General features: G+C 40.4%; 14 protein-coding genes across 45 annotated transcripts; 5 read left to right on the top strand and 9 right to left on the bottom strand.

Moving 5' to 3' along the window:
• Window positions 1-9415: 9415 nt before the first annotated feature.
• On the top strand, window positions 9416-16834 carry MILR1 (mast cell immunoglobulin like receptor 1). 6 transcript variants are annotated; one of them, XM_082326846.1, is made up of 10 exons: window positions 9416-9486; window positions 9577-9621; window positions 10471-10758; window positions 11083-11367; window positions 11902-12015; window positions 12398-12487; window positions 12573-12632; window positions 13564-13626; window positions 13976-14032; window positions 15846-16834. In XM_082326846.1, the coding sequence occupies exons 1-9, from the start codon at window positions 9453-9455 to the stop codon at window positions 14023-14025; spliced, it is 1029 nt and encodes a 342-aa protein (XP_082182972.1). In that variant the 5' UTR covers window positions 9416-9452; the 3' UTR covers window positions 14026-14032; window positions 15846-16834. The 6 variants fall into 6 exon arrangements, with proteins under 6 accessions (XP_082182972.1, XP_082182971.1, XP_082182974.1 ...); XM_082326845.1 differs by having other exon boundaries at window positions 13973-14032; XM_082326848.1 differs by lacking the exon at window positions 12573-12632.
• POLG2 (DNA polymerase gamma 2, accessory subunit) lies at window positions 15696-21645 on the bottom strand (the record flags this gene model as incomplete). Its single annotated transcript, XM_082326844.1, has 8 exons — window positions 15696-15915; window positions 16841-16941; window positions 17524-17604; window positions 18502-18642; window positions 19710-19883; window positions 20274-20379; window positions 20529-20655; window positions 21099-21645. 8 exons carry the CDS (start codon window positions 21643-21645, stop codon window positions 15750-15752), a joined length of 1443 nt encoding a protein of 480 aa, XP_082182970.1. The 3' UTR covers window positions 15696-15749.
• Window positions 21646-24400: 2755 nt separating this feature from the next.
• DDX5 (DEAD-box helicase 5) lies at window positions 24401-31573 on the bottom strand. 2 transcript variants are annotated; one of them, XM_082327124.1, is made up of 13 exons: window positions 31436-31573; window positions 29768-29933; window positions 29524-29620; window positions 29308-29441; window positions 29120-29185; window positions 28551-28692; window positions 28312-28472; window positions 27967-28139; window positions 27651-27761; window positions 27361-27422; window positions 27223-27282; window positions 25749-25973; window positions 24401-25163 (listed from the first exon to the last, which is right to left on the bottom strand). In XM_082327124.1, the coding sequence occupies exons 1-13, from the start codon at window positions 31465-31467 to the stop codon at window positions 24781-24783; spliced, it is 1812 nt and encodes a 603-aa protein (XP_082183250.1). In that variant the 5' UTR covers window positions 31468-31573; the 3' UTR covers window positions 24401-24780. The 2 variants fall into 2 exon arrangements, with proteins under 2 accessions (XP_082183250.1, XP_082183251.1); XM_082327125.1 differs by having other exon boundaries at window positions 31460-31572.
• Window positions 31574-35344: 3771 nt separating this feature from the next.
• Window positions 35345-53153, top strand: CEP95 (centrosomal protein 95; the record flags this gene model as incomplete). Its single annotated transcript, XM_082326547.1, has 22 exons — window positions 35345-35366; window positions 36890-37018; window positions 37994-38101; window positions 39017-39130; window positions 40419-40527; window positions 41011-41120; window positions 41883-42017; window positions 42890-43104; window positions 43540-43582; window positions 44219-44319; window positions 45451-45569; window positions 45878-46010; window positions 46187-46301; window positions 47110-47288; window positions 47566-47658; window positions 48563-48713; window positions 49919-50079; window positions 50584-50658; window positions 51177-51329; window positions 52464-52610; window positions 52698-52769; window positions 52839-53153. The coding sequence occupies 22 exons, from the start codon at window positions 35345-35347 to the stop codon at window positions 53013-53015; spliced, it is 2661 nt and encodes an 886-aa protein (XP_082182673.1). The 3' UTR covers window positions 53016-53153.
• Window positions 53154-54603: 1450 nt separating this feature from the next.
• Window positions 54604-121981, bottom strand: SMURF2 (SMAD specific E3 ubiquitin protein ligase 2). Of its 9 annotated transcripts, none has more exons than XR_014229791.1 (20): window positions 121689-121981; window positions 93297-93335; window positions 91516-91624; window positions 83054-83187; window positions 82285-82350; window positions 78292-78376; window positions 76896-76979; window positions 75294-75496; window positions 75030-75114; window positions 72100-72258; window positions 67652-67862; window positions 66027-66130; window positions 64404-64518; window positions 63787-63965; window positions 63160-63297; window positions 62817-62937; window positions 61172-61373; window positions 59248-59323; window positions 56748-58964; window positions 54604-56619 (listed from the first exon to the last, which is right to left on the bottom strand). XR_014229791.1 is itself a non-coding variant. In XM_082327036.1 (19 exons), exons 1-19 carry the CDS (start codon window positions 121738-121740, stop codon window positions 58865-58867), a joined length of 2262 nt encoding a protein of 753 aa, XP_082183162.1. In that variant the 5' UTR covers window positions 121741-121981; the 3' UTR covers window positions 54604-58864. The 9 variants fall into 9 exon arrangements, 3 of the variants coding, with proteins under 3 accessions (XP_082183162.1, XP_082183163.1, XP_082183164.1); XR_014229792.1 differs by having other exon boundaries at window positions 54604-56933; window positions 57019-58964; XR_014229793.1 differs by having other exon boundaries at window positions 54604-57131; window positions 57337-58964.
• Window positions 121982-137035: 15054 nt separating this feature from the next.
• KPNA2 (karyopherin subunit alpha 2) lies at window positions 137036-143357 on the bottom strand. 3 transcript variants are annotated; one of them, XM_082326437.1, is made up of 11 exons: window positions 143324-143357; window positions 142248-142364; window positions 142013-142150; window positions 141501-141589; window positions 140402-140670; window positions 139141-139235; window positions 138779-139042; window positions 137933-138166; window positions 137664-137846; window positions 137406-137555; window positions 137036-137294 (listed from the first exon to the last, which is right to left on the bottom strand). In XM_082326437.1, the coding sequence occupies exons 2-11, from the start codon at window positions 142320-142322 to the stop codon at window positions 137202-137204; spliced, it is 1590 nt and encodes a 529-aa protein (XP_082182563.1). In that variant the 5' UTR covers window positions 142323-142364; window positions 143324-143357; the 3' UTR covers window positions 137036-137201. The 3 variants fall into 3 exon arrangements, with proteins under 3 accessions (XP_082182563.1, XP_082182562.1, XP_082182564.1); XM_082326436.1 differs by having other exon boundaries at window positions 143229-143344; XM_082326438.1 differs by having other exon boundaries at window positions 142248-142326; window positions 143229-143344.
• Window positions 143358-147541: 4184 nt separating this feature from the next.
• LOC309597315 (UPF0450 protein C17orf58) lies at window positions 147542-152965 on the top strand (the record flags this gene model as incomplete). The annotated part of the gene is given in 6 exon segments (XM_082326572.1): window positions 147542-147557; window positions 147560-147670; window positions 149575-150201; window positions 150324-150404; window positions 152001-152192; window positions 152778-152965. Coding segments are annotated over 6 exon segments (1215 nt in total).
• Window positions 152966-156031: 3066 nt separating this feature from the next.
• On the bottom strand, window positions 156032-215011 carry BPTF (bromodomain PHD finger transcription factor). 11 transcript variants are annotated; one of them, XM_082326599.1, is made up of 32 exons: window positions 214153-215011; window positions 200940-201762; window positions 193477-193700; window positions 192549-192749; window positions 191822-192010; window positions 188998-189171; window positions 188700-188875; window positions 187127-187482; window positions 186700-186831; window positions 186027-186156; window positions 185120-185255; window positions 183645-183866; window positions 180917-183344; window positions 180560-180684; window positions 180194-180322; window positions 179754-179904; window positions 178845-178968; window positions 177137-177389; window positions 176547-176708; window positions 175411-175559; window positions 174860-174983; window positions 174107-174330; window positions 172617-172839; window positions 171495-172381; window positions 170656-170738; window positions 168546-168771; window positions 167759-168105; window positions 164220-164393; window positions 163139-163331; window positions 162051-162135; window positions 159986-160172; window positions 156032-157953 (listed from the first exon to the last, which is right to left on the bottom strand). In XM_082326599.1, exons 1-32 carry the CDS (start codon window positions 214790-214792, stop codon window positions 157917-157919), a joined length of 9714 nt encoding a protein of 3237 aa, XP_082182725.1. In that variant the 5' UTR covers window positions 214793-215011; the 3' UTR covers window positions 156032-157916. The 11 variants fall into 11 exon arrangements, with proteins under 11 accessions (XP_082182725.1, XP_082182728.1, XP_082182731.1 ...); XM_082326602.1 differs by having other exon boundaries at window positions 174875-174983; XM_082326605.1 differs by having other exon boundaries at window positions 178926-178968.
• Window positions 215012-217880: 2869 nt separating this feature from the next.
• On the bottom strand, window positions 217881-232921 carry NOL11 (nucleolar protein 11). Its single transcript, XM_082326687.1, has 18 exons — window positions 232742-232921; window positions 231236-231349; window positions 230309-230365; window positions 229555-229700; window positions 229230-229287; window positions 228526-228664; window positions 227950-228147; window positions 227151-227227; window positions 226279-226402; window positions 225496-225599; window positions 225213-225290; window positions 224222-224406; window positions 223843-223968; window positions 222666-222887; window positions 222146-222224; window positions 220934-221026; window positions 220518-220625; window positions 217881-220204 (listed from the first exon to the last, which is right to left on the bottom strand). The coding sequence occupies exons 1-18, from the start codon at window positions 232889-232891 to the stop codon at window positions 220091-220093; spliced, it is 2172 nt and encodes a 723-aa protein (XP_082182813.1). The 5' UTR covers window positions 232892-232921; the 3' UTR covers window positions 217881-220090.
• A 1455-nt stretch (window positions 232922-234376) lies between these two features.
• PITPNC1 (phosphatidylinositol transfer protein cytoplasmic 1) lies at window positions 234377-323519 on the bottom strand. Its single transcript, XM_082326685.1, has 9 exons — window positions 323243-323519; window positions 283055-283203; window positions 278978-279066; window positions 278524-278531; window positions 266702-266773; window positions 255659-255754; window positions 246310-246465; window positions 245493-245556; window positions 234377-238824 (listed from the first exon to the last, which is right to left on the bottom strand). The coding sequence occupies exons 1-9, from the start codon at window positions 323288-323290 to the stop codon at window positions 238565-238567; spliced, it is 942 nt and encodes a 313-aa protein (XP_082182811.1). The 5' UTR covers window positions 323291-323519; the 3' UTR covers window positions 234377-238564.
• Window positions 323520-327773: 4254 nt separating this feature from the next.
• Window positions 327774-337200, top strand: PSMD12 (proteasome 26S subunit, non-ATPase 12). 3 transcript variants are annotated; one of them, XR_014229720.1, is made up of 11 exons: window positions 327774-327940; window positions 329720-329779; window positions 330024-330152; window positions 331524-331631; window positions 332592-332696; window positions 333136-333285; window positions 333457-333591; window positions 334144-334256; window positions 334645-334819; window positions 335278-335410; window positions 336747-336816. XR_014229720.1 is itself a non-coding variant. In XM_082326688.1 (11 exons), exons 1-11 carry the CDS (start codon window positions 327833-327835, stop codon window positions 336954-336956), a joined length of 1371 nt encoding a protein of 456 aa, XP_082182814.1. In that variant the 5' UTR covers window positions 327774-327832; the 3' UTR covers window positions 336957-337200. The 3 variants fall into 3 exon arrangements, 2 of the variants coding, with proteins under 2 accessions (XP_082182814.1, XP_082182815.1); XM_082326688.1 differs by having other exon boundaries at window positions 335333-335410; window positions 336747-337200; XM_082326689.1 differs by lacking the exon at window positions 336747-336816 and having other exon boundaries at window positions 335278-336738.
• Window positions 337201-344319: 7119 nt separating this feature from the next.
• On the top strand, window positions 344320-442540 carry HELZ (helicase with zinc finger). Of its 4 annotated transcripts, none has more exons than XM_082326852.1 (31): window positions 344320-344468; window positions 361516-361743; window positions 363557-363593; window positions 366761-366885; window positions 369425-369481; window positions 370340-370388; window positions 370819-370894; window positions 373909-374107; window positions 375189-375296; window positions 375610-375907; window positions 379056-379323; window positions 384138-384471; window positions 389874-390004; window positions 392898-393077; window positions 393610-393714; window positions 400456-400634; window positions 402184-402302; window positions 410778-410923; window positions 413455-413602; window positions 416510-416693; window positions 417654-417882; window positions 422005-422209; window positions 426318-426369; window positions 427188-427381; window positions 429808-430018; window positions 430510-430586; window positions 430743-431310; window positions 431678-431918; window positions 433069-433582; window positions 436461-436713; window positions 439905-442540. In XM_082326852.1, exons 2-31 carry the CDS (start codon window positions 361534-361536, stop codon window positions 440234-440236), a joined length of 5829 nt encoding a protein of 1942 aa, XP_082182978.1. In that variant the 5' UTR covers window positions 344320-344468; window positions 361516-361533; the 3' UTR covers window positions 440237-442540. The 4 variants fall into 4 exon arrangements, with proteins under 4 accessions (XP_082182978.1, XP_082182979.1, XP_082182981.1 ...); XM_082326853.1 differs by having other exon boundaries at window positions 344321-344468; window positions 393613-393714; XM_082326855.1 differs by lacking the exon at window positions 361516-361743 and having other exon boundaries at window positions 344321-344468.
• Window positions 442541-449287: 6747 nt separating this feature from the next.
• CACNG1 (calcium voltage-gated channel auxiliary subunit gamma 1) lies at window positions 449288-459780 on the bottom strand. The gene is made up of 4 exons (XM_082326658.1): window positions 459477-459780; window positions 453293-453367; window positions 451023-451160; window positions 449288-450270 (listed from the first exon to the last, which is right to left on the bottom strand). Exons 1-4 carry the CDS (start codon window positions 459715-459717, stop codon window positions 450044-450046), a joined length of 681 nt encoding a protein of 226 aa, XP_082182784.1. The 5' UTR covers window positions 459718-459780; the 3' UTR covers window positions 449288-450043.
• An 8383-nt stretch (window positions 459781-468163) lies between these two features.
• Window positions 468164-508129, bottom strand: CACNG4 (calcium voltage-gated channel auxiliary subunit gamma 4; the record flags this gene model as incomplete). The annotated part of the gene is made up of 4 exons (XM_082326451.1): window positions 468164-468702; window positions 469537-469677; window positions 474805-474888; window positions 507907-508129. The coding sequence occupies 4 exons, from the start codon at window positions 508127-508129 to the stop codon at window positions 468164-468166; spliced, it is 987 nt and encodes a 328-aa protein (XP_082182577.1).
• Between the last annotated feature and the right edge of the window lie 2339 nt (window positions 508130-510468).

Genomic DNA, 510468 nt, shown 5'->3' with positions numbered 1-510468 from the left:
CCTGACACAGAGAACTCTTTCAGAGAATACATGTACATAATTATTCATTTTTCCCCTTTACCTCCATTTTTAGATCTCTCATCTTTGCTGTGGCAAAGAACAGCTTTACTGTAGGGTGCACAATAAATCCAAATTATCTCAGAAACCACAGCTACTGTTGTGTTAGACTAGAATATTGACAGGCAGACCTCTCATATTATCATCATGTATCAGAAACAGGAAACTGCACAAGGTCTTATTTTATGTAGTTAAGACAGTGCAAAACACACAATCATGAAACTTAAAGCCCACAAGAAAAGGACTGGTTGGAGTTTCATTCCTCAGCAGAAATTTGAAGCAGCACTGGCACAATCTGAAATAGAGAATACTCAGGAGCAAGAGTTAAATCTGCTAGTAGCTTGACACTGTTTGAATTCAAGCATCCCTCAGAGATCTTCTGACCTTTTCTGTGTTGTTTAATTTTTTTCAATGGTATAAGTAGCCTGACAATACGACAGCCAACCTGAAATCAGGGATGATTAACTCTGCATCCAAAACAATGAAAGCAGAAATTGAGCAAATGTGGTCAGAGGAGAAGTTGCAAAACATTCTTCTTCAGAATTTTTCCCTGTTTCCACTGGTGTAAATGTCTGCCTGAGATACAGTAAGGAACTGATGTAAAATTCAGAACACTTTAATTACTCAACTTCCTTTAACAAAATTGAGGGTTTTTTTCTGATTACGGACAAAAGCCTGAAGACAGTAGAAAGCCTAAAGAAAGCCTAAACACAAGTAAACCAGTAGCCATCAGCTTTGATTTAGGTGGAATTGTTCTGAAGACGACTAGTTGTGAAAAAAAGTAAAATGTAATCATTATTCAAAATCTCATTACCATGACCAGTTTTTTGATATTCGGGGGCAGGGGGGAGAAATGGGCAGAACAAGAAAAGCAAAAGGATTACAGAGATACTGTCCTGTCCCTATCTCTCCTCTTCTACTTTTCTTACTTTGGTACTATTTTTTTTTTTTGTACAAATGTGCTTTTAATCCTAAATAATCTGACAATGCAGAAGGGGCAGATTTAAGCACCGATTTCATTTTTCCAGAAAAAATTTACTCTGTAACTTTTAGGAATTCAATGTTCAGTACCTTTCAGTTGTTCAGGATATTCCTTTCTCAGTTTATCAGTCCACTTTTAAGTCAGACTTAAGTCATTCCACTTGAGCCCTAACACTGACTCTGTCTTTACGCTTGATAAAGTGAGTTGAAATTGTGCCCTTCAAAAGTGTTTCTCAAGTTGTGTGTCCCAGAACTCCCTAAGTAGTGATTTAGTTATTCTTGAAAATCGAGTGCTCAACTCTTAATCTCTTAGTTTCTTTCCTTTGTAGACAGAGTCAATGCTTTCCTTTACGTCCAGCAACATTTTCCAGGCTTGTTAAAGCACTGCTTAAAACAATACTAAATACATTCACAGAAGTCTATAAATGAGACATACAGTTCTCATAAGCTTCACTGTTTATATGAACCCCCTTTTTTTTTCTCCTGGGGTCAATGAAAACTGTATTTTTTTCCCCAAAACAATAGTTTAAAGCTATAAGTGTACTTTAATGCTTGTATTACACACATAAGCGTGGTATTTTGCAAAAGGAAACAGGAGGGAAACGCTCGTCTGTTTAACAATGTATCAGCAATATGAACAAGCATCTATCTAGCTGTTTTGCAGGGAAGGAGTACAGAATGGCACAATAGTCATAGCAATTTATGACTAAGAAGTAAGCTGGTTAACTGGCAATAGTATTTGTTCTGCTTAGTCCAGTCTGTTTGAAATACACCACCAACAAAAGACTGGTGGTTTGGCTGTTTGCCAACAATGGTCTCCAGAGCCAGGTAAAGGAAAAGAGGAGGAGGACACATGGCAGGTGGAGAACAAAGGTAGATCAGCTTTTACTATTGATAACAAAAACTAGGAAGGAAGGAGATTTCCCCCTTCCCTCTTTCCCCATAAAAGAATTCAGCAGGACATACAAAGCTCAGTAAAACCACACCAGTCTTTCCCACAGGGGACAAAGGCTCTCCTCTTAGCCACAACGAGGGAAGGAGAAAGTGAGTGTAGGCCAATATCCTTCAGAATGAGCCAATACGGTCGAGTTCAGAACCAGGCTAGTTTCAGACTGAGGTAAAAAGGCCGGCTTTTAGGATGAACTAGGTCAGGAGTAGGGTTTAATGGTGCCAAAACCCGAGGCTGTTGTGAGATGTCACTCCCAAGTGAAGGACGTTCCATAAGATCTCACAGGCCGATTAGATGGTCATAGTCTTGATAGGCTCTCAACATTGCCCTGGAGAGGAAAATCTAGCTGGTATTGACCAAAATCCAAGAAGTAAATTCAACTGCAGGAATTTAAGCCAAAATATCATGAAACTTGGGAGAAAAGTATTTCAAATGTAAAAGAATGGCTTGAGACCACTTTCCATTGTTAAACTGGAAATCAGATTGACTTAAAGAATTCAAACTTAAACGTACCTGTGCCAGTAATACAGCTGCATATTTTCCTAACAGTCATCTCATTGTACTCTCCCAATACATGTTTTTCTGCAAGACATAAGATCAGACAAAGTTATTCTAACATACATCATATAAAGAGCTCTATTCAGTCCCTATTATATTTCTGGGAAAATTAGGATTGACCTCAAAAATGCAACACACCTTCTGAAGCAGACAGAATAGTCATTATAATCTGACACAATGCCCTTTGAAACCTATGGGAACCATTACATTTAATCTACTGCCCAATGAATCGGACCCTCAAACATTAAAGCTGTGCTCATCTGGGAATTCACGATCCCTGTTTCTGCTGGCTGGGTCCCCTGCTACTTGCTTACACATGACACTTCCCAAAAAACATTAGCTCTGTCATCTGAACAGAGCTTTGCCTAAAATCAGAGGCAAAGCTTATTTTCCTAACTAAGGGCAAAATGCTGAATAAGATTTTCAAATTTTTCCCTCTGCAAATGCAATGTTTTCAGCCAGTTCTTTATGACAGGAAAGGAAGCTAGGAGTTCACACCACGTTTCAGCTGTTTGTTTTCATTTGCTCTCCAGCTGGCTAGCGTGACAGCAAAGAGCACACCACAGTGCCGGTGTTTAGGACTGACATTTTACTTCCTCACAGAGCACATGCTGATTCCAGCGAATCTTTTGGGGCCCCTAAACTTTGTCTTCTGGTCTCAAATGCCCATTCCTGATGGGAGTTTCACTTTCTTCAGAAAAGATGAAGTCTCTACATGTGTTGCCTTCAAGTTCTATGTCATTAACTTACTGACAAAACATTTCTCTTAACACAACATTCTGGAGTCATCAAATCTTGTCGCTGATAATGGAGGCTCCACATAATTTCTTGCATAAGTTCAATGATTTTAAAAAGAGTTAATTGCTATAGAGGTGTATCTACAAATGTTTGGGATTTTCTAAATTTTATTTAAAAATTTATAAAAATTCAGAGATCTGTGTCCATCTATACTGAAGTCAACACAAGCTTTCCAGTAACTAAATCAAGAATAGAAAAGCAGCTCTGATGTCTAATCCCCCAATCCTTGACGTGTATAATCGTTTAATCATTTTGGTTCCTTACAGCTGTGAACTATTTTGCTTAATTATCACTTCCTGTTTCAGTATACTCATAGATAATAGAATTATAACAAACGTTGTTGTTTTCACAAGTCTAGAGAAATCCCTGGTGAACTAGGAATGAACTGAGTTTTTTCTACATATGTTTTCAGGGTATATTGTCTTCTCTTGAATGTGGGACATTTGATCATTTGCCTTTATTTTAAAAGCATCTCTTTATACCTCCCTAGAGCAGACTAAAAAATTAATTTTATCCCTGGATTTGAAAATTTACAAAGAACATTAAAGAAATGAACATTGTTTTTTCAGAAGTCTAGGAGCTGTACAATGTACAGAAACTCTAGAGTGCCGAAAGTTTGTGCTTCTCAGAATAAATTGCATTGCACAATGGCACCATCTACTGGGAGATGGCCACTACAGCGAAGCACACTGCGGTTCCCTCACTTCTCTCGCAATTAAACCTATGATTACTGGTATCCAACACCTCCTCCAAATGGCAACATAAATTAGATCTCGAAAAGTAACTGAAAGAACGAGGAAGCTGATAATGAGAGAATAACACTGATGCTTTCGCACTGAAATTTTTCTTTTGAATACAACAGAAGCTAATTGTTACTATTTGGTTTTACGCTTCCTTACTGATATGGTGTCACATTGAAAAGAAAACTAGGAATCTGAAGTCTTGACTTGTATTTCATGTAGCACGCACTTCCATGTACCTTAGAAATTCATTCAGACAAAGGGAGAGAAATTCCTTCTTTCAGAGGTGTGAAATCTATTTGTTGGTTTACATGATGATCGTGGTCTCTGATAGCACCTCTCGAACTTTCTCTGTTCCATCAGTGTGCGTAAGTGACTGATTCTACACCTTGAGGACATTTTTAACTGCCGGCTTCTACTGGCTTAAGGAGTTCCTCAGTTTAGAAACAGACATCACAGCCTGTGTCACTATCACACAGCGTGCTTATCTGGCAACATACCAGAATTTGCACTTGTTTTACTTAACATCTAGCATTTCTGAATGCAGCAGAAAACCAGCCTCGAGCTCTGCAATAATATTCATCGCAGAGCATGGACAGTGCCAGAGAAAAGGTCAGAACCTTCTGGCTGGAGAGGGAATTAATTCTGGACGTATTTTTCCTTCTCTGTACATCCCCATTGGGTTTTTATTGCCTGATGATTCTCCAAGCATTATTCCACATCAGTTCCATAAGTAAAATTCATTTGGTAGTCACTCAACAAGCTGATCCAAGTTGACAGAAAATCTTTCAGCAGACTTTACACAAACCAAGAGGAACAATTTATCTGCTTCCTGACCTGCAGCAGGTGCCCACACACAGCCATTGCTGCTACTCATATAACTTCTGGATAGGATGCACAAAGGGGCAGATACTCCTCAGAGTACACAAACAGAAGTTTGAAAAGGGCTGAAAAACAGACATAGTCCTGACAGGTGTATTCTTTTTAACACTTTTTTTTCATTCAGTATGTTAAGTATTCAAATTAAAAAAAAAAAAAGTTATTTTTTATCAGAGGTTAGGAAGCAGAAAAAAGTTCAAATTACATCTATGAGTTAGTGAAGAAAGATGATTAAGAGAGTACTCTATGTTTTTCAACCTATCGTATTCTTATAACAATTCCTGAACACATCTGCCTGGAACACTTTTCAGACAGTGATGCCAGAATTTAACTCAAAAGAAATGCATGAGTAACCCCAGTTTGTGGTGCCTCATTACAATTTTTTCTTACTTTTTCCTTTTTTGAGGGGGAGGGGAAGAGGAGTTGGAGGGAAGACATACCATTTTAAAATATTTCATCTTTGGAGGATTTGGGAGCTGCCAGGTTAATCAAATTGGGTACCCAAAAGTGCTTTTCACCTGCTGACAGGTTCCTTGCTATTTGCAGTTCATTGAAAACCATTCACTACATTAAAATTCTTACTCAGAACCTTGCAAGAACCTCATTGCAAGAAATTTAAAGATACTTTACATATGCATAGAGAAGAGATCCTTTCCTCTTCTACTCTTACTTGTCCTCTAGAAAAACAATCTTCTCACAATCAAATACCAAGTAGTTAAAATAAACAGCAGACTTGCCACCACAGCCATTTTGAGTAGGAGTGTAAAAATACGGTATTCCATGATGACCTAGCTTATCAGTAAAAACTTTTTGCAGACAAAACAGAAGCACTTAATTTAATTCATCACCAGACTTAACTGTCAGTATATGGTGATTTCTAGCAAACCTTCTGCAGACATCTACTGTAGCAGATGCTCTTCCAGAATGGAGGACCTCTCAGGATGAGAAACTGGGACTGGGAACAACTTCTGCAATTCTGCTGAAACACGCAACTTTCCCTGGAAGCCTACAATAGGACAGATACAGTGTGAAGCCTTCACAGCCTTACCACAGAATGCTGTCTCACACTGTTTTCATTCCCAAGTCAAAGAATTGACCTTGTGAATGAAAGCTCAGTTTGGCTTTTATTCTCTTCCACCTGCTTGCTTGAGGCAGAATATTGTCACAGCACCAAGTGATACACATCTCCCTTTCAGCCTTTTTAACTTACTTGTTTTGGCTGGATGGCTTCTGTTCATTATTCTTTGTTAAATTTATTCAGTTCTTCTTACATGTACAACCACATTAATTCCAGGCAGGAAATCTGTAATAATAAAAAGGGAACTCCAAGCTTGCACAGTATCTTACTGATGCTATAAAATTCTACATATACATGCTGAACAAATCAACATCATATTATTCCAAAGCCAACCGCCAGCTCTCCCAGAAAAACAATCAACATGGAAGTAAACTTCTTTTACTACTACCCAGAACACTCTTCAAGACACTAATGAGCTAGTTAGTATTCCAAGTTAAAGTCAGTATTCAAAACCTCCCAGAAAGGTAATGCCAAGGGCTAGTTTTGCCTTTTTTCCTTGTCTCACATTGACAATATAGCCAACTGAATGCCATATGGCCAATACGGATTCTGTTCTCCTTGCTGAAGGGCAAAACAAGACAGTAACATTTTGTCTCAGAGTAATGCTACAGGATTTAATGAAGCTCATTCTCTTAATTTTGGGACACTTCCAGCACATATTGTAGAAAAATACTGCCTTAAAGCCTTTTACAAAGCTGCCATAAAGATGCTATCCACCTTCAGAGCTGCTGCGTACTCGTCACAGTTACATCCATATAAACCAGTAGAAATTAAAAGTGTTATTCCAAGAGTAGTGCTGGAGAATAATAATGCACCATTGGCATGCACAACTCCCATGAATACACACAGTCCGTTGGATTATGCTTTAACAAAATACTAGTATATCCAGCCCCTCCTTGCCCCTATAGGACTGAGTAGTCAAGTAAATTTTTCTGGAAGCTTCTTTACATCAACCTAACTTAATCATTGACGTTATAACTTCATCTGAAGTCTCATTTTCTAACCAGTACGTGTTATTACTCCCCTAGTAGTGATCTAGCAATTGCAGTCTGGCTTTTACACAAACTTCATCAGTAAGCCTCAGCTACCAAATCCTATCACAATGGGTCAAAAACCTTTTTACATAGGAAGTGTCTCTATCAATGCTCTGCAAAGCAATTATAAAAGTTGAAAAGTAAACAGGTATCTGGGCAGGTGAAACAGCTAGGCCCAAGTATTGGACAGTTAAATGAAACACAGTTCTTTTTGCCATAATCCTACACGTATAATTGAGATGAATGGGATGTGTCAAAGAGAACATATTCGCTCCTATTTCAGACCCTAAAGTCAAATTTCAAGGAAAACAAAACAAAGCAAACGAAACAAAAAACAAAACAAACATTGAGGCACTGAACACAGGACCTCCACCCAAGGGAACAGAGCGAGCAGGGTCGCCTGGCAGAGTCCAAACCAGCCAAGAAAGGCACAAACAGTTCTGGAAGAGCTCTCCCCGCTTCCCAAATAGAAACCTGTGCTTTGAGCCAGCACTTGCCTTCCCTGGATAACCAGGCTGCGCATCCTGAGGGAACCAAGCCAGCTCTTTGCACGCACGCTATTTAAAGCTGCTGTACGTGAGAGATCCTGGTGACAACTAAACTTTTCTTTTGTAAAAGGTCACAGCTCACCCTAACTATTCGCCATTACCCACACACAAAATGAATCGGCTTCTTAGAAAAAGTAAAGCGCTTGGTTCCTGGTGAGCAACGTCAGCCAGCCCCTCAGGGGCTTCACAGAGGAGGAGGAGTGAGACCGCCGGCGGCTTAAGGGCTCCATGTCCTCTCCTCGGACGGCCGTCAGCTGTGTGTGAGGCAGCCGGCTGTCCACAGCCCCTCCCGCCTTCGTACACCGGGCCGGGCCGCCCTGCCCGCGCCTCAGCGGGAGGGAGGGCGGCGCAGGCCCCCTCACCGCCCGCAGCCGCAGGCGGAACGCCGCGAAGACACCGAAACCTCCGGCGGGACCGAGGGAGGCGGCGGGCGGCTGCGGTCTGGCTTCGCGCCACAGCCCGTAAGAGCCTCCCGGCGGCGGCCCCGGGCCGGCCGCCGCCTGCTCCTGACAGGAGCGTGAGACACCGGGCTCCTTCGCAGCTTTCGGGACACCTCTCCTTCTCTGTCACCTGGCTTCGAGGATCTTGAGGACTTTTTTGTGGTTTTCTGGCAAATAACGGGCTTCCACAACAGGAAAACGGACACGCTCTCCCAGTTCTTCTCCTGACAGCTGCATTTTTACGCAAGCTTCCTGCCAGCTGCAAAAAAAAAATATTCCAGTCTTGTGGTTAGGTGTCAGCATTTCCACATAAGAAACATTTGCGAGGAGAGGGTGGAGGTTGTCTTAGAAGAAATTAAACAAACAAACAAAAACAAACAAGGAGGAAGGAAGTTGCACACAAAATTCTGTGAAGAAACCTTGCCATGCTGTGACAGACCAGGCTTTGGGAGGGATTTTGTATTGCACTGGCAAAGAGGACAGACTCTGTAGGGCCTTGTCTTGTTACCTTCAGAAACCAGAGACAAAGAAATAAGACAAGGATCACAAAAGCACTTTTAAGGCATTCTTCTTCACGTACAACAGGTCCTAGAGTTCTTCAGAAGGCATTGCCCACATATATCTAAAGATTACATTTACTTTGCCCAGAGGATGACAAATAAAGAACGTCTACTTGCTGTAATTACGTAGCTTTGTATTACTGATTAGATGATCAAATTAGTCATCAAATCTGTTTCTACAGTGGTGTTGAACTCAAGTTCCTGTTGAGATTTGTGCCTTCTAGTACAGCTTAATATTTGAAGTTTGACCAAAATATTTCCTTAACAAGCTGGCTAACTATAAATATTTATTAGCATCTTAAAACTTCTATAGATTGTATATTCTCTTTTTTCGGACAGTTTTGGTTTTTTTTTAAATTACATTGCAGCTAAAAAAACCTACCACATACTGCCTTAGTCTCAGCCATACGACCACTTGCATTTTCTCTAGCAAATGTAGGACTGTTTGATATGAATCAGTGATCTCATTCCCTTATAAGAACAGTGCTAGAAAAATTATGTAGTCTTGTACACTGCACGGCAGCACGGTTCTACCATACAGCTCTCACATGGAAAACTGCTGATTATGTCAGCTACATTTTAGGACAACTGTATGTAACATTTAGTCATATCCCAAACTGCTGTTCCTCACTCCACAGATTTTTCTTCTGCCCACTGCTCTCTCCGCCATAGGTCAAATGTAAGAAAGAGGAACATGACAAAAGTCTTTACACAAACACCAGTAAAGATCAGCACTGTTTCCATATTTAGGACTTCCTCAACCCCTAGAGCCACTCCTCAAAGATCTCATTAGTGTAACTTCACCAGCTGTCTTGCTCAGTATCAAGAAAATGTTCTTTCTCACAATTCTGCTGTTTTCCTACCGTAAGCCAAGGACATACTTCTTACATATTACAAATCTTTCTAAACAAGAACCATTGTTTCTTGCCTGAAAGCTTTCTTTTCTTCTCTTAGTTCAAATGTCTCAGCAGATTCAGAAAACTACTGCATATGGCAAAGGTAGGTTCTTTTTTTGTTGTTTTGGGATATGTGCTGAAATCGACTGTTAACAAAAAAATGGGGGAGGGATTTAAAAATGTCCAAAACCTTCATGTAAAATTAAATCTTTTGCCCCTGTCTGTGCAGTGCGGCAGTTTACAAGTTTCTATACAAAGTTAACTGTCTCTTTGCTGACTTGTATGTACAGTAAAAATTGCTTTAACTTCTTAAAACATATTTTTCCTCTCTAGAAGTGTCGTAATTTATTTTAGTCATGATGAGTTTAATACCATTTTCTATTAAAAGGCATTACAAGCTTTTATTGCAAATTTATTTGTATGATTTCATAAAAGCAAACTAATTCGATAGACCGACAAAGCTCCTGCTGCTACTATTCAGTAGTTCAGTCTACTTACACAAGGTTAATTCTGCCTGTTCACATATGGCCACAAATAAAATACTGCATTTACTTTCAGGTTCCCATGCTACCTCTCAACTAGCATATAAAGTTACTTTCTCCTACAATTAACACCCCATAATATTTATATTTATCGTTTATACTTCTAATATTTTCATTGCTGCTGTAGTTCAAGAGTATTTTTGTTGATTCTTGTGGATACATCTGTTGGCTTTGTGTGTATATGCTCTCTTTTGTATGGAGACATGCATTTTTCATCAAGTGTTTGAAGCTGCGTACTGATTTTGAAAAATACAAAGGTGTGTTGCCCGCTACTGGAGGTGGAAAAAAAAATATAGCCCCTATTTCAACAGAAATAAGTATATCCTGATCCTCAACATATTTTGGGAAAAATCTGAGAGTTTCTTGGATGGTAGGTGCTGTGAACTCACTCAGAAGTTTCTTCTTTCCAGAGATGCTGTCCAATCCCAGGCTCATACCTCTTCACAGGACTTTGAATGTAGTGATGAACCAGAACGTGACCCTCTCCTGCCACTCAGACTCTGGATCTCCGCCTGTCAGATACACATTGTTTAAATGCAATCAGAAGGTATCCACTTTAAAGAGGCCAGACTTGACTCCCGGTTTATTTAACTTGACTATCAACTCTGCCAGTGACGTGGGTGAATACAAATGCAAAGCTGAGAATAACATCTCCAGTGGTGGAAAATACAGCAACAGTCTCAACTTCACCCTTCTAGGTATGTCTTGCTGTATACCTTCTCAGCACATTTTATTTTAGGGGCACGTAGCCGTGTCTGATGCAATGCATCTGCAGCAGCAGGAGGCAGGGGGTTGTTTGCGGCAGGTACTGTTTTGGACCGCAGTGTGCACCTGCCTTGATTGCAGAGCTGAACTTTACTGCAAATGGCTATTATTTCCTTCGGAGTCGGCAGTGCTATTCTGATCTGGCTCACTGAGCCCTCCATCCTTGATGCCCATCTCATTTGCCAATGTTGCCACTTAACTCCAAGTCTTGCTTTGGAACTTGTCCTCTACTCAGTGATGCAGTTTTCTTTTTACAGAGCCAATTTCCAAACCAGTGCTGAGCTCACCCACCTCTCAAGCAAAGAAAGGCCAGAACGTGACCCTGTCTTGTCTCTCAGAGAACGGCTCTCTTCCTATCACATACGTATTCTTCAAAGGAAAACAAAGCATCTCTCACCCAGTAAAGATGTACAAGAGCAAAGCAGCTGTGATTTTTCTATTTATCAATTCCTCTAGTGACTTTGGAACCTATAAATGCAAAGCTGAAAACAGCTTTCGCAATAATACAAAATACAGCAACAGTTTCAACTTTACATTAGCAGGTATGCATGCGTGAAACGGTTTACCACTGTTGATAAACGGGGACTACAGAAAATTCAGAAAGTTATAATAATGCAAGTTTTTTAGCCAGCAATTTTGTTCCTGCAATGTAATGTTCAATATAAATATATTTTTTACAAGAAAAAATAATTTGAGTTTTTAAAATTAATGCAAAAAGATAGAATTCCATGCAGCCTAGATAGTAGTAGAAGTTGAACTGACCATGAAGGATGACTGTAGAAGATTCACTTTTGGTGAATCTTGGGCCCTGGTCCACCTTGCTCCACCTTGGGGAGAGTCTAGTTTCTTTTTTCTCTCTGGTCCTACGAAAGAGAGAGTCTACTGGCACCAGCAAGCTCCCTTCCTTCTGCAGTGGCAGTGTGCATTTGGGACTCTCCTGAGTACTTACATTAACTACAGTTAATCCAAAAGCTGAAAGAAATGCAAAGGCTTGATTTTAATTTACAGAAAATACTTGAAATATGAAACAACATTTCATTGCATAAACACCTTTTTTTTTTTTTTCTTTTTGGCAGAAGAGAGAAGCCATTCTCAACCCTTGATCATTTCTCTTGGGCTGATCCTGTTTCTATTCGTTATAGGATTTGCTCTGGCAATTCCTCTTTTCATAATTCCTTCATATAAAGCAAGTGAGTTATTTGAATGTCTGTTTCACTTTCCAGAGGTGCTCATTTATGTTGTCAATACATTTTAGTGTGTAAACATCATGTTATAAGTGGAGTTATGCTCTTGGTATTTTAGGATGTTGTCAAGTCTCTTAACCAGCATAGGCAACTTAACGAGACATTGACAAGGCAAAACCTCCGAGCTATGTTTTAGATGGCAGGTCTGCGATGGGGGAAGCAAAGCAACATCTAATTTAATACACATAAATGTTGGAAGGAATTGGACCTCATTGTTCTTAGTAAAGAGAGGAAATTCTAAAAAAAAAAAAAAAAAAAAAAAAAGAGCTGTTTATTTCCCTCTAAGAAAAAGTGATATATGCGTTTGTTTTTCTTTTACAATTTGTAGAAAAAATTAAGTCTGCTAGGTCCTCAACTGGCCTTACTTCAACAATGAATGCAGAAGAGTCTGCGAACTACGTCACATACACAGAGATTGGTAAGGTCATGTTACTCCCCATGCAGTCGTGAAACTCACTTGTGGGAGTTTGGTTGAAGAGTGCTATTCTCCTATTTGCACCTAGTATGGGCGAATTTCTTCAGGTATTGCCAAAGCAGCAGAAGGGGACACCTACTACCACTCAGTAAGTGAGCTAATACTCCTACTGACAGTGCCTGGCAGAGGCATTATTTGAAGTCCCTCAGGATCCCCATTTGGCACTACCGGTAAATAACATGCAGCCAAAACTGCAACTGGTTAGATGAACTCAAGTTCTATACAAAAATCTACTGTAAACAGAAGTAAAATGAAGAATTGCATTTGGAAACTCATGGTGAGGACTGAAATAGCCATTTCAGAAGAAAAGAAAATTAAAAGATAGTAAGTAGATCAGCAGTGCAATGCCCATTTACTGAGACAAAATTGGGCTATATGCAAGTTGTAGGAAAATAAAACGTATGTAGCTCCTGCGTTCTGTTCAAAACTGTTCAGTACACAGTAGCTCTTCATTTCATGTTTAACTTTGACAAGACTCAAAGTCAGTTCAAACTGAAATTATGAATGCTAGACAACGAAGCAACTGACCTACGTTAAGACATTGCACTACTTCAATTGCAGAAAATACGCAATAACAAAGACGTTACATGAAAGCCATGATGCTATTATCTTGTAGTTTTCTGCATTTGCCTTAAATGTGAATACCAATATTTTCAAGGCAAAAAGAAACCCCCAAACCAACAGCAAAGGTATTCTGTTTCCTGTTTCTAAATAGCAAAAAGGGAATCGTTCTCTCTGAACAAATCTGCCTTCCTGTTCATAGACAGAATTCTAGCTGCTCTGCTGTGTTAGCTCAGTGCTCTGTGCAGCTGCTCATGCCAGATATCCATCAGCATTCTACCCATAAAGCCTGCAAGGGCAGCGACAAGAGCTCTGATAAGGCCCATGAACCCTACAGAAAGCATGGCAGAATTATATTCAATATGCTTGCTGCTTTGTTTCAAGATTATTAAAAAAAAAAAAAAATCAGGTCAGTCTCTTGTAATTGAGTTAACTGCTGTTCATCATCTTTAATCCAGAGCCTGTTAAACCAGAGGAAGAATACGTCAACTGTTCTATTATTAGAAGAGAAGATGAAAAAGGTGAAAAACTCAAGCATTAACATTGGAACATCTGATGCACACAAATATGTTCTATTGGGATTTTGCTGGGGAGAGGCAGGGTTTAAATAGTAGCAGTTACATACTGAAATTGCTTACTTACTACAGAGAAATCAGAATAACTTTAAGATTCTTTTAAGGGGGGGGAAAGCAAACAACCCCAAATAAAAAGCCTATCACCATCCTATGACTCAAAAATTCAACAGCCTCATTATGAAACCATGCAGGAGACGCTATTAGTGACCAAGTTGCTGATGAAACATTAATTTTTCTGTTGTGTATCTGTACCAAAAAAAGCAATTACGAATTATGTTATTTTGGCTTTTAGCAGAGCAGAGAGCGTGTGCTACAGTCTATTCAAAGGTCCTCATCAGAGACTGAGTACAAGGTAAGATCTTTTTTGTGATTAACTTAATCATGTATTTTTAAAGAATCTTTCAGTCCTCAGATGTGGCAAGTACCACCAAGCCTGCACAGAAAGAGATGATGTTTAGATACTAGTGTCCTGGCCTAATTATTTTGTAGACAGACAATACTACTTGTTCTCTACTAGCAAGCAAATTCCCCAAGTCATAATCTCTAGGGACTTCAACTTAAAAGAAAAAGCAGAACGGATAAAAATTGGAATTAACGAAGACCCAAACAGCAATCCATTAGACAAACACCAGCTTATTGCCCAAACAGCACCATAAAAACCAAAATGAACCAAACCAATGCCATCACTGTCAGGTAAGATCCTGCTGGACACAATATATAGTCTGGCATTATATGCATCTGATGAATAAATAGAAAGGAATAAATGATGTAAAGCTTTCACCCAGACCCAAGCTCCTGTACATTTAACACTTCTCCTGAAATAGAAACTGGATTGTATGCAAACATAAGATAATCAAAAGCCTTCAGTCAAGTATTAAAAACAAAATATCCCAACTGTGTTGTCCTCTTAGGCACACGCTACAGGATCTGTATTTGGCCTTTGTACCTGCTGCTACCTAGCAGCAAGGATGGCCATTTCTCAGTTCAACATTACTTCAGCTCTCAGAGTAGGGGTAGGATGCTAAAATCACCTTTTGGGACAGTTAACTCCAGAACAAATTCTGCATCCTGCTATCGGCTGTTTCTTAGATGTTTCTGGGTTGTTTTAACGTCATTCCATAGCCAGCTTACGTAGAATTCCATGAGTTCAGTAAGTCACACAGCCACACTATGCTAACCTTGCATTATATCTAGCATAATTACACTATGCAGCAATTAATATTATTTACAAATAATTTGTTTATAGTTAAATAAGCACCACGTTAATAGAAGAAATTTTTAAGGCAAGTTCTTGTGTTTCATGACATTGGTGACTATCAGCGGCTGCATGCCTTGTGGCATACAACTTAAAGCACTTTAATACAGTGGCTTAACCAGCTGTACACACACAGTAGATCTACAGAAGATCAGAATCACTCAATTCCGTATCTATGCAAACTCTTGTATCCGATTTTGACTACAACACTTAGGTATAGGGTAAATATGATCACACATTAGTCTTTTTCCACCATTTTCTATGTAGATACATTTTTTGTCCACAAAAATGCTTGTCAAAAACCGTTTACAATTTATTTCTTCTATTTCCTGTTACTCTCAATAATGTATTTCTGATTATGTTTATCAAGTGCAAGATGAAGTAGCTTAAATGTTGAAGAACTGAGGCCATGTGATTAAAATACATTCCTACGAACTTACTGATGTTATTAAAACATTTAAGATTTGGAAGTCTTTTATATAAAATACCATTTTCCACCAGAGACCATAATTGTGTCAGCAATATATAGATGAAAGACGAAATTTTTAGGTTAGGATGGAGTATTTTCAATGAGACAGTAAAACTGAAGACATGAAAGAGAATATGGTTAGCCTTGCTAACAAGGGACGAGTTAATCTCTTCCCTCTTTTCAAGGTAACCTGGAAGACCTAGATGGTCTAGATTTGACAGAAAACAGATGCACCACCAAGTTTTAGCAGAACTATTTGCAGAGAAACCACTGAGTCCATGACACTGTAGAAGCCCATTCAGGCACAGATGTTTAAGAAATTCCTTTTATTCAACGAATTTAAGTTTACACATTTTTGGCTGATGTTACATACTTAGTTAAAAAGTCCTTCAGCCTAGAAATGTGCATCATTTCCTTCATGGTGGTGTCTCTGCTTCTCAGCTGGACCACTCCATTCTCTAGAGTGGCATCAGTTATCAAGACCATGAAGAGGACACTCATCTCATCGTACCTGCAAAGAAAAGAGCACACCTGTTACTGCTTTTGCTGTATGAAAAATTCAGATAAGTTATGTACAAATGACCATAAGCTGTAAATATTTATTTTTGCTATACTGTGCTAAGTCCAGTGTGAAGACACCAGTTTTCTTGTTGCCATTCCTTGCTTTGCTGATTACATTTCTTTGAATTATTTAGTTACTTCTGTACGTAAAAAGAACGTTATTTGGTGACCTATTACAACAGTATTTTTGTAGAAGCAGACTATATCTTTCTTCTGCTATTTAATAGCCAGACTTACTTAGAAGACTACTGCACAGAACAAATAGTCGTATTTATTTTCTCGCGGGGAAAAATATTCATCAATGTGCTCAAGATCCATTGACATGAGCAGTGATATGCTCAAAATTCACTCCTGATCAACAAATCATATATGAAGGTCTCAACTGCAATAGTAGTTACCTGCACAAATAATTCTGTCACATACACTAACGGCAACGCTTCCAGACTTGGAAGAACTTTTAAGTTCAAGACTAGACACAGTGAACTGTTTGAAGTAGTACTTAAGAACGAAACACAGAACCAGTCCCGATGCAAAAATGGGGGTGAGGGTGGGAAACAGATTCTGTGAGCTTATGACCCGTCTTAACAAATTTATTTTCAATAGAAGAGTCCCTAAAAAGGCATTTCACAGTTCCAGAGAAACAACAATAACATGTGTTATTGAAGTTATACTTCACTTAACTTTAAAAATGAACTGACATTGCTCTTTGTAATAAAACTAATTGAATCCAAGTTCATAGTTTGGGATACATGCCTTCAGTCATGTGGTTACTGCACTCGATGACTTCTTACTGAAAACAGGCATACTTTCGCTAGTCCACAGAAAGTCATCTTTCACCTTCATAGTTTAATTTACAAAAGACTGTTTCTCCTTACTTTGTATAAAGCTGTTCCAGAGATACCTGCACGGTTTCAAGATAACCCGGCCATACAGAAATTCTGTTTTCTGACAGTTCATTGAACAATCCTTGACAAACCTGTGTTTATTTAAAAACGGAAGTTAAAAGACAGACTTTGAGGGTTTGAAATCCTATACAAAGAGACCATTAAAACTCTAGTGTGTGTGGTATTAGCATTCCTAGCCAGTGTTCATTTTCTGGCTGAAACAATCTCAAAGTAGAAAGCAGCCTGGCAATCAAATCTCCATTTCTATTTAAAAACATGCCAGTGTAAGTTTTCTCCCTTCTGTGGGGACTGGGTTAATGACCGACTTAAATAAAAACTTCTACAAATCCTTCTGAAGATGTGACCCATGCATTAAGATAATTCTGAAAGATTAAGAACCTGAGAGGGATTTGTGTTATTTATTTTCCTTCATTTTGCATGGAACAAGTACCAACTCTGTTAACAGTACTAAAAGCAGGGTGTTAACGCAAAGAAGGCACGTACTACCCACTGTCTGCAGTGTGCACCTTTGGCCGCGACTCACAAACTGCATAGCAAAAGCACTGTGAAATCTGTACAGCATGATTTTCACCACCACAAACAGTGTCTCAGTTGTAACAGGAGGCTACATGGAAAGTCAATGCTCAAAATTTAAGTTCTTTCGTACAACGTACCTGTCTCAGCTCTGTTGTTGGACCTTTTCCTACATCCAAGGCCACTTTAAGAGGCGCTAAACAAGGATGAAGCTTAAGTACCTAATAATTTTACAAAAAGCAACAGATTACTAAATGTATTTACTGTGAAATTAGTCTAAACATACTGTCCTGGTTTTGGCTGGGACAGAGTTAGTTTTCTTCCTAGTAGCTGGAATAGGAAATATTAAAATTTTTTCACGGAAATTTCTAAACATGCAAAATTTTCTCATAACACAAAATCCTGAATTAGAAGCAAGCTGTATTTCATATAACTAGCACACATGCCGGCTAGGTTAGCATGGCAGAAATTATTCCCTTGCGGCTGAGCCCCAGAAAAGAGATGAATTTTTGTTAGCAGAGCTCCATCATCTTTAATGGAAACAGAGTGATCAGAGACAGCCCAGCAGTCAGCTACCACCCAGTCTACTGCCTCTTTGATTAACAAGTGCTGTCTGAAAGCTAGCACTCTTACTCCAGAAAACCAGGGAAAAAGTGGAAATAATGATGGTCCTTGGGGAAATGCCCCGCTACCACCTGCGACCCACTTTTTCTACTCTTCTCAGCAACCTTCAAATGCTGCCAGAAGAGACAAACTCCTCTTTCCCCGCACCGCAGCTACAGTCCGGTTCCTCTTAACTCCTTATCACTTGCACGGCAAGAGCTACATTCTCATCAGAGAGAAGGTAAAACAGGACGGGTGACCTCAGAATGAGAGAAAAATTGCTAATTGCTTCTGTGGGTGCGAAGGACCGCAGAGGCAGTCCCGTGGGGGCAGCCTCTTGCTACCAGTGAAAAGCATTCTGTCTGCACCTGTTGGGGAAGGGAAGAGAGCATGGAGATGTGGCAAACGCAGATATTTCCATGCCTGAATTTACCACACTGTCTGTGGGTTCTGTACTTAGACCTGCCCCTGCCTTCCACCGTCCATTCTTCCTTACATTTTCTACAAAAAGTTACCTTTCTCTGTGAGTTTTTCTTTTTTGTTAATGGATTCTCAGCTAGCTGTAGAGAATCAAAGAGATATGCTAATGCTCCTCGGTCCAGATTTCCACTCACAGACAGAACATGAGGAATAACATTCTTCCTTCCATCTCGGCCCTGATGAGAGAAAAAAAAAACAAAACCAAAAAAGGATACCTCAAATAATGTCTCTGCCTTTTGTTTACTTTAAATGTATAATGAGGCATTGAGCTCAAGCACCCTTATTACATTTAAAATACAATCAGGCATATATTTGAAAAAAGTTACCAGCAATCTTAAAAGCGTAACAGTAACTAGATAAGATTGTAACACTGGGGAAAGCCATCATCAAAGCAGGATGGGATTATTTTCTTGTCCTGCCCCTCTGATCATAAATTTAAATGTACGGCCAATACACTTGAAACTCTGCATTTTCTTTTGGAGGTTTGTAGATTACTTCCAAGTGACCACAAGGATCTGTCCCCACATTCTGAGAAATCACTACGTAACCCACAGTTTTGTAGGTTACGTTACAGTCTTCTGCCTTCTGTATAGAAATGAGCTGCAAAACCAGGAAAGACAGACAGGACTGTCACGAGAAGGAGAAGGTTGCGATTTACTGGTAAAATACCAAGTTACTCTCATTTTAACTGTTCAGCCTGACTTTTTGAACGTTGCCATTCGCTAGCAGTTTGTCCCTCTCCAGTATATTCAGCGGAAAGGTCTTCCTCTGGTCCATTCCCCCTTCTGAGTGTGGTAACTTCTATAAAGCCATTTGCAGTGTTTATAATCCATTAACCCACATATACTTCTACATATACGGAACTGGACAAGCTACAGAAAGAAAAATCAATTTATAGGGGTTTTTTTTTTGATGCGAACTTAACACTGCAAAACACAGACTGAGTTTGTCTTGACATCTGCTCACAGATAAAGGTAAAGGCTATGCAACTGACAACAGCTGTCTTGTCAATAAAGCTAATTTCTAATTTCAAAGAATTAACTCCTTGCACAGAAACCCACCTAAACAGTATTTTATCTGCTTTTGGAAATGAAGGTCTGACTGCAGACTATCAATTGCCCTGCTTTCACAATAAACAAATATGAAGATAGTCACATGCTAAGCAACCGGACCAGCAAAGAAACCATTTCTCTCACACATTATCATCTTTATAAAAAAAGGTTTTTAATATAATAAAGCTTACAAGTAATTTTGCACTATCCCCTGGATACATCTGTAACAGTTCAGTATCACCAAGGTTCTTCAATGTTTCTATTGTTTCTGTCCCCCAAGGAAAGCTGTAATGCAAATTAAATCCTCTTCTTCCTTCTTCATCCTGAAAGTCACTGCTGCTGAAGTTAGATGGGCCTACCGCAAACTGAAAATTAAAGATATAAGAGGTAATCACTACTGTGCATGCTGTATTAACTACAAAAAACAAGTCTGCAATGCAAGCTGAAGGCTGTGATTTTCAGCAAGAGATTTTTATGAATTACAGCCCAAATCTCCTTATTGTTTTACAGCATTTTGATCTCAAATCAATTACAAACGCAAAACATTTGCCTTTCTGCAAGTCACATTGTAAGCTACTTAACTACTTGTCATAAACTTAAGTATTTTTCTCGTTTCTCACAAGAAATTCATGTATTTCAGTGACAAGAAGAGACAAGCAATATAGCACCATAAAACCGATCAGGGTGTCTATTCCCCCCTCTCTCCGAGATACAAAGGAGCAGGCCAAGTTTTCCCAGGGGTACGCTGCCGTTACCTTTCTCCACCATTGGAGCCTCTGGCGTAACCAGTAATCGAGCCACTGTCCTGCAGTTCTGGGAGAGCTAAACCATGCAAGCAAAGACGTGGTCCTTTCGCCTATTCTTTAAACAATAGCAAGGTCAGCAAGTTAACTCCTTCAAAAATAACAGGGAAAAAGCAAGAGACAGTATTCAAAAATAATCCAAAAGTAAAACAAGTGCAAACAGCTGCTTTAAGTATAAAAAGGGATTAATTCCCTCTATTACTCTACCTTCTAAGGTTTGTGTTGTGTTGTTCGCTTTCTGGAATAGAGTGAAAGCACACTCCAGTTTGAGCAAGGCCACAAGGCAATCTTTTGTTCACCAGTTCTAAGCAGCTAACATATTGCGCCAAAGCACCTGTCAAAAGACAAATCGCTAATTTTAGTAGCCACAGGAAAAAGTTTAAATTTTTAGTTCTACGGAGAGTGAATGTAGTGCATATGATACACGTGCTGTTCATATGTGCAGTCCCACTAGCGTTAATGTTTTGCGGAGCAGCTCAGCAGTCCGCAGCCTGATTGCTCCGAGTACTTCGGCAACGGTGACTTTAACCTGCCTTTCCCCCAATTACAAGGGAAAGCAGCCGGTGTGCGCTTCGGCAGTCATGCTGCTCAGGTCCTTGAAAAGGACACAAGCTCACAGCATGCGGATGAGACTTTCCCAGCGCTCGAACACAACTGGAAAATTCCCTTAAACGCAGCTGCTTGGCTCCCCGCAAGACAAACGCGAGCCGGCGGCCGGGCTGCCCAGCGCTCTCCAGAGACCCGCCTCGCCCCTGCGGTGGCGGCCGAGGGACCCACCGGGCAGCAGGCTCTCACGAAGCGTCCCCGCCGTCCCGAGCACTTCTTCCAGAGACGGAGCGCCCGGCTCCCGGCCGCAGCCCCTCTCCCGGAGCGCTTCGCGCAGCGTCTCCGAGTGCAGCAGCCGGAGGCCCTGCCCGGCCCGCCGGTCGCCGCCGGCGGCGGGCGGGGCGTGGAGCGGGGCATCCACCGCGAACACCTGCTCCCGGAAAGCCAGCACCGAGTCCCACCACTGGGCCGCCAGGTTGCCCCGCAGCGCCACGCCCAGCGGCCCGAAGCCCGGGTGGCAGCCGCTGAGGTAGGCGCGCCAGGGCAGGGCCGGCCGCGGCTCCGCGCCGCCCCGCAGGAAGTGCCGCCGGCGGCACACCTCGAGCAGCTCCTCCGCGCTCGCCGCCTCGTCAACGCCGGCCACCGCGTAGGGCCGCGCCGGGGACCCGGCCTCCAGCCCCTCCGCGGGCCGCCCGGCGGGCGGCCGCCGCCTCAGCGCGGGCCGCCGCAGGGGAGCGCGGCCGCCCCAGCGGCCCCCGGGGCGGCAGCACAGCGCCATCTTCCCGCCCGCCTCACGGCGCGGGGACGGGACGGTGCGTGCGCCGCGCATGCGCCGCGTCCCGCGCGCGCAGGAAGCGGGGCTGGCGCGCGGCCTGTGAGGAGCGGGCGGGCACGCGGCGCTTCCCCCGCCGCCCCCGCTTCCTCTGCGGCGGCGGCCGCTCCCCGCGGCCCGGCCGCCGGGAGCCCCCGCCCTTCAGCCCACCCGCGGCCACGGCAGCCGGGGCCCCGGCCTTCCCGCGGCTGGGGCTGCGCGTGTCGGGAGGCAGCGTCCGGCCTTCCCCTCTCGAGGCGGGGGGCTGGGGCGGGGGGCTGGGGCGGGGGGAGGCGCCACCCTTCGCTGCCGTGGCGCACATCGCAGCCGCACGGGAGGATTTCCAGGGGCGAAGCCCCTGCAGGTCTCATCAGAGCAGCTCTGCCGGCGGCTGCGCGGTCCGGAGCAACATAAAGGCTTTGCAAGCAGAAGGGGCTCAAGCGAAGGGCTCGGCGCGCTGCCCTCCGCCGGCGGCGCCCCCCCGCTCGCCGGCCCTGCCCAGCCGCAGAGCAGTGGAAATTTCCATACGCGCTCGATGGCGGCTTCGCCCCAGGGCCGGGAGGTGCGGCTTAGGAGAGGCGGCACCGTGCTGCGGGCTGGCCGGCGTGAAAGATGCGTGTATGTATGCGTGGTACGGAACCGTCTCAGCATGGGTTCCTCGCCTCACTCCCCCATCCCAGCGGCCGGAGGGACAGGCTGGGAACTGAACGTACCACCCGTCACAGGCCACCGGGGCAGCAGGAGCTGCTACTCCTAGGTGCAAACCCACTGCTAGTTACAATTTTATTTCTAAAGCAGATATGGTATGAGCTCAATTCTACCACAGCATATCTCTGATAGTATCTTCAAAGCTATGTACTAGGGCTCGGTTTTCATCATTTTATGTGCAAATATTAAAGAGGAGTGCCCACCTTACACTGAGCGACACCCTTCCCCCTCAGGGAACACTTCCCCTGGATGGTCATTTGGAAACACTATAGGGCAAAAAAAATTCCAGACACAGTCCTGTTTTTCAGAGTTGGGCCTTACTGGTTAAACAAAAATAAAAAACAAAAAAACAAAACAAAACCACACCTTAGAAATAGCACTCCAGTAACCCACATCACGTGTCTAGAAGCAAGACAGAATTTTTAAGTCCAAGTTTAAGATTACTTCAGCTTCTAAGGGTAGCTGATTTGGCCACATAACTGCACGTAAGTCCACCGATAATCTACAACCTTGAAGAACCTGTACTGGAGGCACAAGGTGCATCTCTTCGCACCATTTCCCCATTGTTTCCAAAGCCCCTTTTCAACCAGTCTGACTTGCCCACCCCTCTCTGGGCCTCACTTCAACAAATCTGGTTGGTGCCATCTCCCATCTAACGGGAGGAAGGGGCCAGCTGTTCTTTGCAGCACTGTTAAAGACACCGGTCTGTCAATTTTAATTCACAAACTAGACATTTTCTACACATACCTCTTTTAGTATAAGGTTTTTAAAACAAAAACAAGCTTCCCATGCATTTTGTTTCAGGCAGCTGACCTGGATGGAAACTTTGCAATTAACATGTCATTTTTCAAAGATAAATAACCATCTACTCCCTTGTCTTCAACACTGATGGCTCTGGGCAAGGGGAATGTTGATTAAAAAGACTCTTTCCACACTGCCGACGGCAGTTTCAGACTCGAGCGTGGCAGTATTTCAGGACTCCAGCGTAAGTTCTCATAGCAACAGTGAATGGTCACAAAAGTACTCTCAACTCATAGAACTTCACAGAAAAGGCAGAAATATATAATCAAGAGGCAGATTAGGCTGCAGTTAAGAACAACACAAGCTGAGCCTCAGAGGAAATCACCAAGAGCTAAGCGCAGACTAGCAAAAAGATCTAAAGCGTTAAAGAAAGTCCGACAGGTTCAAAATAACCTAGGTAGAATCTTGCCGATTCTTGCAGACAGATTCAACCTTGAATACATTAAGCTGTAGTTAAGCATTGTTAAACTTGAAACTAATCATTGTTACTGATAAACAAGCAAGAGGAAAGAACTGAAAGTTAGTATTAACTGGAATTTTAATATACTGTACTTGGAAGCATTAAGTACTTTAACCCCAGGACCAAGTATTATTCCAGCTATGCTCCTCATCAAGGAAGCGCTGTTGCTTCGCTCAGCAGGGGCAGTGCTTTGAGATTACAGAGTCATTTGCATGTACTACAAGTCTTGCAAAAAAAAAAAAATCCATGATGTTCATGGATCAACAGCCCGCTTCCCTCCCCCCCACTTCCATAAAGAAATCACTGCTCAATACCAGTTTAAGTATAATTTGAAGTTTTAATACTAAGATCTTCCCGTTTCTCTGAAGCTCATAGTAAGCCTGCATGCTAACTCGCAAGGCCTGACAGCTGTAGGTACATTACACTCAAGCCTAGTCTGCACATATGCTCGTGTGAAGGCGACGGTTTTGGTGCTGCAAAAGCTCCCTACGCTCGTAGCAGCTCATCAGCAACGCCACTGCAGAGTTTCGGTTAGCAAGCCTTTTAGCTATACCATTACTCCAGTGGATCGTTTCCAAAAACTGGCCCTGCACTGGTGAGACAAGGAAGAGCACTGTTTCCAACAGTTACTTAGAAGCCAGCTTTAGTTTTCTTCCCCATCAAAGCAAAGCCTGCCATGCTAAGCAATCTAGCCCAATCAAGGCAAGGCTGTTTTTTGTATAAGCTTAAATGTTTAATCAGACACAGTTGAGAAACCTTTCTAGAATTTAATATAAAAACATTTGACATTCCATTAATGTAAAGTTGTGCACGTGTTGAGAAAATTGCCATCTGAAAGAAAACTCGGTCTTCAAATATCTTTATTGGAAGGCCATGCACTGCCTTCTGTTACTGTATTTCAAATCACTGTACATTTACTTTGAAAACACTGTCTGCATTTTCTAGTACAAAAAACTAAAAATTGTTTCAGGAATGTAGAGAAATATTCAACTTAAATAGCGAAAAAGTGCACCATAATTACTGCTGCACTGCAGTCATTTCTGCATTTCTCATTTCTTAAATAACTATCCTGTTTTGATAACACACAATATAAAGAGCAATTATGAAAAACTGAGACATTTAAATACACTAAGTTATTGAGAATAACTTGTCGGCATTGGGTAACCTATCATAGGAGCAGCACCAGTGGCAGGATACGCATACTGCTGTTGGTTCATGCCATTGTGCATATTTGCAATATTACTCCCATACTGCTGTTCATAGCCGTTCTGGTAAGCTCCTGCGGGGTTACCAGCCCTGAAGCCGGCTTGCATGCCTGCAGCTGCAAAGCCGTTTCCAAAAGGAGTTCCATTACTGAAACTTTGGGCGCTGTAGGCCCCATTTTGAGTTTTTGCTCCAAAGTCTCTCTTTCCTAGTGCACCATAGTTTCTCTCAAAGTTCTCCCTCTCTCTAAAACTACTAAATCCACCCCTTTTGCCCGCAGAATATCTGTCACGTCGATCACCTCGGGAACGACCTATCAAAGAAGACAAGACATAGTTATATACACATCATAAAGGCTGCATTTTACATACCCCCAAATTCGTTCACCTCATACAGTAGGTTTGCCTTGCTGGGCAGTCTTCATCTAACCGGAGTCTCTCGTTTAGGTATTTAGTATCTAGATGCAGACTATTTTGATAGAGAAAGCAGTCTAACCCCTGAGGAGAGCCATACGCTCTCCCCTGTAATGCGAGTGGTGGCATCAAGGCAACAAGTCACTTTGATCGTGCCAGCGGGACACTCGCATCCATCCTTCCCAGCCACCTGAGAGAAGGCCACAAAACTGAGCCCCGAAGCGTTTTATTTCGGAGGAAATACTCCAAAGCGCATCTTTGGCCAGCATTAGCCATAGGTGCAGCACAACGTGAGAGTGTGGAGCGTTCAGGGGGAAAGGGTGTTGGGTTTTGTTATTGGTGTTAATAAATACCTTCTCAGGTCACCATAACTGGTAGCTAAACCACCTTCCACATCCATTCTGGAGAGAGGTTGGAGGTGGAATTTGAGTTTCCATTTTGTTCCGAGAGGAAAGCTACGCACTGTGGTCGAGAACAGTACTTACCTGAACCTCTGTCTTCAATCAACTGAAGCAATTTGGGGTTGATGGCTTGATTAGCCTCCCGAAGCACAGAGATGAGGTCATTTACTTGCTTAATATTGTTAGGAGTAAAGAATGTGTATGCTGTGCCTGTTTTGGTACTGCGGGCAGTTCGTCCAATTCGGTGGATATAGTCCTCTGAGGAGTTAGGGTAGTCATAATTGATGACAAATTTCACATCTTCCACATCTGTAAAGTGTTGCAGTGTGGCAAAAAGCAAGGTACAAAGTTTTGCACACCACAACAGCCAAATCGAAGATAAACATTAGACAATTGTACTTTAAAGGAAATAATGGCTGCAAAGAACAGTGTTAGAATTATCCATTTCTGCATGAGTATTGTGGAAGAGAAATTTATGCACACTCCGTCTGTTCCCGTCTCATCACCCACCCTGTGATCCAAAACCTTACCATAAAGGAGTATGCATTTGCTTGTCATTCCCAACTCAAGAGTCCCCTTTACAAATCATCAAGTGACATCTGAATGCTTCTTGCAGTAGGGCCACTAAAGCTCACAGCAGCCTCTTCATGTGCTCATTTGAGGACCTTAGAGTAAAAACATACAAGGTCCTTCACATACACACTCATTAGAAGCTCAAAAAAAAGGGGCCACACTGCTCGTCTTGCCAAGACCTTTGAACCGCAGCTGCAAGAAAAACATACCTGTCCCCCCAAAGTCACCAAGTTGTTTTTATGCACTGTGTCTCGTCTAGGCAAGCGCTTCCAAGAAGCCAGGGTTCACTTGAGAATGTGTCTCTCTCTGGCAGGTCTCGACATGACGACTATGTATAGGTGGAGGAACTTCGACTTTCAAAGGCATTTGAAAAGCCATTGCTTTCCTGCCCCACTTGCTAAAGTGAGAGGTGGACTTTTTCTCAGATTTCATGTGCCAGTACTCACCAATTTGTACAAGGCTTAGTACATTTTAAAGCTGCTCTCTCCATTTCATGGTTGAAAAAAATTTCATTGAACATTGAAGTTTGTAATTATTTTCTTCAACATTTCAGCAAACTCACTGAAATTCAAAGACCCACAGATCACAGCAGACAGTATGCACAAAACTAACAGTACTGCACCATGGCAAATCATGCAAAGCATGGAGAGAAGAGAAATACCAGGGCAAAGTGAACTGTGAATGAAACTGCTTATTTCATGAGAGAACAGTTTATGGGGTAGTAGTTTAAAGGATGATCTTTGCCTTTTGAAGATTACTGGCACACAATGCTCTCAGCTTTCACCTCTCTATTTGACTGGAAGCAGCCAGCCGATCATTTCCACTAGTCCTCCATCCCCCTCGAGTCCTCCGATTGTCATGCCTAGGCCTTGCCACAAAGACTGCACCTTTATGTGAAGAAAACTTAGAAAAATGCAGAGGTTAAAGAAAGCAATAGACTTTCTTTAAATAGCTTTGGGCAACTGGCATTACGAGTTGTACTAACCTAGACCTCTGGATGCAACATCTGTAGCAATCAGGATTGGTGCTTTTCCATGTTTGAATTCTGTAACACAAACAACTCATCAGTTTCTTCATTAAGTAACACAGATCATGCGCTTGTAGAAATTGCCAGAATACTCACCATTTAGAACCCAGTCCCGCTCCTGCTGGCTTTTATCACCATGAATACCCATTGCTGGCCACCTGAAAAAGCAGAACTTGATTGACCTCAGACCACTCCCTGAGTAGTTTCATTAGTCAAAGACAGGGCTACTGGCAAATTCCAAACAGCTTCTAGAGCTAGTTTTAGCATTTTAACTGACACCCGCTGTCACTGTATGTGACACCATAGTTAAGTGGTCACTCGGGAAGAATCAAGAGCATAGTCAGACTATCGGGGTGGCTCACTGAAGTTCGAGCTATTAGACTCACCCATCTCTCCTCATTTTTCTGGTAAGATCATCACACCGTCTTTTGGTTTCCACAAAAACAATTGTTTTATTTTCCTTCTCACTCATTATTTCTTCCATCAAACGAATAAGCCTATTACAAAGAGAGGACGGTTAGAGCTGGTACTGATTTGTACCACACAAGTTCAGTTTTACCAGCCTGAGCTTTTACTTTTTTAGTGGTCTCAGACTGGTGTCAAAAAAAAAAAATCCATCAAGACAAATTCATTTTGCACTTCATAAATTAAAACTAACGATTACAAAACAAAATGAATGCTTTGCCCCCACTGATTACTTACTTGTCATCTTTCTCTACATCATGACACACATCCACAATCTGAAGAATGTTGTGGTTTGCACTTAGTTCTAATGCACCAATGTTGATGTGTACGTATTCTTTCAAAAAGTCTTCAGCCAGCTGCCTGACTTCCTTCGGCCATGTGGCACTCCACATCAGAGTCTGCCTGTCAGGCTGGAGAAGGAGACTAGGTCAGTACAAAAAAAATCAACATATAGTCAAATGTCCAACCAAAAAAAAGTCTACCCAGACAAGCCTGGAAGTTAATGGTACTGCCCTTGCTTCAATGAGCACGGCGGCATTTGTTTCTGTAACAGTGATAAATGCATGAACCATTTATACTCACTCTTATCTGATCCACAATTTTTCTGATCTGAGGTTCAAATCCCATGTCAAGCATCCTGTCAGCCTCATCAAGGACGAGGTAAGTACACCTCCTGAGATTGGTCTTTCCAGCTTCTAAGAAGTCTATAAGTCTTCCAGGCGTTGCAATGCAGATTTCCACACCTAAAACCAAAGCAGTAAAGTCAGCTGAAGTAGTTTTCACATCGCCTCATACAGAGATGCATCAAGGCTTATCCATACCTCTTTCTAAGTCACGAATTTGTGGTCCCTTTGGAGCACCTCCATAAATACACGTAGACTTCAAACGGCATGCTCTGCTATATTCAGCAGCTACCTGCTGCACTTGCTGAGCCAGTTCACGAGTTGGTGCCAGCACAAGACACTAGAAATAAGATGCCCAGCTTTTAGTTCAATACCTATTTGAAGCTTGACACTAGTTTTAAATGGAAAGGTTGTCATATGCTACTTCAGTGCCAGAATGACTGAAGTGGATTTAAGTAGCCCAAACCAGCAAACTAAATTACCACCAAACACTGACCTATGCTGTGCGGCAAAATATATGAAAGTCAGTAGCTTCCAGGGGATAGCAATTTCCAAAATATGACATCTAGCCCTGTTCTGTACAATTTTAAGGACAATCCAATCACAGCTTATGGAATGTTCTTGGGAAACTACCAAAACATGGAACCACTTTAGTCAACACAGAGAAACACAATACAGCTATGCACTCTTATGAGCATGGACAATTGGGATTGTAAACAAGTCACATTCTCTAGAAATTAAGACCCCTTTCATTTAGGAATACTCACAATAGGTCCATCTCCTCGCTCCAGGAATGGCTGATGATTTATATGCACAATAGCAGGCAACAAGTACTGTTCAGAAGAAAGAGAAGTCTCATTACAATCTCTTCCCAGAAGCGTTCAGCCTGCACTAGGCCAGGCCATACTTCCACTGCTGAAATCCAGCAGTATTCCAAGCTACAATCAAAACTTACAGACAGTGTTTTCCCTGATCCAGTCTGTGCGACTCCAACCATATCCAAGCCACTCAATGCAACAGGCCAACCTTGTGCTTGAATAGCAGTTGGTTCAGTGAAGTTCTGCCTCTGAATTACTTCCATAACATTTGCTGGAAGAGAAAATTGAATGTTAACTTATACTTTGCCTCAATCAAGCCAGGAAGAACAACCAGTATGGTAGTCTTCACTTACCAGGAAAGTTAGCTTCATAGAAGTTTATAATCGGTTTTGGACAGTTATGGCCCCTAACTGTGACTTCTTTGCTTGATCTGTACTGCTCAACTTCTTGCTGCAAGGCAAAAATCCCATTATTGGAAAGAAGTTTGATACCAAAGTTATCTTTTAAGTTACCCCATCCGTGCCTGTTGGGGCCCATGACCCTCAGCATGTTTGCACTTATTTGTTTACTTTTGCATGAGTTGGATAGAGTACATACCACAGTACGTCTAACTACATCAGGATGTTCTTGATAGAAGTTCTTCTCAAATTTGGGCAGCTCATCTAAATTCCATTTCTTTTTTGTAAGTTTTTCCCCAGGGTTTCCAAATTTCTTCCCAGAGAGAGGTCCACCTCTACTTCCTCCAAAACGGGGGGCTCCAAACCTGGAGAAGAAGATCATAACATAGAATCCAAGAGAAACATTTTGGTCCTCTTCTTATACAACTTAGCCACTATCTTTGCAGTCCATTCTGTAACTTCACAATTGAGATTTATAAACCCCACTTACAGGATACCAAAACTTCAAAAAACATACTTAAGTTGCAGATGCCATCATCTGCCCAGCTACAGCTCACATTCAGAAGCTAAATCAACACATATCTCCGCAGTTTCCATAAAATGAAATTGCAAGGTCTATTAGCAACTTACAACACAGGCTAAGTAAGCGCATTAAAACCTTTGTATTACCCCATGAACAAAATGGTTTCCCACCCAAGTGACACTCCCACTGTGTCAGCCCGCGGAAAGCGGGCAGGGGCAGCTAGGAAACCTTTGGGGTAACTTTCCCGTGAACCGTTTTCGTGTATCCCCAAAGACCGACTTCTCTCAATAACGACGTTCCACGGGGCCATGCGTTTTAGGCTCGGTCCCTCCGCTCGCAGAAGGCTCCTCTCGCCCCGGCAGCCCCGAGGCGCGGCTCGAAGCAAGGCTCAGCCGTGCCCTCAGGACCGCCAACGCGGACCCGAGCCCGCGGCTGCCTCCCCTGCCCCGATCGCTCCCCGATCTCGGCCGGGCAGGCGCCGGGAGCGATCCCCCCGGCACAACACAGCGCTCCCAGAGGGGACCTGCCCGAGCGGCCGCTGCTTCCTGCCAGCGCTGTTTCCTTTGTCTCTCATTTCTGTCTACGCCACATTTTCCAGCCGCTGCCATTTTAGAGTCTGAGCTGGGCGGGGGGAGGAGGAGGAGGAACAAAGGCAGCAGCAGCAGCCGGCATTTTGATTTCCCCTCAGTCACCGCATGGCGGGGCCGGCCATTAACATCCGCTTACACAACACAAAGCGGGAGCCGGCCGGCTTCTGCCAGCAGCAGCCAGAGCCGCCGTCCCTTGCGAGAAGGGAGGGAGGAAAAGGGAACCGCCCTACCGAGAGCTCCCCGAGGCTTCGCCATCGACGAGGCGCCCGGCCAACCCACTGACCCACAAACCTCCAGCCAGCCCGCCGCTCCCCAGCCCACCCCCGCTGAGGGGGGGAGGAACGGCGCTCTGCGCGGACCATCCACGCTCGGGGGTACGTCCACGGAGGGGTGGGGGGCGAGTCCCTTCCCCCCAAAAAAACCCACCCGCGCCCCTCATAAGCGGCCGCACCGAAGCGGGGGCTGCGCTGGGGCGGATGGACCTAGCCCCGTCCCAGGCTGCGCAGCCACCCACGCCCGGTGGCCGCCCTCGCCGGCGCTCGGAGCTCCTGAAGCCCGTTCCCCTCCCCCAGCGTCCCCTCGCGAAGCTACGGACACCTCGGGACGGCAGGAGCTGAGGAGAAGGGCTCCAGGGCCCAACCCCCGCCACTCGCCGCCATTTTAAACGGCTAAAACACAACCACCAGAACCCCACAGTCGGTCTAAGAGTCCGGACGCTGGCGGCGGCTAGCGCCGGCCGGGCCCCCGGACTCACCCTCTATCCCTGTCGCTGGAATACCCGGGCATGGCGATGGTGGCGGTGGGCGAGACGATCCCGGTCACTTAAAGTGGGTGGCGGAAGGTGGGACAGGATCCGACGCCGTTGGTGGGGGCCACTGAATGTGGAGCGCCTCGCCGCCCGGATGCCGGTTATATAGGGGGCCGCGGGGGCTGATGGGAACCGGCGGGTGACGCCCGCGCAGGGCCCGCCCCCTCTGTTATGTAAGCGGCCCGAGCCGGCCGGAATCCCCGCCCCCTCCCCTGGGGGCGTGGCCGCGGCACGGCCGACGGACGGGCCGCTGCGCCGGCGGGCGGAAGTTCCCCGCCCCCTTGGGGCGTGGCCTCCGCTGCCGTCACCGCCCGCAGCGCCCCGCCCGCGGGGGCCCCTGCTCCCCCCCCCCCCCCCCCGCCCACGCAGGGAAGGGCGCGATCGGCCGCGCATGCGCAGAGCCCCTGGCAGGCCGCGGCCCTGGGCTGAGGCCTCCGCGCCCCCGCGGGCCGGCCCGGGCCTGGCGGGACGGGGCCTTCCCCCCCGCCGGCCTTTGGTGAGCGCTGCCTGATGCCTGTCAGCCTCCCGCTTCGCCCGGAGAGCCACTCGGCTCCTGGCTGGCGCAGGGGAGCGGCGCTGAGGCAGCGTGCTTCAGCGCGGTCCTCGCTGGGGCCGGACGGCAGCGGGCGGAGCAGGCGCCGAGCTCCCCGCGCTCCCCCCTCACAGGCGCTTACCGTCCCGTCAGCGCTTCGAAAAGCCCCCCGCCCGTGCCCCGGCAGATAAAACCCAGGCCCAGGCGGCGCTGCCACGTTGTAACTGATAACCGGTAACCCGCGGGACCGGCAGCCTGGGCCACGCACCTACCCCGGACCTCGGAGACTGAAGGAGGTGGGCGTGCGGATCGCACGATGTTACCAGGTTGGACACAATCACCGCAGCAGACAGATTATTAAATGCTACTTTGAGCAGTGCTTTTAGACTGTTACCCATTGCCTGGGCACTTTTATAAGTGTTAAATACATGTGATTAGAAACAGTTACTATTTTTATCTTTCCAAATTCCACAGCAGGGCTAGTAAAGCAATTCAAAGGTCACAAGAAGTGCGCCAGTGCACTGAAGGACAGGGCTGTTGAGAAAGCACATGTATAATAAACACAAAATACCTGAAGTGGGTACCGCGTGGCTTATCTGCCCTTTGCTAGCTTAAACAATAACTTGAACGTCTTGCTACCCGAGGCTTCAAGCACACAGAAGAAAAGGTGAAGCTTGAAGCATAAACATAAGCAGCCATATTGCCAGACCACCTGTTTCAAGCGGTGGCCAATGCAAATGAAAACAACATACGGAAGGAGAAGCGTGGTAACGACACTCTCCATTTACATCCTCCCACCTTCCAGCAATCCGTGCCGTAAGGCTTTTCTGAGACAAAAATAACGTAACTGTATTTGATGGCCATTTCTTCCCATTTTTGTTCTATTTATGCTCTTAGCTTCTAAGATACCATGACAATGTGTTTCACAGTTCAGTTGTTCACTACCTGAAAAACATTTCCTTTCATTTTCAACACATTGCCTGGTAAGAACAAGGGGCACGAAACAAAATGAGTAATTGGAAATGGTGAGTAACAATTTTCTATTTATTTATACCCTTTGTGGACATTAGTATCTTCTAAGTCACCTCCTTTGTAAACCAAAGCTGCGGTCAATCCAATTCTCCTTTAAAAGCAATTCCACGCTTCTGATGACCCTTGCTTTTTTCTCTTTATTGACAAGAAATGCACACAGTATTCAAGATCTGGGGCCCATACAGATTTACCTAATGAAGGCATAAAGATGTTTTTGATCTGTTGTGTATTATTTCCTAATCATTTTTTTCCTGTTCTTTGATTGTTGCTAAGAATGGAGCAAGATTTTCAAAGAATAGTACTAGATGTTTCCGTGATCTCTTCCTCAAAAGTAACACCTAAGTTAGGCTTATCTTTGTTTACAAATAACCACAGCTGTTGCCCCCTCAGCAATTTGGAATATCACCTTGATCAATCACTTTTTATTATCAAATTCTTCTTTAGTAGCACTTCAATTTGACTAGGCTCACTAATAATATCCCCTACAAATTTCTAACACGGGATCCTCCCCAGTTTTTTCCAGTACAGGGTTTCTGATTTAATATAGCTTGTTAAGGATTCTTCTCCCAAAATACCCCTTTTAATGCTCTACCCCTACTGGCCCCATAGACTTCCTGCTTCTGATGAGTCTGAAAAAGGTTTTTGCAAAGGCTGTGAAAATTAATAGCAAGTTGTCCAATCTTTTCTTGTTCTTCCATTACATTTAGCTTAACACAGATTATTTGGGGTTTTTTGTGTTTGTATACAACTTAGTGGTTCCTGTTACTGTGCTGTTTAACCTTCCTAAGGTTTTAAAGAATTGAAAAGACTGAACAAACACAAACCCTTGTCTCTGTCTCACCTGCACGCATTTAGTCTGCAAGTAACTCCTTTCGATTTCCTCTTTGAAAAAAAACTTCCTCATTTTTGTGTTCCACCCCTTTAAGTTAAACATCATCGATTCTCCTGTGTTCTCTTCTTACTTTGAGCCAACACATGCGAAGCAAATCAACACAGCTTTGCAGAGCTGTGTATATATCAAATTGAAATCTATGTTCTAGTATGAATTTTGATAGTACTGATACGCATTTGCTTATATGCACAAAAGCTCTTTTGGTTTTATTAAAGCAAGGTATGCATTTGGATTATATATGTACCAGTTATGTCCGTAGACTGTTAGAGCTAACGTTGTCACTGATGATTACTTGCTGCCAGTCATCGTCCTTACAGTCATAACTGGGATCTCAGCTGCTTCTGCCATGCTCCGGGAGTTTAGGGATAAGGGGCACCACTATTTCCAGTTTTGCATGACTTGATGCAACATGGAAATTCCTGAATTCCTAAGGAGCATGAAATACTGTTGCTCAGTAAGGAAGATAATACACTTTCACCATCCAGTGTCTCAAAAAACCTCTACGCTAGCAGCTAGTAAGTTTCCCTAGACAAAACCTTCTAAATCTTGCTTTTAATTAAGGTTCTAACGCTCCTGTCACGCACAAAAGCCATCATACCCCGCGTTCCCCAAGCAAACCTCCATCTCCTCAACCGCGCCCTGAACGCAAACACCGTCTCCCGTCAGCAGACACCCCCAGGCCCGGGCCTGCAAGGTCAAGTGCTGGAACCTTCCCCGCCCGCGGCCAGCCCTCTCCCCACCTCATTTTGCTTGTGAAAACGCGAACAACCGCCTCCCTCTCGGGGTGACGAAGGCGGAACCACCCCGGGCAAGGCCCCGCCGCCGCCTGACAGCCCGGGGTTGAGCACGCCGCCATTTTACGCCGCCAGCCGCCCTCAGCAGCCGAAACGCTCCCTGGCCAGCCCCCATCCCTGCCCGGGGGAGCCCGGGCCGCGGGCGGAGGGGAGGGGAGGCCGGCGGAGGCGCCGCGGCGCGGCTGAGGAGAGCCCGGGGGGGGCGGGGGGGGGGGGGGGGAAGCGGCTGCGGCGCCCGCGCCCAGGGGCGCCCGTCACGTGACAGGCGCGCGGAGCCTGCACCAGGAAGCGGGGGAGGGGAAGGCCGCGGCCACGTGACCCGCGCTGCGGCGTGGCTTTGCGACACAGGTTCTCTTCTTCCCCCCGCCCCGTTTCCATGACTACCGGCTCCCGCCAGCCCACAACAGTCACTCCGGTGGATGATTGGACAAAACAGCACCGGGGGCGGGGCCGGGGCCGGGCCCTCCCGCGGCACAGGCAGGTGGGTGTCCCCGCCCCTTCCGGCGCAGCCTGCCCAATCAGCGCGGAGGACGCCGAGAGGGTCCATTTAAATTCCCCGGGGCGGGGCCGTCCGTGCCGGCCGTTGGTGCGCGAGGCGCCGCGCCATGGGCAGCGCCGAGGAGAGAGGTAGGGGCGGCCGGGGCCCCTCAGGAGATCGCCCCTCGCCGGGGCCCCTCAGGAGATCGCCTCTCGCAGGAGATCGCCCCTCGCAGGCCGCGGGCGCCTCTCCCTCCTGAATTCGCTGATGCAGCTGGGGCTGGATCGTGGCGTGTCGCCGCCGTCCTGCGGGGCCTGGCGGTGGGGCGGGTGCGAGTCCCGGAGCCGCAGCAGCCTTCGTGCCCTGCGGGGTGGGGGAGGCGAGGTGGAGCGCTGCCTTTTCTCTCCCCTCTACCTTGTCATTCTCCTGCTAACACCATCGCTGGCACCGTCCATTTTATTCAGGCGTCCTTTTCCTTAAAGCTCTTTCTTGGGTTGTGGCTTTTTAAGCTCCTTATGAGCCCCCCCGCCCCGTCCCCAGTGACACTTTTAAACTGGTAAAGCTGGAGATGAACCGTAACTGAAGTTTTCCAAGTCATATAAGTCTGAAATGTGGGAGATGCTACTTTAACCTTTCATGTACCTGAAATTATTAAAATGTTAAGGTAAAGTGATTTCTGGAACTGAGTGAAGAGTAGAGCGGTGGAAAAGTAATACTCCCTGTGTACAGAAGAGTAAAAATTGTACAATTTAGTTTCTGTTGTAGCAATTGTATACTTTTTCCTCTCAAAGATGACTTATCCCTTCTCTAGTAATTTAAAGTCCTTGATAATACCTGTTAAAATACTGTTTTGTTTGCAAAAGCAACATGTAGGGCGAAAAATCTTAAGAGATCACAGACTAACAGAGATGAAGACTCGTTTTTCCAAGTTGATCTTTGAACTGGGTGACAAGGAAGACGAGAGGATACATACACTTCAAAGCACTTTGAATTCAAGACTCAAAGTTTTGGGAAAATCAGGCTGCTTATGCACACATCTCATTGTGCTCAACATGGCATGAAGTTGGTGGGACCAGCTCCATATTGTTGTCACCCCTAAACAGCAAACTAATAAAAGTAGTCCTTGAATTGAGCTTTCATGAGGAATACTTCTATTAGCAGTGTTGTCACTGCCTATGAGTGTTGGAGAACCTGGGTTTGTAAATGAAGCTCACGTTTTTCAAAAAAGTATATATAATTTCTGATTCTTAGTAAAAGATGTATCAAAGCTTATTTTGTGAAGTCCTTCAAGGTTCAGAATTCCTGGCTGTGCAGCCAGACCAAAATTTGCTTTCCGTTATGTGAAAGAAAAAAAGTAATATGCCCAGCCTGCGGTACTTCAGTACCCCTCAGCTCTCCAGTCCAGTTGTGCTATGACCGGGTACTTGAACAAGAGCCTGGCGTGTATCATTCCTCCCTCTCCGTCCGTGTTTCCGTCTGCAGTACACAGGGCGTGGAGCAGAAAGCACATAACATGTTCAATATTTTGGATGATTGGGGTAGCGTGACTGGGATTGACCACGCATGGTGGAGTCAAAGACACTTCAACGGGTTCCGCCTTCTGCTGTAACTAACCACGTCTTTATTTTTGTGTCTTTCAGTTCTGACATTAATATGTTTTACTTCTTAATAGATTGGGTTGATGTTGCCAATGATCTTTTAAGGAGCTGTCACATAAACCAGCACATAAAGCATCTCTCAGAATGTGGTGCTGATGTGTTTGTTCGTCTTTATGAGTCAATCTTAGGAGAAAAAGTACCAGGTGGGAATGATAATTTCTAAACCTGCTTTTTTTGTTTTGTCTCTGTATATTTTGTAATGAACAAATTCAAGTTTGCAAAACTTATTAGAGATGTAGGGTTTTTAAAGTATTTGTATCCTTCCAAAGACAAACACATAAAATCGTAATTCTTTAAGAAGATTTAAGTAATATTGGCCAATTTTTTTTTTTTTTTACTGTTACGAATGTCAGCTATGAGGAGAGTTCACTACTGTAACTACAGCAAAACTTTTTCTATTGTAAATGAGGCCTTGAAAGCCATACATAGGCACAATACCTTGGAAGGGTGTGAATTGGCTCACTTCTCTTGAAGAAGTGTCAATACTGAAGCCTGTTTTCATAAAATGCTTAATATTTACAGTCTGCTAAGAGCTAAGCTAGGATTTAACTCTGGTTTAACCCAACTCCACTTGACTTCAGTGACAACAATTAAGCAAGGGCTATACAATTATGTGTTTGTTTGCTTTATGGTAAACTGTTGTGTTTGGGAAGTGTCAAGACTCCTACTTGCAGATTTTAATAGCACTATTGGAGGTAGAAGTCCTGTTAAATATAAGCCCAGAACTAAAAATAATGTTGCTCCCAATTAAGTCGAATACATTGCAGTCCAGCTAGTCTCTGACAGGGGAGACCTTAACACAAACTGCAATTCCAATGTAACGATCTGAACTAGATGTGTGTGCTGGGAGCGAAGGAGGAAGAATACTTTAGTAGTCTCTATTCTTGAATTTAATACTTTAGCTGATAAAATCCCCACATCTTCCAGGGATGTTCTAAGTTTGTACTCAGTATTTATAGAGGATTTCATACGACCATATGATATTTGGGCTTTTCACCAAGTACACAAGGCATTGAAAAAATACTAACTTGTAAGTGAAAGTTAAAGTAGTTTAGTCAAAACATCTGCAATAAACTATGCATTTAGATAGCCTAAAATCTATTATTTCTTTTAAATAGATTTCATAGCTGCTCCTAGAAGCCAAGAGGATGATGCACATAATGTACAAGCAGTAATAGATTCCCTGGCATTGGACTATTTGCAGGTCAGCTTGTCGCACATCACTGGTAAGTACTCATTTTAATGTAGACAAAGACCAGCTGAATACCTGTGTGGTTGAATTTGAACGTTTTGTGAGAACCATACGTTACAAAGCATACTTTCATACTTGCATGAAAGGCCTTTTTCCTGCAGTGAATGTCATCAAAACACTGAACCCTTGTCTTGGACATCAGGTTATAAATTTAAACAGCAAGCAGAGAATAAATAAGAGCCGCCTTGTATGACACAGGCCTGTAAGAAATGTTGAAGTTAACAATCTATCGTACTTCACTTGTTTGCTAAAGCGTTCCTTGAAGTCTGTTACTGGCTCAATATTTTTCTGTATACAGTTAAAGCTTGGAGACTGGCTTTTAAAACATGAGCCTTGAATTTCAAACTTGTTACTGAATTTTTAAAAGTTGCCGAGTAAAGACTTGAACCATGTTGTGTCTGTCCTTTGTACACAGATAATAGCTTTCATTGAGTATTTGTATGTATAGTCTCACATAACATAGCCTGCAAAGAATGAAAACTGCTTGCTTGATATAAGTATGTCTTTCTAATTTGGTACCTATACAGTATGGCTGGTATTTCTAATCCTGCCTGCTAGTCCGTAGCCTTGGTTCGTGCTGTAGCTAGTACGTATAAGAAAATATTAAAAACCAACTATCCCTGAAAATATCCCTGATTTTTTTTTTTTTGGTGGAAGCAGGTATAGCATCAATAAACTTTCACTTATTAGAACTGAAAATATGCAACTTTAGGAAACTTTTAAGATACCTTAAGCTTACGTATGTAGCCATAAATGAGTGACCAGTTGTCTCCTGAGCTGACACCTTCACAAGAATTTCCAAGCACTCTTCTCCAGAAAACTCCTGCTTTTGAGAATTTTTCTTCTGTGAAGTACTAATTATTAATATGTGGCAGTACCTTCTCTTAAGGTGAAAACATTGTGAAAGGAGAAGGGGAATCTATCAGAAACCTCCTCGAAATATTTGATGGTTTGTTAGAGTATCTCACAGAAGAAGTCAGTGAATCTTCTTCTCAGAATGGAGGTGAGTAGACAGATGTCCTAGTTTAAGGTATTATGTTCTGCTACTACTATATTGTGGACAGCTTACTTTTTCTGTTTGTCTGCTATGAAGTTAGCTTGCTGAGGGCTTAGGTTCTCATGACCATAGTTCTTGGTGCTCATGGATGGAATACAGCTCCCATAATAGGTAAAAACTGTTTCTTTGCTGTTCTCTTCTCTAGCAGCTGTAGGGAATGATATCCATTGGAAGCTGTAAGCTTTGAGCAACCTTTTTTTTTGGGATACCCAAGGTGTTTCCAATGGAGCAAAGATTTATTTTGTTTTTGCCTTATTTATAACCTTGACAATGCAGAAGAGGAGAAAGACTGAAACTGACCATGGGGGGAGGAAATTTCAGTGGCCAAACTGAGTATTTACATTCCTTATTTTCATAAACAATAATGATAAAATAGATGATTATGTATTTTCCCCAAAACTTGTTAAAAGGCAAGAATTGGAGAACATAATTTTTCTGCTTCATTCTTGTGGCAGAAGCCTACTCTAGACAATTCATCCCCTGTTAGTCTGTTGCTTTTCAACTTGTAAGTCAAATGATTTATGGTTAGGATTCAGGGAGGGAAGTGTTGAGTTTAACTGGAACAGTGAGCAACATCCCTTTTATGTACTAGGAGACAAACAGGCAGATGACTTAAGCTTTCCTGCGAAGTGGGTCTTGGAAGCAGATCCATAGCAGGGGCTATTTTGAGAAAAAACGCTAAACAGGGCAAGAGAACCTACTCAGCCCTTCAGGGGCATCATCGTTACTACAGACTGAGTACTGGTCTTCCTATCTTAAAGCTGATAAGAACTGTCACCGCTGGCTGTTGCAGCCTGCGAGCGAAGGGGAGAGCACTTGGTGGCTGAGGCAGCTGCCTCCTGTTCTGTTTCACTGGGAATGGCAGAAAGAGAGCGGGAGCAGGTTTCAGTGCCTGCACTTCTGCTGTTCCCTTCTCTCAGACTGCCGGTGCTGCTACCCAATAGGTTTTAGTGGCTCCAGTTTTCTAGTTAGAAGCACAGGATTTAATTCTTTTGAGGAAGAAGAAAGGTGTTATTTATAATTGAAACAACAGGGTATATGATAGCTGTATCGCTTTTCAAAACTTATTGTAACAGTTGCCTTCCCCTCAAAGGGGGTGTATTACATGTCATCACTTTAGATATCATCATTATAATGCTTTATTACACTTAAACTGTTTTGATGGTATTGGCAATAATACCTCTAAGTTAATAGGTAGTTTTCCTGAAAATAATTGCCTCTTCATTATTAACAGATGAGGCAAATGCACTATCCAATAATGAAATTCAAACTGCATCTCAAGAGCAGCTGGAAAGCAATGCTGGTCAACGTACGCAACCTTCAATATTCTCGTCAGTTGAAGGGTAAGAACAATTCTGAATATTTGCATTGACATAGTGATTGACTATCTTTTTGTGTATCTGTAGAGAAACTAGGAGGTTTTTAATAGTATGCAAGTAGGAAACATACTGATTACCTATGTCAAATGGAATGTGAGGTAACTTTCTCCTTCAGTTGGGCAGCAAGAGGGCTAAAATTAGATCCAGAACTTTTTTGCTCTTGAAGAGTGCTGATGGCATTTTGTTTCCCTTAGGTTTACTTTACATGTGGAATGAAACAAGTTGAAAATTTTGTCTCAGTTTTAAATGACTGTATTTTAGTTAAACTGCATCCAGTTTATCTTCGTGACCTCTGCATTGATTTGTTTTGTAGAAGCTGGTCTCATATCTTACACTATAATAGCCAGCTACCTGAAGTAGAGTTGCCACTCTTCTGCAGCTCCATCTTGTGGACTGAAGGGGCAAAGACTTTAGACTAAATATTCTATGGCTTTATATTCCTCTTAGGTCCCAGTCCGAATTTTTTGTTCCATCTGGTGATGGAGATGGATCAGAATCTACTAGTGAATTAATTAGACTTGGAGATACTGCTCATTCATTTTCCAAGAGAGAGGGAGGTGAGTTTGGGTGAAAAAAAATTTAAGACTACTCTGTAGTAACATTTCTAGGCTTTTTTTTGTTGTTTCTTTTTTTAAAGTTCTTTCAGACAAATACTTTGTTTTAAACTCTTATTTAATGAACCCCCCCCAACCCAAAAAACCCAACCCACAATAAGCAAACGTACCTGTAGCTGATCTTGCTGAAGTTAAAATGTAGATTTCCTAAAGTAAGTATTCCGGATGCTGTTTTTCATGGCTCCTGGGCGACATTATTTGGATAAAGGCTTGTTGTTTGACTTCTAATTCGGTTCTCCCTACAAAGGCATTTTATTTTGTTCAATAGAATAAGAGATTTCTGAAGCCTTTACTTTATTTCATTTATTGCAGTGTAAAATGTATTATTTAAGACTGTAAAAAGACTAGTAAGTTCATTTTTAAGAACACTTGTTAGGAGTATGTGCCACTTAAAAACGTTACGGGTGGCGCTGGAACAAATAATGTGCGGACTGCTTAAACGGAGTCCATTCCTCTTTCCTGTGTTCCTATAAGAATATTCCTGTGATTAATCTCTCCAAGTAGAGGCATAAAGAAATATTATGAATTATGACATTTTTATTTAGTAGAATTACAAGTAAGAATTTAACAGAATTATTTTGATCATAGTACGGATTGCTAACACCAAGTTATTAACATACCAAACATGAAAATTGTCCATCTAAACAGTTTGTAGCAAGATGCTTTACAGTTCTTAATTTAATCTTTTCCAAATACCACTTCTAGAATTCCAGTTGCCTGAACTGTTACCAGCAGAAAAGGACAAGGGGGTGGAAGAATCTAAAAACTTGGAGGCTATTGCACCATTACCTAGACAGTTCTCTGAAACGGAAAGGGCCGTTGTAAAGGAAAAGAAAGATGGTGAGCATTCATTCTTCTGATAGCTAATCTACCTGACTTTTGACTAAGGGGTGTAGGGTACTAAGGTACTGTAGAAGAGAACCTTAGTCATGGATGGAAACGCTTTAGCTGTATTTTGAAATAAATAAATCCTTTTCAGAAAATTTATATTTTAGTGTCCCAGAGAATGCAAACTCCATTATCTGGGGTATTTCTGCTTAGCTAGGATTCAGCTGCAGCTAGGTTTGTTTTTTTTTTTTTTCCTTTTGTGGTTCAATAAGCAAAATACAAAAAGTAAAAACTCCTTGTGGAAGAGAATCCTAGCATCCAAAACCGTGTTCTCAAGGGGGCTTTCATGCTGCTCTTAAGGACGGGTATGGATAGATTGTGTATTGGGTGAATCATTCTGGCAGGTGGCAGCCATCTTCTCCAAGGGTCCCTGGCTGCTGCTGACTGTGGCTCTGTCATTGCTTGGAACTCCTGCATGTGAGCAGGCATGCCCCAGCACGTGTCTGAAATGACTGGGGGGAAAGTAACGGCAAATCGAAAGCTATTTAGTGTGTATGCACATAGCTACACCCATGCAGTATGGGAGCAGTATATTCATATACATATATATATATATACACATACACAGTCATGAAAAACTTGGTGCTCTTAGAAAAGTAGTGAGACAGGGAGGGGCTGCAGTATGTATCTCTGTAAACAGAAGAAAAGTAACATCGTAAGGCATAAAAATGTTACAATACTGTTCTGTGCAATCCAACAAAGATGGTAGTGAACATGAGATATTTCGATACTTCCATCTAATATGTATGGAGAATATACAAAACTAACATTCTGCTTTCACAGATAACACTTAAACTTCAAGTTCTTCCTATTTGTCTCTTAAGGATCAATGGAGTCTGTTCATGCTACAGAACCTCAAAAAGAGAGTTTGAGTGCCAGTGCTACAAAACTTGGGGAGCCTATACAGCAAGCTATTCCTTTGCTACCACCATTTCAGCCTTCGGAACCCAGACCTCATTATCCTGGATGGAGAGGTTATCAGAGCGCAGGCAGGCAGGCAGCAACTTTGGCTAACAGCGAAAGAGTGGAAATTCCCACTGTAAGTAAAAACCTATCCTTCGTTTTTGTTTTTTTGGTTTGGTTTGGTTTGGTTTTTTTTTAAGTAATGAGTACTGCTTTCATTTTAAAACCTTCTAGTATACTTGCAGAATGGGAGTAGTTGGTCTCTGAAGAACGCTTCTGAATGTGTCAGATTTTCAGTTTAAAGAACTTGGGATTGTGGATTCATTCTTCACTGAGTGTCCAGAGAGGAAATTAATTTGAGGGATGTGTTTGTTTTATACACATATACATACACATCTCCATAATCAATGTAACTGCACAGTTTACAGTATAGTAAACAAAATAATTATAGTGTATTTTTATTTATCTATTAAAGCAGCGTTGATTTCCATATGCAGACAAACCTAATGTATGACCTTCCTGTCAACACTCTCCTGTGAATTTGTAGAAAACATGTTGCTTTTTATTTCAGCTTGAAAAGTCACTTACACAAAAATCTGAAGATGTTTCTGGGAGTCTTCCTCTATCAAGGAAAATCCCTGGTGAGAGAGAATTTTGCTTCCTATAGGGTAACTCTTAAGTGTCAAACGTTGCATTTATTTTTATTGGCACTACAAGAAACATGGTTTTGAAACTACTAGTGCATTTTTTTAAATTTGGCCACAAGTTCATATTTCTATCTGTGTTTTATAGAGAAGCAAAAGTAGGTTACTTTTGAGCTGTTCACTGTGCTGGAGAAAAAGAATCTGTGTCCCCAGTTCAACTCCTTTCTTAGTTAATCCAGTTAGGATGCACCTATACTACAGAAATCTCTTCTAGCAGATAACTCCCATGGCTGAGCTTATTCTGAGCAGAGAAACATGGACCAAACAAGCCAGTTTCGACTCTAGGAAAAAGCCATTAACTGCTATTGTAGAAAAGGTCTAGAAGCTAGTTTTCAGTACTTACTTTCTCTGTTGCCTGGGAATGCTGCTTACCTTTCTAGTTTCCATAGCATTCCCATGACACTGAACATTCAAAACTTGTGAAATTACAAAAATGAATGTCACAACTGTGTTAGCACAGTTGCTTTGTCATTCTGTTCTCTTTGAATAATTTGATTCCAAAGGCCATGGATCACATCTTGTTTTACTTCTTCCCCACCTCAGTAGGCACAGTGCAGTCTATCCCCTCAACTAACACTTATCTGTCATCTGCTGCTGCAGTGGGAGACAAGGTGGTATCAAATGATGCTGAGGACAATGTGGCAAAGGTAGATGTTGCATCTTTACATTATTTGTGGAAGTTCAGTCAATATTTTTGGATTTCTGCTTACCTGACACCTTGTGGCACTTCTGGGCTTTTTTCAAACCTGCTTTTGACTTGCTTTCTTCAATATGCAATCAGTGATGCAATGTTGTTAGACTATGACTATGTGCAGTTTATAAGTCACGTCAGTTCTTTCTGGAGGTGTTTGCTCCAAGTATAAGTGCCAGTACCTACAGAGTTCTAATTTATCACAACCAACCAGTTACTAGTTATCTTGGTTTTAATCCAAGATGTATAAAACACAAGAGTGCAGTCATGTCCTTTCTCTGAAGTGTATCAGTATTCTAAATTAGTAAGAATTTTGGTTTTCTGGGGTTGTTCAGACTCCGATAAAATTCAGATTTTGCTCCCTTCTTAAAGATCACTGAACTGCCTGACTATATTCTTTCATTTTATTTCCTTGGATTGTCCTTTGCTTTTCAAAAACTGAATAATGCAAAACCCACAAATTGATCAGCAGATGCCATTCTGTGCTTGTAGAAACATGTCCGTATAGGAAGTTCCTTGCTCTGGAAAACACTTTTTTTGCCTTCTGCAACCACAAGAGGTACTCACAGACTTCATTTGTTCCAGTAGTTTCAACAGCCTTTACTTCTACGTTGTCTGTTTAAAACATTGTCCCTGTTTAAAACTCATTTTCAGTTGGTGTATTTGCAAGTATGTGCATGCCAACCCCGAATTACTGCAGCTTAGTCTGTACTCGGTGAGGTTCAGCTTACTCGCATTACTTGGCATTAGTCCCAGGCTAATGCGGTAGTATGCAGGGATACTCATGTAACTTAACCTAGACCTTGTTCTGATTCAGTAGTTTAGCTGTAGATGATTCTTGAACTGATCATCTATATTTTTGCTAGTCTATTTTTTTAAACATCTAATTCTCTAAAGCACACTATCTGCAGTCAGGGACCTGGACACATAACTACTTTTTTTCATATATATACATAAAAAACCCATAGGGTTTGAGGTGGTTCTCCTATAAAAGCTGTTGTAGGATCTCTCTGCTTGCATGATCTAAGGTATTTCTGAGCTTTACTGTGAAGATCTTAATAAAATCTTAATTTACTCATTTTCCTAGGTTCCCTGGGTACATGGGACTTCGTCTGCTTCCTCTTTACATCAAAAACTCTCACTATGTGCTGAACAAATAACACAAACTCCAAGACCTGAATCTAGATATCTGCCTAGAAAGACCAGGCAAGTTCAGTTTTTTGGTACTGAGCCAAGCTAGCGCTTTCATACACATGGCCACCCAGGGCCCACCCTACCCCCTTTAAAATAAGATCTCTTCCTCGGCTGCATGACAGTGAAAGATTAATTTTAACAGATTTCCTGTTTCTCCTGACATATATGCTTTTTCTTAAATATAGTTATAGGCATTTACACATTCAGCTTCTACTTAATCCTATAAAAATGTGCGCACGCAAAAAGCGAACTGGAATTGCATGAGGTAATGCTTATCTTCAAGTTTTTAGAATAGAAATGAAATCTGTTTTCTGTTTTAGCAGATATGAAAATTCTACCACAGATTCACTTGAAGAGTGCCTTTCCCACAGAACAACAAAGGAAAAGCTATCTGAGCAAGAGCTTCGTGAAGTGTCAGAAAAATTCTCTCGCAGGTTAAATGAACTAGATTTAGTAAGTGACATCTATTCTTTGTTGTATCTGAGCGAGCTAGCCTTAGTAATGATAGTGGAGAGAACCAGAATAGGAATTTAATACACGAGAAGGAAATCTGCAACTAACACCTGCCTTTAGACAGTTCTAAATTTTGAATTAAGTATTGAGCCTGACCCCCCCAATCTATCCAACAGATGTTAAAGAGAGCTTTGGGTGGGCACGCCAGAGAAGAAGAGTTGACAGATGAAGACACCCTGTCTCAGCACAGTGACAGTGTCATGGATTATCGCCGAAGGAAAGCTGAACGAGGTAACAATTCTTATGCCACTTACGTATTAGGATGGAAAGGAATATAAAAAAAAAATCCTTCTCATGTAGAGCTGATACACTGAACTACTCATAGTTAGTTACTAAGTTTTCTATTGCTCGTTCACTTATATTTTGTCTTAGATCCAAACCTGAGCAACAGTAACAATTACAATTAAATTCCCATTTAATACTTAAATAGCTATGGTAAAACCCCACTAAAAATACAAGGCAAACACAGCTGCAGTAAAAAATGTACAGAAAGCGGAGGAAAGGAGAGAAAGCATGCTCATTGATAGGACTGCGATTCTAAAATGAGGGCCTATTCACCGTACACTTCCCGGCAGGTTCTTCTGTGCTGAACGCAGCATCCAGGTGTCTTACAAACGTTGTGCAGTGTGTGTCTTGGTAGCAATATGATGAAGTAACGATCCTGCATGTACACCAGGCTATAAAACTATCGTATAGCTTGATCTAATCCACATGCACAACGTTGTATTGCAAGATGGAGCTGTTTGTGACCCTGGCCTAGAGACAGTCTCTCACCTTGAGCTACCTTCAGTTGTCTCTGCTGCTTTTTCCTTTCCCATCTTGAATATCTCCTGGCACCTTTGCTATTATATAAGCCCCAAAATTTGTGATTTGGGGCAGGGATAATTCTAAAGGCAAAGGCTTTAGCTTTTTATGACTAAACTTTTTGACTCTTATGCTGTACAGTTTTGATTTGTTTTGCTTTTTCCTTATGTTTGGCTGGAGGGTTTTATTTTTTTTGTTTCAAGTTAGATACTCGATGAATTACCTTTTGTTACAGACACACCACATCTAAGGTACCCAAGCAGGCCACGATCCCTTTCTCCATCCTCACCCTCATCTCCGCATCAACTCTTTTCTGAGCTGGAAGATAAACTTTGCAGCAGTGGAACAGGCCAAATAACGAAACTACGCAGCCAGTTGCAAAAAGAAAGGGATGAAAGAACAAAAAGAGCAAAGGTAACTTCTAGGTTAGACCTATTGGTCATTCTAACCAAGTTATACTAAAAGCATTAAAACCGAGCGCTCTTACTTCCCGGGGGCATCTGGCCTACTTTAGTAATTTTGTACTGTTGTAGCTGTAGACTGCTGAGGAAAAGACTTAAACCCCAAATTTTGCAAAAAAGAGAGTTGAAAGTGGAAGAAGCTACTTTGACCCATACACCAAACAAGTTAATGAGGTGGTCATATGGACTGCTTATTTTCTCTGAAAAGTTCTCTTATTTTTATTTTCTAGATGGTCACTAAAGCTTATGAAGATGAACTAAGAATTTATGAAGCTAGGGAGAGGCTTAGACTTTCCAAGCTCAGAGAAGTTATCAAGGAAATGGTATGTGATGCACTATGGTGATTGTTGGTTGTACTTTTTGTTTTGTTTTAAATACGTCTAGATGATCTGTCCAGACACTGGATATGTCTTTTGGGTACTAAAACTCCCTGACTTCCAGTGTCGTAATTACAGCACTGTGTACTACTGAAGTAGTAAACAGAAGGACAGCTTTTCCTGAGAGAGGTAGAACTGAGAGACAAGTAGTTTTAGAAGTTTCAGGACTTGTATGTATTTAAAATAATACCTGTTCTTATGGGTAACTTAACTGCCACGCTTGTCACATGAAGTGGTAACTTAGACACTTGGATTTAAAGAATTAAAGCTAAGTGAGCAAGCAGATAGCTTCCATAGACTGGCCTAAACTTCTCCACAGATGGGCACTTCACACACACACACACATCCCCAACAGCTAGGTTAATGAGGGTGGAGCCCCCATACACTGTAGGCAATATACTTAATATTGTCATAGTCTTTTTTTAACTACTCTAGAAGTCGGGTTTGTGCAAGGATGATTCTCTAATGTTATGAATATGGCAAAGGGGTTTTTGCTACTTTCTTATGTACCACCAGAACAGCAAAGAACCTAAGCTGAAAAGCTCTGTCATACCAAGGTGGGCTGCTGCACTGGCCCTTTCCGCCACCTTTGCGGAAGCGGTCCATAGGCTGCTGCAGTAGTGTTAAGTGCTGCAAAAGAGCTGAGGTTATGCAATAGTGAGATTTAACCTTTATTTGAACCCTGACCTGCATTTGGTAAATTCTGGCCTTCTGGAGAATCCAATTCAATATGTCCAAATTTTCATTCTAAAGTTTCAAAGACATTTAAGTTCTGATATCCAAACTATGTGATCTATCAGTCTTTCCCTTCTCATACCTGTTCTCCATCTGTTTTACATCTGCTCCTAAGGAACAAGAATACAAAGAAAACATCTTTAAAGAACCTCCAAAAATGCCTCAGCCAGTGAAAGTTTATTCTAGAAAAACCACACCTCGGAATCCCAAATACAGCCAGTGGATTCCAAAACGAGGGACTGTGAAGCCAAAGAAAGCAGCTTCAAGTAAGAACTGCAAAACTATACTTGGTGGAAAACTGGCATCTTTTGAAAGCCTGTGTTGAACTCCAAGAATAAAGGCATCAGGCCAACATATACCAGTCAGCTCTAGCATTTTCCCCCTCTTATGACCTCTATATGTCTGGATTTTTGTTAGGGAAGATAATGCTTTAAGTAAATGTAAACCACCAATGCACAATCAAAACTGTGACCCACTTGCTACCTCCTTAAAATCCCTTGGATTATTTTCAAGGCTTGTTTCCATTACTGCTACTCCCATGCTTGCTCCACTATAGTCTGAGCTCAAGTCTTTTTTTTTTCCTGAGCATGTGTCAGATTTAAAATTGGGCCTTTAGCTTGAGTGGGCTGGTGCCGAGCCACGTACAGGTAGCAGAGCAGGATCTGTCAATTGCTATCATCTTCCTTTGAAGACCCTGCCGTGGCGGCGTTGATATTCCCACTGGTTTTGCTGAGCAAGTGATGCTCCAAGAACAGCCAACATGCAAATAAATCACAGGCTCGGTTCTGGTAAACGGCATTGCGCATGCTTGTGTAGAAGATCATGGTATAATCCCCTACATATCTGAGTGTTGCTCAGGTATGCTAACTCCCCCCTCCCCGCCCAGTCTTTAAAGGGCAATACTTGGTTAATACCCATTTGTTTCATCTCCCCATCATCTTTTCCTGCCAGAAAGATCAGAGATGTAATGGGAACGAGCTGGTTGCAAACCAGTTTATTTTTCACCTGTTCACTTGACCTGGATCTGTCACTAGTGCTGCTATATTAGCATTATTTTATTATTAGCCAGTGAGAGAGACAGATAAAGAAATCACTGGTTATTGATGGTCAGAGCCATTTGAAGAAAGAAGGGGACACCTGTCTTCATTGGATGTGATGGTGGGAGGGAAATAACGCCTAAGCTATAAAAGCAATTCTTCAGCAGGGGGAAAAAAAAACCCAACCAACAAAAACAAAAAACCAAACAAAACCCACAAAAAAAAAGCCAACAAAAACTTAGGATTACTTTCTCCGCTGCTGTACTGACAGAGTGATGTTATGGGTTTAGCTCGACATCATAACAGCAGCATGGTAGTCGTATATAGTGTTCAATCTAAAACATTTCATAAGCTAGGCTGACGCTGTCTGGAAGAATTTACCACTAAATGTATTCTCCAGGAATTTATTGCTTACATCTGTCTTTACCTTGTAGTGAAAGTAAGAGATGATGACCTCCTATTTCAGCTACTGGAAGAGTTTCCCCACCTGCATATTTCCCACCATACTATGAATAAAATGTGGCAGCAGCAGCTTGCACATACTGAACAACTTAAGGCGGCTTCTGGCAGAACTAGACCCAAACTCCAAAACGAAGTGAGCATTCTTATTCTTACCTTCTAAGCATCAGCAGGCATAGTACCTCTGACAGAACATAGCAGTCATCAGTTTGTATTGCATAATAAAATCATAATAAAATCATCCTGACTCTTTGTATGCAGCAGAGAGAGGGTACCTGCACATCCAAAGCACAGTATGAGAGGATGGGTATCTGAGCTTGGGATGTACACATCTAGACACGTGGGGTCAACTTTTTATCAGCCACTTGAATATAATGTTCGTTTTTTATACTAGTTTATCTAATACTGCCTAGGATTGCTATTGCTTTTTTAAAAGCATTGTGTAGTTTCAAGTGCTAGTTCTGAACAGTTTTTTAGTTTAAAAGTTAGTTACGAGATACCAAAGTTGATTAACTTATGCATGGTAACTCTCAACATTAAAAAACCAAAACATAGCAGAGGGGCAGTGTTTAAAACTCCTACGCACAACGGTCTGTCCTGCAGAATGATGGAAGTAATTAGCTTTTTTTTAAACCTCCAGGTTCAACAAGCCTTGAAGAAGCATGAGCTTCTTTTTGCAATTATTAAAAAAGATCAAGACCATAAGAAGAGACTGGTATGTTCTTTGAAGGATATTTGTTATGTAATACAAAATGTCACGTTGAGCTAGCTAGAACGCATATTCCCTGGTCCATGAAAGTGGCTTTTTGCCTTGCAACAATTTTATTCCTCTTGAGTAGCTGTGGTCTCAGATGCCATGTAACCTCTTTGCTGTCTGGCTACTGAGGTGTGGGAATGGAATATTATTATTATTACGCTGCACCGTTACTTTAAAAGTGCAAACAAATTCTAAGAACGTGCCAGGAGGGGACACTTCAGGCTCCTGGTGTTGCTGGTAACAACACCAGCTACCATGGCAATGCTGACTCCTTAATTATATAGTGCTCTTGCTTGGCACCACTTTGCTAAATCAGTGGTGACTAAAGCTTTAAACCATAAATGCAGTGTATAATTAGGGTAGGGAGAAAGTCCTTAGTAAAGGACCCTGTTTATTTAGCAATGATTAACAAAGCTTTGACTGCAGCAATATCTATTGGAAGCCCGGTGGTCTTACAGCTACTGTTCTCCATTTAGCAAGAATTTAAGCAACGTATCTGCCGACAGAAATGGGCTCAGAATAAAGTGAGAGAGAAACGCCAGCAAATTGCTCGAGCCAAGAAATATTATGAAGATTACCGGGTTCAGTTGCGTGCCAAGATGATGCGGGCTAGGACACGGGAAGAAAGGGTGAGTACAAGATGTCTTGCTCTGCAAGCGTGGAATTCTTTTTTTGTTTGGACCTCAGGGCTGAGGACCCATAGTCCGGCCGTTCAAGTAACGGTACAAGTAGACAGAGAGCGAGTGAAGTGAACAGAGCATAGGAGCCAGGATTAAATGGCCGGTCAGTCAGGGCCACAGACGAAAAGGTTCCCTCTTTGGAAACACTGATACAGGTCAGGGCAAACCGCTGTAAAACAAGAAAGGATGCTTCATGGGGTTAAGAGAAGGAGAGGAAGGGTGAAGTACCAGTATGGAAAAACAGGGCTGGTAACATGAGGAACTGGGGAAATGAGTTTTCAGAAACAGTAGGATTAAGAAGTTGTTCCTATAGTTACTATCCAAAGAAAACAATCTAAATCTTCAGTTAAGGAAACTGATCAAAAAGACAGCTTTGTTATTCAGTTCTGTTTGTTAAACAAAGTGGACTTTTTGACAGATATGATCTCTAATTAGGGCTGGACATCAGAGCTAAGGAAAGCTACAAGTGGAGTTATTACACTTTGAGAACTGTGTATCCACTCTTGTACCTTCTAAAATATAAGCCTGGAAGTTGAGTGCATAATCCACTATTAGTGATTTGAGAACTGCTTACCTCAAGCTGTGCAGCGCTGTAGCTGGTACACTACGTATTATATACTATACAATGTTGAGTTCTTTTGTGTACCTGGAACGCCTCAGTACAGGCTGGATTTCCTGCTAGTGCAAGTCTGGATGAAGGACCTGAAGCTAGGTGACAGAAGGCAGGGTGGGCTGTAAGTCGCAGCGCGTGTTCAAAGACCCCGGCTTGCATTGTTGGTTTGTCTGAAGTAATTTTAAAAACGTAATGTACGTTTGCTGTTCTAGCCCCTTTCTTAGTCGTAGGACTAAACTGACATGAAAAATTGTATTTTATCTATCAGAATTTCAGCTAAACGAGTAGTACAGCTACACTTCAGCTCTATCAGTACCACCATAGATACATAACTGTGTACTTTTTCATGGGCAATGACCTATCTTCATATGATCACCCTTCCGTCGGGAGATAAAGCAGCTGAAAAATGTAAATGTACACTTAAAATTTTCCCAGAAACTTTTAGGTTTGCTTCTTTTAATTACTGACAGATATTTAAAAACTTATTTGAAGAAGGCTTAGAAATTCAGAAGCAAAGACTGAAGGACCTGAGAGCGTATGCTCAGGAGAAGCGTGCTGAGCAAAGGAGAGAGCACCAAAATGAGTTGGAGTCTATGGAGAACTATTACAAAGATCAGGTAAAGCTTAATCTGCATCAAAGACAATACTTTTTACAGTAAAAGTCTGTCTTTAATTGGTTCAACTCAAACATGTGTTATGCTTAGTTTTCCATGCTAGCAGAAGCTTTATCTCAAGAACACCAAGAAATCCAAACCAGAGAGAAAGCACAAGCACAAGTAAGTGTTTTTAATTTTGTGTAAGTATCTTTTCTTTAGTGCTGTGGCTGATGTCTGCATTTCCTTTAGATGCTACAGAAAACAAAGAGAGAATTGAGATCGAGGATGGAAAAGGAAATCCAGCAACTGCAAGCAGCAATAATGCGAAGTGATGATGACACCTTTTTTCAAGAACTAGAAGCAGACAGACTGAAATCTAGGCTTCAGATGGCTTCCTTTCAGTACAGCAAAAGCCATTTCTTGTGAGACTTACAGTAAATATCGCCGCAGTTCTCAAGCTAAGATGGTGAGAATCTTTGAGGGCTGCTGCAACAGGAAGATGGTGTGTGGCTGTTTTTCTCTAGAATATCTGGTCTGTCACTTTGACATGTCGGAGGTGTAGCTGCTGGTATCTGGGATCTCTACAGCACTTTTATGATCACCAATAAAGTTTTTAAACTACTTTCTACCTTTGTAGCAAGGCTGAGATAATGCTGAGCTCCACACAAAGGAAGCGGGAAGAAGTCAGTGTGCTCTAGTGAAGTTATCTTAGTGGAACAGTTGGATGCTAAGCCTCCTCTACACCTCTGCTGGTTCTTATTGCTGGAGTTGCAAAGCTACACTAACACCATTAGCCAGAAATTACTGGAGCGAAAGCTCGCAAAGAACAAGTAGATCTTTAAAAGGACATAAGTGGTTCAAGTTTCCTTTGGAAGGACAAGTTAGAGAGTACCTGCAAGAAACCTGATACAAAAATCTGTAATTTTAATATATTAAGCAAGGGAGGGCTACTTATTCTACACAGTACTATGTTTGCCGTTTGGGTGGTGCTGGCTTGTTAATGGCAAAGCATATAAAGTACCACTTCCTAGGCTACAACTGTGTTGGAAACAGTAGTTTGAAATAGAAAACAATGACAGTTTTACAGCAGTAAAATAGAAGCTTCTGCAAGAACATGGGAAGGACCCGTGGGCAGCATTCCTAATTATTTTCAACAGGGGTGTAATAATCGGTGTATATTCTGTCAGTGTTGGGTTTCACACATGGTTTTCAAAACTACATAAGCCCACATGTAAAGAGCAAAGTTTTGTTTCAATTGATGTGTTTCAAAAGGGAGTCACAGTAAGGCTATACACAAGTAGACAAGCAATAACAAGTTTGGTAGTTTACCATGTTTGGTCTTAGAAGCAGGTTATTTGGACAAAAGTTTTGTAAGGGTACTTGTATTTAGTACCTGTTTAGTTTTTTTAGGGAGTAGTAGATTAGTCCTAGTTCTGTCAGTGTGAAGCTAGAGTAAATAGTGATTAAAAAGTCCAACATTCTGCTTTTACATCAGGTTGCAAGGTCTGCCTCAAGGCATGTAGGAGCTGACAACAGGCACTACACCTATTGCTGCAGAATCATCACATGCTATAAACAATACATCGCTTAGTAGAAAATTCAAGTTTCAGCAGCCATGTGTTATGGGCCCTATGAGATGCAAACACAGAGGCATGAATACTTAAACTGAGAACAAATCCCATAAAACCAAGCTGATAATTAGCGAAGCCCGTTACTGATATATTCTCCTCTGCTTGACAAAATTGCAGTTTTTAAATAGTTTATCTTGGTAATGAGGATGAACTAAAGTGTAATTTTAAACAGGCTCTTGTAGAAGAGTTCTTGTTTAAAATTGCATGTGTGAAAAGTGATATAAAAACACTGGAATTAATTGCATTGCATATACAACACACTCATGCATGGGGGGGGGGGGGGGGGGGGGGGGAGGACTAAGAAGAAAAAGCCCCCAGCAGCTGGAGATGCTTCCTTTACAGATTAAAACAGAACAGCTGGCAGTTAGAGCATGATCTACCTCACTTAACAGAACAAAACCCCCAAAACCTCCACAAAACCAGAAACCCACACCCTGACTTTCTTAACAACCCTTTCCAGGGAGCTGCTATAAGCCAGGCTCATTTGAAGTCTTTATCTAAGGGACAATATTTACCAGCTAAGTTGACCAACTTTAACAAGTATTTACCAAATTTATTTACCTTTTTTCTTCCCTTAAGGAAGATGGTTTAGCTTTGCCGAATTTTGAGAGGAGACATCCGTTCACCAATGCTGAGGTGAAGTCCTTGCCCAGACACACGTACGCCACTACGTGAAAGCCAAGTGAGACCCTTTCTGTTTGACTAGAACATTTAGCGCAATCCTTATTGTAGGTAACAGCATGTAAAAAGACACCAAGTTTTAAGTATTTTCTCCTGAAACAAAGCTGAGTTACTTAAAAATGACAGTTACATTTTAAAGTAAATATCTAATTAAGAAAAACTTAAAACTTTTAAAACCATTGATGCTGTGACAGTGCAAACAGCATACAATTTATTGCTCAACTTCTGCATGGGTACATACATTAAGTACTTAAAAACCATTTTATACAGATTTTTTTTTTGTTAAAGCTCATGTAACAGCTGGGTGAAAATACAATGATATCAATGCTAAAACACTCTGTAATAAATACAATGGAAACGATAAACTAAGAACTGTCAGTTTGTGGAGGAGTAATTACACTTGTATAAACTAATTACAACTACAGACAAAGCTCTGAGGATGTGGTAGAGCCAGAAACCTACTACATAGTGTAAAGTACAACAAATGGCACCTGTTAACTCTATGGTGCTGTTTAAAACCTGAAGCGACTGGAGCATGCTACATGAAGCTGTATGACGCATACTTATGATATAGAAGCAAAGCTTTTACTTCCATCAATGCAGCCAGTTTAAACGCACCAGAAGTTCAATACAGATGTAGTGTTGTAGAACAAGAATTTAAAAACGGCTTGTGTGCTCTGGACTTTAGTACAACACAAAAATTTGGTACAAATAAATCAGTTTAGGGAAACTGAAACTATGTGCAAAAAAAAAAAATTAGAATACATACTGTACAAAGCACCATTACAAAACTCTTTACACCGAGAAATTAAATCCTCTGAAACTCAACTGTGTACTGTATATTTGAAATCTACAAAAGTCACTGTTCATAATTAAACATTCATAATGAAAAGCAACAGCATAAAACCATGATGTGACATCTCTCTAAAACAACTAAAGACTGGATAAAGTAAAACCCAGTAAGAGGGACACATTGAAATAAATATTCACATTAATCATGGGGTGAAAGTCCAAGGTTAAAATGCAATACTAGGCTTAGCACCTTTCTGAGGGGAAAGTAGCTGACATGATCTTGAAACAAAATTTTGCAAAGGAATCAACCCTTTAGCATTTTCAGATAAACATCTGACTAGGTGATGAGGTGCTTTAGTTAAAGCTCTCAGTCATGAAGGTAGAAAGGCACTCAAAATACTTGGTATACAAAATCCTCATCTGTCAGCTATGGAAAGTCAAATGTAGATTTGTCTAGTTTTGCCTATAATATATTAAATTTACAATATTTATCTGCGGCAGTTAAAAAAATTCTCTATGCCATACCAAAATGTTTGGTAGAACAAACAGATGTACTAAGGCTGCTGTGAAAATGAATGGTATTTATCAGCTGAGCTAGAGTCTGTATTCTGCAGAGCTCATCTCCTCCCTCCTCAAAAATGCTTTTATGACATAAAGGTGGCCATAACTACGTGTTCAGTAAATCTACCAGCCTGAGCAGGCTGACAGGGAGAAGGTTCCTGGGAAGCGGGTACAGGTGATGTGGTCAGGAGACACTACAGAGACAGCCTTTAAATAGCGCGGAGGTGAGCTGTCTGGTGCAAAGGGAACAGCGGCATACCTCCCCCCTTGAATCGCCTAACAGAGGCCTGACTTTTCCCCAAACCTGGATCAAACTGGATGTTACATTTTTCATGTTTCGTGACCAGGGAGGCTGCAGCCATAGCCTGAGCAAGAGCAGGGAGAAAAAGAAAAAAAAAAATCACGTACAGGACACTGGAGTATCTATCCTGTGAGCAGTGGTCAAAGGAACCTGTCTCTGTAAAGTCTCCGTGAACAGTAATTCACATCATACCTCAGAACTTGCAGGGGTGAGGTCTTTGGGAGCGCCTAAAGCAGTGGTCCCAGCCACAGGCAGCAGTACTGAGTAACACACACACGGGGCAACAGCCTACTTTGCTCTCCCAGGCACCCGGGACAGATGCAGTGGTAGCTTCTCTGGCAAGGGTATCACCTGAAAGCCGTCAATTAGGGATCCCAACTGGAGAGGCAAAGGTACCAGCCGTTTTACATGAGTGCGATAGTCCCTTGAAACGAAGCAAAAAAGGGTCTGATATATTTCAAACCTGGCTGTCAAAGCAAGTTTCTCGGCTTTATGTTTACATCCCTAAGTAGCCTCCTCTCTGCAGCCAGCCCAGAATGGGAAGCAAGTCTCTCAGAACAAACCTTCCAGCAACAGCTGTACAAAACAAAAAATAATCAAATGAACATGTGGATTTGGCTCACCAGATTCTTACCGCAATGCTACAAAAGTAGTCCGTTGCCCACTATTCTAAGACACAACACCACTAGTAGTTTACTCACTGTGGCAGTCAGATTTGGCAGAAAAAAGTTCAAGCTCCACAGAACAGACAGAAAATTAGCTAGTTCACGGTGTGACTTACACTGCGAAAATGGAACAGCTGTTTCTATCCCATTCTTTTAGCATTTTCAATACCCTTGACTTTCTTCTCATCGGCAGTGTAAAAATAGTGCAGATTTGATGATTAATTGTAACCTAAGTTAAAAAAACACAACACTGATTGGAAAAAAAACGCTACTTACTCCAAATATTCTCACCGCTGAGAGGAGAATGCCACCATCTCTTAAGCAGACCGATTTATCTACACACCACGAGCAGATCATACGGATCTTAACTGAGAATTCCCAAACTAACTTCAAAGTTCAGTTCCCTCTACTGGTAGTGCATTTTATTCCTCTTTGAAGAGATCAACCCATGTTATAATTCATATATATACTTACTTCCATCCTACAATCAATAAATTATGTGCTTTTAAAACCTCATTTTCAAAGCACATTAAACATATTTCAGTTAATACACCATTTTTCCTTAGTTGTAACTTAAACCCACATGTCATGAGCAGCTAGACAAAGATTACAACATGTTTTACCTGATAAATCTTTAGCATCAACAAATATATAATGTGATTTGGCTGCATTCAAACAAACTTTGGTTGACTGGACAGGATGGGTTCTGAAACGAACTGCTGACAGGCTTCTGCTGGCAAATATCACCTCATCAGCACGCTTAAAAAGTTGAAAAATGCAGTGTTTAAATTTGAAGTCAAAAGCAACAAAAAATACTCTTGACAGACTTGTTAGAAAAATGCTGTTTTAAAAAAATCAAAACGTCTCCTGTTCGTTAAAAAAGGTCTATTCCACATGTTAACACAAGTACTGCACCAAATACAGCATGTGTCACTCACACTAGAAATTTTGCTTAAGGAATCTGACAAGTGATATAAATAGGACCCCAAAACATCGTATTTGCAATTCATGCTTGAAAAATATAAAAAAGCCCCCTGTGGTAACCTTTAAGTTGAATTTACATTGCAGAATATAATGTTTTACTATAAGAAAATGCAGTTAACATGTAAGTGGCTTTAATTAAAAAGATTAATGATTCTTTCAGCCAATTTTATGCAAAGTTAGAATAATCCAAAATATTTTTTTCCAAAAATAGCAGGTATAGATGCTGTTCAGTATCATACATTTAAAACAGGCTGAAACGTGACTTGTACCGACTGCTGAAGTTGTGCCTTGGTATCTGAGAATAGAAATCAGGTAGGCAAATATAATAGATTACCTTTTACAAAAATAGTAGTAGTCTTTAAGTATAGAATACTGCTTAACTGTTGAAATGTAGGAAAAGTCAGCATTCTGTATGTTCAAGATATTAGTTTTTAATAGCAGCTGAATGATCCTATGGCAGGAACCACAGAACCTATTTTCTTGAAATAAAAAAAAAAAAAAAAAAATAAAAAAAATCCAAAGTTGTCCTTTCCCTCCCAGTGTCCTAGTGTAGAAAAGGGAAAGTTTCCTGTATTTCAAGCATTTCTTGAGTCTTGGCTGAGGGAAGGGCTTTCTGGCTGACAGGAGTATAAATAGAGTCTCAGGTGAGCCTGTGAAGGGTCATTCCACAGCAAACCCACATGTTTCTTCAATGGCAGTTAGCAGCTTCTCGTATAGCTTGTCATAGCTTTCGTAAGGAGGAATGTCTATTCGGTTAAAGCTGCGGACAGAAGGCAGAAAAGTTTCAGCTATCTGGAACTTGAAGCATCACCTAGCAAAGTTCTGTCACGCTTCATTTAACGTACTTGAGACGACGACAATGCAATACTTGACAAGGCCAACAGAACTTCATATAAATAAAAGCGATCTCTAGTTTTCACACCGTTACTACTCTGTAATGGAGAGCATTTATTTGGGGGGGGGGGGGAAAGAGTGCTCAAAATATAGAGACAGCAAATTGGTCTTAATCTCTATATCACAACAGAGACCTGACAAACTCTTACCAGGTATGAGCTTTCGGCAAATTATTAGTGCTGGCATCAATCTGGTGTATTGTAAATAGTCGTGGGCCTGCAGCACCTGAAAATCCAGAAAAAGATCTCTACTACTACTGTATTGCATAATATGAAATTTCTTCGTTGCACTGCAACAACAACGAAAAGTAACTAAAACCACAAAAAGAGAGAAGCTCTGCACAAAGCTGAAATCGTAAACAAGCAGGGGGAAAAAAAAAAATCAGAACAAACCCACAGTGCCTATCAGACCGATTCCTCCCCTCCACCCACACGTGATAACCATGCAGTTATTTAAACCACTGAAAGATAAACAAGAACAAAACACTGATAAGGAAGCATAAAATACCTATTTTACACAGTGCACTACAGTCATTCTAACAGTTTTTAGTGTAACTTCTCTCACCCTTCCTGGAGAACAAAACTCACGCAGCTGTGTCTGCCCCCATTTTGTAACACGTCTTGAGTGGTGGCCAACTCCATTCAAATCCGATAGAAGAGTCACAATACCAACTTCTTGTAATTTTGTTAAATTAATCTGACTATACGGAGATCCCCCTTAATCTCTCTGCTGAAGAAAAGACTGCAGCACAGCAGTCTTTTAGACTTAGTATACGTTGAAGATTTCCCAGAGGACAGAAGAAGTTACAAATGCCCTAACCTTAGCAAAACCGGAATTCTTGCCTGAGTAGACAGACATTAAAGAATATAATCCACAGGGTCAGCCTTCCTCATGGGGACTCTTTCCTGTTAAATAAGAACGTGAGCTTCTTGTGCTGCGTTCGTACAACTCAGTCTAAAACCTGACACCCTTCACGTTCAAATCTGTAGGAAAGCAGGCTTCATGTGCTCACAGAAATACTTGTTTTACTAGTACTAAAACCTGCAGCGCAGATGATGTTAACCCGGTGTTACTTCCATTACCGTTCTCCGAACAGCTCACTTCGCTGCAGTAACAGTAGGCACATCGATACCAGGGTTAGTAGTACTTGTACTACTAGTAGTAGTACAACTCTACTAATAGTACTACTCTGAGGTGGTTAAGAGTTACACAGTTTGCCCAAACAAGCCCCTCCACCCTTTGCAACGTTATTTAAACACTTATCACTTAAAGTACCATACTTCGCTTAAAGTAACTAGGGTCTTAAAAAAAAAAATATCAATATTCCTGAGCTTCTAATGCGCCCGAATATTTTAGAGCTCAAGAACAGAGGAAAAAACCGAGGGCTTTTGTATGTGGCAGCTGTTACCATCGAATTTGTGTTCTGTTGGACTCTTCTGCCTGTTAAAATGGTTTACGGTCAATGTTTCCCCTGGGCGGTTTTCTCTCATCTTCTGAGAGGGTAAAATAGAAAACGGCTGGGTGCACAGAGCACCGCGGGCTGCAGCCAGAGCTGCCAGGGCAGAGACCCAGAGCAGCTCCGAGGACAGGTCGGTCATTAAGGCGATCCCTTCTGATGCCTGGGCTGCCTGCGATTGGGTCCCTCTTGCAATAAAAGCGGTCAGCATTACAAAGTGCCTCTGCTGTCGGATCTGCAAGAACACCGCATCTTGGGGTTTTCTGGTCCCAGAGCTGGGCAGGTGATGAGGGCTTGTAAAAGACAGCAACTAAAAAACAGGCTTCCAGAAAAAACGTAAGGAAAACCCCACTAAGATCTCCGCTGATCAGAACTTCTTGCCAGAGAAGGAAGTGCATAATTGAAGCAAAAGAGCCATTTACAGCTGAATAACAAGTTAATACACAAACACACAAAAAAAAGACTATTTGTGATTGTTATTCATCAGACCATTAAAAATCACTCCCAAAAAGTCACATTGCAGCCAACCGGCCTCATTTTCAGCTAATGTTTCTGTGACATCTCCTGTTGCTTCCGCCAAGTACAGGCATTTCCAGTCACTTCTGGAGAAACCTTACCTTGTAATGCCTTGAAGCCCTGCAGAGGCACTCTGGATGAGCCAGTCACAAACTGGAGAAGTCTCGCTCTCCTCTCTTCATCAAAAAACTCCACAGCTTTCCAGAACCATTTCACGATGTTGCTGTCTGGGGTACAGTGTTTTAACCTAGTATTTGCCTTCCAGTCATTAACATCAATTTTTCCCAGTCCACAAATGATGAGCTGTAAATTTAACATATAATTTAAATATTTCATCATTCATCAATATAAAAATGGTTTTGGAGCTAGCCAAATGATGAGTAACTGATTTTGAAAAATCAACAGATTTTATACCAAAGGTAAATTATAGTCTCTCACTAATCTTAGGCAATGCAGAAATATGACTTTTTTTTTTTTTTTTTTAATCTTACCTTTGCACACAATCCATTTTTTAAATGGCCTCAATTCAAATAAAAAAAAAAAAGGCAACCATTTCATAAGCTTAGATGAAAGTGTCTTGACCTGTCAATTAAATAACAGAAGCACAGATTCTACCCATGTGTGAAAGCGCATGCATAATTCACATCTGAACTCAGTATTTCTTTCTGGAGCGTAGCTGAGGGTGTAGTTTGGCTGGTCCAACTCTGGACCCCCAAAAGCAATCTTGTTTTTGTCCTACCACACACGTAATACAAATCAGACTTCTCTCCTGATAAAGAGCTTTCAGCGCTTCTAAAATGCAGATCCACAATCCATCAGTTTAAGCTCAACAGGAATATGATTATGAAGACATTTTCTTCTGACTAAGAACACTGGACCTTCCCCTTTCTTATTCTGCATCTGCAAAATGATTCTGGGTTAACAGTGTGGCTGGCTCACTGTTGTTGAATGAGAGTATTCAGGATAAAAGGAGAGCAACCACTGACATTCTAGTACAGTGAACAGAAAAAAGCATGAATAATTTACCTTGTGGCCATTTTATGTGGCAAAAACCTCAGCTCCACAGCTAACAGACCACGTATTAGATTTCAGTTTTAAAACAAGCTTAGGATCTATGGGATTTGCCTTGAGAGGATATTGTCTGGATGCTGATCTTGATATTTTGTAGCACATTTGTTGGTGACAGCACCTTTCTTTATGCTGTATTTACAGGGCCGGTTTAGTCTGGCATAACTCAGCTCTGCAAAACCACATAGCTGCCTGACACCGCAGTCAGTGCAGCGCGCTGGAAGGGCTGCGAGCAAGTGGTGGGAGGCGGAAGGGAGCGACAGACTATTTTCCTGGCAGCACCGAATTTAATCTCGTGGCACTGCACCGTGAGAAATTCGCACCAGCACCTCTGCTGGAGTAGCGCACTCTGAAACCATCTGAGGTCACTGCAGTTACTTCTCAGTAGGCTCAGCTGTGTTTTCAGCTATGGGAGAGGGTCTCCTCTTCTACCACCTCTGCAGTTGCTAGGAAATGTCGCCTTGAGAAACACTCTCACAGCCCTCGGTGGAAGGCACACGCAGTCTCAGTGACTGCGTGACCCGCTAACCTCTTATGCTAACTGTGTTTCTTCTAACACCGCACCTGCAAACCCCTAAAGCGCTGGGGACACAGCTTCGCATGTTACTCCGTCTCAGAAGAATGCCTCAGGCTTTCATTGTTACACTTGACGACATAACATAACATTAGTGGACTGACCTCTAACTCTTTCTCATCAAATGTCTTCAGCAGATGTTGTGGGATTACTTCATTAAATCCCTTCTGTAGAGCCAAAAACTGAGCTTCAATTCCTCGTAAAAATCGCCAGTTTACATAAAGTCTGCAAGCAAGTGCAAATTGGTTTTGTGAAAGATGTATTCAAATACAATAAACCTGCAATTTATCCAGCCAAAAAAAAAACAACCATGGCCTTACTGACAGGAATACACACAACACTTGCACTACCACTTAGAAAAAAACCCACTGTCAATTACTGCAAATAAGTAAGAGTTCCTCCCCACCACAGGAAGCATAAAAAACGTTGGAAAAGATATTGATGTACCTGACATATTCCTTTTTGTTTTCCTCTGTCACGGGGATGCTTTTGCCATTGGGTTTCAGTTCATGTTGAATGATTTCCCCGTACGCATTGTGTTCCACACAAAACGTATGGTCCAAGACTCCCGTGATATCATTCTCACTGGTGGGAAAAAAAGAATAAGCAAGTGACTCAGTGAAAACATTTTCTGCAAATATATTCCAGCCATAATATATCTGACAGACATCACACTTTAGTTTTTCAATAGCATTTCAAATTACTGCTTGGAAGCAAAAGGTGAACATGCATTTTTACTATGTTATGTTTTAAAACCATTATCAAAGTTTCAATGTTATATTTTAATAACATGTTACTGTTAATAATAGGCAAAATTAATAAATTAAAATTTACAAACTGAGCACTCCACAGCTCAGTAATCATTTATCTCCCTCCCCCCGCCCCCCAAATTTGAATACCTTGAACGTGTTAAGCTTTTAAAAAGGTGAACTGTACAAGAAAGATGTTTCTTAAATCTGCCTGAGCGGGAGATCAAAAATACACTTCATTTCTTTTCAACTGGATTTAGGAACATTATCACGTCTTAACTGAGACAGAATTCTAACACTGTAAGATATAATACACAGTACGTACAGTATCCAGACTAAGCTGTTATGAAGATCAGGGTCAACCAATTCCATATCATCCAAAGTAATTGGCTTCCCTAGCAACTGCTTATAGAAAGGCAACGTGAAGCCCCCATCAATATAGTGTCCGTGAAACACAGCCATCCCCATTATCCGTCCCACAAAATGGAAATATGATAAGTGTTCCTAGAATTGAAAGAAGAGATTAAGTCATTCAGCTAAATAAAACCTCCAGGTTACATCTGCTGAATACAAAATAAAATTTCAATACAAAAGAAAAGAAAAAAACCCCAACATACACAGAGCTTTTTGTTTTGTTTTGTTTGTTTTTATACACAGCACGTTGAGTATATTGCTTCCAGTCCAGAAGTCTTACTACTAAGAATCAAAATAAACTTAATTTCTCCCAAAGGAAATATAAATAGACATCTTACAGAAAATTAAGAACACATTTGAGACGTTTCTTTGATCAGTACTAAAAAGAAATTATCATATTATTGCACAAATTCAGTCTCAGGCAATACTAATGTGAGAATTCGGTTCCTAAGTCTAGAACACTCTCCAGATGTATTTAATTTCTAGTCGTAAAACAATCATTTACAGAACGCATGTTACCAGTCGTACCGGGTTGACTGCAGAGTCTGGGTTGATTTGCAGTGTATAGATATCATCTCGGGAATATTGGAAGAGACCGTAATATGGATTCAACATTTCGTGTGACAACAGGTAGAGCCACTCCCTGAAGAAAATAAAATTTGTTGTGTACTTTAGACACATGCATTCCTACACTGATAATCTTTTCAGAATTGTATGATTTTTTTTAACCTTACTGTTAAACATAAATGTGAAGAAAGTTATCTCTGAACATGCTTAGATAAGGCTGAGATCAGAATTATTTTTACTGGCTCAGTAACTGCACAGCCCCTGACAGCTGATGTATTTCCCAGCTTTCCAAGATTTTTCTCCAGGTTACTTATTTCCAAGAGAGTTTCTGACTGTAATTCTCCTTCATCCATTATACATTGAGACAAGACACTATGTATTCTATTGACTAGACTACAGAGACGTTCGAGTCAAAGCTTTTAATATAAACTGTCTTCAGGTAACAGACATATTTAATTCAAGTTTTAATTACATGTTCATAAATCAGCAAATAATGGTCTAAGAATTGGGAAAACCATAACATTTTCTAGCTTGGTCTTCCTGTATTCCTGTATGGAAGATGGCAAAGGCTCCACGGCATACAGCCTAGAAACAAAACCCATGCCAAAAAATACTAGCAGCTGCTTTGGAAAACAGCACACAATAACATCTGTACCTTCTTTAGTTTGAACACTATTATCATCATCATCATCAAACAATTAGTATTAACTGATTCAACGAGGCTGTTTTACTAGTTATGGCTAATTAGCATGTTAAAATATTTAGGAATGGATGAAGTGAAAACTCCACTGGCCACCTGCAAACTCATGACGATACATGCAGCGTAACAGCCTGGGTCCCAGGGGTTACTTGCCACACACCAACTACGGATGCAGCAGGTGGGCTGTTTGGGAGCATCGTCTGTACTTCGCAATGAATACTAATGGTAAAAAAATGCAATGAATGCTCCTAACTGAGTCAACACTCATTTAGAGAGCAGACCCAGAGGTGGGGAATATTTCTGGTGAAGTAAACCAGCATCTGTGCCATTGGCCAATACAATTCCTAACACTGTTTTAACATGTCAAGAATATCTTCATACAATCAGTAAATGTCACTTTTTATAAGCAAGTGAAAAATAACCTCATAGACTCCTGACAGACTTTTGTTGCCTACTAACTGCTAGTTTTTAACGTTTTGCTTCAAACAGTAGTGACAATTTGCAATAAAGCACATTTTGTGACCAAAGTTGTGCCACAAAGCCAAGTATTTAGTGGTATAAATTCTCAGATACCCAAGCTTTACTAACCAAGAAAAATACAGTAGTTTCAATAGATACCAAAAGCCTGTCTTGCATATATGATAGACGTCTGATGCGATCTATGATGTGTTTTGATTTATTTACAATATATTAGTTATTTTTGCAGTTTTTCCTTTAAAATACTATCTGAAACTATATTCTTCTGACATACAATCTGTTACAGAAATAAATATAAATAATGGAAAAAGAAACAGGGCTGATACGAGGCTGGTTTAGGATTCAAAGCACAGGCGTAGCTGGTGGGGTTGGGGTGCAGGGGAAGAGACAGAGGACGGACTGTTTACCTGGCAACACCTCCATAATCAAGGCCTTCCTCCCCACGAAATTTTATCATTAATCGTTTCCACAGGTCTTTTGGCCTCATCTTCATGACTTGCCTGTAGGATTCCTGTAAACACGTAACACTCTTATTAACTGCTATTTACAGACAAGAAGCTACTACTGTTTATTAGAAATGAAGGGAGTCTCAGACTTCGGGCCTGAAGGGGATACTATTTTCCTAGATACTAACCAGTTTCTCAAATCACAGACTGTTACTTAGTTTTCTACAAATGTGATAACACTTGTCAGATAAAACAGACATGTGAGAAGAACCACCCTCTGTTAAATTTCCAGAGGTGTACAGTGATCAGAACATTCTCTCTCTCATGCTCACATAACTTACAAAAAATTAAAATCTGTGTCAGTAAACTCCTTTTATTTTGCATAAAGGCTCACAATTTTTGCAGTCTGAAAAGCCAACAGTGGAGCTTCTACTCTGGGTATAACACATGCAAACCTTCAAGAAGCATCTTAAGAACAGAAGCATCAATGCCATCCCCGTAAATCTACGGAATTAGTCCTCTATCAGTAAGAGTTCACCAAGAAAACACAAGAAGAAAGCTGAAAGAGGCAGAACAAATGCTAGTTTTTAAAAAGGAATTAAACCAAAAAAGTCTAGTTTTTACTTATGTCCGGTATGGGTGCCCCAATCTTTGGCTCTGCAGAACAGAAGAGGGAGGTGTGTCTGGGACCCAACATACCCAAATTTTCAGAACAAGAGCATAATAATTTTCACTGCTGTACAGGAGCCTTTCCTCCTTTTTTTTTTTTTTTTTCCAGTTGATTATGAACTGATTTGACTGTCTCCAAAGGGAAGACAAATCTTACTTGGCTGGAAAAACTGTGACAACATAGCGGGGCTATCAAGTTTGTGGGTGGGGTAAAAATGCAACAGGGATGGGTGATAAAGTTGTCAAGACAACAGACTGTTCTCCAGAAAAAGCCAATGAATTATAACTGTGTTTAATCAATTCAGCAGAATAATTCTGCTGAATAATGTCACAAAATAAAATGCAGATATCCCACTGTGGGCACCTCTGGTCATTCAGAAGCCTAGACAATTCATAAAATTGGTCTGATTCTCGGGGGGGACTGAGGGGGGAATCAATGAGAATTGAGATGCTAAGTAATCCAAACTCCAAAGATGAATGCTATTCAATAGTAATTTTACTTAAGTTACAATAGATCAAAGATCATTAATGAATTGTCTGGTTTTCAATTTGTAACATTCCCTCTGTAACAGACATTAGCGTTCTTATATCCAAGGAAGAAGTGAGACAGTATCTTCAAATACATGAAGTGCTTGGACTCCTTCCTCAGTCCCTGACACAGGCTGTACATCTCCAGCCACAGGGAAAGCTCTCTTCGTCCTTCTTCTTCTCTACAGGGTAAATACATCTACTTTAACTACACAACTGTTCTTACCATCCCCTTGAAATGCTTCCTCTTCCCATTCGCCACCCGTAAAATTCCAGCTTTAACTCCAGACTTCAGGATTTCATCTAACTGAATGACTTCTTTAGACAGTTATGAACAACCCTCCTCCCCTTCCCTCAATGTTAAGAAATGGGTCAAATTCTCAAATTACCTCAAAAATCTCTTCCCTGGAGACCTCAATACGACAATGGCCAGCTTGAGGTTGCTGCTGTGACAGCTCTTGCCTCAGGATCTTGAGTTTCTGCACTAGGTCTCGCTTGTACCTTGGCACAGTCAGACACTCTGCCTCATCTGGAAGCTGACAGAGGGACACTACCTGCTGCTGCTGCTGGTGTTGCTGATCTTTAAGTTGGTTCTGGCGGCTAGAAACAAACACAGCTGTTTGCAGATGTTCAAGTCATACGCCCCCTATTTTCTTGAGAAGTTTCTTAAAGCTTAAGTCTTTGTAACTAAGCTACTTTCAATTCACTATGATTATTACTGTGATTACACTAAAAATGTCCAGGTCCTGACTAAAGACATATGCTTCTGTCTTTCTTGGCAACTATCAGTTGTTTTTAGGGTTTGTTATTTCTATTAGTACTACTCTACAAAGTCTGTAAAAGGTTATAGCACTATATAATAAGTTATTATCCATACAATTTTACTACTAAGCTGCTGACACTGAATTTCTCAGGTACCATTTCCATATTTCCTTTGCGTGTGTTTTGCCTTCCTCCATTTTAAAATTCAGGGATCTGCCAAACACTATGCCTCTAATCTACAGTCAATACCATAGTCTGTTTTAAATGGCTTGTCTGAAAAAGAGTAAGCTTACAAAAAGATGTTTGTACTGGCAGCTTGGCAAGGACCTTGTCCCTTGTACCTGGCCTAGTCTGGACCACAGGAATGTGGGAGTTCACATGTAACCAATTGGCACAGATAAACAAGTATTTTTACTAGCAATTCTAAGAGATTTTGTAAATCTAACTTCTTACTAGGAAAACTAAATTAATCCTGTTGCAGAGATGTCCTCTCTTGTGTCGTTTCTCGTACACAGTAAGAGGGTATTTTTATAGCTTTTTAGTATGGCATTTCCAAACAACACAGGATAAAAGTTATAATTTTACCTAAACCATGAGAAGAATACCTCTGTGTGGAACACATGAGAATACCCGAAATTTACTGGATAAATAAGAAAGGTCACAATTCAGAATGTTTTCCAGTGGAATGTTAATAAATTGGGTTTTTTCAACATCAAAGACCAACAAATACTAGATGGAACCAAACACAGTTTTAATATATTTAAAAATTTCAGCCCATTGTCTGTTTTGAAACAAGGTCTCTACTAGAAGGCTGTCCTGGCCAACCAAAATTCACCTCCAGCAGGCTTTTACCACAGGAACATTCAGAATTGGCAATTAAAAAAGGGGTGGGGGTGTTCCCAGTTTGCCTTGTGGTTCTGACAGCTATTCTGTTATTTGCAACCCTTCTATTTAAAGCAATTTTGCACAAATCACCCTCAAGGGAAACTAACACCAGGTGACCAGGAAATCTTTATCAGTACCCTTACAAGCCTAACATTTAGAAACCCCGGCAATGGCACACATTGTAGATCACTTCAGCAATAACTCAAAGCTTAATATTCATAATAATACCTCTTTACTCCTGGGCTCTAAGGAGGGAATAATGCAAGAAATCCTACTTTGTTACTATGCCCCAGGATGCAGAACTTCAGAAGTTAGCTTAATCGATTTTATTAGTTTCACAGTGTTTTGTTGCTTGCTTCTGTTGTTTTTTTAAATAAGGCTACCTTAACTTTATTCACAAGCTGATCACATTGGTCTTACAATAAACTACAGTTATTTTAAGTCATTCCTGAGAAACCAAGTCATTACAATAATTTAGACACGCACTCGATGTGGTTCCAGAATATGGCTCTGTGTCATTTGTGCTATATGCACGGTACTTTCTTTTCACTTGTGGTTAGTTTTAAATATGAATCGCACTTAAACTGTATTTACTTGATATACAAATTAAAGCAAAATCATTGTTCTATCTTCTGAACTTTCTAATTCCATAAGGACGAGCACGTGAAAACATTCCTTGTACGCGCCTATCAGGAAAGGTCGTAATTATATACTAAAGTGAGCATATGTTCACACTACCTTTAAGAGTGAAAAAGACACAGTCCCCTAAACACAAAGCTAGTCAATGTCAGTCTTAAAGAACATGTAATCTCTGAAATGCGCAGGAACTTAAGATCTATGCATCAAATTAAACCAATCTAAAATAGGGCAGTACTAGGAGGAGAAAAATAAAATGCCATCCTCCATATTAGACTAAAAATAATCAGTGCAGTATTAGCTAAAAAATCTGCAGTGCTTAAAGTAATTAAATCTGATTTCTTAGTTTGTTTTCACAGCTGAATGACTATGCTTGATTCTGTACAGTGCTTTAAGGATATAGCTAAGTACTTTTCAGGTGCCATAACTATCAAAACCTGTCATGAACTCTTGGCCAATATTTTAAAACAGAACCGGGTAACAAGTTTGATTATTTTCCTAACTTATAATGCCATCACTAGAAGAACGAACTGCTTTACTCAGCTCAATAGAAAAGTCAGTATCACTGAGAGTAAACTTTTTATTATGCCTTTGAACCTAAAACACTATCACACCCATCCCACCCAAATACTAAACTTATTTCTCATTTTACAAAATGACAGGCCTAAGGCAAACTACTTTTTTTTTTTATTTATTTTTTTTATTTTATTTTAAATAAGGAGGTGGGTTTAAGGGGGGGAAGCTTTCACAGATCCTGTTTGGTACAATAAAAGTATAAACACCAGAAAAGATTTATCAGGCAGCAGACTTTGCTGATGACACTGTTGGTTGAATTTCTGAAATCCTTCCCTAATGAAAGACAGATGTACAAATGAAAAACTTAAGCACACTGTAGTAGTACTTAAGTTTAAAGAAATGCAAAATGGTTCTGTGATGCTGGAACTTGAAAGTCAAATTGGATTTTTCTAGATAAGAAGATACCTATGTATCTGTCCTCCACAATACGTGTAGAACTAGCCACTGTGACCCTACTGCCATTTAAAAATAAACCTACCTGTGAAGGACAGTTTTTCAAATATAGTCCAGTTAACTGAATTTTCCACAATTTAAGAATTGCACTGTTGTAGCTAAGAGGGTCTGAAGTTTTTCTTTGGGTAAAATGTCTAAATCTGAATTAATTTAATGAACTTTTCTGTGTACCAAACACGAACATGCTCCTCCACTGGTAAGTTTTTTTCTAAGATCATGTTCATTTGAAACTACCAATCTAAATTCAGCTAAAATTAGTAGTGAGTTCGGTTTTTTAAATTAAAAAAAAAGAACCAAAAGTGTCTGGATAGTGAGAGCTTACTAAAGTTCTGTACTATACATGTATATGACCAATGATTTCTCTAAACAAAATACATATCTGTCAATATTTAGACTCTTCTCCCTCTTCAGGTGTTAAGTTCAAACGTACACTGGGCAGACAAAGGCTCGCCAGCTTTTATGTGTTACACAAAAGATATGTTGACCTCCTGGATATTACTTTCCATTCCTCGTTTTTGTCTTTTCAGTGCTTGTTCCCATTATTCCTCCCAATGATTCACTTCCTTAAAAGGACTATTCCTCCTACTTATTCCTTGCCCAGGGCTGCATGGCTTTCTATCTAACCAACTCTTCATTGTTTCTTCCACTTAACACCTACTCAATACTTTACAGGTGTTTCCCAAGAGTATTAAAAGGTGTTAGTAGGAGAAACGATAGAGTCAAACTCCCCAATAGCTTGGATTAAAGTGATAGCCTTGTCTAAGCAAAAAAAGAAGTGTTTGTTTGCTTTTTGGTTTCCATTTTTAGTAGAAAATCCCCCAGTGTGAAATGAGTGCTCAGGGAATACAGACAAGAGCCAGAATCCTTCTGAGCTTCCCCTTCTCTTTTTAGAAGGGCAATATTGAAATGTGATATCAGAACACTAACGCAGAAAAAATACAGTTCCTATTTTATTTTATTTTATTCTTTCGGTAAAAAATCCGAGTTAAATTATTGGGGTCTTATTTTGAGAACATCTGAACTAGTCTTACTCTAAAACTGAAGATAGAAGCTGAATTATTTCTCCTTTATTCCAGGAGAATAGCTGGGCACTTGCGCACCCTTCCTTAACGCATCACTATTTCATACCACTGGCTACTGAATGCAACCTCATATTTTAAAACAAGTAGTCCGTAACTGAAAGTAGCATGACGTATAAAGAAAAGGAAAGAAAGTGTCTCTTTTGCCATTAGAAAAAAAATTTATGGGCCAATCTTTTACCCGGACAGCACTTGCTCCCCCCCCTGCTGCCCCCAGCTCCTGGCATCACAATAGCCACATTCCTGCCTAAATGCTGCTAGAGATTTTTATTTTTTTCAAGAACAATCAAACCTGTCTTTGCTATGTAACAGAGTAAGTTGGTAGTGCGTTAAAGAACACCTACTACCGAATGGCAGAATACATCTTGATATAAAACCGAGCACCCCTCAAGAGTCACTTTCTTTCCTCTATTACACTCACCATGTGCCGGAGACTTTAGACTTACTTTAAGACTAAATGCAAGTTAGCAGATAGCCGTGGATCTGTAAACTGCGTTGTTCTGTTGTTATGGTCAACAAAATAAACTCTGCCTGTTGCTGTATTTCGGATCTCCCATCCAGGAGGCAGGGGACCAAGCTCTTCACAATTGATGTTGCTAAGATCCCTGTGAAAACAAATATAAAATGAAAAATACCTCAGCATTTGGCCTCCGAGCCAAACAAGCGTGAATGTAACAGAACAATTCCATGAAGTCTGAGAAAATGTATTGTTTCAGAAACTTGATCTGTTCAGCTGGAATCTCTACTCCCAAGGTGCAAGCCCACCAAAGAAAAAACACACATCCCAGAACACATGCCGCGGGGAAAAAAGTTCTTATCAAATAACCTTCATTTTTACAAACTAACTTCAGATGTTAAATTAATACAGGCTTAAAACAAAAATAAAGACCGTTGCCATATTTGCCAAAATGGAACTGCAGTTCTACACCAATTCTGACAGAAAACATTTTTAAAACATTAGTCATGTAAGGAACTCTGAATCACACTTTAAAAACTCCTACAAAACAAAACTATATTTCTGAAGAGTTATACTTTCCATGAAGAATTACGCATGGGATACATGTGTATGCCACAGGCGGTTTTGCCCCAAACCCCCAAGTGCTAGTGGGAAGCAAACAGCCCTCTAACAAAATATTTCGAATAAAATATTACACGAACAATGACTCAGCTCTGCAATGAGCAACGCAGAGGGTCTCAAGAAAATTCTGCTGAAATTAGGAAGATGTAGATTCATTCAGAGGTTCACTGAAAACAAGTAGCAGCCTTCAAAAACGTACACTTACTGATTGTTCACGTATATCATTCGCACCTCAGATACCTCACACTGCCAAGTGCAGCTCTTTTTAAAGGTATAAGTCTTCAGATCTCCCAGTATGACGCGAGTTGAGGGGAGGAAAGAGCCGACGGGCAGAATGGCTAAAAAGATGCTGTCTGCAAGGACTCAAAAGGCTGAGAAGCTGCTAACGGAGATACAAGGCTCTGGGATTGAACTTCTGCTGATATTACCCATACGCACACTGCTGCTGAACTGTAGGGCTTATTTTATTAAGTAAATGACTGCGGCATATTAGTGTAAAAATACAATATTCCTTTGAAATGACATAAACTCTATCCTCATGCAAACAGCCAAATTTTGTTCTCATACTCGTACAGTTTCTGTTGCCACACCTAAGAGAAGTGCTAACTTAGATTTTGTACAAAACTATTACCCTGCAAGCCTAAGGATTAGATCTTAATATAATTTCTTTTGAGAGAAGTCTAGTTTCTAGTTTTGTGTAATACACAAGTCATGGGAGCAAAGGCTTCTAAATGCACAACTGCCAGCTGTATCCCCACTCTGAAGTATACAGATAATGCATCAAAGCAAAGTATATATTCTTGTAACACAAGAGTAGTAATAATAATAAAAAAAAAAAAAAAAAAAAGAATCAGAACTTAGGCCATGAGGCACTTCATTCTTCCCGGGATATCCAAAATCCATTTCCATGGGAATGAACACCAGCAGCAACCGACAAAGTTGCTACAGTTCTCATAAATGCCAATACTGGCTGCCAATTCCAAACTACACACACTATTTTACAACACCATCCACAGACTCTAGGAGGCAATCATTTTCAACAGGATTTCTTGCTTTTTTTTTAAAGAACGATCAGAAGCTAACAATAATTTCCCTGTTATCCTTCTTGCCTCTCAAATACATCAGAAATAATCACGTGTACAATCATGTACAATATGTACACGTGTGTATTGTGTAAATAAAGACACTAAACTGAAAGGACACTTCACATTTATTTTCTCCTAAGTGTTGAGATAGCCGCAACAGAAATGGCAGTTTGAGTATTTTAATCACGGGTCAGTCTCTCTCAGCTTCTCTACCTGTCTGCCCCTCTCCCCCAAATTCTTCCCCATTTATATGCTGCTAAGGAGATGCTTGAAAGCATATATGGTTGCTCTAGGAATATCCGTGTTAGAGCATTATAAAGAAAATAAATGTTCATTTCTGCTCTGTAACAGGAGACCAGCTGTAAAAAACCTTGTGCATTTTTAGATGTTTGCTACTATACTCAAATGGAAAAAACTCTCTCCCCCCCCAATTTTTTTAAAAGGCCCAACATGCTGGCACTTCAAACACAGCTCGCCATTTCAGCTTCCAGGCTTTTTATGACCCAGTGTCTCCAATTAGTTTCTTCAAAATGTACCAAGTTTCCCATTCCTTGAGTAAATTACGTTTGGTAGTCTGAACACTGGACAATAATTCTCACACACAAGTAAATTTAAGCTAATTCAATGATGAGACTGTAGTTCACTACAAATAGCGTGTCTAAACATACAAGAGGCATCCGGTGGATTTTCCAGGTTTTCCCCTTTGTCTGCTCTTCTATCAAAAATTATCACATTTGTCTAGCCTATGTCTCATAAAGTTTGTTCTTCATAAATGTATGCTGCCAATTTCTCAGGCCTCCCTTGTTAACTTCCAGAGCCTGAATTAAAAAACAAAACTAACCCAGTTTTCACTGAAGTATCTCGATACATCTAGATTTTTTGAAATGCTCAGAACCCTCTTTTTGTTTCATTATTTTGCAGAGTATTAAAACCTGGACTTGGCTATAATTCATATGCAAGATCTAGAATCAGTTAACTATACCTGTTTTCAAAACACCACTGTAATTTATTTCTTGATTCTCCATCTTTGCATTAAAATAACAATTTGAAGAACTGAGGAAGAGATACTAATTTATTTTGATGACTGACTTGTTGAAATGGTGTATTAGGGACCAAGAGTCAGAAATATGATATCAGACAGAGAATTCTGAGGACAGTACTGATTAAACTATTTTGATTTGACACCTTAAGGATACCTTCATCGTTTTCTTACCTAGGTACTCTTGGATCGTGCCACGTGCTAACACCAGTCTGAGTATGCAGAAAATAGACCTGACCTTGCTGAGTCGTCCTTTGCTCTGTGAAATCAACATTAATTAATAACTATAAGAATAAAAAAAAAAAAGGCAATAAAAAACTCAAAGACTGATTTCCCCAAACTAAGGAATCAAAAGAATCTTACATACGAGGAGAAGACACAACCCATTTTCCCAGTTTCTTGGGAGACCTACAATTAAGAAAATTTTAATTTGCATACCATATCCTTCAGGTAAATCGGGGGGAGTGTGCAAGTGTGTCCTGCTCATGTAATTTCTGTGCCTCTGTGACCTGACTCTCCTCTCCGCCAGCCGGGGATCTGACGACTGCCCGCAGGTCGCACCGTTCGTTCCTGTAATTGGAGTGTTCTCGTCCACAAAACAGCTCAGGGGTCTGCCTGGACTGGAGTATTCAGATGCTGGCCTGCGGGGAAAAACATGAAAATTGCATTGCTGACTGGACACAGGGCTACACAACGCACTTTATGGAAGCTTCATTTAGGGGCTCTCAGGAAATCTTTGTGGACAGCAGAACTGAGCAGCTGACTTTTTGAACAGGATACCTCAGTCATGGGCAGAAAGCTCCCGTTCTGCCCTCACTGGGTTCACCCCAGAGTAATTAGTAAATCTCCTCACCTATCTTAGGGTCTGACCTGACACTTAGTATATGATACTGCAGGATCAAGATCGTATCAGATGCTCACGTGAGCAGTTCCCACCTTAAACAGAGTGCTGAGAGCAAACTTTTTTTTTTTTTTTTTTTTTTTTAAAAAATAAGCAGCATGCAGCCCAAACTTTCTCACCCTGTCTTCATATGGCTAAGGAAGGGATCAGGTCTTGTTATTCCTTTTAATTTTTAAGGAAGGTTATTAGGTGAAGATGGTGAAAAAGGGCTAAGATAAGAAACAGTTGCTCTTGAGAGCTTGACTGCAAGAGGAAACACTGAATTATGTGGTTTCATATCTCAATGCTGCTTTCAAAAGGATTTAAAATACGTTAAAGGGGGATTGATAAGGATGCAGGAAATCCCCGAAACAAATTATATATTTTGCATTTGTTTTTCTACTGTAAATGTGTCTAGAGCTTAGAATAAGTATTTTAACATACCAGGAAAAATACAGATGGATCAATTAAAAAGCTGTTCGGTACCTCCACTCACTTAAAAACCGCAATATATATCAGAGCTGGCAGCGTTACCAGTACAGATTATTTTAAGTCAAATATATCCATACAGAGACTGGAATAATATTTATTGAGAGTGGAAGAGACAGTCTGCAGGCACAGACAGTCTGCAGAAGAGTCTGAAAAATATGCGCTGACACTGTCTACAATTCAGGTAACAGCAAAACTGGTTTGAGGAACAGCTTTGCAACGCACATCTATGGTTATTAGAAAATGCGATCATAATGATTTCAAAACATGCTCTGTAACAATCAGCTTTAAAAGTTCTGGGTTACGTGGTCATAGCATGTACACAGACAATGTCTGTCAGCTATTCATGATCTTTTCTCTTCATCCCTTACGACATCTGCACATTCTAATGTCTGCATTTATAGAGTTCTACCATAGCAGCTCTACAAGAAAACAAAGATGCTAGTATTAGGGGAGGGGAAAAAAACCTAGTCAGAATGATTCTTCTGAATTAAATATTAGGCAGATTGAAGGAGCAGGATGTTAGCGAAGAAAAGCATACAGCGTTTGTTGAGTGACTCGGAGGAACGCTGAATATCCCCCGTTAGAGCCACTTACAATTGCTTGTGCTCAGCACCCCTGGTCAGCAAGCAAACTTCATCACATGCACAGTCTCCAAAATAATTTCTTACCGTGTTGGTCGCTCCCACTGAGTTGTTCGTGTAATATGATTTAAATACTGGATCCTTCCAGAAGCAGTCCTCCGCTCCTCCCACCTAGATTTCAGACATTGAGAGATAAGGCAATGAGTGGTATTTCCAGGAAACCAGGGCACAAAATGTTTCCAACATAAATGCCAACTCAGGAAGACTTACACTATTATGAATCATGTTAGCTGAACAAGTAACAGGAAACAACTAAATGTTCAACTCAAAATTGATTTTACATATTCTTCCCTTGGAACCAGGCATATCATTAACAATATCACACCTTCATGTTCAATAACTATTTGAATTCTAATTAAATCCAAATAGCCATATAAAGAAACTTCTTGAAAACATCATGTTTAATAATGCATTTAACCTTTTTTGACCACTGATCCTAGTAAGTGCTTTCATAGTATCTTCACGCACTACTTGCTTTCATTGACAAGTCACCTTCAAATAACACGACTTTTTAATTATTATTACTTTTGCGCTCCAAAATACATGAGGCTATACAGATAGCTTTGCAGTTACACAATTAAGTAAGCAATATTTACACAAAGAACATCTTGAAGTGAAAATTTAAAAGCATTTTCAAAAATGTTTTTGACTTCTCCAGACTCCAAATTAACAAAAGAATGCTGTTTAGGACTTAGATGATAATTTATGTTTTAAAATTCATCATCTGAAAAATCAGTTTCTCCTGTCTTTACCTGCCAAGAATCACATTGAGAAGGTCTGTGTTTGCTCTGAAAAAGTTGATGACAGCACCAGAACCTAAAACAGAGCATTTTTCTGTATTCGCAAAACTGTTTTAGGTGTTAATGATGTCATTAACTCTCACAGGGACAAATCAAAATCCTAAACCCAGCTTTTGCCAGATAAATACAGCAAGAACTCAGGCTTCATTACCCTTTCCAATCACGTTTTCTTCACTATGATTTACATGGAAGAAAAAGTAATCCATTTTTATAATAGCGTATACTTCTGCACAGCGCTGCAGAAGACAGCCAGGCCTGCGTGTTCATTACCTTGCTACAGATCTACTATATGGGTGAAGTCAATTTGCTGGCTGTGATTTAATATTATATTAGTTTATCAGTTCTATAATTTGAAAGACGTATGTTTTCTTAGACAAGTGTATTTTTTAATGCATTTACTCATATATGCCACCTCCCATTTTTCAAGAGGGGACAAGACAAGGGTCAAACTATTAACTATTCTGTGTAGCCTGGCTGGCTTATCTCCTGCTCCTAAATTCAAAACTGTAAAACCTCTTTGAGTGCGAGAATAAATTAACCTATTTGTACAGTGACTTCTCATTACTGCAGAAGTCTGTTGTATGAGCTGTAATTGTATTTACACCACAGTGATGTCAGCTTACCCATCTGGTAAATCATTGTCAAATAACCGACTGCAATCCACAACTTGTCCTCCTGTGCCTATTCGGTCTCTGGACTGAAGACTTACTATTAAGATAATAAAAGAATTATTAAAGATATGACATCTGAATGCAAATTACAGTAATATTTGAAAGAGAAATGGTACAACTTGGAGGACTAAGCTGCATGTTCTGGACATTTTTTCCCCTTCCCACAAGTCAAAGAAAGTTATAGAGAAACAGCGTATGTTTTCATACATACAATTCTCTACATATTACTTCAAAAAAGCTAGCTTGGAGAATGTGAAAGCAAGTTAGGGCAGGAAAAGAAGTTAACTCTGAAGCTGTCATTAACTTTTCTCGGTACGAGACGGACGGCGACGCAGCGGAGCTGCGTGGCTCGCCTGGCGGCGGCAGGGCAGCGAGCCCCACACGCGGCTGGGAGAGCAAGTGGGACACTGCTAGCACCAGGCTTGCTCTGCTAACGGGAGAAATGCTGATAGAAAGGCCTAAAATAAGAGATTCCTCTATGTTTTTGACTCCTCTTTATGTATTTTGTGCGTGCTTGGATTCAACACACGCACATACGCGCGCACACACAAAACCAGGCACAACTTAGCTGCTAGAAGCACTACACGTTTGGTTTATTGACTACTTTCAAACACCAGTGGTAAGAAGTTAAATGCAACTCTCACACAAAGCGGCACTCAGCACCCTGAAAAGCCCTTACAGCCCTCAGCAAAACTGTATTACTTTTGTTTCATTTGTTTCATTTAATTTTTATCTTTTACATGTTTCATTGTAATGGATATTTATGCCTGAAGCTTTTGTACTACAATTATGAAAACAAAGATGTTTTTGGGCAGCTTTTGTTCCCAGTATCATAATTTGCAAGTGTCTAATCTGATAATTTATGACACTTGTGTTCCTGTGGGGTTGGGGTTTTTTTCTGATGTTTTGTTTTGCCTTTAACAATAAAACGACTACTTAAAAAGCTAGATACGTGCCGTGGCACACATTTCTTGAGGTGGCACTACCGTACTTCTGGACAATTGTCTTCAAGTCCTATGAAGCGAAATAAACTTACAGACCTTTATCTAGATGCAACCAAACTTTTGTCAACATCACAAAGTTACAAAACCATGTAATAGTACTGGCAATTTTTGCTAGAGAGTCCAAGTTTTCAGCAACAACAACATGTTTTGAAACTCAGGATTTTGGGCCTTCAACAGCCCAACCCAGGGAGCCCTGCAGTACCTGCCTGCTTTATTCCTAATCAATATTAGCTCCTCGTCTTCCACGAACACTAACATTAAAAAGCAACTTCTTACAGCGAAAGACACCTTAAATTTAATTTCAGCCAAAACAAAATTGTAGAAGATCTCTTTATTCTGCAACAAACCCACACATTTCGAGTTCACATTGCTGCGTGTAGGCAAGGTTTGGCAAGCAATACACACGGACAAAAATGAAACTAAACAAAGGCAATTACCTCCTTTTTGCCTATGTGAGGACCAAAATTTGTGCATGGCTTCATTTTGTAATGCGTAAGGACTCATTTTTTCTGCACCGCCACATCAGAAATAAAATGGTGGCACAGAAGAGAGCTGCAAGATTAAGACACAGTTCAGGTGCCCTTTGCATCCACTACTCCCAAGTGTCCCCTTTTCTTCCCCCCTCTGAAGATAACCCCAGGTATTTAAGATAAAGATCCCCTTGCTCCCTGTCCCAAATTATAAAGGCATACCCACTGTGCACTTGATTTGTAAGGTTATCATCTGCCAAAGGTCTCAATTACATTTTAATATTCTTTTCCAGTCTTGAATAGCCTCTTAATTTAAGCCAGTTTATCATCAGAAGGACTGAGAGTATATTTGTAACTTATTCTATCTTCTTACTTATTTTTAATCAAGATTCCTTCACCATGTAACTACTGCAGCAGAATTATTTAGTTTTACTCAGGCTCCTTCACCCATTGAACAAAATGGCATTAGTGAAAAAAGATTAAAATATAAGGAGATTAATAACGACAATTTCAATTAAAAAAAAAAAAAAAAAAAAGACAGGAGTCTCTGGAATCTTACCAAGGATGCATTAAATTAAAATGCAGCCATGACTGAGGAAACCTGACCTTTCTGATGATAACTGTGCAAAGCAGAACATACAGATTTGTTCTCGGTCTCCGCTGTAACATGACAAGCTGTGTTTTTTCTAGGTTCAATGCATGATCCATCCTGCTAATTCGGGACAGTCCCAGCAGCATGCCAAAAGAGTTAATGCTGCTTTGGCTATACCACTTTTCATGATCATATCAGGTTAAGCCAACTGGTCAGTCTAGTTCATGCCCACACTGCTGACCAGTTATCTCTGACAACTAGTTACCTCTGAAGCGTATTTGCCATGCCCACGCTGCATGGTATTTGCCCCAGGCTTCCCATCTGGCATCCCAATAGCCTTGAGACCTTTCTGCGCTGGGGTGGGGTTTTGGGGTTTTTTTTGCTTGTTTAATTAATGCTAGGATTCTCAAGTCATGATGACAAGCAGCATACTCTGGAGGGCAGCATGAGAGCACGTCGTGGCGTGAGGGTACAGTCCCTGCTAGCGTCACCTCTGACGGACTGCTGCGGGCAGAGTGGATCTCTGCTGCCCGGAGCAGACCCCCAGGCAGCTCTCCTGTCAGCTGAGCTCCCTTTCCTCTTAAAACGAACCCCACAAACAAAATCGCATGCATACAGCATGAACCATCAGAGGAAGAGTATACTGGAGCAAAACCAAAAAGCAAACCAAACTGACAACATAACACACCCTAGAAAAATGACTGTTTTATCCTTTACTCTTCTGTGCGAGCTCACATGGAAAATTTAATATTCAAGAATGGTCTGAAGTGTTGGCAATGCGCTTACGTCTCCGCATTTCTACCATCGTTTGACTCTGCTGTGCCACCTCAGTCTTATCTTAATACTATGCAAACACTCACAGATCAGAGGCTAGACGGATGGTTAAAGCAGCGTAAAGAGGTAAAGTCAGAGGTATTCTACAACAGAGCACTTTGAGGAAAGCAAAAAAAAGGGGCATGGAAGCCCTTATTTGCTGACTGATATTTCAATAGTTTTCCCTGGCTGACAAAACAAGAATGCTGCTTGGATATTATTTGAACTAGGAACTGAACATAAAACTGAACATGCAAATTCACTTTTCTTTCCCCCACGTCCAAATATTCTCATTAACATTTGCCATAAAAATAAAGACCTCCTTGCCCTGACCAACTTTTTTTTTTTTTTTACTTAAGTGACCTACTAGAAATGCTGCCTTCCAAAACAACTTACAATGCACCAAAAAGAGAGTGTTTATGAAGTTGTTTGTGGATACTTGTTTTTCCATTTGCCAGCTTCTTTTTAATTCTGAAGTTATTTAAGGTTTATGAGTTAGCAGAATGACAAAGCACAGTTACCGAGACTGGTGACAGACTTGTTAATAACCCATGAAAACATAAAATGAATCAACCAAGTCATCCCAGGCAGCAACTCTCCTGTTAGAGCAAGATGTTTTACCCTTTCGCAAAAGCTACAGGAAGCACAGCTTTGCTGGAACTCTCAATGGCCAAGAAATTTGTAGTCAGTTTTTCACAGGGAGTTCAGGCTCAAACTGACACCATTCTTTACAGCAAAATTAAAAACTTTCTAAGTAAGTTTCATATGATCTATGGTCTTATCTGTCCCAACACTTATAATAACATTGGGGGGGGGGGGGGTGTTTTGGGGGCTTTTGGCTTGGTTTGGGTGTTTTGCTGTTTGTTTTCGTTTTGTTTGTTTGTTTGTTAATTCTCTACATACACACTTCTAGCTTGAGGTCCAAATGGCACTGGCACTAGACACTGAATTTAAAAAAAAAAAAAAAAAAAAAAAAATTCAATACAGAAAACTCACATCTAGGAAGGGTATTTCTATAGCTGCTATTAAGATCCAAGAGAACTAAAAGATAAAAACCCTTACTTACCTACTATCTGTCCTCTAACAGTATCATTGTCATTTGGCCCAAGCTTGCACAGATCCAATCTCTGATCTACAAAACAAGGACACAAAGCGTAAGTCATACAGTATCTTGCTGCCTTTGAAAGGCACACTGAAGTACCATCAGAACAAAATCCAGCCTAGTGGAAAACAGTTAAGACTTCAAGAGATGGGGGAAAGGAAGCAAAACTAAAAATGTCCAGCCAAGCCTTCATTTTTTTATTTTAATTCAGAAAACAAGACTAGAGCACTTTTGCTTTAACAGTTTTCCTACTTCACAAAGCTCTTTTGATGAATAGGAAACGACATTATCCTAGACTGGATGTCTCAAGTGATTTTAAGAAGTATTTTGAACTCTCTTCCCTTGTGAAGACCTTGTGAAGAAGATTTACCCTTTCAGACTTGCATTTTTGAAGGTAATAAAAACATAATTTGAAGGTAATTAGAATCTGTCTTCCTTTAGAATTCCAACACAGTAAGTTCAGTCTTGACCACCCACAACCAGACTGCGGCACTGAAGTTACCACTGGCTACGGTAACGGGGCAAAGGAGTTGAAAAGCCAAAGGTAAGTTACATTCTCTAACCTACTCGTGCTATCCTCAGCCACAAAACACTGTTACAAACTACCAAACCAATTTGAATGTACAAGCTTTATAAAAACCAACAAAAACCCAATTGAACTGTCACTCTTCAAAAGTTTGTGCATAAAAGTTTGGTCTGAAAGAGAAGAAACTCTAGTCTTTAGCTTACTTACAACCAGTGTCTTTAAGGCGGTTGATTGCATTTGAAAGAAGTCTCACACAACCCAGAAAACCAGCTCCCTGCTTTTTATGAATTTTCTTGTGATTCCACACACTGATTGTTATTGAATCCGACTTCCCAATATATCTGAAAAACGTGGAAAAACAGTACTGTGAATAGCACTTACTGAATACTTCGAAGATGCTCCAGAAATCACCTTGGGGAAAAAAAAGACTATCAACCATTACATTAAATATTTAACACACACTGTATCAGCAAGAGAGAGCAAGTCATCTTCAGAGAAGATGTACACATTATACTTTAATGAAAGCATGTCTTATGAAGGAGTTTACTTGAATACAAACTAATCTAAAATCCTGATTCTGGAAGAAGGCATTCATGTGAATCCAAAGTCTACTGAAATCTGTTTAAAACAGTGCCATGAACAGGCTGCGGGCTGGCCCGGTGACCACATCTCTTCAAGCAGATACAAACATGCTTAGATTCATGCCTCTGCTCAGCCTAACCAAAGAGAATGGCAATGCTTGTGGCAGCATGTGTTCGTGAGCAGCGCTAGCAAGCAGAGCGGTTCAAATGCCAGCAGAAACTATCAGTTTAGCATCCTTTTGCAGCGCTTCGTCTGCCGCTGCTTTTCAGGCTACTCTTCCAACCACCGGCGATGCAAGTCACCCTCACTTAGAGCTCTTCTGAGCGCTCAGGGAAAAGATAACGCAAACCTAGTTACACATCTGCAGTTAACAAATCTCTGGGAAGCTAATTTACTATTAGGAAAGCTTCAGAAAGGCCCCGTTTATAACATACATTACATATTATGAATGTGACCCATTACAAAAAGTTCATACAGTATCTTAGTCGAGATGTGCCACATTCCCCTCTCGCCCCCTCGCAGCATTACCACGGAAATGCTTCGCAAAACCTACATCTGCACCTCACCCACTTGGGGAAACCTGGACACTGCAGGCTACTTCATTTTTGCTTTTTTGTTTGAAGCTTTGTTCTTCAGAAGCAATTACTTTGTGAGCTAGTTTTTGTTTCCAAAACTTTCAGAGGACAATTTCAAAACACCCAAGATAAATCAGCTATTGCCAATACTGAATTATTATAGTTGCTTCAAGTTGAGGAAAATTAATTTGTAACTATGGCTTAGATCCCAAGAACTGCTTGTAGTTCTCCCTTCCCAGACCACAAATTCTGTCCTTCTGCAGTTTAGTTCCAATTGCTTTTTTGTTTGTTTTTTGAAGGAAAACTGATTAAACAAACTCAACCAATGTCTAAATACATCTCCCCCATTGACTGAGACTTTATCGGCTTTAAAACATCTTAGTATTTTCATAAAGATAGAATGATACTGTCAAGGTTGGCAAACCAAACAATTGAGCTAACTGTCATGGCTTAAAATTGCAGCTGTGATCAGGTAAGTTCTCAATTAACACTTCTCCCATTTTTCCATTTCCAAAAAGCAGAACTTTGACAACTTCTTTTTCCCACCTGCAGACAGGGACTGACCCAAGAAGAAGACGACAGAAAAGCTTAACTGTAGGCACATACCCATGAGCATGGTTTAAAATAACCAGTGCCATTAAAACAAACAAACAAACAAACAAACCAACCAACCAAACAAAACACAAACTCCACACCAAAAAAAAAAAAAAAACCAAACCCCAAAGTTTTTTTGAATAGTAAACTGATTGCATAATATAGGTCAGATTTTTGGCCTTACAACCTTGACAATGCCAATTTTGCATAAAGAAACAAGAGATGAAGATGGGTATTCACGTGCACAGTTGCAGTCTACAATGTTTCATGTACTTAAAATAAATTCTTATGAGAACAAGTTAGGTGCACTTAAAAATAAAGACTTAGCATGACCTGTCTTGAATTTTCCAGTTTTCCTTGTTGCTTTAAAAAAGTCAAAGGTATATGGTTAAACACAATTTCATAACAGAACAGTTTGAATAATATGTAGAACAGCTGAATATACAACACAGTTTCCAAGAATTACTGTAACATTTCAGGGTGAGGTTCTCATGGTTGAGATGCAGACAGTAAGCCATCCATACCAAACAGGTGAGGACTTCTGTATTACTACTATAACCTACTCTGATTTCTGCACCAGAAAACCTGGCTGATTCACACATTTAAAGGAAATAAGCAAGACAAGCTGCATTTTCCAAATAAAAACGTCATCTTTTTTTTTTTTTTCCAAAGGAAGAAAAGAAATAGTTCAGTAACTGCTAGTTGGCTTTACAGCAAAATGTTTCATCTATATTTCTGCATAATTTCAGGCATGAAAATACATGGTTGTATTTAGAGAGTGACGGTAGGACAAGTTGACATTTCCAATTCATTTGGTGGATAAGTTACATTTGTTTTACATCATCTGGCAATAAAGTTCCAACATAAAAGCCTGAGCTAGGAATTTTATTTGTTATTAAAAAAGAATGTTCCAAAAAATAAAGTGAATAAGTTTTAAAAACAAAAACAAACAGAAACAAAAAACACAAACCCCCCATTTTGTTGGATGCCTCTCTCTTCCTCCTCATAAAGTTCTTGGAGCTTTTTTTTTTTTTTTAACCCTATCAGCAATATGTATTTTATTCTATACCAACCCTATCAAGCAATATGTATTTCACAGCATCAGTACTTCAACAAAGATAACAAGATTAGTATTAATGAAGTGGAAACCTGGAAATTCAATTTCGATATACATTTTGTTAACTCCCTTACTTCCTGAATCTGTAAAATTAGGGCTCTGGATAAGAACTGCATGCTTGGAAATTTTAAGAAAAATGCCTACTCTTAGCACTTCCACTTCTAAACAAAAATCAAGTACATGCCATACTGGAAACCTCTAAAATATTTTAATCAAATTTTAAAACACAGGGACAATTGTTACTTTGTCTAAATGAAATTACCTTTGCCAAGGTGGTATTTCCTTCTGAACCAATATACCACTCAGGAAGGTTTGGTATCAAGTGACTTTTCATCCCCATGGCATTATATACACTGAGGAGTTCAGGTTGGTAAAGAAAAGCGGAATGAAGAAAGGGGGGGGGAAAAAAAAAAAATATTCCTGAAGAAACACACCTCTTCCCGATCAGAAGCCAGATGTACTCCCTCCAGAAAGAGAGAAAAATGCAACATCAAGAGGTATGAACTCAGGCTTGAAAGCCAGGAATTCCCTATTTCTAATCCACGCTGTCACACAGACTCTTTTTATGACCTGGACAAATGACTTAGTTTGTTTCTCCATTTTCCCATTTCTGAAATTTTTCTAATATAATGGTAGTGTTATGCTTTGAGATATCAGCTGTTTTCAGATTGGGGGAGAAGAGGGTGCAAAGAGACATAATGAAAAATATCATCCCAATTTTTTCTCTTCTCTCTTCCTTCACTCTGACATTGCTCTCATCTCTGGTAGCAACCGAAGGGTGTTTGAGCCTCTGGGATGGTGAGAAGAGAACCAGCCAGAGGCTGTGGCTTAGACAGGAACACGGCACAGACACGTGGCACTGCCTGGCTGCTCCCTTCTCCTCCCCAGTGCTACCAGCCCAACGTTGAGCTGAGCCTACAAGACACTGTAAAAGCAGCCGCACCAAGCAAACAGCAAGCAAAGTGGGCTTCTACTCCAGATGCTCCTAACAGACCCGCCTAAGAAGTTCAGCAAAGACTTGTACGCCTGATGTGCTTGACCTGGAATGGCCAGATCTGCCGATACGGGCCAAACACGACCCACAAATGCTTTCACCCTAAATGCAAAGGGCATCAGCTTCACCAAACTGGTCTAAACAACCATGTCAAGAAGGCAAAGCTGTTGCAAGGAGCTGTTTGATGGCTCTTCAGGAGTCTAATCTAGTGTGGGAGTGTCTAAACCAGCACTAAGCAGAACCGTTGCCTTCCCTCCCAGAGACAAAACCAGGATCATTAGCAACTAACTAGGCAAAGTAGAGTTGGAGGGTTGGGGGAGAAGGGCAATCCTGCCAGGGCAGCGCAGGGGCTTGAGAACGTGAAGGCACCAAACAGCACTAGAACCTGCAGCGCGGAGGTTTCGGGAAGAGGAGGAGTTGCAGAAGTTGGGTGAGGTTACATTTGAGAGGTCAAACAAAGGAGAGCAGCGAGTCTGTGCTAGAGCCTGGGGGTGCAGATTTGAAGGGCACAGAGTAAAGATGGGACCAGGACTAGGTTTTGGTGGAGATGATGGTGCAAACATCTTTTAGAGATAAACAGACCATATGACTTGCTATGCCTTAAGGGCAGAGGCTGCTGGGGAGGGCTGCAGCAGGCCAGAGGGCTCAGGTGAGCGTGGGAAGGCTGTAGGAGCTCTAGGCTATCGCAGAACCCAAGAAAGGGGAAGGAAGAGAAAAAAGGGGATTTGTTAAGTTTCAGAACCGCCGGTTTAGGTAGCATTTAAATGCTTTGAATGCGAGAAGGTCTGTAAATGTGTTAAGTCTGATTATTCAAAGCTTTGAGGAAAGGCCTGAACAATAGGGAAAACACAAACAAGACTGAAAATAAGGAAGGGGAATACATCCAGGGCAAGCGTGGTATTTTACTGACATTAAACTGCATCCAGACAGCAACTATTTGGCAATTTCTTTCTGGAAAGCCTCCCAGATTCCCCCCCACCCCCTACACACACCCATCTAGGCTGAAGAATCTAAGCAACTAATTCAACTGCTTCCTTTTATGCTAAGATCTGAATTAAGGCAAAAGCAAAATCTTTTTTGTTCTTTACAACACTGCAGAAGTCTTTTCAAAAAAATCTTATACCACCGAACATCTATTATACTGAATCAGGTTAGCACGCCACAAAATTCTCTTGGAATTAGCAACTTAATTCAGACATTATTGCATAAATATATCACAACAGATCCATCTTACTGTGCCATTTGCATATGCCATCACATGATACCTGAGACTGTTAATTAGCAGCAGTGTTAACCTGTTATACAAATTCCAGACTGGGGACACTTCGATCAACCCAACACAGCCAAGAGACAGTTTTACTGCACACAAGCCTATTACAGTCATTCAAAAACCAACAGAAATCTTCATGGCAGGAAAAAAAAAAGCAGGATTTTTCTTTTAAAAAATCCTCCGCAACTGTACCTTCCTCTGGTTGACTGCCTAGGCTGCGTGGTGGCAGGAGCAGGCAAGCTGCCACCGAGGCTCCATCTGTTATGCTTGGTGTGCAAAGCATTTCCTGCAGCAGTGGAAGCGTCATAAGGCAGAGGCTAGCGTTCCCATGCAATGGTGTGTTGTTAGGGTAAACATTAGGAAGTTCAAAAAACCAATTATTTTCAAAGGATGAGAAGAAAGATTAAGTCCTGTAATCTATGAGGTTTGCCATCAGGTGCTTAGATGGTTACTATTCCTATTACTTTTTTTTTTTTTTTTTCCAAAAGTACAAGTTAATTATCTTAATATCTGGTACAGATGAAAAGCTGAGACCTGACACCAGGTATATTACAATTAAAAGTTACCTTAAGATAAAAGCCAGGCAGTGAGGAGTTGTATCAGAGAGATCTAATCTTTACTGCTGTTTTAAATAGGAACCGAAGACTAGGTGACTGATGTTTATAAATGGAAATAAATTTCCATAGAGTAAGGAATAACAGGCAAGACAATAAAAGAGGTTAAATGATTACGAAGAAAATTTTCAGAGGGAGAGGATTATTTTCAAATTACAAGGCCTGACAGAACGCTAAATTTTACTTTGGATTAGAAATGCTGTGTATACTTCTGTCCTCAGGGAATTCAACTGCCAGAATCAAGCAAAGTAGTATTCCCTAGACAACAAGTAGTTTATATTGAAAATAATATCCTAACTAAACAAAACCTAGGGTTTTTTAGGTAACTTGCTCAAAAAAAACCCAAACCACAGAAAAATGTTTCATGCGGGTGTAAATTCCTTAGGACAATGCAATAAGAGATGCCCCAAATCTGCTTGAGCAAAACATTCTGCCAGAAACCCCATTTCTATCTCTGCTTTTTATAATATGATGCGGACTGCAATCACAGTCTTGCTTCAAAGCTAACTACAGTATCCAGATACAAGCATGACTTGTTCTATAAAACAACATAAAACCACTTTCTCTTCATCCTTCCTTGAAAATTATAACCAGAAAGGATTTTTTTTTCTAAAGATTTTACTTTTTTTTTTTTGCATTACTCTCACTGCATATTAACATCCTCTCTCATTTCCAATGTCCTCTGCTCCTTCGCTTCTCCAGAAGGGAACGAAGTCTCCAAGTCATTAGCCCATGGAGCACTTAGCATCCCTTATAACCCATTCCTGTCAACTGCGTACTCAAACACAGACCGACGGGCAGCTACTGGGGAAGACTCAGGCAACTGTTGACATTTTCAACACAGAATTCAGTAGCAGATAACTGCCAAACGATGGCCCACCATTCCTCTTTCAAAAGTATCCCTTCGCTAGCGGTACAAAGGTTACAGGAAGGCTTTACACTCAAGTCATGTTGGCAGCACTTGCCACCCTACTCTCCTTTTATCCCTGTAAAGCTATGCATTAATGCTCATTAACAGACCCACCTAGCTAAAACCCCATACAAGTCCGTGCTTGCATTTCAGGGATTTTTCTAAGCTCTAGTCTGATCCTGTCAACTTCAGTTGCTGTCAGCAGCAGAAGAGCATCGGTGGTGCTCAGGGGATGCACCTTGTGGTGCAGCTCCATCCAACGCAGTCGGGTTCATGGACTCCGAGACCACTCCACGCAGAAGCCAGAACACAGCCCGCGGGGACGGTCGAGGGACTCGCTACAAAAACTCACTAACACGCTAATACAGGCACACCGTTACGACCCAATGCAACTCATTTAATCAGCAGAGAATTACACTCATTTTTTTCCCCTATCCAATTAAGTGAATTGAATCCATTTACCCAGAAGCCAGACGGAGCCAGTGCAAGGGAAGCAGCATGAACACATGCAGTAGATTGGGAAAGGGGTCGAAACAGGAGAGAAAGGGGGCCTTCCATTTTTGGTGGCTGCAAGCTGCAAGATCAGTGCGATCTACTCTTGAATTTCACCATTAGGACATGGCATGGAGTGTTAATTGCTGTTGGAAAAAAATGTTTAGGCTAGATCTTCACAAATGGATGGCCAGTCTTGGAGAGGGCGTGGAAGGGCAGAGGTCTGAAATCTGCATTCTATATGAATCAACATTTTGATAGGTTTAATAACATTAAAAAAAAATCAAATTAATTTAGAATTCTTTAGATATGAAAAAGAGCCATTCCTTCCACATGAACTTAAACTTGGTATATATCTGTTTTTCTAATGAATATGAATTACAGTATCACATGCAGAATCTAAGCTTGGAGTGAGTTTGAATAATAAAACTATAATACTGTATGTTTCCTCAGCAAAAGTGCTATTATTTCGCTAAACTACCAATGATATCTTATTAAGCAGTAATGAAAAGGTTTTGTATACTGCACTAAAACATTATGAACGACGACTTCACATATTTAGTCTTGGATATTCAAATAAAGAGTAGGTCAAGACATCACTTTAAACCAGGCCTTCCACATTCTGCTGAAAGACCTATCAAGCTGCTTTTCTTCACTGGGAAAAAGGGGGACAAGAAATTCTCTGTATACAAATACTTGATTTGCTCTAGGTTTGGTGATGTCCAAAGCTAACGTAAATATGCTCAAACAATTTCTAATAATATAGATAGGGGATGGAACCATGGGAAAAAAAGTCAGAGATCAGAACAATGCCTTAGAAAGAAAGGAGAACACAATGAGGCAAAACTGTTCACGTCTCTTCCTCATCTTCCATCCCAAGGAAAAAGACAAAGAATAAAAGACAGGGAAAATAAAGCATGCACAAACACAAAGAAACCTATATAAAAAAGAAGAGCTTTAATAACTTACATTATACAGAATATGCTGTGCTTTAAAAGGACAGAGGAAAAACACGACATATACGTGCCATACCGATTATATTGCTCAAAGGCACTGAAAGATGCTCAAGTGATGATAACAACCTAATAATTTCTAGGGAGAACAACATTTGGGACAGAAAACGACATAAAGGAGAGAAAACTGAACAAGAGGCACACAGAAGAAAAGACACTGTAGCACTGCAACAGACCAAAATAGCATGAAGAAAACAGCAGTTTGAGGGAAATGTTGTCAAGTATTTGCTTCATTTTTCACAAGTGTTAACATGGAAATATTACAATAAAATAATGCTATAGTACACATAAAACATGCTGCAGACATCATCAGTAGAAAAACAAGTGTAGTGTTTAGATTGAGGGAAACGAGAAAGTGGTATTTTGACACATGTATTTTTTACTCAAACTAATAAACTCTGGGGTATTTTCCAAGCTGTAAATAGGACAGTATTATGAACATCTGACGATTTCTGTGTACTTTAGAGGATTTCACTTCAAACCTTTGGTTATCACTGTTACCACCTACAGGTCATAATGCTGATTCCATTTTGGATCAAGTGTATTCTTCACAGTATCTGTAGAATGGCATTGGCCAGATCCGTCCACCACAACCTTAGCAAATGGATCAGGAAGTCCTAAGAGGAGGAAAAGAAAAAAAACTAGCAAATGGATCAGGATGCTTTAAAGTCCCGAATCATTGCACTTTTTTTTTTTTTTTATAGACTTTATTTGAAGTTGCCATTTATTCATAAATGAGAGCCATTCATTTAATGAATGGGGAAAACATGACATATTAAGCACAGGAAATTGCTAAATTAGCAATTTGTTTCACTGATACAGATCAAGAAAAAGTTGTGTAAGTCAAACACATTGGGGAAAGAAATCTGAACACCTTGATCTTCCTAATTCAGGCCTGAGCAAATTCTCAGTATACAAAGAATTCAGCAAAAGGCAAAGAAAACAGATTTACATTCTTCCTATTTTTTACAATTAATTACAATCACGATTTTGGTTGTTATTGGTATTACAGGAAATCACCTATGAAAGATTATTCTCGCTTTTGAGGTCCACTTTGTTTTCTGCTAGCCTTCTACTTCATTTTCTGCCAGCTTAGTACCCTGGAAACACTGAACACAGGTTCAGCTGATAACAAAAATCAGTGCAAAGACGGTGCCTTTGGCACACAGCTGAGGACGGGAAAGCAGCAGGACCAGGACCGGAGCAGCCTACAATTAGCTCTACTGCGACTGCTATTCTAACCAACCTATTCCCTGACGCCAAAAGGGATGGGCCCACCACTAATGCCCCTAAGTCATGCGGTCCTATCCCCCTTTCCCCCTCATACTAATTCCTTCCCTCATCTGAGTGCCCAGTGAGTCAGCTGAGGGAACCAAGGTGGTGAAACATTATCCACATTTTCTGTAGCGCAAGTTTTGTACCAGTTCTGCTTCCTCAGGTGACTCACGACAGAGCCACTCAAGCAGCAGAGTGGTTCACGACAAGTGTCAGACAAAGCACGCGGGGATGAAGGCAAAGCACGTGGGGAAGGGGAGGAACGGGACCTTGGGAGATTTGTGCTTCCGTACAGAAGCGCGTCATAGATTTCAAATCTTGAGGGGGTTTTTTAGGCATTATTAAACTGTTAAACACCTGAAAACTTGCAATCAATACAAAAATCCAGATATAAAGCCAGCTTTAGAAGCATCACGAATTACAATATAATTCTGTATCATCCCTTCTTCAAGTTCTTTTCAAAGGTCAGGTCTGGTCTGTTGAATTCTTCCTACTCCCAACCGGGAGGCGGCAGGCAGGTGATCTGTGCGTGCATGCCTACGCAGCCAATAACATTCCTTTCTGCCTCCTTCATCCACCTCTTAGCGCTTTTTTCAAAACATTATTAAAATTAATTAAAATATAATTTCAGAGTAGGTAAGTATTATGACATGATTATTAATAATTAAGATGTACATCTGTCTGCTGGACAAAAAGTTCTTATGTGAAAAACATTTTAATAAATATGTGGCACTAATTGAAAAACATGTAATTTGCCTGAGAGTAAATTTGTTCCCCACTCCCATCAAAAACAGAGAGAGTGTGTCAGTGTTTTAATTATTATTATGAATCTGTGATGAGCGTCACCTAAGAAAGAATTAGAAGCCCTGAAATAAAACGGTGTGAAAACATTAAAGCCCCCAGCCCCCTGAATGCAAATATCTTAATACAACGATCATGTGCAAACACTGATGTACAGGACCTGCATAATATTTATCCCATCTATGAACATATAAAACTTTAACAGCTACTTACGGAAAAAATCCTTTTTCACCAAGTTTTTTGCACACAGTACTGCAAGAAAAACAGAAATACAAAATTAAGTTACTGATTCCCAACTTAAAAAAAAGTTACTTTACCTGTCCAGCATTCCAGAAAATCCTGCTCAAAATAAAATGAATGAACATAAACGAATTGTGCTCCTACATCATTTATATTGTCATGTAAAATAATTCCTGAAAGCTGAGCCAGGAGTGTCACCTTTTGGCAATTTACCTTTAGGTGGATTATAGTGGAAGTGATGCGGTAGGGGTTTCCTCAGGCCATAGTTTCACATGCATTTTTCCGCCCTCCCCAAATGGTTTTGCCAACTCTGTGTTTACCCAGTGAGGGAACGGGACCATTTCTAACTAGCTCACCATATGGTGGCACAAACAGCTGTGCCAGTAAAATTAGTGGTACTTCACAAGCAGGGTCTTACGTTCAGTTCTACAGACCAGCAAAAGCTTCCATGACCATTAAAAATAGTGCATTAGGCAATCTAGGCTCTTCTGTTATCCTATGTGGAAACCAAATAAAAGTTTTTACCTGAAAAATATTTGGGTGGAGTAGACTAACTTCTAATGCCAGAGTTTTGATGGCTCCGAAGATATGTTTTATTTCTAGAAGCCGATAATTGTTTCGGACTTTTTTGTTTAAATTAAAAGGGAGGAACAGTTGCATTTGTCAACTAAAAATACCGAGGGGAAAACAATCTCATATGAGAACAGAGTAAATAAATAAATAAATAAAGGTCAAAGGGGACGATTTTCATAAAAGATGCCAAGGTACACACAGAAGACTTCTCCTCACAAAATGCACCGCTGTTCAACTACATATGCTTATCTATTATCACAGGTTTAGTAAGCAGGAAATATTAGATTCCCCTGTGAAACATTACAATATTTACTGATAACACAAATGGATTCTTGGGTACTGAGTGAAAGCATGAATTCCCACAGCTACTACAAAGAAGAAAAAAAGGGGAGGGGGCAAGACGTATTTGGTTGGAACCAATGCTGCAGAAGACTCCTCAGTACATGATTCCCTTGGATACTTTTTCTATGAGATCGCCCATATTTATTACTACCAGGAAATGCAAAGACAGAAAAGTGCATCCGTTAATCGCATCCCACAGACATCACCTAAACCCAAAGAAAATTAGTCACGCTTTCCCCCATAGAATATCCTCAAACTGATCCTGCAGGGCTACCGATTCCCCAATTTCTTTTACAGTATCTGCCCCAATAAAAGCAAGCTGAGGGAGTCCGTGAGCACTCTCATGGAGACCTCCACCGTCAGGGCAGAGAAGCACCACCCCAAGTAGCTCTGCATGCTAGCACAAAGTTCCATATTACTCTAAATCAATGGAATTAACGTTTTCCCGATTTTTATGTTCATAAAGATGTTGATTTTAGCGAAACTGCTTTCCACGGGAATTCAGTACTGTAAAACTAGCTAAAACTCTACTCAGGTCTAACGAGTTTTGGTCCTCCATAAAACATAAGGGGACACCTATTAATGACTGCAGGTAGTCATAAAACAATCCCCTGCACATTGACATATACCACAGGGAAGGCGTATATAAGCTTCCAGGAAAGTTTCAGCATATTAGTTTGATGCAAGGGGGTTCTAATAACAATACTGTTAACCTGGGGGGGGGGGAAGCCTGATTCCAGGTTGTTATTACTTGTTCTTTTTAAAAGATGATAAAGGTAAAAGAATTACTTCTCTCCATTCAAAGACATAATGGTAATCCTAAAGCAGTGCTCTATTTAAGGGATTTTTACCCAATAATCCCTCTGTAAACAGTCAACAGTAGTAAAATACTATGAGAGAGCCAAACATTTTAGGTATTTCTGATACCTGGAGTTCAAGCATGTATAGGAAACAGCCTGTCACACCACCGCCTGCTCCACAAAACATTCAAATAAAGTCCTTAGGATGGCATAATAAAAATCCACAGTTACTAAAGACTTCCGTGTGCCCAGCAATTTTAAGTCTACTCTATCCACACAACTGATCTGTTGATAACAACTTAAAAGACATTTAAAGAAACAGACAATAAGACAAACTTAGAAAAATGCTCCTGCAGTTCCTTAAGATTTTGTTACACCAAGAATGTCCTCAGCCGGAGCTGTCAAGAGACACCACTTGTCCAAGAACTGGCAGAGGTTACTGCTCACCAGCCATCTTTCATCCAGTGCTGAAAAACTTCAAGTAAAATAGATGCTTATATAGATGGCCACTTTTTTAAATATCTCAAAAAGATATTATTATTTGCACAGTTTCACCCAGGACAAGAAACAGGAGGTGTCAAGCGAAGCTGAAGGCTTTAAATTCAATAGTTTAGCCAAAATTCATCTACAGCACAGTGAGCCATACAGTATGTTCCCAAAATTGTATAATGTCCAAAATAAAAGATGTTTGACTAATCTTTTGAGAGAGAAGTTGCAAGCTTAGCTAATTATAAGCACTTCTTTTCAAAATATTAAGCAGGCCTGCCAGTGCAATTTAACCTAAGTCTCATTTTTATAATATTGGGCACATGCACAACAGACAGACTAATAACCGTTTCCCCAACAATTAGCCATGAGCGAACAAGCTAATATTTTTGGCTCAAGATTTCCCTCTCTAGTAACCACATTTAAGGCAAGTCAGATGTCAACCCATTCTGGCTTTGTCAGGTTAACAAAACAGGAGAGACGCTGAGAAATCTTCCATTAACACCACCCTCGCTGCCAGGTATTGCCAGGTGAAAAAGCCCAGGTCCCAGGAGCATCAGCTCAATTCTAAGCGAAACTATCTTCTTCCACACACAGAGCCCTCATCTATCTCAGGACTTTTTTTGGACAAAACCTTTCCCACTGGTGGGAAAAGTACCAGAGTTTATGCTCCACTTTTCTAACAGTTTCAACACTGTATTAAAACCTATTCTGCATATTCTGATAACCAACTGATTAATAGTTCCTTGAGAATAAAAACTAAGGAAGTTTGGTTTCCTATGGATTTATGGTTTATGGTTGACTGAAAGCCATAGCCGAGGCTTTTCCCACCGGCAGGGCATTTAGACAGACGCTCTCCCACGCAGACTCTCCAGTGGTCTCACAACGCGGGATCTCTCGCTGCAGCTTTTCCCTCGCATTTCAGGTCACTGCTAGGGTCTCCTCTTTATGAAGGCAACGATTCTCATAAAACTCATGGGACTTAATTATCTTTGAGACCTCTATCCTATGTCAAATTTGAGCCAAAGATGCAAAAAACAGAACGAACCATAGTGAGATTTATTTTTCATGACAAAGCCAAGCTGAAATGCTGACGGTTCTGGACCCAAACCCGCATCGTTACCAGATTTACGCAGTTGCGCCATTAATAGATCCTCTAGAGTTGGCATAAGGCCACTGAAGAAGGTTATTTGTTATTTGTACGCGCTTGTTTTAAATCATTTTTTATAAAAATTCTTTTTAAACAAAAAAAAAGTTAAGCTATTTAAACTTGCACTGAAGGTTTTCAGAAACTAGAACACAAACCAATGCCTGTATATGCTGACACTGGGTTGGAAAAAAAAAGGGGGGGGAAGCATTGCACCGTAAGTGCATCATCAAAATACATTAATGGCTTCTAGTACACATATGTAGATAAAGTATTTATTGCAAAGAATCAGTGAGTCAGTGGATAGCTATGTTTTGTATTTATTGCAGACTTCCTGGGTAGTCTACGGAAAAGAGAACATTAATATTCCAATATGAAGGAACAATATATACGTGCCAAGACACACATGCACATCAGTTTTACATACTATACATTCATTAAATATCTTTTGATCATGTCTTATGATCTCATTCTAACATATGCTACTCAGGTCAGTTCACAGAAACATGGAGAGAGCGTAGTATTATAAGCTACCTCGTCTCCTTCCACGACTGCTTTGCTACGTATAGTTCTCAAACACTCAAAAATAGGAATTAAGTGAATGGCGTTTGCCAATTTCCTTTTTCTGATTTATTACTCCAGTGACTGACAAAGAATGGTTTACTGAAAAATAATTTAACTATTGCAAGTAAATGCAAAATAGTTAATATCCCCAAACTCCTGTAATCTAATTTATGTGCTAGCTATTAAAATTTACATCCAATTGCCGATGAGGATGAAATAATTGGTGGAACCCACAAAAAAATGAAAGGGGCTACGATTATTGAAAATGTGAGTTTTATAGAAAGATAAATATTTTTCTCATTTTCTGAGCTCTTCTTACTCTTTTTGCTAGCTACTGAAGAACTCTTGTTAAAACTGCTTTTTACTTTGGACTCATTTTTACAGAAAAATCAAACTTTTTATGACATCAAACTGTTGTTATAGGAGGTATCCTATGTTATATACTACCACGATTTTATATAAGTAATAAAAAGTATGTTTATTTCAGAATAATAAGTATATATATAACACAAGGTCTCCACACTTACAGGGAAGAAGAACTTGAAGAGGGAAGTGCCACTGTAGGAAGCTTGCAATGAAAACAAGTAAAAAGTGATGAAGATCTACGAGACTTGACAGAATCACCACATCTTACATATGATCTAAGAGTCTTCAATGATCCTGTTACCTTCAACTGTTGGATTACAGACCTAGAACGAATGTTGAGGAAGGCAACATGAAGAAAGAAAATGTTATCTGAATTTAAGGAACGTGGACATTTAAGGGCAGTGATCTTGTATTCAACCCTCACAGGTATTTCTAACCTATATCAAACTGTTTATAGCCAATTTGTTCATCACGTTCTTTCACACCTGCAAAATGGGAACACTACTACTGTACCTCACAGGTACCTTGCAGTGTTATGCTACCTGTATGTTTGTACACTCTCATCCATCTATTATAATGTGTGTCTTGATTTCTGACAAATGACAAGGTTTAAATGTGTTTGCACCCAGCAAGGTGAAGTACTAGTACCTCAGGGCTACAGTTGTAGATGATCACAACAGAAGTATATTGGGTTTAAAATTTCTGTATTAAAAATTAATCTTTCTTAAGCTATCTTATTAAGTAAATAATTTTTAAATGTGTATATTGGAAAGACAACAATGCTATCAGTGAAAGATACAGGAAGACAGGTAAGAAAAAGTAATCACAAATCCATGGCAGCGAGCATACCAGCTGAAGGAGCAGAAGGAAACACATAATCAACACATTTAAACTCAGTAGGTGACTTAGTAAGAAAACAACGCCCCACCTTATGGTCAGACATCCCTGAGCACCCAATACTGTGTCAACAGACAGCCCCGAGTTTAGAGGGGGGAAAAAAAGGACTGGGTCCAAAGCTAAGATTATGTTTGCTAATCTTCTGGCTTTTCACGTGTCATCACCATAGAAAAACTAGTTCAGCCTTCTGAATCCAACCAACTGTTTTAACATTATAATTCCTGTTGGATTTTTTCTTTCCCCAAGGGTTTTTCTCCCAGAAAAAGTCCTTGTTCCAGAACATAAGTAACACGTGGGATTGCGAGGAGAAGGACAGGCTGCCTATCAGTTTTTACCACAATAGCTCATTTTGAAGACAAGTCTTTCTTCCCCCTACAGAAACACCATCTTTTAATGAAAGCCATTAGCATTGCTTTTTGTGATCAGATCCCAGTTGTTTGCATGTAATACGCCGTGCAATACAATCACTAAAATAAGTCCCAGCTGTAGAAACACAATGTTATGCTGTTGCTAATGTGTGTTGTACTGATAATGAATGGTCGTCTATGCTTTAATCTGAATAAAGCTCCCAACTGCTCTGCCTCTCCTTGCCAAAAATTCCCCTTCCTCCTCCAGACTGTGGTTGCATTCCAATTACACTGCTGATTGGAATGAGCCTGCTTGGGGGAGGGAGAGGGAGGGAGACAAATGAACGTGCGCACACACACCCCTCCGCGCCCTTGGACGGCCACCCCTGGGACCCAGAAATTGTTTGGGGTGTTCGAACCGATGGCTGACATGACGTACTTTTCTCCACGTTGTATAAAACTCTTTGTAAATTTATTTATTTTAGAAAAACGGCAGGCAAACAGCACGCCATGCACAGGTTCCAGCAGGATAGCTCAATACTTTGAACGTTTCTAACGCATTCCTACTGTTTTCTTCCATTGTTGGCACGCTACCGAGAAACTTATATTTTTCTGCTTGCATTCCCTCCTTGGACCTGCCTAAATTCCCACATGGGAAGATATAAAACAGGAGGTCTTCAACTATTCATGAAACAAAGAGCCGTAAATAATGCCATACAGATTTGCAAATACAGCTGTTGAGGTAGTAACTTTCTCAATTAAGATTTTGAAATAAAATAGTTTATCCCAACTACTCACGTTAAATTTTATTTTACAATTAATCTGCCTGAGGATTTTTTTTTTAGCTTTCATTTCCTTTCAATTTTCATTTCCTTTGAAAGGTGTTTTTTCTGCAGATGAACAAACTAATTGACAGAACATGATCATAAACTAAGGATTTGCTCGCAGTTGATGAAATTCATGCATTTTAGAAGATTGCAATCGATTATTGTCAAGAAGGGACACACAAAGATAGGTAAACCTAACAAATACGTGTTTTACAGGTGCTCAGGGGTTTTGAGTAAAGAAGGTATTGAAACATGAAATGGGTAAGAACGCAGCAGCTGACCACTATTCTCACCACGATCCCTGATCAACAGGAGCTGGAAGGTTTCATATTGCACCTAACAATGAAGAGGGCTGCAGCTGTTCCTCTCTCAAATCAGGTCTAGCAATCACAGGGATGCAAGGTAGATCAGGAAGCTGAACTGGCTTAACAGAAAATTAACCTTCTGGGGAGATGGATTAGTTTGCCGTTGGCTCCCAGCGCTGCGTCGACTTACCCCGCAGTCACGCCAGCCGTCGGTCGAACGCAAAGGACGCGGCGGCAGCACGTGGCTGCGGAGGAGGGCGGACCGGGCAGGCTTCCTTCCTGCGGGCACCGGGCAGCTGCGCTGCCAAAGCGCACTCTATACCACTGAGGGTTTCAGCTCTAAAACCAAAATACGCCCCCCAATATTTTCATTTTAATGCAGACTGCTAGTTTTTTCTCCTGTTTTGCTGTTCTAGACATCTATTTGGAAAAAAAAGAAAAAATTTTAAAATAATATTTAAAAAAGCAGATTTTTGCCATCACGATACCAAAATAACAACCTAATACCCTTCAGGTTTTCAGAGAGACAATCTTAACCTTAAACATTTGGATGGAGTGTTATTTTCTATTTCCCAAAGCACACTCAGCAGCACAGAATCAAAACACTGAAAAACATTTCTCTTGCAAGTATATACGCAACTGCTTTCAGGCTGCTCTGTGTTGCTTATTGACAGCTGCTCTTTCCAAGTCTCACAAAGCACTAGAAATTTAGAATAACCTAACAAGCTCTGAACTAGAGTTAGTACAAAACATGTACAAACACAGAGGCTGGCGTGCCCTTCTTAAAAAGGTTTAACTATTTTCCCCGCTACTTCATCTGAAATTAGTGCTACCCAAATTAAAACTCCACACACCATCCTCTTCTGGGACCAGTACAGAGGCGGCACACGCCGAGACGAAGGTGCCATATGCCAGGCAGAGGGAAGCCCAGTTCACCCAAGGACACCGGACAAACGGATGCTGATTTCAGACACACTCTGCTCCATTAGATTAAATGTAAACACTCTCCACCATCCCCTGGATCCATGGGTCTGCAGCAGGAAAGAGCTGCAGGGTAAGCACTGCCTTCTGGAGCAGGCAGGTAAGCCTCGAGCCACCGTCACTAGCTGTTTCATCCAGGTATCTTTTTCTGATGTGAATTAGGAAATGCAGAACAAGATCCCTGCTGCCCCCAGGACAACTTGGAAGGGATGGTAACTTCTTCAACAGGCACGGCTATCTTACCACATACACCTACAGTTCATACTGGTAGGAAACTAATTTCCAGTTCTTCAGAATTATAAATCTAGTTGAAATCCACTGCAAATTTAGAATCATGTACTCAATCAATTCTAACTGTCTTACTAGGGATATGCGTTAGAACGATTCAGAAGTACTAATGAATTTTTAAAGTGCTATTAAATACTAACCTAAAATTCTAAATTGTCCCATAAACACATTTCTGCAAGTTCAACCTCAACACAAGCCAGATGCAAAATCTTTAATATACTGCATGTAAAATGAAACCCATTTCAAAGGATCACATGCACCTGCTTACAAGCATTGTCAGCTAGAAATCTGTGCCTCAGCAAATCAGAATTATTCCTCTGGGACTGAACAAACAAAACCACAATAACCCGCATTCAAACACCAAGCAGCAATATGGATTATCCAGAAGTGGAAAATGTTCTAATAATGCAATATACTTTAAATCACCGCAAAATATGCCAGAAACTAACATAGTGACAGTACATTTTTCTTTCCAACAGATTCACTGTAGTAAATCTGCCTGTAAAAGAGCAGGTTGTGCCTTGACTGGATTTAGAATTCCAGACCCATATTACCTGCATGTAATATAACTCATGGAGATTAAAATTCAAAATGAAAACATCACGCATTTATCACGCAATACTAATTCTGGGACAGAGTCTCCAAGCCTATTTTAAGTCCCCGTAAGGGGAGGACGACACGACAGCGACTCAAGGCTCCAGCCGTCGGTGCCGGGGATGTCGGAATGACTTGTGGACACGGCCAGATGGAGTCTGCCTAGATTTGCCATGTTTAGACTCCTGTTTTAACATCATGATGTCTACTTCACAGTATTGTTTTACTGTAAACAAAAGGCTTCCTTTTCCACTTCTCCTCCCATATTCCACTCGAAGCCAAAAGTAAAACAAAACACAACCCCTCCACACACACCATTGAATTTCTCCTTCAAGCAACTCATGCATTCACATTTCCTAGATTCATTCAGTGATGGGCTTACTGCCACACACGTCACCAACTCTATTCATGTGTCCAGTTTATTTGATACGCCTGTCAAGAGGTAAAGGCAAGAAATTATGCTGCCACTTTTGCAATGAAGGTAGCAACCCTCCCCAAGCATTTCAAATCTTACCATGAAGACTTACAAGTCTCCTTTATGGAGATTCATGTTTGAACCACAGAAACTGAATATGCAGATGCAGAACCTTAAGTTGTTTTTGTTTTGCCTCTTTTTAGCTATATACCAAACATGCAAATTAAATTTGCATGATACGGGATTAAACCATCCCCATCAGGGCTCTGCGTAAGCTAGGGCTTCAGTCACAGCCTCAAACAGTGAGAACGAAGCAGAAGTAACACGTGGGAAACTTTAAGAAAACAAAGGCTATTGCGAATATTTGCATTTCCTGGTTTAGTGGGGATGGAGCCTCTCAGACCAGCCAGGATGTTTCTAATGCATAACTTTCATACACTAGAAATTCCACTTCACTTCTCCACCCTCCTCCAAAATGGCCTAACCCTCACATCTTGTCCATTTTGCAACATCTGAAAAACCACTACTGTAGCACGAAGTCATCATAAATACACCGCTTACAAAGACTGAACACCGTGCTGGTCAGTTGGGGCCGGAGGAGAGGGGCGAAACAACATAGCTTTAAATTAACAGCTATTAGAATACCTAAAAAAAAAAGTCAGCAGTCAAAGATCAATTTTCAGACCAATTTCAAAGTTCTCTCTTCTGTTTCTCACATTTGTAGTAAGTATAAAATTATATTCCAGTAAACCAAATCAGGGTGGGAAACAAATCCATTACGGATAAATGAACCCACCAGCTTTGCTGTTATATTTGCTGTATGATCCTCTCTTTTTTTTTTTTTTTTAAATCTTCCTGCAGTATTAAAAACATAATTTCCATTAAAAAAACCTTTTACTTTAAAGTAATATTACCCAGATTAACTAATCTCAAACCTGTAGAGGTGGTTATCATATGCAAGTCTGAGTGAAGTAAACTCTATTATGAGCATTAACTCAATTATCTTAGAAATACAGAAATGAAACAGGAGCTCAGGCAAAGAAAAGGGTGTACTCTTATCTCAAACTCTTAAGAATCATTGTGCTAAAATCTTACCTCAGTCCTCAAAGACTTGTTTGAAATCCCAGCAGCTATTTTTTAACCAAGACCCAATTTAGACATAAGTGATTAGTCCAAAATTATCAACTTGCAAATACGCAGAGAGCACAGGATTCTTCCTCTGAGAATAGGTAAATAAGAAAGGTAACATGGAAACCTACCCATATATTTCTCAGCTTGTTTTGATAGGAAGAGGGGTGGGGGAAAAAGCTAACACGAAAAACAAATTATAGCTCTGTTCTGTCTGATGTATTTCACGCACCTCTGAAAACGTGCTGGGGGAAAAACATGCTAACAAGAAGCAGAGCCCTCGGATTTGTTTCACTGCAGTAGAACTCTCCACCCCCTGAATGCTCTATAGTAGAAGCAACAACAAAAGACATTCATGATCTAATTACCAACCAGACAAAAATGCCCTGAATTTTAAAAAGGGCTTCAGACAAGAGGCACCTGCAACTAACCCAGACTCCTGGGTATCGGGAACTGTAGATACCAGCAGCTTTCCAGACTGCAGGACCGCTGCCATCTCTGTCGGGACAGTCACACATTTGATTTAAACAGGAAGCCTCAAAATTCTGTCTCCGCTAGGGCTGTGATGCTAAGGCGACACTGCTACTGCCGGGGCTTTTCTGGGAAGAGGCGAACGGAAAAGCACCACCAAGGAGAAAAAGGAAGGCACCAAAAGCACGCACATCGTTTACCCTCCATGAGTAATTCTCATGCCACTCTTCAGCAAAATGCTGTAAATATTCATTTTATCAACACTCACAGAAGAATTGTCAGCTGCTTTATGAGAAACAATTCCTAAAACATGACAACAGCTAAGGTGATAACTTTTGTGGGGGGGGGGGGGGGGGGGAAGTAAATTCTAGCATTTCAAATACACAACTTGAAATAGTTGAGTGATTTTTTTAAAAATCATTCCCTAATAAACAAAACTTAGAGTTCATGAGGATCATGATTTCGATACTATCACTAGCAAAAATCACTAATTAATCAACCGCCCTTAATCTAAATTCCTAGTTCAGCACAACTGTGGTTTACTACTACCCCTGATGTACTGAAATCCTATTATACGGGGGAATACAGATGAGTGATGCACTCGTTACATCCTCCTGCATTATCATCAATATCTGCAACTTCAGACGTGGATTCTGAACGTCTCCCTGATAAGATGTGGGTCCTGCCTCTTCCTCCGTTAATGCAGTTGAAATATTTAAGCACAGTGTCCCTATAGTTACTTTTTTTGGGGAAACTGGTTTTAGTAGAGTGCTTTCAACTCTAAAAACCATCTCTCTCTGGAACTTGACAGATTGGCTTCTGCCAAAAAAAAATAGGGTCAGCAGAAAGGTGTGTGGACTACATATACACCTTTACCTGGTTACTAAGCTTATGCCTCTCGTTACACAATTCTGTCTCTACCTGTGGACGTATAATACCATGTAAGTGGGGAAAATGCCAGCTGCTTAAAGAAAGTACGTAGTGAAAACCAAGATGTCACCATTCACACATTATTGAAATTCTCATGTACCTCAGTCCAGTCTTTTTCCCCCCATCAGATAACCACGAAGCCTCATCTCCAGGAGGTAATTGTATCAACAGACTATACAATTTATAAACTGATTTAGTTAACTTATTGCAGTCCTTTAATACGAACAGATTCAGTTTATTTTCTCTGTGTAAATAGATGTGTTCTACAGATCAAATCCAAACAGTTTAAAAAGCTGCTACTGTTCAACAGAGATGAGCAATCCTATTTATTTCAACAGAAATAAAGCAACTTATATTAACAGCCCCATTTTTCTTGTTTTGCTTTGTTTTTACACAAGTTGCTTAAATTATTTAGTCAAATCAGTACAATTTACATACTACTGTAAGAAATAAAATAAAAGGGATTTTAAAGAAACAGAATCTTTAAAAAGATTCAGATGAAGTAGCTCGCCAATATGTGAAAATAAAGAATCTTGCCCCAAAAAAGCTTACCACACAATTTAAAATACAACTTCAGAAACCTTTTGGGAAGATGCAACGTTCAAGCGGTGAAAAGAATTTTTTTGAGAAAGAGGAGCACATGGTAGAAGATAATAAGCAGCAGAGAGCGAAGACTAAGAAAGATAATGGGGAGCAGGTGAGGCTGAAAGGAGACGTATAAAGCTGATTACGTTAATGTAAGAAGTGTAACACTGTGAATCAACACTCCTAGCAGTACAGCAAATGAATAAAAATCCAGGAAGGTATTTCCAATAAGTTAGAGGATATTTTATTACTAGGCATCTACAAAGGCAGAACAGCTTTCAAGCGTAATGAGCATGCAAGTATTTCCATGGATCTCAAACACCAGTTATGAGCTTCAGAAAGTCTGAGCGGACACGAAAGGGATTTTGAGGGGACACAGAAATGGAAACCCCTCATTTACTCTGGTGCCTTTCACTCTAGAAACCCTCAGCCTCTTGCAGTTCCACTCACAAAGCTTTATACTAAATATCACTTCTCCCGATTTCTACCATTTCTTGTACGGTTGCACACGCAAGGCAAGAGCAAGGATGCCAGACCCAGTTTTCCATGGGAACCTTTACAGTTATTTCCTCGGCACACTGCTCCTTAGATATCTCAACTGCTAATTGCATGCTATCCCACCCCCCACCCCCAATATAATTATTTGCTAAACAATATATTAATTACCAAGTAAAATAATTTTTCCTCTCACAGCTATCTTCTTACATCTCAACTATTTAATACTAAACACCTTCCGGTGACCTAATTCTTTTTGTTTCTCTACCATCTACGTATCTTAGCGCCAATACGAGAATTTATATTAAATAAAACAAGACCAGAGACGTGCTAAAACTCTGATCAGCTATATGACCAATGAAGGAAGAGGGCACAAGCCTTTTCCCCCTTTACATTCCTTCAACTAGCTTTGTAAGCTGTACCTCCTTTCTGCATTAACTAAATTTAAGAATTCACAAATATATCTCCTGTTTATCTTTCTGCACTGTAGACTACAAATGGCATTGTCAATGTTAAATAGACACAAGGTTTTAAAATATTAAAAATCAAAATGCAGTGACTGCCTTGGAACTGGCACTCTACATTAAACTACACCTCCAGCTAATCATGTATTTTCACTAAATATAAGCAAATAATCTATACTGAGTCAGTTCACCAAGTTCTGCCAGCATCACTCATGTTATGCTTGCATTCCAGACACGTAACAGTCCTCACTAAAAGGTGATATTGCCAAAGGGTCACAAGATGGGGGGGCTTTTGGGATGCATGCAAACAGCTTGGGATTTAGCTGAAAGTCAAAAAAGTACCTAAACATGTTCAAACTTACAAAAGAGGAATTAGAACAAGCAAGCAAGCCTCGTACATTTTGATGCTAAATACAGACTGCTGTTCAGGAGACAACAAAAAAAACAGGATTGGAGAAGATAAAGTGTTAATCGCATATTTGGTGGTTCATGAGCCAAAGCAGTCTGAGGTTTAAACTGCTTCTGCTCAGTGCTCATCCCATTCAGAGACGATGAATCATTTCCCATTTGGCAACACTTCTGCCTACAAGGCTGTCTTCTGTGAGATTTCTCCTGTATCCTTGTAATAGGTTTGCTAATTTAGTACACCTGACTTGGAGCAAAAGCTATTGTTGCCAGCTGTCAGACTAGACCTCGTCCTGTTTATCAGACACATCTACACCATCCTGTTCTGCCCCAGTCATAGAAACAGAACACTCTTTACTAATCCCACTGCAGTAAATTACTTTCTAATATCCTTGTTTTTCTTACTCTGCCAAAATACCAACACATCATAGATTTAAAGCAACAGCAAAATCAATTTATCCACAGCAGCTGGGCTTATACCAGTTTATCCAATAACTGCATTTTTGAAAGTCATATTTGCTGTTCTAGTCATTCTGTCCATGAATTCCTGAGTTTCAGCAGTAGAGGTTTGACTATTTTAAACAAAGGTAATATAAGCTCACAGGGAGTGTATTCTAGTTTTTTAGGCAGGCCTCCACAACTCTTTGAAAGATAAATCAGAGCAAAACAAAGTATTAAACGCCTCACACACACTAAAACATTTCCTCATTTTCCCCAGGGCTTTGCGCATGCAAAAGAAACTGCATTACTTTCTGTTTATAAATATTTGTCTGGACAGCAGCTTAAAAGGGAAGGGGCAACAGAGAAAATATGCAGGGTTTTTTGGTTTTGGTTTTTTTTTTTTTTTTTTTTTAAACCTACCTACAGAGAATCTGGGAAGCATATGAAAAAGCAATTCGTGTATGACATTTTTACTCCTAAACAAAATCTACCAGAACTTAAAAGTCTTCCCGTTCTAGATTACATAAATCAGTTATACGGATGCAAAAAAGTAGACTCACTCTTTTCAGGTTTTATACACTGCCCAGAACTCCTACTGCACTTTAAAAAGCTCACTGTGTTCACAGAAACACATACCCACACATTAGATGCTCTTTTGATACTTTTACTCTTCTAAATGTTTTAAAACTCAATATAATCAACAAAAAGATGAGAACGCATCCACTCTGCTAACAAAAAATATGGAGTATTTACATTCCTCTCGTCCATTTTCAGGGAGCTGTGGAGCTCCTTACTCATCTCTAGCATTCGAATCTGGCTTTGTTGATCCATGCCGAGCAGCCGAGGAAGCGCACCTGGGCTCTTCCACCCGGGACTGGCTGGGAAGGTCAGTCACAAACTGTGATTCAACATGCAAAGGCCATTTACTGTGGGCAGGTTCCCCACCACCCTATGGCTATCTTCTGCTATATTTGTTGCCAAAATGAAATTTAACTGTATTTGCCTATTTGTAGGCTAGCAGAGGATCCCTGCTAATGTCTGTCTTCATGACAATATCCGTACAACACTCAAAGCAGGCTGATGCCTTGACTGGTTTCAGAGGGGAAAAAATTAAAATAATTTTAAAATAAACAAGAGAAAGCAAGAGCACAAACTCCACACAGGAAAGAGTCGGAGATCGTTGATGCTATAGGTAGCATAGATTGCTTCTAGAATATAGATACAGGGAGGACTGCGTGAAAAGGCCCAAACAGCATTGCTAACACATGGTATGAACGAGGAAAGTTGTAGCGAGTTCCTAAAACCAGGGAGAGCAAAACACAAGACATTTATGGGTGCAAGGAAAAAACAATTCAGAGCAGTTGATAGTGACGTAGCAAACCTATGTGAGAAGGTTACTGTGATGCAGTTAGGTGCAGGGCGCACCTAGCTACAGGCGATCGGCACAACTCTTTGGGGATTTGCAAACATCCTCTCCCGAGCCCAGTAACTGCTCACCTACTGCGGCCACCCTGCCCTTGCAAAGCGGGCACGGATCTGGAACCGCCTGCTGCAGCCTCGGCTGTGGAGCCAGTACCTGTTCATCCAGGCGGGGCAAAAGAAAGGAACCTGGGAAACAGAACAAAATCCTGGGATTTTAGGAAACGGAGATGCAGTCAGAACAAAGAACAGAACTGAGAAACAGGATTATTTCATTGCCCTACAACAGCTACACAGCCAGTCTAGTCCCCTGTAAAGGCGTTGTTCTCACAAATAAAAGGAAAAAAGACCTAAATATGTATTTTCACAAGGTTTTTCATTGTAACATTTGAACTGATGAATCAGATACTGTATTTCAAGTATTATTCATCTGCACAACTTAAGCTAGCCCTGAGTAATCATTAAAGAAAAATATTTGCCAGGAAAAAATAACCCAGAATATATGATTCATTCACTTCTGAAACAATAAAATGGTTCACTATAACAAAAATAACTGTATTGTAAATACTTCAATTAAAAAGTTAAAAACACAGCCAAATACAATGAAGAAAGCATGCCCTTAAAAAAAAACCAAAACATGCATATATGTGCAAATAACAAAAAATCTTGTTAGAAAAAGGTAATTCCATAAAACACTGTTAACACCGTATCTGATGGAAACTGTACTCTATTCTTTAGCTATTTAATAGTCTTAAAACAACACAGATACAGCTCACCTCTCAAACTCTGACAACTCACTATTAAGCTGATAAACAGATATTTATTTCAGCACAAAGGTGATGCACATAGTGTATCTGAAAAAGAAACAGACCTCTAGCTCTGGCAAGGTCAAGACAGTCACATCACAGGGACTCCTACACAACTCCTTGGGAAGTAGTCAGGGCTTTCACAGACCTTAAATCATGAAAAAGGGGATCAGCTGAAAAAAATCAAGTATTTAATAGCTCTCTAATTGCCCAAAGCTCAAGAAGGTGTGAAAATCAGCAACTTTTTGAGAAAGATGTCTTCATAGGAGCAGATGTTGTTTCGACCTTGTATCAATTAAACATTGGGGGGAAAAAAGAGGAGCACGGTTAAGCATCAACAAGCAACGCTGTACAAATATGAAAACAGTTAAAAAAAGCTCACTTTTCTTCATGGTCAGACAATATTACGTGTAAGTTTACTTAAAATGAAACCTTGCAGTTTCACACTGTATCAGTTAATTTATTTTTAGTTGACTAAAAAAAAAAAATCATATATCTGATAGCACTCTCATAACTTCTCCACACTTTGTCTATATATAGCCATTTTCTGACTAGGCCTCTAAAAGAAACTTCAAATAGAACATGATGCCTTTCTCTTGCTGGAGATACACCTGCCCGCTACGTTTCATTTCTGATTTTTTTTCTTCACTGTTTAAATTCTTTTGCAGACTCATATGTGTGTGTAAGAAACAGAGTGAAGATCAAAGTTTTTCACAGCACAGGCAACTCAGTATAAACAAAGCGCAGCATATTATAGCAAATCAATCCACTAACACAACAAGCTGTTCCGGTACACATCCAGTGGTGACAAACTGCGTGAAACTAGAGGACCCTCCTCTTCTACAGAGGAATCTTTACATACAATGCAAGGTCCATCAGCGTACACAAACGATAACTGCCATAGCTTTCTCTGTCCATTTGATATTTAACATATTTGTATTGACTTTGAGTAAAAAAGGTCAAATCTTTCACGCAACTAACTCATCAACTTATCTGAAAAAAATATTAATTGTAACTCCAAAACCTTTTGAATAGATGGCACGTAAATTAGCCAAGGAAACATTAAAAACTACATAATTCAATTATTATCACATATTACTTAACAGAAAGTCTTCTGACCCTCTTAAAGCAAGAAAATACTAGCATTAATCAAGTGACCAAGACATCAAATAATTTCTTAGAATCAAGGATTTAAAAAAAAAAAAAAAATTCTCAAGTTTGCTAAAAGCTGAAGAATTCCTTTTGTTCTACATGTAAGGAGTAATCCTGATCTTATCTACAAGCTTTTGTTAGAATTGTGTTATGAATCACGGCCACTTAGAAGCCAGCCCTTAATTCCCTATTTCTTCTGTATAGGACCAAGGTGATGAATATGTGGAGCAAAGGAACAGACGGGAGAAATTTCGGGGTGGGTGATTTTCCTGTTTGTTTTTAAGCTTCTGGCCTCTATCCAACTGTAACCACTTACATTCTTTGCATTTGTTATACATCTTAAGTTCTTATAAAGCACCTCTGCTGTAGATGACAACTTCTTCCAAGTAACATACTCAAACCGCTAACAATAGCGTAGCACGTGCAGCAACAGCATTCCCCGGTTACAAAGCCGAGCGTTAAAAAGTTTGGAAACGCGAGGATTCGTTCAGGCTGCCCCTGCGACCCTGTGTCACGTTCATTGCCACGACAGTAGAGTCCGGGCACCGAGAGAGTCCCAGCGCCTTGTCCTGCCAAAATCGGCCTCCGCCACCCGCCCCTTTCTCCCGGACAGTTCCTTGTTCCAGGTCACTCCCTTCTTCTCCACCCTCATCCAACTTTTGAACCCTCTCTATTCCAGTTAATGCCTCTCTTCGCACCGGGAGTGCAGCGCCTAGTTTAGCATTAACAGGATGAGATCAACTCCTGTCCCCAGCCATTTGTTAAACCGTGCACTAATTCTTACTTGGCTGATAGAGACATCTGCCTATTACCCGTTCCCGTTTGGTAGCGTTCCTGCCCAAGAATAAAGGATCCACAGGAACAAAGGGTTTTTAAAAGATGTGCAATGTCATTTTAATCTCCTTCTTGAAATTGGTTGAATTTGAACAGAATCTTCCCGAATTAAATTCAGCCCGATTTAGCTACTCAGCATGAAAAATTTCAGTGTTAGCAGGCTGCTTAACAGCAACTGAAAGGACAGCCTTCTAATGGGAAGCGCTAGCTATGGTTGGCATTACGAGCTCCAACTTGGTGTTACAAGTTCAACTATAGTTATAAATTCCACTGACAGGGAATAAAAAGCAAAGATGTTCAGACAGACAAAGCAATTCAAAATTGTGTTCAAATTACATGAGGTAGAAGCAACGGCAGGAACCAGTGCTCCTACTCACCACGCGGCTGAAGTGCGAATGTAACGTTCAAAAGGGTCAGGCTGACCAGGGACAATTTTTCTTTTAATTTACTGCTACTCCATCACCGTGACGCAGGGTGGGTGCAGAACAAGTGCATCTCCAATCTCAGACGGCACTAGGAAGAACTGTTTAAATGTAGACAATGAAGTTTCTAAATGTCAATAAACTTACAAAAAAATATGAAGCTTTTGAACGGGTCCAAAGTACTACCCGGTATAGATTAAGTTACATTATGCTGATACACAGGAAATAGCTGACTTATTCTACAGGATGAACAATTCACCAGAGGAAAGGAACCTTCAGGAAAAATGATAAATATTGTAATGAGGAAATCCGAGGCACATATTCACAATGCCACATTCAGATTTCACAAATGAACAGAAATTTCTTCATGATCTCTTGGCCACAGAAGCAACGAGACATAGATAAACACAAATATATAGTACCTCCCCAGGCAGAATAACTGCTTGCTGTTAGGCAGGGGAACCAAACACTTTATTGTCTGTCCTTGTAGATGGGACCACAGAAATTTTAACCTCCTTTTACCACCCCCTTGTAAGACAGGTATTGAGAGAACATTATGAACTGTGGGAACTGCTTAAGGAAGGGAGTGAAGACTGCACAAATATTTTATGACAAGCCAGGCACGACGCACGTACTACTGAAAATTACTGTAAGTCACTTTTTCCTTAAAGGCCCAGTCTTTTCCTGTTGCAGAAGAAAGCAGAAACCAACATCTTAAACCATCCTTCAACCCAGTTCTCCAGTAGAAGTCCCAATATGAAAGACTGGGACACGATGTTACATGACATCACAACATCACAATAGATCTTGGCCACTCCTGCATTAGTACAATCACAAAGATTTAAACCCTTTCACTTTTTGACAAAAAGCACATATCCAGCTACTTAAGGCAAACTGGAATTATCGCATGGCATCTTGAATTTCCAGATAGCATTTGCTTCCCTAAGAACACAGGGGCATTTCCCCTGTGCAGCAGCATTAATTACCTTGAACAGAGGTCAACAGCAATTTTTTCCCTATTTCACACATCCATACTTGATCAACAGTTTATTATAATAAAGTGTGATATATGCATGTGCAGATTCTGTTCACCAATACCTTGTGCTTTACCAAACATCCAGAATTGCTAGTTAGACATTTAGAAATGCCACGTATACAACCCACTTGAAATTATGAAAGACGGCACATAAATTTTTTACAGTTGTTCACAGGCTTCAATTATCAAGAAGCTTCCGCAGTAGCTGTATAAAACATTTTTGAACTTTCTAGTAGAATCCCCTAAATAAAAGTCCTATAACTTTAGTCCACTTTAACATGCATTATACCCATCTCTAAAGTTTGGTCAATTAATGTGTCATACACTGTGACCCCAAGCTTAAAGAAGCCAGTCATTTTTAATTTCATATTGAGTAATGCTGAGCAAGTGCTCTCCAGCATACGGGAGCACCAGGTCCTTCACGTCCATTTAAATGGACTACTTAGCAAAACATATATTTTGTGTCTCTTAAAATACATGTATTAATATTAGCGTGAGGAAGAAAAACTCCCAGTATCTTCAGATTTTCACACTGAAAATGCAATCGTTACTACTTGGCTAAGAGCAGTATTGTAATCAGCACCAAGAAATGCAGGAGAGAGATTTCTGTATGTTTTAGCCCAAGTACAGGAACTCGCGTTTGTTTTCTGCTTCCACTATAAAGCGACACAAAACCTGCTATCCTTACAGTCCCTTCACGTCCCTGTCTCGGCTCCGCTCCTCCGGCCAGATCTTGAACACTGTTGCCCCACTCTGTCCTGTTTCACCTTTACAAATGACCCCTTTTGCCTCTGAATGACAACTCCTGCCTACACCAGCTCCATCTGACAAAGTTTCTTATATCACATCTGGTATCACCTTTTATAAATCAATACAGAAGTACTTATTTTGCTGCTAAACAAAAAAGAGGATACCTTAATATTACTACACCTAAGCACAATGCTACTACTCATTTAGTCCTGCATACAGTCTTCTATACAGAGCTATAAACCATTACTTTAATAAATCTATCAGGGAAAACAGTGAGTGAGAGCTTTTTCTCTGAAAATAAATATTTATACACATCATAAATTAATCATTTCAGAACAATATAAGGTGAAATTTTACTGTTAAGAGTTGAATTGAAGAATTATTTGTCATAACGATACCTAAATGCTTGGCACAATTAGTGCTATGAATTTCTAATCCCATGCAGTTAAGCATGAATGTAATTCTACGCATTTTATCCAGACATGTTTAGTTCCTTTGCACGTTTAAGCATTTTTTTTTTAACCAGCCATGTTTTAAGTACTCTAACCCAGATACATCTTTCTTCCCCCACCAAGAATAAAAGAGGATTCATTTTAGTACATGTGTATGTTTTCCATGAAAAATGCCTATATGTAGTAGGCTACCTTTTACTAAAATGAAACAATAAACTTTTATTGAGTGCACTCCATCTACTTCCCTCATGTCCTATGATACGCACAAAGCAGCAGTTTTACCATACGCGGTTTTAGAATTGCACAGCCTGGTCTTTACTTTGTATTATTAAGAAATCACCAAGCTGGCTCAAGTTTTCCAAAAATGCCTCTAGTATTACCAACGCAGATTCCCATCTTCAATTAAATACAAGCACAACTGCATCTATAATTGAATTTATATATGTATCTACATATAGACTCCAAATCAAATAGTCAGGTATGTTAAAATGAAGTATCATTATAGATATAATTAGTTATGACTCCATTTAACTCCATCGGTAATATTAAAATCTAGGTCAAGGCAGAATGAAAATGAGTGTATGTCACTTGTTCAAAACTCTTTCATGTGATCAACCAAGACAGGCCCCCAAACCCACAAGCAGCCTGCTGTCCTGCAAACACCTGGCTGACCTAAGCCACCACACACACAGCCAACCCACGACAGTCCTCCTCTACACCCAGTTAAAAAGAAAAAGGGGGGTGAGAGGAAGAGGTTGATTTTAACTTGGATATATTCCTCAGTCCATCCCATCTGACAGCACGGGATGGAGCAGAGGGATGCGTGCATCCCAAAAAACGGTGCTGCGGGTTGGAAAGCTTTACTATGGCATCGCCACTCTAATGTTTGCGGCAAGATGGCATCACACATGCTAATTTAAGCACAAATGGTAGAATCTGGGTACATATTTTTACTGTGATCTGTAAATTACATAGTCTGTACATGCTCTGCACATTTGAAACAACTTAAATGAATTCATTATAGAAAGGATGCATTGAACCGGCTTACACTGACAATACCAAAGCCACGGTTGGAGTGACTCTCCCTTTCTGCAAGAAAACAATCCTTGTAAGTTGTGTTAAATACGTACTGGCCAAGAGTCATTCCAGAAAATTAACAACAGGGTACAGCCACAAACTCACACGCCGCTACTTTTTCTTTCACTTTCAGAATTTTGAAAATCTGAATAATGCTTCTTCTAAGCAATACTTTTTACTCACTTTGGGGGATATCAGTCCTCCTAGTCTAATTTGCCTGAGCAACAGCAAAAAAAGTATTTTGAAGAGGGGAAAAAAAAAAGTAATTGCCAAGAATCTGCAGGATGCTAAAACACAGCTGATATATGCCATATTTGTGTTACACTAAGAGAGAACTGAACTCGAATCACCCCAAATGCATAGTCTCAGAAGGCCCAAAACAGAACCATGTTTTCTGTGGATTTAAAGTCAAGAGAAAATGTTCATGGGCAGAAAGTCAAAAGATAGTGGCTCTAAATCCCAGCTTTACCTGGTTTAACCTTTTTATGATCTTGAGCATGTCTATTCTCCATTCTGTATCGGTCTCCCCACTTAAACTCAGGTGATAATGCTTAGCCAATTTTGTCCTGAGCTTTGTTATCTAGAGATGAAGATTTCTTTAAAGTTACAAGCATTCTTATCTATGCTTTCATTGAAAGTATTTAAAGTTTAAGTAGCAAGAAAAAGTCAACAGTTTGCTTCCTTGAACATGCTATTGCCAAATGTCCCTCAAGATTTTGATCCTCTTTCCCAAATAGGAAACGTGCTCTGCTAATAGCAGACACGCACAGTAGCTACTTTTATACGCATTATCTAATATTATTGAGATTAATCTTTACCAGCCTCTCAGAAGTCACCAGAATGATCTCAGACATTACACGTGTCATAGGCATTTACATTTTACATATTAAAGCTTGCATGTAATAGCCTGTGTAGTAATGTACTCGTGCCATTAAGCCAAGTCAGAAGTCAGGCCATCTCATTATTGTGATGAGAGGAGGGAAGACACCCAAAGAAATCATCCACCTTCCCAAACACCCGCAAGAAAGGTCTGGCCCAATGGCGAGATGTCATTTTAACTAAGATGGCAAAGCAACGACACACTTCAAAGGCCGTGAGATAAAACAGAACAAAACATTAAAAGCCGTCTTCTTTTAGGGATCAACCCATTCACCTTAAGGACACAAAGACAAAATGTCTTCATCTGGGGCCTGATGAGATTTTCAGTGTGATTCACAAAGAAAAAAGAAAATAATTTGTCAACACTAGTTGCGTTACTCAGCTAAGTTCAGCTACGCAGACAGACATTACGGGACAGCTTAAATTCTTTAAATGTAACGGAAAAGTACAATTCTAAAAATTACTCGCTATTTTTCCACCCCCAGGATTTCTATTTTATTTTTTCCCTCAACAGCTTTATTTTTTTAAACATTAACATTAGGACTGTCTGTAGATTTCCCATACGACTCCTACGTATGTCCCATGTTACTTACACACATATATGCTCTACTACCTTCTACTTAATGCTTACCTGATTCTACAACCAAAGATGAATATTGGGCCTTTTTACTCTCGCCATCAGAGCTCCTGTAGAACTGTTTTCCTACTATGATTTCCTCCCCCAAATCCTTTTTGATCTTTGTCTTCCTTGCCACGATACCCCATTACATACCCTTGAACACAGATACCTAATTTTATACCCAGATGAATAAAACTTTGTCATATAAGCTGATCCCATCGAAACAAGCAGTTGAGACTGCTCCATACAGCTGCTCAGTTGTTTATTACAATTCCTTGCCATCTGTGTGATCCACAACTGATTTACATGTATATAAATATCTATAACTATATACTGTATATATAAAAAGCATATATATACACTCACTTCATACTTTGATGAAAATATTGAGGGCCAAGCATCCATCAATCCCTATACAATCTGATTAGACGCATGCCTATTGGCTTTGTTATGACTGAACCAGTTTAATCCACCTCCTATGTAATTTATTGATTCTGACTTCTTAAGTACTAGTTTTTAGTAAGTCATGTGTCATTAAGTCAAGTACACCTTACATGAAGGAAACCCATTGTTTTATTGTTGACCAAAGCCTATCTAACTACAGGCTGCTGGTAGAAGAGGCAGTCCTGCCCTCTTTTCAGCTTCCTGTGTGCATCCCTCTCCTGCACGGCAAAAAACTATTTTTTTCTTGGTAGGATTAGCTTTCAGCTCATCACATAGCTACACAGTTGCTGGAGTCAACACAAGGGAGGGCCCAGAAAAGTGAAGCCAGGGACTACAAAGAGGAAAAAAAAAAAACACAAAACACACAGCACTCGGATTTTAAACTGACCTAAAATCACACTACCATTCAAGTCAACTATGAAATCATAGCCTTGCTACTTAAAAATATAGGTAGCTACTTTATCAATCAATCAGTCCTGCTGTTCCTGCAATGAGGCTCTGCTATCCATAAACTTCAGTCCTGCTTCCAACAACACTACTGAGAATTTAGGATTTAGGTTAACCACTGTTTTCAATCGTATTAATTTAACCGTTATATTTACCCGCTGCAAAAAACAGGCTTGGAGATTCCACATTATTTTGCAAAACTCAAGAACATTCTGGCTTTTTCTAAATAACACATATCTTTCTCAAGAAATACTATCAGCATCACAACAACAGTTTCTATAAACTGGTTAAAAAAAAAGTAGCACTTTCTTCCTTCAACACTATAACCTTATAGTACAGTACCACCTTTGTACTGCAAGGACTGAATAGGCAGTAAGATCAACAAGAGAGAGAGCAGGACAGAAGATGAGAAGCTGTCCATTTTCTACAACACAAGATCCAGCGCTTTTATTTCCCTAATTAGCAAACTCTGCCAGGAAACCTGAAAGCTTACAGTAAGGAGGAGGAAAACCAGATCTAACAACTCTTCAGGCCCACCTCTGATTCTTTACCAACAAAACTCTTCCAGCTCATTCCAGTTTTATCCATGGGATATTTATTACCACTTTTTACAACACAGTGTAACGATGCTTTGTGGCTATCAAAGTATCTTTACTTATTAACTACTCTGACACAGACGCTAGCTGTAACACATGAACTAAATAAATTCATGCACTAACCTTTATTCAACTCAATATATTCTAGTGCCCAGGTAGTTTTTCAGACTTCAAACTGATTTTAAAATATATCTTTCTACTTGATAAAAACAGCCCTATGGATTTCATTCAGATGGCTGTCATTGATATCCTAAGTGAAAGCAGTCAAACGTAACTATTTTAACATTAGACAATTCACAGATCAGGACACAAAATAGTTACTGAGCAACTGAAAGCAACAGTCATTTCTCAATTTTTTGAAGAATATAAGATCAATGCAATTCAACATGAGGGGTGGAAGAAAGAGTAGTACATTCTGCCTGAGAGTATAGTGTATTTACAGATCCACAAATTCAACACAACACTGAGAAAAATCACCGTAAGGACGGAAAGGGATGACTGCATTTGCAGCTTTTGTAGAACTCGGATGTACTCAGGATAGGACTAGATAAAATGGCAGTAAAAATGTCAGAGTTGAAGGAACTTTCCTTGTATTACAGCTTCCTTGGATAATGTTATTACAAGCTGCTAAGATAAATTTTAGAGAAGACTAGTGCAATTCTAGACTTTAGCTAACTTAAATTACATTGCTTATATTTTAATCAGAAACGAGCATTTACACCTCATACTGGAGCTGAAGTATCATCAGAAGGCATAATCTTTGGATTTTAACAATTATCCAGCGATCTTCTAGCTCAAGGTTGTGCAGAATGCATCGACATACATATCACTAGAGATTCAAGTGATATTTACAACAGACAACTAAACCTAGGAGCAAAAGAATAACCTTTTATAAGAAATGTATAACACAGATGCACTGTAAACCAAATAAAAACTTACTAGAAGTATGCCACCGCTGTGGTTTTTCTCTGTTATGGAACCCAGACCTAAATAAACTGTTAAACACTTAGTGTAAAGGTATGCCAAACATTTCTCAGAACTTTCTTAAGGTCTCAACAAAGAATCAACCTTTTTTGCAAAATGAGGCCTAGGTTAAATATTTTATTTGGCTCCTCAAGATGGACTGAGAAGTTGGGCACTAGCTCCAGATCAGTTCTTGGACTCACATCAAACATTACCCTGTCATTTATCCAGTCAGTCAAAACAATGTTTTCCATCTAAACCTTTAATGTTTATGTCCTGAAAAACTGCTAATTGAATCCAGTTCTTGAAATTCATTTTTTAATCTATACCATCTAATTTAGAGATAATGAACAGAAAAGATAAGTATTATACAATGATTGCAGAATTAATCCTATAAACATCCAAGCCAAAACAGAAGACTGCTAGTTTCATACAGCCAAAGAAAATTAATATTAAATAGCATTTGTCAGTTTGAGAATAAACTTTTAAAAACACTGGATATACAGATTCTTTTAATTCCAAACAGTTTTAGAATTCAAGAGCCCTCAAACTGCTTTTCCAATCAAAAAGGGTAATCAAAACCACGCAGAACACTTAAAACTATTCCTAGGCAAGAACTGACACCATGTCAGCTGAATTAATACAATTCAATGTTTTTCTTAAACACGTAAAGCTTTCTTACAACAAATGACCTTATGTGAAACAACACACAATTAGCTAAAGCATAAAATACCTCAAGCCTTTTTAATTCGAGAAATAGGCCGATGTTTCATATAAACTTCCAAGCAGCAGAACTGGTACTCGGCAACTGCAAGAGCTGCTAACCCTGGAATAGTCCCTAGTAAGACAATTTTGCCAGCGTCCCATGCTCTGCATACTCCCTTCCTAAAATATAAGACGACAAAAAACTCAGAAACGTTCCCTAAGATTGTAGCTGCTTCTTTTGGGGACTGACCGCACAACTAAAACTCAGTATGTAAAACTACTGCCTATTCCTTGCTCACAATCACACTCCCCATAACGTACTTAGATTGTCACAGACAAGATTTTATTATAGGCTTCAACCTTAATAAAAATAAAAAAAAAAATGAAACAAAATAGAACACAAAATCCAAAGGTCAAAGAGACAACTCCCTAAACAGTACTTTCCATGCTTTTACATAAGGCTACAGACCATTTTTAATGTTTCAAAGATAAGCAAGCCTGAACACTCACTGCTCAGGGAAAAAAGTATTAAAGCACTGCATCAATAAAGCAATAACCTGGAGAGAAAGCTACAAAACACTCTGTAAAAACAAGGCAGTACTGTTCCATGCATCAGTCCCAGCTACGCTTATTTTTAGAGTTTTATTTCTAAATGTAATATCTAGACACTCACAAATCTCCACGAAAACTAGATTACAAATTTAGTCCAAGTATTTCCAAAGTAAAACATGAGCAGATACCTTTTCCTTTCCCTATAAAAATAACATACTTTGAAAAAATAAGTATGAAAGCACCTCTCTCTATTAGGCATTAAACTGGAAATATTTCACATGCACCTAAAGTAAATATATCAATTCTTTTAGTATTTTCTAAACACACTTGTTTTGCAAGCTGGTTAAATACACCATATGCAGAGAGAAGTATTTACAGTGTTATCTATTATTTTCTAATCGCTTACCTTCACGCACTGACATTTTAGAACACAAAATATCGTTTATCTGCTGGGGGACTTAGAATACTTTGAACTAGCTCTTTTCTTTAAAGTCTCCTGTATTTTTTTAAGAAGGCTCTAGCAGAACTTCCAAGGTTTTTTCTCTAAAGCTATTTACCTGGGTTCTTATACAGAAAAGAACATACTTTTAAGTTATTTAAGAACAACTTATTTTCATTCCCAGCACGCAGGTGAACAGTTTTTATGGTATTTTAAAATATCAGAGGTCAAGTGGTCTTCTGAAAGAGGGCAGCATAAGGCACTTTACCAAACGAACTGTGTACAATCCTAACTGAGGAAGCTGGCTTTAAAAAAAAAAAAAAGCCAACAACAAAGAGATCAAAACAAAGAGTGTGACAGTTTCTTTGGAGTTTACACCGAGAAGACGAAGGGGAAAAAAAGAAGCGGGGGGTGCTGAGGAAGAGGAGAAGGTGCCCAGTGCCTGCAGCTGCGCCGCCGGCTCCCCCGCGCCCGGGGACCCCCGGCGGGCTGCGGGGGCCCGGCCCGGCCCGGGCGGGCGGCACCAGCGCCCCGGAGCCCGCAAAGACATCGTGTTCCGGAGGCGCGGAGCCCGCGGCGGGGCAGGGAGGCGAGGGGAGGGAAGAGCTCACCGTCTGCTTCCCTCCTCGCCGCCGCTCTCCTCCCGAGGCCCGAGGGACTCCTCCGGCCCCAGGTTCAACCTCAAAGACACATGGAGGGAGCCCGCTCCCGCCCCTCCAGCTGGGCTCCGCTCGCCCCGCTCCCCCGGGAGGCCGGGCTCCGCGCCCCCCGAGCCCCCGCTGCTCTTCGCTTCCTCCGTCCCGTCCCGTCCCTTCCCTCCCCCCTGCCCGGCCGGCGCCCCAGCAGCCCCGCCGGCGGCGGGCGGGCTGGCGGGCGGGCGGGCGGCGGCAGGCCCCGGCGCAGCCTGCCCGCTCAGCCTCACCTGTCAGTCGCAGCTTGACGGGCCCGTTCCGCCGGGCCCCTTGGTTGGACATGTCCCCGGCCGCTCCGCGGGCTCGGCGCTGCCTTGCCCGGGGCTCCCCCTGCCTCTGGGTCCGGGAAGGGAGACGGGGGGAGGGGAGGCGCTAATGGAGTCGGGCTGGGCGCTCAGGGCAGCGGCGGCCGCCGGAGGAGGAGGAGAAGCCCGGATGTGCCCAGCGTCGCCATGAGCGGGGCCGGGGCCGAGGAGGAGGCGGAGGAGGAGACGCGGCCGCCTTCCCCGCTTCCCTTCCCTCCGCTTCCCCGCCCCCTCGCCCGGAGCCCGGGCGGCGAGCACAACAAAGCCGGGACGGAGCCGCACGGCGGGCGGACGGACGGCCGGCCGCCTCGCCTTCCCCTCCCCTTCCCCGGCCCGGCCTGCCCTGCCCTGCCCCCGGGGGAGGCCGCCCGCCCCCCGCCGGGCAGCGGGAGCCCAGCCCGCCCCGGGGTCTGCCCGGGGATGCCGGGGGGGGGCGGCATCGGGTGGCGTCGAGGCTTGGGGTCCTGCTCGGGAGAGCGGGGGGGTCGGGAACCACGGGGGTGAATGGCCGCGGCCGAGAGGAGGGGAGCGGCAGACGGGGAGGGAGATGACGGGGGAGTCGGCGGGGGATCGGGGCGGGAGGATCGGAGGTACCGGTGGGAAGCGGCCGCACGGGTGAGAACTCAAAGGCGGGCCGGGGTGGGTGCAGTCGCGCTGGGGAGCGCTTCTGGCCAGGGGCAGCATTTCCATGGATAGGGTGTGACAGACTGGCCCTGGAAACTGTTAAACTTTGGACCGATTCACTTCTTATCTGCGCTTTGTAGGAATCAGCAGCCCAGTTCTGTGAACTGCCATTCTCAAAATAATAATAAATAAAAAAAAAATTAAAATGCCGTGTATGCACGCCATGTGGCCCAATTTAACTCCCATCCCGGAGGAAAGGTGACGCTTTCCAGAGTGTTCCCAGCACCGTGGCACCCTTCCCGCCAGGGGGGCTGCAGCGGGGGCCAGGGGCAGCTTTCTGCGGGGCCACCGGGGCCTCGGGGGGGTGGAAGAGCTCCCAGAGAAGCTCTGGAGGTTGCCACAGGAAAGTCTGCCTTAGAAGATGGAGGTAATAAGCCACACGCCTAGTCTTACTAATATTCTGTACTCATTCAGTCGTGTCATTGCACTGGCTTCTTCCTGTTGAGGCAACCTGTAAAGTATTATCCCATGGGCAGTCCTAGATTAGGATCCAGCCTATGGATCAGGATCCAAACATGGGGTGAAAAGATGACCTGTGCTTCACAGAGCTTATAACGTAGCTTCCACACAGCCCAGGAGGCTTCCTTTGTGAAGCTGCGTACTCAGAACTGACCTATAAGCATGTTGAGAGCGGTCCCAGCTTGACAGAGCTCAGGGCTTGGGCCTCACTAAATCAAATCTGGGATGAAGAATTGATTTTTTCCCACTGAAGGCCTTGGAAGTGGGGTGTGGTTCTCAAAGCTTTCCCCCCTTAAAATGAGACCCCCTCCCCACACTGGGTGTGTGCAGACTCACACCTCCTTCCTCCCAAAGCATGTCTTAAGCACCAGGGTCTTCCAGGTGGAAATTTCCAATGCTTCCTGCTGCGGTGGCACTGCTGTTCCAAAGTCACCTCACCCGGGAGCAGAGGACGCCTGGGATCAGGACCTGGGATTCCTTCCTCGCTCAGGACTGTCCGCTGCCTGCGCAGCTGCCTGTTCAACACAAAGCTAGCAAGTGTTAGAAGCGACTTTTCCTTGCAGCGTAGCCAGAGTGCAAGAGGAAATGCTGATTCATTGCTTAGCCACTATTTCAAGCAAAGAGAATTTGAAACAAGTAAAGTCTGAACTTCATTTACAACAAAACACAGACACGATATATCTGCTGATTTTATGGCTTATATGCTGCACTGAAACAGTTAAAAAGTTACTTTATAACAGTTACGTAAATTCACACACACCTCAAAGACATTCCAGGTGTCCTGATTCCTGCATTAAAAAAAAAAGAAGAAAAATTAGCCTTAATAATTGAAGGTCATACTATTAAAATTTCAATCTGTTGCAAATTCACATAGCCAGGTCATTATCCCTTTCTAAAACCAACTATATAAAGCAAATGGCTGAGGGTTTGCAAATATTGCAACATTACCTGGCCGCTGCTGAACTGAATAGAAAAAAAAATACAAAGCCACTTTTCACATACTTAACATATTTCTAGGTTACTCCAGATTTTTCCTAACATGCGATGATTATTTGTTTCTGGGGTCTTGCAGTGCACTCTGGACCCAGCATTCAGTAATTCCGATATAATTTGACAAAAGTATTTAAGGTTATGTTAAACATAGTACTCCTGCTACATGAGCTTTTTATAGTGGATAACTAGTGTGTCAGGCATTAATTGCAATGCCAATATTTAAAAAAACTATTGGGATTAAATATAGTATTTCATTGCTCAGTAGGTATATGAACATATTAATGCTTTCATTAAAAGTGGTTTTTAAAGGTCATGAAGTATAATTAGTTTCATACTGCTTTTCAGAAAGCAGCTTGCTGAACTATAAAGTTTTCTAAGATTTTTGGACAGACTGCTCACCTTTCAGTGAAAATACTGTGATATATTGCAAGTGTTAGAGCATTAATTGATGGTTCGTGCATTTGAGTCACTATATAAAATGCACTGGCTGCAAGATTCCTGCTGCTGCCGCCATGCATTTTTTTTAAATGTGTGCAATATTGATTGTATTTATTTTTAAATAACCGACATGACTTGAGGTTTTTTTACTAATACATCCAAAATGTATCGGTGACACATAAGAAAGTCCTATACAGCATGTATGTATTTCATAGGGTGAGAGAAGAGGGGCTTTAGCTTTCGTTAGCACCTGCAGGCATGGTACGCGTCCCATTTAGGTCAGGACTACGTCCTCCCTTGACCAACATAGGCAGAAACGACCTAGATCAGGTTGCACTTGGATAGACAAATGCACCAGATGCAAACTGCTCACTTCTTCCCTTCTGGCTTTGCATGAGCATTACAACGACTGCACCTTGGATGTCCTACAGATATTTCTGAAGCATCGTTATCTCCCAATTCTGTAGGAAAATCAGGGGGTTTATTCATTGCTCCCCTTCGCTGAGTAGAATTGCCAAGCAGAATTTAAGAGGAGCAGCTGTGTGAAGGATCTGTGCAAGATCTGCAGTGAGCAGAGGTCAGGAAGCCTTGCAAAGCGCCAAGAACTGCAGCAAATGTAGGAGACCGAGGATACTGACAGTACCCGATGATTGAAAGCGCTACTTTTCCAACAAAAGAATTCCACACGAATGTTATGATCCAGAGTTTCTGGTGCCAGTGCTATCCAAGTTCTCAAAATATTCTCAGATTAATGGAACAGATACCTCGCTGATCCTGCTTTAGGTCTTAGAAGCCAACAGTTTACAGTAAATTTTGTGTTTATGCAGTTCCATTTCAAGGGTGAGAAGAGGTTTCATGCTTTACAGTGCTGATCTCGTGAGGTAAGCAAGCAAATATCATCATTAACTGCTGACAAGTGATCTGTGTTTCACTCTAGGCTGATATCATTGAGCAACAAATCCTTTCAAGATGAGGTAGCTAGCTCGGATCCGGAGGGAAGGGAGTGCCTTGCATCACGCCGCGGCTCACTTCTTGGATGACGGCCTCGCTGCTGGACTCCGGAGGGAGTCCCATCCAGCCTTCTTCAGCCAGAAGTCAGCAACTGAGGCACAGTCTCAAGGGCTGGAGGAAGCGTACAGAAAAGGGGTAAGCTCCGGCATCTTTAGGACACTGACAGGGTTGTAGAAGAGTCCATAAGGACAAAATAATTTAATAGTTGGTATCGTATTAGTGAACTTTTGAAGAAGTATTTAGAAATACAAAAACTTCATTTGTTCTATGGCTGCACAAAAAAGGGCTTTGACTTCTTGAATTTCCCAATAGGAAGAAAAAGAAGGCTTTGCATTCACAGATATTTCTCAAAGGATTTAGTGGTTTTGGACACTGGGAAATGTGAACAAACGTCTTTAACCAAATAGTGTTCATTCTCAGAAGAGGAGAGTTGTAGTTAATTTTTTGGAGGTGAGGTCCTCTCCATCTTTAGAAACGGAAGAGTAGACTGGAAACTCATTCCTCAGCATGTGGTATGTGTTCAAAGCAAACCAACATGTAAGAATTACATTCCATTTCTTTCTGTATAGAGGTTTAATCACACCACATTCCTTCAGCAGTAATGAGAGCTGGCTGGTGTTATATCACATTCTTCCCCACTTCTGTGATGATATCAAGAAAGGAAGTGAGTCCTGCTCCTATTGTTAAACTTTTGTGAGTAAATTAAAAGGTTAAAACTATTTTCCTGAGACAATTTAAAAAAAAAAAAAGATATTTAAAATTATCTGGATTGTATTTCTTTCTATTGGTCTTCCTTTACTCAATTTCCCACAGCCTGTTGTGGTTGTGTTATAGACACCACCCCTAGAGATCGTGGACTTAAAGACAGGGTTGATCAGGAGAGAATTACACCTCCATTTCTTTTTTTCCTATGATGTATTTCCATCGTAAGTGCAACTGTTGATGCTAAATGCCTGGTTTTGCCACCTAACGATGTAGTTCTGAGAGAAGTATTACAGCAGTATACACCTAGGCAACCCCATTAAGATTTAAATTTATCAGGTCCAATTTCATCTGAAGAGAAATAAATTTGAAGTATTTTCGCAAGCTTGTTCCCTTTCTTATCACATCAATATTTTTCTTTTTTAGTAAAGCTTTGTTAATGTTGGCAAAAAAAGATACATAAAAAAAAAAAGAAATTGTGAAGAACGATGAACATTTATACCGGAACTGTTCCCTGCCTCTTTCTTAATTTCCCTGATTAACTCATTCCCTTTCAAAGCATTCCTGTTGATTGCTTTGCAAAACATCATGTTAAAGAAGCCTCAGCTTGTTTGCCTGCCGTTGTTCTGTACTCTTCACTAGCTTGTTCTGTCTGTCCCAAGCCAATCTCCAACATTTGCTGTTGCAAAGGTCTTCAAAGCAAGGACTTTCTCTTATCGTGTTAATACGGTGCCTAATAACAAGTAGGCCTTATCTAAATTGAGGTCCCAACACACTACTCAGTAAAACCTAGTCATTAGATTAGATTAGCAGCCTTGACCTGCTCCATCAACATCTTTGCTTGCAACAGGCATCATTCTCCTAGTCTGCCCCTTTGGCACAGGTTTTTCTTTTAACTCTTCTCTAATCCATTCCTACCTTCTTAGTACAACAAAAGTACTTCCTAAATTTATTGCCGATCCAACACACTTTTCTCCCATTTCTGAATGGAATTCTGTTCTCCGTGAGGCTTTCTGTCACCTTCCCTGCTGCTGTTCTGTACCAAAGGATCAAACCCTACTGAAGTCACGTATAAAGTGCTTCTGCATTTAAGGAAGAAAAACTAGGAATAGATAGTTTCATTTTGTACGAGACTCCTTATTTCCCTTTGCAGATTATGAAAATTATCAGACTGGAGCATTGTTTGCATTGCTGGTGAACTGAACAAACTACATTAAAGTATTCAGGTACACATGCTTAAATATCTGTTTTAACTCTGGCATTGTTACTACTCAGAGACAGCGTTAACCCAGCAATGGAAGACATACCTACCAGAGTTATATGATGAAGAAACATGTCTAGACAGGGGCTCTTGTTCTCACTAAGACTCCCTTTGGCATGCAGAGACAATGTTTATGCAAGAGGTCAAGATTCAATCCATTTCTCAAGCTGGAGCTTGAGATGAAGCTTTTCAGGAGAAGAAACTAGGAAGGAAATCTCCACCCATAGGCTGGCTACTGAAAAAGGGGACAGAAGCTTGGAGCAGCAGACACCATAGCCCTCTGAGACAGGATGTGTCTTGGGGAAATGATGTGTCTCTGAAGGGAAATGACTGCAGCTGTGGCTACAAAAAAATGCATGAGCTCCCATATCACAGGATTTTCCAGTGGTTAGTCACTAAGATAACTTCTAAGTCCATCCATCCAGAACAGATTAGTAACTGATGCACAGATATTCCATGCAGTTCCTTAGCCATGTTATTTCCTCACCATGTCCTGCAGGAGAGCACTATCCTAATGTGACTTTATAAGAAGAAGAAAAAAGGCAGATTTTAAAGAGACAGACATTGAACACAGCATAAAAAGAGGCATTGCATTATATTTTATTACCAGCCAGGGGCTAAAATTCACTTTCTGAAAGAGGAAAATCTATTGTGAGAAAGCACGTCCCGGCGCTTGGGCAAATGACTGGGTTACACCTGTGTTCCAGCCCCGTTGTCTAGCTCAAGTCAACTCTGTTCTCTGCTGTTGGATGTACGGTGTCTCACAACCCATGACCCAATGGCAGGCTTTGCACAGCATTTTTAACAGCCCGGCACAACGGGCAGAGCCTAGCTTCAGTCTTTAAGCATAGTGAAGTACCTTAGGCCTAACAGATTTTTCCCTGATGAGTCTTACGTTCAAAATCAGTGGGAATGCTGACTCAAAGTACAAACTAGGTGTTCAAAAGTCCTGGGCCAAAAAGAAGGTCTATTTCTGAAAAATGTTTCCTTTATTCTTCCATGATTTCCACTTATTTACCCATAAAATACTGTTGATAATACAATTTCTTTACCAGACTCTTGGATGACTGGCTTTGGCAAGTGCTTTGAGAGCTACATGCCAAGTATTCCAACTGAAATTACTAAGGTTTCCCGAAGAACCACATGTTCCCTCATGCGACTGCTCTGCGGGACTGTCTCATGTTGCTTTGTGAATGAAGCAACTGTAGCATCTCATCCTTAGATTTATTCGACTGATACAAATAGGTTCATAAAAGACCTTACAGAATAAGACAGTTAGAAACAGTCTTCTCTGAGTGACATGTATCAAGAATTTACTTTACTACTGTACTACAACATCTGTCTCTGGATATTGTCTGATTCAACTTGATGCTGTGTATTTGTGCCAGTGGTATGCAGCTTAGACAAATGAAGTGTTATTAGGAAGACTGTCAGCCCAAACAAGTATTTAAGAGAGCTGACATAAAGCACTGTTTTCAACCAAGCAGTATTATTTAGCCACTAAAGGAATACCAAACCTTCTCTAATCTTTCCTATCCCCCATGGCCCGGCATCAGTTTGAAATAACAATTCTGTTGTCTGCAAAGGATGAGCTGTAAAATCTCCTGTATTGTAAGTCTCTGAGTCTTAATTACGCTGATGCCAAGAGGAGGGTGCCACTGACAGCGATGCCAAAAGCTGACTCACTCCTGCTGCTATAAATTCACCCCTTAGACACTGTTGATCAACAGGGATACATTGGAAGGTAGCTGCCATGTTAAATCAATCTCTTGGTCTGCCTAGTTAACACCCGCTTGGGCCACAGCCACTATTTAATGCTTTGGAAGAAGTAAGAAATGTTCCGTGATGCACCTTCCATCCCTGCAGCCAAGGAAAGCAGAGATGCTTTCCTGACTCCCCAAAAACGCTAGAACATTATCTGATAAGCCTTAATAGCTTGGCATAATTAGCTTGTTCTCCTTGGCCATTGTTACTTATCTAGATATTCAGGGATTAAAGCCTCATGTTTCTAGCTTTACAGAATCCCATAGAAGTCAGAGGTTAAGACGAGGTTTTCAAGAGGGCCAGCGTATCCCATTCCCATCTACTGTAGGGACTGTGGCTATTAGAGACACGGATATGGATAGGCAATGAGGCTGGCAACAGACTGCGCTGCCTATCTAAGGTCGGCAGAGAAAGCAAGCGTCTTGGGGCGCTGTAAACCACTTAAACAAAACAGCCCTCACCTGGTAGTTCTGATTTTCTATGTTTCTTCAAGCAAGCGGAAGTTTTTCCGTGTCTCATACACATTACTTTCAAAGATTTCCATTCAAGAGACGAGACTAATTCCAGGAGATTTATCAAATTATAACAATACTTTGTACTTTTACGGGTAGTTGAATCTGCAAGGTTCAAAGGCAAAAAAAGCTAACAAAGCCTTAGCCCCACAAGATTATTATTTTCCGCCATGGGGAAGCAACCACTAAGATTCAGAATGAGCTGTCTTAAAATGTGCATACCGCATATACTCACACGGTCTTGTGAATTGCTGAGAAGAACCCAGGCTAACCGGCTTTGGAAGCGCTCTGCTTTGTCTTACATTAACAAGTCTGTAGACATTTATAAACGCGTTACATGAAAACTAAATCTGAATAAGATCAATCATAACACAAAAGCATTTGTAGGTTCAATAAACATAACAATCCCTCTTTTTTTTATCCAATTCCTGACACTTTCTGAACTGCAGAAATACCTAACCCGCCCCACAATCTGTATGAGCTTCTTTTGTCCTTTCAACAGAATCACCCACAAGTCCACTGTGAAATCGTTTTGAGAGGATTTAAGATAAAGTTCTTCCTAAAATTATTTCATCCTAAAAATTATAAAGCAAGGTTGCATGCCAGCTAAGAACAGCACAGATACTTAAGTAGGTTAGTGGGTCTAGTGAAGTGCTAAAAGTAACCTAAAGCAAAATCTGTCACCATGTGTCTTGAATCATTCTTTTATTCCACTCTTGAAACCCTTTAAAATAGAACTGGAGGAAAGGTGGGTTTTTTCTTTTCTTTTTTAGCAGTAGAATTCAGGGGCAATATGTCTAATTAGGCAGTATGTCCGATAAAAGATGTGAGGTCTTGGTTCTGCAATCAGATGTAATCATCCCACAGGCAGATGCATCCAGCCCCCATGTGCACATGTATTCGTTCACTGACTGCAGAATTCAGGGGGTTTTGAGCACATGTCATATCTCATTTGCTCTGAAAAGTGCCTTGCACAGTTTGGTTGCTACAAATTTAACAAACATTTGGATTATATTGGTAGAAAGACATTATGTTCCAATCTGAGTCTAATCCACAGTTGGTTGGCTATGAGGAAGTGAGCTTCCCTGTTAGTTAGAATGGTGGTGGTGGTTTGGTTTTTTTTGTAATGTTTATTCCTGTTTTTTTATTTTTTTTTTGTTTGTAACTATGGCACACTGAATTCTGTTGACAGCTGCAAATCTGCTGTGCAATATAGCAGATCAAATTTTGCATTTTGCAGCAGCGTAAGATATCTCCATATGCTATTGGTTATACTGAACAGAAAAGTTTTTAAAGGTAGTCTGGACAAAAGCTGGTTGCAGGAGGGGGCTAATCTAATTTTTCTTAAGTTATTTCTAGGATTATTTGCTATTAACATTTGTTTTATTAGGAATTATTAGATCCCCATTGTCAGTCTTCCTCAATCACCTCTGTTTTTCCTTTCTGACTCAGTTTAAATCCCGCGCAGTTGTTACCATTCCTCCTCTACTTACGTTTGCCTTTCCTAATCCATGTCTGGCCACAGACTGCAGGTGTTGATATACACTTAAGTACAGACGGGAAAACAACTTCAGTTTTAGGAACTACATAAAACAATCTTTCTACACAGAAGAAAGATTCCTGCTTAATTCAAGTCAAATTTTGCAAAGCAGTTCTTCAGAAGTGGAATGTGGATGTCCTGTCTGTCCCATCCCCCCGCCTCTATTTTCCTATAGTGGTAATGTTCTCTCTATTGTAAGTTATATGGACTGCAGCAATGGTTTTTTTTAGCCATTAGGGGAAAGGAAATGACATATGGAGAGAATTCAAGTCCCTCCTCATTCCTAGAGAGTCCATCCAGAAAGTTAGCGTGCTGAGCTCCGTCCAAGTGTCGTTTCCTGCTCAGAATTGGGAAGGGGAGCTGGGGATGGGAGGAGAGATGGATACGTAACATTAAATTGCTGCTTCTGATTAACAGCAACATTCTGCAAATGATTTCACAGCATTGCTTTGAACAGAATTGAACCTCTGCAGCCCAAATATGTGTAGCAATCCACTGATGAAAGAGCTATTTTTACATCTGTTTCATATAGTGGGTAAAAATGAAGTGATTTGGATGATGGAAGTGTGCCTTGGAGATTATTCAAGATTTTCTGATAACTTTGTACATGCAATCTTCCACATGCCCACGGAGCATTATTACATACTCCTGGTATTACAGCTATTTTACCACTGTGAACCTGTACACAAAGCAATCTGTTACAGATAAATTAGGCGGCTTTCCACCTTATATATATATATATATATATATATAAAAATCAGACCTTCAGAAGATGACCTTGTGATTTTCATTTCACATGGCAATGCAAATTGAGAAAGATACAAAATAAAGTAGAACGCTTCCTCATTATGCTGCCTCTTTTATGGAGCTCGTAGGTGTAATCCAGCCTCTTCCGCAGTGAAATCAGTGCCATTGATTTCGCTTTTAGTATGACAGTCAATTGAAACTCCCTTCCTGATGTACGATTTATACATCACTTCTGGATTTGGCCCATTGTTTTATTTAAATGATTAGCACAACATTTTAATGTGGTCAAGCAAGTTTTGCTTAATAAGAATTAACAGGAGTTTTCTCCACCCTGCTTTAATTTTTCTCTCCTGTCCTCATCCCTTTAAATCCCAACTTCACTTCCCTCCCACTAATGACACTCCCTAGGGCAGTGGGTGAACTGCAACCTGGAAACAGGCCACGGCTCTTCCACGAAATCTTCTGGCTTCTGCGGAAGAGCGTCCGTTTCCTGGAGCCAGGCTGAGACAGACAGTGCTCTGCAGTCAGGAACGGGACTGGAAGCCAGTGACCCTTATTCCATATGATGTGCTGTGGCGCTCACAGCAAATCACTTCTTTCTTCGCTGTCTGCATGCTGAGCTTCTGCCCGACTCCGATCAGTGCCGTGCCGTGGATCAATAAGAAGGAAGTGTTTTCCAAACACGGTGAACAGCTTTGCACGCTTGTAGCTTGAATGTTCACATGCATACTTTTTTTTTTTTTTGAAATTTGCCGTTGGGTTGGGTCCACCCCTCCCATCCGTAGGAGGGGTCACCTGATTCCCTCTTAGACTCCTCTCTTAACATGCGCCCCTGAAGGTGAGTCAAGCTTAAGTTTTTTACTCAGACCAAAGGGTTAATGTGTTTCCTATTAGGTTTTAAGTGAAAGTCCCAACGTTTTCCTCTATAGGCCAAATGTCACCAGTCACAATTAACCTTCATTAATTACTCCTGTTTTGAATAACAGTACTTTTTTCCCCAATTGCACACACGCCCAAAGTTTAGACCTGTGCTTAAACATCATGTCGTACCTTATCACGAAAGAGATTCAATACTCCTGGGATAATCCTATATTCAGCAAAAGGATAATCGTGACCAGAGGTGCCACGGGTTAACTAGGGGAATGGACATCGGGATTGCCAGGCTCCAGGTTAATTCTACCAGCGACCTTCTGGATGTCTGTGGATAACTTTCTTGTATCTCAGTTTGCTCAGCTGTAAAATAGATTTAGAAACAGAAGAGATCTGTGAAATATTGTTAGCTAATGAATTCCTTTTCCTGCAAAGTTACAGCTGTTCCTTTTTGCTGATATACCACTGTAGTTCTGTGTCATTTAAATCATTCCGTATAGAGCAGTAGGAAGCAGCTTCACTTAAGAGAGTATTTCACAGTTTAAATCACAGGGAAATAAAGAATAGATTTCTCCTAATTTAACCATTTATAGCTTTTCCACAGTTTAAACTGTTCATCCTGTAGCAGAAAGTGAACAGACAGGCTATTGCAGAACAGGACTGCAAAGCCTCTGCTCTTCTTTCAGAGCCTAGCATCTTTGGAAACAGCAAGTGGAAGCGATCACAGAGGCAGCATCTGCTAGCATCAGAATTTCAGAGGTGGTTACGTTTGCCGAGATCTTAGACTGAAATCTTGCCATCGCTCCACAGATAAAACAGCGTTAGCAGCAGCTGCATTCCAAGCCAGTGGATGTCAGCAGGGGTCTGTTGTTGTTGCTCTCCGCACAGAGGAGCTGGCAGGCTGACACATAGGCCACCAGACATTTATTCCACCCCTTGTCCTGAATTAGGCATTTGCCAAATAAAGAAGGCTAGCTCTTAAATCTGGCTGGGCAACAACAAAAAAACAACCCAAAACCAACCAACAAACCAAGAACTGGGAGCAATAACAATTCTCCTCTCCCTTTTTGCTCCTACCACTTTTTTTTAAGCTAGAGACACAGCCTAACGGGTGACCATGATTGATCCTAACCTCAGAAATCGGTTGCGTTTCTGTTAGAACAAGGAGTGACTCACCCCAGTCACTTACTCACAGTCACTGTAGGCTGTTGCTTGTGGAAATACCTGCTGCCAAGAACAGGGTTCATTGCTGGGTAGGCTGAACGCATTCTTCTTGGATAACAACAAAGTCTCAGTCCCCAGAAAGTTAATTATTAAGCCACTGAGCTGTCAGGCATCTAGAGAAGAATTTGCAGTGTTCTATTATTAACTGAGTATATTAGATAATTCTGAAAGAAGCACTTCAGGAAAAAAGTAGAGATAACACTATTCAACAAATATTCTGCATTCTCATCTCCTCTTCTACACGCAGAGATAGAAAAGTCAAATTAACTGCATATGTGCTAAAAAGCAGTTACAGCAAGGATTTGTGTTTTAATGTAACCCTGAGATACCAGTTTTAAAAGATTATACCTCATACTCAACATTTAATCTGGTTAAATACTCGAGAATTAGCACATAGATGTTTTCTGTAACTAGAAGAGGTGCCCGATAGCTTTTATCTCGCTATTTTCTTAACAGGAAAATAAAGCACATCATACCTGAGTGGTGCAGGCTGGATGGAGCTCCACGCCACCCTCCTGGAAGCGAACGGGACCGTGCGGTTGCCTGTGGCACCCTCTACTGGAAGATGCGATAGCGTTAGACACCTAAAATTGCTCAAGAATGCTGAACTATGTTTCACAAGTCGTTGTGTCATTGCTCTGATAAACCCACAAAGATAAAGTATATGGAAGCAATGATTTCATTTATGAAAGCTGACTTTGCATAATTGCTTTTATACAGGTTAATTCTTTCCGTTCTCTACAGTGAGTTACGCAGAAAATCATGATTTTAACTGATGCTTTTAGGTCAAAGTTGGAGGTTTGACAACAAAGCAAAGGACACACGAGGCTTCACCGCAGATACATAAAAGCCCTATTTAGTTGTTTTTCTCCCCCAGAAGGTTAAAGGCTTCAGTGGTTCTTTCCACGTTGCACGGGTACTGCTAAGATAACACCAGAATCCGCTCCCAAGGGTGTTGCAGTACCCGTGGTGTCAGACCTGCGTTCTGCTCCTCAGCCTGGCACCGTCCATGGCTGCTTCTGCCGGGGCTGGGTGCCACCTGCGGTCTCGCCCATCGGTGCAGCAGGCTGGCAGGGGTGGGGACCTGCCCCGGCCGCACCTCGGTCGCACCCTTCTTTTGGCAGTGCAGGCACAGAGACAGAAGGGCAGTAACGCTGACATCAGCTTCTCCGGCAGAAGATGCAGTAGGGTTACAATAGCCATTAGTCCCACTGTCTCTAAAGACTCCTAAAGTAAAGCTTATTACTTGCTGTGGCTTTGTTTTGGGGTAGAGAAAAAGCAGTTCACGTGGCACGGTCAAAAGTAGGAAGTCACCCTCAGTCAGCTCGGGATATTGTGATTTTTGCAAGACAATCTCATTTGTGGCCTGTAAAAACTGCAGCCCCGTTGGTAAACCAGTGACAGCCACGTTCTGAGCTGGATGAACTCCTGCAGCTTAACCGGCCCAGCAGAAGCACGCGCACGCAGGTGAGTTGAGGAGCGCGCGCTCTGCAGGAAGCGTTATCGCTGCTACCCTTCAGAGCAGCTACGAAGGCATGTGCAAAGTACCTGCTACCTGTCGTAACATCGCCGCCATCCAGCAGCACCTCAGGGCTGGCACAGCGGTGGCAGATGGGTGCATGTGTAACCATCGGCCTCCCGTCAGGGAGGGCACCAGTTCTGCAAGCAGCTGTGAAACAGGCACTAGAGCCTTGCACGGCAAGAAGGGAAGCGAGTGGCATCTTGGACAGTAGCCGTAAGTGGTAACCTGGGTTCAGAAAGAGCGTCCTTTCAAGATCAGGTATTCTTAACGAAGAAGTTAAAGTGTGTTACACCCAAATCCACTTATACATGCATGCGCACTTTGAAAGAGACTCAAAAGCACACAACGAGCAGCCCATAAGACCAGACCGATTCTTTCATCAGGTTCACTTAGCAGAATACAAGGGGTGTGGTTTGTATTTTTTTTTCCATTCCTTTCCCCCCATAAAGGCAGAAGCAAAGCCTACAGAAACTCTGGGAGAATTGTCTACACATTAGATTCCCCCCCCCCCCTTTATTAACAATTGAAGAGCTATCTAACATACAATACTGAAGTGACACGCTACGTTTCAAACAAGTCATGCTTATGAAAAACTGACCTCTCCTGCACCACCATAAGAGCACGAGGAGCTCAGAGAGCTGAGTCAATACAGTTGTGCAGACACATTGACTCGGGGGAGGTTCCAGTTAATGAAATAGCTCAATCCAAGTTTTTCCAAAAAGCTGGAAAACAGGACTACAGTTCCTCCTCTCCCCCCACAAACCCCACCCTGCACAGCCACCTTCAGAGACAGAGGTTACTGCAATAATGATTTTAGCAGTAAAGGGACAATAGACGCCAAGACAAGGCCTTCATTTTTGCTCTCTTCAGGCAGGCAACTGCCTCAAAGCATTTTCTGTGCTCTGTGCTAAGGCTGCCTGAACGCACTTACACCTGGTTAACTGCTGTACTTACCCCTCCTCCACACCATTACCTGCAGTTAAGTAGTACTACTACACTCTAAATATATATTTCTCCAGGAGGCAGAAGACAGTTTGGCTCAGTGAGGGGCAGGGTACTACCAATCAGATTTCTGTGAGGGATACCGAGAGAGAAGCAGCCGTTCGTTTGTTCTGCAGTGACCAAGGGCTGCGAGACACGGAAGTCAGAGCTTGGGCTGACCAAGCCCTTTTGAAACCACCATCTTCAGAACCGAATCTCTCATGGTTTAGACCCACATTCTTGCATTATACATTTCTGATTAAGTATACTTACCCTATCAGTCACCTTTTAAGAGAGCAATTGACACAGTTCAATGTACTGATACCACTTTATTGAACTTCAAACATAAATCCTCTTTAAAAGCCTACTCAGCGTATTGATTACAGCAGTAGGTTATGTAGAAGGTAATAGGTTACGAAGAGGTTCGCAGAGTAGTGGCTCATGCTTTGCGAGAAGCCTGTATTGCCCACTTGTGTTCTCATGCCTGACAGGGACAGCAAGAGCCAGAAAGAGAACAAGTATTTACAAGTATATCTTTGAAAGAATGAAGTTTACAGTTAGAAATTCACATAATATGTACAGTTTTGAACTGTTCAAGTATGTTTCAGTTGGACAAAGTGCTACAGGTCACATAAAAAACACAGTAAAAACAAGAGGAACTATTAAGACAAAAAGGTGGCAGTCATTTGTGTGCCAGATGACTTGCAGGGGATTGCAGTATACGCAAGATCTAGAAGTTGAAAGTATCTGGAGTATTGCCCTGAATTTGGAAAGTGTAGCTGGCAGCAGTAGATTCTGGTACAACATTTTGGTCTTCTTCCTCCTAGAAGAAAGAGAAAAGAGTTTTGAAAGAGCAATAGCATTTTAACCTCGTAGTCAGGGCTAGAATAGAAAATAAAAGTGGGGAAAAAAAAATCATCCTGCAGCCACTTACTTCTGCTGAGAAGTATTTCTCAATCAGCGTGGATGAGGCTTTGTACACTTGTTCGTTTTCATGCGACTGGAGAGCTTCAATTTTGTCTAGACCCCCACACTCCTCAATCATGAGGCAAAGTTTTTCAGTCTCATTGATCTTCTCAGCAGCCTGCGACAAACGAGCATGCAATAACCTCAGGAAAGGTGTATGGCACCAACTACCGGAGAACCATTAACAACAGCCTGGATAACGATTGAGTATACTGCATCCACATACCAAGAAGATATTAGAAATGGCATCCAGGATCACTAGCACAGTTTTGCTGTCTTTAGCTGAGAGGAGATTCAGCAGGGGTTCAACAACACCAGCCTGAACAAGATACACAATCTGGTCAATTGTTCCACCGCTGGTGTAGTTAGTCACAGCCCACACAGCTTCCTTTTGAGATTTGAAATCCCCCTGTGAAGGTAAAAGCAGGGTATTTGAACACAGATAGTAGCAGTAATAGCAAAAGCCTCAACATAGTAAACATAGGTTTTGTTTACCTTCCTCAGAATACCAATGAGGTAAGGTACGAGACCGTGGTCTACAACTCGCTGAATCTGGTCCTGCCGTCCAGCAGTGATATTGGACATCGTCCATGCTGCTTCTTTCTGAATGTTGCTTTTATGATGAGAAAGAAGACTTGGAAAGACAGATAGCGCTCCCGAGTCAATGACAATCTGCGTCTGCTCATCGGTACCAGTGACAATATTTCCTATGGCTCTTAGTGAAGGAGTCTGAAACAAATACAAAAATAGTACTTAGGAAAATTGCTGTTATCTAATCTGTGCTTGAACAAAACCAGCCATACCTGATGTCCCTTTGCTGTCACCTTCCCAGTTAACAACTTTAAGCTCCTCGTCAGCATTACATATACACACATTAAGCATGCTAAGACTGCACACCTTCCAAGGCCAATCCGCAAACAACTACCCGTAACAGAGCTTAGGAACACCGTCTCCTAAGTACTAATGCAGCTTTATTATAGTATAATTACAGTGTGCTCAGAGCCCACTTCTAAACACTGTCTCTAGAATGTGGGCTTGCAACAGTAGTTTAGAGATAAAAGCAAGCTTTAAAGGACTCTTTAAACCACTGTTGTGCTGGCCTGCGTGTTAAATCCAATGATTTTATAAAGAAGCTTGATAGTCAGCAGCAGCCATAGTCTATGCCTCATGTGAGACAGTCTCCACACAAGATGGAAGCTCAAGTCTTAGCTACATAAAACCTAGAAGAAGCATCAGGTTTAGGTATGCAAAGAACCATTTGGTTACATGGACACTATTCTCACTGCAGTTTTATTCATGACTCCAATCAAGCAACAGCAATCTGCATGTCTGATGGCTTACCATTATTGGCAGTTCACTGCATCCCAGGAGTTTCACAAGTTGTGGCACCAATCCGGTTTTCACTACAACTTCTATCCTGTCATTGGAACCATCTGTTAGATAGGAAAGTGCCCAGCATGTGTCTGCCAACACCTCATGATCGTCATGGTGCAAGAGCCGAACAAGAGTTGGAAGAATCTGCTCAATAGCTTCTATGGGTGGCGCAGGGTTCTTATTACGACATAGGTTTGAGAGAGTCCAGGTAACGTTGCGTAAATAGCCAGACTGCAAGAGTTGAAATAAGTGGTTAGCAACTGTTTAGTTACTTGAGCTCTTTTGCTCACTTACTAGTAATTGTAACTGGAATCATACTGCACACTTACAGCCAGAGAAGAGAGATCAGGAACAGCTAGTAGACTCAGCAGCGGCTCAATTGCACCAAATTTAATAACCAGATCTCTGTAGGTAGAGCCATCCCCTGAGAAAACAAGAAAAATAGCCAGGTGAAGACCAGAACAGAGGCATGTGTGCATACAGAATCATTATGTGTTAGATGAATTCTTCTACTGACTGCTTAAGGAGGGTTAGACAAAAAAAGAAATAAGAGGACAACAGGACTACTACCATGGTTAAGTCATATGACAAGCATGTGTTTTTCTAATCAAGTCAGAGATTAATTTTTCTTTCTGTTGGAAAAAAGTAGTAATTTAGTGTATGTTTTCTATACAGCTTTTCTTAAGAGTTCATAACTAAGCAGGGACTTGCATGTTTCTTTGAAAACATCCCTAAGCCCTACCACTGGAACAGAGCTCTTCCCACAACATGGGACTTCAAATGCATTATAATCATTGGTTGCACGATTGGGTTCTATAGTATAATGCTGAAGGAATGTCATAGTTTTTGACTGAATTATTCTATTTCAAGGTACAAAAAGTACCTTGTAATTGAGTTTAAAAAACCACAAAGGACAAGCTTCAAGAAAACTCCAACCAAACAAGGCTTCTATTGAGCTCATTTTCTGTGTGAAGATTCACTATTCTCTGTAAGGCACAGCTGTTGGAAACAGTACTACAGCAAATACAATGTTATAACTGTATTATTAATTTTGACTAGTTTTTTTTTTTTTTCAGAATTGGATCCAAGACTGGCAGATCAAGTAATCCTGAAAGGTGCACGAGAACTTCAGTATATAGTACTTTCACATCAGTAAGTAGCTGTTTCAAAGCAAGGAATATTGGCCATCACATACACAATTATGTGAGCCATCTGCTTCCTCCCTTCCCCTTTCTAGTCAACACAGAGAGCAGAGCTCACTGGTAAGTCACAAAAACATCAAGTGAGATATGTGAAAAAAGCCCTATGTTGTAGCATCGTTATACAACTCTATCAAAACTGAACTGAAATACGGAAGCAATCCACGTAATGCAACCCACATGCTGCCAGGTGTTGCATGAGACATCTTACACCAGGTCTGAAGATAAAGAAGTGTCCATAGCATACTCTATGTTGCAGAGCATGTCTTTACTTGAAAAGCATTAAGGCAGAGCTCCCAAGAAGCTCAGCGTGCTACATGACATGTCAGTAGTAATGTCCTCCTATTTTAAATAAGGAAGCAGGTCAGAGTTGTGTAGCATATTGACATACCTGCGATATTTCCTAACGCCCACACAGCCTGTTCACTGATGTGAGTATGGGGGGAGGCCAGCAGTGAAATAAAGGCTGGAATGGCCCCTCCATCCACCACGGCCTTTGTTTGTTCTGATGTGCCAGAGGCGATGTTGGTAAGGGCCCAGGCAGATTCAAACTGAATAGGACTACAGTCTGCTCTACCCAAGAAGGAAACAAACTTTGGAATCAAACCAGCCCGAATTATGTTGTCTATGGGGGGCTGCTTCTCTCTCGAGAGGAGTTTCCTAAGGAGGAAGACAAACAGAAAGCATTATTTTTGCCTGCAGATATCTGAACAACAGATTAAACAGTCTAACATCATCCATATTTAAAAAAGAAGAGGCTCAGCATTGCCTTAACATTCAGAGAAGGCAAGGCGACAAGATGTGAAGGAGAAACACAGACAAGCCGAACCCTAGCTTCCCAAACCTCTGCTAACATTGGTTTTGGCATGTCTTCACTATATGAGAGGTTCTGTTCAGACTCTGAAATAAAGCAGACCTGCAAGAGCCATAATACATCTGAATCGCTAGAGGTTTCTCAGCAGACAGGTTAATGACTGCCAGAAGCAGCACTGCAGCAATATACAAGCTTGCCAAAGGAGGTTTTGGATTTGGAAGGAGAAAGGAAATTGGGCATACTTCAAACCCCAGTCATCTTACTGTTCGCATTATTCTAAGGTAGATCACTGCACTCAAATATTGTAGTCAAGTGTTAACACAGTTTAAAGATATCTTATTTTGCTATAACAAAAGCTTTATTATTATTACTCCTACAACAAGATAGACTACTGTTTATTTTGCCACCTCAAAAACAACTAGAAAGAATTACTACTTCCTAGTAAAACGTGTAGGCACTTCAAACATTCAAAAGCCACGTGGTTTCAATACAATTATGACTAAGTTAAGCATAGCTAGATGTTATACATAAGGCTGACTCAGGTGTTTGTTGAAATACTGTCCGATAAGAGCCATAGCTGCTGCCATAAGCAAACGCTTAGGCTCATAAGCCAGTTCTTTTACCTTGCCTAGTTACTGGCTTGCACAGCTGAAGTGGTTACCTCCAAACTCCTTACCTGGCAGCTTGAGTAGCCTGTAGCTGAAGCTCCATATTATTACTGTTAACTCCTTTGACTATTTCTTCAACTGACCAGTGTGCTGAAACCTGTACAATAAAGAGTTACATGAATGCTTTGTCGGGAGAGGCGTGTGTCTTCATGACCACAGAGGCCTTCTGTACAATACTATCAATAGACCTCAGTTTACAACCACTTCCTTTATTAAGAAATTATACCACTGTGTGATACTCCAAAACCTCATCAGCTACAACTTTATCTAGTTACCCAAACTACTGAAAGCTTTTTTTAATCAAGTGCTTCACACCACTGTTACACTGACACAGTAGGCTTAAACACAACTGGCTAAACTACATTTTAAGAGTGTTGTCCATTAGAGTTGGTAGCATAGACTTAAGTTGGTAACATATATGTAGTAGCGTTGTGTCCCGCATGAGAAGTTCATACTAGCATGGCTGCATGAGCTTATGTTGCAAGACCTCCAAGAGTGCCCGTTCTCAGGACCTACTTACCTGATTGCTCCTGTTTTCCTGAAGGGGAGAAGTAGCATCATCTGGTAAAGTGCTAACATTTCTTCTTTTAAGCATCTGGTCATCTTTCTTAGCTTTCCTCAGCTCTACATTGACTTCAATACGCCGCCTTCTCATTTCCTGGAGGATATACATTCGTAGTAAGTTCTTGGCTTTTACAACTCATGTTTAAAGAGATGATGGCTAGCTAAAATACTAATTGCATCAGAATACTCACTGTAGTGTCCTTTCCTTTGTTCTTGAATCTGTTCAAGCGAGCTGCTGCTACATTGGCATTCTCATTAGTAGACATCTTGCTTATTAGATTTTGAGAGGAAACAGGTAAAAAACAAGCCTGAAAACAGGGCAAATAATAAACAGCGAGTTTACTCCACAAAAGTTAAAATCTGAGATCAATATTTGAGAATGAGAGACACTTGTCCACATTAGATACAGTAACAGCCTCTGACTTGATGGAAGATACTAGTAACATAACAGCTGTCTCTTTAAACACCCTAGTTGTTACAGCAAGCTCTAGCACTAGCACAAAAGCAGCAGACACACATACATCGTTTTATGACACTTCCAGCCACAAACATTATCAGAGTCATTGTTTGTAGGAGCAAGATTGGTCTTCCTTCCCATAGACTGCACACATGTATTTTTAAATACTCTTTTCACTGTGTCATATACCTATACTGCACAGACACCCCACCCAGTCCCACCCCGACCCCCTTTGACGGGAACAGCGAGATCTCGTACTGGGAAGGCCCTCCCGGGGGGGCTTGCTGTGCCGGTGAGCCAGCAGCACAGGGTAGCCGCCACACTGGTAACGGGGCGGGCCCCTGCACCTTGGCCAGCTCCAAGGTGACCCAGTGCATAAGGACTGGCTTCATTTCAGCCACAACTCAGCCGGAACACACAGCCGGCTCTGGGAAGCGCCAGCCCTGTCGGCCCCACTCCAGGCAGCGGCCTGTGACCGCGGAGACCCGAAGGGCTCCGGAGGGAGCCCCGCGTAGGGCCTGCCGGTCTGCCCTACCACCGACGGAACCCGGTCGCTTCTGACAGACCGGCGCACGGCCTGCACCCCCGCTGCCCCGCACCCGGCTTCTCGCTGCCACAGGCTCCCGCTCCCTCTCCCTGCCCGCCCCCGCGGCCGGGCACCTCCGCCGCGGAGCTCCGCACACAAGCCGTCCTGCCGCGCCGCGCCGCTCCCCACCTACGAGCACGCTGCCACTACCCCCGGCCGCTCCAGGCGGGATTTAAATTTCCCGCGCCCTCGCCCTGCCATTGGCCAGTTCGAGCCATAGCAACCTTCTGATTGGCCAGTTTGAAATGCAGCTCCTCTCGCGATGAAGCAGAACGGCTCCCCGCCGCGCTCCCGTCACGTACCACGCACCCGGCCCCGCCTCGACACTACAACTCCCGGCATCCCACGCAACGGCGCGGCGCCGGGCCGACCGCGGCCCTCCCGCCTCAGCCGCTCGCCGGGCGACGGCGCAGGGCATGCTGGGATTTGTAGTTTCACACGGGGGGGGCGGTGGCTCTGTTGGGGCCACGGGGAACGCGAGTGGGGTGGCCGGGGGACGTTGCACCCCTGGAAGCGGGGAGAACAGGGAGATCTCCCCGCTCGGGGCGGCTCGGGGCGGTACCGTGGCACCTCCTCACACGCAGCCTGATTTCGACCTCGGTAACCGCCCCGGCACTGCAGGCTTTTCCCGAGGCTCCCTGCGGCGTCTCCCAGAAACGGGGCGGCGCAGGAATTTAAAGAAAACGGGATGTGAGGTAGCAGCTGAAAGCAACTCAGCAGCAAACAGGACAGATCAAAGCTAAATCATACAGACTAACAAGAAAAGTATGCCTGCCCCCGCGGCACGCCCAGAAAATCGACAGATTGGGGATGGCTTCAGATGGGTTCGGCCTGTTCACAAGGGATGGGACACAAAAGACCACCACCCTGTTTCACAGGAGATGTAATCAAACCATAAAACCCGGGGGAAAAACATGACTGCACCAGCAACCCAAGCACTTCGCCATCTATAACGTACACTTCATGGCAGGGAAGTGTCAGAGAGGCACATTGATACATCCGTGCCTTAAACCGTTACGTTAAACCATTTACACTGATCTGTAGATGCACACAGTAGTTGACACAGATGTATGCAGAGGAGGAGGACTTGCCAGTGACATTTTACATAGCTTGTTTTGGACCTTACACTTCTGATCGTTGTAAAATAAAAACATCACAAAAACATCTAAGCAATAGTAGGGAAGTCAAGAGACGAGAAAGCACATCAGTCACAAACGGAGATACTGAAAAAGGACTAGTTTGACAGAAAAAAGGCAGCTTAAAAGTAGAAATCGAGGTAAGACACCTGGTGTGCAGAAGGATCGGAGGGCCCGCGTGAAGAAAGTCCGCCGGGTCATAAATTGCTGGAGGGTGCGCGGTCTGGAACAGCGTAACCTGGACGAAGGAGACAGGGGGAGTGCGGGGATGGGTGTTGCAGGGCAGGGAGGGGGCTGTCAGCGATTTGGGAACTCGAGGTGGCTGCGTACGAGGTGCTGCAGGCCGATACGGGGTGAACATGTCATGGGGTGGGAGAGAGGCGTCACCGCTTGAAGGATGTTACCAACACAGGAAAGCGGCGGAGGGAGGCTGGGCAGCGCGGGGCGAACGGCCCCACAGTGGCTCACTGGGGCAGCGGGGCCTGCGGGGGGTGCGCAGGAGGGAAAAAGGGCCGCGAGGGGAGGAAGACCCCTGAGGGGCCAGAGCCGAGCGCGGAGCCGAGGGGACGGGGCGGAGCGAATGGCAGCGCAGCGCAGGAGCCAGCGGCGGGGGCGGGACGGCGGCGCGAAGGCGGGGGTCGGGGGGGCCGTGAGGGGGCAGTGTAAAGGCGGGGTCCCGGGGAGCGGGCGCCTGCGGCCCGAAGCGGATCGCCTCAGGCGGGCGCGCGCGTGAGGGACGCAGGATGACGGCCTCGCGCCGCGCGGAGGGAGCCAACGGCCTCCGCGCGTGGCAGGCTCCGGAGCGCGTGAAGCGGGAGAGCCTGAGGGCGCGAGCCCGCCCCCTGAAGGCAGCGGCAGCTCGGGCTCGCGTGACGTCGAAGGGCGGGGCTTCGGGGCCCGCCGGGGAGGAAGGGCCCCGTCCAATGGAGTGCAAGGAGGGCGGGGACGGGGGCGGGGACATGGGGCGGGGCCTCCCGGTCACGAGCGGGGAGAACGTGAAGGCTCGCTTAGGGGCGGGGCCAGCGCCGGGCGGGCGGGGCTCTTACCGCGCAGCGCTCGCAGCTTTTGCTGGGTGACCCAGTGGCCTAATGGATAAGGCATCAGCCTCCGGAGCTGGGGATTGTGGGTTCGAGTCCCATCTGGGTCGTACCGCAGGCATTTTTGTGGCCGTGCGGTAGATCCAGCGCGGAGGCTGCCCGGCCCCTCCCGCCGCCCACAGCAGCGCGTTACTGGCGGCCCCCGACACTTTTAGCCGCGCCGGCCGCTGCTGCCGGGGCCGGTGAGGGAAGATCCGACGCCGAGGCAGCAGCCCGCTCGGCCGCGGGCACGGCCTCAAATTCCCTCAGCCGCAACCGCCGCCCTGTCGGCGGGGCGCCGGGCCGTGTGCCCTGCCCGCCGGCACCGCGGCCCTTCCCCGGCGCCGCCGAGCCTGCTGCCGCCGCCGCCGTCTCCCTCCTTCCCGCGGGGATCCCGCGGCGGCGGAGCGCCTCCGCCCGGGGCCCGCCTCTGGCAGGAGGACGAGGCGTGAGGCGGCCGGAGCGGGCGTCGCCTCGGCCGCCGCGGGTGAGTGGCCCCGGGAGCCGGGGGCGGTTCGCGGGGCGGGCGATCGCCTCCGGGCCCCGAGGGCGGGTGGCCGGGGCGCGGGGGCCGTCGCCCTGCCCCGGCCACGGTCGCAGCGTGGGCCCTCCCGGGCCGTTGCGGTGAAGAGGCGAGGGAAGCCGCGCCTGCGGAACGCCAGCTGCCGCCGGCGCAGCGCTCGGACGTGGCCGTTGCGCTGTCGGTCCCTGTTTTCCTCAGTCCTGCTCCCAAAGCTTTTCCCCTCTCCGCTGCTGCTGGCATAGGCGTAGCTTCTTCAGTGACAGAAATACTCCAAACGCTCCTACTGGCCTTTTAATCAAGATCCTGTCCAGGTAAAGAGTCTGGAGAAACTCCTTAATGCAGGCATAGTCATGCATCAATAGAGGTTGAGTTACACTCCCAGCTAATTTAAGCCGACGGCTCCCTGGAGCACAGCAGGTCTGCAGGACGCTCACGCCTGCATCCCCACGCACGCATCCATCCATCCGTCCGTCCGTCCGTCCGCAGCACGCGCGGGTCGCGCTGGCGACTTGCGGCAGGTACGCGCGCCGGTTGAGCGGGAGACGAGGTGGATAAAGAACGTACGAGCTCACCTCTGCCTCATCCTTAGTTTAAATTCCTGTTTCCATAATAGCTATCTTGGGATACTTGTGGAATGAAAATGTCTAAAATAACAAAGGAAAATAAGGATTAATAAATGCTGCAGTAGAAACTTAACACACTAACAGATGTGTTAAAATTGCATTTATTTTGCACACCGTTCTGGCTAATTTTCTATATCTTCACCCATAGCTGCTTGAGATAAAGCCCTGTACTTTTAAGGATTTTATTAAACTGCTTAATTAAGGCAGTACAAAACAAACAGTGTTTAAAGTAGGCAATAGCTGGACCACATGACACAGGCATTACTGATGGGCAGATTTTCTGTTGTGGGGTGAGTTTCAGGAGCTGGGATATAGCTTTTATAGTATTTTTAAGTTGTTAGTTGCACCTTAAAGGCATGAACCAATTCACTAACTTTCACAACATCCAGTAGCAGCTAGTGAAAGAAACTGTCACAATGGAAGTCTTGTCTAGCAAGACGGTCACCCATTTCAGTTGGGAACATAGGAATAAGCCTACTTAATTCCGTAATCCAAATCAGAGTTGGCTTGGTATGTGAAAATTTGCAGAGTCCATGTTAGCAAATACAGCTTTATTTTTAAATCTGTATCTGGGGTGGGCAGAGCTGTCCCTTGGACTGGACAGGAACTACTACATTTTTCAGTCTGAAAAGAATCAGTGGAAAGGGTTCCTTAAACTAAAAGATTACCAGCTGCGTAAGTGGAGGTGGCCAGAAATACCTAAATATGTTTCATTGTAGTGCACATCCTTTACAGACGCTGAATCGCAGAGGTGATGTGTGTTCCAGCATCTGTCAATTGTACTTCTCCATGTCCAGTAAACCCATATTTGTTCTGTATGATTTTTCTCTAAAAAACACCATAGGAAGCAAGACCCTCTTCTAAAATAAAAATCTGTTGCTAAAAACACCTCTATGTTATTCACGGAAGCCCAGGTGACTGCAGGCAGCATAGACTTGCGTCTGTATGGGAAGGGGGGTGTCCGTGCGCGTTCCTCCTAGGCAGGGGCAGTGGGCGGCTGGCGGGGACGGCAGCAGCTTGGTCTTGCTCCAGTGGGTTGTCCAGGGAGTGATTCCTGTTTCCCCTAAGGCTGCCTCTCATTAGCATGAATCGGGGGAAGGGCATAAAAGACTCCAGTTCATTTTGAGTCTGGAAAAACTTTACTTCAAAATGACAACCAAAGTGTTCTGGCTCCTCTGCTTTGTCATTAGATCATCTTCCAGCTCAGTGGCCGGTAAGTCTGTTAACGTTCAAAGCGGGGCTGGGGCATATTTGCCTTTGGTATCAGGGGAGGCTGAACACATTACTATGAATTCTTGCCTGAGCAGCCCTCTTCAGCTGTAGTCTTTTCAGCAAGCGGTAGCAGTAATCACGTAAGGGCTCAAGAAAGAAACATTTCAACATGTTTATGGGATGGGAATGTAAATTGCAGTATTTGATTTGTCAGCATTTGAAAGAATTAAGAGCACCTGCCAAAAGCAGGCAGTTAGCCGGTGCCATGAATCCTGCTAGCCATCATTCAGCAATTGAAGTTTGACTTGCTTCCGCATATGGGATTTTTTATTTGCGTGTGACCTTTCCCTTTTAGCCTCCTTCCCCTCACCTGTAAACTCCAGATTTCTAATTTATTTCAACACACTCTGTGCTGTCATGTGTGCCTGCAGCAAGCTGTCCTAAATGGATTTCTTTTTTTTTAGTACTTCATTGATGGAACAGAAATAAGATACACATCTGTTCCATTGGGAAGGAGCTGATTATGTTGCAGTTGTATTTCTTAGGTTGCAAGAGCTAGACAGAAATATGCTGGTATAGGAGAACGAACCTCAAGGTCCTGAACAGATCCAGTAGAGAAAAATGAACTATTTCTTGTTACAATCCATGACTAAGGCGGCATGATAAACTGGTAGAAGAGCATACTTCTAAAACCAAGGCCAAAACACCTGTTCAGAGTTCCCAGCTTCATACCGAAACATCTCCAACACACCCTTGCCTATTGCTTTCTTTAGCTTGGACTTCTTCCACCCCGTTCTTCATGGACATTCTTTTGACTTTACGTGTGGCCAGCCCAAATATCAGGGAATCTTTCCCATGACAGCAGCTGGCGAGAGCAAAGGGGGAGAAGTGGCAAGGTCAGCAGTTGAGTCAGTTATAGACGATAAACCAGGACGTTGTTCATCTGTGTATGTCAAATATCTCTTTTCACATAAGGAGTTAGGATCAGCCTCCTACACGATGCTAACCACAGACAGCGAACACCCAGGCAGCGGCTGTGTGGGGGTGAACTGTTTTAAAACTGTGCTGGCTAACTAAAGGCATGCAGTGAAGGATTAAAGTAAAAGGAAAATGAACTGCAAGAGGAAATTTCTCTCTTCTCAGGCTAAACGGAAGGTCATTTTGCTTCATGAGGTCCAAGTGATCAAGATGAAGGTATAAACGAAGGCCTCGGTGACTGTCCAGCTTGTGTGAACAATGTCATTAAGCCTTCCCATTTTTCACTAGATTCCCAGACACTTCCTCTCTTTCTCAACCTTTGCCCTCTCAACTTAAGAAAAGCCTTGAAATAATTGTTACTCAGCAGCAATAGCCTAGCTACCAGACTATGGTACTACTACTATACAACTCTGTAGTGCAAAAGTCAGAGACGCAAAACTGTAGATAAAGATCTTTTCAGTAGCTTTCAAAGCCCAAAGCCGCTGAAGAGTCCGGATGACATTGTCAATAAGGCATCCCATGGATGGGAAAACCAAATAGTTCTGTTGTCATGGTCTTTTAAACAAGCATCCCAAATGGCAATGTGAACCTTGTTTCCTCAGATGTTCCCTGGAGATTCAGGCTTTTGAGAAAAGGGTTTGTTTATAAGTCATGTTTTTAATTTGCAACAATAATAAAGTAAAAATGCAAATCTCCTGTGTTTTGCTCACACAGCTGCGTTCTCTGTGCTGGGCCTTCCCTGTTTGAGTACAGAAGAATGAGGAACTCTGCTATATTTCATCTGTTGAACTATTTATCAGTTATATTGTCATATTGTTGAAGGCCTCACTTACAGCCTAGAGCCTCAAATCTGCTCCCATTCAGAAGCACACAGGATAAAAAAATTAACATGCTAATTCGCGCTCGCTCTCCTTTTTTTGTATGCAGGGTCCCTGCCCTACGCCGAGAAACCCAGTCAGACTCTCAGCAAAGATGCTTATAGTTCAGCGGACGCTGCCCCTGGCCAGGTCAAACCGCCAGCCTGGGGCACCAGCAGCGCCAGAGAGAATCACACGGAACGCTGGCTTCTGCCTCCCGCCGACCTGCAGCGGCCAAAACCTCCTGAAGTCACCTCCCTCTCATCGGACAAAAAGAAACGCACTAAGCCTTCCCTAGAAAACAGCACGGGGCTGAGGAAGCACCTCTTGCAGTACGGAGGGGCCCTGCCTCTGGAGAGCCCGACCGAGGGGCCTTCTGCTGCCTCCTTTGACTTCAATCACGCGAACAGAAAGCATGCGGACAGACGGCTGGCTGAGGCTGCCAACAGCATGTCGGCTCACTTCCGTCACGCAGCATCTTCCTATCGAAAGAGGACATCCTTAGTGGAGGCTCATCCTTTTCCAGACTCTGGAGCAGTGGAGGCAGATGATCCTAACACGCTGGATCACTTCAACCGACCAGGCAAGATGATCCCCTATAAACATACTGATCCCTTGAAAAAGGTCACCAAACCCTCCTGGGTCACCAACCGGCAGTCGTCCAGCTTGCCGTACGACTTCAGCGCGCTGAAGAAAGGTAAGGGGCTAGACTGCTCTGGCAAGGGATATCCGGAGCTTTCCAAAGGCTGGGTGGCATAATTCGGATGAAATATCCCCCAAACGCCCGTTGCTGTCCCTCAGTCTGTGCGCTTGTTCTAGATGGTGACAAGGAGAAGGCGTGTCTGACCGAGTGCAGGAAAGAGAGAGACGAAGTGGAGGCCTACTGCGCGAGTGAATTCGGTGAGTTGTGTCCTCCATGAACCACGTAGACAAAGCAGGCGCCTTCTTTGTTCGTCTGTTGCTGACATTTCACTTCTGCTTTTAAGATACCGTTTCACCGCGTATGTTAAATGATTACCAAGTACGCTAAAAGGACGCATCACAGCTCTTTATAAACCTACTATGACAAACGGTACCAAGTCTGACATTACCCGTTCCCTACCTTGGGCTAGTACTGCTCTTTTTTCGGTTTCCTCTACTTTTCAATCCTGGGACGAAGACAATATTTTTGCTGCTGGTCAACGGAACGGAAAAGACCCATTGGTTTAGATGATAGTCTAAGATTAAACATTGTAGCTGTGTTACTTACCTCTTACTCTTCAGAGTGAATTTGTGATTTTGGGGGCCAAAGTTTCAAATGAAAATAAAATGGAGAACCAAACAAAAATAAAACTGTGATCCTCTGCATAGAGGATTCTCCCTGAAGTTCCTTAGGACTCAGTGTCTTTAGTCCTTGTATCCAAGCTGATGTAGCTAAAGATGGTAGAAACCAGCCTGGCATTTGGGTACTGACTGTTTAAGAGCAAGCATTTTCTGACTGAAATCTTGCCTTGTGCTTACGAAGTTGTGAAATAGATACCAGCTTTTTCTCACAGTATTTTAAGAGATAAGGAAAATACATGCCTAGTGGTAACAGATGTTTCCATTTGTAGAATATAAACACGTTATGAGACATCTGTTTTCTCTAAATGGAGAAGTCAGGAAGTGCTTTCCACAAATGCTATATTCTTTATTTTTTACCACTCTCATGCATTCCTGTCAAACCCAGGCCTTATAGCGACCCGACCTTTGTGTATTTCAGCCTTTAACATTAATTTCTTAAACTGAAAAAGACGGGTAGGAAAAAGACAGCCTGAGCAACACATCAGGCAAGGTTCCATTGCAGTCATCGGAGAGCGCTTTTCATTTCTTTGCATTGACAGTGCCGGTTAAAGAATAAATGACTGAATCAAAGGTGTAAGGCAGCGAGGCAGGTGTAACGCCAGTTACAGAAGTCCTGTGTGCCTTACCTGCCTAACACGTTCGTTGTTTTCCGATTCCTGTAGTCAGCTCAGCACTTGTCAAAACCAGGAGCTGGGTGGACAGCATGAAGTGACTGAGCGTACCACGCTGCCTACTTGGTGCCCGTGCCTCCTGGTATGACGAGGGCCTTTCCTTTCCAAAGCTGAAGCATTTTATTAGCAGGTTGGCTTTCGACTTCATTGTCAAGTTTTAAATTTGAAAATTTTACTTTGGTAAGTAAATATGTCCACGTTTTATATATCAGGATGGAAAACAGTACTAAAACATTGCTTTCTTTGGAAACATTATAAACTTCACTAAGAAACATCTCAGCCCTGTGAAGCGTAAGGTTAGTAACTCAGCAAAAACTAAGGTGATGACTTCATCAAATGAGATTATTTGAAGCAACTCCTACTTTAAAGACTGCCCACTACTGAGCCAAAGAATTTCTGCTGATGCTTCCTTTACAGCATTTTAAATGAGAGCCTTCACATATACCCTGAGTTGCCACCAAGATGTGTAATCTGATGGTTTTTTTCCCCTCCCTCCAAACAGCAGTGAACGGAATTGTTTATAACATGGAAAGACTGGGGAATGGAGTCCACTTGATTACGCTTTTGGTAAACAGCGATGGATTATACAAGATGAGTCGCCTGTATATTACTCCTGATGGCTTCTTCTTTCGAGTTCACATCCTAGTTGTGGATACTTTAAACTGCAGTAAACCGTGTCCGGACTTTAAACTTGGTAAATAATTCCAGCTAAATCCATTCCACTATTCCTCCTGCGTGCAGTGCAATTTTTGTCTGCCCTAGTTTAATAGGCTTATCCTGGGTTGTTGCGATATTTTGGGGGAAAAAAAAAAAAGTATTTACTGTTAATCTAGAGGGCTTTTTCCCCTCCCAGTTTCTCTAAATTTTCAGAAGAGAACCAACTGTGTGAAGAAGTCGGGTAGCAGCGTAGTCCTTTCTTAACTTTATCCAGTTCCAAAATGATTGCAAGAGTTTTCAGGATTGCCAAAAAAATTTAAACAGGAGCTTCAGTTATGTCTTTGTAAGTAGTCCAGTTTTCCTTCTAAATGCAAGTTTATCAAATAGCAGTATTTCCCCCCAAAAGCTTCTAATTACAAGACAGTCAATCATTATTTCCATGCAAGCACAACCCACAAAGTCCCACTGAAGCCCAGGGTGCCGCTGCACTAAAGCACCCATTCAGGATGTATTTCTGCAGGGTGCAACTTCCCACCTGTTCCTAAACCTGTTGCCCTTTGAGCAAGCGCAGCGAAGGAATCCATGCTTTCTTCATGGCCCAGAAGTCTTGTTTGTTTTGCAGGCAGCAGATACATTGTGATGGGTCGGATCTACCACAAGAGACGACAGATCCCTGCAAACCTGCTGGAGTTCCTGCGAGGGCGCCTGAGGCCAGGGGACGGCTTGCTTCGAAGCAGCAGCAGCTACGTGAAGAGATTCAACAGGAAGAGGAACGGCAAGGTGCAAGCAGCTCACACTAAATGCAGCTAAGGCTCCGGTAACCTCCACGCAGGACACGGGCAGCAGCAGAATTCACTTACCAGAATAAACCTGGCCACGGTGAACACCAGCGGGAGGGAGTTCACCTCACCTCTGAAACTGGTTGTGACAGGACACTTGCTTTTGTGCTGCAGCAAACACTAAGGGAATGTTTTGACCAGCCGCCTGTGCATTGTGAAGCTTAGCACAAAAGTCAGTCTAGGGAGCACTAACCGGCCAGGAATTTGCTCCAGCTGTTTTCAGAGCCCGAGGTTATCATCGCCTCCCCTGCTGTAATGCACCTGTAACGGTCTGTAGTAATTGTACAGTAAAGCTCCGGAGGCATCGTTCTAGGTACGCAAGAAATAACCGCACTTTCAAACACTTAACCCTGAACGAATGTTAGGTGGTGCCATAGCTTTAGCTATAGATGATGTCCACTGTGTTTTCACACAATTCTGCGTAGATTATTACAGACATTTGATTCAAAAGAAACCAACAAAACGAAGAATCATTTGTATTGTTTTGGTATCCTCAAACACATCCGTACTACTTTTAAAAATTACATCGTTCTTCAGAGCTGGAGTTTCACACGAAGCACACAGAAGAGCTATGCAATTATTTGAGCATATGAATACGCTAACTGAAAGCAAATCAAGTAACTGCACAACACAAATGCCCAATTAGGCTTACAAACAGCGGCACAAGTTATGCCAAGGAATGCAAACTAAGCATGCACTTGCACGCGCATTTGGGATGCCTGGTTACACCGTTGGTTCCTTAAAAGTTCAGTCCTGAAACTGTACTGAACATCATTTTCCCATGAGAAATATTACCAAGTTTGTACTTGCACATCAGTAAAGTTATTTTTTCAAGCAAAGATACAATCTTTTAGTACCCGCAGCGTGGTGGGATGCAAGAACCTCTGAAACCTCCGCAAAGGGGATCGTAATGTTGGCTGTTCCACGAGTCAGTATTCACCGATCTTAAGTCTTTAAAAGAAGCTACTAAAACGTTCATTGGGTACCGGGTTCACTGTTTCCTGGGTTCTGAAAGATCCAAAAAGATCACGTAACGATATTAAACTATGGCATCTCCTCGTTTGACGAGCCGGCTGGGGATTTTAAGATATCTATTTCTATTAAAAAAAAGGAAAATGCAGTCTAGGTAAAAAAATACACAGTGATACATACGATGTGACCTGGAACAGGACGCAGTGGCCTCTATAAGCATTTTCTGTTCTGAAGCGAAGGCAGTTGTAACACCGCTCTACCCGGCATACGTGTCTGCAGCTCGGGTTCGCGTCACTACAGCTACGGAGCAGCGGGCGGGCGCCAAGTCACACCGTATGAAGCATCCATTGATACGGAATAGGAGCCGAATCCCGAGAGCAAACACCGTACGTTTTGGGACCCAGAAGCTGTTACTATAGGACAGAAATTTACTCGCAGCCTGTGTCTATCTAAAAAATATCCGGTCTCACTTTTGTTACATGAAAGATTTCGCGTGGAGCGCAGCACGTATAGATGGAATTTTCCTGAGAGACTTTGAGGGAGCTTTTGATTTGGCAGAACGACTGTTCCTGGCAACGAATCAAAGCACTGGAGCGGACTGGGGGGCCAGGGGAAGGCAGGAGGAAGGGTTACGTGCGCTTCTCGAGTTGCTTTGTTTCTATTTTCAACCGAAGTCCAGGGACTGACCAGCAAGTCCTACAGTCATCCCTTTGCCCAGAGCAGCAATTCAGCACCCTTCCCTGCCCCCAAGACATTATCGTAACCTAAAACAGGCAAAGCGTGGGTACAAAAATAATATCCATGGCCGTATCTCATTTTGATTCTCTCTCGGAAGAGAGAAACAATAGCACACAGCGCTAATGACATCCCAAGCCCCAGTGAAACGCGAGTAACCGACACAAAACGTCTGCGCCGATACAGCTACTGCTCTAGAAGCAAGCCTGAAGAGCAATTTATTCCATGTTCTCTTTTGGCGTTACAACGTCCCCTCACCTTTCCTTTCTTGCCTGGACGGTCGCTCCTTAAACTGTTATCACAGCAGCGGAGCAACAAGCCGCTATTTCACAGCCCAACTGGAATGCAGCTGGAGCAGGAGCCTACCTACTCTTCTTACTTCTTACCAGGCTTCTCACATGCTAACTAACGTACCGAAGGAAAAAATAATTCCTAGATCAAGTGGATTTCCACAATCTTGCACTCGCTATTACAAAAACCTCACAGCATTAACCACACTGAAAAGAAGAGGGCACTTACATGCAATAGCTGCCACGGTAATTTTTTTTTAACCTTGCAGTTAATCCTTTTTTCCCCAGCAGGATAAGCACAAAAATTCTGCAGCCAATACACCGAAATCCAGGAGTACAGGAATATTGTTGCCTTCCCGTCTTTGCAGGGCTTTACTCAAGGCTTCTGGGTAAAGCCCAGCTTTTTATTGCACTTTAAATCCCCATTAACTTTTACACCAACTCCATCTAGACCAAGGATAATCGCTTCAAATTTCTTTGAGGAGACAAAATCAAGCTGGTATAGTGCACATTATCAAAATCCGTGTTACAATATATGACCGTTTTGAAACAAATATTGCAATAATTGATAAAAATACAAAGAAGAGGACGACTGAACAGAGATCACAAATCTTATGAACTTACCCTGCTTTTAAGGAAGGTGGGTATTAGTTACGAGCGATGTATTTTCAGCAACACCATGTAACTATAAGAGATCACCACAAATCAATCGAGAAAAGTTCCTCAACCTACTCAACGGCGATTGGAAACACTAAAAAGGGCTCTCGGCAAGATTAAATTGCATGTATGGATTATGTCCCTAATCAACCTGATTCACTGGCAATTACATACAACCTGGCAAAGCCAAGACCTGTATGTGATAACGTTATCAAATGTTTCATTAGAAACACCACCAAATCAATGTCAAACACGTTACTTTATTTGTCTAGGATGATGTGTCCTATAAGGTACAAAAAAGTACTCTTCAGTTTCCCACAATTTGTTAAAAACATAGCAATCTATTGCCTACAGGTAGGAAAGTTTTAAATGATGTCATATATATATTTATATATGAATAAATAGTACAGAAATACTGTGAAGTTTCGATGAGATGCAGGGTATGGTCAAATGCTGTTAAAAGTTGAGATTTTTCCTTTTTGCATTAAAACCACAATGCATACAATATGCAGCATTTTTTTTTAAACGTCAAAGGACAACATAACCGAAATGCAGCTGCTACTCTTTAAGAAGCATTAATGGATTATTGTTTTCACATTGAACAATTATTTTTAATTTTCACATATAGGTTAAATGACAACATTTGTATGTACAAAAAACCACGGGTTTTTATTAGATAAAATTATCCCAGAAGAACCTGTACACCTGAGCCTGTAAGTGTAAGAAAGTGTGGTCAGTAGCAACGTCATTTTAAGAAAAATAACAGAAGAGGTTCTTGCATAGCAAGGTGTGAGGTTAAACCCAAAAGGAGCTTATCCATAAATCAGGTAAATCCCAGCTCACTGCAGAACAGAAGTTAACCGTGAATTAGTGCAAAAGCTAGTCAGTGGTCGAAGAGCCGCATACAAACCATGGCTGATTAACTACAGGCAGGTAATAGGAGCAAGTCATTGATACACGCAGCGTGAAAGCGATAGATCGGAGAGAAACAGCAACGTCATCGGCAACCGGCATCCTCCCGCGACTTCAGTTTATCCCTCAGAGGAGCACTCCTCGCGCAGGAAACAGCGAAGCAGTCCGGGACGCCTTCAAAGCTATCGTTACGCGTGGTACTTGACATTCCTAGAGTACCTGGCAAAGTATCACTTAATTCGGCGGTGGGCAGTGACATTTCACAAAATACTTCCTACCATGTTATCTGTTACAGTAATTTTGGCACCACTGTAGAAAAGTTATGAAGGGATAACAGCTGCTTAAGAATGAAACGCAGTAAACGCTCCCTTTGGAGCAAAATGCAGTCAGATCTCCCTGGCCACTTCCCCCCCATTACTTGAAATATCTGAACAGATCCCCAAAGCGTTACAAACATATTAGCGCACACTCAAAGACACCTACATCTGTGGGGAGAACAATGATCTCCATTTATTTTGTTTCATATACATCCATATTTTGAATTTTAATACAAAAGAAAAAAATTAGAATCTGACAAATGTTTACAAACAAGATACCTTCAAATAGATTTTACTCATTTCAGTCTGGTGCAGAGTAAATGACAAATTGTACTGTTATATTCAAGGCAACAGAGTCTGTAGTCCATGACCACTTAGCCCAAATTTTATGCAAGCTTAATTGTTTTTATCTACCATGAATGATAAACTCATTGTTGATTCCCAGTTCTGTGTGTGTGCACATGTGTACATAGCAGCTCCTTTCATAGAAAGAAAAGACATCTAGAGGTCTTCTTGTACTTTTACCTACAGGAATCATGTTAAGATACAGAATGGATTACATGTAACCGGGGCTGGATTTTATAAGAAAAAATAATTAGCTGACAAATGAGGGCAGCAATAAAAAAGCGTCTTTTTTGCAACAATAAATAAATACAGTCAAAGTTTTCTGTGTGGACTTTAAACCAGCTTCTTCACTGAAGAACAGACGTGGCATTTCCATGGAGTTAAACGTGACCCCATTTACTGTATCTTTTTTTCTTGCTCTCTTTCTCTCTCTCCTTCAACAAAACAAAGTTTTCCTGCTTCTGCCACAATAGTACAACAATTTGATCTTGACAAGAAAGTGGTGCTGCTGATTTTTATTTCTTTGTCCTTTGGACAAAATAAGCCAAGAATATAATTTGACTGTTGTGACCAATAAAAACGCAGTTTACATCAAGTCTTGTCAGGATAACCTGACTAAAAACATCTGGCTTCTTAATTAAAAATTTTCAGACAACCAGATTCTTGCTCGTGTGTTAGGATAACACGCTGAACTCTAAGAAGCTGTAGACTGCAGTTTGTTGTTATGGGACCTGCAGAATACAGAAGAAAGTGAAGAATTAAGCACCCTTCATTTTGGAGAACACAGTTGCTGCAAGGTGTTGCCAAGGGTAAATCACAATGAGGGAATTACCACCATGTTGCTTCCATTTATTTTTTTCCCCCTTCAGAAAAAAGAACACCGAAAATAATTCTCTCTGAATTTTAAGCACGTTTCCTCCGGCAGTATACAAATATTGCAGTACTTGTAAAATGCAGTGTGCCACTGGAATATTCCAAAATGCCTGCAATCAGTTTTACTCTCATATTTACATAATAGTAGTCCATCGAAGGAAAGCAAAAAGACATTTTTAATTGTGAATCTTTATAATAAGGTATACTTTGCTTAAATTTATTCAAGAAGTCTTTGGATTAACTTAATAGAAAAAACTGAACAGGCATGTTAAAATAGCATTTTTGCTAATCAGAGTTCAGCAAAACTCCTCTTTGACATTCACAGTTTTATTAGTGACTGAAAATAAAACAATAAAATACATGGTTTCCAAGATGAATTCTTCATTTTTCTCAGTACAGTATTCGAGGAATGGGACAATTTTTTTTGTTAATACAGTTACGTGTACCAGCATGACTGCCGGTGACAAAACCCAAAAGCCCAACAACATTTACTTTTTAGACAAATGATCTGGATTTTTAGGGCAGTTTAATGTCATCGAATTGTACAATAAAAGAAAGGGACCCCAACATCCAGTTCTGATTCCAGTTAAAAAGTTCAGACTAAAGATATCACAATCTGCAAGAAAAGAAAGAACACGGATGGTATAAATGAAAAACAATAACAAATACGATGCAGTAATGAAATCAGTGTGCAAGCAGCGAATGCTGGGTAACCAGCTAGAGATGACGGAAACATGAGCTGAAAACTACCCGATAAAAATCATTAATCCAGTAGTAAACTGGAAAGAAAAATGCTGGACTAATTCATTTGATCTCATCCCTTCTTACCAATCTTACTCTCGTTGCACACAGAAAATCAGACAGCCTCCATGAACATGGATATGAAGTGAAGCTTTCTATTTAATTCCAAACGGATATAATCCTGCATTCATAACTTAAGACTAGCAGCCTGTTCCAGTTTTGACTGTTACAGTCAGATGGACAAAGCTAACTACTACACATACACCATTTCTGAGTAATGCCGAAAGGCATCCAACGTTTGTAACGCAGTTACAGTTGGCTTATGTTGGAATACAGCAGCGATACAACGGAAAGCCGTATTCTCCATTAGTGTTTTGAGTAAGCTGGGTTTAGGAACAGCTGTAGGAAACACCGCATGATACTTTGCCTAGTGCCATACAACTCCCGTGTACGTGCTACTAGACGGAATCAGCACGCAACAGAAAAATTTGTAGTAGAGCTGCATGTTCTTTTTCAGGGATGTCTATGTTAGGAAAATACATCGATCCTTCTACAGAAAAACGTTAAAAAAGGAAGTTTAATTTTAAATAGTAAATTTTGAATTGTGTTTAGTTTTCCATGTCCTACTTTAAACCTTACTTTTTCCCTCTGTTTCAAATATGTTAAGTTATAAAAAGATGGGAGAAGGTAGTAAAAACTAAAGTATTTTAATTTCTTTCACTGGATTCTAAGCTTGATGGAAGGATTGTCCCTTTCTAGCATCTGGAAAGTATTTATGGTGCAGTAGCACATTAGCAGAAGTCAGAACAACACAGTATCTGTCCTGATCAGAAATGATTCTCAAGAACTTTTCTGCAGCAATGACTTCAAGCGTCATTCAAATTTTCTACATTTATGATACTGCCCAAATTGGCATCTAACAACTTATTTTGAACAAACATTACAAAATCATAGTTAAGCCTTAATTTTGACAGCAAATGGTAGCTGGCTATTATACAACAGGTTTTCTCCCCTTTTAAGGAAAGCAGTTGTCCAGGAAAGTGCATGGAGAGGCAAATCCCTGTATAGAATGCAAGGTAAGCTTATAAAAGCATTAAGGAGATTTTAGGGGACAACAGAACATCTATGATGAGGAACACTTTAGCTTACCTGCTTGCCTTAAATCCTTTTAGTTTCTGTACAAAGAATGATTCAAGAACTTCTGCACATTGGTAAAAAGGGGAGTCACTTGGATTGTAGTAACGACAGTTATCAAAAATTTTGGTCATATCTGCCACAAACTCCGTGACCTTTTTGTAGTAACGTTTCAGTATTCTTTCTTCCATGGTGGCAAGGTCTTTAAAGAAACCAAAGATTATTAAAATGAGACATTTTCATCCTCAGCAGAAGTTCACATTGTCAGATGTGGGAAACAAAGCCTATCTAGGGTAGTTGCTTTTCCAGGAACGCTGGTTGTGAGGTGGTGACACCAGTAGGTCTCCTTCAGAATAAACACGTATGCCTAAGTATGTTGTGCGCAGCTAAATTAAAATGCAAGTATCAAAATGACCCTGGAAAACTTGTGTCTTTGCAGGAACTTATTTGCTTTTTTCTGAAGAAATTAAGGAAAAAAAGTGTCAGACAATCTGGATTCAGTTACTTGTACTTTATTTTCTTTACAGCCCTCCCTGAGACCAGGAGTCATATGTGTACATGGAACAGCTACCTAAACCTTCTGATTATTTTTTATTTGAATTCATGACTTGCTTTGAATGAATTATCAATTTTCACGGGCATATGCACATTGCCACATGGCACAGATGAAAGAAATTCAAGTGCAGGATCATGCAAAATGCTAGTGCTCTCATTCTTACTGACTAGACACGTCAATGAGACCGGAATGGTGAAGTAGAGCAGTAGTTGTCCTATTTTAATGCAAATATAAATTAAAAAGAGGGAGAGGAATGAGAACTGCCAATTATAAATATCGCTAAATGATTAGTGGCACTTTCAGCTGGAAAAATGATGACCTGCCCTTGCAAAATGCCCTTAAAGTGCTTATCTTGAAATGCCAGTAGCGCCAGGATGTGTGAAAACAAACGTAGATGGGGCTGGATCACCTAGTGTATTTTACACCTATTGTGTACTTACACGTATATTTTCCTGCTAGTTAAGTCAGAAAGGGCTAAATGCACTTTTGTTTACTTCATTCAATCTTCATATGCTTAATTATATTATTATTTGAGCTTTCCTTATAAACTTTAACCTAACCCATCAATTATGGAATAGGAGTTGTTTAGCATTTTCATAACGGCACAATACAAAACTTTGGAACAGAAAAGGACACAATTGCTAAGCAAAATATTATTTTCAGTCAACATACTACAATTTTGCCAAGATACTAAATTTAACTTTCCTGTTTCCAGGATCAGTAAGGAGTAGGTGGGAAAGCTCAAATAATACACCAGCTCTCATTTAGACATAGGAAAAGGTATTGGTCAATAACTGGAAGGAAAGGAATAACATTTAGCAACACCGTTTCTGGCAGGAGGTAGATTTTCCCAAGAGGTTTCACATTCAAGTGTTTATCTAGCTTATTCCTACCTAACTGGTAAGGTCGAGTAAGATCAGAGTAAAACACTGTAAAGTTGCAGCATCTCCTCTTCCACCTTCTCCCACATACACAACATTTGAAACAAGTCTTGTTCCCACAGCTTTAAAAACAAATTACATATAATACAAAATCTGGTATACTAGCAAGTCAGATGAAGAGAACTTTAAACTCCATCTTAATTGCATGTCACATTTAACTGTATTAGCACCACTTCCTCCTCAAACTCTCGAGTACATACTCCACGCTTTGTAGGAGGAACTGATGCACAAAGACAGAAAAAACCCGAGCAATGCAAAACATAGCAGAATTGTCCTCTTGAAATAAAGTAATTTAAACCCAAGAACTCTATCCTACTGCTGCACCGAATTTCACATTTTATACGTTAGACTGACAGTATTTACGGCTAAGGAGTCAGCTTAGAAGCAGATATATATATAACCTCCATGAACTTCCAAATATATCAATGAGAAATCACGTTGTTTTGTCTGCCTAACTGCAAAAACTGTGTATGCTGCAAAACATATCTTTAAGATCCCCGGATGGAAATGGTCAGCAGGTAGTTAATTTGATATTCAGAAAACCCAAATCTACTCGCTCACGCTATTGCTCAGAAACACTTACCCATTGGTTCTTTAATAACACCATAATAATCTGGTGCATCATTGGGATCTACTGGTTCTAGGAATGGCCATGCCATCTTGTGAGCCTGTCAGGAAAGCAAGATATAATTACAAAAACAATTAAGTTAAATTAGCACGACTTACTAGCTAAATATTTTCATTATACTTTTATCTGTTGGGGTCTAGAGTTGAATTTAAGGAAGAAGTGCAGCATTATATGAAAAGGTAACTAGTTCTCATCTGATGACTGGCTAAAGTTTTAAAGCTCAATGTCAGTGACCCAGTAGGTGGTCTTCAAAACAGGAAACAATGTGAAATTCAGACCTAACAGGATACGGTGCTAAACGGGCTGCACAGAAAAGTATGTAATGAATTTACTGAGCGTGCTTGGCATTTCACATCTAGAAATCGGCCACTGTTTTCACTTTCAAGTACTCTAAAATTAATTTGTTTTCATAAATGTCTGCAAAATGTAGGACAATGCAAAATATTACTCTTTGAGGATTTGTTACCACACAATTATTTTACCAAAATTCTTAAAAACTCTTCATAGTTGTAGCAGAAGTGGCATATTTGGGAGTGACAGATAAACCAGAAATATACTGTACCAGACAGTGAGGTAATTCTTATTATCAGGATGCCATAATTTACATGCCGATAACAGCTTTCTGTGAGAACACTATTGAAATCTAATAACTCCGAGACTGAAGTACAGAAGTGTAGATCAGAAATCATAGAAAACTAATCTGAGAACAGAACACTGCACCGTCTGCATCCTCTGCAGTTAGGCTACCACTCGGCCTTTTGGTATTCTAAGTAAACCTGCTTCCTTTAAAAGCCTTCCGCTGAAGAGATTGTTTAGTTTCAGTAACTCAGAAGCAGTGATATACAAATTATTGTAAATATTCCTTAGTACAATAATGCCAATCAAGTTTGCAGCTGACGCAGTGGCACTGCTCACAAAAAAAAGCTTTGCTATCTCCTTTTTGCAAAGTCTCAAAACTACTAGAAGAGAAATCAAAACCTACTCCAAGACTCACTAGATATGCCCTATAAAGCGCTCCACTTTGCTGCAATCCTTATTCTCACCTGTAAGGAACGTAGTACTCTTCTTAAGCCTTCATAATCTTTATCAGTTAGTGGACTGAGTACAGTCATGGCATCTTCTGTGGACTGACATTGTGGACACACATATTCATCAATGAGATCTGCCTCACTTTGTAAAATGCCAACACAGCGCCCATGATACCAGTTCTGACATCGATCGCAGCCAATGTAAAATCTGCAAGATCCAAAAAAATGTTAGTGACTTGATCTATTTAATTTGAAAGTTACTTTTAAATACATAAACCTGCAATCCCCTGCACATAAGCAGATACTTGGCATGATTAAATACAACAGTGTAACGTGATATTTCAGACTGAAAAATTCTAATTACGCTATTCAAACTGCTTTTGTATTTACAAACAGGCTAAATTACGAACCATTTCAAAATTAGTTCCTAAATTTTATACTAGGCACCCTCAAGCAATCAAGATTTCAAAAATCATTCCTCTGCTTTAGAGTTGAAAGGAACAGTGTAATGCCAGAAGTCTCACCCAACCAGTATTCCAAAACAATTCAAGATACTTTTTGCACAAACTGGACTACAACTAGGGCTCTTGTTTCACTCCGTACAAACATTTTTCATATGGAAGCTTCAGTCTTGTAGTTGTATACAGAAGGGGTATGCTATGACACAAAGCCTTACGGTAAAAGAAACCAACCGTATACCCCCATACTAAAATTATGCTTTCTATCCAGATCAAATTAAAGCACAAAAAAATCCACTAAATACTACATTTGTCTTTTAACCTTTCTAACCATCCCTTATTAAAAAAAAGAAAAAAAGAAAAACAACAAACCAATCCCAATTTAAAGTACTTTTTTAAAAAAAAAAAACAAAACCAAAACCCAACACATTTTGATCACCCTGAAAACTTTACTTTTCCTAAACATTTACCGTATAGAAACATTTTTGAGAGGAAGATAATTACTGAAAAGCAATTTGTATTACAAATGAATACAACATATGCAGAATAACTTCTTTTTGCTTTGTAAGGAACAGGTAACCACAGTCAGAGCAGTTTGCTACCTAAACATTAAATAAGAGGTTCTTATCAGAACTCACTGTGACTCATCATAAGGTGTTCTGCAGATACAGTACAATTCCTCACTGCTGCCCTCTTGTGCCCGTTTACAATCATTACAGATGTACACATCCATTTTCTTAGCCTCCTTTTCTGTGATGCCAACACATTCTCCATGATACCAGTTAGTACAAAGATCACAGCCAATATAGAACCTAAAAGTATTCACAATGAAAATGACAATGTAATTGTCATTTCAAATGGCATGGCACTTTTCCCTGCATTTCTCTCTGATGCACTTTCTTGCTGCCTTACTTTCTTCGATTTTCTGTCTCGGTTTCCCTGCTTCCTAGCATGCTATCCTTACGCACTAACATCTCATGCTGCAGCTATACTGTCAGTAAGGTCACTTGGGTCAATTTTAAATTGACAGTTCATTAAAATGCACATCAATATGTAACCAGACTTCGACAAAACTGGGCTAAAAATCTACGTCTCCAATGTGTGTGTGAAAAACTGTAAAAGGCACAAAAAGACAAGGCCAAAGAAAAAGATTTACATTTTCAAAACCGTAGCTCAAAAGCCACTGAAACATTTCCTTAAGATTTGAAAATGTAGGTCTCAGTTAATTTAAAAAACAAAAGCAAAGCGCAAACACCAACTAGGAGTTACAAGTATACTACGAAGAACATGCATACCAGCCATGTGTAGAATACATATTGGTATAACATGATACGAAAGAAAATGGGGTCAGGACATGGTTGTCATAATTTTAATTCTTTGGGGGGGGGCGCACTGAAAAACAGATATTAAACTACTCAAAATTACAACGAATTGGAATGTGGACCATTCTTCAGACTCTATAATGTCTACTCTCAGACACGGCTATGTGACGGAACCAGATATGGTATGACACAAAGTGAAGGGAACCAGGTACAGAATCATGTGAATGGGACCTTGCACAGAATGATGTGACAAAACTGTAAAATATTATGCAAGGATGTTTGACATTTTGTGTATGGATACCTCAAAACACACCTATGACTAGTGACAATCAACCAGATGGGCAAAGTTACACATCCATTCTCTCTGCCTAAGCAAAAGCAAGCTGACTCAGAACCTCCATCTTCCTAGATTTTGGAGACCCCCTGCCAGGTGCTGCTGTAGGAATTCCTGCCACCCTGGTCTGTCAGGCTGCAAGCACCACCACTGGACACCACACACTAGCAACAGGACAGTAGCTAGCACATGCTCCACAAAACAAGCATCTCTAATTTCTTGGGCCTCTGCATACGTCCCAGATACTCAGATTCTGCCTTTCTGCTTAATTTTCAGTCAGACAAATGCTAAAAAAAACCCCAAAAACCCAAACCAAAACAAACCACACAGCCCAACCTTCCATAAAGAATGGATAGATGGATAGCTCCTCCTGACAACTATCAACAACGCTTTGGCCTGTGTCCTCTCCCCAAGCGGGACTGTGTCTGTCTGCTCCTGGTAATCTGGAAGCCCATTTATGCCTAGGTGTAGATGCTAAACCTTGCCACTAGAATACAGAACAGGCGTCACATTATGCTTTAACAAATAAGTTGCAATCTAAGTAGGAATCTTAGAAGGATACCCTTACTGACCATCCTCGAAAACAATATAAGCAAATCCCTACAACCCTGGAATATCACAAATGAGAACTAAACATAAGAGATTTGCAATAAAATAAACAACACAGAATGACTTTTGAGGATTTACTACATGCTAAAAAATGCATAGGGTATTCATAATATACCACAAATTAGCTTTTCAAGCAGCACGTCTATCTTTTCTGAAGTAGAAAAGAGACACCAGCACAGAGGAGTATCTGATGCGTATATATGAAAATAAAGAAAATGTTTACCAGAAAACTGTTTTAAAACTTGACTAATCCCTTTCCAAATAGTGAAAGGATAACGTAGTTAAACAGTACAGTCATTTGTAAGAACATAAAATTTAGAATTCACAAAAACCACAGCAGCAGAACTGCACCATATTGCTAAGGATACTACTAAGTTATTAACATTTCATTTTCTTGAAGTTTTACTCTGTGCATTTAAGCACAGTTCTCGACTCAGGCTACCAAAACTCACTCTATGACCACATTTTTGATCGGCTTACTCAGATGCCCACTGGAGTCAACAGAAAGAGTTAGTCTGACAAGCAAATCCTTCTGCTCACAGAACTTGTTCATCTCATCTTATTTTTGCGACAGTTTTAAACTGTCTTACTAACAACAGAAGCAGTAATACACAGGCCTTTGCTTGGTCTCACAACAAAACAAGAACAGGGTATCCTCCTAAGTTTACTGGATGACAAAGCCTAACACAATGTTCTTTAAGTGAGATAGGCGACATCTCTGAGAAGTAACAGTGAATTAACAACCAGGGCATCAGAAGTCTGCTATTTCTACAGCGATGGCAGCACAGAGAACAGTCCAATTTCCCACACTGATACAATGGTGTAATGGTCACAACTACTGGACAGCCAAGGTGAAAAAGCCCCAAAGACCTCAACTTCACTTAAAAAAAAAAAAAAAAAAAAAAAAAAGCTATAAGGAACCTCAGGAGATCCTCTAGTCCTGTCCTGAAATTTGGAATGAAGAACCATTACTGGAGTGAAAGCACTATTCCAGTTCTATGGTTTCTTTCTGTTACCAGCATTTAAACCATCACCAAATGGTACCAATTAATACTGTTTGGTATTGTCACTTGTTGAGCAGATACATACTCACTTGGAATTGGTCTGAAGTCAAATTTATTTTGCATACATCTCTACACAGCTCTCAGATGTTAACCATTACTAACTACTGATGTTAGTCACTTCTAGCTTAAGCAGGAACAGTAACACTATCCCCCTGCAATCCACTCAATCTTCCACTCCACCACTTACTAAGTTTCTTCACAAACTTTGTACATAGCGTAAATATTTTACCTCATTCACAGTCAGAATCAAACTACAGAGAACTGCAGTTTTCACTTTGTCAAATGCTTACATATTCATTTTTTAGCAACCCTGGGATGTAAAGTGTAACACATGGAAACCATTTCTACCTGAAACATTGTCCAAAGTGAACTGCAGTCCAGAAACCTGGAACCCCCTTTACTGGCTATTGACTCACAAAAAAAAGTCATTTATTGGAAGACGGTACCAAAGCTATTTCTAAAGAACATCAGCTACTTGTTCACAAGAAATTGCTCAAACGAAGTTGTCACTTGCTTCCGAGGCAGAGGCAAAACGGCAAAAGAAAGAACAACAGAGCGGAGGAAAAAAAGAAAAAAAGAGTATGTGCATGTGAGACAGAAAGGTCATACAATGGAAACATGCAAACAAGTAAAAATATATACCACGTATATTAATAGTATAAATCAAGTATGTTAATAGTTTTGTAACTGCTAGTGGAAAACAGAGACTTTATTCTTTATACCTCAGTGATCACTGGAGTAACACCTGATAGTCTACCTCCAATTCTAGAACTACCTTGCACTAACAGCTAAATACTACACCTAAAGCTAAGAATACACAGTAAAAGGCTATGGCATTCACTACTCACTTAGACTCATCATAAGGCGTTTTACAGATGCAGTAAAGCTTTGTGTCCTTCTTTGTTTCCTTTGAGGTAGTAGAAATCATTTTCTTTTTCTTGGACTTGGAAGCTGACGAATCTTTCTCCTCATCTCGCTTTCTCTTCTGGGAGGATACTGGCATTGGGACTGTGGTGGAGGAGGAGGAGGTGACGCTGGCTGCATGTTGCTGTGGTGGTGGTGATGGCAGTGGCGGTGGTGGTGGCGGTGGTGCAGCGGCTGCGGCTGCGGCCGCAGCAGCTGCAGCTGCTGCAGCAGCTGCCTGGGCTTTTTCTTTTTCTCTCTTAATTTTAGTCAAGTCTTTCTTTAGCTCCTCCTGAAGTATATTAAATGAATAAATAGAGAGGGAGGCACTTCATATGATTATTCCAGGACAGGATTAAAATCTAGACATAAATCCCCATGCTTAACCAAAAGAAAATGATTAAATCCATTTAAATATGCAAATTTTAAAACGTGCTTAATGTACAGTTCATATGACCTTAAGGGATAACACTCTTGGCCTACTATGACCCATTGGCTGTAATTTATCAGAAGCTGTTTCAGGAAACAAGGGAATTTCACTTCAGATGAAAAACAAGCAGCATAAAAAGGACATATACTAGCTTCGCAGAGACCCATGCATCCACAGCCAGAACTTCTTCCTGTATGTTTCCTTACAATCTCACTGAGCAAAGAGATAAATTAAAGATTAACATGGAAATGTTCTCTCCCCAGCTTAAAACCAAATTAGTCTTTGAGAATAACTGTCCTTACCTGCACTTCAATTTGTAGATCTTTGTCCAGAAGTGCTCTTTTTTTCAATATTTCAGCTTTCAGCTGTTCTTTATGCTTGAAAAGCAGAGCTGAGAGCTTAGTAGCATTCTGTTTACTACGCTTCTGTTCCACACTCTCTTCGCGTTTTCGTTTCTTAGCTGCCTGTTTTTCTTCTTTGTCTATCTTATCCAGAATATATTTCATCACTTGGTTGCACACAATCATTCTGGGGAAGAAATAAAGAAAAAGTACATTGTGCTGAGCTGCCTATTTATCCCCAGGTGAGACTGCAGAATCATTTAATTCTCCAGTCTCTGCAAGTTGCAAGCTAGATTATTACACTTCACAAGAGGTACAAAGTAAATTTAGTAACACACGTTGCTCCCACTCATACTTATTTACTACACCACCACGGGGAGAGATCAAGTCCCTAGTTAGGCTCAAGAGGGCCAGTCCCAATTTCATTTAACTGATCTGAGTACTAACCATTCTTCCCCTTCCCCTATAAAACTCCTAACAAAGCTTAGGCTTTAGTACGATGAGAGATATTTTCACTCAATTCAGTTTCCATAAACACGTTTGAAAGAGGTGGATTTTGTTTATTCTGATGTAGGATGAAAGCAAGTTGGGAGCCTGCAACTTCTTCTAAAACATATATTTCCACCCTCCAGTGACCACCAAATATTACTAAGCTTTTGTGTTTTGGCATATGGACTGACAAATATTTTTCAGTGCATAGAATTCACTATAAAACAGTTCCCAGTTTCTTCACTAATGACAACTCAGGATTAATTTTTCATCTGCTCGTTGTACACTCAACTATAAATCTCTTTTCCTGCTCACTTGTTCTGCAATTTTCATTTATTTTGCTTTGTATTTCAGCTAGAAAATGAATGTATTTTGGTTCTTCTGAATTTACTTTTCCCGTTCCCATTCTATTTCAAACCCACTAGAAAACGAAATGCTTCTTGTTGCCAAAGTGACCATGAAAAATAACTCCCATTGACATAGGAGCTGAAAGCAAACAACAAAATAGCAATGGCTGGGACAAGTAGCTGCTGCTAACTGTGTAGTCTTAGGCTCAGACATACTGTCTTTTGATACACATCTGCATTTTGATGACATATGTAATATGCTAGCTGATTTCCAGGGTCATACATTTTGTTTACTTTGCTCTTCTTACCTGCACTATATCTACTTTTTTTAGCCTGCTTTTTCACCACGTAAGATACCTAAACTATGTTTTTGGAGAAGAAAAAAAAAATCGTTGAGAAGGGAAGAGACAGCTGTACCAAGAACCAAGCTAGTTAGAACTCTTTTTTTTTTTTTTTTTTTTTTTAATTGAGCTTCTGTCAGTCTAAATACCAATTTGGCCATCTGACTCCATTAAATGAAGAGTGTATGACAATACATCTTATTCTTTATGCAACTGTGAACGTTAAGTGAGTAGCACCTAGTGATACTGTTGTAATCAACTAAGCTTGTACTCTGATTTGATGATCAAAATTTATGAATAACACTGTTCTTTTTCTTACTACCTGACAACACACACTTCTGATTATCCAACTGAAGCAACTGCACGAGTGAAAAGGAGTCAAAATAACCCCAAAACAAATGACAAACGCTCAGAATTTGTGTTTAGCAGCTTCAAGCATAAAATTGAGTTCGTCCAATAGCACTATTTTCCAACTCTTCAATTCCATCTGTAAAGTGGGATGTACAGTGGACAAGAGTGGAAATAAACTGCCATGATAAAGCACAAACCCCAGGCTTTTCTGCAACAAAAGCATTAATTCTCCATTCTGTGCTCCTTTAAGGATGGTTTTTACATTGAACTTAAAAAACATAGCCAGCTCCAAACACATGCAATACAACATTTCACTTTAAAAACATATAACAACAAAAAAAAATTGATAATCTACAGGATTTAATTACTTAAAGTTAAGAACATCATTATGAAAGTTACTTTTGAGTGTTACTTTAGCCAATTTTAAAACAGAAAAATTTCTTTATGCAGGTTTTTACAAACCAGTGTTTTATTATACCACCATTAAAAGATGTTACAATGTAAAACTTTCACATCTAAAGATGCACTATGATGCATATTCACCTCTGATTTTCTTCCCTCTCAGCTGGAGTCAGTGTCTTCTTCTGTTTCAAGTGTTCTATGACAGCATTTTGTTTCATAACCACCTGCAGGGTGATACAGAATCCAAAATAAAATATGAAAACTTTAGCCAGCATTTCATAATATTACTGGGAGAACCAGGACATTTCCTAAGTTAAAGAAAAAGTTAAAGCGTTATTTATTTCAGTAAGTGACAAAATAAAACTGATTTTCAGGGGGGCAATGCTTGTTTAAAGCAATTATTTGAAAATTGAAAATTATATTGAAAATGAACACCACCTCCACCACTCACACAGAGTAGGATATTTTGCTTAAATCTAGGGACTAAATGTAAATTGACAGTATTTCTTCAGTGACTGGTTGTTTTATTTTAAGAAAAAGATAAGAGTCTATTTTTTATATATATATATATATATGTATTTTTTTTAAGCCCTGCAGCCATCCAACAGCATTACATTTCAGATACCTCTTTGAAACCTCAGTTTCCTACAGCAGGCAATGAAAGTACTATACATGTGTTCTGAACATCAGCTCTCCTAGCTATAACCTATCTTTCCTGAACTGAGAATAAAGATATATTGTCCCAGCAGCTAGTGGTAAGTTGAATCAAGGTGCCAGAAGACTGCAAACATGGTACAATTGACTTGATGTGCTGAATTAACTTAGAATATTTAATTAAATTGCCAAAAGCAATCGTGCACTAACTTTGAAAGAATCAAATTAACTGCCTATCAAATGTATTAACATGGTTAACAAGAACAGGCATTTAAAATGAGATTTGTTTCATTAATTAAGTTTTAATTTCCTTCTTTTAACTTTACCTGTTTCTGGATAATGTCACTTTGATTAGAAGCCTGAAGGGTGTGCTCACGTTTAATTTCTATCTGTTGCTGCTTTTTCTTCTGTTGCTGCTCCCTGAGCTGCTGAACTCTCTGCAGCTGCTCCTGAACACTAGCTGCTTGAACTGTTACCACATTCTGAATCTGGTGAGCCTGTACTGGGCTAGTTTGTTGAATCTGAATAGGTAACTGAAGCTTGATCTGCTGGGGCACACTGCCTTGTTGGGCTTGTATCTGAGCCACAACATGTGACTGAAGCTGAGAGAGAACTTGGACTTGTTGCTGAAGCTGAGGCACTGTAATAACTTTTGTTGGAGGCTGCTGAAGTTGCAGCTGAGGACGAGTTGGGGATTGCACAGGAACCTGATTTAAACTTTGAGTAGTTGGAAGGGTTGAGACCGAAGTCTGAACCTGAGGTTGTGATTGCTGCAGCTGAGCTTGAATTTGTATGGGAGCATGGGGCTGCATCTGAATCTGTTGTTGGGTTGTAGTCTGCACCTGAGCTGGTTGCTGAGGCTGGACTTGGGACTGGCCTTGTGGAAGGACTGCAGTCTGCGGCTGACTCTGGACTTGCACTGGAGATTGCCCTTGAGCCTGGGTCTGCGCTGGAGACTGAACTGGAGATTTAGACGATTGTGGTTCAGGTGTGACTGGAGAGTCCGCAGATGCTGGAGTCTGAGATTCAGGCTGGGTCTGAGTTTCAGGCTGAAGCGCTGGCTGAGGTGCCTGCGGCTGGGCCAGCGGCACAGGCTGGGTACTCTGATTCTGCACTTGAGGCTGGGCTTGCTGCTGACTCTGAGGCTGTGGCTGAACTGGTGGCAGCACTGATGTTGGCTGTGCCTGTAGAGCTTGCTTCTGTTCCCCTGTAGCTGTGAAGGATAAAAACAAGTATTCCATTCATTTCAAATGGCACACCTATGAGCCTTACTAATTTGAACCTTTTAGAACTATCATAAAGCTCTATGCAGAAATTCAAAGAGATTTCTAAGCTTATAATACACTACCAACAAATTTACTGTAATGACAGACCATCTCCAACTGCATAAGAACCTCCCATGCAACTGAAATGGAGGCTTTTTTTCTGCTGAACGGAACAACGCTTACCCGAGGTTGAAGTAGAAACTGTTGTTGTAGTTGTGCTAGCTGTAGTAGCAGCTGCTGGGAGCGGGGTGAAAAGAAATCTCTGAATTGTACCATTTGGCATAGCTGCTTGCATAAGCTGTTGTCCTGGACCAGGTATTACAGTCACACCCTGAGGGATTAATTGTAATTGACCAGTAGTTTGACCTTGTCCCTGAATTACCACAGTTAATCCTTGACTGCCACCCTAAAAAGAAGAAAAAAAGTTAATATTGATGTATTAGTGATATATTTCTTAGACAGACTTTGCTGAAAATCAGAAAAATTAAGGGTTTGGATTTCAGAATTCTTTTACCACATACCATATTCCTAAAACTCAAACCTAGCATCTGAGATCATGAAATACTAAAATACTCTTTCAACAACTCTGTCATCAACAGATTACTGGGTTGGAGTTAGTTCCACATATTTTCATCCAAATATTGACAAGAACTCTAGCCAGAAAGCAGCTACAATGGAACATCTTTGTTCCTAGAATTTACAAGCAATACAGAGCATGGATAACTTCAGACATACTACTAATTACTTTCTCAAGAATCCCAACAGTTTGTGTAAAAGTCCTCTGAACTGAAAACGTCTCCTAACCACATATCAGATCCTACCCAACTGTGAGCTTTCACGACTTGACTGTTGAGTCTGTAACGTATTGTGAATTCCTGTTGCTCAAGCTAACACTGAGGCAGCTCATGACATCACTCTCAACTCAGTGATGGAGAAGGTAGGCTATTTTCCCGACACTTAGATGCAGAACTCCACATTTTGTGAACCCATAGAACAGAATAAGGTCCCTGCAAAGATCCTTCTGAGTCTTTTGGTGTGGAAATGAACTCTCTGAGTCTTGTTCCACATATAAAAATCTTATCTGGCAACAAGCAGCCTGTACATTACAATCATTTACATATATTATTTACAGTCTGAAGAACAGGTATTGTGGTAACTCACAGAAGTCTATTTTTATGCTATGCTTGACTCTAAATTTACTTTTTGCCCACAGACCTTCATGATCTGAGCAGAAGCTGTAAGAACTTTTTCCTCCTCCAGTTCCAGATACTGTAATTTTTCCTCTGAGACTCTGGATAACATGAATGAAAACTAAATCTTCACACGAAATCAAAAGACAAGGAATGAACATTACGTTCTGAAGGTCTACAAAACAGGCCATACAAAATAATTATGCTCCTTACTGCTATTAAGGCAAAGACTTTTTTCCATACTGCTAAACTGTCCTGATGCTAGTTATATTACTGGGGAATACAATAGAAACAGGTATTTAAAACTTTACATATACTATTTAAGCTTCTTTCACTCTGTAATTATGCTATCGGTCATCCTAAATGAAGGCTGAAACATAAGTTTATGAGCAGATACACCACACTGCTGAAATCCAAAGGCTTGATAAGATGTATCATAAGTACTAGCACATTTTCATGCCTAGAGACTGTAAAGTATTTTACCTGTCCTTGTGTTAGTTGTGTGAGTTGGGCCATAGTAAGCTTCACTTGTCCCTGCTGAGGGCGAGGGGGCTGCGACGTGGTTTGTGGCTGTATTTGCTGAGGTGGTGTTCCAGGACTTGTGACGGTCTTCTGTCCAGCACTGGAAGAAGCTGTGCTGGTACTAGAAACTGCTGTTGAGACAGGCTGACCCCTGATTATTTGAGTCACCACTTGCTGTGTCTGACCTGTAAGAGAATAATTTGTGATAAGAAACACATTTCCAACATTTTAACTATTAGCACAGCAAGCCTCCGAGTCACAACAACTTGCAATAGTGTATAATCAGACAAGTGAAGCAAACATTGCAGTTTGCACATAAATTTTCTTTACAAACCAGTTGTCTATGTGGTTGACTGAAAAATGCCTGAAAAATGTTTTCTATTTTAATTCATTTCACATGCTTATGGAGTACTTCAAACACTTAGCTTGTCTTTAAAAAAAAAAAAAAAAAGCTTTCTCAATGCACAATTATTCTGAACTTTTTTGTTTTCAAAAGAGTGGACCTAAAAATAAGTAATAGATTTCCCAGTGTCAATGACGAACACCACTGACAAAGCCTGCAACTGACACATTCAAAAGCCAGAAGAGGCACTTGTTAGAAGTCAAGCAGCAAAATGAGGTATTTTTGCATTGGGACATATGATACAGGAAGTATTTATGAAGAAACAAACCATGGATTTCACACTGGAAATTTAAATATTAAAATGAACCTACTGGCTGGAAGAATACCTTGTTGCACCACTAGAGGTGTTCGAATGATGGTCTTTCCAAGCGTTGACTGCTGAAGTGGTGTCCGTATTACTGTCATACCAGGGCGGAGTGGTGTCCCTTGCACTACCTACACACACCAAAATGGAGAGCATATGAAACTTGTGAAAAAAGCCACTGGGATATGCCCTGAAGTTTGGTGGGTTTTGTTTTTTGTGGTTGTTTTTGGTTTTGTTTTGGGTTTTTTTGTGGGTTTTTTGTTTGTTTGTTTTTTCTTTTGTTTGTTTTTTAATATATAAGAAATTACAAGATGCAAGCAGATCCAATATTTTTTAATCTATGCCCACACTGGTAAGGCTCACCAAGCTCTAAACTATTAATTTTTCCAATTGGAGAGAATTGTTGTACCTCCTTGGAATAAAGGATCCATAAACACTACTGCTGAGATGAACCAAAAACATTGAAAAGTGACTAGACAGAACTTTTAATATCTGCCAATAACTTAAAATACATGCAATCACATTTTTTTGCATTAAATAATCAGAAAAACATCTTACTTGTGAAGTGCTTGTTGTTCCTAACGTCCCTGTGGTATTTGGCCTAATGGTTACAGTCGCTGTCCTTGGCTGGAATGAAGTAAATGTTTGACTTGCACCTGTAGTTGATGGAATGATACCCAATACCTTTTGCTGAACTTGAACAACACCTAATTAAAGAAAAATTGAGAATTCATTAATGACATAATTGCCAGCAAAAGAAGTAAATGCAACTCCAGGGTGGCATTTAGAAATCAGTCTCCAGGTTTCTAGAACACCTTTGAGCCTTTCAACATTTCTTGGGAGAACTTTTGTCATATTGTAAAAAGAAGCAGCATTATACGTTGTCGATAGTCCAACTACATTTTAAGTTAAGAAATAGATATTTTAGAAAAGATTAAGGAAAGAGTGAATCTTCACAAAGATCAGTTTGATGGTAGCCGCAAATAAGTCCTTGCTTTGACACGGTGCCACAAATTAGTATTATACAACCATTAAAAGATATCATCTGATTAATTTAAAATGTAGGAGACCAGTTTAAACACCTTTCACCTACAAGATCGTGGTGCTGAAGAAAATGGGTAATGCTTTTCCTGTTACCTAAGAAATTTCAATACAAAACTAGTAGCCTTCATGATTTCCTCAGATGCTAAGTATAATGGAGACAAAGAATTGAGCTTTTCTGTTCAATATACATTCACAAATCTCAAAGTATTAAAAGTCCTCTTCTTAAAGCAAGAAGAAAAACCGCTAATCTTAGTTTGGAGCCAAACTCTTGTTCACCAGTGAAGAGCAGATGCAGGCATTAATAACTAAGAACAGCAGCTTTTTTTTTTTTTTTTTTGTGAAGAAAGTTGTTTTGTTGATGTATAATTTAGATAATGAAAAATAAAAAGCATGCTTCATTCCACATTGTTAAAAATAAAGCTTCTAATTTTGCACTATGAAATGTAGACTAAATTATAGGCCAAAAACTTGCATTTTTCCCCTACAGACACAAATATGCAATACAGGGGGAACAAGCTCTACAAACTTGTATATATATAAAAATATTTTTCCCCCTTCAAGTCACAGTTTACTTCACTGGGAAAATAGTGTCAATGGAGAATTAATCAGCAAGCTGGAATACATTTTTAATTCAGTTCCCTTTCCCCTACCTCCTTGAGTTGATGGCACATTGACGGCAACAATCTTGCTGTTTGCAGGGAGTGGCAGCTTAGTTATCACTTTCCCTGCCATCGTTACTGGACTGCCTGAGATCTGGAAGGTCTGCCCTGTGCTGGCAATGGTTGTGGCTGAAGTGGCAGCTGTGCTAGTGGCTATTGAGGTACACAGAACAGTCAGTTTTAGAGCAGAATAATTAGTCAATGAAATGACTATATTCAAGTATGAAACAGCAAATACAGGATTATTTTTACAATCTTTTTGAATGCGTCATACTTTCTCTGGTAAAGATTCTTTTTTGGAAACAGTATGTTACAGCACAGAATGCTTTCATTATCAATGATTATCAGTACAACAACTGTCAGTAATTAATGAGGCAGGTCAGAAATAAGGCTACCTAGCAAGTCTGAGCAAGAAAAAATTAGACAGGTATTATCTCAGAAGTGTCCCACTGACTTAGCAAAAGAGTTAAGAGCAAAGATAACAAGAAATGTAATAATGCTATGTATTCTGGAGAAGATGTAGGTGCTGTGCTGGAGTTCATCCTATTTACATGTTCTTTCCACGATAAGTGGCTACTTACCTGTTGAAGATTGGCCTTGTTTAACCCAAGTAGCAAAAGTCTGATGGAAATTCTTGTTCTGTTGGAATGTTACTGTAGCTGGAGAACCCACTTTTGTAGTAAGTACTACTTTGGTTCCAGTGGGGACTGGGCCTGCTAAAGGGCCTACCACAACTTTCTGTGCCGTTGAGACTGTAGTTGCAGTGCTGCTGGCTGTAGTGACCGCGGGGGCCACACCTGCTGCAGGTATCTGCTTCTGCTGTTCCAGCCGTTTCTACAGAATTTAGGAAAAAAATTAAACAAAGGGATAATTAGCATATTCAGATTTTGTAAAATAAATGCTGTCTCTTCCCCGTCTTGAAAAATAAAGGACTCTGGTAGGATTTTAGTTCAAGTTGTAAAGGATTGAAGAATAGGCTGCTTGCGTACCTTACAGCACAAGACCTGCAGAACTACAGCTCCGCTGATAGTACACAGCCAGAAATTTTCCTTTATAGCATCTTTAAAATCCTCAGCTTATGTTAATTTCACTGCACATATTACTTTAAAGAAAACTTACTAGTCTCAGATTTATCTGAAAGGTTAAAAAACTTCGAAAAATATCCATCTATATTTGGCTTTGACCATGTGCGTACAGCCTGCATCTATGTCAGTAAGCGGTACACCATCATTACCACAGTTTATTACTATCATTCCTAAGTTTAGAGCTGCCTGCACTGAAATCCTGCCAGTTACAGAAAAAAAAAAAATTAAAGAGACTGTATCATTCTACTTCATCATTAAGAATGTAAATTGAAAAGTTATTCTTTTAACCGTAAATCCAGTTTGCAGCTTGCTTAAAAAAATTAGGTTCACAATCCCTTACCTTACCCAGCAACCTTCTGTGCTGTAACTGTCAGGAAGGTACATTTAATTTAGAGAGCCACTTTGTGAAGGAATAGTATCAGTAAGCTCTTTTAAAATTCCAACTAATTTAACATTCTTCCCCATGTGACTAGAATTACCTCTGTATTTATCAATTTAAATTTCAGTATTTGGTTAGCATTATATTGCAGTAATGCCCATGAATCAGAAACACTCATTCACTAGTAATATATTTTCTTCAGGGAAGACGAAATGAAAAAGGAGCAAGTTGGAAAAAAGCAGAATTCTTAATAACATATGTGAAATACCAACATGGCATTGAGTTTCCCAATTTTAATTGTATATATTTATATATACATACACACTTACAGTTATACATACATACATATCTATATATATATTAAAAAAAAAAAACAACTGTGGGCTTCACTCAGCCAATTTAAGATAGGATAAAATCAAAAGATTCAATTTGACTGAAGCATGAAGAACAAATGCAGTTGTACTCCCAAGTCAGCTATATACCAAGGCAGCTTTCCATTACGCCACAGAACACTGTTGACCTTACCTGGAAATTGGTGCTTCTCAGCCTTCTTTTAAAAAGGAAACAAACTAAACCTTTTTTAAACTTTTACATATTAGGTGAAAAAAAAGGGAATCCAAAACAAATCTTTGCCTTAACCCCATTTCAAAATAATGAATGTACACAGCGGGAGCAGCATTGTTTGATGGCTCAGTTTGCACAGAAGGTGGAAACTATTTGAAAAATGGTGTAAGACAGGGATAAAACTTTGTTTCCCATATTCTAATGCATGTGGACCACCAGTGCACAGTTGCTGACAGGTGGGACTACCAATAGCTCCCCCACCTGCTGGGCAGCCAATCGTTGGTGTTTTAGTTGAGCCTCCAATTGGGCCTTGAATTCCTCTGCCTTCTTCTGTTCACTAACCTTAGCCTGTTGTTCAACTGCCTGTGCCTTTTCCTTCTCCACCCTGCCAAAGACACAACCGAAAGTAAGTTATACCACCACATAAAATCCAACCATCAAACTGGATTTCATTTTACCCAGCTTAATTGCTCTTAAAAGAACAAATGTCAAGACTGAGATCATTGAAAAACTCATCATGGCTTTAAAAGTATTTTGAAACAAACTATTGCATGTAGCATCCCTGAAATATTCTGATGCTAAACTACTGCAACACCTTACAGGAAACTATTAATCAAAACTGGAATTTATAATCACATCTGAGACTGCAAACAATCTATGTAATACCATTAATTTAAAACAATTATTTCCAAGCGACTCAAAAATGTTGTTCCAACTCCAAGCATGCAATACTGAAAATATTTGTCTTATGAATTGAACATTCTCAGGCTGAATTTACCTTTACTTTACTTGTACACATTCGTTTTCTTTGTATTATAGAAGTATGTAAACATATACTGTTTAAAGTCCTGCCAAAAGTAGCCTGAAGCCTTTCCATGCATTATAGTAATAGTCTTTTGGCATATAACAGTGATTAGTTCATAACCATGGAAAAATTAATATAATATTAGTTCTAACAAATCTGAAAGATCTGCATAAATTAGTTTTGGTACCAGCAAATAGTTTAACTTTACAAGTTTAAGCTTGACAATCATTATCAAAAGACAGTAGAAATGCAACACAGATCTGCTTTTACTGATTGTAGCTACCAAGTTTTTAGAAGTGGGAACTTTTAACATACCCACATAAATTAAAACTGCTTTCTTTAGAAGGTCATTTGAGTTTGTTTACCTTTCAGCAAATGCCCTGATCTCCCATAGTTCCAATTCCTCCTCTGCTACCCAACTTTCAATTATAACAGGGCCCGTCTGCTTGGGTGTTTCTGGCCTTTTTGGCCTTAGTGCACTTGATCGCAGTCCTTTCCTCTGGGGCGTTGGAGTTTCTTTAGAGAACAGTCAAACACACACAATAAGCTCAATCAGAAAACAAAACTGAAGTGCAAACCAAGATTTAGTGTCTCTTTCAGTCTCACTTTATAAACACGAAGGTCTTTCAGCTTCAGATAAATCATGTCAGTTTGTTAAATGCATCATTTGTTTCAAATAGGCGAATTAATAGTTCATGTCAAGCTATATTTGCTCCTTGATGGTCTGAATTAATGTAAAGATCCAGTTACCTTAATTTCTGCAGGAGCTTATTGGAAGGGGAAAAAATTGTATATACAAACATACCTTTTGGAGCCTCTGGTACACCAATGGGACAAATGATTTTTCTTATGCAGTACTCTGACCGGATTCCATACGGACCAACATCTCTTCGCTTGATTATTTCTGTCGTCGTAATTTCAGTTTCAGATGTTTCTACAACAAATTAGTCCCAATATGTTAATAACAGAAAACAAATAAAAGCTAAATCTCCAATCAACCCAATATATTCAAGGTAAAGAAACGGCAACTAGTACAAACTGTTGACTAAAAAAATTCAAATGCCATAGCTAACATCGAGCCTTTCTAGAAATGCTTGGAACGAGTGTAATACTCAAAATAAACAGCAAGAGCTTTCGCATTAAGGAACCTAGAAATTTAAAGAAATAATACCTGTACGTGTAGTTCCTCCCCCAGGTGGAGCTTTTGCTGCCATATCATCCCATTTGAGGCATGCCCACAATAACCGCAACATAAGGCTCACTCCAGCCAATGATTTTACTGTTTGAAGTCGGTACCTAACAACAGAGCATTAATTACATTTTAAAATCAAAATGTATTTAAAATACCTAACCAAACCAATGGGACAAAGGTTTTCCGTTCTACCTTTATTGAACAATATAGAAAAGTATTGAATAATAAAGAGCAAAATTTGCATGGCTGGGCACAAACATGTATATCGCTTGTATTTTAAAATTCTATTAATTTAATCACATCCTAAACATTTCCTCAAAAATGTGAAGTATGTACCTCCAGGTGATCCCAAAAGTTGGCCTTGGGGATGGATATGGCCAGATATCCAAGGCAGGCTTTGCATTGTAATTGAAATAGGGAACTTCTCTGATCCCTCCTTTTCTGGCCAGCTTTTTTAAGTCATCATTGGGTAAAACAAATATGCTTTTTTTACTGCTTTTGGTAACAAACTTTCTGTAAGATGGTAAGGCAGTTCCAGAACGAGTTTTTTTGGGTCTTGCAAATTTCATTAACTTCACTTTGTCTTTCGTAGAATATTCTTTGCTGACAGTCATGGAAGTCACCAATGTGCCTTCTGGGGTGGTCAGCGAATCAGTTACTGTTGTTGTAACCACTGTTTTACTATGCTCTTGTACAGAAATGACGTCAACGTTACTGTCTGTAGCTGGAGTGGTAAGCTTAGTTACAGTAGTGGTGGTAGTTACAGTGGATATGGCACAATTTTCTGTAGATGATACTACTGTTGTTTTCTCATCATTAGAAGCTACAGTCTCTGCAACTTTGAACACAGTTTTGGACTCTGTAGACACAGTTGATGTTGTGGTAGTCACTTCAGTAATAACAGTTTTTATTTTACTTTCTCCATTAATATTTTCCATTTTATAAGTCTGTACACCATTCTGATCAGCAAAGTCACTACTCAAGCTAGATTCCTCACATGAGGTTACAGGCGATGGAGCAACTTTCTTATCCTCAATTACTTCAGTTTCCATAGATTCTGTTTCACTATTCAGGTTATTTTCTTTACAGACAGCATGTGTTGGCGTGGAAGCAGAGCCAACAAAGGCAGATCTCTCAGGAGAAAGCTGTTTTTCTTCAGTTTTCTGCACATACTTGGAAACTTCATCTGGTGGCTGAAGACTCTCCCCAGATTCAAACTCAGGCGAACTCTGCAGACGCGACTTAGGGTCCACATTATTTTTGTCCTTTGTGTCCTCTATCATGATGTCACCATTCATGAATGGTTTGACTGATGATTCCTTAAAAGCCAATGGTTTTATTTCATGTTCTGGAATGGATTTATTAATATTATTAACTTTCGGTTCAGTATCACCCCCTGCCTTAGTTTCACAGGTATCTTTAACTAAGCAGTCATCATTTGATAATACTTTAATGTCATTGTCTTTTCCGTTCATTTGAAATGCTGATTTTTCTTTGTCTAAGTCTGTCTCAGTTTTTTCATCTTTGTTATTCTTTTTGTCAGTAACACTATTTAGATTTGTCTGATCAAGATATTTGTTTATGGTACTTGTCTCCACTTTCAGTTCCTGACCTTTCTTTTGACCATTAGCCTCAGTTAGTTTAGAGCTCAGTAAATCCTCATCAACTTCTACCTCATCCATGTGTTCCAGACTTTGACTTTCAAGATTTCTTTCAGAAATTAGCTCTGTTTTAAATGGTTTTAGGTCTTTACTAACTGATTTTTGGTGAAATATGATCTTGTTTTCAGATTTATTTTCAGTCTTTCCTGGAGCAATTTCTTCCTCCATTTCACTTTCTCGAGAGGACGTTGGCTCAATATGGCTTTTTATCATACAATTGTTTTCTGGATCTTTGCTCTGCTGTTCAGAATTCCCTTCTGAAACTGTTTTTTCAAGAGTGGCCGGACCATCTTTTCTACAGCTGCTTTCAGTTACCACTGGCTCTAAGTTTTCACATTCACGCTGAGATACTCTGGTAATAGGTAGTTTTTGTTTCAAAGGTTTTTCGCTTGTTTCCGAAGCATCCCATTGGATTCTGCCTTCTGCATTTGTTTGTTTCAAGCCATCCACAAAGGAACTCTCAGACTCTCCAAGAACCTCTTGTCCTTGACACTTAGCAGCAGCCATAGGTTCAGGGTTGTTTTCTTTACTATCATTCTGAATGGAGCTTTCGCCTTCAGAGGATTGAGGCGAGTCTTCATCCAGTAGCTGGCCTTCTCTTTTTGATAGTCTGTTTGTCAAAGGCAAAGAGGGTTCATCTAGCTCACCGGTTTTGGTACAAGAGATGCTGCTGATCGGCAAGCAGTCCTGTTCTGCATCTTCAGTTTGGGTCTTATCTGAAATATAGGTTTGATCTTGGGAAGACATGTCAAACTGGCTTCCTTCTTTTACTTTTCTCATTTGTAGCTCATTTATGTTTTTCTGGGGGCTTACAGATCGAATGCCTCCTGTTTTAGCACTAGCCTCCAGTTTCATCCTTTCTAGACGTTGTTTTTCTTCCAGTGTAAACTGTTTTATTCGCCTCTCAAGTAGTCCATCTAATTTTGATGATTTTACTTTCCTTTTGTAGCAAGTCCTTAAATGAAATCCCTCGCTGACATTGATTATATCCAGCTTACAATGACTATCCTCATCTTTTATGGGGGATTCAATTTTCACATCATCTACATCCATAGGTTCTTCCTTGATGACTTTATCATTTTCACCATCGATTTCTTTTTCCACTGTGAAGAAGAAATAACTGAATCAGTAAGCTTCCCTAACAATGAATACCAAACCATGTTTTTACATTAAGTACCAAGAAACCAACAGACCTTTTAGCATATTAATAGACTTCAAGAAAAAGGGAACAAAAACTTCAGACACTACTACAAGGGATAATCAGCAATCGTTTAACTGAGCATTTTAAATGTCTTGACAAAACCTCTTACACAGTTTTTCAACAGTTATTTCTGATGTCCTATGCTTTTACATGTGCAATGTTGTAACGAATAGCTAGTTTTACAATAACTTAAGTATATCACCTTTGTCTTTTGCATGATCTAAGTTTTCAGAAATTGTATCAACTTCCACTTTTTCTTCACGTGACTTTTCTTCTTTCACTTGCACATTCTCCAAGGTTTCTGAAACATCTGCTTTGTCTTTTGCTTGCAGATCATGGGAATCCTTTGTTCTGTCTTTCTCTATTTTTACCTTAATTGGACCTTTTCGTTTATCCAAGTTGCATTTTTCATCTTCGCTCTTTGCTATTAACAAATTAATTAAACAGTTTCAATTATTCAGAATATTTTTTATACTCTGCTACATTTTAGTGTATGTTAGTTTAACTCTCAAATCCTTCACACATCATTACTGAAATTCAGAAATAGAATTAAGTATACAATGGTACCATCATAGATTACGCTTAGTGCATTATTGAATAATAGTAATAAAAAAAAAGTCTAAAAGCCCACCAGAGATAAAAACGTTTCATTTACATTATTTTTTCAGAGTCCATGTTCAGCTTTTCTTAAAAACAAAATACCAGAAAAACCTCCCCCAAAGCCCCCCCAACACACACCCCACCCCCCTGCCCCCCCCCCATTTTTCAGGAACTAACTACCACTTTCTGAAAACCCAGCCTATTAAGAGCACATTAATTCAGGCTCTGAAAATTCACAGATAATTTTAAATAATTTTGATTTCTACAGTTAAACCAGAATGCACATTAGTATTCAAATGACTTTGTGCTTAACACTGCAGCGGCTATTAATTGCCATACAGAAAACAAAATAAATCTGATTTAACAATCATACAGACAACACTAAAAGCAGCAGCATCCATTTTGTGTTTGATCCAGTTAAAAGCAACAGGGAAAATATTACATCAATATGTGAGGAAAGAAATAATTTTGATATGTAATACAGGGTGGGCTGTCATCTTCTAAATTTTAAAAGGAAACTCCAGATTACTTTTATTATAAATAAGACTCATACAGTTCAGGATGCATCTAGAAGTCAACTGTGCAAATTTTTTTCTTTTTTAAGATACATCCTTGAAACAAATAAGCGAGACGGTGTGTTTTGAACTTTCTAGAGAAATAAATTTCTTTCCCCTTATAAAACTATTGTTTCCAGATAAAATTGCTTAATAGTATTCTGTCAACATGGAGGGGGGGAGGGGAAAGTGTATATATACACCAATATTTTAGATCTTAATTTTTGCTTGTGATTATCTACATAATTTTTATCTAACTTTAATTTAAATAAGGCTATACAAAGCTGTACAAATATTACACACAACTTCATAACTGAAACAATCTAATGTAGCCAAAAAACGTCTATGACAACTGAACTGGTTATATCAACAAAGACTAGCAGAAATCCACAAAAGCTTCCCTGGAATACTACTTGTAACAAAGTCTATATAAGACATATCAAGTGCAAATAATTAACTGAATAAGCAATAAAAAGCAGTATGTCAATAATAAAAAAAAAATGTAAGCAATGCAGACACTTACTTGGTAGCAACTTTCTATAATTTGCGTTAGTATTTCCAGGCAGTTTGGGCATAAACCTGTGGACGTGTGTTTTACTAATCCAACTCCAGCCACCATATCCCGTTACTCTATATTCCTCTCCTTTTTGCTTCCACACCTGTTAAATATTTTTAAAATAGTAGTTTTAATGGTGCTATTTGCTGCACTATTAATGTATACATCCATTTAAGAACCTAAGATGATTTTTTAAAATACAAAAGTCCCATTTACAGACTGTTTCATGCAAGATGAAGTATATTTGTGAAAGAAGGTACTAAAATTAAAGATACATCTATTGATAATTAAATTGATTCTATCATAGTAACATCTAAAAACTATTTTAATGTCATGTAACAGTGAGAATCTATTGACCTAAAAGCTGAAAAATCATACAAGTTTTTGAATCAACCTGTGTGTTTGTTACAACAAATAAATTTAGAGCAGAGAACCACTCCAACAAAAGTATTTAATATCTACTGTAGGAGAATATAAAGAGGTTTCTATAGTAGTTCCTATCATACAATATAACCTTCCAAAGTAAAGGTAGCTAGGCTAGGTTTTTTGCAGGGAGTGGTGATGCGAGGGGAGCACTGGACAGGGACAGACATACAGACAAGATTCCAATAACCATCTAGAACCCTTCCGTTAGGAAAGGCTGCATTTTGCAGACAAACGTGTCAATTCAGGCAGTGTTACTAACAGCATAATACATGTCAAATTTAGTGCAGACCAAGATTACGTGCTTGAATAGGTGGGCATGGTTCCTACACCAATGGCAGGGAGTAACACAATGACATTAAAATTTCAAGTTTAAAATGAAAACAGAAGAAGAGTAAGAAATCAACAATTTCTGTATTTTTTTTGTTCTTCACACAAAAGAAAACCTTACCTGATGTTTGACAGGAAATGTATATTTCACCCATGTAGCTTGCTGCATTGTTTCCTCCTCCTCTTGTTTTCTCTCTTTTTTTTTCACTTTCTCCTTTTCTTCTCTTTCTATTGCTGTCATTCTGCGTAATCTAATACATATAGATTTAAGTACATTTAAGTACAGGATCTTGTAAGCAAATATAAGTAGTCAAACAACAGCATATAGTACCCCTTTGAGTAATTTTAAATATCCAAAGTTAAGAGGAAAGCCCGGTATCAGGTTATACATATTACTTGCAACAGGAACACTGCTTTTTTTGGCTATTCCAGTAAGGCAAACACAGCTGCCTGCAACTGTGTCTAACATCAGACACATTTCGTTTCTGCTTCTATGACGCAATGAGAGACAAAAGACAGACTCCGCTGAACTGAGTGTGTTGAAATTTGCTCCTCTAGTCTCCCAAAGTTTTATCACTTTTGAGACTGTGGCTCAGATAAAGAAAACAAACTTGCTTTGCAGGAGCAATGACACTACAAAGATCTTGTCATGTATTTTCAGCGTTTCTGGTTGAGCAAGTGCTGAATGACTGACTAAATTTAAGCATAATTCTTACAGGCTTAGAGGAACTAGTAATTGTAAAACAAAGCAAAGTTCTCATATTCAAAAAGGTTTTTATGTTTATTTATTTTACCTAGTGTGCCCCAATGATTCCCGCCAGATTGGCAGCATGACAACTGGTTTAATTGCACATTCCAATATAGCCAGCGCTAGTGCAAATTCTCTAGGTTTGCTGCACATCTGAACAGCCTTAATCCAGTTAGACCTAAATTGGAAAAAAGATAAAAACCTGAAACATACACACATGCACTAATATAGCATGCTATGTTAATAAGATTTAATGGCAGGATAAAACCTCCTATATTTTAATACTTTACTCAAATGAGCAATCCTTTTAGCCATCCTTCACAAAACACGAACATGTTATCTTACATTTTAATATACCAAAGCACAATGCTTGGAAATAACTGACTTGAAAAAATAAAGACCCTTGCTTATTAATACTGTTAGCAAAAATACAAGTAAAACAAGAGAATATATATTTTCATTTATTAATTTACCTGTGGGAAGCCCAGTTAGGGTGAAGGAACGATGCCGGGATATTGTTTTCTAGCTGAATAATAGTTAGCCTCAAAGTGGATATGGTAAGAACTTTGGACCCATGTACAGACCCGTTCCATTTGAACTCTCCAGCAGGAGTCAGACAGAATTTATGCGAGAGATGTCGTCTCTTGTCATGGTCCTCCCTGTGCTGGTGCTTGTTCAATGCAAATGAATTAGTGGCATACTGGTTATGATAAACACGATACTTCCCCTCTTGCCCTAATTTGAAATAATTGTTGATATTTCCTTTCATCACAACTTCCTTCTTTGTGTTCAGTCGGGAGACTTCACCTTGAGAGTTGACCACCAGAACCTTGTGAAAGAAAGAATGATTTTAAAGATTCACTTAAGTATTTCTATTCACTTATTTATGATTTAGGCTTCAACTGTCTATATATAAAATAATAAAAATACCTTGCATCAGTTTGTAGAAGCAAATAACTGTTTATCTGATATACTAGATATATGTACTTCATCACTGATTGTATATAGATGATTGTATATAGAGTTAGAATATTCCCAAAGATCAACTTTAACATTAAAAAACCCGCCATCCAGGCTCCTGAGGAAATCAAATAGGAACCTGTTTACTGCTCTGAATTATGCCTGTTGAGGGAGACAGCTTTGGGAAAACAGCTTCACTAAACTTAAGTAAGCTTTCTGTGAAACCCCTCCTTGGTAAATCACAGAATTCATACATGTCACTAAGCAAACAAATATCTTTGAAAACATGGCATGGATAACATCACTGGCCTAACTACTCATAACTGAGTTCCAAATTTGAGAGGTTTGTGAATAAATATGCTAAATGTTAACTTCCAAGGAAAACCAGTGAACAAAAATAATATGCCAAACAATATGCAGACAACTAACTGCAACAAACTCTTAACATTCAAACACTTCTTTCCTGAAGAAACTGGCCTACTTAAAAAAAACCAAACCAAAACAAACCACCAAAAAACCAACAACCAACCTAGAGCCATACAAAATATTTATACTAACTGGCAGACATTTGAGAGAGATTTCACTTTTGTGTGCATCAAGCAGTACTACAATTTTGCAATGATTGCCTTTAAATGACCATACTCTGCCAGTACAGATTTGTTATGAACTGGAAATGTGGCTATTACCTAGCTATTCAAACAATAATCAAACACAAACCACTGTTAAGTTGTAGTTTTGGCACACCAGTTCCGCGAGATTTGAAGACAGAAGTAGGAGAAAACGCGTATAACTTATTACTGGCTATACAGTAAACAATTCTCTAACTTTTATGACCAGCACGTTAAAGGAAGGAGGTGCACTGGGTCACTGTCATGCTGCTCTGTAGACAGCAACTAAGATAGCAAAAGCAAAAGAGAGGGAGGAAAGAAGCTTCCTGTTATATTACAATTTCACCATTTGCTAATTTATTATTACTACTTTAAGTGCCTCCATAGTCTGCCAAAATAACTTTTTATTTTTAAAAATATTATCACTTTTCTAAAACAGTTTTCGTACTACTTTGAATTTTCCAAGATGTGCACAAACCTCTCTGCCTTCTTTATATAACTTATTTGCTTCGTGTGCTGCAGCAGCAACCTGCTGGCTTTTCATCTGGCTCAACTTGCTATCTGGATTTCGTAATCTTGTGAGCATTCGCGTCGAACCTGGCGTGCCTTTTCCTGCGCCTGGAGAATCACTTCTTTCACCATTAGATTTCTCTCCTGCCCAGGAAAAAAAGGCTTTTAAAACAAACTTAAAAATTGGAAGTTTTTTATTGATGTATAGGAGTTATGATGTAAAAAGAAAAGATGCGTAAAATGAAAGTTAGAGACACTATTACTACCTATGTCCTCTGAAGTCTGGGATCCCCTCTCTGCATTTTCAGCATCATCAGGCGTCTTGATGGAGTCATTCTGCCCAGAGCCCAACTCACTACCGTTGCTGTTTTCAACATCTGAGTGTAGAGATGCAGCAGATGCACTGCTACTGTTGCTAGGGATCATCTGACCAGTTTCTTCTACAAAACAACAATTTCATTTTTAGTTTTTCTTTTAAATTGGATCAATGCAATTTTTTCTATTTTAAATTTGCTATAAAAAAAAGTCAGATGAACATCTTTTGCTGGACTTGAGAGAAATACCCATAAAATATTAATTTCCTCCAGAGCATTGTATCCATGAAAGTATTTTTTGTTCTGTTTCAAGCAGTTTCAACTTTCACAGTTCTGAAGAACTGAAATTCATACTTGGATGAAATATATTTTAAATATAAGACAATTTTTTTCCTATAGATGCACACACAGAGAACCCTCTACTGAGACTTTGTTTTGCTTTTAGAATGCAGATTTCAAGAAATTTGGTCTTCCTGCAGCTTCTATGATTTTCTCTCTTTTGATTTTCTTGTGCTTCAGCTGTTCCACAAACCATACACGTTTCAGTTCCCCTCCAGTTTTCCACCAAGTCTTTGTCTCTTCTTCAGCACATTAATTCTGAGGAATCCCACAGATTTCAGTTCAGTTGGCACCACTCTGTATCGAAACTCCTCCTCTGCAAACTTAAAGTATCAGCCTCTTTCTTACAATCTGATGGGTCAAGATGTTGCTTCAAGCTCAGTAAGACAAATGGGTATTTGGCCCTCCGTTGTCCTTGTTACTGTCTGTCCTGACAGCCACCTCACTTGTGGCTAAGGGGTACTTGCACGAATATGAGCTTTCGACCACAGCATCAGTGAATTGCAGCTACCTAGAAATAAATCACTCCAGCTTCCCAGTAAGAACAAGCCACCATCCCTCAAAACAACATCATCTTGATTTTGTGCAAAACAGAGACAGCTTAGCTGTTTAAAAAATATAAGATTTTTCTGTTTCTAGAATTCTTCCAAAACATCCCTGATGGGGACATTTAGTCTGATCCCAGACCTCCTTTTTGTGAAATACTGACTCGCAGCAGAAAGACAATTAGGCAAATATTCTGGGATTCTTAGAAGATCCTTAATCTAAATGCATCTTGATTTCTGGCTTTGCCAAGTGGGTGACCACCACTGTTCAATCCATTTCCCTTTTTACTAAGAGGAAAAATGGAACCATTTGTGATGCCTGCTGTGGTGGAAGCACCCAAACTAGACTCTTTTATTAAATACTCGGATCCAAATTGCATTTAACAAGGATGGTGACAGACACATTCTCATCTAGCTTTGCATTTTACTCTTATTTTCCCGCTCTTTGGGGGTAGCTGCCTCACTGATACTGGTTCAGTATCTCTCTCTCCCTATGAAATGAGTGTCTCAAACTGAAATAGGAACACAAGTATCACTATGAATACAGTAAATTAGACTTGAGGAAGAACCCTCTCCACACACACACTTTCCTACAAAAAAAAAAGCCCACTAATTTAAAAATATGATAGAAGCTTTGGAAGGAGAAAAGTACCCATGAAAGTATAATAAAGTAGTAATGATAAATATAGAAGTGAATATGTAAAATAAAATATGAACCCATAAATGTGGCTGGAACAAAGTTATGCAATATGTATCTTTTCCATTAAACCTCTATACAGTTACTTTAACTTTAAAATGGAATAAAAAAAATATGAGAACAGGCAAAAATATTTGGTCAAATATCTGAAATGTATCGGTTTTTTTCCCACGCACTAGGACATTTTCTGTATTAAAAGAGTGTATTATGAAGCTTCCAGATTATGGACTAATCTTAACTTTCATTTTCTCCTCCTATTAACAAAGTTTATTACAAGGTTTGGATGCATTCACATTTGCAAGTTCAAGAACTGCAATCTGTATTTGAATGAAGAACTATTTCTGTAGGAGAGAAAAACGTTTACTACTACTTTTCAAAACATAACACACTGAGTATGGCTACATCACAGATTATTTTTAAATTTTTAAGAACTGAAAATAAAACTCTTATAATAATTTTAACAGTAATCAAATGTTTAGAGCAACATTTGGTTATGTAGTAAAGCTTGTAATAGAATATCATTCTAAATGTAATAGAATATCATTCTAAAATAGTACACTGATAATTTATGTTACACCCAATCAAGTCCCATTTATTCCTAAATCTAAAGCTTTTCTTTTTTAATTAAATAATGTATATTACTACTTTTGAATCACTGACATGGCAGAACAAAACATGTTAAAATACAACAAGATCCCCTGTGCTTATAATTTTGAAATCTGTTTAAAATTCCTAGCATGACAACTTTAATCTTGACATTTCAGTGCAACGTTTACTCACGTGAATGAAAATACTTTGTTTGTTAGTAATTTATACAGTCAATGAGAGGTTAAAATAATAAACAAGCCAGCAGCAAATCAGAATTTGAAATAAACTTTGATAGGATGCTAACAATCATTATGGATCATTATGGAAAAATAAAATATACAGAAAATAGAACATAAAAAGCTTAGCCACAGTCATCTTTGGAAGGCATGGAAACAAATGCTAATGCCACGGAGGGCCACAAATTTCAAGCACTAGTTGCAAGAAAATTAACTTTGAAATGTTAATGACAACGTAGCAGTAAAGGATGGCACTGCAAGCAAACAGCATGAGTGATATACTCTGTGAATGGTTTTAGTGGACAAACCAGATAGAAAAACTTAACAGATTCCCCAAATTACAGAGGCATTTGTAACAGTGCCTTCTGTACCTGAGAGTTCCTGAGGGAGCTCTGATGCCACCTTCTTCTCTGCCACGTTGTTGCTATCAAGGGTTTCTGACTGACACCCCATTGCGTTCTTCCCTTCAGAGCAACTAGTCTCTCCTGCAGAAGGATTTGTGTTGTTGTCATCAGTGCTTGATGTCACAGAGTTACTTTTATCCCCAACGACTGTTGCCTCTATAGTGAAACGCACAACAAAACTTTAGGGATATTCTTCAGCATGTCTTAGGATGTCATTTGGCATCATCCATAGAAAGCAACTTGAGCAGCTTTGTTTGTCTGATAGTGCTGAAAAACACTGAGCTTTTTCCTCTCCTTTTTTTCCCCTAGTATTGCCTCAGAATCAAAGAACAAACTATTTAATTCTGATGAGGAAAACAGTGTTAAAAATGATGTAATGCTGCTTACTACAAACATGTTGATCACAACCTCTAAGTGCCACCTGTACCTAAAGCCAAGATATCTACAAGCTAGCTGTATTTAACTTGAAAAGTAGGAAAATTGGTGAAATTACTTAACAAGAAAAACAATAAAAAATCCAATTATAATATACAACCCCAAAGGAACTGACAAATATCACCTACTACTTAAAAAATAACTTACAGAATCATACAAAAAAAAAAATCACTTCACCACTTAAAGAAATGTGAGGATCTTTAGTTAAGATTCAATTTACTTAAATGAAGTTGTCGAAGCACAGTCACAGTTTCTTTACCTTCTGTTTTCACTTTTTCCGCATCTTGCTCAGTGGGTGTTTCCTCAGTTTTATCTTGGTCTCCAGATTCTTCCTTGCCTCTCTCAGCATCCGTCTGGTCATTATCAACGTCGCTTTTGGCCTTTTCTGCTTCATCATCTGCTGTGTTTTTATCTTCCACTATTTCTCCTTTTCGTGCTCTGATAATGTCCAAAATTTCATCTACAGAGAAAGTATGTTGTCATCAATAAACAAACCACCACCTACAGAGCCACTGAGCAGAAATAACATGACACAAATACTACTTCTTTTCAATGAGACGAAAGGTAACATCCAACTTCTTACCACTTTTCCCAACTTAGAAGAAACAATTCCAAAGATTTAGTTACTGATTTCTCAGAATTATGCATTTATATAGCGATGACTTAAATCCATTTTTAAACCTGAATATCTAATCTTCACATCTTCCCTAGAACCAAAGTTCAAACCTTCACAGATTTATATTGCTATTTATTGCTCCAAAGTAGATAAATTAAGTTGGTGGGGAACTGCAGAGGAGATCTGCATTATTCCACACTTTCCATAATATTGGAGCAGATATTGGAGCTCTAATATTCTTGCCACTCCAACTCCCATGGGATTGTTAAATGTTTATGAGGAGTTTATATATAAAAGACAGTACATCAAGAAACATTAGACAGTTAACAGAGCTCCACTCCAACACCCGGAATGATCACAATCGGGCACACCCTAAGCATATCAAGAATCTGAATCATGCAGGACATCCTGGAATATACGATAAATAGTTCTACAAGAAGTCTGCACTACATACCCGTGCTAGTACCTGCATGATGCTTCTCCATCAACTTTATAAATTTCTTATAATAAATATAAACTAGTATTTGACTCAAAGTGCAACATCTATTCCCATTAAACAAAATATCCTTACCATTTGCTGCAGAAAGGAAAGACTTGTTGTTGCCCCTTGCTTTATTAGTAAGGTCTTCTGTCACATCCATGTGCCGATGAATTTCTTCACGCATTTCTTCCAGAGTTTTGCATAGGTCAGCTTCCCAGTAATCTTTGTCTAGGCATTCAATTAACTCTGCCAGCTGTATCTTTGTGCTATAGTACCAGATTTTCTTATCTTTCTCACTTTCTGAATCTTCCTCTCTGTAAGAGTATTAAAAAAAAAATACTAATTTTAAAATATCTGGATAAATGACAAAAATGAACATCAGCCTACTTTTTGCAGAGAACTATTAAATGCCAATACCTGAATGTGAATAAACAAATCCCATGAGGACACTCATATGCATGCAGTTTAGTACCCAAATACTCCTTTCTCACTTCTCTCTCTTTTTTCATCCCCTCAGAAGTTCTCATGACAACTTCCTCAGAAAAGCTTTTTAAGAGTCTCCTTAAAACTGTTTGTACAATCTGGCAACAAGGTTTATTCTCATTATATTTACTATTACTGTAACCAGTAATGTACTACTAAGTCTCAATTTGCAATGAAGAGGGCATGGCTCCAGAACCCATAAAGGGTAGTGCTTCTGACTGCATATTCAGGAAATAGCAAAGTTAGGAAATTCGAAGCACAGAATGTGACATTCATAAAGTATTTTGTATTAGCATCTCTACAGCATTCACCTGTGAGAGCACCAGTAAGGGACAAAAGACTCACAATTCGATCCTTTGAAAAGATCAAAGGATTTCCACTTTTTTATCCAGGGTACTCCACGACACCACGAGCCTAGACAGAACTACTGGAGGACCACAGTGTCAAAAGCATCTCAACAGAGCCACCAGACCCAAGCGAGCTCCGTAAATATCTCGGGTAATGGGCTCTCCCAGAGCGCTGGAGAGCACAAGGAGGACGCTCCAAGAGGTTCTGCCGAAGGCTGCTTGATTTCAGCTTGGCTCGTTAGGTCCTGTTCAGCAGCAGCAGCCAGACCCAGGCTGGCTGGGGCAGGACCTCATCTCCTCAACACACCCCAGCACTCCCAATACTGTGAACACCGTGTGGGGTGACAAAATGATTTATCAGCCTGGCCTGCACGCGTGCAAGAGGAGCTAAACTATTGCTACACTTGCACTACCTGTGAAAGCATTACAGACCTATGGCTCACTAATAATCCCAAACCAAGCTGTTGACAGGAATGGAAAGCTGATTGTAGTTTGAAGTTATCTACCCTTGTAAGGTTTGTTGTGTGTTCTCTACTGGCTGCCTCCACATGGCTTAAACATTAAAGATGGTAAAAATTGGCCTCAGGTATTCAGAAAGCCGAACAACTGTAAGGCAACTCGATCATCATCTATCTACTATTTTCTACATTGTATTTTATGAAACAACTGTGATATTCGCAACTCAGAGTATTACTGAAATAAGGTAGTTATTAAGTTAATAATGGCAATATTACTCAAAATTCAACTACTAATTTGTCACAACCATTACTACAAAACAGACTTTTGGTTTTGATGATAAAACTTGGTGCATTGCAAAGAAATACTACAGTTTTTCTCATAAAGGCCTTTGCTCATGAAAAGCAACTAATTCTACTTTACCCATCTACTCCTCTAGGCTACCAGTAACTTTCCATTAGTTTCAACAGGTTAGCATGGTTAAGTTCGACAAGTTTTCTCAGAAAACAGCTCATTTCAGGAAGACTGCCCACATACTACACAGCAGAAAGTAACAGCTGAACACTGACAAGCATTTGACTCTATGGAATATTCTATGCCTGTAGACTTCCATGCTGAAGAAAAATTATTATTTAAACCGTATTTCCTCTAAACCAAGAAAGTGAAGATAAAGGCAAACACCCAAAAACTAAGATGGAAGGGGAGATGAGAATGCAAGAATACAGCTTTATACAGCAAGAGGGAAGAAAAAGATGACACAAAATGCTTAACTAAAAAGGACAGGGAAAGCATGGCTTCTGAATCTTCCCTGGCAAATGTCCAGTGGAAGTGGTGAGAGCAAGACACTGGCAGAGCAGCAACTGTACGGCTGCTCTGCTCCTTACAAACATGCCTGCAGAATATAACGCTGTTGCTAAGTTAGCGCTTCAATTATTTCTTAGCTCACCAAAAAGGGAACTTTAACCTTTCATTTTGAACCCCTAGCTCATTACACAATTATTTGCTATATAGATATGCCATTTATACATCTTCTTATATGACCTAGATATACAACAATATGAACGCTTTATACAGTCTCATCATTCCACGAAGTAAGGCTGTGCTAGTACCCGTTTGCCAGACAAGCAGCTCAGACATAGAGGCTTGTACACCTTGCTTAAATTTAGATGGAGATCATCCAAGTGTTTTCTTCTTTTTCCACTTTCTCCCCCCATTTAGCAAATCTGAAACTGCTACAGCTATGCTAATGCATCCAGGATGTGTATGTATGTCACCTGAAAATCCCAAGCAGCATCTGTCTCTTCCTTTCCCATCAGTTCTTCCTACTCTAATGTTACAAGGTTCCATCGGACTGAAAAGCAATTAGCTGTTACCTTCAGTTTCCCTATATAACTCAAGAAAAACCCTTCAGTGCCAGTAAAGGTACGCTATAAAACCCAGAGGCACCCTGTGAAGAATCAAGACGCTAGACCACAAAGAGAGAGCATTCTGCAGAAGGTACCTACAGCTAATTAATCTTTCCATGTGTGATTTGAGTCCTACCCATTAAAGAACTGCTCAGATAATATTCTAGAAATGGACAATGAGGTTATCCAAGAGTATTCTATTTCCTTCGACTTCATTTATATAGGGTTTTGAGCACAGAATTTCTCTTCAATTGAAGGCTATCACAACCTTAGTAACAGAAATTCAGGAGTTAGCATTTTCTCTTGACAAAAGCACAGGCAGAAAATGAAATGGCAGAAGCTTGCTGTTATGTACACTTACATGAAACTCATCTTTGGCCAGACTTCTTTTCAAGATGCAGGTGTATGCCAGTGGAAGCCTTGGAGTGCTCATTACCAACTCACTAACAGTCAAAGAAGTACTGCAGAAAGCATTCTATGCGATCCATTTTGTCAAAGTTAGTTAAGATTTAAATTAACAATTAAAAGATTTAAGCTAACTTTCCCTGAACACCTTCTTGCATTGGCTAAAGGGACACTACTTTTACCCTTTGAAGAAGTCAGAGAGGCTATCGTACAAAGAAGACGGAAAGATCCAAGTCTACACAAGGACAGATTCCCAGTGTTTTTCTCCGACAAGCCGCACAGATTTGCCAGCTTGGTGCTGGACAGGTCTACTTTGACTCCGGGGAATCAGTTGAGTCACATACATTAAGTGAGGCCAAGCAAGGGAGAAAAGAATCACACGAATATTTCCTACCTCTTTCAGCCTTCTTCGCTACCAGGAACTATTCACTGGCAGGCTTTAGAGGCAAGTTTTAAGAAGGATAAAAATAACAGCACAGAAGATGCTAGAAACTTTCAAGTAAAGTAATAACAAAGTAGATACACCCTTTCCTGAATTCCATGCTGATACAATTAGAAACTGAAGAATTCAGCAAATTTTTTAAAGCAATCTTATTCAAATGAAGATCCAAAATCTTTTTAATTGGAGAAAATAGAGGAGGAGCCACTAAGAACATAAACAGCATAACAAATCTTGCAGAAAAAAAGCTGAAACTGTTTTTGACAGTGGAGGAAGATACATACAACTCAGGAATAACAATTTGTGTCTTATTTCTGCTATCAAAATGAAAGCCAAACAAAGTTTCATTATCTTCTTTCATACACATTTGACAAAACCAATGCATCTCAATATTTCTAGAAAGATAACCTGTTAAAACACTGCTGCAGTTTACTAGGAGAATGCAAGTCAAAGTCCTAAATTTCCTGACTTGTTAACTTGCAGAAATAACCTTCACAAGCAAAACAAATGCAACTGGACCAGAGACATCATCCCAAACTTGTTAACAGCTTGAAACAAAAACTCCGGAATTAATTTTCTCTTGCCTTTAAAAAAAAAAAAAAATCTTGTTGATATTTGCTCATGGGGATGTGTGAGAGGACACCTCCTCACTGTCCACTTTTCCATCTTTGTAAAACAGAAGAGGTGGAAAAAACCGAAACCCACAATGATGGGCTTAAACAAGGCTTATTACACTCAGCAAGTGATAAGCGTGGAAATAAAAGAATCAGTGAACACCAACAACTCTACAAAACCCTTTAAAAGATGGGAAAACCAGTGGTATGATGGATTTACAACATTTATAAAAGGAGAGGGGAGAAGAAGCAAAAAGCCCTAAAAACCCCTTTGAAAAACAAACAAACAAAAAAAGCAAGAATTTAGGATTTCGGTTCTCTCATCCCTCTGGGCAAGTTTTCAAATCAGTGGTTGTGCAGATTGTGTTTAGATCTATTAGTTTCCTCTGATCTATTTGATCACATGGCATCGGTGAACACACTCTATACATTTTAATGAAGTTGATATGATAATATCATTTCATGCATCTCAGGTTTTAGCATTTGGCAGTTATTCTTTAAGTTACCCAACATTATCAGGTGTGGTTTGATCTTGTTCAGTATATATATGCTAAATGGTTGGTTTTGCAATACAGCATGCTTACTGAATCTAAAGGACATTACAAACTGAAAATACAGAATTTAATACCTATGTGAATTATTAAAGTTGTATTTCCCTGTAATGTAGCTATGTAGTAAACACTTTTGTCCCCTTAGGAAATGGCTTTAGCATGAAGTTTTAAGGCACATCGTGCACAAATTTAATTATGTCAAAGTTCTATGAAAAGCCTAGTGGAATTCGTTGATTCTGTAGATGCCACGCTGCCCTGTTAAAGAGCACTACTGCTGCAGATCTACCAGAACAACTGTCTGTCTGGTTTTTCTTCTGATTCCATCAGGAGAGTTTGAAAAATTTTTAATCCAAGCCACATACTTCAGAAAGAACTCATTTCGGAAGCATGCACAGGTACATTTACACTAGCAGAAGGCATTGATATCTAATGGTAATAGCAAGGATAGGAACTAGCAAAGAAAGAACCTTTTGACCTAGATGATCCGCGTCAGAATGCGAAAGAAACTCAGGAAACAATTACGGGAAGAACTGCATTTCTTCTTGTCTTTGTAAGCATAAAAATACTTTTCTGTTTATGTTTTGAAATATTTTAATCACTAACAAAAAAATCACTAAAATGGAAAATCCAATAAAAATTTTCCTTTTGCTGTATTGTTTACAGTTTTCATCTATTTCGATTTGAAAGGGAATACTGAGGCATTTTCTCTTTAAATAAATCCCATTAGGATACAAAATTTACATTCATAAAACTTCACTTATGATTTCTGAAACAAATAATTTGCCCACTGAACTCCTAACAGGAATGCAAAATCATTTAAAAAAAATTAAATATATTTAACCTTTGAAGATGTCTTTTCTAGTGCAGTAAAAATTACTACCAACGTACGACAGAAAAAGAACTTTCACATGTGTAGATTTCAAAGGATCAAGAAGCACCTGCATGATTTATTTTAGTTTAAAATATGTTGAAGTACTGCCTGTATCAAAACCTTCTGAACATCAAATACTCCACTTCATTAGGAAAAAAACATTGTTTCATAGATCAAGTTTAGTAAAAAATAATAACCAAACTGCCTACATACTGGGGGAAAAAAAAGCCTGTCTATTTACCTTACAATCACCTCCTGACTGAGTGACACTCCGGATTTTTTTAATGTTCATTCCCAGACCTCTAATGGTAAGCAGAATATAATCGTTCTGCCAGTACAGTAGAGCAGTGAGACAAACCCATCTTTAAAACAACCTTTTCCTCAAGAGTTTGAAAGGAAAGATACAAAAACCACACACAGCGGAGAGTATCTGTAAGTTATTAAAGCACAGGCAACTAGAGCAAAAAGAATATTGGCTACACGTCCTTCACAACGAGGCTTTTTGTGAAAATCAAACTTCCAACTCATTTTGTGGAAACAGAAGGTAGAAAATTACGAAGCAATCAAAGAATTAGGATATCAACAACTTCAGGCTGACCATCACATCCTGCTTAACCATCTGAACAGTACATCACATATTGTAGAGCATGATGGAGTATAAACATAGAGTATTTAAAAAAAAAAAAAAAAAAAAAAAGAGAGAGAGAGTATAAAAGACTCCCTGCATCTTTTAAAAGATTACTTGGCACTACTGTGGCATTTATAACCCGGAGAAAGTAAAAATAATCAAACACGGACTCTTTTTTTTCAAGTGTGAAAGAAGAACACAGGAAACAAAGAACAGCCATAATTAATACGTAAAGCATCAGCTAACAATACATTAGAGAAAGGGCACTATATTTTAAAAGACTAAACTGAGTCCTTAGAATTGTTTTGTTTGCAAGCTGTAACACCATCAACAGTCCTCACAATCCCTTTTAAAGGCACTGGCTAATATCTTAACATTTACTGTAATCGGTTTTGTATGAAATTCTGTTAAGGTATCCAGCTGTGGCTTATTTTCTCCATAATACTGAATGGAAAATTGTATTTCAAGAAATCTAGTAAAATCTCTTTATTTTTTCCTAAATTAACTATACCTTTGTTTTCACTTAAATGCTATTTCTCCTCCATTATGAGAACAATTACATAACAGCAGTCTTTCATAAGAAAAAACAGTCTTTAGCTATTTTCCTGTGAAAAATGTAGAAGTATTTTTATAATTTCAGATCGAACTTTTCAGGTAAAAAAAACAGTGCACAACGCCCTCACTAACAAGGGTTTGATTATTATTAATGCTTTGAGATACATTACTATCTCAAGACCAACCAGTAACAGGAAATTCTGCTAAACGTACAAAGCAGATCGCTTGAAGACAGGCATTTCTTGCTATTTTGACTTTGTTTATGCCTATAGAAGTGTTCATATACAACATTTTCTGCACTTCTAGTTAATAAATATGGTGAATACCTTCGAGCGCCTCTGAAAGTCTTAGCTTCAAAGGCAGACCATCAAACCACTACCAGTATCTAACTGCCAAATACTATCTAAGCAGGTGACAGTATACCAAATCCAGTGTCCTATACACCCTGTGATCACAAATACAGTTAAACTACATTTCAGTAACTTTTACAGGAAACCGGAGAGTTCTCATTAAAATTCCCTTTCTTTTCCTCACATTCATGTGTTTTAGGCACATTAAAATTAAGCCAGAGGTCCTGTTTCTTTCCCCGTTTTTATACATAGATTATGAGAATATTTATTTTGGAGAAAATTGATGGATTAATTACATGGTCATTAGAAATCTAGTTACAAAACAGCAAGCAATGGTGTTATTTAAAGAAAGAACAATTTTAAGATGGCAATAGCAACTTACAGAATATATTGAAAATACATTCAATACAATATTGTTCAGAAAATACTAAATTATTAATTTACTTACATAATGATTCTCCTGTTCAGGAACCAATATTTTCGTCTATGCCTGTCATATCCAATAGGTTCATGTCGAATGTATGGTTTATTTTTTTGGATTTCAGCAACACAGTCAGTAACTCCAGGCACCTTATGTGCTACGCAGACCTCACACTGCCATTCATCTTCTGGTACCTCTTCAAGAGGCGGTTTCACGCACTCCAAATGGTACACAGCTGAACAAGTTTCACAGCAAAGCAAATCCCCAAGTTTGTGACAAACCCTACAATGATCATCATACTGAATAACACCTTCTGACATTAACTCTTCACGTGCAATGTTTGTTGTAAGAAACTGATCCACTAAGAACTGCAGAACTTTGATTTTATTCTCTACTGGTCCATAAGGATAGTCCTCTGTCTCTTGGTAAGGAAGAACATGATGGTATTCCTTGTCACTCTCACAATATACCCGCAGAACCTCTGGCCACGTCATTCCATCTATGAAATACAAAGTGGAATTAACGCTATCTTTGAGGTCAGCAGGTCCAAAGGTAGTATTTGAAGTGTCTTCTTCACGTAAAACTGCTTTTAAAAGCACTATATGCATCTCTGCCATAAGTGTGCACTGCTCTTGACTTACCAGAGCAGCACAGAAGTCCTCAAAACGAAAAGGAGAGAGGCGTAAAACAGTGCCAAAGTTCCTTAGTACCTCATAGATGGCAATAACATTCATTATATGCTCACTAGGCACCATTAAGTCCTCTGAGGATTTAGGAAACTCCAAGGGTGGGATATCTTTTTCTTCCAATATTGGAGAACGAGGACGATGCACTCTTTGTCTTCTCCTACCTGGAATAAGAAACGACAGTAAGAATTTTGCCATTCACAGGTCAACGTGTTTAAACATCCATCCTCAATGACTGTGTCAAACTTTCTAGACTACTGCAAATTAAGGATTCACAGTTACATAAATGTGATAGTTCAGCTAATAATCTTATACTTTAATTAACAGTATAAAACAAAATACACGAGATATCTGAAGTTTGCTTTAGACACTTAGAGCAGTTGCATTTCCCATATAATATACACCTATTGAATCTTTAAAATGAAATCTAGAATTTTTATTGTTTAAATCAGTTAAAAAGAAAAACATTTCCCTCAGCCAAAATATTAATTTAGAATTTTTTCTCATTTTTATTCAGCATGACTAGTTTATCGTGTCTTCTTGGAATTTTAACTTTAAACTTGAAGAATCAAGCTTCAAAGAACAGATATTTTGTATTAAAATATTGCAAGCTATTCTCCTATCCAGCAATAGTATACAGGAAAGATCAGTTCAAGCAAATGTCTTAGGACATCAATTTCAACCAAATTAAATACAAAAGAGAACGTAAATCACTTTGTCCACTGCTTTCTAACTAGAATATTTCTCCTGGATACCTACAAGCCAGAAACAAAAGCTAAACGTGATGTTTTATGAAAACACTTCAGGAACTCCCAATTTAAAAAAAAATAAAGCAACACCAAAAAAACCCCCAAAACACTGCACAAAACCAAAACCAAACCAAACCACCTCCATGCTCCGATAAAACAGGAGAGAGAACAACAGAATGAGAAGGAGGTAGACTTATGGAAGGACAAAGCCTAACACAAAAAGCTAATCTGAAGAGCTGTTTAACTACCTAAAAGAAATGACACTGAGCATAATTAATTCAGTTTCAGATGCTAATTCAGATGAAATGCTACACTTTCTTCCCTTTAATTCCACTATCCTTGATGCCAAGCGGAAGGAAAAACAAAGAGGAAGCTTTCTGTACATGGCACTACTAGACAGATGAAATATTTCAATCTTCTGTCAAAGTAATGAAGAAATATCCAGCTACATGCAACTATTTTGCAGCTATCAGTTAAAGTAGTACGATGCATTCATTAAACCTACTTCCTTTTCTAAATAAACTTAATCAAGTTAGACAATCTCATAAACTAATCATAAACCCATCACCTTGGTTTAAAAGCAAGAACTGAGATGAAAACTGGTTTTAGGTCCTCTGGTAAGCATACTAAGATTCTGGTAAACAACTAAATTTCATAATTATCAATTCTACCCAGAGAAGCGGTCAGCAGGATGCATTTTATTCAGAGAGAAAATCCAAAGGAAAAATGAAGTTGTCCACAACACCGATTTCATATGCACAGTTTAATAAGAAGTGACATATATTACACATTGTGTGATCCGAGACTGAAGAGTGGCATGAATAGCATTCTGGAATTTTAAACTTCACGTTAATAATTTCTTGATCAAATTCTGTGAATAACAGACACCACAAAAAACTGGTTCAAAAGAAGAGAGAAAGTAAGTTCCAGTCATCTTGGATGTTACTATTAAGAGGAAATGGTTCTCTGTGGCATTTGTTCAACTCTACTCCCTCCAGTACAGGAAAGAAGTCTCATGAGGAGTGGGTAAAAAAAAAAAAAAAAAAAGCTGCTAAGGCAGGCAGATACCCAAAGACAGATCCTGCTGAATCTGAAAACACCATCACTAAAACTTCAATGCATTGAAAAGGGAAAAAAAAGTTACCAAAAAGACAAGCTACCTTTAAGAAACATCTTGATGCCTAGGAGACAGTTTGCCAAATGATTCCAGAAGAAAAATAAATCAATCACTGAGCTAGTACGGCAAGATGACACCAGATACATTTCTCCCTCTCAAACTTTAAAGAATGAAATCTTATGCGACAAATTAGACACTCTGAAACAATATAGAAGATGAACTGCCAGATGTTTCCATTACAGAAGTAATGGGTCAACATCATCTGCATATAAAAATAAATTGCCAAGTTTAGTTACGTTTGAGTTCTGACTGCGGAAAATGAAAGAATGCTCGTATGACTGTCTTCCAATACGCTTCTGCACAAATCAGTGGAAAATGTTTAATCATGGCAAACACACAAAAACACAGGAGTTTCGCAGCCAGGCACAAAGCAAGTGTTCTTACAGCACGAAATATCTAGATTAAACCCAACTTTTCTATCATCATGATCCAAAATCATATATGCATAAGCCAGAGTTGGTTTAATTAAAAGACCCCAAAGAACAACACGCACACACCTGCACGCTCACAGATTAAATTGCTTTAGGGTCCTGAAGCTTCCTTCAATATTGCAGGACAGTGTAGGACCAGTCCTAGTAGGTGGTCATACCAGACAACAACAATGCAGAACAGATACTCTGAAATCACTAATGGTCTTCTCACAGCCCAAATATCACAAAAAGCTGGCAGAGCTATAAACTAGAATTCTTTTCAGTGTTTGCAATTGTAGCAGAAAAACGTGTCTGTCACACAGTAAAGCCATAAAAAAACAGCCCTTCAAGAAAGCAAGCAGCAAGAACGATAACCCTGGTTTACCTAAATTAATCAGAAGTGACAAACCCCCCAGTAATTCCAGGCAAAGATAAACTCGAATGAAGGAACACTGCTGAAAGAAGCAAAGACTCCTTACTTCCTCTCATTTGTTGAGATTTTCTACTCCGAGAACAAAATTATAATTGTCCTATGCATTATTTTTATCCTTCACTGAAAAAACCCAGACTCCCCATATACCATCTTTGTTGATGTCTCTTTCACAAGAGAAAAACACTGGTGTATTTGTTAGGTCAAACTAACAGGAGAAGTGAAAAAAAGAACCTTAAAACAAGGCATTCCTAATAATTTCTGAAAAAGTTAACACTTCCTCTTAAAAAGGAAGCATATTGGTACAATTAGAGGTCTAAAATAAATGTGGTATCAGGACACAAATTATGTCACAATACCGTAATAAAGAATTCTGCTTTGGTGCAAGTACAATGTAACCATGCAGCTGCATTATTGACACCACTCTTCATCTTCTATTGATTTACATATTTTCATGTTTGCTTTGGTATAAAGCACAGAAATTTCAAAAGTAATTGTAAAACTAACAGTTTAGACAATAAGGGAAAACATATTGCATTATAAAACGCCTGCTTCATTTGCCCACTACTTTGTGTTATGCCTCACGATATGCAGCACAGTTACTATATCGTACCACTCAACTCCCGAGCCATACTGTAAATCACACACCACAGCCCAAGAGCTCAAATCATTTCTCTTTTCAGACACTGAACTGCTTTGAGCAATTCTGCAGTGCATATAATCTGGTTTCCAGAGTTAAAAAGGGGAAGTATTCAAAGATGCTGAATATTTTAGAAAGAAATGGTACCGAGACATATTGTTCTTGAATGGCTTGGTGGAATAGTATGTCCAATCTTTCTACATTGTATTTTTTTTTCTTTCCAATTTCATTTTCCATTTCATTTTCAATTCGTTATTGTCTAGAACTTCGAAGAATCACAAAGTGTGATTTGGAAATTCAGAAATTCCAGACAATTTGTGTTTAAAGATATTACTGTTTGATGCATAAACTGTAATCTCAAGAAACACTCCAGATGATACCTTTAGAAAACAAAACAAAAAAAGCCAAAACCAAACCAACTAAACCAAGTCTAATCTCCAGCAAAAAAGATGGACATTCTCTGCCAAGGTGCTCATAAATCTTGAAGCATTCTAAGTGGCTGTTGAACTCAAATTAAAAGTGTAGGCCAATGGAATACGCTATGATGATGTCAAAGTGCTAGAGTCTCTGTTTTGAGCTGAGATTTTTTGCGTTCTGCTGGTTGGGTGGATAACCCCCGCCCTTGCCACTAACTCAGACAGCTGAAGAAAGGCAGTTTTGAACTCCAAATAAGGACTCTAGGCTTCTTTGGAATTCTGATAATAACAATTTCTTCATTGCTAATTATCTGTGGTGTTCTGACATCCCATACAGCTCACGCTACTTAGAAACAGTTTCAACTTCCATGAAGGTTTTTGATGATCATGATTCATGTTTACCCAACTGTTCTTAATATACACCAAAAAAATCCCTCCAATTTTAAAAAAAGTTTTCCTACAGTAAACATATCTAACTTTTCAAACTCTTCACTTCAAAGGAAAATCTTCTCTTTTCCACAAGGCAAACTGTCCAATGCTTGAATTTGACATTCACTGGCAGACAAAAAAAAAAGACTACTTTGGTCTCTTCAAACATTTGTACGTTCAAATTATTTTATTTTTAATTATTTTAGAGATTCTAGGATTTGACAACACTTTTGTTTTTTTACTTGTTGTCATTTGTCATGGATTTTGCCCTCCACAGGGAATTCTGACTATCTGTGAGAAAAAGTGTTAATTGAAATTTAATTAAATCGATTAAAAAATAATCAATTTAGTGACCTCAATTTAAATATTTAAGAGAAAAGTGCAAGCTTGTGTAGACTATACAGTTGATGATTACATAATAACAAACATTTATTTTGATTTGGGATACTACATATGTGCATTACATTAATATGTATTTAAAACAATATATGGAAGTGAAATAGCATAACAAATTCAGTGCAATGACCGCATTGAGCAGTCAACAGAATTACACCGTTGCTCTCTTTTCTTAACTTTGTATTACTACATCACCTACTGCCATTAATATTTTTCAGTTCACCTTGGTATAGTTTAAATAACTTTGGATAAATAACTTTTATGATTTGCCCTGAATAATTTCCCATTTGTGGAAATCTCTTGTCATAGCAAGAGGGTTCTTTTTGTTTTAAATAGAAAAATGCAATATGTACTACCTTGTCTAAAACTAAAAACATCAAGAGGACTCCTGAGCAGGTGTACATGCAGAAGTTATTTTTCCTTTAAGCACCAGCACCACCTGACTGACTAGACTTTAAAGTGAATCTAGATGTATCTATTCTCAATTAAAGAAAGTCAATTTACTCACACTGAAGTTTCCCAAAATTGACTCAAGTTTTATTACATGTAAATTGCATGCTTCTAAGATCGTTTCTGCATATTAACCAAATCCCTGAATCAAATTCCACCTTCAAGTTTGAGCCAGTACAAAGAGAGAAAATGTCCACTTCTACACCATTCAAACTCCATAGCTTTATTTGGAAGGATAAACTGATCTGCCCATAGCCTCCTGCTGCCACATTTGGACTATTTACAGGATCCAGATCATCTTGAGTGTCTCAGCATTATACTTCTATCTAGCATACGCTTCTTTTAAATCGCATTCCTTCACTAGTTGTCTCCAAAAGTGATGAAGTAGTCTGCAGTGGTTGCCTCTCCCTATTTTGAATTCTCTAGTTGAAGAGCTGCCTGTAATTAAGATTAAAGAGTAAACAATTTTATTCACATGGCACATTTAATTATAGATATTGATAATTATAGTGTACACTTACCATAATCTATTAAAATAATTCCTATTACAAATATTTAAGCAAAACACACTAATGACATTTGAAATAAAATGAAGCTACTGAACTGAAGTAACAGGCTGAGCACCCAAAACCAGAATTTACTGAAGCACTTAAAAAACCCAAACCCTTGCTTCTTTTTTTTTTTTTTTTTTTTTTTTTTTTTAAAACTTCCATCTATTCAACCTATTTGGTTCAAATTCTGACCCTTTCAAAACTTAGAAATGAAGCAGGGTTTAAAAGGACCAAAAGCTTGTCTCCATTTTCATTCACAGACTGAAAGAAGAACAGGGAAAGGCACATCTATTCTTTAACTCTTCACCACGAGAGGATATGGAACTTAAAAACACTTTAACCATCTTTAACATATCTTCTTGTTTATGTAGACCGTTTTAAAACAGAGTATTTGAATTAGCTATTTACATCAGTGTCCAGAATACAGAGAGGCTGTACCATGACTAAATATGACTTTCATGCTTTGTGCTTTAGTTGTATTCCAACTACCATACACAGGTAGCCTAACAAAAATCACAAAAATCCAGTTTTGCCTTTGTCTCCCTTACGTTACATATCCCTTCACTCCAGATGTACAGTACTAGTAAACATAGCCTATCAGCCCAACATATTTAAAGTAATGGCCTGGTGGATGGAGGTCCTACATAACAAATATCCTGCCAGAACCCCTGTCTTGTTTAAACAGGGAGAGTGGTAGCTGCACTAGTATGACCTAAAAAATAAACACTGGTTCCAGTATTTCTTGATTAGAAAGCTCACAACTGGTCTAATTCTAACTTTTTTCTCTTCTCCAAAAACTTTCCCTTCCTCATAATTCCGCATTCCTCAGCACTTGGGTACCAAGACTCCAGCTTAGTGCTCCTGTTCACAGCTGCAGTGGAGAGGATAAACTTGACCGAGAATAGGGGAGAGAAAAGACAGACCGATGAGTTTCGGGTACTTCAGTAATCTGTCACAGGAGGAGGGGCAGTGAAATATAGAAGAATCTCCCCCACAGGCATACTCCACAAAATTGCCCTCAGCAAGTGAAAAGACTTTCAATTTGCCCCCAATAGGAGATTAATTTTTGGCTTCAAGTTCCACAAGTCAAGTCAAGCTACACTACTCTTAGATAAAAGTCCATCTTTAGTAAAATAGAACTGGGTTGGTTTTGTTTTCCAGACCATGAGTCACTACAGAAACTTCCCAACATAAAGACCAATTGGCAGTTATACGATGTCCTGGAAGCACGAGTACTCCTTAGAGAAGATGCCCTCTCCTATGTCCTCCTTCCTCCTGGAAATTTTGGCTTTTGACTACCCTCCTAAACTCACTCAGACTATCCTATTTTTGTTTGGTTTTAATAAACATACAAGAATCAGACATCTGCTGTCCGATATTACTACTATGCACCAGGCAAGTTTCACATAAGAATGTACAGCAATACACAAGTTCTTGTTAGAGATCACTGAGAAAACTGAACAGTTGATAAAAATGTCTTTTTTTTTTTTCCACAGCAGAATGCATAAACTGGATATAGCTACATGTTTGTCACAGCAATATCCAAACTGGTTCCTTAATTAAAAGTCAACCTCTTGAGAGAGCATTTGCTCAGCTTACACTAAAGAAGAAAAAGCAGTACAATGAATCAGTTTAACATAAAATAAGAATATATTATGAAAAGCAGTACCAAAATAGAAAAGTCTGAATCTTTTTCTTGGGATGGGCCAAAAATTAAAGGCTTTGACTTATACAAAACACTTGTTTCCCTTTTAAAAATGCCAACATGACAATCAACATGTTTCTAATATTCACAAGTCAAATAATCTCTTCCAGAAAAATTTTCTGAAATAATAAGATGCATTTGTAATGGCTTATAAGTGCACCTCCAGTTTGAATATTGCTCTGCAACACGGGTACCTAACCCAAATTTATTTATTTTGCCTGGAAAAAGAAAAAAAAAAAAAACCACAACCACAAACTAGATTAAACTTAAAATCTAAATGGACATTAAAAATGAGACATTCCAAGCACCACAAAAGCTTTGGAAGTTGAAGCGCAAATGAAAAAATAACCGGTTACTGCACAGATCCTGAGAGCATCTTCCTGAGAGCACTCATATAGCAGAAATTCTCAACACGTGCTCCTCAGTTAAACTTAACTACTGCCTTGCGTTATACAAAACTAGGTCTTTATGTTCTTTAAAAACTGTTTTAAAACTTTTGGCTGTTTATCTTTTCAGTTTTTACGTCTGTCAGTAGTACACTTCTAAACCAAACTAGGGGTCTCTACTGATTTTACATTAAGAATTTAATTTCTCAACATTATGGCCATCAGTACACTCTCCATAGGAGACAGGAGTACAACCCCCCTATATTCTAAGGCATCATTTTAACATCTGGATAACTAATGCAAGACAAGTAGCAGATGAGATCCCACACTGCCATTCTGAGAAGTACTCAGAGTCACAGCCCTTTTGTGCCTAGAACCCAGGGGGAAAAAAAAAAAAAAAAAAAAACAACCACCCCACCCCCCCCCAACAAAACAAAACACCCCCTCCCACCCACCCCACCCCCCAAAAAAACCCCAAAAAACCCAAACCAACAAAAGTAGCACCAAGATAATGATTTTCAGGAACATTCTGACAGACAATTTCTTAGTTGGGACACACTCAGGACAAGTTGTAACTGATTTCAGAAGTTAGTGAGCCCTGAGAGCCAACCCCAGTCTACTAAAATCTACATTTTTTCACCTTACACCAGTTCTGTGCAATACAATGGTCAGCTATGAAATCTTAATGCGGACCTACAAAAGAAGTTTGCACAACAAACACAGCTGCAGCACATCGAATTATTCTACCTTTTACAACATACATACTTTGATAATGGTACGGTATTTGCTGCACAGAGCTTGATGACTGAAGTGACAAATGCTCTCTTCAGATAAACTGCAAATTTGCATGTCAATACAACAGAATCAGCCACAGATTTACCCGTTTGGCCTTCTACACAATTTCTTTGCTAGGACTCCTCTTCTACATTTTTCATGACTGGCATGATGAACTAGTGATAGTTCCTCTAGAGTACAAATCAAAGTTCAGATTACTAAATGGTAAAGTAAGAGCATGCCAGATTTAATGTAGAGAACAGGGTACCCTAGGTAAGATGTTTGGGAGGCTGGTAAATCTTCGCACATGGCAGACAAAAGAGGCTGCATATCTTACTGTCTATCTCAATGTCTCCACTTAAACAACTCTTCAAGAGCAGGAAAAGGTGTTAAGATATAAAATTACTGCAGACACACACAATGCAGCACCTCGTTTCCAGTTCAATTCGTTCACTCTGAAGATAAAAGCAAACCGGTGAAGAGACTGGTTAACGGAAGTGATGGTCAATCACTGTAAACGCTCAGACTAGCAAACTCCATTTAAAAATCTTATTTAACGTATTTTAGGATAAGTGTTTTGGCTCATAACTCCACTGTTGTGCATTTGCTTGTTAGATAGACTGATGATCACCTCAGCCAAAATCTAGATATATAGCTCTTCCTAAAGCTAGTTTTCCACGGTTTTGATGAAGAAAATCAAGAAACAGAAAAAATGAAGGACTTCTAGGCATCTTAATGAAATCCTTCTTTTAAAATTCTGCAACATATGGAAAATACTTGATATCTATAATGCAATTGTGACAAACCTAAAGTAGAACTTGCAGTGGACAGGTAATGGCAAAAATTTTTAGTGATACAAGATCTATAGGATACCTACCCTAAAAGCACATTTACCTTCTGGGGATACAAAGGGATGAGAGAAGGGACATTACACACCCACAAAATCCCTCTACCAAAAGCCCATCCAGCAGAAGAAAAAGCAATGATAAATGTCATATGCATTCACACAATAAGCTTTCACTGTACCACTATTAAGCATTATATTAAAGGCATTTTACCATTCCTAAGATTTTGCTTCTTTAAATACTTTAATAATAATAATATAGAAAAAAAGTACTCCTACATCCAAGTTTAAGATACATCGTAAACTCCCCAGCAAAGCACAAAAATTGAGCATTTCTTGGCTAGAGACATTGCACTGTGATCTTTCAATTCATTGTTCAATGTAAGTTTGAGAAAACTGTAAAAAGTCTGTCACCCATTTAACTGGGATATGATTTATGTGTAAAATGTTGGTTGGTAAGAGAGTTTGATTGGGATTGCAATTTTTCAATACCCTGCTCTCAAAAAATAAACTCTTCAGCCCCTAAGAGTACATCCTGAAAGTGGTAGTAATTCAGGCTGCACGTGACTGAGGGAAGATAAGCAGAGAACAATCGTTCACCATCTCTTCTAGTAGAAAAAAACTAGTGGGCATAGCAGGATTCTGTCAGGGGCCAGTTTAAAACAATGGAGGAGACACTCCTTCAAGCCCTCCAGTTAACCACAGGAACCGTGTCACTGTATATTACAATTTCTCTGGTTTGAAGACAAATATATGAAAGGAAAAAAAAGGTATCTAAACATAGCTAAAGACCAATTCTGGCTCAGCATCCACCTGAGTCAAAGAGCACTGGAGCCCATGAAGGAACTCTGGAGACATATGACTGTATGCTCGCCCTATTCTTAACTCTTCTCTGCACTGGCTGCTGTCAGATAAAGAGATACTGAGGTTAGGTGAATCTTTTCCTTGCCTATTAATGCTGTTCTAATGTCAAGTATCTCTTCCTGGATTATGATAAGACTAAGATTTCAATTAGTGCCACCACTGTGTAGCAGTGCTCACAACGTGGGTATTTGTTCAGCAGAAACAAGACACAGACTGAGTTGATCGAATGAAAAGTTCGTACTTTCTTTGCAGAAGGGCAAGAGCACGTCTGGGAGAGAGGGAAGCAGGGAGGGAGACCTTTAGGCAAATACTGAACTAATGAGAACTGCCAGCAAATTGCCAAAATAACAACATAGATGTTTTAACTATCAAACACTCAGTATAAAAAAAAAAAAGGCACATAAGGATGAAAATCCTTACACTTAAACTTATCTTTAAAAAGTTAACTGAAGTTTCCCTGACCAAGTGAGAAATAAACATATAAATTATCAAAATGGTTTCTGATACACCTAAATACCACATAAAACCTGCCCACGCTTGCACAACAATGCACGCAGAGATATCTTGTTATTTGCCAAAATACTTAAGTACCTTTCAAAAATTGAATACACCCATACTCTGTAGAACTCATTTTAAACCTGGATGCTCATGTAAAAAATATTTTCCTGACCTAGGCAATTAAAATAATAAAAATAGTCTTTCCCTGACAAAAGCACCCCCCAAAAACGTAAGAAAAATTAAAAGTTACCACAACTAAGCAGAAAATGAAGAGTTAAAATTCAAGAGAGTACTTTAGTTTTTTTCTTCTGTGAAACCAGACCTCAATCTTTAAAGGAATAAATATTCAAAAATTCCAATTTGATTGCAGGACATCCCTGCAACAGGTAAACTAACACCTTAAAAAATTATCTCTAAATTAAATTCATTTAGTAATGTATGTACTTATTTTGATTCATTTAGGTTCCTGACCATATGGATATAGATTAAAAAAAAAAATGTATATATAGACAGACATACAGAGTTTTTTTAGAGGACTATTACGAAGTCACATAATGAGCTGATACCAGTAACTCACCAAAATAAAAACAAATGACACATTTAGTAGCCAGTACTTCCCCCTTTTAAAAAGTTGTCAGCTAACTACTCAACACTACACTCTTTTTTTAACTAAGATGCAATGCATTTACACCAACAACCTGTTCCTCCCCCCCTCCAAATTGGCCAAGTACTTTTACAACAGCAGTGTTTGTTATCCTGTAGCCCAATTCAGAAACACTCCTAGGTTATCCCTAAGTTTAACTACTCTCCTGGTTCAGAGACTTAAAAAAAAAATCCTAAACTTGAACTCCATTCTGGAATGAATTAAAATAAATCTGAAGTGCTTAAGTTCAGATGAAATAATTTTTGAAGCTTGAAACCCACATGGTTAATGAACTAATTAAGGACAAACAGCAGTACAGGCCTTAAAAATTTGAGCCCAAATTTGCCACTAGAGGTTAAAAAAATAATCACAATGATGTTTAACCAGTTTTAACCCCAATATGAGTTTTAAAGGTTGCCATATCTTAAGATAAACGCAGTATTTAAAACCAAGACTTTTGACTCAACGTCCACCTTTTAATCTTTGTGTTTAACTAAAACTAGGTTTACACCCTTGCAGTGAGGCCCTGTGCACTTTTCCCCAAACTATAACAATGCAATCTCCATTTTGAACAATGCACCTCATTTCCCTCCTTGGAAAGCTAGTTTTATCTTAAAGCCAGTAAATGCTGGATCCAGTTATACCTCTGATTTCAAAAGCCTGAAAATTTTCAGTGTTTACGGTTGGGGTTTTTTTTTAGGCCACTTCAAGTTACATGTGCTTCCTTTCCTTTTAACATCAAGTGATATTTGCAAGCACAAGCCATCCTTTCCTGTATATGTTTGAAAGGACCTCTTTGCAAGGCATACATCTCGTTTCCCTTGTTTTTAAATATTAACCGAATGCTCCATACACTTTTGACATTGTTTGCAACATGTTCTGGTGTACCATGCATTTCTGCAGTCACCAGAATCTCCATGCATATTTGCAAAGCATCCCCTTGTTACAGCATGTACTGCCCTCCCTCCCTCCCTCCTCTCGGTGCATGTGTTGGTAAGCATCTCCTAATGTTCCCTGCATCCGTGGGGTTGCCAGTCGTTAATTTGCATACCCCTCTCTCCCTGTGAGTGCTTGCAGGCATCCCTTACATACACGCATGGGAGGAAGAATGCATGCGGACTGTATTTGCAAACCTAGAGGGAGCATGTGGGGTGCCCTCGACTTGTTTTAGTTCATCCCACTGACTCTCTACCTGGGGTGCTGCTGTAGGTGCTGTGGCTCCTGAAGCTGCTCTCAGTGCAATAACTGGCATCGTCTTCATCCTCCATCTCTTCAGGGTAGTCAGAGTCGTCGTCGTCCTCCTCCTCCATTATCTCCTCCTCCTCTTCCTCCTCGGAGTCCTGGTTATCCTCGGGGTCTCCCTCCTCTTCCTCCTCGGACACCATGCTCTCCTCCTCCTCTTCACTCTCATGATCATCGTACACCACTTTGCTGATGCTCCTCCTGGACGAGGCAGCCCTGCCTTGGCTGTTGCAGCTGCCTCCTCCGCCTCCTCCCCCTGCTCCTCCAGCCCCAGCCCTGCCCCTACCCTTACCGCTGCTGCCTCCCCCACCAGGGGTGCTGCTGCTGCCGCTGCCTCCCTTCCTCTTGCTGCCCCCCCTGGGGGAGGCGGTGGCGGGGGAAGAGGCCTGGGCAGCCCCGGCTCCCTTCTGCTTGGGCCCCGCCGTCTCCGCCTGGGCCGAGGTCGCCCACCTGCCGCGGCTGCTGCCCCGCTGCCGGGACCTCAGCCCCCCGATGGGGCCCGCCGGGGCGGGCGGAGCCGGGGAGCTCGCCTGAGCGGTGGCCGCCGCCGGCTGCTGCTGCTTGGGCGGCCTGCCTCGCCGGCCCCGCATCTCTGGGCGCTGGCCGAGGGGGGAAGGGAAGGGGAAGGAAGGCTCGGGAGGGCGCTCGGAGTCCGGACAGGCGGCTACGGGGAAGCTCCCCCCCCTGCGAGGGATCCGGGCCGGGGAGGGGGGCCGCCGAGCTGTGAGGGCCGAGGGCTCAATCCGAATTGCCGGCGTCCCGCTCCGGATCGCCACCGGCCGCCATCTTGTTTCTTCGTCTCTGCCTCGGCTCGCTCCGCTCTGACTGGGGGAAGCGGCGGCGGCAGCAGGCCCCGAGCGCCTCACGTGACCGGCCGCGCCCGCCAGCCGCCGCCAGGGGGCGCCGCCGCCGCCGGCCGCGAGAGCCATGTTGGAGCCGGCGCGCTGGGGCGGCTCCGCGCCCCCCGGCCGCCCCCGCCCGGCCCCGGCCCGCCCCGCCGCCGCGTCCTCCGCGCCCCCTTTGCCGCCTTCCCCGCCGCCGGCACACGGCGCGCCCCCCCCCCCAGCTCACCGCCACCTGTCGCGGGGCGCTGCCCCGCCACCGCCGCCCACCACGAGGCTCCCCTCAGCCCCGGCGCCGGGCTCCCCCGCCGACGGCTGAAGCTGCCCCGCGGCCCCCGCGCCCCCCTCGGACTCACCGTCTCCCCACACCTGAATAGCGGCGCCCGTTACCGGTCCTCTCTCCCAGAGCTCGACCCGCGCCCTAAGGGGAGCCCCCCGGGCTGCCACCCCTCAGCCTCCAGTCCCGCGGCTTCAGCCGGCCGCGCACCCCTGCGGGGCACAGCTGCGAGCGCAGGTAGGCGACGGGCTCTGCCCTCCCCTCCGCCCCGGGCAGGGGCTCAGCACGGGGCTCCCCCCCCGCCGCAGCGCCCGCCAAAAGCGGAGCCACCCGCTCTGCCCTCAGGAGAGGCTTCCCTCCCCCAGCGCGCGGAGGCGCCAAGGCGGCCTCCCTGGCCACGGCCATAGCCATCTCTTGCCTTGTTCTAAATCTTCACCCATTATGCAGGAATTAAAGCCCTCCTACAGCTCGCCGTTACCTAGCCAGGGTCGGTATAAAGCAAAATAGACTGAGGAGATCACACAGGCCCCTACCATTTGCATTTTTGTCTATCTACTTTCTCTGAACTGCTGTGTCTGCAGTACACTGGAGCACACAAAAAAGAGATGGGCTTCATCTACTTTGTGTTCCCTCTTGTTTTCCCATTTGCCAAGAGCCCCCAACGGGCTAAAAATCTACATAAACCAATTGCACCGTTGGGTTTCTAACGCCACCACTTGAATCGAGGGTATCAGTTTCCTGAGCAAAAGCAGTACAAATTGAAAGCCAGCCCAAGGCACACAAACGTCTTGCATTTCTTACAACCAGCCTTCTTTTCATTGCTGAATCTACACAGCTTTAGGATTCCAGAGAGTCTGAAGTCTTATTGTTAGCAAATAAGCGTGTTCGCATTTTCATTTTCTCCCAGTTCCTTGGTTATGCTTCTGTGCGATGTAAAACCCAATACTGGTCATGCCATAAGCATGCCAGCTACATGTCCAATGTGTAATTTAATTTGCATTTTTGTATAGTCATTTTTGAAGTGCCTTTTGTTCATTAACTTGTTGCTCAGGCCGAGAACCTCATTAAACCCACAAACCTGCCGCAGTGTCAAGCACGCAACAATATCACAATGGCACCAGGCAGCAGGGTTTAGCCCAATTTGCACTCTTATATCCAGCTTTTTATCTGCATCTCTTTTATATTCAGTTGCACTCTTTTATATTCAGTGGTGCAGCTGCACAGGCTCAGAGCCATGTTCTAGACACAGTACGATACAGACACAGCAACAGCAGTAGACAACATTGCCTAACCCCATTTACACCTTTATACTCAATTTGTATTCGGAATCTTTCAAAGTTACCTTTAGATTGCTTCTGTCAGGCTAATTTTTGCAACCTCTTACAAGGTTGCAAAGGAGTGTGGTGACTCTTTAAATACAGGAATAGGTGGGTTATTTCACTGTCTCCCTTTGTGATGTTGGAAGAAACACCTGTGAATTCTGCCATCTATACATTGAGAATCTAGCAAAGATATCTAGTGTATCTACTGCACTAATATTCACACAGCCTGTAACATGATGAGAGCGTTAACATCTCTAAAAAACTGAGGATTTCATGTACCTCTAGTGGATCAAAGGTGCTAAGAATCATTTGCTTTTGAATACTGTGAACTAGAATACCTTGTCTCTTAATCCCATCGCTTATTTATCAGTTGCTGATGTGGAAGTGCTTACTGAATAGGACACAAAGTATTTTAATTTTATACGTAGAGAAATGGATGCCTAGAGAGGTATGTTAACTTTCAGAGTCAGGACTATAAATTAGTCCTTTCCAACACACAGCTCAGTACAGAGAAATCAACCATAACCCCTTAGCCTACTCACCATGTCCACTCCCAAGAACAAAACGTATTTCCATTAGGAACTCGGAAGTTCCTATTTTGAGTCTGCTGGTATAGTTAAATGAGCATATTTATAAGTGAACTGAATACAGCAAGAAGAGGAATTTTAGGTAGGAGGCCCTACGCTGCCTCCATACTCAAGACAGATGGAGAGAAAGGCTCCTTTCAAAAGGCACTTGGGAGAAGATGAATAGCCTAGTTGTTCCAAGCTGTTGTCTGGATGGGTTCCTTTCTCCAAGGGTAAGGGAAAGAACTCAAGAACCTGCAGCTGGATGGCATTATTAACAAATGAGCATATGCTCTTGCTTAAATTATTGAGCTGCTTTTGTCCAGTCCTTCCATCCCAATTATTTCATAACATGTATTGGGCATTGAATTTAAGTATTTAGCTCTAGAATCAGTTACATGTGCATTTATAAGACACCAAGGTGTTGCTGAGTAGCATTAGGCTAGAGCTCAGCTGTAGACTAAATAAAGTCAGCCTTAGGAAGCAAGGGCTTACATGACTTTTGCTGGTGTAATTCAATATATTACCAATTACCATTTTATTTAGTATGATGAAAACCAGAAGTATATCAATACTGATATGTTGAATTATATTAATATTCAATCACATCATTAGTAAAAAGTTTTTAACATCTTATTTGCTATTCTGAACATGTATTGATGTAAGTCTATCTTCTCTGAAGGCTTCTGTCTCCAACCATCCATTTTATACTAGACTTCACGAAATCCAGCATTATGCTTATTTGTCCCATTTTCCCCTATCCCAGATGAGCCTTCATTTAGATGAATATTCAGTCCCACAAGTAGCTTATAACAAGTCAGTTTTAAGTGAACACCTAATTAGAAGTACAATTCAATAGATGCTTATACCTGTAATACCTTCAATAAATGTTTTCATGAAACTTTAGTTCATCACTTTTTTTTTTTTAAAGAGACAGTCAAAACAAATCTAAAGCTAAGATACACTTTGAAATGCTAGAATTCAAGCTGTACAGAACAAGCAGTATAGATGAGGTTAAGTTGAGGTATTCACTCTTTGAAAAAGTACTTGGAGAAAACAGACACTGATGTAGGTAAGAATGTTCTTATTTTAAATTGGAGATGAGTTTTCCTGTTCAGAAAATTAAAAGCAACTACAACCAGTGCCAAGAAGTGCCCCTCTATATGATTCTTCATCTGCCCATTGTAGTGGGTTTTTTTAATTTTTACTTCTACATACATTTGGTACTGACCTCCGATAACAGCATATACAACTAGAACATGTCAACTTCCAAAGAGTCTTAAGGCTTTTAACTGTGTGCAGCTGTTTCAACGTTACACAGCCAAAGTCCAGTAAGTTATGCACCTAGCACTTCAGCCATAATAATCCTGTGTTCTAGCTCTAGCCAGAGAAAGGAAGAAAATGCTGTTGTTCATTCTCAGGCAAGTTTAACCTGACAAAGGTGAAGAAGCCTTTTATTCAAACAATGATTTCCAACATTCTGTGCCAAATCAAACTGGATGTCTCCTCTGTGTCCAGTGACATATGCTTAAATCGGCACTATCAGAGAAAAATCACTATCCAAAAAGAGAAGTTATTTTCAGCTAGGTTAGTTCTTTTCTCCAATCTAACAGGCAAGATACCATTCTTGCTCTGAGCTGTGCTGGCAGTTATCAGTTGCATGGTCAGCTTAAAGACGTGTCAAACGCACTCCAAAGTCCACAGCATTAAATTTTATCTGAATGTTATTTTTATGCTCCTCTCTCCTTCTCCCAAAGTTTCAAATGTATATAGGCAACATTTCAAGAGATGAGTATTTAAAAAGCAGAAGCTATCTTGGATGCAATCTTTCAACATCAGAAAGCTTCAGAAATTTCTAAAGCAGAAGTCTTGAAGTACAGCTAATTATGCTGAAATCCAGTAACTCCATTCTGCAAGTCTGCGCGGGAGAGCGTGCTCTAGAGGAGCAGTCTCTGCTTAAGAAAACAGGTGTCTTCAGCTGATGGCAACCTCCGAGATGAAGACTGCAACAAGACATCCTATTAAATAACTGCACGTTGCTTCTTCATTTGAGGAAGGAGTCTAGTTCCTGCTGCATACCTCTTCCTTCTCCCTAGCTGTATGCAGTTTCTGGATGCAGGTGGTCTTATCAGGTATGAGATGCATCAAACCAGCTTTAGATTACTGTCATTCAAGATTTTAACTACTAACTGCCACACAACCCCCTCCCTTCTATTTTTTTTTAAAAGCAGAATAAAAGGACCTGGTTGGACTGGAAAGGAAAGCACGAAAGGGTACGCTAACAAGTTGCGATACCATGACACGTAGGAGAGAGAAAGCAGTGTGAATTAGGTAACAACCCAATACCTACACTTAAGCTCCCTTCCCTGTTTAAGCTAAGTCTGTAAAAGGCATCTTTGGACAAAGTAAAACCAACTTAAAAATAGGAAACAAAGCAGCAAACTCAAATGAGTTAATCTATAGTTCATAACCTGAGTGGAGAGAACTCCAAAGAATCTAATTAGAGACTTCAACTATTAAGTAAAAAAGAAGCAAATAGAATAAAAAAATGTCAATTCACTTGATAAAACATCTGTTGAAGCCTTACTGCAAATATCCTACTATACCTTTGCCAAGAATCATGTGGCATTTTAGAATGTTCTTATGATTGCATATCAGAATTATACATGAAAATATAAGCAAGCATCCAGCTTCTCATCCAGTCAAAAAGAGAGCTTTTTAATACACAAGTTTCAAACTTACAACTCCCACGTAGCTACAGAGTAACTGTGCTCCTCCTATGTAGAAAACAACTTTTCACATCCCCAATATGGAGTGCTAATACATCCTCGTCGTAAAAGGAATCAATAAAAAATAAATTTGTTAATAATTCATTTCAAATTCAAATAAGTTCCAGCACTTCAATAGAATATGTCTGAGAGTCTTTCTGGTGGTTAAGTCTTTGTAATTCTCGCAAACTTCCTTCAATCTTGTTGAGTTCGGAGTAGAATCGTACCTAAAAACAAGAAAACACAGATATTTACAGTAAAGTAAATTTATATTCTTTTCATACATCATTGTACTCTGGAACTAGCTGTGGTTCTGCACAGTTTTAGATATTTAAACCAAACAAATACAGCAGCTTTTGAAAACAAAATGAGAGGCAACTGCCATGTCATGCTCAGGAAGGAGCATACAGAGGAGAAGAGACATGATTTGATTTACTACATAATATTTTGTTGTCTGCTTCCCCCCAGCCCCCCTTTCTTAACACCCATATTCTAAATCCATACTAAAATGAAATAATTATCCCAGAATATGCAACTTACTTGGGCTCTCACAAACTTATGCAGGTTTGAAAGCAACTCTTTTGCTTCTGGTAGCATCACCATAACTGTGAAGTGAGCATCAAGTAATAGGCACATCCAATCCATAATCTGAAGACAAACAAGAGAAGTACACTTACAGTTTATGATATGCAAATGACAGATTTTGCTTTAAAAGCTGAACTCTGAAACATTAACTTCTAATGCAAAATGTGTGGTTTCATATTTTCAGGCGGTATATTTATTTTCCGATAGTAAAAAGTTGTGTGTTACATCTGACATCATACAGGTTATATTAGTAAGAAAATACTTTATAGAATGAATGTAGATCTCAGTTGATTTTAGATCTTCACAACTACTCACTACGTTACACACCACAGAAACCAAAGGAAGTACAACTCTCAGAACTACCTTCTCACCTGATTTATAGTCGGACAGCGTATTCCAGGAAGAGCGGTATTGATTTTTTCACTGCATTTCACATACAGGTAGTATAAATACCTGAGAAACAGCTAAAAGTAGAAAAGTCAGAATATTTTAAAAGGAGAAACTTAATAGACCAAGGAGTTTTGTCTTGCACACAGTAATACTTACAAGGAATTTTTTTAAAATTTATTTTTTAAAGCAACATAGATGCCTGTATATTACACATTAAAAATAAGTTTTATGGTTCTCCTACACCATTTATAGCTAGATGTTTCAAAATTCTCACTCAGCAATACTCAGTGTAAAGTTATATTCAGGGGTAATCATTGTTCCAGTGATTGTGTCCGGTGCAATTTAATTCAGACACAGACTTTTCTAGGAACTCTGCTAAAAACTTTATCGACATTACAAATTTTAGTCCCAGTTTCACTTTCAGTAGCCAACAATAAATTGCTAATGGTCACAATCAGGTCAACATCATCTTGTGCTGAGCACAAGTCAAAGTCTCTCTCCAAAAAAAGAAATCAAGGAGATGGGTCAATGCTAAGATCAGCTTTGTTCTGATGCGTGGGTTTTTTTGAATCACTGTGAAGTCACATATATGCTCAGGTACTATGGTACGTGCAGTTCTTGAAATTATATTTCAGGTTTTGAGGGACAGAGAGGTTTTGAGTTTTTTTGGGGGTTTTTTGTTTGTTTGTTTTTGTTTGTTTGTTTTTGTTTTTAACCCAGAGGATAAGATTCATTCCTCAAGTTTGATTTGCATTACATTGGCATTCTATGCAGTATACAGTTTGTTTCTCATATTTTCTAAACTTCTGTTTCGATGGAACTGACTAAATTAGCATGTCTCATTCCTTTCTTAAAAAGCATCCAAATCAAGAAAAGGTACTATACTTGCTAACAAAACACGAACAACATTTTTCCAAGTAGACTGGGTCATAAAGAGGGTTTCTTACTTACATTTTCTAAAATAAGCAAGGACTACAAAAATTAATAAAAGTTCCATATGTATGTGGAAAAACGTGACATTCATTAACATTAAATCCTATTAGGCATCTTAATTGCATTTTCATGCGTTAGCTTGTGATTCGGAATCCAGTAAAATGTGGCAAGTTTCTGATATAAAATTGAAAAATTCTCTTCCCTTTCCCTCCCCCCAAAATAATAAGGGGTTTTAACCTGTTTAATTTTAACATACTTACAACAGCTTGCTGAGCTGGAAGGTTTTTCAGATGAGGCAAAAGAAACATTTCACTGTAAGCCGAATGGAGAACAGCATTTCTGTGCAGTACTATTAAGGAAATAAAATTGCAGGAAAAACCACCAGTTTCTACAAACTGAAATGAATTCTAATTAAAATATTTCCCTAGGTTCTTTGAGAGCAGTCCTATTTCAGTTTTTTGAATCTCCCTTATTTCTATCATGAAATATATACAGCAACTGAAATATCACAAAACAGTTCTGTTTCCTGCAAGAATGTAATTGGCTAATGTGTTTCAACAGGCAAACATCAAAAGCCTTATTGCTATTTTCTCTTGGATAGACAAAGTTTTATTACGCTTTTGCAATAATACAAGTTTAAATTGGTGTAGATGCTTTCTCAAAGTTCTCTTATCAGAACTTCTCAGAAATTGTCAGCAATAACAGAAGATACGTCTTTTAGTCAACATTCACATCGCATATAATGGCTGACTTTCCTTCATTAAAACATACGGAGGATACAATAATGCTGCCTTCTGTGGTCCAACAGGGCAGAATTCACCATCAGCCGTCAGGTGGGTTTCCTTTGCGATTTTAGTATCCCAGATGTCTTGTTCCAGCTCTGCATTGAAACCATTTTCTACAATTTCAGTCTTAACTTCTTTATTGTTTAATTCCATATCAATGTAACAGATTACAGATTCTAGATTCACATCTATTCTTTGAAGATAGGCTTCACTAATGCTGTAGAAGAAAATTCCAGACATTTAATACTTTTAATTATTAGCTTTAAAATCAGCAATGCCATCAACCCAACAGTAGTACACGCTATGAACTCTTTTATAGTAAGCTTCAAAGTAAAAACATATACTAAAATAGAGAGTCTTGCAGAATGAATAAAGGCCATGAGAGAACAGTTAATATTTTGTAATTATTAACCTTGAACAATACACGTACTGCTCTTTTATTCCAACAATGTAAGTTACTGTATTATTAGACGTTCTGGCATGGGCTGGATTTAAAGGTTATACCCCATTCAAGACTGCTGTTGTATTCTGACATTAGTGGGACAGCTTCAACCTGTAAGACAATTACGATTTTCCTAATATTTAGTAATAAAGTATTTGACAATTCAAAGGTATGAAATGAACAAGCTCTGAAGTTTCTAATAAAAAAAGAATCCTTTGTTCTCCAGGAGCCTAGAGGAACGGTTACAACAGTCTTTTCTTTTAGTTACAGTGCCTGCCTAAAACTACATCCTTTTGGGGATATGAAAACCATTTTTGTCGTGAACTTAGAAGAGTTGATCTTTTTTTGTGGGCTTCTTACCCCAGGTAAGTTCCCAATTAGTCTGTTGCACAGTGAACAGATAGCTGTAACTATATATATATAAAAGGATGCGAGTGCCATTCAAGCCTGCAGTGTTACCACAAGGCACGTTCATTTAATTACCATTTACATAGTTTTTAGAATTAACATATGCAACAGACATCTTGTAAAAAGTTTGTCAGTCTGCAAGACTGCAAAATACACTGTACTTGGAATTAACAATTTCATGCACGGTATTAATTGCTCATCTATAAAATTAAAGCCATTCTTGGCAACACACAGCTTTTTATTAAGGGGCTTGGTTTGGTGAAGAAGGGAAGAGGGGGAAAAGAAAAAAAAAAAAACCCACCAAAGAGTGATTCAAACTTACCTTAAAAATACTTTCAAACAGGCATAGGTAATTTCTTCAGGAATATCTGGAAACCGTTGTAAGCAGGTTTGTAAGAGATGCACATCTTTTTTCTCCAAAGCAACAGCCATTAAATCTGGACATAAACTGTAAGAATATGAAAAGAATAGGCTGCACAGTTCACACCCACGGAAAACTACACTGACATCTAATGCAGAAGTATTAATCTTGTTTCACACAAAAATCCATCTGGGAAGCGTCAGCTTCATCAGAAAATAAGCATAAGCACCTTCGATAGTAAATTCTGATAATTCGACAGTGCTTTATGTAAAACTATTTCTACTTTTTTTTGTATTTTTAAAGACTATTCCTTACAATTAAAAAAATGCAGAATCATCACCTGTAAGACAAGTCTCGGGTTTGGACTATCTGCAGCAGGAAATTCCGAGGGTAGTACTTTGGATTTGTTTTACATCTGTTTACAAGGGCAGTTATTACACATCCAATGGTGGCTTGGAAATCTGGCATCTGTGCTTTTGACATCAATTGTCTCAATTCATCTTCAAATACAGTTGTAGAAGCGTCCTGAGAACGACAAATACTGGGCAAGTCGGAAGTAGAAGGCATAGGTTTGAGGACTGTACTAATTAGACCAAGTAGAAACAGACTTATTTTGGAATTCAAGCTAAAAAACTTTACAAAAAACCTCTCACCACTCGGTGTTTTGGTAGTCTCTCTCAATCATGAAAGAGCCAAATGAGGGTAATTACTCCCTCTGAACTCAGGTAAGCAGCATCTTTCAATAATTGCTTGGGGACTGTTCGCCTGTGACTTCAGCGACATCACCAAGACATCCAGCCACAGCTGAACGATAGGTACGTTCACACAGGAAGGGGTGCAACTTAACGTATCGCAACACTTGCAAGAAGTTTTAGAAAGGAACTGAACAGCTTATTGCTATATTTGCAGTGAAATTCCTAGCATTCTGACTTTCTAGATCCAAAACGTCTTCAACAAAATTAAAGCCATAAATAAGAATCTAAAAAAGCTTAAAAAAGCAGAGTTCAGGTGAAATATCCTCCCACTTATTTACTGTAAGAGATTTTCATTAAAAACAAACAAATTTGTGCAAGCTTTCAGAACTCGGATAGCTATTATAAGCTCAGTATTGTACAGTTCTAGAACACACTCCTATGACAAAACTTTAGTCATGTCCAAATACTACTCTTGCACAATAATAATAATAATAATATCCTCCAACTCACCTGTTTAAGGCAGCTTCATCAACTTGACATGTGCAAGAGGACATGGAAAAAGATAATAGCTTAAGAGACAACTAGAATATTCTGAGAGCGTCTAGAACACTACTGTAGGATATTTGGTTTACTTACTTTTAGATTTAGTAAGAGCTGCCCAACTGATAAGGTATCTGGCTGTACTTTGGCAACAGTGTTCCTTTTTGATCTTAACTATTATAAAGAAAAACAAAAAGTTATTATTCGGCTCCAAAAAGATGGTATATATTTAACGATTTCAATCAAGATAACTAGGAACTTCATGTGTCAGCTTGCTGCACAGATTACAATTAATAACTGGGTAGTCCAATTCCAGAAACAGTGTTAGAAACAGCGAGTGACAAACGCAAAGTGAAATTTCCTCCTAATGCTAACTTACAGTCATTTTGGACTCAGGTTTTAGAGCTACAGACTGCTGTGACTGAAAGGAAACCACCAGCTCTTCATCTCCCAGGGTATTCCAGTTTACAAATGAAGACACATCTGTGAACACAAAAATGACACTATATGAAGGTAACACTTAAAGTACATTTATTAAAGTATGAATATTACATCAACTTCTTATACTAATAGGTATTTTCTAAACTATAATCCAGGTCATTTTCTGCCAAGAAAGTTTCCAGTTTTATCTCAGCAGCAGGTAATTTTATGACCCTTTTTGCATACTATTTTTCCAGTTAGCCTCTAGGAGGAAGAGAAATAAGTTATTACACAATTTATTGTGAGCATTACTTGCAACAACATTTTACCAGTGCAATGCTAAATTAAAGACACTATGACAATATAATTTTAAACTAAAGTTTACAAACTAAGGTTTGACATTGCCCCATCTAATCACAAACTCTTTCAGAACAATTTATAGGAGACAGCACTTCATTTTGTTTTCAGTATTCATAGCTAGCATTCCAGTATTTTCCGTAATTCCTGTATTTGAACGACAACCCCGTTTAAGTGAAGCCACAATGAATTCAGACATTTCCGTGCTTTGGTGTTCTCAGCAACAGTAAATTTAAACAGCTAGGAACAGAATACAGTGCTAGGCTACTTCAAGCTATTTAGATTCAATTGATTTTATAGGACTGTATTAAAATAATTCTTACACAATTTCAGAAGAAGTTTTCCTTTTACGAGATCTTTTCACTGTAATTATAAAAATTCTTACCAGGGGTTTGACTGTCCTTGAGCTTTCCCACAGCAGCTGCCAAGGAGGACGTTTCACACTTGTACATAATTACTGTTAGCACCTTCCCGTGAGTAAAAAAAAATTTTTCCTCATAACACCACAACTACAAAATATTAAGACATATTGTTAATGAGGAGATGAGCAGAGAAGCGTGTTCCTGCACAAGCTGATGTTTAACTGTTTACTACAAAATTCAACTAAAAGTCAGCGATCAGATTATTTCACATTATTTTTGGTAGGTTTCACACTTGTTAACAGACCTTCATTAACTGTTGATTTTAAAAACAGAAATAAGAAGCATTCTGATGAATGTTTTCCAGGGATGTCTTAAAGGACAGCGGCTGCTCCAAGGCATTAAGTCCACTTGATAATTTTATTTTTTAAATGCCCTCTTGTGCAGTTTTATGACAAAACCAGTCAGTTGTTCTATTTCACTAGTGCATTTGTTACTTAGGTGTCAGTTACTTATCATTAATTTAACACCTGAACATCTTGAAACACTACTTAAGGAGATGCAGGGATCATTTAGGCAGTCTATTGCAAATTGTCTGAACAGAATAGATACCGGCTGGGTTTTCCGTTTAATTAGCTATTTAATTCTCACCAAATAATCAAGACCATCAGAAGTGAGAAGGTACTAAATTATCAAAGAAATTGCCATAAGCCACCATTCTTCTGCTAAATACTCTGACAAAAATTGCTCGTCAACTGGTCAATATTAATTTTGTTTCAGAAGCTGGCATTCACTGCTCTTCCAGACAGCAGCAGAACCCTGAAGCCCACCAGTCTCTTCACTGCTATCACGCCAAATGCACAAAGCTTATGGACCACAAATTAAAGATTGAGCTTACTTGTCCACTGGTTCCCAGGGGCAGTTCCTTTGAAGTTTGCAATGTCTGAAATTTTGTATTCCATATTGTTAGGCACTCTAGGGAAAATAAACAAAGGATGTTACAAACCCAAAAAGCAACGTAAACGCTACATTTGCCTTTGCTACTTTCAGTTAAAAACACTTGATGAAATAGAAATAACTGTTTCAAAATAGCTCAGTTATTGTGGTGGTGCATTCAACATTAGGAATTAAGTCATTCCGGTTAGATCTCGAGAAAAATACCTAAAGATGAGTTAGTTTTCCAGTGAAGAGCTTTAAGCAAGAAGCTGTGGCAAGAGGGACAGCAGCCAGTGTGGCTTCCAGTCAGGAAGAACATTTTATCATAAAATGCTATGTTCAGTGACTTAAATTTCAGTGATCGCACACTTCAGAAGTTTAGGCATGAGACTGAAGTGTTTGTTTCACTTATTTTAGACACTGATTTCTTAGAGGACATTAGGTCTGTTTCCCTGCATAGGTCCTTTTACAAGTCCTCCTTTTAATTCCTCTCCATCCATGAGCTGTCTTGCTGCCGCTTCTCAACTGTTTCACAAACAGCATGAAAGCAAATACTGAAACCTAACAGCAAGTAGAGTCCTGCAACCCACCAAGCAGTTTACTGGTAAAGGTTATCTTTAGCTAATGCTCTGAACGGCACAGCTCAACTACGTACTAGTTTCAAGAGCCAACTAACATTTTACTTGCACTATTTCCTGCTTCGTGCTTTGTCTAAGGAAATTATAGACCTTACGACATCTTAATCTGATTTTTCAAGTTACCTTTGGGTTCTTCACCAGATACAGCTAGACTTCCTAATACTGCGACATGGTCTTTATCAAGAACAACGAAAGAAGTTCCTTTTAGAACACTTCCGGATACCGAAAGGTTTAGTAGGAGTGACTTGAACAAAATTTGCTCTTCCTCTTCAGTATTTTGCTGCAGAGGTATCAGAACCTTGTACACAGAGTCATTGGAATCTGTAAAGAAAAGTGATGATGCTTTTATCATCTCTTATTGTGGAAAAACTATTTGATATGATATGGCAAGCGGACATCCAAAGAGAACAAAATCTGGTGAGTGTTGAAAGAAGAAACAATACAGGATATTTAAACGACACGTTATGATGCAAAGAAGCGTAGCTAGCATGAGATCTGCCACGTACAAGTCACGACATTTAGGAACAGTCAGCCTTTGCAGGATATCAGGAAGATTTAATTACTGCTTCTACCACTGGCTGTTTTAAAAAGTTTAAAGAGCTAAAAATATTAAACAGTAATTCATAAATATCAACATTTTATGTCCTTCCATACAATTCTTTGCTTTATTATCACATCCCGTTAGAAAATACAACTTACACAAACACAGAAGTGTGATTATTTGATTTTTCATATATGCTGTGAAACTCAGTGGTTTAGATAATTCCTGTTGTTCAAGCTTATATTTGTGTAGACTATTCATCTTAAGTTTCTGTACATAGACAAAGAAGTCCCCATCCTAAAACAAAAAAAGAAAAAGTTTTCCTTTAATTTACACAAAGAAGAGATAACAGAAATTCAGATATTAGTACTGCTTATCTTTGAATGTTAAGCAAAAATAGGAGTTTGTGTTTTCTATAGGACATACAGCCTAATTCAGGAAAGTCTGCAGACTCAAGCACGTAAAGAAAATTCTAATTTGATGAAACAAATGGATTCACAGGAAGAAGCATTTGAATAAAGACAGATTCATATACCATTCTTTTTTTAAAGACATAAATCCTATTTAATAAGTTCTTCATAATAAGCAAGTATTTGAGGGCAATGAAGACTCACACAATCGTCTACTGTATTTAATCTTAATTGTTCTCTGAAGATCTAAGAGCCAGGCTCCTCAGCCCTGAAAGCAACACAACTTCAATTTAACTCTTGTATCAGAAACAATACACATACAGGATACTGGTTAAATCAGGATAATGATTTTACTAAAAGCTCTTAAAATCCGATGACACAGGCGATGGATTTTAGAAAAAGCACTTAGATTTGCTGCTATGAAAGTTTTTTAAAAAAAGTATTCAACTCACTTTCTCAGTAGCGAAAATTAAGACAGGTTGTTGACCTTCCATAAAGGCTTCACTCCACCTAAAACCAGAAAGCTGTATGAACGTCTTCTACATTCCAGGACCATACCTAAAGTCATATCACTATTCCTTAGGCAGCCTCTTATTTTTAGGATATCTGTATAAATAATTTTAAGATCTTAAAAACAATGTGTCGGAAAAAAACACCCAACCCCAAAATTTCGGTCTTCAGATTTCTCCCCTACCCCCTCAAAAGAGGGAACAACTTTCACCACCATCATCAATCCTTCTGAGCAAGAAGCAAGCTTCATAAAATTGTATCACTTACTTGATGACTTCATCTGAGATAACGTTTTCAATTTCTTGTTGTGGGGCTTCCAAAAGGACATCTAAAGTTCGAACACCACCTCCTTTGAACAGCACCACTGGCCCTCCGTTGGGGAGTGAATGTATTCTGTATACGTCAGCTGAAAGCTACATAAAAAAAAAAAATTCTATGTTCTTCAGTACATTACCTTGAAAGCCAAGTGTTTTATCTGTTATTTTTTTTTAAAAGTTCTTTCAATAAATGAGTAACAGAAGAATGATGAACCTGTAAGATTCCTAATAATGTAGGCCTAGTAGTTGCCAATTTTCTGAAATGCTATGAATATCGCAAGTCACTACCCAACAAAAAGCCAGGAAAGCGTCCCAATGAGCATCACATTTTTGAATCATATCAGAAAAAAATATAATTGAGGGTATGGAGTTGAAACAACTGGTAAACAGCATAACACAAAGCACTGGTTAACACATCCACCAGCAGAACAGAAAAATCTATATTTGAACATAATTCACCGTCTTTCAAGAAAGTCCTCCGAAACTTCGGACTTGGGATACGAATCATTTTAAGAGTAATACTTTGATGACCACGTCGCTCAGCCCAAGTGGCTTCCTTGCAATATTGCAGAACATCATGAAGCGCAAGTTCAGACAATGGTCAGCTAAAATGTAATATTACTGGTACTGTGAAAATTAGCATCTCTTCCCTCCCCCGGGATTCAAAACGTTAACATAAAAGTGAACACATGTAAGAGACTTACCGTTGCTTTAAATACTTTGTCCAAGTTAATATCTTTGTTCTTCCATATTCTTAAAACCTTTAAGAGAAGCATCATTTTTAAGCACAGTAAAAGGGTCATACACAGACTTCTCGGCACACAAAATACTAGCGATCTCATGTCACTGAAACACAGGAGTAAATAAACCGAGAGCATTCACAGTAACCTCAGTGGAAACGGACCCAGGGGAAGTTTGCATGGGAAGAAGCTGAAGCAGAGACAACAGGAATACAAACCAAGAAAACTGAGAAATCTTGAATTGGAAAGAAAGGATAGGGAAGAGTACGGTTAAGGGAAAAAGATACAGCAGAATTCTAAACGAAAGTAGATCAAAGTGATGGAGACAGATTAAGATACAGATGACCTGATCTGGAAGAGAATGTTTGGAAAATGACAGGAAAGATATTTCATCAACAACAATAAAAAACCCCCAAGGGTTCAGCATGTGCTGAGCAAAAACTACAAGTACGCAAACAGAAAATGTTGAACTGTAAAATATCAGCAGAAAAACAAGGATGGAGGTATGAACTATTTTAACCATTTCAGTACAATAATCACACCCTTCTGAATGTCAGCCAGTCTGCAACAAGAGAAATAACTTATCCTTAGAGAAGGCACGCATGAGGCCTTCTTCACTGAGAATGCTTCTGTTTTTACAAGGCCGCTGCATAACCGGTGCCCAGCACAGTCGCTCTTCCTGTGGCTCACAGGAGAACACACCGCGCAGCTGCACAACTGCCCGTCCCTGCCCTCTCAAGGAGCAGGGGCGACCTGAACGGCAAGAGGCTGGCGAGAGCTCCACGCATTTACCTGCAGCCGAAAATCTAGCTCCGCCAACTTCCTCCTTATCTACACTCGGAAGGCTCGCTACATCCTTTTTTTCCTTTAAGAAAAGATAAAGGAACTCACCTTGTCATCATGAACAGCTATATACTCATGAGTTTCAAAGTTGCATACCACTGGACATGTGATAATCTGCCCGTGTTTAACCGACCAACAACCTAGGGGCTTCTGATCTGAAACCTAGAAGTCAGAAGAAAGACATTGTAATTAAAATATACCGTGGTAAACTTTGGGGATTTTTCTCATGACAGAAAGGAAGTGCAAGGTAGCCACATCTGATTTGAATTATTAAATGAATTATTGAAATATTTGAATTATTGAAATATTAAAATACAGAAACTGCTATACCCAGAACTTCTGCTTGAGCATGCCTGTTTCTGACTTTAATACTAAAAATTTCAGAATAACATGAAAGAACTCTACATTAATTAGAAATTATTTCACATAAGAAATTATTTCACATAAGAAATTATTTCACATAAGAAATTATTTCACATAAGAAATTATTTCACATAAGAAATAACTGTGACCTATAACAGTCAGACGGGCTTATGCCGTGAAGCACAGGTATGATGCATGGCTTTTCCAAAGCGAAGCTATTACTTTCAATCACTAGCGTACACTACTTTTACTCACTAATACAATCACGCACCGAACCACGCTTCTTCCTCTCCCCATTTCAATGTCAGTTATTGAGACCCAGAGCAATGACCTTTACTGTCTAAACTCAGGTTCCGTACGATCTGCGTCCGGCTGCTGTGAGGGCGCTCAGCCCCCTCTCCGCACGCTAGGCCTACACTGGGCACGTCTACCAACACAGCGATGTTCTCGCCTCCGGTCTTGGCAGTGGGACTGAACAACCCAAAGGAGGTTGTATCATGAATCCACTAAAATACAATCCCTAATCCCATGAATACGAAAGCCAATTAAAGATATAAACCCAAATATTGTCCTAAAGCTTCTTATGGTCTACTGAAATATATGCACCAGAAGCCACCAGAACATACTTTTGGCTTCAAGTGTTGCAAACTGAATCTTTCATCCTCCAGCCAACAGGAGGGCAGCTGACAGAACACCGACAGCCGGACAGAACGCACGCCACCCCGGCTGCTGCGCGGGAGCGCTACGGGCCCCGCGGCCTCGGAACGAGGGAGGAGAGCGGCCACAGGAGCAACACGCAAGCAACGGCCCAAGCCGACAGCCGCGGCCCGGCAGGCAGGCGGCGGGACAGCGGAGGAGCGCAGGTGAGAAGGGCCGGGCCGGGGCCGCGCTGCCCGGAGCCAGGGCCGTCCCGACGCCGCCCCGGCGGCGGCAGCGCGCCAGGTCCCCGCTGCCCCGCCTCCGGCCGGGGGATGGCGGCCGGCGGGGAGCGGGCGCACACGCGGGCGGGACGGGGCGAGGCGGGGGGAGCCCGGTGACAGCCGGGCCCGGCCGCGCTCCGGCCGGGGCAGGGGGCGGAGCGGCCCCGAGGCGCCGCCGCCGAGGCGCTGCGCGGGGAAGCCTCCCGCAGGCCGGGGCTGCCCGGCGGCAGCGGCGAGGCCTCCCGAGGCCGAGGCTGGGCCGGGCCGTTACCTTAAAGAGCGTGGCCGTCCGGCCGCGGTCGGTGAGCAGGACGTGGTCGGGGTCGGGGCCCGGCTCCAGCGCCAGGAGGCCGCCGCCGAGGCCGACGCCGCCGCTGGGACCCAACCCGCAGAGCGTGAAGCTCTCGCACAGCGCCGCCATCTTGGCGAGCCCCCACCTCTCGCGAGATTGGCCCGGCCTGCGGGCCGAGGCCCGCGCCGCCGGCGGGGGGGGCGCTCGGCGGGGCGGCACAGCGCGCATGCGCCGCTGCCCCGGCGGCCGCGGGGGGCGGAAACGGCCGAGGCCGCTCGGGAGTTTCCGGGCGCGGCGGGCGGTGGGAGCGGGCGCGGAGGGGAGGGAGCATCGCGACATGCTGCGCGCTGTCGTGGGGCCGTGCCCGGCTGCGGCGGGCGGCGGGGGGCTCTGCCGGCTGGCGTTCGCAAAGGACATGCAGATACGACGCGTTCTGAATACGTTAAATATCGTAAAAGCCAAGACGAGCCGTTAGTTCTTCAGAACTCGGTTCTGGAGCAGGGGAATCGGCGGCATTCAGAATTGCCTTCATTCGGTTGTTCCCAGCGTATTGCACCCGTGGCGTGAATCGGGCCCTGCCACGGCCGTTCACACGGGTGGGCCTGCGGGCGCTCCGTCGCGCAGAAGAGGGGTCCTTCGGCCGCAGATCAGCACGAGGACACGGAATGGACGGCTTTCGTGTGCAAATGTTAATGAAGCCCTACCCACACCAGCCCAAGCAGCGAAAAACGTCCCGTCAAACCAACCCAACGCCAGACCGCGTCAGGCCCGGTCACGGGGCGCGTCACCGCGCTGGCCGTTGACCGCTGCCGGCGGACGCGCGCCGCCATAGCCGGTGGCCGGAGAGCCGGCCGCGCTTTCGCCTCGCAGGGGCGAGCCACGGCCTCCTCGGTGGCGAAGCTTCGGCCAGAGCCCCGGCTGTCCCCAGGGCAGGGCCCCGCACCCCCATCCCGCAGGGTCTCCCTGCACTGAAGCCACCCAGAAGTCGTCACCGCAGACCCGAGCCGCGCAGCGCTGCCTGCTTTCTGCCTCCTTTGTACCTCGTGATTTCTGCCTTCAATAGTTTCTAGGCCCGCGTTTGCTCCTCGTCCCCCGCCCTACGCTGCCGTGAAGCGTTGCTATACCGAATAAGCGACTACCACTTTTCTGGTGCAGAGGAAGCTTCACTTCTGTGGAGTAAGCCTCTACCTAGCAGCTCAGAGAGTGACTGCACGCGCGAAATTTCTGTTGAGCAAAATGGAACGGCTGGTGAACTAGGGATGGAGGATTCTTACCTCCAGAGAGCTTTCAGTGGTCTCTTTTCTGGCATTTACTGCAGCCCTGGGCTGCCAAACCCTGCAGAGAGAACTGGATTCCCTACTGGCCAACGCCTTCCCAACCAAATGGTCATTTACAAACGAATGGCTAACACCAGACTGGCGGGCACCTGCCCCGATAAAATCTTTAAAACCCAGTAGATGTTGCAAGTGGTTTGCATTTTCCTGACAAAGCCCATTCTTTATTTTGAGGAAGCGGCTTGCAGAGCTGGGGGTAGGAATGTTCATGGATTTGTTCCTTGCTAGAGGAGACCTAGAAAAGAAAACAGGCACAACTGTAAAGAATAATTGTTGGTAGTTTATTTACAACAAAATGCAAGGAAAAATACGATATTAAAAATAATAAATAACTCGGAAAAATCAGAAACTAAGTGATATGAATGAGAAATACGACAAACAAATTCTCCTGCTGAGCCTTGCATTATTTAACATGCAGAGCATTTCAAAACTTGGTCCTCCTTTGATGGTAACCATGTGTAGCCATCATTGCTCTAAATAAAAAGTGCACTACTGGACGTTCAGAGTCAGGTGGAATTAGCACAGAAATGAAATAACCCAATGAAACCTGTTTTAGTGACACCACAGAACTACAGGAGATTGTAATTCAATGACCATGCTGTTCACTTAAAGCAAAACATTGTTAGACTTATTTAGCAATTTTAACTTACACATATAAAACCAAGTCTGAACAATGGAAACAGAAAAGCTCCTATTGACAAGATCATGAATTCTCTCTTACTGCACTCACTAATTCATACAAAGCATATACGTTTGGCTTATTTCAAATGACAGCACGTTGTTTCGAAGTTACAGTGCAGCAAGCTTCAAAGCAGTTTTAACAAAATGTAGCGGTCTTGTTACAAACTAAGGTTCAAGGAACAAATATTTCCATTTCAAAATCTCTACAGCAGCAATTAATGCAAATTGGCTACTAGATGTCACAAAATCACCTTCCAGAATAATCAAAAAAGCCGAAGAATAATGTCAAATAGTTTCTTTCCATAGGATTTATCCAGTCATTTACAAAATTAACCATTACATTCATAGGAAATCCCATTAAGTACGTATTTCAGGAATGTGCTGCTCCTCGTAGTCTTTATGGATACCTCCCTTGTTTAATTTATTAGGAGATCTGCCCTTCTGAAGACTGCACTGAATTGCCAGTTATTTTGTAGTGATTGTTCTCTGTGAAATACATAACAGGACGAGCAAAGCTGGGAGGAGGCTTTACTAGAAACCCAAACAAACCGATCACGTTACTTGCTCTGAACCGTGTTCTCCTTGACGACAAACGCCTTGTCCAGTCCCAGCAGAGCCGGATCGCGTCTTTCTGCAGTCACCGGGGCCGAGAACAGGACCGCGGCTGTTGTGCCGATGCGGCTTCGCTGCGCGGCACCATGCTCTAAAAACGTACTCACTAAATAATCACGCCATTTATTTTTGCAAAAGAAGTGCTGAACGCCTGCAAAATGCTCTCTATTTTTCTCCTAACAAACATGTTTGAAAATACAGCAGAAAGCGCTGTCAAAAAATCAGTAATGAAAACAACCCCTTTGCCTCAAGATGTTATACTGAAGTATTCAGACCTTCCTTTTCATTTCATTTTCTGTGGGTTTTTTGTGTCTGCCGGGAATATTCTAGAAACAGCTATCCCGCCTTAAAAACCAACCAACCAAAACCCAACCAAACAGAAGAAGATATTTAAAGATGACATTGAGCAAACGGGTAATGCCCGGGGGGGGAAGCAAAGCGGAACGCAGCAGAGGGTACTTAGCCAGGCGCTGAAAAGCCCGGGGTATTTCTTATCCAAAGCAATGAAACATTACAGATCTGCTTATTTGCCTTCGTTAGGAAGCAACATGGAGGGAATGAGGCTGCTCATGATCCTTCTTGCGGCCAGCGGTGGATTCAGGCTGTTGGGTCAATAAATCTGGTAGTCCTCGGGAGCAGCACCGCTCGGTGGAAGGGCTGCGGCAGCAGCGCGCGCCGGCGGAGACGCAGCATTAAGCAGTCTGTCACTTTTTCCATGATGATCAGTGCCTTTCTCCTACATCTCTGCCATGCAGCTATTAAGATGCGTCCTCTTCAGGGATGTTCATCATTTTCATACATGCCTTATCCCCAAACCTGCTTAATGTGATAATCAGTGTATCCACGTGGGATTGGAAATCAGTCAGTTAAATAGGAGTAAAGGTGTGACTGCTTTGGTCTAACGATCTGTGTCAAACCCAGATGCCAAAATGTATATAGAAAGAGGGATACGTAAGCACAAGGACATTGTGACTAGAGCTGAGCAAATCCTTCTTTGACCAAGAGAAAATTCATTGACAAATAGATTTTCAGGTGGAGCAGACCTAAACCATTTCTATATCGGTCAAATTCAGGAAATGAAAAAACAACCAAACAATGCTTTTATGTTTTCAAAGGTTTCCCTGCTCTGCCAATGTTCCAATCTTGCTACTAAATAAATAATAAAAAGATTAGACCAGTTATAGTCATGAATACTTAATCTGCACACTTTTTAAGCTGAAATCATAAACTAATGTAGGAAAGTTTTGTTTGCACCATTACAGCCGCTTCTTTTTAAACAAAAAAATCATCACCCATTCGTTTACTCATCACAGAATTACTAGCTCTGAGAAGCAAAGCAAAGCAAAACATGGACAGCAAGTGGGCGAATACATGAAGTTAGACCGCAGCTAACCTACAAAGAGCTCCCAGATTTTGCTAGCTACAGAATTTTAACTATCCAACAAATATACACTTGTTTTCGGTGCAGGATGGCAGTGGAATCACCTCTCCTGCCACTAGAACTACCCTACAAATGCCACACATTCAACATAACTGCTACTGGATCTACAGCCACGGAGAAGCTCAGTGCATTGAAGCCAGTCAAATCACAGCATTGTGCTGAGAAGATGGCACCAACGTCCCGTCGGGTAAAAGCCACCCCCAGAGCGATTGTTCCATAGGCACTGATAGTTCAGCTCTGGAGGACTCTCTTTTTTTTATCCATGTACCACGTCACCGGTGGTACACCACCTTACCCACTTTGATCACGATTCGGGCAATAGCTGTCATTCCCTGGGAACTGAACAGCGCCTTATTTAACATCCACTACAGCTACCGGGAGCGACAGATACCGACAGCATTCATTACATCGCAGTTTGTGTGAAACAGAACAAAGGACCCCAAACGGGGGGCAGCGGGGCAAGTTCCTCACTGAGCTTACCTTTTGAAAAGGAAGGAAGGACGAGACCACTTCTGCCATTTATTTTCCTCCTCCTTCCACAAGCTACACTTCCCTACGGGGAAACGTCCTTTTCTACATTTTAATTCCCGAGACTGAGGAGTGATTTCAGGCGCAGGCCAGGAAGAGCACTTCTGTTTCCTTAACGTCACCCTACACGGGACTGAGCAGCCCCACAATTCATTTGCTTCTTAAAGGGACTGATTTTGTTCACCCCTTCCCTAGACGATGGTAAAGCCTGGAACCAGCTTTCTGTTAGCAGAGATGTGTGCTGTTTAGGAAAGAAAACGGAGTCTCGTATTTTCTTTCCTTTACATTCAAGGTCTTACAGCATAACCACCACTCTTCTTCCAGTGAGGAAAAGCCAGAATTCATTGGTTTTGCTTCTGAACTGGCTCAATTTAGCTGCGTTTTTTCAGTCTTACACATGGAACGCCATTGATGAACACCAATACAGACTTAGGAGATCACAAAAGGACAGGGGAGAGCTATTAAAATACACTATCTACAAGAAATAGGTGGTTTCTTTTACAAATTCTGTGCAAGATAGAAATAGTTCAATGGCCTCAAAGTCAGTATAATTAATTACAACTGGGGCTTCAATACAGTGATATTTTAGGTTTGAAAAGTTTTGTTTGTTAGCTAGGCCCCAAATCCTGAGTCATATTAAGCAAAATGTGAATCTGAGTGAGTGCTGTTGGTGTTCAAGTACATTGAGTTACAGGTCAAAGGTTTATGAATACACAGGAGAAGCCTGAGAGTAGGAAGGATTTTGAAATCGGCTATAAAAGAAGAAAAGAGGAGGGTTTTTTTTCCTGTTAACCCTGCATTCTAGTTGGCACTAATTTGCCTCAGAAGTCCTTGGCAGCTTTACTAAATACCTACGCCTAATTCCAAACGCTATGACCTAGATGAGGATTTGTAGGTAGAATACTGCTACAGAAAGATGTTTTTTCTTTTATAGGGTTCCCCTCAGACTATTTCATTGTATGTCAGTAAGACGCACCATATGGCTTGAAACACTACTTTAGGAATATATAAACTACATTCTCTTGCATGCACTTCTTTGAAGGTTTTAAGGATCAAGTCTGAGGAAAGAAGTAATCTTTCCACACCAGTAAGATTATTTTAAGCAAAAAAACGACCAACAAACCACCATGACCTTTGTAGAAATTGAGTTACATCACTCTTGCTGTGGTAGACATGGCTTATCAGGAGGAAACATGCTGGGTTAATTTAAAGGGTTTTTTTCGCTGGATCTGGAAGAGTGAGAGTTTCTGGAGCAGACTTTTTCCGAGGCCGGTCTTTGGGAACTGTTAGGAATTCAGGAGCATCTGTGGAGAGAGGAGTGGATGGAGCACTAGATGGAGCACTGCGGGTTGAAGAAGGCATGGAAATGTTAGAGATAGATATTGCAGGTGGGAAAATCCCAATCTTCTTGTTGGTAGCTTCCTGAGTTGCTCGTTCAAACTCTCGGACTTCATCCATTGTCATGTCTTCAACAAGAAGGAAAGAGAGATAAAGGCACGTCAGAATAATTTCAAATGATCGTTTCATTAACTCAGTTAAACTGCTTCCATCCAAATTCTAAATCAGGGAATGATTGCTTATCATGCATATCATTCAGGGATTCTCCACATGAATGCCTTCCGATTGTAATGCATTGACTGGAGTACAAAAAGCGGCCAATGTAAAGAAAATGAAGTTAAGTACATTAATCACATACTAATGGTTCTTCTGCCTGGGTCTGAACTGAATAAAGAGTGCTACCTCTGCAACTGCCGGAAAAATCAAGCTATTTCACAGGCAATTAAAGAATACATTTAGATACACCGTTAGCAAGTAGAATTTTTCAGAACTCCAAACAAAATAAAACTAATTGGTTGTTGTGGGCTTTTTTTTTCCATCTAAATTATGAGCATAAACGAGTAAAGGGTTGCCATCGCTTTGGTAGTCTACTGTAATTATCAAGGGATGAAAAATTCTCGCTCCCCCCATGCCCAGCTTCTGCTGACTTCTCGTTGCAGCTGCATGCACGTAACTGAGGCCGTTTTGCTTTTCTGCTAATAAAGCCTAAAGAATTCCCTCCCACTTGAAAAAGCCACAACGCGCTTTCCAACTTTTCCATCCAGAATCTGTACTTAAACATTTACGGCCAACCGACAAATCCACTGCTTAATTCCCTGCAAAATAGAGGCAAAATTGAGAAGTTAAAGCCACTTTGCAATGGAAAATCGGGTGCACAGAAAGCTTTAAAAGCAGTGGAAGTGTCCTCACGCAGGTGACAAACGTGTCCCAGGGCTGAGGAATCCCACAAGAGGGCAGAGCGAGCCCAGCAGAGATGTGCTGCGGGCTGAGCCCTGCCGAGCTCCTTCGATAAAAGCCCAAACGAAAGGCAGCTGCTACAGACGGGTAAGCTGAGCAAAAAAACCAGCAACTCTTCTGAAACCTGCTGCCTCCTGTCTGCATTGCCTGCACGTTAATAAAATTTGTGGTTTTCGCTGAACATCATGTTAAATTTGTAAATCGGAAGTATTTCATGAAACCCTTTTACAGATTCTTTCAGCTCTGAAAGCTCAAAAAACCCCAAAGAAAAACACTAGCATTTTAATAAATTTAACATTCTCACACAGTTGGGTGTCTGAGACATGGGACTGCCAATGGCGCTTACCATACATACCACAAAATCCTACACTTTCAGTACATCGATACTTTTTAATATTACCCAGCTGCATGCATCTGTAGCCTTGGCTGCAAACGTTATGTAGGAGCAGCTTTATGTTGTAGTACAACATCGCATTAAATAAACAAAAGCACGCGTGTTGCCAGCTGCCTCCTCTCTTCCCTGCAGACGCCATGCCAGGGACCTTTTCAGCCTACGCTGCTGTGCCAGTTATTAGGAGTGGGGACGAAGCTATTTTCACATCTGAGATAAGTGGCAGAAGTAAACAGATGGTCTCAGAGGAACTGTACCTACTTGTGTTGGAGATGGATTGGAACCTGCTTTGCTGATTTACATTTTGTTTCACGCCTTCTAACAGCGTGTGTAGTGTTTCTCAACCCAGACGGTTTAAAAGCGCCCCGACATCAAAGGGAGCCCATGCATGCATTTCAGCTATTTTCGATTGAGAACTTCTGTACAACATGAAACAAAAGTTGTCTTGGATAAATGAAAGTGAAAGAGGACAGGCAGATTTCTCAATGTGCTGGCCAGTTAACTGAAGACTGATTAAAGTCTTACCAAGTGGTACCCTCCAAGACCATCCATTTTAAATTCAGACACAAAATACTTATTGTCCCTTCAGTTGACTTTGGCTTTTTAGCTTACACTCGCTTTAAATTCACTTCTGTTCTGATACACCCTCGAGTAAAACCAGTCCTTATCCTGAGCTAGGAAGGCTCAGACTCTCTTTTGTTTCCATTATTCTATTCTGAATTCTGTTCAGATCTACACAGATTCTAGTCTGACCTCAATGGCAATTTTCCACATGGGAACTATGGATGGCAGACTTCATTCAAAGCCAAATCCTGAAGTGTAGAGCCAAAGTCAGAAGTGATTCTCAGTTTACTGCTGGGCTAAGGAGTAACCTGGATGTCAACGGAGCTGCGGCAGGACAAACACAAGAATCACCCTCCTGGTTATTGCTCAGACAACCCCTTCTCGGGCTGGTGACAGCCTTCACTGAGTCAGAACCAGGAGAGGCTTCCCGCCCTTCAGGCCTTGTGCCACACCCCTTACCCAGGTAAAACCCTCACTCAGCTCTACAGCGCAGTTAGTGGAAAAGAAGGAATAACAACATTTCAAAAGCAAATACCACTGCATCTTTTCTATTTGCAGATAGTAATAATTTCTAATTTTAGGCCTCTACGTGAGGTGCTCAAATTAGGGACTTAAATGCTTTACGAAGTTTCCAGAATCTGAATCGAAGAACCTACACAGAAACCTGCCCTCCTCTGGGAACTGCTGTTATATACTTCTGAAAATAGTCTCAGCTCGTTGGTAGCTAATCAATGACAACATTCAATTAGTTTGAAAAGAGTGAATAACTCATTAGCTTTTTTTTTTCCTGGTGAAGCCAACAGTTTTATCAGTCCCATAGAAATTTTCCACTCCCCATGTTCCTGGCTTTTTGACTGAAGCACTCTGAACCCTTGCCTTTTTAAACTATTCAAATAATAGAAGAAAAAACTGGTATTTAACTTCCTCTTTATGCATCCAACCGAAATTTGAGAATTGTGTCTTCCTGGAGGGCAGGGAGTTGTGCGTGAGCCCAGCCCCACCCTTTCTTACATCAGTGGCAGTTCACAGTGCAAACGAAAGGCAGGATTGCACTTCGTGGAGAAAGATTCTGTTCCTGCTGAAGCCAAACCTCCCCAAAATTCCACTGACTGGTCAGCAAGATCAGTTCATTGCTCTTCTCTGATCTGTGCAGGTGGATTAGCTGAGGATGGGCAATATGTTTTAAAAATTGACATACTCTTGCTTTGGCATGGCTCTCTATTTCATCCACAGTAGATGAATGTTGGTTGCAAACTTTAATGTTGGTTTTTTCATGCATATTTTTCTCGTATTCTCGAACATCATCCATAGTCATATCTGTAAAAAGTTCAAAATTGTTGGCATTTTCCATTGATTCAGTGCAAACTTTTTTTTTTTTAACGGAGCAGGTTCTAGAAACACACAGTCTTTCAGCAGAAGCCAAAAAAGGATTTAAAAAAAAGCACGGAGCAACTAGCTTTATGAAAATTGATTCATAAAGGTAGTGATATCAGCCAAGGAAGGTGTAAGAAGGTTAAGTCAAAGGGAGTCAGAGAACAGGAAGGAGTGGAAATTGTTCAGGAGTCTCTGTGTAACATAAGGTAGGCAAAAAGTATTGAAGTGCAGGCCTTGGCAAAGGCCAAGATCTTCTAAAAAGATTTTAGAAGATCCCTTGGAATAAAGGAGAGATACAGAAATACTGTAAATATTTACTTACCTTTCCAGGAACTTTCAAAAAGATTTTATGTTATTTTTGCATAGTAACCATAACCAGCAAACATTCTTACTGTTAGAGCACGCATCAGCTTAGATTCCAGAAACTAACCCTTAATTATACTGGTAAGTGAATTAATAGTGAATACGTTAACAGTTTTGTAGCCTCAAGCAATTTAATGAATTGTAAGAATTAGAAATACTCCACAAATCAGGCCGATTCCACCAGCAGGATCATTTATCATTGCCTAGGCATGCCTGATGTTGTCAAACTAGTGCATAATCTGCTAGGAGGTTGCTACGTAACTCAGAGCAGTTATTACAGATTTTAAAAAGATGTGTCATAAACCACAGTTCCCGTAAAAACATAAAGAATCCAATTAATTGATTTGTGACCTTACTCTTCTGAGTATTCCCATGCTTTCAATAAATCTGCGTGCGAGTAAGGTGGAAGTGAATACGAAGGCTGTCAGAATTTTGGTCTGTTCTTTACAACGGTTCGGTAACTTCAGAGCTTCATGAGAATAGCCATCAACTTTTTACTCATAAAACTCAAATAGCCTTTTAACAGCACAGTGTACTTGGAGACGTGTACCACTTCTGGTAACGTACACTGTGGTTTTGCTCTTGAGGCTATCATTTTTCTCAGGTTTACTGTGTGCCACTTGGATTTGCAAATTCTTATATCGCACCACTCCTTGTTATGCGATATGAGGCTCTTGCTGCACTTTACAGACAGCTTTTAAGGAAAGATACAACTTTAGCTGCTAGATCAGTAGCACAATGTAATACTTTCAGTGAAAATGACATGCAGTCTAAAATTTTGATCAAAAGGAAACATGGAGTACCACTATCTCATACTCTTTTAGCCTTTTCCTTTTCCTGTTATCTGGAATGAAGAACAAGCTCATCAGCCATGTCAGTAACATGCTAAGGATGCATTTTGCCAAGCAGAGAACATGCTCTTTATTAGTAAGTAACACTGTGAAAACAGATTTTCTTAATAATAAAGCTAAATACAATTTAGTAAATTTAATGACAAGCCACATTCATACTTACAGTATCAGTAACAGTAATCAATCAGTAATACCCGTAGCATAACATGTTATTTAATAATTGATTTGATTACACTGATTATTTGATTCAGTTTAGCTGACTTACATCATCTCCACGTCTTTCTCAAGCTTTTATTTTAAAAGATGCTAACTGACACACCGAAGGCACACAGACGCTTTAAAAATTATACTTCTGAAAACTCGCCCTGCCTGCACGCATAAACACGTCACGAGCGGTACCGCAACAGCTTTACAGAGGTATTAGGTAGGTATTAAATGGGACTGGATGTATACAAATTGGATCCCACTCCTTCGGGATAACGAAACACTCGCTTTCTAGTCACAGCTCTCCCCAGCTGTTAGGCTTCAGAACAACGCACAGGGCTGCAGACAGCTCAGAGAGGTACCTAACCGAACTTTCTGCACGTTCTTTTTTTTTTTTTTTAATAAATCTTCCTATATACTTAGCATTTATTCATATCTATTTTAGTAAGTCCAGATTTTTTAGCTTTTGTACTTAGCCTGACAATGCAGTTCTAAAAGTACATTGTATTATTTAGTAAAAAGACATACTGTGACAGGAAAAATCCACAGGATAATTGTGTATCACCGTATTTCATTTGTGGAAAGACTATTTTTGACAGGGTGCATTCAGAGTTAAGATGGGAAAATCTGTGGTTAAATGTTTTTGGGCTAAACCTATTCTGTACGTTTTACTCCATGATTAGCCACTTGTTATCATTATCAATAACTCTGCTAAAGCGCGGATGACTCTTTGCTTCCAGGTAACATTTCTTAATGTCTCGCTTTAATAGATATTTGGGGAAAATTTCTGGGCTCAACTTTTACATGAAGTCAGGCTTCTTTTAAAGTTATCAGTTTCCCTGACTTCGTACAGGGAAAATAACGGATCACTGTATTTCAGGTAAAAAATGAAAAAAAAAAAATAGAAAATCAAAAAAAGAATATCTCTTAAGAACTCTTTCTCACTGGATATAAAACTCTCTTACTAGTTTACGGCTATCCCCCCAAAAAAGGATATTTTTAGTAGATTTCAGTATTTTTATGATTACAGCACAAGATTTTCATGCACTACAAAATTTATAAGAACATTGTGACTTCAAAAGCAAATTTTTCTATAGTTTCAAAAAACCAGCACAACGAGTTTGTTGTTAGATTCCAGTGTGAAGTTGTGCAGGTTTATGAAGTCACTGCAGATGTCTGTGTTCGCACCAGCTGAGCTAACTGACTATTTTTAAGCAATGCAGAATGTTTTTGAGTTTGGATGAAAGACAGGTGTCATTCTAATCCGTGAAATGCCCAAAACGGTGTTTCCTGAAGCTTAAGGAGGGTCTAAATATATTCCCAAATTGCTATTATATGTTACAGAAACGTCTTAGAAACTGTTCTACAAGTATCTATGATTACGGATACATCTTACTGAAAATATATGTGAAAAGCACAACCCGCGTGAGCTTATTTTATAAAATAGAATTGGCTAGTTTGATATTCAGGATTATTCTGTACTATTGAAAGTGCCCATGCCTACAGCTGGTTCATGGATTCAGAACAGTTTCTGCATGCAGCTGCTGTTGAATCAGACCCAGGAGGTTTTACATTTATATCCATTTTTCAGAAAGGACGTTAGAGCTCCATCTTTTCCTTACTGCAGTCCCTATTAACAGTTTGAAACTTTCCTAAAGGCTGAAATTGTGTCGGATCAGAGGCCCTAGGAGTTTGCAGTATGGAAATGACCACATGTTAATGCAGTCTTAATAAGAAGCTTTATTCAAACCTGCGTGCGGCTCTCCGTATCGATGACTCCTGGCAGGGGCAGCTCCTCTCTGCCTCCAGCGCAGGGCGACTGGACGGATGCATATGCTCTGGGCTGTATGGGATGTACAGGCGCCCCTGTATGCGGCCTACTGGCTGCCTAAAATACAGCCCGCTCTTGTTACAAAGAGCCTGCTGTAAACGAGCTCCGTGTGTCCCAGAGGAACTGAACCTAGTTCCATCTCTTTCATGAACAACTTATACTGGGACCTGATGGTCTATGAAAGCAAATGGAAGTCTGTTGTTAATTGTCACAAGCTTTGCATCAGCCCTTTTAAATGGGCTAAATTTGGCGAATACTTACCATACCACTCATCAACCCAGGCAAAAGCCTGCCGGTGACCGATCAATAGTATATCTCTGACCACCTGCGAAACAAGGAAAAGGTCAAATACCTCTGCAGCAACAAAGCATTTTAGAAAAGTAACACTGTAGTCTTTCAACATGATTTAAAGTGAAAAATAGTCTGACAGTTTTGTCTCTAAAAAGACATGCCCTAGGCAGTCAGACATACTGGCTCTGAAGGTCTGGTGGTCCAGCCTCCCACTTGAAGGGGATCTGTTGCCAACACTGGATCACATTAGTATGGCTTCGACTAGCATGGGAAGCCATTTGGGACGTGCACAGAATCCATTAACCTTTGGGAAATTAGACGTTCTGGAACTCTTCTTTTTCCTTGTTAGTTTTTTAAACATGTGGTAGGTCAACACCCTGAAAAATATTATCATTTGGCTGTTATGCTATTCATTAAGTAATTTTTTAGTAGACTGGTTGGAAAACTTTCCCACTACCTGTTTGTAAGAAATTCTGCCCATCATTGCTACATGTATGGTACTCCTGTATACTCATAAAGACTTTAGCTCATATATTTATCACAGTATTGAAAATGGTATCGATAGTTTTTCTCAGCCTTAGATCTGAACAGCTCCAGGCTTTGTCAAGTTTATACCCAGAGATGAACTCTTTGGCTCTGCTCCAGACCTTTCAGACCTTGAGAGAGGTCTGAAAGCGGATTCGGCTGAGCTCCCTGGCTTCCCCACAGCCACAGTCACATTCCTGTGCAGGGTACTACTCAAGTTCTGCTTATGTGAAGGATAAGAAACAGCTCCTGTTTCACTGACCTTGTGTACAAATTGCTCTACTCTGGTTTGAAGTCCCCAGACTTCAAATTTCACAGTCACAAGTTTGTAGGAACACATAATGGGCTGGTGGGTCTCTCTCCAGCCTTCTTTTAATTGGCCTCTCCCAGTCTTCTGTGACTTGAAATATTTAGGATCCTGCAAAACAAAGAAAACATATTGGGAAATGCAGGAGAGGAAGTCCTGTTTGTCAGTTTGCTAAAGTAAATGTTTTGATAAGACATAAAATATGAAAACATGCTAATAAACATTATGAAAAAGTAATATGAGATTGACTTAAATAAGCACTAGGATATACGAAAATCCAATCCTGTCTTTTATCCAACAGCCAGTGAATTGATGGCAGCATATTCTTGGAGATGCTTTGACAATCATATCATCTAGGACATTTTCTGCTACAGGAAAATATGTTATTGCAAGTCATTACAATACAATGCTCTCCAAGTGTTATTTATGGCCTTGGGAAAACAATGTTGCTTCTTCAGAGCTTGCTTTTCCACTGCTCCCTCAGTGTGACTTACTAGTAAGTAAGTAAGTACCTTCTACCCATGCCCGTCTTCCTGAAATCACCTCCAATTTGAGCTTTGACACGTCAACACTGCTGTGACCCTGACAACGCCACTTTCCATTTTAAGTGAACTTGTATATCCAGGTGGGCAGCGAAGTAGGAAACTCCTCCAGTTTAGCCATCTCTGGTTACAACTGAGTTATGGGCAAAACACTGACTAATTGCAACTCTGTCTCTCTTTTATGAACTGGAAAATCAAATAAATTGGTGTGGAAATTACAACAGCAAGACCAAAAAACCAGTAAGGACATTAGTTCATCTTTAAAGTTTACTTTTATCTGTACAAGATACGGTTTTATCTATCAAAGTGTTATTTTCCATATTCATATAATTCCATTTCACTTTATGTCAAATCCTGCTAATTACATCTTGTAAATAGAAATAATTTACAGTTAAGCATTGATTTTCAAAACTTGAAAATAATGTAGTTTCCGTAAATTCATAATGGAGCTTCTAAAATCTGTCTTCAAGAACAACCACGAGTGCTCATCTGTGTTGCCTCCCCCAAAGCTGAGATCCGGGAAGATCTTTGAAATCCATCCTTCGTTATAAAAGCAGTTAAACATGTATTTAAGCATGTGCTTAAATTATGTTCTAAATGGAAGACAATCAGGAGAAAAACTAACAAAAAATTATAAGACTACTCTGATCTTAATTTTCTTTCATTGAGTGTGAGCTTATATATCATTCAGCACTGCTTGTTTCTAATGTTTGGTTATCTCCTGAATTGCCTTCTGATTTAATCCATAGACTGAAGCTCTGTCATTAACGTTTCTTTACAAAGCTCTAATGAGGTGATAGTCTTTCTTCTCTGTGAAAGTCATCGCTTTTATTGCTGACATATTATTTTCTAAATAGAAGCTTTAAGCTCGCAGGATAATAAGGTTTCAATGTTAAATCACCATAAAAACCAATTCAGCGTCATCATATATCAGAGCAACATACCACTGTATATCACAACTCATAGTCACATGCTGTTGCCAATCTTCTCACTCAATAAAGCTTGACCTCAGGTTGCTCTAGATATTTTCTGGTTGAAAGAGTTGTTTTATAACGGATTATTGCCTGAAGCAATCAAGATAGTAATAAAAAGAAAAAGAAAAAATAAAAAGGGAAGAACTAAGACATAATATTCAGAAAGGAAAAAAAGGAAAATCAAAGGAAAATGGTTTAATGTACGGAAGGGTCTGCTGTTCCTTACATACACATAGGGTGCTCGTGTGATGGAGCCATTGCCTCGATTAAGCATTTCGGATACGCACTTTAATAGCACTGAGTGTTATGCAGCGATACATTATATCCTCTCGGCGATAACCAGACCTATAATGGAATAACTTCAGTGCAGGCCAAAGGGATTTAATGTAATGAATTTGAGTCAGTATCAAGTATTCAGAGTTTATAAATAAAAATGAAATAATGAACAGCTCCCCTGCATGACTGCTCAGTCACGCATAAAACTCGTGTCTCGCTCAAACTGCAAGAACCCTCTGGATGCTGTGAAAGCAGTGTTCTGCTTTGGCTTGGTTTGGTTTTGTGGAGTTAACCCAGCAGACAAGGGGATTCATAGTGGAAATCATTCTTAAATTGGTGGCCCACAAATAATCCATCCACTGCAATGCAATTCATCCGTGACATCACTCCTAGTTGCAAACTCCTTTAACAGCGCCCAGAGATGGCACCTTTGCTGCCTTTAATCATGTCCGTTTTTCTTGAAGGACATGATGTTTAGTCACAAATTGGCGGCACCGTTTCAAGCAAAGAGCCAGGCAATGATGGGCAAGACGGGCAACTTCTAGCTAATAGCTTTTATGGAAATTCCTGCCTTTTGGAAAACATTGACATATCGGTACTATAAAACTGTAGTCTGATGAATGGAAGCCAGGAAACAGAAAGAATTCAGAGGCACAGATTTCCAGACTGCTGTACGAAAGATCAAGATACTAAAGAATTTACCGAGTGCTTGCTCAGGTGAGCTAAAACTGAATTCACTGGGAGCTGCGTGTAAAGACTGTGTATAAGCCGAGTAGTGGGATGTAAGATACACAGCAACTTTAAGTAAAGTGAACTTGAGAGTTTAATCTCTGGGCCATCAATTCAAAGGGCACGAGTGTTTTACAGAGGAGAGTCGTTACCGTAAGTAAAACTAACAGCGCTGGGCTTTTTACCCGGATGCTAAAAAATTAGGTGTTTAAAAAAGTCTTGGGCTATTTTAGAAAGACACAAATTCTGGCTCAGCAATTGCTCGTGCTATGGTTCATGCGAGGAAGTATTTAGGGGAAGAATCTCTGTATTTATCTCTATATTTTGCATAGATTTACACCCTTCCTAGGCCTCTGCTATTGGCCAGCCCCAGGCAGCATACCCCGCCAGAAGGACCTTCGGTGGGCCCAGTACTGCTCTTCTTTTGCTCTTCAGTGTCTGATCCAAAGCCCACTCAAATCAATGAGAACTTTGACACGAAAGCCACAACCCAGAATGATTTTACGTGCCTAACTCATGGCTTCAAATTGCTGGGTTAAGATTCACAGCCTGGAATCCTTTCTGCAATTAGACACATAAGGTCCTTCTAAACAAAAAAAAAAAAGAATCAGGGATGACAATTTTCTATTAAATGCAAGCAGAAATAATATTGGTACACAGCACTGCTTCTCCTCCTGACTTTCACGCTGTAGCTCACTGGTTAGGTTGGCCAGAAGAAATCGGGCTCTGTGCCACGCTCCCATCTCTCCGGGTCCCAGGAGGAAGCGCTGAGCCCCTGCCTCTCTTCTGCGGAAGGTACGGCAACTTGGGGAACACGGCCAGAGGCACGGGGCAGGGCGAGGCAGCGTACCCTCCCGGCAGGAACCGTGGCACTCAGGAGTCTGAAACACTTCTGTCAGTGACTGGGAACTGGGCAAGCTGGTCTTTGGCCTGACCCCATTTTTATGTTATTATTTAGATCATTAATTTTGTGTGCGCCTTATTTTTGCTTTCAGCCACCCATGCCTGCCTTCCTAGAGAAGCCATCATCCAAAGTATACTGCGTCTATTCACTATTTTCCCCTTAATTTATCTACTGGCAAAATCCTCAATCTGTTTTAAATGTAATGGCATAGCTAAAATCTTTTTGTTTAAATAACCTTCTCGTCCTTTTATCAGACACAATTTATTAGGAAAGCCCATCTGGCAAATCCTTTTGCTACAGAGGAGCAAAACCTACCCTGTATTTGCAATACATTATTGCCAGGTGCAGAGTGATTTAAAAATAGCACTTCTGCTAACGTAGCAGAAACATCATTACCCATGAGCTGGGCTTATTTGAGAATAAAATGTAAAATTACAATAAAATAAAATAAAAGCCACAGCGTGATGGATGTGGTTTCAAACATAGCACTCTCCCAGTGCTTCTTACTTAGGCCAGGTCTGGTGGGTCCCGGCTCAACAGGCTTGTTGTTGGAGATTCCATTATTTAGCATTTATTTACTTAACCCTCCTCATGGACTGCAGACGTCATGGGCATCACGTGTGGAATTGTAACCCCCTTTTTCCAGGAGGCAAACACCAACATGTTCACAATAGGGCACTGGGTTGTTGCAATGCCTTTTCAGATTTAATTCTGAAATGTTATTTTTTACCTAAAGTTAAATAATAAAACACATTCATGGTTTATAGAAAACTTCCAAATCTGAATGGGCACGCTTTCCCTGAGCTCTGCCACGGCATCCGGCATGATTTGAAGATCCCATACTATTCTGCCGCTGACACCGCCTCCTCTGTCTGTACGCTGGAAGCCTGCATGGAGCATCTTGTCAGCCTGCTCACCGATCTGTCTCGAAAACTACTTGCTGCTTGTATGGCCGTTTTAGCATGGGAAGAGATCCCCCAGCTGAACACGCTCTCCAGCGGTGAAGGTGCGCTGTGTAATGCCATACATCCTGTTCTTGTACTGGATGCTACTCAGGTGTCCCAGAAACAAAGATTCTTCCTTCCTTTTAATGCGGGGATTTGTTTTTTTCAGACTCCTAGTGCAATATATTCCACCACTGTGCTTTTGAAGTGCAGTCAATTATTTTTTCCCTTTAAGCTGAAGACCATTTTGTTTGATCTTGAATTTCAGAACCAACCCTCCATGGTTTTCATACATGTGATCTGGCATTTCACCATCAGCTGTAGTTGCTAGGTTTTGGATTTCAGCTTATAAAGCTAGGGCTCTGGAAATATTTGTTCGTGTAAAGATGCCACTATATAGAGATTTATGTGGAGTCATTTTTTAAAGACTCTTTTTTCTCTTTTTGAATTTCCATTACGACATATTTTCTGGAAGAGCCAGCTAAATACTTCTGAATTGTAAATATTGGGACAGTTCTGAGGTGTTAAAATATCCAGCCAGCCTTTATGTAAGCTCACGACTGAAGTTAGTAAGGAAAAGGAAACGTTCGTCTGTTTTTGCTATGCCCTGTACTGACCTACTGCACTGAGATGTTGCACAGGTTCCCGGGGGGGCTGAGGCAGCCCCGTTATTTCCACTACCGTAATTTTCTGGCTCTGTAATGTGACAAAGGTTTTGTTATTCTGAAAGCACCCGGACAGCGGTAAGCTGGACCTATTGCAGTGCAGCTGTGTTAAAGTCAAAAAAGCCAGCAATTGAAGAAGAACACTGCAGCAGCTGCAAGAAATCTGTTTAAACAGAAAGATTAAAAAAATTTAAGAAAGATTTAAACTAACTTAAAAAGTTTATTCCGTTTGTCCAACTCTCAACTGCTTTGCTATAAACAGGAAATAAAACATTTGTTCATTTTGAGAACTTGAATATAGTGGCAAAGAACATTTTGCTCAGTAGCTCCCATCTACAGTAAAAGTTTCATTTCTGTGAATGATTCACTTGAGGCCCTCACTCTGCAGCGTAGCTCAGTTTTATTCTTCTCTATAATTCAGATAAATATATATGTCTATATGGGGAATACATGATGGCTGGTGATACATATTCATTGATGGTAAAGTCACAAGGAAATGACTTTACAAAATGTACAACTACTCTCACCTGCAGGCTTGTACATTCTTTATACAGAAACACAAAATTCTGTATTCAGTGTAATATGTACATTCAGATTTGGAAACATATGTGACTCCTTACTGGAAAACAGGCAAACCTGTTAGCTTGGATCTAGATTCAAGCTTTCTAAATTTGGAACCTCACATTTAAACTTCTTAAAAGTTTAAGGATTTTTAGGTCCATGCTTGTAAAAAAAAGCATCTTTATTTAAGATGTGGCAGCACGGCTAAGAATTCTGGTGGCTACTTCACAATGAAGTTCATAGATGGTCATTAAGTTAAAATTAAGTCGTCTGCTTTGGCATCCCCAGAACTGCTGCAGTTCTACCTCCTCCAGTCCTCTACAAGGGCAACTCTTTTGACAGGAGAAATGAGTATACCTCCACGGAAGACAGAATTGGACTCTGTGTATGTGTTCATCATAGCTAACAAAACTGTCTTCTGATTCACTATTTACTTGGTGATTTAAGTCCTTTTGTGCATACACTGACAGATGAGCCCTCCATTCTTCAGGGAATTCAAATCACTTGGACGATTCTGGTCAAGAGATCGCTCAGTATTATTGGCAGAGGTTCCTTTAAAGTCTTCCTCAATGAAACAACAGCTCTCCTTAAGCCTCCAGCTAACTATATTTTTCACTTTTCAATTCTAGTTAATATTTAGAAGGAGAGAAAAAGCAGATATGCACAAAGTTGAATTCAATCATTTTCCCTTCAACTGCCATGACATTTTCATGGAACACTTGTCCTTTCTCATCAGTACCAGCACAAGTCAAAATGAGCTATGCAATTCAAATGGAATGGTATGCATATGAAGATGTTTTATACATTTCATCTTTTTATGCGTGAATCATTATTATGTAAGTTACAATGGAAGGAAGAATATAGATCTGTTTATAAGATTTATTCAGGGCAACTGAAAAACAATTTTTTAGATCATAGCTGCTAGGAAGCAGAGAACGGTCGCTCCACCTGTTTGTACTGAGCCTGATGCTGGGGGTCCCCTGGGGATCTCCTGAACCCTCCTGTGGTACCTGCAATATCATGACCTCTACGGCTGATACCGGTGTAACACATACATATGCAACCACGTCTTCTGCTTATATAAATGAGAAAAACAACACTAAAGCTGCTATGGTTCGTTCTGTTATAATCGCTGAGTTATTTGATGCACTAACTCAAAGAAAGGTCACAGTCAAACTGCAGAAAGGGGCTTTTCATACAGAGGACTCTGAAAAATATATGCTATTGACCCCAACAGCTTATGAACGATAACTGAGCATTTTAAAGCTAAAAATAACTGAAATCACAAATACTAGCTTAATAGCAGCTATGTAATTAGTGCTGTCCGATCACATCAGAAGCTCATAAGCACTAACAAAAAGCAAGCAGTTTAAGTAGCGTGTGAAAGGTTTAAATTATTTAAGCAACTTAACATACAGTAACACAACTAAATAGTTTAACATACAGTAACACAACTAAATAGTGAAAATTGCAGTTAAAAACCGAAGTATGTTTTCAATTGAAGAGGGACGCACTTTTGTCAGGATATAAAAGAAATGTAAAGCTCCTCTCTAGAAGGCACTAAATATGCTGACCCTGGCACAGAACTTGCTTAATTTAAAGCATGTGAAAGAGCCATTGAAATGATTACTAACATGCCTGAAGTTAAAATCATTCTCATCGGTCTTTCTGGATGGGAGTCAGAACACTTATCCTGTGGGATCTAATTCTTAAATCCTGAGGATTGTACTTTACTTTTAATCTTTAAACTTAGTATCAATTCAGATTAAATGCTCTAAAAGCAGCCAAATTGTTGTTATTAGTGTAACTAAAATACCTTTCAAAAGCTTACAGTAAATGGTTTTTAATTATCTCTGAAACTGTTATTTGGAAAACACAGACCGTTTCTCATTTACATAGAGTTACTTTTTTATGCTGTTCTGATTGAAAACAAACGGAAATTACATTTACAAACATTAAAAACCTTTTTATAGTCCCTAAATTATCTAAGAGGCCTCATTAGAAATGCGAATTTGGCTTCATATTCATCATACGGTAGCAGAAAAAAAACCCACAGTTTATAAACTTTGGAAGATACTGAATTCAACTATTATTAATTCAATATCAATTACAGTATGTGCACAGTTAAATGCTAAGGTGCTCTTACTATTCTGTATTAACTCTGAAACAGAATTTGGTAGCCAACATACAAATCATCCATCAGTACAGAAAAAACAACAGATGCTGGGCTATTTTTCTTGTTTAAAACCACATAAAATTTTGCTTGGAATCAGGTCTCTAGATTTGTCTTTGAAATAACAACACAAAGACTCTGAAATTCTTTTCTTACTTAACATGAGGCTGTTTTTCTAAATCATAAGATTAATCATATGGGAATTATGCTTAATAGTTGGCTATTAAAAATGGGAAGGAAAGCTGAAAAGCTAGATGTTACCTTCATGTTTACAATTTCTGGAAGTGCACGCACTGAGATGAAAAAAATCTTACACGACTTCTTTAAAACACGGTCAAATGCTGTCCCATTCAATAACAGCGGTCATTGCTAAACGGAACCATAGGACTGTGCAGTTCGGACACGATGATGGGACCGATAAGCTGTTTCATGAGGTGTTATATAATTTTTGGTACATAACAGATGGGTTTCATTATCTAAGGAAACTAATAAAATTACTTTTCATTCTACTGTAGACCCAATTTTGTTTTAGGACCCATACATAAAATTTGAAATAGGATCTATAAATGGAAGATAACAAGTACCTGACTTTTTTTAGTCTGAAACTCATGTCTCCTATGGTATAGAAATATATTCATTGGCAAGTCTTCATTTTCTATCCTAAAAATGATTATATAGTCTCGTTTTGTATAGTCAAACAGCTGCCATACTCATTGCCAGCTACAAATATATACTTGGCTCCAGAGGCAAATCACATCTCCAAAATTAAATGCAAGCATAAATCTGATCATTCCTCTCTAGCTGCTTCTTTTTTCATTTTTTCAAGTCAGAGGTTAAAACACTGAGACCTCATCTTCATTTGCATGGTGGTTGCTGATTTCAAAACAGTGAATTGCATTGACCTAAAAGAAACATGCTCTTCAGAGATGTGCACTATCAAATATACATGGGAGCAATTTTCAAGGGAATTTTAAGGGAATGAATGTGTCTGCTGCCATCGATGCTCTGAGGCAGATTTACCGCAGTATGTAGTATGCTTCAGTCCCTCTTCGTCTTCTGTCGTGGTCGCCGCTGAGCAATTGTGCATCAACCCTGTTCTCGCTGCAGCATATCTGTCCTTTGCCTGGGCTTAGACACTTCGCATGACTTATTAGTCAGGGCGGGATGCAAATAAGGACAACAGTAATGTTTAAAACTGCTCTGACCTGCAAACACTTAACTGAGCTTCATGATTCAAAGAAAAGTCCTTTTCTACTTTGAATAAATTCAGCTGAACATCAAAGGTCTGGTGCAGGATCTGTTCTGATAAGGGTATGAAAGCATTTCAAAAGGTTGGAGGAATCGTCTGCAAAAGAAAGTGCCAGGCAATCTAGATAGAGAGGTTGCTATCAGCTTCCACTCTAGTCAAAAGCTTTTTAAATAATCCTGGCCAGCAAGTTTTCATACAAAAATAAAATTGTTTTGATTCCTATCAAGGCTTTCCTGCAGCCTCTTACATTCCCTTTTTCACCATTTCACAATCAAGTTGTCTCTTACCTCTGATTCTTTGTAATAGCGCTCAGGAATTTCATCGCTGGCAATATCAATAAAGCAAACTTCTCGCTCCAGATCTTTAGCTTCTTTGTCAAAAATCTGCAAGAGTTAAAGAAATACAACACTGTAACAGAATGCCACCCTTACAAAATCCACCTGGAATAATGGTTACAAGCCATTTTCAGTGACTTGAATAACGTATTTTAGGCTTATGCCTGAACAGCTTCTGATGTAAGATACTGCAGGTTTTGCAGGGACAGAGTCTCATTCTCTAGCCTACCCCAGACATCAAAGGGAAGAAAATGGGCGCTCTCAAGATCATATCTAGGCAAGGTGTTCCTAAGCAGGATTAACAATGGTTTGAATGAATGATGCCACAGACGTTTTGGGGAACAATCCACTACGTCCGATCAAGAGACAGCGGGCTGTTCAATGTAACGCATCGTCTTCAGCACTTACCGCTCACACCGCTGTTCTTCCTTGTGCTTTTTGGAACGGAGACTTTGGTCACAAGTAGTAAAGTTAACAACTAGGATTGGTTTTATTGTGTTCTCTAATCTTTGAACTGGATTCCATCGCTGTGTAAAAAACCTGGCTTTCTGGACTCTGGATGTTTCTGACCTTTTCACTCTAGGGACAATAACGAAACGCAGGTGTGTCGTGTGAACTAGCCAGGCCAAGCTGCTCTTAGAACCGAGAATCAAAATTTTGGCTGAACTGCCCTCAGTGTAAGCTGAGGGCTTCATTTTCATTTTAATCCTTTAGGACCTGGTTTTGAACACCCAGTCTCTTGTTCTATGCAAGGCAAATGATGGGTATATTTTGAGATAGGGGTCATTTGCATCTGCAGCATAGTATACTTCTGTGCCTGTGTCCATAATTTAATTATTTAGGCATCTTAGTGACCCATGTGACTTATGCTATGTCTGCAATAAATTCCTACTTATGATTCTGGGACGAAATAGCGACTAGGTAAAAGGCTATCATGAATTAATGCCATAAAATTCAGGGAAGTTGTGCATACGCTGTCAAGATCAGTAACAAGCTAACGATGTGTTTTTTCCTTTGGGGCACAATGTTCTATAGCTAACGTTTCCAGGAAGCATAAATATTTTTGTTTTCTTTTTTTAAAATAAATGCAGGGAACGCTCTGTTAATTTAATTTCATTTCATCCTAGAGGAACAGTTAAAAATACAAAATGCCAGCAACTATTCAGTAACAAGAATGCTACTTTATTATTTCTGAAATAATGTGGCTGCCCATGTAAAGCATTCAAAGCCAGCAATGGACTACAATGAACGAGTACACCAGCTGGTAAGAAGAACACTGCTCAGGAAATCATCATTCAAATAAAGGAAAAGCTGAAGTTTGACTCTACAATTTCAACTTGGCTCGGTAGTTAACAGTACTGGAATAAAAGAGGTAACGCTGAATGCCTACTGAACTGGTAACTATAAAATGTTAACGTGTCTGAAACTGCAGAGCAGAACAAAGGGAAGCTCCAGTCTGTTCTTATCTGCGTGCTTATTCTCCTCCTCCAAGCCACGTTTTGCAAAAAATTATGTTGATTATTTGAACAAATTTGAGAGGTCCTTCCCCTGTAGTGCTCTTTCTTAGAATTGGGGTACATTTTTAAAAATAACTGTTATGTTTTAGACATATAATATAGGTTGCTTTTTATAAGCTTCCTCGCTTGCTTTTTTCCTAAACCAATGCAGATATGCAGAGCAGTCCCTTGATGAAATCAGTTGAACTATTTTTGGAACAAGATGCATTTCAGCATAATCTCTGAGCTTTAAACAAAATAATGGAGATTTCTCTTAAATGGACATTACCAGGTCAGCTGAGGCTCTGAATCAGAATATGGTTTAAGTACAAGCCTAATAAATCTAAGCACCTGCATACCTCTGCATGTTTGCAAGGACCTAAATTGGGACTATTACCCAATATCTTATCTGCAGAAATGTGCCCTGCTCTATCACAGGCTTGATCCACATACTGCACCTCTAAGTAAGAGAGTTGTACATTCTTTTTCTCTCTTGAGGATGCTTTGATAGCAGTGGGGATGACAGATGCCTTTGCCAATCTGTCAAAACCAGGAGGAATTTTTCAACCATTTCAACTACACCTTATTTGCTGCTTAGGCTATCCCTGACCATTTCCTCCATTCCAAAAGTTTGTTGAATGACATTCGCACTTCCCTTTGCTGGCAGAAGCTGTTGTCTAATCATTTATGCTTCTCCCCTTCTTAGACTGTCTTCAAAAGATTTGCAGATAGAGATTTAATCTTCTCATTCTATCAGCAGTAGAAAATAAGAAGTCATTAGAGAACAAGACTGATTTCTTTCTTAGCTCTGATTCTCTTATTGCCTCTCCTAGCCACATAATCTGGGATTGTCTGGGAACGTGTAGGGAGGATGGGTTTATCACGTTTGTGATCAGAGACTAGAGAAATAAAGGAATAGATTAAAGTCCACGAAGAGCAGCATAAGGCTCCCAATCTGTGCAACTGTATTTGCAAATGTGCAGAAAATGAATGGTGAGAACAATCTGTATCCTTAAGAAGATGATGTAGAAAGGCAGAATATAAAATATTATATTGGAAAGAACTGGACAGGCCAAGTAATTTTGCAAGCCAAGTAATTAATTGAGATTGAAATACACAATCAAATGGAAAACAAAGAGTAACATTCAGGCTGAAGTGTCCTTTCTGCTGTGGGTTTTGTTTTTTTTTGCGGGGGGAGGGTCACAGCTTTTTTACAACAGACAAACATTTATACACTTCCACTTTCTGAGAGGAATGAAAACTCATCATTATTTAGACAAAAAGTGGAAGAAAGGTTTTAATTGTGTCATCTTTACAATTGTCAATAGTTTCTTTTGGGGAAAATTTTCAAAAAAACCCTGGCAGATGATTCTAGTACCTCAGGAAACAAAGATCGTACAGGATACTGCAGGAATATAAGTGCTGGTGTATTTTAATTTCTTTCCTTCGTTTTCCTCCTGGCCTACAACGACATGTCCTAGCACACACTTTGCTGGTGACTTCTCTTTTCCTTATAGCCAAAGCCAGAACAGAAAGTCAGCTTATGAGATAACGGTAAGTCAACAACAAATTTAATAGCTTTTTTTCTACAAGCTCCTTTCCCATTTTTCTTCTTTTTGTTGTATCTTCAGGCTAAGTTGCTGGCTTCAACCTCACTCAGATGTAGCTAATCCAAAATTTAACTTTTATGGCCAATCACCAGAGCTAACCTGGTTTGGCTATAAATAGTATAAAGCCAGACTCAGCCGAATCCACTGATGACATTCACACGGGCTAACTCCTCACTCATCTACGCTCCGGGGACTCCGAGGGTCAAATCGGTGCTTGTTTGGCTTGGCTGTGTTCCATAATATATGATTCTGTCCCGTGATGTGGTTTTTTGATCATCAAGAGCAAAGAAGGTATTCAAGGGATTACCAGCTGGAAAGTTGTTCGTCTGTCTTTAATGCAACATGGTTTTTTTACCAGCCTGGAGACAGGAGTTTGTGGTCAGGAGGCTGTAATAAGGCAGCTAATTCAGATTTTAAACACTAATACATGCAGGACATAAAATTTCTTGTGGAAACAGTTAAATAACAGGTCAACTTAGAAATAAAGACAAGTTGTTAGAGATGAAAGTGATAAGGCAACTTATACAGAAAATTCAATACTATAAACAAATAAGTTTGAAAATGGGTGTGGTTTTTTCTGGAAGCTATTTTTTCCATCTCTTGTGAGCCGTTAGGTGAGAGAAGATCTCTATGTTTTTCTTACTTGTTATGCTAGATCCAGATAGTCAGCCATTGCTGAGAAATGCAGCTAATGCAGAGAAATGAAATGGCTAAGAGCTAGATTTTTTTCCAAAAAAGCAGAGCGCTCCTAAATTAATTACAGGCAGGTGACATGGTAGCAAACATGATTATCATCCCATGTGCTAAGTAATCAGACACCTGTGCCTATCTACAAACTTAAGCCAAAATGACTAGTGTTCAATATACAATGCGTAAATGTAATTTATTGAGATGAGAATTTCTACTATAAATCAAATTTCGTCCTCTATTAAATCCTTCTTTGAGTTAATATCTATGCCTGAAAGCGTTGTTCTTCCCTCTCTGCCTCCCCATTTTCCCTGCCCTGCCAACAAAGCCAACAGGCATCCCAACAGACTTAAATCTGGACTTTGCAGTAGCTGGACATCACAAGATGACATCTTAGTGGGATAGGCAGGCTATGACATAAATGGCATGACAAAACTATCTTTAAACACTAGAATTTGAAATTAAATTAAATTTATCTCTGCCTTTCTCGTGATTATAGTGATTCATTCATTGTCATTGAGCTTCAAGAAAATGGAAAAAATACAGTATGCAGCTAGAGGAGTCCCCAAGCTTAGATGCATATATGCAACATATACGCTCCTTTTTTAATTCAAACATTGATATTTCACTGAAGCTTTTGGGTTTCCTCTGTATCTTCTCTCATCCCTGAAATGTAGGCTAGCTATGCAACTTGCAGGTATTGAGCAATCTGTATGATGACGAGCGCTTTCTGTGAGTAGAATACATATGTATCCATCATTTGTAGGATGGCTTAAATGTAGATTTCATAGGATGTGAAAGTTAGAGGTATAACTGCAGTAAGGACTGCAAGAACAAACTTTTTCTTTTTTATTTTTCCTATTAAAAAAGGGAAAATCTGGCACAAAACCTTCTCTCCAACTTGAAATTCTAATCTCCTTAGATTGCCATCGTCAGAACTACTGGCTAGTCTCCAATTTATTATTACAGCATCCTTTGGCGGGTTGTATCATCTGGTCCACTTTAACTCTCATTTTTCTGAAGGAAAATTTACTCTAAAATAAAACCCCCACCTACTCAGAACTTCATCTATGGAGTTTTATTCAGTGTGTAACTTTTCTCTAAGTCATGTTCCAACCTCAGTTACCCCCAGAGTCCGTTAATTTGCTTTTGAGATTGACTTGGGCAAAGATGACAGGAACTGACCAATTTCAACCTGTTCACTGGCTAAAACTATTTATGTGGACACACATAATTGGGAGCAATTCTTCTGTGGAAAAAGATTGAATCTCTCCCTGAGAGCAGTAAATTTGGCGCCCTGAGCGGCACAGGAATATCGCTGCCTGCCGCAGAGTGGAGCTCACAAAGGCAGTTACGTATTTATCAGCGGCCTTGCTCCCTCCTTTTTATCTCCATGTCATGACTCCTCTATTATTTCAACTCTTACAAAATATCTCATTTAGCTTTGTACCTTCGGAACAGAGAAGTGTATTTTTATGAATTATGTCAAAGTAGCTATGCTTCCAAGACCACAATACAGTATCAATAATATTTACTGGGATTAGTTTTTTTAAAGGCACATCTATTGTGCTGGATTTACTAATTAACTTCAGTAGTTCATTTAGAAAAATCAAGAAGTAGAGGCACAACCACATGACTCATTCACACTCTCTGTCAGTATTGGCCTTGTCTTATGTTCTGCGATAGCCATATGTGCCTGGGACATACTATTTGTAGTTATGTTCAACAACAAGAGAGCTCTTCACACAGAAGGAATTTTAGGTTAACCTCTCCACTCGTTTGCCTGTATTTTTTTGTGACTTATTAGAGGGGGAAAGCTTGACAAAAATCAAGATTTTCCATTGCAAATTATACAGGAGACAAACAGATACTCAACACCATCATACAGAAAAAGTCCAGGTACAAATAAAATCACCCCTAAAAGCGACCCTGGCTGTGATGTCGACACATTTTGCAGTGATGCCTAGCAATCCTTTAGACAACTTACAGACTGATATCCTGTAGTGCAGTGAGGCTAAGCCAGGGCACAGCTGAATCCATTTCAGCTGAAATCAGTGTTCCACAGCAGTTTCCTTAAATAGTGAATTTACATTTAATTTACATGTGCTATATTGAAGTTTGTTACAACCTAGTTTCATGTTACTAAGATAGGAGACAAAAATAGGGGGAAAAACCATCCTAAAAAGAGCAAAACTAGACATGGTTTTTCTTCTTAGCTGGCCATACCTAGAATTTATTTTACTTCAGTCAAATGTTTCACAACCAACACTTCGGAAATACACACGAAGGAGGAAGCGCGATGAATGACCCAGTACTGCATACTCGGTCACTTGTAGGGCTGCAGAATTAGAGCTCACGGTCAGGAAGGGATTTTCTAACCTTAAACGGTGCCATTGCAATTTACATAGGTTGCCTATCAAACACGATCTGCTATTAGCTGGCTGGTTTTAGCGTGCTCAAGCTATTAACGTGTCAAATGATGCTGGTGTTAATTTACAACTATATGAAGGACCAGAACTACCTCTTGTCTTCATTTGGCAAATGGTCATTCTGAGACATGCATTTTCAACAATATATTATCCTTGAAAGGCAAGAAACACATTGATAATATATTTTTCTCTTGATTGACAAAGAATTAGGGCTGTAGCTCTGATGTCTTTATGAGCATTACTGTGCCATACACTTAGAAAAACGTGCCCAGGGACACCCATACTTTGTCATCTTGAAATGTAACTCTACCTCAAAATCTTTACTCCACACCTTCATTACTCTTAAGAAGAATGCTATTCTTGCTAATAAATATCATGGCCCTTTAACAAAAAGAAAGACTATGCTATTTTAACATCTTGCATGTTATTCTTTAATAATCAAGAGCCAGCCATTGAGTTTTGCAGAGCAAAATGTTATGCTACAAAGAGCAAGGCACTGTTAAGTTTTACATCCAGTGAATTTCCATTATTGGCAACTATGGGATTATTTTTACAAGCTGTGCTTTTTTACTTTCCCCAGACACTATCAGATGGTAAAAATTCACTGCCCAAATATCAGTGGAAATTAATTCCAAAACAAAACAACCCAACAAAATCCAGTCAAACATAATGATCCTTCTGGAACAAACAGGACAACTGAAATGTCTCTGTGATTCAGTGATTTGCTTGAACAGTGTCTGCCTTCGCTTTACCTTTGCTCCACCTTCGGCTACAGATGGCTTTTTAGAAATTTTCAGCAGGACTGGACTGTGGCGTGCAAGAACAGACACGGAGCTGCAATGCGTGAGATCATCGTGCACTGATTACAGTACCTACTAGAGCCATGTGGTGGATCCTTTCTAATCAACAGAAAGCCTAAGTTGGTGCATTCCCCACTAAAATTAAAAATAAACAAAATGTGTGTCTGTATAGTACACTGAAATAGTAAGAATACAGATGGGAGAAAAGCGAGAGCTTTAGAATACCGTTTAGAATAAAATCAGCCTTATGGGACATAAATACTGACCAATCAATAGGCTGTTAAAAGAAAACAATATCTGCCCAAATAAAAAAAGAGGTTAACAAAGTCTGTTCATGAAAACCACAGACTAATAATTTCTTCATAAACAAGCAGTAACTTATACCACTCCTGCCTGTGATTTCTGACCATTTCATTAATTAGATAACCTTAAGAATTCCCTTGTCTTTAACTTATGGTTTTAATATTCAAAATATAGACTTTGTGTATTTATATTAAAATTCCCTAATCGCTAATTTTTCTTACGGGAAAAAAAGTGTGCACTGAGTGATTAACATGCACTTTTATAGCTCACCTGTGTTCGCTGAAGCTCTCTGTTGTAGGCACCTGCCTACTTCCCTCGTCCCAGCAGTTCCCACTGCAACCTTGACTTACGTAAGCAGTGAAGATGCAACAGGGAAGCAATATTTCCATGTACTCTACAGACACCACCTACAGTGTCATTTACATTTTGTAATTTAAAATAAAGGTAAAATAAAAATAAAATTTCTCTTTAAACTAAGTAATTTACTTTTTAAAAGACCCATAAGAGGGAACACTGAATGGCCTGACTCATTGGTCTAGTTTCTAACACTACTAATGAAGCTATAAAGCTTCAAGTTAGCAGTGACAATATTTGATGTACTAACGTGTTCATCCAACACTGATTCTGTTTTTCTAAGGAGAGACTTGCCATGCGAACATCCAGCTGCGATCCGGCAAAACCAGCTGCGCTGTAGCACTAGAAATCACAACTGGATGGATTTATGGTACTGCACTACTGTCATCTACACCAGCTTCATTAGTGTTTTAGCGAAATAAGGTGTTTTATTGTCCATTGTTCTTTCTGGCAATGTTTGTAATTGTGCAAATCAAGTGCAAACTTTAACAGATCGTAACAATAGTGCTTTAAGCACATTTAAAATAGGTTAAAATGATGACAAAGTCTAAGACATAGCAAAATCAAGTTCCAAAGCAGATATCATTATCTTTCACTACTTTCTTCTATCATGACAATTGGGAAGAAAAATCAGGAGGACTTTTGCATCAAGATGTATTGCAGTAATTAGGTAGAATTTTACCAGGCAATGTTAAATAAAATAATTCTAGTAATACAGTAGCCTGCTAAATGACAACAGGAACCCAAGAGCATTTATATTGCTTTCTTCCACTAATCAATGGAATTAGCTTTAGTATCCTTATAGCTAATTATTGCTTTTTACAATCAATGTCTACTTTATTAGATAGCATGGAAATGCAGAATAGATCAGAGTTCAAGATTTCAAAAAACCTGTATGGTCTCAAAAAATGTATCTAGAAATAGTTGCGTTAAAATCAGACATGCATTATTACCCTCATGTCTGTAATATTAATATTCATTCAGTATATTTTGCATTACAACTGCAAAATTTACAGAAGTATTTTTTGGATTAATTATTTCTCCATCAGCCAAGGTTGATAGTTCCAATGAAGAAAAATACAGTGTATCTATGGAAATCTATAGAAATGGATGCTATGTTTCCCGTTGTTTTCTGCCCGGGCAAAGGTAGTGAAATTTAATCTAAACTTGTCTGATATGAAGGAGAAATACGCTTCACATTTTCTTAAGTGATGTCGAAGCCTACTCACTGAGTAATAGAGAGAAGTACGCCTCTTAGTCCTAGTTCTGAGGCGTCTGGTTTAACAGAAGCCTCTCCACAGGCTCAATGAGGTCTCTCTCCGTCTTTACTAACCTTCCAGCATCTCAGTGCTGTCCCAGACACATCTGGGTCACCAGATCAATGTCACCAGATCAACAGCAAAAGAATGTAGATCTTTCGTTGGTTAATTGTGTTCACACTAGTGAATAGCATAGCTCTCAGAATTACAAAGTCATGGAAATTAGGGCTGGAATGCAGCCCTCTAATTCAGCTTCTCTTTCTCCTCCTCAGTTCAAGTAAAGGTCAATTAAATCTGTTAATCTTGGTAAATACTTGCCTAGTCTGTGACTCAGGTACCTCAGTAGAAAGGGAATACAGTATTACCCCACTGGCACTCTGGTGAAAATCACATTTGAAGAGCTGGATTCAAGCAGAGTAGGGATTCTTTGATTTACATCATTTGAGTATCCTACCTCTGTTCTTACTTTCATCTTAAATTCACTGGTTGGGTACTATTCAGGGCTTGATTCGTAGTATTTCAGCCACAAAGCTGACGTGCAGAAAAAACTGAAAAATCACTGATTAAGTAGCTTCAGTTCTTCCTCTATTAGGCATCAGTACAGAACGTGTCTTCTCACTGCTGACATTATAATGTACCAGGAAACTACTCTGCACCCTCCCGAAACCAAAGGTGTGGGCTTGCTCTGAATTAAAGCACTGCCAAAAAGCAGAAGTGAACATTAAAAAGTGCATAAATTACATAATGCTCATATAGTTGGTAATGCAATACACTTTTTTTTTCCTGCTCTCACTGATCTGGATCTGACTTAGACTAGCAGTGACTGAAAGTTGTTGGTATCTGGTGGCTAATACATGATCTCTGTCATGTTCCCATTGGGAAAATGCCTGTATGCCAAAAACATTATTCAAAATTATACCTTGTTCTTTTACGTGTAATTATTCTGCCATAAGCAGTGCAACAGCTGTCAGCCTTATTAACACGCAGGCCCAAGGCGGTTAGGGAAAAGTACCTCCCATCTGGAGAACTGAGCACTTTAACCTTAACAAGGCAGCAGCCTTATTAAGAGGGACACCCCTGGAAACGGAAAGGCTCTGTGTCTCAGACCCCTTAAAATCTGCTTTACTGCCACCTTCTTTCTCAAGAATGAGGTTAAACACTCCTTCATTAGGTCTCTGTATTACAGATCAATTTTCCAGACATTTTAACCTGTATTTCACACCTATAAGAAACTTCTTCCCCTAAGTCTGCAACAAATTGCTGTTTAAAGCATACCAAAATGAAACATAAAGAAACATGTTTGTATATTCATCCACGGGTTGAATCTTTACATGCTTGGCTTTATGGAACATTATTCTTTTCTTCCAAGTTGTACGACTCTGCTTTGCTACCTGTCAGGGCAACAAAGCCTGACTGACCTCCTGCCTTCTGCTCCTGAGCATCTCTCCATCAGCAGCTGCTGGCTACTCACTCCCACCCTTCCGCTAGAGAGGATGTTGCATAGCTCATTATCCTTTTCATCTCTACGCTCGAACTCTGAGAGCTCTGTAACTTTTGGTGAGTGACTGCCAAAAGCATCACCTCAGTACCCCACCCATTGTCCCCTTGCAGTTGTTTACCGAGATCTCTGTCTCTGACCATTGTGCAGTTTCCTGTTTGCTCTTCCCAACGCCTCCTTTGAATTCAGCCCCCTTTACTCAGAGAGAATAATGTGGAACAGATAAAGTGGAATACAATTCCACCAAAAAAAGAGAGTAATCTTTTCTTTACTCTCCATACATGTTCATCAGGACTGAATTCACATATGTAAATTATGTTGTGTTTAGAGAAGCAACAAGTAGGAAGTGAGATGCAGAAGGGAAGTTTGTGGACACGAATCTTTCATCTCGTGGTGCTTCAGAGGGAACTGCTCTGCAGGCTGACAAGGACAGGACAATGCACAGGACACCCGAGCCCGATTAGGCCTTTTTTCCAGATTGAAAGACCTACAACTCCCAGATACAGAACATGATTAACCGAAAGGATTAAATTAATTTTGCAAAAGCCATCATACTTACACTGTCATTGCTTCCTTTGTTGTCCTCGTATTTTGTCTCTATGTGAATGGAGAATTTAGGCAAAAATGAACACTGCAACAGAAGAAAAATATGTTTGACATAAAAAATATGGCTTGCTTCATCAGCTGACGTACTCAGTACATCCTGTTTGGTATCAGCTTTCTTATTTTTTTCCAGATTATTTCAAGAAAAAGAGTAAATGGACATAGAACATAAGAGCGAAGGTTTTTATGATTCTGGAGAGGTGTAGAGATTCCATCTAAAAGCTGAATACTATAATGAAGGTATAAATAAATTAGTAGAAGTACTCTGGAATAACTAGATACAATAGTTTTCATGCTCACTACGCGTAAGAGTACAAATGTCCTGAATGTCTTGTTATAAATTCAGTTCATTTAGATCTCAAGAGCAACTAGATATTCATCATCACAGATTAGTCTATCCCCCATATAAAATAACCCAAGGACACCTCACTAGCTGCAGGGGCTAACCAAATAGACAACAATGCTTTGATGTGCGCGGGCTTTTTTTAATTTTCAGTGAGAAATGAATTTTAGCATAATATCCTATTAATGAAATTTAGATGGATTATGAGCTGCTGTAGAAATTCCCTATACTAAACCCAAATCAATCGTTCGATAATAATGCAAGAAAATTAAGAATGCACAAATGTTTTTCTATTAAAGATAATATTTCTGTATTTTACATGGGAATAAATGTATTTTTCTGTGGATTGCTTAATTCAGTTGGCTTATCAAGATTAGAATTTATAATACTAGGCAACATGATTTCAGTGGAAAAAATATTTCAAATATCTTTTCTTTCGCATTTCATAGTTCTTTCAAATCAACTTTTCAGATAGGCAGATAGAGTAGCCATCTAAAAAACTCTGAAGGATACTAGTTCAGCACCTTTGCTATTAGTCATCAAGTCTCTTCTTGCATTAACTGCCCGTGAAACTGAAGTGCCGGTTCCTTGTATGATGCATCACTAATACCCCACGGCAAAGTGTCTTTGTAAAGACTACGACTATGTCAGGTGCTGTACATACAGATTATACAATGAGGCCATTATGATGCCTCAGTGTTCACATTGCTGTTGGACCAAGTTTGGACTTGATAAAATCTGGAGAGTTCTTCTAAGGGAGAGGCTGATGACTAAGAAAAGAGGTGATTTAGAAGGCCAGCTGTAGTGCAACAAAATTGAAATGAGAAGCCAGCTCCTTTGAGACTACAGAAAATATATTCTTGATTCCATGGATATCACCCAACAAGCAACTGCTCAATCTTCTTCTGATCACAGGATATCTAGTATGCAATGAGCACATCTAGAATCAATCCTTGTTGAAAAAAGAGTGAGGGAGTTTTGCCAGAATAAGGCTCTGGTGCCGCGGAAGGCTTCTGGTCAAACTGCCTTCCCATTAACATAATGAAATTCTGCCACGTAATGTGTTGGTGCTGCAGATGCCCAGACCGCCCAGGCTTCTCTTCAGATCCTATAAATGTTTTGCCTTTTATTAAAGATTTCTGTGGAGTAGCACATTTATGAGTTTCAATCCAATCTGAACTGTGACTAGCTCTCAGCTATGCAACTTGTTCATTGAGTGAATATGTGGGAGGGAAAAAAAATCAGCAGTATGTGGAGTGCAGGATGGGGCAAGTTCAATGACAGATCTGCTAGCTCCTATTACCCATATTTTGTGGGCAATTAAACATTTCCTATGTATATATCTCAGGAAGTGCCAGCTGAAAATATACAATATTTATAAGCAGTCTGTCAGAACTGGGGATCTCGCAACACAAATTAACACAAAAAAATCCAGATATTCTTCCAGTTGAGGTTTCACCATGTATCTCAGTATGTTGCTTCTATTCTGGCAGACATCCAAAGGCATCTGCAAACAAAAGCCTTAGCAAACAGTAGGCAGTACAGGGAAAGAACATGGCGGGGGGGGGGAAAAGCCAAGGTTTGTCGTAAGGTTCTAATTTGTAACTCCAAAATTAACCAAAAGGTGGAATGAACATCCTTGAACTATATTAATGTTAGCTGCAAGAAGAGATGAATAAAAGGGGTTGATTAAAAGAATTCTATAATCAAATGTTCCTAGAGTAAGAGAAGTTATAAATGTGATGTTACAAAAAATAGGGAATGACCCAGGAGACACAGGGATGCCAGCATGTCCTAAAACAATGTTTGATGTCACTCAGGATTCGTATTCAAACAGCATAAATGAACATTTTAGTTGTTTTCTGTGTTTGCAGGAGAACATGGAGGGTTGAAAATTAAATTACTACTGGAGGTGGATTATGAAAAGCAGATTTAAAAAAAATGTGAAACCTAATGACAGACATCATCTACTGCGTAGTTTTTAGAGCATTTGGAAAATAACTACATTGGTGCCAGGGTGGTAAAAACATGGGTTACTGATCTCAGAAATGTAGTATATGGCACCTTGTATTTTACAAAGATGTGTAACTACAGGGGTCACAGCCCAGGTGCACAGAGCTCTTGCTGACAACAACCTAGAGCTCTGCCTATGGGCATCCTGTGGGAAAGCATCCTTGAGGAAATGCGAGGAGACTGCCAAGGAATACTTTGTTTTACCAGCAGTTACTAGTACTGCTTACCGAATGCAGCAACTGCTACTGCACTACTGAGGACTCAATGCTTAGGTCTGAATGATAGCTTTTAGAAACATTTTCACTGAAAATGGCAGAGATGTATGCCGTACTATCTACAATATCCTAATTGTTTAGAACAGTGATTAGGAAAGCACAGTTTACTAGCATCGTGTCTGCATATTTCAAGGTTACCGCTCTAGGCCATGTTTTACTTACATGTTAGTGTCTGTTAAGTATCTGCCTGCTTGATTTGAGGACCAAAGTTTCATTTTCTTTGCTACGCAATTAAACAAAATCAACACCCCCTAAATAAAATCTAGTAACTGATGAAAACAGAATGACGTCAATGATCTGTCACTAGTGGAAGGGTCATCAAGACTACAATGCTTCAGTAGATCGAGTATCTAGGTCAGAGCTTTGTGAACTTGCAAACTTTTAAGTTATACTTAGTCTGAGCCTAGTGGTTTGTCGGAAACCTCAGTGGCTACGGAAATTGCTGTGACTATGCTGACCTTAATGGCTCTGCGCAGCGCAGTTCTCTCAGCTCTTTTAAGAAGTAGCAGGATCCACCACAGGACGTGGTGCTGCTTTCATGGTCTCACTGTCAGAAAACTCCATTGACAGCAGGAACTTCAATACAGCATCTTTCACATTTACAGCTAATACAAAGCTAACACCCTTCCCCAAACAGTTCCTCACCCCTGGTTCTGATTAAAGCATCTTTGCTTATGATCTAACTATAGAAATTCAGGAGTTGTTGAATCGAGTGCATTTTTCCATACTCAAACACATTTTTCTTTGCTGCTTTTAGGTCACAGTTTCAGGTACAGTGGAGGATAAAAATGAAAAATATGAAAAACCTTTGTGCTGTTCATCTGAAGCATGGCTACAGTTTCAGACAAAACTTCGAGTAAAGCCGAATTCCAGATTTCTGTTTTACCTTGCTATCAAAAAATATCTACTATTTTCAGCCACAGTCTAGAGTTTACCAGCAATGAGTCAGATCGTGCCACTTTGAAATGCAGCCATCTCATATATTGAACTCAAGGCTGCATTAGGCTGCCTGTAGCAGCTCAGCAAGCCATTGCTTGAATCCAGTTGTTGTTTCTTGTGACCCAGAATCTAAACTCTACTTAAAAAAAGAGATCATCTAGTCTGGTATTTCAGAAAAGAAACATTAAGAAGAGAGTAAGGATCTTCAGAGTGTTATAGAAGAAGAATTATAAGTGCCATTTACCTCAAGCCACCTCGTTAGAGAGCAGAAAGACATTTTCTGCACAAAGCTATCAAAATCCAACCTCCCTGTGTATTTAGTATAAAGGCAAGGGCTATACCAATCTAATTTGAGATTATAAATGGTAACATGAATTTACCCCAAATGAAAACTAAAATTCACCAAAAAGTACTCCATTGCAAAAATACCAGAACTCAACTGGCTGGCAACCACTGTTTTAGCAGCTGTGGGGGGTCTCGCTGGCTCTCAGGAACACTTAGCAGGGTCCACATTTTTGAACGTTTCACAGAATGTGTCTCATGATTCATCAGCTGCACTCTGACTAATTGGCAGAGGGCTCTGGCAGAACCAGAAAACTGTTTATGCATCATTCCAAAGACCATTATTCATCATGCAAAAAAGTTGTTGGTTTTTTTCCCCCTCCTTAAGTGGCTGCATATTTACTTAGCCAGGGATTAAGTGTTATGCAACAGTCAGAATCAAACTTGGGAGCGAAGGTAGGTAATAACCTTTCAGCAGATTTTTTTTTCCCAAAGCACCACTCCCTTTCTGCTCTGCCTCCCCCCGGGCCTGTGTTCTTCCAGCACAAACCTGGCAGCCGATCGATACGCTGAGCACACGCAGGCATGCACAGGGCACTCTTTCCAATTTTCCATTTGACTATCTCGACAGCTTGCAAGGTTCCTCTTTGAAGAAAATAGTGGCAAATTGAATCTTTAACTTGAAATTAGACTTAAATTCTACAGAATAGGACAAAGTCTTCAGAGTCCTAGTGTCTTCAATGCTAAGGTTTCTTTGTGTAAAGCTCTCAAAGGAGGCGTCTTTCATATTTTACCTCCAGATTTTTTTAGATGTGTTATAAAGTCCTTAAAAATTTGTTACAATCCGGTACACCTGTGACATTCAAAAACAAATAAGGAGAATATTCTAGGTTTTTTGTTTGCTTGTTTGTTTAAACTTTCTATATTTGGCACCCCTTTTGGAAGAACCAGGAGAGGTTTAAAGCTCAAGAGAGTAAGCAGTGAAATAACCGGAGTCTGTAATAGTAATTACCACACATAAGCATGGGTATTTCCAGATTAAAATAAAGTAAAATGAAAGCAGCATGTGGAAAACACAGACCGCAGTTGCATTTTCAATTCACTACAGATAACCTCTTGAAAAATGAAAGGCCTATTTTTAGCACGATGATTGATTAGTGTTGCCATAGCAATAAGCAACACTTACAAGAACAGGGTAGAACCTAAGTATGCCAAAACACTATGCCAAAGTCTTAAAGAGGCAGTCAAACACATATGGTGTTTTACAGTCGTTTTATGGAGTCGACTGTAAAAATAACCTTCGCATAGTGACTACACCCGAGGTGGCTGCAGGAATTACTGCAGTTGCCAGTAAATACGCTGGACAGAGGGTAACTGAGAGAGGTTTCTTTACTCTCTGTAACCTGCTTTGTATGAGTGAGTGCTATTTCATCACTACCGCTTTAGCTAGTTTCATTTTCCATTTGGTTTCTTTCTGCAGCGTGTTGAAAGAACTGCTAGAGACCTCATCATTGCACTTCACTTCTCCTGCTCCTTGTGAATATTAATCCACAATCCTTGGGAGTTATTTTTGTACAGTAAAAATTAATCCCACTTTTTTTTTTAAGCAGCAGAAGCACATCCCCCTAAATCTTAACATAAAAGCCTGGAGAGGCGGACATTTCATGTAAATGTTCTCTCTGATCACCCACCACTTTTCAGACTGATGAATTTTTTTTTTTTATATGGTCACATACACATTATTTTGGCAACACAGGTGGAACTGGATCATTTACAGAGCAATCTCCATGGAGCCTAGAGCTAAAGAACACAGTAACTGCTACAATGAGGTGGTGCTGGCCAAGCAAAATTAGATTTTTTTTAATAGGGTAACTTCTAGATAGCCCATCCTTTGAATTCGAAATTTTTGGGCACTGTTTTGGTAGTCAGTCTGTAACAACAGCATTTCTTTATTGAAGATCAAAAACTTGGAAAAGACAAATGGAGTCCCTACTTCTCATTAATAGGCAAAGGGCGAGCGGGGACTGTGGGGCAGTGGAAGGTCCCCAGACTCACTGCGGCAGGAGGGAACGCCCGGCCCAGCAAGGGGCAAGGAGGGAAAACAGGCAGACACGCACACAACAGCCCCGGAGCAACAGGGGGGTTTATAAACAAGGAGGGATGGAAAGGGAGGAGGGATGTAACATGGGGATTTGCCAATGCCTCTGGACAATGGCGAGGACAGAACAGAGACACCTGGATGCAGGAGAAAATCAAAATCACACACGGGTATGGATAAACAAGATGTCGTCTCTACAGTATATATGCAAGAAGATATATGAAGATAATATAGTGATGTCTCTACAGCATATTTCAAATTACAATATTTCCTTCAGCTATTTACAGAAAGAATAAAGATAGTGTCTTTAATTGAATATTTGAAGTTTTTTGGAAAGCGGCCACCATGTTACTGACTACCTTCAGAATACCCTGAACAGCACTGCATGGGAGCACAGAGAGCTGCTGTGTGATAGAGGTTACTTGCTACACAAACCAGCACCAATCAGGATGACAAAGTCAGAAGAGAATAGACGGAAAGGGCTGGGCAGGGTGATGGCAGAACTTGGAAGATGTGACTCAATGAGAGGGAGGAGAATTTGGAAAGCAAGATAAGCACAGGAAGGTGGCAAAGAGCAGAAAAAGCGCTGTTGAGCGGAAAGAGTAGGAACAATGCAAAAACAGGGCTTGAAAATAGGCAAGGCAGTTAAACTCTCATAGACAAGCTCAGGAAGAAAACCACTATTTGTTTGTATTACATACAATAACTTGAAGATGAAACAGCCAACTAACAAGTTGCCTCCAACCGCTATGAAACTCAGCACTTATCTCTGGTTTTGCCTTCCCTTAGGATCGCCTTCTCTGATACGTGGGAACAGTAACCTGGGTATCGAGGAAGAACGGCAGTGAGGAGCAGCATGCACGAGTGAAAACGACAGTCCCGTGAATCAGAGGGGGGCTTCAATTGCTTTATAACAAGCCAGTGGTGGAAAAAGGGAATTCTCCCAAGCAGTTTGATTTACTCTGTTTCAATGGGATTAAGCCATTAAATGAGAAAACAGGTTTGCAGCTTTCTAAAAATATATTATTTGTTTCTTATAAATACTACAGAGGTCTTTCCTTTTGCTAGAATCTCTAAAGGAATCAAATCTGTGTTTTGCTAGAGTAATGTCACCAGTTAGCCTGTCTGCTAAGTTGGGGGGTGAGAGGGGAGGAATTTTGGTAGTAACTTCGTGTTAGGCGCCAATCCTGCAATACAGATTCCGTTGCATTTTTGATGCAGACTCTTCATATACTCAAGCTGGAGTAAAGTTTATGCACTGAAGACTGATGGGTTACATCCGAATTTCAAGCACTGGTAATCAGATAAAGAGAACACAGGAAAAAAACTCTACAGATTCCTTGCAATGTTTATCTGAAATAACTTTTTTTCCTTCTCAAGTCATCTGATTATAAAAATAACAATTACAAAAACATTCCTTCCAGATAATTTACTTCACAGACAAACTGGCAGCTAAGTGAAGCACGTAACATGCCTGTTCTCAAAAGTAATCAGAAACCAGCAGGTCGATAATGGAACATTTAGCAACTATCACTCTGGGGCCTTGACACATACCAGATGAAATAATTTTATTTGCCTCAATCATTTGCTGTAGAAGAATTAGTGTCATTGTGATATATCATCAAAGGAATCATTGTCTCCTGCTTTCTGTTCCATAACCGTTTTTCATAAATATTCTGAATTTACATCCTATTCCTAAGTTAATTTGAGACATCGGCAGGTTGAAAGAATGCTCTTCCTCCTTGTGGAGAGTAAAACATGCCATTTGTAATCTTTATTTTGCTTTATATACTTATAATTGTGAAACTTACAATTGGCCATAGATTACGCATAAAAAATTATCCAGCTGTTTTTAAATTTCAGCCCCAGAACTGAAATATTGCTAACAACACTGGAGCTGTTCAGATCAGAGAGCAAAACTATTTGAAATTATCCCTGGTAAACACCTGAACTGCACCTTCAAGGTCAGAAGAGTTTGCTTAAATTCTGTTTGTATTTTTCCTAACCTCTTTGTACTCCAACTTGATAGCTAAACTTTGTTAGGCTCATTTTCAGCATACTTTGATCATATAAATTTTTTGTACCATGGTTGAGTCACCATACGTTCGTGATCTGATTATTTGTTTGCTTGAGGCTCCTCTCTTTTTGTCCAGAATCTCAACTGTCCCTTGAACAGGTCAAATGGATATTTGCTCTGTGCTGCTTATTGTCTACCAATATCCCGATGCAGGTTAATAAACTTAGTTCTATGGAATCCTTTTTCGCTTGGTTTGCAATAGAGACAGGTTTGCTTTCTAGTTAATTATTTCTAATCTAGCTGGATAACCACAGAAAGAAAAATAGTAAAGCCTCCTGAGAGTTCAGTCATTCTTGTCCACCTATCTAAGACTAGCATAAATATTTTACACTGAAGATACGTATTTGCAAGTGCTGTGATAAGCTGGTACATAAGGGTTTGTTGAGAGCTGTAAGGCATCCTTCCTCCATCCTCCAAGTGAAAAAGGTCCAGCCTCTGACTAGCAAAGGAATTCTTTCCAAAAGCCAGCAGCTAGCAACACCCATTCCTCAACAGCATGTTTAGCTTGACAGGAGGCACTCACCAGTACCCCAGCCCTGTAACTGCCCATAGAGCAGAGTCCCTGAGAGTTACTTCTACAGGGCTCCCGTTCAGCTGTATACCAAATACAGTATCCCAGATACATGAGCTTAACATCAACCTAATGCAATATTCAATGAACTTATAAATAAAACTTAAACATTTATTTTAGCTAGATATCTTGCCAGGTTTCTATTACAAGATCAAAACCAAAGCAACTCCTTTTCTAAGTTTAAGAGACTTTCTCACATATGGTTCTTAAGTAATGCCCCAGCCACTAAAACAGGGGTTTGAACTTCATAGGAGTATCTTATTCTCTAAATAGTACCCCCAAATCTGGATGACTTCCTTTGGCTTCAGCTTCGGAAGTATTTTTTCTACTTCCTCCTCCCTCTCAATGTCAGCAGGAAGCTTGCAAGGATTAGCTCAGGCTTTGATAGAGCATTTCTTGGGACATTACCCATGGCTCATCTTCCTGATAGGAAGTCTTTTGTATTGCGGTCTTAATGAGGCCCTCCTCCACAAACAGCAGAGTTTACATTTTAAAATGCTCTCCTGACATTACAATATTTCGCATACACACACCACAAAAGCATCACTTGTGAAACAGTTCTCTTAAGCTCATTATCTTAAGTGTGTCATTTGCTTTACATATTATTAATACAGTTGTCGAGACTTGGTAGTAGACCAAGCAGTCATCTCCTGCTGCTTGCTGTCAAATTTAGGGGTTTGCTGTGTAACAAATACCATTCCTGCAAGCAGATGCCATCATAACTGGACCCATATTACAGAGTACTAACATCATGACACACTAATTTCCATTCCTGTTTTCATGCATCCAATCACTCTTGGCTTTTTATACTACCATTGCAGAGAACAATATTCTGGAAATTATTTTCAATGCCTGCTGAGCTTTTTTTCTTAGAAGATGTCCTAATTTCAGGTCCTTAAGGTCATATTTATGAAATCCGTAATATTTCACAGGAAAACCAGATTGATGACATTATTCTGCATTGAATCTCTGAATGCTAGTGTTATGTGCTTGAATGCAATTTCTCAACAGCCTTCATATTTTACAACTGAAAAACCTTAAGACTATCAATCAGCAAGACTCAGTCTGTTGTTCACACCCTCTTCCAAATCACTAACATACACTGAAATAACATGATGGAGCCTTTAAGGTCCTTGCTCTTTATTTAGAGTGGAACTTACGAGGTTAAGTAAGGTGTGAACATAATACAGAACAGTATGTACTTCATAAGATTATGCTTTATTTATCCAATTATTGGCCTGCCTTTACAATCACTTTTCTTGAAATGAGGCTCAATTTAATTCTCAGGATGTCCCACAGACCCTTTGGAGAGAATTTAATATCTTTAAGAAAAGGGTTTCCAAGCTATCTTACATATTTTGGGGAATGTCTGTGAGTGTATTCTTTCCTTCAGAATTCTCTAATGAATACAGAAGATCAAAATGTAGAGAAGTATTCCAGACAAAGATAGGAATTATTCCCAGTGGTATATTTTTGTTCTAGATTCAACAGTTTGAGGCAAAGGCACTTTCTGTATTTCCCTTGAAGACAATTTCATAGTCTATCAGCTCCATTAAAATATATTTTAGATTTTTGTCTGAAGTACAGTTTCCTTAATCTCATCCCAATATTTCTAGTTCTGTTTCCTTGCACCACAGTAAGTAATTAGTCCCCAGCTCCCATCGGCAGTTATACTGTCACTTAGTGACTGTTTTGCCTACCTTCTACATTTGTAGACTGATTTAGTTTTTCTTTACAAGTCTCTTCAACCCTGCAATCATTTTTGCTGATGCTCTTGAACATCTCTTTAGCTGTATACCTTCTACAGACCTTCACCGAAATGCGTTCCAGGTGTTGCCTCATCAGATTAGATAAAGATCACCTCCTGATTCAGATTCTATGAGTACCGCATTGCTGTTTGGTTTTGATAATGTATTGCATTTCAAATTCAGACATATATTTCTGTCTGCTACCACCTCTTTAATCATTCCTACTTGTCTCTTTCAGTTAAAGAAAAAAAATCACATTAAAAAATTCCAATTTACTTTCAGTTAAAAAAAAATATACAACAGAGTGTAAGTAACAGACATCAGTGCAACATAGCACATATCATCTTCCCAGCCTAAGACTAAACATGCTATCAAGGGGTAAACCCTTAATTAATGTAAACTGTGCCAGGCCCTACTGAAGGTATCTTCTGGCAAAAATAGCTGAGTATCGGTCCCCTCATTACTACTACTATCTATTATTGGACATTTGGGTTTCCTCTGACAATCAAATGCATTTTAAACATGAAACAAAGCAGAATATGTAATAAGTATCTACCGTACATATTGAAAAGCACGGTTTGGTACTTTGGATTTTCAAACCTGGTCATCAAAGTTTCAGTTCTAAGTCTCCAGCTTTCAGATCTAAGCCTTTAAATCCCTTTATTTTTCCTCTTTCACATTTATCACATTAAAATCTTTTTCCTCTCCATATCCTTTACTGGTTTTAAAAAAAACTGCATAAACATTTTGAGCACTGCAGAGTTAAGAAAAAACAAGTGGATTATGTTTTATGTACAGTCAGAGGTTCAAACTAAGTCAAGGCAGGAGTTCCTGAAAGGTCCCTTCACCTGGATCTTCCTCACCATCTCCTCCTCATCTTCCAAAGGCTGCTGAAAACTTACTGTATATTATTGAGGCCAGCACATTTAAAACAATTTTTCTCATGATTTATGTGCTATATTTTGCCTTAGCTCTGCTAGAGGGAATAGTTGATTTTTCTGGGCACGGTGCCCAGATTATGTTTAATTTTGTCTACAGATTGTACAGTTTCCCAGATACTATACCAGAGATGAGCATTTTATAAGTTAATAAAACAATAAATAAAATAAAATCTGTTCTCATGTCTCCACGTAATAACTGGAACCTTAAAAGCCTTGCCCTGTTTTATAGAAGCTTCCCTTTGTTACAGTCAGTGACTAAAAATATATCAAATTATTTTGAAGTGATAAAAAATAAGGTAAATAGTTTATAGAATCCCCACAGAAACACTTCAAATTTAACCTTAAATTTCTTAAACAAATAGCTAACATAAAGTTCCATTACTGAATGCATTATGTATTAGTTATATTAAGAAGGAATCAGTTTGGATTCCAATACAATACTTCACATAATTATTTTATTTTTAGAATAAAAAGAGGAAGGAAAAACTTACTGTGTATTCTGATTTCCAATTGTCCATTTGTAAAAAAAAGAATGATGAGGGAAAAGAAAAAAAAAAGAAATGTGAAATAAAACAATGATGCAAGATCCTTACAGTAAACATACATTAATAATAAAAAAAGTTGTGTCACATAATCTGCTGATCTATATTTGACTAAAGTCTATGGGACAATAAAGGGTACAAGTCAGCACAGAATCTAAGCACCTGACGTTTTCTTTGCAAGGAACTAATTGCACAGATACAACACTCCAGTTTTTACCAATCCATAGTCTATCATCTTTAATTCCTGATATCAGTCAATATAAGATGGAAAAATATATACAGTTCAACACGAGCTGTTAAAGTAACTTGGTATCTGTGGCTCAATATGTAACTTGGAGCTTCTGAAGCTATGCTAAACTATCCACAAGTACAAGTCAGTAATCATTTCTGCTTTATTCCTTACCTGTGATTGTGTAAGGATAATAATTCCAAGCCTTCTCTGTAACATAAAATATTTTGGGAACAACTGCTCTAGCCCAGCTAGGCAGTTTGCTGAAAATAAAAAGAAAATATAAAATTAGAATATGAGTATTGTAGAAAAGAAGATACTTCCAAACGTGCTCATAATTTGACAGGTGTTTCATAGGATACAGCAATACCTGGACTTCACAACAGTATTTTCATCTCATGACTATGCATTCTGTCTCAGCTTTCTCCACAAGCATATATGAAACCAAGTCTGGTTGTTCCCGTCTCAAAGTGAGCAAGATGGTGCCAGTGCAATAGCCCCTGATCAGACTTAAATTGAGGTTGCAGATTTCAAGAATTTATGGCCTCAAACCTTTGGTCATGGATGAGCTCAGCGGGTTAGACCATGCAAGGTGTATCTCTGCCACAGTATTCTTAACCACAGGGAGGCACTCTCTAACAAGAGGTAACGTGTGATTTCAGTCCACTTTGATCCCAATTCCATGATTTCTTCTTAGAGACTATTTCTTCTTCCTCCATATTCTCTGCTGGCACACAAACTCTTACATCAACTCACCCAGCGCACAATTCTTCCCACACTACCAACACCAACTCTTGAGTAGGAAGCTTTTATATTAAAATTAACAAATCACTCAAAACACCTTTGTGAGACTGGTAGGTAGTACTAGTCCCATTTTGCTGATGGGAAAAGTAAATCACAAAAGTTGAAGAGAATTAATGGAACTGATGACAGACCAAGCTCTGAGCTATGACAAGAGAACTTACCAGTGTGGTGGTACAACTGCAGTAGAATAAGAAATGAAAGATGTGGATACAGCACATGGAAAGATCATTAAAGGGTAAGTAAATAATACTATGGAAGTGTGGGAGCATTTTCTTTACCACGGATCCTGGGTCTTTCATTTCCAGAAATCTGGTCACTCAGGGTACCAAAGAAGCGATGAACAAACATACATTTTAAAAAGGCAAGTTCATGAGAATTCATCTTTCAACCCTTTCTTAATGACATCAATTCTAATCACTGAAGCTGCCAGGAACAAAGGTGCTGCACTAGTCACTCAAAAGAAGGCAGACCTTTGGAGACCACAAGTATCACTGTACCTCAGGGACTCAGTTACAATCATGTTGGTCTGGTGATGTGTCGAGCAGATCACCCAGCCAAAGACTGAATCTTTACTGAACTGAAGTAGATGCTTTCAGACTTCAGATTTCCAAGTGCAAATGTTTGTAACAGTTATGTTTAGATAATTGTGTGCAGGAAGTAAATTAACTTTCCATATTAACAAATTTCTGAGGAAAATACAGAGTTTGGATCATTAAGGCTTATTTAACCATGATCTGCTACACATAAATATTGTATTTGTCCAGAGGCAAAATGCAGACATTAGTACATTATCTAAAGATTCAAAGTCAAGTGCATTGACTTTTGCTCCTTGATGACATTGCTCAAAACCAGATTCTTTTCTTTACACAAACCTTTCTTGTGTACAGTCTTATAAGCAGCATTTTACATACTGCACAATAGACTTAACTGTATCAGATCTTTTGTCTGTTTTGTCAGCCTCTGTCAGTGTCTTTTTATGACTCTCTCTCTGCTCCCTCCCTTACCCCTGCTAAACTTTACTCTGATGCCTAAATAATAAATACCAGAGGATGCAGACTTTCAGCCTTTGAAAACAATGCTTCAGCAGGAGAGAAAAGGCAGTAAACAATTCTGAATATAACTAAGGCTTACACTGACACCAGAAAATTTTACTAGTAATGTCTTTATTAACATACAGCTGCTCATTTGTTTTTTTTTTTTGTTGTTATTGTTGTTTTTCGCATATTTTCCTGTCTACCTATCTTCGCCGGTGCAGCACATTTCCAAACCAAATAATTTTATGAGCAACACACACATTATACTCAGAGTTGCCAGCAAGGCACAGCCACAGACACACATGAATTGTTCCAAGGGCCCATTCACAGAAAGAAAACATAATATTTCTATTTTAGCAGCACAGGTATCTGTGGATCACATTATTTTTGGGTTTTCTTTGTCTGTTTGTTTTTGTTTGTTTTTGTTTTGGTTTGGTTTTTAATTTCTTCCTTCCCTGGATGAAGTTCAGTCTTTCAGCAAGTAGGGAGGAAGTATTTCTTAAAGGGATTCCAGCTGAAGCCATTGGTAAGCAAGACGACCCTCTGCAAGAACTAAAGTATTAGCAGGCAAGAAAAGATAAATCAAAATAATGCACAAATCTTTCCAAGAAACCATCACTGAAATATGTAAGTTCAAATTTCTTCAGGAGAGATCAGTCCAGAGCAAAATAAAGTGAAGCAAAGCTAGCAAGTTTATTAGGGCGGTGGACCCTGGAAGAAGAAAAGATGAGGGAGAGAACTGTGCTGGTGTAAGGAGTCCTGTTCCTCAAGGAAGGCAGGCAGAGGAGTTTTCAGCACATCTTGTACAGCAGCACGTCTCCTTGAGTGAAGTCTTCCAGAGAGATCCTGGCCTCCCAGCAAAACCTATCGTCGCCTGCAAACTTGCTGATCCTTTCCACAAAGCTTTAATAGTACTGCAGTATCTGGTGGTATTGTGCCACAAGAACCAGATTCAAATAGCAAATCTGGTGATGATTATCAAGGAGTATTCAAAATTATCATTAAACTCAGTGAGCCTGACTTCAAACGTCCACCATAGCTTTAGGTAAACGTCCCAAGTTGTTGTAGGCACACAGATACTCTTTGTCAACGTTCCTACCTGTCTTTCAGTAAGAGATCCTTTGTTCCATTGCCTGCACTACCAGAAACAATATGCTTTCCAAGTATGTCTTCTACATGCTTTCTAGGACATAGTCCTTCTGGTTATTCTGAATTACCCTAAAGTGGCAATTATGAATATGCTCTTCAGTGCTTAAAGCCTTTACTCTTCTTAACATGAAGGAAAGAAATATCCAGAAACATAAAAACCCCAGACTTCTGGGAGCTCTACAACAGGAACACATTTATTGATTTTCTCCCAAGTCCTGTATCTAGCCTGTACGAGAACAGAGTTATAATCACAATAACATTAAATGTTGGCAAGATATATATATATATATATTATTGGACTGTGTGTGTGTGCGTGCAGCATTACTGGTGATTCAATTTAGCCTGAGTTAAGGTTAGATATGTCAGGATTGCAGTGGAGGAGTAACTTGCAATGTAGAAGCAATAGCTGTAGTGTTTCTATGCCCACTACGAAATGCTGCAGAGCATAAGTTTAATAAAATGACACAGGCTCAGAGGAATAGAAGAACATCAGAAAAGCAGCGATATTCAATTAGATCAGCAGTAGTAAAAATGGGAACAGATTGAGCAATATATTTCATAGGACACAAATATATATATATTTTAAAACATGTCCAGCCTTTGAGTGTGGAGGCATTGACCCTCACCAGTATAGTTTCACCATAGGAAGAGACACATATTTCACTTTAAGAAATGACGGAACATTTGGTAAACAAAAGCAATTTTATCCATCATGCCTTTAAGCTTATTACTTTGGTACAGAAAGTCATCATTGTACAAGCCTAATGGTCATTCATAATGTCAATTAACTTTGCTGAGGCAAATCTTTTGTCACTAACAATGGAGTACTGGCTTTGTGACAGTATTATGAAGTGAGATACCCTTATATCATTTTAGTGGTTTGGTTTTGGTTTTTGGGGGGAGGGTGGGGTATTTGTTGTTTTTGCTTTTTAGTTTGTTTCTTTGTTTTCCCCCCCGTAATTTTGGAGAACGGAATGACATTGAAGTGTAAGAGAAAACAAAAAATCCTGATTTTCAGTATATCCTTAACTTCAAGTTATAATTCTTTTTCTTGGAAAAGATACTCCAGAAGAAATGACAACTAATCTCTCTATTTCAAGCCACTGGTCTATCCCACCTTCCTTCTTCCTGCGGCTACCAGGAAGCAGCATGTATTCATGGGAACATGGTCTACTTGAAACAGAAAGGCTATCGGCTGGAAAGGATATTCCTTGCAAATTTTTATTACAGCCCATGCTGAGAGAAACAGTTTTACTGCACTTGCCTGTTGAGATAGACCCGTTTTTCTGTTAGCTGACCATTGCCATGGTTTGGATCTTCATAAGGTTCATTCTGCACCACTTCCACACCTTCACCTCGGTCACTCTGCTCATGGCTATGCTTGCTTATCATGTACAGCTGTCCAATTCTGTACTGCAAAGCAAAATCAAGAACAATGTATTAGCTTTATGTAATACATGGCATTCAAAAGCCAATGTCATACAATGATACAGCAGTGTGTGCAAATAAAAGGTAGTTCAAGGGCAAAAAACAGTATTTTGCAGCTTCATTTAGACCTATGAGTCAGGGTCCTCCCATTACCTTATTAAGTCCAGGGCATCACTTGTGGAAAAAACAACAAAAACTGTGTGTATACAGATGAAAAGTATCGGGCCAGTCTTTTATTTTTAGACTGTATTTGTAAGGATATAAGTTAAGCATAAATAAACAATTTCTCTACTGCTGCCATGTGCTGACATGCAAGGGGATTTTAACCAGCAGGTGAACTCTAAAAATCCTGTGGGACACAGGATTCTCCTGTCATGCCAACACGATGCCAAATAATGAAGCCCCACAAAAAAGATTCAGGAGAACTATTGCCGATACACAGAAACAGGAGTGCCAGCTCTTAAGAAAAAACACATGTAGACTCTAAGTCCTTTGAAAAAGAAGTTTGAGACAAGTGATTTGGCAATATTATTAAAATGAATTTAAGTACTTAAATGATCCTTTTTGTATAGGCTCTCGAGTTACTTAGGAAGCCAAAACCCAGGAGGGTTGACCCAACATTGCTATCACAGAAAAATAAATTGTTGTACTGGCAATTGATATTTTTCTCAGTATGTCTGCATCTGCACTAAGGCTTTTGCCTCCAGAGAAATACAACAAAAAATACATCCTGAGTCTTCATTAGCCAAGATTTTAGAGTAAAATTGTACTTTCCCACACATTTTTCTGGTCTGAGATTTTATTATCACTTAAGTCCTTTCCACATTCTTGAACATACCACGGTTCTTACAACAAACTGCCTTTGGATCTATCCAGTTTTCTCCATTTGGATCCCTCTCTCCCCCAAAGTAATTTATTTAGGCATATACATGCTAATCACTTCAATCACATCCATCACTTCAAATACAAAGAACAACCTGTTAATTTAGAGAATAGCTGAGCTACTACACAAGCTGCCAAGTACTAGCTCAGCATAAGCAAACAAAAGCATAGTGACAGTCTGACCTCAGAAAACTCCACGAGATTCTTGTGGTTATTACATATTATAAACAGCAATCCTATCACAGACTTTAAAAAGCCCCAAAAGCCCAAATTGAAAGAGCAATTAGCTGGGCAAAAAGCCCCAAACCATCACAGACATTATTAACAACTGCCAACAAGACAGTCTTACTAAATAAACAATAAGGAATAGGATCATGGAGGGCTCCCTACAGAAGTTCTTTAAATTCCACATAACCCCATTTTATTCCCCTGCAGCAGGCAGGCCACAAGAAGGTAAGAAATTCAGAAATTGCATCTTGCAGGATCATTCACTTAGGGGACAGGGATTTCCCTTCTCCTAGTACTGAATGGACACCACCTACTTCCTTGCCAGCCACACACTACAACAGAGAAGCAGATGATTTGCATCAAAAACGTGCCTTTCAGTGGATAATTCCAAAGTACTAAAAATGCCTCCAGTTTATAAAAAGGTTCTTTAGGGGCAAAAGGGTGCTCTGGGAGCGGGGGATGAGGTACCTTGGATCTATTTTCTTTTCCTCTTATCTAATTAGGTAATTTCAGTGGATTTTTTTCCCATTACCTTTCTTCAAACATCTCACAGTGAAGAATACAACCCACTCTTAAAACTCGTTGGAACTAGTAAAAAAAAGGACTAGGGGAAAAGAAAAAAAGATACAGTTGTCATAAAACTAGCGAGTGTCATAGGGGTCAGGTCAATTAATTGTGAAAATGTGACCCTTGTAACATTTGAAAAAAATTCAATAAATCTCTGCAGAAGTGCTGGCTACGCAACCTAGAGGTGCCTGAAAATTTAAGTGTTATGCACATAGTGTTTCTTCCTCTCCTTTCTCTTCTTAATTGGTGAGTATTGATGGCCCTTTTTTTAATTAGAATGATCATTCTTTCTCTTTATATTCTATATAACTTTGGAGAATCTGCTCTCTCACTACACAGAAATGTTCCCAAGACATTCACTAAAATGATAAGTAGAGTAATGCTCTTTACACAATTTGATGCTGGCACTATCTCCTGCCTATATATTCAGCTTTCTCATCTCTGGTACCTCTTTCACACAAAATGTCCCCATTTAAGAGATAAGCCCTAAAATTATTTTTCTTGCTAATCCAGTTATCTACCTTAGTCTCTACTGAATCCTCTTCTTATCTGTCTCATCATATTTAAACATTTTGTCCTAATCTTCAAGGCTCTGAAGAGCTGCAGTCCCCACACATACCTTTTAACTAGTTCCATGAAAAGCTGGCTTCTCTTTTTCACTAACAATAAATTAATGCACTGGTACACAGGCAAGGCAAAATTTGCAGACAGAGGTAGTATATTTTATTTGATCAACGAGTACAGTTGGAAAAAGGAGAACTTACAGGCACATGAAGCTGTTCTCCAGGCCTGAAATAAAAAAACCCATACTTCAAAGCTGAATGCAAGCTGAGAAAAAATGCTTTGCCTTTAATGAGATATGTATCAATTAGACCACCTGAGAGTAAAGATCATTACTGCCTGTGGAGTGATAAGGATGTTAGAAAAGAGGAGAGGTGATAAGGTGCTTATCTTCTAATGGAAAGAAAGAGATCAGTAATATATAACCTGTGGAACATGAAAAGGTTAGGTGAGGAGAGGGGAGAGGAATTACAATTTGCCATAAAGCCAATATTTCTATTGAGATCTCTATTGAGAATTTTGTTATCCCATTAAGTTATGACTTTTAGTTGCCATGGACATCTCTGGAAAGTGTTTCATGATTGGACGTATCACTGCATGCTTTGATTTCCTACTACCATGTCGTCCTTTGCAATTTTGCTCTCAATTTCAATGGTCAAATAAAGACCTCTCAGTTTCTGCCAGAACTATTGGCTCAGAAACATCAAGATGAATGTACATTCGCGCTGACAACTAACAATGGGGTTGTACTAAAGCATTTATTTGCTGCAGCATCATCAATCAGAGATATCCACCTATAACACCACCACGTGTTTTGCTAACAGAGACTGTTGTTCTTTCATGGACCCATACTACCATAAAATGCTAGCAAAATATCAAATCACAGACTGTAAATCAATCTGAGTACATGGTTAAGAGGGGCTAAGCTGCATACCCGCTGTACTCTTCAGATGATGATCAGTGCTGTCAAGTAGAAATTGCTTTACAGATGTTGCAGTCAGTGCTTAAAGAAAGGTTCTACTTCTCCAATGAGACTCAAAATCACACACGCTCCAATTGTACCTAAGATCTCACAGAAGGTATCCAAGGCAGCTCAGCGTGGCGCTTCTGACTTGGGAGATGTTGAAGAAAACAGAAGGCACCACAACTGGTGCTGGACAGCTCTTCTGCAGGAATCCTACTGCTACTCGCCTCTCCCCTGGCGATGACTTTCCATACCTATGGATCTGACACCAGTCAAGTGGAAATACCCACCTTTCATAACTATTGAAATGACTGTGCAGTCCTGCTATGAAGCAGCTCTATTCTGCAAAAGAAACATACTTTTACATGTACTTCAAAGTAGCTAACTTAGCTCTTTTGGGTGCTATTAATTTGGTTTTATCTGGTTTACAAAATTTTAATATCATTCTAGAGCAGGATGAAAAAAGTTAACTTCCAAAATTATAATACTTTACTAAACCAGCGAATATACAACTATTATTTCAGGTAAAATAACTTTTTAAAAAGTGTATGTTTATATTTACATGAATAAAATCCAAATCAAAGATGTGTCTTTTAGAACTTGCTGAAATTTAAATGTCTGAAGAAAAAAGTCACAGCTTTTCGTAACTTCCTATTGATATTGTGGAGAAATATCACTTAAGAAACATTCTAGAGCAGTAAACAATACTCATTATTCCTGCAAGGGTAAACTGGTGTGCCACTATTATTTGTGTTGCTCTATCACAATCTGAATTTCCACGTTCTTAGCTGTAAGATAATTTTCCAAGACCATATACTGTTTCAAGGAAGTTAGGAAAATCTCACACAGTGGCACCTGATCTGAATTTGGTTCTGGAGAAAAACTCTTTGTTTGAAAACTCTTCAGTTTAATAGGGGGAAATTTCTTCAATATCAAAGGAAGAACTTCAACAAACAAATGCATTGAATGTGGAGTTAGAGATTTCTAAGGATATTGCTATGTGGCTTCTGTTGCAGACTTGATGTTTCTCAACTCCTAATGAGTTAGACATTGTCTCAGTGGTGACTTCTCTTTTCCTTCAACAGGCAGATGGTGTTTGCCCATTGGGAGTTTAGTCATACAAGAAACAAGCTTATGTTAGCAACAGCATAATGATGGTCAATCTGATTTTGTTTAAAATTATAAGTGAGACCAGAATCACTTTTTTGGTGTTCTTGAGGCAGGAGGGGGACAAAAAGAATAAAAAAAGGGGGGGGGGGGGGGTGTCCACCCTACACATCTTTCATTTGTAGAACTCCCGCTGTCTTCAGCAGAAGCTGCACAAGAAATCCTTGTACAAACATGTGAATTTTTTTCAGCCTGACCGACTATTGCTCAGTTTTTGATCTAATACTAGTTTTAGAGTACAACCTTTCACACAACCTTTTGAACTTCACATGGAATATAAAAAGTAGCATTCTCTCAAAGGAGAAATTATGCCAAAGCTATCCATAATCTGAAATTTTTATACCATTCCTTGAAGTTCTTATCTGAATGCTCACAGAGAATGTAACGGATTGATCACTGGCATCATCTTATATGGCAATTCTCATATTCAAAAGTATTGTTGAACCCTTTAATCTACATTTATTTTTCTATAACCAGACTAAACCACCAGGGATGGTGCTGCCATTTCAATTTATGCAATTTATTGTTCCAAGTCAGTAGTGAGATCCCTCCCTGCAGTTAGAAGCTGGAGTCCAGAAGATGCTGAATGTCTTTTATACCTATTAAAGGTAATCGTTGTTCAGCACACTGCATTTTGACACTGGAAAGTATTTCTCACACAGTGATTCATGCTAAAACATGCCAGTGGCTTCTAGTCCTGTCCTCGGAAAACTGCAAAGGTAAAACAGAAAAAAGAAAACCAGCAACAACTAAACTGAAACAGATCTGTACTCGTGCACAAATGTGCTCCTTTGCAGAAGCAGCTATAAAGGGCACAATCCCGCCTCCATTGATGGCAATAGGTGTTTAGTCATTGACCTCAGTTTAGTAAAGATTTACTTCTAGCAAGAAAAGATAATGAATCCACTTCATCGTCAGTTGTATCTGTCTAGCTACACTGAATCCAAGGACATTGATTATGGCAAAACAGTAGCAATTTGATGAAGGAATTCTGATTTATAGAATGGTGTCTCATTAATAGAAAACAATCTTAAAACTGACTGATATGTTTCTGATTTATTTTCAAGTCATAGTGTTTGGAAGACTCTTTGTGTGCTCCTTGGTGAATATGTTCCAAGACTTCATTTCAGGCCATTTTTTTACTAAAAAGATTAATAGGAATATTATTCAGCACTTGTGTAATAATTTCCATGTTTAGAATTATTTAAAACAAGTTCTGATTATTCCTCAAAGTACCACCATGAGACAAGCATGGTGATCCCCAGGTAAGCTTCTTGTCCGAACATGCATAGCCTGTCACTCCAAGCAATCTCTTAACATCAGTTTTACAGAGGTACTTTATGTCTGGAAAAACTTGTTTGAAAATGTACTTGCTTGCGTACCTATCTCTGTTTAGGAGGATACACTGAAGGTTCCTATTGTGTGTTTTGTTTTGATGTTAGAAAGCATCGTTTTCAGGTCTTGATCAAGACCTAAGCCCCGCACTGCCATAAATATGAAAAGTTTACAGTTAGATATTGAAGAGAGGCAAAGAAAGCATTACCCTTATTTTATATTTGATAATTGAAACTGAAATTAAATTAATACCTCAACCTTAAAAAAGATGTCTGCGATAGAACAGGGAATTTAACCTCAATCTAGTGATTTCCAGCTCAGTGCTTTTACCACAAGACACACCTGTAATTTTTTTTTAAATTCTAAACGGTAATTACTTAAACAGAAGTGGTTTCTCTTATCTCACTCACTGACTATAAATCCTTCATGTTATTATTGTTATTAGACATCATTCTGTCTGCCTTCTGAAATGGGCGAAGCCTAATGCATCCTCATGCTCATCTGGAGGTTAAAGCAGAGCCCTCACATGTGGGCAATTATAACACTGGCTGATAGAGCACCAAGATTGTGCCTTCTGATCCCCATACTTGGGTAGATGATGATTCATAGCTATTAAGAATAATTTAAGAAAAATCTTTTCCATGACACAAGCTCCAGGTTCTGACAAGGTGATTTGTTTTCCTTGTTATTAACATTCCTAGATTGGTTTTAACTAGCATAGAGGAATGTACAATGTGCTGGTATTTGACGTTTCATGTACTGATGGATTTGCATTGGCTCCTGCTTGGCTTGCTTTTTGAATTAGGGTTTTGTTTGTTTTGTTGTTTCAGTTGGACTTCTGGCTCTCAGAGCTACTACTTGGCAAACAATAGAAGTGAATATCTCTCCTGCCTGATAGTATACATTAACCACCACCTCTAGTTTTTACTGCAGGACATTGCTATGGAGGGAACTTAGTCAGACAATTAGTAATCATTGCAGAGTTAGAAAACTTTTTGCCACTGAAATAATCATGCTCTTTGCCTAGATAGCCATGTGCGGGAAGAAAATAAACTCATTGTAAATTTGAACTTGGAAGTCTCTCTTACGTAGCATAACTTAGCAGTGTGAAGGTAGCAGTTTTTATTTCTAAAATAGTGATTTTTCTGGTAAAATAACTACATTGTGGGATAGGGTCATGTGAAAAGAGTACTGCTGGTTTTGACTGCTGGGAAAATCTGCAAGGAAAGCACGAAGAGTAAACAGAGAACGCAGAAAGGGTGTGTTCTTATAGCCCAGTGTAGTGCCTTGCAGAGATACCGAGACTACCACTGCATTGGTATTAAATCTCCTTTAGCCTGGCTCAATAGCAGTGTGGAGTCTACACTAATACATTATTTGACTTCTAGTTTCTAAGCTAAGGTGTTTAGAGCAAACTAGGCACCTTGGCACTGCATTCTCTTTGCCATGTAGAAATATCCTAAGTGCAAAGAAGTTTCTATGAACTGTTATTTTAAAATGGCTGTCCTTGAGGCACAAATACAGGAAAGTAGCTCCAGAAGCAAAGGTAGCTTTCTAAATTACTGTCTTCAAAAGCAAATCTGTTTTTACCTACACAAAAGATCAATCAACCTTCTGGAACAAGAGAAGGATTGACTTGTTACAAGAAGGAATACCACCAAAAATCTACACGACTGACCTTATCTAATTGCAGGTTATTAGTGAGGTGCCACAGCTAAGAGTGCGCCATATTCCCAAGTGTCATTTTATCATTGAGCTGAAACATATTAGAGGTGTAGTTTGTCTTGAAAATCAAGGAAGCATCTGAGTTGAACAACAAGGCAACACAGGAAAACCCAGCAATGTGAAAAATGTGCACAGAAGAAAGAGAAGCCATATGAGAAATCAAGATGGTATTCATTAACAACCAGTGGGAGAAATAATAGATGCAAGAGAATTAATGTTAAATATTTCAAAGCGTTATTTTGTCTATAGATGATTTTACGTGATTAATGTCATTACTGCTCAGGACAGTAATCTGTAAAACTTGCTACACCAATTGAATAGTAAAGATTAAATTTCTGGCAAAATGCTGTCCCTGTTACAGGATGTCCATTGCTTCATCCCAGCAGAAATGAGGGAACTGACCTTGCCTGTGTAGTAATTTGCCTGTCTAGTAGTCCTTAGACTAAATTAAAGCTAAGACAGGAAAACACAGCTGTCAGGAAGGCAACTGTACTTTCCGACCGATCATGCAATGAATGGTTTAAAGCAATTTCATTTAAAAACCCAGCCAGATGAACAAGGTCTGTAGAAAGCTTTAGCAGGATGGCTGTAATAATAACTATAAACATCTAGGTCCTAAAATTTGAATGTAAATATGACGCACTGTTGTGATTTGAGGCCCTAGAAAACTGTACAAGTCATTTAGTGGTATAAATGTCACTTACCCTAGTAATATATAAAGAATCTGACTAGTTAAAGTTTGAAGTTGAACTTGAAATTTTTCTTTCAATTCATTCCCGCATACATCTGTGATTCACAATGCACTACACATCTGCTGACTTGCATCAGCAGCCTTCTTTAGTATTGCCCAAATTCATGGGAACATGCTTTTGTAGCCTCACAAACAAACAGTTGCCGCAGGAACAGTTGACTTCTGCATGCTGTGAAGTGCAATTCTTACTGCTTTCATGTTTGCTTTGCCTTTTCAAGGAAGAAATTACATCCTTAAGATACTTTATCTGTTTAAATTCCATTGAATGACAGTTCAACAACAACATAGTGGATGTTCAGAAAGATGGTATCCTCCTCTAGCATTTGCAGCTAAAGAAACATGACCTACTCTAAAGTTGCAGTGTCCTGGCACATAATGGCTTACAACCTAAACAAGCAATACTGAGATCAACAGAAGCAGGTCCAGATCTGTGGTTAATAGGTGTACAAAGAAAATGAAAATAAATGAAAATTAAGTTGCAAATTTTCAGCTTTCATGCAAATGTTTTGCCAAATATAGCTCATGTCCTGTTCAAATGGTAGTAATTTTATGTTTCTGCACCAGCTGTGCTATTGAAAAAAGCCAGCTGTTTATCCTGAGTGTACAAGCTCATACAATTTTTAAGAATCAGTTTTTATTAACAATATTTTACAGTGAGTCATCTGGTTAAATTTTTCAACCGTTCACACTATGTGCTTTTTACATAAATACCGATAATATTCTATTATTTAGATTTATGAAGATACATACATTTCCTACAAAGGATGCATGTAAATTTTCGGGAGGCTAAAACGTCCTCTGTTCACAAAACCAGAAAGAACAGCTAAAAGGGACTTATTATGTCGCTTAACCACTTATACCAGTCTGTCAGTAATGCATACTGAAACTCTTCGCATCTACTGTTCCCTGTTTATGAGTACCTGCCTCTGATTAACCCACAAATATGTCATGCCTTAATTGCAGCTTATTGTCTTTCAGGCACAATTCACCTCACCTTACAGTGCAAAACTGGTTTGATAACTATCAAATACTATTGATGTTTTTTCTAAGTCAATACAAAAACATATTTTTTTTGTTAACCACAATTCATTCCTGGGATTGTAGTTAATTTGAAGGCTGAAGCTCAGGGAGCTGTTTAGTAAATCTCTTAAAAATTTAACTTAGAATGCAGTAAAAGGAAGTAAAACTCCAACATAATTTTTGTAGAGGTTACTAACGTTTTTTTAGTAACCCAGACTCTTTCCCTGATATTCCAGGAAAATACTGTTTCCATTTCAGATATTCCAAGAAACGTCAGAATGGAAATGCGTAGGCTTCCTTCTTGATCACTGTCACTGATCTCTCTTCAGCAGCATGCACTAGCCCCACATACAGGGTGACACATAAATCTATTTCACTTGCAGTGAAAAGTAACATTCTCCATAGATTAGTGACGGTGATCGAGAAGCTTGCTTTATGAAACCAGACAGCAAAAACTCTTAGGTGTTTTTCCATTAATATAAACAAGATTTGGGGGAAAAAAAAGAGAAGAAACTAAACTTGTGTGTCATGCATATTAAACACATTTTTGGTGGCTAGAGAAAGGAAATGCTGTGGACAGCCAGACAATGCAATGCATCAAAGGGCTTGAGCCACGAAGCTGAGTTTGAACATAACGATTAACTTCTCTGATGTGCAGGATTTTTAAAAAATTATTTATTTTAATTCAGCTCAGTTTAAGCTGGGAGTATTCAGAGTTGCATACATCCTTTGACCCCTTCAAAATTCAGTAGAGTGCAGAAACGGACTAGGAGTTAAGTTTATCTTTAACTACAAATTGACCAAACACGTGTGCATCTACTCATACTTTCAGAAATTATTTTTCTCTTTTTGCATGGCTAATGGTATTTGCTTAATGTTTAAGTACAACTTCTTTCCCCTCAGGCTACTTTTCTCTAATTACTCTTCTTCAGTAATTACTCATTTTTGTGACTTATAAAAATCTTCCTCATACTAAAAGCATCAACTTCCAAGTACAGAGAATTTGATGCTTTCAGAAAAAAATTTTGCCTGTAAACTTGGAGTTTAGAAGCACCTAAGAGACTACAAAGGTTTCCATAAACATTGTCAGAATCACAGAGGAGAATAATTCTGCAATTACATTTTTTTTGGCAAGCAAGTTCCTTATGATGCATTTTAGGCAATAGAATTCTGCTTATAAATATGAAAAAAGGAGAACTTTCTTAGGATACACAATGTAAAATGAAAAAAACTGAGCATCAGAATTTAGTACTTATTATTTACAAGCTGAACAAGACAAATCCAACCTGCCTTCTGATATCTTATTCAGAAGAAAATGAAATTTTGTTTGCTACTTCCAATGAAACAAAAGTATATTCACAGTCCAGAATATTTCATTTGACTATTACAAATACTTCATCTTACTTTCTGATATTCTAAAATAAAACTGACTTCAATTTGATCTTCTAAAATGCACTCGTTTTATGCCTGCATTCTGGAGATAAAAATAATGATAGATACAATTCTGTGTCTGCAAATAGTTGAGGTCACTCCTGCATTTGTGTCTAACCTAGAGATTAGGGTGATGAAGATATTAATGTTATCTAAAGCCATCTGATGAAAGGAAGTACATAAGAGCAAGACTTGAATTATATAAGAAAGAAATGAAGACATACTTTCCTGCTCATTCCCAGATTTATAAGATACACTGAAATCTCAAAACTATTACCAAAAGAAGATACATTTTTTCCATTTTAGTTCATTAGAACAACCATTTGCAAGACTACGTACCGACTCTATAAACCTGCAAGCGACAGAAAACCCCATGTTGAAATAAGTCACTACCATAGCAACTTACTACTTTTGCACTGATTCCTTTTTACATGCATGAAGTCTCTAATAAATGTAGGGAGTACATTTAGGGGAGAAATCTGTTTGCTTGCTGTTGACTTATGGAAAATCAAAACCGCAGCCAAATAAACTCTTGGGCAAGAAACCTGAAGTTTTTGCTGCAGAACACAATGCAACTGTGACATCTGTGGAGCGCACATGCTGGAGAAGTGAGGATGCTCGGGACAATATGTGCCTGCCATCTAATGTCTTTGTCTCGTCTACTTACAGAATGCAGGACCTTTCATTTAAAACTTTTCCATCTTGAAGGTGCAAGTACTTTTACAATATACAGATGAGTAGAATTGCTGCTTTCCAGCACAACAGAGAACAGAAGCTCTTACGTAAGCATAAGTAAAATTTCCAGGACGGACCACATTCCTGACTACCTGACAGACTCCAAAGCTTCCAGATCAGACATTCTTTCAATGCCACATGTAGAATAAAAGCAGGATGAAGGCAAAGAATTACTGCCATGGGACTCTATAGGCTTAATTCAATTTTATCATAATCCAGATATGTGAAGCTATACAGTCTCCAGATGTTTTTGACAGATGGTGTCACAGCATTAAGCATTCTACCAGTGCTTATCTGTTTTTACTGACCCGTGTCAGATCCCAAACAAATCCTGTAAGGAAAGTCTAGAACATTACAAACACAACCAGCATCTCCTCTGGAACAGAACTTGGAAACAGGACAGAGGGAGGTACAGAAAACTACATCAAAACTGCAGATTTTATCCAATACAGAAGAATTACACAGGTTCATCCTACTTAGAAAGATTAGAGAAATAAAACCTTTTAAAACATGTTTTATCTTTATACTGCATGAATTTAAAAAATCCTGCTACTGAAATCTCAAATGCAATATTCCTTCTCATGCACTTTTAATTATCATATCTGCAAAATGCCAGTGAAAATTTTAAAGCTGATATCAAAATAATGCATACTGTCTGCCATAATATATTACAAATAATACAACATAGTTATTCTGATGAATCTAGTAAATTAAAGGACTGCAAACCAACTTACAGCAATTTCATTAAAACCTCAAACATTTATAAAAGTCCAAACGTAATCCATCGAAACTTCACATGGTCAAAACACATCATTATAAGCACACACACAGAAAGGTAATTACCTTTCTGTAGGGAAGTTACCCATACTAACAGAGTTAAAGTGATAATGCTTGGGTTAAATGGGATATAATTTCTTGAGCTTATACAGCAAATAAATCTCTCTATATTCTGCAGAAACACCTACAGTCTTGTTATACAGGAGCTGTAGGTCATAGCTGGCAATTTATCAGTGAAGATCTGTAGCATGGAAGAGAATCCAATGCTACAAACGGAGCCTTGACAATATAATAGAGAACTAAAATACTCTTTGAGATCTAAAATACTTCTTCAGATATTCCTGCCCTACCTCTGCAGGATACCAACAACAGCAGAATGATCACCAGCGACAGCAGAAGCTCCTGGTTCTGTGCTGGGCTCTGCACTCCTCTGAAGTAGCCTGTATACCACAAGTGACAGATAAGACAATTTCTCAATACTTGTAAGTGGGAATATCTATCTTTCCACCACAAAGAATTTTCTTTGGTGTTCAAACTTTCTGCTACAGAGAAGTTTCCAAAAGACCACTTAGGCTGGAACAGATCCTGTTGAGTTCAATGGAAAGACTCTCCCGTTGACTCTAGAGAGCTTTGTACGTAAGTGAACAAACAGCTTTTCTGCACTTTCTACTCCAAAGTTAACCACTTCCTCATTAGTTAGAGCCAGCTGCGTCATTTGGAACGTATCCTTTGGGCATAAGAGTTCATGGCGTACAGTAGCACCAGGGAATAAAGCTAAAAACCATAACAACGAAATGCATAAATAGATAAGATCTCTATAAAGAGAACCTGGTTTTCTTCCTCTCGTCCTTCAGACCACAGCACAGTGCTCTGCGGTAGTCATGTGATCCCAGTCTATGCAAGTACGCTGGGCTGTAAGCTGCTATCAAAGACACATGTTTAAAACGGAAAACATATAGCTCAAAGACTTTAAACGCATACACGTTAGAAAAAGCTGGTTTTGTACAAAAGTCAGAGAATTAATCTGGAGCATTCTGCTGTAGACATCAATAACTGAAAAAAACAAACAAAACCACACACACGCAACAGCTAAACAAAAAAAACCCCTCACCATAGTCTAAAAATAGAGTTAAAATATATCATTGCTTCCTTTCCTGCTACCCCATGGCCTTCTACTACCCAAACAACAAACCCTCGACAAGTCCTTGGTTCAAGCTCATCGAGAGGAAGTGGTTGCTGTAGCAATGGCAACCCAATGAACGCTCTTCAGCTCATACATTTTTTATAGCACGCAGAAAGAGCAGACAGCAAGAACACAAACTTGTTGCATGCTGACATAGATTGACCTTCCTCTAGTTCATCATCTGCTTGTTTGATAAACTTATTACTTTTCATAAAAATAAAGAATTTGCACCAGTTCATAGAATTTTTTGACATATGCTACGTGACTGTAAATTATTCCTCAGGAAACACGAGAAGGTACAACTAAGGAAAAAGATGGAAGAAAAGATTAAAACATGAATGAAACTCACTAAAAATGCCCATGCCCGAACTGGTCTCACAGGTCAGTCAGTAATCAAATTTTAGTCTAACATACTTTTAAATGCATGTGGTTCAGTCAAACATTCATAACAGTATATAACAGTATTATTTTTAAGTTAAAACATTGCTTTTATGCTGTTTTAGATGGTTTCTACTATTTCTACAGGCATGTGACAGGAAGCACTTTTATAAAAAAAAATTTTATTCTAAAACCTTTATGAACTATCAGTTTTGTTAACCAGATAATGCTAAACTTTAATGTGAATACTCAGTGCTTTATTCTAAGCTCAAAGGTTAGGCAAATGCATGTTGAAGAATTTCCTATCTAACAAACTTAAATGCTCTAGTGCACTGTTTCTCAGATTTGTTTTCATGCAAATCTTTCTTCTATGTCTGAAAACTTTTGGTGTGGGAAGGGAGGGAGGGGATGGAACACTAGGAGTTCCTAAACCAGGGAAAACTCTGGAATGCAGTATTTTAAGCAGGGCCTGGGGTCTGGAGCTTGTCTAGGAATATTTTAGCTAGGTAGTTCAGAGAACAGGTTTAATGGCAGCTCATGGCAAACTTACTGCAGGATCCACACTGTCACTTTCCAGCCACTCATTAATCTTTATAATATGCCTTTCTTCCCTCTCATATTCACTGCATAGAATGAATACATATAAGGAATGTTAATGGTTAATCATCCAACTTTGAAACCAAAATTCTCTATTTCTCTTTTTTTTGTTGTTGTTGTTTTGCCTTGTGCTCGGTGTGGACTGCACAATTCTCCTGAGAAGCAGATAACCATCTGGGCAGTCGGTGCACTCTGAATTCCTCATTGCCATGGCTGAACTGCCATCCAGCACCTCAGACAGACAAATTAAAGATATACAGTGTCACAGCAGGGTTCTTGTGTTCTTCAGCTGCATCTTCCTTGATCATCAGGATCTGATATACCTGCTTCCCGATCTTGGATTATCAAAGCCAGTCCCTGCCACTGCAGACAACTAGGCTAAACAGTGCTTCTTGATTTTTTTCTTCTATCCAGGCTGCATACAATTAGTTAAAAACAAATAAATTAATGCATAAAATTCTACTCTTTCATTGAAAGGATGTTAATGAGAAATTTGCTGTCTTAACTGGTCACGACTGTCACTGAGAGCCAGCTATCAGTTTGGCTCTGTGGGAAGCCTGCAGTGTTACTTCTGTTGGAGCCAAATGGTTGTCTTGCTGTGAGCACAAATGCTGACAAGTAGGGCAATATGTGGGAAGAAATCTGCATTTCCAGTGGGATGCATGCATGTGTAGAAGCAGTTAGGGGTTTATATACTGAAAGGGTATACGCTAGTTGACTATGCTAAACTTTTCACGTGCCCATTCTCTCATCGTGATTCTGAGTAGCTCAATAGCTACCTGATGTAATCTGGATGTCTGAACAACTCACACCAAATAAACAGCTAAGATACATAAATGAAGTTACTTAATAAAGAAAAATTCCCCCTGCTATTACAATAAAATAGAACAGTGCAGTGGTCTTGAAAATAATATTTAATGCCAAAAGGGGAAAAAATAAAAAAAAAACAAAAACAAACAAATTTTTGGATTGCAACATATTTGTTTAAATTTAAATTGCACAATCAGTAAATACGACTTAAAAACATTTAAGATATTTAAAGTGAAGCCTGAACACAGAAGAGGACTTACTGTTGCAAAATAAAGTTCATTTAGGGAAAGGAAAGCTGCAACACTGCATTCAAGTCTGCTGGATGACAATACAGCCTGTTCATTTCATTTTCCCATGGCACTTAGTGATAGTAAAACTACAGAGTCTGGGAAGCATGACTGATTATTGCTTTATTTTCTTATTCTGTCAATAATTTCTAACACGCAAACACATAATGACCGTCAACATAGAATACAAAAGCTTAGATTTGACAACCAAATAAGCCTTTCGAAAGGGCAAACAGTGTGCTTAATTCAATTTAATTTAGTGAAGGGTCAGAGCTCTTCTTTTGCAACTCAGAGGATTCCCATCATCTAGTTCTTTCTGAGTTACTGAGAACAAATAGAAGATTTGTATTATAGCACCTGAATTATAATGTGTGGAAGAGAGGAAATGCAGTCAAGAGTTTCAGCCTTGGATTTGTCTTTGCTAGTTTCTCCTATATTACCTGGCTATACTGCCTTAATGAACACCAGGGAATTCCACATATAGCAAATGTGTGTCACACAGTTCCCTCCCACTGGTACAAATCTAGCCGATCCAGTTCTCACATCAGTCTTCCACCTTCCTCGACTTCTTTTTCACATACAAAACATGGTAGAGAGAAAAAGGATAACTATACGGCGTTATAGATCTGATGGCCTCTTGGCGGGTTCCTAAACAAAATTTAGGAAATTTCCTGAGCTGTACTGACAACGGGACTGGGTTCAGAAACCACTGACTGCAGCTGGCTCCCTGAAGGTCACTTCATTTTCTGTGCCAGAGCTCACACAAATAGGAGAACCAAGCTTTCTGTATGCTGCCTTAATTTGGTAAGGCTGTTTTCTAAGAAAAGAGCTTAGTTTTTCCTATAAGCCATAATGTATGCTACAGAATTTGAGGCTTGCTATTTATACTGTTACTCCAGTCCTGTACTCTGCCACAAAGCTCTGACAACCCCAACTATTCGACAAATGACTTCCCTGTCACAAACAGAGCCAGAACGCATAAATATTTATTCATATGAATAAATGCTTATGCAGGATCAAGTTTCCTATTTTTTTTTTTTTTGACCTGTGGAAATGAAAGGATAATTCAGTATTTCATTACATCAGGAAGATAAAACTAGGGTTGGTTTTCCATTTACTATTAAGGGTAATCATGCAGGTCTGAAATACTACGCTATTCTTTGCTATTCCATTTTTAGATTATTTTCTTTCCCTTTCTATCTATTGGTGAGATTTCTATCACAAAACTATCAACCTTTACAAAATGGATGCTTTTATCTTTGCAGCTAAGGTGTTTGTGAAGCCAGTATGATGTGAAACGTTTTCCACATTATAGTACATTTGCCACGTGATTAACTGGAAGATGTCACTGCGGCATTACTATTTCATCTTTGGGAAGGCATGCATTCAGGGCAACAACAGAGCACAATATGCACTTTCTCAAGTATAGAAATGCAAGCAATCCCAAAGGGAAACTTGCAGAGACATGCTTGCCTCTCCACTCATCCGTAGATCAAATGTTTCATTAAAGCCATCTGACTGACATTTCTCCTTCCAGTGACGTCAGAAAGAAAAAGTGTCATTAAATGAATTATCAGTTTACCATTAGATACTGGCTTCAAAATAATTTTCTAGATGCCACAACAACCTCTTGGAAATTCCTAAAATTGCAATTGCCCCTGCAAGAATACAAAACCATGAACAAAAATGTTATATTTTATCCTTTCAGAAATACACGAAAACATAGAAGAAATTAATCTTAGCCTCTCAGAGAACAGCATCAGCTTAAAGATCTGTATGAAGAGCTATTAAGTGAGAAGCTCAAAGAACTGGAAAAACCTTACATTTTCTTGAAATGAAAGAAGATGTGTTTTTAGAAGGTTATATGAAGAGGATGCCGAAAGAAGATGAGATTTAAGGGCTAGCAAATAATTCATCTATGAAACAACATGAAAATAATAAAAGATAATACAGACATTTACTGCCGTGCTAGCTCAGTGTGGACCAATTTGTTTGGTTGAATTGCGCTGTGCTACCAGGGCTAGATTGTTTCCAACACCCAGGCTACCATTTGCAGATAATCCAGGTGTAGATAACTGACTGCAACATTGCATTCAGAAGTGTACCTACACTCTTAGCTCCTGCTTAACTTTTGCTAACTTTGACTTTTATTATTATTTTTTGGAACGAAAGATAAAGGAGCTTATAACTGAAGCCAAATAACCATTCTCAGCTTCTACTGATCTGTATTTGACTTGAAGACAGCCACTGCCTTGATGAATCTGGCCTAAAATATCATAAGCAGCTGGCAGTTTCCCTTAATAAAATATTGCTCTGACAATAATTCCAATGAAGCCAGTTTAGTGAATGTGTTCTGTATTTACTAGCTGTACTGTTTATATTACTAGCAATGATGTTGATACTGTAGCACGTCATTGCCAGTTAAGTAAAACACAAGCTTATGTTACCATCAACTATTTATTTTAACATTGACATATTGACATAGGCAGTATTGTGTAAATAAGTAGCAGTATTTTTCTGTTAACAGAATTATATTTAAAATTTATGCCATCAGTAATAATAATATGAAAATGAACCACTTACATTGAAGAGATACGTATCTAAAGTATAAGCAGAGAAAGTAACAGATCACCTATCATTAAGCTTGCTGACAACTTCCATTAGAAGAGATTGTTCTCTCGTTGGTTACAACTCTGCTAAATTTTAGTTGCATGAATATTTACTGTGTCTACGTTAGGCTTGGAAAGCCGCAATCAAAATGGCTCAGGAATGCTTCAGTTGCTGGTAAGAACAATAGTAATTATTAAATAAAAAAGATTGGTTGTATTAGAAATAACTGTTGTACTTTGGAAGGCTCTCATGCCTAGAGTGGTCTAGAAAAGGGACTTGAAATTCAACACACACGTAGCCTTTGCATAAATGCCTATCTTATGCTGTTCATATGAAAATCTATTCATATTTAGCCCCCTGGCTAAATATAAACCTTTAAATTTAAGCCTTTGCAAATACAGTTCCATTTTCTCAACAGAAGCTTTTTAGAGCTTTCCAGATGAATTATCAAAATATTATGTGCCTACTGCACACTCTCAAGCCTCTCACAGATCCTACTATATATAGGATACATGTTTTCCTGGTATGTTATCACACTTCTTTTCTAAGGCTTATTCTCTTCTATCATATGTCATCATGTACATTTTAAATTATTATTTTATCCATTACCCTCCATTATCTCAAGTGCAGAAGTCTGCGCAGTGCATCTCAAGGTTCCAACGCTGATGATAATACACAAAGCAGCTCACACGAGGCCATGTAGTCAAGCTTTTTTCCCTCAGAATGTTTTAAAAGCCCCCAAAATAATTGCAAACAAAAGCTACGCTTAAGGAAATCCTATCAAGCTAGTAAAGCTAGACACTAAAGAGTCACAGAAAAATGATGGATGGCTTATTGGATGTTAATACACTTGTGTGCATAAACACTATGGCACAGTTAAATAATCAGGTACCACTTTTTCTCCCTATTCGAGGTAGTTGCATACTACTGTAGGTGATTTAAGAGGCAGACAAAATATTCTATAAGCAGCTGGGAGAAGTCTCACAATCGCTAGCCCTTGTTCTCGTGGGGGACTTCAACTTACCAGATGTCTGCTGGACGTACAATACAGCAGAGAGGACACAGTCCAGGAGGTCCCTGGAGTGTGTGGAAGGTAACTGCCTGACACGCCGGTCAGGCAGCCGGCTAGGGAAGGTGCCCGCTGGACCTCCTGTTGTGAACAGAGAAGGACTTGTGGGTGATGTGACGGTTGGAGGCCGGCTTGGGCATAGCGACTGATAGCTTTTGATTCCTGAAAAAATAAGGAGGCGGGGGTCAGCAGAACGGTGACCTTCAACTTCCAGAGGGCAGACTTTGGCCTGTTCAGGAGCCTGGTTGACAGAGTCCCTTGGGAGGCAGTCCTGAAGGGCAAAGGAGTCCAGGGAGGCTGGACGTTCTTCAAGAAGGAAAACTTACAGGCGCAGGAGCAGGCCGTCCCCATGTGCCGAAAGACAAGCTGGCGGGGGAGAAAACCGGCCTGGCTGAACAGAGAGCTTTGGCTGGAACTCAGGAAAAAAAGGAGAGTTTATGACCTTTGGAAGAAGGGGCAGGCAACTCAGGAGGACTGCAAGGATGTTGTGAGGTTATGCAGGGAGAAAATTAGAAGGGCCAAAGCCCAACTGGAACTTGATCTGGCTGCTGCCATAAAAGAAAACAAAAAAAGTTTCTATAAATACGTTCGCAACAAAAGGAGGGCTAAGGAGAATCTCCATCCTTTACTGCATGCAGGGGGAAACACGGTGACAAAGGATGAGGAAAAAGCTGACGAACTTAATGCCTTCTTTTCTTCAGTCTTTAATAGTCAGACCAGTTGTTCTCGGGGTACCCAGCCCCCTGAGCTGGAAAACAGGGACAGGGAGCAGAAGGAAGCCCCCATAATCCAAGGGCAACTGGTCAGCGACCTGCTACACCATGTAGACACACACAAGTCTCTGGGGCCGGATGGGATCCACCCAAGGGAACTGAGGGAGCTGGCGGAGGTGCTCCCCAAGCCATTTTCCATCATCTATCAGCAGTCCTGGCTAACTGGGGAGGTCCCAGTTGACTGGAGGTCAGCAAATGTGATGCCCCTCTACCAGAAGGGCTGGAAGGAGGATCCAGGGAACTACAGGCCTGTCAGCCTGACCTCAGTGACGGGGAAGGTTATGGAGCAGGTCATCTTGAGTGCCATCACGCGGGATATGAATTGAAGAATCCACATCAGCGCATATCTTCTGGGCATCACCAGCACAACAGTACCCAGTTGCGATGCATAAGAATGAGAAATTACAGAAATTAAGAAATCTAGGTAACACAAGGCAAATTGCTTAAACCCCAGTTCTTCATAAGCAATTGCCACCTCCTTGTTCCTCATCATCTAGGTACCTCACCTGACACAAGAGATCTGATTCAAAGATACAGTAAATATTTGCCAGATAGCTAAAGTAGCTGAAGTCAATGAGAACTGAGTTTTAAATAGGCTATATAATTCCACTCTGAAAAATCAGGTTCCAAGTGTTAAATATTCAAAATAAGTGAATATTTTCAACTAACATGTCTCAATACAGATGTTTGTCATCTGTAAAATTAGAAAACTTATTCATTGCACAAAAGTGTAATGAAAATAAATTGATTAATGTTTTGGAAAACATTCAGACACTTTAATGATAAGCATCACTCAAAACCATGATACACAGTGGTTCCAACTTCAGAGATGGGTAATAAGTCACTGGAAAAAAAGACAAAAAATTATATAATGAAAAAGTGGTGTTCACTTGAGCACCACCCAGCCTTTACAGGAACCAGTTTTATGGAAAATATATTCAAAAAGCAGGCAAACCAAAACTGTATAGGCAATGTTAATTTTGGCACCTCCTAATTCTAAGTGGTTGTCCTTAAACCCTTAAATAATGATTTTTAAACCAGTCTAGGCTGATAAAAAATGAAAGTATAATTTCATTGCTGTTTTGGAATCCATGAAAAAGGATATAGGCTACTGAAATCTTTGTAGACAGGTTGCAGACGAAATGGGTATGAACTCGGAGTGGCAGCTTGCAGATGTACTTTTTCCTGCTTGTGCTGCCTTTTTTTTTTTCTTCTTTTTTGTGGTTAAACAAAAGCGTTGTTCAGCTTTCAATTCTTATCTTTTGAATGTGTTATATTCATGCTACAGGAAACAAACATCAGTATTTTGACCCTGTGGGTTTTTTTCCTGAAAACAAGACATTAATACAGGGTAGAGTAAGGAACAGCAAAACTTCATTTTTTAAATTGGAGAAGCAGCAAAACTAATTTTGAAAGCTTCTTCGTTCAAGGCTGAAAGCCTTTGTACAAAACTTCATCCTGGAGTGATATTTTCAGCTGTAATATAGGGGTTTGTAATGGAAATGCTGACAGGCCCATAATTATGAAAGCACTAGCGGGCACCACTATAATAGTATATCAGATAGGCATACTACTTAAATTCGATACAAGGTATCAGAAGATGTGTCTGTCCTCATTAAAGAAGCACTTAAAATTCCTTTTAACCTCCATGACTCAAACGTTTAATTTGATGTTTAGAAGGACATATACACTGGAACTAATAGTTGCAATGAATACATCCCCTTTAGTACTTCAAATGCAATTGGTGGATCATCCTAAATGTTTAAGGTAATAAAAACTGGAAAAAAAAAAATTGTAAGAATAAGAACATTTTATTTTACAGGACAAACTGAAGCCATGTAAATTAACATAAAAATGACACATTAGTTCCTGTGTTCTCTAACATTTTAAAGCTTCTGTATACTGAGGGGGGAAAAGTTTTATCACCTCTGTTCACTGGATCTTGTTTAACAGTCAGTTCTATGTATCAGTATGAAATTCTTGATGCCTGTACTAATTCCATGCACGCAGAGAAAAGATCAACCCTGAAGATTCAGGAGGTTAGCTGGTTGAATAATATGTTTATAGCCTACATAGATTTTAATTTTACGTTGTTAATCCCACCAAAAACATTCAATAAATTGGGAGCATGATTATAATATGTACAGTATATTCCATTTCCATACTACATAAATTCTGACATTTCATCTGAGAGTTGTGTGCTGTAACAACGTTCTTTTTTTCAACAGATGCAGAAATACCAGTGAGAGGTTACCTTTGAATTATTTCCAACCATATACTCTATTTCATGACTCCAACAGACTCACTCCTGTTTCCTTCCCTGCATTAAGGTACTCAAAAACAACAGAAAGAATGAATTTACCTTTCCTGCATCTAGCCAGAAAATAAATTTTAGGGGCTAAATTCTCCTGAACAAGCCCTTTTTCAAGCATAAAAAAATTAAAAAAAAAAAAGTATGTTACATTCTGTACAAATCTAGGTATACAGCTCTTATCAGGTAAGGGAAACAACAAATGTCACATTCCACAGAAGCTTGCCTCACTGGAAATGGGATTGATGGTGTTTTTGATGACTAGGTAAAGAAAGAAAACATCTCACTGAACAGAAAGTACTTTCCCATGGAAAGCTGGTATTGTACTATTTTGAGTAATGCCCTATTTAAACACAGGGACACCCTCACTCTGTCACTCACCCAAGTGTGATTTGCATGTTTTGGTGGCTTGTAATTCTGTCTCAGACTACAGTAATGCCTTATAAAAGATGATTCAGAAGATTATTGTATTTGCATATTTTCCCATTACTGACAGTGAAGACTTCCATGGGCCATGAGTTTCAGGAGTACAGCCCCTACAAGAGAGGACCACCAGCAAAACAAAAAGGTCCCAACATCTATTGATGTCATTCCTATTTGAATGTGGAGCATAACTAAGACTGCTAGAAATCCTGCACTTTTGGTCAGGGGATGCTTTCATTTTCTTACGAGGAAAACAGGTTTTCTCCTGAAGAAGACAGGTTTTAAGATTTTATATCAACAGAAGACAATGAAATTGCCAAAGTTCCAGAATAGAGGTCCACAGAAAGGAAAACCTATCAGCACTTAACCAAGCCAGGCTCATCTCTCCTAGAAACATACTGACGGGACGAAATTTGCTTCATCTTGTGCCAATTTATCCATGTTGTATATCATTTATCAAATAATCTATTCCACAATTTTATTAAAAGTCCCTAGGAAACAGTTTGAATTTTCTAACATAATTTGGTCCTCTGATAGAAGAGTTACAGAACGCATAAATGTGAATCTCGCATGCAAAAACGACTTGTAGTACTTTGCTGGAGAGTAAGACAAAGAGCACTTGCTTGAATCATGAAACCAGGTGTGATTTTTTTCTGGCATTGTGTTATACAAGTAACAACAGGGAGATTTTCAGCATTCCAGGAACAAAATATAAGTAAGTGTAACCTAAAAGTATACCTTTCTAATGCAAATGTCATGTTCTGTTCAAATGCTGGTCAGCTATTATGTTGCCATCAGCATTTGATCATGTGCTTTTGTTTTTCTTGATCCTGCTTCCTTCTGACCAATATACCTCCTCTCTAAGTGTGAAAGATGGAAATACGTCAGACAAAGTTTTGTAGTGGTGTATTTGATTTTCCAAGGCAACAAGATTTTGACATGACAGTAGTTGATAGCCCGCAGAAATACTACTTCCTTTTTCACACTAGATCTCACCTTAGAAAATTTATTTTCAAGTTAGTAACTTCTTACTACAAAACTACCTGTCTTTCTTTTTAACATAGTTGGTATTAACTTGGTCCATTGATTATACTGCAAACTGATTTGATGTATTATTACAATCCGAAGACACCATAATTGAGGTAAATCTTCAAAAATTCACAAGCCTGCAGACATATCCTCATGTCCCACAGATAGATGAATTACCGGATTTTCTTCCACTTTACTTAAAGCCAATGGAGTTCTACAGAGCGCAGTTCAGTACAGAATTTGTCCTGTATTTCATACACAGCTCTTCATCCAATGAATTCTCTCTTAGGATCATATTCTTGCATTCTTAATACAAAAGGGAAGCTCCCACTGACTTCACTGGGAGTAGAAGCGGACCTGAGAAGGGAACTAATCTTGCTTACCAGCATACCATAGGAATGCTGTCAATTAATTACAACCATATCAAATGCTTGGCAGCAGATAGTGTACATGGTGTGCTTTTCACTTACTGATTTACAGTCAGTGGGAGGAGGTTATAGCAAGTGTAAGAACAAATCAAAGTTAAACATGGACATGGAAATTTATCTCTGTTTTCAAGACTGCCAGTTCTGTGTACATTGGGCATGAACTAGGACTGTGGTGATGAAACGGCAGCAGAACAGTGTTTGCTACTGGCAATGACAAAGCCTAGATAAACAAAAGAATCATGCCTCATAACACAGTACCTTATTAGTTTAAATGATATGCATTCTACAAGAGCTAGTATCTAAAATAAAGCAAATGTTAACTCCTTTCAGAGATAAAACCATCAGAAGAGTACCCAGTTCCAAATGGAAACTAAGGAACATGACATACAGCCAATCCGCACTTGGCAAAACAACTTATATGTAATATGGAAATACTCTTGCACACCACTAACAAACATTGCCTGCCAAAAATATCAATAAGCCCCCTGAAATCCTAATTGTTAGCATTATTACTACCTCTCCAATTCTCTTTAAGAAGCAGTCCCCAATTAGTCAATGATTTCAATGAGTAAGTCTCAAAAAGTCATCAAAAATCCTCTACCAAAGTTCTATGCTTAAATGCAGTAAAGCAGATAGCCATGCTAAAAAAAATATCAGCTGGTACTCTCATTGGAATTCTGTCTCTTTGCACTTAAAATTAATTCAATATATTGTGTTGGCATTAAATTAAAATTCTATATTTTCACCAAGTAGGACAGGAGTTGTATTAATTTGCTTTTCATATGGTTTTCATTTGCTATCATCAGTTCAATTTATTGAACAGAAAACTGAGAAAGAGTGTATGAGGGTGATTCCTATTACTCAAGCAAAAAAAAAAAAAAAAAAAAAAAAGAAAGAAGTGTGAATAGCACAGCTTGGATGCATAAATATAGAGGGAAAAGTTAACACAGCTCCAGTGAAGAGAAGTCATGTCTTACTCTGTCTCTGAAGGGGACAACAGGTATGCAGACCAAGGAGACCTAGCTGATATGGGCCAATTCAATATCAAAAGCCCATTTTGCCAAGGTGACTCCCCAGAAGTTCTAAAAGAAACGAATTTGCCACGAGTTAAGAAGAAAGGTCCTTACATGGATAAATCATTGTTTAAAAGATACAATAAAAAAGTAAAATAACTAGACAAGACAGAGAGGACACCAGTGAAGTCCCAGAGGAATTTGAGCTAGGTCTTAAAGTGTTCAACATACTCATTAACGATGGTAGCATACTCATCCACAACTTATTAAAAAAAATCCCCAATGAACAATATATAAAAAGAGCAAGCGATAACTTGAACCCAACAAAGATGGAAAGCTACATTTCTGTAATTAACCTCCTACAAAAAGGATTTAAAAGAGGGAGTGGGAGGCATATTATAGAGAGTACAAAGAGAGAAAAGGAGAGAACACAGAGCAGAGAAGATACAGAGATACAGTGATCACTTGCAGCCTGCAATGCTTAGAGAGCAACTCCTGATTCGATGAAAAGCTGAATAACTTTATCTCCTTGACCATAATGGCAGTGAACACCTGGGACACCACCTTAAAATGCTTTAGCCCAAATTCAGCACGGGGTCACGTCAGCACATGACAGATGGAAGAATTCAGGGATGAAAATTTATGCTTCACCATGGTCTTCTACAGACACAGGAACCAAACAGACCCCAGTTCACCACTAGTTAGTCCATATCATGCAGCTATTGTTATTGCTTCTACTTATGAAAACATATAAATGTACTACTAGGGACACAAGACTTAACAGTGTGAAATTACAGAGAAACATCTCAGAAGATCTACTGAGAGGAAACAAGACCTACCCATATTACCAGTGTGTGGTTCCTTAGGAATACCATACGTGAGCCTTCAATCTTGGGCTAGTTATTTCTCATTCTTATGAAAATGCAATACACACCACAGTGTCATCCTACCTTAAGGTAATGATTAATTTGTAAAGTTGTTCAGAGTCTGCCTGAAAAGGATCCCATACTTAGTACGTTACAGTGGCTTTATGTCACCCACAAGTTTTTGCAGTTTCATGACTCCCTAATGTGAACCTCCTCAGCTACTCCATTAGACAGATAAACTGAAACACTGGTTTTCCTCAAGCAATTATTCACAGAAGAGTTTATATATTTTTGGAGTTCATCAAAAAACGCTAAAGATTTAACAGGAACAAACCCAGTAACTCTTCACTTCATCAGTTTGGAACCTTTCATCTCATCAGTATCAATGCAAAATATGAAGAAATATTTGATACTTGAAAAGCCTAAGAAAAATAGTTTTAAACTAGTATCAATATGCAGGTATGGGAAATGGTAAAAAAATGTCTACTGATGCTCCACATCTTTTAAACTTTGATAATGCCACTTTTCTTTCCCTGTTTTCTAGCATATCATAAGCAGATGCAGTGCACTAATTTGCCACGGAAAGGACACAAGGGACCAAATCTTCAGCTGACTTACTGAGGCTAACTTGACACGTCAGCTGGCAAAGTTTACTGTGCCTCCAAAACTGTGTATGTTTAAATCTGACATATGCAAATAATTTACACACATAAATCAGCAGGATGATGAACTGTTATGTAGACGAAATGGAGTGAAAGTCCTTTTTCTTTGAAACTCTTGACCGGAAGGTGCTTAGTTGCTGGCTGGGGTTAAACCATGACAGCGTCAGAAGTGCAAAAGAAGAATAAGGGTTTGCAAAATAAGAAAGGCAAAAATGTACCCCAACAGCTCTGTAATTATTTTTATGTCAGTGATTACATGACAAAATATTTAAAGAATTGCAAAGCTTTCATTAATCAGCAAGTCTATTTCTTTTCCTACATAGCTTTCTTATATTTCCAGTTGCAAAAAAATGGAAAATTCTTTTAACTGTCACCTGATGGAGCAAGTGAATTCTGTTTGTTGCTATACAACCATTTAAAATTCCTTTCTCTGAAAAATGCCTTCTGTATACATCCTTGTTCCCTTACTTTTCACTTATTTTCTTTTAGCTGACAAAATGGGTTAAAATCTTGTTTTAGACCAAGAGTCATGAGCATTTGCACTGCACTGTCTAACCTGGAGTTAAGAAGCAAGATACCAGAGAAATGAATGCTGGGGGCGGGAGGGAGGGGATATCAGGAACCGCCTATCAACACTAACAGAAGAATTCATGCTACAATTTCACGCAGAGGACTGTGACTGTTAAGAATGAATAATAAATAACTGTTTAAGAAAAGCACAGAATAAGCAGATATAAACTCAACAAAACGAAGCCTGGTAGAGCACAATGGCAAATCTTTCATAAACATCAAGACAGAAGTCTGGTCTGTAACTGATGAAGACTTTGCTAAAACAGCATTCTGACTCAAGACTCTTACTCTTGTACCCACATGGGCTACACTGGTTGGAAATGCTAGTTAGTTATTTCCCAGGTCAATAGTCTATTTTAGATGAGATTTAGGTAGCTCCAGGGCACCACAGGTTTAAGCAAGGATTCTATGACTTCCAGACTCCGTACCAGCACCAAAAGAAAGCAGAGGCCTACATCTACACAAAGACCAGGCGAAGGGCCAGCTGAACAGGAGTAACTCAGCAAGCCATTTAAAAACCCAAGCTTGATAGTGAACTTCCATTTGGATGCGTGGATCTATGACACAATTCTTAACAGACATGATCTACTAATCTATATTAAACAACTTCAGTATTGCATTTTTTATTTCATTTGATCAAAGACATCTTGCAAACTCAATGCTTTTTTTCTTAACTCACTGTTCTTGTCAAAGGTTTGGATTGGCTACAATGCTGAGTTTTCTTCTTTCCTTACCATTAAATATGCATGAATACTTCAAAGACTAATGCTTTACTGCATACTTACTGTTACATGGAAGTTTGTTAGTGGCCCTAGGGAATGTCCTTAGCTTTTCTGTAACAATAAAGTCAATCAACTGCTACCTATAAGGTAAGCCTAGAAAGCTAAAGTAGCTCACTTAATTTGCAAGTCTAACTTTCAAAATTGTTACACGTGGAAAAGGCCTACAAATAAAGATGTTAAGTATAACAACCTGTGGAAAGGAATGCAATTGCTAGAAGCTTGTAAAAGGCCTTAAGGACCTCCTTGCAAAGCTTTAAGATGTAAACTCTGACTCTCAGTCTTGTGTACACAGGAAGTGATACTGGTTTAAATAACATTAATATTTCAAGCCAAGGTAAACCAGTTTAAAACCAAAATATAACAAATCATACCCCCTTCTGAACCACTATTTTTTTTTTTGCTTTGCTTTATTCACTGCAAAAGGAAAACTGAGGAACAACCTTGAACTGAGCGCAAGAGAAAATCTATGTATACACACAGCATCTCCTGCTGACGAAAATTCATTTTATATCCTACAGCTACATGAAAAACTGGAGGACCCAATTAGCCTTTGGTTGATACAAAACAGAGTAAAGATGGAAGTCTGACAGCTACTTCTAAAAAAGCTATAAAAATCCTCAACAGGAGACTGCTGTGCTTAGAACTCATTTAAGAATCTCTATTCCGCACTTTACTGTTCATACAATTGTACCAATTAGGTATCCTTTGTATAGTCCTATTAAAATGTATTTTACAAATGCCTTTGGTAACAACCATACTATCCTGACGGAAGTGTTCATACTTGGTTACTTAATACTCTTTGCCATATGACTTGTTGCAGTAAGTAGGGAGTGTGAAACAATCCTGCTATTTTGAATTATTTAATTTTCACATTTTAGAATATTTGTGAGAGAAAAATCTACAATGCTCTTTTTCCCTGCCTAAATATTTAGGAGAATTTAGGATAATATCCATATGTTTCTGCCCTTCTACTATTAAGAATGAAAAAATATATACATATTCATATATTAAAAATATATTTATGTTCTAGGATTTATGTATTATATATTTTCATATATTATATATATAACATTTAAATGATTTATGGGAGTTGACAAAATTTACTCAAAGGCTATTCTTACAGTTGTGAGAGGGGGATGGTTTGAACAGTTTTGCCAGTAGGATGTTTGTTGCCAACACCAGGAAGGTGAGTGTAAGCTAATGTCAAACTAAGCCACATAATATTAAGATCGGGCAGACCTCAAAACAGATGTGCAATTCCTTATGGTAGACAACTGAAGGAAATTAAGAGATGAGATGAGGTAAGAGGGCTAATATGAGGAAATCACGAGGAAACAGCAATCACTGTTCCTCAAATGCTCTTAAGGAATTAGAGCTTTATCCAGACTATGGTCCTCAGAAGAAGGATGAGATATAGACCTCTCCTCCTGCATCGGAGCATCTCCTTTTCCCCCGCATAAGAACATTTGCTTTCTGAAGTCTGAAGTGGAGGATACTCATTGATTGCCACTGGCATTCCTTGGACTGTACAAGACAAATACTCCTGTTGTTTACTGCAGTTCTGGCCACTAAAGACAAATTGGCATGTCTGAAAATGTCTTCGCGAAAAAGCAGGGTTAGAAGTATCCACATTTAACTTGTATTATGCTTGCAGCATGATTAAATAAAAACATAACCACCTGTTACACTTACTTCAGTGGGAGTATCTATTTTCAATTATAGCATTTACTATCCACCCTCAAGTATGGCAAGTAACACCATGGTAACATAAACACAGTCGTGGCTGCTTGAGAAAGTTAAATTATAAATAGCAATGTATAGCCCATGAGGTCCTGGAAATAAACTAACTAATCCATAGGCATTTGTTACTGTGACATAACATTTCCACTAAAATGTTGTTTGCCTCATCTCAAACACACTCAGAATAGATTTAGAAGTTCGGCATCACTTGACTCCGAGTGAGTTCATGTTCAGACATGAAAAAAGCAGATTGTGGAGAGAATAAGCTATAACAAAACAGTGGAAAATAAATTAACATAAACCCCCCCCCCCCCATAGTAGGCTTTATTCTGCTTCCATTGAAGTTAACGAAGGGAAAAAAAAAAAAAAAAAAAATCCCAAACGTGTAACAGAGTCCCCTTAATATATGGAACCATGTTTTTATACTGAATCATCGGGGGGGGGGGGGGGGGGCGCAGGGGGAAGAAAAAAGAAAAAAAAGAAAAATAAACAAAAAAACTTGGGCTTCACTGAGTAGCAAACAGTTTGGAAACGCAAATAAACTTAGCAACCCTCTAAAACATTGGAGAGATTTCGGAACTCAGTGCTCCCTTTAGCTTCAGTCTGGGTGCAAAGATCCATGGCAACTGAGGGAATACCAGGATTCAAGCCTGAGCTTAGTCCTCAGAGGGGAGCTGAATTATCAATTGTTTTAGTCTGCTGTATAGTTCCTTATTCTCTGCAAGACTGAGGCAGAGCAAGAGCAGCAGGCTGTTGTTCTGAGCAGCAGATTTTTGCCAGCTGGCCAGACGCCTGCTGTGGTTGGCTAGGCTTCCTTATTTGGGAGTATGACCAAGGACTCAAAAATGGGAGAAAGAAAAGAGAATCAGAGTTTCTACAAAGTTAGGACTGAAAATTGAGAGCGAAGAGGTTACTGCCAAGTTTTGCGGTGTGAGGACAGCAATCATTTAATTCTGTGTAGGCTCAAAGACATTATCATAGGTTTGACACAAATCCAGGGCCTTAATCTAACCGTGTGAAAACGTCTTTTAGGTTAGGCAAGAATGCTAAAGATTTAGAGACGTCAGCTTGGTTTCCTTCTTGTTAAGAACAACAGATTTGAGAAATTTACATTTTCTTTTAGTTACAGCCATTGGTTGTAGACTGAGTAGACTTTAATTAGACTGATAGAAATCTGGAATGGATATACTGAGGTCAATGGAATTATTTCAGATTTGCACCATGCAACTAAAATGGAATTTAGATTTCCAACATTTCTATTCTAAAAATATGCTGTGTTCTGTCATACATATTTGGTGAAATCTTGAAGCCTCTCTGACATCAGCGACAGAACTCATTGGTATTACTATGGTCTAAATTCCACTGAATGATTTTTCTTTCACACAGAGTGAAGCAAAACAAAAGCTGATCCACTGAAGTAAGATTTAAGTAAATTTTATATGAAGTTTATGTGATAAAAGAAGCAGGCAGGTTACTTAAGACTGTAATCGTGTACATTTCATGTTTCATTTGGCTTATTTCAAGAAAATATTACTTAAAGGGCAGCTAATTTGCACCTTCAAAGAAAAACTGACAAAATCAGATAAATAGCTGGATAAATTTGTCAAGCATCTTTCAGAAGATAAGATTATACATACTAGGACCAGTATATTCAATAGGCCTAACAAGTGAGACTACTTAAAAAACCCACCTATATATGACCAGGAGAAATACAAACTTGGCATGTGTAAGAACTTCATGCTTATCAGTAGAATTATCATTGTCTTTATCTTTCTGATAAATACAATTTTTTTGGTTCACAGTGCCCTTTAGTATTTTGGTAACCTTTCAGGTAACATGGTGACACTAGCACAAACAGTTATTTTTATATTTTTTAATAACTTTTATATAAAATGAGCAAAAAGCTGAAAATATATTCAACAATTAGTTGTGTTTCTGACTGTCATCAGTGAGTGATTGTTAATCAAGCAACTGAGCAACAGTATGTGTTATACTGGAGTGTCATTATCACATAATTATTTTGTCATGCATTGTAATAATATTTTTACTGAAAAAAAATATTAAACATAGTCATTAATTGGGCAACACATTAAACCTAATATGACATTTAGTGTGATGAAATGGAAAATAAGGCATACTCAGCATGCTCACAGAAAACAACTCCCACGGAGCCCAAGTATTCCTAAATCACTTAGGGAAGACTAATCTTAGAACAGACACGTGAAAACTCCTAAAGAGAGACCATGATTTTTCTGGAGAGCATATGAACAAGTCTTGTACTAAACCCAGTCTACAAACATTTATGCATGTGACTCATGACACGTGACTTCTTGTGCTTTAAATTAAGTATGTACACAAGTTAAGTATATGCAAAAGGAGTGTGCGCTGTAAAACCAGCTTTAGAACTGTAAAAATACGAAACTAACAGAATCCAAAACTGCTTCAGCATTTTCTGACCACAAACAGGAAAAAGATGGAAGATATATTTATTTCCAAGAAAAGCCATTAAAATGTCATTCCTACAATTTAGCACCCTGCATTATACTTTATAAAAATAAAAACAGTATTTTAATACACATCCAAAGATTCAAAATTGGCTGATCGCTTATAACCAAAATTGGGAAGAAACGATGAACTGAGAAGGAGATAAACAAGACTAAGGCTAGACTAAAAGCATTATATATAAACACAGGTTAAGTTCAAGTCTAGTTTCCCCCACCTACAGACTGTAAACCCATCTGTTAACCCAACTTGAAATCTAAATTACCTTTTCTTCCCTCCTTTTTAAACCTAGTCAATAATCCCAGGGAGCACCTTTCTCCTTGCTTTCTAGATGCATGCAGACTTAATTTCACTTAAATACGTGCACAATATGCCTACACAAAGTTCTTCAGCCTGCACTAGAGGGCTATCATAGCAAATTTGTGTGAAATGTCACTATTTGCTTTGTTTTGGCATCAAGTCATACAAAATATACTGCTGGTCTTGAGAGATGCTCTACGAACAAAAGAAGATAAGGATAAAACATAAGGAAAATTATGATTATTTGAAAAAAAATAATTTTAAATGACAAATAAGTTTTCAATGAACAAGGATACGAAGAATTATCCCTCACCCACAATTACAGAGTATATTTTAACGGTTTGCATGTGTGTATTATCTGTCTCCATCCTTTTAGTATTTAACGGTTGCTTGTGTGTTAGGTTAGGCATTCAAGATGGAAAGCCTGCATGTATTTCTGCGTCCACAACTGACTCGGTTCTGTAAGGACAGCCTGGGGAACATATTTGTCAGCTCACTAGTCACAAAGAAGAATACTGTGAATGAATCATTGTTATATATGATGGGTTTTCCATTACCTGACTAGGCAGTCTTTTGTACAAAAGAACATGATCTCTAACAGATTTTAACAATACAAATGCCTATCAGACTAAACTGAATACTCATGAAGGAAAATGTAATTTTTAACCTTTCCTAGTTATTCTAGGAAGAGAAAGATTTCTGTAGCCTAAAGGGCTTTATATACTTTAAGGGCTATAAATCACCTAAGATTTTTTTAACATTTGCAGTCAGGCCAAAAGTATATGAAAATTGGTATAATTATATTATTTCTCACCTTACAATTAGACAGATGAGGAAATTAAACAGACTGGACTAAGGGAAAAATGTATTTGGCATATCACAGTTACCAAACTTCAAGGTGCTAGTATAGGCATCTACGTTCACTATTAGGTCCATAAACAAAAGTGGCCACAATTTCAAAAGTGCTAATCATTTTGCGTTCACATCAACTCTTACAAGAACTTCATGCTCTCAGCAACTCGAAGTTCATCCCAAAAAATAAACAAACAGAAAGCATTAGGTTTTAAAAGCCAGTATTGACATTCTGTGTCTTTCCCTGTTCTTTTGTTTTCAAATCTACATTATGCTCCACAGACAAAGACATTTCCTGGAGTTCTTGATAGCATCAAAGCTCTGTAGAGTGCTTTAGCTAGAAAACGTCCTAAAACACTGAAAAGCTGCATTTTCTTTTATGGGAAATGCAAAACTGGGCCCTACATTTTGCCAACAAAGCCTTCAAATCAAATATGTAGTATTATTTGCTATATATATACCTTGGAGAAAACCAGTGTTGACAAGTAGAGACAGAGCAAGAGAGATGAAGGGAGATGTGTGTCAGAATCTGGAGTTCCTTGAGTAATATCTAATCCTTTCCACTGAAAGGTTTTTTTAATGATTTACACTGAAACTTTAAGAACAAAGGTTGTCTCGTTTCTTTCACAGAGTTGTATTGAAATGTGCAAACAGGAGCAAAGGAGAAAATTGGCTATTTTTGGTCTTCTATTTGCAGTGGGGTTCAATAAAGATTTGACATCTGCTCTGCATTGCTTTGCTTTTATAGCTCTCTAGGTGACTACAACTAGTACAGGAAGGTCAAGCTAAAGCAAGGTATTCATTTTCTTCCCATGGTAAAACACAGCTCTCACTTTCATCTGTTCATTCTTACAACTAGACTGCGCATCAAAAGAAAATTAAATAGCTGTTCTTATTTGGTACTAAAAGTTAACTTCTGGTGCTTTCTCTCACTGTTTTATCTGTTATATCATTCCAATGATTCTTCCAGTCCATAAGCTTTAAGGTCAATTTAAGGTCACATTGTATGGAGCAAAGCCCTTGTGATGTGAGTAGACATGACCGCCCACAAAAGACCAGATCAGATCTGTTTGCTAACAAGAGTCTTACACAACGATTTCTTTTGAAGGGTAGAAAGATGTTCATAATGGTGTAAAGAGCTTTTCTAGATCAATAATTAACTCCGAATACTCCTCAGACAAATGTATCAGTGCCTCCACAGTATTAATTGCAAAAAGAAGGTAAAGCTGGTGATGTTCTCATAAGGCATATCCAGAAAGAATGATTAACTAAAGTAAAAAGTCCTTTAGTTCTCATAGCACTTTAGTGTCTTGTAAAGGCATCAGTGTATGACTATAGATGCATTACAGCTGTTGATACTTTAAATTAAAATTGCACAATAAGCCTCCATTTTTGCTGGACAACTTCAGCTCAAAACTGCCAGATAAACTTTTTCTGCAGAGGTCATGGTCATGACATGGTCCAACTATTATTTTATTTACAAGTAATTAAATTGAATTAAATTTGAAAAGCTGATTTCACCTTATGTTTGCTTATAGTCCTCTTGCTTACAGCCAACATACTGCTTTTTCAAGTGTTCCTTATATTTAGATATTCCTGAAAATACGTTCTGTGGTTATAGCTGGGAAATGAAAAAAGCATACATAATCGATCATTATTTAATCTATCTGTATTAACTGCAGGATGAGTATATGTAGTTTGTCCTGCAGTAAGTAACTATAGTTTAGAAAAAAATGTATTTTACACTTTATACCCTACTAAAGGCTTTTCTGTCCTACGTGCATATAATTATGTCTAAATATCATAACACCTGCTAATTCTCAGGGCGTAAAAACACTTTCTGAAATGCTTTCATTGAGCTTTAAATCTGTCTGAATAAAACATGTTATAACAAGTACCCTTTGTACACAAAACAGTAGACTATGAAACCTTTTAAAGAAGAAATGTACACAAGATTCAGAGAACACAAATACTGTTTGCACATATGTTGTTGAAATAATTTTACCTACATAATCCACACTGGGAGAATTCATAATGTTTGAAACAAGAGCTGAACACTGGATATTTTTCTAAAGGAGCAAGCACAATACCTCTAAACCCACAATTTGTTAATGTTGAAAGGATTTTTTGTTGAAAAATCATGATCTACATTTACAGACATTTTGCAGGTCTCTGCTTGTTTGTATTCATGACAATACAGCTGTTCCTTCACACCTCATGCAGGCAGTGCTGCCCACAGAGCAAACTTAGCTTTTATTTAAAGCTTAGAATGGGAGCAGTTCAACCAACTTCAGCAGAGATAATCTTGGTTGAAATAAAGAACAAAGGAAAGAAAAACCTATTAGGACTTTCAGGTACTGGCCATACGTGTATAGTTCAGAACTAATAGAAGTGTTAATGGTCATCCCTCTTTCCAAGGAAAAAACCCTATGATGACTACTATATTTTATTTGATGTTCAGCTTTTAAATATATACTACCTAGCTTCACATCTTTATTAGCATTTTACAGCAATAACAACTCAGTTTTCAACAGGATCCAGCAAAAATGTCTTTCCACCTATTCCCCTAAAGAATAATCACTTTCCACACAAATCATTATGATGTACCTCATTGTACTTTGCCTCTTCCAAAATAAAAGTTCAGTACCCTATCAGATTTGTTTTACATTTTCAGATAAAGGCATCTCAAAAGCGCAAAACCATGTAATCCTTCCTGTGAAGAACTGTGGAATTATGATTTGCAATGAAACCTAAGTTTGAGAATTTTTTAGCATCTCCGCTCTTTTCAACTGCTTGGCGTTCTTTTCACTTGCTTAGGAACGTGGTTTTTTAACTGATGATATTTAAAAAAACACAATGCAGCCTGTTATAATATTTTCTGATACAATGTAACAAACCATTTGTAAGAATGAACTAACACATGAAAATGCAAGGGGAAAAATAACCAAGAGGCAGGCTTGTTTATTACTTGCAGCTGGGATGAAGATTGGTAACATATCATAAGCAATTACTGCAACAGATTTTACTTGCTTTATATATTAATGAAAAGAAATGGCTTTTTCTAATTTATAAGGTCTCAGTGTTAACAAAAGGATTGAATTTGCATGCATGCCTCCCAAAAGTACCACAAATGAGGTACAGAATGACTTCTAATTGGCAATCGTATTGGCTTCATCAACCAACAGCTACATTCTGACCTAATTTGCAAAGTTCTTACAGCAGTTGTTATTATTTTGCTTAGAAGTTAACATGGTATTTCCTTTCTCAAATTATTTTAAAGCTGATCAGGCAGCCTTCAACAATATATATGTAACAGTCCTAAATAACTGTCAATAAAAATTCAGTTTAATGGGTTAGCCTCAGCCTTGAATAAAAACTGTAGCGTGGTGCCACAGCACCTCAGCAAGCACCCCTGCAACAATCTGTCTTTCCTGGTGGTTATGGACAAGGAACAAAGATGCTCCTCCGCCTCATGTATCCTAGCTCAAAATACACAGTAACAGTTAAGTCTGTAGCAATCAGCATTTCTTAGGAAATGTTTTATTTGCAACAAAGCATTTGGCCTCCAAGCTGACAGGTATACAAAGAAAACTCCCAGAAATATTTGGGTATCTTATCTAATAAGGGAATCAATGACAGAATGCCTCAAGAACACGATCAGCAGCAGCTAATGAAGACCAGCTATGCAGCATCTCCTGTCCACAACAACGCCAGAAACTCTTCGAACCTGGAGACAGCGTTGCTGTTACGGTGACATCTATCAGTTTTTAACTCTTCTCTAGAGATAAATTCAGGTCATAAGAGTCAGCCAGTGTAGCACTAATTGCTATACCGCTCTGTGCATATTTATTTACATGCAAAGTAATGACTTCTAGTTACTCAGCTGGACATTACACAACATTTTAATGCACTTTTTTATCACATTACACATAAAATTTGACTACAGAAGACAGGGTACAGGTGCTTCGCTGACATAGCTAACGCTCCGCTTTGCCTCCTGTGCCTGATTCTTTTCACAGGAATGACATGGGAAGCCACTCTGGTTTTGGTGACAACACACCACCACAGACTAAAGATGCAATTCTTTCTCATTCATGTTGTGAGACTTCTATGTATGGATAACTGGCAAGTCAGTGCTAAAAAAGAAAACTGCTCAAGGAAATGCTTTTAAATGTATGTATAAAGTGCACAGGCCGAAAGCCAGAACTTCCAAACAGCAGAAGAAACAGAGCTGTAAAGTCTAAGTAAGGAAAACAGCACAAAAAGGAAAGCCATGCAGCTGCGTAAGAACCGCATTTTTCACATACCTCTTGAAACCTACAACCTCAAAAATACTTAGGTGCTTAACTCCCAGTAACGTCAATGCGAGTTAGGCACCTAAGTGCCATTGTAGATCAGGGCCCAACATCCTAATCCTGTGAGAAATTGCATATCCTTTGGAAATCGCATTTCTGTCAAAGCCCATGGAACTTCAGAGTGACTTAGCACCTTGCAGAAGGCAGTCTGGGCCTCTTAGAACCAAAATGCTCTTGGATTTTGAAGGGTGAGCATTGCCCCGTGATGTTCTCCTAAAGATTGCATAACGCATCACCTTCTTATTCTGCGCAGATGCCAAAAATATCATGCATTATTGGTAGTTAATGTGCAACTAAAGCTAAAATAAGATAATAACACCTTCATAGGCTGTAGCAAACATCACAAAGGTGAACCAGTATAAGAAAGACAGTGCAGGACATTTTTAGTATATAAACACTATAACAAAAATAAGATATCTGCTAATTTCACAATGTTGTCCTAGTTAATTTTATAATTAATAATTAAATTCATGCTAAATATCAGACATGTTTTAGGTCCCTCATTAAGGCATCTCAGCTGCAGTTCTTGGATTAAATAACGGATGTTTCAACATATGAGAAATTACAAGACCTATGAGTATCTTTACTAATTCTGTTAACGTTCTAGAGAACAAAATACTTCCAACGTTGTCTTCTGCCTCACCATGCATCAGCCATTCCTATTTTGGGAGATTTTTGAACTTTCCTCTATCTGGAAATCTTGTTTAACAATAATTTTTCAAAATAAATTAGATCTGCTCCCTTCTGATGACATAATGAACTGTCATTAACTAAGTGTGGTAGCCTGAGGACATCAGGAACTGGCTTGGATAAAATGTTGTCTACATTAGGATAATACAATAAACAAATAAAATTATGTATTAAAAGAATAATGCCACCCATTATGACAGCATACTATATAACTTGGTTGGAAAAATGTTAGAATTAAACCTTTGACTATTTACCTACATGTATGTGGTTGGTTTTAGGTCCTGCTCCCCGAAGAAGGAATTTCCTGAGCAGCCTGAAGTAAATATTTGGCAGTGTAAATTCTCAGCTTTAGCATACTGTTAATTTGCCAAATCTGAAGATACAGACAAAAAGACCATTGAAATGGCCACTCTATCATACTCGTGAGGACTCCTCTACACATATTGCAAAAAATAAAATAAAATCGTGCAGCAAAACACTCACCTGGATGTATTTAAACAACAAATGCGCATATGATTTGCAAAGTAAATGTACTTTGTTACAGCCCCGGGGGAGAGGGATCGAAAAGCCCCTCACGACCGCCGGCTGCTGCCAGTCTGCAGCGTGTGAGGGCCGCAGAGGCGGCCCCGGGCGCTGCAACCCCGCTCAGGGACCCCCAGGCCCGAGCCGCCGCCCGCGGCCGCCCCGCGGGGCAGCGCGCGGCGCGCGAGTAGGGCGCCCCCTGCCGCCCGCCAGCAGGGCGCCCCCTGGCGGCCCCCCACGGCGCCGCCCGCAGGAGCCCAGAAACTTTGAGCCCGGCTGGGCGCAAGATGCGCGGTGCGGTGCGGTGCGGTGCGGTGCGCGAAGGGCTGCCTTCCAGAGCAGGCCCCTTCCCCCCTCTGCAGTGTCCCCTTCCGCAGCATAAATGGCTAAATAAAACAGCACCTACCTTTTTTTTTTTTTATACATGCGAGACGCTATGAACCAGAAAGCGCCCTCTCATTTACATGTGCCATCAGGCCTCCAGGTACCCACTGCACCTATGAACGAGCACTGCTTGTACGCGCAAGTAACTACACGGCACGTGTCTGACATGTAGGTGCTACTAGCTTACTTAAAACAACGAACAGGTAGGGTGTTTGCAGATAAATAAAACCGTAATGTTCCTCTAACACAGAGCTTAGAACATCGACAAAGCAGTTTGACTTTCAATCATTTCTTCAAACGACAAAAAAAGTTTTCCCAATAAATTATCAGCTCTCTACCCTACCTGTGCTAGAGTTCCAGGCCGCTGTCATCTGCAAGGGTATTTTAAGCAAAGGTGAAGATATATTTAGAATCTGGGTTTTGGACAAACGCTTTAACAGAGAGAGGATTTCAGCACAAAGCTTTTTCTTGCAAATATGTGTGAGATTCTTCTTAAAAGTCTGGTTGGAAAATCTTTATAACCCATACTTTGATGACACAATGCTTTTGATACACTGAAGTTACCTTTGTTCCTGTAGGATTCCCTTATTTTCCAAGAAAAACATACCTCTCTAACCAATCACCTCCGACCAAGTTTATTACACGAAGACAAAATATTCAGTAAAACAACTACAACCGCGACTCGCCTTGGAAGAGAAATCCCTTGGTAAGAAACAGCCTAACCGTTAGCAGCGGCGGAGCTTACCTCTTCAACTGTCAAAGGCATACAGATCCGGTACTCCTTCATGAGCATATTCCCGCTGCCTCAGTGCGGACCAGCAAACTGGGAGAAAAGTGGTTATTTCTGCACGACGACCGCGACGAAAACCAATCAGGGGAAAAAACAACCAAGCCTCCTTCTCTGTACGCGCTTGACAATGTGTCCACAAGAGAGTAATGCAACCATCCAGGAAGGCTGACCCAGCAAGAAGAAAAAACAACACAACTGCTCCTTTCTTCCAGTTCTTCCTCCTTCAGCCTGCGATCATGGGAATTTCACACACGCTCGCACCGACATACGCTACCAAGTCTCAAACCCCAAACGCTGTCGCTAGAGCCAAAGACATCCGTCGGAAGTGTACGAAAACGGCAGGCTCTCGCAGCTATGTCAAGACATGCCTGGGGCGGCGAAAGAACAAACGAGCCGAGAATGTGGCTTTCGCCACCGCCGGCAGCACGTCGGGCGGCAGGAGAGAGGAGATGCCGATCTCCAAGACAAAGCCTTGTTATAACGCTCCTTCCCCGGCTGCCGAACGCGGCTCCCACCTCCCCACCGCAACGCGGCTGCGGCCGCCGCGGCTCCCGCTGCGCTCGGGGCGGGGGGGGCGGCAGCGCGGCGATCCGGCGGCGGGCGGGCGGGCGGGCTGGGGCCGCGGGCGCGGAGCGGCGGCCCCGGGGGGGCGCGGCTGACATCAGCGGGGCGGCAGGAAGGGGGGGGGGGGTGGAAGCCGAGCGGCGCGGCCGGCCCCGGGTCTCGCCCGCCGGCGCTTCCCGGGAAGCGGGCGCCGGCAGCAGCGAGCCGGGAGGAACCGGGGTTTACGTTAATTCTGCCGCGAAGACTTCTCGATTTTTGGGGGGAAGTTTTGCTTTTTTGCCCTCCGTGTGACAACGCACCTTGCAAAACATTTAGGAGCCGGCGTGAGAGGGGGGAGCGCGGCGAGGCCGCCGGACAGCGGCTGGGCGCCCGCCCCTCGCTGCGGTGACACGGCAGCGTGCGCCCGGTGCGGGCGGGGGAGACCGAGCACAGGATGTGGAGGCCTCACCCATTTCCCTTTCGGTCAGCCCTCCCTTACCGGCCAGCGGATTTGGCAACGCAGATAAAACTCTTTTTTCCTATCGGCTATTTACTTTGAAATGCCACCCAGAAAGTTCAGTGAAAAAGCGCCTCCTTCCTAGTTGAACAATAAAGCCAGAACCGTTTTAGGAGGCCTTTTTGTTTTTTGCTACTCAGTAGGCAATTTGTTACTTAAACCGTTTTTTAATATGCTTGGGGTTTGTGTTTTTCAGAGAAATTTACCCGTTATTAATTACAACTTGATAGGCACAGGAACCCAATTCTGAAAGGAGCCGAGAACCCCGAACTGTTACACAGCCTCGGGTAAATCACAAAATGTTCACGTTGCTGTTTCTCCTGGCTCTCACATGGCTATACAGCATGTGTCGCAGAGAAGTGCTGTGACAGCAGTATGAAAATCAAGGCACTGTACAGATAACGGTAAAATATACATCTGCATTTAAATATAAATTATTTGCAAAAATAAAAGTGATGAAACACCATATTTGGGACAGTTAAAAATGAATTTAGGTCTACAATGGAGTGTGTGTTTCATAACAAGAAAGAGCAAAAAACCTCAGATTTTCATTGGTTCTGAATGTACATTTCAAAGCTATGTATATAATTTTTAGCCCGGAGAGGACACAGTGCCATCTCCTGGAGCTAACAACGTAACTTTTCCATTCCACTGCAATAATGGCCCAGTATTTCACGCACCCTGCCTTTCCAGTGAAGTGCAAACACCTACACAAAGAAACAGAAAATCTGGGAGCTCTGTTAATAGCCTGGATTTTCAACTGAGGTATGAACAATGTGGTTAATAAGTCTTCTATCTCAAGTCTGACAACAGCCATTTATAAATATCCGAACTGTAGTTATAATTCATAATGTTGGTAGTGTATGTTCCTGACACTTCTGTGCAAAATAGCCCAAACAAGGCAATACCTGTGATATTACCTATAGATGAGAGAGATCCAAATTCACATCTAAAACATCTACTTCAAGTGATTTGCTAGTTGTTTCATTCATTTGGAACAATATCTCTGGATTTGTGCTGAAAAGCAGTGTAAAAAAATTGAACTACTTTGCACAGAGCCTTGATGCTATACTCAGTTACAGGCAGAGACATTGATTTCAATAAAAACAGGAGAAAAACCTAAACTAGTTTATCACCTATGATGTGCTTTCAACATAAACCGAACCTTATAGCTCTGTTTCAAATAACAAAGCATGCAGATCTGCAGAAAGCAGTGTGTCAAATCCAGTAGCTCCTTAAAACAGAAACCAAGATTACTTCCCATACCGACAGCAAAACATTCTTCAGTCACCCCATACTTACTGCCACAGGCACAGCTCGGTCTTGCGCTGTCTGCACAAACACATGGGGGAAAATAAACGGTGATGACAGCGGTATCCTTTACAACTCCCTACTACGACTAATGTCCTGGGACTCTCTACAAAGCATGCTCACCAAGTGCTTTCTAAGGGACATGCTGAGACAGACAACTTCTAGCTCCAGCTAGCCAGGAAGTTTCTGCCAAGCATGCCTGCCTCAATTTTGGTTCTTTGTTTTCTGTGAATTGTCAGAAATGATTACTCTTACCTTTGCAACATGCTCTCTATGATCAGTTGTAAAAATAAGACATTTTTCACTCCTCTTCCATTTTTGACCTGGGGGAAAAAAACCCATATGTTAAATCATGCTGAATATTAACTCCAGATGGACTTGTGTCAGCAAAATGTCACTTCATAATAAGAGACAGTAAAAGTCTTCAGGTATTTTACTAAGGAGTTTTGAATAAGAATTTAGGGTTTTTTTTGAGCTATTCAGGAAGTCCACATTGGAAGCAAAAGCTGCCTCCTCATCTCCCAGCATTCCCGTGCAGGTAAAGGAAGAGAACAGTTGCCGTATGCATTAATTTTCTTCCTCTTTCACTCACTGTGTGAACCAAAATTACTGTGTACGGGAATATGTTCAATTAGATTAGTATCTGACTTTTAACTTCGCTGAAAGCCATCACTGCCTACCCATTGACTACAAAATTATACTAATATTACAACAACCTACGAGAATGAGATTTTACAATTCAAAAGAAATAGCCAAAGCTCTGTAAAACTTTGTAAATGGCCAGAGTTTGGGAAGAACAACTCATACACTCTCTGTGATACATGCATGTATTTTCAATACTTAGGTCAATTAATAACTAAAAAGTGATTAAGGATAATGGATAAATTCTGTTACTGGACTTTTTAAATCAAGTTTGAGTTCAAACAGAAAGTGACTCAAAGTCCATGGTCTGTGCTGGGCTAATTGGAAACCATGTATCAGACACAGTTGCAAAATACAGTATTATAGCTCTGAATTAACTTAATTGAATTACTCTGAATTTACACCAGTGTAGCAGATGTAGTAACTCAGTCTTAATTCTGTAGACAAAAGGTTTAAAACAGTTATCTCAAACACCCCTTTGACACATTAACGTGTTGTTATGTATGCAGTACAGTCATAAAGTAACACAAGACAAAATGTAATTTCATGGTAACTCATTTTTTCTGGGAGTCTTAAATAACATCCAAAGATACCAAGCACGCACTGGTCAGTATTTCCTTCAGAGTTGTTTGCTTGCAAACGTGAGCAAGCTTCTCTGAATTTCTCCAGTGAATGAAACTTCTGTAGCGTATGCAATTCTGCTTTGGAATGGGAGATGATGGCAATCTACAACAAGTGTTGCACCACCATCTCACAACAACTTATCAAACACGTTGACGGTGCAACACTGCCTAAAATCAGGATCCTTGTCCTCTTAAAAACCATTGTGTTTCCTACCTTTTCCCCACCTCTGCAGCAATGCAAGATGATTACATGACTCAAGGCTGGAACGTGAAATGCAATGAAATCACCACGGTGAAGTTAGTAGCTACCGCACCTGGAGACCTCCACTGAGGCCATACCACGGTGCAACCTGCCACGTCAACGTGGCGTGGTTCTCAAAATGTGTGGGAAACAGCATAAAACCACGATCCTCCTGACTCCCCACCCTACGGCCATATCAAGGTCTCAAGCTCTTGACACACAAGCTACGGCCAACACCGTGGCTGTGGCAACTGTGCTGAAAACCCATGCCCCTGCTGAGGCGGGAGGCCGCAGGGCAAGCTGAGGGCCCTGACAGGACTCCCTGGAGAAGGCAGCACCCCACATCTGGCACCACCCTCCCCCTTCCTGGGTGCCGGGGGGGTCCCCTCACCCCAGGGCACGGCTCCGAGCGAGCCAGGCCGGGGCTTGGCGGCGGCGGGAGCTGCCCAGGGGCCGAGCGCCGCGGAAGGGGCCGGTCCCCTCACAGCCGGCGCCTCCCCTCCCGCCCCGTCCCGCCCGGGGTCCTGCGGCGGCCGGAGGTGGCTCCGGCAGCGCCTGTTTGGCGCAGCGCGGGGGCCTTCCGCGGGGCTGCCCCGGCCGTGCCTGCGCGCAGGGCCTGGCTGCTTCCGGTGTGTGTTCGAGGGGGGACGCGGAGCGGGGCTGGGGAGATGGCGGAGGGCGGCGCGGAGCGGGCCGATGGCCGCATCGTGAAAATGGAGGTGGATTACAGCGCGACGGTGGACCAGCGGTTGCCTGAGTGCGAGCGGCTGGCGCAGGTGAGGCGGGGGGAAAAGCCCGGCGATGCGGATGGGCTGAGTCATGGCGTGGGGCGCGCTAGGCCGCGCTCGGGGAGGCGGCCCGGTGGCGGGGGGACCTGAGGCGCGACCTGCAGCCGCCCCTTGTCACCCGATGAGTGCGGAGGGGCCCGGGGCTCGGGCCCTCCCGTGCCGTGTTGGGGAAGGGGAGAAGTAGGGACTGCTCTACCGCTTCGTTGGCAGCGTAGGGAAGGGTGGGCGGGAGGGCGCCGAGGGAGACGAGAGGAGATGTCAGGGTGCAGCCTGGCGGGGAAGGGGACAGGAGGGCCCGACGCCACCAGAAGGGACGTGGCTTTTCCCTGCTGCACTTTCTGCCTGGAGCGTGGTTGGGCAGGGACGTAGGTGCTCGTTCATCCTTAGGACTGCTGTGCGCCAAAGCTGCCGTCGTGTCATTGATCCTGTGTCAGGCTAGGCAGCGCTTTGCATCCTTCTGGCTCGGTTATGTACGTGCCCCAAAAGACTGCAATGGAGGGCCGGAGCCGTGGCAGGCTGACAGAGTGCTTGGCATCTGCTGAGCAAACATGCATGTGCCCCCAGGCATAGACGACCAGAGATTGTCTTGCTGATGGGATCGTAGAAGCAATCGTGCATATGGTGTATCTTAAGGTTTTTTTTTATGGACTTGTTCTGTAGCGTAGAGATTCTTCTGTGTCTCAGACCTCAGAACAAACAGATTGGATTTGCTGTTATGTTCTTTCCCGGTAGGATGGCATCTGATTCTTTACATGCTGCAAGTGTGATTCTTTACATGCTGCATGCTCTGCTCAATCCATGTGTCCTGTGATAGGACGTGTTGTACTATATAGCATATTGTAGGATTTTGAAGGCAGTAGTCTTAAGATAAGTAAATTGCGTCTTACACTATCTTAAGACTATTGTATGGAGAGTAGGCACAGGTGTTTTATCCCACGGGCACAGCTGTGTAGGTATGGACACCACGACCATGTTTCATTGCCGCATAACATGTAAATTTTGTGGCAGTAAGAGCACATCCTTGACAAACCATTGTATATAGCTTAAAAGACTTCAGTAGGATGGGTACGTTTTAGAAATAAATTTCATTTTCTCTTTTTGTTATTAATTTTCTAGTTTCTAACCTTTTTTTGCAGGCACGCAGTTGCCATGGGCTGTTACAAATTCTTCCATATTAACATTTTTTTACAAGATATTTGCTAGGAATTACAACTTAGGACTAAAAGTACATTGTGGTATCTTTAACTCCTCTAAACAAAGGCAAATATACTTCTCAAAACCCAAAAAGCAGGACTATTATAATTTCACACTTAGACTGTAAAGCATGTAGTTTGTGCTTTCTATAATATGCCATAATTAAGATATGATGAATGTGGATGAAAGTAATAGTAAACCAATTATCTGTTATTATAGGAAAACACTTAAAGCTTTGTTTTGGCTAGGAAAGAAATCAGTCTTCCATCTAGCTCAGTGAACGTGAGCTAACCAAACCTGTCTGAAACTTGCTAGGTTTCTCGCTCAAGACAGACAATTTATAGCACGTATCGGGCAAAAATGGAGCTAGTACCTTTCCAGTTTGATCTGTGTGTAGAACCATATATTTAAAGTTAGTGCTATGTATGTTTCTTTTTTTAAGAAATAAAATACTTAAAAATGTGTGCACAGGCTAGTATATGTTTTTTACTTACATGAGAATTAGAGCTACTCTCAGTTTAAACTGAGTTGTATTCTTCACTCATGGTGATAATTCTTTGCTTATCACATTAGGAAGGAAGATTGCAAGAAGTAATTGAAAACCTTCTCTCCTTGGAAAAACAAACACGAACGGTAAGTAGCATATGGTGTGCAACATTTATGCTGGATTGTCCTACCCACCCCCTTGTTCCACTGCATTAAAGTCGTGAAGGGAATTGGAGTATCAGTCTTTCTCTTTTGTTGTTCTTTTCTTTAAAAAGGAAATCAATGAGGCTAGATATAATGAGTTTTTTTTTCCCTTTGTATCATAGAAGTGCAAGTGATAGAGTCTGCAGGTTGGTTATCCCATCGCTAATATGCTGTTCGTTTGTTACAGGCATCTGACATGGTCTCCACATCCCGTATCTTAGTTGCTATAGTGAAAATGTGTTACGAAGCTAAAGACTGGGATGCTCTTAATGAAAATATTATTCTTCTATCAAAGAGAAGAAGTCAGTTAAAACAGGTGAATTTAATCCTCTGAAACAAAAAATAAAATTGTATTTGGAGCTGTATTATGTATCTTATTCCCCCTTGTGTGTAGGGACTTTCCTGCCTGAAATATATTGTAATTAGCTTCTGTTGACATTTTTTCGTAGGCATAAGGAAAGCCAATAATGAAACTGATGTCTGGAATTAGTCTGTCTTCACCTGGTGCCTGAGCTCCGTGTGGTCCAGCTTGCCATTCTTGGCAACACAGCTGTGACTTTTCTGCTTTCAGTGCATACCAGTGCTTTTAGATGGTAGTTCATCTTTACACTGTTCTACAGTCTGTATTGTAGACATATTCTTGCTTTTTCATGTTCACATGAGGTGTATGTTAAATAGAGTTATTGCAATTTATTGTGATCAAATAAGGTGTATGCTTTACATGCTTGCTTTTGAAACTGTCATAGTCTGGAATTCAGTTCTGTCTGAGAAATTGGCTATCAGGATAGTGGAAAGCACTTGCATTTAAGAAGGTACAAAGTTTATTGCACTGTGTGTTCAGTTTGACTTAATTAGAAGTTAGCAAGAGGTAATTTTAATGGCATCATTGCTTTAGGAAGAAAATGGTTACCTACTTTTTAATGTGCAGAAACATTAGGAGTTTGTATACGAGTAGAGTACAGTTTAGTTCTCTAACTTGCACAAACTGTGGCTGAAGACTTGGGTCATTTCAGCTGAATTTTCTTCTTGAGGAAGAAATTTCTAGAAGTCTCATTCTGTTTTTTTTTTAAGAAGTAGGTATTTTAGTAATAATTGTAACAGCTTTGTCAGCATTGTTACCAGAGGAACATATTCCAATACCCGTGCTTGCCACTGAAGGATGCTAGCTTATTAGTGCCTATTTGGAAATATGCAGAGATGGAAAAGCATCAGTCAGAAATAATTACCCCTCTTCCTTCCCTTCCTCAAAAATCTACAGGTGTCCTAAAGAGAAGGGCTAGTACACACACTTAAGAGAAGATGTACCTTCCCTTTAGCTATGCAGGTCTTAGGGCAAACAGATGAATCTTGTCAGTCCGTGTGAGAGTCACGTGGATTTGCCAGAAGAGGAATACTACTTTTCAAGAGAGGACCGCATGGGAGGAATTATTTTGAATATCATTGGAAAAACTGAGAAGAAAGAAATGACAGAACAGCATCTCATTTGACTTCTAGAATCAGTCGCTAGCATCATTTTACACATTCTTACGAATCAAAGTGATTAGATGTACCTTGCATGCTTTTTGTTGAGATGAGTCTCTTTAGTTTGATATGAAACTATTTAGTACTTATTGCTGAGTGTTATAGCTTTAATGCATTTGAGAAATTTAAAAACACAGTATGTTTTTCTTTTCTGTTATTGTACTAGGCAGTTGCTAAAATGGTCCAGCAGTGCTGCACTTATGTTGAAGACATCACAGACTTACCAGTCAAACTGCGCTTAATTGACACGTTGCGTATGGTTACAGAAGGAAAAGTAAGATTTTGTTTTAAGACTGAATGTCTAAAAGGTAGAATAAAAATGCTCACCTTCTTTAAAAGCATAGCTTCTTAACATTATGTTTTAATCTTGTTCAAATAAGAGCAGAAGTATATTTTCAAATTAACCTGAGAAGTCAAGTAGTGTATGTCTTTCCAAAAGACTGCAAATATTTTTGAGGTTTCATATTTAAATAATTTGCTGAAACACTGGTCATATTTCCATGACGTAGATATTTGGATGTATTATTAATATGATTAATAATACATTTCAGAATTCTAAAATGCCATTTATTTTTCACTTTTTTAAAATGTTATGTATTTGAATTTTTTAGAGAAATGGACAGGTTTAGCTTAATTTCTCCTGGGCTTAACAAGGTGTTACATACAGTTACGGTAACCAGAAGGTGATATCAAAGCATTATACCGAGTTAATTATTTACATAATATTCCTTTTAATTTAAGAAAATAAGCAATTCTGCATTAAGGCAAATTTGTGTTAATGTTACAGCTTTTGCCTGTTCAAAGTTAGTCTAAATTGTTACTAATCAAGTATTGTCGATTTATGGATAGTTAGGAGTGAGTGAAATAATGCAAACGGTAGTACTTAGTACACATTAACTATTAAAATCTTCATATCTATTTCAATATATTTTAGCAAACAAAATACCTAATACTTAACTCGCAGTGCACATCCTTTTATGTTTGCTTAAAGAATGGTAGATGTATTTAGACATTATTTTTTAGATTAATTTGGTCCAAATACTTTTGGTGTGTCAACTATCCATCATATTTTATCTGTGTATGTTGTGGATAGTATCAGTATAGTGTATGGCTACACAAGCAATTAATTGGCTATATGAAAACATCAAATATATGTCGTAGTGGGGTTGTGGTCTTAGAGTTTGCACTCTTCTTCAGAAAATTCCAGTGTTTGAACTACTACTTCTGATTTCAGATATATGTGGAAATTGAACGTGCTCGCCTGACGAAGACACTTGCAACAATAAAAGAACAGAATGGTGAAGTGAAAGAGGCTGCCTCTATTCTGCAAGAATTGCAGGTAACACATCATGTCACTCAAAATTGTGTCAGCAATAAAAATTAATTCTGGCTGCTCTTAGATTATTGTTTAGAAACTTAATCAGATACGTCTGCAGAAATGCCTGGAGTGAGATGGACTGTTATTAGTGAAAGTGTAATTCAGTTTTGACTGCTTTTGTTAATCGCATGGTTAGGTTACGTAGACTATTTCCCATTTGGAAAACAGATTTCAATTCTCTAGGTAGTGCATTGAGTATAGTGGATTCTTCCGGTGTAAGTGGGGGCTATAATTTCAAATTGAATAACCTCTTCTCCATTCTCACTTGCTCTGGAATAGCTGTTTTTTCTGTTGTTTTATTTTGTTTTTCCCACCCTGACAACCTCCCACTCTTCTTGCACAGTTAAGACTTCACTTGATTTGACTTTGACCATATTAAATAGTCACATTTTCATTTTAGGTGGAAACCTATGGTTCAATGGAAAAGAAGGAACGTGTAGAATTTATCTTGGAGCAGATGAGACTCTGTCTAGCTGTAAAAGACTATATTCGGACTCAAATTATCAGCAAAAAAATTAATACAAAATTTTTTCAAGAAGAAAACACAGAAGTAAGTCACTGGAGGATCTCTCTTCTCCCCCTGCTCCCCATCCCAATTTTAATCTGACATGCCTCTCTTCAGGTCCAAGTGTTTTTATATCCCTGTTTTCTGGTATCCAGTTGTATTTCATTTACATGATTCATGGAGCTGTATTAATTTTACTGTTTGATACTATTTCAGAAACTAAAGTTGAAATACTACAACTTAATGATCCAGCTGGATCAACATGAAGGCTCCTACCTCTCCATCTGTAAGCACTACAGAGCCATTTATGATACTCCATGTATCCAGGCCGAAAGTGAAAAGTGGCAGCAGGTAAAAAAACATTGCATACAAAATGTCTGTATTTTCATGTGGCAAATGCCCATTTCATTACCAGATCAATTTACAGCAGATTAAATAGCTCATCAGTCTGTTGTTCTTAATTTTTTTTAATGGCTATATTAACAAATTGGTTAGTTGAAAACAGATATAATAAAGTTGATTTCAAATGAATATAACTGACATTTTCATTATATTATCTTTGAAATCTTGAGAATGTCTCTGTTTTATGAAAGTGCAGAAATCAGAAACAGCTGTGCAAGTGTGGTCTAAATGATACTGTTGTTTATGCAGTACAAATGTTACATATTTGAAAAGATTTTTTTTTTCATGCATTTATTTTAAATACTGGAATTTTGGTTAACCTGAATTAATTTAAATCTGTCATCGTGAATGAGGGTTCATTTCTGCAAGGTGACATCAATTTCACCTTAACTTCTTAATATGCTGGCCTTAAGCGTTTTACATGTTAAATTCTAAGCTCTGCGGGCAGTGTTTTTAATTGTTTAATTATGGGAAAACCCCCCACTCTCTCCTCTTAAACAGGCACTGAAGAGCGTTGTTCTATATGTTATTCTTTCACCTTATGACAATGAACAATCTGATTTGGTGCACAGAATTAGTAGTGACAAAAAACTAGAAGAAATTCCGAAGTATAAGTAAGTATTCTTTCTAACAAACAATTCTTAGGTAAAAAAAAAAAAGTCTCTCTCTCAAACTAGCTGTGCAAGTGAAATCTGTTTACGCTGAGTCTGCTGTAAGCATCTCAGAATGTAATGCTGTATGAAAACTACTGCAAAATTTTCATGATTGTGCATGTTCTACATTAAAATAAATGTCTATAAGAGAAAGATCTTTATTAGAAACACAGTCTGACTTGAGCTGCCCCCTGATAGCGTGAAGTATTACAGAGTATATTCATGAAGAACAATGAATATTAATGGTAATAAAATTAAAACATTTAAAATTATTTCTTTGATCGAGTTAAGTATGAAATTATAGCCTTATTAACACAGGATTGTAAATCAACTTTACTAAACCATTTAGAGACCTCCTAAAACTATTTACCACCATGGAATTGATGCGATGGACTGCCCTAGTTGACGAATACGGGAAAGAATTGAGAGAAGGATCCCTTGACAGTCCTGCAACAGATGTTTTTGCCTGTACAGAGGAAGGTGAAAAGAGATGGAAAGATTTAAAGAATAGAGTTGTGGAACATGTAAGTATGGCTGTCTCTAAGCATTAGCTGTGTGCCACAACTTAAAATGCTTTTCACTTGCCATATTTTAGTTACGAAGAGAAACAAAAAAGTATGTAGCAAAGCAGCAGATAAGTTGCCTTTTCCATTGTGTTGTATTTTCAACATTTTATTTGCTCGTATAACTTTATTAGAGAGAGGTATTTGGCACAGTTGCCAGAAAAAGGAGCATATTGCACTCAAATTGTGAGATTCAGCATTCACATTTCAATAGAGCAGAAACTTGACAGTCTTGCTTTGTATTAAATTCATAATTAGTTGATTTAATTACTTAATAATTTGTCTTGTAGAAACTTTTATGCCTTTTACAAGCAAAAGAACTGTTTGTTCACAACTCCCTCACGTACCTTATGCTGGACTGCCGTTAGAGCACTACAGCTCCTAATCTGCTTTTAACATTGACTTTTATATTTTTGCAGCCTGCTTCAATTATTTTTTGCACATAACCCTCTACTCTGAACACTTTTATTCCAGAATATTAGAATAATGGCTAAATATTATACCAGAATTACAATGAAGAGAATGGCACAGCTCCTGGATCTGTCCGTTGATGTAAGTGTTGCTTTGCTTATTCTTCTTTCATAAACAGCGTGGAAGTGTATGTGTGCATGTGCTTGTGGCAAAAATGTAAGTATTCAGCAGAGTCATGTTCTCTTTTAATTTGAATTTGAGTTCTCTTTTTAGCTTAAAAAGCTCTGTAAGTGGTACCACAGATCATCTTTGCATTGTTTCACAGACAGTGCAGAAAGACATAGCATTGTAGAAATACACTGCTTGGTACAAAATTCTCAGGGTTTACACTTGTGTGTTTATGAATGTTCATGGATACAGTATCTGTCGTTGTATCTCTATATATCTGTCTTTGTATTATCCTTGCAGCTCTGCTAGCTTCATCCTTAGTATTCATGTTACCAGTGCTTCTCAGCTCTTACCGGGAAGAACAAAGTGTGCTGTAGAGATAGACAGGGAGCATTAAGTGAACTTTAAACTGTAGTTCATTGGGTTCTTTTTATGAAGTGTAAAAGTCTGTTGGGACTAATAGTATTAATCCAAATATTTGTCGCTTTACTAGTCAATGCAAAGACTTGAGTGTATTTTCATGCCTTTATGGGAGTTAGAAAACTGTTTTTAATTGAGGCAGAACTCAGTGTCATGATGCACGTACCCATAAGGCAAAAGCTGCTCTTAAAAAATCATTTATATTCAAGGTTGCATGTAAACGCTGGCACTTCTCTGTATTGAGTTTCAGTAGTAAAAAGCTCTTGTCCATGAGTGATTAAAACTGACTGAAGATACAGGGTTTCTCACCTTTAAATGTCCCTATTTATAGATAGTTGTACTTTGGGAACGTGGGGTGAAGTAGTCTTCCTGTCATCCCCCTTTGTGTTTTCAAGAGCTTTCCAAAGAGATTGATACATCATGGCATACTGGTATTTCAAGTGCAAATGAAAAGCTTTACCTTACTGTCTTTTAATTAAATCTGCTCTTTTTCACAAACTCAGAATAAACCTTCTTTGACAATGGTCAGTAATTTACATGGATTTTCCTATGCCTTGCTTGTCAGAAGGCTTGTTCTGATAGCTGTGTAGCCAAGTACTCCAATGTGTAAAAGTCTGTTGGTATAGTATATTAAACTTTTAATTTCATGAGAGACAATAGGTTATAGGTCAAATAAAAAAAAAAGTTTTTGAATAGGTGGTGCTAGTAGCTTGTGGTGCCAACGTGTAATATTGAAGTATTGTGTGTTTGTTTAAATACAGTATTACTACAGCTGTATTTCTTGTAAAGAAAACCTTTTTCCCTGTGCTTTAATGCTGTTTGGGAGGAATACTGATGCTTTGTAGATAAAAATGCTGTTTTCTTGACTTAGTGCTGTTTGTCTTTGCAGGAATCGGAGGAGTTCCTGTCTAACCTCGTAGTTAATAAGACCATCTTTGCTAAAGTAGACAGGCTGGCAGGAATTATCAATTTTCAGAGGCCTAAGGACCCAAACAATATACTCAATGACTGGTCTCACAAGCTCAACTCACTAATGGCCCTAGTTAACAAAACCACACATCTCATTGCCAAAGAGGAGATGATACATAACCTGCAGTAAGGTGCCTCAATAATCTCAGTGCTTTTAAAGAAGGCATTAAATCTTCATAATAGAGACTATTATTACAGTGTGTATATGGTTTGTTTTCTCCCTGTCAAGCCTTCCTGGTCTAAACTTTAGAACATAATTCTGAAATTCCTGTTGACAATTAAGTTCCCTTGATTATTCATTCAGTTGTTAAATGTTTTTTGCTACAATTGGTGAAAGAACATAATAAAACTGTATTGCCTGTATAATAGTAGTCTTGTGATATCTTCTTTTGCATGTATACCTTTATCTAACACATAATTCTGTGGTTATTTCATTACAGGACTATTTTTGAGGCTGTGATTGAGACGATATACTGTAAATAATAAAATCCTAGGGTTTCACAGTAGCATGCCTTGAGGTAACTTAAAATGATAATATTATAATGTTATGTCAAGATGCTGTTTGAACGAAATTCTGGATGTTCATGCTTAATAATAATGGTATTTCTTGTGCTTTGGGACTACAGATAGGCTTTATTAATTGATTCTGAGCTGACTGAGAAATCTACCTGAATCTTGTCTGCTTGGTGCAAGTCACTAGTTTTCACTGTTTTGTAGTTCCAGTTTGTAACGGCTACAATAGCAATTTTGCAATTAACTAAGATAGGACTTCAAAGCTGCTGCTCCTCGTAATTGAATGTGTTATATTCAGACAAGATAAAGTCCTATTATTTGCTTTAACCTACTTGTAATGGAGGGAAGCTGTAGATTTTTCCCCATGTTCCTGTTCTGTTTTAACAAAGTAACTTTTTTTAAGAAAGTAAAATAGTAGCACAAACAGTATAGTAAGAATCAATGGGACTTTTATTGAATTTTCTCCCGTTTTTAATGATTTTTAATGCTATCCATAACTAACTATTCTGTTCGTAATAAATTAGGTAGAGACTATAACTGCAAATGATGTATTGAGAGAGATATATATAAACCCTATCTCTTTAAAAGCCCACTGAACTTCATTCAAACTAACACTTAGCGCAAGTAATTATCATATGAATACACAGTAAGTCAGGAAACTTTAGACAGTGATTTTGAGTGAGGGAAGTCTGTGAGGGGACAGGAAAAGATCGAAGCTTTGAAGCAGTGATTTGCCTTTGAAATGTAGATTTTGGACATAGCTTAAGGGAAAGCTGGGAATGTCATTTTGGAGGCAAGTAACTGTATCAAGCCATACTAATCTAGCTCACTGCATTTAAGCAACAGAAAAACAGCTGAACTATCAGTGAGGGAAGGGAGAAAGAGGAGCAGACTGTTTTGAATGCATAGAATGCTTACCATCTAACTCCCTAAATTGTATTATAGTCCCAAGTGTACAACTTGTGTATAATCTTGTCACAGCCATGTCTGAGAATGGGATGTATTGGTCTTTTTGAGGCTAGCCTTAGTAGCATAGGCAAAACTGGCTGCTGCTAGGATAATGAACAAAGTAACTTACTTCAGTTTTGACCTTTTCAGTTGAAAAAAAATCAGTCTTCTGGAAACTGAGGCAAGAGGTATCAGAAAGGGGAACAGAGGGTCATCAGGGGAAGTGGGAACTTGCCTCTCCCCGTTCTTATCACAAACCTTTTTATTCCATTTGCAAATCTGGTCTGGAATCTTCAACCCCAAGCATTTAAGCTTATGGACTCTGTGACGCGTCTACCAGATGAGAGATACTGGACCTGTTTCCCCAGCCAACCCTCTTTTCCTTTTTATCCTAGACTGGAATGGTTTAGTGGTTCCCTGGCCCTACTTTCTGGGGTTCTTGCGGATGCTGCTCCCTCTCTGGCCTAGCTATATCCCTCTCTGCTGCCTTTGTTTGCATTTAGGACATGAGTTTGTTGGAGAGAGGAGGTGGTTTCTCTCCTCTCGAAACTACTTTTTGCTGTCAGCATTGGGAAGAACATGGAAGCATTCTTATCTTCCAACAGTCCAGGCAGCTCCTTAAAACTCCATTCAGAAGGATTATCAGGGTTCACTTTCACGGTCTGTATTCATACCAAAGATCCACAATGATCAAGCCTTTTGCCTTTTGGTCCGAAATAGATTCTTGTCCTCACTGAATTCACTTGCACCACCTTCATCTTGTTTTGACAACATACTGCCCAAGGCAAACTCCCTACCTAACTCTGTCCTCAGAGTGAGATACACCTGTTGTGTACCTAGTACTTGGGGCCAGAAGCAAGAATCCCTCAGGGTTTGCCTCCCCACATATCACACAGGTAAAAGAGGAATTTAAAAAAAAAAAGTAGAGTTATTAGGCTGTACAATAAGCCCAAGTGAGTGGAAGAGAATCTGTTCATTTAGCCTGGAGGTTTTTTTGGGGCTGTTTTTTTGTTTTTTTTTTTTCCTTGTTGGCAGACTATTATTAATGAAAATGAAAGGAGTGTATCTTGAGTCTCTCTGGAAGATGTTGCCACATTCAGGTTGCTAGGAAAAAAAGACAAGCTGTAAACTTTTGGTGCTAGTTCATCTCAAGAATGCAGATATATGTCAGATACAACTCCTCCATGAGCAATTTAAAGGTCAACATAAAGGCATGCCGGCTTCTTAAAAAAATGCACTGAGATTGAAGATCTTTGATCTCGACAATGTGGGATCGAACCATCGCATTAATCTGAACTTCGTAGTTCCTATCTCCTCAATGTACCCTCAACATCCCTTTATTGCTGTTTGCTTCTCAACACTCTCATTTTGTGGATCAAAGGAAAAATGAATTAGTTTGAATTTTGTGTGTGTTTGAAATTGTGTGTGTTTAAAGAGTCCACGCTGAAGAAATGTTATCCTTGGATAATTATTAAGTAAGATTAAAGTTGAGATCATCTGTTCATTAGAGGGCTCTGGAGGAATTCCAGGGGAATTTTCATGCTGGAGAATCAAAACTTGCTACTCTTCAGCCTAACAATCAGACGTTAATGGCTGCCTAGAAACAGTTTGCTTTATTGTTTAGTAAGACTAAGAATTACTGTTGCTATCTAACCTCAGGTCTACCGCTGACTTGTTTGTGGCAGAGGGTAAACCACTTAACTTCTGTTAGTTTCCCATGATTGCTGCTTCTGAGGGAGCTCAAAAATTTATAAAGATCCAGCGTGCTAAGACAATAAAAACATTGCTGCTACTACTACAGTCAGTCTGGAACTTCTGTTGAGAAAGGCCTCCTGTTGTTTTGCTTCTCAGAGGTGAAAACTGCTCAAGATGCCTGCTGAGGTGTTAGGCTGCAGGGTCAGGGAGGCAATTCGGTGCTGAATGTATGCTATTATGTGGTTATTACTTGTACATGTTAATTGTAATGGTTTTTCCTGTATTCTGAAGTTGTAGACATCGTGAATGGAGCTCACTGAAAATCGTTTTCTGTATTGGAATTCAAGAAAGGCAAGTTCCCAGAAACAGGAGTGAACTTTATCATAGAATAGAAATTGATTTTCTGAACTTCTGTGAAAGCAAAAGTCTGAGGAGAAAGGAAAAAACGCAGCAGCGTAAGTTTGAAATAATTAAAATAGTTTTGTTTTGAAAATGTAGAAACCAAGCTATAGCTGTGATTCCAAGCGTGCAGCTCATGGATGAGCCAGGACTGTAGGGCTTTTTGGCTACCAGCTCTCTATTAGCCCCGAAGCAACTGAGGGTTTCAGAGTTCCCAACTCTTCCAGAATCCGTGCCACACCTTTCAGAGCTCTGCTCAGATCTTAGCTTCGTGGCAGGGAGCCTAGCAGCCCCGAGTGGCCCCAGGTTTTCAAACTCCTGTTTTTTGGCAAGGAGCCTAGATTCTCCAAGGACCTGGGCATGCTCCTAGCTTCACAGAATAGGGAGAAGCCCTGTGAACAGTCAAAATTTACAGAATCCTGACTTAAGCATAGGGAGACTGGATGTGTTGGTGCCTGCTGTACAGGGCTTCCTTGCAGTTACGGTCCCTGGGAGGTTGTGCTTTCTAAACTTACAGCAGGAAATTGCAATTTTCAGATCTGAAAGGTTTTGAAATCTTGAAAAATGTAAAAGTGGAATTGAATTTCATATTGCTGCATTCATTGGGGGGGGGGGGGCGCTTCGTTTGTTTGTTTGTTTGTTTTAATCTTACCATTATAATGAGCCCCTAGAAATATCGCTGTTAGGCTTTTGAGGACCCGAGTCCTGTTAAGTCTCATGATGCTGAGCAGAGATTCATTGTTTTTGTTCCTATCTCATGCCTCCCCATTGTGCCTTTGGCATTTCTTACATTTGCAACATAGACTGTTGCTTTTCTTCTGCTCCCAGGCTCCATGCGACCAGCTGCTCCTGGTCTCTCTTGGGCAGAAGAGAGTGTGTGCTGCAACCAGTGCAAAACCCCACATTCCTCAGCAGAAGCCTAGTCCTGTGAGCTCTCCTCTTGTCATGAAATCCCATTAGTGAGCATAGCACATGGGGATTCCAGGAACTTAGAAAGTCTGGATGATTCTGAAAATGCAAGCCAGTAGTGAGCACGTAACCCATCTGTTTCTGTGCCCAGCCCATGCTGAGTGAAGACCTGGCTTGTCAACTCAGCCTGTAGAGTTGTGAATGATGTGTTTGATTGCAGAGGCTGGAAGCCAAAATTGCAGCTTCCCCTGGGGTAATACACATCAAGGAGAGAGAAAGAGACATCTCGTGGAGTCCCTCTCACAGTAGCAGCTAATAGTAGAAGCTTATTTCCTTAAATTATCCTTTAATACTGTATTGAAACATGTCAAAAAAGCCACAAGAACTCTCTTTCTTCCCATGTAGTGTATAACCGGTTGCTAGTGGCATACTCTGCCTTCTGTGCTGTTAGAATAGAAGTGGCTCTGAAACCAAAGTTTGGTTATATTAAAGCCCTTTGGATTTGGAATCTCATCCTTTAGGCCAGTTGCTGTACAATTTGCACTTTGAGCAGAATTTCCAAGGTTAATGAGCGTTGGAGCCCAAATTTGTTTTGGACCAGCAGTCTTGATATTTCTATCGGGTAAAAAAGACCAGCTTGAAAGAGCTTGGAGGGGGCACCACATGGAAATAATACAGTTAGTCCAATCTTGCGGGCTCAGTGGCAGTACTTGAACAAAATAGTGCTTGGCAGCCAACCCCATCTCAGAGCTGCTGGCTCCCTCTGTAGCCTCTGGCATGTCCACTTAGGGTTTATGCAATACCATTGACCAGTCTACAAAATAGAGTAAAACCTACTTCATAGGGGGGCTAAGAGGTTTAATTTAAGTCAGAAGACCATAAAAAGCAGTGGGTGTAAGGGCACAGTCTCCATATCGTGTTTTACACACAGCACTTTTTCTGAGACGGGGGATTCCCCTGCTGCCGTAGTCTTTCCCCAGCTCCTTTCTGGGCTGTTTCCACAGTGCTGAGTTGCCATCTTTTTACAGCAGTCTTTGCCTTTCAGTACTTTCAGTCTAGGAACTTTAAAAGAACAGAGACAGACAGCAATAAAAATGGTGTCTGTCACTGAGCAAATCCTTCCCCATATAACTCGGTCACTAGCCACACAATTTTTTTCCTAGCACAGTATGAAGAAATACCGTCAGAACAAAGGGACTCAAAAGTTAATGACAGCTTATGTGAAAAATAAACCCAGCAAATTTCTCTCACCCCAAACTGAACTCCAGAGGATACATGCATATTTTTAGATATACACACACATATAAAACTCATTCTATTTTCTACTGCTTTTTTTTTTCAAACTATCATTTATTTTAAAGAAAACCTTCCTTGCATTTTGCAAGAGAAAAATTTATCAGTAATACAAAAGCTCACGAGGAACCAAATACAAACAGCCTCCAAAAGGACTAATTCCACTTCAACAACCTGGACTGAATGAGACACAAAGTTCGTTAGATCCTAAATATGGTTTCACCTTTGTCTGATTGACCGTAACTGCCCCGTTCCTTGCACAGTGCCGGTGGAAAACACCCGAGAGTCACAGCACGCCCTTTAGGCTCACTGGGGATGGTGCCCGAGGCGGGCAGCTGGGGACCAGCGGCGATGGCCTACAGCAGGCTCCACGGGAGTGTTTTTGTCCTCCTTTTGGCAACTCCTGGGTTGAGGCCGGGACCACCCACATTCCCCTCTCGCAAGGCCTCTGGTAGGGCACTGAAACAGTTAACTATACTCCCAACTGTACTTACAAGGTTGATTTAAAAAGTGGACTGATTTAAGTCTGAGGCTGCAAATGCAAAGGATTTCTTTACGTTTATTTCCTTCTGCATTTACATTTTTGCAAGGAGCTCTCTCTTTATAAATGCATTACTGATGAATATTGAAAATATTCTTGGGCACAAGTATCTTCTTGCAGTGGCAATGCATCAGAGGCTTGGCTGGTGGTTACTCTTCAAAGAGTTAGGAGGCGTTAAATGTAAATCTAAATATAAATGTATTTAGGAAAATCTAACACTAAAATGATCTGGATCTTATAATTATTTTAATTAAAGTAGAAGGAAAAGTTTTCAAAAAGCACTGGAATCCTCTTTTGTTGATAAACCTTATTATAAAGGTCCTGAAGTAAGCTGTTTTCCCCCAATTTCTTGTCCGCTTTGCCCTAAAGCTCGATGGCCGATGCAGTGCGAGGGGCACCCATCCGTGGCAGCCGAGCCAGTAACGCCTTGAAAAAGCCGGTTTGCAAAACAGCGTAGGTATTAAGAATTGATTGCCAAACATTTTGAAAACACAGCTCACAGGGAAGATTACTCCGTGAAAATAAAACTGTTACGCAAAGCAGTTTCTGGGATTCACGTGCAGCCAGAAACGCATTACCAACGGTCCTTCAGCAAAAGCAGACGGGAGTTTTTGAAACACGATGTAGAAGGGGAGCTGTTGGATCACCTGGCTGCAGCCTTCGCACACGGAGCCAGGTTCCTGCAAGTTTCAAGGGCAGTAACTTAAAAAAAAAACAAACAAAACCCCAACCAAACCAACCGCAACAGCAGAATAACCGCGAGGAAAGCGCCAGCATTTTGGGCCAGGCGGCACCGGGCCGGCCCTCCGCTACGCCTGGGCGGGCCGCGCCGGCTGCGCGGCCGCGCAGCGCCCCTCGGCCTCCGCGGCTCCTGAGTGCGTGCGGGGGCAGTGACACGACTCCCAGGGGAGGCGAGGGGGCGGGGAAAAAAAAAAAGAGAGAAAAGGGGGAAAAAAAAAAAAACCAACAACGAAAAAAGCCGAGGTTGCCGGTTTCCAGCCTGAGCGGCGCGGCAGTGCCCCCTCCAGCCGCTGCGTGAGGGGAGAGCCGCGGGCCGGAGCCCGTGGCTGCCCTCCGCCTGCCGCCACCTCCCTCAACAGTGCCGCGGGGCCCGGTCCCGTCCCGCCCGGTCCCGTCCCGGTCCCGGTCCCGGTCCCGGTCCCGGTCCAGTCCCGTCCCGTCCCGTCCCGTCCCGTCCCGTCCCGTCCCGTCCGCAGCGCCCCGCCGCCCTCCGCCTTCCCCCGCTGGCCGCCGGGCCGGGAGGAGGGCGGGGGAGGGCTTTCCCACAATGCTTTGTGGGGACGTTGACAAGTGGATCCAAGATGGCGTAGAAAGTAATGACAGGTAAGTCAGGACTTCCCCATTCGCCCCCCGCGGGGGCCGAGGGCGGCCGGGCCCGGCTGGAGAGGGCTCCGGGGAGGCCTCGGGGGATCCTCGGTGCCCCGCAGCCGGCCGAGCGGCCGAGCGGGGGCCGCCGGCCGGGCCGGAGGCTGAGCGGTGCCGGCTGGAGAGGGCCCTGTGTCTGCGGAGGGGCCTGCAGCGGCAGCCGCTCGGGGGCTGTTTACGGGCAGGCTCGGCCGGAGCCCCGGGGGCTGCCGCGCTCTCCCGGGGGCCCGCAGCCGCCGGCGGGCGGGCCGGGGCGGCCCTGCGCCCGGCGCAGCGGGGGCAGGCGGAGGGGCCAGCCCGGGGAGCCGGAGATGCCTTGCACAGCCCCGGCTTTCCCTGGCTCCGGGGGTGCTCCGTCAGGGAGGGAGGTGGGGGGTGAGGAGGGGTGGGAGTCAGCTTTGTTTTTGTACCGGGCGGGGCGGGAGGGCACGGCTAGCGACAGCCAGGAAATAACAATAATAAAATAGAAGTAAAAAAAACGGTTTAGGTAGGGTTTGTTGAAGGATGGAAAAATAAATTGAAAGGATTTAACAGCTGTTGTAAAATTAGCCCTCAGAGCAATGAAGGCTTGGCAGATAAGCTTGCATTTTTGTTTTCTGCAGGAAGGCTTTGTCAGGGCCGAGTGGCTAGAAGTTGGGAGGGCTAACACGGATCCTGAGGTCACCTTTTATACAACGCAGCTGTTGTGAAGCTGAACATAGGAGAGTTTGTACTGCAGGTTGTGATACAGTCCTCCCAACAGAAACTAAGAGACTATATATATATATATATATTTATATTTATATTTATATTTAGGGCAAATTCCCAAGTAGAGGAAGCATATGTGTTACCCCTCTTGGGGTGGGTCATGTCCTTTTATTAATTTCCACATGAGTGAAGTTGTTTGGCTTCAGTGCATTGTTAGTCAAACTGTTGTTGTTTGATTATAGTAACATGATTAAACATATCATTGGTGGAAATTAAGAAATAACTGCAGGGAAACAGTTGCAAGATTGCTTTCCAATTCAGGACAAAATGAGTAAGCGGTAACAAGGTAATAGGATTTTTGCATTATTGGGGTACAGGGAGCTTGAGATGAAGTTTAAAATTACATAATATGTTTTGCTTTTAATCGAAGAAATAAAATCATTCAGTTGTAAGACACAAAAGTATCTTAAAAATCATTATCCCCATGGCCAGATGAGTGCATCATGGCTAGTCTTGTTGGGATGGTTTGAATTGTTGGGGTCTTCTAATGTTCTTCTTAATAAATAGTGTAATTGAAACAAGGCAAAGGATAAAATATCCCCCCTTTTGTTTATTTTAAGAAAAGACACGTTCCTTTGTAAAAATGAAAAAAAACCCAAAAAACCAAAAAAACCAACAAACAACAAATTAAATAAAGTGATACTTGGCAAGCTATTTTCCAAGACTGATTGGTAGAACAGGGAGGTTTTAAAATAATGTGGTTTAAATTAAATTGTTTCAATACTTTTGAGTCATAGCAGGTTGTGAATGAAAACTCTGGTTTTTTTTAACTGGCAGAGCTTGTTTGATCAGGATGGTCTGGGGATGCTGGGCAGCCTGCTGCTCCTCTGCAGTGAGGAGCTGAGTTTGAACGTGCAGTTGAAACTTAGATGAGGGGAGAGCGTACAAGTGACCACCACGTTCCCTCCCCCTCCTCAGGAGGCAGACTGAGGGATTTGCTCTTAGATGAATCAGACTTTGGTAGGCTTAGCTTTTACAGCGCAGAAATTGTGAGTGGCGAAAGCTGAGTTAAGCTTTTTTTTTTTTGTTGAACTTTAATTAGCAGAACAGTTTTTCTTTATTGGTAACTGAAGGAACATTTTGTGTGTTATTGCTGATAAAATTGAGTTCTCTTTGTAATTTGTTATGAAAGCAGAAATTACATTTTTTTTTTTCCCCGAGCTGAAATCACATTTCTATTATCACTCCTCACCTCTGTGAATTTTTTTGACTTATGAAACGTACAGAGGGTGTATTTCCCCTCTTTGAATTCATACGGACACTATGCCTTTTTAAGTGAGCCAGGTAAACTTTTCTATGAAAGAGGCTTATTAAAGTGATGGCTCTAGGACTTGAAAGTTGTAATAGCTGGTTTTGTTGGGGTTTTTTTTGGGGGGTGTTTTTTGTTTCTTCCCAGCAGACTAAAAATTAAAGGGATATGTGGAAGCAGCACCTTAATCTGTAATTTGTCCCAGTTCTGCTTCTTGATCTGTCATGGAGGATCCTTTCCTTTTGTGAAATCTCACTGATTTCAGAGAAGTTGCTCCTAGGCTTTGGGATCTGTATTAGTAGATCTGATTGCAGGATAAGGGCTGTAGCTGGGAGAGAACTTCTGCTTGAAGGTTAGATTTCATGGAGAAATTCCCATCTCGAAAAATGTAAGTAACAGTGTCTAGACGGTTTGAAGAGGTAATATTTCCAAGTGGATAAGGTACAGGCCTAGTGCTTGAGAGATCTGGACAGCCTGATGCAAATCACTTCACCTGTTTATGCTTCCTTTTGAAGGAATTTAAAATAGGAATAGTGAATCTTACCTACCTGTAAAGAGTCTTGACGCCTGTGGATGAAAGAGGCTATGTAAGAGCTAGGCAATATTATTACTGATGTTTTCCAACTCTGTTAATTTAGTTGTCTGATGAAATATTTTCTCCAACATTGGCAATTATTTTTGTTACTAAAATCCCCTTTGCAATTATAGCTGGATATTCTGTCTGACTTTGTGTGGTTTTCTTTTTTCTTTTTCTTTTTATTCGTTGTTTACTACCATCTTACATTTGCACTTTATTCTAGGTGTTTTCATTTTAGTAATGGCAGAAGCAATTGCTGAAGCAATTCGGATTATTAGTTGAAAGCCCTTGAATCTTTCACCTCACTGGCATTCCCTGCTGAGGTCAGTGGTGCCTAGATAGGTCTGGTAGCAGGAGTGAAATCTAAATTAGAGAAGTCTTTTGTAATATTTTAAATCCTGTTCCCTGTGTACAGCATGAATAACTAGGGAAAGCCATGGGAGCTGTCTTGGAGAACAAGAAGGAAGGATGGTGTCGTTCTGCTCTGGCTTGGGGATAGAGTTGTTGGGCAGCTGGCATTCCCACTGCCTTGTGGATCAGTAGGCCAAGAATCCTAGTAAACGTGAATCCTGTCCTTACTTTTTTCTTAGCGTTGTTAAAGGCTTTTTCCTGGAAGCAGATCCCCAGCGTTCCTCTTTGTGCAAGGTTGTTAGTGGCTCGTTGTGGGGGAGAATAGCAAATTTTGTATTCCCGATCTTCCCTCCTGCTCACTTATCATAGCTGTTCAATCATTTCTCACTTCCGTTGTTGAGGTCCTAAGGCAGGATCCCATATCACTACATGGTATATGTATTTTTCCCCTTTAAATGGAAGTATTATGGGTTAGATGATGAGAACAAACAAGACCTTCCTTTTTTGCTCTTGTTTGTCTTGCTGTTTCTTCTGTGGCCTTTGGCAGTACTCAGCACTTGTGTTTATGTATATCAGTGACATACGTTTAAAGACATAGTACTTTATATGCGTGATTTCTTACTCCCTTTGGTAGACTTCTGTGATGGTCATTCTTTTTTCAGCAAGGAAGAAAAGAGAGAATATTTAAAAAGAGACTGCTTTTTCAAAAGTTTGCACGCATCATTGGTATGGAATAAAAAATGAAGGAATGCTTGGTCTTCTGGAGATTTTGACTGGGAAAGTAAACAGTTGTTTTCTCCTAGTATTTGGGGGGGGGAGAAAATAACTAAACTTTATAGATAGTGAAATTAGGAGTAGGAGTCTGCAAGGTCAGACCACTCTACAGAAACAGGCTAGCTTGTGGTGATTTTATTATGGTGGTATTGATATGTAACTCAAGTTCCTTATTCAAAAACAGTCTGGCTTACTGAGCTTTCATCTTCTCTTCACACAAATGTTTACAACATGAGGCTTCAACCAGAAGCAATCACTCATGTCTGAGAAACACAGAAAAGTGAGTATTACTGTCGGAAAAAGAGTGCTTAGGAATTTAAGCAGGGAGATTGTAATTACACACAGGTGAGAATTTGTTTTCCTGTTGCATTTCCATTGCACTGCTAGTTGAAGTTGAAGGATACTTAATGTGGCTATAACATAATATCCAAATATTTCTCTACAATTTTATATGCAAATTCACTGTCATAAATTTAATAGAAATGCACTGGTTGTTTACCCAGTCTTTTCTCAGAGTCCTCCAAAATACCAAACTGCAGACTTATGACAGGGCAGCCGGATAAGAAATCATGGATTTCAATCTTTTTCCTTCTTAAATGTAATTTTACTACACTGACAGGTTCCGTTTCATGACTAAAAAGTTTGAGTGGTTACTATGGCCCCATCCTACTTCTGAATGAGTACAAACTATCAAATTTTCTAAGTGGCATGGAGTCTTTGTCAGATGTTAGAAGACTCATACTTCAGCAAGAAAGTAATTTAGAATTAACAACACTGAACTTTATGGCTTTTCCAAGAAGCAGTAGGTACACAGTGCTACTGAGCTGGTAGCAAGAGTTTTTGTAAGGGATTTTATGTAAAGAGATGTTTTGGAGATGTTACTGTAAACTGTTGTGCGATTTGTTTCTGTTAGTCTCAGGAAGTACCACTTGCATGAAGAATGATGTGGCTGAGGTGGATGTTTTTAATCTTTGGCTTATATGTGGTCTGGGGAAATACATTTCACGATCTCTCCTGTTTGTAAGCAGTAGAAAGGCTAATGATTCTCAGAGTTGTAATGACCAAACATTGAAAGAAAAAGAATAGTAGAATTATGTTAGGTACAAAATTTTGAATGTTGGAGTGGCAGGAAGTGCAGGGTAGAAATGTGAGCAGTGTGTGGATTCGTCTGAGCTGGTTTTATGGTAGTTAGGTAAGTGTTATTTAGAAATGATCTTTCAGTCTGTGAATTTCACAGGGTTTTTTTTTCATAGTTATATATAGCAAAAATACTGTATTCATCAAAACACTAAAAATTACGCTGCTTAAATATGCTTAGAAGATCTTTCAGAGCCCTTCAGACCCCATGGTAAAAGGGAAATATGTAAGACAACAAGAGCTGTTTTTGAGAATCTTGGTTGTTAGTAATGCGGCATGAGTGTTTAATTTGCTGGAAAATATTTAGTGGTTCAGCAAACCAAGAAAGTAGCGAATCTTTGTGGACATCATAAATGGAGAATGCCACAAATGAAGAACATAGTGGTTTTGACAGTATATAAAATAATGCTTCTTCCTTATATATCAGCTTATTTAATCTAAGATAATCTGTATTTTTGTAAGTGATAATTTCATTTTGTCCTGGGATAATTGTGGGGGGATGGGGACAGGCAGTGTGCTTCTGTTCCCAAGTAGCGCTCCTTTGCTGCTCTCAACTAAATTCCCCATCAACTAGCTGGGATTCCCAAATACTGTTGACCAGCCACGATGGCTGCCTTGCATCTGATCCTCTGCCATTTTGGGAGCCAGAATTTGTGGGGCTTTTCTCATTGTCTACACAGGGAGGTCATTACGGGGAACGTTTTTTAGCATACTTCTGAATCTGCGCTAACACAGTGTTGTAGCTGAGTGCTGTGGGTATTTTATTGAAGTGATGTTTTTGATTATAGTTGTTTGTGCTAATGGTTTTGAGGTAACTGTACTCTGGCCGTATCTTAAGACACTCACACGTTTGGAATGGTGCAGGACATTTGTTTTGTCGTTTGAACTGGCTGATAATACTTGGCTGTAGTTTTGTTTATATTTGTTTGGCTAGGCTAGACACTGCTTTTCTTCTTCCGAAGCTTTGTCAGAATTATGCCATTAACCACAGTAGGATTGTTACTCATTCCTGCTGATGTCTGTTCTTTGAGTGGGGTTTAAAATACGTGACTGAATCTCTAATGTTCATTTCAAAAGGAATGAGTAGGGTGAATGCCATTGAGAAGCTTGTGGTGTTTTGGATACAAATTATGGTGTTGCCCATAGGGTTTGCTGTGCCAGGAGAACTTGGGAATCCATATTCAGCTCTCAGGAGAGGTCTAAAAATTGAACCTGTTGGTAGTATCATGTTTGTGCATTTGAGGAGAGGAAACAGGGATGTTATAAAAGCATTATCTGGATGCAGAAGGGTTAATATCATTAAAATACAGTCAGAAGACAACTCCCCAAATCAGGCTTAGCTATATTATGTCAAACTATTTGAAGCACAGTCATGTAAAAATGAATTTCAAAGGTTATTTACAATAAAGATAGCAATTTTTAGTGGTGGAGGCTAGTTATTGCTTTGAACTTTCAGAACAGCACACAAAAATATCATGCACAGTTACATAATAGGTATGGTTTGGGGAAAGATGTGTTTGGAGTATCTGTGGGTGGCATGATTGTGTTATTAAATCTGTTATGGTAGGACCCTTTTGTGCTAAGCACTGTATAAATGCGTAACAAAAACCTCAGTCACAGTATTATTCACTACTATAATAAATTTAAGTTCATTATAATGCTGCAATGAAGAGTGAGGTATACTGAAAGAAAACTTTCCTGTTCTGTGTCACAACTTTCTGGCTTGTTTGTGTGTTCAGTTTGTGAACTGTGCACTATAACTGTGCAATATAACTGATATTCAGCATGAAGATTTTTACATTCTTTTGCCTCTTGAATGGATTGACAGAAAATCAACTTAGGGCTTCTTTTTTTTTTTTCATCCAAAACTGTAAAACTGTGATATATACCTGTAGCATCTGCATTTGCACTGGTGATCAAAGCTGTGTTCTTCAGATAGGTCTCCTAGTCATAGGGGTGTGCTGCTTTGCAATACTGGGACATGTCAAGAGTGGAGAAAGTTCTTGTATAAAAACGCAAGTTTGACATTTGAGGGAAGACTGTTTCAGCATCACTGCAATATCCCTGTTAAGAAGAGAAGACTTGGATTGAACCATTGAGCTTTGGAGTTTGCATGGGGCTTTCCAAAAGGGGATGTGCTGTGAGAAATAATTTCCTAATTTAAAAAATACTTTTATTGCTGAAATCCAAGTACAGCTGTATTGGAGGAAGCTGCGAATTGAACACAAGACTGAAAGTTAGGAACTGTTAGTTTTGATTCTGTCTCTGAGACTGATTAAATCGGTGAACTTTGGCAAATGAACTGTGGTCAAGTGCTCTCTGAAGACAGTGCTGCATGAGTGGCGAATTCAATGAGAGCCGTGGAAAACTTTGTGACATGTGTTGCATTTAAACTTCTGAAATACGTTTGTAAATATCCTGGTATGTGTTTTGTGTTGAAATGATGCTTGGGAATCTTCTTTGACTCCCCTTTGCATTCCTTGGGAACACAGTTTTGTACTTGCTTGGCATTTTGAAAATTAGGTGACAGATGTTTAGTCACATATACACAGATGTACCTAGATATCATACAGCAGACATTTCTCAAAAAGGACTTTTGGCAGTATCTTATGACTCAGCAGAGAAGAATATTGGTAATTGCATGACTGTGTAAGTCTTTAGGATTAATGGTGTTCACTTTTCTTGGTCAAAATTGTTACTAAACATTATAATGTGAAGTGTGCAGAGACACTCAGGAACAAGGTCATGTTCTGTTATTCAAGTGTTTAAAAGAGAGGTTCTGCCACAAGTAGTTTATAGTTTTACAAGTTGTGGATTATGATGTTTAAAACAGCTTTTAGAATATGAATACTGTATTCTTCTGCAAAGTGTGTTTGAGTTTGAGACTTGCAGGTTGGTGCTGCTCCATGGAGAGCTGGCTGGTCGTGCAGTGCTGATTTTTCCCTTTGTTTTTCTCTGGCAAATTTCATTAAGAGATGCAAAGATTAAATTACTTTTCTAATGCATTTTTTTAAAGTAAGTAATTGGTGATGTTGTTATGGGGATAAAATGGTAACCATGGGACAATATTTCAATTAAAATGCCCTCATCTTGGATAAGTGTGAGAAACTCTACTCTCAAAAAGCAGTAAGAACATATAGGTATATGGAATACAAACTGCTGCTGTTAACCGGTTATTATGAAAGATTGTTTACATGAAGATTTTCTATGAAGGAGACAAAAGAACTTTAGGTGGGGCAAAAGCACTACCTATTATTACGTTACCTGATGCTTACTATGACATACTTCTCATTTCACTTGGTTATTACTTGCCAAATTTTAATTATTTGGGTTGAAATTTCCCATGGTAGGTGTCTATCCCAGGCTGACTTTTTGGGTGCTGTGGAGGGAGTGAAGGGTTCTGCCAACACGATTCAATCTTTTCTAAAAATTGGGCAAAAAATATATTCTTAACTTCACAATAAAATAGAAAAAAAATTCTAACGTCCTATAGTGCTGCTTTGTAAAGAGATGTGGTATAGTGTGATGTTTCAGCCACGGATAGACTTGTTATCAGCCCTGTGAATAATCTGCTCAGCGTTGGTCAAATTAGCATTTAGTACAAATCTAAAAGATCATCCCTGCAGTGAATGTGCTTCAGCCTGAGCTAAATGGGATTTCCGTACAGTTTGAAGGCTAGGGCTTCTGCATTCCTCCCTGGTATGATTTTGGACAAAAATGAGAGCACAGAGAATTCCCCTTCTGTACTCCCAATAGCCAGTTCCTCTTTCCTACCAGCTCTACCTTCATGCAGCATGGAGGAAGCAGCAACTGGATTTAAACAGAAGGTGCAAAATGCAGATTTTTACAGAATATTTAGAAAAAATGTGGAGATGGGGGTGGCTGAACAAGGAGACTGAGATTGAAAAATATTGGTGTTACAAAGAAAGAAATAGAAGAGATGCTCTCCTGTGTGGGTACATACAATTTATTTTATAATGCTAATACAGTTGTTTGTTGGAATACAGTTTCACTATTTGCATAAATTAGAAAGTGTTTAATAGATGGAGTAGGGAATAGCAAAAAAAAAAAAAAAGGCAAATCATACTTAAACCCTCTCTTTGCTGCACTTCATTTTCTGTATTTCTAATGAACGCTCCCATGTTGTGATGTAGAGAAATGCTGAATACTCGTAAGTCACTCTGCAGACACTGGTTGTTCTGCTTTGATCATATAAAGGACTATATCGTACAGGGCAGAGCACAATGGGGAAAAATTGCTTTTAGTTATCTTAGTCTGAATATAATAAGTTTATAGAAACTTGTGGCTTTAATGTGTTTTAATGTCTTAATTCTTTGTAAAATGGGAATAATGTCAGAAGGATAAAGATATTTTCTTAATACTTGTGAAGTGCTCGGTCACAGTATTTGTAAGCATTATTGAAAAGTTCATGAAAACATTAAAATGCAGTCTTGAGAACCAGATTTGAGTAGCACGCAGTAAATAAGACCTTAGACCCTATGCTGAAGTATTTAACTAGATGTCCATTAAGCAGGCAGCATCTGCTCCGCCTGCTCGTGCTGCCAGGTAGCCCTTGGAAAATGTAGTATGTGACTAACACTGCTAAAGGCTGTATCATAATGCAGACACACAGGAGGGCCAACATAAGCTTGTATAGATGCTTTTGTCATTAAACAACCTTTGACTATTGGACTTTACAACCTAGTCTTTGTACTGTAATTTTAATGGATGCAATGTGTGTATGTATTTGCTTTGTGTAAGTAGGAATCTTGTATATGTCAGTTACGGATGGCGCTCAGACAAAGCGAGTACATGCCAGGTAGATGTTGTGCTTTGCCTTGCCATGTATTTTCCTTAGTTTCATCAAGGTAGGTAATGCTTTCAGGCAGCTGTGTGGAAAAGGATCATTTTAAAGGCGGGAGATGAAGATATTAGGGATACTTGGATGTGGATGGAGTGGTTGTAAGTGCTGAGGCCATGAGTTATTTTCAGATTTTGAGCCAAAGATAGCCAGTTTGTCCATGTGTAAATGTTGCTGCCACTGGCTGTATAAATTGTCCTTTCGGCTGCTATTTCCAAAATGGAAACAAAAGAGATTAGTGAAGGTAATAAAGTGTTAATAATCACTTAATAAAGTGTCTGTACTGAAATAATAACTGGCACGCAATAAAATGTAACTCGTTACTATCTGTGATGTATATAAAGTGATTTAAAGAACACAGAGGATCCAGATGCAGAAGGCATTTGCTCTTAATCTCAATAGCTGTTATATTTTTGTTACTATTGTTATGTGAATGGTAAACCACCCACAGGCACTTGTTCCTTTTTCAGTAAATGTGTATGTGTTTATTCTGTACGCTAAGCTTACAGGATCAAGACTCAAGGCTCCATTTATGTGGCCAGAGATACTTGTCCTCCTAATTTATGGTCCTCTCTTTGCTTTTTCAGTGTGGAAGGATAATCTAAATATTTAATGGTAGGGGGCATCATGAAGCTCTTGATTCCCTGTTTTTTTCCCTTCCCAAAATCAAGTGTATCATGTTCTTTAGAAGCCATGTAGCAGAAGTTCTTGCTGCTGTTAGGCTATATAATAAAACCTTGAAATAAGCCTTCTTCATTCTGTATGCTCCATTTCAGATTTAACATCATTTTTGGAATTTAAAGTAGGGTCATTTTGCCTGGAGTTGTACAACATTAACCGGAGTAATTCAGTTATTTCAGAAAACTGATTAGATTGTCCTCTCTCAAGGGTGGAGACTTTTGTATTTGTTCTGTAAGGTGTGCAGTACGTTTCTGAGCACTGTGTATAACTAATATTACTGACTTCAGCCATAACTGCAATAAATGAGTGCATAAGATCTCTGCTGTCATATTTTTCTTAAAATAAAAAAAAGCAAAAGCACCTTTCACGTTATTCTTTTCTGCACCCTGTGCCTCAAAGATGTGCCATCCTTTTTTCTCTCTGTTCTGTTCAGCCTTTCACATTGGTATAGTGCACTGTCATTATCTACTCTCATTTTATTAAATGATTTCTGAGTGTGGGATTATTTATGATGTATATGTCATGACACTAGGAAAGTGCATTTTTTCTGTGTGTGTCTGTAAGTGGCTTCTGTATTTTGTGCAGCCGTATTTTGTTCCTTCCTGGAGGCTTGAATAAAATCCTTTTTTGTCTTAAGGCAAAGATAAGTTTATTTTATCGCTATAGGTAAGGAAAATAAATACCTATTTAATTTTATTTTACTAATCTAAAGGTACTTGAGTGGCATTTTGGAGTACTACAAAACCAATTACAACATTATCTAGAGGTGCAAGCATGCCTTAAGATGGGATCACTAGAGATGCCAGAGCAGCTGTATAATATGACTTAACAGTAGATGGATGTATTGTTCCCTATTTTAGTATGTGGACTGACAAATGCGTTTTGTTTGCAGAGTCTTGATAGTTGAGTTTCAGTGACCCATCATTTTTAACTGTAACATCGTTGTGTGCACAGTAGCTAGCATTTTTATTGTGTAGTATACACAATGTATTGTAATTAATCCAGACTATTAAATGAACCCAGATCTTTCCATACCTGTGTAAATTCAAGTATCTTGTCCGTCTTTTCCTGATAATTTTGAGGAAGAGGGAACTAGAAGACTCTTCAGTCACAGGGATTGTGTCCATACCAACTTTCTGACTTCTCAAATATTACTTTTCTGTATTATGGAAACAACAAATTTTTGAGGCCTTCATATATGAATTGCTTACATCTCAATTTTACTAGTAACAGATTTCAAAAACTCTGCAATGTGTACTATGCTAGTGTCTGTAGCCTAAAAAGTTTGGAAACTCTGCTTTAGTGAAACCTGGGAACTACTGGATGGATCCTTGAGCAGTTAAGCTAATGAATGCGGTTTATGGCTTTTATCGTTATGGGCAAGACAAATAAATAAGCTTTTTCTTTTACTGATGAGTGACATTTTGGTACAGTGTTCTCTCTCTCACTGGGTAAATGGCAGCATGTGGCAGTAACTGACGGGGTAACTGATCTCCTGGTATCAATAAGAGGCTGAATTATAACTTCTTTCCCTGGGTGGACTTAAAAATCTGGGTCTCTGTTATCTGTCATTTTTCATAAAACTTTCAGTGTCTTTGAGACCCTTTAGACGTCCGTGAATTCAATTCAAATTGACATGAAGTTCAAAAGTTACTGGGCAAGGACGGAGCAACCATTCTCAAAAATAAATCTAGTAGATCTCTTCTTGCCTCTTAAATGGAATTGCTGGGAAGTTATGATAAAACAACTGTCTGTTCTTGACATATTACCTGAATTTATTCCATGTTTAAAACTTCTGTCCAGTTTGGTGGCCAGGCTTTCCAATTTGTTAGAAGGGCTGAAAAATCACAAAGGGTTAGGAAACGCAGCGTAGTCACCGCACGCGTCTCCATAGAGAGGGGCAGGATGAGTTGAATTCCTGCCCTGCTTTCTCTGAGCCTGTGCCAGCTTGACCACAGTAGGCAACGGGATGGCTTACCCTTCTCCTCCTCTCCTTTCCTGCAATACAGTGGGCTCTTAGCAGGAGGACACAGCTGAATAGCTTTGGCAAGGAATATTTGGGTGCTTATTTCTCACAACAGAACTGTTTGAAGGGTTATGGATTGTAATGGGAGGCAGCTGGAGAGGGTCTTCCCCTGCATGTTCCCCATGGCAATGGATCTCATTCATTTCCTTCAGTTTGCGAATCCCAGGATGTGGCTCTTGAAGTATATTCAATTGACAGTAAATCCCTACCAGCCTCACTGTAGGACTGCAAGTTGAACATCATCGCTTTAGCATAAATCTTTACAAGAGATGTTAATGTCTGGTTAAAATATGCAAATATTTACTGACTTGTCTACTGTTTGTCAGCTTGGCATGCGAGACCTTGGATCTGATCCTTCTGTCTTGGCAGACATTGGGAATTTTGCCAATAACATTAATAGGAACAGCATTGTGCCCTCTAATCTGTTTGTTTATGAAGTACAGCGAGAGTTATCTGGCTAGATGCTTTACAGTGAATTGAAAAAGCATCTGTCTGAAATTTTTTAGGAACTGTCACATGCTTTAACTTATCATTATCTTAATGTATGGACCTTTTGGTTCCATAAAATACATCGGTAAGCTGTGAAGCATGAAAGTGTACAGTCATGAGTTAAACTGCTGTGAAACACTAAAATTTTAGTTCATGATGTTCTCTCCTCCTACACTGATTTTTAGTTTGAAGTTGGACTCATCAGGCTGTGGAGTAATTCTCCAAAAGCCTCCTGTGCACCAAGCAGGCATAGTGTTTACTTGAAAATAAATGGCTGTGTAGATCACGTTGTTTATCGCTCTTCCTCCTCAAACTGTCCCTTCTGCCTTTCCCAGCCCCCTCTGCAGTTCTGGCGGGGAAATGTGCAGTTCTATTTGGAGATTAGATTTTAGTTACTCTTTTCGTGTTTGTTTACAAAATCCCTTTGGAAAGAAGGCGAAATACTCATTAGGAATATTGAGCCTGAAAATCATTAGTTGTAGGGGGAAAAAAAAAAACCCTCACGGTTCATTGAAAAAACAGCAACGTTTAAGTTACACCAGTTGGAACTAACCAGATCTTTTAAATGATATTTTGTGGAAGCTAAGCTGAGCCCAACTTGGCCTTCAAAGAAATATAAGATCAATAAGTTTTCTTCTACTTAAAGGCAGGAGTTTTTTGGAGGTACAGAGTGTAATGCCAGAGTTAGATTTTTGGATTAGCCGGTGAGGAAGAGTTGTGCAAACTTCTGCCTGGGCTCTAGTCAACGTGGTGCTTACTGTCGTATCAGGTGGAATTCACAGGCGCTGTGTTTAAATATTTTACTTGAGAGCATAAATGCAGAGCCTTTCTGTAGGCAGTGGTGCTGCTGTGAGATGATTCAAAGCTAAGAAATGCTTTGAATTGACCACTGATAATAAAGGCTCTGTTGGTAAGGCATTGTGCCTGTAGAATTTGAGGATGTATTAAACATTGCTATTAGAATAAATTGTTACTCAAATTTGAATTTAGTACTCCTCTGCTACGTGGATCTTCAGGCCACTTTGAGAAAATGAACAATCCTGACATTTGTTCTGTTACATGCTTAGTATTTTAAACTCAGTTTTACAGACGGAAAAAGTGGAGTGCATAAGTAATTTGCTCAGTTTTGCAAAGAGAGTTGTTGGGAATATAGTTAGTGCAGACCTTGTGACACTTTAGCTTTCAATTCTAATCTGTAATAATTTCTACTCTTGGAGTGAATGTAGACATTCCAGTTTTACATTTGAAGTTTTTGAAAATAAACATTTATAGAACTCAAAATAAATTTCCTTTGACAAGTGTCTCCATTCCTTGGCTGTTAAAATATTAACTGTTCTGAAATCATTTTAAACAGGGGTAGGTCAGGTACTACAATAGATTAGGTTTTAAGAAAGCACGGTTGTAATTCCCATTCACGTAACCTAGTCTCAGTTGCTAATTTAGGCACAGCTCGGGGACCAAAACTAGGAGCACGGGTTTTTGAAGAGGCAGCAGGAAGAGCTGAGTGCCTGCAAGGAACAGTCAGAGCACCTGGATGGGAGTCTGAAGTAGATGGTGCAAATACCCAATAAATGTGCATGTTTGTGTCTGCATGTATGGATATAAATGGAATTGAAATGAAATCTGAGAGCCTGAATGTACAGTTTTCCATTTGTTGTCCACATACTGTTTTTCTTTATTACAATTAGATTTTTTTTAAAAAAACAAATTGCACTGCAGCGGCTCCTTATCTATCACTGTGTCCCATGTACTGTGACTTCAGAGGTTTTTTTTAATTACGCTGTGAAATACTGATAGTGTGACTCAGTTTAGCCCAGTTACTCAAACAGCCTGGTCCTCTTATCTCCACTTAACTTAATCCACAGGTTATTGCTTAGGGTCAGTGATGTCCTCTGAAGTGCTCTTGAAGTCTTCAAGTTGACCGAAGAAATTGTGTGGCCTTTGCAGTACAGTAGGCCACTGCTGGGTGGGTAAAACCCGGCTTCTCCACAAGCAAACTAGTTCAACATTTATCAAAACAGCCAGCATAAGACAACTGATAAATAAAAATATTTTTCTTTTGCATGGTGCCATGTTGGAGAAGAAGGACTGGATAAAGTAGCTTTCAAATGCCTGTCAGTTAGGCTGGCCAGGTCAGTTAGGATAGCATCTGTGTATAAACAGTTCTTTGGGAATAAACACACAGAAGCTCTGCTGAGGCTTTTGGTCAAAGGAATTTTGGTTATATGTCAGCCAGGAAGTGAGGAAATCAAAAGTGCAGCAGAGTTCATGAAATCCTCTCTTTTCAGTCCCTTAGGAGGAAAACAGAATGTACAGGAGAAAAACATCAATTAACTATTGTATTACTATTGAAGCAAATCCTAGATTTGTAAAATTCACTGTGGCCCAAAATGTTAGTGAAATGGAAATCAATGTAATTTTTAGTTGTATCTGGAAAGGATCCTTGCATAAACGGGTTAAGAATACTTAACATTTATGTAATTGAAAATATGTGCTTAAGTGATCCAGCTGAGTGTCTTTAATGTGACTAGAATAACTCCATGAACGAATTGACTCACATGTATGGAAATGCAAAACCTACTTGCCTGTTTGTATTCTGATTGAAATGCTTACTTTTAGCAGAAAAAGAAATATCTGGATGAATGAGGTAGTATTTTGCAAGGTCATTATTAAGAAAGAGGTGTATGTCACAGATTTGTATCAGGATGACTGCAAAATATTCATGCTTGCATTCATTTGTTTTTGGGAAGATACATTGTTGTAGATAAGAAATTTTTATATGAATGTAAAAGGGAAGGTGGTTTAAGTCGAAATTGTCTTGAAAAATCCGTATACCTTTACGTGTCTATATTGATACCGAAAATCAAATTTTAAGAATGGAAGTGAACACATAGAACACTATGTCATATAATATATGAAAAGTCTTGTTTACATTTCTGCTGTATCTTGGCTTAGGCATGTGTTAATGAGAAAAGTGGGGTAATGCATTATTTTTCATATAAGGAAAATGCATTTATTTGACCTTCAGATTAACTTCTTGAAGTTACTTTACCTTAGTTAGGTTGAAAACCTAAAAATGTCAAGTATAAAGAAAGTTTTTAGCAGTGAATTTTTAAAGTGGGCTAAAGATAGTTATTTGAGACAATCATAGTAGTCGCTATATAGTCACAAATATTGGTAGTATGCTGCTTGCTAAAAATGAAAATGAGAACTCTTACACTTTTTCCTCTTTCAGTTATCAGAACACATTTTTGTCAAGTCAGCTTTAAAATACAGTGTCTCGAGGGATATGTATCATATATTTAAATATGTCAACGAAGGGAGAACGTAGACAGGGATTATAGAAGTGCTTTGCTTTTCTGCTGGTGGTTTAGATTGTGGATAACCATTTGTCTCAGTTTATTGGCAGATAACGTCTGTCTTGTATACAGATTTTTATCACAACTGTTTCAATTTTTGGCCCCTAAAAATACTTACTTTACAATTATTTAAGAAGTTCTGCATCAAGGTGTTGGTCTGGCAGGGGTGTCTAGGCTTTCTCAGCCATGAGTGGAAATAAACCAGCTGGCGGAGGAGACAAGAGGTTTCCTGTTGAGCTCCCGTTCTTTCTCATTCATCCTTGTCCATCCCCGTTGTGCCGCACCCAGCCGGAGAGAGCGGCTCCCTCCCCTGAGCGTAGGTGAGAGGTGCTTTGAAGAGAAGGGTGTCCTGGAGTAAATGGCCGCAGGCTCGGAGAAAGAGCAGTTGGTGGACGAGTTGTGTTACTTCCAAGGCAAAGATCGTGTTGCCAGCAAAGGCCCAAAAACCTCTGTGTAGCACAGTGCTTAAATCCATGCTGACTTCAAAATTTGAAACCACTGCTTATATTCTTAAAATAATATAATATTAATAATAATAATATTAATAACTTCTTGAATTAGAATCAAAACTGGGAGCTGGGAGCGATGGAGAAAAGACTGGGAAGAGGTTAGTCAGTGAGAAAGATCGTGAGTGGCATAAAACGGAGGGGATGCGATACAGCACCTTGAGATGGGAATGGAAGTTGGTTGGCAAGTTGTCACTGCCATTACACAGCTAACCAACATTTTATCATCCCCTCTGCCCCCACTCTAGGATTTCTGTCCCTGAGTCATGGCAGACAGAAGACCAGAGAAGTCATGTGAACAAGCATGTGAATCTCTTAAGCAGCAGGATTATGAAGTGGCAGTGAAGCATTGCACAGAGGCTCTCCTTTCCCTCAGCCAGTACCCCCCAGCTCACCTCCCGGAGGCATGCCAGGCAGAAATCGACCGCATCAAAATCGAGACTCTTCTGTATAGAATTGCTTCCTTTTTACAACTTGTGAGTGTGACTCTTCAATAGTATCTAGTGAATTGGAAAGAGCAATCAAATATCTTGTACTGTCAAGATTTAAATAAAATCCAGAGTTTTCCTGTGATTGGCATGTTGGTTTGCCACAGAATCCCACTTGCTAAAGCATATATGAGGCTTCTGTCTTGTAGTTTTCCGTGATCTGTTTATTTTTCAGGATTGGGACCTCTAAGTAGTTTGGATCTGAATCACAGTTCTCTAAAAGAATGAAGAAAAATACTTAAAAAAATAAAATAAAAAAAAAATATTCCAAGAAAGCAGAATATCTGGTTTTAGGGTAGTATGTTTGTACAGTTATGCTGAATTACATACCAGATTACCTTATCTCTAAAGAGCATGAAGTTAAGGTTGCAAATCTAAGCACTCAAAAAACAAAGTTAAGAAATGCCAGAATTCAGGTAGTCAGTTCATACCTAATTTAGCTCTATTTGCATAGGCCTAACATTAGTCTTTTAATACGTGATCGTATACTAGTTTTCCATTGCTAGGCTAGAGCATGTCTGGTGAAAGATGTCACTTAGGCTCTAGCAGATTTTTAATGGAAGTGTGAAAACTGGGGTCATTGTAAAGGTTTGTAAATGCAAAGCAAGAGGCATAACCCTGAATTATGGGTGATCCCATTGCCAATTTTGTGTCCTTCCTTTAAAGCATCAGAGAGCTACACTTTCTTAAAGGAAAGGACATTACAGTGCATAAGAATAAACCTACAACCTCCTTAATGAACCTACATTTTTCCTTACCTTTCTGTTTTGGAAATGTTATCACAGATTTACAGGGGCCTTGTCCACTCCAAATCTTCACATATTGGGTATGAACAGTTTCATCCCAAGTGGAAAAAATTTGGCCAAGTTGTAAGACCTTGCTGGGCAGCTTTAAGACAAATCTTGCCCATCTGATTAGGGAGCATTTTTAGGCATTGTTTAAATAGATAGCTGAATTGGACTATTCAGTGTGCAAAACAAGAATTGGGAAACTTCTTGAATTAAGATGTGCCTTATCTTATGGTTCATCAGGGGAGGAGATTCGGAAATAACTAAGATTTTTTTTTTTTTTTTAATGGAAGTTGTGTTAGTGTAGACTTGACTTCTCAAAATTATTTATATAAGCCAATATGCAGATAGATGCTTAGCAGTATTTAATAAATTTCTGATGTGGATGCCTTTGAAAATCATCCTGTTAGGCACCTATCTGGATATTCATCATAGTGAAAATTATTGCAGTAAGTCTTCAGGGGGTTTGGAAAAATACTTGTAATCAAAACCTTCCTATTAAAGACTTGAATTATGTAGATACTTGGAGGCTTGTAAGTAAAAAAAAAAAAGCGGGGGGGGGGGAATAAAATTTTCCTTCTTTCCTACTAAATGAAGTAATTTTTAAAATCGCCACTGATGAGACAGTAAAATAAAATACACACCTTACAAATTTCAACAGCACCACATTAGTGCAAGTTTAAAAAGAATTACAGTGGCTAGTAATGTAAGTTTTTGTATTTTTTCATAGGTGGTGTGAGCCACCTACAAACACATACGTAAACATGTACCTTTGCTCATTCATGTTCCTCTTTTAAAATGTCCATTTGCTGAGAATTTGAGAAAAAGTCAGCATTCTAAGAATTAATTATATTACATTTTGACATGTGACTGATGTTCTTTACATGTTCCACCCTGGAAAAAATGAGATAATGAATTCTTAAAAGTTTTAAGAAACTTGTAACTCAAGCATGTAGTTGTTTATGCTAACTGGAATAATGCTATTTTTAAACTTTTCATGTTTTACCTTTCAGAAAAAGTATGGGCAAGCAGATGAAGACTGTAGGCATGGTATGCTTATTTCTTTTTTTATTACATCGTGTGATAAATTGCAGTCACTTGTCTGAATTTTTAAAACTGATGCCCAGATTTGTTAGTTTGCTAACAATGTTTTTTTTTCCTAGTTAAAATTATGTATCTGCTTTATAATACTTTTTCTACTCTTTTTTTTTTTTTTTTTTTTTTTTTTAAGAGAGAGGAGTTTTCACTATTTTATAACTCGTGTTCAAGTACCACAACTGAAATGCGTGTCTTTGGCACAGCGGTGCTATTTGGCTAATAGATATTTCAGTATTCAAATGTAGGATGATGGATAGCGTTAGGATTCTTGTGAAGACAAAGACAGCTGATTGTTCCGCCTTCCTTCCTAGGGACATGGTGGATATTTTGGTTTGCGTTTTGGGACTTGATTCAGAGAAAATCAAGATGATGTACTTACATTTATTCCTATTTGTTAAAGCTTCCAAATGTGCATATGTCACATTGAAGTTGAGTCTTTCATGTTTCACTGCCTTGTTCGGTTGGGGTGTTTTTAAAGGAATTAACCATCCTTGCTAATGTTCTGTTATTCATGTATAATGCAAGCAATTCAAACTCACTAAGAACTCTCTGCTGAGTTTGGTAAGCATTGGATCAGAGCTTATCCATTAGATTTGGAAAGAAAAGAAAAGGTGGGTAGATCCCAGCTTTCAGTTTTTAGTTCCTTAACTACTCTTGAATTTTAAAGGAAATTTCCTCGAACCGCAGTTTTGTTACACAGACTGTGTGGTATACTATTCTGATGTTCCCTTGCTAGCAATGATAATATTTAAATCGTTCTTTTCTGGTTTTGTGTGGAGGATTTTTGTTTGTTTTTTTAAATGCATTTTTCTTCACTGATACTCAAGTCATGGTCTGGGGAGTCTGTGGGGCTCTGCAGCCTACTTGCAGAGGTCTGCAAAACATAACTAAGAAAAGTAAACTTGCTTTCTGTAGGTGTAAAATTGAAGTTTAACAAATTTAAAAAGGCTGAACATTGCTTAATCAGTACTGTTCTTAAAGCGGTCTGGATTTTTTTTTAAAGCTGCTTCTTTTAACTGTTGAGATATGCCGGGGGTATAACATTCTGGCTAACCTCACAGTTGTCTTTCATGATGGCCAATAAAAGCGAGACACACACGTATGGAAAGATGAATGATGGTTAAAGGAGGTAGGAGGGAGAATGCTGTTTAATGAATAGTATTCTCATCGATGAGATCTGATGGCTTTGTCTTAGGGGTAGACGGGTGACATTCATGTGTGAAACCTTTTCTTGGCATATGTGTCAGATATCAATATCTCAAAGGAAGTGTCATGTTAACTATTTTTCTTCTCTCACTGGGCAGGCATAGGAGTGGGTGGAATAGGAGTGCTGATCTCTACTTACTCTTTTTTTTTTTAATTAAGTAGAGAAAATAGCTTTCAAATGTAGATTAGTATCAAAGAAATAGCATCCAGTTTAATGTTAATTTCATTAATTCATGCCAGCATGTTCTGCAAATATTTTTTCAGATCTAAAACTGAGGACATTTTTCAACTTATTAATGCCATATTTATGTATGTATAAAGAAGATTTTGTGTGTGTGTATATATATTTGTATACAGACACCCCCACGTATTTTTATGAATATATGAACGAACTATTTGGTTGTGGTTCCCTATGATGTGCTCTTATCAATTGTAGTCCAGCATCTGACAGTTTAGAGTATCTGTATTTGTGATTCTGAAAGGTCTTAGTTTTAGTTTCATGTTTGAAATACCCTTGGGAAGAAACAACCTTGCACTGTTACAAGGAATGATGATAACTTACAATCTGTTAAATTATTCCACAAATCTTTAACTAAAGATACTGGTTAATGTGTTGTGACTTTTTATATGTAACTATGTTTTAGTTTGGTAGTACTATGCAGTTAATGATATGAAATATAATGGGACATCTAATCTTTAAGGTTAAAATAGCAAACCGTCAGACATGTTAAAGCTATTTCTGGCGCTGCTGCTTCTGATTTGGGAAGTAAGCTCTATTTTTGGAAAAGTGGTCAGTATCATCCGAGTGGTGAATTCAGACTAATCTTTGAGACACTTTATAAACAAGGTTTAGTTACCGTTTCATTTTGGAGATGTCTACTTGTTTTTATGTGAATGTTTTTTGTGGGACTATTTTTTCTTTAGTCTTTCACGCAATTTCTGTTAATGATGTGAACGTCAGTTGAGCGAGGAGTTTTGATTTATTATTCTAAAATGTAATCCTGAAGTTGTGGTGAAGGTAAAATTCCTGTTAGCACTAACAGGAGCTGTTTGCATCTGCATGAGTAGCAGTATAAACACAGATGTTGATGCTGCGTGCAATAACAGTAATATATATTACAATTCTGTAATTTTAAACAACTGTCCAGCCTTCTTTTCAACTCACATGCTTAGCTTAGTACCTTTTTACTCAGTCTGGCATTTTGTTTTCTGGACAGGTAATATATATGATTAAGAGTTATTCCTGCTTGTCTGAAGCACGTCTATATAGTGAAATAAATCCTTTCACTATTGGAAGTGTCAATGAAAGTGTCTGTTTGGCTAGCTATCTGATCCAGTGCTAGAAAGCATTAGGAAAGTTTTCTGTTACATGGAGCCTGTAAATTTCTGGACTCAAACAATCAGTCCTATATCCTGCACTTTACAGTCTAAGTGAATAAAAGCCCTTTTAAAGTAGCAGGAATTGACCACGAGGAGGTTAGCTATATTTGGAAACGACAGGGCATGCTTTTTGTGAGCATGAATGGATCTTCCTGAGCATGTTTGTGTTACTGAGAGGTTGTTAGCTGCTATTTTTTTTACCCTTTCTGTGAAGAGGAGGTCCTTTGTGTCTGAGTCAGATATTTGAATTTACCCTTCCCATATTTAATTTTTGTCTATTTTAGCATGTAAACAGGACAACCTTTACTGAGCTCATGTACAGCATTTCTTAGGTGGTGGGAGACAAGTTTCAAGTTAGTAGTAGACAAGAGCGAGTAATACTTCCTTTACATCCAAGTCTTGTCTTTCCAAGAAGCCATGGATTCAACCCAAGTTTCAGACCTTATTTTCATGTTAAAGGTGAAGGAAAACTGTATATAGTTTATTTAAATGTATGCTGTGATGAAGCTAATGGTTGCTGATTTGTGTTGCAGTGCTGGGAGAGGGGCTGGCCAAGGGAGATGGATCTTTCCGTGCAGTGCTCTGCTGCATGCATCTTAAAGGGAAGCTGCAAATTGTGTCTAATGTTCTTTCCAAATCACTGATGGGTGAATCACTGGTAAGTGGGTTTGCTGCAATCTACATAATTTAAAAAGCAGTTTTGTATTTCCTTTTTTTTAAAATGTGTTTAATAACAAACTTCTGAACATATGTTTGGCAGGTTGCAACAAAAATGATTTGTATGAAAAAGACAAAGATAAGTATATGGGCGCACACATATAATCAGGTTATTTAGGTTGTTGCATTACCAGTGCTTCAGAGTTGTTAGGATTTTGAGAAGTTTTTTCATTGTTGGCTCTGAATCCTCAGGGAATGCAAAATAATTTGTGTATTTGTGTGATTGACTAGATGTAGACTAATGTAAATCTCAAACTTTTGCTTACTTCTTTTAAATTGCACCTGACACCATTTTGTATGTACTTCAGGAAGTTTAGCCATTAAAGCAGAAAAATTATTGATAGGACTTTTAAATAACTCGCCCATGATAAGTTGTAAGTCGGCATGGAAAGCTTTTCAAGAAAAAAAAGAAGCTTCGCATTTCAAGACAAAGATAAAGATTTGAGTTCAAAGTTTCTATTTTACCATTGAACTGTCAGAACTTGTAAAGATGCTTTTAACCCCGTACATGTAAGGAGCTGTTCTGACTCTTATGTGACTACTCATATGGAGAAAATTAGGGACACATATAAGTCTCCAAAGGATAGTGTCCTTTTTATTTCTGTAATCTAGATTAAATAGCATGCAGTTCATCACCATGAACTGCTGGTGATGCTAAATCCAGAAACATGGTCATAGCACAAGCAAGAGCAGCTCTGGTCAGACCATGAGGAACGTGTAAGTGACATCAGAAACTGTTGTAGGAGGGCCTATTACCTTGAAATTGGATCACGTCTCCTATATCTTGGTGCTTAACTTAATCAGTAGGTTGTTTTTGAGAGGGAGTTCTGTTTGTCTGTCTGGTGTATATCCTGAATTCCCTCCCTGTCCCCCCCGCCCCTGCCATTGGCTATTTTTACATAAAGAAAAAGGTTTTGTCTTTGTTTAGCTGGTGTTTTCTAATGAAAAAATGTTTCATTGAAAAATTCCTGGTGAGGTCGAAGGAAACTTGCCTTCAGAAAAAAAATCAGTAAAATAGCCAAAAGCTCCTTATCGCAGGAAATGTACAGTGCCCTTGTTTTGAGCTGTTGTGCAAATAAAGGTAGCTTCGTATATAATTCCAGAGTGTCGCCCCAAAGCAGAATTCGAGAGGTTTTTACAAGCTTCAGGTTGTTAGACACAGTTGTTTTCAGTAGGAATACTAAAACCAGCAACTGATTTACTGACTTCTGCCATTGTCTGGAAGGAGAAATAAAACAAAGTTTTGGAATTAATTCATTGAAGAGTTGGAATCCATCCGGTTTCTTCCCCAGTGACTTAAGCGAATGATTCTTGCTAACTTTTTTATGCTCTAATACATGTAAGCTCAACAGGTTCAATTTGCAGCCTTTCTGCTGAAGAAGTGAAACATCATTTTGAAAAAAGCCTAAGTATGAGAATTGTTGAGTGTGTAAGTTTTCAGCAAAGAGAGTAATTTCCGCTGCTCGGTAGCACAGTCAAAACATGGAGAAGTCTAACAAATGTAGTAGCACTTAATTAAATTCCTGCAGGAGATTATTGAAATAAAAACCACAGGTCTGGGTTCCTTAAATCAAAGTTTTGACTTACATGAGTGTGAAATTCTTACACTTTGCTATATATTTGAGATAAATTCAATTTGGAAAGATTTTTACTTCAGATGTACTTGAATATGCAGTTATTTTTAGTTACATGGCTAATCTTTGCTTTTTAGTGAAAACTCCAAAAATTACATAGTCTGTCTACATCAAAGCAGGAGGAGTTATGAAACTGTAGAAATTAGTAATCTGTAAAGTTGATCCTTAAGAAGACATGAATCCATCACTGCAACAGCAGCGAAAGTTTATTATATTAATTCCTTTAGAGCCAAAGTGTTTCAGTAACCATAGCATATGGCTCGTGCATAGTGCTTTTCATCAGTAGCTTACAAAGTGCTCTGTGAAGACAGTCAATAGCGCTGTCCCCATTTTGCGGATGGGAAACTGAGGCACGGAGAGGTGAAGTGGCTTGCCTAAGGTCACCCAGGAGGCCAGTAGCCAAGCTGATAATAGAGTGTAGATCTCGTGAGTCCTTGTCCATTGGGCTATACTGCCTCCAGGGCCACTGTGCATGTACTGTTCTGGAGGACAGCAATCAATAAGTATTGTAGCTATTAATATTTGTCTTGAGTGGCAGCTAAACTTCATAAGAAATTTTTTTTCCCCACGTTGTTCCACATATGCTGCTCTCCTGCATTGCCCTGTATTGGTACTTGCTGTAAGTCTAGCGCTGTTTTTGGCCAGTGTCAAATTCCCTTTTTCACTGTAATGTTTGCTCGGTGTTACGTAGTATGTCATTTAAAATTGTGCATTGTAAGTCAAACTCATTTTTCCTTCTTGCCCTTCTCCTTGGTGGTGGTGCAGGGGGAAATGAACTTTGTTGCTGTGGTTTAATGCATGTGAAGGTTTATGTGTTTGATGTATTAATATTCTTTCTCTCCCCAGAACGGGATGGTAACTAAAGATCTGACACGACTGAAAACACTTCTTGCTGAAACAGAGGTAATAATGAGCATATTAATGGGAAAATAATGAGCAGTACCTGAAAGAGCTGAGAGGCTTCTTTTCATGTGCCCCAGGAAATCCAAGCTCACTATGAACATACTGGTTCAAACATTATTGTTTCCACTGGTCTGTTGATCTTTATCACCTACCTATTCAGGAGCCTTTCATCGCAATCTTGCGTGACGTATGAGAAAATAGAGAAAGATGCTAATAGGTTGTTGACTCTCTTGAAGTAGTGAGTAGAAAGAATTCAAAGCATTTAGATCTGAATTATTGATTGATTTATTGTATTTTTCTCTGTTGGAAATGATTCTGAAGTAATAAACATGCCTTAAGAAATGGGTTAACAAATATAAATGCCCTCTCAGTCACCTTTTTTTGTATTAGAGGTTAATCTGTCATGTTTATTGATTGAATTGCCACTTCTTTTTTGTTGTGGTTTTTTTTTGTTTTTTTTTTTTCTTCTTCTTATGCTTTGTTGTTGATTTAGACTTTATTTTTAATGTAGATTCAAAGCTGAAAGACGTCAATACAGTTTAGACTTTTGGCCTTTTAAGAATTTTACTGCAGTCCACATTAAAACGATCACAGGGTGGAATTTGGTCTTGTAAAAATCTCTAAAATTTTCTACTGCCAATGAGTGGACTCAGTGTTCCTGTCAGAATTCCTCTTATCAATGGCTGCAATCCAGTTGTTAGGTTAATATGAAATTCATGTTTGCGACTGAAAGTGAGTTCAGTATTTTTGTATTGGTTGTTCTGAAACACATTTTGACAGCAAAGAAGCCAAAGCAGTTCTTGTTGATGAAATTGTTTTGTGTTCCTTTATAACTCTGTTGTTTTTATATAATTGTAGGCAGCTGGTAAAGTACCATCGGGATATCATGTAGAAGATTTAGAAGAAGGTATGTAACTCAGTTCTAAAGCTACTCCATTTTGTAGTGAGAAGACTTGGATTCTGCTGGATGCTCAGCACTGCATAGTAGTCAAAAGGCAAAAAAGGGGCTTGACTATTGTGATGAGGCCTGGGGACTGAGGTAGAATCATCTCATCATTGACTGAATTTGGAAGCGGAAGTTTCTATTTATTGGTCAAAGTGCTGTATCAGAGTCTGCTTCATTCTGCAAATTGTTTGGAACTTGCCTTCACAGCCTTTGGACCTTTGTTCTAAATGAATTTGTTAGGGATTGAAAATTAATTTTTGGTGGATAATTTTGCTTTTGTACAAATACGCTTTGGGTTGATGTTTAGAGATAAGGTTCCCTGGACAGTTACTATCTGACTGGGAAATACTTGGCAATTAGAAAAGTAACCCAAGTTTTGACTACTCTGCAGGGTCCCGGGATGGCTGGCAGTTCCGCCCTCCACCCAGGGGAGTCACAAGCAGTGAAGAATATACGCTATGTAAAAGGTAAAGTCATTGCTTTATATCAGCATTCTCCAAGGGATCACAATGTTTCCTCTTTCATTTAGCTGCTGACAGAATGATTAAGAGATCAGGAAAATGAAGGTACCTGTTAGAACAGGAGTTGATTCGTTCACGGAATTTTGGAAGGGTCAGTTTATCCAGAAGCACCTCAGTTTATAAAATGGAATCACTAGCTCCATTTTCTTAAGAGAGTGGTTTGAGGACCATTTTTCTAGTGACAGGGCAGCACCTGTCTTTTTCCCCCTACCTGTTCTAATTTTTATAATTTCAGGGATGTGAAAAGTTCCCACAGACAACGGTGTTAGCAGACTGAAGCACAGTGAAGTGTGCTTTAACAGCAGATGGGGTGCATGCCTTCAGATAAATGGGCTTTGTTGATAGATGGTCTTTGGCTTCGGATTAAAAAAAAAAAAAACGTTTGTAGGATTTCCCTCTGGATCTCATTCTTTCCATTTTGCGTAAGCTCAAATACACAGAGGTGAATGGCCTTGCTGAAGATCCAATGGCTCGTACTGGAGTTTCTCCTCCTTGTCTCTTTCAGCCTACTAGTCAATATTGCCTGTGGTTTGTGGTGTTAATCGTCATTACTTAAGTAAAACTGTATTAATATATATGGGGAGGAACCATCATTATGCACTTGATTCTGCCATATATGTAACCGATGCAAATAAATTAATTTAAAAAAATGAACAGGAATCTGACCTACTTTTTAAATTCCATGACTGAACTGCTGAATATGGGCTACTTTTGGCATGATTTTCTAGAGATGCTAAATCTTGGCAGCTCTTGTTGACTTTCATCATATCTGATGCATATTCAGCAATTTTTAAAAAGCAGATATTTACAATTTTTAGCTCATGAATGATCTTCTGTTGAGTAACATCTGTACCATGTTTCCAACCATTGCTCTGAAACATTTTTGCACTAAAGCTGTAATTAGCTTTATGCACACTGTTAGCCCTTACAGTGAGAAGGATGTGCCTTGCTCAGGAAATCCATAGGAACAGTATCATTCTGACCATGGACTAAAGATTTTAGTTCCTTGTGAGGAGGCAGTTACAGGTACTGAATATGAATTTTTGAAGCTGTGGTTTGTTTTTCTTCTGTGTGCCATAAAGCAGTAGGAGTACAGCATATTTATTCTAGATAATGAAGCTTTGGAATTGCAGGAGGTATTAAATAAGAAACTAAAAATGAGGAAAAAAAAAAGTATCTATTAAAATATGAACAATGAGAATTTGGAAAAATTGCATAATAATGACAAATTTTAAAGTAATATGCTTTCCTGTTAAATAATGAGAAGGAAAACCACTTGATTTCAAATCTGCTATGTAGCTAATAAGAACAGGTCAACAGTTTTTTATGCTTGCAGTCTACTTTGGGTCATGAAAATCATAATTGTACTTTAGCATTCTAATGCAATGGTGAACTGGAAAATTTACAATTAAAATATTGAAATTGACTGCCAAGAAAAATATTTTAATTGAAAATATATTAAGGAACATATCTTGAGAATGCATTTAGTAACATCATGATATATATATCATGCTTATTTGGGCACTCAAATCTTTAAATACTTAAACTTTTCTTAAAGCAAAAGTGTACGCTAAATCAAATTATAACCACTAATACAAGTGTGGCCTAGATATCCAGGTACTTTTGCTGCAAGGTTTTAATGTCATAGTCAGGTGTTATTTGTTTTTATCACATAGCTGAAAGTTGACATTATAATTCATGTTACATTACATAATACATTTACTACAGAAAGGTTACTCAGTCACTGATCCCCTTCTGCTGTCTTCATCAATGATGTGGGGTCCTGACTTGCTGTATTAATTTAGTCTTGGTGCATCCTTTCTTTTTTACAGTAACTCATCACTGTAGGAAGAGATTCTTAATATAAGTGTATACATAGATATCCACATGAAATTCAAATACAGTTATGTTTATGGAGTTTCTATAAACTTAATATCCTGACAGAGATCAGCCTGCCTGGCTTTATTTATAATAAATGTGACACTTACATTAACTCTTTATAGTCTCCTTGTGCAAAACAAACAAAACCACGTCCTGGCCTAATGTTTATTCTGTACATCCAATACTTTCTTAGTACCTTCAAACTTACCCCCCTCCCCTTTTATTTGTCGTTTTATCATCTATGTAAGTGCTTCAGCCTTGAAGAATGATGAAGGTGCAGCTGCTGCCTTGTGTTTTATAATTTTAATACAAAGTTTAATAATAAAAACAGTTCCCAAGTTATACAGGCAATTGCCCAGACTTGCAATAAATTCTGAGAACTAGAATGCTTAAATTGTATGCAAGCATTTGGAGTATCATTAATTTTAATGCATCAGCACATGCCATTAAATGAAAAATGTGCTTATTTAACAAATCCTAACCTATGCAAAAATAGATTCTTTTAGACTGACACACCCTTTACAAAGAGGAGGATTAAACCTTTTCCTTGAGAGATGATTTCTGTGTAGGTGTATTTAGTGGAAAGGACCATGTGATGTCACTGTTGCTCCAGGAAAAACTGCTGAACGAGTATTTATCAGCTAATAACATAACTATTGGAGGAAATTTGCCGTATCTTCCCTTTGCCCCTGATTAACAGTGTTTTATTCATATTAATACAGCGCCTAGTCATTTCAGGGATGGTCCATGATCTCATTGTGTTAATTGCTGTACAAACACTTGATTCTTTCTTCTTCGAAGCTGGAAATTTCTTAAGAAGACTTGTGTTCCCCTATGTTTCAAAGAAATTTGAAATACTTGTCTGACTTTGCAGTAAGAGAGGCTGCTGCCTCTCTTAAGAAATGCTGCGTAGGTGTATATATTTCCAAATTCGTTCACATGGATTAAACTGCCTTTAGTTCTGTGAGAGAGACTTAAAGAATGTCCTTCTGGCTTTAAAAGTAAAATTTTGATAGATTTCTTTTCTTAATTGGAGACGGAAAAGTTCAAGGCATAATCGTTTTTCCTATTTTATGTAGATTTTTAGAGCAAGGGATCTGCAGGTACGGTGCACAGTGTACTTCAGCACATTCCCAGGAAGAGCTAACAGAATGGCAAAAACGATATGCTTCCCGCTTGATCAGATTAAAACAGCAGAAGGAAAACAAACAATGTTCGGGCAGTTATATGGAAACCTTGATTGAGAAATGGATGAATTCGTTATCTCCTGAGAAAGTGGTAAGGAAAATATACTACTTCCCCACGTGCTCATATTTAAAACTAACAGATGAGGCTGTTTTTGGCCCTTACTATCAGAGCTGGTCGAATTACTCCTTGCCAAGAAATTGTCCAACCAATTTGCTCCCCTTCCCATCCTGCCCTATGTCTTCTTGCAAAGATACCAGAGACTTAGGCTGATTTCTGCAAATGTACTCATTCTTTTCAGGAATTCAGTAGACTCTGTGAATTACAACTTACGGGTTAATCACAGCTTGTTCATTTTGCATATTTACTATTCCCAGTGCAGGGTGGGTCAGCCAAGTCTCATGGTATTGTTCCTGTTCCTTGACTAGATGGCAGAATTTTTAAACTGGAGAACAATAAATGGCGAAGCTTTCACGACTTAGTGGAGAATATTCTTGTTTGTGCATGGCTCCTTTTCTTTGCCTGCAGGCACTTGTATAAAGAACAGCCAATCCCCTAGATGTTCAAAAAAGTTTGAATACCGAAGGGTGCGGGGTATGGATATGATCAAACTTAGCAGCTGTTTGGAATTCCAAAGAACGTTTTTGCGGCATTCGACCAGCTCTACTTACCACTGACCCTAAGGAGTTTTCGGTCCATCTATTGTTGATTAAAATCTGGGAAGAGTGGACTTTCTGCAAAACGCATTGCTGAGTAGAAAGCCTGATTCTAGTTTCCTGGTGTCTCTAGTAGTCTCATTGACGTCAGTGAGATCTGGGGTCTTCTGGAAATGCAGTCTTTGGGCTTCATTGTATCAGATTCTTCTTTCCAAATGAAATCATGTTCTACTTTAAACATTTACAATTAAGTTGGTGTTTGAAAAGTCCTGTGGTTAATTGTCCTTAAATGGTTATATTCTTTGCTTACACAGTATGATCTAGTAGATTTGGCTTGCTTGTCTGTCTGAATTAGCACGTATTTTCATTAATTCCTACGCAGGACTTGCATCAATCCTGCACAATCTAGGAAACCATTCTTTCCACTTTCTGGTAAAAAATACTACCTTTTCCTGAATGTTTTTATTTTGATACTGTCTATAGAAGTTTAATGTTATCTTCTTTTTCTTTTAATCTAGCTTAGTGAATGTGTAGAAGGAGTGAGAGTAGAACATAATCCTGAGCTATCGGTAACTGTCACCACCAAAAAGTCTCATCAGACATGGACATTTGCTCTCACTTGTAAGGTAGGACTACTTATCTTTTGAAAGTGAGTTAATAATAACTAGAATGCAGCCCATAACCTTTTGCGATTAAGATTTCAATTGCATCATAATTCTTAAAATGGAGAAACTTCCTAGCACCATCCCTTCTCTCTCTTTTCCCAGCAGCTCTGGTATCGACTGCCCAGATTTCTGGAAAGCAGGCAGGACTTGTACCTGCTCTGAGAAGTTAGGAGTTCTTACAAGCTCTCATTATCTGATTGCAAATGAAGATATTCCTGAAACAATTTCAGTTTTCCAACATACTGTCATTTCAACCTTTGCATTTTTTTTATAGCCTGCAAGAATGCTGTATCGAGTGGCATTGCTTTATGATGCCCATCGTCCACATTTTAGTATCGTTGCAATATCTGCTGGAGACAGCACTACCCAGGTATCACAAGAAGTTCCAGAAAACTGTCAGGAATGGATAGGAGGAAAGATGGTCCAGAATGGAATAGATCATTATATATACAAAGTCAGTATAGCCTTTAACACAGAAATCTTTGGAACTTTTCGCCAAACTGTTGTGTTTGATTTTGGATTAGAACCAGTCCTCATGCAACGAGTAATGATTGATGCTGCTTCAACTGAAGGTAATGTATTAAAATTTTTTTTTTAAATAATGGAAATCTTTCATGCCATCTCTTTCCTTTTCACATTTCTGGGCAGAACAGCATCTGTATTAATACCTGGTGAATGTCTTTTACTGTATGTTACGTTCATCATATATATGAATGTAAATATTGGACAAAAGCTTCAGAGGGTCTAAATAAGGCAGATAAGTGGAGTATGACCATTACTCTGTGTTGGGGTATGACTCCTAAATCTTGTCAAAAGGCTGGGAATTCCTAGTTTGGTATGTGTCTGAAGGCAGCACTGGAAGTTGAAGTATGTTTACGTTTTTATAATTGTTCTTGTAGTGATGAAAATGTTAAACACATATAAAAAGGTCAGTAGAGAGATGAAGTGTTTCTGTATAAGAATACACCTGGTAATTAATTCATTAATTAAAGCAGACTATCTGAGAAGTTGTTTGTTTTTTTTTTTCCCATTGCAGTATCTGATTAGGGTTGTCAAAGGCAAGAGGCAAAGTATAGGCTTGTAACTCAATGAATTGCTATTGACGTAAATTCTGAAAATGTAAAGAAAGTGTAACTGTATTTGTGTGTGTGTTCCACTAAAAAAGAACAAAACCAACCAACCAACCAAACAAAAAAAACACGCTACATGTTACTGTAAGGGTTGTATTCTGTTTACGGAATTGATCTGTGGCTCTCAGTTCAAACCTGAAATAACTCCCATTATCAGAAAGATGTCAACAAGATGTTCGAAGAGGTGCAAAAAAGAAGGAAGCACTTTGACTTATGGTAAAAGATTAAGAGACCTAAATATAGGTCACTATGTCACTTGGCAGCAAGCAAGGGGGCGGGATAGAGTATGGTAATTTTTTATGAAAATTTGAGAGATACAAACACTAGAGAAGCAGAATTGCAGCACTGGGATGTAAGCAGGAAGAAGAAGAAAAAGGAAAAAGAAAGAAAAAAGATGAAACTAAGAAAAGAGCAGTTTTCTTTTCCTGGCCTTTATTTTTGTATAACAGATTAACATTTGCAACATTAACAAAAAGAAACTGTAAATAGCAAATACCAAAGATCACGAACTGATCTTTCCAGATGACCCAAGTACTTGTAGCCAAGAGCAGGAAGACTGTGTGGGTTGTAATGTCTCTTGAAGCAGAGAATATTGCATTGTGAACAAGAAACTATGCTTAGAAGCAAGGCTGTGGTCTTTTCAGGAACTATTATATGACTATTTTTTATATATATATATATATATATATATATATATATATACACACACACGTATATGTATTATATATATACAGCCAACTCAAGTCCATGTGAAAGTGATGGATGAAGTTGAGATAGCACTCTCTAGCATTAGTTACTGATAATTTCCTTTTCACATTGCTTGTCTGTGTGCAGAGGGATACTGAAGTCTTCAAGCAGGTTGTTACTAATATTTATTTCAAATAAAAAGGGTGCTAGGTGCTTTACAGATAACTGTAAGTACAAAATCCTGGGCTTTTTGCTAAGGTAATCCAAGAAGTGTGTAAGCGGGCAAGTGAAAGGGCTAACAGTGTTGGATGTGTGTCCGATTCCACTGTTTCTTTTGCTTTTGGTATATATGGATTGGGATCTCATGGAAGTGCTTCTGAAACAGAAGGCTGCCCGAGGTCTCTACATTTGCATGTAATTCAGGGCCCTGAATACCTAGGCAGGAAAGAAAGGTCAGCATTAAAATATTTTAATGGAGGCGCCTCCATTATGCATTTTGAAAAAGAGAACTAAGACGTTTTCTGTGCACTGAGAATGTGCAAAATGGTCTTTAAGAACGGGTCATCGTATGCGCAATCTATGCCAGGGACTGTTTATGTCAGGCTTCCTTCCAGTGGAAGCCTCTCTAGTGCTGGGAATTAAATGGCTGTCTTTCGAGCAAACGAGGACTCATTCCCAGCATAATTACTGAGCTTTTGTGATCTGAGGTATGGTTAGTACCAGAGGGAGCTTCGTTTACGGTGAGATGATTTCAAACACAGAAACCACACAAACACGGACTTTTTCTTGCCATGCAACTGTAGCTACTAACATGGTTCAGGCTTCAGGTAGATATTTAAATTTGGCTTCTTGGTGAACACGTACTTATGAGATTGGCGAGTAAGATAAGCTATGTTCCTGTAGTCATAGTCAAGCTGAACTGAGATTTCTTTTGCTAAAAAGCTGTTTTCCTTCTATTTAGCATAAAGACAGTCAAGATGATGTTAAGTATTTAATTTGAATTTGAAAATGTCTTTTTTGCACATTTTTCAGCGTTGGTGTGATATCCTGGATACCTGTCTTAAATCTTACTCAGAGATAATACATTAAGATATCATAGCTTCACTATACATGCCAAATATTTTCAGCTCTGCAATTTAACCGCAGTTCTGTTAACTGCTGCGCTTGTCATAGCGTTTTTGTGGTGTTAATGGATATATTTGGGGTGGCTGTAGACAGGGCTTGGTCTTCTGTTCCTCATTTAAACTATGTGGTCCCTGAAATTAGGATATACTGAAAAATTAATTCCTTTTAATTTTCTAACTTTATATCATGTTAGGTTACATTTCCCAAGTTTTGCCTAGCAAACTAACTTCAGCTATATAATGCAACTGTCTGCAGAATATACTGTATGTATAATGTACTGTAGAATTTTTTTCAAGGCTTTCACAATGTTGCAAATCTAATGATTTCTTATCAGCTAGTTTATCAATTTGTTTTTATTACCTTCTAAATTTTATGGTATGTGTTGTAAGGTTCTTCGCTACTTTATATTTTTGAAATGAGATGATGTTGCAGTTAGGCTTTGAAAGCATATTGTGATGCCAAGTCCTTCAAAGTTGCTTGCAGTTATTAAAATAAAAGTGCTTTCCTTGTTTGTCTGTCTTCATTCTATTTGCTATCGATAGAATATTTTATTTTCTGATATTGTTTGAGAGCCTGCTTGCTCTCTGTGTACACCTGAAAAGTAGGGATGGTAATTACTATCAGTGAACTTAGTAAAGCTGTTGTAAGCAGAGGAGACTCTTACCTGCATTTAGTTCATTATCTCTAATGGGGTTTTCTTGTTTGTTTTTTAAAATAAAAACCAAACACAGACAGAGTTTGAACTTATTTCCTTTCCATATTATGTATCTACATCCAGATCTTGAATACCTGATGCATGCACGGCAACAGCTACTAACCACAGCTAAGCGTTGGGATTCTACTTCTAAGACTATTGTAGAATTTGAGCCTAATGAAACTACTGAATTGGAGAAGAGCCTTCTTACCAGATACCAAATCCCTCTATCTGCTGACCAGCTATTTACACAATCTGTCCTGGACAAATCATTGACCAAGACCAACTATCAGTCACGGCTACATGACCTCCTTTATATAGAGGAAATAGCACAGTATAAGGAAGTTAGCAAGTAAGTGATACCTTTATAAAAATACTTCTTAGATATGTCTTGCTGTCCTATTGAAATGAAGGCGGCACTTTTTTCATTAAACCTACGTGATTTTTTTAAGATACTAAGTCTTCCTGTTTCTTGGAAATGAAGTTGAATATGAGTCTGGAAGTAGTAAGTTTTGATAAAGGTCACTAGTACTTAACAAATGTAATTTACTGATAACTCATTTAAACCAAATTTTATGTATCAGTCCATGCTTATGGTTGGAAGCACTAAACAGCTATTGTACAATGTTTTGTTAATGTCTGGATAATAATTATTTTTGTTTATAGTTTTTTGGCTCTCTATACAAAAAGATATTAATAATAGGAATCGTATTTTTTTTCCTTGGTGAAAGTAGGTTATAGCAAAGTAATATACGAAATCTTTGTATAAAAGGCCTTGAGGGAGCGTAAAATAATTTTTTTTCTTTCTTTTTTAAGAAAAAGCTTGAATTGTGGGTGGATCAAACTCTGATGTTACGATGATGTGGCAGCTGACATTATTATATTTATTCTCTAAATAGGCTGAAAACCAGCTTGTGAATAAACAGCATATAGTATCCGTTGTTTGTTTGTTTTGTTCTGTAATATCTTTAGGTATTATGTATATATTACCCAACGGGATTAGATGCATGAGCAAACAGAGTTAGGAGGAAGATGTGAGCTTCCCATGTATAGACTCCTGGGGCCTTTTTTCTGTAGTTTGATATTTGTGGTTAAAAATTTTGCCTGCACTCATGTGGTACAAAAGGGTTTTAAAGTGTTGCCCTACTCAGAATGGAAAGTCAAAAAGGTATAACTTCCCTTGAACCTAATTTGGTAGCAAATTTAGCTCTATCCATTATTTAAGTTCCAAATCAGAAATGTCTTTTTAAGACGGACCACTCCTGGAGCTACAGAGGTTCAGCTGAATCACCCCTCTAGAATTTAGGAAGAAAATACTATGAGTAGTTGTATTTCTAATGCTTTTAAAGCAGAAAAATGGTTCCATTTCTTTTTTGTATCTCAGATGAAGGGCAGTATATTTGAACTATTTTTCTCCACATCTTTCATTGCTGCTGCGCTCTGCTCTTGAGCTGGAATCTGACATACAGAGGAATCGTGCTTGAACACTGTTTTCAGCATACAGAAATATTCTCCATCATACATATTTAGAATCAAGTTGACTTTTCTAAGGCTTTTTAAAACAAAAGTGGGTTAAAGTAAACATTATGAAATATGATATAAAAGTAGATATTTTTACTGAGTGATTTTTCACATTGAGAATTACACTCTCATGCCTCATAGGAAACCAAAGAGCATCATGCCTGTAGAAATAAAAGAATAATAAGCGTATCCTGTGTGTAATGCTTCCCCTTTGGACAATTTAGTGCAGCAATAAGTTATTGCTCTTCTTTTTCTGTTATTGCTCTTCTTTTTCTATCTAGTAGATTAATAAAAGTAAGTTTTAATAATGTTCTTGAAATCTTCTGTTTTGATAGTGTTGATGACAGAAATATTCTTTTGATCTTGTAGCTGACCCATTTTATTGCAACAAGGCTCAAACTAGCACTCTTCCCTGATCCTCTGCGGCTAAGATCACACACTTGCTATTCTCTAGTGAAGTGTCAGGGTTGCAAGCCTAGAAATGGGCCCAGAAATACAAATGCAAGTGGCTTGTAATACCTCTGAAGTGGTGCCATGAGTGAAAATGTTGATGAGCTGCTACTCTCTGATGGGTTTGCGTATGTGTATCATAAAAGTACTAGGGTTGTCAACATGGTCTCTTATGACAAGACTGGACTAACACGAGTGTCTGCAGTTCAGATTGGAGTGAATTGTTGGGTTTTAAGAATGTTGATGATTTCTCGCTTTCTAGGAAAACACTGTTTCAGACTTTGCGTGGGATCACCTGAGTGGAGCCTACTGAAAAGTACTGGATGAAGGTTGCAGTGGCTTTAAAAAGTCTGGAACTCAGTTACGAGGGGGTTCATCCTGGGTAGTCTCAGGGAGCTTTACTTTAAATCACGTTTATTCTAATATTTCGAGAGGCATTTATAAAAATGACTCCACAGGAATGCATCACAAAGTAGAGTAATAAAGGAGCCATTGCTGTCTAATTTCCAAATGCAAACATACTCTGTAAGAAAAAGCAAAACAATGTTCTGATCTAGATACTAATTTGGTTTTGGACTACATACAATCTGTTCATGGTTTTAAAACTCTTCCTTTCTCTCTTGCACATTCAAAAGAAAAACAGCCTCAAATTGTTTGAGTGGCTAGAACTTACTGAGTATTTTCTTGTATGAACATTAAAGAATGTGTGAGGTGACATCTAGCTCCTCCCATGCAGTACAGTGTCTGCTACCGGAATTACAGAGCGGATTTATCCTCAGGGCTGTGAAAACTTAAAATACTGGCTTTGACGGAAAATAAATTTGCTTTTGTCATTACCGTGTCTCACGTTTATCAATACATAGGTAGGTGTCACACTGCACACCCTGTCTGAGCTCTGCGTGTAGAAATGTAAGAGGAAATGTGCTGAACGTACTTTTAAGAAATCATTATATGGGCTTTGTTCAGAACGGGTTTATTTGCCTTTTGGGAATTTATTGTTTGCATTGGTACTGGATGAATCAATGATTTATGAAGTCTTTCTTTAATTTCTGTGATTTTTAAATATGAACAACAGGCTTTTCTGTAGCTAGTTTCATTAATACTAGAATTAGGCTGGGATTTTGCAGTGCTTGGGAGGAAATGTAAGTTTTTGTTTGTTTGAATTGTGTAAGTGTGACTGAAAACCTGCAAAGCAAGGGTGAGGAATGGACGAAAGAAGCAACTTTTAATTTTTTAAATCTAATCCTGAAAGGATTTTGTAGTTTAACAGTTTGCCAGAAGGTGTCATCTTACTCAGTAAGTAAGAAATTGCTTGATAATCTCTAAACTTTAGACTCTCTTTAGCACAGCACATTCAGTTTAGTCATTTATAAAGGTGCTAACTTGTGCCTTGTCTCAGAATGGCAGTGATACTGTCTTCCAGCATGTTTTTACAAATCTGAATTTGAGAATGAGCCGATGCATCGTCAGTAGCATAGGAATTCAACTTTAGGAAAGTTTTAACAAAATAAATTCACAATAACCTGTGATTAGTAGTAATGCTGAGCTCTCGGTTACGGTGTTAAATATATAGTATTTTAACAATCACCAACAATTTAAGAAAATATAGTATTTTAATAATCATCTGAATGAGATATAGAGCTGTTCTAGATGTTGCTAACTTGCTGATAGCTGCTTTGGAATAGTGCAGCACTTGTATAGAAGAAAGCTCGGTTTTTGTTTTGTTTTGTTTTTTACCATGTGTGGAAACTGGAAGGATTACACTTAATTCTAGTGTGCTCCCTGAAGTACATGCTTTTGAGTGATTGCTTTAACTGTAGCTTGTGCAGTAACCTTTGTGGTTACCGACGAACCGAACAAATCTGTGTTCAGTAAGAAGACATCTCTTGCTTTTTGAGAGTGGAGGAGTGTGAAATTTGGATCTGACTTAATGCCCATATTATGTAAGGAAGCAACTATTACCACAAGGGGGCAAACTTGCAATTTTTGTGCAAGGCTCATGATTTGCCAGATATGAAAAAAATATATTTGATTGGTTTGGTAGATGTTTAATTACCAAGTGATCTAAAATGTTGGATTTTATTGTTATGGGCTTATGCTTATTGACACTACTGGGCTTAAACGATAAATTACCAGTTTATTTTGTTAAAACAGAAATTATAAGAAGACGAACAGATCAAGTAAAAACATTAAGAGTATGAAAAGTATACAAGAAAATGAGTTTGGCTTTTTTTTTCCCCAAGACATTTTATTTAATTTTTGAAAACCTTTGTTTTTTACTTTTTTCCCTGTAATTTGTTGCAAATCCAGGAAAAAAGATGCTGATGAGAAGAGAACTGAATATAGTTAGTGTGACAGACCTTTTTCCCCTTTTGTTCTTTTTAAAACCAGGTTGAAGCAATCTGTTTAAAAATACCCCAAACACTCTAGGAGGAGATTAGTATGTATTGGTGAGAGGTCAATAAAGTGTGCTAATATGTCACTTTAATGTGTTAACGCACGTGACTTCTAGAAAATGGTGACTACAAAGAATGAATTTGTTACGTCTCTGATTACAGGAGGAACTTACTGCTAATAGGAATTCTGTGGATAGATCGTTTATATGGCTGAGCCTGTGATGCCATTCCCTCATTTCAAATAAAATTATCTCATTTTAATGCCTACATTCTGATTTTTTCCGAGACATTTAATCAATCCCTCTGAATTATAGGTATAATACCATTTACCTTTTAAGATGTAGATTACCGTCTGTGGTGTGCAGTCTGGAAGAGATACGTGAAATAAATAGGAATCTTGCTCTGTTCTTTGCCTGCATGTCTCTCCTTGAATACCTAATATAAGCTTACAAACTATTTAAATAGAGATTTTTACTGCTTTGGGACATGCACAGCAACTCTCACCCTAAACTTATTTTGGTCTCAGAAAATGTAGTATTTGATTCTCTCTTGTGCGGATTCTTTTTTTAAGCTTCATAGATGTTGATTCTTTTGAATATATGTTTTATAGGCTATAATCAAGAGAAAAATGTGTAAACGTTCAACAGCTACATACTTACGAAGGGCCAGTTTGGCTATACTTGTTTACATTTAAAAGTTATGCATTCAGAATGTAAGGCAGTGAATCTTCAGTCTGAATGCATGAAATTTCTGAATCTGAGAGCATTTTTCTGTACTGACTTGATGCTTTCTTACGTAGGTTCAACATAAAAGTGCAATTGCAGATTGTAGCGAGCTTCATGCTCACTGGTGTTTCTGGAGGTGCAAAGTATGCCCAAAATGGACAACTTTTTGGCCGCTTTAAGCTTACTGAAACGCTTTCAGAAGACACTTTGGCTGGACGGCTGGTGATGACCAAAGTCAATGCTGTTTATTTATTGCCTGTCACTAAAGAGAAGTCAGCACAGACCCAAGGAACCAAAGAGAAGGTTTATGAAGCAGCTATTGAGGAGAAAACAAAGGATTATATCTTCTTGAGGGTATCCAGGGAATGCTGTGAAGAACTTAATCTTCGGGCAGATTGTGAAATGCAGGTAAGTCTGAGTGGAAGTGGTTTTGGTATGGGAACTGTTTGCATTGCGTCTGTTTTGGCTCCACCCCAAATAATTGCTTGAAGATATGAAAAGGAATTTTGTTATTTGTCATCATACACAGAAAGCAGAGCATGGATGAGTATTTCAGGTAGGTGAAATCTTTGTATACATAAATGTACACATATATATGTGTGTGTGTGTGTGTTTTGTAGACATATATGAGTCTTATTATTTGGAAAAGAAATTAATGTTTTGGAACTGTCACAAAGTAAAACTACATTTTAATGAATTTCATTTCTGGCAAAATTCTTCTGACATGCTTTGGCATTGCTTGCAGATTCTTGTTTGTGTATATCATGGTTTTGAGAGTGTGATTTGTAAGGTGTCATGGACATTGTTTTTACGTCTCTGGTTCAAATACAAAGCCCTGTCTCTATGGACTTGTAAAGAAAAGTTTTGCCTTATTTTTATTTTCCTGCAGGTAGGTATTTGTGGGTAGTTCATGGACTTTCTTCCACCAGACCTACCCGCCCTCTCCCCTCTCGTTCTAAAACCACTGAATATATTGCTTACTCCTGCTGCCTGGACTTTTTTCCAGCTTAGTCTCTGTGATGTGGCTTCTATCGTTCTGTCTATCATAGCTATTCTCACCAGAGACCTCAGGAGCCTTCTCTTAATGCAGTCAAAGGAGGGAGTTTTCTGTTACTGTGTCTTTTCTCAAAAAAAAACTCCAAACCAAAAACGCAATCAAAAAACCTCTGCTGCTCTTGACATAGCCAGCTAGAACTCGGTCTTTGATAACTTGCATCTTGGACTCTTTATTTTGTATCTTCTCATTCTTTTTGTTTGTGTCATTGTGGATTCCGCTATTTGTTCGTAGGCCTGAGGTGAGATTAATTTTTAATAAGGTGTGTTGAGGTTACGAATGGGCCTTGTTCTGCTTTCTGCACCCATATCAGAACAAAAGGAATATTGTCTATCAGTGGAGAAGTCTTCAACTTACAGTATTTCCTTGATGAAGATGATGAGGGTTGGTAGATGGAGGCATGCAGAAGGTGAATAAATACTTTTATTTTATATATCCTGTGTTTGAGAATGATAATACTTGCCTCCATGGCTCTCACTCTGCTGACACATTTAAGAGAGGTATCTGTCTGTCTTGGAGGCATTCAGTCACAAAATGAGGAGTTATAACACTTTTGCTAGAGAAAATTGTGTTGGCAGTAAGATCAGGCTTTTGTTTAATTTGCAGTTAACATGAAATGAGTGAGGATACTTTTTTTTTTTTAAATATTCTGTAGTTTGCAAACAAGATAGTGCATTAGACGTAAAAGCATGTAAGGGAAGACAAAGCTCTAGTTAAGTTAAATACTTAAACTCCTCACGCATCCTCAGTGTGTGTCTGCTGTAGACCTTGTGATTGATCTTGTTACCAATCAGAAATAACCTCGAATTAAGGTCACTGGAATTGCTTGAAATGAGTGAATTATCACCAAATAATTATCTCCTCCCTTTCATTTTGTTTTGGGGAAACATATGCAAGAATCCTAATGTCTTAATTTAACATGGATAATTGGTCTGGGAAGACTTATGTTGTTCTGGGCTCTTGTCTTTGTGTTTGTTTTCTTAAAACAATAATTAAACTTACTAATTGATTCTATCAGAAACTCCACTGGAATGCAAAATGAGCTGGGGCTTCAGTAACTGGCTTATTTTTCTTTGAGTGTCTTACAAAACTTCGCCTGAGGCAGCAAATCTATCCTGCATTAAAAATTGGGTCTTAAAGTTATTTGTAAAATCATTTAGTACTTCATACGTGTATCAGTGAACTGGTGGTCAAATCCTTAAAGTGTTACCTGTATTTTAATGAATTCTAATTGTAAGGAAACTTCTTCTGATTAAGTATTGACAAAATTTGGAAAGGGATCCTCAGGTTAGAACTGAGGATATTATCATTTGGATGCATAGCATTTTTATTAAAAATGCTGAAAATTTTGGTCTTGTCTTCAGTGGAGTTAGTATTCCCTATGTGATTCTTAAACATTGACAAAATTGCTTTTATTTCTGTAGGTTTTGGGTAAGTTAGGTGGTTTACTTCCTTTCCTCTTCTAATAATTCATCTCGGAAACTTCCTGATCGCTTGTTTACCTGTTGTCCTGGCTTAATTATAATAAATATACAGTTCTGCTTTTATCAAGTGCACCATTCATGAAGGTGGGATGGAGTGAACTGGTGCTTTAAACCCCCTTGGCTGCCGTTCTTTTTGGTGACCAAACTAACATGCGACTGTTTTATTTTTGGAGTGGTTATTCTGTTCTGTGTCCTCTTCTGTGAAACTGGCAATGGATTAACTTCCTTTCCCACTGTTTTCTTATTGTGGAATAGATATTAAAGCAGGTTACATGACTGTCCTTCACAGATGGCCTCATTCAGTACTCTGCAACAGCAAATATAACTGTTTGATTCAATCCAAACTGGATTAAAACCAAAACAAATCACAAGCTGTTAAAGAAAGTGGTGAATGCAGGTAGATAATAAGAGGTATTCAATGCTAGGCACCTTGCTCAGACTCCCAGAAGGGGCTATTAAAGTGTCACTCAGATGAGCATCACAGTTTTTCCTGCATTTAAATTATCATTGTTATATTGGGTGGTCTTTTGTTAGCCTTAAATCTGTCTGAGGAAAGATATTTTTCCTTTATAGATCAAACCGCGAGGTTGGGACCATTGCCATTTGTGTGGAAGCCTTTTCCAAACATCCGCGGCACGTTGTTGGGCAGACAAATCGGCATGGGTAGAGATGGGTAGGACAGAGCTTTGGAAGGCAGCTCGAGGTCCCGCTCGGGCAGGATGAGCTGGCGCTGTCATTCTTGACAAGTGCTAAACCATGCTGCTTTTGAAGACCAGGGTATTTACGAAGGTAGTGGATAGGCATAAACTATACGGTGGAACAGTAGGGAAAAAAATCTCTTAAATGTTCATGTGTCCTATTTAAAAAAAGTATTCCTAGCAGTTGCAATCACTTTAGTGAACTCCATGCTTAGTGTTGTACAGATTCGTTGCTGCCCTTTTCTTCAGAGTTATGGTTATACATCTTGCTGTAAAATGTGATAGTCAAGATGAATATTTAATGTCTTCGTATCTGCCAGAGACTGAAAGTTAATGGCTACGTTCTGCACTGATACAAGTAAACATTGTTTATTTACAGCAGAGCTAGTGTTGATTTTACATACTACATAATAATATGAACAGTGTAATATTTAAATATACTAGGAAAAAGAAAATGCTAAGAGCTGTGTTTTGCAAATCCTTTTGAAGGAGATGATCTTCAAGTGGTAAACATTACTGGTGCACAAGAGGGTTTTTACAGGTGTGATCCCTATGGTGGGAAGTGACTTTGTGGGCAGATGAAGGAGTGTCAGGTCCAACAAGCAGTTTAAATCTAGAAGGCTAAATTATTCCTCCATAGGAGGAATTCTCCTCCATAGGAGAAGGTTCATGAGAGAAGTTTATACGGCCTGAATAAGGGCTGTTGTGTTTAGAGAAGTTGATTGCTATTCTAACTCTTCCCCCCCCACCCCCCGCAAGTTTGCTGTCTTATTTTGATAATCACAGGGGTCTTTAATACAACAAATTGGGTTTTGTTTGTAGTATATAAGGAAAACTTACTTTAGTTGACGAGGACTTTAAAAAGTCTTTATAAAAAGTTGTCAGAAAAGATAATTACAAAAATATATTCTAGTGTTGCTTTGTGTTTCTTGAACTTTCTGGTTGGTAGCAATAATTATCATGAGATTAAAGTGTGATTAAGTAATAACAGACTGACTAATAGAGAATCAGTGAGTGCTGGAGGAGAAAATTAATAGATCTGAGACCAGATTTTTGCTCTGGGCATGGGGGTACATTTAGAATGACTGTGTTTCTCTGGGATGACGCGGGGCGCTCGACCACAGCTTTGCCCTGTCTCTTCAGCGGTGTGATGGTGCTGGTGTATCAGCTTCAGCTCGTCTTTACCCTGTTTCTATTTTCTCATCTGTTAATTGGTGGTACAGAACCAGCTTCTGTCAGGTGGCTGTGAAAGCTATCAGTAAAGATGACCATAGAAATTTTAAGTATTACTGGTATGCTTTCCAGGTCAATGAGGGGTGCTTTTCCAGACAGGTTGCAGTAATTTGGCTGGCTGTTTGTAAGCATGCTCACAGTTCATTGCAAATCTCAGAAAGGTACTTATTTACTCTTATTTAATCACAAATGCTCATTAGAGTTGTAGCACAGTAATTACATAAATATTTAGCAATAGATAGCAATGCTTTGAAAAAAAAAAAACCCTAAAAATGTATGTCAGTCACTTGAAGTTCTTCAGCAGCTTTGGGTGTTTTTATGCTGTTTTATATTAGTGCAAATCCGTGTCAAATTTTGTATAAAGGCTTCTGTGTTAGCTGTTAACATGTAGTTCTCTGGTGCGATGCTCTGATCAGATTCATTTGTTTTTGGACAGATTAATAACTGCAAATTTCAGATATGTGTAAATGATAATGTGAATTAACTATTTTTATGAATTTTTCCCCCCAGGAGCTGCTTTTATCCTGTGTTCAAATTTAGAATGTACTTTCTCTTTGCTCTTTTAGTATATGTATGTATAAACTAATTTCACCATCCATTGTTCAGTTCTGAATTTAATCAGGGATGTTAACGTGCTCTGCATGTTGTTTCTGGCTTTGTACCAGAATTTTGTTGGCATTATCTTTTATTTACTAGGGTTAAAACACAAGTAATTGAGAGAACAAAAAATGAATGTATTGATAATAACTAATTGTTAGAAATTAACTTCTGGAGAGTCTTAATAATTGAACATAAACGACAAGTTATATGATCCCAGAATGTTTAACTAGAAATAAATAATGTATGGGGGTTTATCTCTGCTGGTCACACATCTGATTTATGTCATCTGTTGGTCTGGAAAAATTTCTGGCCTGTCACTTTTTCGAGGTTGCTCTTACAATAAGGAATGGAAGCTTACATTTGTAAAAACAATATTTTAGGACAATAATATTTTCCAGGAGTAATTTTTGTATTAAAAAAATAATTCCGAGAATGTTTTCCATTTATTTTTTTTTCTGAAAATACAGTGGAATTGAATCTTAAAAGTCAAACAACAAAATTACATTAGAGAAAATGCTGTATTTATCTTTGCTCCAAAACAGCAACAAAGAAGGAGCAAGTTAATTTTATTGCAAATCTGTTGATTGAATGATGTTTTCTTCTTCTTTCTGTTTTCTTCTGAGAGTCAGTGGTTTGCCGGAAGATAAAAAATATATCATATGCAGCAAAGTCTAACGAGTGTTTTCTAAATTAATCATTTTTGGTTCACCTCTTCATTTATTCATTAATTTTGTACTGCAGGTTGAACTTCAGTTTCAGTTAAATCGCTTACCCCTCTGTGAAATGCATTATGCCTTGGACAGGATTAAGGACAACAGTATTTTGTTTCCAGATGTCAGCATGACTCCCACCATACCCTGGAGTCCCAACAGGTACAAGAATACACACACTTTAATATCAAAGATTGTATGGTAATGCAGTACTGAATTTCTTGTAACAGATGGCTGAAATCTGCCCTAGAACAAGAACCATGCCTTGCTCTTCATTAATGGTGAGGATGGTTCAGAGAAGGGAGTGAAACTGTTCTAAATAAAACAAGAAAAGTGACCCTCTGAGGACTAGAATCTGTTGATTGGTTTTTCTTGCGGTTGAGCTGTGGTTTTATAGGCATTGCAGTTGTGTTGTAGCTGTAGAAAACAAATCTGCTGTTGTTATTTACTGTTCTGCTGTTCTTCACTGAAAACAGGCATGATACTTTATAGGAATGTAAATAGCAGTTACAAGGAGTTTGCTGTGCAGGATCTCAAGCGCGCAGACTTCTGTTTGCAAGGAGCGATCCGTTCGTACGTTTTGAGTTTGATGCAGTGAGCCCAAATTTGGACATATCCTGAGGGGGATGGCTAGGAAAAGTGTGGGAATGAGTCTTCGAAGGACCGGCATTGCACTTGCAAGCAGTCCTTAAATTCTTTGTATACATGTCTTACCGTTCCCTTTATGTAATATAAACCCCTACGTTATATAAATACTTTTAAGGAAACTTAAGGCTGATGCAGTGATGCAGTGAAAATAGTTTGTCTTGAAGAGGAAACTTAGGGAAGAGAAATGCGAGGCTGTGTTGCTGAAGGAGTATGGTCAGTATGTTTGCTGCATAGGCAAGGATGAAAGAGGCACGAGGTTTCTGTACTTAGAAACCAGGGAAACGAGAGGTATGTGGAACTGATAGCCTGTACAGCGTGCGAGGAGTCGTGTGGTGTCTTGAAGGTGACAATTCAGAGTGTGATTGTGGTGCATTACAAATCAGAAGATAGCTGAAGGATTAAAAGGAAAGTGATCTGGCCAGAAACCTGAGACAGTGTGGTGGGCTGACCCTGGCTGGACACCAGGTGCCCACCAAAGCCGCTCTATCGCTGCCCTCCTCAGCTGGGCAGGGGAGAGGAGATGTAACAAAAGGCTCGTGAGTCGAGATAAGGGTGGTTTAATGAAAGCAGAAGCAAAGGCCGCACGCGGAAAAGCAAAAGGAAAACACAAAGATTTTATTCTCTACTTCCCATCCTCAGCAATGTCCAGCCACCCCCGGGAAGCAGGGCCCCAGCGCAGCTGGGCCAGCTCTCCTGGCCGTGTCCCCTCCCGAGAGACAGCCTTGATGCTGCGGGATCAGCGCTCCGCAGCAGCCAAAACACCGGGGTGTTATCAACACCCTTCCCGCTAGCAACACAGAGCACAGCACTACAAGGGCTGCTATGGGGAAAATGAACTTCATCTCAGGCAGACCCAATGCAGACAGCGAGATAACATAAGACAAAAATTACTAGAAAAATGTTAGTTTGTCTTTGGAAGTGTAGGGAGAACAGAGATGATAAAAGGGTGGGAGCAGTGTTCTGGGTGAGGGTGCTGCGTTCAGCAAAGCTTTGACAGTAAAGGCAGAAAAAAGGGAATGCGTTTTGCATAGTTATACTACAAAGCTAATGGAGGTCAGTGACAATCTTTTCACTGACTTAGTTAAGTTTTGAGTGAATCTTACAAGGAAATAGTGTTTAGGAAGAGTTTGGAAGTAAGCAGGGATTTCAGTAAAAAGAAAGTCAAGTAAGTTAGAATTTTGTCTTCTCTGTTTTATGTCAGGAAACTTATATTTGCAGAAATTTACATATTGGTTGTAGTTGGTATTTATTTGTGTAATTGTTATATCCTTTATGTATATAAAAAAATATAATGGTTGTAGTTCAGTTTAAGTCAGTGTAATGAGCATATTTTTTTCCATCTTGTGGCTTCGTTTGCCCTACCTTGAGATTCAGTACTTCTGAGTGACTCAGAACTGTCTGTCCCTCTGTTTTTCTTCTATTTTTGTTTTACATCCCTATTAATTTTCAGTATTTCCTAGAGCCTCCTGCCAGCTTGTTGTTCATAGCTCTCTTAAAAGTTAGGAATTCAGTCAATTCCCTCTTGGTTTTACTCCCTGTTGCTAACTACAACCAAATAGAAACTTTCCCGGTCTGTAAGAAGCATGGTGCTTATACCAAAGCAGATCACATTACTGAAGTATGGCCATATGTGCGGCAGTGACAGGTGGTTTTTACTATGCATGTCTACTTTTAAATCTGTCAGTGGGAATATTAAAAACTGTGTCTACAAATCTTTAACCTCTTATGCGCATTGGAATTTTCTGAAAGCATCTTCCTCTCAGTGCTGGTATCACTAGCTGGTCACAGCAAAAATCCTTTTTTTAGACTGCTTTCCCGTTAGAGGTATGTGCCTTAATGATCTCAAAAAAGAAAAAAAAAGTAAAGAGAAGTTTGTGGTTAATTGGCAGCCGTTTGTTTTTTAACTGTTTTTGAATTTCATCGTAGGTAATTTTTACCAAGCCCTGGGGTTGTATAACTGTTGACTTTTAAAGTTGACAATGTAAATGCTACAGGGAAGAAGCATAACTAATGTTACATTTTGCATAGTAATAGCAGAAAATCATTGTATGTCTACTTGCTTTTGTTATCAGGTGATGGTGCAGCAGATACTCTTTCTAAAATGTGTGCTATGCAGGTTAATTATTGTTAGGTGAGATAATGTAAATTGAGAAGTAGTTAGACTCCTTTTAAAAAAAATCAACTGATTTATTGCAAGTATTAGCAAAGTTTTGTTATTAAAGCATGCGATTGTTTGGCTAGATTTGTTGATTTGTTTCAGCGTGCCTCAGCATGACACGATCAATACAGTAGCATACGGGCTCTCTAATTTCTTTAAAGCTTTTGAAATCTTACCTCATTTCATTTCTGACTGACAGCAGATTGTCACAGCTTCTGTTTTTAAACTCTCTTGCCTCCTTTTGTACAGACAATGGGATGAGCAGTTGGACCCTCGACTAAATGCTAAGCAGAAAGAGGCTGTTCTGGCTATCACTACTCCGCTTTCAATACAACTGCCTCCTGTTCTTATCATCGGTCCCTATGGGACAGGAAAAACGTTCACTCTGGCTCAGGCAGTCAAGCACATACTCCAACAACAGGATACTAGGTGAGATGGGGCACTAAATATAGAGCGATACTTGATTAGCAGAGAAGATATGATTTTTTACTTAAATTCGAGTGACAGGTAGAAATACAGAATTTCCATCCAGCTTAAAAACAAACAAAACCCAAGCCATCCGTCATTGTTTTGAATGATAAAGTAATTTTATAGTCTTAGCGTGTATTTTTCATTTAGAACAAAACTAATTAAAATTGACAATATTGTAGAATGACTGTGATTTGTTCGACATGGAAACTGTTGCAGTATGCTAGATAATAAAAGCTGTTCCTTACTTAAAATGAAGTCTAGATTAATAATCACAAAATAATTATTGAAAAACTGTTTGAACTTTAAATCTTTTCATAACTGAAGGATTTGAGTTAAAGGGCTGAATCATGCAGACTACGGTAGGTTAGTGACTAGTTTCATTAAGACAAATGTGCAGGAAGATGGCCACTGTTTCCTTTTTTTTGTATTCTACTGCTTTGAATTGTTTTCTGTTTCTTCATTGCTTTTTTATTTGCACCATTTATTCCAGCAGGATTCTCATTTGCACCCATTCTAATAGTGCTGCTGATCTCTACATAAAGGATTATTTACATCCATATGTAGAAGCAGGCAATCCCCAGGCAAGACCTCTCAGGTATTTTTTTAAGGCTTATTATGTATCTATAAAATACTATTCTTAAGAAAAGGTGTCTATAAAAAAGGTTAAAGAACTTTTAAAACATAAAAGCATATTGGCGTTACCAGCAGTGCTTTTAAAAATATAGACTAAAAGGAACGTGAAACATTGTCAACATAATTTTGGGTCATTTGTTAAATAAAAATAAAGACATCCTTTTTTAAGCTTTTATTATTCTATTGATAAATGTGTCTTTCCTAATGAGCAAACTTTTGATATGCTCCTCTAAAAGCTACTATGATAAAATAAAATGAACTTTAATTGTATTTTAGTTCCAGAAAATTTTGACTCACACTTAGAATGATAATTTGGAAACTGGGGCTACTCACCTGGCTTTTTGAAGAAAAATTTTGATGTCATAGGAGCTACATATTCAGAGAATCATGTGGAAGTAGTTTGGCCTCTTCTGATAACTCAATTTGAAGTCATTGTATGTGTGGTTAAATGTACTTCCTATGGGTATTTTGGGGAAATTAGTTAAGGGAAAAAAATGAAGAAGAGGTGGAAACTTTAAGAGCAAGGAGGGTGAACTTGCATAGAAAGAGTTAAGCAGGACTGATTTACGGGCAGAAACCCATTCCTGGGAATATTTTGCACAGTAATCACAATATATAATGTATACTGCTAGCTTGGTATATATTTTTTAAATTATGGGCATCGTTTTCTGAATGCCATTGTGCGAGTTTATTATATTACTAAGAAAATGACTCTGTATGTTTACTTGCTAGCTATTAAAAGCCATCCTGGACTGATATTTTGTGCAATGTCAGTAAAGCCAGTGAAGTTATGTGAAAGGGCTAGATTTACAACAGGTGTAAATTCTCTTAGGTTTGCTGGCTTTAGTTGCCATGTGACATTTTACAGACACTGAGGATCTGGCCAAGGAAAGAAGGCAGCTTATTTTTGAAAAGTTACCTTTGATCTGGTTGTATTTTAACACAGATTGTCTTAAGGTGATTTGTAAAGCACTTTGTGATGAAAAGTGTTAGTGTCTTAATTTTGCGGTGGGGGAAAAAAATGTGTCTAATTGATACTTCTGGGAATATTGAAGTGTGATTTAACAGAGCAAGGAGTTAAAGTTAAATAGTGTTATTGTGGTTGCCAGGCTTTTGCTACCTTTTTTAATGTGCTGTATTCAACTCTGTAGTGCAGTCTCAGAAATACTTAAGAAAAAACATACTTAAACAAAAGTGGTATTTTTCTTATGGTTAAAATATATATACGTATTTGCCAAGGAAATTACAGCACATAATGTAAAAGTCACCGAATGTTTGAATTTAAGTGTAATTGTCATATAATTTGTTATGAATCCTTCAGAAAGTGCTGCTGTAGATTGTATGACATTGTTCAAATAGTCATGATACCTCTATGAAAAGTTAATGTCTTAGAAAACGGAGGCACCTCTTTAATTGTGTATATATATTTAGGGATCCACAAGTATGTATGTTTTCAAATAAAAAATATTACCTATAATTGGGAAGCATGTGTTGTTTGAAAGCTAACTACATGTCGACCTCATCTGGCAGGAGTTAACACGTCAGTTTATCTGAATTGAAAGCTAGAGCAATGTGAGATTCCTAGCTTGAAATTAATTATGGATCTGTTATCTTTCTTACTGACTGATGTCACTGTATATTTTCAAATTAAAATCATTGTTAGTTTCAACAGGGTGCTCTGAGCCTCTTGCAAGATTGTAAAGGAAACATCAAGTGAAGTGGAAGCAGTTAGTTATCGAAGCTGGATGTGCAGCTTGCAGAGTTTGTGTTTCCAAATGGCCGAACAGTTTGCTTTAGATTTTTTTTCCTTATTTACTCTACAAGCAATGAGTTGGCTGAATAGTATCCTGGCTAAAAATGTTTCCATAGCTTAGTGGGGAGCACCGTAATATTTATGTTGTTTTTAAAGAAGGAAAGCTTAATTATTCAACATGGACAGAGTACTGTAAATATTTCTGTACATTTCTGTGGGTAAGATGCACACTAAATAAATTATCCTGTCAATGATGTGACATAAAAGTTTGAAGCCTAGAGTTTGGGGTTATTTCTTTAAATATCGTGTTATAAATTCATATTTTTTTCCTAACAGAATAACTTTCTGTGCCCTTTGGAAAATGCAAAGTCAGAATGAACAGTGGGAATTTATGATGAGTCTAAGCTCTGCACCTAAATAAAGTACCAATGAAGCCTGAAGGCCAAATTCTCATAGTCCTGATGCCCATAAACAAATTCATACCCAGACAAAAAAATGCCCCTGGGTTTGGTTAGATGATTCAACTGTATTAGGGGCACATTGCAAAACCTGACTTGTAGTGAAGAAATTTGACATTGAAACAATTTTGTTATACTTATGTAAATTAATGCAGAAGTGTTTCTGAAAGAAAAAAACCCTAACCCTAATGTACAGTTAGAAGGAAAGAGCCTTCGATTAAGTGCTTCTGTTGGGTGCTAAGACGCTTGCTTTTAAGTGTGGAGAAGCAGGCACCTTTAGACAGTGAGTCGGAGCTGTAAGAGGTAGTAATTGGCTCCTAATTTACTCTGTGGATGTGCTTGTCTCTCTCCATCAACTGCTAGAGTCTTCAGGAGGTAGGCTGCTGAGGTAGGCACTCTAGCTAGGTACTTCAGATTATCATCGTCTCCTAAAAACTCCAGTCAAGACCTAGCAAGCAGATAGCAGCAGTTTCTCTGTGTGTTTCTGGGCATACAGTGATTGAGGTATCTACTGTTAATTACTATTATTTTACTTGCGTAGTTCAAGTTTAGTTGTATCCATATGCTGGTTTTGTATGTAATACTAGGGGAAAAGGAAAGAGGTCGATAGTGCTTTTATCTGTATTTTCAATATTTTTATTTATTCGTAAACATGTTATTGCTGACTATCAGTTCAGCAATGTCATAAAATAAGTTGATTCTGTTTAAAATATCTCAGCTGAAACCTCTCTGCTTCATTTTTAAAATATTTTGATCATCACATACATATGTAAGTACTGCATGTAGCCTGAAACCAGGTAGCTTTAGTATGTGGCTACTAGCTTGAGGAGATATCCAGACTATAAAAATTAATCAATCGGAGCAAACCAGAGTTTGAATTAAAAAAACAAACAAACAAACAAAACAAACAAAAACCCAACAGTTTTTAAAGGACCGTTGCCCTTTTTTCCAAATTGCCTAGAGTAAAGTTCTCGTACTGAAAACACTATTAATTTATCTTATCAAATGTTAGTTTGTAAAATAAATGCCTCTTTAGCCAATTACTTTTTTTTCCTTGAAACTCTAGCTTCTATCTTATGCCATCCTCAAGGGAAGATTGATTTAAAAAGTTAACTTGCAGGTTGTAAGACAGGTTTATCACATGTTTTCTGCATCCCGAGGAACATACTTGTTCGTGAAAATGAGCCTCTCTTTGGAGGTGGATCGAAAGAAATAGAAGAGGGAAATCAGGTGCTTTTAAAGTTTTCTTTAGGCTTCTTGGGCCTACTTAGGGTTTTGGTTGTTTTTTTTTTTTTAATGGTCTTTTAACAGAGGCATGAAATGAGACTGCTAGGTTCTTTTTCCTTTAAGCTTCTGTGTTCTTTTTGCTTGAGGGATTTCAGGTGAGAAATAACTGCACAAAATCGGAGGAGCTGGGATTGGAGTTTATCCAAGAAGAGTTCTTTGGAGCACAGCCTGAAGGGAGAATCCTGGCCTTTTTATCAAGAACTGGGAGGAGTTACTGTTTTCTGGTTCAGAATAGGGAAAAGTTTTGAAGAACTTAAATTTAGTCCCCATTCACTCTTGTAAGGAGTCATGAGAAGTAGAAGTCACTTTTGTAGGACAGGAGTGCGAATGAAACTCTGTTTAGCCTCCCTCAGAGGTTCTAACATTTAATAGAAATATTTGGGCAAATTTCTTTTTTGATGTAATGACTGGAAAGTTGATAGGCTTTGGAAAGATTGGTTGGAAACATAGACAGGTTAGCTGACAGTTTGTTCCATTCTTTGGCTCGTTGGCTAGAGGTCCACAGAAATGAAGGCTTTTGTGGTAGGTATCCCGATGCCACATTTAGAAATAAAGGTGGTATGAATTTCCATGCGAAATGCAGATTCTGTGCATGTTAACCCAGCATTAGTAAGTACAGTGGATATATTCAGTGCTTTTGTTTGCAGAAGATTGAGTCCCTACTCTATAATCTGGGGTTTCCATTTCAATGTGGTTCTCTATGTATTTGCTAGTAATTTCACTGCCTGTGGTTTGGGTAGACCGTAGTGTTCAAGGTTTCAATTTCTCCAGAAATGATGTGAGAAAATATACTCTCCCGTGAGCTGTGGCTGGGTTTTGGTTTTGTAGCTGCAGTTTTTGCTCATCTTTGTATCTGTAGCTGCACACTAATAGAATGTGTTGCAGGTGCTAATGAACATTTTGATTAGTAACTGCCTGACTCTGCTGGCATTCAGGTAGCTTGCTTGTGCAGGAATTGAGATTAGAAGGTTAGTCGCTTGTTTAATCAGAAGTTAAGGGTGAAACGTTATGATTTGTGTTAAGCTGGTAAATCCCATTTTTGTAATGGGTTCTCTAACTGTAAGGAAAAAAAACCTAATAATGAAATTACAGGAGATTTTATTAGCCCAAATTGCACCTGAGAAAGAAATCTCTTGTTCGGTGTGGCTTGCTTATATCACGACATTTTCTAAGTAGTCACATCTGTCAGGTGTTTTTATGCCAGTGGTGAATAATAGCTCTGGGATACCTTTTTGATCTCACATCAAAATAAAAGAAATTAATGGGTAAGCAGCAATGCAGTTTGAAATGCTGTCAGCCAATCTGTGAGTCACACATAGTTGAATTTTTGTAATAAAAGACAGTGCATGGTATAATAATGTCTAATAACCATAATATTTTGCATTTCAATAACACCTTTCATCCAAGAATCTCAAAGTGCTTTACAAACATAAACTCACAATAAACTCATTAATCCTCACAGTACTCCTGTGAGATGGTAGGTAAGTATTGCCCTCGGTGAAGATTGGGAAACTGAATCATATAAAAGCTGACTGAATGGCTGGGATAAATAGAGCAGGGGTTATCTTGCTCCTACTACCTTGTTCTAGCTATTAGGCCATGACTTGGTGTTGTTACATTGATGTAATAACAGTTTATCAAATAAAGCTTACCAGTTCGATGGCTGATAAGACATAAATATATTGGGGCGACATTAGAAGATTCATTGTTCCGAGAATGACTTAAGAGTGTATGGCTTGCTCCAGCACTGAACCCAGTCCTAACTGGAGTTACCTTTGGTCACAGAGCATCAATTTTAGTTGGTTGTGTTGTCAAACTAAAAAACCATTCAGAATACTGCAGTGCGTTTGCACCTCTTTGCATTTCATTTTGTGCTTATTGTCCAAAATGGACATTGTATTTTCACACAACAAATCTATTATAATCCTTATAATTGTTTCTCTCGCGTTATATGGAACTGAGCTGTAATTTTCAAATGTGGGTGGACGCATGATATCCGAAGTCCAGCCAGTGCAATCATGTTTTGCACTTAGGTGCATAATTAGACTTTTCCAAATATTTTTATTGCTGATTTGGGATTTGTAATGTGGGCATGGGAGAAATGAATCAGAAGAAAATAAATAATGACTAGATAGACCAAACAGCATTAAATCCCATATTTAGAACTGAGATTAGTTTAAGTCATTTCATCTTAATTTGCTTTGGAAATAAATTAAAATAACTTTAATTCAAAATGAATATTAATATCTGTACAATAGTTTCCTGTGTTCTTAAGGTTCCACTTTAGATTCACAGTTCTTACTTGATACAGATTATATTTTTGAGGAACACTCCATCGAGAAGCCCTTTGACATCTTTATCCAGCTGCTCAGCGGGTGTGGTTTGGTGTATCTCTATATACCTCTGTGGAGTTAGCTCTGCTCTCTTTTCTGGGGCATGCTCTTTGTGGCTTCCCTCTTCCTCTTCCATTTGGCTAGACTGGCCGTAACATTTCATCACTTTTTAAGAAAAATTCATCATTGATCTCATGATATGGTGATTAAAATTATCTTACGTGTCATGGAAAGATATTTGAAGTCCAGTGCTTTGCTGACAATGTCCTGTTATTTTAGACTCTAGCCATCCTTTTTGGCACTATTTTCTCATTCTTTTATACGGTGTATCGTAGTTATGGCCCTGCATGATAAAAAGATGAATATACTTCCTGTTTGGTTCTTAGAAGACATGTAGTCTGTGTGAAAGGAAGTACAGAATTTTATTAATGTCTTTTGAATTTTTTTTTTTTTAAAGTTCCTGTGGCTGCAGTTGATGAAATGTGCAGACCACTGCAGCTCTGGCAGTTCCAAGACTATGGGCTATATTTATATTTCAGCTGAGGAAATATTTCTTTAAAATGAGTTTACTGATAGGTTAAAATGAAATAGATGTTGATGTGAGGGTCGCAGAACTTAAACGTAGGAAGAATTTACAGATTTTTTCATATGTGAATTAATCCTTGGTAACTGTTCATGGATGTAGTATTGCACTGCAGCAAATAATGGAAGGTAAATCCAAGACAGTTTAGCATGTAATTCTGCACAGTTGTGATGTTTTGCTTCCTGAAGATTACTTTTATTTATGAGAAAACAGAATATTAGCATTTGAAATATTAGGCTGTCACTGTGTTCAAACTGTATAGAAAATAAGCCCCCTTTTTCTTTTCTAGGGTATATTTCAGAAATCGCTGGGTAAAGACTGTCCACCCAGTTGTGCATCAGTACTGTTTGATTTCAAGCACACATTCCACCTTTCAGATGCCACAGAAAGAAGACATTCTTAAGCAACGAGTAGTAGTTGTTACTTTAAATACATCACAGTATCTATGTCAACTGGATCTTGAACCAGGTAAGATAATTTCTAAACAAGAAGTGTGCACGCTTTGAGAATTATCTTCCTCTTACTAGTGTCAGTTCCTTACCCAGTTCTTTGAACTGTTAAAAAAATAAAGTAAACAATGATAATCTTAAAATGGTCTTCTCTTTTTTTAATGAATAAATGTTTATTACAAAGGTATAAACTGCTGGCATTCAAATTAACCTTTTGCTTATTTTGTTTTTTCCTTATTAAAAAAAAAAAAAAAAAGTGGTATCTATGATCTGGTGTTTCTGAGATCCAAGAGGGAAAATTCTGTTTGAGATTCTGACTTTGAATGTTATGCTCATTAAGGTCATTACTCAGTGGAGCATGTAAGCATAAATACACACAGAGAGCTTTTTTTTCTTGTTTTGTGAATTGTTTAGCTTTGCAGACAACTCCCACACATACAAACCCATGCTCTGTTAATGTGATACTTCTAGGGTTGTTTTCTAAACTGAAATATATTAGACTGATTTTTTTTTTGAGGCAGAGGCTGCTTAGGGTTTATTGTTTTCTTGATCTCCAAATGAAATCCATCTGCTTTTTGGAGAACGTGGAATTTCTTTACAGAAGTTGTTACGGTTAATTTTTTATGGCTATGTTTAGACACTTGTTGCAATAGAGAAAACTGACATGGAATTTATGGTAAATATTTTCAGGTCTTCAGATGGAAGTAATGGCTTTGTTTGGCCATAAGCTGCGTACAGTCATGCCTTAGTAATGTGTGTGCAGCTGTATGAAGTTACTGTTTTCTGAAGAAAATTGCTACATTTTTATGTATATAACCTTAATTGGATGGTACACGAAGTCCTCTAATACTTTGTTTTAAACCTTAATATATATCAATGTATAAAAACACTTCTATACCTATCCTGAATTTACATTTCATAAAATATAAGTCTACTGTGGCCCAGTTTTTTTTCAAGTGCATGTTATCCAGTGCACACCCCCCACACACCCCGCAGGAAACCTTTTGGTCCAATATTATCATAAGATTGAATTTAAATTTTCCTTCTGTTCCTTCTCCCGCCCCCTGCATTCCTTAAAGCTCATAACTCAGGTGTGTGTGCAATTTTAATGGGAAATTTAATATATAAAATAGTTAATAGGACTCGGGTACATGAGGAAGTCCTTTTCATTCTCGTTGTCCAAAGCTCATCAAGCCTCAGGGCGATGAAAAGATTTTCAGATTTGAGAAACCTACTGAGGGAGGTCCACCAAGAGACATTTCCTCTTGGTATAGGGAGAGCTCAGATAAGGCACTTGTTTAACTTCATGTATATCAGAAGAAAGAGGCAGATCTGTGGGCTACTGCTAATGTCGCTGGCCATCAGTTGACCACTGTTGGTCATTTGATGGGTTTGAAAATTGTTTGTGTGGTTTCTAGTCGTTGCTAGAAATTAATTTGTATAAGCATACTGGGTTTTTCCTAGTTTTGGTTACTATCAGAATACAGAACTTGTAGTACAATTTCTTGTATTGTTATCACTTTGTCATATTTCAAGTTTCATTTATTTGCTGATATCTCTTTTTACAGGTTTTTTTACACACATTCTGTTAGATGAAGCTGCGCAGGCTATGGAGTGCGAAACTATTATGCCTCTAGCATTAGCTAATAAAAACACAAGAATTGTACTGGCTGGAGACCATATGCAGGTAAGAACTATAGAATTTTTCCATGTAAAGTGCGTATATATAATAATTTGTATTTATATATTTAAGGTATTTATCTGCTCCAAATTTCTGTGGTATGTGAATACCTCATAATCTCTAATTTAGACTCACAATATATCTGCTAAGTGAGAATATGCTGTTGTCTCCATTTTAAAGTGAGGGAATTGAGGCACAAAGCATGTGAGTTGTCCAAGGTTACATAGGAAATCTGTGGTAGAACAGACTTGGGCCTGCTCAACCACTGAACTATATGCAAGTAAAATTTCATTTTAAAGAGGGAGATGCATACATTTTACTGGTCATATAATAGATGGGGAAGCCAAGGAAAATTCAAGGGATGAAGGAATGTTATTTGCATAAGATACGGGGATAGTAATTATTACAGTCAAGAGTCGGAGTTCCTCCTACTTTTTATGACTGGTATTCCCTATTGATTTCTGAAAGAATTCAAGAATACGGAGAATGTGTATTATGATTTAGACACTTTTTTTTTTTTTTTTTTTTTTTTAAATTAGAAGCATCATAATCTGGGAAGGATTTGAAGAAGTAAGAAATAGAAAATGGAAACTAGTCAGTGCCTTGATATTACTGCCATGTGCCTAGGAATTGCTTAGTTTAAGGAGTTTAGAAGAGTTTAAAACGCTGATTATGCATGTCATTTTGCAGCCTGTAGGCATGAGAAAGCATGCTTGGAAAAGTCAACCTTACTTGCTTTGTTGATTTAGGCCAGATTTATTTGTTTTTATAGATTTGCTTTTAATTGTCTTGACATTTCACAACAGCAATAGAGTGGATGTTTGCTTTGGTATAGTAATCAACTTAGAGTAGTGTTGCCACCTATGATTTAATACTACTAGATCATTTCAAGTCATGATCGTAGTAATCCCAAGGACTGGGATAGTGCTTTTTAAATACAGATCTTAAAAGTGCTTTTTAAGAGATTGGATTCTTACCACCTCAGGCTGGATCATGTCAGCTCAGCTGGATGGCTGGAGTCTGGACTTGGCCTGTGTGTCTTAGCCTACGTGCATAAAGAACTGTTCTATAGCTCAGGTTCTCACAAAAGCTAATCTATGAGGTATCCAGTATTTAAATTTCTCAAACTAGTATTTATCTGAAGTGAAACTCAAACTCAGAATCTGAATCACATGTATTCAGAATGACAAAAGAGATTGGCTTAATTTCTACATTTTAAAATTTTATTTAAAAAATAGTTTTTTGTCATCTTTGGTTCTGTTTTTCCTACTGTAATAGATGATGGTTTTATTGTTAAACAAGCCCGGTAGTAGTTTAGTGTAATAGTGTCCTGGTTTTGGCTGGGATAGAGTTAGTTTTCTTCTAGTAGCTGGTATAGTGCTGTGTTTTGGATTTAGTATGAGAATAATGTTGATAACACACTGATGTTTTAGTTGTTGCTCAGTAGTGCTTACACCAGGCAAGGACTTTTCAGCTTCCCGTGCTCTGCCCGGTGCACGAGAGGCTGGGAGGGGGCACAGCCAGGACAGCTGGCCCCAACTGGCCCAAGGGCTACTCCGTACCGTATGGCGTCATGCTCAGCCTATAAACTGGGGGAGTTGGCTGGGAGGGAGGGACCGCTGCTCGGGGACGGGCTGGGCATTGGTTGGTGGGTGGTGAGCAATTGCGTTGTGCATAATTTGCTTTGTATATTACTATTATTATTATTATTATTACTACTACTACTACTGCTACTGTTTTACTTTATTTCAATTATTAAACTGTTCTTATCTCAACCCATGAGTTTTTCCTCACTTTTACTCTTGCAATTGTCTCCCCCATCCCACTGGGGAGAGGGGAGTGAGCGAGTGACTGGGTGGTGCTTGGTTGCCGGCTGGGGTTAAACCACGACAGTTGGTTTTGGTGCCCACCATGGGGCACAAAGGGTTTGAGATAATAGCAGATTAACCAGAGTATATTAAGGAATTTATATCTTAACAGTTTTTGGTCACAATATTGATTCCTCTGTTCTTGATATTAGTTTATCTGATCTGCACCACGCTCTTGTTTTTGCTGTACACGTTAAAAGATTGGTGGTGTTTTTTGCAGTTTGCTGTGCTCTGCAGTGATTAGTGCTGTTTTGTCTGGGAGATTTGTTTTGAAAACAATGACCTTGAGCTTTATCTGGTATTTGGGTTTTTTACTGAAGCCATTACTGTACTTCGGGTACCATCTCGTGGAGACAACTAGCAATTATACTGCTTCCTCTGAGAGGTTTTTCATGGAGGAAATACAGAATGGCACCTTTGCTGCCACCTTCTACGGTTTCCTCCTTCATTACAACAACTTTTCAGTATCCTGAACATCCTTGGGTAGTTAAGATGTATCTATTGGTAGTTCTTGGGAATATTGTTTCAGTTTTGTCTAAGGTTAATAAGCAGTTTAAGAATATCATCCAGAGATCTGCCCCAGGGCTGGATAGTTATGAGTGGTAGGGTGTGTGGGAGAGCATGGGCAAATACCTCGGACAGGGAGCCCCACCAGTATTTTGGAACTTCACCCCTGAACAAGTGCAGAATCCTGAAAAATTAGTAGAATATTTGGAAAAAGTATGCTGTCACCCTGGCAATTCTAGGAAGACACAAATCACTGCAGTGTGCTGGGGCCTGGCCCATGCCTACCGAGCCCTGTTCAGCACTGTTCAGTAGCCTCAAGGGGAAGGAAGAGAAAGTCTCTGGATCTGATGACAAAACAACAGGCGCTGTGGCTACGCCAGCCCTGGCGACAGGTACTGCAGCTGACCCAGAGAACCAACCCGTACCGGTATCAGTCGCCCCTATACACAAGAAAATCAGCTTGTTTAGTAAGGGGTGAAGATGAACCAGGGCCATCATGAGAATAGGAGGAGGAAGAGACAGAACCCATAAATGAGATGGTAACCACCCGATCCCTGTCCCTGAGTGAGCTGAGATATGCGAAAAGATTTCATTCATCATCCAGGCGAGCACATTGTCATTTCCTTGCTCCGATGCTGGGATAACGGGGCCAGTAGCCTGGAATTAGAGGGTAGGGAAGCCAAGCAGCTGGGATCCCTTTTCAGGGAAGGGGGCATTGACAAAGCGATTGGAAAAGGGGCACAAGCCCTCAGCCTCTGGAGGCGACTCCTGTCAGGCATGAAGGAAAGGTATCCCTTCAAGGAAGACGTTATATGTCACCCAGGCAAGTGGACCACCATGGAGAGAGGTATCCAGTACCTGAGGGAATTAGCCACACTGGAGGTGATTTATAATGACCTGGACAACGAGCAGTTACCCAAAGATCCAGATGAAGTCAGGTGCACGTGACCCATGTGGTGGAAGTTTGTGCAGGGCGCACCATCGTCGCGTGGAAACTCCTTGGCAGTAGTGACATGGAAAGATGGAGAGGAACAGACAGTGGATGAATTGGCTGGCCAGCTCCAGCAATATGAAGAAAGTCTCTCTTCCTCCCTGCGGGCCTGTGTCTCGGCTGTGGAGAAGCTGCTGGATATGCTAGCTGAGAAACTGTCCTGGGAGTTCCAACAATTCAAAGAGGATATGTCCTGCTCCCCACCTGCACGAACCAGTGTCTCAGCTATTAGGAGTAAGTGCTCCTCAGAGAGAGGATATAGTGCACACACACCACAGGCCACCCTGTGGTTTTACCTGCGTGACCATGGAGAGGACATGAGGAAGTGGGATGGAAAATCTACCTCGACCCTAGAGGCACGGGTATGTGAGTTGCAAGGAAAAACAGTCACAAAAGGCTGTTCTTCCAGGAAAATTGCTGCTCCAGTTTCCAGCGAGCAGTTCCCTAGACAGAGTAGAAGGGCTGATTTTGCTTCCGATCATAATAAAGGGACTTTTGATTCACATTTACAAGAAGTGAGTAACAAATGCTATGTCCAGGACTAGAGGGGCCCTGCCTTCAGCCAGGTAGAGGAAAGGGACAACCGGGTTTACTGGACTGTGTGGATTTGGTGGCCTGGCACATCAAACCCACAGGAATATAAGGCTCTAGTGGACACCGGGGCACAGTGTACCCTCACGCCATCAAGCTGTAAAGGGGCAGAACCCATCTGTATTTGATGAGGGATCCCAACAGCTGACCGTATAGGAGGCTGAAGTGAGCCTAACCGGGAGTGAGTGGCAAAAGCATCCCATTGTGACTGGCCCAGAGGCCCCATGCATCCTTGGCATAGACTACTTCAGGAGAGGGTATTTCAAGGGTACTGGTGGGCTTTTGGTACAGCTGCCTTGGAGACGGAGGAAATTAAACAGCTGTCCACCCTGCCTGTCTCTCGAAGGACCCTTCTGTTGTGGGGTTGCTGAAAGTCGAAGAACAACAGGTACCAATTGCTACCACGACGGTGCACCGGCGGCAATATCGCACCGACTGAGACTCCCTGATTCCCATCTGATTCGTTGACTGGAGAGCCAAGGAGTGATCAGCAAGACTCGCTCACCCTTTAGCAGTCCCATATGACCAGTTCAAAAGTCTAATGGAGAGTGGAGACTATACAGTAGACTATCGGGGCCTGAGCAAAGTCACGCCGCCACTGAGCGCTGCCGTGTCGGACATGCTAGAACTTCAATACGAACTGGAATCAAAAGCAGCCAAGTGGTGTGCCACAGTTGACATGGCTAATGCATTTTTCTCAATCCCTTTGGCAGCAGAGTGCAGGCCACAGTTTGCTTTCACTTGGAGGGGTGTTCGGCACACCTGGAATCGGCTGCCCCAGGGGTGGAAACACAGCCCCACCATTTGCCATGGACTGATCCAGACTGCACTGGAACAGGGTGAAGCTCCAGAACACCTGCAATACATTGATGATATCATCGTGTGGGGTAACACAGCAGAAGTTTTTGAGAAAGGGAAGAAAATAGTCCAAATCCTTCTGGAGGCTGATTTTGCTATAAAACAAAGTAAAGTCAAGGGACCTGCACAGGACACCCAGTTTTTAGGAATAAAACGGCAAGATGGACGTTGTCAGATCCCAATGGATGTGATAAACAAAATAACATCCATGTCTCTACCAACTAACAAAAAAGAAACACAAGCTTTCTTGGGTGTTGCGGGTTTTTAGAGAATGCATATTCCAAATTACAGTCTGATTGTAAGCCCTCTCTGTCAAGTGACCCAGAAGAAGAACAATTTCAAATGGAGCCCTGAGCAATGACAAGCCTTTGAACAAATTAAACGGGAGATAGTTCATGCAGTAGCCCTTGGGCCAGTCTGGGCAGGGCAAGATGTAAAAAATGTGCTTTACACCGCAGCCGGGGAGAACGGCCCTACCTGGAGCCTTTGGCAGAAAGCACCGGGGGAGACTCGAGGTCAACCCCTAGGATTTTGGAACTGGGTGTACAGAGGATCTGAGGCTGGCTATACTCCAACTGAAAAAGAGATATTGGCAGCATATGAAGGGATTCAAGCTGGTTTGGAAGTGATTGGTACCTCCTGGCACCCCGACTGCCGTGCTGGGCTGGGTATTCAAAGGGAGGATCCCCCGTACACATCATGCAACTGATGCTACGGGGAGTAAGTGGGTCGCACTGATCATGCAACAGGCTCGAACAGGAAACCCCAGTCGCCCAGGAATCGTGGAAGTGATCACGGACTGGCCAGAAGGCAAAGATTTCAGAATGTCGCCAGAGGAGGAGGTGATGCGTGCTGAAGAGGCCCCACTGTATAATAAACTGCCAGAAAACAAGAAGCAATATGCCCTGTTCACTGATGGGTCCTGCCATCTTGTGGGGAAGCATCACAGGTGGAAGGCTGCTGTATGGAGTCCTATATGACAAGTTGCAGAAACTGCTGAAGGAGAAGGTGAATCGAGTCGGTTTGCAGAGGTGAAAGCCATCCAGCTGGCTTTAGATATTGCTGAACGAGAAGTGGGCAGTACTTGATGGCTATACTGACTCATGGATGGTGGCAAATGCCTTATGGGGGTGGTTACAGCAATGCAAGCAGAGCAGCTAGCAGCACAGAGGCAAACCTATCTGGGCTGCCACATTGTGGCAAGGTATTGCTGCCTGGGTAGAGACCCTGGTTGTAAAAGCATGTCACATAGATGCTCATGTACCCAAGAGTCAGGCCACTGAAGAACATCAAAACAACCAGCATGTGGATCAGGCTGCTAAGATTGAAGTGGCTCAGGTTGATCTGGACTGGCAACATAAAGGTGAATTATTTCTAGCTTGGTGGGCCCATGACACCTCAGGCCATCAAGGAAGAGATGCAACATATAGATGAGCTCGTGATCAAGGGGTGGATTTGACCATGGACACTATTGCACAGGTTATCCATGAATGCGAACCATGTGCTGCAATCAAGCAAGCCAAGCAGTTAAAGCTTCTCTGATATGGAGGACGATGGCTGAAATATAAATATGGGGAGGCCTGGCAGATTGATTATATCACACTCCCACAAACCCACCAAGGCAGGCACTATGTGCTTATAATGGTGGAAGCAACTACCAGATGGCTGGAAACACATCCCGTGCCCCACGCCCCTGCCCAGAACACTATCCTGGGCCTTGAAAAGCAAGGCCTATGGCGACGTTGCACCCCAGAAAGAATTGAGTCAGACAATGGGACTCATTTCCGAAACAACCTCACAGACACCTGGGCCAAAGAGCATGGCGTTGAATGGATATATCACATCCCCTATCACGCACCAGCCTCCGGGAAAATCAAACGATACAATGGACTGTTAAAGACTACACTGAGAGCAGTGGGTGGTGGGACATTCAAACACTGGGATACACATTTAGCAAAGGCCACCTGGTTAGTCAGCACTAGGGGATCTGTCAATCGAGCTGGCCCTGCCCAATCAAAACTTCCACACACTGTACAGGGAGATGAAGTCCCTGTAGCGCACATAAAAAATATGCTGGGGAAGACAGTCTGGGCTATTCCTGCCTTGGGCAAGGGCAAACCCATCTGTGGAATTGCTTTTGCTCAAGGACCTGGGTGCACTTAGTGGGTGATGCGAAAGGATGGGCAAGTCCCATGTGTACCTCAAGGGGATTTGATTTTGGGTGAAAATAGCCAATGAACCGAATTGTGTGATGTTAATTGCTACATAACGCTGTATGTCAGCATTTCTATGGTTGCTATGTGCCATATCAACAGTATTACAGTAAGAATCACCCAGATTAATGAAGAATAAACTTTGAAACTGAGCATGAAACTGGCTTCAGCATGCACCAATCCAACACCACACACCGTCTCTCCTGCCCTGAAAGACTGTTACGACAGATGGAGCCCAAAGTCATGGACTAAATGAACTCAACAAACGTTTTAGAGGGATGTCCCGTAGACTAAGGGAATGATATCTGTGTGTATATATATAAAGACTGGAAAAGTGGTGGTGATTAATTGGAAAGTGTAAGACCTGGGCATGACGTAGATGGTATAGAATAAGGGGACTGTCCTGGTTTTGGCTAGGGTAGAGTTAATTTTCTTCCTAGTAGCTGGTATAGTGCTGTGTTTTGGATTTAGTATGAGAATAATGTTGATAACACACTGATGTTTTAGTCGTTGCTCAGTAGTGCTTACACCAGGCAAGGACTTTTCAGCTTCCCATGCTCTGCCCGGTGCACGAGAGGCTGGGAGGGGGCACAGCCAGGACAGCTGGCCCCAACTGGCCCAAGGGCTACTCCGTACCGTATGGCGTCATGCTCAGCATATAAACTGGGGGGAGTTGGCTGGGAGGGAGGGACCGCTGCTCGGGGACAGGCTGGGTGTCAGTCGGTGGGTGGTGAGAAATTGCATTGTGCATCACTTGCTTTGTATATTACATATTGTTACTACTATTTTACTTTATTTCAATTATTAAACTGTTCTTATCTCAACCCATGAGTTTTTCCTCACTTTTACTCTTGCAATTGTCTCCCCCATCCCACTGGGGAGAGGGGAGTGAGCGAGCGGCTGGGTGGTGCTTGGTTGTTGGCTGGGGTTAAACCATGACAAATTGTAACTAGGCTGCTTAGGTTTTAGTTTTTCCAACAACTTTCTATTTAACTTTTTAAAATTGTGTTACAAATGTCTGTATTTTTCTGATCTGTACTATTTGTGGTAGGAACCTAACTGTAAAGTGCTTGTCCAACTAATTGTGTAATGGCATTGAAAACACAGTTTTGGTTTGATTTTGTTTTGTTTTTTTGTCAAACAGCTCTCTGCTTTGAGTTATTCATCTGTGCAAGCCACAAAGAGAAAACTTATATCTAAGGGTTCTTCTCTCCTCTTTACATAGTTATTGAATGCTTTATTGTTCCTTTAAGAGCACGCTGATCTTTTGTTGCTTTTACAGTAGGGATGGGCATTTCTATGGAATAGCCATGGTACATGTCTTCCACCTATGAATGTACAGTAAAAGTAAGGTTTCATTTTTGTTTTGATGCAAAATACGTATGTTGGGAGCATGAAATTCCAAGTTCACGTATTTAGTTACATTTTCTTTGTATGTGTGTGTCTATTACAGCTCAGTCCTTTTGTCTACAGTGAATTTGCCAGGGAAAGAAACCTTCATGTTTCATTGCTTGATCGGCTCTATGAGCACTACCCTGCAGAATTTCCATGCAGGATCTTGCTGTGTGAGAACTATCGCTCCCATGAAGCTATCATCAAGTAGGTGTGAACTTTTTCACTGTATCATGCTTTTCTTTGACTGGTGTGAGTGAACAAAACGACTCTGAGCCGAGCACAACTGAATGAAGAGAGAAGCATTACATGTTTCTGTAATTAAATCTTAGTTGTTTCAAAGTTAATTGGTAGAATAATTCTTTGTTACTAGGTTGAACTTCAGTCTCCTAGAACAGACACCAGGGGTTCAGTTAGTTGTGTTGCAGACCCCTCATTCAGGTGGGGATGCTTTGGCTGCAAGACTGGCACACTGAGCAAAAGAAGAGCTAACTTTCCCTTTTTAATTGTTATGCCATATATTATACAGGGTCTGTGTTTCGTTGAACTGTTTCACAATGTTAGAATTACTGGGGTGCATTATCTTGGAACGGTAAGTTATGTACAATGTAAGGAATGTATGGATATACAGCGATGTACGGAAAAAAATAGGTCACATTTTGGGCATGTTTCTTCCCTGTTGTCTTTTTTTATTACTTCTTTCAAGACACATTAATCAGTGGGTTAGCATTTTTATGCTATGATAAACTAATGGCTGCTAGAGTAATGAGCTCATCCATGAGCTGTGCTAGAAAAAATAAGTGCAATCATGGGGAAAAATGCTAAAGTTGAAATCCTGGCTCAAATATGTACTGAGGAATATTATGTTGGTATCCAGTCATACTAATTAGGTTATCACTGTGTTCAAAGCAAAAGCAGAAGTATTTAAGTACTCTCGGGAATCAAGAGCGAGAATGTAACATATTTTGTTACACAGCTTGATCTGTCTTCATTTTATGGACTTTGTCATTATAGACTGAGTGATGCTCAATTTCTTATGCATTTCTTGAAACTGTAAGTTTGAAATGAGAGGGAATCTGAAAAGGAAGGGATCGTTTCAGCTTTTGATTAGAGATCACTTCCATGAAAATTTGCCTCAGAAAGATCATGAAAATTCACTTTAGCAGTTGGAGTTCAGACAGTGGGTTCCTAGAAGGAGCCACTGTGTTGAACACTGAGGTGGACTGCAGAAGTACCCCTGGGGCTAGTCGGCTGTCTAGTGAAAGTCCAGTGGGCCTAATTCCACTAGAAAGTATTGCTGTGTGAAGCGAAACCTGCTAAATACTCTGATGGTGGTCCATTTAGGAGATTGTCTCAAGTCTACTTTTTTTATAATGTGGAATTTCCCCTGACAAATGGGACCATGGCACTTAAGACAGAAGTAAGTGTAGGAAGATGGTTTATGGTGGGCTCATTAATCATACCTACCTAACTGAAGTAAAGAGACCAAAAGAAATTAAGGAAAGAACAAGCCATTAGTTCAGCCTGACTTTGGAGCTGTAATTGGAAAAAACAGTCCTTGTAGAAAGGGTGTTTTATTGTTTAATGAGAACTTATTACTACGAATTAATTTGCAGAAGAAATTTAGTTTTGCTCATCGGCAGCAGTGAACTGCTGCAACTCAATCCACAGAAGAGTTGCATATTCTTCAGGATTGCCCAGTGTAAGGCAGTTCTGGTTAGCAGTGGCCAGCAGTTGTTCGATGATGATTTGGTAGCAGCCTAGTTTCTTTAGCTTGTCTGTGACCAGTTATTTACATCTTAAGCTGCGATATTTGGAAGCCTGGAAGAACTTGGTGGGCCCACTGACTGTACGGTCTTCTGCTTTTGTTGTCTTCACGTCAGGCTGCGTTCATGTTACTGCATCCACAGAGCTATGTCCGAAGATCGTTAAAGTTGGAGGTTGAGCATTCAAAAGTTAGATTATACCAGAATTCACTGATTAATGAAAGCCAGTACCCTAGTTTAGCTCTTCTGTGCATGCAATAGTATACAGTACTACCGGTAGTAATCTGCAGTCTCTTCTTGCTGGCTTTTTGTCTTGTTCCGTTCAATTTGCCTTCTTCCCTCCTGCTTTTCACCATGAAAGTAGTTCTTGCCTCATTTCTTTTTCAGTCAGCCAGCTTCTGTAATGCCTGCTGCCAGCAGAGGAAGTATGTTCTGGTTGTGGTTCTGATGACTAGCAACACAGATTGGTCTGGAGTAGAAGTCACAGAGGAAAAGCTTGCTTGAAAGTGGAACGCTTGGCCTGCATTGTGCTCAGCATGCATGAAATCTTTAGTAAATTTATCTTCCAAGTTCAACAACTCTTAACTGCTGTAAGCAGGCTCATTGTCCAGCCAGCCTGGGGAATAACCGGTCCCAGACAGCAAGCGTTCCTTTTGCCCGGTTTCAAGCCACCAGAACTTCGGAGTGAAACATTAGTGAGAATGTTAATAACTTTGTCGAGCTTTAGATTGGAAGAAAATACTGCCTTCGTAGAAGAAGTGTTGGAAAAGCATGGGTTTAGTGCCTTCTGCTCCATCTGTAGTAGGAAATATCAGTTCAGAGAAATCACTTGAAGATCCCGAATAGTAATCAGTGGTTCTGTTTTCCTTATGAAGTAGTTTGTGATTGCATATTTTATCAGTGAGATTTGCATATTTTATCAGTGAGCTCATATGTAGACTCCACATTTTATTCTGTTTTGCCTTGTTACAGTTATACATCTGAACTTTTCTATGAAGGCAAATTGATGGCAAGTGGAAAGCAGCCAGCACACAAAGATTTCTACCCTTTAACTTTCTTCACAGCACGTGGAGAAGATGTGCAAGAAAAAAATAGTACAGCTTTTTACAATAATGCAGAGGTAACTCTTCTTTGGCTTTATTCTTGATTGTTTTCTTAAAGCTCCCCTCCCCCAGAATTTATTGGTTTATGCTCAGCGTAGGTGGAAGACATAAATTGTCCTCTGCTAGAAGAGGGGAACATGGAGTTTGCTAAACATGAAGTAGCGAACATTGCAATTGTAGTAAACATTTCCACTAATTTATCTTCTTTTTTTCTTTGCAAATTGCAAGCTGCATGTAGTTCTCTCAGGCTCATTCTTCAGGATGCCTTTCCTGATAATTTTTGTGACATATTCTGATGGATGTATCTTAGCAACTGAGAGTAACTGCAGTTTTACTTCAAACTTAGATTTCTTTGACTGTTGTAGAAATGTTCCCACTCAGATAAGAGTCCTCTAGAGTAACATTTCATAATTGCTTTAATATGTTTAGGATCGGTGTCTAACTGATCATGTGCAGTTGAGATTTTTTTCAGTGAGAACTTATTCTCAGTATGTTTGTTTCACATAGATTTATTGTAGTCTTCAAAAATTACTTTCATTCTCATTCCTTCCTTTGAATTAAAAAAACCCAAAACCCATAAAAGCAAACAAAAAAACAAATACCACCCCTTTCCCCCCCGACTTGGTAATACTTTTCGTGGTGGAAGATGCCTTTTTCCAGTCACCTCAAGTTAGGGAGGGGTTGACCCAACTCCTTTTTTTCCCCACCAAAAAGATGTCGTAAGAAATGTCCTTGACATTTAAAGAAAACCAAAGAAATATCACTAATTTTCTTAAACTTAGGAGGAATTTTAACTGAAGTTAGGTTGCAGTTTAGCCGCGGTGTTTGTTATGAAGCACTGCAGAGCTGTCTGTGTTTCCCCTTGTTGATCATGGTCCATTTCATCTGATGCACAATTTCCAACCTTTTTGTTGTTATTACGCTGCACTCGTTATGCATTCTTTGATGTGTTAAAATACCTACTTAAATAAGAAACTCCAATGACTTCTGGACACATGACTGAAAAAAACTGAAGGCACCTGACTACTTTCATTAATCTACTTGGATTGCTTTGCCATTTAAAAAAAAGTTGTAAAAAAGCTAAAAATATCTTCAGTGGCCAAGTAACTGTCTGAAAATTGTGAGTCATTAATAGCTACAGGCAGAAATGAAGGACAACAGCTGCTTAAACACCAACGTGAAAAACTGAAATTCAGATGATGAGGGAGACTTCTTCTGTTTGACCCTTAATGGACATTTGCATTGGGGCACCTTGTGGTTCGTCGGTGCCTATATTAAGTATTAATCAGGAAAATATACATTCCCTTTTTGGTCTTAATTCTAAAATTTCCCTACATGGTGTTAATTCTAACTATGTATCCAAAAGCTATATGCTTTCAGAAAAGCTTGCCAAAATACCTGCAAAAGATCGTTATATTTGTGCTACATTTTTTTATAGATATCAAAGTTTGTTCTAATATCCTTTGTCAGTAGAACTAGCTTTTAAGTACAAGAATTTATGTTGCAAAAAGTTATATTCAGGACTTGCTCAAAAACAGCCACATATTTTCACTGCCCTCTGAAAATCCGAAATTATAAAAAATAAACTATTTGTGGCTTTTTAAGGATTAACAGATTTTTTTTTTTGCTTTATTAGTTTCCTCCTGATTTTTTTTAATTCCTGAATTTTTCAATAAACTGTTCCAGTTTAGATTAATTTTTAAAAAAATATATACTTAAATGTGAATGTGTGTCATATAATCAGATCTTAGATGCTAAGAAGTCAGCATGAAGCAAGAGATTTTTAGCAGTTAGGAACTACTATGCTTTATATTATCCTACATACCCATTGTGATTTGTGTCGCTTTCCATGTTCCTGAAATGTCCATGAAAGTCCCTAGAATTCCCTCTCACCAATTTGAAGAAGAGATAATATAAAAGCTAGGAGCATTTATTTTTAGCGCCCCCTTCCCCCAGCCAAAGATAACTAGATGAATAGGGAAGAGAAGAAAGTTAAGAATACTTGAGGTTCTTGTAGGAAAGACTATCTGCCTAGCTTCCCTTAAGAGCCTGAGCTTGCATTTGTGATGCTATAGGAAAACTGCATTCATCAATTAGCATGCTTTAAATAGCTGGATAAATATTTATTGAATGACATATTGACATTTATTAAATGACATATTGAATGTAAATGTTAAAAAACCCAAGCAAACCCACAAACCTTCCATGAAGTTACTCAGAAATCCCTTCTATAGGGCAGTGTCTCTAGTCAGTGTGTTGAAACGGAAGCTGCTGTGTCTGGCTCTTTCTGGCAGGAGGTCGCTTTAAGCCTGTCTCATCACAGGGGAGGTTTTCAGTTTTTATTACTCATTAGTCTTTTCAGGTAGCACACTTAATGGTATTTCATAGAGATGAACTAGCAGTTGATGAATAATCTGGAACTCCTGATGGTGTCCTTTGGAATGTGAAGTGATTGTGCTCTGGTATACATACTCTCTTTCTAGAGTTATCAAACTCTAATATTACATATATAAAATCCAGAATAAAAATAAAATAATCCCTATTTAGGCAGTATATTTACTTACGGAAATTAGATGAAGTATGATAAGAAAGGTCCTACTGCACTTGACATTTTTGTAAGAACACAAGCATGAAAATTAAGGTTATTAATATGATTTCCCAGCTTGTACTTCAAAGGTGACACTTTTGTGGGCAAACTTTTATGTCAAGATTAAAAAAAGGTACTGTATAGTAAATACATTGTTTTAATACATGATATTTTAGAGTATCACTATAGAATGCAATAGTATTATTGCTTGTTCAGTAAGGCTATGTAATACTGTGTCATGTAAATGTTTTAGAGCTTTAGAATTCAAATTCTCTTTCCATATCAAAGAATGATCGTCAATGGAGCATACTTTTAAGAATTCTGACTTTCTTTTAAGGTGTTTGAAGTAGTAGAGCGTGTGGAAGAATTAAGAAGAAAATGGCCTGTTGCCTGGGGCAAGTTGGATGACGGCAGTATAGGTGTCGTAACACCTTATGCTGATCAAGTGTTCAGAATTCGGGCTGAACTTCGGAAAAAAAGACTGTCTGATGTCAGTGTTGAGAGAGTGCTAAATGTTCAGGGTAAGTAATAGTTATATGTCTCAAAGATATGCTAAGGAAGTGAAAAATGTGACTGGTGAAGTTAAGTAAGACTTACTAAAATAATCTTAAAATGATCAGAACAAAAGGAGAGCTGTGATGTAGCCCGTAAAAACTGATGTGTCAAAATGGAACGGGCAAGTATGCTGATTAGATGTTGTTCCAACATTGAATACCAAAGCAATACACTCATGGATGTGAGATTTATCTTTTTTCAAAATTAAGTGCAAGCTTACTTAAGTAAATCGATTGAGTGAAAAATGTGAAAACTGATGGATTTTTATTGTAAGGGGAAAAACAGAGTTCCAAATAAAAATGTAATGACGCTTTAGCCTCAAAATGTTTTACTCATTTTTTGCGTTTGGGGAATAGACTGTAAAATGGGGTCCACAAATGTAGGTATTTGTTCCTGGAATGACACTGATAACAAGAATTTTGTGTAGGCAGAGCCTGTTGCTAGGCTGCACTTTTAGTCAGTAATAAACAAAGGAAGATGATAACATAACTGAGTGACAGTGAGTAGTGTGTTCTGTTTCTGCATGGTAGGTATTCGTATATTTGAGAAATTTTTAAATATGAAACAAGAATGTCCAGAACTTTTGTTTTAAGATAGAATAAATAAATCCAAAATTTGTTATTGGCTGATTGGCCACGTTGTAAAGATAATTAGCATTTCAGAAAGTTCTGGAGTGATTAATATCAAGATGAAAAATAAGTTTTTTAGAGAGGAAATATTCTCGTAATAGAATATGCTATTTATAGTGCATCTTTTAAAATTTTTAAATCTTATTATTCTTGCATAAAGCTCTTCATGTGAAGGTATCTATCAGTTCTTCAGAATATCTAGGTGTGAAATCTGGCTGGCAAGTGCAGTGGTCTGATTGTGTTACTAGCAGAGATAACTACAATTGTCTCAGACATTTGGTTTTTGTTTCCTTTTAGGAAAACAGTTCAGAGTTTTGTTTCTCAGCACAGTACGAACACGGCATACCTGCAAACATAAGCAAACTCCAATTAAAAGGAAAGAGCAGTTACTGGAGGATTCAACAGAAGACTTGGATTATGGTTTTCTGTCTAATTATAAACTTCTCAACACTGCCATTACAAGAGCACAATCCTTGGTAGCTGTGGTGGGAGATCCTATTGCTTTATGTTCCATTGGAAGATGCAGGTACTTTATATATGTTCCTTAGTTCATCAGGGCTAAGGATACTAGAAAACGTGTTTATCTATGACTGGTGGATTTAGTAAAATGATGGATGTTCTTCTAGGTGCCAAATAAGACATAATATATTTAAACCCTTAAAGTAACTGAATAATGAAATTTAAATTCTTCATGTTTGTAGCCACAGAAATACCATAAAGATGATAAAGCATTAGGTGTGTTCCCAGCTCTTGCAGAGGCTTGAATCTGCAGGCACGATTTCAGCTTGTCCAAAGTGTGCTGCTGAGCTCACCCCTCAGGCAGAGCAGGCAGTTGTAGCCCTGCGTAGGCTGAGCAGCGTCGGTCTGCGCCGCAGTAATTCCTGCGATGCCGTCTAACAAGTCTCCTCTGGAGCTGGAAGCACGCACTTGTGCAAGCGCCGCTCCGTCCCCTCGGCAGTAAGTCTTGCTGACAGGGAAGAGAGGGGACATTTCTTGTGAAGAAACCCACTACAGATGAGAGGCAGACCGTTTTAATATCCTCTACAGGTGGACAAGTGTAGCTTTTTTGTTGGGTTTTTTGGTGGTTGTTCTTGTTTTGTTCTGGTTTTACTTTCTTATCCACAGTCACAGTGTCACCATGTATAGCAGCCTACAGAGAAAAAGTGTGAGATATCTACCAGCTGGTCATTGATAAACTGTCTTTTAATGTATTTATAGTTGCTCTGATTTTTACTTGACAGTAACAATTGAAGATGCTTCATTTTAATCTCTAGTGTTTTTTTTTATACTTGTTACAATTCTGTATATAAATAAAAGTAATATATAATTTGGAGTTAAAAATTGTAATGTAATGTAGTATTTTAAAGTTGAATATTATGGCAGTTGTATGAAAGTAGAAGACTTGAAAACCATTATTTATGTTTTTATATGTCTTCATGGCACTAGGAAAAACCTCGTTAAGGTTTGAGTGAATTTACTTTTTATAGACCTAAACGAAGAAATGTGAAAAATGCGAAGAGATGTAAACACTGATGTTAAGGATACCAAGTTCTTGATCTTCAAAGGTTTCTTTTTTGATGGAAGAGTTGAAATGTTGAGATGATCAGAGATAAACCCCGAGGCTTATTTCTCGAAGAGAGGAAACACTGCACTGACTACATTATTAAAATAAAGCTAAAAATATGTATTAGTCAGTTGTTAGATCTATGTTGTATTCTACTTTCCAGAGCAGTATTCTTCTACTGTATTGAAAATGGATGTGGTTTTCAAAGATTAGAATTGAAAAACCCAAATGGAAACCAATCCTTTGTTTACTGCATTTATGAAATATAAGCTGAATTTAACCGCTTATCTGCTGGGGATACGTCAAGAGTTTCTGTGCGTTAATACAGTGATCTGCTCTAAACATCTTATTAAAAGGGAACTAATGATTGTGGTTTTATTTCACTTTTTCCATTACCTGCCTGGTTTTTTTAGACATGATCTGGTTTATGTAACCATGAGAAAGAGATCTGTGCCTCCTGAGCACTCGATCCACAAATGATGAGTGTCTGTTAGAGTCTGCTGGTCCAGGCTCTAGTTCAGCATCTTACACTGCAGAGATACCTGACTTAGCTGTAGAGGTTGCCATGCTGTGCTGACTGAGATTTCTCCTACCGCTTGTTCAGAAATGACTCTTAGTTGATAAATTTTGCTTCTTTTCCCTACATTGGGGTTCAGGATGTGCAGTGTCACCTAAGTCAGAGAGTTAGTTAATCCCTGGCTAGGCTAGCTAGCACCTAGGACGATTCCTGGTTCTCTAACCATCCGTCAAAATACAGCTTTTGTTGGAGAATGACCATGTGTCTCTCTAAATCCCAGTGAGGAAGATAATCTCTTGAATTTTCATGTAAGCCTGGGTGTTGAGGTTTTAAATTAGATATCCAAAGGGGACCCAGTTTTCAAATGTGGGGGCTCAGCAGTTTTTCTAAGTATGGGTCCTTCAAAGTATCTGAAATAGGGCATGCAAAAATTTACTAAAATAAAAGTATAGGCTATCAGCATGGTACATAAGTTATAGTCTTGGTGGTTAGGGGTTGAGTTTGCCTTTTGAAGACCAGTAGCTGTTTGTATATGTATAGCTGTTCAAAATTATAAAACAAAAAGAGAATTAAGAAACAAGAAGCACTGGATTTTTATTAAGATGTATCTCAAGCTTTCCCTTTAATACACCATTGTCTTGTTTCACTGAATAATTGAACATTCACTCTTTGAAAATAGTGCTGGAGGGGCTCAGGCATGCTGCTAGAAGGATGGTTATTTTTTAGTACAACAGGAGTATAGAAGTCTGAAAGAAGTGACATTTCATTAGGAAAAACAGACCTCAAAAAAGTTTAGAGTACTTGAATTTTATAAATATTCTAATACCTGTCAAAATGAGTCAAGACTCTGTGATGATAGTTGTTGAGAGCTTTGTGAAGTATGCCCAGGGTAATCATTACATTTCTGTGTGTTACAATCGGACTAGACAGGGCTGTTTTGGCAGACACTCCCTTTAAACTGTAAGACAGAGACGGCAGTATTTTATTCTCTGTTCTTACACCCCAGTACAAGCGTTCCACGTGTAGAGAGACTGCTTGGGGCATTTTAAGCAAAAGTCGATGGGTCTCAGTGGATTTGTGGTACTTGGCAGTAGGTTTGGCGACTGAATTGATTAATCAGAGGGAGTTCCATCATTAAAGCATCCCAGTGAAGTATTTCATTTTGGTTTTTCATCCTCACTTAAAACCTTGCAAGGTATATTTGCCTTAGAGCAAAGTGCAGAAAACAGGCCATCTTGCATCCTGAATTTTAAAAGAGCATTTCTTGCCTGTGTAAAATCACAACAGAAGGTGGGCTTTTAGGGAAAACTATTTTGAATTCTTAAATACATCAGTAACATTACAGTATTCTTGCAAGAAAGACATTTATTCTTTTCCACAAAGTCAGCTATTCAGCAAAATGTGACACTGCTGTAAAAATTCGTGTGCAGCAATCTCTCATTTTACAGGTTTGGGGGAAATAACAGTGTTTGCTTATAGGCCAGACCTTGTTACTGAAGGGTGAACTAGAATGAGTTATAAGCAAGCACACCTATTGTCTTTTTAATACTCTTTTCAATAACTTTCATTACTCTTGATTTTTTTGAGAGAACAGCTCAATCAGTTTGTTTGTTTGTTTGTTTGTTTGTTTGTTTTTTTTAAGTGACATCTTCAGGCCTTATTTAAATATCTTTTAAGCTTAAGTAACTTCACCCAAAAAATTCCTTTGAGGTTTAAAAAAAAATCATTTTCATATAGATCCTGCTATGGATGTTAAAAATGTAAAGACTTTTTTTATAAGCAGTAGAAAGACGTGTCATGAGAAAGCAGAAGACAGGTAGGAATGTTCTTTTATTACATGGTTTAAATAACCCCTCCACCCTCCAAAGAGTTAGATACGGAACTTTCATAGAGAAAGCCATGTGTCATCTGATGGTTGTCTTTCTGGCTTGAAATTTCTTCTATATGTTATAGAAATATCTGACACGCAATAAAATTTATGGTTTTATTTCTTTTCCACCAGAGGATGTCAAAGGCCCTCTAGATACTCCTGACATGTTGATCTTCACATGACTGAAGTGTTTCACAAGAGTAGTTTTGAGGGTATATCTCAACTTTGGTATTTGTGACACTGGAATTGAATAATATGCCTAAATTCATAGAATCTTTTTGGCATCTTCTGGGACTGAGAATCTGTATAATTCCTGTGACTCTTTGAGCTTTAATAAATTCCATAAATCACATGCTTTCCAGAATTTTAAGCATTGTATTTGCTGTGTTGGGTTTTTTAGGAAAAAAATCGAAGTTAGACTTGTCCATGACATTAATATTAAATGTGATCTACACCCAGTGCTGCGATCTGATATGCATGGACAGACCCATATGTCCATTGTAAATGACTGGGGAGCTTTGCATTATGCTGTAGGGTTCAGATGCATGGATCAGGTTGCAGGATGGATGGCTTGGTGTGTAAAATGAGCATACAGGAAAAATAAAAATGCCACACAGTTATGTTAAATCTGTTTTAATTTTAACAGCAGCCATCAAGTCTTACTCCTTTTTATTGTTTCTAAAAATTTTTTCCGTAGGAAATTTTGGGAAAGGTTTATTGCCCTATGTCATGAGAATGAAAGTCTCCACGGTATCACATTTGAACAGATCAAAGCTCAGTTGGAAGCTTTGGAGTTAAAGAAAACTTACGTGTTGAACCCACTGGCTCCTGAATTTATCCCCCGAGCTCTTCGGCACCAACATTCAGCGAATACCACCAAACAGCAGCAGTCACCACCAAAGGTAAAGTTTCACTGATGATGAATTTTGTCAGAAAGTGGAAGTGAATGTAGAAATGCCTTTTGTGAAATGACATAAAAGGTTTATGGAACAAACCATTTGTTTTAAAATGGCATCAATGCAATCAGATATGAATGCAAATTCCAGAGATATGAATGCAAATTCCAGAGATATGAATGCAAATTCCTCAGCATTTTCAAGTGAAAGCTCTAGACTTGTATTATAGTACAGTATTTAGCAATATAGCTTGGGGTTGTCCAAGCCTTGTTTCCTGACTAAAATGTATATACCTTGGGTCACTCTGGCGTGTTCATTGACTGTGTTGCAATGACCCTGACAAACTTCAGCCATGGATCTTGGCCTCAGTATTTAGATAAGCCAAATTAAACCCTCTGAACAAGAGGCAATCCCTATCCCAAGCAGCTTGTGCTCTGACTGTACCCCGACAAACAGCAGGGTGATATAGCCAGTGGCAAGAAGTATAAGGAAACAACAAAATAATAGCCAAAAGTGATTTGGTTTGATCTAAAAATCACATTGAAAATTCAGGGACTTATGTTATGTAAGATAATTGTTTGATTTCATTAAAAATATGTTGTAAAACAGTGTATTGCCTAGATTAGCTCATTGATAATGTCCTTCAGAAGACCAGATTTCATTAGCATCAAGAGGGCAGAGAGACGAAATTACTGCTTAGTGGTAGTTTTATCAGCTGTTTCTATAAAAGCAGGTAAAGTAGTGATGAAAATACGTAGCTTCCTTAGGATGATAAAGAGTAACACTAAATTTTGGAGCTTTTTGGGGGGTGATATATTAGTAATTAATTCTATTTTAATAGTTCTTTGTAGTTGATTTCAAAATAATTTGAGTTATACCTTAATTCAATTGTGTTTAGAGATGCAAGTAAAATGCAGGTTGTCAGCTTTGTCATGAATTCTGCTGCACAAGAAGAAAGAAACATATGTATTTTCCATAGCTTTGCATTTTTGTTGCAAGCTGTATCATTTAAATGAAATTTTTACGACAGGTTTTTTAACAGTACAAAAAGGAAAGCCTTCCCTTTGGCAGTCCTTCCCAAAAGAGAGCTTGTAAGTGAGAACATTTGGTTTCTTCGTCAAGATGCATTGCTTTCTGAAACAAACATCAGATTTCTAAAGCATCTAGTCATGTGTCAAAACACTAGGCTTACAGAAAACCATAAATTAAAAAATTGTCTTTAAAAAGTCATTGCTTCACTCTCATTTTTCATGAGTGCTTCAGCCTTGAATGCATTTTCTTTAATAATAGAACATCACTATTCATATTTTTTGTTTCCTAAAATGAAAGAAAAGTATTTGGAAATGCAGGTATAGTACATTAAATAAAAAGGGGGGGGGGGGGGTGGGGGAAGTGAGAGTCCTGTGAATAGACTGTTCTGTTTGTTGTTCTTCCAGTTTGTTAGCAAACTAAGCAATTGTGCTGGAGAAATCAGAAGAGACACTTTCAAACTGCCAGCACTGTATTTTCAGCTTAAGATTTGAAGTGTTTTAACCACCTATATCATAATTATAATAAAATCTCTTCCCTCTGAATATAATTGACAGCTAGCATGTGCAGTAACAGAAGTAAAGCGAGCAGGTAATGCTCTAACGCACACAGAAAATGGCTGTGATAAGTGATACGCTTTCCTTTGCTCAAGTTTTAAAAGCAGATGGTTAGCTTTGCTTACTTTAGACCTCCTAAGTACAATATTTAACATTAAAAGATGAAAGATTGAAACCCTAGTGCTGGTGTATTTTGTAGTGAAAAAATGAGAACAGCCTCCGATACAGTGTTTTGTGGTGAGTTTACGGACATCCGTGCCGTTCGGGGCTTGTTTTCCACATGTGGTGAAGAGTGATTTTGTAAAAATGGCACCTTCTTATTCAGCAGAATTGCTCTTGGATTTATGTAAGGACATTAAATACCTCTTTGCTGTTTATTTTTGAAAGAAGCGGGAGTGTTTCAGTCCTGTCTCTCTGAGAAGCAACCAGCTAATATGGAAGTGGCTGCTGTGCTGCATGGCAGCCCTGTCTGTGAAGGCATCTGCCTTCACCTGCGTTTGCGTGGCTTGGCTGGGGATGGTGGAAGTGCAGAAGAAACAGCAGAGTTGGACAGGCACAGCCTTGATTAAAGGCGATGATGTAGAAACGGAAAGTTTTCAGAACTTGGAGCTTCCCACAGGGTAGTTGGCGTACAGTAAATTGGGCTCTGAATTTTACAACTCTGCCTGCCTCCCGCTCACTGCCTGTGCTCCAGCTTTTCGGCCTGGATTCCGGCACTTTAGTCGGGATGCGTAGCTGTCCTAGATGTTTTATACAGTCGGTGAGGACCGCAGGTCTGATTAAGTCTCTGGAGAATACTCTCTTCTCCTGTCTGTTGACTAAAGGGGGATCCTAGGAGTGACAAGGCTGTTAACTGCCCGGAGTCACCTAAATCTTGGTCTGAGTTTCCTCTAAGTGCCTTTATGTAATGGGGATTTTTATACTCTGGAGGTGGAGCAAGTTTTTAGAGGAAACTGAGTGTATCTATGCTCCAGTGCTCTCAATCGCCATCAGTTACAGCGTAGGTTTAGATATTTTGTAAATGGGTAGGAAAATGAACCTTGATGTAGAAATCTTTGAGAAACGATAACGGTTAAGTTAATAACAGACTATTATAAAGTCATTAAGCCTTCAAAACTATTAAAACCAAAAGACAAAAGAAACCCAGCATCTCCCTTCCCCAACTTAAAAATGGCCTCAGTTGATTTATATTTACCAATCTGATAACGTTACATGCTGAAGCTCCTATTCAACAGGACAGCTGTTTTTAAGAATTTATGTAATTATTTGCTATTTCGGTTTTAAAAATCTGGCACCTATAAAATACAAGTATGGTAGGTAAAACAGAGATTTGTTAGACTTCTGCACGTACAGCTTCATGCTAACTGACAGCATAACAGATGCAGAAATGCCTTGTGCTAACCATGAGTGATTAAGGCGTGTAGCTCCTCTACATTTTTAGATTGAATCTTGCTCTCTTTAGTGAATAAACAGGTTTCTTTTCTTTAAGTACTGCAATGAAAAGCAATTATTATTTTATTTTTCAATAATTCATTTTTAAAACGAGAGGAAAATTCAGAGACCAGTTCTTTAATCTGGTTTATGCATGAGTCAACATTGTCAAACAACCTGTCTTTGTACCCCGACTAATTTGCTCAGCCTGCTGGAAACTGCCTAGACTTATCTCCTGGGCAAGAAAAGTTTTGCAGCATCAAAGGGTTTTTACATTTATTTTAAATTTTGAATGTACTTAGGTCCAGATTAAGTAAGGTATTCCTATCCTGCAAAAGACTTAAGAGCATACCGGCATTTGAATATGTGCTCACAGTTTATGAATATTAACTAATCAGTTGATGCTGTAAACTTATGAGCATGTAGGAGGGATAACTCAGTTCTGTTAACCTCCTTTTCTAATGTACAATTCACCAAGGAAAAACAGTTTCCCCAGAGTACTCTGGTTCTTGACTCTACTGTATTGTACTTTTGGAGGAGCAGTCAGTAAGGGGCCAAAGCCCAGAAGCAGATGCATGAGATGGGGTAGGGAGGCAATGTCTGATGAGGCTGGGTGACCAGTTGAGTAAAACTGGCGGCAGCTACTTTGTCTCCAAGGTTCTTGAGTTGAAACCTGGAGAAGAAAATGGATCATGCTTCCACTAAGAGCTGCCACTGAAGAGGAATACTGAGGGCTACGTTAGTACTGGGTGCTGCTCCTAAAAGAAGTGAGACAGCGGGAAATAAAATGGTGAGAAAGGAAACTCGAAGTAGCTTGCTGTAACTCTCCTTGCAGCTGAAAACAGGCCTTAGGAGAGAGTATCCCCAGAGGGACTGGTAATGACCCACGGATTAATTGAATTAGTGGTATTTAATGTCCAGCTTCATGAATTCATAGTCACGTGATGCAACTGGACAGTTGAATGTGTAAGAATAAAATGTTGGGCTAACTTCTTTCAGACTCTATTTTGTATTTAATTATAATGTTCACTTGAAATAAAAAGCTTTGGTTTGCCGAAGAATGCAAAGCATTACTATTATTGTTTTTCCCTTTAAAGGGCAAGGTCCATCATCATAACCAGAATGACCATTTCCCACCTGATGGAATTGGTGAGTATCTCTGCTGTTACTGAAGGAATTCCTCTGGCCTCACGCTGATTTGGCGTCAGTGAAGTTGATAGTAATTTGACATATATCGAGTATCTGGTCTGTTACCTATTTGAAAGCCATTTGCTTCTTGTGTGCATTTGGGAAACAGATGATAGACTCTTAAGTGGATGTTAGGGATTTCTGAGGCTATCCCTTTATAGGTGTTGTGCACACTGACTTTAGAGCCTTAACACAGCATTGTCGGCCTCTTAAAAATGGCTGCGTTTGAAAATCATAATGTGAAATACTGTACCAGTGTATTCGCACTATAAGAGTTAGGACATTATATTGCATGCACTGTTTTATGATGTGCTTTGAACTTACGTTGTGCTGTCATATATCCAGATATTATTGATCATACTTTTGCAAGGTAGCAGGCAACAGCTTAATAACTTTGTTATTAATTTGAAAAAGCATTAATTTAAAGCTTGTCTTCCCTGCTAAAGAAAGGAGCATGATTCTAGTTTTTGATGCAGTGTTTAACAGCTGCTCTGACTGTCAGCATATTTAATTGGTTTGGGAGATTCTTTTATTAATGCAGTTACCAGCTACCTGTTTCTCTATATCTCAGCTCGCATTTTCTGCCTCTTCAAATTTTTGAAATGGGATACAGGATTTCATAAATGCTTTCTCTTGGTTTATCAGACCTATGCTGTTAGAGAGTTGCACACATACTTCGTAAAGATAGATGCTATTAAGATGAAAAAAAGAATGAAATAGATAGTCTTCGTATTCTTTTTGTGTATATATCTTTTTTTTTTTTCTTTCTTTCTTTTCAGTTCAGCCCAATCCTTCTGTTCTAATCGGAAATCCTATCCGAGCATATACTCCTCCCCCTCCTCCTCTGGGACCTCACCCCAATCTGGGGAAATCTCCAAGTCCTGTTCAAAGGATAGATCCACACACTGGGACAAGTATTCTATATGTACCTGCTGTCTATGGAGGAAATATGGTCATGTCTGTGCCTTTGCCTGTAAGAATTCATTTTCTGTTTTTTTCCGCCCCCTCCCCCCCCCCCAGCATGTACAAAAATGAATGACAAAATCAGTTAGTGAATATTTTGCAAGCTTTTTCAGCACTTTATTTCAAATATGTGGGCTTAGCTGGCTCTAGGAGTGGCTGTGCAGAGGACCACCAGAAAATGAAGACTTAAAAACATTGCTCCCACAAATAACTCCAGGCAGCCTAAAAGCAATTTCGTGTTCATGTAATTTGGTGTATTTTCTCAGCTCTAGGTTTAGGCACACCAGTGGGATCTGTCTCATCTGACTTGAGATACCTGGATCTGAATTAATTGCCTTGTCCAGTTCTTAATCATTGGAGAGACATAGGCGATTCAGACAGAGCTTGTTTCTCTTTATTGGCTTCATACAGTTTAAATTACCAGCTTTGGATGTCTGCAGTGCGAGGTGTCTGAAGTGAAGTGATAAGGAAAATAAGCATAATAGGATGTTTTCCCCTTCCAGAACCTCACAGGAAACCAGTTTCCTCTCCAATCCTTTTCCTTAATGACATTTGAAAACACAATGAAGATCCCTAATCAGGCCTTTTAGGCAACATTTTTGTATGGAATTTTGCGTTACAAATAAAACTATCTCACCAAAACTTACACAAATTAAAGAAGCAGTCTCTGCTTTATTTTTAACCTCCACAGTCGCATATTCCAGGAGGAGAATGGGGAGGAAAGAACAAAGGCTGCAGAAGTGGTGTTGTGGAGTAACATCTATGAGTTGTACACAACTCCTGAAGACATGAAGGACATGGAACCCACACATGCAGATGTGTTTAACTCCCTTTGTAATGCTAAACATCGGCATACAGTTAATTTGTTTTTTAATAATTATATAAGTCCTCTATTGTAATTTAGGTTATGGATGCTCTACAGGGGACTTGCTGTAGAAACTCTCGTTTCAGTTGTATGTCTTAGATCAACTGGCAGCTATAGGTTGGTTTTCTTTGCTAGGTCAAGGAATTTTCCTTTTTCCTAGCTTACTAGAAATCTGCGTTTGATGGATAAATTTAAATGCAATGAGAAGGCCAGCAGCTGTATCTCTGTCATGCTTGCTCACGTTATGTTAATATCAAACCAAGAGAATTTAAAAAGTTTTGTCTTATTGTTCCAAGGTTAATATATTTTTATGTATTTCCAATCAAAAGAAATGTATTAAAAATAAGTATTTTGAGCTCACCTTCCCTGAGGATGGATTTTTTTAAAATAATTAAGTGGGACGACTGGGGTACTAATGAGACCACTGCTTTTGTAAAGAAGTTTGTTGGAGATTTGAGATTGTACAGATGCAATAGTAGCCTAAAGCTAAAGTTCAAAGTGCGCATTTCAAGGGCAAATACTAATTTAAAAAAAGAACTGCATGAAAGTTGTTATACTTAAAACAAGTAAGGACTGAAGTAAAATGTGTTTATGTTCATGGAAGATAAAATGATCTCTTTGCTTTGTTTAAGGCAGTTTCTACATCCAAGGTAAAAACGTGAGGAGGTTGTCTGCTGTCATCAGTAAAGGATGCTTTGTCAGCCCGAGTGTTGATGATTACTTTCCCTGCACTCTCCTCTTATTCATACATTTTTCTCCTTTTAATAAATTCCCTACAGGGCGAGATTGAACTAATTTGATCCAGAGCTGTCTTCCTTTGCATTCCTTTTAGGAATAAAGTTTAAAATGTTGTAAAAATTCCTGACTCTCTTACATGCTTTCAGGAGGCGGATTTTACTTCATATATTTAGGAAGACGATCTGCAATACATGTGTCATGTAGCGTAGACACTTTGGAGTGGCCCTGTCATTCTTAACATGTGGATAGTCTCTTGCTTCTACCAATAGTCCTGTTAACGTCACTAGGTGTCTTGTGGGTGCAGAGGTATGGTATGCCCGCTCATTCTGTGTTACAAGATGAAAACACTGGGTGGTAAAAGGACCATAAAGAATTCCTCAGGTTAGAGGCTTCTCTCTCTGTTCCCCCCTGAGACATAGCCTAATGTCTCTTTTAACTACCAGCAGAAAGGGCTTTTTTATTTTCTTGAACTTCACCCACTTCTATTTATTTAGAGAAGAGATTAATATAAAGTTTATTAAAATACAATTTGTCCATCCGTCTTTTCTCTCTGAATTTTGAAAGCACTGGAACAAGAATGGGTTTTGAAACAAAATTTTTACCCAGGGTAGTCTTCCAAAATCTTTGCTCTTGCTGCGAGGCCTGCCCTTATTGCTCTCCCTTTCCAGCACCACCTGTAGGTGTGTGTTAGTGTGTCAGGTCATCTGATGCATGGAAAACTCCTTATTACTGACGTAATATCAGTGTGCTTGTTACTTTACATCCTTTAATGTACCTTAACATATTGCCTTTTTTTCTTTTTCTTTTTTTTTTTTTTTTTTTTAATTATGTAGGTACCATGGACTGGGTATCAGGGTAGGTTTGCAGTTGACCCTCGAATCATTACTCATCAAGCAGCTATGGCATATAATATGAACCTGTTACAGGCACATGGGCGTGGGTCTCCTATACCTTATGGCCTGGGACATCATTCACCAGTTAGCATAGGACAACAGCAGCAGCTTCAGCATCAAGACAAAGAGCAACATGAACAAAGTCGAAATGGTTAGTTGTGGAAATTGCGTTACAAATTAGTTTTGTTTTGAGGGAGTTTGTACTTTAAATAGGGTATTGTGAAAAGGATTTTTTTTTCGTTGTTTCTTAAGTGAAATCGAGGGATCTACAGAGTTGGGGAAAAAAACTGTGATTTGCCATTACAAATAGAACAACTAAGATATTGTGAGATTTAGGGGAGGAAGTAATTAAAATTGGGGTGTGTGTTTGTTGAGGGTATAATTGGTCTGTCTCTGTTCTGCAGTCCAGTGGTAACTACTGCTGATGTTATTTGCAATTAAGCTGGAAGAACTACTTAGTGATGATTAATGAACAAAGTGCAGAGATTAAAGGAGAAGTGTTATTTGAGTAAATTATATTAAATGTCTATGATGCTGTAAATGCTGTACTAATAAGTGTAATTTTCTTGTGTCTGGGAAAAAACTTTCAAAATAATCATTTTTCCATTGAAACTAATTAATTAATTTCTTAAATGTTTTTAGGTAAAAGTGAGAACACTGCTGGACCTGAAATCAGTAAAATTAGAACACCTGAGAAGAAACCTGTGGAATCCAAGCAGGTAGGTTTGTCTTGTTTGGTTGGGTTTTTTTGTTGTTGTTGTTTTGTTTTAATGTTCCCTCTTTTAATGAATTTATTCATTATTGACATGTTTTTTGTTTGTGTTTTTTTTTTTTTAAATGTGAATTTTCAAAGTTTTTTCATTCTCTTTTTCTAGGTTGACTTAGAAGCAAATTCTCAAAATAGAAGCCCAGAGTCACGTTCCAGTGTTGGTTATCCTAATGCTAAATTTCATCGCAAAGATAATCTTAACCCCAGGCAGCTGAATCTACATCTCACCCCACCCCACTCACAGTATGCAGTTCCCAATCGCCACTTCCAGCACGTGTCACAGATACCAAGGCAGCCATATCCTCTGCAACAGCAGCAAAACCTTTTAAGTCAACAGCAAAATCATTTGCCTGAACAACAAAACCAAATGCCTCCCCAGCAAAGCCAGGTAGTTCAGCAGCATAATCACTTGAATCAGCAGCCTCCACAACCTTCGCAGCTTTCCCCTGCTTACCAGGCAGGCGCCAGCCAATCTTTTTTTAATAATCCAATTCCCCACCGACCACATTCTCCTGCTGTAGATGCTGTGATTTCAGAACAACACCCCCCACCTATGTTACAAGAAGTCAATAATCCTTTGAGGCCTATTGCACAGCACAACCCTGTTCTGCCAACCCACTTGAACAACTTCATTGAAGAGAATCCATCAGGAATGCCCTTAGGGGACACTTTAGGTAGGTGACTTTCCTTTATTTAAATTCAGAGCGTGCAATTATAACTACATTGAAGTGAAAATGAAGGAGGTATTTACCTTTTCAGGCATATTGCTCTGAATTGGGTCACTGTTGGGTTAGTTTCCATAAGTAATGTCATTGAGCATAATTTGCTCCTTGAGGCATGTTTGAATATTCAGCACTTTATTAGAAGATTCATGTTTATATGATTTTCCATATGATTTAAATAACCAGGTTATACACTGCAATGCAGTTAGTATATAATAGGCCCTGGAATATACTGTGTAAAAAGTATTCTTTTTTTCTGACATAAAGATCTTTAAAAAGGGGCATTAGATAAATTTTTTTTTTAAAACTATTTTTATAGATCGTATGCATGGAAATGTAGCTTTGGAAACAATAAGGCAGCAACAACAAGCCAGGTTACAGCAATGGAATGAACATAATGCCTATCTCAGTCAAGGCCCTATTCCATATCAACACCATCACCATCCTCATCTACCACATCTTCCTCAGCAACCAATTGGATTGCATCAACAGCAGCAAGTTAGGGCAAACTGGAAACTTGCCAGTAATACAGAAGATGAAACAGAGGCTACATATTCAAGGTATTTGTTTACTGAGTCATCAGAGCTTGTATAAAATTGAGCAGTGGGCACCTATCTGTAACACTGTGATCAAGTGCAAGACACTTAAAGGTATTGCTTTTTGCTGCTGTTATTATGAAGTTTAAAATAGTTGGTAGGCTGACTTACAACTATGCTTCTATTATGTGTTATGCTTTATTCTGTTAGTATATTGGGTAGTAAAGCTGTAGTGGAAAAAATACTTTTATGGAGCTTTTCAGTGCTATATTTATGGAATAAGGAATGGATAGAGAGTAACAACCTTATGTTTATACAAGAGGTGTCTGAGTGTAGTTAAGGCCTATTTAAACTGTAAATTCTTCAAATTGAATTAGCAGTCTCAGATTTATGTGCTTGAAAAGAAACAAACCAACCCCTCCCCAAACACTGTTCCCCAATAAAACTCAACCTTTTCTTCCCTTTCAAAAAGCCTTTGCTTTGAAAAGCAGATTAAAAAAATGCTTATATTTGAGATGGAGCATTAGGGGGCAAGAAGGGAAGCTGTTGAACATAAACAGAAAAATGGTTCCAGTGGTCATCAGCTTTACTCATGTATATTGTAAAGGCTGGATTTTTGAATTGCCTCTGTTTACTGTCATCTCCCACTATGCTTTATTTTCCATCTGGTTTGTTATAGCCATGGTAAAGCCTCTAAATGCTCTCTTATCTGACTCTGTGAAGTGCTGAGTTGAATATTCTTGATCTTTTGAAGGAGTTTGGAAGTATATTGTGCAAGTGAGGGGAATCCCCGATTGTTCTGTTTTTTGCCTTTTAAGGGGTTAAAATTTTCTTTAACTATGTCAAGTTTTTCACTTTGTATAATAAAGCAGGAAATACCTTAGTTGTCTCTTAAGAGATAACAAAAAATTGATTCTTCTGACTGAAAAGGAAATCTCAAGAGTTATTAAAACTTTGAAATGATTCAGGTAGGTATTTCATCCAATTAATCCTCTTGTGCCTAATTTCTGATTGCTCACAGTCATATCCTTTGAAGTTAGGGTCAGTAAGCGCAAAGATGAGTACATTTAAATTCAGTGTTTTGTGCTTTGAGTTTTCTCAACCTCAAAAAGAGTGGGATTTCAGCAAAACATTTTTTTTTCTTTTTCTTGATACATTTATTCTGTCAATACAGATTCCAGGATTTGCTCAGAGAACTGTCACACCGTGATCAAAGTGAAAGTCGGGACTTAGCTGAAATGCCGCCCCCTCAGTCAAGACTGTTGCAATACAGACAAGTTCAGCCCAGAAGCCCACCAGCACTCCCTTCTCCTTCCTGCAACTCTAACCACAGCGGTCACTTTCCTAACTTCACTGAAAACAACAGAGACATTGAACTACCCAGTAACCCAGCATTTCAGCAGCATTTACCCCAAATATACAATCCCCCTTTCTCAATGCCATCTGAACATATAACCCCATCTCCCTTGAAATACCTGCAACCTGATGGATCGTGGACTTACGCTAACCTACAGCAGAATCACCTTATGGGGCAGGGCTTTCATTATGGTATACCTCCATTGCCCCATAGGTCGCAACAAAACCCTTTTATACAAATACAGAATCATCAGCATGCAGTCGGTCAGGAGCCATTTCATCCACTCACATCTCGAGCAGTATCTGCTTCTTCGCTCCACAGCTTAGAAGAGGTAGGCATTTTTGTCTGCGTATGCAATTGTCGTGTCATTTTAATATCAAATTATATTCTGAAGTGGTCATGAATGCAAAATAGCTCACATATTAAAAGCTCACACTGGGAATTTCTGTGCGGTAAAAATTTTCTCTATGGCTTCCCTGTGCACCTTGCGCATATTTGTGGTTCTCATCACTGCAAGTATAACATTTTCTCTACTAAACGGGAGGTCTTGGCTTTCTGAATGTTGCTCAGAGTTTTCTTGCAATCATTGCTCTATTATCTGCATGTCATTTATCTGGAGTGCAAATTAACCACACCCCGGGTGCAGTCTCATGAAATGACCCTCTGGAAAGTCAGCTTGAATCAGCCAGCCAGTTGGCTCAGTATTAAACTATGAATATGGTTGAGTTACTTTTCATATGAACTTGAGACCAGAGCAGTACAGTTGTAGCATGGTACAAAACCTGATTTAATAAATCCCACCTGGCCTGAGCTAATTCTCTATAAAGCTAGCCTGTGTATTTTGGGGGCTCAGAGTGTTGGAAATCAGTGCGGAGGTATCCAGCTGTGCTGCGTGCCTCTGGGTCCAGCACAAACCCTGCCACACCAGAGCTGGCTCCATCCCTCTCGATCTTTTTTTGTTCTGGACTCTAAGGGGGTGTGTCACGGAATGCAGACTATGCGAGCACATACTACTGGGACAGGTCACGTTTCGAACAGGAGTTTTTAATCCCTGTTGGAATCCAGAGTGCTAAGGCATGGATGATATGTAGACATGGAGTATGCTGGAGCCGGTGTTCCAGGAATGTCAGAATTAATATTCTCAGATAATCTTGCACTGACTGCATGTAATCCAATATTTGTACATAAAGTTAAGTGGCTTGGTCTGTGATGCATTTCTGTCAAAGTTTTTACAGAAGCTGTGGGGGTATCCCTGCTCATCACTGTCCCACATAATACATATTTAATTATCTTTCGACTTCTGAAAATAGAAAATATTTCGTTTATGTGCCTGAGCAAAATACCTAAAATTGAATTCCAGTGCACTTTACAAATTTCTGTCATACAGATGCAGAGAGGTTAATGGAGTCCTCGGGCCCAGTTAGAGCTGTAGTAAGGTTTGGGTTTATAAACATTTTAAAATTCTATGTCTCAGTCCATTAAGCCATACCACCTTGTACAAAATCTAATACTTTGTGACAACAGTTAGTGCTGTCAGTACAGAGGGACATAGGAACAATGGCTTTTCAGCAGTAATAAACTAATAAATATTCCTACAGAGTTTGTGACAACTCCTGATATCTGAAGACAAATAGAGTAAGCCTTTATGTAGTTAGTGCAAATTCATTTTAGTTCTTATTTCTTCTTCCTTTCAAAATATGTGACAGAAATGCCAAATGCAGTAAAAGTGTCACAAGACAAGAAACTTGCATGTAAAGTTTCCAAGACTGCTAGTTCAGCTGGTAGGTAGGACTGAAAGAAAGAAGTCAGAATGCAGTTTTAGGTGTATTTGTAACAGAGATCCCTCATATAAGGCAGGCGTCGGGAGAGATGTCATGACTTCTGGTATCCTTACTAAACTGTTCTCAGTCACTATTTATAAACCTGTTCATTGACTTGATACTTGAAAGCTTTTGCATATGTTTAGTCAAACCAGATTTGAACTGCATATCAAAGGGAATACTTAAGTTATTCTCTCTGGTCCTGTACTTGCAAGTGTCCAGAACTTTGATAACTTCCCGATTGCTTATCAAAATTGCCTGTTAAACTAAATAAAACGTATACTTTTTGGGTGTGATTCAGGCACTAACTTCTGAATTTTGTTTTTTTTCTGTTAAAGAATATCCTCAAGAGAGTAGCGTGACAGGATATCTTTAAGAGCTGTTCCCTTGGTATATCATAAAAGTGTGGCAGCTATAATGAGATACTACAATTTTTTTTCATGCACTCTTTTTTCCCTGTCTGTTTTTTGTGGATGATATAATTACAATATTGGGGCATTGCAAGCAAGTTATTTGATGTTTATTTAGCTAATTTTTTATGACATTTCATTAGGATGTTTACTTTTTGCCTTTACAAAGTATAGATTTACTTCTGTGACTTCTGTTATTTGTGCTGTTAGTCAGTACAGTGCAGATGGAAGCAAATACTGTGTTTTATTTTTTTTAAATGAACGTAATACAACGGGCTGGGTTTGAATCTTGAGAAAGTTTAGAGGGTCAAAAGTTTAGAGGGTCCTTAAATCTGAACTCTTGAAGCCACCAGGTTAATTAATGGAGCTCCTGCCATTTTCGTCTACATGGCCTACAGGGTTTATGGGAGCAAGTAATTTCCGTGGTTTCAGGTGAAAGCATTATTTCTCCTGAGGGCACAGACTTCTCCAGAGCGTTTGTTTTGTGTGTACACGCACAAAATCCAGTATACAAATATATCAGGCTTCCCCAAATCTGGTATACAAGTCACTTATTTGTCCTTTGGAAACTAAAAGCCATTTTTTTCCTCTCTACATTGTAACTGAACATTTTCTCTTGCTCTTGTGTCTTTCTGTGCTTCCTTTATAAATGCTGGGTATCTTCCTCCTCACTGTGTGATACATCTCCCACGTAGGAGTGCAAGATGTAAAGGTTGATAAGAATTAAGGAATCTCAGCTGATGCTCCTTGCACTTCCTTTAAAATTCTGTGTCTGTTTTGTGGGACTAAAATACATTATCAGTGCCTGCAATGTACAAAATATAACTTGAAATGTATTAGATTTTTTTTCTAAATGCAAAGGACTCCCCCCCGCCAAGGCATTGCAGGGAAAAAAATTGGATGGAAAAATGGTATTTGATACATGCAGTTAAATAAAAGGAGCAAAAGGCCTTTTTTTGTTTTGTCTTTTTGTTTGCAGTATGAACCAAGAGGACCAGGCAGGCCGTTGTACCAAAGAAGAATTTCCTCTAGTTCAGTCCAGGCTTGTTCTGAAGAATTAAGCACTCCTCAAGACAGTCTTGGTCAGTGTAAAGAGCTTCAGGACCACAGTAACCAGTCATCTTTCAACTATTCATCACCTGAGTTGTGGGTAAACTCCTCCTCGTCTGCCCCATACCCAAACATTCCATGCAACGGAGCCAACAGAGCAGTTCCACCCCGCGAGTTGTTAGGTAGGTACAGACTTGATCTTTGCTACTCTGCTTCTTTCTCTCCTCCATTAAGTAGACTATTTAGGCTGGAGTAAGCAACTCTAGATGAAAGGGTTGGGGTTATTTTTTTCTTTTCACAAAATGTTTTCTGCCATCTCTTCAAATCTCGGAACTAATTTAAGCGAAGATTTTTGAAGTATTCATTGTTTTAGTAGTTAAAGGCTTGCTTAGAGTAATCCTGTTTTCATTTGCTATCTTGTTAACATTCCGGTACGTCGCTGATGTCTTAAGAAGAATACTGTTGAGTATTCATCTACAAAAAGCAACACTGCTCCTTGGTCTTCTCACAAAAGTTGTAGTAAACCCACAGATTCTCTTACAGTGGTTTCAAGTGCAACTGAGTTTTTGCTAAAAGGAGCTAAGGTAACTGGTGGGATTTATTTGCAAGATAGGCTATTTGTTTCCAGAATCAATGGTATTTCTTGTTGATGTTACAGTCTGGGGGAGAAACAACATGAACTGAATTAGGAATCTCAGCGTATTTCCTAGTAAATTCTGGTACTTCATCAAAGTAATGATGAAGTTTAAACTCTCACCGTGGAAGAATCACACTGGAACTTGGCTTCCCTGGTGGTAGTAGCAGTGCTGATTGATTTAGCAGAGAGAAACTAAATTAACTTCTCGGTGATTAGAAAAAGCTGTGAGTAGAGAGTTGGAGCATTGCAGCTATTCTTCCGTTCTCCGTATTTTTAATGTTTGTGAAAAACAAAATTACCAGCATAGTACAGTTTCTTCTCCATAATTTTGCTTTAAGGGTCTCCAAAGATAATTAAGAAAAAATTAATAAAAACATGAACAATCTTCCAGTGTGAATATTAAAAACACTTAATAATGTGAAAAAAAATATTTATAAGCTGGTTTTATTGACCTTAAAAGATCTAATTGCTTTTGGTCAAATTTTATAAACCTAAAACATCTTGTCATTTCATAGTGTAGTAATTGTGAAGTAGAAACATGCAGTGTAGACTGAATGAAAAAAAGCTATTTATATCAGCGACAGTCCTCAAGAGTTAAGTTCCTAATGTGCATTTTCATTTCCAAAGTGTGAAAATGTTATTTTACAAAAACATATTTATGGCACTATCTCTTGTGCTAAGTTCAAAGCTTCAAGCTCAAGGCACCTCCTTCAATCTATTTATATTTTTACTGAAAATCAAGGAGCTGAATGCATGATATTGTGTGTCATCAAGAGTGGCATCCATCTCTGAAGTTGCTCTCTAGGCTCTGTGGTTATCTAATCGGAGCTCAGGAACCCTAGCGAGATTACACTGCGGTCAGCAGATACCACATTTCCTTGCTTTAATGTAAAGATTGAGAACATGTTTGTGAGTAAAATCCTCAGAGGAAATATGCGTATGTAAAAATTACCATATCTATGCATTTGCTGTCAAATAATAAATCCTAAATGAAGGGGGCAAGTTTTGACTAGTATCTGCATCTACTACGAAAATATTTTTTATTGTAGTTAAGCATGGTTTCTGTTTTGTAAATAAATATGTATGCAACATTGCCCTGTATCTAATAGTTCATGCAAACAAATCTCCATTTTTATGGCTGCTGTGCTTTTCTGCATTTACAGCTCGCTGGCTATGATGATCACATTTAAAGCCCAAATGTGTTTTATAGTGCTAAGGGCTAATGACCAATAACTTCAGTGTTTCTGGTTACTATTGATTTTTATCCATGAAATAAAAATCCATGAGAATGAGATGCTATGAACTAGTCCTGTGCCTGTACTTGTTGCCTGAGAGTGGGCAACCATGACACCAGACCGTTCAAGGGCTTATATTTTCTGTACATCAGAAGCGGCTGCGGCACAAGTATTCGGTTATATCGACGTGGATTTATGGAGTGCAAGGAGAGCTGCCGTGAATTGCTCAGTGTTGTTATATGCAGGCACTTTCCAAAATTGCAATTTGAGAGCTTGATTTGCATTGCTTTTTCTGTTGATAGAAAGGAAATTATTTAAGTTCTTATTCAATATGTTTATTTAATATTTTTTCTTCAGTTAGACACCTCTACCACACATCGCTTTCACCTCTGGCCCTGCTTGTCATTACTTGTCTTCTCTTGAGTGCTGTGGTTATTTCTGGGAGGTTTTTTTGCTTGTGTTCTGGGTTTTTTTTGGAATTGTAGCAACCCTAGCAAAACTGTTTTGCTTATGTTCTTTCCATATTAATTCTTCAGGTTGGGTTTTATTTGTTTTTGCTTTGGGTTTTTTTGAGTACTTTATCAAAACCAAAAGCCTGTGTGTGACCCTTCCAGTGAGAAACTTAACTATATACTTATGTTTTTCTACTTTTGTACTCATTTGATGGCACATTTTTGTATGTGCACTTTAAAAATAACAGATACATTTAAAGATTGAAATAATTGCAGAATACATCTGTTGCCCAGCTCCTAGGCTATTTTAGATAGAACGTATACCTGCATTTCAGTGTAGAGTTTCTCCAGCTCTGTAAGACAGCAGAATTCTCCAGACAAAAGTAAGATTCCTCATTAGGATTCAGGAAATTCACTTGAAAGCAGTTTTATACCTACGGTTTAAAGCACCATTTTTTCTGATAGTTACAGGAGTTGTTAAATGTGGGGCAAGAACATATCAATTAGCAGGAATGCATTCAGACTAAAATATCAATAATTAGTTGGTTGGCATTCAGGACTCCGAATTGCTGTTTGAGAATGAATTATATATGGTGCTGTAAATTTTAATTTTAGCCTATTAAGCTATAAAGCAAGAAGAATGAAATAGTCTTCGTGCTGTCTCAGTGGATAAAGTGTTTGAATTAGAGTATATCCCGTTCTGAAGCAGCTTACCTTCGGTGCATCTGCTAAATCCGCCGGTGCAGAATTGCAGGTTCAGTGTTACGAACTCTGTAGGTACATGCACATGGAGAATATGTTTAATAACGTCAGTCTTCTCAGCATTGCTGACAAGGTTAATACAAGATCCAGTAGTTGGAAATGGAGCTAGATAACTTAATTATGAAATTTCCTAGGACCGAGGGTGACTAAACACAGAAAATGGGTGGTGGGGAGGGTTACCAGAAGGTGGTTTCGGTACCCCTCAGTACTTGCTTTGGGGTTACTATAGATAGGTTTCCTAAGTCAGAGCTGTTCACTTAGGCAAACTCTGGTTACTCCTTTTGCAGCTCCACCGAAGACGGTCAAGCCCCCAGAGGAACACCTGAAGGCCGAAAACATACAGCTATCCAATTCCTTCAACTACAGCGTGTTACAGCATCTTGGCCAGTTCCCACCTCTCATGCCCAACAAGCAGATCGTCGAGTCGAACAGCAACAGCCAGCAGAATGCTGGGGGGAGCAAGCCTGTCATGTCCTACGCAAGTGCTCTGCGGGCTCCGCCAAAGCCCAAACCTCCTCCTGAGCAGACAAAAAAGAATAGCGACCCTTTGTCTTTGTTTCAGGAACTTAGCCTAGGTAGTTCATCAGGTAGCAATGGCTTTTACTCCTATTTTAAATAATCAGATTATTTTTTTTAGAGAGAATTTAATTTTTATTTGTGTCAGTAGATCTAAGATAGTTGGGGCTTCACCTGTAGTTGCAAATATTCCCTTTGTTTATATTATTAAATATATCCTCACTTAATTGCTTTGCTGCTAGACTTGCAACTAATTTTTTTAATTATATTCCATTATTTTGCATTTTTTGATGTGGGTCGGTTTTTGGAAGCTTTTCTGTAGGAAAACACACACGTTATTTTTTAATTTGTGTAATGTTAATGATATGTTGCATTAAACTAGCAGCTGAGAGGTTACCTGTACAACTTTAAAAAAGGGGAAAAAAAAAAAAAGAAAAAAGAAAAAAAGAAAAAAAAAGTTTGTCTAAATTGTATTTAAGAAGATTGTAAGTAGCATTTACATTTATTCAATAACATTAGCATACTATGCTGGGTTTCTGTACCAGAAATGGCCAGTTAATGTAAAAATGTATGTTATTTCTGCTTAAATTCATTTAATTTTTTTTTTTAATAAAGGTGCAGCATCTTCTAAATACTTTCAGTTTTATCAGCTTTTTTGTGAAGGGATGCTGCATTCTCAGACTTTTATAGTTTTAGATTCTGTATGATGTGGTATTGTATTTTCCATCCACTGTAGGGTAAAGTAAAGGCATTCTTTGCAGACACCTATGCCATTGTTTGGAAACATTCAGATAAAAAGTATTGGTATACTTTAAAATAAACAAAAACAAAAAAAAACAAAAAAAAAAAAAAAAACAAAAAAAACCAAAAAACAAAAAAGAAATAAAAACCACAAAAAAACTACATTTTATTTTTGGACAAGCTAGTAATATAAGCTTGTTTGAAAAGTTAATTTGATAGGTTTTTTAAATGAATCATGAAGCTGAAAATAAATTTTTAGGTATGTTGGTGCTTAGTAGATTTAATAACTATTTTAAAAAAAAATGCGTGAATTTAGTAAAATACTTTTTTGTTTGTTTGTTTAATTTTTTTTCCACTATGCATGTGTAAATGTTTGTAATCTGGCTTTTTCCTCCCCCCTTCTCCAGTGGTATAAAGAATTGTGCCGCTTTAATTTTTTTTTTCCGGTAAAACTTTTGGTACATTATTTGATGTTTACATTAAAATGTGACATTATACAAGGAAATTCAGATATTTTGCTAACTGTTTTGTTTGAGGAACATCATTAAAGAAGAGATTTAATGTTTGTCAAAGCTGTATCCAAATTAATCTAAATCTTCTGGGGATAAGAATGGTTACCAGGTTATGTATCTATATGAGTTCTGCTAAGTTCTCCACAGACCTGGCCCTTTAGGAATACAAACTGAAAAAAAAAATGATGGGATATTTAAAAATTAAAGAAACAAGTGTGAATGAAAACTCAGAAGATAAACTTTGTCCATAGAGATTTCTGGTCTTGCACACTGTTCATACTTCTGCAGCTGGGGGGATGGAGAGGGGTGTTTGTACAGTTTCTCCAGATAAGTAGTCCTCCTTTTACACTTGAAGAAGTAACTTTAAATCTGGGAAATATTTTACAGGGACTGAGCTGGGTGTATTTGCAGTATTCCTCCACTTATTACACACAAGAATTAAAATTTGAGAGCTGGGGGGGTGATTTCAGATTTTTACAGCTGTCCATGGGACACCTTACTAATGAGCAGTGGCTGCTGCTGTGTTCAATCAGATTTTTGCTCTGGTTACAATCAGGTTTTGTTTTTTTTTTTTTGCATTTGACTTCATGTTTTAAGGCAAGGGTCTTTATGTAATGGGGTTGATTTAAACTCCGTACACTGCAGAGGTTTGCATATAAATTTTTTATCATAAATCTTTGCTGATTCATGATTCAGGAACTTAATCTGAAAAACTTTTTCCTTCTTGCTGTAAAGAAAAGCACGTGTAACTTGTTAATTTATTTCCTAATGTCTATACCCAAAGATGCTGGGGGAGGGGAAAGCCCCTGCCAAGTTATGCTTAGCACTTCAGCATATGGCATCAAATCAAGAGCACCCAAAAATGAGCAGAGGCCAAATTCTGCAACCTTGAATCAAGCAAAACTACTGTTAAATGGGTTTTTGCCGAGCTGACGGCTGCAGAAATAGGTCCATGGGAGATTCATTTGCAAGGGGCGGGCGTGTGCTCAGTGTAAGTTAGCCTCAGTCTTTTTATTTCAGTGGAGCTGTGCCAGTTCTCCTCCACGGAGCGCCTGGCACTGCTCTGAGAGAAGCAAAATCTGTGTGCCTGAACGTTATAGCCTGTGAAGAGTTCTTGATGAGATGTGCAAGACTGGGACAGAGGAGAGGTAGGGTTCAAATGCACTTCACTTCGCCGAGTCGGCATTGTAATTTCAGGGGTTTCAAAATCACTCATTTATATGGAGCAGTCTTTTGATTCTGTTCACCATATTTGAATATTAAACTAATAAACATCACTTGTTAATTTACTGCTATCTGTCAATTAGTTAAGGGGGAGATGGTCGCATCTCGCCACATTTTATTCTGTTTTACACTGGCATTTTATCTACGCTGAAAACGTTATGGATAAAGGAGCATTTTCTCTCTGACTTACAATTTCATTTCTATAACTTTATGAAAATCCCTGCTGGTTTCGGTTCTAAATTTTCGTAAGTGCTCTCACCCAGGAGCTTGAGGATGGTATGGTAGAGATCTTCTGACTATCAGCTTTGGAAATGTTTAGCATGAATCAGTTGCATTTCTCAGAGTCAATTTTTTTCCAAACGATCATTTCTTTTGAAATGTCTTTTCTAGCCATTACGTGTCATGTATATAGCCCTGAGTGGGATCTTTTGTTTGTAGAGCAAATTATCCAGTGTTTATTGAAGTCGTAGCTGTTTAAAAACCCCCAAAACTGTATTGTAAACTCTTCTAGGGCTTTAATTGAATTCTTATTACAATCAAATTAAGCTGTACAGATGGCTCCAGGGGGCACTGCCTCAGGCCGCACTGTAAATACGGAGCTGTTGCAATTACAGTGAAAAATCAAAATTATGAGTTTAGATTCTTGGTTTGTGTAAATTGTCTCAACTTGGAGGAAATGAATGAAGGCTTGGGCATATACACCAACTGAGCGTTTGGCTTCTTGGCTTTTTTAGAGCTCAAATGTCACACTTAGCAGTACAATTAGTGCCAAATCCCGTGCTTCTTGTCCAGGAATAAACCCCCACTGTTGTCTGTGGAAAATTTAAGTGACAAAGTCATCCCGATCTAAATTTAGAAAGCTTGTATTTAATATTAAGAATAAGTTCTGGTTTTATTCTCTTTAATTCCAGTTTTTCACGAGAAAAATCTGGATGTCTCATGGGAGGTTGTCAGTGTGGTCTTAAGAACTAATAAAGAATTGAGAGAAAGATTTAAGAAAAGTTATTTGAACCCTAAAAAATTAAACTTTTTTTTTGCATTTTAAATAGAGCTTCTACCCTTTAGAAAGCTACTTACTGAATGCAGCTGGTAGCTTTCCCTGTGTATATATGAAGACTGAATTCTTGGGAAACTGCCAGCTTTAAACTTGGCCTTACGAAGTCAGAAAAAGAAACCGGAGGAGACGCTGCTCACTTCCATGAGCACAGAGGTAATTTGGAGATGGATTAAGAAATAACGTTTACATCATTTGACGCTGTACTCCTTTCCTTTGGCGTCCTGGGCGTGGGATATGGACGTGCTCCTCCACGGCTTGCCCGGCTGGCTCCTGCCTGTCCTGCCTGCAGCCGTCAGCCTGGTTCTGAGAAGCGCTGCGCTGCGGCCGGGTCTCGGGCAGAGCTTTCGCCGTGCGTCCCTGTCTCGCTCCGCTGGTCCTCTGGCTGCCACAGGCTCTTCTGCCGTGTGCCCGTCCCCTTCTCCGCGGGACGCTTAAGTGCAGTAGATCCACCCGGGGATGCGTTTGCGGGTCTGTCCACGGCGTCCAGCTCCCCGTAACCAGGAGCGTGTCGTAGGGACAACGCCCCCTCCATTCTGTCTAGCATAAATCTCCACCCTCTGTAACGCTCAGCTGCTATTCGAATGGCAGCCTTAAGCGTTTCCACAATACAACTAATAAATAGCTGTTACACATAAATGCTGGCTAGTTAGAACCAAAGCCCTTGCATCCGTATTTTCTCCTGGAAATTATCGTCTAGTATAGTTTGTACGGTTTTACTTAATTGTATGGGCTATGGCATGACTGACCCCTGGCAATATGTGAATGCTTCCAGTGACTTTACAAGCCCTGGGAGTACTGTTCCCTACTTTGATTAATTAATGTTTTGTTCCCAGATTTGTCAAATTCACCTGGGTTGTTTTTTGCAGAGATCATGCTCTCTAAGCAGTTCTCTTGCTCTGTATATAGTACCTCTACTGTAAGTAGCACTGCGAGCAGTGTGTTTGACCACTCTACATTTTCTTTTTACAGTGAAATCAAGCGTATCGGAATCCGCACGTTTCCAGAGCAATAAGCCCGTGATGCTCGTGCTCTGCCTGTATCGTCATTCAACTCATTTAATTTGTTTTGTTAGTTTTTTTTTAAGTTTCTAGTTTTCCTAGAAAAACTGCAGACAATTAACTTGTCAGGACAGATGGTGATGGTCTATGGTGCCTATAAAAAATTTGCACATCATATTCCTTGACATGAAATACTGGCTATTTCTGTTGGTATAGCAATACTTGCGCCAGTATCTTTTTGTTGGTTGTGTCAGGGACCAAGGACGGAATCGTTCTAAGTTCATTTCTTTCATTCAAGGAAAGTGAAAGGATTTACAGCAAGCGTGGTGGAAACGTCAGTTCGGTGTGGGGGTTTTGGCAACTTTAGCTTTAGTTGAGAAATGTTGAAAAGTTTTTACCTCATTAAGGATTAATAGATGCTTCTGATAAATTACAGAAAATGCTCTGTGATTTGAGTTATCCACGACTAGGTAGGTGTTGTCAGTCCGTTCTCCGTAGGACTTGCACCCTCCCGAAGGCCAGGTGCTTTCACAGGACCTGCTGGGACGCCGTCCCGGGGGTCTCCGTGAGACCGGTGGTAGCGGGCACAAAACTGAACCAGAGCCCTGGCCTGCAGCCCTGCCAAAACAGACTTGTGCTGCTGGTTCTATTAAAAAGAAAGTAGGCCAGAAATCAGTGTTTATTCCCTTCTCTGCATTTCTTTGTAGAAGGCAGAAGAGGGGCTCACTGTGTGTCTAGATGCAGGGTGTGCATATGTGATGTCTGTATGGCTTGAATTTATGTTCAATAGCTTCACTGGAGCCAGAGCATTGATCAGGGACGACAAAGCAAGAGCAGCCTCATCCTCCAGTTCAGTGAAAACTAAGACGTGACGCTCTTTCCTTGCTCCTTGGTGATAACGGAAAGGGGAAATAATTTGAGTAGATGCCTTTAAAACAGATCCTGTTGCTGTGGGTATAATCTGTGGTACAGAGCAGCCTAATACTCTAGTCTTTGAGTTTATAATACAACATCGGAAGGGGCACTGTCCCACCACAGAAAGCAGAAGCTTCTTTCAGTGAAGTTTAAAATGAGGTTTATGCTATAAACAGTTTCTGCACATTGGTCAGGTTCCTGGCATGCAAATGTCTGGCCAGAGTGTGCTGGATCGAGCCCAAGGGCTCGGTGTTAATCTCCAAGGCCCTCCCTGGGCTGGCAGCATGTGGTGCTGCAAGCAGCCGTCTCCTGACGGCTTGGTGGCCTCTTGTATCGGCTGTGTTCCTCAAGAGCCATCCAGCCCAGGAGGGAAAGGGCCCCTCTGCAGCGGGGCCAAGGGTCTCACTGCAGGGGGGCAAAGATTCTCAGATCTTTCGGACCTTCTGGAAATAATTTCCACAGCTGTCAAAGTAAGGAGAAAAAAGGTGATGGCCACAAGGAAGCAACAGAGTGGAAAGGGATCAGTGAAAAAAGAAGTATCTAAGTATACCTGTGCCTTTATAGACTATGCGTCAGGCTGCTCAAACACCCGAGCATCATGCATTTGCTGGCACTTTTCAGGCATGGAATAAGGATAAAGTAGGGGTTTGTACCAAGATTCCTGAATGAAACCCTCCCTGCGTGCACCCATCTGTGCCCCCGTGCGTGCTCTGAACCCGGCTGACCTGCGCGCTCGGGGCGGGCTCGTCCCTGCCCGGCTGGGGCCGGGTTCTCGCTGCTGCGGTGCCTCTTTGCAGATAAACGCTGTTCGGGGAGCTCAGCTAGCTGCTTGCTAAACAGGCAATTTTGTTCTTCAGGGTTGTTAGTCTGGCACCTTTTCTGCACATTAAATTCACACAACACAGCATTTAAAAATAAGGGAAGCGGATTCGCTCAGCGCCTGGTGCCTAACAGCAAATCTTACTCTTACATAAACAAAAAACTTCACGTCTTCTGTTGCATTGACTCTGTGATTTAGCACTTGGGCTGTGCAGTGCGGTGGGCAGACTTCAGCAACCGAAATCTCCCGATACCGTGTCCCCTGCGATGCCCCGGGGCACCCCGGTGCCGGTGCCCTGAGGAGGGGACGGGCAGCGATATTGGTTTATGGAGCGGTAAATGGCACGTGCCCAGGGGACCCGTGACCAAAGGTGTCCGTGGGTCTGGTTGGGGATTTCATGGTGGCTGGCGGTAGCATGGTGGCTGTGAATTCATCTGCCTCTTCCTCTCCCTGGTGCGTGTTTCCCGCTCGGTTCTTAGGGCATCTCCCAAACCTGTGTGTGCTCCTGCTGCTTGCGTACAGCCGGGTTCCCCTCCCCAATTCGCTCTGACGACTCCCTGCCGCTGCGGACGTTTCTTTCACATTTTCATGCGATGTTCCTGAAGTTTTGGTGGCCGTTCACTGCTATTTGCTCAGCTGAGAGAATGAAAGCTCAAACTGGTTACAGCTCCCCCCCGACATTATATTCTTTTTCCTTTATGAATGCCAATTACTTTTATTAACCCTCTCAAAACACATTATTGGCTCCCTGGCAGAGAGATTTGGATATGGCAGAACAAACCTGCTGTAAGAGCAGTGCCTTTCCCACCGTGAATACCAATGACCAATTTAATGGCCGCATCCCTCATCAGCATTTCTTAATATCTGGAAAAAGAAAATGAAGTCATCCACATGCTTCTCAGCCTTTCAGGGACCATGCGAAGTAGTGAATGATGAAAAAGCCTCAACTGACAGCAGACAGACAATAAACCTTAGTGAGTTTAAAAGAGCTTTAGGAGGCATCTAGCTCAGCTGAGTTGCTGGCTGTGGGTGTAGGGTCTCGCTGCCGTGAGCTATGTGTTTTCTCTGCCCCGTGAGTAAAGTGAGCACAGAGAGGCTGTAAAACCTCTGGATCCAGGCCAAACCCCAGCACTCACTGGGAATCTTTCCCTTGCCCTCACTGGGGCTTGGACGAAGGGGTTCAGCCCTGGCACAAGCAGGAGCGCACGTGGGATGGGCGAGACCTTCCAGGGTCTGTTTTTCTGAAATATGTACGTTCTTGCTCGGGAATATCACGAAGGGGAGTAAGCAGCTCCTTGGCTGGGCAACAAGTTGCCACATGAGGATAAGAAGTTGCCTAGAAATTACTTTGTCCCAGAAGAAGCTTTGTAAGAGAGGGATGGTGCTTCGGAAAAGGTAGGGGCAAAGGGCTTCCCAGAGCGATGGGACGTGCCACTGGTCCGCGTGGGGTGATGAACGTAGACCCACGTCCCCAAACCTCGCTTCTCTCAACCCGTGGCATGTCCAAGGTGAGGTCATTTTGATGACGATGGCTGAGCTGGGAATGCCTGTGTGCCTGCCAGCTGCTTGGCTTAGATTAATCTGCCGTGCGTGTGTTTGGGTATCCCAACCTGGGGTCAGCCGCCGCAGGGGTCGCACCAACTACTTGCTTTTCTGTTGTTGTCACGTGTAAAGGATCTCCCTAGAAACTAGCTTCTGTTTTCCTGAACAATGAAAACGCAAATTAAGAATGTCAGCTCTGTAACCAAAAATAAGATTTCAAAACCATTTAGCATTTCACAGTGGTTCAGTGACAACTTGAAGAGTTGCAGTTGTCTCTCATGATGAGCGACAGGCAGAGTTCCCCAGCTCGTACTCAGATCCGAGCACCAATGAATGCTTTATCCCAAAACTTTATAATGTATGTGTTACTTGTAGTGCTTTTCAACTTCAAAGAGCTTGAAAAATATTAATGCAACTTCACAAAAGGCTTCTGTTCTCGCTGCCACGCTACTGATGGGAAAATGGAGACGTGCCGGAGTCTGGCTGGGGGCTGCGGGGGCTCAGCGCACCGGGACGGGGCCTGGCCGATGGCAGGGCCATGGGCAACCCCTCGCACCAGCACAAAATTGCTGGGTAATTTCTTGAAATGTTTGAACGCGTCATGATTTCAGATCTCTTCGTAATGATCAGAAAATTTCTGGTTTGAATTCTGGTTTTCTTTAGAATTGTGGACAGGGAAGTGCGAAGGGAAGGACACTTTGGTTTCCTTTTTTTCCTGCTTTTTAAATTATTGGGTGAAAAAACTGCAACTTAAAACAAATACTTTTTCCTACTTGGGGGAAAAATGGGAAAATACCGAGCAGATTCTGAAAACTGAACTGTAAAAAAAAAAACAAACAAACCAAACAACCCCAAAAAAAAGGAGACCCACGTCTTGGCGCTGGGGGCCCGTGACGGTGGGGCTCGGCCGGAGGGGCTGGGTGAGCACATGGGTTGGGGGTCCGCAGCCCCCAGCGCTGCAGGCGGCCGCAGCAGAGCGGCGCGGGGCTCTGCGACGCGGCCGGCCGCCGCGGCAGCCCCAGCAGCGAGGCCTCGGGCGTGCATTTCTTCAAGCATGCATAAAGAGCGATGCGCTTTTGTAGTGTTTTCAGGGCTGACTCCCCTGGGTGTGTCAGTCTAAGTCCTCTCCTTCTTGGCAGCTACCTTGAAGGATTTTTTCCTAAAATGTAGTTTTATATACGTACGCAGTGAGCAAAGCACGTATTCTTAAAAAGCCCATTCACAAGGAACAAATCAGAGCTCCGTACAGTAAATACCATCCAGAATTACACTGTCATTCTGGACCTAGCAGAATTTGATGGGCCAAATGATTCATCCTTCAAAATCATTTTCCAGAAAATCATGCTACTGGAAGATTATGCTTTTTATTAAAGGAAAATATCACTCTTAATGTTCAGTACTTTGCTTTGCCATCAAAGTTTAAGCAGAACAAAAACTGTATCTTGTGGGTTTCTTGTGCGTAATTCAAAAGAATGGAACTGCAGGGTGTAAATTTGTAGGAGAAATTTTTATCCCAATGCTAGGCAAAGTTTTTGGGTTGGGCCTCCTCCTCCCCCCCCCATTTAACAGTTTAGTAGAATAGCATAAGGATCTCCAACTTACTCCAGAGTGGTGAGCTAACCTTTCTTAGGGAGGCAGAGGAGTACGGCATGAACGGGGAAACAAACTTCCCATGGAGCCACAATTTCTCACCGTCTCTCTCTGACCAACGGACGCGTAAAAGCCCGATGTCCCTCACGGATCCACACCCAACTACACCAAACATCTTCTCCCTAAGAAAGCTGTCTTCTCTGTGGCACAAGCTGTCTCACACACGGGTTTTCCCCCAACTGCATCAGCACAGGGCATCTCCAAACTGGCACAGAGCAGTGCCATTCACCCACGACCCATGCTGGTGCTGAATGCTCTTTCTGCTTTCTAAAAAAAAAAAAAAAAAGAGGGGAAAAAAAAAAGAAACAAAGCAATAATTACAATTGAACATGCCTTGGATCAGTAATGACTTCGTTAACGGAGTGCACATTTTATAGTGAGACCCAGACGTTTTAAAAAATACAAATCTTTTCAGAACATTTTCTGGTTTTTTCCACGGGTGCTGGGAACGTCAGTGCTCCGGTTCTGCATCCATGCAGGTCTCCCAGGGGTTCTGGGGGAAGCGCGGCAGCGCGATCAGGAGGAGGGTGATGCCGCAGATGAAGAGCAGGACGAAGGAGGCGCAGGCACAGGCGAAGGACCAGGAGTAGCTGTACTCAATCCAGACTGTCTCCTTGCTGTCGATCATCCTCTTCACGGATTGTCTCATGACTTCAACAGAGATGATGATGCAGAGACCTGAAGGAAGATAGCAGCAGTGGGTTGAATAACCAGCTGTCAATTTTTCATTCTTGATTAACCACCTCATCTGTCTTTTTGCATACAGGAATTGCAGTGAGATTCACAGGTGAGTCATTGACTGTTTGAAGGAACCAACGCTTGCAAGTGCTTAGAGCTCTGCTAAACCAAGGCTGTCCAAGTCAGCCGCTGACTTGAGTGTGATCTTTTAGGCAGGCTTGGATGGGAAACTCAAAGCGGAGGAGGAATAATTGCATTCCCTAGGGAGCTTTTCCAAAGGTTGAATAAGCATTTTATTGAGGTGACAATTTGCACCTCTGTCTTTCAGTCGTTGTGGCATGTCAAGGTATTACTAGCTCATGTAAAAATGCAGTCTTTGTGGTTTTGGGAGACAGCTGTGCATTTTGGGCCTGGATCAGCTGTTTCTTGGTGTGAGTCTTAATAAATGAGATGATAGAATAGTGTATATCCCTGGTTTAGACTGGGGCTAGAACTGAATATGTTAGAAATGCTCCTTTTAAAAGCAGTTGGAGAAAGTGCAGACAAGCTGCTGGGTAATGCTTGCTGAGCAGGACATTTTCAGAGCTCTTCAGCTGGAGCACCACATAGGGACTGTAGTCTGACTGGGGCTAGGAAGAAAGTGCCACTTTCGGGGCATTTTTAGAAGCGTCTCCATCCTCCCAGGATCTGTCTAAGTTTCTCTACCTTGTCCTGTGAACTGAGTGCAAGTATGTGAGCACCGAGCCTCCTACCTGCGAAGGTGTAGAACATGGATGCTGGCTTCAGCAGGTAGTCCTTTTTCTTCCTGAAGGATAAGAGGACGCAGATTGTTCCGATGATTGCAAAGCCAACGCTGAAGATGGCAATGGCGGCAGCTGAAATGCTGTATTCTGCCAAAGCAAAAGAAACACCAAAAAATGCAAACGTCTGCAAATTTTGAGCATGCTCCCATCAGCTGGTGTGACTTTGCAGTAGGTCACTCTGAGAAATACGTATGCTCCCGCCGCCGTGGAGAGGTGGCTCTGGTGAATTGAATATTTTCCTCAAATAAAAGCAGGGGCAAGTATTGGCCATGTATCTTTTGAATGCAAAGGGTGTAAAACCAGAGCAGGAGGGGGAATCACTTCCTGAACACCTACTGAAAGAGCAAATGGCGCCTGTACGGGTCTGATGAAGCTCTGGGCTGGAGTCGTTTTAGCTCTGCTGCAGAGATGGTATTGTTGAAGCCTTACTGGGCTCCACGCTCTCATTTCTTCCATCACTCCACGCTCTGCTCTCAGAGTAAATAGATAGCTCTATGCCATTTTTATGGCAGGTCTGTACTGCAGAGCCCCGACGAGGCCCCCGTGCAGGGCGCCCATGTTGTGGCGGTGCAGACAGGCAGCTGTATGCTCCATAGGGCTCAAAAGCCGAGCAGGCAAAGCAGGCAGGAGGCCAGGGGTGAAGGGTTTGCCTAGCATCCTTTTTTTTTTTTTTCTTCCCCTTTAAGACAATGATTTCCAGCTCTGTGAAAACCCAGCTTCTTCAGGGCATGGGATTAAACCCTCCGTAAAATGTCCTGGTTTTTGCTAAGCCAGCTAAGATGTGCGCTGGATGCCTCCCCCAGCCGAAGCACAGTTCAGTGCCTGAATGGAGGGGAAGAATTGCTAATTGAATAATTCAGGCCTTCATTTACATATTGCATTCGTTTTCAGATTAGTTTAATATTTAACACATGTAGCCATGCGTGAACATCACAGTGCCTGATGATATTTGCCTTTTGAGCCACTAAAAAAAAATATCTCCCAGGCAAAATCATGAAGAATGTTTTTCCCTGTTACTAATTAGCTCCCATCAAAATGTAGCTATTTCTGCGAAAGGGAACAGCAGATCGCTCTTTGTTCTCATTGCTTTTCATACCACTTTTTATTATAATTTCCTTAATGTTTCTCTTTACTGTGTGCTAGAACTGCCTGAAAGAGTTTGTTTCGATGTAAAATCTTTTGCTGCGGCTTAAGCTTTTTCTTTTACTTGGAAGAAAAGATGTTCTTCCTGATTATGTTCTGGAATGACCACGGCGGCTGTGGGTACGTTTTTAACATCAGATGGCTGGAACTGATAGTGTACAAATGAGCGAAAGCAGGTAGCTCAGATACATGCTCTTCTATCCACTTAAAATTCCCAGTCTTTCCTGTCTTGGGAAACTGCTTTTTTAGAAAAGCTGTGTGCGGAGTTTTCCGCCATTATAATTTCCACTGGAAGCAAAGCAGATATTGTTTAATATGTGTAATGTAATCATCAGCTCATTTACTCCACAGCAAAATATGTCGTGTGGCAAACTAGAAAGGAATTTGTCCTTAATGAGAGGGCGAGGAAGAGAGAGGAGCACATTAGACGAGTACTAAAAATACTTGGCTTTATCAGGGACTTATTAGAAATGTGAAATTTGTCTGTGAAAGACTGTTTTCAAAATCTGTGCTCTGTAAACACCGACTGTGTGTGTCTTTTTGGGATCGCTGGTCCTTCCTTCCATCGATGGCTCTGGTTTTCACATAATTTTCATATAAAATCAATACGAAGCATAAAATTCCTAATGGTCTTCACAGAGTCTCTGTACTTCTTTTCAGGGTCAAGACTCTGCTTGGGGTATGATTTATTCATTTAGATTTTATTAATGTCTTCTTCCTTCGATGGCAAAGGCTCAGAGTGTCGCAGACAGTGCCAATGTTGTAAAGTAATTTTTATGCTGAAAAGACTTTTTCCAGTTTTCATGTGTATTGACTTTGTTATATATTTGTGGGACAACTTTGAGTAAAATCACACTGAGGAGCGTGACCATATATACAAATTATTCTTCCCAGGAAGCTGCCATTTGACCTTGTTCAGAGCACTTTTTTTACATTTTTTCCAGCTGGTGGTATCTGATAGAAATTCTTCGACTGCTTTCAGTGGAACCAGGATTGAACCCTCATTTTGGGGACCCCTTTACCTTAGATCTTGTGTGCACCTCAGTTAGGAAAATATTTTTCAGGATCATTCTTACCTTTCTGGGTAGTTACTTCAAATACGTCTGACCTCTGTCCTGGTGTGAAGTGCTTGAAGTAGGAGCAGTTGTGTTCTGAAAGAGAAAAGGAAATTTAGTCTCTGATAAAATGTAGAAAAACTGAATTTGCTTTTTATTGATGTATCAAACTTGGAATGCTTTTAAGGTTCCCTACCCTTGGTAGCACAAAGAAATTGGAGTTGGATTTGTTTTCTTTGGGAGCAGATGAGTGGCACGCGCTTGCCAGGCCACCGGCTCCAGCATGGCCAAGGCTGAAGCCCCCTCTGATGCCTTTTGTGAGCTGCTCCCTCCGAGAGCTTCTCACACTGATTGCTCCTCTATTTAAAACATGAATTACAGATAATTTTTCTCATTCTGTCTTTGGCCATCACACGTTCCTGCCTCTCTGTGTAGCTGTATTTCCTGGTGATGAGACCTGCCGTGCCCGCAGCTGAGCTGGTATCTCACCGCTGCCAGCCCACTCCGTAGTGGCATCGCCACGTCAGCCATAGGAGGGTCACTGCTCCTGTGGCGAGCTTGGACTCCAAAAAAAGGAGGATGGAGTGTCCTCATCCACCTTCTCCCTCCCAGCTCACCCCTCCTCCAGCTCACAGACCCCCGCCTGGCAGCGGCTGGCAGGGAGGAGCAGCCCAGGGGAGTTTGCTGCGGGGGGGGTCACCACGCTATGGGGGTCCCAGAGCTGAGGCTGCTGCAGTGCAGCAGAGCACATGGTGTTTTGCTACAACAGGGACACTGAGGGCTTTTTTTCTGGCTGTTAGGCTGTCGTGGTTTAACCCCAGCTAGCAACTAAGCACCACGGGACATAGACCAAAAAGACAAAAGCTGTCTGAAGCTGCAAACAGTCGTCCGGGGAAGGGAAGGCTGATCAAAGCCATACGAGTCAAGGGCAAAGAGGCTTGCGCTCAACCTGGCTCTACCAAAGTCCACTCCCGTCAGAGCAGTCTGCTATGTTAATTTGATAAGATAGCAGAGTTAGATGATAGTGGGAACTTTATGAAGTTCCTCTATCCAGACTTGAGCACGCTGCCATGTACACGGGATGTATAAAGAGGGGTTATAAAGTGAGCAGGGATCAAGATTGTGGGGCGGGGGGATATTGGGAGGAGGGAAGGTGGTAGCTGAGTCTCTCAATGACCATGATATTGTTTCATTCTCAGCCTAGCGAGAGCCAGCCAGCAAAGAGATGTCATTGCTGTCAGCAGATACGCGGGGGCTTTCAGCCTCGGCGTCTCAGCGGGGTGGGGAAGGGTCTGGTGAGGACCTGCTGACTCGAAGCTTTGGCAGCAGCAGGGTTAGGGTGGAGGGTGTTCTCGCTATTTATAACTGATTTAATTGAAGGTTTGAAGGGGTGCGGAGCTGGGAGAACAGTTGCTTGCCAGGAATTTGGCTGGAAGGGTGCAATCACAGAGACGTGTTGAGCAGCGCCAGCTCTGATTGCGCTATTCTGCTGAGCCAGGCTGGAGAGGACACGCTGAGCGCCTGCCCCAGCACCTCTGCTGCGCCCCAGGCTGGGTTCCCATCAGACCGGGAAATCACACCAAGGTTGCACAAAATACAGGCACTGCCTGCGGCGAGGGGCCACTTGGTTAACACCAGCATCTCTTGTCCATTAAGTAACGGAGTTAGCAGCAGTTCCCAGGAGATGCTGGGAGAAGGTCTGGGAGGACTTTATGGTGCTCTCCAGCGTCCGGCCCCGGACACGCTGCTACGGCGCAGGTCGCCTGAGCCGGGTCCCGGGTGCAGGACCATGCAGGGTTTCTGCCTGGGGGTACATACTGCATTTCAGTCTTTATGTACAGCATTAATTTCTAGTGTCAAGAAGATACCAGAGTACTGCAAGTCACTTGTTGAACCTTATGGGTTTTTTCTGTCATGTAAATGGCAGATATTGGAGTTACTGATTCAAGGAAGATTTATTTTCTCTCTCCCAGGAGATAGGCACTTGTAAAGCAGCGGTTTTGGGCCTATTAGTAGAAGATTCCTTCGAGACACTCATCTACTTAATTTTATAAGCTGACTTTTATTTCATCTGCAGCTTCTCCTTGCTAGAGACTAGGTTGATGTTCAGCTCTGGCATCTCCTGACCTGTTCTTTATTATCCTTGCAAACGACTGGAGGAAACGTGTTTGAACTCAGACCTCTATGGCTGAAATTGCAAATTTTGAGCCCCAGAGCGGAGGTTGCATGCCTCTGCCAGCGACTGAGAGGTGGCTGAGGCTGAGCATCCAGTCTGGTGGTCCCAGTTTGGGGATCCTTTGGCTCCCATGGGGGGGGAGGGAGATGGGATAAAACTGGGACACCTCATCTTGGATTGTTTTGTTTGCCTTTTAATTAATCCTCCGAAAAGGCTGAACTCAAAGGAGTCCCCAGGTGTGCTGACTGTGCAAAGCCCAAGGTGAAGCCATCTGGGCACGGTGCGATGGGGGACACAGCACAGCTTCGTGCCCATTACGGGTGAACCAAACCAGCCCAGTCCACCCTCCAGTCCGTGAAGGCTCAGCAGAGGGGGAGCACACAAAACCTTTTGGAGATGGACCTGTCTGCAGGAAAAGGAGCTGCCCCTGTGTTTGTGGCTTATAGCAAAGCTCTGCTGAGGTACGATAAATGGGGTTATCACAGAAGTCGGTTAGCTCTAGGGGAGGTGTTTTTGGAAAATGCATTTATTCTGGGAAAATATAACTAGATTGTTTATGGTAAAGTGATATATTGTTTAAAGATGCTTCGGTGCTCTGCTGAGCTGGGAATATCTGTTGCAACAAGGCTCCCTGTTATTCAAGAGAACTGAGGCACTTCAGTGCCTCTCTGGTGCCATTGTGAATAGGAGAAGAGCCCATTTGTGTCACACCACATTTACATAATGGATAGGATTTTAAATGGGTTTTATAATGGGTGAAAACCATGTGGCAATCTTTGTTTCTCTCCACCCCTAATTGCATTATCTCTGCCACCAGGTCACCTCAGTGTGCTGATGGGAGCAGCCCAGGGGCTCTGTGGTCATTAAGGCTCGCGTGAACTTCAGGGTTGTAAAATGCTGTTCATCACAGCATTTTACATCACTGTGTCCTCCCCCTTCCAAGTCACCCACCCTTACAGCCCTCCTGGCCCCTTCAGATCCACCGTTCCTGGGTGACCGCTGTGCGGGGGCAAATGGGCCAATTCATCTTTCCTCTGCTCATGCAGAGCCAACCTCTCCTGCTGCTCACTGCCACGGGGCTGGACGGCGGCTCCCACAGCCATGGGACGCAGTCAAAATGCAATTGCATTGAGCTATGGTTGAAACTTGGGGGTCTGCAATATGGAGACCTCATGGGGAAAGAAAGGGCAGAGAGGCCACAAGGTGGTTGGGGCATGCAGAGCTTCAGGTGGCAGCGGTCACCCCTGAGCATTGGAGTGACAGGCTGGGGAGGGGCTGGAGCCCACCTTGCTCTTGAACCTCAGATGGACACTAGCATGTGGGGTTTTGTGGCAGGCTGGATGGTTAGAAAAACCTGGATTTTAATGTGAGGTTTCCACTTGTGTTAAGTTTGGGAGACAGGACCTGCTGCTGGGATTAGAGGAGGTGTTAAGGTGAGGGCCGAGCAGTGGAGGGGGCCAGACCTTGGGCTCTGACCTGGCCAACAAGCCAGGGGAAGGCCTTTGACACACACACACTGCCTTTTGCAGATGGTATCTCCAAATAGTTTAATTTCATACCAGTCTTGCAGAGTGAGTCTCTTATACAGACACGGGGAACAAGACAGCCCTGCTGGTAACCCATTTGCTTGAGCATTTTTCCTCTCCAGTTGCCTGAGCTCAGGTTCCCGTATTTACAAGCACCTATTTACCCTGCTGGCAGCACACGCAGGCTGTAGAGCATCGCCGCTGCTGCCCAGCGTGCAGGTGGACAAGAGCCCACTTTGTAGGACAACACCTACGCTGGAGTTACTGGCAGTGAAGGCAAACTCAGTTTACAGCCGGTAGTAAACGGCCCCAGTGCCCACTGACCACAGTCAAAAATGTCTCGGTATTAATCTGAATTTGCCTGGTTTTAACAGCCCCCTGATCCTTTGATTTCCTATAGCAGGATGCTGAACACTTTCCAGTTTGTCAACATCCTCGGAAGAGTGCTGTAAAATTTTAAAGCTCTGCCTAAATCACAGCCCTGCTTTGTGGACTGCAAGCCAAGCCATCCTCCCCATTTTGCACTGCGCTGAGCTCAAAACCTAATAAATAATGTTAATCATACCATCCATTTCCTCCCCAGGGAGTGACTGGTAAATGGTTATTAATGCAGTGATAAATTCTTATGTTTCTTTTCCAGTCCTGGCAGTAATGTCTGGTTATGTCTCATGATTTTCAGGAAAACCGGTGCCCACATCTGCTCTTTTACTGCACGTTTGTTCATTCACATTTTCTCGACTGCTGCAGGTTTCACAACCCCGGTGTTCCCCTGCCGACACCTCTTCCCAGAAGTGTGAGATCGGTCTAACGCGAGCCGTGCGGACGCAGCATCGTTTAGCGGCCCAAGGCCGCGGGGGCCGCGCTCTCCCCCTCCACCCCACGCTGTGCTCCTGCTGTGAGTAAAATGGGGATTAAAATATTGATATTATAACTGAGGTGTGAATTTCGCCCTTTGAAACCTCGGATGCTGATTATGACACAGGATGTCATCCAAATTCCCAAATATCTTTAAAAACTGGAAAAAACACCTCTGGGGTGGGGCGGGTGGCTCAGCCCCTCCATCGGCACCCGGTTGTTCGCTGTGCCCGGCAGAATGGCAGCGCTGGGACGTGATGGCAGCGCTGGGACATGATTCAATGCCCGGGCAAGCACATGCTGATGTCTGTCAAAGATAGGAGCTGCTTTCGTGCTGCCCTGCCTGCGAATCTGCTTTTTGCAGACAGCTGGATATTTATGAGTTTTATATTTACCCCACAGTTGGGCAATTTTGGTGTTTATCCACCAATTTCTATTGTTTTTCCTTTTGTGGGAGTTTTCCTCCGCGTGCGAGGAAAGGTGTACAGTGAGGAATATGTTTCTAGGCATGTAAGTACCTTCGCGAGAGACATTAAGCATATGGATGACACGCTCCCAAATTTGGTTAGAGGCAGATCCGAACACCGAGGCTGAGCTCCTCTCTTCACGTGTAATTTGGCCAAAGAGATAAAGAATTGCAGCAATACAGGGTATATACTGTAAGCCCAGGCAGTAAGAGTTTTCACAGGAAATTTTCAACTATATGTTAACATATATATTTCATTTCAAGCAGCGAGTCTAACATGAAGGCAATCCTGTTATTTCTGTTCTGGAAAGCATCCAGTACCCCATAAGCCTTCTAAAAAAGCAGCGTAGCTCGGTCACAGAGGGAGTGTATTAGTGCATGCAGCGCAAATGTTGCTGACTTTGCGATCAGCAAAAACGTAATGAGCTCCTTTTACCATGGGAATGGAACGGTCTTCCCGGAAAGCAGCCGTGCCCGCTCCCCCACCGCCCTCCCCATCTATTGCACTGGGGGAACCCGTGATGGAGACGTGTGCGGGACCAGGCTGCCTCCGCTGAGAGGCGAGGAGGCTCAGTAAGTCATGTGGAAATTGCTTCAAACTCACTTTATTACTTTTTTTTGGAAGTTGGCAAAACATACTGCAGGTCCCTGTTTCTCCTTGCCCTGAGGAATGGTTGTTATTGAAATATCTCAGAGATAACTTAATGCCAGCCATGAACAGGCTGTTCCTTCGTAGCTATATGGATCTGGAAATCCTAAAGATCCAGCTACGTACGGTGGACCCATAAATCCTCTTTCTTGGCCGCTGCCGTCAGCGTGCCTGGGTGCTGCGGGACCCTTGGCGGATGTCAGCAAAATTTCCGCTATCCCAGTTTCACTCTGATTTCCACCGTGTCTGATCCCCCTCCCTTTCTCCCCGCCACTGTCGTTGTTGCACAGGAGACTCAAATATGGTCACAAACAGACGTGCGAGGCAACACAGCGCGCACTTACAGCAAGGGGGATGACACCGAGGCGTGTGTGCAGACCAACATGAAAACAGCCCCATGCAGCCCCATACCAAATTAAGTGCCACGGGAACACGGACCCTATTTTCATTCTGCCACGTCCTGCAACCTCCTAAGCAAAGCCTGGCATGACCGCCTGGTGCTCTCTCCCGTGCATTGGTGGGTAGTCACCTACCTCCTGGCAGGCTTATTGCCCCACAGCCCTTCTCTTTGGGACTTTGCTCCTGCATAAAAATCCGCTTTGTACAGAGTCGCCATAGCCCAAAATGAGCCGCTTCGCAGGTGGCGTTATATTTCTCCACTTTGCGGCTCAGTATGGCCCAGTGGTCAGTCACTACGGCTGCAAACAGGAGCGAGACGCCAACCAGGATCACGGAGAACGTCAGCCGGACCTTCAGGGGTTTGCTCTCGTCCATCCCGCTCCGGACCGGCGCTCCCGGCGGAGCACGGCGCGTGATTCACGAGGTCTCCCGAAATCCTGGCGCATCTGAGCATTTGCAAATGTCAGCCCCGCGCTGCCTGGGGAGAGCGGGGCGGCCGCAGGCAGCTGCTGGGCTGTGTCAGCCGGCGCAGCGAGGAGGCTATTAATGCACGTAAGGAGAGGAACGCCTGGCAGAGCTCCGCTTTCCGCCCCGTCCCGCCGGGTTTGTTTTGGATTCCCACGAGCTGACCGGGTGGGCGCTCGCTCCGAGTCACCACAGCTGCCGTTCAAAGGCTGTAATCTCTTGACTTGCGGCATGCCCAGAAATAGGCATTAATAGGATGATTAACTTTTCAGCTAGGTTATAAAAACATCTGTGTTTATAATAGCGTTGGGCCTGGGTTCAGTCTGATCCTAAATAGTTTAATAGCCCTGGAGCTCACAAACTGCACGCCCACGCCTTCAGCTCGCGGCAGCCTCTGCAAGAAGTTCAGAGCTGGACGTCCCTCCAGAACTGAGCACTTTTTGGTGTAAAGAAAGTGGCAAAATAAGCAGACTTATTTATTTTATTGTTTATTTTTATTCTAATTACTTTTTAATTGGAAGTATTCTGAGTAGTCTTTTTTTTTTTGTGCCTTTTGCCTCTTTTTTTCCTAATGCAGTGCTCACATTAGAGCATTCTCGAGTGCTCGCTTTCTTTCCCATCATCCAGGTTTTCCTCAATGCATACAGCCCAAATCCTTTCCTTCTTTCAGAAATGACTTCTGTCACCCTGAACCCAGATTGCCTGTGCTGGGGCCAACCTCTTCCCTTCCCTTTGATATTTCAGCTGATCATGAAGCTAATTTGATGATCGTGTCAATGCAGAGGCCACTGTGGAGATGCCATTACAATTGTGTAATGTATGTAATGATGGCAAACTGAGGAGGGTGACAGTACCTGAATGTCAAAACAATGGTTAAAAAAATGTCAGCGGAAAGCTGCAAATATCATGGTATCATGTCAAGATAATGTCAAAGCCACTCCAGTCCTGTTTTATGAACACCCCAATTTGATGTCAAAATGAAGGTGCAGAGGTGTCAGCTCAAATTAATGAGGACAACCTGAAGCAATGAGTTAAGGTGAGAGGGGAGTGTAGGAAAGGGGGAGAAAATAAAGAGTAAATAAAAAAATATTGATCCAAAATAAATGTAATGGAAATATGACTTGAAGGGGTTAGCATTACTCAGTTTGACATGTGACTGGGCTGGCTTAGACACCCCTGGGGAGCAGGGTGACATGTCTGGACCTGGTATGGGCATCTGCTGCCCTGGTCCTCCTGGGGAGGGGGGAGCCATGGGAAGGAGCGAAGGTACGTGGTGAGAAACTGGAGGGGAAGGGGACTGGGGAGGGTGCTGGGGACATGGGGCAAGGCAGGGACCAGACACCACGGGCACATCTGTAGGAAGATGCTCACAGCCCTGCAAAGGACTATGATATGCTGGGTTGGGGCTGGGAGAAATATTAGAGGCTTACATTTAAACCAGAACCAAGAGTTCTCATGAAAGTGGAAGATCCTAAAGGGAACAGCCTTTAAACCAGAAAAGGAATGCATTAAAAATGTAATGCCTTTTCTTTTGAATTAGTCTCTTGTTAAATTTCACTAGACATCAGTCGATCTTAGGAGCTGCATCCTGACTTCGCTTCCTTCATGCTACAAACTCCGCAGGTCCTCTGCAAGTTGAGTGTAAGAAAGTGAATGTGTGTTTGCAAATCTGAGCACAAAGCAAGGTTCTGGTTGCTGAGGAAGCAAGTGCTAATGATCATGTTTTAGACTAATTACAACCTACAAGGACTGCAGGGGTGGGAACTCATTAGTTTTTTTTGTTGGTATTGGTCTTTGTGTCTTCCACTGTTGGCAAGAATCACGCTTTTTATTCTTATTTAGGTACGCCGATCTGGATAAGTTCCTCAGGGTATGGTTTTGTTTTGAGTTTCCTAATACTATCCAGGAGACAACTGAAGTGAAATCAGAAGGGAAAAATTCATCCTTCCCTCCCCTGCAGAGCAGAGCTGGGAGTGTGAACGAGACACAAGGAGCTTCAACGCGAGCAGCAGCAGCTTCCCTGGAGACTGGAAACTCACATTGCTGCAGCTGAGGTGAAACACCAGCCCCCCAAAGTGACCTAGAGCCACCAGTCCCCAGGAAAGAAAGTATTTTGTGGGTTTATTGCTCCCCATGGGCTCTGTGGGTTTGCTACGTGAGCTGATGTAGCCCTATTGCGCAGGTGCTGCTGCCTGCTCCTCCTGGCATAAGCTTGGTTGTTTTTGGGGACTGCCGGCAGGTATTTGGTGATCGCGGCTTATTGTCCCTGCAACTGCTATGGTGAGAGCCAAAAGGCTCCCCTGCCCATGGGCTGAGCCTCTGTCCCCAACCTGGGAATTTCTGTCCCAGTGTGGAGGCGAAGTTGCGCTCCCTGGGGGTCTGGAGGGCTGGGTGGGCATCTGACAAATGCAGAAGCAAAACTGATCTCTGGAGGAGCAAAGGACTAAGGAAAACCCCAAAGGTTGCCTGCACATCGAGAAGACCATGGTACATAATCCTCTAGGAACAGTTCCTGCAGTCTCCCTGTGTCAGCTGGCAAGTATTCACATTTAAAAATCAATATCACATGAAATATAGACAGACTATTAATGAGGACCTGTTGGGAAGCAGGGAGGGTTGTAATTAGTTGCACTTTAGCAGCAGTGAGTAAGAGAAACAGTTGTGTTTCTCTACAGAGAAAATGCTAAAGGAGGTGCCTCGAGACCAACTATTGCAGTATTTTGTCCCTAGCAGAGGTGTTGGCTTGGCTCTGCTCCCCAGCACTTGCACTTTTCTATATTTCTTCCAGACCAGCCTCCATATTTACCACAATCGGATTAACCAAATTTTGTGGCTCCCTTCTTGCAGAATGATGTTTTGCAGAAGACCCTTCCCAGGTGAGAATAGCCCAGAGCAGAGGAGCTGGGGCCTGGTCTGCTCTCAGCTCAAACACTTTTTCAGCCAACAGCTTTCTTCAAATGGGAGCTCCTTAGCAATATTTGAGCTCCTGAGCCTGCATGGTCCCAGCGTGGTGAGACCACCCTGATCATGGTTGGCTCTGCATAGCTGATACCCGGGAGTACTGCCAATGGCACCCTCCAAAAGCTCCCTAATTCTGGGGCTGAAATCCTGCCGTCACTGAAGGTGAGCAAAATGGGGCTGTGTATGTGTGTTTTGGTTGTTTTTTTTTTTTTTTTTAATTTTTTTAATGGACTGCCACGGGTATGAAGGAGGAGATATGACCCTGCACTGCCGGACGCAGCCCAGCCTCTTTGCGGCACCAGCCCCGCAGCCCCACGGAGCGCCGGCAGGGCTGGCCATCCCTGCCGCTGCCCCCACGTCTGATCCACAGCTTCGTTCTCTTAAAATACCGACTGCCGCGCCGGGTGTGCTGTTTCGGTAAGCGATCCCTTTAGCTCTGGTGCAGCAAGGCGGCGGCGGCTGTAAGACGAGCCGTTTCACAGACAGGTGCAGAGCACTCCTCATTCCCTTTTATTTTCGGCACCTCCCATGTTTGTTAGTTTTCTCATTCCAAGGAAATGCCACGTTCTCCTCGCTGGACTCTTTTCCCACTCTCCAAAGCCTTAAGGACTCTGTCTGTGCTTCCCCCTCAAACAACATCATTCCTTTTTGATACATCCCTGTTCACAGCAGGGCAGCCACAGCTCTTGGGGTCACTATTTACCCACAGACTTGCTCAGCAATGTGGGAAGAGTATTTATTTTAGTTGAAGGGAACCAGCTTTAGGCTTGAGCTTTAAATGGCTTCGCTACCAGGTGTCGGAGGCATTCGAAAAGATGAATCCCCTGCCTCCCTCCAGACGTGCCAATTGATCATACGTATGGGGAGAGGCAGGCAGATAGAGACACGCAGGCAGTCTTCAACTTTAAAGACAGTCTGGAGGCTTAGGAACCGGGAAGGTAAAGTTAAAAGAGGTATTTGAAGAAGAAATATTGTCTCTGATATAGGGATGGTTCGGGATGCCTGGGAGCAGCAAGAGGCTGCTGAACTGCCGACCTGTGCTTGGCAGCGCTTGCACCGCCGGGGTTTTATGGTGGTGATCAGAGCAAGGCTTTCGTGGAGCTTCAGCACATGGGGTCGAGCTTTCTTCAGGCAACATGGACAAGACCTGGGAGAGGAGGATGCTCGGAAGCAAGTTCACATGAAACCTCAAAAGGTGGAGGCAAAGCACAGGCTCAGGGCTGGGACTTCAGAAGACACTGGCTTATTTTTGTTGATGGTGATTTGCAGTGCCCCTGGCCACTATACCAGTCTCAAACCGGGCATCCAAACCAGAGCATGTCTCATATGGGCCAAGTTTAAGCTGGAAACTAGAAGGTTTTTCCTAGTTTCCTACCCAAATGCCTGGAAATGTTGTGAAGATAGCTTATCTTGGAGAAGTCTTGGTTTGTGGGACCACAAGAATATTTTTTTCTCTGATATATTGGCTTCCAGTAACATCCCCAGCTGCAATCAAAATAGGTAGAAATGTGAAAAAATAAACACAGGAATCTCAGCTCAGAGAATTTGGAAGTTAAAAATCTATATACCTTTCTCCACACAAAAATGAATACATTTAAAATGGTTTATTTAAAAAGTAAGGATTAAGTACATTATACATGGTTGTGATTATACCAGCAGAACTGAAGCACAGTGGAAATAACACTTTTGAACTGCAGACAGGAATGTAACCTCAAGGGACGTGATATATTAGCCCTTGTGGATATGTGATCCATACAGAAAGAAAAGGAAATATAAAAATAATTTTTTGTTAGATGTATGGGTATATGAAGTGGTTTCTCCTTTTACTCCTATTGTGTATGAGAAACTAGGGAGAGAGAGCTGACGATATACCTGAAACTTTGTTTCTTGGAAAACTGAATCTGACCCAATAGCATCTTTTTTTTTAAGCCTGCTGTTACAGGATAGTGCCAAAAGACCGATTATTCTTGATGATATGATGATGATATCTGCAGGCCTTGCTGAGAAATGGGGGCTAATTTGTGTTCGATGCTGGCCAGGGAAACCAGAGAGATGTGGAAGAACAGATGATTTTTTTTTTTTTTTTTTAACTGTCACTGAGTGGTTTCAAAATCTGAGCACAATCTAATTCTGTTCAGATAGATCAGCCATGGAGCAGACCCTGTTCATGGGCAGGAATGCTGCAAATTTTTCAGTTTTGTCAGAATCAAAGTTTTCCACAGGAAAAGACTGATTTTTGTAGGATTGATTTTTTTTTTTTTTTACTGGAATTGTCAAATGAAACAGCACTTTTTTTTTTTTTTGTTTGTTTTAGTTGAACAAAGTACTGCACTGCAATTTGACATAGACCACGAGTTTTAAATCACAGCCCCCATTCTCCCACAAGCTCTGGTCCCTGTTATCTCCCGTGACTTTGTTCCCTGTCCAAACCCCGTATCCCATGAGCATCCCACCAATACTTCCCTGCTCCAGCTCCATTTTTCAAAGGTGCCCGCTGGAGAAGGGGCGGATGCTCTGGCTCGGACCAAAGCAGGGCATTGCACTCGGAGAGCTGCTGAAACCAGCCCTGCTCTGGGGGAGGAGGCTCTGGCAAAGAGGAACATCCCGAAACGCTCAGCAAGACATTTTTTGGTGTAAAAATACTGCACGTGCCTCTGCAGGTCTGACCTGGGCTCTAGAAAAGTCTTAGACTTTGGCTGGAATCAGACGGTTGGTTTTAAACACATTCACCGGAGAATGACGATTAAAAGAACAAAACCAATGCACAAAGCAAACCTCACACTGTCAACTTCCAGTTCAATGTACATGAGTTTAGAAAAACAGCCTATATCTAACCCCTGGTTTTAAAGGGAATGGTTTTATTCTTAATTACAGTAAACACGGATGAGGACTTATTTCTAACTATTAGTTTATTAACACAGTGGGAAACAAATAGTTCTGGGAAATTGCACTTGAAAAATACATCAACTATAATTAGATGTAAATTAGCACTTAGTATGACACACTAATGAGACAGAAGGTTTTTTTTTCATTGCAAACTTCTACTTCTATCATAGCTAATCAAAGTATTTTAATATTACGAAGTCTCAAAAAGTAGGAAATAATTTATTGTTTGAAAGCATAAAGATTCTTGTAAAAAAAACCTTTCATCAAGAACTTTAATAATTTTAGAACTCTTTTATGTTGTCCTAGCCGAAAAGTAGGTAAAAAAGTTTTCTTGTCTGCCTCTGTTTGAATTTTTTTTAAAAAGCTTGTGTAACATCTTTCTCCATAGTGTGTTGATACAGAAAGTAGCACAACATTTTCTACTTTTAAATCGTTCCCATCGCTCCATTCGCTTTAGCTCTCACAGTTCAGAGGTTTGAAAAAGGATCCCAGCAGAGTTTTAACCTGAATGGAAACTCTTAATAAGCAGGGATGAAGGCTCCAACCCACCTCCGCAAAAATAACGATGTCGCTCTGCCAGGCTGAGATCTAGGCAGAGCTTAACAGCGACTAGGGGAAGACTTTTGCTTAAAATTGAGAATTGTGTCTTGGTTCTTGCAAGGAGAGAGGCTTAAGCAGGGTTTACCTGGTGGGTAAGGTAAGAGGGGGGTTCAACTTGCTTTTTGGGATGTTAAGGCAGCTCCTCCAGGATTTCCCTGGAGGACTTGGTACAACTAGCTGAAAGCCTCGTATCCAAACCACCACCGAGTCACTGACGCTGCGGCCATCGCAGGATAAATTAAGACTAAAGAGGTGTTAACAGTTTGGCTGAGATCTCCCACCATCAGTGAGCCAAGCTTTCCAAATAATTTTTTTTTTCTTATCACCACTTCTCTAGTCTTCTGGTAGCAAAGAATTTCTGGGCAAAGATGATGGGTATATTCAAAGGAATCTTCAGGAATTAGATGCTCCTCTCTCACTGCACCTAATTCATCCAAGGGGAACCGGGTACCTCATTCTCATATGGCTTGGTCGAGCGGTCACTAAAATCAACATGAGTACTATTAAATTAAATTACCTTTTAGTCAGGCCCTCGAGCTTTGAGATTCCAAGCCTAAGTGTAAAAAATGAAAGCAGGAATTTAAAAGAAAAAAAATATTTCAGACCTTTTTAGAAACATACAGAAGCAAAGGGTACAAATTAGTTCCCCTTAGGTGATGCATAGAGTTTTCTGTGGGCTCTCTGCACGTAAGTAGCTTCATTACAAAATAAATTAAATTAGGTCGAACCATCATTTCCATCTAAAAGCAACTATACCTTGCACCATGCGGCACTTATTCATAATAAAAAGAGTTTAATAAATATCTCATAAACGGTGATTATTTTTGTTCTATTTTAAAAAATACAAAGTTGTCATCCATTCTGTTAACACTCAGTTCCCATTGCTGCAGGAAGTTTTGCTAGTCCAAACGTATTAGCTTCTCATTTTCTTACGCACATTGCTTAGATATCTTAGTTTCCAGTAGCGTTAGTGTTGCACTTGTGAAGCAGTAAGGAAAACAGGAACGCAGTTGCAGGGAACCGGCGGCTTCGCCTGCGTGGGCCGCCCCGGCTCAGCTCTGCTTCGCGCTCTGCTATAAGTAGTCTATAGGGGCTCCTGACAGACAGCACTCAGCACCTTGCCAGATCAGGCACTAGGGCTAGTCAAAATAAGAATTCAAGTTTTCTAAATGTTAGGCAAGAAATGATATTTGCAAATATGCTCAAGTCCCACCTACTTTAATCCTTCCCTTTCTAGGTGTTTCAAGATGCACCCACCCTCTTCTCCCCCACCTGCGCTGCCCCGACGGATGCCTTACACCCAGAAATGGGAGACCCCCTTCCTACCCCATCAGGGAGTCTGTAATGCTCAGTACACGGGTGCTCTGCGGTTTCAGTAGCACAGGTCAGTTTTAGAAAGTGTTGCCTTCAAAAATATTTTTTTCTTTTTTTTTTTTTTTTTTTTTGAAAGAGGCAAAGTTTATGCTGTGTCAAAGGAGAAAGTGGCTCGCTTGAGTAGTTCGTATTCATCCTTGGGCTTGGTTATAAATCATATTTGCAAGTTTGTATTAAGGGACCTCAATATTAGAAAAAAAAAGTCGTACAACAATTTTTCTGTAATCCTTTAAAACACACTGGTGGCAAGTCCTTTGGGGTTTCTCCAAGAATTTTGTATACACTACAAAGGTGCAGGAACATGAACTGCCTTCATCTTGTGACACCAAGAACTGAAAGAAACAAACTCCGAATAGCTTCAAAAAAAGCTACGAGCGTGTAATATCTTTATGTTGGTCCAGAGGATCTCCATTGCTACCTCAACACATGCCACAATTAAAGAGGTGAGAGGGTATTTTAACATCGCTCCTTCTCTTTCATGACAGATCCATTCTGTTTCAATATTTCTTCAAAAAGCGTGGGAAAGGCAGGTACTTCAAACAGGCGTTGTTCTCCTGTTGACCATGTTGACGTGGAGTCCTTCCTTAAATTCCTTCTGAAGGAAGTTGTGAACCTGCAGAAAACTGGCTTCTTGGTCTGCGTTGTAGCTGGCAGCTGTTGTAACCTTCAAAGGCTCTCTGGAAAGAGTGTACATGGAAATTTCGTTCATGGGAATGGTGCTTGCTATCTTCATGCCAACCGGAGAAATGTCTCTAGATGGAGAAGGCTCTGTAGATCGAGAACTGGATCTGGACCTCCGCCTCCGGTACCTATAACTTGGCATCCTGGCATAAGGAGAACTGGAAGAAGTCTTAAGGAATTCCCTCTTGGTCTTAAACCTCAGCTCTTTGTTCTTCTCAATGTAAATGTTCACAGCCAGAACACCTATGGTTTCAGCCACAATAAAAGACAAGGCTCCAAAATAAAAAGACCAACCATAGTTGTAATGGTTCTTTTTGTCCTCGTCTCGCTTGTCACTTGGGTCACCTGCATTGCTTGATATGTAGACAATGATCCCTATGATATTACTTAGTCCTAGAGAGAGAAAAACATAAATCAGTGGTTATGTGGCTGGGAAAATAAAATTCAAGCTACGTTACTTTCTGGACCTGAATGGTTCAAAGATTATGACCAGGAAATTTTATTGCATTTATTTACTCTTTCATTTATCTCAAGATTTCATTTATTCTTGAAAAACAAAGAATAGATCCACACCTGGATCACATATGCTCACATGGATCCCAAAATATTCAGCAGGATTTGTTCCCATCTCTTCATTGCCACAGTGGGAAGGTAGCATATGCGAGCTTGCTAATATTGTTAGTGGGATTCTAACATTCAGAATAATAATAAAAATACATTTTGAGCTCAGGGCTATGGCTGTTCACCTTGATCAAGATAAGTTCTCTTCCACCTTGCTGAATTTTCATCTAAATGCAGCATGCTTAATCCCAGCTTCAGGGAAAGCTATTAACAATGTGGCTGACTCTCAGATGTTTCTAGTGTGAAAAACGGGCTCACCTGTCATAGGTGAATTTTTTCTGCCATCATATAAAGGAAAAGAAAAAGGCCCTGGAAGTAAGAGATGCCTGATTCATCTAATGTTTAATACATTTTAAATAGTGTAAAACCTGCTTGTTACTGACTTTAGCTTCCTTTTTCAGGAAAACTAAAAGCTTTTCTATAATATACTTATCGTAGAGCTTCAAAAACATATTTTTGTCTTCAGAAGTTCACCTAATGTGATGTTGCTAGTGCCCTCGATCCAGGAAGGGGGTACAGGGAGAGAACTGCCAACAAGCTTTTCCACAGTCCTTTTCAGTTTAAAAAGGCAGCACTTCTTAAGGACTCAATTTAAGGAGAACATACCTGCCGCAACAAAGAGAATCCCAGCGCTGAGAATAATGTTGTTTTTGCTGTTGTAAATTCTTCCTGCTCCGACACAGAGTCCTCCCAGCAACAGCAATATTGTGCTTAGGATGGGGAACACACTGGAGGCACGGACAATGCCTGGGGGGGAGACAGGTAGAAAACCAAGGCAGACGGTTATCATTTCAGATGCCTTCTCGGCTGCAAGTGTGGAGATTACAAAGCCTCAAAACCCCTGGCTTCTCCTGGAATTATCACCGATTCTGCATTTCTGGGCACGTTTTTGGGAGGTGAGGCCATGGGTAGGTAGCCAATGTGGCACAGACGCTTTCAACTGAGTAACTTAAATTTTTGATCTTTCTCCTACAAAGTCCAGCGTTATCGCCATTATCTGCCGCCGCCGCGCACAGAACATTTCTGGCAAAGCACGAGGTAAGCGACAGTAAGACCCGACATCGTGCAGGGAGCGGCAGTGAAACATTCATGAGCTGGCTATGAACCCTGCAAGGTTTGGGGATGGCTGGAGCAGACGGGTCTGCTCCTTGGTACACGCGCAAGGTGGGCAAAGTGCAGCTCTTGAAGTCTGCAGCATCTGTGTTGCCAGCGAGCACAGCTAATAACCCCTTTTTCTTTTGTTGAATATTAAGGACATTGAAACCTTTCAGATTTCTAAGGAAGAAATTTTAAGTGTGTCTCAGATGTTTGTGTTTAGTTTCCTGACAGCTAAGTAGTGTCATTTAAAATTCTGTATGCTTCAGTCCATTCACCAGCATGGGCTATAAAATCCCTGAGAAAAAAAGTCAAAACACCACTTTAAGCCAGCTTTCGAAGTCAGGTCACTACCAGACCAAGCAGCAATTGAAAGGGAAGCAGAAGGGGGGGAACAAAAGGGCTGAGAAAAAATAAACGGGCACAAGAAGAGGAAGTCTGTATTGTAAAAACCAAAGGGGTAAAACCTGGTAGGTGTTCCTGAAAGGCAAAGCGAGGAACCAAGTTATATTGTTGCAGAGAAAGGATTTTTTTGAAGAAGGGGAGATAAGGTGCTGAATACTGTTGTGGAAAACAGGATTGCCCCAAAGCTGGGGGCCATGGAAAGGCGAAGGCGCGGAGGGGAGTCCCAGGAGGGTGAGCGGGTGCTGGGGCGTGGGGATGCCCAAGGTGGGTGTGGGTCAGAAGCTGCTGTCGCAGAGGGCTGGAAACCCCACGGCACACCGGGAGGACGCAGGGACCCCCAGGGCTGAGCGCAGGGAGAGGAGAAAACGGCCATCTGCACCAATCTGCCGATGCGGCGCATTAGCGATGCGGTCTCTCCCGGGTGCCGTCTTCCCGGCTGCCACGCACAGCGAGCAGTGCCCGTTTCCCGAGGAGAAACGGCCAGATGTTACAGCTGATGCTTTCTCATTTTACTTTTGATGGCCGTGGCGTTCCCAATTTTGTGAATTGCTTCCTAACGATTCCCCTGGTAACTGGTGGCAAAACTCCCACTGACTGCAAGAGGGACAGGGCTGGGCATTTAATAACAGCAGTGCTTTTGTGTGCGCTGCAAAGCCCCTGCGAGCCTCTGCTACAGGCCCAGCCCTCGTTAGGATGGTGCAAACATAAAAGACAGTCCCTGCCTGGGAAGCTTATGCCTGTATCGATCTGCAACAGCGAGAAAAGTCCGTCTCTTACCAAAACTGGCAATGTCGCTGCATGTGTCTTTCAAAGACAGGGCATTTTTAACCAGATCTAAACCCATTTCCATTGGATGCATTACGATTCTGACAGTGTCTTGCAATAATTGGCAAATCCGAGTAATGAGGGTGTAAGGTCTCTCATCAAAGCCTGTTGAGTGCTGAGAGCCCGTTCTGTTGTCCTGGGTGTATCCGCCCGTGTCCGGTACGAGGTAACAGGGCTTTGACTTTTGGGTCAGTTTTTAGAGTCAATTATTAGAAAAACATTCAATGTCAGGCTCTGTGCTGCTGGGCACGAAGGCACCCCAAATCCCTGTCTGTCTGTTACTGTCCTGACAAAAGGCAGCCTAGGCTTAAAATGTACTGCGGCCACCCTTTCTGCTCGTTGTTTTCTATATGTTACGTTCATGCTGTTTATAATGATTTCAACTAAAGTAAAGAGCTGTCCTAAAATGCTTCAGTGATGATATCAGAAGGAACTTGCCAGACATGCCAAATATAGGGGGTGGGTTCTACTTGTAGCAATAATCTCCAGAGATAATTTTTCTACAGTAGGTAATTAATATGAAGAGAAACAAAACACACAGTGTTCTCTTCCTGTAAAACTCTACAGTATATTTTCTCCTACAATGTGTGCTTTCAGCTCTGAAATGTAAAAGGAAGCTCGTAGGTACCATGTAGAATTTACATATGTCCCCTGATACTGGTAATAAAATGACAGCACATCAAAAAACATTAAGGCAATCTGGTTTTTGCTTTCTCCCCTGCTTTTTTTTTCTTGTTTACCGTCCTGTCTGTTTGCATTGGCTGTTCTGCACCGCTATGCATTGTGACACCTCCTTCGGTGAAGCGCCGCAGCGTGCTGTGCTGCTCCTCCCCACGGGGCTGCAAGCCCTGGCGCTCTGCTCGTGCTTTTATTCTCCTCCAAAAGGCAGGAGCCAAGCAAATGCCTTTAAAAAGGGGATGCTATAGCATGCGGGGAAGAGGTGCACGAAAGTGTAGACGTGCCCCTGAAACAGGGTCCCCAGTACTCCTCCCCATGGCTGCACTTTTGCACCGCAGGAGAGCCCTGACATCCTCACACGCGCCGTGAGGATGAGTATGGCTGAAATCCCCTCTTCTGCAAAAGGAGAGGTGCGTGTGCTTCGTGCAATGCTGGATCGGAGCAGCTTGGTTTCCGTGTGCCTGCAGAAATGCAGGAGAGGAGGGAAGCCGGAGCACACGTGTGCAGTTGGGCGATGCAGGCAGCAGCCCGGGGACTGCATGGGCTTTCTGTGCAGGGCAGCGATACCTCTGGCGCTTGCTGGGGCTCTGCACAGACATGTGAAGGGGATTTTTTTTAGACACACAGATTGGCGTGTGTTGTCACAGGCAAGGTTCAATAGGAGGGGTCTATGTTTGAGCTTCTTCGCACGTGTTAGTTGTCACTGTGGCTGTCGTTCACTTGGTTTTGCAGGGAGCAGCCTGAATGCTGAAGGGCAAAATCCAAACTCCTGCTCCTACCCATACCCCAGACCAAAGTCCCCTAAAATCAGTCATTTTTTTACTGATTTCAACAGGGTTTTGAACCAGGGCTCAATTCTGCTAGCACCACAATGTTTACGTTTATCTGAAGCCTGTATTAGATTGGTAACTGTGGAGCAGGCTGAGACCCCTCATGCTGCTCTTTCAGGAGCAGAAGATGCACACAGCATCGGTGCCTTTGTCTATGCAAGACAGGAAAAAATACGGGTTATGCTCAACATGGCCCTTCAGGAGACTTGTGCCAAGAAATGGCTAAAAAGCATGGTGAATGATGTGGAGACAGCAGATTGCAAAGGTGTTGCGCAGAGGGCAAAAATGGGACGGAAGGTCTCACGTCTCCTTTGAAACAGGATGCAAATATCCTCTTGTCTGTGTCTAGTTAGACAATGATTTGGTTCCTATTACATATACGTATGAGCTCATCTCTTCTGGATTTAGATACATAACCTTTCAGTAATCTCTAAATCAACCGTACGCATTTTAAGTGGAGCTGCAGTTTTTCTTATAAAAGTTAAAGCAGAGGAGTCCTGTTATCTGTGCAGACTACGCGAGGAGGAGCTCTCCTCCGCGGGGGGAGCAGCTGAAGCCTGATTTTGCAGAAGACATAAAGGGTTGAACCAACTTGTTTCTAAGGTCTGTACTTAGTCACTTTGGAAAACAGCTTTTAGGAACACCCATCACAAGTACACTTATGAACAATTTGCCAATCTCATGTCTTACTGCGGAGTTGTATACTGTTTTTCCCAGTTTTCCCTTTTCTCCAAATAAAGAAGGCATAATACACTTTTATCAAGATGCTATTTAATTCCTCTTTCCTTTACAGTCCTTTTACTAATGATGTTTCTTTCTGAAAGCTGACTTGGCATCAATTTAACATTGGTTCCAAGGCTTTGTACGAAAGATAAATGCAGCTGTGCTCACACTCCGCTAGTCTGCCTTCGCCTGAGCACTGAAATCATGTCACCCAAGCGCTATGACTGATCTAAATTGACAAGAGTAAAGATGAAAAAAATCTGGGTTTCTGGTAAAGCATACTTTTCAGAGATTTTTATTCTTTCTTCTTGTCTTAGCAACCAGAAGTTGTTTCCCAGAAGTGAGCAGAAGGGCAGAGCGGTTCTCTAAGTGGTGTTTCAGGTAATTAAAAGCAGTGTAATTGAGGAGTGTTTTGCCGTGCCGGGTGTATCAGCCAGCAGCGTCACTCATTGCTCCCTGAAGCTTTCCCAACACCTTGTGAACTGCAGAACCTTTCTCTGGTAAAGGGCATTGCTTTCAGCTTGGCTGGCCAGCTCTCTTGTTCAGAAGGAACAGCTAGGCAAGGCGTCCTCCGGAGGAGGGGAGCTCTAACTCAGATTTTGCAGGATCCATGAAGTTTCACACTCGGGTTCCAAGATTTCCTATCACCTGAGTGAATGATCGTCTGGACACGAAACGATTGCCCTTATTTCAAGCACCAGGTTGGTGGATGAAATGACTTCTGTGGGGGATTACCCACCAGCACGGGGCAGCGATGGCTGGCTGTCCATGCAGGGAAGCCACGGCCCATGTTCATGCTGAGATTTTGCTGTTAGCTGCAGAAATTTCAGCTTCCTTCCTACAATGCAGTCATTTCACTGCAGGGGGAGGTGGCTCAGCAGCTGCAAAAGACGAGGCTTGCATAAGGGTTGGGTTTAAGCATTAGGAAAAGCTTCCTAATGGGCTGGAACCCACTCCTCAAGCCTGTTTTGATACACTAATCAGATAAATACTGCCTCTGTAAAATATCTTCACCAGTCTCAGAATGATAGCTGTAGTTTTCATTTGAAAATTGTCCATATAATGTTTAGAGAATGGGCACCAGTTGTGAGCGTTCCTCTGGCTGAAGGAAACCCTTGAAATGGGGGTCCCCAAGGGTCATGGTTGCGTCAGCTGCAGCATGAACTGGACATATGTCGCCACTGCTCTGTGCCACCCAGTTTGGGCCAGTCTCTTGCAATGAATAAGACTTGGGTTGCACTCTACAGAAGAGAAACCCAGGAAAGTCTCTCTGGCCACGTCTGTTAATGTGGTGTATTAGGTATTACTTTTCACTTACGGAGAAGGTATTCTGAGCTGTCGTGGTCATAGTCATTGTCTTCAGGGAAGTGGTTGATTCGGAAGCAATGTCCTTTGTAGATTCCTAAATGAAAACAAAGCAAACATAACACATAAGGAACAGAACCAGGTAAATGTGCTTCTGCCAGCTCTGCTTTATTTCCTTTTCCTCCCAGGCTGTATTAAGTAAATTAATCTCCTGTAGGGCTGGTCACTGATTTTTCTTATGCCATCAAGAAACCATCTCTAAGGTCATGAATTTTGGGCAGATTGGGCTGAAGCCTAGCTGAAGGAAGGGAGAGCCAGGATTCCTGGGCTCTTTTCTTCAGTCTGCCACTAATATCGTTCCCTTGAGTTTTTTAATCTCCCTGTGCTTTACTTTATCAGTGCTGTGCTTATCTTACAAGCATACCGAGTTTGCAAAGCTTCTTTTTGTTCCTAGAGTGACTGTCACTCTGGGTCCCTGCTCCACGGCTGGGGCTCTACAGCAAAGCTGAGTGCCAATCTAGCACCCATCACCCCTCCTGTCTTGTCCCCAGTGAAGTGCTGGTTTCCCTTATCAGAGCTGGTAAATGTTGAACTGTCTGAGGCCTCTTCAGTTACTCTCTAGGCTTGGAAAATAAGTCCATAAATCTCTTCCTGCTGCATTTTAAACCCATATGTCCGCTCAAGGTTGGCTCAGCTTTCAATGGCATATTTGTTTAGTTAACTGGGAGCCTGTGCAGTAAGTCAGGGCACGAGTGTGCACTCCTGGTACCTGAAGGAACAATGCCAGAGTTGATGAACTCCTCGCTCGACTGAACAAGATGAGGTTCAGCACTTTGTGCATCGGGGTAAAGCTTTACATTAGTATTTTGTATTATTTTCTATCACGGTTATCCATAGCCACATGCAGTCTTAGCTGCAGTTGGGTAGCCGAGACGGCTGCTGCACAGCGAGCTGCGCGGGGACCTCTCCCCGGAGAGCTTACTGCAGGAGCGAAGCCCTGAGGTGTGATTCTGCCTTGGTGCTTTCATTATTCATTAACCAGCGCTTTCGTGCTCAGGAACATACATCACCCAGGATGAGTTATCCTCTGCACAGGAGTTTCGGTGCTTACAGCTCGAGCTGGCAGAAGGATTTAAAAAACATCACTTAATACTACTTTAACAGAAGCACAGCTGCAGTCTGTAGGATATAAATGTGGATTTATTTCACTACCTATTACCAATGATTACAAAGATCTCAAAAGAATTACTAATCCGGAGGATTTCAATTGCACCCTGTGAGTGTCAACTGCAGGTTTGCTACTACAGTGCATTTAATTCTTCCAGTAAATGATGTATCATCTACTCTAATTGCGGTAACGGCTCGGGCTTTCTCTGCACAGCACTTCAAAGGCTGTGAACAAGAAGTAAGTGGCTCACGTCACATCTGGAGGTGACACACCTGTCCTGTCTGCCAGGTGGACGAGAGCACTTCAGCTGGGACTGCTCCTGCCAAGCATGTTTGCCCATGCATCCCTCTGTTTGCCATCAGCGGGTTTGCTGCTCCTGATGGCTCTCCAGCAAGGCAATCCAAAACTCAGATGTTAAAGACCCCAGTGCTTATTTTTATGGCAGTTCACACAATGAAACTAAATCTCTCCCAGCATAACAGGGCCTCTGAGACTGGATGGTCATTTCTCTGAGTCTCTTCATTATGGTGTGCCAATTTAGAGGAAATACTTTCAGAATATGATTTTTATCCTCTCCTATTCATTAAGGAAAAAATCTAAATAATCTTCTCACCCTGACTTCCTACGGAAATAGGCTTTTCATTGACAACGTGCTTGTGTGTGGGGCTGCCTCTCAGCCTGTATGTACTTCTCCAGTAACTTTTAAGGTAGTTGGTTTAATTTCTCCAGAGGCGATAGACAAGTAGAAGTATCACAGGTAACTGAGCACCCACAACTTCTGTGCAAACAGGTAGATGCACAAAGGAGAGAGCTCTGTCCACTGAAGGCTGCTTTGTGAACTTGCACATTCACAAGGCACGGACATGGGCAACAGCCCAAATAAATGTCCCACTTCCAGAAACTCAATTAAGAGACACGAAGTCTGCAAGACTGAAATGTTTCCCAAGCCTCTTGTGTTTGCAGCATTGACGGATTGATGGAGAGTTTTGGTCTCTGTAAAATGGCCTCACGTTATTAAACTTCTGAATGAAATGGGCCCCGTAGCAGAACTTTGTCTTACGCGGAGGCCATGAAGCCAGCCCTTCCACTGCAGGCCTGAAACGCATCAGCAGGGCAGGATGGGTTGGTATTAGCAGTGTCTGGGCTTTTCCTCTTTTATGGCTGGGGACTTTCATTTCCTGGCACTTATATCTGAAGCCTTTCACATGAAAGAGTACTAGCAAGTCTAGAGAGGTGAAAAAAGAGGATAATTAGCTCCAAACAGAAAATTCTAGACAAGCTTGAGAATTCCTTTCTATTTCCAGTTCTTAGGGATACTGAGATTGGTCATTCTGGCCAACTTTTTATAGAAATAGCAAATGGCTGTGAGATTTGGACCTGTATCAAAGCCTGGGAATCCAAAATATTCTTCCCAATATTTTTGCTGTAGTTCAGATCATAGATTGGTTCAGGGTCCTCTCTAGTGTCTATGGTGTTTGATAGCTAATAACAGCAACAGACTGGATAAATTATTTCCATAAACTTAATAAGTGTCATATAACTCAGCAGCAGCTTATTAAACTCTCAGTGAGGCTTGAAGTTGCTATCAAGAACTTTGGTGATCTACAGGGTATTGAGGGCTCTTTTAATCCACAAAGTATCAGAAACAAAGTTTTGCTATGAAATGTAATAATACTTTTTTTTCATAATGATGGATTTTGAAACCCAGATTTGGGAAAAACTAGAACTAGCTGGGTGGAAGCTACTAAAGCAGTGGTCAGCTTTAAAAGCGCAACAGCAGAGTCTGACTTGTACTTAAACACAAAAAATAAAAACAGAGCAAAACTGAGATTTGGTAAAATACCTGGCTCCATGCTGTAGCATATAAAGCAATGCAAAAGAATAAAAGCCATGAAACAGAAGAGGTGGCAGAAAAGGAAACACCTCAATTAAATTCCATAACAACCATCCTACAGTATCTCACAAGGCCTGAACTCCTTGAAGCTCTTCTCAAAGGCTTCACAGAGGACGCCTTGAAGAAATGTGTAGACAAACATAGCCACAGGTCCACGCTCGGTAAGGCACACGTGGCCTGTTTTCCACACCAGGATGTGACATGGAAGAGATATTTTTTTTCTTTGCTTGAGTATGAGGATACAGTCCCTTATATACTTTGGAGAGGAAGACGGAATATTTAACTTCTACTTCTGTACCCACTAGAGAGAGAGAGAAATAAGCTGCAATCACTGCCTAACAGATACTAAAATATTGAGAAGCACTTCTGGATACCTCTTGAGAGTAAGATATAATATCCCACTGAGATGCTGTAAGTATTACTCCTCTCTTTGAATGATTACTGATATGTTTTAAATGATGCTTTTAGAAATACAAATGTTATAATGCCTTTTTTCCTCATAATAATAACAACTTTGTTCTGAATTTTGAGCCAGGACTTCAGGATCTGGGTTAATGATAATGAAGAGGCAAATTTTCTGAAGTGTTGCTGATGGTGTAAGAACATTTTTTTTCTACTGGTTGCAGCGTATTTAGCTGGCATTTAAAAACTAAAAATTGTTTCTGACTCGCTTTTGCTCTGTGTTCAAGGGCTTCTCTGACAAGGTTAGAACTTCCCAATCTCACTAAGCGTCGCTCAGATAACTATAATTAGAGTGTGATGTACTCAGATAATGTGATAAGGGAGGGAATTGTAGTGCCTAAGTGAAGATTAAGCTTTGTTTTGGGGTTTGAGATCTCAAAGTACAAGGAGTTTTCAACAGGAAATCAAAGTAGTGATCCCAAAGTCTGATGACATATTACCTTCTCCTTGCTTTTTCTCAAATAATCCTTTAATAACCCTGCCTGTACCATTGCAGAAGTGTTCACTGGGGTTTTATTTTTTGATGACTGAGAGCGACGGTTAATGCTGTAGGATGCAAATGCTTATTAACTTTGTTTGTGGCCATGCATTACGTGATCACGTTGTTGCTGGCCGTACCATCAGCCATGTCTTTGAAACAGCCATTTCCCATGGTTAGTGTTTATCAATGACAACATTCCCTGATGCCCTGGAAGTGTTGGTACAAATCAGCACTGGAAGACAGAGCACTTCAATGTCTGACAATATCTGTCAAGGCAGGCTGTACTTTTGTTTTCTTCTCCCCCTAATCCTGAAAACTATATACAATGAGATCTTTCCATAACATTAGTGTTCTGTTGTCATTTAAAATAGGTTTCCACCATGCAAGACGCTAGCAGCTTTGCAGCAGAGGACCTTGTCTGCGGGGTACTTCTGTCAATAGCAATTTTCGTCTCCTTGCTCTGAGCACGAGCTTACGGGAGGTGATATCTGATAGCAGTGGGAGACACATGAGGATAGATGGGTCGAGCTGCTGCCTCCTTCTCCATCAACAGCTTCTGCAGAGCTATTGCTCGATTAACTACTTCATCTTCCAGCCCTCTCACCTCCCCTGGTTGGTGAGACTATGCAGTAAAACATCGGGTTTAGGACTTGGTTGAGAAGCCTTTCTTGTTTTCTCATGGGACACCAGACATTTGCAACCTCCTTGGATCAAACTCTCCCCTGCCAACACGCCACATTCTTGTAGCTCTTGAGCAGCTACAGATACTTAGCGCGCACACGTGCACGCTATTAATAGAGTTAAGCGGGGTTTTCTCCTGAGGGGGGTTACACTGATGGAATGAGTGCTATGAATGTCAGCTGCAGAAGTGGTCGCATGGCTACAGCAATTACCTGCGGGCAGGTAGATACACCCCGTATTTGTCCAGCCTAAAATCCCACTAACCAGCTGATTTCTTTCTGGCAAATGTGGGTCTTCTGGGATGGTTTGAAGATGTGGAAGGAAATGATTTTCAGGATGATTTGACAGCAAGTGCTTCCAGATACAAGGAATACAAGTTGCAAGGAGCTGACCGTATATTAAAAATAAAGCAATTAGTAAGGATCCATGGGAAATTTGGCCTGGTGGTTCTGCTTGTTGCATCTATTCTGTGATTAAACGCTGTGCTTCAGTTCCAGAGCCAACCGTTAGCTCACTTACTGCAACACTTGAATATCTGAATGCTTAAATGACAAGTTTTCTGAATATACCAGCACAGAGAAGGCTGACTGATGGATAACATCACAGACAACAAGAAAAGCGTGACATGCAGAGTGGGGCTGTTGTACCAGCAGTTGCCTGAACATAGTGTCCATCTGAGCATGCTGTGTGGGACTGGGCTTCCTTAAAGGCACGGCTTTGCACTTCTCTTGGACAACAGTGGAGAACCTCTATTTATAATGAGTGAGAATGTGTCGGTGTGGGATTCTGCCAGGGGAGAAGAGAAACGGTTATATACTTTTTTCCTTAGGAAGATTTCTCTGCTGACAGGTTCTGAAATCCTTTGCAGCGTGATTTGAGCAATAGTGAGCAAAGGAGATCAGACATGCCAAAAAATGTTCCTCTCCGCAAAATTTATAGCATGGAGTCTATCTGTGTACTGTGTTCATTTCTTTGATTTTCCACCAGTACAACTCCCCTGTCTCACTGGATTGACACACAATGGCGAATGCAGCCGCCAAGTTAACTTTCTTTTCTCTTCATTCCTCTCATCACAAAATAACCCTTGAAAAGAGGAATGGGTGGTGCACCTCCTTTTCCTTTCAAAACCTGCTTTGTGGTGCTGATGGTCAAACAAGGACTATTATGGTCCTGAGCTCTCCACTCAGGCCACAAGGAACAGCATTAGATTTTTTCTTTGTAACTTGGCACTTTCTATGTTAAATAGTCCCGAGTTCGATTATTTGTCTCCTGCTGTTTGCTGAGAATTTCACAGCGATGTCCTTAAGTTACCTGAACGAGCACAGATCCTGTGAGCCTCTGCCAGAGGATGTTTAATGCTGTCATTATAAAAAAAATCATGAAGTATTGATGCAGGTTGTGTGCAAAACACACCCCATGTGAATTTGCTACCCCACATTGCTGCTGTAACGCTGCCTTCATCGCCACAGAGGATGGAGCCAGCAGAGAAAGAAGCCTTGGGAGGTTAAATACACATTTATTGGATGTCTGCCTTTGAGAAAAGTTTGGCTGTTGTGCGAGCCTCGCGAAGCTGAAAACTTCAAAGCATAGGTTGTTTTTGAGACAGATGCCGTCTGACACCCCCTGAATCCTGCCAGTCCGGGAAATATTTGTCCATATGACAGTTTGTATTTTTATTTCATCCTGAAGGTGAATTTGATGAAGAGCACTGCTAGTAGCTGGGGTTATTGTCATACTTTTGCCAGGGTAGGTCTTGTTTTCAGAAAATGCTTAGGACCTGAAAAGATTAGAAGACCATGGAAGACCATTAGAAGACTGTGGGCTAGCACGGTACCCTAAATAAGCTGACCATCACTAGCTGTCCGTGCGTGTCATGGTCAGGGTAACGCCAATTCAGCTCAGGTGAGTCTTTAAAAGGAAATAATCCTGAATCTTATCCATGTTTCTCTACAGGTGTTGAGACAGTGAAATAATATCTTCTGTTTTTCCTCAGAAAAGTCCTTTCCTTCCTTCTCTTTCATCCCATAACTCAGAATTTACTTGTTTCTCACTGCGGGGAGCTGAACTGCCTACTTAAGGGCCAGATTCTGATTTCAGTGCAGTGGACTCAAATCTGTCTCACCCAGTAACAGCGACATCAGAATCTGGTCTTCTCCCTTTGTTTGCTCCCCCTCTACTTCCTGGGCAAAAAGAAAATTATTTTAAAATGTTCAAATGTATGAAATTTGCCCCACTTTCTTCCTTAGGAGCTGTCAGCTCTAACAAACCCTTTGGGTTCTTCTTTTGATCTATTTTCAATTGTCTGGTGGGCAAAGCAGAACTCCTCCTCAAGTCTCTTATTTTCTTATCTTCTGCTGCGACATGAATTTCCCCCTTTTCCAGTCCTCCCCCTCCACTGCCTGCAGACCCTCCGCTGCTCAGAGCTTTCATCAGTCCCCTCGGTGCCACGTGAATAACTACCGGTGGCTTTTGCTGCCTGCTCCATCTTGCTCCTCTTTAATGTTTTTAAATGCGAAACACCTTCCTGGAGTGTTTAACACCTCGCAAGGGCTCAGACCGCCCTGGCGGCAGTGGCGCTGGAGGAGACGTGCACCAAGCAGCTTGCAGCTGCTTCTGCCCACGCACTTGCAAATGAGCTGGTGTTGGCAGGGGATCGCGCTCCGCTCTCACCCAGGCCTTTATTCTTAGCACTCGCCATTGCCCTCAAGTCTGGCAAAAGCACATTTTCTCTAGGAACAGGTCTCAGTTTATCATTTGACCTTCTCAGTCCCACCATTAACCTCACTTCACTTCTTCTCTTACCTTAGTATGGTAGTTAATGCTCCCTCCTGTATTCATCATAGACTTTCTGTGAAAGAAGAGACTGTCTCATGCCACCACTCCCAAGTATTTACTCTAGGATATTATAATCTGCTTCCCCCAGCTTGCCTGTGGCAGTGTCTGATCTGATTGCCTTTTGCCATCTGCAGCCTCTCCTTGGTGCTCCTCTACAAAGCCCTCTCTGTTGGAAGCAGAGGCAGCTCACAGCTTCTCCTTTCACCATATCCCCGCAGAACGAAGGTTGTGTTGCTCTATTCCTTGCATTGCTTTTTTCTGCAGTCTTGAACTGTAGTGGAGCTCATGCTCCGTATTGCAGAATGGCCACCTCCACTGACCTCCGTGCCAACTTCACAGCCATATACAGCAACTGGCGAGGTTCTCGCTTGGGCAGTTTGACCTTCATGTCATGACCCACCCTTTTCTCTTCTAACACTCTTGAGTTTCCCGTGGCCCAGACGTGGTGCCTTAGCTGATCTCCTCCAGACATCAGTGGATGCTCACCGTTGCCTGAAGAAGTTAGCCACATAGGAGAAGATGTATCTCACTTAGCTGGTGATGAAGTTTGCTGTTGGGTGGTGACTTCTAGTTCTGGCTTGAACAACTTTACTCTGTGAGCAATATTTTGGCATGCTGCAATCCAGGATGTAACACCTGAATGCTATTTCGTACAGCCTGGTAAAGCATCACCAGATTCTGGATCACCTACACCAGAGGGCATCCAGGGAAATGTCTACAGAGGCTCAGTTGGTTTTCATTCACGTGGGTATATACAGCCTCAGCAGCCGACCTTCTGTTTTCAGCTGGGCAAATATCATCAAAGAGGTTGTGCATTTGTATTTCTGTGTAAGAAATGAACAGATGCAGAAAAGATGCTTTGCCAAAGACGACTTTAAAATTCTATGACAGCCTTTTGTTCCATTATAAGATTTTATTTGAGACCTTGAGTGATGTTAGAATATCCGTGGCAGCGAAACTCATTTCCCAAAGATTCACCTCACCTGCACATCTGGGAGCTAATAAAACACATCCCAGTGTCTGGCTGCTGTCCTTTGAATTCTCTTCAGTCATTACAAAACTGCTGCCAAAAGTACTAAGTGTCCTTGTGCTACCACAATGAATACCAATAGTATCAGGGAAATGTAGGACAGCAGCAAAGTAGATAAGAGTTGATTGTATGTTACATGTTGTTTTGAGCTACTTAATTTCCATTTTCTTGGAATGTTCCTCTCATAAACCAGCATTTTGACCACAGAAGTCATGATTGAGGTTATTCAGCAATGCTCCTATCCCTTTTCCAGCTGCCTTTCCTTAGCCAAGCAGTAGATAAAGTAGCGTGCTGTGTTATTCCACCATCACTGCTCAGGCATCCCCAGTAGCCCCTCCCTACATTGCTGACCATCTCCCTGCTACCATTTGCAATTTGCGCCTTATTAACCATGTCCTCTTGTGCTGCTGCTTGGATGGCAAAGTGTGGGAAATTTTGGGGGGTTCTGTGGCTTATTTCATCTTTTTTGTTGCTCCTTTTTATGGAGCTTATTGAGGGAATGACTCTGTGTTTTCTAGGAAGAAACACTGACATACTTCCAGCCCTGATGCTGAGCTTGCATTTTGTAAATCTTCTGCACAGGGAAACAGGGGCGATTCCTCACCCTGGGTATGGCATGATTTTTTTGGGGCAATGTTGGTGATGCTGCTTGAGGAACATTTTCAAGTCAGAGCTAAGTTAGCCCTGCCATGGCGAGCGTTCCCATGCCTGGCTCAGTCCCAAGAGACTGTCAACATTTCTAGTTGTCATGGGGTTGTTAACTCACTTTTCTGTGTCTGCTTTTCCATCTACCACCACGGCCCACACTTGCTGTGTTCTGCCTTCACACCTCGTCTCGTCCTGCATCTCATGCTGCAGTCCTTTATCCCGGCAGCCCAGAAGTTTGTCGCACCGCTCATTTCCATACTTTGCTCCACTGCTGCTTTGCCAAAGCTGTTTCTGGGTGGCTGATATAATCATTCTCTGCCTTTTAAAATGAATTTGGAGCCTGGACAGAAAACTCCATTAGAGTTTTGCAGTTGGCTTTTCTACCTTATATAAAATTGGTCTGACACTTGAGGAGTTGGTGTTGGCTTCTTAGGCGAGCGTCTTCACCCATCACAGCTTCAAACTGAAAGTCATTCTTCAACGACTTTCCAGCCTCTTACATTCTAGTCCAAAATGCCTTAATTTTAAGAGGTACTTCAGTAACCAGCAGTGCTTTTGGCACAATGTGTCAGAAACTAACTGGTTATTCACAATTGTAACTACACAGCGGCCATCGTAGCTCCAACACCTCAGAGAGCAGTGCGAAATAATCTGTGGTGGGCTGTATGCTAGCTAGGATTCAGATATATCTTGATTTGGACGAAAATCCACCTTTTTACCCCCAGTATTCTTGACCCTGACATACATTCACCGGTACAAAGACTGCTCATTCAGGCAGATTGCTGCCAGTCCATCAATCATTATGAGAGGGCTGAAATACCAAATTGTACCGGATGCAATTTTGAGAACAGATAGTCATTTTGTCTGATGAAGCGTTCATATGCTACAAAATGACAAATTGTGTTTATTTTCACATTGTCAAACTGTGCTTTTTTCCTGTGTTGGCACAATTGGAATCAAGTTTCCCTTAAGGAATAGTTTGGTTTTTATCCATCTGGTTTCCCTTACTTCAGTAAGCCATCAGTTCTCCCTCATTAACATGGTGATCAACCAGGGCTTGATAGTTTCAACTCTTACGATCACAGCATGTCTATAAAGCCTGTATCATGGCTCGTCGCTACCCAGGGAAGGAAATTTAGGAAATGGACATTCACATCTCTTCAAAGTCCCTACTGAGTTTATAATTTGAGACATAGTCATGCTCACATCTGGGGAATTAATACCGTTCTTGAACTAGATGAAACATACCCAGTACAATGTGTGATGCTTTATCCCCTGCATCTTCTGCCACCTCAGCTTTCACACACGTGCAGCCCTGAGCTATTGCCACCTTCTACTTTTAGACCCTCTTAAACTGCCTTTTTTTCACGTTCCTGAAACATCTTCATTTCACGACAGCCAAGGTTTGCAGTTGTCATACAGCAGTCTAAAATTTAAGAAACAACTCTCCAGAATGAGGACCTGGGTAATACTTGGGGATGTTTGGGGTAGCACACACAGAATGCTTCTGTAATGGAAAAACCCTCCAGATCTAGCCAGCGGAAAAAATCGTTCACATTATTGATACTCCTTGTGAGGTCTCTTGGTGTAGCAGAAGCTTACAAGGCATCACGTAATTACCCCTCTGCATAAAATGACTTGTCGTCTGCTGTAATAGCAGAGAACATCTCCAATCTGACATCTAGAACTGAACTCTTTCTTTAGAAACTTTCTTTTGCACCACAAAGTTTTTTCATGAAAAAAAAAGTAAGGCTTACATTGGAAAGTAGTGATATAGGCTCTCACTAGTTAACTGATTAGGAATATGCAGGATTATTTGGACACTCCTGGAATCTTGTAATGTTTCCATGTCTCTTCAGTCCATGGTGATTCATCATAAGATGATGGCATTTAGAAAAATAGTTGGATATTGAAGAAGCAATAGGGAAATTTCACTCCATAAATCAACTTAATTGAAGGCAATGCTTGCAATATGTCTGTCTTCATAATGCAGTGACCTTGAGTTGGATCTGCATTCATTTTGGAGCATGTCTCCCTCATTTCTATGCCAGCTTGTTGAGTTATACATAGAAGCTGAACCTCTAGAGATTGATCATGCACAATCAGTGATGTGGGACTGAAACAAGGCAGATGACAACGCGGAATCGAAAGGTTAGGAGAAAGGGGTGTAACTGCCAAACCCTGCTGATGCCTGGATTTGGGAAATGCAAGGCGAAGGTTTCAGAAATCATCTGTGTGATGTATTAGGGGAAAAGACACTCCACTAGAAGAGATTAGGGTGGTGCATTCAAGAGATGGTGTTGTCTAGTTGAATACCCAGGGCTAATATCTAACCTTGGGAAAAAATAACAGAGCTCCTGGTTACAAAGACTAGGTTCCAGTATGAAAAAAATAAAAGGAACAAAAATCTTTTGCAACTTTAATATATCCTGGAAGAAAATATAAAGGAAATATGAAGGACTTTAGTTGAATTAGAGTTGTTACTGATTTGGTTATTCCTGATTCCCAGCAGTATGTGCAACCCGTAAGGTGCCGTACCCTCATGGAGGGTAGGTGCTGGCAGGCTCGGGCGTCTCAGGCACTTGGTGGCAGAGGGCAGCCAGGATGGCGTGTCCCCGGCTGCGGCCAGCCTCGTGTAGGAGATGGGGCAGGCTGGTCTCACTGGGGCACGTTGAGAGGGGGAGGAAAACGATGAGCAGCTCTGGGGCAATAAGGGCCTGGGGGAAGAAGGCAGAGAGCAATGTAAAAACATGAGGAGGAAAAGGAGTGCTTCGGGGCAGAGCGGGGAGGAACAGGAGGTGGTTTGCAGGGGAGGAGGAAAGGAAGCTTGGAAGAAAGTGGGAGGGAGAGAGAGCTGAGGAGGAGGAGACGGGAGGGTGGGCGGTGGGTGGCCGGAGGCGAGGAGAGGGCCTAGGAGGAGAGCAGGAGCTTGGCAGATTGGTGGTGCCTGCAGAGACGCGGACCAGATGGCGACCTGGGTCCTCCCTGAGCAGCTCTGCCTGCATCCACAGCCCTGCCCGGCCGAAGAGTCGCTGCTCGTACTGCTGACAGAAGGTGAGGGGATGCACAAAGCCACTGCCTGATGAAAATTAAGAGCCTGAAACTTATAATTCCCAGGACTGATTGAAATTATTACAGTTAACAAATCACCCAATACATAAAAATGGAGACGGCTACCAAATAGATCTGTTTAAAGGAACACATGCAGAAGAGATTTAATTTGGCTCCTGCACCTGAAACTTTCTATTTCCTAATACAAACGAAGCAGTGACAAATAAAAATGAGACTGCAAAAGCAGCATGACCTCTTTAAGCTTTAATTATTCATTAGAACTGTTTTCTTCTTTGCTGAGATTCAGAGCAACACATTTAAGCGGGTTCCTCTCAGGTTTATGGAAGGTGCAACTTCCTTGTTACACCAGCTAATAAATACAAGTAAGCACAATGGCCCAACAATATTTGTAGAAACAGCATTTGGGAAAATGTGTTTAATGAATCAGAAGTGCCTTCATCTAGTCAGTCTTGAAAAGCAAAGTGTATCATGCAAAATTACAATGCACTAAAGCACAGATGCATAAATATTTTATTGTAGAGATTTCCGAGTTTACCTTCTCTCTTGCTGCATTTCAGAATTGCATTTTACCATTTTACTAAGAAACGTCTCTACCTGCATCAGGGAAGGCTAATGGTGGTGGTAGCTTTGAGCAAACCAATCTGGGATCTCAGACTTGGATTTAAATAATGTATCTATCTGAGAGTGCCAGGCCTTAGCAGCATCAGGCACATCTTCCATTGTAACCAGAAATGCTTACTGCTTTTTGCTGTCCTAGGATGGCATGGAAGTGACTGGCAACGTTTTACAGCTGGGAGGAGAAACCCAAGAAATTTTCCTTTTGCTAGGAAGACTGGACAAAAGGCAGGTGCCGCCGTGCCCGGCTGCACAGGCTGTTGTGCCTTTGACTCCCTCACAGCCCTCCCTCTTCAGTCCTTCATCTCTCTCCCTGCCCATGTACAACAGCATCTCGGGGACCATATTTCCTCTCCAGTTTTGAAAGCGGGAGAGGACCAGTTTGACACCACCTTGGCGAGACCTCCCGAGAGGTACGCAGCTCGGGAGGCAGGCAGCGGCTCCGACCGCCCGGGAACAGTGCCATGCACAAGGGGAGATTTACAGCTCCTCTCCCCTTCAGACACTTCATCTGGCGCGATGCAGAGCTGACAGCTCCTCATTCCCAGGTATTACAAACTCCTCTTCCTCCACAGGAGCCTGTACAGGCTGTCTGGGGTCCCACACGCTGAACCCGGCCCAGGGCAGCATCCCTGCAATGGCCCTGGCAGACGGGCGCAGGCAGCCAAAGGGCAGCTTTCCAAAACCCGCTTCTCTTAACGGGGCCATGCTCTGGTACTTACTCAGTCTTTACAACTCAGTGATATGCTGCCAATATATTTTTGCCAAGGAGACAAAAATACGTCTCTTCTTCCTACTCGCTCAGCCTATGAAAAATCTCAGTTGTGTGCAAAGAGACTCTGTGTGTGTGTGTGTGTGTATGTGTGTGTATTTGGGGGGGGAAAAACAAAGTTTCTGTTAATTTATTTTCCAGTTGAAAATCTACCTTGTAGCCAGGGAAGCACTATTTTCACTGCATATAAATTTGGGTGGAAAAGCCGTACTTTGTGCTGAGCAGAAATGGCAGCATGTGCAGTGGGAATTGGGAGCAAATCCTTTAACTGCTCCATGTCCCAGGTTCTCCTCTCTAGCACAGAGGCATGATGGCTTACGTATAATTTGGGGATTTATGGGTCAAAGAGCGAGCCCTATATTAGCAAAAAGTTGCCTAAGAATGGACAAAGAAGAGACACATAATCCTTCTAAGGTGGGGAGCTCTCTTTTTAAAAAGTGCTTCAATCTCTCCAAGGGCCAGAGAGACTCCAGGTATTTAATATGTTAACTTAAGTTAACTTTCAATTAAGCAAGACTCTCCCACACAGCCATAGTTTGGGATTCTAGCTATGCTCTCCGAATGGTTTGGGTACTTTAAAAGCACCTGGTACAAAGAGGAGGGATTGGAGGCTTTTTCTAAGCTTCACAGCAACTTTGCAAACTACATGGTCCGAAAAGGTGTATTTCTTTTTCCTCCTTCCCCTCCCTTTTCCCCTGGACCTCGCATGACTTCAAGGCATCAAAAGTTAATGAAAGTTTGCCAGGCTTCAAGGGCTGTGAAATGGAAGTTAAAAATCCTGCACCATAGGATGGCTCTAAAAATACTTGGTCATGTTGAAATATCAATGGGCTCCAGCAGCTCTCCTGCACACAGCGCTACCGATGCATCAGGGCTTTCTCTCCTAAATAAGCTCTCGAGAAAGTTTTCCTAGTGACTATGGATCACTCATGCTCTAGAGACTGGATTTACTGGGTTATGTGCCAGCAAATACCTACTGGAGAGTGAGTATCTGCTGGTGTCATTTAACTCTTAATGCCGCTGCGATGGAAGCGCCAGCATCCGAGGGGGGATGCACCGATGCACGCCCGCTGTGCTGTGAATCCATCCAGAGGACTCCTAAATGTGCTGTCCATCCCTCAGGATGAGCACAGCCCAAAACACCAGCCCCGTGGGTCTGCAAAGCTGAGGCCTGATGCCATGCCACTCACCGTTAGGATCCAACTCCTGGGCTCTGCTCTTTGGTGTCATTTATTGTCCAGGGTGCTAGGATTTGTAAACCAACTTTCTACATTTTTAGGCATGGCAACACCTAAACCCCACCGTGGATCTGCTCCTAAGTGCTCTCGCGTAGGAGAGCCCTACCCTCATGACATGTCAATGCTTTTCCGCAGCAGCTCCACATGCCTCATGCGACCTTAGCTGATGCATCCTGCTAACTGGCAAACCCTCAATATGCCAGGTGTACCTTCATTGACTTCTGAGGGGCTTCAGCAGAGATACTGTCATCCCCTCGTGTTTTAAAGGTGGTTTTTTGCTGTTCCCCCCCCCCCAACAGCACTCTCATGAGTGGGAATTGAGGAGCTGGTCTTCCTGCACCACAGGCTCCTTTTTCTTCTCCAAGAAGCGCAACATACCTTCTCCCTGTGAAGCAAATGAGGAGCCTGAACACAATGATTTGGATCGTGACTTCAAGCACAATCTTCAATACGGTGTCTAACCCGTTCCCATCACAGGAGAAGCCACGGGAGGCTGTGACTCAGCTGCGCCTCTGAGTCACGCAGCACGATGCTCCCCTGCTCTCGGGGGACAGCACTTTGCCGTTAGCCTCTATCGGCAACAAACTATGCCTCTCCTTTGCTGGCTCAGACCTTGGCGCGATGTCTGGACCCCAAACTCTGGCCATTCCCTGCTGACCCACGTCAGGGGAGGGACAAGGGACACCAAAAGCGTGTCCCCAGCCCGCAGTGCCAGACCCAAGCCGGGTATTTGGTTCAGGTGTGTGCAGAAAGTTTCGTGTTCCCAGGCATGGGCAGGCTCCCTGGTCCCACTCCAGCCCTGTGTAAGTACATTGCGAGTCAGGCTCAAATTGCTATTTTTGAGCAAGTCACTAGAAATAATTCATGTACGTGCAAGTTAAAATTCTTCTTAAAAATCACCCTCTGCCTCGGAAGCTTAAAACATGGAGATCTACAGTAGCAGGTATTGAATCTCATTTTACTAGGTTCTTTCCAGCTGTTATGGTAAGCTTAGATCCTCATCCTGCATTTCTTCACTTAAAGGAACTTTTCTCATGCAAATACCTCCAATGCTAGAGCTGGCAGGACCAGCCCCACACGTAAGTGCTGGGAAGAATCTGCCTTTTAACTAGACCAGATAAAGTCTTGCACCAAATACTGAGATGCACGATATTTCTTAAGTGAAAGTTCAAGTAATAAACCTTCTTCTTTTAAGGATTTCAAAATAAATTTCTGAATATTGAATTAATTTATCTGATGGTATGAACTGAGGTTTTGGAAAGCTGGAAGGTGCAGGTTTGTATGTGTTAACTGTGTGAGCAGCAGTGCAAAAGGAAAATGCTTTTTCATCCATATGAGTTTCTGTAAATTGTATTCTGTTCTTAGGAGAGTAAACATAATGCAAAAAAAAAAAAAAAAATCTAATAATTTAAACCTTGCAGGAAAAGAGGCAGGAGCGATGGGAACCTCTGAAATGATAAATGTACAAATTTATTCCACTGCCACTGTGGGGTTTTAAATTAGTTTTATTATTCTTTTATTTCTTGTTGTTGACAAGTTGGGTTGCATTGCTATCCAGTTATAATGTTTACAGATAAGAAAATCTTGAAGGTCAAAAATTCTTTTCTTAGTTATTCTTGTATAAGGTAATCTTCTTGTGTTGGTGACAATGCGGAGTGATCTCATGTCGCCATGGGTACCTGAATCATGTCTGTCTAACAGCAATGTTCTTCATTCCTATCCCCTCCCCTTAAGTTCTTACATAGAAAAAAAAATATCTACAAGAAAAGCTTCACGCGTGATGCAAATGATGGACTGGAGGAAACACTTTTCTTTAAGAAAGCACACTGTGCCAGCGGTCTCTCATACCGCACCCACGCACAGTTGGGCTGATGGATTAGTTTGTACCTGCCTGTGACCGGTAAGAATTTCGCCATGAATGCTCCAAAACACAGACTGAGTCCGACATGTTATTAGTGTCCATTATACTGCCAACATGTAGACATCAAAACTGCCAAAGTTCAGATGGGCAGCTTTGTCCCCACGGCAGCCTTGACCGGGGGATGCGCAGCAAACTCAGCTGCAGCTGTAACTTGTGTTAGACCAGCACGAGGAAACTGGAAAATTGCTGAAATCCAGATTATGGGGGAGAAGTGAGACCAGCATCTGCCCACAGCTGATCATGGCAGGGACATGAAGCACAGAAGCACGGTGAAATGAAGTTAAAAAAAAAAAAAAGACAACTTTAATTATGCCTTCCCATGTTTCTGCAGGTTCTGTTCAGTGCTCTAATACCTGCTGGATGTACTTTCCTTGACAGTTTTGTAACATCTAAAGGAAAGAAAAGAAAATGAAGAGGAAGCAAAGTGTACAGGCCTTGATTGTGACAGGGCTACAGCTCTTTGAATGTTAGCTTTTCTCCCTGCTACAACATGAAAGTTTTTGGTCTCTGCTAAATTGTGCTTTGAGACAATGTGGATGGATCCTGTACATGAAAGATCCCCACACAACACAAAAAAAGGAGTACTCTCCAGGAAGGGGGATCAAGCAGTGCAAGCTGCACTTTTTTCTTGATAGCAGGATTTCCTTTTTACTAAAACATTTCTGACTCCGGCAGTATGCAGTAGCCAGGTAAACCAGAGCCCGCAGCTGGAAGGTTTGGACCTGCAGTTTCTGGCAACAGGACAATACAGTGGAAATCAGATAAACCAGCTTGTACATACCAGCTTGCTGTGAATTAGGACTGTCCTTGCATTTCACTGTTGTACAATCAATTTTCAGAATAAGATCCTTTCTTTTACATGGTCAGGGGCTTAATTCAACCCTGGAATAAATGGGCAGCTAACAATGGGCCAAACTCAGCTTGGATGTTGCTCTAGTTAATTAAGAAGAGTAGCATCAGGGCTAAATTTGGCAAGGAGTGTTTAAGTGACTGCCTTCAGAGGCAGGGAAGAAAACCCTAGCTTAGCTCACTGCATCCAGCTCTTCAAATGCAAATTAACCTGTCAACATCTGCACCAGCCACACAGGACAGCTGCGAAAAGGAGCTCCCAGCACCCAGAAGAAGGGCTGGAAATGTTTAGTTTCAAACAGCTATTTTCTAAAATAACTTCTAGTAAATAAGAATACATTTAAAGTGGTAAACTGAGCATCTGCTACAAGAAACGAATGGAGGACAGCATGTGAAAAGAAACATATGTCAAGTATGCACTTCAGATGCATTGACTACTTGCCTCCAAAACAGAGCGAATTTAAACATATTTGCAGCAAACACAGAAAAAATTGCCTCTGCAACTCAAAGAGGAGCCTCAAACAATGGCACAATTCACACTTGGCCATACCTTTCCTTTCCCTGGGTGGAAGAGAGCAGTTCATTGTACTTCAGCTGCTGCCTGGCTTCTTTTACTGAGACACATGTCGGGAATGCGAAGCCCAGACGGCTTTTGTTTGGAGCAAACAATGTGCCTTTACATTTAAAAACCCAGCAAACTAAGTCACTGCTGGAGCCAAATCATACCAGATTTGGTTCATAGGAGGGAAGATATGAAAATACCTCTGTGCTTTTTATGAAGTATCTTATCTGCCAGCATAAGAGACGGTGACATCGTTACTCGGACTGATTCAGCAATGTGTACGGCAGGAACCGAGCCCCGTCGCTGGAAGGGGATTGCTTGTGACTCAATCTCTTTCTTCCATACACTGCAACTCAGGGAAATTGCATTTCAGTATTTCGTTGAGCCCATTATCCTCAGACAAAATCTTTACTGACTTAAGTGAAGCTTTTACTTATGAAACAAGTACAGGATAAGGCCTCTTCAGCAGGCAAGAGAAGGAGAGGTTGGATTTCAGCTCTAAAGGGTGCAACTTGTCTTTATCAAGCAGCGTGCAGGAATATTTTGCTCTTGCTTTCAGTATAACAGGGCTTAGAACAAGCTCTGATGTCTCCTTTTTTTTTTGTCGGGGGAATAATCTCCCTACCAAACCTGGGATGCATGTGCCCTCTGTCAATCCGCTGAGGCTTTGCTAAGTTTTTGGTTATGCAGCCATGATCTCTGGATGCTGCCACCTCCTATGGTCCTCTTAGGAGAGAGGGAAACCAGGATGGAAACAAGCCATGAGCAGCTTCTGCAGAAATAATTTTGCTATGATTACGTGGTATAATTAAACAAGACTCAAAAATCCCACCTTTATAAAAACCCATGGCTCGTGCCAATACTTTTACTCATCTGTGGGTTTTCAGCCTGAATCAGGACTGAGTAAAGATCTTTGACTCAGTTGACAGTGTTGGGCTTTGTCCTATTCACCTCAGCATACCGTAGCATCTTACTAACTAACACGAAATGAGAAGATGAAAGAGAAAAGCCTCTGGAAAATCGAGAAACCTGCCAGACACAACTGCAGTTCCCGGGGAGAACTTCAGAACGGAGATGTTGCTTCCTGCCCCTTCACAGCGCCTTCACCTCTTTGCTTGGGTTTGCTTCAATATTTTTTCCCCCTGATTCTGGGAACTACAATTATGGAAATGAAGAGCTGCCATTGTAACAGCGGTGAACTGACATGGCCCAGCAGCGGAGCCGGAGTTTTAATCCCCTTGGCTTGCAATGCAGCACAGTGTGCTATTGAGTGCGTGTCCACCATGGCAACAGCGGTGGTGCTCCAAGAATTCGATTTCCACAGTGCCCCTGGGCCTTGCCTTGACATCTTCATTGTTCCACAGTGAAATAAAGAAATAAAAACCCAAGGGTCACGTAAAGGCAGTGCAAAATATGGAACGCTATAGAACAGGGTTACCTAATGGTTAATTTAGAAAGGAACATATCATTAAAAACGTATGAAGGTGGCTACATATTGATGCTGTATAAATATTTAAAGGGATGCCTCTTGTAAGGGCAGCATTCCAAGCTACACCTAAAATAACTTGTGTGAAGGAAAATTAAAAGAATATTTCACCATTTGGACTTGTTTAATCTGCCTTTGAAAGGTTGTTTCAGCCCAGCTACTGAACATTAGTATGGGAAAGGATATCAGACAAAACTCATTTTTGGTGTAATTCTACCAAAGTCAGCAGAGTTAAACTGAAGATGATTTTTCTGGCCTTTTAAATAGAGTGTAATTTTCTCCATGGGTAGTTATTAAACGCTATTGAGAGAGATTGCTACTGCTGTTGGAAAGGTTTTCTGGAGAGGTCACTCTGTCCCATGTGAACAGCACCAGTGAAAAACCAGAAGGTTTGTAGTTTTTACAACTTGAAGAGTCCCTGAGGGCTCTAACCACACCACACGTCACTGCCTGACCCAAAGCTAAGAGCACATATCTATTCTGAGCTGAGATATGCTGCCTTGACATCCACTTCTACATTACAAGAATTCTGCCTGTAGAAATTGCTTAAAATATTGGAGGGGGCACCGCAGAAGATATCCATGTGGACATTTGGTCCCAGCTCCGTCACAGAGGACATATTCCCTAAGTACACTTTCTGAGGCTCAGCTGCTCTATGTCGACATTTTGGGGCTGGTTAGGGTTTGTATCCCTTCCACCAGCTGTCCTAAGCACTGGTTGAGAAAGGAATTCCCTAGCTGCCTGATTTTGGACTCCGATTCCGGTAGCCTTGTCTGCATATGGATCAATTTGAAGGGTGCAAAAATGTCCAACCGAGTACCTACTGCATGTCCTCAAGACATGACAGACATCTTCAGGCTGAATATGCTCCAGACTAAAAGGTTCCTATTTTTTTGGCATTTGCAAGATTAGTGTCTGGGAAAGCACCTTTGCTGTCAGCAGCTCTCAAAAGGCATCTCAAGGATCTGGATCTCAAGTGGCTGGCACTGCCCCTCGCACGGAGCGCTGAGCCAGGTACCCAAATCGCACAGATGGGCAGGAGCCAAGGTGTTGCACAGCATTAACCTTCCTGCAAGTTGACATAGGCAGGTCCCCACCCAGCACACACATTTCCAGAATCGCTCTTTCAAGGCACCTGGGTTTTCTTTCTGCCTACACAGGCAGCTCAGCTCTCTAGCCAAGGACCCTGCCCTGTCTTGCAGAAATCAGAAGCTCAATTCTTAGGCTATGCAGCACTGAACTTTGTCTGGATCCTGCATAAATCAAAATAAATCTTGGCTTAAATGGGGACCAAACTCAGAGAATTATTTAATCCTTTTACAGAAAGCCTAACTAGAAAGACTCTTGGGATGAAAATGGGAACACATGAGACCTCATAATTTATATATCTATTAACTTCCCACTGATGAAACTAAAATGTAAAATAGTATCTCTAAACAAAACTGTGAAGCTCTATCCCTTGATATAGTTAAAAATCAAATGGGCAAAGCAGACACCAGAGGATCTATTCTTACCCTTGTAGGACTTTGGCCTAGATCGTAGGTATTTTCTCTCTCTCACAGCTACAATGCTGAGCTCCAAGAAAGGGTTTGTCTGTGCAATACAGTGAAGCTCAGCAATAATTACCCATTGTGCTATGTGATGAGCCATCCTTTTGGTTCTTCAGTAACCCGTGCACCTGGACTTTAACTAAAACCAAATAATATGCACAGAAAACATTTTTATGTAAGAGGAGGTGAACATCACTAAAAATCAGAGAGCCTTTGTATGGCATGCCAAACTGCTGAAGCGAAAAAATGTCTTCAGTGAAAGGGCTCAGATGTGAGCATGTTTCAGTGCACAGCTCCAGGAAAAACTCTGATAATAAATGTGAGCTTGTTATCGTTGCTTTTCAGTGGGAAGTAAAGCCGGAAGCAGGGTCGTGCTGGCTAATTGAAGCTTACATTTTCATTCAAGCACTGCATTTTAATTATAAACTGGTGACACAAGTGTCACTTAGTTCTTATCCTGTTTTAAGTGTGCATACATATAAAAAATATTTTCGGTTATTAATTTATTCTTGTGATCATATTCATTATCCTACATTATGTCTACCAGGCACGTGTCTAATGACATGTTTGATACACGCTAATTCTTATGCCTCTTTTAATACAGGGCTTACACACACATTTTAGGCTGAACACGGTGCCAGTTGGCCACCAAAACAGGTGCACATTAATGCTATAAAATCAGCATTAGGAACTGCGTACCCATATTCTGGCCAGCTGCAACCACTTGCTCAGCCCTCCCGGGACAGAGCAGGCATGCCAGAAAAAGGGATAACCTGTGGGAGTAGCTGCATTCAGTGCTGTCGCCTGGAGATGCCGATGGCAAGGTCCTGGCTGTTCAGGTCTGGCCCTCATCCTGAACCACTTGCCCTTCATCCAGCTTCTGCATCTGAGCACTCCTCTGATCCTACAAAGTCGAGCGTGTTGGCTCTTTGTGTGGCCGAAGCCCTGAGTAAGACTTAGAATTCAGGTAGAAAATTTCTGGTCTGTTTTTCCTTCTCTGTGGCATTTTGCTGCTGTGTCCAAAGACTCTCTCCAGATAGAATGCTGACATTTATATACAGAAATTAAAATAAAATGAGGAAAAGGTGACTGGGAATTGGCTACCGGGAGACACAAAGTCTGTCATTAAAAATCAGACCAGGATTACAAGTAAAAACAAGAGGAATATCCCTAGAAAGCAAGTTATGACGGTAAACCTCTTTCAAAGACATTGGATGGAATGGGACAGCTATTTTTTTCCCCCTTAATCTGCTACCAAAGTATAAAGAGGATTCTATTTTAATAAGCACTACCGTAGCAGGACATTGCAAATGAATTGCTCAAATGGCTATAATTAGAAGTGATACTGCGAATACAGCCCTAGCATCATTCCTAAATACTACATGCTTTATTTCAGGTCTTGCATCTTTAAGGATACCAAAGCATCTCCAAAACCATCTGCATTTGCCAGTGCTAAAGGCAAGGACAAGAGTACAGCAAAATGTGCAGAGCAAAGGAGAAACGTTTACCAACCTCTGAAGCAAACCTTCGGTCTACTGAGGAGAACCACAGGATGTTTAATCTCATCATTAGCAGATAGCGGCATAGGCTTGGATAAATATTTTTGGAAACACCTAAGTAACTTAAAAAACCCAAATCCTGTTGACTCCCAATGCAACGTAAGCTTCAAAGACATAAACCTTTACTGGAAATACGGTTAGAGTTCATAAGCCACACTCTTTGAAAAGATTACTCATCATCTCGGAGGATCTTTTGTCGACAGACAAAAATGTGTTTTCGCAGCGGGCAGAGCTGAGGGGACGTGGACCAGCTCTGATCCAAATGCAGGGGGGGCAGATCCAAGCAGCACGAAGCCTGAGCCAAGAAACTCAGCCTCTTGCCAGGTTTATTGGCTTGAGTTCAGCACATGCATAAATGTAGAGGGGCTTTTTGGACCGGGGCTGTCTGTGTCCTACCGGTCCGTCTGGAAGAGGTTGGTCTGTCTGCAAAGAGCACACTGGTGAACCCAAAATTGCTGTAATGGCAAATAACTGATGCCCTGCAGCCTGCTGGCAGGAGGATGAGGATAAGCACCCAACTGGTTAGCGTTAGAGACTCTAGTTTGAAGAATCCATTTCTGAACTATTACTCAGCTCCCTGATTTATTAATTGATATTTTATCATGTCTAGGATAGCTCTGCTTGATACTGATGTTTTCCAACAGTTCCCCTAATAAAACCCAATTGGAATTGTTAATAATGTTGCCGAGCTCTAATTGTACAGAATAAACCGCTGTCAGCTGGGTGTATGTCGGGTGGCAGCGTGGGACCAGGGGAGGTTAAATTTGGGAGGAAAGAGATGGAGAGTCTGGGGCTCTGCCTCTGCAACCTGCACTGGAAATCAAGTTCCTGAAGCTTTGGCAGTTCACAATTGCCACCAAATAACCTAGCCACCATCAGCAGAGGCATGTCTGGAGAATAACAATCTATTTTGGGCTCTTTACTCCACTGGCTCAAGTAACAGCTCTGTTCAGTGAATCTGAGGGCTTCGACCCTGTTCATGATCCACGTGGATAAAAATGTGATGCGACATAATGCAACTTGCTGTTTCATCACTTTGCTAGAAACAAACCAACACACGAAGAAACCAACTCTAGCCAATTTTGCATTAAAATGTATGCAAGTATTTAAAAGAGCATTGCTATGGTTTATCTGAGTCTAGAAGATCCACTGGAGTAAGATTTTTAAAGCCCACTATTGCTATTAGTGAGTCATACACAAAGGTGTATTACTAACTTTCACATCTGGCTGCCTTTGAAAACTCAGTCTAAATAGTCACAAGATCTTCCAGCATTAAGAGTTTGCTATTTCATTTGCTTGCAGGGAGCTGAATGCTGGGGGCTGAGGTTTAAAAAAAAACACAACCAAACAACAGCATGGAAATTCTTACAACAAAATTACCCAGTGTCTTGCTAATAGCCATCACTGATATTCAGTGAGCCATGAGATAGGTATGCACAGCTCTAAGATAGGTATATGCAGTAAGTTGTATTTTAGATTTGATAATATTTAGGCAATGTACATCTGGCAAGATCCTATTTCAAGTCATAATTGCGACATGTCATGGTTCCTCTTAATGCCTAGCAGCAACAATAGATAAACTATGCCTCTGAGATGCAAGTAAGACACAATAACAATCCTAGCATTATTGAGTGCTACATATTTGGACAGAAGAAAATATTCAGTCATCCATATTCTACACAAAATTGCATTATTTAAAATGTATAAATGGGAGAAAACTGATCTGAAACCTCCAGTAGAGAATTGGCAGTGACTTTAAAAGGGTTATTAACTAAATCTGAAAAAAAGCCTGGCAGCTAAACGAGGGTGGTAATTCCTCACTGAACTGGGTACCTCTCCCCTTGAACAGGAGATGCTTGTCGCTTCTGAAAATCTTTGAAATATTTGGCATTATCAAGCTAACGGGACTGGCTAAGTGAGAAGCATTCAAAGGGCATAACTAAGTGGCACAATTCCAAAACAGCAATTAAAAGGCGGAATGCTTGAAAAAGAACAATAAAAGAGGTTAATTCGTATCAGGGTCTGGCAATCTGCACAGGAAAGACTGTAATTCCAAAACGCACTCTCCCTTCATCCATCTCTCTGTATCATGACTGCATGTTTATAATCTAATCTAGCATTCCTTCACATATAACATTTGACAAAAAATGACTCAATTCTATTGAAGAAGGACTTACAGTGCTATTTGTAAAGTAAGCAGGAGCCTGGATAAACACATGGGAAACAGAGTAAAACAGGTAGAGAAAAAAGAACGCAAACCTCATACCTTTTGGCAAGTATATGATTATACATTTTTCCTTGGCAGGAGGGCACAGAGATGCTCAAGAGTTAAGAAGAGAAATTAAAAATCCTAAATTTCTACCTGGGGCAGTATCTACCAGTTTTCTAAAGAAAGACTCTTGCACTGTCATTGAAAAGCTAATTTAGAAGGTACCTTTTTAGCAGAAGGAAAGTTTTAACATTTCAGCAAGGAGAGGCAAAAAGAGAATGAGAACAAAGATGTTCAGACGACAGGATGCCACAAGAAGGAGGAGAAAGAGGGGCTGGACTATGTGCCAGGCTAAATCAAGAGCTGCTTCAATGCTTTCACTGCATTTGACCCACAGCATGCAACAACTGGCAAAAATGCCCCCAGATTTGAAGGGAAATCTAGCTAAAGTCTGTCCAGGCTGGGCCATCCATCCTGCAGGCAGCTTGCCCTGGGGCTTGCTATTTTGAGAGATTAGAGAGGCCACATATCATTAATATTATAATAAATCCCAATATAGAGAAAGTCACCATCTCAAATGTTGCTCAAATGGTCCCCAGCACCTCTGTGTGTCCCTCCAAATAGCCAAAACAACCACTCTGAAAGGAAAAATAGGAGCCAAAGCCCAGGAAAGAGCCACCTTCCACTCTAAAATTCTGCAGGTAAAATGAACTGATGTGCTTTGGGAGTGGAGACAAATAACTAAAGGAAACAACTAACTGGGAATAGAAGAGAGAGAACAAAATACATTGTAATTTAACTGATCAAAATATGCTGAAGAAGTGAGAGACTTTAGGGCAAGGGAGAAAACAGTGAGAAGCCCTGCACGGCACTGGAGCTGTCTTCTGAAAACATCCTTTTGTTCTGAAGTCATAAATGTGTATCAGCCTCTCAGACATATGGGCAGTTGTGCATTTATCCTGTTTATTTTACTGCTCCTGTGCATCCTGCTTTGCCATCTGTTGGTAAGAATTTGGATGCTGAACCATAAGTCTGCGACATAATAAATACCAGTAAACAGAAATCTAAAATGAAGATAAGCACAAAGTAATGTTTGGAAGCAGGGCCAGTTTTTCAGTTCGATAGTATGATTTATTTCCTGAGATGAGTCTTGGCTCAGAAAAGTGGGACCAGCAGGAAAAGGTCCAATTGAAGGGACAGATCTACGATCCCTTCTCTTATATTGGCTTCATATTGGCATAATTCCACCGCCTTCCTAGAAAGCAGTTTAAATTTATGTAGGTGGAGAATCAGACTTAATCCTGTCCCTCAAGGAAGACATGCTTAAACACAAAATGTACATATAAAATATAAGTTGCAAGCAAAATGCTTCAAACCCAGTTGAAGTAGTGTTCATACACCATACGCATAGCTGGGCATCCCTATCACCATGTCCCAGTTTCTCCACATCTTCTTCTCCCTTTTATTATCCCTTTTCCTTATATATCTTTTCCCTTTTATTATCAGTACGAGAGGAAAGTGGGTGGGAAGGAAGGACAGGGGCAGAAAGATAAAGCACCTGGCCCCAAACCAGGCAGGGAACCTAGCGAAGCCCAGACCGACAAGCCCATCCTCCTCCTCCTCCCTCTCCATTTCCAGTTTGGGGAGGCAGAAATTACTGCTCAGCTCTTTGACACAAAAAACCACACAGACACCAACGAAATATCTGGATGCTGAGAGGTATTAATAACAGACTTCAAATTCGACTCAGTACTAAAGTACTCCTACTGCCTCAAAAGAATTAAAAATGAGATGAAAGCACTAGCCACTCCTCCCAATATTTTTTTCCTCTTTTTTTCCCTATTTCTGTAAAGATACACAAGGCTACAGAACGGAGGTATCAGATATACACACCTTCTCCCCCAGCTTTTTAAGAAGGTTGATGTGTTTTTCATCTGGCAAGACTCTGACCAAAACTACAGGCTGGACGGCACGATCTGGGCAGAAGTAACGCAGAGTGACCCAGCGAATGGGACAGGACCCACCAGGGAAATAATTACTGTGTTGAAATGTTACAGGAATGAAAAAATACATTGTCATATGTGTGTGTTTTACCAGTTTACACTGGCAAGCGTTAGTAGAGTTGCCAGAAGGCAGGGCAACCCCTGATGAGGTGCAAGAGCTATGAGCTCCTGCCAGTATCTAAAAACAGTAATAAAAGCCCATGGCAGAGGGTCGGTTAAAGGTAACGGCAGCTGGAAGAAGCCCAAAGATTACATTGCAAAGGTCCCTGAGAACCCCAAAATGACTTACTATGGCTCTGACAGATACTACCGCAAATGCCATCTGTCAACCACCTACAATATGCAGTATGATTTTATAGAGAATAAAAAAGTAACTATAGCACAACACAGCCACAGGTTTTCTATTTGTATAACCCAATGCATCCTTGACTCTTTCACATAACATTTCTGAAACCTAGGTAAGATTAATATTATCGACATTACATCTTGTACAAATGAAGAAGCTTTACAGCTGGATTACAAATGTGCTCTCATTGGTTTACCGCCTCCGGGGAGTACCTCTAATGCACAGAAAGGCTTTGGGTTCTAAGTTTTGCATTGGGATATCTGACACACTGAGAGCCATGGACAAAAACCCAAAACCCTTGTGTAGCCTGATAGCTCCCTGCTGGCTATATAGTAGATCGAGTTCAAGAAAGCAAATTAATTCATTAAAGCGGCACATATTCAGTCAATTAGCTTCAGATCCCTGTTTCATAGAGTGTCTCAGGAAGAAAGGATGTTTTGCTACATCAATACGGTCATTTGAGAACCTCTGTTAAATGTTCATAGAGGTGCATTTAGGAGCTCCGTGCTTTTTTATTTGAGAAAAGAATAGATAATGCCTTAACCCATCTTCTGCTGACAGTTCCTCCAGCACAAAATTTCTCAGGATTTTAAAGTATGTTATACTATGGACAATATTTCAGAGAGATTGAACTCTGCATCCCTAAAGATTGCTCCAAATTCAGAAACTCTCTTTAGCAAATGGAATGCTCTTGAAAAAAATTGACCTAAAAAGGCTGTCAAAAATGACTCCATCAATTGCTGACAAAACCGCACTGCTTCAAACGCTGTTGCAAAGATGATGTTGGAGCTCCGAGAATCGCTTTTAAAAACAATGAGTGCAGCCCAGGCACTTTCTCAACAGCACGTGTTTTACCTAGGAAACGGAGACGGGATAAGCAGGATGTATGGAAAGAAAGAATGAAAACAGGGGTTGAATCTCAGAAAAGACCTTCTCTAAAGTGTTTACATTTGTTTTGAAAGATTCATGGATGAAAGTTCACTCTTCAGGACCTATAATGCATATACAAAATATATATATATTGTCCAAGAAACAGCATATACAGAGTGAGTTTTTCATAGCAGAGACACCCATTTGTGCATTCTCCATTTGCAGCTACCTTCTTTCATAGTGTGAATATAGGCTCACATGCCTGTAAAAACCGAGCAGACCAACCATCGCTTAATGTGCCTGTGGATATAACCTCCAAGGCAGGTCATGCCTGAGATTAAAGCGATGTAACATTTGCTCTTCGGCAAATACAACTTTGGCAATAGCATTGGGATATAAAGTCTGCATTGTATGTAGTTTATTACAAATAGTGGTGGTGCTAGGACTTCATAGCATTGCTTTGAGAATACTAAAGAATATTCATTCTTTTTGGATGAGCCATGAATTCGCAGTATTGATGGATGGCAGCCTTCCTTTATTTGCTTGCCTCAAACATTTGTATAAGCATTTTTATTTTGTTTTCAAGAGTATCCATGGAAGCAGCGCACGCGCGTGCTGCAGTTCCCATGTTTGTGCGCATTCATCCAAGCCGGAAGACTTGCAAAAAATGGTGCAAATGTGCATTTGTGCAAGTTTTCAAGTCATAAATGATTTACTCGATCCTTCCTCCCAATTATAAACGATCCAGCCACCCAGTCAGGAAGGACACATGGTTCCGTGTGAATTAAATAACCAACTGCACCACTTGAAAAGTAAATGGCAAACAGGGAATACTGAAAGCAGTAGACACAATGGGTTCAAAGACATTCGTATGCTGAAGTGTTTAATAAAATACTCTTTGAATAGATTTAAATTACAAGTACATTACTTGATTTCATATCTTGATGTCACAGGGCCTGTAGAGCTCTCTATTGTGAGCTGTCCTATTAACTTCAGCGTGATTGTTCACCAAGATAAGCAGTTCCAGTGGATGAAGTGGTGTTTTTAAAATCTTTTTTTTTTTTCTTCTGTGCAAATATTTTAATAGCAGATCCTCCTTGTGACTAAGACCGTGCAAGGCTAGCTTACATAGTTGTGCTGCTCATTTACCGTAGGAACAGGGGCTGCTGGAAAATTATGGTGGTTTAATCTCTCTTTCTCAGGTTAGCTTGACCACAAAAGCATTATTCATAAGACACAGCGTTTGCTGTGTTTGCAAGACTCTGGTCTTCACCATCTTGGCAGGGACCCACAGCTTGTGACAACTACTGTAGCTGGAGCGTGGACACAGGACATAACAGCAGTCCCTTGAAATGGGGCTGATTTGCTCTTATTATTAATTTGTGGCTCGGGGTGCAGATTTCAGGTGTGGCCAGGATGGCTGTGCGGAGGCTTCATCAGAAACTTCTTCTTCCAGCGACTGTTTAACTTTAGCTGTCAAAAACTGCAGTTATTGTAGATGCTGTGGCCCTGGAAAACCCCAAGCCAGCTTTGCCAGGGAGCCCCTGGGCCATTTTACTGCAGAGGCTCAGTTGAATAGCATCCACTTCTGCTATACGCACATTCATACCAAGAATTATTTTAAACAGTTTCCTACCTAAGGCAATTACCTTGGATGCAAGTTTTAAAAATCTATGCAGAAATACTGCTATTGTTTAAAATCCACTCAATGAGCCTCCTACCTCCACCTTTGACAAACACGCTAAGAGAACAAAATTGGGATTATACAGGCAAGAGTTTGACTGATGTATCATTAACGCTACTTCTTGAGTGACTAAGCTCCATAGTAGTATCAACTACTAGTACTGAAACATGATTTCATCCCCAAGACAACTGCAGCTCCGAACAAAGATAATATGCTGGATCCCTAAACTGTATCACTCCCGTTAGCATTACAATGCTAATTTGTTGTAAAATGTTGTCCCGAGGAAGAAAAAAAAGAAAACATTGAGGAACACCTAATAATTTGGTTAGAAGGTTATTCTTTTCCATTCTGTTTCAGCAATTTTGTGTGAAATCTTGGAATTTGGGATACTGAACAGGCGATTGCTCAAAATCCAGCATACAGGTTGTTTTATGGATACAGTTCAAAAACATTTTAATGGAAAATTTCAGTTGACCTGAAATTTACTCTGCAAAATGCTTTATTCATGTCAAAAGCAATTGGAGAGGCTGTTCGAGGTATTCTGAGCTTTGGCACATTTGCGTCTTAGATTTGTCTTTTTGGTAAGAGTGAAATGGTGCTTAAGACCATTAAAATAAATTAAGTAGGTTTTTATAATTATTACTCCAAAACACAAAAAGAGTTTTAAAAATAGGTTTGAAGCCAGACCATTTAATCACATATAAAAATCTATAACTGAAATTATTTTCTTGCTGTGTATCTCCTCAGAGTTGCAACTATTATGTTGATTTTACTAAAAGACCCATCCACTCCGAATGAGTGATGCTCTGAAACAATCAAGGGGGTGTTGTTTTAAATCAGCTTCGAGAAATGGTTTTATTATTTTATGAAACAAAGGAACCTTTCCATGTCGAAATCAAAGTCCCATGATATGGCTTAAAACATGAATAATTTAATGTATCTATAGATTTTATCTTACAAAGACAGAACATACTGAAAATGTGGGAGAGAATGTAGTCTCTGTTCCTCATATCTGTGAACAGATGACAGTTTTCTCAAATTGTCCATTCTTAGCACATATTTGACAACTTTAAATTTTGTAACTTTGTAATTTGATTATGAGCATCTGAATTTTGAGCAGAAAAACTCAATTGCCGTTGGATAGGTGGGTCACATGAAATGCTTTTTTGTCCCCTGAATTGATGAGGAGTCAAGGCTCACTTGCACACAACTGCTGGGTGCAATTTTTCAGCAAATACCCTTGCAAAGAAAACGTGCCCAGAAAGGCACAGGCGCTGCCCCAGTGGTGCAACGAGGCCGGAGATCAGCCAGCGTTACTGGGCACCGATGGCAACGCTGCCCGTTTCTCACGACTTCACTGACTTCTTTTTTTTAACAGAGTTCTTACTTAAGCCTAGCTTAAACCAAGGGAAAAATTCCACCAGTTTCAGTCAAAGTTGCACTTCGTTTCTATGAATGAGATTCCTGGAAGGCCTTACAGAAATCCCGACTTTGGGAAGCTTAGGGATTTCTCCCGGAGACCACAGGCCCAGTCTTGCAGAGCATGCTCAGCAACTCCCGCAAGATGCAAACAAACTTATTTTCCATGGAAAACGGAGACTGAAACACTAGAACAAGCTCAGCAAAGATCATAAGATTTGGTTCAAGTGGAGGATGCTCAGCATCTCTCAGGCAAACTCAGGAGCTCTCAGACCCAAGCCTTCATTTTCCAGGTGTCATAAAAGCCCGCACCGAGAGTTAGATTTCCTTTAGGAGTTATAAAGCCGAGCATTATTATTACCCGTAAACCTTCACATTTCAGTAATTCTTTCGCTCTTTATTGTCTAAAAATATTTTCGTGTCCTACAGCTATTCTATGTATGTATACTATTACTAGGTAGCAAACCTGATATTTTAAGAGAAAAATGATGTTACGCTGTAGCCTTGAGCTGTTTGTTAGCAAAAGGAGAAGATGAGAACAGACGTGAGGGTGAGGTGCTTCTACCATGCCACAGCCTTTTCTGGGGAGAAAAAAACCTCCGAATACAGCTGCTAGCCTCTGAACTGTAGCTGGGCTCGGCTGGGCTGAGCTGTCTGTCAGTTAGAATAAACCAGGAAACCAGGTTTGTAAAGTTCGTGTCTGCTAAGTTGTGCTGATGGAATTAGGTGCGCTGAAGCCGATACGCCAAGTGCATTACTGTGGGAAGAAAGACTCCAGTGTACCTCCACCCCCACCAGCCACAAAGCAGCTCAGCAAAAGTCAACAGCTTTCCTCTGCGCTCTCCCTTTATCCAGCACCACCCAGGCTCCGTTAGCCTTTCGCGCGGTGAGAACGGACCAGCAGGTGAGGGGGTTCAGAGCCACCGCGGCCCTGACCCCGCTGCCCATGGCGTGTGTCCCTTTCCTGGGGATGTGCGGATTTCCCACGGTCAGAGCTCCGCGCACTCCACGGACAGATATTGTTTCCCATCTGGGCTTTCCGATCTGCTACGCCAAATCCTCTGAACACCCATGTGTTTCTTTGTCCCGGCAGTTACCCGCCGCGCCTTCTCTACAACTCCATTTTCAGAGAGGGAGCCACATGTTTGGCCTCTGCGGAAAACGGCGTGTCCTGCAACCCACCCCAGCCACTAAAACATGCATCTTCTAATTTGTTGATAGTATTCAGCCTGACCCTTGGGCTGTATTAAGTAACCCCGAGTCCACACTGAAGCACCTGAGCAGTAGCAACGACATCTTCAACCAGGTTCCCAGTGTCTCTGTCTGAAGGTAGATGGGGAGGAACTTGGGTTTCTGCTGTCCTGCCTGAGAACTGTGGCTGAGCCCCAAAGCCCCTGGGGCCAAAGCCCCGGGGGGCCCCCAGCCCTGAAGCCTGCAGGACTCAGATGCACCCCGAAAAGCCCGGAACCCGCCAGGAGCCCCCCAAAGCCCTGCAGCCCCGGGGTCCCTCAGCCCCGGGGCAGGGGGGGCCGCGGAGCCAGGTCGCCCCCCTGGGCAGAGCTCCCCCGGGCAGAGCTCCGCATCCCGCCGCCCGGTTCCCATGGCAATCTCCGAGATGCCGGTTGCCACGGTAACGCCATCCTCCTCCTCGGCCGTGTCCGAGGCAGCGGCGCGGCTCCGGCTCCGGCTCCGGCTGGGCTCAGCCCGGTCCCCCCCGGGCAGTTGCCTCCCCCCGCCCGGCGCGGCGCGGCCCCCCGGTACCTTCGAGGCAGCAGATCCTCCAGAGCCCCGAGTGCGTGAGGTCGCCCCGCGCCCGCCGCGGCGGTCCCTGCGCCTCGTCCGTCGTGATGTTGGTGCCGTTGCAGATGTGGGCGCTGGAGTAGAGCCAGTAGTCGGTGCCGATGGCGATGGCCATGAGGCTGAAGGCGGCGAAGGCGCCCACCGTGGTCAGCAGCATCTGGACGCCACGGTCACACCACACCATGGTGCTTCATAGTCCCCGCACGGGCGCGGGGGGCCGCACGACAGCGCCCGGCAGCCGCCGCCGCCGCCCGCGGGAGCAGCCGAGTCACGGGGCGGGGGGCGGAGGCGGCGGCGGGGGCGCGGCGGCGGGGGGGGGGGGGGAGCCGCCCGCCGCCGCCGTGGGGCCGGGCTCCGCCGCCAGCACCGCCCCGGCCGCGGGAGGGAGGGGCCGCCCGGCCGCGGGCCCCCGTGCGGGGGAGACCCGCCCGACCCCCGGCGGGCCGCTGCCCCGGCGGGGAGAGCCCGGCCCGCAGCCCCCGGCCCGCAGCCCCCGGCGGGGCCGAGCATCGCTTTGTTCGTTTGCTCTCGGTGGGCTCTGGCCGGCGACAGGAGCGCGATGATGCCACGCCTGAAGCGGCAGCTTCACGGGGAACGGAGGGGTGAGCGTGTGCGGGGCCGGCTCTCGACCCCGCACACGCCAGAGCCCGGCCAGAATTTGCCGGGAGATGAGGAAGGTGATGCCCACCTGAGGGGCGCGGGGCTCCGCGCCTTCCCTGCTCTCTCTGGGTGGGTTACGCACACCTTCCTTCTGCTGCGCGGGCTGCCCTGGAAAGCGCCCTGGAAACGGTGCCAAATACAGTGGGGGAAAAGCGTTGCAACCCCAAGGAGGGTGCCCGCACCGCCGGGGAGCCAGAGCAGAGCGAACGGGGGGCTTAGCCATGGTTACCTCCTGCAGCCTCACTCTGCAATTAGTTACGCAAGGAGGTTGTAGGCAAGTATTTGGGTTGCTGGTTTTCTCCTGTTTGGCAGGGGATGGAGAGAATCCAACACCCCAGAATATTTCCCTTTGGAAAACCAAGGGGAGAAATAGCTACACCATTTTTTATCGTGTTATCCTGCCTTCCACCCCTGACTCTCAGCACTGCGAGTTGACAAGTCGGTCCTGCCTCCACCTCATCCGAGTTGACAAGCCAGATGAATGGGAAGCCTTCCTGATCAGCTAATGCATTTGTGTGGAGGGAACGTGGCAGCACACCAGTTTTATGTATATGAATTAGGGAGTGGGAGGACAAGAGCTACAAACCTCGAGAAATACAGCGCTCTTCCCGAGCAGTGCGTGGATGGCTGCAGGTGCTTGTGTGACTCCGCTGCTCGGCATACCAACGCAGAAATGCTTTTCAGCTGCTCATCCTTTTCATAAAAACTGGGAAAGCAAAAAGCAAATACAAATTAAAAGCTGGTCTTTATTTCACAGAGACCTCGGCAAATTGCTCAGACTGAAGCCCATAAACATAGAAGAGCTCCAAAGTTAGATGCTTGGTTTAAGCATGAAAATTATGCTTTTCTGTTCAGTTGTAGTTTGCAGGTTTATCAGTGCCTTTGCAAAATCACCTTCTAAGTGAATGTCTCCATTAGGGATGGAAGAATGAAGCCAGGTAAACTCAAAAGCAGAGTGAAGCCTCGTTCAGAAAAACTGGATCGAGCATTTAAGTTTAATGAGGTTCAACAAACTTCTCATTTAAAATATATGTTTGTACCTCTGGGCTTTGGGGGTTTGGACAGAGTGGGAAAATGAGGTACTGAAACAGCAGGAGAGAAGCTATTTCCATAGCTTTTTAAACCTATCAAGCCTTAATTAATATTATTTATTTGTATTGCTGTATTGCCTGAGAGGTGCTTATGGCCGGCTCCCCACGGCAAGGCGCAGGGGGAGGGCGGCTGGGCTGCGCCCAGGGCAGGGGTCCCGCTCGGCACAGAAGTGTCCTCCTCAAGTGCTCCCGGTCCAGACGTGCAACAGGAGACGGGGTGAATGGCGGCTGCTCTGGTGGGTTCTCAGCAGCCTCCGCCAGCAGAAAGGGGACACACAACTGCAGGGTTTGCCATGGGCTGGGAGCCACAGCCCTGCGGCAACCCTCCCGCGCAGTCCTATTGATCGTGCAAGGTACAAGTACATTAACAGAATTTATTAATAAAACCTCTTGCTCCTCTTCCTCCCCCCCGCATTTTTGCAAAGAAAACGTCTGTTTCTGTTTCTCCTGCCCTGTGAGAAATAACTCAGGCTCCTAAAGGGTTACAGAGAAGCATCCAAGGCAGACAATCATTTTCTGCCCAAGCTATCTTCTTTAGTTTAAAAATGTTCTCTATTCTTTTGAAATGCATGAAGTAGATTGTGGGAGAGCTAATATTATATTCCACTACTGAAAGCTGGTGGAGTATTTTACACTGATGTCTGGCTCTAGTGATTTTCTAAGGATTTTGAATTCATTAAATCCAGCCATTGAATAATCTCCATTCGTGGCGGAAGGAAGGCAAAAGTGCTTATGCTCCTCAATAGCAAAAAAGCGTGTAGTCTTTTCTTAA

The sequence above is a fragment of the Platalea leucorodia genome, assembly GCF_965183815.1.
Source record: "Platalea leucorodia genome assembly, chromosome: 14".
Lineage (NCBI taxonomy): Eukaryota > Metazoa > Chordata > Aves > Pelecaniformes > Threskiornithidae > Platalea > Platalea leucorodia.
This window is presented reverse-complemented; position numbering and strand designations above follow the sequence as displayed.

Bases quoted from the DNA above. Each gene is read 5' to 3' on its own strand.
- MILR1 (XM_082326845.1), top strand. From the start codon at position 9,453: ATGTTCTTTCTCACAATTCTGCTGTTTTCCTACC. The intron at 9,487-9,576 runs GTAAGCCAAGGA...TTCTTCTCTTAG, and splicing joins AATTCTGCTGTTTTCCTACC to TTCAAATGTCTCAGCAGATT. The intron at 12,633-13,563 runs GTAAGTGAGCTA...TCTTTAATCCAG, and splicing joins GGGACACCTACTACCACTCA to AGCCTGTTAAACCAGAGGAA.
- DDX5 (XM_082327124.1), bottom strand. From the start codon at position 31,467: ATGCCCGGGTATTCCAGCGACAGGGATAGAGG. The intron at 28,140-28,311 runs GTGAGTATAAAT...CTCCTTCTCCAG, and splicing joins AAATTGTGGATCAGATAAGA to CCTGACAGGCAGACTCTGAT. The intron at 25,974-27,222 runs GTTAGTACAACT...AACACTTTACAG, and splicing joins TGTTGCATCCAGAGGTCTAG to ATGTGGAAGATGTGAAATTT.
- SMURF2 (XM_082327036.1), bottom strand. From the start codon at position 121,740: ATGTCCAACCAAGGGGCCCGGCGGAACGGGCCCGTCAAGCTGCGACTG. The intron at 93,336-121,688 runs GTGAGGCTGAGC...TTTTTCTTGCAG, and splicing joins CGTCAAGCTGCGACTGACAG to TACTGTGTGCAAAAAACTTG. The intron at 66,131-67,651 runs GTAATTTGAGAA...ACGTGTTTACAG, and splicing joins CCAGGGAAGAGATTTTTGAG to GAATCCTACAGGCAAGTCAT.
- KPNA2 (XM_082326437.1), bottom strand. From the start codon at position 142,322: ATGTCTACTAATGAGAATGCCAATGTAGCAGCAGCTCGCTTGAACAGA. The intron at 141,590-142,012 runs GTAAGTAGGTCC...TTTATTGTACAG, and splicing joins AGGAAAACAGGAGCAATCAG to GTTTCAGCACACTGGTCAGT. The intron at 140,671-141,500 runs GTAAGGAGTTTG...CTTCCTCCTTAG, and splicing joins CAGGCTACTCAAGCTGCCAG to GAAACTCCTCTCGAGAGAGA.
- BPTF (XM_082326599.1), bottom strand. From the start codon at position 214,792: ATGCGGGGCCGGCGAGGCAGGCCGCCCAAGCAGCAGCAGCCGGCGGCG. The intron at 183,867-185,119 runs GTAAGTGTCTGC...ATTTGTTAATAG, and splicing joins TTATAGAAAGTTGCTACCAA to CAAAGAGCGAAGATGAAAAA. The intron at 180,685-180,916 runs GTACATACTTCA...CTCTGTTGTTAG, and splicing joins ACTTTTGGGATCACCTGGAG to GTACCGACTTCAAACAGTAA.
- NOL11 (XM_082326687.1), bottom strand. From the start codon at position 232,891: ATGGCGGCGCTGTGCGAGAGCTTCACGCTCTGCGGGTTGGGTCCCAGC. The intron at 221,027-222,145 runs GTAAGTATGTTA...TTCTACTTTTAG, and splicing joins TTCCAGCTCAGCAAGCTGTT to CTGTTTCTCAGGTATTTATA. The intron at 220,205-220,517 runs GTAAGTTGCATA...TCTTGTTTTTAG, and splicing joins ATAAGTTTGTGAGAGCCCAA to GTACGATTCTACTCCGAACT.
- PITPNC1 (XM_082326685.1), bottom strand. From the start codon at position 323,290: ATGCTCATGAAGGAGTACCGGATCTGTATGCCTTTGACAGTTGAAGAG. The intron at 279,067-283,054 runs GCAAGTGCAGTA...TTTTATTTTCAG, and splicing joins AAACGGGTCTATCTCAACAG to CAAACTGCCTAGCTGGGCTA. The intron at 246,466-255,658 runs GTAAGAGACAAC...TTTGTTTTGCAG, and splicing joins GCTATTACAAAGAATCAGAG to GATCCTAAATATTTCAAGTC.
- PSMD12 (XM_082326688.1), top strand. From the start codon at position 327,833: ATGGCGGAGGGCGGCGCGGAGCGGGCCGATGGCCGCATCGTGAAAATG. The intron at 327,941-329,719 runs GTGAGGCGGGGG...TTATCACATTAG, and splicing joins AGTGCGAGCGGCTGGCGCAG to GAAGGAAGATTGCAAGAAGT. The intron at 332,697-333,135 runs GTAACACATCAT...TTTTCATTTTAG, and splicing joins CTATTCTGCAAGAATTGCAG to GTGGAAACCTATGGTTCAAT.
- HELZ (XM_082326852.1), top strand. From the start codon at position 361,534: ATGGCAGACAGAAGACCAGAGAAGTCATGTGAACAAGCATGTGAATCT. The intron at 393,715-400,455 runs GTATTTTTTTAA...TTTCTTTTCTAG, and splicing joins CCCCAGGCAAGACCTCTCAG to GGTATATTTCAGAAATCGCT. The intron at 430,587-430,742 runs GTAGGTTTGTCT...CTCTTTTTCTAG, and splicing joins AACCTGTGGAATCCAAGCAG to GTTGACTTAGAAGCAAATTC.
- CACNG1 (XM_082326658.1), bottom strand. From the start codon at position 459,717: ATGGACGAGAGCAAACCCCTGAAGGTCCGGCTGACGTTCTCCGTGATC. The intron at 453,368-459,476 runs GTAGGTGACTAC...TTTCTCTTTCAG, and splicing joins GGCAATAAGCCTGCCAGGAG to AACACAACTGCTCCTACTTC. The intron at 451,161-453,292 runs GTAAGAATGATC...TTGCTTTGGCAG, and splicing joins TGAAGTAACTACCCAGAAAG to AATACAGCATTTCAGCTGCC.